Source organism: Castor canadensis, chromosome 11, assembly GCF_047511655.1.
Source record: "Castor canadensis chromosome 11, mCasCan1.hap1v2, whole genome shotgun sequence".
NCBI lineage: Eukaryota > Metazoa > Chordata > Mammalia > Rodentia > Castoridae > Castor > Castor canadensis.
Window position 1 is genome coordinate 88,620,850 of NC_133396.1, and position 540,417 is coordinate 89,161,266.

A 540,417-nucleotide genomic window follows, 5' to 3' on the forward strand; every position below is an offset into this window, starting at 1 on the left:
CCTGAGTACCTAGGATTAGAGGAACACACCACCACCACATCAAGTAGACTTGGTTGTAGAGTAAGTATTCAATTCAGCTAGCCATCAGTTTCAGGAAAACCTAGACAACTTATTCATATTGCCATCTCAAGAAAATACTGTTGACCTGAATTTTAGTCATAGTGCCTATAATAATTAACATTTACTGAGTACTTGTGTATTTATAACACTTCCAAAAACTCTACAAGGTAGCTATTATCTTTATTTTTATAGACATGAAAACAAGAAGAGAATAGTTAAGTCATTTCACCAAGGTCACATGTGAGGCAAGACTCAAAACCAATTAAACAGACTCCAAAGAGCCTACTTTTTCCAACAAGAAATGATGCCTCTCAAAAAGGAAAAAAAAAAAAGTATACAATAATAATATCTAACATTTATTAAGTGTTTATTTTGGTGATACTGGGTTTTGAATTCATGTCCTTGTGTGTGCTAAACAGGTGCTCTACCTCCATGTCTCCATGTTTCCAGTCCTTTTGGGTGTTTATTTTATACTAAGCATTTTATATTCCATTTCATTTAACTCTCCTAATATGACAAAAAGCTAATATGAATACATTTTTTATAAATGATGAAATAACAGAACACTAACTGGCATACTCAAGGTTATGTGGTTCGTAAGACAATCTGACCAGAGAAGCCACACTCTTAATCACTACACACACACACACACACACACACACACACACACACACACACACACACACAAACACAAACTTACCATTTACTTGAGCTCACTGTATGGCAGGGACTGAGCTATCCACTTTTCTTTCCCATGGTTCCCTCAAATAACAATTAAGCCAAATCTAGAATTTTAGAAGTCCTAAAATCTGCTTCAACCTAAAGCAGATTTTTAGTTTGCCATTTCAATTACTTTTTAAGATGGTTAGTTTAAGAAAAAAGTAGCCTATATCTAGAAGACAAACCTAGCCTCTGTAAAAAAAAAAATTTGCTCTGCTATGCTATCACATTTTTAACAATTTTATGATCATCCTTAATCCTCAAGTGCAAATGTAACCTAAATCTGCATGATTAACTCTTGTTTTTCATTAGTAAACATACAGTCAGAGGCTGGTAGTTGGTACTGCTAACAACTACTATTTTACTATTTGTACAACTTCTCTACCAGCAGCTTTGTATCCACTAATTGATTTTAACTATCAATTAAATTAAAGAGAAATTAAGTAACTCACACCCAGAACCACACAGCCAGGAATCAATGGTAATGAGGTGGAAACCCAGATCTACTCCAAAGGGCCATTCTTTGCATTACACTCTACCTTGAAATCTGTGGAATTTATTATAAGAGAAGTTACTAGAGTAAAGAAAGGAGGGAGAAAAAGGGAATATCACAACAAATACCAATGAAATCCAGAGGGTCCTTAGTGAATACTTCGAAAACCTATCTCAAATAAATTAGAAAAATCTAGAATAAATTCTAGATGCATATGACCAATCAAAATTGAACCAAAAGAATATAAACCACCTAAATAGATCTATAGCAAGCAATGAAAACAGGCGCCAGTGGCTCATGCTTGTAATTCTAGCTACTTGGAAAACACAGATCAGAAGGATCAGTTTGAAGCCAGCCAGGGCAAATAATTCATGAGACCCTACCCTGAAAAAGTCCACCACAATACAGGTCTGGCGGAGTGGCTCAAGTGGTAGAGTGCCTGTCTAGCAAGCATGAGGCCCTGAGTTCAAAACCCATACCACAAAAGAAAACAAGCAATGAAACTGAAACAGCAATAAAGAGTCTCCCATAAAAGAAAGGCCCAGGACTTGATGGATTTATAGCTAAATTCTACCAGACCTTTAAAGAAGAACTAATGCAAACACTCCTCAAATTATTCTACAAAATAGGAAGGGAAGGAACACAACCACATTCATTCTATGAAGCCAGTATTACACTCATCCCAAAACCAGACAAGGACACAACCAGAGAAAGAAAGAGAGAGAGAATGTGAGGATGAACAAGTTAGAGATTTACAGAAATCTCTTCAATGAACAGAGATGTAAAATTTCTCAAAAACACTGGCAAATCAAATTCAACAACATATTAAAAAGATCATACACCATGATCAAGACAGTTTCATTCCAGGGATGCATGGATGGTTCAACATATACAAATCAATACATGTAATATAGCATATAAACAGTAGCAAGGACAAAAATTACATGTTCATCTCAATAGCTACAGAAAAGGTCTTTGACAAAAATTCAACATCCTTTCTTAATAAAAGCTCTGATGAAATTAGGAACAGAAGGAAGGTACCTCAACATAATAAACGCTATATATGACAAAATCTATAGCCAACATCATACTAAATAGGGAAAAACTAAAACCATTTTCTTTAAAGTTAGGAACGAGACAGGGGTATTACTCTCTCCACGCTTCAACACAGTCTCAGAATTCCTAGCTAAAACAACAAGACAGGAAGAAGAAATACAAGGAATTCAAATAGGAAAGGAAGAAGTCAAACAAATTGCAGCACTACTCACAATAGCTAAGCTCTGGAAACAACCCAGATGCCCTACAACTGATGAATGGATCATGAAATCATGGGATATATACACAATATTCCCATGCCACAAGGAATAATGACATGGGGTTTGAAGGTAAATGGATGCAATTGGAGGACATCGTGTTAAGTGAAGTTAGCCAGGATCAGAAACACAAAAGACGCATGTTTTCTCTCACACGTGGAAGGATGACCCAAAGATAAGCATATACACAAAAACAAACATGACCATATACAAACTCAGTCGTAGAACATGTGTGTGACAGTGTAACCACTCTATGGAACTCAGGAAAGAGAGAAAGGAAAAGAGAATGATAAAGCAACAGTAATATCGTATACCACAAGATGTGAAGGTAGAGGATATAAGAATGTGTACTGAAAGATGTTGAAAAACGGGATGGGGGGTCTGGAGATAAAGGGGTAAGGGAGAGTATTCTAAGGGATTGAACAGACCAAAGTAAAGCACACCCACAGAGGGCATACATTGAGACACCCTTCTGAACGTCAACTCAAACATTAATAATTACGAAAACCAGGACTGAAAAATAGGCAGTGGGAGGGGTTGTAACAGTGAGAGGGGGGAGGGTAAACTAAGGAGATTAAGGTGACAGTATATGGTAGATGGACTTCATATACCTATATGAAACAGAACTAGAAAACTTCTTGCAATTGCTTTAAGTGGGGTGGGGAGGGGGCTGAGGGGGAGAGCCAATGGGGGCAATGTAATTAATGTACAACATAGTTCTAATTGGAATTGTCACTATGAACCCCCCCCATATCATGGAAGTACCCCAATAAAAATTTATTTTAAAAAAATCAATGTACAAAAATCAGTAGCTTTCCTATACACCAACAATGAATAGACTGAGAAAGAATTTAGGAAAACAATTCCATTTACAATAGCCTCAAAAAATACCTAGGAATAAAGTTAACAAAAGTAAAAGATTTCTATAACCAAAACCATAAACCACTAAAGAAAGAAACTGAAGGTATCAGAAAACGGAAAGATCTTCCATGTTCAGGAAGTGACAAAATTAATATCATGAAAATGGGCATACTACCAAAAGCAATCTATGTGTTCAATGCAAACTCCATCAAAATTCCAACGATATTCTTCACAAGATAAAAAAGTTAATCTTAAAGTTCATTATTAAGTGCAACAAACCATGAAAACACAAAGCAATACTGAGCAAAAAGAGCCACACTAGAGGTATCACAATACCTAACTTCAAACTATACTACAGAATCACAGCAAAAAAAATAGCATGGTACTGGCACAAAAACAGACACAAAGACCAATGAAAAAGAACACAAGACTCAGACATAAATCCACACAGCTACAGCCACCTGATTTTTGGCAAAGGCGCTGAAAACATACAGTGGAGAAAAGACAGCCTCTTCAACAAATGTTGCTGGGAAAACTGGGTATCCACATGTAGAAGACTGAAATTAGATCCCTGTCTTTCATGCTGTACAAATATCAACTCAAAGTAGAATACAGACCTCAATATAAGGCCTGAAACTTAGAAGCTACTGCAAGAAAAAATAGGGAATACACTGGAACATACAGGCATAGGCAATAACTTCCTAAATAGAACCCCAAAGGCTCAGCAAGTAAGAGAAAGAATTGACAAATGGGACTACATGAAGCTAAGAAATTTCTGCACAGCAAAGGAAACAAGTCATCAGACTAAAGAGGCAGCCTATAGAATGGAAGAAAATCATTGCCAGCTATACATCTGATAAGGTATTAACCAGAATCTACAGGAAGCTCAAAAAACTAAACTCAGAAAGAATCAAGGACCCAGTCTAGAAATGGGCAAATAAACTGAACAGAAATTTTTCAGTGGAAGAAGTACAAATGGCCAAAAAGCACATGAAGAAATGCTTAACATTCTTGGCCATAAAGAAAATGGAGCTGGATGCCGGTGGTTCACGCCTGCAATCCTAGCTGCTTGGGAGACAAAGATCAGGAGGATCATGGTTCGAGGCCAGCCAAATAGTTCACCAGGCCTTATCTAGAAAATACCCAACACAAAAATAAGGGCTGGCAGAGTGGCTCAAGTGATAGAGCACCTGCCTAGCAAGCGTGAGGCTCTAAGTTTAAACCCCAGTATCATCAAAAAAAGAAAATACAAATCAAAACCACATTAAGATTCCACCTTATTCCTTTTAAAATGGCTACCATCAAGAACACAAACAACAAATGTTGACAAGGATGCAGGAAAAAAGGAATCCTTAGACACTGTTGGTGGGAATGTAAATTAGTACAACCACTATGGAAAGCAGTATGAAGGTTCCTCAAAAAAACTAAAAATAGAACTTACCATATGATCCATCAATACCACTCCTAAGCATACGTCTGAAGGAATGTAAGTCAAGACACAATAAACATATTTGTACACCCCTGTTTATTGCAGCATTATTCACAACAGCCAAGCTATGGAAACAGGCCAGATGCCCTATGACTGATGAGTGGATTATAAAAAAGAAAATATGATATATATACATACATACACACATACATACATACGTGAATACAATGGAATATTATTCAGCATAAAGAAGAATGAAATTTTGTCATTGGAGGGTAAATGAAAGGAACTGGAGAACATCATATTATGTGAAATAAACTAGGTTCAGAAACACAAAGGTCATGTTTTCTCTCATATGTGGAAAATAAATACAAATGCAAATACAAGCACCATCATATATACATATATGTATATACATATACACATATACACAGAACACACTTCCAACAGTAGGGCTGTTAGAGGTGACTAGGAGAGGAGGGAAAGAAGAAGAGAATGGTAAGAGAATGAATAATATTGAAATACATCACACCTGTATAGGAACAAGACACAAAACACACTGAAAACTGCAGAATAATATGGGGTAGAGAGAAAAGAGTAAGGGTAATATAGGGGGTTAGGATGATTAAAGCACAATATATTTACAGGTAAAATACCAAGGTAAAACCCACTGAACAATGAACAGGCATTTAAACAATGAAGGACAGGAATGTAAAACAGTTCATGTTAAGGAGAGAGTACTAGCAGGAGGAAGAGGGTAAATGAAGTGGGTAAAGAAGGGTGAATAAGATTGATTTATTTCTACACATGTATGAATAGGGGACATAAAATCTGTCAAAGCCATTTTAAGAAGGGAAAAGGGAGAACAATAGAGGGGATGAACCAAACCTAGGTATATTATATACATATATGGAAATGTCACAACAAAACCCCTTATATAAATATTGTAAACTAATAATATTTAAAAAAAAAAAAGAAAGAAGGTAAGAACAGAAGCAGAGAATGACTACACTGAATTTAAAAACAGGAATAACCCTGGAAATGAGAAACTACTAACTCCATCTTTGAATTATTTAAAAAACATTTAAATAATCAATTGCCTAAAAAAAATACAAGAACATGGAACACTGGATAAAAGCTAAAAATTTCTATAAATGACTAGTTGTATCTGTCCAAACTTGAGGAAAAGGAGCAAATATGGCATATCATAATCTCTAAAATAGGAGAAAATAATTAAATACTTATCCAAAAGATACCAAAAAATAGTTTTAAATGTGCATGCTATGGATTAATTCATTCAAAAATTTACTGGAAGACTACTACGTACTTAACACTATGTAAGCTGAGAATTTAGAGATGAATCAAACCTGTATGTTCTTCAGGCCCTAATACTTACAACAAATCATCAAATATACATTGTGGGTCATTTGATCTCTTTAAAAATAAAGAAAAACAGTAATTTCAGCACTTCCAAACCAGACTCCCCAACTCTCCAAAAATGTTGTTTAGCCTTGTAGATCTTAATCTCTTACAATTCAAAATAAAAATGAGAATATCTCCCAAAAATATAAGAATTAAATATAAAAATGTAAGAATTAAAAAATATAAGAATATACACTAGCTGCATGTTAGTACGTCCACAAATAAAAACATCCATGTGGAGGAAGTTCAACAGAACTCCCTAACAATGGGTTCCTTTAATGTACAGCAAGTCACAAAGTATGTAGCTTCTATGTAAACAACATAAATAAACACGACAAAAAAATAAAATGAAGTTAACAAATGAGAACCACTCATAATTTGAATTAAGGTTAATTTTTTATTTACCAATTCAGTCAATAATTACTTTCAAACTCTTAGGAAAGACCCTTTATGGTCTGGTGTTTTTAAGGAGGAATAAAAAGAAAAGATGAATATAATATCTGGTCAAAATAGCTACCACTAAAATTATCTGAGTTCAAATATTCAAGACTTTCTCAACTTCAATCATCAGCCTAACAATTTTCAGCTCTGTATTTTAGTGGTTTTTTACAAACATAAGGTGGAAAATGGCATAAATGAAAGATCTAGCTAGTTATATCAACCTATATTCTCACCTTAAAACCAAATCCCACTATAAGAATTACAAAATATGTCCAGGCACAGTAGCTCATGCCGAATCCCAACTACTAAGGAGTCAGAGATAAGGAGCCTTACAGCTCAAAGCCAACTCAGGCAAAAAGTTATAGAGCCTCAGTCTCAACTAATAAAAATCTGGGCAGGCATCAGTGGCTCATGCCTATAATCCTAGCTACTCAGGAGGTGGAGATTAGGAGGCTCACAGTTCAAAACCAGCCAGGCAAATAGTTTGAAAGACCCTATCTCAAAAACACCCTTCACAAGAAAGGGCTGGTGGAGTGACTCAACATGTAGGCCCTGAGTTCAAGCCCCAGTATCACAAAAAAACAAAAAAATAGTTGGGTATGTGGTGCATGCCTGTCATCCCATCTATGCAGGAGATAGAAATCCAGGTGAAAACACAAGACTCTACTCCAAAAAAATAAAAGCATAAACGGGGGCTTGGCTCAAGTGACAGTGCTTGCCTAGCAAGTGCAAGGTCCTGACTTCAAAACCCCAGTACTGTCAAAAATATTATAAAATACATTTAAAAGGTTAGTAAAGTGATCTAATTGGTTCCCACACCTAGATAATATTACATTTAAAGCCAAAGTCAAAACCTGAAATATTAAAGAGTACCCAAATAGTCTAAATGTTTTAAGCAAGTATAAATTTACAAAGTATTCAGTCTATCAGTTAATAATTTTAAGGTTGGTATACATTCTTTCATATGATAGCTTCATTTTATTTAAGCCGGGAAGATGAATACTAGTTTTTCCAAGCAATGTTCATATTACTATAGTGCTAGAACATTTGAAATTCATTTTAACAAAAGGCATTTTCTTTTAATCTAGTTATATCAACTGAGATAATAGTACAAAAAATAATTAATTATTCCTGCTACCAAAAAAACACAAAATAAGTTATAAATACAAAATAATACAAAGTGATTGTCCCTAATGGGTATGAATAGTAAACATATCGCCATAAACAGTAATACTGCTTCATATAAGTAGTTCTTTTTCTCAAAGTCTACACTTAAGAATTTTATGATGGTAAATCAATTCCTAAGCACAAAGTGAAAATTCATTTTCCCACTAAATTCTCCAGTTGTCGTTGTACCAGGGTTGTTGTTGTTGTTATTACTGCTGTTGGCGCTACTGGGGTTTGAACTTGCAAGGCAGGCACTCTATCTATCACTTGAGTCACACCTCCATCCCTTTTTGCTCTGGTTATTTTGGATATAGGGTCTTCCTATCTCTCAGGCTGGCCTAGACCACAATCCTCCAATTTTAAACTTCCGCCACTGCTGGGAGGACAGGCACATGGCACCATGCCCAGGTTTTTTTCCAATAATATGGGAGTCTTACTAACTTTTTTACCCAGGTTGGCCTGGAACTATGTATGATCTTCCCAATCTAAGCCTCTTGAGTAGCTAGCATTACAGGGATGAATCACCAGAACCTGGCTCTTCCAGTTGTCTTTTAAACACACAGCAAAATGTTATTTGTTGTCTGTTTCTCTAAGGCAAAAAAAAAAAAAAAAAAAAAGGCAGAAATCTTCTCCTCCTGAATCAGCAAGTTTTCCCCCGATGCTGGGGACTGAACCCTGGGCATCACATATGCCACACAAGTACTATTCTCAACCCCCTTTTCGGCTTCTGAGCAAAAGAATGCTGATAAAAATTCATGCATTTTATATCAAAATCACCACCTTTCTAAGGGCTTTTTTATTCAATTTCACTTGACGAAAAAAACTACATATTTATTGGAGGGGGTGCCATGTAATGTTTCAATACATGCATACATTACAAAATTACCACCAGAAGCTAATTTTTATAAATAGGAAATTGTTCCCAAGATAATCAACATAGTAACCAGAGTAGTTAACACTACACTTAAACTTCCCTTTTTTAATATCCACAAATAACTTTCCTCCCACTAGTCAAAACCTCTCTCAGCACCTTAAATTTATTTATTCATTTGTTCACGTGTCATTAAACTAATTTGTCCATAAAATGCTAAATATTATCAACCTTTCATAGGATCATAGCCCTAGTACACAACTGCAATAATACCTGACATTAAAGCAAATCAGTAGTAGAAAAGTGTTTTAAAAGCAAAAGATAAGGCCTTTCAGAACTTCTCATAGCCTTATCAAAACATGTCAAACTTCTGTAAGCCAAGAACATGTTTCAATTTGCTGTATCAAGAAAATGATGGAAATAAACAGAGACTTGATGCAGACAACTTAGGAAAGAGCAAAAATATATTAAATTACTTTCTTCATGTATATTTTTAGAATCAAATCAGTAACTATTAGTAACTGCCCCAAAGAATGATATAATTTAGTACCAGAAATATCAGTCCCTCTTTACAGCTTCTAGCACAAAACTGACTGAATACAACCAAGTGTGGGTTTTTGTTTGTTTTTTAGACGGTTTTTTTTTGGGGGGGGCAGTACTAGGGTTTGAACTCAAGACCTTGAACTTAGTAGGCAGGTGCTCTACCACTTGAGCCATATCCCTAGACTTTTTGCTTTAAGTATTTTTCAAATAGGGTCTCACGTTAATGCCCCAGCAGGCCTGGATCCTCCTATTTATGCTGCCCACCTCGCTGGGATGACAGGCACACACTATCATGCCTACCTAGCTTTTTATTGGGTAGAGATAGGGCTTGTGAACTTTTTGTCTTCCTGGTCTCAAACCACAACCTTCCCCTATGTCTACTGTGAACCTAGGATCACAGGCATGAGCCACTATACCCAGCTGCCAAATCTGTGTTTTAACTATACTTCATTCTAAAGATAAAGGGACTTTCCTGTTATACATATTTAAATCTTAATAAAGCATCTTATAATCTATAATCTATAACATGTCTGAGTAACAAAATGTATGGCAAGAGACCAGTCAACAAATATTTATTAAATAATAATCATGTGCCAGATATCCTATACAAAGTTTAAATCAGGTCAATGCTTTTTGTATGTTTTGCTATAATTTTCACAACATGAACATATTGGCTCAAACAAATTAAATCTCCTATTTCATTGTAGCAATCATTTCAGTACCTATATCAAAACATCGTATTTTGCATACTTTTAATACGTGCAATTTTTAAAAGCTATTTCAAATGCCAAAAGAAACAAATGATCACTATTGCATGGTTGTCTCATTTATTCCTCCAAAAATATGGAGAATTTTTTTGAGATTTCATCCTAACAAGAAAATTAAAACCTACAGCTGGCATTCTGTGTAATGTTCATGTATATGATAAGTCTGTAATGTAGAGACATTATCAGGATAAGGGCAATTAATTATAGCCTTTTGCATTCATGAAATGAGTACTTCAAAGAAGCAAAATACCCCAAAGGCTCACGCCTGTAATCCTAGCTACTCAGGAGGCAAACATCAGGAGGATCACGGTTCAAAGACAGCCTGAGCAAAAGAGGCTGTGAAGTGGCTTAAAGTGTAGGCCTTAAGTTCAAACCCCAGTACCGCAAAAACAAACAAACAAAAAAAGAAGCAAAATTAGTTTTAGGTAATGCATGTTTTCTATTTTTAATAGCAAAATTTAGGAATACAATAACCATCACAACTATGTGTTTACATAGGGCAGCTATAATTTTTAAAGATTTAAATATTCAAGCTCCAATTTGTTGAAAGTCAGCTACTAAAACCCACAAATAACAGCATTTTACTACTATTATATACCAGATGCCTGCTACAAACACTAGTAAATATTTTCACTATCTCTCTACTTATAACAATCACTGAACTAATTGTATTCTGATCTTACAAATGAAAGAATATATTTAAAAGATTAAATAATTTGTTCTAATCAGTAAAGCTAATGAAATATGGAATCCAGATTTGAAGCAACCAAATCAATCTCAGTTTGTAGTAGTCTGCCTCCTAAAATAGCGACTGTCCATTGGTCAAGTGCCAATCTCAAACCCAGTGTTGGCAGGGCAGAAAGATCCAGTCAAATGGTTTAAAACATCCTGTCTAGTCCCCTGCCTAATGTTTCCATCTGAACGGACAGTGGCAATGACAGGTATCATGATTCACTGCATTAAAAAGAAAATTATTCTTCTTTTATCCTATTTCTATCTAGGGGCTCTCAGTTTTTGTTAAAAAAGAATGCAACTGTAAGTAGAATCCTCACATCTTCCCCTCCACCTTTACCAATAATAAAGCTCAATATTTTGTCCCACATTTGGCTTTTGCTATGGTTTCAATGTTCTCTCCAAAACTCACATCAAAATTTAATTGCCAGTGTTATGATATTAAGAAATCAGACCTTTAGGGTTGGGCACAGCAGCTCATGCCTATAAACCCAGCTACTCAGAAGGTGGAGGTAAGGAGGATCTCAGGAGAAGAGTTTGGCAATGTGTTTTCCTTCCCCACCCTCCTGTGCTCTATCACCTTGTGATGCCTTCTGACACACTATGACAGAGTAAGAAGGCTCTCACCAGATGCAGTCACTCCATCTTGGACATCCTAGCTTCCAGAATTGTGAGCCAAATAAATCTCTTTTCTTCGTAGGTTAACCAATCTGTGGTATTCTGTTATAGCAGCAGAAAATGGACTATTATTAACAGCTTCTTTTTTCCGTTCTTAGTTAAGAATCTGGAGAGGTGTAGAAGTTACTAACTAGACTCTTTCAAATCAACTGGTGTGTGCAGTACAGTTAGAGAAATAAATGGAGTCTAAAATCAGGGAGCTGTAGTTAATGAAACACAGTGGCAACATCAAGAGAACCATGGAGATGGGTATTGTCACTTACAAAATAATCCAGTAACATGAATTTCTTATGTTTAAGTATAAGGTTTCAAAGATGATATCCTTGAACATATACTTCAAATCCATAAAATCTTCTGACCATGTGAAAAACCCCAGGCTGGCTCAAACTTGTGCTCTTCCTGCCTCACCCAACCAAGTGCTGGGATAAAAGGCAAGCTCCACCATGCCCCAGCTCTTTCCTTTTATTAATGTAGGAACCTTCCCAGACTTTTGCTGATCATGGCTCTATGTACTGATTACTCCTAACTTGTCTCTGCTATTCTATAAACTTCTTATGAAGATACTTATACCAAAGTATCTTCTAACATGTTCTGCTCACTGGCTAATAAAAGTCAGGGCAAACAAGCTGACCATGGTACAACAGTTATAAGACCAGGGTTAAAGTCAAGGAACAGGAATGTGGAAGAGGAAGGAGAAAGCCATATTAGATGAGCAGCTATTATGTGATCTCCTCCAAACAATATATGGGCACAAATTACCAGTCCAACTTAAAAGGGCAGCAAAGTCAAATTAAGTAATTTTCCCCATGGTTATGTTACAGATAATAAGAAGAAAAAAACGTAATGTTCCATAATCTGAATGACCAGTCTGCTTTTTCTCAAACCAGTTACGTATATTCTCAGGCATAAACTGAAACATACCAAGGATACGCTAAGAAAAAGAAAGTGGATGATAAACCTGATGTGTAGTGCCAGCTGTCTTCATTCAACCTAGTTTTCCAAAATTAATACAGCAGGAGGATATGTTTTTTGTTATTCTTTTTCTGGCAGTAATGAATGTATTTCTAAATTTATTTAAGTAATATGCAATGAAATGTTAAATTCACATTAATTCTTAAGACAAAACAAAGGGTTTTGGGGGGTTTTGTTTTTTGGTTTTGGTTTTTTGAGGCAGGGTCTCACAATACAGCCCAAGCTGGCCTCAAACTCATGCTCTTCCTGTCTCATTCTCCCAAGTGTTGGGCTTACAGGCTTGAGCCACCACTCCCAGCTAAAACAGAGAATTTAAGAAATTTCCTAGCTGTTCTAAAGTACATCCCAAAGGATCCTACTCTCCCTGCCTTAGATTCTTTGCTGGTACTTGAAGAAGCCCTGTTTCACTGAAATTGAGAGGGTAGGGTTAAAAAAAAAAACAAAAAACCTCAGTAACTGGATATGTCTAAATTAACAAATCTAGAAATATCCAACTCCCTCAAAAAGAGCCAATCACTCCCTTTATGGTGCTTACACAACACTTTGCATAATTTATATTTTTATTCCAGCATTTACCGTATCATATAATTACTTATATGTAGCTCATCAATTACAACTACTTCCCTTAGGATACCAATCATACTTTTTATTCATCCTGATACTCTTAGCTCCTTAGAAAACATAAGGAACACAGTACACCACCTTGATAGAACATTTGTTGAATGAATGGGTTAAACTTACACATTTCTAAGACCAAAATAATTTCTCTCTAGTAAGATCATTTGAGTACAAAGAACTGAAACAGATCTTAATTACATTAGACAACTCTTTACAAATACTAAATCCAAATCTACTTTACAGCTAATAGGATCTGAAAGGCTAGTTTCCTCACTCATAGTCAAGAAACCACATTACATAGACTTCAGATAAACAGTAAACTCTTCCTGTATGACATTCTCTATATAAAGTATATCCTGCCAAATCAGAGAATTTTTGGTCATGCAAAAACAATACTATGATTAAGCAGCAAAACCTGTATAAGTGATGTCTTATATTCTCCAGCACACCTCATTAAGCGCACAGACCTTAAGATACGACAAATCAGAACTACATATATTAGTTTAGCTTTAATTATCTATGCTCCAGTTCTAATTCTAAACTTTTAAAAATCTATTTGGTTCTCCAAAGAGCAAGAAAGGAAAACTTCAATTACATTAGGAAATGTATGGCTTGCCTGGCTTTTCAAATCTTTCCACAAGAAGCTCAGAATTCTCAACATAGCATCGATGAAAAATAAATGAACAATTATTTTTTAAAAGATAAACATTTTCCCTGTGTTTTAAAGTGGCTTCCATTTTAGCATAAAATTTGCACACTCTCTCCAATATTAGCATCTGTGCAGAAGAAACATTCTGGACTGTTTAAATTCTAACCACATCATTGTTTTGTAAATCAAAACACTGACTTTAATTATTATATTTCTTACTAGAAAGAAGCTTGCTAAATCTTCCAGAAATGATTTCCATTTTGTTTAATCAAAAATGAATAAGTGAATACTAGCTGTTATTTCATAATTAATGAGATTAATTATCTTTGCATCTTCCCTGTTTACCTAAGTTCAGCTACACAGAGAATTTCCAGGGGAATTTCTGCCTACAAAATTCTATTTAGTAAACATCTTTCATCAATCAGCAGGACGTTTTTCATCTCTACCCACATGAGTTTTGAGTGTTAGTGCCCAAAAAGAACTAGAAATCAACATTTAACTTTATTAGACATAAAAGAAAAACTTAAACCAAATTTTAAGTAAATATATACAATGATCCAATGATCTATCTGTAAAATTCTGTCCCAGGGAAATACTTGACAACTTATGAAAACACAATTACAAGAACACACCACTGTTTTCAATGGGGGGGCAATTTAAATAATAACAATAAAGAAACAGTTCACTAAGTTATTATAATGCCATAAAACTGTCACAAAAAGATAATCAAAATATACTAAGTTCATTCTAAGAAACTCATTTTTCTTTTTAAAACTATGTACATTTATTAATGTAGTGGGAGAAACAGAATTCTATTTCTTAATTATATTCTTCTTCTAAATGTGTTACAATTATCACATACTATCCCAGATTTTAAAATAAAGGCAGAAATTTTCAAGACATAATTATTTGAATGTATAATTTTATGTATTTAAATAAAACAAAAACACCATTTTAATTATTAGTAAAACTTTCACAAAGAAGTAAATTTTAAATTTATCCTTTAATGTTCTATAATTGTCAAAGCAAGCTGCATATAATTTTCTCCACCTCAAATAGTATACATATTTACTTAACAGTCCCTAACAGTAGATCTTGAAGTTAGATCTAAAAGACTATAAGGCATCTATCTCCAAGTCTCCCCATATTTCCCAGCATTAACAGATCCCTGCCAGATCTCTCTCCCTCCATGAAGTCCATGAAGTGAAATCTATGAACCCAAAGACACCAAGAATCATTACCTTATGCAGCAAACAAGAGGCTGAGCAGAATAAGGTTACAACTGACCCCAACTTCACTTAGAGTACTCACTTTTAAAGAACAGAATGTGGAAGGGTTAGGGATGTGGGTTTAGTGGCACAGTGCTTGCCTCACATGTATGAGGTCTAGTACCACAAAAATAAATGAATAAAAATAATAAAGAACAGAATGTGGAGAAAGTGATGCTATTACTTTGGAGAACAGATTTTAAAAGGTATTATTACTGCCTCCTTGCTTTCTTTTTAGAAGCCAGCGGCCATGCCAAAAGCTCATTCAAGCAGCATTAGGGAGAGGCCCTCCTGGTAAGGACCTGAGGACCCCTGCATGATGCTATACATGTTCAGATTTACAACTCTAAAACACACACATGTAAAGAAAATAGTTTGGACTGGAAGTTTGGCTCAAGTGGTAGAGCAAGTAAAAGATCCTGAAACTCAAGTACAGAAAGGGTCACACTTTATGTGGCCAGAGTCAGAAAGGCAAAATGAAAAATAAAAATAGCTGATATATTTTTAAGGGGAACACATGAAAACCTCTAAAGTGTTACCAAAGATTCATTCAAATAAGGACAGAAGGTTAGATGCAGGACTTTCCAGAGGAACTTGACTGTGGGAATATTCAGACCCAGGACTTAATCTCAGCTCTGACTAATCTCATTTCACTATTTAAAAAAAAAAAAGAACAAAGAATTCAATCAGTAAATGGCCAAAAGAATTGAACACTTAGTTCTCAAAGAAGTACAAACGGCCAATAAAGACATGAAGAAATTTTCAACATCCTTAGCCATAAAGGAAATGCAAATCAAAACGACACTGAGATTCCACCCCACCCCAGTCAGAATGGCTAGCATAAAAAAAAATAATAATAAAATAAATGCTGGCAAGCATGAGGAAGGGTGGGTAGTAACCACTGAACACTATTGATGGGAATGTAAATTAGTGCATCCACTATGGGTATCAGTATGGAGATTCTTCAAGAAACTAAAAGAACTGCCATAAGATCCTGCTGTACTACTCCTGGGCATAAATTCAAAGGAATCTAAGTCAGCATGCAATTGAGATACCTGCACATCTATATTTATTAAGGCACTATTCACAACAGCTAAGTTAAGGAATCAGTCTAGATGCCTGCCTATCAGCAAACATTTTTTATTTATTATTTATTTATTCATTTATTTATTTATTTATTTATTCTATGAAATATATATTGCATATGTATATATGCAATGGAGTATTATTCAGCAATAACAATGACTGCTATCTGCAGGAAAATTTACAGAACTGGAGATCATGCTAAGTGAAATACACCAGACTCATAAAGACAAATATTCCATGTGTTCTCTTACATGTGGAATGTAGATTTTAAAAAAAGAAGACATGAAAGAAGGGGGCTATTTGGGAGGCAGTGGGAGGAGGGAGGGGGACAAAACAGGGTGATGAAAGTGGGTGAATATAATCAAAGTACATAGTATGCAACTATGAAAAATGTCATAATGAAACTCATTATTTTATATGATAATTTAAAGAAAAACAGGTCACTTCTGCCAGGTGCTGGTGGCTTATGCCTGTAATCCTAACTACTTGGATCAGGAGGACTGCAGTTCAAGGCCAGCCCAAGAAAATAGTTCACAAGACCCTATCTCCAAAATAACCACAACAAAATGGACTGCAGGTGTGGTTCAAACAGTACAGCACCTGTTTTGCAAATGCAAACCCCAGTCCCACCACAAAAAAAAAAAAAACCACAAAACTGTTTAATGATTATGCTGCAATTTATGATTTATGGGTCTAGCCTTTTCATTTCCTCTTCTGATCAAAACCAATAGCTGGCCCTCTTCCCCTGAGATCAAGTGTTTAATGACCTTTAAAGCCAGGAAGCTCTTCTTTATCTCCAACTAACTGAGATAAAAAATTAATTTATTTGTAATCTGAATTTCCTTTTCTAGGAATCAGGGAAAGGGGTTGAAATCACTTACTCTTATTTTTTTTTTTTACAAGCTGTAGCACTAGTATTAAGATCACTTATTAACTTCCCTTTACCAACATAAAGTAATAGTCTACCAATTCTTTGAACTAACTTATGGAGCCTATGCTCCATCTCCTTAATGCATTCTTTTTCTCTCTGAGTTTTTTCAATTTCCTCCTATGTGCCTGAAGATACACAGCAAAACAAAATTCTTTAATATGGACCTAATTAAGATAAAACAAATGGTTACTTACCAGGCCATGGAATACATAGCTATATTAATCTATCCCAGCATTAATTCCTCCCAAATTTGCTTTGCAGCATTATCCGTATTACTACCTCATCCATCTCATCAATACTTAGGCTACCTGACCATCATTTCTGTCAAATCTCCATAGGTAGAGTATTTGTTCTACCTTGAACTTTAATACAATTTACAGTTCTCCCTCATTTATGATCATCTTTCTATTTAAACCTATTTTCTTATTTAGGTTGTCTCCCTTACTGCCATGTGCTCAGTAATCATGAAGACACACACACACACACACACACACACACACACACTCTTCACAGCCCCAGCAAGCCATGGTTATAACACCCATGCTAGTAATAAGTTTAAGATGGTAAATGATACAATTATGCCCAATACAACCTAAGGAAGTCCACTGTGGGATTTCTAAAAAAGATTTTCCTCACTTAACAAGGAGATACATGGAGAAATAAAGTCCTCTTTTTTGCCTGACGTCATAATGTCAACACATAATACTAGAAGTGCTATGGCCTTCCTGGACAATCAAGTGAGATAGCAACACACTGAAGATGGTAAGTCAAAATGATAGAACTCACCTAAGAACTTGACTGTGTTTCTGAGCAGCTAAATTAACCAACCTAATACTGTTCGCCTACTGTTACTGTGAGATCAAGAGCCCCTATGAGTTAAGCAGCTTTTCTGGTGTTACTTACAGCAGAAAAGAGCCAGGCAGATGGGCCAGATGTAGTGGTGCATGCCTGTAATCCCAGCTACTCAAGAGACTGGGATCGGGAAGATCATGGCTTAAGGTCAGGCTGGGCAAAAGTTAGTAAGACCCCATCTCAATCAACAAGCCAGGTGTGGTGTTACCTCAGCTAAACAGGAGGTGTAATCAGGTAGGTTATAGTCCAGGCCACTCAGGCAAAAAGTGCCAGACCCTATCTGAAAATAACTAGTTAAAAAAGGAGGAGGAGGGCACTGGTTTAAGTGTGGTTTAAGTGGTACAGCACCTGTCTAGCAAGTGTAAGGCCCTCATTTCCAACTCCAGTATCATCCACCAAAAAAAGATAGATAAAGGTTAACATTACTTCTGCCTCATATGAACCATGTCATGTAGGACAAGTTACTTAGTATCTTTTCATCCTCTGTTTTCTCATCTGTAAAGTAGTATAGGAAAAGTACCTACTTCAAGAGATTTACTTTTTCATTTTTATTAACATATATTCATTGTACAAAGAGGGATTTGTTGGGATAATTCTGAACAATATGTTTCATTGTTCTATTTCCTTTATGTATATGAAACCCTCAATCCTACTCCTTCATTTTCATCTCCTCCATTCACTGCCCCCATCACAAGTACTTCCCTACCCCCACACACACACTGTACCTATTTTACAGTCCTACCTTTCATTATTAGTTCCAAAGTCAACATTCAAAGGAGTTTCTCAATGTATCCCAGCTGTGAATATGTGCTTTATTCTGGTCAGTTCAACCCCCTCATGAGGTTTATTCTAAATGAAATAATGCAGCTAAAGCATTTAACAACTATCAGGCATGTGGTGATCTTATTATTATTAAATTCTTAAGACTAACACATAAATACAAATAAGCCAAATTTTAAACCATAACATTATATAGAAGGCTAAGGCACTATTTTCACAAAATAAAAATGTAACTTAAAAATTATCAACTTAGAGTTTTAAATTCTGTTTAAGAGAAGACATTCAGTTTCCAATTGTCATCATTAAAGGCATCACTATTCTGGCACCAAAGAAAGATCTCAAGAGTATATGGGGCAGCAGTAAGTGGCTAAGAAATGACACTGTGGTCACATAATTTGGCCAACTTTACATCAGTGAAGTCAGGGTTGAAACCGGGTCTGTCTGGCTCTAGATCACTATTCTCTAATACCTCCAAATCCTGTGTGTGTGTGTGTGTGTGTGTGTGTGTGTGTGTGTGTGTGTGTGTGTGTGTGTGTGTGTATGTGTGTGTGACAGAAAGAGACAGAGAGACAGAGACAGAGAACTATTATTTACAGAATTGAGTGAGTTGAAAAGTACTCTTACAAAGAATCAGTATCTTGAACTTAGCAAGTGATACAAAAGCATCCCTATGGAAATCTCAAGCTCCACATTGTTTTTAGGAAGAAGAAATTTTAAGAACATGCATTATAAAATGAGTTTTGGTAGTTATACAAAAGTAAAATATTTGGTCCAACATACTCTTAACATCCCCAAAGGATATAATCTGAGACCTTAACAAATATCCAAATTCTTGAGTATCATTAACATATTATTTTCTCCACAAAATGCATACATAAGATTAAAAAGGTATACTGAACAATAATTGCTGGCCTCATAGGCCTTTTAGAGAGTCAACAAGGTCAAAGCTATATTCCTAATAATACTAAAGCATTGTTTGCCTTTTTTCTACCAAGCTGATATGGTACAAAATCAACAGTGGATAAGATTGCTGGGGCCTTAACACAAGTGAATCAGTAGCACTTAAGTATACTGACAGTTACTGTACTTCACCACCACACATGTTCGGTAAGTGTTTCACTTAAAACAGTCTTTAGTGGAGCAGTAAAGATAATTAATTATATTAAGTCTCAATAGTTGAGTGTACATCTTTTTAACATTATATGTGGCAAACTAGGAAGTACACAAAATATTTCAACTGCACACCAAAGTACAGTAGTTTCCCAAAGAAAAAGCATTTCTGAAATTGTTTAAGTTACAAGCTAGCTGACCACTTCCTTCACAGAATATCATTTGTACTTGAAAGAACAACTGCCAATATTTGGAAGGCATTTTTGAAATCAGACACTTCAAAGAAAATAACTGGCAGTATTAATTGCCAATGATAAACTTAGAGCTTTCATGCAAAAATTAACAGCTTCCCACTAAAGACATTTATGATGAGATTGATGGTAATGTTAACAAACATGACTTCCTTGTATTTTACAGTGAAATATGTCAACATTAGGAAGATCCACATAATTCTGTGAACCAGTGTTTTCCAAAGGACAATGATAGATAAGATACATAATGTATAAAATATCCATTCAAAGTACAAGACAAAGCAGTGGCTTTTAACTAAAAGGGTACATAAAGTTCACTAGGATGATGTCAAATTCCACATGGAAAATAACCATTAATAAACTAGCAATTGTAGAATTCTGGCATAGTACCAAGGGAAAATATCAGTATTACCTTAAAAGGCTAACACCATATGTAATGGGATGAATGTAGTAGCAGACATGAACATTTGTCTTCTAGTAAGCTAGACATTAAAGAGTTTAAAAAATAGAAAGTACTGCTGTCTTCCCACTAAATTGTTTTGTTTTAGAAATACTACTTTTAATTTGTAAAAGTTACTCCTGTTAAATGCAGTGGGTTTGCTGTTATTTTAAAATGAATAAATAAGCATTTCTGAGTTACCAGTTTTAACTTCTAACAGGGTAAGAACCCTGTTAGAAATTGCTTTTACCTGTAGCAACCTTCATTCTTTACATCCTGATGCTACCAATCCTCCAAAACTCAGCTCAACAGCTATCTCTTTTATCATCTTCTACCTCTCTCATGGCAAATGATTTCCTCCTATTTGATTTGCCAATGTACTTTACCTGAACTTCTCTCAAAATTAACATCTATATATAATGTATCTTCCTTGAGGGCAGACTATCCATCTTTGTATCTCCCACTCAACAGGCAGTGGGCATAAAATGAATACTTGAGAAATCAACATTTATAAAACTTGAAAATTTGCAGACCATAACTCAAGAGAATAATAAACAAGAATACAAAATGACTTTTTAAAACTAAGAATGAATAAACAAATGTCCACAGATTTAAAGGGGTACTTAACCACTGAGTCTAACTTGTGATCTAAATTATACCTCCAAAGTGTTTTGCTCAGAGTTCTTTTTGGTTAAGAAGAAAAACAAGGAATTCCAAGATGGCGGCTAGAGGGAGGAAGCAGAAAGCGACCCTCCTATAGTGAAATCTTGGAGAGACGCTGGAGACACACTTTGCAGGCATAATCACCGAGAAAAGGCATAACTTTGACTCCTCCACATCTCCAGTCGGCGCAGAGAATCTCCACTTCACGTTAAACGGAGAACTGAGGAGGCCCCCGGGGCGCCAGTGGCCGGCGGTACCGCGGTTCCCCCACAGACAAGCCTGGGCCAGAGCAGCATAACCCCCTGGACAGACTGACCTCCACCCGGGAAAAAAAGAGAAACTGAGTACTAAGCAATAAGAACAGTTAAGACACGCTGGAAAGAGGGTGGGGCGCCCTGAGCGCTGAAGATTGGGGGAAGGGACTCCTTCCCGGGACTGGAAATAAACGAGCCGGGCGGGCCGGAGAGGCTCTGGCGGGAGCGGGGCGCGCCAGCAACCAGGAGCGGGACAGCTTGTGAGAGGAGGGAAGACCCACTTCCCACGCGAACTGTAAACAAACACGCAGGCCTGACAACGCGCGGGGCAGTGTCGCCTTTCCCAGTGCTTGGAAAGGGAAAAGCCTGTAGCAGAGGCCCCCCTCCCCCGCACAGGAGAACTCTGAGCAAACAAAGCCTGTGGGACCAGGTGAGTGCTAAGCTCACCCCAGAGATCTGCATAAATAACGCCGCCAGCTACAGGCGGAGAGCAGCAGGCAGGCAAGCCACAGTTGCAGATACCACTCTCAGAACTGCCTCCAGACGCTTTTTTTTTCTTTTTCTCCCTACCTTTGATGAGAGAACAACCGAATTACACCTGCAAGCCGAAAAACTTACTGAAACTGTATTGCATTTGAACTGGGGACACTTGGTGGGGCTTTTTTTTTTTTCTTCTGTGTGTGTGTGAGTGTAGTTTTGTTCTACTTTATGCATCCCCTTTGATGAGACAACTACAGAACAACATCTGAGGCACCAACTCCAGGACTGGAGAGTGAGACGGACATCCAAATTATTAAGACTGAAATTGCATTGCATATAAACTTGGAAGTTTTTTGGTTTTTTGGTTTTTTTTTGTTTTTTTTAATTTTCTATTTTCCATTTTATTTTAATTCATTTTTATAAATAGATATTACTTTCATATACTTATTTTTTATTTTTTTTATCTTTGATTTTCAATCCTCTCTCTGTCACTCTATTGTCTGTTCAGCTTACTGTCGATTAGTACACTAACACTCCCTGTTTATACCTTTGAAACTCTCTTGTCTGATACCTTGTTCTGCTTTCTCCCTCTTGTCTGTATATTTGTTTTCCCCTTTTCTTTAACTTCTTGCTTTCCATCTCAGCTCACTCTTCCATTCTCAATATTACCATTGTTATTATTACAAGCTAGAAAATACTTAATTACACACAGTACAGGGACAGTAACAACACCAAGGACAATGACAGGAAGACAGAAAAAACAAGGAAACCAGTTTCCCCACAGCAAAAAATTAGTACAGGAACCAGAGGGGAATGAAGAGAACAGAAACTCAGAGCCAGACTCCAACAAAATGAAGATAAACTATGCCAAAGGACCCAATGAAGCCTACAAGAATAATTTAAAAGAAGACATACTACAAGTACTCAATGAGAATTTTATAGAGATGATACTGGATAGGGTCAACCAAAATGTACAGGAGACACTCAAGAAATTCCAAGACAATAAAAATAGAGAATTTGAAAAAGCAAAAGAAGAAATAAAGGAAACCATAGAAGCACTGTATAAACACCAAAGTGAAAGAGAGAACACAATGAATAAATGGATAAATGAACTCAAGACAAAAATAGACAACAATAAAGAAGAAAACAGCCAGGATATGGAAAACCTCAGAAAAAAGAACGAAACAGAACTGCAAAACAAAACGGAAGGCCAATCCAGCAGAATAGAACAAACAGAAGACAGAATCTCAGAACTTGAAGATGAAATGGTAATTAAAGGAAAAACTGAAGAACTACTAATTAAACAACTCAAGACCTGTGAAAAGAAAATGCAAGAACTCACCGACTCCATCAAAAGACCAAACTTGAGAATCATGGGCATCGAAGAAGGAGAAGAGGTGCAAGCGAAGGGAATGCGTAATATATTCAACAAAATAATAATGGAAAATTTCCCAAATCTAGAGAAAGATATTCCCATACAAATGCAAGAGGCCTCCAGGACACCAAACAGACCAGATCAAAATAGAACTACTCCACGACATATCATCATTAAAACAACAAGTTCAGAAACTAAGGAAAGAATATTGAAGGCTGCAAGAGAGAAAAAACAAGTAACATACAAAGGTAAACCCATCAAAATCACAGCAGACTTCTCAACAGAAACATTAAAAGCAAGAAGAGCGTGGGGTGAGATCTTCCGGGCACTGAATGAAAATAACTTCAACCCCAGGATACTCTACCCAGCAAAGCTATCATTCAAAATAGATGGAGCAATAAAAGTCTTCCATGATAAGCAGAAACTAAAACAATATGTGACCACAAAGCCACCATTACAAAAGATTCTGCAAGGGATCCTGCACACAGAAAGTGACACCCAACTTAACCATGAAAAGGCAGGCAGCACCAAACCACAGGATAAGAAAAAGCAAGACAGTAGAGAGTAACATCAAGTTAGGTACACACAATCAAACCTTCAAACAACTAAGATAATTAAATGGCAGGAATCACCACATACCTATCAGTACTAACACTTAATGTTAATGGACTTAATTCACCCATCAAAAGACACCGTTTGACAAAATGGATTAAAAAAGAAGATCCAACAATTTGTTGCTTACAGGAGACTCATCTCACCGACAGAAATAAGCATATGCTTAGGATGAAAGGCTGGAAGAAGATTTACCAAGCCAATGGCCCCCGAAAACAAGCAGGAGTAGCAATACTTATCTCTGACAAAGTAGACTTCAAACCTACATTGATCACACGAGATAAAGAAGGACATTCCATACTAATAAAAGGGGAAATAGACCAAAAGGAAATAATAATCATCAATCTGTACGCACCCAATGTCAACGCACCCAATTTCATCAAACATACCCTGAAAGACCTAAAAGCATATATAAACGCCAACACAGTGGTTGTGGGAGACTTTAACACTCCATTATCATCAATAGATAGGTCATCCAAACAAAAACTCAATAAAGAAATCCAAGATCTAAAATATGCAATAGATCAAGTGGACCTAGTAGATGTCTACAGAACATTTCATCCAACCTCTACACAATATACATTCTTCTCAGCAGCCCATGGAACCTTCTCCAAAATAGATCATATCCTAGGGCACAAAGCAAGCCTCAGCAAATATAAGAAAACAGAAATAATACCATGCATACTATCTGACCACAATGCAGTAAAAGTAGAACTCAACAACAAAAGTAAAGACAAAAAACATGCAAAGAGCTGGAAACTAAATAACTCATTACTTAATGAAGAATGGATCATCGATGCAATAAAACAGGAAATTAAAAAGTTCCTAAAAGTCAATGAAAATGAAAACACAACCTACCAGAACCTATGGGACACAGCTAAGGCAGTCTTGAGAGGAAAGTTTATAGCCATGAGTGCATATATTAAAAAGATTGAAAGATCCCAAATCAATGACCTAATGATACATCTCAAACTCCTAGAAAAACAAGAACAAGCAAATCCCAAAACAAATAGAAGGAGAGAAATAATAAAAATAAGAGCTGAAATCAACGAAATAGAAACCAAAAAAACCATACAAAGAATTAATGAAACAAAAAGTTGGTTCTTTGAAAAAATAAACAAGATCGATAGACCCCTGGCAAACCTGACTAAAATGAGGAGAGAAAAAACCCAAATTAGTAGAATCAGGAATGCAAAAGGGGAGATAACAACAAACACCATGGAAGTCCAGGAAATCATCAGAGACTACTTTGAGAACCTATATTCAAATAAATTTGAAAATCTAAAAGAAATGGACAGATTTCTAGATACATGTGATCATCCAAAACTGAACCAAGAGGAAATTAATCACCTGAATAGACCTATAACACAAAATGAAATTGAAGCAGCAATCAAGAGTCTCCCCAAAAAGAAAAGTCCAGGACCTGATGGATTCTCTGCTGAATTCTATCAGACCTTTAAAGAAGAACTGATACCAACCCTCCTTAAACTGTTCCATGAAATAGAAAGGGAAGGAAAACTGCCAAACACATTTTATGAAGCCAGTATTACACTTATCCCAAAACCAGGCAAAGACACCTCCAAAAAGGAGAACTATAGGCCAATCTCCTTAATGAACATTGATGCAAAAATCCTCAACAAAATAATGGCAAATCGAATTCAGCAACACATCAAAAAGATTATTCACCACGACCAGGTAGGCTTCATCCCAGGGATGCAGGGGTGGTTCAACATACGAAAATCAATAAACGTAATAAACCACATTAACAGAAGCAAAGACAAAAACCACTTGATCATCTCAATAGATGCAGAAAAAGCCTTTGATAAGATCCAACATCATTTCATGATAAAAGCTCTAAGAAAACTAGGAATAGAAGGAAAGTTCCTCGACATTATAAAAGCTATATATGACAAACCTACAGCCAGCATTATACTTAACGGAGAAAAATTAAAACCATTCCCTCTAAAATCAGGAACCAGACAAGGATGCCCACTATCTCCACTCCTATTCAACATAGTACTGGAATTCCTAGCCAGAGCAATTAGGCAAGAAGAAGGAATAAAAGGAATACAAATAGGTAAAGAAACTGTCAAAATATCCCTATTTGCAGACGACATGATCCTATACCTTAAAGACCCAAAAAACTCTACTCAGAAGCTTCTAGACATCATCAATAGCTATAGCAAGGTAGCAGGATATAAAATCAACATAGAAAAATCATTAGCATTTCTATACACTAACAATGAGCAAACGGAAAAAGAATGTATGAAAACAATTCCATTTACAATAGCCTCAAAAAAAATCAAATACCTAGGTGTAAACCTAACAAAAGATGTGAAAGACCTCTACAAGGAAAACTATACACTTCTGAAGAAAGAGATTGAGGAAGACTATAGAAAGTGGAGAGATCTCCCATGCTCATGGATTGGTAGAATCAACATAGTAAAAATGTCTATACTCCCAAAAGTAATCTACATGTTTAATGCAATTCCCATCAAAATTCCAATGACATTCATCAAAGAGATTGAAAAATCTACTGTTAAATTTATATGGAAACACAAGAGGCCACGAATAGCCAAGGCAATACTCAGTCAAAAGAACAATGCTGGAGGTATCACAATACCTGACTTCAAACTATATTACAAAGCAATAACAATAAAAACAGCATGGTACTGGCACAAAAACAGACATGAAGACCAGTGGAACAGAATAGAGGATCCAGATATGAAGCCACACAACTATGAGCAACTTATCTTTGACAAAGGAGCTAAAAATATACGATGGAGAAATAGCAGCCTCTTCAACAAAAACTGCTGGGAAAACTGGTTAGCAGTCTGCAAAAAACTGAAACTAGATCCATGTATATCACCCTATACCAAGATTAACTCAAAATGGATCAAGGATCTTAATATCAGACCCCAAACTCTTAAGTTGATACAAGAAAGAGTAGGAAATACTCTGGAGTTAGTAGGTATAGGTAAGAACTTTCTCAATGAAACCCCAGCAGCACAGCAACTAAGAGATAGCATAGATAAATGGGACCTCATAAAACTAAAAAGCTTCTGTTCATCAAAAGAAATGGTCTCTAAACTGAAGAGAACACCCACAGAGTGGGAGAAAATATTTGCCAACTATACATCAGACAAAGGACTGATAACCAGAATATACAGGGAACTTAAAAAACTAAATTCTCCCAAAACTAATGAACCAATAAAGAAATGGGCAGGTGAACTAAACAGAACTTTCTCAAAACAAGAAATTCAAATGGCCAGAAAACACATGAAAAAATGCTCACCATCTCTAGCAATAAAGGAAATGCAAATTAAAACCACACTAAGATTCCACCTCACCCCTGTTAGAATAGCCATCATCAGCAACACCACCAACAACAGGTGTTGGCGAGGATGTGGGGAAAAAGGAACCCTCTTACACTGTTGGTGGGAATGTAGACTAGTACAACCACTCTGGAAAAAAATTTGGAGGCTACTTAAAAAGCTGGACATCGATCTACCATTTGATCCAGCAATACCACTCTTGGGGATATACCCAAAAGACTGTTACTCCAGAGGCACCTGCACATCCATGTTTATTGCGGCACTATTCACAATAGCCAAGTTATGGAAACAGCCAAGATGCCCCACCACTGACGAATGGATTAAGAAAATGTGGTATCTATACACAATGGAATTTTATGCAGCCATGAAGAAGAACGAAATGTTATCATTCGCTGGTAAATGGATGGAATTGGAGAACATCATTCTGAGTGAGGTTAGCCTGGCTCAAAAGACCAAAAATCGTATGTTCTCCCTCATATGTGGACATTAGATCAAGGGCAAACACAACAAGGGGATTGGACTATGAGCACATGATAAAAGCGAGAGCACACAAGGGAGGGGTGAGGATAGGTAAGACACCTAAAAAACTAGCTAGCATTTGTTGCCCTTAACGCAGAGAAACTAAAGCAGATACCTTAAAGCAACTGAGGCCAATAGGAGAAGGGGAACAGTTACTAGAGAAAAGGTTAGATTAAAAAGAATTAACCTAGAAGGTAACACCCACGCACAGGAAATCAATGTGAGTCAATGCCCTGTATAGCTATCCTTATCTCAACCAGCAAAACCCCTTGTTCCTTCCTATTATTGCTTATACTCTCTCTACAACAAAATTAGAGGTAAGGGCAAAATAGTTTCTGCTGGGTATTGAGGGGGGGAGCGGGAGGGGGTGGAGTGGGTGGTAAGGGATGGGGTGGGGGCAGGGGGGAGAAATAAACCAAGCCTTGTATGCACATATGAATAATAAAAGAAAAATGAAAAAAAAAAATTAAACCAAGACAATGAAAAAAAAAAAAAGAAGAAGAAAAACAAACTACAACTACTTATTTATTTAAAAGGCATCTCCAAAAAACCAAGGAACCAGAATTATAAAGGCTACATAGCCAAAAACATGCCCAAATACATTTCAACCTCCCCAGTGATAGCACCATTGCTTCTCTATTGCTGCTAGGTACAGATGGCACAGCTTACACCATCAACAGTCTACATGCAACACTTAAAACTATCACCTCTGTTGCTTCTGAAATGAAATGAGATAGTGGCTATCATTACCACCCATAACCAGAACTGATTTTGTTGAGTTAATCTTCTTTACCTTACTAACTTCCAGTCCAAACTTGGAGGTATATGTGACTGATAGAACCAAAGTATATACTGGTACTCTAGATGAAAGAGGGCTAGTTTCTCCAGTAAAAAGATGATTCTGTCTCACAATTGATAGAATCTCCCAAATACAGGAAAGGGGTTCAAATGCTGGAAGGCAAAAATCAATGAAAAATGTTCACTTCTCATAACAATTCTTACTGATACCATTCAGGAAACCAAATTACCCCTCTCCCCAAAAAAAACAACTGCTAACACTATATGGCAATTAGATTCAGTTATCATCCCACAAAAATCGTATGTTCTCCCTCATATGTGGACATTAGATCAAGGGCAAACACAACAAGGGGATTGGACTATGAGCACATGATAAAAGCGAGAGCACACAAGGGAGGGGTGAGGATAGGTAAGACACCTAAAAAACTAGCTAGCATTTGTTGCCCTTAATGCAGAGAAACTAAAGCAGATACCTTAAAGCAACTGAGGCCAATAGGAAAAGGGGACCAGGAACTAGAGAAAAGGTTAGATCAAAAAGAATTAACCTAGAAGGTAACACCCACGCACAGGAAATCAATGTGAGTCAATGCCCTGTATAGCTATCCTTATCTCAACCAGCAAAACCCCTTGTTCCTTCCTATTATTGCTTATACTCTCTCTACAACAAAATTAGAGATAAGGGCAAAATAGTTTTTGCTGGGTATTGAGGGGGGGAGCGGGAGGGGGTGGAGTGGGTGGTAAGGGAGGGGGTGGGGGCAGGGGGGAGAAATGAACCAAGCCTTGTATGCACATATGAATAATAAAAGAAAAATGAAAAAAAAAAAAGAAAAAAAAAAAAGTTATCATCCCACACTGCGCTTGTTGATTACAAGGGGGGAAGTAAACTTTATAGTACATGAATCAGCTTTTCTTCACCAAGAATAGAACAATCAGATATCTGCCTCTAAACATGATGCATTATGATATATACAACATCAACTATGATGCATGTTTCACAAATGTTTTGATTTAGACAAACCTTTTGATATAGCTCTCAGCTTATAAGAAATTAACATTGCATGCACATATGAATAAAAGAAAAAAAAAGAAATAGAAGACAAGAAAATAAATCAGATAAATTCAAAATGTAGCGCATCTTACATGACAACTGTCTAGGTATCATGAAAAGAAAACATGGGAGAGGTCCTGAAGATTAAAATGGTCATAAGAAATTTATAACTAAATGGAATTTCATAGTCCCTATTAGATCTCGGTTTGAACAAACCTGCAGAAAAAGGCACTGTGATGGGTTGAACAATATCCTCCAAAATTCATGTGTTAAGGTGTAACCTTGACAATGTCAAAAAAGCTATAAATTTTTGGAGATAAAGCCTTTAGAGACATGATAAAGTTAAAATGAGGCCATTATGGTGGGCCTTAGCCCAATCTGACTGAAATCCTTACAAGAAGAGGAAATTTAGATACACAGAGAGACACCAGGGACATATTCACACAGAAGAAAGACCATGTGAAGACACAGTGAGGTAGCCCGTGCAAGCCAAGAGGAGGAGCCTCAAAAGAAACCAAACTTACCCACACCTTGATCCAACACAAGTGAGCAAGGTCAGAAAGCATCAAGTACAGGAAAATAAAATTTACGATCTTTCTACCTACTTTAAAAAAACATTAACATTACCTTCAAAATACTATCAACTGCCTTGATAAGTACAAGATGACAAGGACTAGAAAACACTTTTCAAGCTGGTAATCTAATTTGGAGACTAAATAATTTGCCATCTAGCTCAAAGACTGTACTACTACATATTTGTTATTACTCATTTTGAGATATTCTTCTAATAGTTAATGATAAATGGATATACTCAATTTAGAATTGAACTATTTAGAACTATGTTAGATTGTAACTTAGCTTATGTATTTGCTTACCAAATGTTATTAAAACCTACTAAGCACCATACACAACAAAAAAAGAAGAGGAAAAAACATTTATGAGAACTTAACTATGTGCCAGGAATTGCACTATGTCTCCTCTATATTCATTAACTATTGAAGATAAATAACCCTATGCAGTTAAGTGTTATTATCCCAATTTTACATAACTTCCCCAACAGCATACACAGCCAAGATTCAAACTCAAGGTGTACCAATTTCAGAACACTAAAATAAAGTTTTTGCTCTCAAAAATTTCAATGCAGAAATGGATATGTTACAATACAATGTCATTAGTATCACCATATGGGAGGAAATAAGATGCTCTAAGAGCACTTATGTGAAACTTCTAACAAAGTCCACAGGATTTTTCTCAGGAAAATCTTTCAAGGCCTTATATACACTGAGACTACAACTACATGCCATCCAGAACAAAAAGATGACCTGGTTCATGCTCTCTGAAAATATTTGGTATCCAAATGGCCAAGAACTCTGACATCTTACATAAGCATATAATGCTTAGCCACAATTATATAACGTACATTGTACTGACAGCCAGGCATAGTGATGCACAACTGCAATCCCAACACCCAGGAGGCTCCGAGAGAAGTTCAAGGACAGCCTTGGCTACATAGTGAGTTCAAGGCATAGTGAAACTCTTCTCAAAAAAAAAATTAACAATAATAATAATAAATATTGTACAAAACTATGTCTAATATTCCTTAAAATCCATAGTTCTGTGTGTGTCATATGTATGAGAAAATTAAGTATAAGGTTATTCAAAGCCTTTGGAAACCAATCATTCTAAGTATACAGTTTAATAACTGAACTAAGTTTAACTTTCCTAGTTGTCATCTCATATAGAAAATCTTTCTAAAATAAATACTTTAACACTTCACAAACATACTGTTATGGTTAATTTTAGGTGTTCACTTGGCCTTAGAATATTCAAATAACTGGTAAAATGTTATTTCTGGGTATATCTCTGAAAGTGTTCCAGAAGATGTTGGCATTTGAATCAGAGGACCTAGTCAGAAAGGTCTGATGAAGGCAGCCACCATGTCATTGGCTGAGGGCCAAGATAAACAGGCAGAGAGGAAAGACAAATTCACTCTCACTCTCTCTTCTGGAGCTGAGACACCTCTCTTCTCCTGTCCTCGGATATCAGAACTCCAGGTCCTCTGACCTCTAGATTCTGAGACTTGTACCAAAGGCTGCCAGGTTATCAGGTTTCAGAATGAAAGTTACACTTTCTCAGGGATTTGGACTAGCTGCCTGCTTCCTGGTTCTTCTCTAATCATGTAAGCCAATTCTCACAATAAATTCATTCATTCATTCATATTCTCTCTCTCTCTCTCTCTCTCTCTCTCTCTCTCTATTTAGCCTTTTCTCTGTAACAGAGAGCATGACAAACTTTCATTATCATTCTATACTATTACAAATATATGTAATGCTCTTAAAGCTAATTAGGTTGCCCAAGATGTTTTCTTTATTCTATCTATGGCTTATTTATTCCTATTGCTATCATGCTGGCAATAATCTCACTGTCCTGTTACTAGTTTGTGGCAACATCTCACTACTTTTAAATTATTCTTCTTTCTAATCTGCTACAGCCTTAGCAACCACAACTATCATATACAAAATTTAAAAAGCAAGCTTTTGAAGAAAGGCTAAAGGGCTTTATTTATAAGGATTCTTTTGGGGGGGAGGCCTTGCACTATATCAGAGAAATGAAGAACTGTCACTGGGTTGAGATAGGTAGATATCCAGTTTCAAATTTTCATACATTTAAGACATCCCTCCTGCCTTCTTTAAACTCAATTCCGGTATCACAGGCAGTCTTACCTGATACACAGGCCAGGAAACAAATCCCTCTGATGCTTTATGTAAGACACATCCTATACTGCACTCTACCTGTATCCCCAATATGGCTGTCAGCTCTTTAACAATCTCTCATCTCTGCTTCTTTAGCACAAAATCCATAGGCTGCATTATTAATAAATGCTTGTGAAATAAAATAATGACAAAGAATGAAATAAACTTCATAAAAGCCATAAAGTTATACCATTCCATAAAATAACAATGACTTTTTATACTCATAATGATAATTAACTTTCTATTGAAAATGCACACTTAGGAAATCCAAATTTAAGGGGAAGTCATAAGAAAGTTATTAAGTACCAATCATGTCACGAGATACTATTAAATTATTTTATCTATCTTTCTAGCTTATGGGGGAGAAAGGTGGGGAGGGACTGCATTTTGCTAAGGCTACTATATACTTTGTTCAGTGCAAGAAGTTGACGTTTAGAGAATGATGACTGCTAAAAATGGACTGAAGAATTAAACATGAGACCTAAAACTATAAAACTCCTGAAAAATACACAAGGGAAAAGCTCCGTGCATTAGCATTGGTGACAATGTCAGTAGACATCACAACAAAAGCACAAGTAACAAAAGCAAAAATAATTAAAGAAGACTACATCAAACTAAAAGACATCTACACAGCAAAGGAAATAATCAAAAAATTAAAAGGCAGCCTACGGATTAGAAGAAAACATTTGCAAAGCAAGTATCTTCTTACAAGGGATTAATATTCAAACTATTTAAGGAACATACACACTTAAAAGCAAAAAAAAAAATTAAAATTAAAAAAAAATAGCTCAACTATAAAATGGAGAAAAAACCTAGACAGGCACTTTTCCAAAGGGAAACAAATGGCCAACAGATATGTGAAAGTGGCTCAATACCACTAATCATCAGGGAAATGCAGATCACAACTTCAAGGATGAACTGGGGGTGTGGCTCAAGCAGTAGAGCGCCTGCTTTGTAAGCATGAAGTCCTGAGTTCAAACACCAGTCTCACCCATCCCCCAAAAAACTACAATAAGATATCATCTCACATCAGTAGGATGGCTATATTATAAAAAATATAAGTGTTGACAAAGGTATGAAGTGAACCTTTGTGCACCATTGTGGTTGAAATGTAAACTGGTATAGACGTTATGGAAAAAAGAAAAGGAGAACCACCATCTGACCCAGGAATCCCACTACTGGGTATATAGCCTAAAGAAATGAAATACCTGCATTCACATGACATTGCAGCATTGTTCACAACAGTCTACAAGAGGAAACAATATAAAAGTGTCCATCAATGGATAAATGGATAAAACTTTTGGTTTTGAGGTGTGTGTGTGTGTACGTGGGAGGGGGGGTTGTGTATCAAAGAATATTAATTAGCCTTTAAAAAGGAGCCCTTTCTACCTGCTACTAGCATCAAACCCCATTCCTCATTCTTAAGTCACACTGTGGCTGTACCAGCTAGTTTTGAGCTCTGGGTTCCTGTCAAGCTAGCACTTGGTGTTACCTCTCTCCAATCACCATCATAATTATCTACCTGGGCTTCATCAGATACAATGAGATGACTTACAACAATTATAAGATCCTGGAGACTACCAATAGGCTGTGCCTGGAGATAGGGGGTAGGGAGAAGATGGTCGAAAGGAAAAGCAAAACACTGATGAACCTCTCGAATTGGTGGAAATGCCTTCACTGAAGGCTCCCATGGCCAAGGTATCTATCAAAAGCATTGATAACTGTCATGAACCACCACTTGCAGAAACCCACTCCATAAAAGAAGCCTATGAGAAGTACATTAAGGCTGAGGGGCATGGCTCAAGTGATAGAGCACCTGCCTAGCAAGCTTAAGGCCCTGAGTTCAAACCCCATACTCCCAAAAAGAAAAAAGTAGTACATCAAAGATTACATGAAAGCAACCAAAGGCAAATTTAAAGAAGAGACCAGAAAAGAGTAAGTCAGGAGCTACTGAACAAATCAAGCACATCCTTGCTAATTTCAAAACACTGCCACTTCCTTATTGATGAAAACATGAACCCAAATGGCATGGCTTCTCTACTAGACTACTAGAGGATGGTATAATCCCATGTATGATTTTCTCTAAGAATGGCTTAGAAATGGGAAAATGTTAACAAACTGAGCAATTAATTTTGAAAACACTACCTGTCATCACAACTAGCTGCTGCTTTTCAATCCAACAACATCAGGACTTAAGACAAATGGGACTGATGTCATCTTGAGCTCTTCATTTATTTCAACTGTGATTTATTTGGAGTGAAAGCACTGCTTTTAAAAAATGCCATAGAGGGCTCTCTAAAAATAAAATGCATTTAAACTCAAAAAGAAAAATGGAAGAGGAAGAATATGGAGATACTACCATTCAAGACAACATAGATGAACTTGGAGGACATTATACTAAATGAAATAAGCCAGAAACAGAAGAAAAATATTGTATGATACCACCTATGTGTGAAATCAAAGAAAAAAAGTGAAATACATAGAAAGGGAGGGAAAGGGAGGAAATGGAAAGAAATAGGTCACAGGCACAAACTTGCAGTTATGGAAGATGAGTAAATCTAGAGATCCATTGTAGAGATCCATGAGGACTGTAATTAATATTATATAGTATACTGAAAATTTGCTGAGAGAGTAACTTTAGATGTTGTTACTATAAAAACAATGATAATAACTATGGAAGGTAATAGGTCAGTTAATTTGCTTGGCTGCAGTAACCATTTCATAAAACATCATGTTGTATACCATACACATAAATGATTTTAAAAAAGCAAAAAAAAAAAGTGGTTGTTGATGATCTAAGCTAAAAGGAAAATATTTTGGATGTTACTAGCTATTTGAGGTCAACCTTTACAAACACTCATAGATTCTTGATATTGGAAGGCTCTTACAGATCACCTAATATTATGTACATATACTTTCCCTCATTGAAGAAAAGAAAGAATTCAGGATGCTAGAGATCATCCAATCCACTGCTTGTTCAATACATCCTTACATTTCTTTCTTTCACTGCCTTTTACTCACTGAACCTCTAGACACACAGAAAACATATGTTCTACTGTGCAGATAATAGATTTGCAAATATTCATTTGTTCAACTTACTTTATGGTATTATTGATTATAAATACAAACTAATATATGCAAAGATTTCTTTGGCTTTCTTAAATTATCCCATAAAATGAATACACAAGTGAATTTTGTTATTTTGTAAATCTTACCTTTTTTGATTCTCATAACTCCTTCATGAAATGTGAAAAGCAGGTATTATCATCCCTAGGGAAAGATAATCAAGACCCAGGAGATGCTGAGAGTCACTGTGAGATAGAGTTCAGAGTATGAGAAATCTCCTATGAGCTACGTGATCTTAGGCAAGTTGCTAATCTTCTCTAACACTGTTTCCTCATCATATGTGAACTAGGAAAGATACAAAAGTGTATGAGTTCCTACTTCATACACTTACTGTGAAGATTCACCAGATAATATACATTATCTTATGTAATAACTAACCTACTAAACTAATGTTAGCTTGTTATTTTTATACAAAGCAGGAAAAAACTTTGACCAAAACACTTATTCTCTTCAAATCTCACAATAGCACTAGGTCAAGAACTAAAGTATAATACCTACACTGTTTCTACCTACATTGTTTTCCATAAAACCAAGTATGTTTTTAGCTATTTGCATCTTAACAACTATTTTTCTTCCCCACCCCACTGGACAACTAATAATTATTTCTAAACACTATTTTCATTTTCTCCAAATGAAATGCTAAAAAGTTGAAAAAATGCTAAGCTTTCTCTTTAGAAAAAAATCTCAGTGGCACATAATAAAGTTAGCACACAAAGGCAATGAGACTTATATTCAAAATGGGAAGCAACAGATTAATTGATAAACTAGTTTCTCTAACCTATTATTAGATTATCTTTAAATTTTTTATCTGATACCTTCAAATAGGAGAGATGGCTAATTTTTTGTTTGTGATACCAACTCCAACAGGAGAAACCTGTTTCATCTATCAAAACTACTGACAATGTTGACAAGAAATATAAAATTTACATCAGAATTTTTAAAAATGGCTGGTGATGTAGCTCAAGTGGTAGAGCACCTACCTAGGAAGCTCAAAGCCCTGAGTTCAATTCCCAGTACTGCCAAAAAACAAAACAAAACAAAAAAAAAAACCTAAGAGGCCTAATGTCAATGAAAAAATTAAACATAACTCATGAAGAAATTAGAAATTGTTGTAGTTTTGGCAAATAGGCAAGCTTAGGATTCAAATAATAATAGTATCTAATTCTATTTTCCCATTAACTTTACCTTGAAGCTTGGGTTAGTATTATAAAGTACATTTGAAAATACTGAGGGGAAAAAAAGAGGGAAGAAGACAGTGAATTACCATTAATTATAACTTGAAATAAAACTTGCTAATAAGATCTTTGTACAGAAAGTCTGGGACAAAAGCAAATCAAAACATTAGTCCAAACCATGACCACTGATAGTAGGGCAAGTTCATGAGAGAAGAGCTCTGGAGAAATACAATGATAAATGAATGAGGTCTGGTGGCAGGCAGATAGCTGCTGAGTAACAAAAGAACAGAAACCATACTGAACACCAACATATATATATATATATATATATATATATATGCTCCCTCCAATAGATGACTTCACGCTAAATTAAAAGTATAATCTAATCACAGTGCTATATCAAGATAATGTACAGAGAAATAAACTATAAACACCTAACCAAACTAATTAAGGAAGGAAGAGGGGAGAAGGAGGAAAGGAGGAAGGATGGAGGGAGGGAAGGATCTTGCAACCATTCTCGTAACTAATTACATTTATATAATGTTCTTAATGCAGGGCCTCAAAATGACAAATACAACATCTTGAAGTACAGAATAAACTCTGCATTGTTTATTAAAAGCTAGTGTTGTAAGTCTCTTAAGCCTTAAAGTGAAAACCACAGGTTTGTACCTTTTCTAAAAATAGTGTTTGTTATTTGCATCCTCTGTGATAAAAGTCTGATTTGAGGGCATAATATGGGTGTATATTTGGGGTAGGGGAGAGACTGAATATAGTATATGGTATATGAATGAATTTTACACTTGCCTTTTAAAATGTACTTATTTCCTGGAAATCTGGCATAAAAAAAACTCCCTTTGGGTTTGCATTACTTTCATATTTGTGAGTATTTCACATGGTAGTCTTCAAAAAGCCAGACCAGTTATTTTCAGTTATTTGTCAGATGAGTTATATTTTCATGACAATTTCCAACAAATTCCACCATTATGTATGCAGATACACACAGTCATACACACACACATAATTGTGTAGCTTTAGAAATAATGACACAGTTTAAATTATGGGCACCAACATCACATTTTTATACCACAAAAATCAGTGGTAGAAAATTTAGAAGGATTCTAAAAACCTGTATTTGTGAAACCTAATACATCTCAAAAAAAAGGAAGAAGAAAAAGCACAGTGACTTGCTAGCTACTTATATCAACTTACGTAAGGTGTTTGGGGCATGCTTCATCTAAACTCTTATCATACTATTTGGGGTGTGCTATCTTGTGAAACAGTCGTATGAGACTGCTGGAAACTTCTAAAATGACATGACAACATATCAGAAGCTTCAATAAATAAGGAAAACAGTATGGTAATGACATAATTTACATTTATTTTAGAACCAAGGCTCATCCCTAAAACTCTACTTTTTACCAACCAAATAGTTTTTACTATAGCAACTTCATTACCAAGATTTTCAAAATTTTCCACACACTTCAGTGATGAGCTATTAAACAGTCTCTGTGTGTGTAACTGTTACCTGGGCAACACTCTAAGAGGGCAGGTCAAATAGAAAAAAGGCTTCTTCAAATCGACAGGACATCATTTTACTTAGAAGCAGTCTAAGGGTGAAATCAGCAAACAGAAAAGCTTGAGAACTGCCACCAGTGCTTTAATATGATTAACAGACACAACTTACTGTCATTTATCTTAATTTCTAGTTACCTAATTCCCCTAAGGAACAAGGTAAACTCCATCCAGGACTTCAAAACATCCTCAGTCATTCAGGTTATCAAATACATAAATGCTGAAATCCAAGGAAGTTCCTGGAGGTAAGAACTGATCAATCCCTCACAACCAGATTTGGTATGAAATTCCCTGCCTCAATACCCTAAATTCGGAAGCTCATCAACTCAGCTGTGAATCTGCATAAACTATCTTTCTGCCTGAACAAGACCTCCTCCAAAAATTAAGATGCAGTCATTAAGAAATCACATTCTAGAAGACCCTTTGAAAAGACTCAAAATACTTCCTGTTCTGGTAATTTGATGTTGTCTACTGAAGGAAGCAAAAAAAACACTGGTATCTCCTTAAAAAGAAAATATTCTCCTTTTCCAATTCTTTTAGAATTGGTAAATTCAAGGTTGTTTCTCTAACACTAATAATTTTTCCCTTCAATTTTTACTCTAAGGATATGTAATTGCTCTCTAGGTCATATTTAAATCAAAAACACAGCATATAAAGCTTGTTTAATGTTAAGAAGTACTAGGTAACTCCAGATACAAAAATGAAAGATAAGCTGAAAAGCAGAAAGGAAAACTGGCATGTTAGGCTATTCTCCATCCGGTGCTGACTTTCTTGCCTACCTCTTTAACTACTCACTTTTTCCTGTCTATGCCTCTAACTCTTTAATCACCTCAGTCCTAGCTCATAAAAGCCTTTCTCTCCATACTTCTTGTCCTATTTCCCTATGTCCAAATCCTACCCATTCTTCAAGGCACAGTTAAAATGTCACCTCTTCCCTTATCCTTAAAACTAAAAGTAATCTCTTCCTTCTCTCTAAACTCTTATAGTACTTTATCTCTATCTCTTTACCGACTACACTTTCTGCCACACATTATCTTTGTTTCCATATTTAATCCGCCACATAAGCATAAGGGTCTCAGGGTCAAGGTCCATGCCTTACTCATCTCAATTCAAACTGCTTAATACAATGTCTTGCACAAAGTACTCCGATTGAATTAAATGAGTGGCTTGGCAAAGGAAAGGACAGAAACAATTCCACAAGTCCAGAGCCCTGGCTTTGCCAATAACTAACTGTATGACTTGAATTTCAGGGTAATATGTTCATCTGCAAAGTTGGGAGAATCGACTCCATCCAGTTTTTGTTTGTTTCTTTCTTTCTTTCTTTTTACCTAGGATGTTACCCATTATTGGGTGTAAAATTAATTTGTGGGTCAAAACCTAGCATTTTTTTTTTGTAAGTGGAATGAAAAGATTATATCAAAGTGTGTTACAGGCGATGATGATGGGCTATAGATGTTTTAACAACTAGCTATAGAGGGGAGTCATTTGCTGACTGCCCTGATACAAACACTCCCACCATGATCAATTTCAAACTACAACATGTTATCACTAAACAAGGAGCTAGGTGGGAAGAGATATGCACAATTGCTGTTGCAAGTTAGTATGAGCCAACTCAGAACAACCCTGAAAAGATGAGGAGTATAGCCCAACTTTTTTTTCAATTTTGTGTGTATATGTGTGTATGTGTACATGCTGAAGCAAGATACAAAATGTAAAAACAGTTTAATAAGGGTTTAGCTAAATAATGTCCTAATACCCTCCCTGTTTTATATATAATCCAATGAATGCTATTTTTGGTCACATATTTAGTCTCTTTACCACAATTCATATTTCTCTTCAAACATGAGAGTAACAGATATTATTGATATCACCAGAAGGTAAGTAAATTACAGGGAGTAGCAATTTAGAAACTATCAACCAAGGTCAAGAATAATGTACTCCTACTAGTAGCAATAGGGAGGGGAGTTGTCTATAGTATAGAAAAAAAATCCAAATGATTCTAGTATTTGTGTCCATGCCCCACCCAATTGTGAAGAACAGTACAAATAAAAAATAGCACAGCAAAAAAAAAGTAAATTTTCAGCCAAGCATGGTGGTACATTCCCATCATCCCAACACTGAGGAGTCTAAGGCAAGAGGATAGCGAGTTCAAGACCAGCCTGGGCTACATAGCAAGACATTGTCTCTCAAAAAAAAAAGTAAAATTTCCATATCCAATGTTTCCCAAATTTCCCAATACTCATTGTATCCCTCAATGTGACTTTTATTACTAAGAATTATTACTAAGAATCCCCTACTAGAATTACATTTTTACCATGGACTAGAGACATGTAGTACTTGTTGAACTTAGAACAGACAAGAGGAAAAATAGCTCAGCAAATAATTGTTAGACTTGATATTCTGGGAAAATCTGACTTTTATTGAAAAAATACTTTATTTTCTTACTTCTTATTTAAGCATACTAAACTGAGTGAGGAGCAAAAAACTTTTGAATATATTTTTGGCTGTACTATTTCTGTCACAACAATACAGCCTATAACCAGGTTTTTCATGAGTATTTATAAAGAAGTATGTTTTCTATTTTTAAAACTATTTAGAAACAAGAAGAGCTCAGAATTTCAAGTGCATTAATAATCTTAGCCCAAATCTAACTCTAAATCAAATGAATATATACCCAAAAGTTTCCCAGGAAAATCCCAAAAAATTACACCAAAAAATAACAAAACAAAACAAAAAGTCAGTATGAGCATAAACTTGCTATACTCAAACAATTTCAGCATCTTGTCTGTTGAAAATGCACAATATGAAAACTAAATGAAGTATAAAAAAGAGAATACTGAGAAACAAGTTCTGCTTAATTCCATTAACTCTTTCCACATACTTATATCCAATTTGAATACTAACTATAGAGTCAAAACTATCCTCCAGAGCTGGCATTGTGGGGGAGGTCAATAATTCCAGGTACCAGGAAAATCATGGTTTGAGGAAAGCTGTGGCAAAGCAAGAGACCCTATATGTAAAACAAATTAAGAACAAAAGAACTGGTGGCATGGCTCAAGTAGTAGAGTGTTTGCCCAGTAAGCATGAGGTTCTGAGTTCAAACCCCAGTACTGCCAAAAAAAAAAAAAAAAAAGAAAGAAATTATTCCCCATTCTAAAAAGCCAAGAGTCAAGTCAAGCAATGACTTTCTCCATAACCTCAATATTAAGATTCCTTAACAGGATTCCTTAATATTCCTTAATAAGGCCCAGATCTGTCCTTTTTCTGTTTCTACTCTCTTTAATGGCAAATGCTCATAAGACGATTTCCGTTAAGAAATCTTGGAGTTGTCTTTCATGTACCAGCAGCTGGAATAGCCTTGAGCTGCCAGTCATCCTCAGATCCCAAGGCTGACTCATTTATATAAGGCAAGAGTTATAAACATGTAGCTGGGTGCCAGTGACCCAAGCCTATAATCCTAGCTACTTGGGAGGCTGCGATCAGGATTGTGGTTCAAGGCCACTCAAGGTAAAAGTTTGGAAGACCCAATCTTAAAGGAAAAAAGGTGGACATGGTAGCAGAACCAGCTATGGTAGGGAAGCATAAAATGGGAAGACTGGAGGCCAGGTGGGCAAAAAGTGAAATCCTATCTCAAAAATAACCAGAGGAAAAAAGGGGTGGAGGTGCGGTTCAAGCAGTAGAGCACCTGTATAGCAAGTGCTAAGCCCTGAATTCAAACCACAGTACCCTTGGGGCAGGGGAGGAGGAGGTGCTTATAAACATATAGCAATTGATTAAAACTCATGAGACACAAGGAAAAAAAAACCTCTATACTGGGAATTCCGTAAGTTACATAATGAACTTCAATCTTCAAACACCCTTTATACAGTCATAGTCATCCACACACCACTTAAAGACAATAGTAAACTGGAATATAGTCCCAGGTTTTCACCGCCAATACAAGAAACTTTGCTACTTAATTACTCCTCTCTTTAAAGTCATTAAACCAGGTCTAGCGGTCTGGTTATCTCTCACTCATATTTTTATTTGGCACAACAAAATTCTTTCTTTAAACAACTCAAAAAGATGGATAAAAGAACTTGAACCTTTTTTGTTTTGTTTTGCAGTGCTAGTGATGGAACCCTGGGTCCTATACATGTCAGGCAATCACTCTACCACTAAACTATTCCCCCTATATGACATTAAGTTTTAATGCAGCAGCATTTAAGAATTCAAGTAAATATACAGGAATTGAGCAATTTCAAGTTTGAGTTAAGGCAAAGGAAAAACAAACTTAAGTTCAAGTTTTTAAAAGTCACAGACTCAGAACTGGTGAGCTGATAAACATAAAAATTCCTCTTCACATGCCTAATAAAAATCCCATCATTCAAAGAAAAAACCACTAGAGTGAAAAAATAATTGTCTGAATCCTGAAACAATTATCAAAATACAATAGTAATAATACAGAAATTCCCATCAATAAGTCTGGCAAAAAAAAAAAAGAAAGAAACTTCATACATTTACAGCTGTACCTTTGTACCTTTTCCAATGGGTTTGTATGTTTACTATTTGCCCCAATCCTACTAGGACCTACTACCTTCGTTTTAGCTCCCTCAAGTTCAATGTAAGCTATGTCTGTGGATAAGCCCTGCACTACTGTTATCTATTTTTTCCCCAAATAACATAATAATACATAATCTTAGAGCACATCTTCAATTGATTTAGTATAGACACCTCAGTCTTAGCTAACTTCCCAAACAAGTGAACGCTTAGTGCAATTTGATAATAATATATACTTTAAATTATATACTTTCTTCTCTTCAATCTCATTGTCAGTTTCATATGGGACCAAGATAATGAATCACAGGTCAGTTTTCGAGGCTAGCTGCTTTCCCCCCCCCCACGGGTAAAATCCAATTTGACCACAAACAAACTTCATGTCCATTATCTTCTGACATCATAATTACTGGATATTCCACAGAAGTACAACGGACACCAAATGTAAACACTACTATGGGAAAAAGTCAGGTTTTCATGAAATTGTGTTTTCTGAATTGTAACAAGCAACTCATACCATGCATAAGAAAGTTTAAATGTATTAAAAATTCCTAAAACTTCAACTGCAAAAACGCAAGCTTTGAAATCGGCTTCCAAATAGCACTGAAATCTGTCAAGCAAGCAAGTTCTTCTTACCATTAATGTGACGAGGTTTGTATTTCAGTTTATTTACGTGAAACCATCAATCTTGCAAAGTGACCATTTAAGTTTTAGTACATGTTCTAAGATAACTGGGAGGTCCAAGGAAAATATACAAATACCTGGACACACTGTCAGTTCAGTCCCCCGTACTCCCAGCCACCTCCCCCCTCCACGCTGGCCAGCGGCCCCTTTCCACATGCTGACGCACTGCTCAGCCCTGCCTGCACCGTTGGCGATCAGTGCAAAGTACTAGCCCAGTCTCACAAACTTTGACTCAGTTATCAGGACAGTGAGCAACCACAAGCTGGGCGGGGGTGTGGAGGGGTTTGTCATAGCCCTGGCGGTCAACTTTGAAGCGGGACATTCCTTGCAGGTAGAGATCTGCCCAAGACGCAGCCCATCCCAGCCTTCAAAAACCACAAGCATCAACAGCAAGAGTGGAGCGAAGTGCGCGGTGGGGGAAGGAAGAGTGAGAGCGAGACTCGGTCACCAACAGAAGACTGCACCCTAACCGCACGCCCCCCGGACGCCGGGCCGCTAGGACTGCGAACCCGGCAGAAGCCAATGCGCGGCAGCCACCGGGAGGCGGCGGCGGTGGCGGCAATGGCAGGGGGCACAGTTGGAGGCGCGGGCCGTCCAAGCCACCACCCAGGTGAGGGGCGCCGACTCCGCCCGCCGCCGGCCCGGGCCGCGGGGAGCCGCCACCCACAGAAAACCGCGGCGTCCGGGAGACAGTGGACAGTCCTCAACCCGCTCCACGCTCTCCTCCCACGGTCCTCCCGCATCCCAGTACCGGGTCGGGCCCCCACCTCGACCCCCTCTAGCATCAGCCGGGACGCCAATACCCGCCCCCACCTCCAGGCCGATCCGGGCCGCCCGGCAGTACTCGGGCCCCCAAGAGGCCGCCCTCGCCTCACCTCGCGTCTCCGCGGAAGCTGCTAGAACAACAACTCTGTCGGGCGCCGGCGTCCCGAACCCGCCGCCCCGCGCTCTGAGGCCGGGCCAGTCCCGTTCACTCCGCCTCCGCCGCCGCCGCCGCCGCCGCCGCCGCCGCCGCCGCCGCCGCCGCCGCCAGAACCCTGGGAGGGCGGAGGGAGCAGGGAGAGGTGGGGCGACGGACCGCACGGCAGGAAGAGGCGAGGAGTGGGGGAGAGGGCGGTACTGAGGAGGAGGAGGAGCCTGTGGCGAGTCGGGAGCGCGCTCGTCCGGGTCCTTCAGCGCGGCGTGCGCGCTCCTGAGGGCAGAGGCATCTACTCTGCCCGCGGCAACGGCGCGCGCGCACGCGCGTTACATGGTCCCGCCTAGCCGCTCTGAGGGGTCGCGGGGACCAGCAGAATGCGAACCCGACAGAACCCGAGTTGAATGAGCAATGAAGAGGAGAGTGATGGAAGTCCTTGAGAACCTCCTGAACTAAAGCCCTGCCGAGCAGTTACCGAGTTCTAAGATAATTCCGTTGGAGGCGATTATTTTCTTGCTCTGAAACTTGGTTTACATATTCCGTTCGTAGAGCCCAGTAGTCTTCAAGGAAGTCATCTCAGAGAACGCTCACTTTTTCATCAGTAACTGTTTTCTGTACTTCTTTCAAGGTGTTCGTGACGCTTACGAAGCGCTTCCTTGTGGATTGGTTTTATGAAATTAGGAAGAGATTGAAGAGGGAAATAACCTGCGAAGCATGAACGGGAAAGCTCTGCCAATACTAGTGTGCATTAATATAAAGACACCGTTTGGACCGTTTTATCCTTTGGCGTAATGGATTTTAGAATACAAACCAGCTCTTTTTCGCTACAAATAAACTGATCCTTGAGCTGTGAATATCCTACTTCCTAAATCCTGCAGCCAGAAATGACTTGTTCACTTTACGTTCTTAGCACTTTGTTTCTGTAGATTTGTGGCACATTACATATTCGACCTAATCTAGGTTATTCTGTGTAATATTTTATCTCCTAGAGAACCAATGAGGACCGCCTTCATTCGTGTTTATATCTTCCACGATGGATTGTACCTGACTCATAGGAAGTACTCAATGAATATGATTGTATGGATAACTGAAAGTAGTGCAGCAAGAATTTAAGTGTGTCCCGTGACTTGAGCTCTACAATGACTTCTTTAGTTTAAAATTCTCTCTTCTATAACACTTCAATTCCCCTGCCCTCATTTCCTCACGTATGTCCAAAAACTACTCTGAGAAATGTGACATTTGTCCAAAAGGCCCTCTAGGCTAAGTTGCTTTTTTCCCTTTTTCCTAATGTTAACGTTAAAAGATGCTGGGATATAGCAAGAGTGTTCCAACTATCTATTTTGTATTTCCCCTACCTGCTGGGCTCCTCCCCAGAAGATTATTTATTAAACTCTATATTCCCAGAGCCTTCTTACCACTGGGCCTGACTGAATGAATGTTAGAAGTTTGATGATATTTAATGAAGTTAGGACTAGAATAACACAAATCATCCGTTGACTCCCTGAGACTTACAGGATCTGTTTATAAATATGCAAAAAGTAGGTATTGAGACTTAGTAAGTAAAGTATTAGTTAAGTTACACCAGGCACCATAAGGAAGTCAACACATAAAAAAGTCACAGTTTCTGCATTCTGACATCTTCTAAATGCAGCAAAGCTTTTTGACAAAAAAGGACAATAATGTGATAATTATTGGCATTCTATATGAAACTTAGCCAACAAAAGGAAGAAAGAAAAAATGATGATAGAGAATCCAAAGAAAGTTTAGTGTTCCCCAAATTCAGTTCCACGTGCCTTTGAAAACAATAATAGTGACCACCATTGGCTGTTGCCATTTAGTTCTATTTAAGTGGAGCATGACATCTAAGTCACTATGGTAGGATCAATTCATGTACCAGCTTGCTAACTAGAAAAGAAAAACACTTGCCATGGCCACATATTGCACCTCTGATCAGCAGGAGTAGTTCTGTAAAGATGAACTGTTTCCTTACAATAGAACCTTGGTAAGAGACTAGTGATGAGAGAACCTAGATAAGAGACAGTGAATGTGATTTGGTGCAAACTCATCCTCACCACAGGGAAAACAATTCTAAGCACATGCCAAAGAATTAATAACAAAGCACTCTTCATATAAGGTGGGCTTCTCACTTCTCTCTCCACGGTGGTTTCCTTTGCCTTAAGCATATTATCCTGGTCCATGAAAGGACTAAAGCTCTCACTTTGGAAGAAAGTGTTATAAATTATTCTAGAATGGTTCATAAAATGACAGAAGCTGGTAGCCCAGGTTCAGGCCTAACACACAAACATGTTTTGTTTGGCATATACTATACCTTTTTTTTTAAGCCAAAGTTAAAAATCAGAAGATTACATGCATTTTGGGCTTTTCTTTAAAAAGTGGAAGATTTGGTAACAGTGGGCTTACATTTTCACATAACAACAATCAGCTATAGCACATGCATTCTGTTTTGTCTCTACATCCCCTATTGTTCCTTATACTGTTTGTTTCTCTTGTTTAGGTCTGCAACTCTTAAGCTATAATATAAAATTTAAAAAACTGTAAAGTTAAACATTGATCAATAATGAAAACTTAAATTGTGAAATTTAATGGTGTCAAATACCATATTGATTTTATAATAGGCATTACTTATTGATTTACCAGCATACATATCCACCCCTCTGCAATTGTAGGCATCCAAGGATTCAAGTAGGACTAGATAAATTTCCAGCTACAAGTGTGGGCCCTATTTATTTATGAGAATCGGCCTAATCTCATCCCCACCTGATTTTGTCAGTGTTTATGGATAGGCACTGACTCAGTTCTAAACTGGTCTAATCATATGGAAAGCTAGATCTTGTGCTTACTGGGAAATGAAAAGTTCTCTTTCTCACTCTTATATTATGGTGGATATGAATACTATAGTTAACTGCAGCCACTTTGCTACCATGAAGGAAGCCAGCCTTCCACATGTTGGAAGAGCTCAAACTCAGCTTGAGCCTTCTTCTGGATTTAGTAACTTCTCTGAACTAATAAATTTTCCTAGTTTAAGAAAGTTTCACTTTAGCTTTTTATCATTTACAGCCAAAGCTCAATTTTTCTATGCATGTAAGAAAGAACTATGGTTATATTATATGATTCTTCTAAAAATATATTTCCAATGAGATGAATAGGTAACAACTTATTTGGTAAGATTTTAGAGTCTTAAAAGATTTTAGAGTGACCACGCCCCAAAAATCCTTCCCTGATTAGATTACATAATGTCTGAGAACCCATCACTACACATTTTTATTAAAGTTTATTTAAATCCTGTGCTCTATTTAAGTCAACTTTCTCTGAGAAAAGTGCTTTATGACTCAGTAATCATGTATAAATGATTTTAGCATATGGTTTGTTTTTGTTGTCGCTATTGTTTTGGTGACACATGGGTTTAAATTTAGGGCTTCACATTTGTTGGGCAGGCACTCTACCACTTGAATCACACCTCCAGCCATCATCCCAAAAGATTCCTTATGCCCCTTTGTCCACTTGGCCTCATGTCCCATATCCTCAGGCAACCACTGATCTGCTATCACTATAGATTAGTTTGCACTTAAAGTTTTCTATAAATGGAATTGTATAATATGTATTTTTCTTGCCTTTTTTCTCAGCATAGTTATTATGCTCATTATTTCAAGATTCTTGTTGTTGTACATATCAATGGTCTACTCCATTCTAGTCTCTTCATCTCACAGCACGTATCCTGTTCCTGGGCCGTGAGCCATTGCCTTCAGCTCTGTCTAATGCTTTGCTTTGCTTTCCTTTCTCTACAGCCTGGGAATTTCCTTTTCCCACTTTCAAGCTTAGCAAAATATATTTTTAAAATTTTTACACTTAATCTTAGCCAAAAGTTTGAAAAGTGATATATTTTTTCAGTTTTTAAAGCTATTATCCAGCATTTTTATATTTTTGGAATCTTCTCCTGTCAGCCTACTTTTCCATATTAATCTGAATTACTTAAATTTTTTTTAACAGTATAAAGGAACTCTGTTGAAAAAGAACTTAAAATTTTTATTGCAGTATTAAGAAACTCTATAGCTGGAGAAGTAGCATGCCTCCATGTAAATGTGGCATCGGCCATTTTAACAGGGTTCTTCCTCCCTGGTGTTTTCCCTACATTAATCTGTCTAAGCATAGCTTTGGCAGTAAACCCCAAAATCCCTTGAAGTACTTGCCACAGGCCTAGTAAATTCTAGGGTTTGGACATCTAAGAAATATTTCTTAAATACATATGTTTTGCAGAAAAGCAACTTCAAAACTTACAAATGCTTTCATGGTAAAGGGAAGAAAATTACCACTTTCCTCTTCTGAGTCAAGGAAAATATACATTTTTCCTCTTACTCCCTGATTCTCTTTCCAAAACATTTTTTTAGGTCCTTTCTCTTTACCACATAAAAACTGCAAATTTGAAAAAAAAATTTTCATCTAAAATTTATGAGAGTCTATCTAATATAAAAGTAAATGGCAGCCTAGGCAGTATATCAAGACTCTGTCTTAAAAAATCCCAAATAAGTAAAAGTAAGAATTAGTAAGTGACAAACAATATTGCTTTAGAATGTGTGAAAAGATTCCTAACACTTTGTCTAACACTTCTTCAATTTCAAGAAGATATTACAACTCTTTAATTCTTTGATTTGTTGATAATAACAGCCTCTTCAGAAAAGTCATTAGTTTACGACATTAGTATTTATTACCACATTGGTAATAATTTCAAACTTCATACTGAAATCTAAGTTTTAGGATTATTTTTAATCAGAATTGTATACTGTAATTATGTTCAAAATATCTTATTTCATAAGGTGAGGAATAAATGTTCATTGGGTTTACCTCTGTACTTTTAGGTATATTTCTAATTATGTAATCATTTTAATTGAATTCCATCATTAATTTATGCTCACTTTAAATACATCTTTAATCTTTCTGTTATATAATTGATACCTCTCTTTACTATGCCCCCACAAGACTTGGTACATACTTTTTATAGAACCTATAACACTTGCATTTCAAATTTTTCATGACTATGTTTCTCCACTAGATCATGAGCTCACTGAAAACAAAAATCATGTCTTTTTTTCCTAGCAATAGGCATTCACAAATGTTTATTCTATGAATGATAGATTGAATGAATGCATTCACAAATTTGTGTTAGAAATTACTGAGATGTTTCTCTTCTCAATGAAGCAGAGCTACTGAGTTACCTTATGCTTGACCAAGAATTAATCTTTCTTTGGTTGCATATGACAGAAACCTTCTCTACTTAAAAAAAGCAAATATTTGAAGAAAATTACCTGAGTTCAAACCCTAACCAACAACAGCAAAAAGAATTAAATTCTGTCACAGGAAAGTGCATGGAACTGGAGATCATATTGAGCAAGATAAGCCAAGCTCAAAAGACAAATACAACATGTTTTTCATTCATATGTGAAATATAGGCCTAAAGTAATAATATATATAATTGTGAAACTTTTGAAAGGGAAGAGGAAAAGGAGGAGATGGGAGTGAATATATAGATAAATAAATATATGAAAATAGCATAATGAAACCCACTAAGAACAGTTAAAAAGGGAAGGGAAGAGGGGGATTTATTTCAAGGGGTAAATTTGTTCGAAGTACATTATATGCATATATATAAATATCACAATGAAACCCTTTTCAGCAATTAATTTATGCTAACCAAAAGTATTTTAAAGCAAGAGGAAAAGGGGGTGAATATGATTAAGGTATATAATATGAATATTAAAATATTACAATAAAAATTTTTTTGGTGGCACTGAGGTTTGAACTCAGGGCCTCATGTTTACTAGGCAAGCACTCTTGCTGCTTGAGTCACTCAATCAGCCCTTATTTTGTGTTGAGTTTTTTTTGAAACAGGGTCTTGAAAACTATTTGCCTGGGGCTGCCTTCAAACTGCAATCCTCCTGATGTCTGTCTCCTGAGTGACTAGAATTATAATCATGAGCCACTAGCACCAGCTTGAAATCCACTATTTTGAACAATTAATGTGTGCTTAAAAAAGGAAAAAATGCAGCAAAAGAAAAAAATTAAATCTACAGTACAATTAAGGATTAAATAATTCTGACAGTAATTTATGTCAAAAGCTAACCATTTATTAAAAGAAATATAGTTAAGTCTCTATGCCAGAGACTCCTAAATATCCATTTTCTTGTTCTATTTTAGTAACAGAAGCCCAGATTTATTCAAGATTAAAAGGTGCACAGATAAAACACTGTAATTCCTGGCTTACCCTTGTAGCCATATATTCTGCCAAATGAGAAGTAACTGGGAATTTTTCTTCAAAGACAGAGATTGGGCTCTTTTCTCTCCCTCCCTTCCCCCCTACTGCCTAGAAGATAGATATGATGATAAAACTAGCAAGCCAATAAAAAGACCACAGTACTGCCACAAAAACAGATATGAAGACCAGTGGAACAGAATAGAGGACCCAGATATGAAGCCACACAGCTATACCCACCTCATTTTTGACAAAGGCGCCAAAAGTATACGATGGAGAAAAGTCAGCCTCTTCAACAAATGTTGCTGGAAAAGTGGTTACCCATCTGCAAGAAACTGAAACTAGATCCATGTCTATCACCCTGTACTAGTATCAACTCAAAATGGATCAAGGACCTTAATATTAGACCTGAAACTCTGAAGTTACTACAGGAAGGAGCAGGAAACACTCTGGAACAAATAGGTATAGGCAAGGACTTCCTCAATAGAGGAGCAATAGCCACAACTCTATTCTTGGTTTTATTCATTGAAACTGAACTTAATTCAGTTTCACTCTCACCCATAAACTTTATCTGAGGAGCATAATCCTTAATTAATTCACATGAATCAAGAATAGAGAGTGAAAATAGTTTCATAATTATATAATTCCTTTAAAATTGAAATTCTTCACTTGATTCCATCATATCAAGAAGTTTGGATGAGAATTTTAGTAGTTATCTTAATAGCCATAACTAAGAGGTTTCTTCTTTAAGTCGATTTTGGTTTGGTAATTGTTTTACTTAAAGTACACTTCATTTTTTCCCTGCTTAGGAAGATTGAACTTTTTTCTTTAAAATTTTATTTATTATAGTTGGAAGCATAGCTTAAGTGGAAGAGCATTTGCCTAGCAAGTGGAAGACCCTGAGTTCAAACTCCAGTACTTCCAAAATTTTTTATTTATTTTTATTAGTATATATTAATTGTATAAAATAATGGATTTCATTATGATATTTTTATACATGTAAAATGTGGTAGGTTTTGTTTTTATTGTTTCGCAGTGCCAGGAACAAATGTTTATTTCTTCCCTAGATTCTGAGCTCTCTTCATTTATTTCATGATTCTACTGTAGTGATTGGTGAATCAAACTAATAAGAATTATAAACTTTTTATTTTATACATTTGGACTTGCACTGCTCTTTTTCCACTTAAAACTTGTACCTGAAAGTTCTGAAATGTCTTTCAGCGGAAAATCTGTGTGTTCATTACATTGAGCCAGTGTGACTTGTGAGATACAGTCAAAACACAACTGTTCTCTTGAAATTAACTCAGCACAGTGAGTTTTTTCCCCCCTACACTAAGGTAAAAATTCCAGCAAGTCTCATGACTTCTCTGCTTAATTGTAGAAAACTGAAAGTCTTACATTTTAAAATCACAAAAATACAGCTTCAATTTGCTATTTAAAAAGAAAAGCTTTAGAGAAAAGGAGTGTGATCAGGTTTTTCTCCCTTTTCTGCTGAAGTGCTCCCCTATTCAGTGGCTGCTACTAGTGACTCTAGGCTGGAGTGCAGGTAAGGAATAGGAAAAAAGGGAGCAGAAAGATCTTAGTTGACTAGAGCTGTAGCAGCCAGGCTTTGTGCTGTCTGGGCTTACAGATGTTTAAAACTGATTCTTTCTCTTGTGGGTGATTGTGAATTCCTCAGAGGCTCACATGCTTGACCACTCAAGCTACACCTCTTCCATCTTCTATGATACAGGCCATATATTTTATTCCTCTTGCTGCCACTTGTCCATACCCTTAAGTTTTTTGGAAATCCATGCCATATTGTTCTTTCTGTTACAGCCCAATTGACATCTCAGGAAATTCTCTTGAGTAGGACTCAAAAAGAGCTCGAGGCTGGCTTTCTCCCCTATGTGGCCCACATCTGGTGCAAGGGAAGCATATGTATCTTTCGTCTTGACAGTCTCTAAAGTTGCTGGCTGACACCACCACCAACAGGTGTTGGCGAGGATGCGGGGGAAAAGGAACCCTCTTACACTGTTGGTGGGAATGTAGACTAGTGCAACCACTCTGGAAAAAAATTTGGAGGCTACTTAAAAAGCTAAACATTGATCTACCATTTGATCCAGCAATACCACTCTTGGGGATATTCCCAAAAGACTGTGACACAGGTTACTCCAGAGGCACCTGCACACCCGTGTTTATTGCGGCACTATTCACAATAGCCAAGTTATGGAAACAGCCAAGATGCCCCACCACTGACGAATGGATTAAGAAAATGTGGTATCTATACACAATGGAATTTTATGCAGCCATGAAGAAGAACGAAATGTTATCATTCGCTGGATGGAATTGGAGAACATCATTCTGAGTGAGGTTAGCCTGGTCCAAAAGACCAAAAATTGTATGTTCTCCCTCATATGTGGACATTAGATCAAGGGCAAACACAACAATTGGATTGGACTTTGAGCACATGATAAAAGCGAGAGCACACAAGGGAGGGGTGAGGATAGATAAGACACCTAAAAAATTAGCTAGCATTTGTTGCCCTTAATGCAGAGAAACTAAAGCAGATACCTTAAAAGCAACTGAGGCCAATAGGAAAAGGGGACCAGGAACTAGAGAAAAGGTGATATCAAAAAGAATTAACCTAGAAGGTAACACACACGCACAGGAAATTAATGTGAGTCAATACCCTGTATAGCTATCCTTATCTCAACCAGCAAAAACCCTTGTTCCTTTCTATTATTGCTTATACTCTCTCTACAACAAAATTGGAGATAAGCGCAAAATAGTTTCTGCTGGGTATTGAGGGGGTAGGGGGGACAGGGAGGGGACAGAGTGGGTGGTAAGGGAGGGGGTGGGGGCAGGGGGGAGAAATGACCCAAGTCTTGTATGCACATATGAATAATAAAGTAAAATAAATTTAAAAAAAAGAAAAATAAATAAAGTTGGTGGCTGTAGCAAGACCTTGTCTCAAATATAAACTATGAATCTCAGGCTAAATAAATAAATAAGGAGCTGGCTGGCCCTAATTCTCTCCAAAAACAAAAAGCATGCCAGGGCCAGGCACTGTGGCTCAAGCCTATAATCTTAGCTACTCATGAAGCACAGACCAGGAGGATCCCAGTTTGAGGCCAACCTAGGAAAAAAATTAGACCCCATCTCAAAAGCCGGGCATAGTGGTGCACTCCACTCATGGTCCACACTCGCCTGAGCATAAAGCAAGACCCTATCTCAAAAATAACTAAAGCAAAAAGGACTGGGGTGGGGCTCAAGTGGTACAGTGCCCACCTAGCCAGCATGAGGCCCTAAATTCAACCCCCCCCAGTATTCTCTTATTCCCCTCAAAAAAGCCTGCCAGGCATATCTTTCTAGCCCTCTAAATTTTCCTGGGGGAAAGCACATCAGTCACTTCCTGTAGCATTCTTTCCACTGTAGTTCTCTGTACAATTGTGTAAGAAGCCCCACTCAGAAGGCTTGAGGTCAAGGAGTAAACACCTGCTCTTCCTGCATTGTAATGACAAGAGCATAATGATGCACAGCAAGGCTTTCTTTAAAGAACATGTTATCACAAACGCACTCTCAATTTCCACTGGCTGACCTTTGTGGTTTTTTAACAACCACCCAACCAGTGGAAATTGTGAAATTTCTGCTCAATGTCCCAGCACTTTGCTCTGAATGTCACACCTGTTACATTAGACCAAAATTTTCTATACACCCTTCTGTTCCATTTCTTATAACTTTAGGATTCAAACAGCCACTCTTCTCAAAGACATGTTTAACCAAGAGAAGATTAGCACACTTTCCTAATAAATTATGTCTTTAAAAATTACAACTCTTTATAAGAATAAGAATACAATCTGATCATAGTAATCATAAAGTAGTTACGAATATACAAAGTAAAATCATGTATTTCTATCTCTGATTTGTAAATTTTATCAGTAGTTTCTTCCCATGCCTACATCCTCTTTCTTACCCCACTATGAATTCCTTCAGACCTAAGAAACACTCCTCTAACAACCTTGAATTCATCTCAGTGTAAAAAAATCAGGGGGGAGAAATGACCTAAACATTGTATGCATATATGAATAAAAGAAAAAAAAGTAAAAACATCTCTTTCAGAATATATATTTCACTGACATTTTAAAAAATCAAATTCTGCTTTAAAAATCAAACGTCTTTCTAGAATTGTATAGCTGCTTCAATTTGTAGAATAATTCCAATGAGTATTTTACAGAGTTTGGAATTAAGTTAAATTTCGGCATACTTTAACTCTCTTCTCCAGACTTTGCTTTTCTTCTAAGTAGATAAGCAAAAAGGAGAAAATAAAAATATATGTCCACTTGTATCCCTGAAATGATTCCATTCCTACTTCCCCTCCCATCAAGATAAAATATACAACCTTAACTTACTTTATTTACCCCTCAAAATTCTGCCTGTTGAGAGATACTATTTCAAAGCCCTCCTCTTCCCTGTTGGTCAAAGCTTACTACTTAATTTTCATCGATCATAGTGGTTTACTCATACTTATTTCCATTCATTCATTGAACAAAAATTTATTGAGCACTTCTTCGTTAAAAGGTACTGTTTTAGGTATTGGAAATGCAACAATAAATTTGACAGAAAAAAATCTAGACCCTCATAGATTCCTATGAAAACACAAATAATAAGCAAATAGAAACAGACATTATAATTTCTGGTAGTGATCAACACAATGAAGAAAAATAGAACAGTGTAAAGGAGTAGAGTGTCATTTTAGATAGGATAGTCAGGGAAACCTCTCTGGGGAAGTTTGTGCAGAAATCTTAATGAAGTGAGGCTCAGGTCATACAAATGGCCTGAGATGACAGAGTCCCTGGTGTGCTCAAAAAACATCAGAGAAGCTAGTATGACTGGAACCAGCAATGAAAAGAAAAATGATGGGAGATAAGTTTGGGAAAATAGCTAAAGGTCAAGATTATAGACCATGAAAAAGAATTTAGATTTCATCTAAGTGACAGAAGCCATTTCGTGCAGAAGAATTATGAAATTCGTTCCATATTTTTAAGAAGACCAATGTATATCCAGTATTGAGAATTAACTGTAGGGAAGCAATAGTAGAAGGATTGAGACAAATTACAAAGTTAATTTAGAGGAACAAATAAAGATGATGGTAGTTTGAAATAAAGCAGTTAATGGGAGAAGGAAAGAAATGACTGGATCCTGGATGTATTTTGAAGACAGAGCCAAGAATTTGTTGATAACATGAAAACTAAAAGGGAGGTCGGGATCTTAAGAGCTTTAGCCTAAGCAACTAGGTAAATGGTGGGGAACATTGGGGAAGGAGAAAACTGAGTTGAGAAACAGATTATCTAAAGTTTAGTTTCACATTTTAAGTTTGGCAATGGTTAAACATCCAAGTGAGTATTTTGACTAGAAAGTTAGATTTATGATCATGGGTTCTGGTCCAAGCTGGAGAGACAAAATTAAGCCTCCTAGCATTTAGATAATTTCTTTTTAAAAAATCTCAACAATTACAGGAAAGTTGCTAGCAGCTGTTTTTCTTAATCATTTGAGGGTAATAACCAAGGTTGACCCAATAATATAGCATAATGAGAATACTGCCCCAATATCCTATCACCCCAATACTTTAGCGTGTTCTTCCTACAAATAAGGACATTTTGCTTGTGAATACACACAAACACTCCAGAAATTAACATTGTTATTTATTACCATCACCTAACCCTTAGTCTTTATTCAAATCAGAATGTCCTTTAAAAACTTAACTGAGCCACTTTTATAAAGTGGTTATAAAGAAGCATGTGCTGCCTTCACCTGTTATGTCTCTTTAGTCTCTGTCTCTCAGGATCAGTTCTAGCCTTTCTTTGATTTTCATGACTTTGCCACTTTGGAAAACTACAAGCCATTTATTTTGACATTCCTCAGTTTCTTTGGTGTTTTATTTTTGGTCGTACTGGGGTTTGAACTCAGGACCTTGCTAGACAAGCACTTTACCACTTGACCCACTCCTCCAGCCCCATGATTAGATTCTGATAAAGCATCACAGTACTTTATCAGAATTCTCATGCAGTATTCTTATTATGTACTATTAGGTGGTGGGTGCACAAGGTCAATTTGTCTCGTTATTGGTAACGTTCATTTGAATCACATAATTAAGGTAATATCTTACAAGCTTCTCCAAAGATATTCTTTCCCCCTTTGTAATTAAAAAGTATTTTGTGAAAATGCACTTTGAAACCATTTTCTTGGCAGTATTGGGGATTGAATCAGGGCCTCACTGCTTGCTAGGCAAGCACTCTACCACTTGAACCATGCCCCCAGCTCTTTTTATTTTAGTTTGTTTTTGACAGGGTCTTGCATTTTTACCCACGCTGCAGTCATGCACCATCACACCTGGTCACCATGTGTTATTTTTAGGATAGAGTCTCACATTTTTGCCCAAAGCTGGCCTCAAAGTACAATCCTCCTACCTATACCTCCCCCAGCTGGGACTACAGGAACATGCCACGATGCCTAACTTGTTGGTTAATATGGTGTCTCACTAACTTATTGTTCAGGTTGGCCTCAGACTTCAATCTTCCCTATCTCTGTCTCCTAAGTAGCTGAGATTATAGATATATCCCACCACTCTTGGCAATTGGTATTGACTTATGGCTGATTATTTCACTTAATGGGCTCTAATCTGTCCTTTGATTTTGTTCTTAAGATAGGATCCTTCTGTGTAGCCCCTGCTGGCCTTGAAATCAAGGTCATCTTGCCTCAATCTCCGAAATGCTAGGATTATAAGCATACACCACCACACCTGGCTCCAATCTGTTTCTATCTTTTTATTATTATTATTTAATGCTCAAATCATCCCAGATTCAGCCAGTGGAAACCCCTCAAGCTGATTTCTGTGTTCTTTTGACATACCTCTGCCATTCTTGAAGCAATTTTCCTTCTGGCTCAGCAAGACATTCCAGCCTAATTTTATACTTTCACTGCCCAGCACGAGAATCAGCTGTTTTTCCAAGGGTTCTGTTTACTACATTTGTGGAAAATGATTTAGAAGCCAAAATTTGAGGACTAGATTTTTTTTTTTTTTTGGCAGTCCTGGGGTTTGAACTCAGGGCCTCATGCTTGCTAGGCTGGCACTCTTAAGGCTTGAGCCACTCAACCAGCAAGGACTAGATATTCTTAGTTACAACTAGGATGTTACTACTCCTGGGCCCTCTCAGTGGGCAGAGCTAAGGAACATAAAGATATAAATATAAACACATACTCACTTTTATGCCCAAATCGATTTCTATCTATTTGATATCTTTATCTATCTACATAGATATATAACCATGAATTCAGACAAATATTTTGATTCTGATTCAATATCAGAGATTATTCTTGTTTTCTTCTTTTTCATCTGACAATAGTGAATCTGGCTCCAACTTTTTACTATATTTGTTTATCTGATCAACTCCTTTGTGAGTAATGAAGCTTTCATTGTCACCACCACTGCTTTCCCTGCACCAATGCCTTCCTCACTCCACTCAGGCTCTGACACCTATTTCTGCCTGTCCCTTGTATGTGAGCACCCTCCTCACTCTGCTTGAGCTTTGATGCTTCATGCATGGCTAGTTTTCCATGTGAATAGCAAATAGTCTATGCTAGGTTGCCCCTCTGCTCAGGTTATCCCTGTGTGCTAGGCAGTATTCTTTTGTAGGAACCCTCCTTTCTCACATTAGGTTCCAAAACCCTACTCTACAGTTCTGTGATTATCCCCAACTTAGGCCTGATACCAATCTGTGGGAGTAAATCCCAAAGGAGGTACTAACAAAGGGAAGGCAAGAGAAATGAAGCAAAGAGAAAGAGAAAATCCATATTTATAGGGTTTTTTAGCCATAAAATAGTTAAGAGCTTGTAGGGAATGAGGAAAGACAAAGAAAAGGGGAACTGAAGCTGGGACACTCCAACTTTGGCATTTATTTGTCAATGTAATGAGGAGGAACCAATAGAGTAGGTTGTGATGGAGCCAAAAAGATAAGGGGAAAACCAAGAGACAGGGTTTTCTTGGAAGGTAAGGTAGAATGTGTTCCAAGAAGATCAATTGTGTTAGAGTGATCAAGCACGATGATAAAGTCTGAGAATTCATCATTGGGTTTGGTGATATAAAGAGAACAATGGTACACTTAATGCAAGTATTACTAGTGGAATGGTAAGTGCCAAAAGTCTTATTGGACAAGATTCAAGATGGAATGAGGGATGATGGTATGGGGACAGCAAATTTAGATAATTCTTGTGACTCTAAGAAATGGGGCAGTAGCTAAAAAGGGATATGAGTTTATGAGAGGATTTCTTTTCTTAAGCAAGAGATATTAAATGTAGGGAAGGGGGGAGTAATGACCCAATCATTGTATGCACATATGAATAAAGGAAATAAAAAAAGAGATATTAAATGTATGTGACTATTGGTGTTAATGATTCTACAGAAAGAAAGAACTGATACAGGAAAGAGATGAGATAATTTTAGGAGCAAAAGCGGATAGGACAAAGAGCACAGGGTTATATGTCTGTTTCTCAGATAGAAATGATTCAACCATCATAGCAAGAGGACAGATAAGTTGCCAGTAGGTAAGTAGAAGATGTGGTGAGATGCTAAGAACAGTCTCTTCCTTTTTCTCAGTGAAATAAAAAGCAATGTCATCAAGTGAGATGGAAAAGGGACGAAGAGGCTTAAGAGGAACAGCATTACGTGAAAGAGCAGAAGAATCAAATGACTAGGAACATGCAAAGAATTACCGGAACAATACTGAGAACCCACTTGAGTCTTGAAGTCATCATTTTAAACCGGGTCCAGTCAGCATGATAATTTGTTTTTTTCCAGCTGTTTATGTTTAGTACACTGAGTAGGGGAGTTGTATTTCACCAGACTTGGGATTTTTGCCAAGCAAGTACCAAAGAGAGAAGGGCAAAAGTGTTTAGGTTATGGGCTATGACTACTCACAGTACAAACCATCTCATGAAATAGTTTATAAATGTCAACCATAAAATGTTTAAAATTCATTTTAATAAATATTTTTAAATTGTGTGTTTGTACATGTATCTAGAAAACAGCAATATAAATAAAGTACTATCTCAATATAATTGCCAATCACATTTTTTGGAGATAATATTATTTATATGTTCAGGAATTACAAATACTAAAGAAACTTAGAATTCAATATTATCATCATCATAATCAACATAACTATATCACTATGTAACAGTGGGTCTGATAATAAATGCTGCTGTTCCTTACTGTGAACTGAATGCTGTTTAGGAATTTCTGGACTAAATTTTTCCCTTTGCATCTAGGGACTACTAACTTAAATGCTTTAACTCACCTCACCCATCTGTTCTGTTCTCAGGCACCAATAGTTTAAACAGCTATTAGTTTGGTAATGTTATTATCTCATTGCAAGATAGTATAACTTAAGCCAATAGGGGAATTCATTAGTACTGACAATATAAGAATAACTGTATATATATATATATATATATATAATATATATATATATATATATATAATATTATAGATATATAATGTCCATACTGTGTGTATATATATATACATATATATATCCATTTTTTATATCCAGATGTTCTTAGGCCTCAATCCTGTTTAGAACTAGCTGAGCCAAGGCTTTGGTCCACTCATCCATTCATTGATAATTATTCAAAAACTGCCATGTGGTATAATTCTCGTCCAAAGCATGCAAGATAGGGAATGTGCTGTTGGGGATACTCAAATTGACAGACTACCAGGAGTTGTGGTCTGTCTATTGTGGGTGAATCAAACAATTTATAGCAGAAAAAATGAAGGTGTCTTCCAGCTAGGCAGAGAATGCCTTCCTGAGCAGCAGAGCATAGATGGGTAATCCCATAACAGAGGTGGCATAACCCCTTTCAATTTCCACTTTTCCCAAATGTATTATGTAAGGCAATCCTAGTGGCTGGGAGCAGCATTTAGGGGAGGAAGGCTGTGAAAGAAGGTTCCCCAGGGGAGAAGACATCTGAGCTGCATTGTAGATTCATAAAAATTTTCATAAAATAACTAGCAAAACCATTAGAAATCTTGATGAGCAGAGCTTAAGGAGCTGAAGCATAGGTAAGTGAATATATTTCCCTCAAAGAAAATATGAAAGCATATGGGTAGGTATCTAACTTGGCAACAGGACAGACTATCTGAAATTGGGACTATCCATAAAAAGAAAGACCATATGGTCACTCAAAGCATAGGAGGGAGCTTGGGAAAAGGTTCTAAGGTATGAGAAGAATGAGCCAAGGGAAGTGGGACTGAGTACACAGAGATTAAGCCAATGTCTCATGGCATCAACACTGATGTCAGAGAGCTAAAAATAGAGCTCAGATATGGACAATGACAACAATCCTAAAGGGTTTCTCCTTCCTTCTGGTGTGACTGATACTAACAACACCAGCAACATCCAGTAAGCATGCTGTGAAAGTGGGTGATGATGGATTTTGAAGAAATATCAGATGTGAGGAAACATAAAAAAAAAATTTCAGCAAAGCAGTTAGATATAGGCAACAAGTACAGCTGCATAAATACTACACTTCCACTAAACTCACACCTGTGACAAATGCCAGTATCATAGTTATTTTATTAAGTTATGATCTAGAAATAGAAGAAAAAGTCAAAAGATTTGTTTTGTTTGTTTGTTGTAAAGATGTAATTTTTAAAAGGAATATAATATCTTTAACATAAAGACAAAACTGACTAGCTAAATTGGATTTTGGTACTGCCTGCTTAATTCTTTTCTATAAAAGGATTTTCTATAGGAAAGTCCTGGGCATCCATATGGAAAATAAATAGTTCAGTTTGAGTATGGAATGTTTGGATGTAAAAGAAAGTAAATTTTGAAATTTTCAGGATTTCTTGGGAAGGAAATAAAAGAATGAATATCAGCTAGAAAGCTATTTCAGAGAAGAAATAATTTATAAAACCCAAATAGCTATGTGATGATGACAAATGAAAGAATTCCTGGGGGAGGAAGGGTGAATGATAATTACTTCCAGAATTTGAATTTACTTTTTTCCGTGTCAACACAGAATTCAGAGATTAATCTTGTATATTCACACTGAAGAAAAATGGGCACTTGATAGAAGATAATTCAGAAAAGAAGAACTATAAAGCCAAAAATGTATTAAAATGTCAACCTCACTAGTAATCAGCAAAACAATGAACTACCTTTTGGCCTATTAGTAAAGACTAAAAAGAGTGATAATACTCAGTGTTGTTGAGTGAAGAAGTAGACAGTCTCCTAGGTGGTTGGTGGAAACATAAAAATGGATAACTTTTCCTGGAAGGCAATTTTGCAAAATATAAGAAAGTCCCCCAACATGAACATACCTGGGACTGGGGATGTAGCTCAAGGGTAGAGTGCTTGTGCCTAGGGCATGCTTGAGCCTTTGGGTTCGATCCCCAGTATTGAAAAAAAAAAAATGAACACAACTTCTGTTGCAGAAATTCCACTTCTAACATTTATTTTTGGAAAGTATTTAGAAAAAATGTTTGATGATAAATATATACTTTTAACAGTATTGTTTATAAAAGTTTAAAATTTCCAATATAATTCATTGCTGACATGTTATGATACTTCTATACATTGTAAAAGTGTGGAATCATTTTAAATTATATGTATCAGGAAAGAAATTCACAATGCTACTAGTAAATCATGATCTGAAATGGTATATACAGTTTGACACCAAATATTAATAAATTCTACAGTGATAGACATGAATGTTTATAAAAAAGAATAGCAAAATGTTTGCAGTGGCATAATTATGGATGCTTATTTATACTATTTGTGTCACTGCATCTTCTATTTTTCTTTAATAAAGATGCATTATTGTGTAACATCTTAATACTATTTTATTTATGAATAAGAATACCTTCATTGAAGGTTTTGTCTCCAAAATACAGAAAATCAAAGTACAAGAAGATGTTATGAAAATGAAGCTGGGCCAGATGTGGTGGTACACACTTGTAATCCTAGCATTCAGGAGCCTGAGGAAAGAGGATTGTGAGCTCAAGGCCAGCCTCCTGAGCTATATAGGAAAAAGGCAGGAAGGAAGGAAGGAAGGAAGGAAGAAAGGAAGAAAGAAAGGAAGGAAGGAAGGAAAGAAGGAAGGAAGGAAAGAGAAAAAGAAAGAAGAAAAGAAAGAGAGAGAGAAAGAAAAGAACAGAAGGAAGGGAAGTGGAGGGGAGGGGAGGGGAGGAAGGAGAGCATGGGAGGAAGGAGGGGAGGAGAGGGGAAGCAGGAGAGGAGAGAGGAAAGGAAGAAGGAAGAGAAATAAAGAAAAGGAAAGAAAAAACTGAATGAAAGGTGGATGTGCTCAGGATGGTTGCTAAATTATCAGGAAAACAAAAGCAAAAAACCTTTTATTTATGCTCTGAAGACCAATCGTTAAGCGGTTTTTGTTTTGTTCTGTCTTTTTGATTGTTGTTTTTGGTTGTTCCTTTTTACAGTGCTGAGATAGAACCCAGGTCCTCACAGAATACTACATAAGCACCTTACCACTGAGCCTGCCAAAGTGGGTTTTTTAGATCACCACTTCCTATTTCCTTGTCTTTAATAATTCTTCATCTTGAGAGTAACAGAATGTTACTGTAATATAATCATTTATTTGGCTTGTACCCATTATATAGTATACCACTGAATGATGGAAATAATCCTATCCTAAGATTTTTAAAAAATGAGTCATTCTGACCTTTTTTCATCATAAAAAGATTGTTCTCTTTTTATTAGTTTCCCAGAGGAAAAAAATTCTCTTATTTGTTTTTAATATTTCTCAAGGCAAAAGTAGTTATACAAAGGCTACAGTGTTTGCCAGGGAGAAATGGATTTTAATGGAAACCTTTTATCTAGGACAAACCTTAAGAAGCACAGTAATGAGTAATGGACAGTGTGTTCCACACAACTCTTTAGCCTTCACTGTCATGTTTATTGTGATCAAGCGAGCTGAGTGAAGGATTTTAAGTCAGAGTTTTGTTTTGTTTTGTTGCTGTTCATTTCATTTCTCTCAACCTTGAACGAACCCATTAAGATATTTTGTTGTGTCTTTATACTCTGAGCTATAAAATGGGAATGCCTATAATTGATCAAAAATACAGTTTTGCTTGTTTGTTTTGGTGGCACTGGAGCTTGAACTCAGGGCCTCATGCTTGCTAGGCTTGCCAGGCAGGTGCTCTACCACTTGAGCCACTCCACCAGCCCTAAAGATATGGTTTTATTGATAGATGGTAAAGAACAAAACACTGAAAGTCAGTGGCTCATGCCTGTGATCCTAGCTAATCAGGAAGCAGAGATCAGGAGGAGTGGTTAAAGTCCAGCCTGGACAAATAGTTCAAAAGACCCTATTTTGAAAATACCCAATATAAAAAAGGACTGGGAGAGTGACTCAAGTGGTAGAGTGCCTGCCTAGCAAGCATGAGGCCCTGAGTTCAAGCCTCAGCCAGGAAAATAAGTATACCAACATTGGAATAAGAATTCTGGATTGCCTTTCAAGGTGTAGTTTGAGGCCTTGGTCTCAAATTCTCTTGGCCTTAAATTCTCTTGTTTGTTTCCTCAATATATAAATGATAATGAAATCTGTACTATGTATCTCAAATTATGTATACAAAAACATTTTTAAAAGAATAAGGTAGTAAATAAAAAGCATTGTAGAATTATGTCTTCCAGCATTTAATGCTAAAAAATTTGATTTTTATCTAGAAAATGTCTCTGAAAATCAATCTAAAATTATAAAAACTAATAGATAAATTCTTTTAAGTTTGTGGTTACCTTCTATATGACAGATTTTTAAATGGTAATTTAATTATTAATGTGGGTTTTTTGCACTTACTGTTTCTAGGACTTCATTCTTTCAAAAGTTTTCTGAATTATTTTTATGGTCCCTTTGAGTCCTGAGAATGGCTCTTGAGTTTTGGGTTTTTTTTTAAATTGAAGATAAGATTCCATATAAGGCATAGCCATTAGTACAGCAAATAGAAGTAGTAAGATTGCTCTATCTAAAATAATTGTCTCCTATTAGAAGCATAGAAAGGAAGAGAACGTGTTGAAAGAGATTTGCTTGACAAATGCACCATCATATCTACTTTGCGAAAGTACCAAGTGCCTAAGGACTAGAAAAGTACTCAAATACCCCCCTATGAGAGGCTCCTTTGTTTTTTTGATTACTGGCTCCTTAAGTGGTGTCTGGATAATCTCATAATAACTCTCTGGAGCTGTGAATTTATAGATAAAGATTGCTGATGCAGGACATCGTGACATTAATTAAGACACCAGAAATGCAAGCAGACAGAATGCTTATTTTGGCATATCCATAATTTGGACTCTTGAGTAGGAAAAAATAGCTCAAGCCTGCTCTGTTACAGAAATTCTATTTCTCAGCTTTCACTGTTTAAACCTAAATGGAATTCCTTTCTATATTTAAACCTCACTAACAAAGTGAAAGCTGAATTAACATACCAGTTTTTGTCTTTTATCCATCAACACTTTAGTTGAAGACAAACAATGCCGCCTGCAAATTTCAAGTGGGATAAACTCATGACTTTTTTCTCACACCTAGTTGGCATGTATTTATCACAAAAGTTTGGATTAGGGCAAGTGATCTGAAGAGGTGGTACTGACTGATTCTTGGGCTGACCTTAGCAATCTCTTGAATTCTTTTCCTAGAGAATGTTATAGCTAATATATTCAATAATGTAATTATTAGAGAACTATATGTGATGTGGTTAATAAAAACTATGTTATCTGTCTTGTCCAAAATAAGTACTCAAAAAATTTTTTTCTTAGTCTGTTTGTGCTGCTATAACAGTATACCACAGACTAGGTAATTTATAAACAATAGCAACTTCTTGGTGGAGGCTAGAAAGTACAAGATCAAGGATCTGGCAGGTTCTTTGTCTGGTGAGGATCTACTTGAACACTGCATCCTCTAAAGAAGAGAACATTGTATCCTCACATGGTAAAGAAGGGCCAAGGGGATGATCTCTCTCTGCCAAGCCCTTTTACAAGGACACCCAATCCTTCTTATGGTGGCAAAAGAACTAATGACCCAACCACTTACAAAGTCTTTTAGAGGTGTTACCAATTCAAATCACGCATAGGTGATTTCTTGATTGAGGGGAGGGGCAGAACATTCTATTAGCTTAAAAAAGAGCAGATCTTATTAGTAAAGTGAAATATTCATTCCATTCAGGATTATACATTAAGACTGAAAAAGAACTTGATTTAATTGTTCTTGAGATGACACATACAAAATCTTACACAATTAAAATAAGTATAATGCAAATTATACCACACCATGTCCTGAAGGAACTACGGAGATGTATAAGGGCTGGACACAGTGGCTCAAGCCTCCGTTCAAGGCCAGCCTGGAGAAAAAAGTTTGTTGAGACACCCCATCTCAACTAATTGTTGGGTGTGGTGAGACATGCCTGTCATCCCAGCTGTGTACAGAAGTACAAATAAGAGGATTGCAGCCCAAACCAACCTAGGCATAAAGTGAGACACTCTCTCAAAAATAACTAATGCAAAAAAGGCTGGCAGAGTGGCTCAAGTGTGTATATATACATGTATATGTAATACATGTAACATATATGTGATGTGTACACATATATACATATATATACATACATATATACGTATATATGTATATATACGTATGTATGTATATATGTAATCCCAGTTACTCGGGAGGTGGAGAAAGAATCATGGTGTGAGACCAGACCTGGCAAAAATTAGAGAGACCATTTCTCAGAAACACCTGGGCATTGTGGCACATGCCTGTTGTCCCAGCTACTGGGGAGGCAGAGATAGGAGGAAGAAGGGTTGCAGTCCAAGGGTGGTAAAAGTGAAATCCTATCTGAAAAATAAACCAAAAACAAAAGATGGGAACATGGCTCAAGTGTTAGAGTGTCAAACCCATTAAAAAAACAAACAAACAAATGAAAAAAAATCTTTGCTCTCAAGGATTTTGCAGACTAGTAATTGCTTATAACTTCTGACACATTTTAAAGGATTCAATTAAAAAAAAAAAAACAGCCTGGTGCGGGTGGCTCACACCTGTAATCCTAGCTACTCAGAAGGCAGAGATCAGGAGAATCACAGTTCAAAACCAGCCCTGGGCAAGTAGTTCATGAGACTCTATCTTGAAAAAACCCATCACAAAAAAGGGCTGGTCAAATACCTCAAGGTATAGGCACTGAGCTCAAGTGCCTGTACTGCAAAAAGCAAACAAAAAACCAATTAAGAGTCCCTATTCTATACACAGTATGGTAAAACAAATAAAAATACCTATTACAGTATCCTAAATAATACCTGTACAATATTGTGATTAGCAATTAACTTTCTGTTCTCATTTTTTAAAGTTGACAACTTTTATGGAATATGTTAAAACAAAGAACAGTCCTCAGCCATTCTACCTTTCATTTCCCTCCCTCCAAAAGCAACTACTTTCTCTTCTAGATGACTGTCTTCATATGTGCCTGCACACTCTAAATGACATGCTTGTATTGCTATTTCATATTCTTTAGGTTGTAGGCCTTGACTCTTATCTTCCCTTACCCCCTTACACAATTAACCAATATACACACAAGCAGCTCTTATTTTTTTTTCTTTTTCTTTTATGATTCATATGTGCATACAAGGCTTGGTTCATTTCTCCCCCCTGCCCCCACCCCCTCCCTTACCACCCACTCCGCCCCCTCCCTCTCCCCCACCTCAATACCCAGCAGAAACTATTTTGCCCTTATTTCTAATTTTGTTGTAGAGAGAGTATAAGCAATAACAGGAAGGGACAAGGGTTTTTGCTGGTTGAGATAAGGATAGCTATACAGGGCATTGACTCACATTGATTTCCTGTGCGTGTGTGTTACCTTCTAGGTTAATTCTTTTTGATCTCACCTTTTCTCTAGTACCTGTTCCCCTTTTCCTATTGGCCTCAGTTGCTTTTAAGGTATCTGCTTTAGTTTCTCTGCGTTAAGGGCAACAAATGCTAGCTAGTTATTTAGGTGTCTTACCAATCCTCACCCCTCCCTTGTGTGCTCTCGCTTTTATCATGTGCTCATAGTCTAATCCCATTGTTGTGTTTGCCCTTGATCTAATATCCACATATGAGGGAGAACATACAATTTTTGGTCTTTTGGGCCAGGCTGACCTCACTCAGAATGATGTTCTCCAATTCCATCCATTTACCAGCAAATGATAACATTTCATTCTTCTTCATGGCTACATAAAATTCCATTGTGTATAGATACCACATTTTCTTAATCCATTCGTCAGTGCTGGGGCATCTTGGCTGTTTCCATAACTTGGCTATTGTGAATAGTGCATTCTTATTATCACAATAAAGTGATATGCTTTTGGTTAGATAAATATATTTTTCCTATAATTATGATTACACAGACTTTCAGGACAAATCAATGTCAACTGTGATCACTTTCCTTTCCTGCAAAATATTTTTGCTTTTCCCTGGAGTTAATAATTTGTATATGTGTGGGCCTAATTTTCTAATTCCTAACTCAATAGAACTCTCTACCAGTTGTTAAAATTCACTTAGTCTATCAATTTCCTCTTCCTAAATATTTCTGTCCCAGGGTCTCTGACTACCCCCAACTTTCACTGTTGCATGGATCATCCTGGGATCTCCCTTAACAAACAGTTTTTGATGGTATGTGAAGTTACCTTCAGTAGCCTCAGAAAGGATACAGGGGAATTTTTTTTTTTTTGAGAATTTGCATGTCTGAAAATGTAGTTGCCCACTGTTATGTCATACATACATACTGGGTATAGGATTTCAGGTTGAAATTGTCCTTCAAAAGTTTTTGGCCATTTCTTCATTGCTTTCTCCTTCTAATATTATTTATTGGGAAGTCCAAAGCCATTCTGATTCTTAACTCTTTGTATGAGACCTCTTTTTTAATTTTTTCTTTTAGGAAGTTTTGGAAGTTTGTGGGATCTTCTCTTTGTCACCAGACTTCTGAAATTCTATGGTAATGTGTGTCAGTGTAAGTTTTTTTTTTTCAATCCCTTATGCTGTATACTCAGTGAGATCTTTCAATCTGAAAGCTTCATGAACTTCAGTTTGGGAAGATTTTTTTAAGCTACAGTCTTAATTCCTTCTCAATAGTTTTCTCATTTCTGTCTGTCTGGATCTCCTATTAATCAAATGTTAGACCTCTTGAACAGGTTTTCTGGATTTTTCTTTCTCCTGTCTTATTTTTATTTCTTGGACTTTTTGCTCTAGTGTCTGTCAGATATCCTCAACCAGACCTTCAAAGTCTTCTATGAGTTTTTCATTCATATACCAAAATTTTGATTCCAAAGAATACTTCTATTATGTGAATATTGTTTTCAAGTTTTTCTTTCTCCTTAACCAAATACTTCCTCAACATTTCTTTCTTGTGTTTATTCATTTTGATTTTTTACCTTTCTATCAATTTTATCTTTCTATCATAGGATTTCTTCAGTTTTCTGGTACTCGCTTGTTTGCTCATATTTAATAGTAGGACACTAAACTAATGAATGGATTTCATTCAAATGTTTTTTGAAGCTCTAGACTCTTTCCAAATGACTCCTTTTAGTCCTATTGGTTTGGAGCTGTGGTCCACAACTTCTGACATTTTATGACAACTTTACCATTAGTGATGATTGAAGAGTAGCTAATGATTGGGCCAAGGATGAATGGGGCTGCCAAGCCAGGCACAGCGAGGCAGATGCTAGAGGCAACCGATGGTTGCTGGTGGCTCTGGTTGGTCTACATTTTGACTGCCCGTGTTCCTAGTTACCTCTTTAGCTGTTCTGGAAAGAAGCAGCCCACTGCTATGGAGTACAAAAATATAAATGTTTCTCAACCTGATGTGAAGGAGGAAGAAGAAGAGAAGGTAGAAGAAAAGGGCAAGGGAGATGATGAGGAAGAAGATGAAGGAAAACTTGAAGAGAAACAAAAAAGTGATGTCAAAGATGGTGGTACTGTCAGTCAAGAAAACCTAAAGCAAAAGAGGATGAAGTTTTGAACAGATCACCAAAAAACAGAAAACCACGAAGAGAATGAAACAATCTTAAGACTCTGATCTATAATTTCCTCTCCTTCCCCTTTCCCTGCAAGTGTGGTCCTAGGAGAGGAGGAGGAGGTTGAAACAGAAACTTCAAGACATCGCCACTAACAGGTTCCATCTGAACACTAGTCTGTATGATTTGAAACATCTAGCAGTAAATAATTGCAGGTGTGACACAAAGGACCCTGTTTCTGTAGAAAAGAAAACATTTAACATAATGGTTGTGAAATGTAATGTGAGGCAACTAATTTGCATTTCAAGTTTGGTATTATAAAACATTCAAGTGTCTCTGTCCCTTAAAATTGATAATCATATTTAAGTGCACTCATTTGTGGTTATAATCTTGTTTGATTGCTTCTATTACTCAATTCCTCCCAAGGAAACTGAGGAAGAAGGGTTGGATGAAAGCCAATTTTATATATAAAAGTTCCATTTAAGTTGTATTAAAAATAGACATACAAAAAAAACCCCAAACAACAATAACAAAAACCTTTTCAACTTGATGTTGGTTAGGCCATAAAGTCTGTGTGTTCTGTTGCCCTTGGAACTGCTCAGTTCCCAGACAACTTTTGCAGTTAGTGGAGGAGGTAGTTTCATGCAGCACTTGGACATCGTACTGCACATACAGGGAGTGTCTGTGTGTGTGGATTTCTAAGGAATGCCGACAGGGCAGGTGGACTCTGGAGTAGATGTTTTCATCACTTGTTCCAGTTTAACACTATTTTCCTCCAATCCCCAGCTTTCTCCTCTGCTATGCATTTTCTGTACAATACAGTTGCAGTCCGTTGGTGAAAATGATGATAAAACTCTGCATAGCATTAAGCTTTATTGTGAGTATATGTATACTTCTTTTTAATTAGACCCACACCTTTTCCCACACCTTTCCAGGGTCAAAGTACGGGATAGTATACAAACTTTCATTTTTATCCATTTCCTTTACACTGTGTAAAGACTTCAGAAGTCTAATCCAGAGGTGGGCCAATTCAGAATTAACTGTAATTGCTAGGTGCTCATGGCTCATGCCTTGTAATCCTAGTTATTCAGGAGGCAGAGATCAGGAGGATCTCGGTTCAAAGCCAGACCAGGCAAGTAGTTCTCAAGACCCTACCTCCAAAACACCATTACAAAAAGAGCAGGTGGAGTGGTTCAAGTGGTAGAGCCCCTGCCTAGCAAGTGGAGTTCAAACCCCAGTGCCACAAAAAAAAAAAAAAAAAACCTCTCACCATAATTGATCACAGACTAAAAGTATTGATGAGAGGAGTGACATATCGTGAACTATCACTTGTGTGATTTTTGTAGAATATTTTAAGACTTCATTTGTAATTCATGTAACAGTTGAGTCAAATACAATAAACACTCTTGTTCAATTTTTTAAAAAGAAAGAGTACTTATGTCTTAGTCCATTCAAGTTGCCATAACAAAATACCATAAACTTGGTAGATTGTAAACACCAAAAAGTTACTTCTCACAACTCTGGAGGCTGAGAAGTCTAAGATCAAGATGCTGGCAGATTTAGTAGCTGTGATTTTTATTTTTATTTTTTATTTTTTTTGCTATACTGGGGTTTGAACTCAGGGCCTCATGCTTGGTAGACAGGTACTCTACCACTTAAGCCACTACCAGCCCTTTTTTATTTTGGGTATTTTAAAAAATTTATTTATTTTATTTTATTTCTCCTTTTGCCATTTTTACATTTACTTACCTGTGTATACATTGTTTGTGCTACCTCCTCCAGACCCCTATTTTGGGTATTTTTGAAGTAGGGTCTTGCTTTTTGCCTGGGCTGGCCTCAAACCTTGATCCTCCTGATCACTGCCACCCCAGTAGCTAAGATTACAGGTGTGAGCCACCAACACCTGGCAATACCTAGTGATACAGTCCCAGATTTACTTTCTGGTTCGTAGATGGTGCTTCCTTCTGCATCCTCACATGATGGAAGGAGCAATGTAGTTCTCTGCACTCTCTTTTTTTGTTCTTGCTGTTGTTTGGGTTTTTTTTTTTTTTTTTTTAGTGGTACTGGGGTTTGAACTCAGGGCCTTATACTTACTAGACAGGCACTCAGCTACTTAAGCCACATCCCCAGGACTTTTTGCTTTACTTATTTTCCTAATAGTCTTGAGTTTATTTCCAGACTACGATCCTCCTATTTGTGCTTCCCATGCAGCTGGGATAACAGGCACACACCTAGCTTTTTATTGGTTGAATGGGGTCTCATGAACTTTTTGCCAGGGCCAGCCTCAAACAGAGATCCTCCCATGAACCACTGTGCCTGGCCTCTCTGGGGCCTCTTTTGTAAGGGAGTAAGCACAATCATGAAAGCTCCACCCTCTTGACCAAATCACCTTCTAAAGGCCCTAACTCTTAGCACTATCATATTAACAAGTAAGTTTCAACATAGAAATTTTGAAGAAGACACAAACATTTAGACCACAGCAAGATACCATCTCTGAGTTTCACTGTATGTCAGTGGCCCGTGCCTGTAATCCTAGCTATTCAGGAGGCAGAGATCAGGAAGATTGTGGTTCAAAGCTAGCCTGGGCAAATAGTCAGCAAGACCCTATCTTGAAAAAACCCATCACACACACACACACACAAAAGAGCTGGTGGAGTGGCTCAAGATATAGGCCCTGAGTTTAAGCCCCAGAACTGACCAAAAAAAAAAAAAAAAAAAAAAAGATTATATGGTAGAGTCATTTTTTGAGGAATCCCTGAATTGATGTCTATAACTTTCCTGTTGGGGCTGGTTTGAACTCCATTGATGGAACCTCCTATTTCTTACCAAAAAAGTCTAGGCCTGGCTACCAGTGTCTTAGAACCAAATGTGGTCAGAAGACTTATGACTCAGCCCTCAAAACACACTCACATTCCCCCATGCCTGGCACAGTACCATGGTCTTCAACTACAACTGATCACCCTCAGCCCAAAGACCAAAGAAGTCTCTAGACTTTTGTGGAGGCATAGAGTGAGTGACAAGATGAAACTTGTTATTCTTTATTCACTTTCAACAAATCCTCCTTTTTAAATGATCCTTCCACTTTCATTTTCATTTCCAGAGGTATCTGATCCTCTTAATTCCTGGCCATTTAAGCATTTTTGCAACACAAATCAGTTTAGTTCTTGTCTTTCCTCCTGGTTAATTTCAGATTCCATTTTCTCTGAACGGCTGTCAGTAAGCACCAATCAACTTCCTTCACGGCTTCCTAAATGTTGATTTTGTTTACTTTCCTTCTTTCTAGTTTGTTGGTAAATAATGTAATTTTTTTTTTTAGCGTGCTCAAGGTCCTGGATACAATCCCCAGCACTGCAAACAAACAAACAAAACACCCTTTTAAAACTGTATTTTAGTTTTTTCCATTAGGAAGGAGAAGAATTAAGTGCACATGCTCTCTTTTATTGGGAACCTCAATTTTCTTAACTTATTTTTATTGGGAGACTAGTCAATCAAAGGGAATTTAATCAAAACCAGAGTTATCAGAAGACATCAAAGGCTAACATAACTCTCCTGTTATTCCAGCAGGTCCTTACTAAGAGCAAAAAATAAAATGCTACTCCACATAAAAATGGGGAACCATTAAAATATAGGTAGAGCAAAGCACATGACAAATCTGTAAAGTATTTCTTTCCACAAAATGGATTTAAGTTATATTATTAGTAAAAAAAAATCCTTTTTTTTACTCACATGGTTTACTTTTACAGCAACTTATGTTTGCAGAAAAATTGTGCAGAATAGTACAGAGTTCCCTCTTCCCTCACAAAGTTTCTCATGCTAACATCTTGCATTAGTATGGTACATTGCTACAACTGATGAACCAATATTCACAGATTGAATCCATAGTATACATTAACATGTACACTCTTCATGTTGGCAAATTCATTGGTCTTTGAAAAATGCACAATTTCATGTATCTGGCATTACACTATCATAAAAATATGGCTACCATCATAAAAAAAAAACCCTTTGCCACATCTGTTTACTCTTTCTGTTTTCCCTACTCCCAAACCAGTGGGAATCACTGATTTTTTTACTGTCTATAGTTTTGCCTTTACCAAAATATCATGTTATTAAAATTATATGTAGCCTTATCAGAATGCGTTCCTTCACTTAGCAATGTGCACTTCAGTTTCCTCCATGTCTTTTCATGGGTTAAGAGCTTATTTCATCACTGCATAATAATCCACTGTATGGATGAACCACTTTGCTTATCCATTCACCTGTTGAAGGATATATTGGTTGCTTCTATTTTTGGGCAGTCATGAACAGTAAAGTTGCTGTTATATATTCATGTACAGCTTTTAGTGTAGACACAAGTTTTCACCTCACCTGAGTAAATACCAAGCTGTATGATTAGGTAGGATCACTTGGTAAGACTGTTTCCCTTTTTTGAATTGCCATACTGTCATCTGTATATATAAACTGTCATCTGTGTATCTTCTTTGGTGTGGAGCTGTTCAAATCTTTTGCCCATTTTAAAATTAGATTGTGTGTGTGTGTGTGTGTGTGTGTGTGTGTGTGTTGAGGTAGGATAATAAGAATATCTTTGAAGTACTCAGAGAAAAGTACTATCTCTCAAGTTAAATTGGAGCTATAATTCTGATATTCTGAGAAAAGGTAACAATGAAAAGTAGCATTACAGTATATCAGAGAAAATTGAAAAACTAACTCTAGCTAGTACAAACCCAGTCTTGCTTAAAGAAATACAAGAAGGAACCAAAGTAGGAGAGGGACTTGAGATACTATTTTTAAGACAGAATAGGTAAGGAGCCAACTAGAGAGCTGGGCACTGATGGCTCAGGCCTATTATCTGGCTATTTGAGAGGCTGAGATTGGGAGGATTGAGGTTTGAGGCCAGCCCAAATGGTCCACAAGACCCCATCTCCAAAATAACTAGAGCAAAATGGATTGGAGGTGTGGCTCAAACAGTAGAGCACTGTTTTGCAAGCAGGAAACCCTGACATCAGACCTCAGTTCCACCAAAACAAAAACAAAAACAAAATAACCAGCCATATCTTCTAGAAACTAAAAATATCACAACTGAAATGAAAGACCCAATGGGCAAATTACTTAATGTTGTCAACACTCATCTATAAAAAGGATTTCATGTCTCTGTCACAGGAATGTTTGGTAAACCTAAAAAGAATGTATTTTAATCTGAGTTTTTAATTGTAGACATTGGAAATCAACTCTGGCTGAGTCAAATAGAAAAGGAATTTATTGAATAGATATCAGGTAACTCACAGAATTGTATGGAGAACTGGAGAATCAGACTTGGACTACATTAGTGATGTTCTTAGTAACACTCAGAACTGGTACAGTGAAAGCACCATTCCTAATGACACAAAGCCCTATTTGTGACAACTTGTCCTGCCAGTACCACTAATGCCAGACACTGGATCATCAACAAATTTGTCACTTACTCTCCAGGGAGTCAGTCTTTCTGCAATTTCTTAGGTCACAGAGAAAGTTACTCTTGGTCCCTTTCCCACTAGCACCTGTTGTGAAGTTTCATATGGGTGCCTGTGTTTGGTGGCATATATTCAAGAAAGAAAACGATTTGGAAAACTATTCAAGGGGAGAAACTATTTGGAATTGTCAGCTTCTTTACTGGGAGGTGGGAGAGCTCTGTATATGTTTTTAAAAAAGAAAGTTCAGCTGGGTGCTGGTGGCACACACCTGTAATCCTAGCTACTCAGAAGGCAGAGATCAGGAGGATCACTGTTCAAAGCCAGCCCAGGCAAACAGTTTGGCGAGACCCTATCTCGAAAAACCCTTCACAAAAAAAAAAAAAAAAATAGGGCTAGTGGAGTGGCTCAAGGTGAAGGCCCTGAGTACTGCAAAAGGCCCAGTACTGAAATAAATAAATAAATAGAAACTTCAAATACTATGAAAGCGAAAAGTAAAAGGCAAATGTTTCTGTGATTCACTCTTGTAACTGTTTCATTAATATGTATTAATTGTACATATTAGTAGGGTTCAGTGTAGTATTTTCATAGATGCATACACCATACACTGGTTAAATCCAATGACCCTTTTCCTACCCTCCCACCCTTCTGAGTCTGTTTTATTTCACTTTACATAATATCCTCCAGTTCCATCCATTTCGCTGCAAATGACAGGATTTTATTCTTCTTCATAACTGAATAACATTCTGTTGTGAATATACACCACATTTTATGTGAGTCCCTCATGTAACTGCCCAAGAGCAAATACACGTCTCTTCCTTCTACCACTAAGTACTTCTGCTCAGTATGTTGCTAAATATTCTACAACAACCACAAACATGTTCAACAGCTCCCCAAAACGGAGACAGCATCATCAATTAATGCAGGGGTTGGGAAATAGTAATAAGTGATTTTCGGTAAGCTATTTTTATAAATAAAGTTATATTAGAACACAACCACATCCATTTGTTTACATTCCGTGTATGGCTGCTTTTGTTCTGCAATTGCAAAGTTGGTTATTTACAACAGAAACTCTATGTCTGATAAAACCTAAAATATTTACTCTCTAGACAGAGTTTATAGAGTTTACTAACAGTGATAGTTTAGATTCGAAGTGTCCCCCAAGGTCCATGTGTTGAAATCTCACTCCTCAAGTTATCAGGGTTGGAAGGTGGTTGAGTCTTGAAGATGTGGGACCTTGTAAGAGGTCCGTAAGTCATTGGAGTGGACCCTTGAGGGGGATTGTGGGACCCTGCTCTCTTCCTTCTTTTTTGTTTTCTTTATGCCCCAAGCATGAGATGAGCAGTTTTGCTCTGCCATGCACTGACCACATTGCGAGCCCCTACTCTCCGAAATCAACAGGCCTAACCAATCATTGCCTGGACCTCTAAAACCATGAGCCCAAATAAACCTTCACTCTTTATAAATTAATTGTCTCAGACATTTGTTGTAATAACAGAACACTGTCTAACACACTAACCACTGAGTTAGTACATTCAGCTCCAAGTCTATGATCTCAGGTGATGTCTATTAATTCTATATTATCACATCACAATACTTTATAACCTATAAATTAAATTATAAAGAAAAACTCCATTATACATCCAATATAAAATAATGGAGAAAATGGAAAAATATTTTTAAGAATATTTTTAAGAGGGATATATACATTTGTTTGTTAATTCACCAATATTGGTTGAGTGCTTACTATGTGTTAGGTACTCTTCTATCTACTTAATGTATAGCTGTGAACAAAAGTTCTATTTGGAGTGACATATAATAAATATCAGTTAGTGATGAGAAGAAAATAAAAATTAGTAAGAGGATGGAAGTGTATAGAACAGGAGAGTTGTAATTTCTGGGGGGATGACTGGGGTTTGAACTCAGATCTTGAGCTTGCTAGGCAGGCATTTTTCTTGAAACATACCCCCAGCCCTGATTTAATTTTGATTAATTAATTAATTATTGTTGGACTGGGATTTGTATTCAAGGCCTTCACTTGCTAGGTGGGTACTCTACTTTAGCCCTTTTATGCTTAAGTTATTTTTTGGATAAGGTATCATTTTGTGTTTTGTTTTATTTTGTTGTTTATTTGTTTATTTTGCCCAAGGCAGCCTACCTATAGCCCCCCCATGTAGCCAGGATTATAGACACATACCACCACCATGCCCAGCTTATTTCTTGAGAAGGGGTCTTACTAACTTTTTGCCAGAGCTGGGCTCCAACTGCAACCCTCCTGATCTCTGCCTCCTGAACAGCTGAGATTACATGCATATGCCACTATGCCTGGTCACAAGAATTGCAGTTTTAGACAGGGTAATCAGAGAAGGCATTCTTGAGAAGTTGACATTTGAGTAAAGCCCTACAAGAGATGGATTGAGATATGCAGATATCAGGAGAAGAACAATTAAGAATGGAGAGCAGCAAGCTTGAGGCCCTCCTCTGAGAAAGAGCAGCAGTGACAGAGAGTGGTTGAACAGTAGGTCAGAAATGTAAGAAGGGAACAGATGCTGTAGAGTCATAAGTTCATTAAAAAAGCCTTGACTTTTACTCTGATGTGGCACAGGAGAGGAGAAAATACAGCACTATGCTACTGAGTAAATCCCTGGATGATGAAGAGAGAGGCTGAGTGAAAGCTATGTTATCTGTCGTTTGTTCACCTGACTCCTGATTATTGAAATCTTCCTCTGAAGTGGGCATCTCTCAGTGAACAGTCTAATAGAACACAAGTATTCTAATATTCTAGACTCATTCTGGTATATCTTGCCTTCCACCACACTTTGAAAACTTCTTCTCAGCCATTTTCAATCCTTTTACTCCTAAGTCCCTGACCATTGGAAAAAACTATTAGTTATTGTCCATGCAACATTGTGGTTATTAATCTTTTTTTTTTTTTTTGACACAGGGTCTTTGTCATCCCCTCTCAATGATGTCCCGTCCTGCAGGACACATCAGCGTGGGTAGCGAACCTAGAAGGGGAAGAATGAAGGGACAAGAGACACGAAGGAGACAGCAAGACAGGAGTTCTGATCAAGCTGCAAAATTTTATTGTTCACATAGGGGTATTTATGTGCTGAGGGAGTGAGGGGTAGGACGAGGTGCAGGCTGGTTGGCTGGTTCTGCTATAGGACTTCTGATAGGGTGCACGTTCGCGCCGGCGGCAAGGTAAACTCCCGGAAGAGAAGCAGGGACAGCGCCATCTTGTGCTGGAGATGGAGAAGTTGGGACAAACAACCGCAAAATGTTCCAGGGCAAGGTCAAGACAGAATGGCTCACAAAGGGAGCCTTGTCTCCGACAGGTCTTGCTATGTAACCCAGGCTGGCATCAAACTGGCCACCTTTCTGTTTTCATATCCCAAGAACTGGGGTTCACACTTGTGCCATCACACCCAGCTTCATATTTATCTTATGTCACCTCTCCTAAGTAAAGTTACCAATGAGAAGTCTTCCTGACAGTTTCATTTATTTGGGTGATTCTGTTTTCCATTGCCTTTCAGGATCACTACTGAATGGAGCCATTGCCAAGTCCTCTTCCCTAAAATTCAGGTCTGAAGACATCTCCACTTGGATTAATAGTAGATGTCTCAGGCTGGGGGTGAAGCTCAGTGGTAGATTGTGTGCTTAACCTGAAGGAAGCCCTGAGTTTAAGCTACAGCACCAAATAACTAATAATAGTAATGATAGCTATCTCAAACTCCATTTGTCCTCTGATCTGCCCTTCTGTCTGAATGGAACTGTGAGCCTTCTGGTTAGTACCACTAAAACAGGAATTTCTAAGTCAAATTGGGATTTTCTTTTCCCTTCTTAGCAAATGTTCATAGAGAAGTCTATGTAAAGCCCTGGGTAGGGGCTAAAGAAGAATCAACAGAAGAGATGATATAAATATGAGTCTCTGCTCATGCCACTTCCTGCTTGGCTGGCCCTGGTGTGCATGGCTTTCAGCTGCTAATGGCAATGCTTTTGGGAACATCAGACTTCATTGCTCAGTAGGTCATGCAATGCTTGGATCATAGAGGGTTCCTCAAAAGTCACGGTCCCTTAGTATCTTGTGGTAAGGCATCAAAACAAGAGTTTCTTATCAAAATTAGAATAGTCACTTGCTGGAAAAGGTGTCATTTTCCTCCCAAACCATAAGGTGTCTCTATTTTTATTCTCCCATTAGAACTTGCCATCATCTTCATATAGCCCCTATATCAGCTAGAGAAACTTCTTTTGCTCTGGGGCATTGCCAAAGCTGAGAACCTTTTGTTTTAACCTGAAATGAATCAGAGCAGCATACCCATATGTGGTATATGTTACCTGCAAGATCCAAGGGAGCTCACATACCTTATGTCTCTTTCTTAATGGCAGAGAGAGTAGCAACATGGTCTTCATTTTAAAGAGAATATCCCAGTGTATCTACACCGAAGTAGTTCTCACAATGATGCTTCCAGAGTTACATATGGTTAAATATGCTATATAGAGAATTTCCAAGCTTTGTTAGAAGAATAACAGCAGTAGCTGAACATGGTGGTGTATGCCTGTAAGCCCAGCCATGTGGGAGATGTAGGTAAAAGGATCACCATCAAGACCCACACTGGCAAAAAGTATGAGAACTTATCTCAAAAATAACTAAAAAGCAAAAAAAGGACTGGGCTGTGACTCAAGTAGTAAGCACCTACCTAGCAAGAGTGAGGCCCTAAGTTCAAAACCCATTACCTGTAGAAGAACAAGAAGCAGAAGAAGGAGGAGGAGGAGGGGAAGAGAAAAATCATAGCAGGGCATGAAATTAAAATAAATCTTTTATAAAAATGATATAGTGCATAACACAACAAAACACAATATGTAAATAATATAAATACAATATATAATAAACAGCTTTTGGCTTACTATTGATCCCTTGTAGATACTGATTGTATGACCATGAGATGAACTTGATATCATCTAACTAGACACAAAGTCAAGCATCAATACCATCATCAACAATGTAAACAGGACTAGATCTAAGCAGGTCAAAAGTGACAAGAAAGTTGTACATGTACTTTCATGTTGAAAGTTGTGCAACTTTCATGTTGTACATGCAGATTGCTCCATACCCAGCATATCTTTTATGACTTTGCTGCCATACTTCCCACATCCCACTGCTGTGGCCTCATGGGAAGTATTTCTTCAAGATCATTTGCTTGGGGAGAAAAAAATCTAGCCAAGTTTTATAAATGCTCTGTACAATATGGTAGCTCTTGTCATTTCTGTGACATTTATCTCCATTTAGGTAAGCACTGAAGGCTAATAGGAGAGAAATATTCTATCTGTGGGAGAAACTTCAAGAACTATAGTTTGGGCTGGCAGAATGGCTCAAGTGGTAAGAGTACCTGCCTACAGGCCATGAGTTCAAATCCCAGTGCTGCCAAAAAGAAAAAACAAAGTTAAAAGAGCTACAGTTTATTGGATTGTCTACTCTTTGCAAATGAAAGCACCCTGTTATGTGAATTTTCCATAACGCGAAACATCCTATGTAATGTGATGTGAATTTTCCATACCACATTGTCTCAAACAAAAGAACTCTGTGAGTCAATAGCCTGACATCCATTGGATTTACAGGTCTTATCTTGTACTTCATCAGCTAAAATCAATTTGTGCTGATCATACAGAAGAGCAGCGTGGCTATTGAAAACTTAGTTACGGGGGCAGGGGGGAGAAATGACCCAAGCCTTGTATGCACATATGAAGAATAAAAGAAAAAGAAAGAAAACTTAGTTACATTGCCTCCTGGGAGACTGTACTATACTGGGACATGAGGCTGAAATGTGGTCCTACAGGATGAGGTAAACGCCCTGAACTTTTACTATATAGTTCACCTTCTCCTCTTCTGAAACCAAAGAAAGGTAAATGGGTGGTACCTCAAAAAGGCTTACTTAATTCCTTTTGCATAGAAAGTTTGCTTTCTGATTTTTGTCTCTGCTAATTTAAAACTAAAGTAGGAATTACACCCACCAAGGATATAAGAATTTTGTGGGATAAGCAAACAGAAATGTAATTTAGTCAGAACATAAAAGATCACAATGTAGAAGGATCTAGAGAGAGCAGTTAAGAGTTACCAGGTGTCAGATGTGAAGGGGTAAGAGTGGGTTACTCCTTTGAAGAAAAGTGCAGACTGAGTGGCTAGCCAAAGTCTGCACCCTGGGAAATCCCAGAGTCAGAGGCTGAAGAAATGAGAACAGGCTGATGCAATCACAATAAAAATCAATGAGGCATTTCTAGTTTTAAATGGTGTTTGGCTAGCAGCCTCTGACTAAGCCTGTCTCAACTGATGCCTAAAACATATTTAAAAATGGAAAAGAGAGAGAGAGAGAGAGAGAGAGAGAGAGAGAGAGAGAGAGAGAGAATGCATTCCAATGCAGAGCACAAAGAGTGACCGAATGACCGGCTGCTCATTGCTAGGAGGAATTACCCTCATTTATGAAGCTAGTGGAGCTGGATTTAGAGAAACCACTCTGTTTCATGATACAGAACAGATGCATCCATCTGAAACGAAGGTAGGAAGTCTGATCATCCCTCCCCCACTGTCTGCTCTCTAAATCAGAGAACCAGTGTCTGTACAGAGCTGTGAACTAAACAGCTGGCCCTCTTTTAAAGCCTCCAAACTATGAAATCCTGCTTTGAGAAGCAGTTGTAGTACGATTTGAGGCTATCGTCTTTCTGTGAGAACTTAGATTGTGCAACGCCCAAAATTCAGTGGAGAAGAACGGAGTGGGTGGAGAGACTGTAGTTGTTCATTTGCGCTAGCAGATTTGTCCCTATGAAAATGACCTAAAGCAGAGTGCTGATCACAGTGTTTTCTGAGATAATAGCAGATCATGGATTCCATTGATTTGGTTATCAGAGAATCAGTCCCCATCCCTTAGGCTGTGACATTACAATGTCTATTATAACTAGAAATGTCACATTATAACTAGAAAAGAGAAGACACTTAACATTGGGCAGATCAATCTGGCCTCTAGTTAGAGATCCAAAAGTGAAGCTAAAGGAAATCCCTATTTCCTGTCTAGATATATGACAGATATACTGGATGTGGATGAGAAGATAAAGAGAGAGAAAAAACTGCGTGATAGTTGTAACAATCCTGAATATATTTAGCACTATGAAAAACTACCACATGCTCGTGTGTTTTATCTCCTCAGGTTAGTATTATTGGCGTTGTTGCCAGAACGTACTGGCTAAGGTCAATCTTGCCTGACAACCTTTGAAAAAGATTCAGTTCAAGTTCATCATACCCCACAGATTTCATGTTTCAGATTCTTGTTTTCTTCTCAAGACTTCTTGGCAAGATGCTTAGAGTTGAACTCCCCTGTGGTTCCTATCGACAGCTGGTGGTCAACCCTGCTTACATGTACATAACCCTGGTACATAACCCAGAAAGAGGTATAAAAATATATAGAAAAGGGGGAAGGAACATAATCTAGAACATCAAAAGAAATAGACTCCTATTTTAGAAAACTGACATCCTAAAGAAAGTGGAGAGATCTCCCATGCTCACGGATTGGTAGAATCAACATAGTAAAAATGTCGATACTCCCAAAAGTAATCTACATGTTTAATGCAATTCCCATCACAATTCCAATGACATTCATTAAAGAGATTGAAAAATCTACTGTTAAATTTATATGGAAACACAAGAGGCCACGAATAGCCAAGGCAATACTCAGTCAAAAGAACAATGCAGGAGGTATCACAATACCTGACTTCAAACTATATTACAAAGCAATAACAATAAAAACAGCATGGTACTGGCACAAAAACAGACATGAAGACCAGTAGAACAGAATAGAGGACCCGGATATGAAGCCACACAACTATAACCAACTTATCTTTGACAAAGGCACTAAAAATATATGATGGAGAAAAGACAGACTCTTCAACAAAAACTGCTGGGAAAACTGGTTAGCAGTCTGCAAAAAACTGAAACTAGATCCATGTTTATCACCCTATACCAATATTAACTCAAAATGGATCAAGGATCTTAATATCAGACCCCAAACTCTAAAGTTGGCACAGGAAAGAGTAGGAAATACTCTGGAATTAATAGGTATGGGCAAGGACTTTCTCAATGGAACCCCGGCAGCTCAGCAACTAAGAGATAGCATAGATAAATGGGACTTCATAAAACTAAAAAGCTTCTGCTCATCAAAAGAAATGGTCTCTAAACTAAAGAGAAAATATTTGCCAGCTACACATCAGACAAAGGACTGATAACCAGAATATATAGGGAACTTAAAAAACTAAATTCTCCCAAAACTAATGAACCAATAAAGAAATGGGCAAGTGAACTAAACAGAACTTTCTCAAAAGAAGAAATTCAAATGGCCAAAAAACACATGAAAAAATGTTCACCATCTCTAGCAAAAAGGAAATGCAAATTAAAACCACACTAAGATTCCACCTCACCCCTGTTAGAATAGCCATCATTAGCAATACCACCAACAACAGGTGTTGGTAAAGATGTGGGGAAAAAGGAACCCTCTTACACTGCTGGTGGAAATGTAAACTAGTACAACCACTCTGGAAAAAAATTTGGAGGCTACTTAAAAAGCTAAACATTGATCTACCTATGATCCAGCAATACCACTCTTGGGGATATTCCCAAAAGACTGTGACACAGGTTACTCCAGAGGCATCTGCACACCCATGTTTATTGCAGCACTATTCACAATAGCCAAGTTATGGAAACAGCCAAGATGCCCCACTACTGACATCCTCAATAAGAAAGCAAGAAGTTATGGCCTATACAAAACAGAAGCAGAACTTTTGAAAAGATACAATAAAACCCTCTGAGAACTATGAGTATGTCAAGAATAACTTAGAATAATTTGGACAGAAGAAATAGTAAATCAGAGACACATTGAATAAAGATGTCTAGGACCTAAAAAATAGGGGAAAATATTGACATGAAATTAATGGAGAAAGATCCACATTTAGGCATTCTGGGGGAGTTGTGGATCAGAAGGATTTCATAAGCATCTGGCAGACTGAAACAGATTCTTTACAAGTAACCAAAAAACCAGGCAGGCCTAGTTTAGAGCTTTCAGTGTAAGAGAGTTTGTAACAAAATTTGGATGGATAAACTTTGAAATTCAAGTTATTGTTTAAGTGTGAACCAATGTGTTTATGTGTGATGGCAAGAGAAAACATGAGAAAAGTCAGCAGAATACTACCCAAGTTCTTTTTTTTGAAAAATCTTGAGTATTTATTCACCTACTAAGAGGAGACCAGAATGAGACTACCAAATGAGGTCGTGTTATAAAGTATGGACTGTGAACATAAAAACCAATTAAACATCATTCATGGGTCAATTGACAGATATTACTAAGTCTTTACTGTGTGTCAAGTATCAGAAATCCAACCACAAAGAAGACTGGCATCTTGCAAATATTGGAAAACAAAATCCAATAAGTAATTATAATCAAATATGTGCTATATAGTATAAAGTAAGAACAACTGGCCTGTTGTAGGGGTCAAAGAGGGCGTCCCAGAAGTAAAATTTTTGGTGAGACCTAAAAGATTGCTAGGAAATAGCCAGGCAAATAAGAGAGGGAAGAGAGTATTCTAGACAAAGTGAACAGCTCTTGTAAGCCTTAGAAGCAAGAGAGAACATTCGAAAAATAGAAACATGTTCATGATGCCTGAAGTTTGAGATCAGACTAATCCAGGTCTGGATCCTGACTGAAAGCCATACTCAGGGGTTTGGTTTTTTATGCTGAAGGTAAAAAGGATATCATAGAAAGGTTGATTAGGAAAGAGATGATCAGATTTGAATTTTAGAAAACACTTTTTTTTCTAGGTCATAAATTGGACTGTTGTCGATAAATGTGTTGACTCAAAAGATATATATAAAATATAGTTAGGAAACAGAATCAGTGGAGTGTGGTGAGTGATTGGATACTGCAGACAAGCGAGGGGTAGTGTTGGGAGCAATTACTAGAACTGAGGGCATAGCTCAAGTGGAGGAGAACCTGCGTAGCAAACATGAGGACCTACGTTCAAACCTTGGACCACCAAAAAAATTAATAATAATTCTAGGGTTGTGAGTTGAACTCAGTGATAGAGTACTTGCCTTTCATGCACAACGTCCAAGATTTCATCCCAGAGCTACAAAGAATAAAAAGAGAGTGATTACTAAGTTTTTGTCAGGGGCTACTAAGTGAATAGTGGTACTATTGGGAGAAGAGTTCAATTTGAGGGAAGAGTTCAATTTTGGGGGAGGAGTTCAATTTGAGACTTTTCAACTTTGAGGAATCAAGAGTCATTCAAGAGATGATTTAAATAGGCCACTATGTATATGAATCTGTAGTTGAAAGAAAATATTGGTCACAATGTACATATTTTAGAGTTAATAACAATTGTTAAAAAGATGAACCCAAGAATGTTCATAGCAGCTTTAGTCATAATAGCCTCAAACTGGAAACAATCCAAATGTTCATCAATAGGAGAATGAATAAGCACACTGTGGTACAGTCCTACAATGAATAGTCCACAACACTACTTCACAATAACAAAGAGTTAATTATTGATGAGCATAAGAAAATGGAAGGTTTCAAAAACATCATATGATAGTTCATCAATCTAATCTCTAAATTTTAGGTCTGACCCTTGCACCTCTTTTCCTTCCTATCTTATGTTCAGTATCTGGGTGGCTACATTCAATTTTATAGCTTAAATGTAACCTATATGCTGACAATATCCAAAGTAAAAAATCTATCTCCTCAAGACCCACATCAAGAATCTCACGAAAATCTAAGTCTATAGTAATAATTAATCCCAATATAACTTGGAGGGAAAACTGCCAGTTCTAGCAAAGGGAAGAAAATAATATATATACAGAAAACAACACTTTCTGACTTGTATCATCATTAGCTTGCAGAGCATAATGACAGCATATTCTAAAGGGGGAAAACGTAAGACTGGATGTGGCTGAATTTATTCATAAAAAATTGGAGATTTGATATGTTTGTTCGAGTTCTCAGGTTTGACTCTAACAATTTGGTTGGTTAGTGAGCCCAGCCACGATGATGGCCTGTAGTGAGTGAAACTGAAATGCCAAAATTTCTTTGGTATAGAATTGAAACCTAAGCTAAGGAAAATGGCTGTTACAGTTGGTCTGCTCAACCATATATCAAGCATACCTTCTTAGGGCCTAGATGCACTCCCATCCTCAAGTCATTACTAAATTAATAAATAGGAAAAAATAATCAGTGAATAAAATTTCTTGGTTAGGGATTTATATCCCTGAAGAGCTCCATGATGGCTATCTTCTGTAGGTCAGCAATGATGGCAGGAAAGGTTGCCATGAAATTGGGAATCACTGATTTCAACAGAATAACAGGATTCACAAGGAGGAGGCCAGGTGGCAGCACTTAATCATCAGAGACAAGATAGATGCAATTACCATATTAAGCTGCATAGAGGAAGTGTTAATCAAGTGCTTTAACACAAGAGATTTGTGGCAGTAATTAACAATTACATGATCCCTGGTAATGAAAGACATGGGTAGTCTATCCAAGTTTTGCTTTAGAGAATGCAATTTATGCTAATCATTAAAAAAATATGCATTTTAAAACATTCTGTTAAACTTGTAAACCAGGTAAATACTAGAAGTTTTAAAGATTAGAAATATTTCAGTTTTAATTTGTACTATAAAGCATTTTATGCTTTGCAAGCACAAAGCACTGAGTTCAAACCCCAGTCCCACCAAAAACTAAATAAGACATTTTAGAATATTTGAAGATAATCAGTATATATGACTATTTTAAAAAGGACACAAACAGCATTAAAATATGATTTGCATCCTTTTAGGTTTATACTTAACATATAATACATTATTATATAGTATATATTAATAGACTAGAAGGAACTTTTGGTTTCAGCAAAGATGGAAAAATAAACTTAATTTACCCTTCTAAAACAACTAAAAACTAAACACATAAACAACTAAAAGATTGACCAAAATTCATGGAGCGACATAAGCTACCTAAGTGCTCTCAAAAGAAGTAGCACTATTTCTATTAAAGAAATTGCACTTGTAGTTCAATTTTCCCATTAAAGCCAGGTGCAGTGGCATATCCCTGTAATCCCAGCTAGAGGCAGGAGGATCTTAAGGTTGAGGCCAGCCCAGGCAAATATAGTAGACAGATCTTCTCTCAAAAGCAAAACAAAAAGGGCTGGGACATAGCTCAAGTAATAGTATAACATGCACAAGATGTTGGGTTCAATTCGAAAAGTTTTCCCATTAAAGTAAAACTACTCCAGAATCTAATGAATTATTTGGTGACTTCTACCATTTAAGAAATAAATAATATCAATGCTATGTAAATTTTTCTAAAAATTTGAAAAATGAAATACTTGCCAACTAACATTACTGACACCAAAACCTCAAAATGACATTACAATACACACATGCCAAAAGATTGAAAGTCCTTATGAACATAAATATAAAATATTATGAACATAAATATAAACTTTTGTTGGTGGTGGTGGTGGAACTATGGTTTGAACTCAGGGCCTTGTGCTATTTAGGAAAGCACTCTACAACCTGAGCCACAACTGTAGCCCGAATGTAAATATTCTTAACAAAACTCTACCAAGCTAAATCCAACAATATACAAAAATGATAATATATCATACCTAAGTGAGATTTTTTCCAGGAATGCAAGGTTGGTTTAACACTTGAAAAATCAATGGAACTCACCATATTAACAGACAAAATAACACAAAAAGCACACCCCAAAACATGCTATATGTTCATCTCAATAGATAGCCACTTATAATTAAAAAAAAAAAACCTCTTAGCTAACTAATAGTAAAAAAAAATGCAACTTACTCAACTTGATAAGAGCTATTCCTCAAAATCTATAGCAAAAGCAAACTTAAGCTGAATGTTTTTCCCAATGGTTAGAAACAAGGCAAGAATGAAAGTTCTATTTCTATTCAATATTGTTCCGAGTTTCAAGCTAATTTATTATGTCAAGAAAAAGAAAAAAAGTATACATATTGAAAAGGGAGAGATTAAACTATCTTTAACTGCAGACAACAGTGTACAAGTGATAAGAGTGCCTACCTAGCAAGCATTTAGCCTTGAGTTTAAACTCCAATACTGCCAAAAACAAAGCAAAACTAAACTAATAAATGACCTCAACGAGGTTGCAAGGTCGAAAATCAATATACAAAAGTCAGTTGTATTTGTATATGCTAGCAACAATCAGAATTAAAATTTTAAGTTTCACATTTACAATAGCATTACATTTACAAAAGAGCTGTAAGACCTCTGCACTGAAAGCTATAAATTACCGCTAAGTGAGTTAGATGTGGAAATATTACGTACTCGTGTATGAAAATGGAAAAATGAGACCTATTGAAACTGTTACAGGAAGTGGGGGAGGAGAGATAAAGAAGAATAATGGAGGGGGTGAATTCAACTATGATACATTATAAGAGCTTTTGTAAATGTTACAATGTACCCCCAATACAACAATAACAAAAAAAAAAAAAAAGGGAAAAGGATAAGGTTCAAGTTACCTACTGGAAACAAATGTAAGTAACATGTTTATCCCCTAAACTCCTAGAATGCTTGCATCCAGGGTTTCATTCCTTAGAGAGACTGAAAGCATTGCTACTCATAGTGTGCTCTACAAACTGGTATTTATCACTGGTTTGCAACAGATAAGGAATTTGTGCAAGGTTATAAATCAACAAGGTTACCAAATGCCCTGTGTAGTTCAGTTTACTTTTTTTTCCATAGCAAGATTTTCTGATTGAAGAAAGCAAGTAGTAAGCTGTTTTACATTCTGGTGTATGCATCGTATTTCATGATGGACAGTTCTTTAGGTATAATTGTATTTGGGAACTTCCCAATGAAGAAATTTGACTGGTAACCTGAATTGTGTCTCATGTCCTCATAGTGAAGCCTCCCAGTTTGATGAGCTTCAAATATGCTATGGTTTGAATGAAAATTAATATCTCCAAGTCTTTTTTTCTTCTTTTTTTGGTAGTTCTGGGACTTGAACTCAGGGCCTCATGCTTACCTAGTGCTCTACCACTTGAGCCATGCCTCCAGCCCTGTTTTTGCATTGGATTTTATTGAGTTAGGGTCTCTCAAAAGTATTTGCCTAGTACTGGCTTCAAACCAAAATCCTCTTGTTCTGTGCCTCCCACATAGCTAGGATTAGAGGTGTGAGCCACCAGTGCCTGCTTCCAACACTTAAATATGATGAATAGCCAAAAATCATCAGACATTTGAGAAAAGTGTTTAACATGGAAGAGACCAAAAGAAATAGTTAAAAAGAATTTGAGGAAAACAGAGGCAAGTAGGTAGCAGGGAAAAACTCTCATCTAAAAAAGTAATTTAATAGCTTCCAAGAGATAACAGAAGAGACAGCATCCATGAAACAAGATGACAAAGCTTTTTTTCTTTCTTTCTTTCTTTCTTTCTTTCTTTCTTTCTTTCTTTCTTTCTTTCTTTCTTTCTTTCTTTCTTGAGTCAGGATCTTGCTATATAGCTCAGGGTAGCCTTGAACTCTTCACTCTCCTATCACAGTCTCTCAAGTGCTGAGATTACAGGCTTGCACAACCTTGACTATGGTTGTAAAAATTGTTTTGTAAAAGAACAATAAATACCTCAGGTATTTTGACATAGCAACAGAAAACTAACATACCCACCAAAAAAATTGCTTGTATGTGAGGGTAGAATTAAGGTATTTTTAGACAAGTAACTTATTTGTTTGTTTTGTTTGTTTGAGGATCTCACTATGTAGTCCAGGCCAGCCTTCAATTCACAACCTTCCTATCTCAGCCTCCTGAGTGCTGGGATTATAGGTGTGTACCAAATATTTAATACTTGCTCTTAAACTCAGGGTCTATGCCTTGAGCCACTCTACCAGTCCTTTCTTGTGAAGGGTTTTTTTGAGATAGGGTCTTGTGAATTCTTTGCCCAGACTGGCTTCAAACCACGATCCTACTGATCTCTGCCTCTTGAGTACCTAGGATTATAGGCATGAGCCACTGGTACCTGGCTACTGGCTACCAAGTATTTTTTAATCTACTCCTGAGAATCAACCAGGTATTTTTAAATAGGCAGCAAACAAATATTTTTAAAAATTACCTCCCATAAGCCAGGTATCAGTGGGTTATGCTTATAATCCTAGCAATTTGGGAGGCTGAGATCAGAAGAATCAAGATTTCAGGCCAACCAGGGCAGGGCAGTTGCAAGACCCCATCTCAAAGGGAAAAGCTGGACATGGTGGCACATGCCTATTATCCCAGAAATAGCAGGAAATTTAAAATAGGAGGATTGTAGTCTAGACCCACCTGGACAAAAAGCGAGATCCCTCTCCAAAATAGCCAGAGAAAAAAGGGCTGGAGACATAGCTCAAGTGGTAGAGCACATGCCTAGCAAATGTGAGGCCCTGAGTTCAAACCCCAGTACCATCAAAAAAAAAAAGTAAATAAAAGAGGAATCAGTAATAATGGTTAATTTTATATGTCAGTTTGACTGGGCTACAGGGTGCCCGGCTATTTGGTAAAATATAATTTCTGAGTATATCTTTGAGGGTTTTTCTTGAAAAATTAGCATTTGCATTGATGAACTTAGTAAAACAGATGGCCCCTCCCAAAGTAGGTGGGCATCATGTGTTCTTTCGAGGGTCTAAATAGAACAAAAGGTGGAGGCAGGTTGAATAAACTCTTCCTGACTCTAAGCTGGAACATAAATCTTTGCCTGCCCTTAGCAATCCTGGGTCTCTGGCCTTCACAGCAGACTAGAATCTACATCACTGACTCTTGAGTCTTCAAAGTACACCAAAGACTCTCCTGGGTCTCCATGTGCATGACTGATGGTGGGACTTTGCCTTCATAGTCACAAGAGCCAATACTTTACAATAAATCTCTGGGACTGTGTGTGTGAAAGACATAAATATAGACAGATGATATACAGAGGTACATATCTCCTATTGGAGATACTTATACCAAAGAACCCTGACTAGTATATCAGCTAGACATGAAATAGTGAGTTCTGGAGAATGGAGTGAGGAGTCAGTTTTGGGGGGAGGAATAAGATCAAGGATGGCATTTTTCATGAAAAATTTTATAATGCTATGTCTTCGAAAACAATATACAGACATTAATGTAATAAAACTTTAATTAAATAAAAAATACAGCAAATTGAAGATTTCTCTTTTGTTAAAAGTAACATTAAATTAAGATATAGACAACTCCTTTATACCAGGATAGTGAAATAAGCAATTAAATCTTGTTTGTTCCTGTCGTGTTCCAGTTCCATGATTTCCAAGTTTGTTCATCTCTGGGCTCCACGTCCCTCATACTTTATTAAATAAAGATTTTTTTTTTCCAACTTCACAAGGAAGGAGGAAGAACTAATAAAAAATGATTGATAAGTATAAAGAGGCCTGAAAAGATGATTCATCTGGGGAAGTCTTTTTGGCTGAAAATTATGAGAATATGAGATATGAAAAAGAATTATAGACTGTAGGAATTTAATTCAGATCATTCCTTCTTGGAGACAGATTTTTATTAAACAAATATGTTCTGCAAATGCTGTCAAGTACAGCAACAACCAGAGTGGTCCTCCAAAGCATTCACTCAGCCAGTAAATATAATACTCAAGACAAAATCTGCCTAAGCTAAGCTATAATAAAAATAGCAACATAGCTAAGAATAATTGAACAATTGCTAAGTGGCAAATATGTGTTTACCCCGTATTTGCATCACAACATTTAAAGCCTCACAGAGATCCTATGAGCTAGCCTAGATGCCTTCCCCATCATACAGATAGAAAACCTTTTCAGGGACAAGTAACTTGCTGAAGAGCCTTGAACTCAGATCTCTCTTACTCACATGTCTAAGCTCTTGTAAACTTCCTGTGTATTTTGAGAAAAACAAAAATAACATACAGGGAGGCTAAAGAAAAGGAATTACTATGGCTACCAAGTCTCAAGACAAAAGGCTATAGGAGAAGAAAACAAAAGAATCTCATAGTAGGTTGTCACATGAGTACTATTAGAATAATCAAAGTATATGTAAATTAATTTACTCAACATTTATTGACTATCCTCTGACTTTGTCACTGAGTTAAGTACTAATAATATAAATTTTTGTTTGCATAGTATACTTAGAAGTAAAGAACTGGTTGAAGAATTACTACAAAATTCGGGTCCTTTGCTATCCTGACACATAATACCAATAATCAATTACTTACAGGAAATTAGTTCCTCAAGTATTAATTTGTTTTTCTATGCTTATTTCAGCAGAGGGTACTAGGTGACCTAGATAGTTTGAACTTCAAGTGGCAACACAGTTAATAGAAGCATCTTTCTGAACTGTGTAGCTATGGATTTATTTGCTTTTTATTTTTGGCATTCCTGAGGTTTGAACTCAGGATCTTGGAATTGCTAGGCAGGTGCTCTACCACTTAAGCCACACCCCAGCCCTTCTTTGCTTTTAATTATCTTTCAGATAGGGTCTTCCATTTTTGTCTGGGTTGGCCTTGGACCATGATACTTCTATTAAGTCTCCCTTGTTGCTGGATAACAGAAATGCCCCACCATGTCCAGGTTTTTTGGTTGAGAAGGGGGTCTTGCTAATTATTTGCATGAACTGTGATCCCAGGATCTTCCATCTCTACCTCCTTAGTAGCTGGGATTACAGATATGAGCAACTTTAAAAAAAAAAAATCAAGTCCAGGCACAAACCTCTATTACAATCAACAGGAAATGTCAAGTTAGCATCTAGCAGTCATGAGAGAGATGGTTCAGGACAGTGAAATAAGCTCTAAACCAGAAGCTCAAAATATGGAGTTAGAGAACACTTTCTCCTTCCCTCCCTACCATTGCTTTTTACTAATTATGTGACCTAGAACAAATTACTTCCTTTTCTATACCTCTAAAATTATGATGATTTCTCCCACACTTATGATTGTGAAAATGTGCTGCCAAGTGTTGTAAATACATTAGATATTGTTAAACTATAAGAAGCCACACTATTGGAAAAAGAAATTTCAGAAACAAAACCCTGGGATGACAGGTATGAACCTCCATGCTCAGCTTCTATTGGTCAAGATGAGGGTCTCACTAATCTCTTGTCCAGGCTGAGCCACCACACCCAGAGACTTCAAAGCTGCTAACAAGCACTTTAATCCATTTTCTGCATATTAATTGAATTTCCTTCTAAGTGTACAGAAATTATATTTAAAGCTGGGCACCGGTGGCTAACGCCTGTAATCCTCCTACTCAGGAGGCAGAGATCATGAAGATCTTGGTTCAAAGCCAGCCTGGGCAAATAGTTTGCAAGATCTTAGCTCAAAAAAAAAAAAAAAAAAACCCTCACAAAAAAAAGTGCTGGTGGAGTGGCCCAAGGTGTAGGCCCTGACTTCAAACCTCGGTACCGCAAAAAAAAAAAAAGATATTTAAGGGATAGTCCTCTTCCTTACAATGCTTACCTGTTTGGAAATCAAAAGCTTCCTGAGTAAAACTATTGCCAGAATTGGTAAGGCTCCAGGGAAGAGGTCTCCAAAAGGGAGGAGGCCTCTACCTGACTAGATTTGTGATGTTGACACAAAAAAAGAATTTTAGGACACATCAGAATAGAGACCAAGAAAGTTTATTAGTAAAGCAAAACAAAGCAAAAGGTAGCACATAACCCACATGTGGGTATGGGAACATCTGATAAGAGGCATACTAAGTGCTCTGACAATAGGGGTATTTATGGTGAAAAAAGTGAGTTGAGGGTTTGGCTTAAATTCTCCTTAGAATGAGTGTTCTGGACACTTTGCTTTTACATTCAATTCTTCTTGCTTTTACATTGTTTTAACATTTTCAATTGGGCCCAAAGATACAATTCTGGTCAGTTTACTAAATTTAGGTCATTGTGACATAGATATCTGTTTTCCTTGAGCATTCTTTTAAACAAAGGATAGGTTTTTCCAGGGGCTCTCTTTAAGACAACCATCCATTCTTTTTTTTTTTTAAGCATCAATTCTCGAGATAAAGATTTTCTTTTTCAAACACTATTATGATCAAAAGAGTCATTTTACAAAAAGTTTTTTTTCCCCCAGTGTATTTTTCTTTCAGATATCCTTGCTCATTTCCCAGAATGATAATAATCCTGCAGGCGGGCAGGCAAGGTCAGAGGGAGAAAGCTATTGATTTTCTTTTTAACTGTACATTACAAATTAGTGAGGGAGTGTGAAGCTTAAAGCAAAGAAAGTAGTATCTGTGTGCTTTTAATCAAGCTATTCATTAATACAATGTTTAATTCTGAATTCTTGGCTGCTGTTTCCCATGCTTCACTTTCCCCAATTTATCCTGCCTCAGAAAATTTTGAAAGTAACCTATTATTTTGGCTGGCAGAGTGGCTCAAGTGGTAAAGTGTCTGTGGGCTCCAAGTTCAAACCCCAGTGCGGCCAAAAAGAAAAAAAGAAAGAAAATAACCTATTACTTAACATAACTAGTGATAGAACAATGTCTTATATCTAAATTGGTGGCCATTTTACCCTCAGACCTCACGTGAGAAACTCCCAAGGACAAATTTCCATGCTCTAAGACAGCCCCACCCCTACCAGAGACTGCTGCACATGCGCTAACTTCCTTACCCTCCCCTTCTATAAAAGCCACACCTGGCCCAGGTTCACTGCTGTGCCATCTTTTCCCTGGCCAGCCTGGCAGTTGGGCCTGCCATTAAACTTTGGTCTATGGACGTGAGACTTTTTTGGAGCCATGGCTCGGATCAGGTGAGCTCCCAGCACTGACCTTGCTCTCCCGGCCCCTACCCCATCCCTCTCTCTCTCTCTCTCTCTCTCTCTCTCAACTTCCATTCCCTTCCTCCGGGATCTGAGTTGCTTTGCCAGGACCCCCGATCCTAGAAAACGCCACTCTCTCACTAGCTCACAGGGAAGCTCCTCCTCCCCAGTGCACCTCCAACTGCCATCCACCACTGGCCAATCTTCCCTTAAGGTCCTTTCTCTCTCTATGAGTCCTCCTTGCACACTGAGCTGTGGTCTCTTGCTCTCATTTCCTCAAAAACCTAGTGCTAGGTCACAGCTTGCTTTTGTCCCTGGGAACTGGGTTCCTCACTAGGGACTGTGGACCACCCCCCATGGTGACGATGTTCCCTCTGGGTGTTCCACATTTCTCTCTCTCTCCTGAGGACCTGATATTTTGGGGACGCCTGCCATATCTCTCCTCAGGTCAGGCCTCACCATGGGAGTTGGACCATCCCAAATTCCTTCAGACTCCCCATTGGGATGTCTCCTGGCCAACCTTGGGCCCCTCCACCTAACGCCTGATCTTAAGCTACAAAAGCTCATTTTTCTCTGTAATCAGGCCTGGCCCTAATACCCATTAGACAATGCCTCCAAATGGCCACTTAATGGCACTTTCAATCCCAATATTTTAAGGGATTTATACAATCTCTGTGAGTGTGCTAGTAAATGGAAGGAACTTTCCTACATCCAATCCTTTCCCTATCTCTGCACCAAATCCTCCCTCTGTACTTTCTGTTCCCTTGTGCAGATTCTATTAGTCTCTAAACCAGTTTCTAAATCAAGCAAATCCTCTCCCGAACCGCCTCCTTCCCCATGTAAGCAGACTTCTTGCGCTGCTCATGCTGCCTGCCTCTTCCTATCTTCCTGAGGAACTTTCCCTTCATGGAGTTAAAGAAGCCACTCCCTGCCAACTCTGGCCTCAAGATGATTCCAGCTCTGGGAGAGCTCATGCTCCCTCCCTGTGGGCTGAGACCAAGCCCAGGGTTTATTCAGGTATACCTCATGCCACATTGTGGGAGTCCTGTTTGATTTTGGCATCTGACAACTGCTTCTGTTTTCCCCCACTGTCTAATGCCCCTTTTCCCTGAGACAACAATTGGAGAGTGGAGGTTTCATGTTGCTGACAGTGTTCCAGTACCAGTCAATGGGAGCGACCTAGAGACACTGGTGATGGCTAATCCCTCAGGCGTGTGTCATGCCTCCAGGCTCTGCCTTACCCTCCCTTACCTAAGATGTCAGGACACCTTTTCTGCTTCCTCCATGGTCTCACCACGTGCCCTTTGTCTCTGTCTGCCTTCCCCTCCTTGGGCTTAATGGGACCCTGCCTCCCATGAAAAACTTGTAACGTGGTATCTTATGACTTAAGTTATTGCAACTAGTTTGCCAGTCCTCTTAGTCTAAAGTAACTTTAAATCAGCTGCTAACACAAAACCACTTACAAAAAACTGCAGCTGCTACACTAACGCCCTAACTCCGCCCCCACAAGGGGAGGAGGGAAAGCAAATAGGCACGCTCCTGCACAGTGGAAATGCCTGCCATAGTTAAGAGAATCCATAGGCCAACCCAACACACATCCTAGGCCGCCAGCCGCACATGGCGGTAGCTGCCACTTCCCCTAGAATAAAACGTGTGCAGAGTACACAGGAAGGGGGGGAGGGGCAATGGGCCACAGGATCAGGCCTAGGCAGACAGGGTCATTTCTCCCAGGTGTGTGTGTGGGGTGGGGAAGGAGTGACGCCTTGTGAAAGCCCTTCTCCTAGCCCCACCTCACACCTGGGGGCACCAGACCCCGCCCTTGTAAGCCAATTGTTAGCTCAAGGTCATAGTCCCAGAAATAGCACATTACTGTAGTCTCTAAACTTCTCATTTAAAACTTTCTACACTTTCAGCCTTGGCATAAATTTTTCCCTTTAAATATTAACACTAGTTGTTCCATATGGTACTGTTATTGGCCAGGATGCCCTCTAAATGCCCTTCTCTAACTTTACAAATGATTTATTTCTTTGTTAAAAACTAGCCTTTATTAAAGAGGCTGCCTGCTGTTAGCTAAAAGACAGGATACTAGCATTTTATTCTTTCTAGATGGATCTTCCCCACTCCAGTCTTCTGGCCTGTCTATTAAAATCTTCAAAAAAATATAAAAGCTTTGTACTGAGGCTTGGCCTCAATATGCCTTGGGTGACCAAGAGAAGTGGCCTTCACAGGGTTCCTTAAATTACAATACTATACTCCAATTAAACCTTTTCTATAAAAATAAAAAAAGTGAACTGAGGTCCCCTATACAAATTTCTACCTTCTAAGCCACCCCAATACTCAGAACCTCCTTATGGGTGCTTCCCCCTTCAACAGGGAATGGCAGGAACAGGGCAAGTCTATGTCCCCTTCCAGTTATCAAATCTAAGGAAAATTTAAAAACAGCTAAACAACTATACTAATGCCCAGACAAATACATCCAAGCCTTTATCTCTGTGATACAAACCTTTCAATTGACATGAAAGGATATTATGCTTCTACTAGATCAGACTCTTGTCTCACTAGAAGAGCAATGGGTTCTGACCCATTTACAATGAGCCCCAATACTAGTGGCACCTGGAAATGAGGGAATAAATGTGCCTACCTACAGAGGCACAGGCAGTCCCTTTGACAGATCCATGCTAAAGGGCTGGTGATATGGCTCAAGCAGTAGAGTGCCACTGTACAGGCATGAAGTCCTGAGTTCAAGCCCAGTACAGCCAAAAAAAAAAAAAAAAAGAAAAAAAATTTGGGGCTGAGAAAGTAGCTAAGTGAAAAAATGTCTGCCCAGCATGCACAAAGCCCTGGGTTCAATTCCCCAACATTGCTAAATAAAAAAAATGGTAAAAAAGATAAGTGACATTAATGTCACTTAATCCATCTCATAGTGGAAGGGCTAAAAAGGACCAAAGTCAAACCTCTAAACTATTCCCAGGTGACTATAGTACAAGGTCCTGAAGAAAACCCCCTTCCCTTTCTGCAACATCTTCCTTAAGAAGATGCTATCAGAAAACATACCACAGGGGACCCAGAGTCACAGGTGGGAGAGGTTCTCCTCAAAGATAAATTTCTAACTCAGTCAGCCCCAGACATTCATAAAAAACTCAAAGACTGTGGCTGAAGGGAAAAAGTCATTGAACCAAGTAATATAGCTAGCCATGTCTGTATTTATAGCTATGTCTGTATGTCTGGGACCTTACTAACAGAGAGAAAGATAAGAGACGTGACTTCATTGCTGCCCCCACCCGACTGGGGCCTGCATCTCGAGTTTGCTACCATGGTGGACAGGAGGGGCACTTCTGCAGAGAATGCTTAAGAGGGACAGCCCATGAGACAGCCCCACCCCCAACCAGGACCCTGCCCTCTCTGCAAGGGTAATCCACTGGAGGTCTAAGTGCCCCTGTCACCAGATGGAAGGCGAGGTGCCACCTCCTATGGATTTATGAGTCCCGGCCTCCTGTCCATGTTCCACTAATTAATATCGATATTGAGGAGCCTCAGGTAGTCATAATGGTAGAGAAGTGAAAGGTCATTTCCTCCTAGGCAGTGGAGCCTGTTTCTCTGTTTTACCTTTTTCTCCCGGTCCCCAGTCCAATGACAAAAGTTATCACTAGGGGAAAATCTGGCAAGCCCCTAGAGCACTAGTTTACCTGGCCTCTGGCCTGCTCTTGGGGAGACCTCCTCTTCTGTCACTCTTTCCTTATAGTACCTAAAACTCCAATGTCCCTGCTGGGACAGGATTTACTATCTCAATTAAAAGCTCAAGTTCTCCTCCTCCCAAGCAGCTATCTCTGCTGCCCCCTCCTTCAGGAACAAAGAGATTCCATAGTGTGGACTGATGAGATGAGTGTAGGGTGAGCCAGGACAGCCCTCTCTATTCAAATAAAACTCAAAAATCCCTCACAGTTTCCACACCCAAAACAATATCCCCTCAAACCTGAGGGACGATGAGGCCTTATGACTGTTATCAATTCCTTAAAACAACAAGGGCTACTAATTAGTTACTCCAGCCCATATAATAAATTTAAAATTCTTATAAAAGCTAATTTTAAAATACAAGCTACAAAGTAAACAACTAAAAAGGATTTAGATAGGTAGTAAATATATTTTTTGAGAAGTTAAAGGAAAAAGAAATGTTTTTAGATGAAAAAGGATTTTCTAAAGAAGGGTTTGTCCTAAAGATTGTTTCAAACAGGAGGGATAAAAACAAGCCATCGAAGGGTTTAATATGTTATATAAAGGTCTGAGTAAGTGTTAAAAGTGTATAATAAAAAGCTTCAATGTGTAATAAAGTTAAAGTTGAGTATAATCTAAGAGTTGCCTAAAAGATTTTTAGGGTCATGTCAAACTAAAGTCAAATTCTCTATGTTTATAAAATAACAAGGTTATCTTAATATTGTTCTGCTCTGAGTAACATCTACAAAAAACCATTATAGAGAAAGATTTTATCAAAAAAATTATTTGTGTTTTCTGCTGATCTTGTCAAGCTTTGAGTACTACTAAATCAGAGTTCATTTACTTATTTGCTTATGTGTCTTAAATGACCACCTTGTAACAGTGTTATATTTTAATCTAAATACAGTACAAACATTTACAAAGTTAAAAGTGTCAATTTATATAAAATAATGAGCTAAAGCTCTCTTTTATCCAAGAGTGTTACATTTAACCTAAATCCTGACAGCCCCTGCCTCCCACAGGTCACCTACCTGGGTGTGGCCTTAAAGGAACAGACTCACTCCCTGAGTCATAGGTGCATCAACACAATCTTCCATTTCCCTCCCCCCGTATACCATAAGCAGCTTACAGCTTTCTTGGGAGTTATAGGATTTTGTAGAATTTACATCCCTAGGTATGTGGTCCCTTAGCAGACACCTTTTTATGCTCCTCCTAATATTCCTATTTGGGTCTTAAATAATGTATGGCCACCCATTTCTTTTAGAAAACTTGCCTCCACAGACTCTGCTCCTCTGGCTGACTACCTGCCTTACCTTAACCTTCTCAGGGAACTTCTCAGAAAGCATGCAGACCAGATCCTGACCCATCCTATAACAATTTCTGTTAAACCAGGGGATCTTGTTCTCCTAAAAGGATCTTCTACCCTCTCCATTGGGACTTCAGTGGATCAGCCCTCATCTGGTCATTCTCACAACACCCACTGCTGTCAAGCTCAATGGGATCTCCCAGTGGTGACACCTCTCAAGGAACAGTTAGAAAAACAGAGAAGGAAATTGGAGGACTCTTGGAATACTCTAGGGAAAAACATTTCACAGTGGTTCTCCTGGCCAATGCCTATGTTTCTTGCTCTCCTGTTCTTCAGCTTCCTCCCTTGTATCATACTACATGTCTGCTACTGCTAATCAAAAATTTAACCAGTTGTACCTCCAGGGACATCAACTTCTCCAAAACTGCCTGAAAAAACTACTGTGAAGACCCCATCCAGGATGCCACAGGAGCCTGAGGATCCTGCCCCATACAACACCCCCTGCCAGCAGGAAGCAGCTAAAGAGACTGATGCTTCACCCCAATTCCTGATCCTCAGCCCCTACCCTCATCATTATTAAAGAAAAAATGGGGCAATGGTAGAACAATAATGTCACCATTTCTAAATCAGTGGCCATTTTATCCTCAGACCTCACTTGAGAAACTCCCAAGGACAAATTTCCATGCTCTAAGACAGCCCCACCCCTACCAGAGACTACCGCACATGCGCTAACTTCCTTAACCTCCCCCTTCTATAAAAGCCACACCTGGCCCAGGTTCACTGCTGCACCATCTTTTCCCCAGCCAGCCTGCCATTAAACTTTGGTCTATGGACGTGAGACTTTTCTTGTGAGCTTTCTTTGTGAGTGGCATTTTTCCTAACAATTAGTACACAGCTGAAAATAAGTTTTCAAGAAAGACAGAGGACTAAACTAAAATATAAGGTTTAGGCAAATGAACAAATTCAGGCAAGAAAGAATATGAGCAAGACAATCACGGCAGATTCTGTTGGAGGTTTCTTTCAGCTCAAAATAATTCTTCCCCACTTTTCTCAGAATTGACTCTCCCGTCACAAGATTAGACACCTGGTAGCCATGTCTCACTACATGGTTCCTTCTCTCATGGCAAGATTGATAAAACTGCTCTAGTCACTTGACCCAAATCAAGTCAGACCAATCACATTTCTATCTCAGGAATTCTGGGTTGGTATTTAAAATATTTGGGTAACTTCCTGAGCATGACAGGAACTGTAGCATGTAAGATCAGGAACCATCAATGAGCCAAGAAAGGGGACACTCGATCTTCAGAGAAAAGATCTAAGAGAAAAATCATGATTTCTTGGTTCTAGTATCTACTAAACCCTCCCAGAGTTTCTCACTATATTCTTGTCTGAATTGGGTGAGAAAATACTGTATTCTTAAAATAATTTCCCTTTTTGCTTAAAGCATCTTGTATTAATTGCTGTTACTTAGAACTAATATCCCTTATCTAAGCCCAGAACAGACATAAAAATAAGAATAAGCACGAGGTAGAGACAGGACTAGCAGATCTTTCTACACATAGAACATTGAGTAGGGAAGAAAAAGTATAAGGTTAGCACCTTCTTTAACAAGTATACATTTAGGGGAGTGTGATAAAAGAGCAAGGACACTTCAAGGATGCTTTCATGTTTCCTTCTCCTCCTCCTGCAGTACTGGAGTTTGAACTCATGGCCTTGAACTTGTTAGGCAAGCACTCCACCATTTGATCCAGGCCCCCAGTCTTTTTTGCTTTAATTTAGTTTTTAGAGAGGGTCTCTCTTATTTTTGCTTTGGGCTTGCCTTGGGTTATGATCCTTCTACCTCCCTTCCCATGGAGCTGGAATTTTAGACAAGTACAACCCTAGGCATCATGAATTCTTGAGACAAAGAATATAAACAACATTGTCAGACAGGAAAGGGAGTCCTCAGTCAGGGACTAATACCCTCAGATGGAAGTGGTCATTTACAAGGATTAACTTGGCAATATCTACCAAGATTTTAAAATGGATATACTGCTTTCAACAAGCAAGGATTTATCAACTCTTTCCTATGTTTTAGGGATTCTTTTAGGTATTAAAAAATAAAGAATTAAAAGATAATGGCAAATTACCTGCCCTATGGAACTTACATCCTAGGGGAGGAGGGAGTAGAGAAAGAAATAATACATTATTACAGCATGGTTTATAATTTCTAAAGTAAATAATCAGACAAATGTACCTTGATGTAGGCACAAGGATGTTGACACATTGCAGTGCTATTTATAACATTAAAGTAGAAACAACCTAATGAACCAATAACAAAGGTGTACATAAATAGTAATAAATCCATGTAATAAATAATGAAGTACAATGTTATAATTTAAAAATACTTTGCCATAGTAATAGCTAATGGTCCTTTAGTATTTGCTTTGTGCAAGGCATTGTTCTAAGTGTTTTATTATATAATAAACACAAATATCGTAAAGCCAGAGATGTAGCTTGGAGACAGAGGGCTTGTCTAACATGTGCAAGGCCTTGGATCCCATCCCCAGCACCACAAAAAACAAAATAAAATGAACACAAATATCCATTATATAGATAAAGAAGATATGACAGAAAGGTTGAATAACTTACCTAAACTAGTACAGCTAGTAAGTAGAAGTAAGATTTAAAGCAAGAGAAGCATTTGACTTTAGAGGCTATGTTCTTTACTGTCTCCTAAAAAACATTCCAGAATAGAAAAATACTCAACATGTGGTTTAAAGTTTAAAAAAAAAGCAAGATACTGATTAACTTCACATATGATATTTTAAAGTTAAATTATGTCTATATTTGTGCCCAGAAAAGGGATGAGGAGATATTTCAAAATATTAAAATTATTTTCTTCAAACACTAGGATTATAAACTTTATTTTCTTTTTCTTCTATTTTATGGTTCCCAAACTGTTACATACTTAACATAGATTACTTACAAAAGAAGGTAAAATTTGTGCTGAGGCTTGCAGAGTTAGAGAAATTAGGCAAGAATTAAAAGAAAAGTAAATGCAAGGTGGTTTCAGGTTTGCTACCTAATCCCTATAGTAAAGCAGAAAGCTTGCTACCTAATCCCTATAGTAAAGCAGAAAGTCTTGCTTCTAGAAGCTGCTTCTTCCAAGAAGCAGAGAAGCAACAGGATGTTTGTACTTTCTTTCTTTCTTTTGTTGGGGGCGAAAGTGAGGTTTGAACTCAGGGCCCTGAGCCACATACCCAGCCCTTTTTACTTTAGTTGTTTTTCAAATAGGATCTCTCCACTTTGCCTGCATTATGCCTCAGACCACAGACCTACTTCCTATGCCTCTTGAGTACCTGGGGTTAAGGCATGCACTAGCTTTATATGTCACTTTGACAAAATGAAACTGAGATCAAGAGAAGGAACATGACATGTCCACAAAAAATTCATATGGAGGATGTGGGATTGTAGTTCAGTGGTAGAATGCTTGCTTAGCATGTGTGAAGCCCTGGGTTGGATTCCCATACTGTAAATACGTTAGTTAATTAATTAATTAAAGAATTTAATAAAAACTGTAAAATATATAGAGTTGGAAGGGTGAGGGGATATGATAATCTAGTCACTTGTCTATATTACTAATACTGAGAAAAGTGTTTTCTAGGATTAAGAATGAATTTTTTGAAGTTTCTTTGTTGAGGAAAAGCATCAGAATGCTGATTGTATTACAGAGAAATACAAAAGATACAGTCTTATTATTTGTAAGACAGCTAATGGTAGTAACTGGCACCAAATTATTTAAGAATTGGTAGTACCAGCCATCCCGAAAGTCTCTGGCAGTAATATGGCAATGGTTCAAAAATGGAAGTGGTAAAAGTATGTCTTAATATCTATATATTTAACACTTTTACTATTCTGTGTGGGAATTTCTTGGCTTGAGAAGATGGTGGGTCACTCCATTTCTCTTTCCCTGTTATATTTCTAATCACATAGTGCAACTTTCTGAATGATGTCTCTAAACTCACAAGAATACGATTGAAAGCATCTCTCAAGAAAGTCCTAAAGAAGAAGCAATCGAGATATATCATAGTGATTATTAATGTAATCCTTGTAACCACTGTCTGGTCTGACAATGGGTTAAAAACCCACAAGGGCAGAACAATATGATGGGAAACTCTAAGGTATAGACATGGTTGCAGCCCTGAAAAAGGTTGTCCTAGGAAGAAGATAAGTAAATAATTGTGTACTATTCAAGACAGGGATGGTTAAAGAGCTATGAGTGCTACGAATCATATTTTAATGTTTATATATTTTAGTCTGATGATTTTTTTTCTGGCACTAGGGTTTGAACTCAGTGTCTGTGCTTGCTAAGTAGGTGCTCAACCCCCTAGCCACATAGCCACGTCCCCCAGACTTGAATCATATTACAAATAATTGCAAAGGTGGGAGGCTTACTTCTAGGCAGGTCAAAATTCAGTAGGCAAAGAAGAGAGGCAAAGAGTATATTCTAAGTACCCTACCAGGTATGGAGGCAGAAAACCACACCATGAATTAATGTTGATACTAAAACAGAAAGGATTTTTAATTTTAGATCTTCCATCAGGAATATTGTACCCTCAGTTCTTATTCCCTATTTTAGCACAAAGAAGCTGAAAACTAGACCAACAAAATCCAGACTGGAGATTTGAATGGTTTTAGGATGCCTTTTCAGGATCATCTGATTGGTTCAAGACAAAAAAAAAAGTCCTAGAGCACTGGGGCTGGGGTTGTGACTTATTGGTACAGCTGACATGCATGAGGCCCTGGATTCAATCCCCAACACTGGAAGAAAAAAAAGATAACTTGGGGAAACAAAGACTACATGGAGATAATCAATCAAACAAACAGTAACATCAGAGAAAGAAGAGGAAACATAATATCCATAAAACCAGAACTTGATGCCATACAAAATTAACATCCATGACAAACAAAACAAAACCAAGAAGGACTGGAGGCATGGCTCAAGCAGCAGAGTACCTGCCTTGCAAGTGCAAAGTCCTGAGTTCAAACCCCAGTACAGTGAAAGCAAACAAATTAACAAACAGAGAGCCCCTTGGTCTTGGACTTTCCAGTGTCCAGAACCATGAACCAAAGAAGATATTGGGGAAAAGTGAGTAGAACAAAAAGCAGAAATGAAAAATATGTGTGGGAAGAGGGGGAAATTAGAGGCCCAATCCAGATAGACCTACGTCCAAACAATTACAGATCAGGAAAGTAACAAAGAAAATGAAAAGAAGGAAATAATCAATGGAAATATTTTAAAAATAAAGAACTATTCAAATTGAGTCATAGGATGTGAGTTTCCATATTTAAATGCATTATATCTTGAAATATTTAGAAGAGAGGATTTTGAATGTATTTACCATAAAAAAGTGATAAAATGCTGTGGGCATGGCTCAAGTGGTAGAGCATCTGTCTAACAACTGTGAGGCTCTGAGTTCAAATCCCAGTACTGACAAGAAAGTGATAAAACTTTAATATCATGGATATGCTAATTATTCCGAGTATCTGAGATACTGATCAGCTATATATCAAGTATATGTATGTATATGTATATATATATACGTATATATATCACTACCCAATATATATGTAAATCAAAACATCACATTGTACTTCATAAATATGTATAAATAAATCAATCAAACATATAAAAGAAGTCCGGAATGTAATTCCTTGGTAGATGCTTGCCTAGCATCATCAAGGCCCTGGGTTTGATCCCCAGCACCACAAAACATAAAAATAAAAATACATAAAACAAAATAAATTTTAATGTTAGGAGATGTGTTACCCAAATTATCAATCAGAACCTCAAACAATTGGTGGAAAGAAGAAAAATGAGTGTCATAATTTAGCATGCTCAGCCATTGGCATAGTTCTTTTTCTATTAGTGAATATTAATTGTACAGAGAGGTCTTGCTGTGGTATTTAATGCATGCATATATTGTACTTCATCAGATTAACCCCCCTCTGTTGCTCTTTTTTCCCCCCTCTCCCTGTTTACTAAAGTTTTTAATAGTGTGTCTCATTATGTCATCTTCATTTTTTTAAGTGGCACTGGAGTTGGAACTCAGGTCCTCACACTTACTAGGTAGGTGCTCTGCCACTTGAGCCACTCCGCCAGTCCTCATTATGTCATCTTCATACATACCTTGATATTACTCACCCCCTGCCATCATTCTCTTTCCTTCCACCCCCTCCCCCTTGTGCCTCCCAAACAGTCCTGCAACTACATTCATTGGATATATATCCCTATATGTATATATGTATTTATGTATATGTATATATATATTTATGGATATATGGATATATATGGTGTAGATTCTTCAGATGAGGAAAGACATGATATTTTTCTTTCTGACCCTAGCTTATTTCAGATAACATGGTCATCTTCAGTTCCATCCATTTTCCTACAAATGACAATTTCATTCATTCTTCTTACTGGTTGAGTAGTACTTCATTGTATATCTATCACACATTTTCTTTATCCATTCATTAGTTGAAGGGTATCCAGACCAATTCAATACTATGGTGAATGGTGATGTAATAAACACGGATGTGAAGGTATCTCTACTGTAAGCTGAGTAGAGACACATTACACTTCTTCAGATATATACCCAAGAGTGGTATTGCTGAATTATATGGCAGCTCTACTTTTAGTGTTTTGAGGAACCTCCATACTGACTTCCATAGTAGCTGCACTAATTTACATTCCTAGCCAACACTGTGTAAGAGTTCCTTTTTCCCACATTCTCACCAGCATTTGTTGTTGTTTGTGTTCTTGATGATAACCATTCTGACTGGGGTGACATGACACTCTGTCATTTTCATTTTCATTTCCTTTATGACCAGGAATGCTGAACATTTCTTCATGTATTTATTAGTTACTTATACATCTTCTTTCAAGAACTGTCTGTTCAGTTTACTTGCCTGTTTAATAATTGGATTGTTGGTTCTTTCTGAGTTTAGTGTTTTTGAGCTCTTTGTATATTCTAGTTATTAATTACTTGTTAGATGAACAGCTGCAAAGATTTTCTCCCATTCTGCAGGCTGAGTGACTGTTTTCCTTTAGTTTGATGCAGTCCAACTTGTCAATCCTTGCTCTTATATCCTAGCTTTAGGAGTCCTATTCAGGAAATTGTTGGCTATATCTATACCTTCCAGTACCTTCCTTATGTTTTCCAATAGAAATTTCAAAGTTTTAGGTCTTACGCTCAGGTCCATTTTGGATTGATTTTAGTACAGGGCTAGAGATAGGGATCTAGTTTCAGTCTTCTACATGTGTATACCTAGTTTTCCCAGCACTAGTTGTTGAAGAGGCTGTCTTTTCGCTAATGAATTTCGGTACCTTTGTTGAAGATCAGCTGACTGTAATTGTGTGGGCATATTTTGGGGTCTTCTATTCCATTGGTCTACACCTCTGTTTTTGTGCCAGTACTATGCAGTTTTTTTACTATGGTTCTGTAGTAGAGTTGGAAGTCAGGTATTGTGATACCTCCAGCATTGCTCTTTTTGTTCAGGACTGCTTTGGCTATTTGGGGTCTTGTACTTCCATATGAATTTTAGGATTGATTTTTCTACTTCTTTAAAGAATCTTATTGGAATTTTGATGGGGATTACATTGAATATATAGTTTGCTTTTGGTCATATAGCCATTTTCACAATACTGATTCTGCTGATCCATGAACATGGGAGGTCTTTCCATCTTTCAGTAACTTCTTTGATTTTTTTCTTCAGTGTTGTATAGTTTTCATTATAGAGGTCTTTCACCTACTTAGTTAAATTTATTCCCAGGTATTTTATTTTTTTTAGGTTACTCTGAATGGGATTATTTTTCTTATTTTCTTCTCAGCCTGTTTGCTGTTGGTGTACAGAAAAGCTACTGGTTATTGTATATGGATTTTGTATTCTGTTACTTTGCTGAAAGTGTTTGTGAGATCTAAATTTTATAAATTTCATCATTAACTAATTAGTTTATTTAAATAAAAAATTTAAAGGATAGCTGGACACAGTGGCTTATCTGTAATCCTAGCATTTAAGAGGCTAAGGCAGGAGCATAGGGAGTTCAAGGCCAGCCAGGGGCTACATAGTGAGACACCATCTAGAAAAAAAAAAAAGGTTAAACTGCATAATAAAGGGCCAAGTATTTAATAACCTTGACATTTGAAGTAACTTTAAACTAGGAATTTCAGTTTTTACTCTACCTCCCACTTCCAGCTGTTTTCTCCCAGTCATTTCACATATTTCATTTCCCTCCTGGCCAACAAATTAAACTGCAATATGTAACTCCTGAGAACCATAAAAATCTGTTCCAGAAGAAACACAAGGACACACACACATACTGTTTAGGGTTACTGTAAAAACAAGTAGTAACTGATCTTTAAGAGCTAGCAGAGGCTTACTGTAGACGTACCATAAGACTAAACTTTTTTTCTAAAATGAAGTTATTATCTTGATTCCAAGTGATAAGGAGGTTGTTGACATAAAAATTAAAAAGTGTCTTTTTCTACTTAAATATTAGAATAACTTTGAGGCAAATATACCAGAAATTGATAACAATGTTTGCCTCTGGGAAGGGAATGAAAAGGATAGAGGATCGAGGAGGGAGGAAGACCTAGTTTTCACAGTCTGTCCTAAAGTATGTTTTGACATTTATAGCTCTAAGGTTTCATAGTTGGTAGAGCCCTTGTTGACAGAAAGATGAGAGCCACTGAGCATGGACAGAGTCCAAACAAATGAGACTGCCCTCTCATTTGGTTCAGAGGAAAAGTTTCCTGAACATTCTCTGAGAAGATGCTGAAACCATCCCCACCCAGCCTTTATTGTGAGAGAAGCCAGCTGCCTTTGTTCTCAATGACCTCGTGATGTTGAACGGAGCAGCCTGTTGGAAATGACACAGTTGCTCCTAACTCATGACTCAGCCACTGCTTGGCTTCACAACGCATCTTGTCAAATTGAGCCCAATTAAAGAACTACCTAACAAAAACTTGCCCCTCCCTCTTTTTGAGGTTTTAAGTTATCTAATCAGTATTCTTCAGTTTTTTTAAATCAACAACAGAAATGGATTTTTAGGCTATGAAATTCCCCTCTCTCCCTTTATCTTCTGTATTCTACAGATGAGAAGTTTGAGAGAAAGGAATTAAAGTTTCAAATCATTATTTCCCTTAGTTATTTGTCTTGAATGATTTTGACATGTCTTTGCCTAGAAAACATTGAATTCCTGACTTTTTCACAACAACCAAAGGCATCAAAAGATGTTACTAAACTTCTCCATCTTTTTAAAGATATATAATGTAATTATAAGAGACAAGCTAACACATATAAACCCTAAGAGAGAGGGGGGGAAATAAGAGAGAGAAGACTGGGATATACTGGAAATTGAAGCCCTTGAGATGACATCATAACTCCCTCATTGTTTTTTTCAAAACATTACAAATACAGCAACAACAAAATAGAATTTTAAAGAATAAAGTATGGATAGCATCATATACTACTGCTGTAAATATTGTCATAATGAATTTTAAAAGGTTTTCCCCTTTATATGCTTAAAGACTTACCTATCTTAGCATAATCCACTATTGACTTCTTCCCTAAATATAGACTGAAAAACTGGTGAGAATCTTTGACTTTTATTTTGTTTTGCTAACCAAAGTAAATACACAAAATAAAAAATAATGTGAAATAAAACTGACCTCTGACCCAATGTATGCACATGTGAATAAATGAACTAAAAAAATAATAAAAATAAAAAGAGTAAAACTGACCTCTGTAAAGTTTATTTCATTCACTCTGTTTATTGGCTCTTTACTCTTCTCACTCTAAATATAATTTCACTTCTGCCATTGAATTGTTTGCTTTCTCCTCCTCATAGAGGAGGTATCTAGAGGAAGTGAAAGAAAGAATCAGTATTTCAGTTCATGAAATTTCAAGAGGACAAGTCCTTTATTTAATGCAGTGGATACTGTGATCTAATACCCCAACTGCCAAGTATTTGATTGCCCACAGTCACAAACTTGTTAAAAATTGTCATCAACTGAAGAGAGGCACTTTACTGAAGTCAGGTCTGCAGAGGGTCAGTTCTAACAACTGGTTGATGTGGGATTATAAAAGTCTGACCTCTTGTGTCCAGGTGGGATAATTCTGAAAGAAATTCTAGAGCCAGAGCTTCTTATGGCATCAGCTGAGACTTCTGGTGTGATTGCATCACTAGTCAACTTCTTCCTTTACCCCTTACTCCCATAAAGATGTTGATTCAAAGCTGGACACTCGTGGTTCGTGCCTAAAATCCTAAATACTCAGGAGGCAGAGATAAGAAGGTTCACAGTTTGAGGCCAGCCAGGACAAAACACGAGACCCTATCTCAAAAATACCCAATACAAAGAAGAGCTGGTAGAGTGGCTCAAGTGGTAGAGCACCTGCCTAGCAAGTATGAAGCCCTGAGTTCAAACTCCAGTATTGAAAAAAAAAATGTTATCCCAGCTGCCCATGGTGGTACATGCCTGTAATCTGAGCAACTCGGGAAGCAGAGATCAGGAAGATCTCATCTAAGCAAAAAGTTAGCAAGATTTCATTTCAACAAATAAGTTGGGCTTCGTGGTACAAATCTATAAACCCAGCTACATGGGAGGCATAGGTAGGAGGATTGCTGTCTGAGGCAGGCCCTGGGCAAAAGTGTATGATCTTATCTGAAAAATAACTATAGCAAAAAAAAAAAAGTGGGGTGCTGTTAGCGGAGTGGCTCAAGTGGTAGAGTAACTACCTAGCAAGTGTAAGACCCTGATTTCAAACTCCAGCACTACAAAATTAATTAATTTCTAAAAATGTTTAAAATGTCTCTGAGAGCACTCCCAATAACCCATTCTGCATCTAAAAGTCTGCTTCTGGGGAAAGGACATAAAGTATACAGGTTTATTTTTCCCTACTAGAAGTGGATTGATAAATAATGATATGTCTGTACTCATTTTTTCCCCCACCATTTTTCTTTAAATGTTCTGTCCCTTTTAAGTTCCTGTAGTGACACATTATAGAACTACCTAAGACACACCTTCCTAACAGTGGCAGTAAAAGGAAAGCTAGATTATTCCTTGCCTATTTTATAGCTACCCCAAATAACATTCATGACCTTCCCTTGTGAGTTATGGGAGAAGATGGAACCTATGAAGTTAAGTAAGAATAATAGAACATCATGGACTTCAAATTCATGACCATGGCATTATTTTCCCATGCTCTGCCCAAATGAGGGAATGGACTCAGACAGAGAGCTTATTATAGAGCAAGATTTAAAAACCGTTTCTATAAATCTTGCAATCTCTGTTAATGACAACCAACAAGTGTAATCTAAAGATTGTACATGCTAGAGGAAATAAGCCCTTTCTACTATGCCAGAGAGTCAATAGGTGCTACCTGAAACCAATGCATCAAGTGGCAGCTTTATAAAGATACCATTTAGGAATATGGTCATAGTGGGGCATCAGCGGCTCATACCTGTAATCCTAGCTACTCAGGAAGTAGAGATCCAGGGAGATCGTGGTTTGAAGCCAGCCTGGGCAAAAAAAAAAAAAAAATAGAGAGAGATTCTATCTCAAAAACACCCAACAAAAAAAGATTGGTAGCATGGCTCAAATGGTAGAGTGACTGCCTAGCAAGTGTGAGGCCCAGTACTGCAGAAAAAAAAGGGGAGGGGGAAAGTGGCCCAAAAAATGTACATACATAGGAGTAAATGTAAAAATGATAAAATAATAATTTTCAAAAACCAGAAAAAAATTTACTAAGCAACAGAAGCAGAACACAAAATGATTGTGGGTCCTTAATTAAGGATTAAGGAAAGTGTGTTAAACAAAATCCTACCGGCACCTTGACAATCTGTTTTTTAAATTTGTTTTTTGTTATTTTTCAGGATCCTGTAGGACTGTAAATTTCATTTAGTAAAGATCCTGTTTTTAAATAATAAATCATTTAATCTGGAACAGTTTCTTCTTTAATTTGGAGTGATTCTTTAATGATCATCTTTCATAATCGTAACTCTTTTTTTTTAAGACAGGACTTCATTAAGTAGCCCAGGCTAACCTTGAATATGCAGTCCTTCTGCTTCCACCTCCTAGAGCTAGGATTACAAGTATATGCCACCACACCCAGCTTAGTTTTGAGAATTTTCTTTAGAAAAGATAAGGAAGTCTAAGCCAATAAAATTCAAGTTCCAAAGCAGTGCACTGGAATGGCATGGGCTTATAATGAATGCATTGGTGGTGACTTATTTTGCAGCACTTCTCATTTAACTTAACTTTGAGAGTTAAATTATGCTTTACCATGCAATTATGACCATTTTAAATTGTACCATTGAGCAATCCACGTATTTCGAGATCATGTTTAGAAATCTAGAGGTTTTTTTTAATGGAGTAAAGTAGACTTAAGTAATTTCTTTGTGCTACATTATAACAATTTTATGAGTTTCTTCTTTCCCTCTAAAATTGAGTGTTTGCCACTTCTCTTTTTCCTTCTCAAGGCTTCTTAATTACTGAGATTACAGGCATGTGCCACCATACCCAGTCACTTTCTTTTCCCTTCTAACATTTGTAACATGCTTATTTTTGGTGGTACTGGAGTTTGAATTTACACCCCCACACTTTTTAGGCAGGTGGTCTACCACTTGAACCACACCACAATCCTAAAATGTCTTTTGAATTGAGTTCTGTTGGATTTTTTTTTTTTTTTGGCAGTACCGGGGTTTGAACTCAGGTCCTCATGCTTGCTAGGCAGGCACTCTACCACTTTAGCCTCTCTGCCAGCCCTGTTTTGTGTTGGGTATTTTCGAGATAGATTCTCACTATTTTGCCCAGTCTGGACTTGAACCATGCTCCTCACAATCTCTGCTTCCTGAGTAGCTAAGATTATAGGCATGAGCCACCCAGTCACCTAATGTATCCTTTGACTCCAGTTTGTAAACAAAGCAAAAACTTTGGAATCAGGTAATGTTAGTTGCAAATTCTGTTGCTCATAAGCTCTATGACTATAAGCCAGTTACTTCCCCATGCCTTAGTTCCCTCACCTTTTAAATAGGGATATTAATAGCTACCATATGGTATTATTTAAAAAGTTGAATAAGAGGTCAGTATATGGAGTAAATGCCTAGCAAAATGTCTGGCATTTAACTTAATTAATAGTAAGTAATATCATTACTTAGGGTTTAGACATTTTGTTTGATTTTGTGACATAATTTTCTCAGCTTCCATAAATTACCTTATGACATGTATATGTATACTTACTTTACAAACTCAATTAAAATTTGGCTTTCAAGATTCCATGAGAGTCTGGACATGGTAGTGCACACCTGTAAATCCCAGCACTCTGGTAACTGACACAGGAGGATCAAGAGTTCCAGGTCAGCCTGGGCCACATAGTGAGACCCTGTCTAAAAAAAAAAAAAAAAAAAAAAAAAAAATTCCTGGAGACAACTGCGCCATTTCTAAAGCATAGACTGGGAATTTCTGCAATGTGTTCACTTCATAGTGATGTTTGGGGGAGCCAAGGAGATCATTGTTAGAGTTAAGTGAGTTTAGCAATGAGTATGCAGGGTGTTTATGTCAGTATTCTATTTATTTTAGAATTTGAAATTTCCGATATTAAAAAGCTGGAGTAAAGATGGGCTCCCAGAAAAGGAAATCATGTTAAGTCAATTTCACTGACCAAAGCATGTGTTGGTATACACCTTTGGTTGTACCGAAAATCACTTAGAAGCCTGTTTCCTTGTAAATATTTTTCTTTGTAAATTCTATTTTTGTTTTTGTTAAAGCAAGCAACCTAAAAAGCAATAATGGAGATTTAATCTCTCTTCAACTAAATAGGCCTTGGCCTGCTACACAGCCAAATGAGAAACACTCCAGGGAAATACATGCAGGAAGCAAGGTGTGATGAGTCAGCCTGTGGCACACTTTCTCTGCATTGATACTTAATCAAAGCTTCAATTAATGACTGCCTGCTCAGAATGACAATAAGATTGAAGGCATAGCTAATAATAGTCTCTCCTCTTATAGTGATATTTGTTGCAAAAAGTTCAAATGTTGCTTGTGGAAACCTAGATAAGTCATTATTTGTGTATTTTCTTATTTAAATGACATTGGGTTCTTTTAGTTAAAAAAAAAAAATAATGCCTCTGGCTGGTCATGGTGGCATATGCCTGTAATCTTAGCACTTGGGAGGCTGAGGCAAGAGGATTGTGAGTTTAAGGCCAGCCAGGGCTACATAGGAAGCTGCTGTCATACACACACACACATACACACACACAAATCAACAAAAACCTCCTTTCCTGTTCTACACTATGTGACCGGGTTGTTTATGTGTTAAGTTGTTATACCAAGCCCAATCTTCCCCACAAAAGCTATGTTCTGCTGGTTTTTTGGGTGATTCATCCACTATATACACATAACAATTATAGTTCACAAGGTTGCTGTAAGAATTAATTAATGTTTGCTGTATGCTTTATGATCCTCAGATGAAAGGCACTAAGATGAAATGTAGCATGTCTATATAAAATAATAATACCAGTGTGCATTATAAAGAACATGTGCAACATCCTGAATGAGAAATAGAGTATTAACATCAAGTTATCTTTATTATCATTTGCAGAAGAATCAAGCAATATCTGGAGAAATATAAAAAGGAAACACAGGTGAACATGCAGTTGCTAAAAGAAGATACTGTGTTCTAGGGAAATACAGCCTTTTTGCTTTTGGATACCTAATATCAAAAAGGAAAAAAAAAAAAAAAGAAACAAAGAACAAAAGAAATGAAAGGGGAAAAAAAAACCAAAAAACATATGAGCAATGATCAAAGCAGGCAGCCTAAAAGCAACCATGAAGATGCTTGATTCTTGAGATTCTTTCCCCATCGAGACAAGCATTTATAAACTGGCCAAGAATAGTTTATTAGAAACATTTGATCTGATGTTACTCTTCATAGTTTTGCATGTGGGTGGGGGAGCATAGTTCAAAGAAACAGAAAGGAGGAAGGAGGAAGATTGCTTAATACAAACCTGAGTAGGCACAAGAGAAACCATAGAGTTATTTTGAATTCATCCTTCTATTTCACTCCCCCTTATCATGAGATCTTTAAAGATTTCCTTCTAAGTCTCAGTTTCTCTTGCCCAGTCCCATCTGCCTCAGTTGGATGCCTCAGCATCTCAGATCGGGATTACCAAAGTAGCCCCCAGGCTGCTCCCTTCCCCCAAACACTCACCCTGCATACCAAACTCATCTTGTCTAAATTCCCCTTCTGCCTTGGAAAGCTTGCTGTTACCAGGCGCACCCCACACATTTCAGTAACTATCTAGTCAGCGGCATTGTTCTTGTAAGTATGCCGTCTGTGCTAATCTTTATATCATGGGATCTCCTATTTTTCCCCCCTGCTAATCTAAATGTAACCCATTCTTAAGGTTTCTAATCAATTTTAAAGCTGTCCCTAACTATTCTAGTTCTCAGTAATCTTCTTCTTTTTCTAACCTATTTGGTTTCTGGTCATCTTGGGTTTGTACCACAGGCTTTTGTGTTTGTTACATTTACCTACATGATGAGGGCTCTAACTTCCCAGAGGCAAGGACTGCTCTTTATACACAGTTGCATCTCCTAGAATTTAGTTACAGAGCAGCATGAATGTAGGTAAGATTTTTATTTTTTTAAAAACTAGCCAGAGATTACTGAGATGAATACTAGACATGTTCACATCAGTCTCTGATCCATGAAGAAAGACATTGAATTTAGGAAGTAGACTATCAGGTTGTGTCCTCTGATACAGGAGAAAGAGTATTTCAGTAGCCATGCCCAAAGCCTAAAGAAAATATTACCTCTGAATTTTCTAAAGGCCTTGCTAGAATTTTTCTCTCACTAATAAACTTCCTAGTTTTCCAGGTTCCCTAATAGCCAGAAGAGTGAATCCCAGACAGAGGGTAATAGTTTTCAGATTGGAAAAATATATGCCTCATGACATAGTGACTGTAACATCAGTGTCCTATGAATTTGGTCAGAGTGAATTATCTTCAAGACATTCATCATCTCTGGGTAATTGAGAAAATCCAGTTTATGATCTCCAAAGCTAAGGAGCAATCACCAGGCATTGATGATCTTGCCAAATATTCTGCCAAACAGAGGTTGCCAGAACAATCAGTCCTTAAGCCATGCTTCCATGAAGCAGCAACCCCCCCTCCCCAATACACAGTTCCACGTGTCAAGCTATCTGTGCTCATTTGGGCTGCACCAGATAAACCATAGGCTTTAGAGCTAAACAGTCCTATGAATCATGAGTCATGAATTGTGATGATTTATTAAATCACTGTGTTAGTCAGCTTTCCGTCACTATAACAAATACCTGAGATAACCAACTAATAAAGAGAAAATATTTATTTTAGAAGTTTCAGTTCATAACTGGTTGGCCCCATTGCTTTTTAGGCCTGTGGCAAGATGATACATTATGGAGGGAGGGCTTGGCAGAAAGGAAGGAAGGAAGGAAGAAAGGAAGAAAGGAAGGAAGGAAGGAAGGAAGGAAGGAAGGAAGGAAAGAAAGAAAGAAAGAAAAGAAAAGGAGAAAGAAAGGAAGAAATGAACTGGGTTCCCACAATCCCCTTTAAGGGCACTCCCTAAGTGCCCTAAAGACCTCCCACCTTCTAAACTTGCTATAGCCTTCCAACAGCACTTTCCTAGGAACTGACCCTCAAAAACATGGGCCTTTGGAGGACATTTAAGATCCCAATTATAGCAGTCACCTAGACCAGTAGCCAATCCTTCTGCGTCTGTTTCCTCATACGAAATAGGATACTAAGGAGTTAATATATATGAAATGTTTCAAACAGTACTAGCATCTAAGTGCTCAATAAATAATAATTATGCAAAATTCAGTTATAGGTAACATTGTGATAAAACCAGATGAGGCCCAGTCTTCTGACTCATTTTGGTAAAATATGAGGAATAACTTGTAGAACTTGTCAATGTTTTGTGAATATTTGGTACTTCCTCATTTTTTGTCCACTTTTTGACTATAAATATGTTTTCCCATGGTAATTAAAAATAATTCCTTATAAAGAAAAGGGCTTCTGAGGCTTTTTCTGAGGACATTAAGGATGTCTAGAGGAGGCTGAACAGATCAGAAAGCATTGGGAAGAGAAACATAGATGGCGTGGGACCAATTGTGAAAAGCAAAGGAATGAAAGACAAATAACATAAACCGGAAGGAAGAAAGAGGTGTTCAGAGATGTCACTGAATTGCAAGAAACACTTCGTAATCTCCTTCTGAAAAAGAACTTCTGATTTAACTAAAGGTAGGCCCAATTCTTGCTCTTAGCTGTACAATGACATTTGTAATCCTTCAGTAAAGTTATTTGTAACACAAGGGAGCTCTTGTTAATGCCCAAGCATGTGTTTTTTGTGAATAGTTTCTCTGTTGGGTATTGAAATACATTGTATCTGATGTATTCTTTGGGAGGTTTGGAACACTGATGGAATTTTTAAAAAAATCACTCTAACCTTCAACAAACATTTCTGAGTCTTCAACAGCTTCTGAACATTGAAAATTAAATTGATATTTTGGTTTGATTCTAAAGTACATTTATGTCTATCTGACAATATTGGGTGGTTTCTTCTCCCACACTTTGGCAGCACAGCCTGAGTCCAGATTTTGGGTCCCATTACCAAGGTTCAATTCCCAGCTCTGCCACTTTTTTGATATGTGACCTCTGGGCAAGTAACTTAACCTTTTTATTTCTTTGTCCATAATATGGTGCTAGGAATAGTAATAACCCAGTTTATAAAGATGGTATAAGAATTTAATCCCAGCTGTTGGAGGCTGAGACAGAAGGATTGAGAGTTCAAGGCCAGACTGAGCTACATGAAGAGATTGTGTCTCAGCCAGGTGGCAGTGGCTCATGTCTACAATCCTATCTACTCAGGAGGCAGAGACCAGGAGGATCATGGTTTAAAGCCACCCTGGGCAAATAGTTTCGAGACCCTATCTCGAAAAACTCTTCACAAAAAGGGCTGGCAGAGTGGCTCAAGGTATAGGCTCTGAGTTCAAGCCCCAGTACCGCAAAAAAAAAAAAAAAAAAGAAAGAAAAAGAAAAAGAAAAAAAAGAAAGGGGTTGCTAGACTCAGCAAATAAAAATACAGGATGCCTAGTTCAACTTGTTCAACTTGAATTTCATATACACAATGGATAATTTTCTAGTATATGTGTGTTCTGTGTAATGTTTGAAAAATGCATATTTGAAATATAAATTAATTTGACATCCTAGACATTCTTTGGAAAATCTATCCTAAAGTAAAGTTCAGAATTCTTACTTTGGCTTCTCGTGTCTACCTGCCTTTCTCAGCAGCATTGTGTTTGCTAGACTCCCCTTAAGTCTTATATTTTTCCCAGCCAAACTGGATTTATGTCAGTTCCTTGAAGACACCACTCATCTCCCTGCCTCAGAGAATTTGCACATACTGTCCTCAGCCTTAAAGATTTTGACCCCTCTCTTTGTCTAGCTAATTCCTGTTAATCTTTTGGCTTCAGTTTAATTGTCACATTCTTGAGGAAATTTCTCTGTTCATCTCATACTAGGTCAATTTTCACCATTAAATATCTCATGGTCTTTGATCTTAAGGGCGCTTAACAAAGTCATGATCATTTAATTATTTATAGTATTTTATCTTTTCTGCTGAACTATAAACCCATGAGTTAGAGATGCTGTCTGTCTTGTTCACCTTTATATCACCACAGCACAGTGTCTATGGTGTTATGTGGCACATAATAGATTATCAAATATTTGCTGTTAATTTTGATAATGCATTTGCAAATTAATTTCATTTTATGACTTTAAAAACTTTTTGTTGTATATTGATAAATTACAGTTGCCTAAGTTCTGTGTTTTTGAGCCAGGTAAGATTGTTCACACCTGTAATTTCAGCACTTGGTAAGTTGAAGCAGGAAGATTTCAAGTTCCAGGTCAGCCTAGACCTTGTATCAAAGTGAGAGAGACAGAGAGGTGCGGGGGTGGGGGTGGAGAGAGCAAGGAGGACAGAGAGAGAGAGAGAGAGAGAGAGAGAGAGAGAGAGAGAGAGAGAGAGAGAGAAAGATCTGGGATTTTTATATCATCACTAGAGAACATCTGTGACTTGATTAGATGTTACAGAAACAAGGTTAAGAATCTTTGCACAAAAGAACTATAAATGAACATTTCAATTGTGGTAGTTTAAATATTTTTGCAAAGATTTAAAAGAAGAATCTTTTTTCCATGTAATTTTAGCAAGTTAGGTTTTGATTGCCCCAGATGAAATGCTTGATTAGGAAATTTCTTGTTGGCAAAAGAGATTCAAGAAAAAAAATAAAAAGCACTTTGCATTTGTAATACTTTTTAGCTGGAAAAGATCTACACAGAGTCTTTATCTTTGAAGCATCTGTGCAATGCTTCTTTTTAAATTAGACACTAAACAGTCTTGGCAGATGAATAAAATGTTCAACTCAGATCTTGAGAGGAGTACTTTTTATTTGGAAATAATTAATGAACCAAGTTAACAGAAGGAAACATGTAATTTAGGCTATCTTCACTTCAGTTTAAGTGAAATAGATGTAAATAAACCCTGAGGTTTTGAGAGTCTGATGACTAAGGTCATAAAAATCAGGGCACAGAGAAAGAGAATGGGGGGCAGGAAGAGGAGAATTCTGTTAAGCTGAGTAAAGGGTGACTATCTGGGAAAAACAAAACATTATTTCTGCAGTTCCTTGTTTTCTGAACTCTTTAAGTTAACCATGTCAGTAGCTAACTTAAGCAGAAATGGAATTTACTGGAAAAAGATTGAGTAGCTCACCATTTTGAAATTGAGGAAATGAGGAAACCTTGCTAGCCTGTACCATAGCTAAAATCAGCCTTGAAATGGTCTGTTAAGGGTACCACTGCCATTGCTAGTAACGCTGGACCCTTCTCCAGGGATTACTGCCATCAGGCTGTGATAGCCTGCTAGTCTCTGGGTACCACAGCTGCTCCCAAGATATGACTTCTGTATAATACAGTCTACATTCAAAGTCCCAAGTAGGGCCCATACTTGGACAACCTTAGCTTACTTTCTGGTACCCTAGTTGAGTATGTATTTATTGGGTGTTAAGTAGGGGAGGGAAGGAGGCTAGGCAAGTAGCTAGACTTTCTGGGCCCTGTAGTAGAAGAAGAGCTCTTACTACTCTCCACAATTCTCAAATGGAGAGTTCTCAGAGGAAGGAGAAAAGGGTCAGAATCTTCGTAAAATTACTATGATCATAACACTTGTCCATCTCTCAGGGATATGTGAAAACCTGCCCTAATAGCCACTACCTCTTCATTTCAATTATTTTAAGTAGTAGGATACTAAATTTCTAACCTTCTGATTTAAACATATCCATATGTACATGCACACAGAGCCACACAAACAGACGTTTCCACTAAATGTGCTATTTCTATTGAGAAAAGCAGATATTTTTCTTTGTTCTGGGTTAAAAGAGGCAGTCTCACTGTTGTCTTTAAAATGCAACCATATAACATGGAACTCAAATTCAGAAGGTAAGGCTATGAAAAATGCATTGTGATGAAAAAATTGAAGTTGAGAGAAGTCAAATTTAGTCTCGTGGAGAGTCATGGACTACTATTTAAAGGACCCTTTTTGAAAAGATTGCTTCCTTATAGCACTTGCTTCAAAAGGGGAGCTTCTCTGGAACTTTATTCTCCTCTTTATAAAGGTTCCTAAATAATCCCATACTCTCCTTTTATTTTACCTGATATTTGTAAACAAGAGTGTTAGGAAAAACTACCCATTCCCATCTCAGTATTTCACCTGTAGTTTTATATAGTCATCTGTTTATCTGACAACTATTCATCCAGAATTACTTATAAATATTATGCCTGGGTTGTTGTTGTTTTAGTTTGGTAATTTCTTGGAAGGCAGGAGCCCTGTGTGTTTACTGTATATAGTACCAAACATTTGTCATTACATGTAAGGCTTTTAATGATATCATTGAAATTTAGCAATAATAGACTTTCTTTAGCTATGGAAAATTAAATCTCTTCATATAAGATAGGATTAGCAAACAACAATCTGAGGCACAAATCTAGGCCATCACTTTTTTTTCTCTTTTTACAAATAAAGTTTTATTGGGACACTATCATTCTCATTTATTTACATATGATCTATCACTACTCTCATGCTACAATGATGGATAGTTGTGACCAAGACTGTATGGTGCACAAAGCCTAAAATATTTACTACCTTGTTATTTACCAAAGAGGTTTGTTGACCATTGACTTATGTTGGCAGCTGTCACCTGAGATGATAGGATGGAATCACTTGAAAAATTTTTTTTAAAAAGTAAAGATATATAATTTTAATAACTCTCACTCATCAAGTGCCTAATAGCTATCAGGCAATATCCTAGATGTTCTATATGTATTTTTTCATTTTAATCTCCCTAAAACACATTTTACAATCCTTACTTTATAATAAAAGAAATAAAGCTTTCTAAGGTTAACTTTTATAAGTTAGTAAGTAGAAGAGTGAGGGTTAGAACTAGATCTGTCTGTCCCACATTGATGACAAGAAAAATGCCAAGGAGAACTCTGACTCTTACCCCTGGGATTTGATTTGCTTTGGGCAGAGCTACAGATATTTCTCATATCACTGACCTGTGTGTGATGACTGGCCTGTCCATGCTTGTGGAACTCTCCTACTAACAGAAAGTAATACAACTGAGAAAAGATGAACATTCAAAGAAGACTTTATTCAAACTTAAAAGATAAGAAAAGGAAAAAACCTCACGGAGTAACATGAAACTGAGTATTTTTCTTCAATAAAAAGTTTACTATAGGAGTGGCTGGCTCATGACCTTCATCCAAGTGACAGATCATTTTAAATCCTTAACCTTTTGAAATATCACAAAGAATTTCAAAGCTCCCTGGAGTCCAGACTGTGGAAATTAAAGTGTTCAGCAAGAGAAAAGTTCCTCTCCTAATTGCTTACAGCACAACTTTTGAATTAGTCCATTTTCCATTGCTCTACAACAAAATACCTGAGGTTAAATAATGCATAAAGAAAAGAGGCTTATTTAGCTCATAGTTTGGGAGGTTTAAGAACATAGCATCTATATCTGCTTAGTTCTGAGTGTTGCATTCACAGCCTCACAACATGGCAGATGGTATTATTGGAAATGCATGCAAGAGGGAGCAAGCACAGGCAAGACAAGAGGCCAGAAGGTTTCAAAGGTGAGGCTCACTGTTATGACAAACCAGTCTCTTGGAACCAACTCAGTATTAATCTTTTTAAGGGACACTACTCCCAGTAACCTAATCACCTTCTACTAGGTCCCACCACCTCTCACATTGCCACACTGGAGACCAAGCTTCCAACATATGAACCTTTTGGGGATACTGTTAACCCATATTTCAATCACAGAATCTTTCAAATTCTGGTTTCCTGAATGGTTCACACTTGAATGTCCACCTTTTTTTAAACTGGCTACCATAACAAGTTAGACCTAACATTGCGAAAGAGATATTGAATGTACCTTAGTGCAAGATGATATCATTTGGTTACAAAATGTATTTGATCCCCCCAAAAGAAATAAAATATATTTGATACATTTTATGTCTATGTATATGTATTGCTTATTTAAACACAGAGCTCCAGATGAGTGAGTTAATGAGGTTCCACTCATTAACTTTATGAAAAAGACTCATCCCTTTACTTTCAGTCTAAGAGCATCTTTTAAGGTAAAGTGAGTCTCTTTTTTTTTGCGGTACTGGGGCTTGAACTCAGGGCCTATAACTTTACCCACTCCATTAGCCCTTTTTTTGGAATCACAAGGGAGTGTACATGCCTAGCAACATATTTATCTTGAGGGCTAAAACAATCAGCTAACCAAAAATTACACATATCATTCTGACCAGTTATAAAAAAGAATATAAAGTCTGCCAAAATATATACACAGGCTCCAGCTCAAACTAGTTGAAGTGACCAAGAATTACCTGTAGGTCATGAACATGTTATTTTAATTGCAGATCCTCCACACACACCACCCTCTCCCATGGGTTTTTCTTAGGTAGTGATGGATAATCTCCAATAGAGGAAATGCCCTACAAGTCAGAGAGGAGGGAAGAGGGAAGGATTTGAATAAATTTCTCCCTATTTACTAATATAAAGCTTGGTGGTCAATCTTCTTTCTGAAACAAACTGCTCCCTTTCTTAATAAACATTCCCATTGCTTCCACTACTTATTGCATCTGACTTGAATTCTTCTTTGTGGGAGAAGCAAGAACCCAGGACTCCAAACAAAATTCTGCAGTACCTGAGTATACCATTTTAAAAATTGTTCTCTAATTAATTGTTTTGTAGATCCATTGTTCCTTTCTTCTCCTCTTGCTTTATTCCTCAGTGATTTGATGGTGTTCTGTAGTGGCATCCTTTGAATCTTTTCTTTTAATCTTTTGTGTGTCTGTCCTAGGCTTTTGTTAGTGATTAACCTGAGGTTTACTTAAAATATCTTATAGTTATCTATTTTAAGCAATACTTATTTTATTAAGCATAATCTATTTTAAGAACAATTTTGTTTTTGTTTTTGTTTTGAGATGGGGGGGTCTATGTTGTCCAGGCTGTTCCCCAACTTCTGAGCTCAAATGATCTTCCTATCTCAGCCTCCCAAGTAGCTGGGACTACAGATACTTGGATTAACAACTTCATTCGGTAAAAACAAAGACTTCGTACTTTTACTCTGTTCCTCTATTTTTATTTTTTTATTTATTTTTCTTTTATTATTCATACGTGCATACAAGGCTTGGTTCATTTCTCCCCCCTGCCCCCACCCCCTCCCTTACCACCCACTCCACCCTCTCCCTCTCCCCCCAACCCCCTCAATACCCAGCAGAAATTATTTTGCCTTTATCTCTAATTTTGTTGTAGAGAGAGTATAAGCAATAATAGGAAGGAACAAGGGTTTTTGCTGGTTGAGATAAGAATAGCTATACAGGGAGTTGACTCACATTGATTTCCTGTGCGTGTGTGTTACCTTCTAGGTTAATTCTTTTTGATCTACCCTTTTCTCTAGTTCCTGGTCCTCTTTTCCTATTGGCCTCAGTTGCTTTTAAGGTATCTGCTTTCGTTTCTCTGCGTTAAGGGCAACAAATGCTAGCTAGTTTTTTAGGTGTCTTACCTATCCTCACCCCTCCCTTGTGTGCTCTTGCTTTTATCATGTGCTCATAATCTAATCCCATTGTTGTGTTTGCCCTTGATCTAATGTCCACATATGAGGGAGAACATACGATTTTTGGTCTTTTGGGCCAGGCTGACCTCACTCAGAATGATGTTCTCCAATTCCATCCATTTACCAGCGAATGATAACATTTCATTCTTCTTCATGGCTGCATAAAATTCCATTGTGTATAGATACCACATTTTCTTAATCCATTCGTCAGTGGTGGGGCATCTTGGCTGTTTCCATAACTTGGCTATTGTGAATAGTGCCGCAATAAACATGGGTGTGCAGGTGCCTCTGGAGTAACCTGTGTCACAGTCTTTTGGGTATATCCCCAAGAGTGGTATTGCTGGATCAAATGGTAGATCAATGTCTAGCTTTTTAAGTAGCCTCCAAATTTTTTTCCAGAGTGGTTGTACTAGTTTACATTCCCACCAACAGTGTAAGAGGGTTCCTTTTTCCCCACATCCTCGCCAACACCTGTTATTGGCGGTGTTGCTGATGATGGCTATTCTAACAGGGATGAGGTGGAATCTTAGCGTGGTTTTAATTTGTATTTCATTTATTGCTAGAGATGGTGAGCATTTTTTCATGTTTTTTTTGGCCATTTGAATTTCTTCTTTTGAGAAAGTTCTGTTTAGTTCACTTGCCCATTTCTTTATTGGTTCATTAGTTCTGGGAGAATTTAGTTTTTTAAGTTCCCTATATATTCTGGTTATCAGTCCTTTGTCTGATGTATATCTGGCAAATATTTTCTCCCAATCTATGGGTGTTCTCTTCAGTTTAGAGACCATTTCTTTTGTTGAACAGAAGCTTTTTAGTTTTATGAGGTCCCATTTATCTATGCTATCTCTTAGTTGCTGTGCTGCTGGGGTTTCGTTGAGAAAGTTCTTACCTATGCCTACTAATTCCAGAGTATTTCCTACTCTTTCCTGTTGTTCCTCTATTTTTAAGATGAAAGATTTATCCTTTCAGATTACTCTTACATATTCAAGTTTTGATATTTGTCTTCTGATAACTCTCATTGTGATGTGAATCAGATAATTTTCATAATTATTTTTTATTCCAGTATTCTAGTTGTTGATAATTTATACCAAATAAAGTATTGATATTTTATGATGCAAGGATTCACTGGAAAAAGAAAAAAATTTAAGGTTTAACTGAGGAGGTTTAAAATGGTACCTGCACAAGGATGCCTTTTGTTCACAAGCATAGCATCCTTAAATTGGACATTTATAATTGCAATGAGTGAATTGTGGGCCCTGCCTCCACAAAGTAATATGTTAAGGTACTAAATCCCATAGCTAAGAAAGTGACTATATTTGAAAACAGACCTTTAAGGAAATAGTTAAGGTAAAATGAGGTCATGTGGGTGGGCCCTAATCCAATCTGACTCTTGCCCTTATAAGAAGATGAGGTGAAGACACTTGTATGGACAGGAATGGCCATGTGACCATCTGCAATCCAAGGAGAAAGGCAAAGAAGTCAAATCTGCCTACACTTAATATTGTATGTCTAGTCGTTACAAGTGTAAGAAAATTACTTTCTGTTACCTAAACTAACTACTCAATCTGTGGTATTTGGTAGGACAGCCTTAACAAATTAGTACAATAATGAAAAACAACAATCTGTTACGTTTTGCCTGGGGAAAATGGAGCTGGTTTTTCTCAGTCCTTAGTGCAGTGCTTAGAATGGGTCTCTTTGCTGAAAGCTGACTGATGTCTCTTTAGTAAAGGTGTTCTGTTTACTAATGCTGGGATGAGTTTTTGGGTCAGTTGAAGTTCACATTGCTCAATGTTGGGCTGAAGGCTTTCCTGGAAGGCAGGCCAGTTTAGAAGTTTTGTGTAGGGCTCAGAAATGTTTTTTTGTTTTTTTTTTTTGTAATCAAGTCTATAACATATATAGCTCTAGAAATCCCTGAACTGATTGGGACAAACCTGCTGTGTAATTTTGACCTTGAATCAAAGGGCACCCCCTTAGGCTTTATTTGCAGATTATGATTTGGACCTGGTTTTGGACTGGACTATAAAGATGAAGGGTACAACAGATATTATTGTTCTCTTCATATTTCCTTAGTGCAATTGCTTGGAATATTTTCTCCTCCCCCTATTCCGCCTTCTCTCTGGTGGTACTGGAGTTTGAACCTCCTTCTCCTCCTCCTTCTTCCTGGAGGTACTGGAGTTTGAACTCAGGGCCTCAGTCTTGTTAGGAAGGTGCTCTACCACTTAAGCCCCTCCACCAGCCCTTCCTCTGCTTCTTATTTATTTTCAAGAGTTTTATTTCAGTGAATGCTGGTAGCAGGAGGATATGATGCTGTCGATTGGGGGAAGGAGGAAGAGGTCATGGAAAAATCTATGAATCCAGATAAGGAGGATAGTGAGAATAGGGAGGACTTAATTTGCTTTCCACCCTGAATTTACCTGAAGCAATTCAGGAAATTCAAGTGACTCAGCTGCAGTGCTCCATATTTTGTGTGTGTATGTGCTTGAGGATGCCATGCCTTCCTCCTACACAAATTGTTTATATTGGAGAGGTCTCATGTTCCAGCTGTGCTTTAACCAGCTTTTAAAAGTTAATCCAAAGTCTATTTTCATAGCCTTCAATTTCTTACCCTTTATCCTCTTTCATTCCCTTGACACCTCAAGTTGAGGGCTCAATTTATGCTTCTTGGGACACATCCAATATAGTGTTGCCACCCATCAGAAGGTGGTCTATGACATTTGAATGAAGATTCTGTCATAAAATTTTATACTTACCATGCACTAAGCACCAAACTACTTTAATACTCTAGTTGTTAATTGCACATTTCATTCGATTTTTCCAACTAGATTATTAAATTTCTTTTAAGCAGAGACATACATGCCTCATTCATTTTACTTTTTCCCAGCCCTCTCCACTCTCTAAACCCTTTCTCAATTACATGGTGTTTATAAAAGAGCTGGGAAGACAGGCTGTCTATACAACTTTTAGTAGTTGAGTTTAAACCATTGAAAGAAAGTATCTTAAGGTTTTTTTTCTAGCCTTAATATTGATAATGTAGCTGGGTGCCAGCAGCTCATGTCTGTAGTCCTAGCTACTTGGGAGGTTGAGATCAGGAGGACTGACTTTGAGGCCAGCCTGGGCAAATGATATAACCAGAGCAAAATGGATGGGAGGGATGACTGAAGTGGTAAAGTGCCTGCTTTGCAAGTTTGAAGCCTTGAGTTCAAAACCCTGGTACTACCAATAAATAGATAGATAGATAATGCTGTAGGTTGACAATTACACATTGTAGAACAATTTCAAAGTATGGAGCATAACCTAAAATATTTGTTTTTTAAATAGTTGTTAATTTGGGAATAAAACTCAGACTATCTTTTTTTCCCCCTTGCTGAATTATCACATAATCATTCTAAATGGCTTCAGATTCCAGAGACAAATTATCCTTTGATCTCATACTTTTAGTCTAACCAGGGAGTTAAACACATAACTTTTTACACATTAGTTTTATGTATTTCTTTAAAGATGCTCTTTTTCTGTTAAATACTTGTGCTTAATTGTATTGTTAAAATGAATTTTGAAAAGCCCCTCTATTTTTAGCTGAAATGTTGATGAAATAAACTTAACTTTAAAAATAATATTTTATGACTTTGAAGGGTCTTTACCAATTGAGGTACAATTATTATTCCAAAGAAATTACATTATCTAGCTTGCTTGTAATGGAAATTGAGTTACTTGCTTCACCTAAACAGACAAGTTGGCACGTTTGCCTAGCAACAGCAGCTAAAACCTTCTGTTGTGGAAGGTTCCCTAGGAGTGAGAAGGGAGGAGGAGGAAAAGCAGGAGGAACAGATTAATCTGTTTTTCCTAGTTGGGGACAGAGGCCTGGTTGAGAAGGAAAAGACTTTCCAAGAGATAGTCTTTAGATTAGCACATGCTATCCTAATCCCTGTGGTAGCTGAAACTAGCCTGTTACTACAGAAGTCAACTCCTTATCTGCAGGCTATGTTCCTAGGGGTGTGTGTGCATGCATATTTTGTTTTTTTCAGAGAGGGTCTTTCTGTATAGCTCAGGCTGGCCTGACACTCAACCCACCTGCCTGTGCCTCTCTAGTACTGAAATTACAGGCACGCCCCACCACACCTGGTTGATTCCATATGTTTGTACATACATATACATGACACTTTAATTTACAAATTAGGCACATTAAGACATTAACAACTAATAATAAATAGAACAATTATAATGATAAAACTCATGAATTGTTCATTTCTGGAATTTTCCATTTAGTATGTTTGGTCTGCAGTTGTCCGCAGGTGACTGAGACCACAGAAACTTCAGATAAGTGGGGATTACTGAATTTAGTAAGTTAAAGAGAGGATTGTAGATTTGGCTCACTTCAAAGGCGGTGAATTCAATCAATAGAAAGACATCAATAGGTCCAAAAAAGAAGCCAAAATCTTAGTAGTGGGAAGATATTATCAACTACCCAGAACCCTTGATAAGTTTAGGAAAGTGTGTGATATATGTTATTTGTTACCGAGTTCAATTTATCAAGTTAGAGCTCTCACTAGAATACTTTCTTTGGCACTGGTGGCGTATACAGTGAAACAAGGAGAGAACAACAATTTCTCTGCTCTCTTGGTCCCGAAGCGCAGAGTGCAGTGTACGGAGCATTAAATGGGTACTTGAGGACTATTTATTTTAGACAATTTATTTTGAAATTAGTACTGCACAGTATTAGAAAAATTCCATTTCTCTCCCTTTTCACAAGCAGGAATTTGACTAAGCTGAACACGTCTTGACGATGGCTCCCATTCCTCCAAACCAAAAGGGCATCTACCATAGGGGGTCAAGATTTCAGAAGAGCCATAAGGAGGTGTTTTTTGGGCCGATCTTTCCCTGTCCTTCCACTATAGCCCTTGTTCACAGAGCTGGAGACCTAAAGGCCTTTGGGGCGGTTCATGCCTGGGGAGGCTGAACTCTTTGGGGACTGTGTGAGAAGATGCACGAAGGCAAAACCGGTGTGACCGAAACCTGGATAAAAGGGAAGACAATGTGGGGCGGGGTGGGAAGTAGGATGTCAAAAAGCATCAAAAGTAGAAAAGGGTCCGGAGCCGAGAAAGCCACAGAGCAACGGCAGTGTGGGATGGAAAGACAGAAACTGCCCGATTCGCTGTCGCCGCCCGAGCCTAAAAGCGCTGCTGCGGACGGACCGAGGACCAGATTCCCCGCCCCGGGCGCGGCGCGGCGCGGCGCGGCGCGACGCCAGCTCCCTCCCGGGCGTTGCGGCGGGTGACTCAGAGCTTTCCGTCCCGCCCCGCCCACCGCTGGCCCCGCCCCTGGAGGAGGAGCCTCACTCTCAGCTCCGCCCCAGTCTTGGGGCGGGCCGGAGTCTGAGGAAGAGGAAGGGGACGAGGACAACGAGCGACAGGGCGGCGGAGGGCGAGGAGGAGGAGGAAGAGGAGGCCGACCAACAAGATGGCCCCTGCTGCAGGAGCAGCCTCGGCAGCAGCAGGTGGGGGGCTGGAGGCGGTGCTGGCGGTGGCGGCCACGGCCGTGGCCCGGCGGCCTGGGACAGAGTCAGAGTCGATGGTGGCAGCGGCGGCGGCGGCGGCTGCCGCGGCGGTGGTGACGGCCGCGGGGACTCGGAGCTGAGAGGAGCTGCTGCTCGGACCAGCGCGGTGAGCGAGCGGCGGGCGGGCGGCGGCATGGGGCGTAGGGAGGAGTGGGACGGCCGCCGTCGGGAACAATAGGCAACTGCGGCGGGGAAGGGGCTGTCTTCGCCCGCCCTCGGCTGCCGGCCGGCCCCGGGGCTTGTCAGTAGCTAGCGTCCCTTAGGCCTCAGGCCTCCGCGTGCCGCCTGCAGGGGGTAGGGAGGCCGAGGGGCGTGCGGACGCCGCCCGGGTCGAGGGGAGGACGAGGGAGGCTGGACCAGGGCGAGGGGAGCTCGGCTGCCGGGTTGGCCCCTCGGTCCCTCGGAGGGCCGCGGGCGGAGAGTGCGCACAGGAAATGCTGTTTGGACCCCCGTCCGTGGGGTGGGGGAGGGGGAGGGCGGCTGCAAGCCGGCGCCGCCTCGGCCTCCCTGCCGGCACCGCACGACTGCTCCCTCCTCCAACCCGGTCCTCCGCCTAGTGGGTTTCGCTGTGTAGGTTTCCCGGGAGCTCCAGCCCATATAGGCTGCTTGATCTCCCTGTCCGCCAAGGGGAAATGGCGTGCCGGTGTCTTTTTTTTTTTTTTTTTAAGACTTAAGTGCCACAACAACAAAAACACACATACTGTGGTCATCGGCAAGGGATGAGCCTCTGCAAACGTGTAAGCATCTTTCTCTGTAAACATCAGTTATTATGCCCACATCCCTCATCCCAGGGTGAGTTGGAACAAGGGCTTTTTTAGAGCAGTAATAATATAACTCGACATCCCAGAACAGTTTCATGAAACTAAGCCACTTACTGGCAACGCGGAAACAAATCGTATGGTTTGAACAGAACTTTTATTCCAACGAGCCGTTTTGAAATTTATTAATGTGCAGCAGAAGAAACAATGTTCACTAGCGTGAATGTGTTTCTGCAGCAAGGAGAGGTGGTTTCATCTCCAGCTCCTGGACTCCTTGTGATCTCTCTCATGTTCTCATTTTGCCTCTCACTGATTTGTTCCACCAACTTTTCCCTCTCAGGTTGAAATTTGATTTCTAAAGCGTATCTTGTAAGATTTCAAGATTTTTGCAAATAACTTTCAAAAATTAGAAACAATTGTAGTTCTGTTTTGAATTTTTAGGCTTGATGGAGAGACAGTCCTTCCATTGTTTTTGATTATACCTGTAGAAATGTTTGAAACGCCAAAGTTGACTACTATTTCTGCTAACCTTAAATTTTCACGGCATTTACTACATTCAGTTCCAAGTGGGGATTAGTTATCTCCATTGTACTTTCTACCTGTATGTAAAGATTTATATTAAAATTGCTTGAGTGCACTCAAGAACGTTGATTTCCACTGTTTAACATCCACTTGCAGGGTCCATCTAAGGGCCTTTAGTTCGCATTCTTTTTTTTTCTTTTTTAAGACAGGGTCTTGCTGTGTAACCTAGGCTGGCCTCGAAATTCCAATCTTCTTGCCCCAGCCTCCAAGACTGCTGGGATTAACAGGTGTGAGCCACTACACCCAATTTAGTTCACATTCTTAAAAGGAAGAGTGACCTGTGCAAAGATACTAGTTGATACCTTTAACCCGTTTTTAGAGTAAAATTCTAATTAGAATTGGTCCCTGTCATTATGAAAAGTATTGTCAGGTTATATGAAGTGTAAAGAGCAACACTAGTTCCTAGTTTTTTACAAGAATTGATGGTGAATAGACTAGCAATTGAATAAACATGGAGGTTGAACTATTTTGCTTAGGAATTGTAGGATGAATATCAGGAAGACTTTTATGCCTAGCATAAATAATGTGGATGTTTTGATGTTTTCAGTGGTGGTAGATCAATAACTTCCATATAGCTCCTACTTAATGTGACTTTTTTGGGCGTAAAAGTATTAAAGAAAGAACACTTTTTAATGTTCCAATTTGTGTGGAGTTTTTTTTCCATGTTGAATTTTGTTAGGTCCATAAAGTCTGTGTTGTAATGATGCTTAAATTTATCTTAAAATATTAGAACAATTGTAGTAATGGATGACTTTGTAAATTTTCAGTGGTTGGTTTGGTTATTAAAAAAAATCTCAAGTGTCAAGGACTGATTTACTTCAGTTGATACAATTTTTCTGAAAATTAAGTGGTAATGTTTTGTATTTGAAATTAGATATTGACCCAACAATTTATGGAGTGAGTTTGGGTCCCAGTTTCTGCTTGACATTGAAAAATTTCTTGGGGAATTGTTTTTATTTTGTGTCAAAACTTTTAACATGTGATTTCTTAATTGTCGTATGTTTCAGTTGAGATTTTTCTCAAGTAATATTTAAACATTTCCTTGTGAACAGTTTTGAGACTATAGTTGAAGAATTACATTTGTGACTGAGGGTGTGGCTCAAGTCGTAGAGTGCTTGCCTAGCAAGCCTAAAGTCCTGGGTTCAATCCACGGGACTGTAAAACATAAAAAGTAAAATTAGATTTACATTTTCTTGGTAATATTAGAGTTAATGTAAGTTTGATTCGTTCGAAGAGATCGAAAGGATTTTGTATGTTACAAAAAATTCCAGGGCTGGAGGTATGGCTTAGTGATAAGCGCACGCCTAGCATTTGTGAGGATCAGAGTTCCATTTCCATTCCTAGCACTGGGGTTGGGGGGGTGGGGAGGGACATACACACAAACAAAAACACCTCTGGTTTTTAAAGCATATACTCAAACCCAGGTCTTGTGACACAAATTAGGTGCGTTACTGTTGCCACTATATGTGTCACCATTAAACTGAGAAGCATTTTCTGTGTTGACAGATTTCCTTTTTCTTTAAATACTGTGAACTGTATTTTGTAATACTATACTTGCCTCAGCCCTAATTTCTTCCCTATTATTGTACCCTACCAAGTATTCATATGTATGACTGAGAAAGTATTCATTTGTAAGTGCTTACAAAAGAAGCACTTATTTTTGTTTTTAGTAGATAATGCTATGAAATACAGAAATTCATACTATTTACATAGGACAGATTTGTGGCATTGCTATAATTGTTTCATGGGTTTAATTGTTATGGAAGCAGTTACTAAACTGTGCCTTTGAAATACTTTATGAAGATTTAAAAATAACTTTAATAGTGTTTAATGATGTTAAAATTGGGTCAACTAATATTTGATATTCTTTTTTTTTTTTTCTTAAGCCATAGATCCTTAAGAATTCTGCAGAATTTTTCATCTCCAGACCTTAGAGGTTGACATGGAGTTTGGTGGGGTCTAATCAGTCTACTCTTACATATCTTGAAAGTGGTCAGGCTCCAATAAAGTGAAGGACAAACTGATAAATGATCCCTGTTTGAACAGCTCAGATCAGGATGTTCCTTAGCAGGGTAATCTGACCTGGTTTAGCTTTGGCTGTGTCTCTGCGCAGGGGTTAGGTATTCTTCAGGATTGGGTTCAGAGGGACTTAACTTCTCAGATTGTCCTCCACCAGAATACTCAGATTTCTAAATCAGCCTGTTCCCTAGGATCCACTTGAAGATCTCCTTTTCCTTTGTTTAATTCTTGAGTCTAGACTGGATTTGGACTAGCCTTGGAGGTTATAATATAATAGTTTTGTTAGGCACTTATGAAAAGGAATTTTCCTTTACTTCACTGTTTCTTAAGATACTCCTTATACTTTCATGTGTGAGCTTCACCAATCTGCAGTAATGTTGCTCTGTAAACCCAAGACAATTAACCTTAGGATTTTTATTTCTATCTGTTATTGTGCACTTGTCTGTCAGACTTGTACATGTTTACTTCTTATAAAATATTCTTGTTTGCTTTTTTTGTTTTCCTCCCTTCTGTTTTTTTGAGAGAGGCTCTGCTATGTAGCCCAGATTGGCCTGGAACTTGATCCTCCTGTCTCAGCCTCGCTAGTTCAAAGATTGTAGGCATGTGCCACCATGTCTGGCTTCTTGCTTGCTTTTTAGGTAACATGAGAGATATTTATCAGTTCATAATGTTTTCCTGGTTGATTGAAGTTTGGAGAATTTTCCCGAAAGTTGAATTCACCTTACATTCACTGTTTTTTTTATTATTTTTCATTTCTAAACATTTATATTTCAAATCTCTTTTCACCCCTCCCCTGAAAGACATGTGTTGGTACAGCAATTATAAAAAGGAGATACAAACACAGGATTCAAATGTCTCCTGCACTGACACTTAAAAAAACTGGGAATTGTACATGGGATTTCCAAACAGGACCTACAGCAGCTACTGATATCCCTTTATGAGAGTCAAACATGCCTGTTAATGCAGTGCATACAGATACCCCGTTCTGGAACTAATCTACAGGGACATCTCAACACCCCAACACTGCATTCACAGTTTTGAACCAACTGATATCACTGTCAGAAATGGGTTTTTTTTTCCATATTTTTATTAGAATACATTAATTATATAATATGGGAGATTTCATTGTGAGAAATAAATGTCTTAAAGCTCATTTCTATTTTTCTTTGAGTTTTTTTAAATGTCAGAAATATTTTAAATTTTAAAAGTTTTTATTATTTTATTAGCATATATTGTGGTATTTCCATACATGCATATAATGTATTTTGATCATGTTTACCACTTCTATTATTCTTTCTTATCTCCTTTCCCCCAGCAATGTTCTTTTGACACTTATTAAGCATTTTAGCAATATCCTCACTGATTATTACATATGGTAATAATTTAACTTATAATGCATTTTATCTAAAAATCTTCAAGAACTAAATAGCATTTGAACATGGTAATGGTGTTTGCCTGTTTGTTTGCTGTTTTTGTTGTTTTTGATACAGGCTCTTGCCATGTAGCCAAGATGGCCTTGAACTTGATCCTCTTATCATTGCTGCTCTTAAGTGCGGTAGGGGCTCTCCGCTCCTCCTGCCTTCTCTTTGTGGTATTGAGGTTTAAACTCAGGCCCTTGAACTTGCTAGGCAGGTATGCTCAAGGTTCTGTGCAAATGTGAGTAATACTTATTTTGTATTCTTACCTTAGAACTGGTTTGCTTTGTAGTTTTTCTTATGTACAGAAGAAACTTGAAATGCGAACAGAGGATTTATTTGAGATTATATTGGGAAATGATTTTTAGGGTTAGATTGGAACTCCGGTATCTGTGATCTCAATTTGATGACTGTTTTATTCAGTTAATCTTCAAGAATGTTTAGAGTTCTGATTTGCCTGATGCAATGTTTTGAATCCCCTTTTGAGTAAATCTTTTGCCCAGGTTGGTCTTGAGCTCATGTTCATATGATCCTCCTGCCTCAGTCTCTTGGGTAGCTGAGATTGCAGGTGTGTACCACCATACTTCACTTTTTGAATAAATCTTAGAGACACTGATTTTGGCTCTATACTTGATCTTCTCCAAAAACACGGAGGCAGGTGGTTTGTAGCTTTTTAAAAATTGTTTTAGGATTGGGGGTGTGGCTCAAGCTGTAGAGTGCCTGCTTTGCATTGAGTCCAAATCCCAGTTCCACACCTCTCAAAAAAAATTGTTTAGTTGGTTGTCTGAGGGAGAAAAAGTTAGTTTTTTAAATAAATAAATAACAAAATTAAAAATCGTGGGGGTAAAATGGTGCTTCTAATTGAGCTGAAATCTTTAAAACTTACGATGAATAGTGAAAAACATTTAACGTTATTAGTAAAGACTTACAGTGGAAGACCTAAGTAGGGAAGAAGAATTTAAATTTTGCATCTAGTTCCTTGTTTTAGGGAAGTGTTTAGAATTCAGTGAAGTAGAATTTATGCTTTTAGTTATGGAGGTATGTCTCAAGTGGTACAGTTCCTACCTTATAAGCACAAAGACCTGAGTTCATACAGGGGCTCAATTTTATGCCCCAGCTGGCCTGGACATCGATCTTCCTATTTATACTACCTGTGTAGCTGGAATGATGGGCACGTGCCACCATGTCCAACTATTATTGGTTGAGTTGAGGATCTCAGAAACTTTTTCTGGGTTGGCCTTGAATCACAATCTTCCGCTAGGATTATAGGTGTGAGCCATCTCATCCAGCTACTTTTAACAGTGGCTTTTTCCAGAAAAAAATCAACTCTATAAATATTTGTATTTCTGTGTTTATATATATGCCTCATCAGTTATGGATTTGTGTGTGTGTGTGTGTGTGTGTGTGTGTGTGTGTGTGTGTGTGCTTTGTTGTTGTTGAACTCCTACCTATGCCTCTCAAGTAGCTGGGGCTACAGGCATGCACTACTGTACCTGGTTTGTAGTAGAAATAGAGTTTTGCTAACTTTTAAACTTTTGTCTGGGCTCCTCAAACATTAGTTCTCCTGTCTCTACCTCCTCATTAGTTTTTTTTCTAATAGTAATATTTAGTGAAAACTAATGTACTGAATTAATAAATTTGTCGTAAAAATATTTAAACAAGTTGATATTTGGAGATACATGCGTGAAAATTTGGGTTGGTGGAAAATTTGTGGATGGAATAGAATCATTAGTTTCTTAGCTTTATTATAGAACAGTCCCTTGTTTATCCAGATTCCAATTTAATTTAAGAAGTAGACATAGAGCTGGGCATGGTGGCAAATGCCTATAATCCCAGTATTTGGGAAGATGAGGCAGGAGGATCTAAGTTCAGGCCACCCTGGGCTGCATAGTGAGACCCTGTTTCAACCTAAAATAAAATAATAATAATAACAGTTAATTTTTAAAAAGCCAAAAAGTCAGTGTCACAAAATTGATGAACTAAATCACCTGCACTAAGGCATTGACTCAGAAGCTGTCTTGCTTTATATATAATGGAAAATTTTGATTGCCTTTTTTCTAGTTCCAAAAAGCAGATTAAAAGGTACAAATTATAGGTACCTGGTACCCGTACCCATTCAGTAAATGTTGTATTCCTCAAATTTTTTTGACAAAATTAATTTTAAAAAAGATACTCATCTAGAATACTTGAAAAAGTTCTGTAAAATGTTAATATTCAAGCTACATTTAAAAAACTTTGTATAAGCTGGGCGACAGTGGCTCTTGCCTGTAATCCAAGCTACTTGGGAGGATGAGATTGGTAGGATTGAGGTTTGAGGCCAGTCCAGGCAAATAGTTAGCAAGACCCCCATCTCCAGGGTAACCAGAACAAAATGGACTGGAGTGGTAGAGCACCTGCTTTGCGAGTGCTGAGTTCAAATCCCAGTTGCACCAAAAAAATTTAAAAGTCTCCCTAGTTTTACCTTTTTCTGAATGTCTAAGGTTACATACAGAATGTAATCTTTTCAGACTGGCTTCTTTCACTTAGCAATATGTGTTTAAGGTTCTTCCATAAGGTTTATGGTTTGATGGCTCATTTCATGTAATGGCTGAATAATACTCTTTGTATGCATAAATCTTAATTATATAAAATTTAAAGTTTACTTCATCAGTCACACCAGGACAAGCCTCACAGTGGCTAGTGGCTACCACTTTAGAAAGCACTGGAATGGTCAAGTGCTCCATTTATATTCAGTCTCACAGAGAACTTACCTATTTACAAGATCTCGATTTTTCCTTTAGCCTGTATTTTTGATGCTTTATCCTGTTGTTTGCTTCTGCTGTCAGCTAACAAACTACATAATTTAAAAGTTATCATTAGAACCTGCCTTTCTTTCTAACCTTAGATATCTTTCTAAAATTTTTTTAACAGAATTTAAGAAGGAATATCATTTTCCTTCATCACGATACCTTACTTTTTTTGTTGAGATGGGCATCTTGTTAATTTTTGGCATGAGTAGCCATGGACCTTGAGTCTCCACCTCCCAGCTAGTTGTGATTATAGGCATGAGCCACTGCACCCAGTCCTAAAACCTGTATTTTTTATGTCAGTTTTTATATTAATTACTCCATTAATAGTTTTCCAGTTGTTCTTTTATAATTGTCACTCTTTGCTTTTTAAATTTATTAATAACTTTTAAAAATAAATGTTCTTCTTTGTTCCTAAAATCTTTTTATTTCTTATTTTTCTCTAACCCTTTTGAATTTTTAGGAAAGATATACAAATCTCAGCTAGTAAATGGCAGAGTTGAGATTGGAATCTAGATCTCCTTATTCGTGTTCTCTAGGAATTGCTACTAGTTGGAGATGCTTTAAGAAGTTACAGTCACTTTTGAAGAGCTTATTGGAGACTGTTGGTTATACATTATGTGATTGAAAATGTCTGCATATTTTATAAGCTGTAGCTACAGATTAAGTGTATTCATTGCTTTTTGTTTTTCAGTACTGGGACTTGAACTCAGTGTCTTCACCTTGAGCCACTCCACTAGCCCTGTTTTTGTGAAGGGTTTTTTTGAGATAGGGTCTCTTGAACTATTTGCCCGGGCTGGCTTCAAACCAAGATCAACCTGATCTCTGCCTGCGGAGTAGTTAGGATTACTGGAGTGAGCCATCAGCACCCAGTATTTTATTTTTTAGACTATTAGCATCTCAAATAAGGAAATTTATCCTACTTAGCTAATTTCTGTATTTTAATCCTGCTATGATGGAAAAATTACTTTTCCCTCCACATGTGACCCATTTTTAGATAACAAAAGTAATTTCCAGTGCTAATATGATTTTTTTGGTAAGGATAAAGTTTACCTGACATTTTGGGCATCTAAAATTCTTTGTTGATATAAATTTGTGCATGAGAGCTGTTCAAACTATACTGTAAAGTCCAAATTGTTCTAAATGATTATGTTAAAGGTTCTACAGCTTGGCAAGTGGAGGGTCATCCTACCTGTCTCTTTTACTTTTCTTTTGATAGAAGCTATATTTTTAAGTTTAGTGTTTTGCTAACTTTTATGGTCTTAATTTGACCTCTGTATACTGGTTATACTTGCCCAAAAGTCCTGTTAAGAGTAGTAACCTTCCATTTTTAAACACTGTACTTTTAAGAACACCTGGATTTTAACCTTCAGTTTGAATTGCTTGCCTTATAAAATTGCCTTGAAAACATATTTATTAGTAGTATTATTGTGTTACTGAACTCAGAGCATCGTGCTTGCTGGGCATGCACGAGCCCTTTTTTGCTTTAGTTTTTTTTTTCAGATAGGGACTTGGACTTTTTGCCCCAGTGGCCTGGACCCCTATCATCCTACCTCTGCCTTCCACATAGCTGGAATTATTAGGTATGCACCACGATACCTTACTTTTTTTGTTGAGATGGGCATCTTGCTAATTTTTGGCATGGGTAGCCATGGACCTTGAGTCTCCACCTCCCAGCTAGTTGTGATTATAGGCATGAGCCACTGCACCCAGTCCTAAAACCTATATTTTTTATGTCAGTTTTTATATTAATTACTCCATTAATAGTTTTCCAGTTGTTCTTTTATAATTGTCACTCTTTGCTTTTTAAATTTGTTAAAAACTTTTAAAAATAAATGTAAGGCTTTATTTTTTAATTTAATTTATTTTATTTATTTTTGCTTTATTTTATTTTGCCTGTTTTTTCTGAACAGGGTCTCACTAATGTATCTCAGGCTGGCTTTGATCTTGAGATCCTCCTGCCTTGATTCCCAAGTGCTCGAATTTCAAGCATGGCACCATACCTAGCCCTCTCTATATTTTTTAAAAATTAAGTTATAGCCTCTTTGGATTGACAAATATCATTTTATTATGTAGGTTTGCTATTAATGAAAACTTGCTTATAAGGGCACAAAAAACTTCCAAGTTATTCTGTCTCTACCACCGTAAAATTAGGTGATTCTTGAAATCTTTAGAATAAAAAATGTAATGTTTAAATTTTTCTAAATATATATAAGAATAACCTAGAAATGCCATGGTGAAACCTCTTTGAATTATCAATATACTGATTAAAAAATGAAGGACAGGAAGGGTGAAACAGGTCCATTCTGGGGGCGTATACCAGTAGGAGAGGAGAGGGCATAAGGAAAGGGTGAAGGAGGATGAATCTCTTGGATGTATTTTTGTATTCGTGTATAAAAATAGAATATTGAGACCTGCTGAAATTGTTCTAAGAAAGGGGAAAGAAGGATGAGGGAGAATGATGGAGGGAGTGAATCTAAGTAAGATATATTTTAAGTATATATGTAAATGTCACAACATATCCCCCCTGTGAAACTGTTCTATGCTAATTAAAAAAAATAATAACCTAGCTGTGCCCTGGTGGCTCATGCCTATAATCCTAGCTACTCAGGAGGTTGAGATCAGAAGGGTCATGGTTCAAAGCCAGCTCTGGGCAAATTGAGAGACCCCATCTTGAAAAATCCTTCCCAAAAAGGGCTGGTGGAGTGGCTCAAGGTGTATGCCCTGAGTCCAAACCCCAGTACTGCATTTGTGCACACACACACACACACACACACACACACACACACACACAAAAGAATAATTTACAATGTCAGTAGAAGAACCTAGTACAGATAATAGTCTTTTTTCTCTCTCTCTTGGTTTTTTTGTTGTTGTTTTTTTTTAGTATTGGGGTTTGAACTCAGGTCCTTGTGCTTGCTAGGCAGGTGCTGTATCTCTTGAGCCACCCTGCCAGCTCTTTTTTTGTGTTGGGTATTTTCTAGATAGGGTCTCTTGAACTTTTTGCCTATGCTGACTTTGAACCGCAATCCTCCTGATCTCTGCCTCTTGAGTAGTTAGATTATGGGTGTGAGCCACTGGCTCTTACTTTGTTGTTGTTTTTTGCTTTTTTGTTATTGTTTCTGGAGATTGAACCCAGACCCTTGTACATGCTAGGCAAGTGCTCTACCACTGAGCTACATCCGGGTCCTAGGGTTGGTTAGTTGGTTTTTTTGAGACAGGGTCTCAAAAGTGTAATAGTAAATTTATCTGTTTATTGTGTGGCAGTTAGACTTAATTCATTCTTTTATTCTCTTTCCCCCATAAGACACATTAAACAACTTGCGTGAACTTAATTCCTAAAAGACCATCATTGCATATTTTAAAGGTAGTGTCTTATATTAATTCTTATATTTAATTCTGATTTACTAGCAATAAATCGTTAAGTTCTCTTAATAATAGCAGCAGCTAGAGAAGCAGCAAAGCATCTTTTACAATTTATATCCCTGTTCCAAGATACAATGTAGCTGTAGGCTTCTGTGTTTGGAATCCATGTAACCATTTGATCATTTTTCCCCCCTCCCAGTACTTGGGGCTGAACTCAGAAGGCCTCCCTTCTGAGTGGTAAGCAGGGCCGGTACCACTTAAGCCACTTATCCAACCCATTCTTTTAAACTATTCCGAATGAAAACATGTCTTAAATCATAGTCTAGAAATAGTTCTAAAGTGAAGAAATTCCCTTCCTTTCTTCCTTCCTTCCATTTGCAAAGTTATTGTCACATTAGTTTCAGGAAATTCTATGAACTATTCTATAGTTCATAACAATTAGCAGAAAGTAATGAAAATGATTTTTAGCCATAGCTATCAGATTATGGAGACTATATTTTATTAGTACAGCTATTACTCTTTCATTGTTAAATATATTAGTTTTGTTGTTGTTGCTTTCTTTTTGAGACAGTGTCTCTCTATATAGCTGAGATGGCCTCAAACTCAAAATCCTCCTGCCTTCGCCAAGTGCTGGGATATGGGCATGTGGCATCACAACCTACTTAATATGTTAGATTTTTATCTTTAATACAAAAATAAATCTATACGTCAGAGTATATACTGAGGTATCCCCCAACCATTGCAAAAGAAGTATTCACCTATTCTGAATCTACATGTTTTATCATTGTTGTTCTATAGTCAGCCAAAGCCCTACAGCAACCACTAAGTACTAAAAGATAAGCTAAAGGTACAAGCCCCCAGAAAAAAAGAAATAGAAGCAAGTCAGGAGATGATTAATGTGATGCATATACTGCTTTGTTTTATTGAGTAAACAGGGTACAGAGTGGGCATGGTGGCACATGATTGTAATACCAATACTCATGTGGCTGAGGTAGGAAGAAGGATGGTAAGTTCAAGGCCAACATGGGCTACATAGTGAATGTTATATTGGAATTTAATGTATTTTGGTAGATTTATGTTAAGCATAAGTGGTACAGATTTTTAAGTCCGAAGGGGTTCATTGTCCATGCTGTGCTTTGAAAATACATAAAAATACATAATTTTGCCTTTCTTTTTAGCTAGTGAAAATTTATGTGGCAGAATTAAGAATCTATTTAGGCATGTTGTTTGTGCAGATGCCTTAATATATTCATAATTTTTAGAACCTCAAAGAGGACAGATTTACTCTATTACAGGTTGTAATTCAATTGAGGGAACCTTTCAAATTCATTTCCAGCGTCAGTATTCAGTATAACTTTTCTCAGAAGTTTATGATGAAATTTATAAATGCCCCATCATGTCTTAATTATGTAAACAACTATCAGATATTTTATTGAGTAACAAAGTTCAGTGGCTTAAACAATCATTTTACTTGCTTCCAGTTCTGTGAGTTAGCAGTTTGGGCAGAGTTTAGCTGAGTGATTCTTCTGTTGGTCTCCCCTAAGACTACTTGTACAAATTTAATCATAGGACTCAGATTGGTTGTTTAAGGTGTCTGAGCTAGGACAGCTTTTCTCTTTCCTGTGTAATCCTCAGGTAGGCTACTTCAAGCTTTCTCACCTTCCAAGAGAGTGAGAGTAGAAACTACAACATCTCTTGAGATGTAGGCTTAAGAACTCTCTTTGCATCGCTTATGGTACCCACTACTGTTCACGGTAAGTCAAGGCCACCCAGATGGATTGGGAAAACAATCCTGTCTCTTGCTGGAAAGAGCAGCAAAGTCAAATTATAACAAGAAGTATCTACAGGGATAGAAGGCATCAGTTTTAAAATACTCAAGTTAGATAGCTGTGTATGAATCTCAGTTGTACTACTCATATATTTTTCTTACTAGTAGACTTTATTATTTTAGAATTGTTTTAGATTTACAGAAAAAATGAGCAGATAAGAGTTCCTTTATCCCTTTTAAGTTTCCCTATTAGTAACATACTAATATGGTGCATATGTTACAGTTAATGAACAAAGATTGATATTATTAACTGAAGTCCATACTTTGTTCACTTTTCCTTGATTTTTTTTTTTTAACCCAATAACCTTCGTCTAGTCCAGACTCTTATCCAGGATACCACGTTACATTTAGTTGTTATATCTCCCTTAGCCGCTTCTTGACTATGATAGTTTCTCATACTTCCCTTGTTTTTGGTGATTTTGAAATTTTTGAGGGACGCTGCTCAGAAATAACGTAAGATGTCCGTGTTGTCTGCACAGTGGAGTTTATGATCAGAAGACTTCCAAATCCTTTGTGTCCCATGGGGGAAGAATCCATTGCAGAGCATGTGGTTGTAAATGGAGTTTCTTTAAAGTTAGGGAAGGGAAATACAAAAGGGGAGCATGGTGGAGCCCAGGTAGAATCTGGAGGCTGAAACATGTTTCTTTTCTCCAGGTGCTTTAAAAACCTACTATGATTCCCAACCAATAATTAATGTGTGGGGAGGGGCATGTGCGATTCCCAGGCCAGATGAGGGTGGTCCCTAAGCCAGAGCATGATCAATCTGAAATGTAGTGTTTCTGAGTCCCAAACTTTCCCTAATTTCAGTCTTCCTCTCCCCTGTAATGGAATTTGTCTGATGTTATGAGTTTAGGGGAGGAAAACCGCAGAGGAAAGAGTTCATTTTCATCACTGTCAATGTGATTTATGACTACTGGTTGATATTGACAATGGTCACCTGACTGAAGTGTTTGTCAGATTTCTCTATTGTATACTTTTTCGTTTCCCTCTTTCCATATTTTGCTTCATGTAAGGAAATTACTCTGCATAACCAACACTGGGAGTTATACTTTCTGTCTCTTAGGGTGGAATATCTACATAATTTATTTGGAATAATTTTCTTTCCTTTTTCAATACTGAGGATGGACCCAGGGCCTGCATGGTAGGGAAGCACTTTACTACTGAACTATGCCCCAGCCCATGGATTACTTGAAATTCTTCCTCATTGTGGAATTTGTCTATTTTTTCCCCCTTTAATTTATTCAGTCACTTATTTATATCAGTGTGAACTCATTGATACATACTTTATACTTTGGATTATAATCTAGTACTGATACTGGAAATTCAGTCCCCTGAATTTGATGCAGATTAACAAATAAGGAGGGTAGGATTCTGAAGAAAAGGAATACAAGATTTATTAATTTTGCCAAATTAATAAATTAATTAAGCAGCAGTGAACTGCTGCTTCAAAAGCTACAGTCTTACCCACAAGTGGGTCTTGTGGGTAAGACAGGTTTTTAAGTGAAAGCACAGGCGCTTGAGCTTCTGGATATATGTGCTGAGGTATGACTTTGGGCCAGATGGTGGCATTAGGTCTGCTTATTTCCCAGTGTACTTGTGTTAGTCTTCAGAGTTGTATCTCTTGCAGTCCTAAGTATTTCTTCATTTTTGTGGTCTGCAAGATAAGATAAGGAGAGGAGAGTGATGACCTTGCCTGGAGCTAAACATTCTTGAGTTCCCTCCAATAGGGGGAAGACAAAGAGAAAGAAAAGAAAACAGAATGCCTGTTTAAAACTTGGTTGAAAAAACTTGCATAAGTGAAAGCAGGCTGACTAGTAAAGTGTGTTACTTATTAGGCTAAAATTTCAGTTTTGAGCATATTTAGGTGTCTGTTCCCATTATTGTACTACTTTATTGCTTAAATTGTTCAAGTTTTCTTAACTTTGAAGTTAAATGTTAGTAAATGCATGCTCCTTTCAAATTTACCCATGTGTTATGTCCTATATTTAGGTCTCTGATCAATGTTGAGCTAATATTTTTTATATGGTATAAACTAGGTTTACAAATTCATTCTTTTACATGTGCCTATACAGTTTTCCCAACACCATTTGTTGAAAAGGCTATTCTTTCTTCATTGAGTGGTTTTGGCACCCCTGTCAAATATCAGTTGAGCATGGACACTTTGTTTTATTTTTGAACTCTCAGTTTTGTTCCATTGATCTTTGACTATTCTTACTCCGGTACCATACTGTCCTGATTACTGTTGCTTTGTAATGAGTTTTGAAATCAAGAAGGTTGGACCTCCCTTTTTCAAGATTGTTTTGGGTATTCTGGTTCCTTTGCAATTTCATATGAATTTTGAATTAGCTCATCAGTTTCTACAAAGAAACTGGCTGGTTTTTTTTTTCTACTTATTTAGGTCTTAATTTCTTTCAAAAATGTTTTTTTCTTATCAGAGTGTAATTTCTTTTTGAAGCTGTCATAAATAGAATGCTTGCTTTGTGTGAGTGTATGTGTGTGTAATGTTGGGGATTGAACTCAAGGCTTTATGCATGCTAGACAAGCAGTCTACTTGTGAGTTACATCCCCAGCCTGGAATGGCTTGCTGAACTTCCTTTTGAGGTTGCACATGCAGATGTACAGAAACAACTTATTTTTGTGTGTGTTGATCTTGTACCCTGGAACTTTGCCAAATTAATTCATTGACACTAGCTTTTATGTGGATTCTTTGGGATTTTCTATAGCTTAGAAGGTCATGTCATCTGTGAGTAGACAGTTTTACTTCTTCCTTTCTAGTTTGGTGCCTTTTTTGTCTTTTTCTCTAATAGCACTGACTAAAAGTTCATTACAATGTTGAATAGCGATGGTGAAAGCAGGCATCCTTATCTGGTTCCTAATCTTAAAGGGAATCTTTAGTCTTTTTCCTGTTTAGTATGATATTAACTGTGAGTTTTTAAAATAAAAGTTGAGAAAGTTCCTTTCTATTCCTAATTTCTTTGGTGTTTTCTTTCTTGCTTTCTTTTCTTTCCTGCTTTCTTTTCTTTCCTTCCTTCCTCCCTCCTTTCTTCTTTCCTTCCTTCCTTCCTTCCACGCATGAAAGGGTTTTGAATTCTGCCAAATACTTAACAATCATGTAATTTGTTTTTTATTCTATTGCTATGATGTGTTACATTCATTGATTTTCATATGTCAAGCCAATCTTGCATCCCTAAGAGAAATCCAACTTGTTCATGGCATATTATGTTTATGAAAATATATTGCAGGAGTCTTTACTTCCATTTCCTGCAAGAAGAGCAGGAAATGTTTTTCTTTTTTTTTCCATTTCTCCCCACTTTTATCTTGTTATGCCAAATTCCTTTCCTAATAAACTATCGTATGGCAAATATATTGCTACATTCTGTTTACAAATGTTTTGTTGAGGACTCTGCATTAATATTCAAAAGAGATATTGATCTGTAGTTTTTTGGTTATTAGAGTAATGCTGTCCCCAGAGAATGAGCTGAGTAGTATGCTTTCCCTTTTTTTGTTTTTGTTTTGTTTCTTTTTTGTGGAGGGAGCAGGATATGAGACAAGGTCTCACTATGCATACTAATTTTCATTCTTAAATTTTCCTTTTTTTTTGTTTGCTTTAGGTATATTTTCCTTTCTTTCCAGTATCTTAAGGGAGAAAGAAAAGTTATTGATATGACAGCTTTCTTCTTTTTAAATATAGTCATTAAAGCTGTAAATTTTCCACTAAAACTTGTTCTTGTATTCCATAGTTTTTGATGTGTTGTGTCCTTTTCATTTGTTTTCTAATTTCTCTTTTAATTTCTTTGACCCATTGGTTATTTATGAGTGTCTTGTTTAATTTCCCTATACTTGTGGGTTTTTTTTTTTTTTTTTTTTGTAGTACTAGTGTTTGAACTTCGGGCCTACCCTTTGAGCCACTCCACCAGCTCTTTTTTGTGATGAGGTTTTTTTCAAGATAGGGTCTCACGAACTGTTTGCGCTGGCTGGCTTCAAACCTCGATCTTCCTGGTCTCTCCCTGAGTAGCTAGGATTACAGGCCATAGTTTATTTTTCTTTTGAACTGGTCTCACTGTATAGCCCAGGCTGATCTTGAAACTCACAGTTATCCTGCCCCTAATTCCCAAGTGCTGGGATTACAGACATATACCATTATGTTCCATTCTATATTTCTTTCATTCCATGTGGTCTCAGAACATCCTTTTTATTATCATAATCTTTGAACTTTACTGAGATTCACTTAATGGTCTACCATATCCTTTCATAGAGAATGTTTCATACGTACTTAAAAAGAATTCTGTTTCTTGGTTAGCATTCTATTGATGTTTTTAGGTTTGGTTGGTATATAGTGTTGAGTCTTCTAGATCATAATTGACCTTTGTATGTACTCTAGATGGTGAGGCCTAGGTTTATTTCCTAGCAGCTTCCCATTAGCCCAATTTGGTTTGCTAACATATGTAGGATAGCTTCCTATGTGTTAAAACCATACAGAAAATAACAGAGGCATAGAGGGGAGACTAGAACATTTTCTGATTTTTAAGAAACCTTGAGTCTATGTGCATACCTTGGAGATAAAGTAAATATTGCAATAAAGTGAGTAACAAATTTTTTTTGTTACCCATTGTATATAAAAGTCATAGGTACACAGTACTGTAGTCCGTTAAGCATGTAATAACATATCTTAAAACCAAAATACGTCCCTTAATTAAAACATACTTTGCTGCTTAAAAAGAGGGAAGGGATAACAATCATCTGGGCTATTGATAAGTGGCACTGATAGACTTGCTCAACAGAGGTTGCCACAAGTCATTAATTTGAAAAAAATGCAGTATCTGCAAAACACACAACAAAGTGAAGTGCTTTAAAGCAGGCTTTGCCTGTAGTTATTATAGCTGACCTTTATAACTGAACTTTGCTCAGTTGGGGATATTAGTTAACAAGGAGTCCAGGTAGGATACATTGGTAGCCTAAACTGAGGTATTGGGAATGGATATGATTTCAAGAAACATTATTAAAGGACATAGTGATTGCTTAGTTGAAAGGAAGTGGTGTGAGGAAAATAGAGTAGTCAGTGATGATTTCCCATGCTTCTGTCACAGGTAATTGGTATGTCACTCTATCATTTACAAAAGAGAATAAGAGGTTTGGTGGTGGAGGAGATGGTTTGGAAGTGTTAAGTTTGAGATTCCAGTTGGACATGGATAACTAGTGGTCAACTGGCTATATTATACATGGTCCTGTGAGAACATGGAAGGGATATCTGAACTTGAGATGCATTTCGATGTCAGTAGGATCTACTTGAAAGTTGAAAGCATAACAATAAATAACAATATGAAATTTTGTAGAGAGCAGTCCTGGAACAAATTCTAAGGAATCATCATTTCAAGGATGGGCAGAGGAGAAGCCCTTATCAAAGGTAGACAAGGAGTGGACTGTTATTTAGTGAATACTTGGACAGTGTGTTGCTGTAGAAGGGAGAAAAGGTCATCATTTGTTTGAGTAACTGTTTGGCATTATTAGACACTCTATAGAAAGAAATAAAATAAAAGTTGAGATGTGACTATTGAATTTCACAAGAAGGTTCTTGATCAGTTGTTTCAAAACAGTGGTTGCAGGAGAATGGAGGCAGTGAATCTAGTTAAGATACATTATAAGCATATATGTAAATGTCATAACAAAAAGCAGTGGTTGGGATATAACAATAGTTTGAACGCTGAAAGGTGGGTAAGGAAGCCAGAGGGTAAAGAGTAGAGTAGAAGACAGGAAGAGATGGAATGACTTTTTCTTTTTTTTTAAGATACACTTTTTTCCCCCCTCTGAGTAAAGATTTACGTATTCCTAGTAAAGAACAACAAGGTGAAACAGTATGGTTGTTCCAATATATCTATTGGGGATTGGTTCAAGATCCTCCCTCCCCAATACCAAAATCTGGGGATGCTCAAGTCCCTTATATAAAATAGCTTAGTATTTGCATATAAACTAGGCACATCTTCCCATATACTTTAAAATATTTTTACATTACCTAGGATACCCAATATAATGTAAATGCTATGTAAAATAAAGTTGTTTATGACTTAACAAGGATGCATTGTAAGAAACCTATTGTTAGGCGATTTTGTCATTGTGCAAATATCATAGTAGACTTACACAAATCTCGGTGGTATTACCTACACCTGAGCTATATGGCATATGTTTATGATATAGCCTATTGGCCCCAGACCATGATGAACAAACAACATGAGATTAAATCAAAGCACAAGAGAAATGATTCAGTCATGAATTACAAGCACAAGATGTATAGGACTATGACCATATAAGTCAGCATACTTTCTGTCTTTTTGTTTATATATGAGTAGAAGGTATATTCTAACAAGAGTATAGTATATATATTGACCAGTAATAAACATTTATTACCACTGTCAAGAATTATGTACTAAACATAATTGTATGTGCTATACTTTTTATTTTATTTTTACCTTTTTTTGGCAGTACTGGGGGATTGAACTCTGGGCCTCGTCATTGCTAAGCAGGCCACAAATCTTGTGCCAGATTTTTAAGGCTGGCATCACAACAGGTTTTTTTTTTCCTTGTTTGTTTTGTGGTACTGGGGGTTGAACCCAATTCATAGGTAAATTACTCAAATTTACTTACAGTGTATACAATAAGTCTGAGCATTCATAAGTTGAAGCTATATGGAGTAGGCTACATATTACTATCATAAAAATTACTGTTGTACATATAATAGTGCTCACCAAAAACTGGATCTTATCTCATACTCTTTATACCGAATACTGTGGATGCTTGATTGTTTTTTTACATAATGCCACCCAACTTCTGCAAAAGCCACAACGCCTTTCAACAAATCTAAAATGTTCACTTTTTCACATAAGCACATTGTAAGTCCTTTTTGGGTTAGAAGGACTAACCATAACTTTTACCTTGCTTTGGAGGGCAACATTTTGCTTTTCGGGAGGCATATTTTCACAAAATTAAGGCTAGGGAAACATTCAGCAGATCACACGATGATTTAAACACAACTGACAGTAACGCAGGACTAACTGACTGCTTCTCTGCACCAGTTGGGCTACATAATACATACACAAGAACTTAAACTTTTGTTTTTGAAATTCCTTTTTTTAAAAAACTTGCTTTCTTTTATTTATTTGACGGTCTTGGTTAAAAACCACGTGTAATAAATCTGAGAGTAAGGTGAACTTTACCAGCATCACCATAAACAATGCGTTGTCCTCCATTATAATCATAGATTCACTACCATATATGTGGTCCATTGTTGAAGAAAATATTCCACAGCACTGTAGTTGCTGTTCTGTATTGTTCAGGGAATAATGGCAAGGAAATAAGTCTACACATGTTCAGTATAAAGCAAACATCATAGATGTAGCTACACTTTTAGTTCTATGTTTTCATTTGCCACTATATTCAAAATTATTGGGTTGGTGAAGTGGCTCAAGTGGTAGAGTGCGTGAGGCTATAAGTTCAAATCCTAGTACTGCCAAAAACCAACCAAACAAACAAAAGCAAAATTATTGATTACTTGCCAATCATTGTGTCTCAAAATGAGTTTTGGAATAGGAAGAGCAAGCTTCCTTTAAAAGTGAATCATTTTGCAGCCACTGTACACTGGAAACTCACCACTCAGGAGGCTGAGGCAAGATTGTGAGTTTGAGGCCAGCCCAGCTTGTTCAATGAAGTGAGATCCTGTCTCCAAAAAAAAGCAATTTTGCAGTAGAAGGACTAATTTCAAAAGGTAACTTGAAGAACCACTTAAAGTCTTGTTAAAATACTTGGTCTAGTCTCTATAAAATTTATTCATGAATCTTTTGTATTGTGACTTACTTGCATTATCTTTATGATTTAGAAAAAAAGCTTAATTAAGGAAACTGACAACTTTCACAGAAAGAAAACATCCACTTTCAGAAATTTGTACTTAATTTAAAAGTAATTAATAATATAATAAACCAAAATGCATAGTGTATTCTAAAATATTCCTGATTTTGGTAATCAGTTCTCATTATGTCCTTGGTTCTTGACACAACACTAAATGGTAATAACATTTATATACTTGAAAGTATAGTATATGTGATATTCAGTAGTGTATTAATGCAAAAAGAATAAGTAAAATAACTTTGTTATACTCCATAAAGTTTTCTTCCCTCCTACCTCAGAGTTCCTTTAAAAAGATGATGCTGTTGAGTCTGGCCATTTCATTGTGCCACCTCTTTAATAACTGCTAATATTCTCTTCAGTGTAGCAAATTTCATACAATACATAACTTGAACCTAGAAGTTCATACTTTGTGCATACAGTTAGAAACTGTCACTTAATACTTAAGTCCTGGCTTCAACCTCAGGTCAGGTAGCTTCCCCTAAATTTGGCATTCGTGGGAGCTGAAAATGTTTCTTTTTGTCTCTGAACACTAAAAAAGTAAGCCACTACAATTAACCCTTTGCAGCTTTCCTTAACTCTTCATCAAATTCCAATTTTCAGGCTTATTACCCTCTAACTCTGTACCTATTTGCTTTATGTGTCTCAGGTACTTGTCCATTTTAATTCTTATTAGAATATTAAATTATACCTAGGGTATATGTATACTATAGAGTTAAAGTTAATCTATGTACTTTGGTGGGGGGTTTTTTTGGGGGCGGGGTGAGGGGTTAGGCAGTACTAGAGTTTAAACTCAGGACTTTGTGTTCACAAGGCAGATGCTGTACCACTTGAGCAATGCCTCAGTCCTTTTTTCTCTGGCTACTTTTGAGATGTGACTTCAGTTTTTGCTCAGGCCGGGGTGGACCACCATCCTTCTGTTTTATGCTTTCCCTCGTAACTGGGATCAGGCACATGCCACCATGCCTAGCTTCCCCCAGATGGGATCTTGCAACCTTTTTGGCTCCATTTGGCCTGGAGCTATCATCCTCCCATCTCAGACTCCTGTGGGTAGGTTTGATTTGTGATCCACTTAAATAAAATCTTTCAAGTAATTTTATTTGGATTTTATAAATCCAAGTAAATTTGTGATCTATTTAAATAAAATCTTCAAAGTAATGTCAGCTATTTTAATAGGGCTATTGCTGTGCTCAGAAAAATCTGAAGTGTATTTTTAATTATATTTAAATTTTAAAATAAGACTTTATTTTAAAAGCCTTTCATGATTATTTTGACAGATTTATTGAACAAAGTTAAATGTACAATTTATTGATTTTTTAATTAGTAAATTTACAAACTTGTGCAAACATCACAGCTATCTAGTTTAGAACATTTCCATCACTTCTAAAAGTTTCTTCATGTTCATGACTATTAACTTTCATCTGTAAAGTGATACAAATTATATGATTTTTAAAATAGCAGCTTAGCAAGTTATGGAAACAGCCAAGATGCCCCAGCACTGACGAATGGATTAAGAAAATGTGGTATCTATACACAATGGAATTTTATGCAGCCATGAAGAAGAACGAAATGTTATCATTCGCTGGTAAATGGATGGAATTGGAGAACATCATTCTGAGTGAGGTTAGCCTGGCCCAAAAGACCAAACATCGTATGTTCTCCCTCATATGTGGACATTAGATCAAGGGCAAACACAACAAGGGGATTGGACTATGAGCACATGATAAAAGCGAGAGCACACAAGGGAGGGGTGAGGATAGGTAAGACACCTAAAAAACTAGCTAGCATTTGTTGCCCTTAATGCAGAGAAACTAAAGCAGCACACAAGGGAGGGGTGAGGATAGGTAAGACACCTAAAAAACTAGCTAGCATTTGTTGCCCTTAATGCAGAGAAACTAAAGCAACTGAGGCCAATAGGAAAAGGGGACCAGGAACTAGAGAAAAGGTTAGATCAAAAAGAATTAACCTAGAAGGTAACACCCATGCACAGGAAATCAATGTGAGTCAATGCCCTGTATAGCTATCCTTATCTCAACCAGCAAAACCCCTTGTTCCTTCCTATTATTGCTTATACTCTCTCTATAACAAAATTAGAGATAAGGGCAAAATAGTTTCTGCTGGGTATTGAGGGGGGGAGTGGGAGGGGGTGGAGTGGGTGGTAAGGGAGGGGGTGGGGGCAGGGGGGAGAAATGAACCAATCCTTGTATGCACATATGAATAATAAAAGAAAAATGAAAAAAAAAAATAAATAAAATAAAAAAATAAAAAAAATAAAATAGCAGCTTAGGAGTTTGGCCTGTCTGAATTTAAATCATAGTTCTGCTATTTAATGACTTTGGGCACTTCTATACTTAGACTTTTTTAATTTTAAAATTGGGATAATAATTTTATTACAACAATGCTGTGAACATTTCATTAAAATCCCCTATCCTCAGGAGATACTTCCCAAGACACCCAGTGAACACCTTGTGAACACTTTGAATGATAGAAAACCCTATATATACTCTGTGTGTGTTTCTATATGCTCAGCAACAACATTGACACATAGTCTGACCTCCATGTTTTATACTGTAGTGCCTCTTTTGCATCACTAATAGAGTTGGGGGCATATTAAGCAAAAGGATTGCTTGAACACAAGCTCTGCAATCCCACAGTAGTTGATCTGATAACCAAGATAGCTATTAAGCAAGTAGCATGTGCATTATTGATATACTCGACAAAGTTATCCCTGGTCAACAATGGCACAAAGTATATTAAATGGAAAATTCCAGAAATAGTAAGTTTTAAATTGTACTTTGTTCAGAGAAATATGAAGAAATCTTGTGCCATCTGGAAGATGAGTCATCGCTTTGTCCAGAGTAGGATGTTGGTATTTTAATAATTTTGTTTTATATGTTTACTGTTGACTAGAAGAATGCTTATTACTTTCCTTAAATCATATATCCTAGCCTGATGTGGTGGCTTATGCCTATAATCCTGGTTACTCAGGAGGTGGAGATTGGAGAATACAATTTGAGGCCAGCCTGGGTAAAAAGTTAGGAAGACCCCATTTCACCCAATGGCTGGGCCTGATGTTGTATACCTGTCATCCCAACTACATAGGAAACATAAATAGGATTGTGGGTCCAGGCCAGCCAAAGCATAAACATGAGATCCTATTCCAAAAATAATGACATCAAAAGGTGCTGGGGAACATGGCTTGAGTAGTTGGTAGGGCCACTGACCAGCAAGCGCAAGGTGTAAGGCCCTGAGATCAAACCCCAGTACTGCAAAAAAAAAAAAAAAGTGTGTATGTGTGTATTAACACACACATACATACATACATATATATATGAGACCAGTGGTGGATATATCTACATAGATACACATATATAGATGTGTATCATCCTTCTCCTCCTATCTATATATAGATATATATGGGTATATCTATGTATGTGTATGTATATAGATGTATGTATCTTTATAAATATCCTTTGTGGTTAGATGTAGTTTGTGGTTAAGGTGATATAAACAACTGTCTTTGAGAAACTTGCAGAACATTTGGAAAAATTAGTGTGGAGAAAGACATTTAAAAAATGAGGAAGTAAAATTCTTAGGTCCCAGTATCTAGTATCTACAATTAAGTGACATTTTTTCTCCAAAAAATTCTTTGCTTCATGATTTTACAATTCCTGCAATAGAATCATCTAAGAGTGATTTAACATTTTATTTATTTGTTTGTTTGTTTATTTTGTGGTACTGGGATTTGAACTCGGGGCCTATACCTTGAGCCACTCCACCAACCCTTTTTAGTGGAAGGTTTTTAAATATATATATATACATGAATATTATTCTTTTTTATTATAAATTTTTTAGAATATATTCATTATATGGGGTGGAGATTCATAGTGATAATTCCAGTGAGGCTTATATTGTACATTGGTTAGGTCATCTCCATAGTCTGTCTCCTTCAACTCCCTCCCTGCCCCACTTAAAGAAATTGCAAGAGGTTTCTTTGTTCTGTTTCATATAAGTATAGGAAGTCCATCAACCATATACCCTCACCTTAATCTCCTTCATTCATCCTCCCCCCCTTCCACTAGTACCTCCCCCTACCTATTTTACATATACACAAAACAAGCATGATCATATACAAACTCCAATGTAGAACATATCTGTAATAGCGGAACTACTCTATGGGACTAAGGGAAAGAAGGAAAGGAAAAGAGAATGATAGAGTATCAGTAATATCATAAAACATAACATCTGTGAAGGTAGAGGATATAAGGATGTGTATTGAAAGCTGTTGAAAAATGGCGGGTGGTTGTGAGTGTTAAAGGGGTAAGGAAGAGTGATGGAAAGGGTTGAATGGACCAAAGTAAAGTATGTCGATAGTGGGGATACATTGAGAAACCCCTCTGAACATCGACTTAAATATTAATAAGGAAAGGACTGTAAAATAGGTACAGTGTGATATGTTTTTTTAAGACACAGTCTTGCAAACTATTTGCCCCAGCTGGCTTGAACCATGATGCTCCTAATCTCTGCCTCCTGAGTAACTAGGATTATTGGTGTGAACCACTGGCACCTGGTTTCACTTATTTTTTTTAATTATCAAGTTTTCCAGGCAAAGTCAATCTTACGGTAGTTTCAACTGGTTTAAAAATTCTATATTCATTCTTGTATAGAGAGTACATCAACCATATTCACCTTCTTAATTTCCTTCTTTTACCCTTCTCTCTCTTGTTTGTGATCTCCCCTTAGCATGACCTGTTACTCATAATATTGCTGAATTTGTGTTAGGTCTTTATTCTACATATGAGAGAAAACATTCCGCTTTTGGCCTTGAACTTGGCTAACTTAAGTTGATGTTCTCCAGTTCTATCCATTTATATGCAAACAACAAATTTCATTCTTCTTTGTGGCTGAATAAAATTCCTTTATGTATAAACACCACATTTTCTTCTTCCATTCATCAGTAGTGGGGCATCTTGAACTGTTTCCATAGCTTAGCTATTGTGAATAATGTTGCAATAAACATGGGCATGCAGGTGCCTTTGTTGTAACCTGACTTACATTCCTTTGGGTATATACCTACGAGTGGAATTGCTGGGTTGTATCAGTTCTACTTTTAGTTTTTTGAGGAGCCTCCCTACTGTTTCCATATGGTTGTACTAATTTACATTCCCACCAGCAGTGTATGAGAGTTCCTTTTTCCACACCCTCGCCAACATTTGTTGTTTGTGTTCTTGATGGTAGGCATTCTAAGGGGAAAGAGGTGGGATCTTAATGTGGTTTTGATTTGCATTTCCTTTATGGCCAGGAATGTTGAGCATTTCTTCTTCCTTTTTTTTTAGCCATTTGGACTTCTTCCTTTGAAAAAGCTTTGTTCAGTTCTTTCGACCATTTCTTCATTAGGTCACTGAATTTTGGGGAGTTTAGTTTTTTTTTTTTTTTTTTTTTGAACTCCCTGTATATTCTGGTTACCAATCCCTTGTCAAAAGTATAGCTGGGAAAGATTTTTTCCATTCTGTGGGCAGCCCCTTCCATTTAGAGAACATTTCTTTTATTGTGCAGAAGCTTTTTATTTATGTAGTCCCATTCGTCAATCCTTTCTCATAGTTGCTGAGCCATTTGAGTTCTATTGAGAAAGTCATTGCCTATGCCTATTAATTCCAATGTATTCCCTGCTCTTTCCTGCACTAGCTTCAAAGTTTCAGATTTATATTAAGATCCTTAATCCACCCTGGGTTGATACTTGTACAGGGTGACACACATGGGTAAAGTTTCAGTTTTCTGCATGCAGGCATCCAGTTTTCCTAGCAACATTTGTTGAACAGGCTGTCTTTTCTCCATCTTATGTGTTTGGCACTTTTGTTGAAAATCAGGTGGGTGTAACTGTGTGAGTTCATATCTTGGTCTTTTATTCTGTTCCAGTGGTCTTCATATCTGTTTTTGTGCCAGTACCATGCTGTTTTTTATTGTTATGGCCCTATAGTATAGTTTGACGTTGGGCATTGCAGTACTTCCAGTGTTGCTTTTTGTTCATTATTGCCTTGGCTGTTCGTGGTCTTTCATGCTTCTAAATGAACTTTAGGGTTCGTTTTTCAATGTCTGTGATAATTGGAATTTTGGTTGCCGTGGTTATTTTGAAGATGGGGTCGCATGGGCTGTTTACCTCCATCTTCTGATCTCAGTCTCCAGAGTAGCTAGGATTACAAGTGTGAGTGACAGGCTCCCAGCTATAACTAATAATTTCTGATGATTTGTCTATCTAATTGTGTAAAAGAAGATTAGTTTAATAAGGAAAAGCATTTTGAGTAGTTTTAGAATATTTTATCTTAGAAATCTTCCTAAATTATATTGTAAATGCCCGCTGACTTCTTTTTCCCTCCCTATCATCCTTACTTCTTTTCTTCCTTTCCTTCCTTTCCTCCCTGTCTCCCTTCTTTCTCTTTTCCTTTTCCCTTCCTCACTGAGGATTGAACCCAGAGGCCTCATACATGTTATGTGGGCACTCTGACACTGATCTGTAGTCCTAGCCCTTAGCTTTTTTTTTTTCTTCTTCTATCTTTCAGTTTATTTGCACTTATCTAGGCAATTCATGGGTATATACATTTTGCAAGGGATCCAACTTTATAACTGCTATTAAGTTTGTTGGGTATCTTTCTAGACATTTTTTTTTCTCTTTGCATACATTAATACTAACACTAACAGGTAGGATTTTTTTTTTCCTGCCCACAAAAAAGATGTTGGATGTATTGGTCTGCAAGTTTTGTTTTTACTTCAGTCTCTTTCTATGTATACTCACATACCTGTTCTATACAGTTCTGTGGTATGGGTGCCCTTCTTTATTAGACACACGTAAATGATGTTTACATTTTATTTCAGTTACAAAGATTTCTAGTATTTTTAAAGAGTTCTGTTGTCAGGATTGGACATGGTGACTCAAAACTGTAATCCTACCTACTCACTCATCCCTGTTACTCTGGAGGCAGAGATTACAGTTTGAAGCTATCCAGGGCAAAAAGTTAGTGACACACTCAAACCCCCCCCCCCCAACAATCTTAACAAACAAGCCAGTCGTGGTGCACATCTGTAATCTTAGCTGCATAGGAGGCATGAGTAGGAGGATTGTAGTCCAAGGCTGGCTGTGGGCAAAAAGCATGAGACCCTCTTTAAAAAATAACTAAAGCAAAAAAGGACTATGAGTGTGGCTCAAGTGTTACAGTGCTGCCTAGCAAGCATGAGGCCCAAAGTTCAAACTCCTGGTCCTGAATTCGAACCCTAGTACTGCCAAATTAAATAAATAAATTATCAATACCTTTGTAGATTGTCTTTCTATAATATGAACAATTGGTCTACTTGAATTTTTACATATCAGATTTTCTTAAAGTAGGTGTGGTGCCGGTGATGCTGGTGTAAGAGTGTGTGGGTGCTAATTTAGAGCCCAAGAATGAAAGAGAAATCACATAGAGTTAGGTCGCTTTTCCTACTTGAGCTTTTAAGATCTTAGTGAACTACAAAGGCTGGTGAGAATGATACCACAGATAGAAAAATATTCAAAACTGAAGTGAATTGCCTCTCTACTCCTTCAGTGGCTTTCTACAATTTTTATTTTTAAAGTTTATTTTTAGCTGATATGCAGAAACATAAAACTTGTACCTATTAAAAGGGTACCCCATAATGTTTTCATATATTTATACATTATGTAATGTATAACCTGTTAAGCACATCTATCTCCTCAAACATATGGTAAGAAAGATTTCAAAATCTTCTAGTTTTTTAAAAAATATATAGCATATTACTGTTATCCATATCCACCCTGCTGTGCAATAGCACACCAGAACTTCTTACTCCTATTTAACTGTAACTTAGTACACATATATCATACCCCCACTACCTCCCCTATCTTCTTCCACCTCATAACCACCATTCTACTTCCAACTTGTATGAACTCAATTTTTTTTTTTAGATTCCACGTATGGGTAAAATCGTGCAGTACTCATCTTTTTATGTCTGGCTTATTTTCACTTACTGTAATGATCTCCAGTTCTGCTTGTGTTTCTGAATGACAGGATTTCATTCTTTTTTTTTTTAATTTTTATTTTTTTATTCTTCAAATGTGCATACAATGCTTGGGTCATTTCTCTCCCCTGCCCCCACTCCCTCTCTTACCACCCACTCCGCCTCCCTCTCACCCCCTCGATTCCCAGCAGAAACTATTTTGCGCTTATCTCTAATTTTGTTGTAGAGAGAGTATAAGCCATAATAGGAAGGAACAAGGGTTTTTGCTAGTTGAGATAAGAATAGCTATACAGGGAGTTGACTCACATTAATTTCCTGTGCATGTGTGTTACCTTCTAGGTTAATTCTGTTTGATCTAACCTTTTTTCTAGTTCCTGCTCCCCTTCTCCTATTGGCCTCAGTTGCTTTTAAGATATCTGCTTTCGTTTCTCTGCGTTGAGGGCAACAAATGCTAGCTAATATTTTAGGTGTCTTACCTATCCTCACATCTCCCTTGTGTGCACTTGCTTTTATCTTGTGATCAAAGTCCAATCCCCTTGTTGTGTTTGCCCTTGATCTAATGTCCGCATATGAGGGAGAACATACGACTTTTGGTCTTTTGGGCCAGGCTAACCTCAGTCAGAATGATGTTCTCCAATTCCATCCATTTACCAGCGAATGATAACGTTCTGTTCTTCTCCATGGCTGCATAAAATTTTTTTCCAGAGTGGTTGTACTAGTTTACATTCCCACCAACAATGTAAGAGGGTTCCTTTTTTCCCGCATCCTCACCAACACCTGTTGGTGGTGGTGTTGCTGATGATGGCTATTCTAACAGGGGTGAAGTGGAATCTTAGCGTTGTTTTAATTAGCATTTCCTTTATTGCTAGAGATGGTGAACATTTTTTCATGTGTTTTTTGGCCATTTGAATTTCTTCTTTTGAGAAAGTTCTGTTTAGTTCACTTGCCCATTTCTTTATTGGTTCATTAGTTTTGGGAGAATTTAGTTTTTTAAGTTCCCTATATATTCTGGTTATCAGTCCTTTGTCTGATGTGTAGCTGGTAAATATTTTCTCCCACTCTGTGGGTGTTCTCTTCAGTTTAGAGACCATTTCTTTTGATGAGCAGAAGCCTTTTAGTTTTATGAAGTCCCATTTATCTATGCTGTCTCTTAGTTGCTGTGCTGCTGGGGTTCCATTGAGAAAGTTCTTACCTATACCTACTAACTCCAGAGTATTTCCTACTCTTTCCTGTATCAACTTTAGAGTTTGTGGTCTGATATTAAGATCCTTGATCCATTTTGAGTTAATCTTGCTATAGGGTGATATACTTGGATCTAGTTTCAGTTTTTTGCAGGCTGTTAACTAACCAGTTTTCCCAGCAGTTTTTGTTGAAGAGGCTGCTATTTCTCCATCGTATATTTTTAGCTCCTTTGTCAAAGACAAGTTGGTTATAGTTGTGTGGCTTCATATCTGGGTCTTCTGTTCTGTTCCACTGGTCTTCATGTCTGTTTTTGTGCCAGTACCATGCTGTTTTTATCATTATTGCTTTGTAATATAGTTCGAAGTCAGGTATTGTGATACCTTCTGCATTGTTCTTTTGAGTATTGCCTTGGCTATTCGTGGCCTCTTGTGTTTCCATATAAATTTAACAGTAGATTTTTCAATCTCTTTAATGAATGTCATTGGGATTTTGATGGGAATTGCATTAAACATGTAGATTACTTTTGCGAGTGTAGACATTTTTACTATGTTGATTCTACCAATCCATGAGCATGGGAGATCTCTCCACTTTCTATAGTCTTCCTCAATCTCTTTCTTCAGAAGTGTATAGTTTTCCTTGTAGAGGTCGTTCACATCTTTTGTTAGGTTTACACCTAGGTATTTGATTTTTTTTGAGGATATTGTAAATGGAATTGTTTTCATACATTCTTTTTCAGTTTGCTCATTGTTAGTGTATAGAAATGCTAATGATTTTTCTATGTTGATTTTATATCCTGCTACCTTGCTATAGCTATTGATGATGTCTAGAAGCTTCTGAGTAGAGTTTTTTGGGTCTTTAAGGTATAGGATCATGTCGTCTGCAAATAGGGATATTTTGAAAGTTTCTTTGCCTATTTATATTCCTTTTATCCTTCTTCTTGCCTAATTGTTCAGGCTAGGAATTCCAGTACTATGTTGAATAGGAGTGGAGATAGTGGGCATCCTTGTCTGGTTCCTGATTTTAGAGGGAATGGTTTCAGTTTTTCTCCATTAAGTATAATGCTGGCTGTAGGTTTGTCATATATAGCTTTTATAATGTTGAGGCACTTTCCTTCTATTCCTAGTTTTCTTAGTGCTTTTTTCATGAAATGGTGTTGGATCTTATCAAAGGCTTTTTCTGCATCTATTGAGATGATCAAGTGGTTTTTGTCTTTGCTTTTGTTAATGTGGTTTATTACGTTTATTGATTTTCATATGTTGAACCACCCCTGCATCCCTGGGATGAAGCCTACTTGGTCGTGGTGAATAATCTTTTTGATGTGTTGCTGAATTCGGTTTGCCATTATTTTGTTGAGGATTTTTGCATCAATGTTCATTAAGGAGATTGGCCTATAGTTCTCCTTTTTGGAGGTGTCTTTGCCTGGTTTTGGGATAAGTGTAATACTGGCTTCATAAAATGTGTTAGGCAGTTTTCCTTCCCTTTCTATTTCGTGTGGAACAGTTTAAGGAGGGTTGGTATCAGTTCTTCTTTAAAGGTCTGATAGAATTCAGGAGAGAATCCATCAGGTCCTGGACTTTTCTTTTTGGGGAGACTCTTGATTGCTGCTTCAATTTCATTTTGTGTTATAAGTCTATTCAGGTGATTAATTTCCACTTGGTTCAATTTTGGATGATCATATGTATCTAGAAATCTGTCCATTTCTTTAAAATTTTCAAATTTATTTGAATATAGGTTCTCAAAGTAGTCTCTGATGATTTCCTGGACTTCCATGGTGTTTATTGTTATCTCCCCTTTTGCATTCCTGATTCTACTAATTTGGGTTTTTTCTCTCCTCATTTTAGTCAGGTTTGCCAGGGGTCTATCAATCTTGTTTATTTTTTCAAAGAACCAACTTTTTGTTTCATTAATTCTTTGTATGGTTTTTTTGGTTTCTATTTCGTTGATTTCAGCTCTTATTTTTATTATTTCTCTCCTTTTATTTGTTTTGGGATTTGCTTGTTCTTGTTTTTCTAGGAGTTTGAGATGTATCATTAGGTCATTGATTTGGGATCTTTCAGTCTTTTTAATATATGCACTCATGGCCATAAACTTTCCTCTCAGGACTGCCTTAGCTGTGTCCCATAGGTTCCGGTAGGTTGTGTTTTCATTTTCATTGACTTCCAGGAACTTTTTAATTTCCTCTTTTATTTCATCGATGATCCATTCTTCATTAAGTAATGAGTTATTTAGTTTCCAGCTGTTTGCATGTTGTCTCTACTTTTGTTGTTGAGTTCTACTTTTACTGCATTGTGATCAGATAGTATGCACGGTATAATTTCTATTTTCTTATATTTGCTGAGACTTGCTTTGTGCCCTAGGATATGATCTATTTTGGAGAAGGTTCCATGGGCTGCTGAGAAGAATGTATATTGTGTAGAGGTTGGATGAAATGTTCTGTAGACATCAACTAGGTCCATTTGATCTATTGCATATTTTAGATCTAGGATTTCTTTGATTTTTTGTTTGGATGACCTATCTATTGATGATAATGGGGTGGTAAAGTCTCCCACACCACTGTGTTGGCATTTATATATGCTTTTAGGTCTTTCAGGGTATGTTTGATGAAATTGGGTGCATTGACATTGGGTGCATACAGATTGACGAGTATTATTTCATTTTGGTCTATTTCCCGTTTTATTAGTATGGAATGTCCTTCTTTATCTCATTTGATCAATGTAGGTTTGAAGTCTACTTTGTCAGAGATAAGTATTGCTACTCCTGCCTGTTTTCCGGGGCCATTGGCTTGGTAAATCTTCTTCTAGCCTTTCATCCTAAGCCTATGCTTATTTCTGTCGGTGAGATGGGTCTTCTGTAAGCAGCAAATTGTTGGATCTTCCTTTTTAATCCATTTTGTCAAGCGGTGCCTTTTGATGGGTGAATTAAGTCCGTTAACATAAAGCGTTAGTACTGATAGGTATGTGGTGATTCCTGTCATTTAGTTGTCTTAGTTGTTTGAAGGTTTGATTGTGTGTACCTAACTTGATGTTACTCTCTACTGTCTTGCTTTTTCTTTTCCTGTGGTTTGGTGCTGCCTCCTTTTTCATGGTTAAGTTGGGTGTCACTTTCTGTGTGCAGAATCCCTTGCAGAATCTTTTGTAGTGGTGGCTTTGTGGTCACATATTGTTTTAGTTTCTGCTTATCATGGAAGACTTTTATTGCTCCATCTATTTTGAATGATAGTTTTGCTGGGTAGAGTATCCTGGGGTTGAAGTTATTTTCATTCAGTGCCCAGAAGATCTCACCCCACGCTCTCTTGCTTTTAATGTTTCTTTTGAGAAGTCTGCTGTGATTTTGATGGGTTTACCTTTGTATGTTACTTGTTTTTTCTCTCTTACAGCCTTCAATATTCTTTCCTTAGTTTCTGAACTTGTTGTTTTAATGATGATGTGTTGTGGAGTAGTTCTATTTTGATCTGGTCTGTTTGGTGTCCTGGACGCCTCTTGCATCTGTATGGGAATATCTTTCTCTAGATTTGGGAAATTTTCTGTTATTATTTTGTTGAATAGATTACGCATTCCCTTCGTTTGCACCTCTTCTCCTTCTCGATGCCCATGATTCTTAAGTTTGGTCTTTTGATGGAGTCGGTGAGTTCTTGCATTTTCTTTTCACAGGTTTGAGTTGATTAATTAATAGTTCTTCATTTTTTCCTTTAATTACCATTTCATCTTCAAGTTCTGAGATTCTGTCTTCTGTTTGTTCTATTCTGCTAGATTGGCCTTCCGTTTTGTTTTGCAGTTCTGTTTCGTTCTTTTTTCTGAGGTTTTCCATATCCTGGCTGTTTTCCTCTTTAATGTTGTCTGTTTTTGTCCTGAGTTCATTTATCCGTTTATTCATCGTGTTCTCTCTTTCACTTTGGTGTTTGTACAGTGCTTCTATGGTTTCCTTTATTTCTTCTTTTGCTTTTTCAAATTCTCTATTTTTGTTGTCTTGGAATTTCTTGAGTGTCTCCTGTACATTTTGGTTGACCCTATCCAGTATCATCTCTGTAAAATTCTCATTTAGTACTTGTAATACGTCTTCTTTTAAATTATTCTTGTGGGCTTCATTAGGTCCTTTGGCATAGTTTATCTTCATTTTGTTGGAGTCTGGAACTGAGTTTCTGTTCTCTTCATTCCCCTCTGGTTCCTGTACTAATTTTTTGCTGTGGGGAAACTGGTTTCCCTGTTTTTTCTGTCTTCCCGTCATTGTCTTTGGTGTTGTTACTGTCCCCGTACTGTGTGCAATTAAGTATTTTCCAGCTTGTAATAATAACAATGGTGATATTTAGAATGGAAGGGTGAGCTGAGATGGAATGCAAGAATTTAAAGAAAAGGGGAAAACAAATAGACAAGAAGGAGAAAGCAGAACAAGGTTTCAGACAAGAAAGTTTCAAAGGTATAAACAGGGAGCGTTAGTGTACTAATTGACAGTAAGGTGAACAGACATTAGAGGGACAGAGATAGGATTGAAAATCAAAAAAAAAATATAGGAATAAAAATAAAAAATAAGTAAATGAAAGAAATATCTATATATTAAAAATGAATTTAAATAAAATGGAAAATAGAAAATGAAAAAAAAAACCCAAAAAACCCTCGAAGTTCAAATGCAGTATAGTTTCCGTCTTAATAATTTGGATATCCATCTCAGTCTCCAGTCCTGGAGATGGTGCCTCAGATGTTCTGTAGTTGTCTCATCAACGGGGACGTATAAAGTAGAAAAACTACACACACACACACACACACAGACAAAAAAAAAGAAAAAGAAAAAAACCCCACCTAGTGTCCCAAGTTCAAATGCAATACAGTTTCAGTAAGTTTTTCTGCTTGCAGGTGTAATTCGGTTGTTCTCTCATCAAAGGTAGGGAGACAAAGAAAAAAAAGAGTCTGGAGACAGTTCTGAGAATGGTATCTGCAGCTGTGGCTTGCCTGCCTGCTGCTGTCAGCCTGCTGTTGCTTGAGGCGTTATTTATGCAGATCTCTGGGGTGAGCTTAGCACTCACTTGGCCCCCCACAGGTTTTGTTTGTTCAGAGTTCTCCTGTGTGGGAGCCTCTGCTGCCGGCTTTCCCCTTTCCAAGCACTGGGAAAGGTGACACTGCACCCGCGTTGTCAGGCCTCCGTGTTTATTTACAGTTCAGTGGGAAGTGGGTCTTCCCTCCTCTCCTGTGGAGTTTTCCTCCCTCCACCACTCTCACAAGCTTCCCCGCTCCTGGTTGCTGGACTTGCGGCCCGCCCCTGCTCCAGCCAGAGGCTCTCCAGCCTGCCGGGCTTGTTTATTTACAGTCCTGGGAAGGGTTCCCTTCCCCCAGTCTTCAGCACTCAGGGCGCCCCACCCTCTTTCCTGCGTGTCTTATTTGTTCTTATTGCTTATTACTCAGTTTCTCTTTTTTCTCCTGGTGGAGGTCAGTCTGTCCAGGGGGCTATGTTGCTCTGGCTCAGGCTTGTCTGTGGGAGTACCACGGTACCGTGAAGCTCACCTGGTCTGTGTCTTCCCAAGCTGTCTGGGCGCCTTTTACTGGAGGCCTGGGGGCCCTCCTTGTTTCTCTGTTTAACGTGAAGTGGAGATTCTCTGCGCTGGCTGGAGGTGTGGAGGGGTCAGAGTTGTGCCTGTTCTCAGTGATTATGCCTGCAAAGTGTGTCTCTGGCGTCTCTCCAAGATTTCACTATAGGAGGCTGGCTTTCTGCTTCCTCCCTCTAGCCGCCATCTTGGAATCCCTATAGTTTCTGACGCATGTGGATATCAATTTCCCCAGCACCATTTATTGAGAAAACTGCCCTGTCTCATTTATGTTAGTACATTTGTCAAAATCAGTTGGATGTCAGGTGTGTTGGCTTACACTTTTAATCCTAGATACTTGGAAGGCAGAGAGCTAGAGGATTGAGATTTGAGGCCAGTCCAGGTAAACAGTTAGGAGACCCTATCTCTCTCACAGTGTAAGCCTGTCATCCTAGCTACACAGGAAGTGTTAATAGGAGAATTTAAGGTCCAGGCCAGCCAGGGCATAAAAGCAAGACTCTATTTGAAGAATGGCTACAGCACAAAAGGGTGGCAACATGGTAGCAGTGATAGAGTGCCTGCCTAGCAACTATAAGACCCTCAGTGCAAACCTCAGTATCCCCCCCCCAAAAAAAAAATCAGTTGGCTATAGATGCCTGAGGTACAGCTCTTCACATAAATGGCCAAATGTGTTAGAAATTCCTGTATTAGTTGCTCCTTGCTTAATTCATTAGTCTTGTTTCTTAACCTTTCTTTCTTACTGTCTATTGGTTTTTGGGTTGATTGGGTTTTGGGTTTACTATTGTTGCTTCTGGCTCCTTAGTTTTATTATATTCTATCTAGTCTTAGAATTTGTAGGTATGCCTTCCTAGAACACACACATACACATTATTGTTATCCTCACTATAACTTATATTCAGTAGCCATCTTTTAATTTGTCCTAAATTATATCACTACTTAAAGGAAGCAATGCTTCACACACCCCTAGCCCAGTGTGATTCATTTCCCTCTGATATATATGCTTATTATAGCTCCCAGTGCCTTACCTTAACATAACATACCCTAACTTGGGGAGTCATGCATTCAGTTGTGTGATTATTGTTTCTCTATGTAGCAAAAGGAAACAGTGTAAGCTCCATGTGGACATGGAATCGCTGAGCTCATTCCTTTTTTATCCTCAGAACTGAACATAGAGTAAAGACCCAGTAAGCCCAAAATAAATCCTTCTTCCCTTAAAAAATTTTTTTTTGTCATGTTAACTGAATGTTTAATTTTTACTGGGAATGGAATAATATTTCTAGCAGTAATTTTTTTTATTATTCATATGTGCATACAAGGCTTGGTTAATTTCTCCCCCCTTCCCCCAACCCCTTCCTTACCTCCCACTCTGCCCCCTCCCTCTCCCCCCCACCCCCTCAATACCCACCAGAAACTATTTTGCCCTTATCTCTAATTTTGTTGAAAAGAGAGTATAAGCAATAATAGAAAGGAACAAGGGTTTTTGCTGGTTGAGATAAGGATAGCTATACAGGGAGTTGACTCACATTGATTTCCTGTGTGTGTGTGTTACCTTCTAGGTTAATTCTTTTTGATCTAACCTTTTCTCTAGTTCCTGGTCCCCTTTTCCTATTGGCCTCAGTTGCTTTTAAGGTATCTGCTTTAGTTTCTCTGCATTAAGGGCAACAAATGCTGGCTAATTTTTTTAGGTGTCTTACCTATCCTCACTCCTCCCTTGCGTGCTCTTGCTTTTATCATGTGCTCAAAGTCCAGTCCCATTGTTGTGTTTGCCCTTGATTTAATGTCCACATATGAGGGAGAAGATACGATTTTTGGTCTTTTGGGCCAGGCTAACCTCACTCAGAATGATGTTCTCCAATTCCATCCATTTACCAGCGAATGATAACATTTCGTTCTTCTTCATGGCTGCATAAAATTCCATTGTGTATAGATACCACATTTTCTTAATCTTTTCGTCAGTAGTGGGGCATCTTGGCTGTTTCCATAACTTGTCTAGCAATAATTTCTAAGAAATTATTTGATTTAATGAAGATACAGAAGAGTCATGAATAACAACATTTGAAGTACTTTCTTTCTAATAATATGCATTATATATTGATGTACATGCATGAAGAAGCTAAAAGGAAAGTAATATAATGATTTATTTTTGGATATGGGGTGATAATGAGAAGTAGAGGGATGGCACATAGGAGCGGGAGAGAAGTCTTTCACTGTAAAAACTTTACAAAACATGAATATTACTTGAAAAATGTTATAAAGGTATGTTGAATATCAGACGTGATACACAACTGTAATCCCAGCATTTAGAGGGTTAAGGCAGGAGAATACAAGTTCGAGGACATCCTGGACTTTATATTGATACCTTGTCTCAAAACAATCTGTTAAAGTTGTGGTGTAAATGCAGAAGAAATATATGTTCATATAAGTTGTTGTTTCTGCTTTTTAATATTTTTATATTTTCAAAATTATTTCAGTATGTCTGGGTCAGTGATTCTTATCCCCTCTTCCCCAACAAAGTCTTTAAGAATCTGACAAAAGAGAATGAGTTTGTATATATAAACTGTTTCACATAGTATTTCAAACAGAGTGGATGCCTTGATCTAGGTCAAATTTTGTTAATTATGTATATTTTTTTTGCCATACTGGGATTTGAACTCATGGTCTACACCTTGAGCCACTCCACCAGCCCCCTTTTTTGTGAGTTTAATGGGTTTTTTCAAGATAGGTTCTCTCGAACTATTTGGCGTGGGCTTCCAATTTGATCCTCTTGCTCTCTGCCTCCTGAGTAGCTAGGATTAACAAGCCTGAGCCACTGGCGCTCAGCTTAATTATAGCTTCTATATGACAAGTATATTTTCAAACTCTTACAGGGCACAATGGTGAGTTTGTATTCAAAATAATCCAGCGGAGGGTACAAGGGACACTACAAAAAGAAGTCAGCAAATTTGGCTTCTAATCCCAGCACTGCCATTAGCAAGCTGTATGAATTTGCATGAAACTTTTATTTCTCTTGTTTTTGGTCTGTTCCATGTTAGACTATTGTAGTGGAATGTGCATAGATTTTAGTGTCAAGTAGGCTTGAAGTGGTTTTGAATTCGGTTTGCTACGTGCTGTCCTTGTAACATTGAACAAGTTCTCTGAATTTTATTTTCTCTGTAAAAGTAAGGGAAATGATACCAGATTCTTTGGGCTTTTAGCATTAAATGAAAAATGGCATTTGAAGAACCTTTTAATAGTTGTAGGGACATAAGCAAATATTAGTCATCTCATGTTGGAAAATTAGTTAAACTAGAATTGGATGCTAAGTTATCTTTTATTGATAAGATTTTGGTTTTTTATGACAGTCTCACTATGTAGTACCAACTGGCCTTGGATTTGGACTCCTGCTTTAACCTCTAACTGATGGGATTATAGGTGTGTGCTGCCACATGCAGCACTACCAATAAGATTTTGTTTTATTTTAAAAAGTTCTTGTTACAACAGAATAATTTGGAAATACTGTCATAGCAGCATTAACCTGAGATCAAGTGGGAGAGCAAGGAAATATTAAACTGATATTAATGATGGTCTTTGCGTGCTTCCCATATTCCAGAGTGCTGAACACATTTGTTCTAAATACTTGCTACAATTTTAAGATTCATAAGTGGATAATACGGGTTAGAACTCCAGGCCTTCTACTTGAGCCACACCCAGAGACCTTTTGCTTTTAGTTTTTCTTTTTTTTTTTAAATAGGGCTTCTCACTTTTAGTGAGATCTTCCTACCTTTGCCTCCTGAGTAGCTGAAATTACAGGTATGCCCCACCATACTAGCAACATGTGAGGGTTTTTTGTTTGTTTGTTTTTGCAGTGCTGTGGATTGAAGTCAGGGCTTTATATAGCTAGAATATCTTTGGACAGGGCAGTACTGGGTTTTGAACTAAGGGTTTCATACTTGCTGGCATGAGCTCTAACACTTAAGCCATACCTCCAACCCGCAGTAGAATTTCTTAATGTGGGGTCCTTACGTACACTACAAATTTATGAATAGGTTTTCACAGGTCTGTGAACTCTGAAATTTTTGCTGTGCCTGAATTGAAGTGAGAATCTATAGCTTTCATTGTGAACAAAATAAATTTGGTTTCTGCTTTTCTGGAGATTATATTCTAATAGGAGGAGGCAGACTTTGAGCAAACAAAATTCGAGAAGTAAATACAACTTAAAGATGACAGAAATGTTTTACAAAATACAAGTACAGAAACATAAATATAAATATGCTAGTGTATTATGTCTTTTAAGCACTCACTCTTTTAGTTTTTTATTTTGGAGCATGCTACAAACCCATGTGCTGCTGTATCATTTGAGTCTATAATTAAATAGTTATGAGATTTTTTTTTAGTGTCCAGATAGCAGTCTCAGTATATTAAGTAGTAATAATTTAACATAAAGCTACTTTTAACTGCACATTATTTGTAAGTGAAACTTATGAGAGCCATTTGAACACACATGCAGATAACTAACTTAAATTTAAGAACTGAATATGAAATTAATTTGGGAACGGTCTTCTAACCCATTAACTTTTTTTGTTATTGTTCATTTTGATGTGCAGGGTTTTTTCCCCCCCTTCAGTGCTGGGGTTTGAACTCAGGGTCTTGAGCTTGCTAGGTATGCACCCTATCACTTGAGCCACTCCTCCAACCCTCATTTTTCAGCTTTATTACATAGTAGCACACTTTATAAAAATCCAAACAGATGCTTTTTTAAGTAGACTGTTGACTATATGAAGGCAGATACTGTGATTATGCTGTTTCACCATTTCCCCCATAATTCAGAATCTGGCGCAGAATAACATTTGAAAATATTTGTTGAATGAATGGATAAAGCTTTTAGCATACCTAATGGAAACTTTTCTCTCATCAGTAATAGGCTTGTGTTCAAGGTTGAGTTATTTCAATACAACATGTGTTAAACGTGAAACTTAAAGATTAAGATGTCAGTCTGGCAGAGTCACTTCAAGAGTAAGAGCATCTGCCTAGCAAGAGTGAGGCCCTGAGTCCAAACCCCAGTGCTGCCAAAAAAAAAAAAAGATTAAGATTTATAGATAATTCCTGTTTAATTACAGCTGAAATGAGATTTGTTTTCTTCTTTGTAAGGATACTAGTGAGTGAGCATAATCAAATCTTTAATAATTTTGTAATAGTATAGTTATGTTGTCATTGTTATGACAAAATAACTTAAGGGAAAAGATTTATTTTAGCTTACAGTTTCAGAGGTTTCAATTCATAGGATGATGGCAGTGAGATCATGTGGCAGAAGCTACTCACCTCATTGTGCACAGGAAGCAGGGAGAGAGGAAGGTACTAGGGACCAGGTGTAACCTTGAAAGGCATGCTCCCAAGACCAATCTCTTAAAGTTTCCACAATCTCCCAAAAGAGTTTACCATCTGGAGACCAATGTCAACATATGAGCCTAGGGGGAGGGGGGGAACACTGCATATTTAAAGGTAACATCATGGTATTTTATTCTGGCATCAGTTTTAAGTACAGTTATTAGTAAATGTAGTAGGTATCATTTAAGATGTTCTAGAGGACTGTTCTATATGGCTCAGAGGTAGAGCATCTATATTCTATATTGTACAAAGTCCTGGTTGTAATTTTCAGCATCATCACCCCCACCCCAGCGTATGTGCTACAGGTTTCAAGTTGGGTTTTCTATTTAAAGAAAACTTGTGATACACATAAGTGCTGAGTTTTATGATTTGGCTTTTATTTCCCACCAAAAATAGAGGACAGATGGTGAAATTTAACAATAGGTTCTGGTTAATAGTAATTTTCTGACTCATAAATTTGGGATTAAGAAAAAAATCTTTTGAAGTAGTTATTTAAACTGTGTTCTAACAAAACACTGTGTACCAAGCAAATAATAGGCTATATGAAGATCTTAAGAAAGATATTTCTGGGCACCAGTGGCTTACACCAGCCCAGGGCAAATAGTTCAAGAGACCCTATCTCCAAAATAACCAGAATAAAATGGATTGTAGGTATGTCTCAAGTGGTAGGGCACCTGCTTTGTAAGTGTGAAACACTGAGTTCAAACTCCAGTCCCACAAAAGAGAGGGAGACTGAGACCAGTATGTAAAACTTTTAGGAATATCTAAAACAAACTTTTTTTTAATCTCATTGCCCCTACTAAATTTGATGATAAAGTATTTTAAGGCAGTTTTTATTTTAGTGTATAGTAAGGTTTTAGTGTATAGTAAGGTAAAAAATACCTGTTTATTGATGGGTAACATACATGAAAGTATACATACATGAAAAACTTTATAAATTCTCATAGCTAGACAAACCCATATAGATCAAGAAACAATATGGAAACACAAGACCCTGAGTTCATCCTTGACCACACACAGAAAAAGAAACATTATTACTGTAAAGGTATATGTGTATGTATGCTTGTGGGGATGTATATATATGTATATGTATATGAATGTTTGTATGTCTCCCCCTCCAGAGACTTAAACTTGAGAAACTTAGGTCCTGGATCTAACTTTATTGTTGACTTTGAGTGTCACCTTAGGCAAGTTATTTCGTCTTTCTGGAGATTACTCCTCATCTCTAAAATAAAGGAATGAGACTAGATGTTTTATTATGACTTTGATTCTGTAAGTTGCAAAAAGATTGATTACTGTGATGTTAAAGTGGTACGAAAAGTTGTAGGGTGGAAATTGGACTTATGATTCCTTTTTAAAAGTTCAATTGAAACAAAAGACAAAACTCTTAATATTTTTTCTTTGTCTTTCAGGTTATATTTCACACTATGTGCTGACTGTATCTACAGAAGATATTTAAAAAAAAGATAAACTTTTTTCAAAGATTTTGATTCCAGTGGAATCTTTGCTTTAGTTTTTTTTCTTTTGTGTGTGTGTGTGTTAGTGAATTGTAACTCCAGTAGCAATGCCTGTACAAGCTCCACAATGGACGGATTTTCTCTCCTGCCCAATTTGCACTCAGACGTTCGACGAAACAATTCGAAAGCCCATCAGTTTGGGCTGTGGCCATACTGTCTGCAAGATGTGTCTGAATAAACTCCACCGCAAGGCTTGCCCATTTGACCAGACCACTATCAATACAGACATTGAGCTCCTCCCTGTAAACTCAGCATTGCTGCAGCTAGTGGGTGCTCAGGTAGGATGGGTGACTTACCATTTGTATATGAGAGAAACCTGTTGAAGGAAGGTGGATTAACATTACCTTAAATAGTTATAATGCTTTTCTGTACTGTTCTAAACATTTATTCAGTATATTCAGTTATTTATTGTGATAGTCCAGTGTTTTTCAGTCACAGTATAAAAATGTCCATTTAGTCTTGTCACATTTTCAACAATGATAACTGTTCAGATTATTAGGGAATTTAAGAAAGCGGTAAGTCATAAGAACTTCTTAACATTGAGGAAAATACTCATAAAACCATGTACATCACTCAATAGGAAGGGTGATGCTCCCTCAGGAAGTTTTACTTATTACACAGTAATTTAAATGAAAGATAAAAATTCTAGAGCATAGGTTTTAGGAACCATTTATTGAGCAAGCTATCCTTAGGTGCCTAAATATGAAAGTAGTCTGATAATTCTGAAGGTAACACTTTGAAAGTTTTATGTAAGTATTCTCAAAATTGATTTGAATGACCTCAGAATATTTAAAACCAAGGGAGACAGTTTTTGAGTATTAAACAATTCCTAGATGATCACTCACTATAAATTTGCATAGGATGAGTCTGCAGTCTCAGATATTTACCATAAACCAAAGGTTAATCTTCCTATAAATTGCTGAGATGTGCTGGGTGGTGGCTCAATGCCTATAATCCTAGCTACTCAGGAGGCAGAGATCAGGAGGATCATGGTTCAAAGCCAGCCCAGGCAAATAGTTCTGTGAGCCCCTGTCTTGAAAAACCCTTTACAAAAATAGGGCTGGTGGAGTGGCTCAAGGTGAAGGCCCTGAGTTCAAGCCCCAGTACCTCAAAAAAAAAAAAAATTGCTAAAATGTAGCAAGTTGATATTATACAGACTGTAGATAAAGAAAAGTGTTTTCTAGAATAGCTTATATAAAAGCAAAACTTACTTTATTTACAAACTTTTTTTTTTTTCCGGCGCCATACTGGAGTTTGAACTCACGGCCTTGTGCTTGTTGCTAGGTAGGTACTCTACCACTTAAGCATGTTCCCAGCCCTTTTTTGCTTTAGTTTTCTGTCTTTTTCTAGGTAGGGTCTCAAATTGTTTCTTAGGGCTGGCCTGTGACCAGGATCTACCTGTGCCCTCCTTTGGAGCTGGGTTCACAGGTGCATGCCAGCATGCCAGACTTATAGATGGAGATAGGGTTTCACTAACTTTTTGCCTATACTGACCTTGAATTGTGATCCTCCTGATCTGTGCTTCCTGAATAGCTGGAATTACAGATGTGGGCCACCACACCCTATTTATAAGCCTCTTTTGATATCACCAACAAAATGCAACCGATTTTTAAAATTTTCTTCCCGTACTTAATTTTTCATTCATAATTATTTTCTCTTTTTATGTTGAAAATTCTAATATGATGTTTTGGAAAGATTTTAAAATAAACTCATTGGGGTTAAAAATGTTAGAAATGCAATGTTTTAATAGCAGGTAGATTCCATTAAGTAGCTGTGAGAGCTAAGGAATGAATTCAGCAAAGTTGCAGGATATCAAAAGTCAACATGCAATAATAACTTGTATTTCTACACACTGGCAGTGAACAACTTAGAAAATTAAAGCAGTTTCATTAAGAGTAAGTTTAAATGAGGAAGGTGAAGAACTTGGACACTGGATACTATATAATGTTGCTGAAAGCAACTAAACATAAATGAAAGGACATTGTGTGTCTATTAATTGGCATACTTAATATTAAAGTCACTCAGTACTACTCAAAGCAGTCTACAGGTTCAGTATAAGCCCTATCAAAAATCATACAGAATCACAGAGATTTCAAATAGCCAAAACAATCATTACAAAAGAACACAAGTTGGGATACCCATACTTCCTGATTTCAGAACTACAAAGCCAGGCTGGGATGTGGCTCAAGCCATAGTGTGCCTTCCTAGCAAGTGCAAACCCTGAGTCCAAGCTCTAGTACCACCAAAGAAACTAAAAACAAAGACAACCAAAACCTACAAAGCTGTTGTTTTCAAAACATTGTGGTGCTGCCATATATCAATTGAGTAAAGTTAGCCCAGAAAATGATCTGCACATATGTGGTCAAAATATTTTTGACAAGATTGCCAGGACCATTTAATGGAGAAAAGTCAACATTTTCAGTAAGTGGGAAAGCTGTATATTCATATGCCAAAAAAAAAAAAAAAAAAAGAAAACAAAGAAATTGGAACTTTACCTTGTACCATATGCAAAACTTAACTCAAAATGGGTCAAAGACTTAAAATATAAGAATTTGTACTCTTAGAACTAAATACTGGGGAAAATCATTATCGCCTTGGATTATCATTGATTTCTTGAGTAAGATACATAGGTAATAACAACAAAAACAAAAATAGATAAACTGGAATTCATTAAAAATAATGTCTTTTGGTGCTAGTGGAGTGGCTCAAATGGTAGAGTGCCTACCTAGCAAGTGGGAGGAAGGCCAGGAACTCAAATCCTAGTACTACCAAAATGATAGTAATAATAACAATAATAATAATAACGTCTTTGGATACACAAAAATTTTTGTCAAGAGATTGCAAAGGCAATCCACATAGAGAAAATAATTGTAAGTCATATTCTGATAAGAAATTAATATTCAGAATTTATAAAGAACTACGACTCCAAAAGCAACTTGATTAAAAATTAGCAGAGGAGAGCTGGGAATAGCTCAGTGGTAGAGCACAAAAAGATGGTTATCATAGCAAGTCAAAACCTCAAAGAAAATACTACCTTGTACCCACTCGGATGGCTACTACCAGAAAATAGAAAATAACAAGTGATGGTGAAAATAAGAAATTAGAACTCTTTTGTATTGTTGGTAGAAATGCAGAATGGTGCAGCCACTATGGAAAATAGTATATAGCAGTTCCTAAAAACATTGAAAGTGGAATTATCATATGACCTGTCAATTCCACTTTGGTGAATGTACCCAAAAGAATTGAAATTAGAGCTTCAGGGAGGCATTTGTACACCCATATTTAATAACAGCATTATTCAGACAAGCCAACAGTAGAAGCAACCCCAGTGTTCATTGCTAGATAACTGGCTAAACAAAATGTAGTATAACATTGGAATATTATTTACCTATAAAGAGAATGGAATTCTGATGCATGCTATAACATGGATGAACCTCAAAAGCATTATACTAAGTGAAGTAAACCAAACCCAAAAGGACAAGTATTACATGTTTCTGCTCATATGAAACATCTAGAGTAGGCAAAGTCATAGAGATAGAAAGTAGAATAGAGGTTAATAGGAGCCAAAGGGAGAGGGAAATGAGGAATTTATTACTTAATGGGTGTAGAATTATGTAGGTTTATGAAGTAGTTTTAGATGTAGGTAGGATGATAGTTGCACAACATCACCCTACCTGTGAACATACTTAGTGTATTACACATCTAAAAATGGTAAATTTTATGTATAAATAAGTACACAATCACCAAGTGAGTTTTGTCTCGGAAAGCTAGGTGGTTTTAACACCTGAGAATTAATGTAATACACCTAACAATAGAATTTTTTAATGTGCACACCTGGTCATTTCAGTAGACAGAGAAATGGCATTTGGCAAAAACTAACACCCTTTCATGATAAAAACAATCACGAAACTAAGATAAGAAGGAAACTTATTAAATTGAATAAAGGTAAAATATGAAAACCCCATAGCTAATATTGCAATTAATGGTGAAAGACTATATGCTTTCCTTGTAAGAACATGAGCAAGACAAGGATCTTTGATCTCACTTTTTTTTTTTTTTTTTTTTGTACTGGGGTTTGAATTGGGCCTGCCATTTAGTAGGAAAGTATTCTACTGCTTGAACCATGTCTCCAGCTCTCACTATTTCTAGTTAGGAGGTTCTAACTGGGGTAGTTAGACTAAGAAAATGAAATAAGAAATATCTAGATAAAAAGGGAAGAAAAATAATCTCTATCCACAGATGGCATGATCTTGGATATAGGAAATCTTAAGGGCTCTACAAAGGAAGAAATAGTTAGAAATAAACTACTTAATGAAAAGTTGCAGAATATAAGATCAATATATAAATTTCATCTGTTTTTCTATACACCAGCAACAAACAATCTGAATGTTATTTGTTCCCTCTACAATAGCATCAGAATGAATAAAATGCTAGAAATACATTTAATGAAAGAAATGTAAAACTATACATTGAAGACTGTAAATTGTCACCGAAAGAAATTTAAGAAGGCATAAATAAATATTTACTTAAAGTAAATAATGGCCCACAGGCTAAATGTAAAAGATAAAACTGTTTAACTCTAAGAAGAAAATACAGGCATGTGTCCTAATGACTTTAAAAACTGTTTCAAAAGATGCCGTCAAGAAGTAAAAAGGAAGCCCACAGAATGGAAGAAAGCTGATAAGGGACTTGTATCTAGACTACATATAACGTGCAACTCAACAATAAAAAGACAGATAATTCAATTAAAAAGATCTGATCAAGTACCTCACCAAAGAAGATACACACATGGCAATGAGCAAATGAAACTGCTCAGCAGTTGTCATTAGGATTTGCAAATTTAAGCAACAGCAAGATACCACTACATACCAGTTAGAACAGCTAAAATCTACAATACTGACAACAAATGCTGAAAAAAGATGTGGAGCTACAAAATCTTTCATTCTTTCCTGGTAGAAATGAAAAACATTGTACAACCTCTTTGGAAAATAGTTCGGCAGGTTTTTTTTTTTTTTTTTAACCATAGATATTTGCTCAACTGACTTGAAACTTATGTCTGCATAAAAGCCCTCATATTATAACATTTTTCAGAATTGTCAAAAACTAGGAGTAATCAAGATGTCTTTCAATAAGTGAATGATGCATACATACAATGGTGTTTATCCGTGTAGTTGGCACTAGCATTTGAACTCAGCTTTTTGCATGCAAAGCAGGGGTTCTGCTGCTTGAGCTACACCTCTTGTCCATTTTGCTCAGGTTATTTTGGAAATGGGTTCTTGCAAACTGTTTGCCCAGATTGGCTTCAAACTGCCATCATTCCGAGTAGATAGGATTACAGAAGTGAGCCACTAGTGCCTGGTTTACAATTAGAATATTGTGTACAATTAAATAATAAAAAGAAATTGCTGGAGTTGTGACTCAAGTGGTATAGTGCCTGCCTAGCAAGTGTAAGTCTCAGTCCCAGGTGGGGAAAAAAAAGAAATAGCTATTAAGCCACAAAAAGACATATATAAATCCCAGATGTGTATTGCTTTGTGAAAGACGCCACTCTGAAAAGGCTGCATATGATTCCAGTTATATGCCGTCTGAAAGGCCAAAACTATAGCAACAGTAAAAATACCAATTGGTTGCCAGAGTGAGAATTGATTTGGTAAAGCACAGTGTATTTCTTAGGGCAATAAAGCTATTCATTCACTTTTTTTTTTTTTTGGTGGTGGTACTAGGGTTTGAACCCAGGGCTTTGTGCTTGCTACACATGTTCCACTCTACCACTTGAGTTTCAGACCTGAAACTATTCTTCATGATTCTGTAATTGTGGATATTTGACCTTCTGCATTTGTCAAACCCACAGAACTTTACAGTGAGTATGGAAAACTATGAAATGTGTGAAACAACTTCACTGTAAAGTGCAGGGAGAAAGGTGCTAGCCTAAGTAACTTTAGATACAAGGTCAAAGTAAATAGATTCTGTAAGATTAAAGAAGATTATATATATTCAGTACACTCTATTTGTTCAAGTGTTTTCACTCAGGAGTATGAGTTAATTCTGATACTACTGTACATATAAACTGAAACTGAACAACTAAATAAATGGATGGCAGATGGTGGGAACCAGTTTTCTCACTGTTAAAATATACAGATAAGCAAAAAGAGATTAGAATGATCTGTGTGGTAATAGAGTAGAGTTGGAGACATCATTGTGAACTTGAGATTATCTTATTATAGACGCAGATGGTTTCGCACAGAAATGTTTAGATCTACATATATGCCTGGATATGTACATACTTGCCTTTCCTGTCAGCCAGGATAATCTAGAAAGCACAACATCCCGATAACAATGTACATACCTAGTGTTCAGGTCTTGATTTCTAATACAAGTTGCCAATAAAAGTAATCAGGGTTTTTGTTGTTTTTTTACTTTTGAGAAGTGGCTGATTCTAGGACTAGGACAGGAAGTATTCAAAATAAGCCTGGAGCAGACTTACTTAACTACTACTTTAGACTTAAATAGTCTTACTACTGGAGTAGACTTAAGTTCAGTAGACTGGAGTAGAATAAGAGGTATATATAAGGAGAATGTATCTGGAATGAAAGGAAGACCTGAGAAGACAGATTTAAAATGTTAGATTACTCAAACTCATACCTAAGAACATAGAGCTAATTCAAACTTCTGGTATTTCATAGGTGTTTAGGCAAGGACAGAGGTTCACAGAATTAGTGTCCCAGCTCTTTGATGACAATAGTAGGCTTTGAACCCAGCTCTCTTTTCAACTTGACTCAGGTGCTTTGCACAGAAGATGCAGGAGGAAAAATAAAGAGCCCTTCCTTTCATCAAAGGCAAATTATCACCTATTGATTTTTTTTTTTTTTTTTTTTTTTTTTTGCCACACTGAGGTTTGAATTCAGGGCTCTACACCTGCTAGGCAGACAATCTTACTGCTTGAGCTAATGGGTTTTTTTTTGTTTTGTTTTTTTTGGAGATAAGATCTCTGAACTATTTGCCCATGCTGGCTTCGAACTGTGATCCTCCTGATCTGTGCCTTCTGAGTAGCTAGGATTACAAGCATGAGTCACTGTTGTCCAGCTTCTTTTATAGCTTTTTTTTTTGAAAAAGTTATTAATATTACTAAAAAAGAGATTGCTCATGATACCACTACTTTGGTATAACTGCAGTTAAGTCTAAAGTAGGAATGGAAAAGTTTATAATCCTTCCTTGCTTGATTATGCAACCATTTATTTTACTTACTCTGTTAAGTAGAATAATGCTTAAGGAGAGGCAGGGGCACAGGAAAGAAAAGGAAGGGGAGACATGGTAAAAGATAAGATTTCTGCCATCAGCAGCTACACAGGACTCAGCCCATGATAAATGGTCAGCAAATAGGTAATATAGGAGCAACCATACCAGCAGGATAAAAAATAGAAAAGAGTGATAGGAGAAAGCTAAACCACAAAAGAAGGAAGAAAAGTGTAGAGAATCTCTGCAACTTGTTTATAAATCTAAAATTATCCAAAAATAACTTTAAAATGTGTAGTGAAACTGGAAGTTATTTTCAACAGATACTCCAGTTGACTAATTATGTTATCAAATTTCTGAAATTGTGATTTTTACCTATATGACACTGTGGTGAAGATCTTATCTGTTTATGCTTATTTTCTTAACTCAAATCCACAGATTAGGCCTGGCGCCAGTTTCTCATGCTACTCAGAAGGCAGAGATTAGGAGGATCTCAGTTCAAAGCCAGTCCTGGGCAAATAGTTTGAGGAACTATATCTTGAAAAAGCCCATCACAAAAAGGGAATGGTGAAGTGGCTTAAGGTGTAGGCCCTGAATTCAAACTCCATCACTGTGGAAAAAAAAAAAATCCTGATTCATCTTTAAATTTTATCACATTTCTGAAAATATGTGGCAACCTCCTAACACGTGAAAATGCCACTTTTTCTCTGTGGTCTTATTTCCAAAAATCTATTACCCCAGTCTCCTATGAGAAAAACATCAGGTGGATTTCATATGCAGGGTATTCTACTATAATACCTGACCAGTACTCCCAGAATAGTCAAAGTCACCAAAAACAAGGCGAATCTAAAAAACTGTTGAAGCTAAGAGAAGCTTCGAGAGACATGAGACAAGATATAATATTGGCTGGTGGAGTGGCTCAAGTGGAAGAGCACCTTCCTAGCAAGCATGAGACCCTAATACCCCCACCAGCCAATAATAATAATAATAATAATATTATTAATAATATGGTAGTTTGGAGCAAAGAAAGGATATTAGGTAAAAACTAAGGATATCTGAATAACATGCATTTCAGCTAATATAATGAATATATTAATTTTGGCTTACCATATACCCCATAAATGCACACAATATTTGTCAATCAAAAATAAAGTTCAGGAGCATATGCCAGGCCCTGGATTCCATTAAAGCACCAAAAAAAAAAATGAATTTATTAAAAATATTTTGAAAAACTTGCAATGAGGGGTGAGGACATGTCTCAAATAGTAGCCTAGCTAATGTGAGGCCCTTAGTTCAATTCCTAGTACTGACTAAAACAAAAACTATTCCAATGAGATATTACTTTCTTCCCACTACCATGAATATAATAAAAATAATAAGTGATATTCCACTTTTGGAAAATAGTCTAGCAGATTTTCAAAAGATTGAACATAAGAGTTACCACTCCTGGGTGTGTATACCCAAGAAAAATAAAAACATGTCTGTGCAAAAATGCTCATAGCAGAATCATTTATAGTAAAAAAATGGAAAGTCTAAATCAATTGATGGCTACATAAATAAAATGTGATGTATTCCTATAATAGAATATTGTTCAACAATAAAAGTAAATGAAGTACTGATACATGCCACAACCTGGATGACCCTTGAAAACACTGCATTTCAGCTAATACAATGAATATATTAATTTTGGCTTATCATATACCCCATCAAAGCACCAAAAAAAATGAATTTATTAAAAATATTTTGAAAAACCTGCAATGAGGGGTGAAAGAATGCAATCATAAAACACCACATGTGTGATTCTGTTGTTTTGTTTATATGAAAAGTCCATGATAGGCAAATCAGTAGAACCGTGGAAAATAGATTCATGTTTCCTAGGGCTAGTGGAGAGTGGGAGGAAATGGTGGTAACTGTTAAAAAAGTATAAGGTTTCTTTTTGGGTAATGAAAATGATCTAAAGTTGATTGTAGTGGTGGTTATTGAACTGTGAATGCACTAAGAACTGTAAACCAGTCAACTATATGGTATGTGAACTCTCTCTCACTAAGACTTATAGAAATAAAACAAAGTAGACTGGGCACAGTGGTTCAGTCTGTAATCCCAGCTACTTTGGAGATGGAGGTCAGAAGGATCGTAGTTTGAAGCCAAATCTAGCAAAAGTGTTAGTGGGATCCCATCTCAACAAATAAGCCAGGCATGATGGTGCATCCAAGCTATATAGGAGGCCTTATAGGTAGGAGGATCTCAGGCAAAAACAGAAGACCCAGGTGGCAGAGTGCCTGCCTAGCAGTGTAAGCCCCTGAGTTCAAACCCTAGTACCACCCAAAAAAAAGGAAAAAAAAGTGAAACCCTAGATCTAAAATAAAAAAGGGCTAGAGGCATAGCTCAAGGGTAGAGCATGCCTGGCAAGCCTGAGACCCTCAGTTCAAACCCCACTACTGCCACAGAAAGAGAAGGGAAGGGAAGAAGGCAATAGATGTATGTATTTAGGAAAGATCTTTTGAAATGGTTCAGTAAATTTAGTAGGAATTTTGATGTGAGCATTAAGAGTTGTCAATGCATAAACTTGACTCAATAAAACATTTGCTTAATTCATTAATGAACATGGAGAACTTTTCTTTTGGCCTCTAGGTTCCTGAGCAGCAGCCCATTACTTTGTGTAGTGGGGTTGAAGATACAAAGCATTATGAGGAGGCCAAGAAATGTGTAGAAGAATTAGCATTGTACCTGAAACCCCTCAGCAGTGCTAGAGGTAAATCTGATTATACTTGTCCATGCCAAACAAACATCTCTTAAAGATACTTCCTCTGGAGAGAGAGGATGGGAAGGGAACATAAAGGAGGGGATGAACTTGTTCCAAGTATACTGTACACATGTATGGAACTATCACAACGCAACCTCCCTATATAAAAAAAGATACTTTTGTTACCATAAAAATTGCAAACTATCAGTGAGTGCTAGAATACTTATTTTATTGGCAGTGCTAGGAACTGAACCCAAGACCTTGTTCATGCTAGACAAGCACTTTATCACTGAGCTATAGCTCCAGCCTTAGTGAATGCTGATGAGATTCATTTATTTATTGTAAACCAAACCTTCATGCTAAGTAATATTACAAACAAGATTAAATAAAGTACTGAATTTAGAGTTTATGTGATGTTGGAAACATGAATGACTGCAGAAGTAAGCATAAGTACACTAGTGATGAAAGGCTTTCCATCAACTTTGAATAATCTAGTTTTAGATGTGTATGGGAGATATAATAAAAATCTAAGTTGTCATCTCACAGACAGGGCTTGCTGTTTAATTATATAAGTAAAAATAACCACTATGAAATAATATACCAGAACTGTTACAACCTCAAGATTTGGATCTTAAAAACTAATTGCTAAAACTTATACCCTTGTTTTCTTTTTCCTCCATGATTAAAATGAATAATGGATCTAGGTGTGGTGGCACATGCCTTGTAATCTTAGCTACTCATGCAGGCAGGAGGACTGAGAGTATGAGGCCACCTGGGCAAGGTTAGCAAGACCTTATATAAAAAGAAAAGAGCCAGCCAGGTGCTGGTGGCTCACACCTATAATCCTAGCTACTCAGGAGGCAGAGATCAGAAGGATTGTGATTCAAAGCCAGCTTGGGAAAATAGTTTGTGAGAATCCTACCTTGAAAAAACCTGACACAAAGAAGGGCTGGTGGAGTGGCTCAATGTGTAGGCCCTGAATTCAAGCCCTAGTACCACAAAAAAAAAAAAAAAAAAAAAAAAAAAAAAAAAAAAAAAAAAAAAAAAGCTGGACACTTGGTGCTCAAGTGGTAGAGCGCTTGCCTCGCATACTTGAGACTATTGGTTTGCTGGACCCCAATGGCTCATTCCTAAAATCCTAGCTACTTGGGAGGTTGAAATCAGTAGGGTAGAAATTTGAGGCCAGCTCAAACAAGTTGTTCTCAAGATCATCTCAAAAATAACCAGAGCAAAATGAACTGGAGGTGTGGCTCAAGTGGTAGAGCACCTGTTTTGCTAGTGGGAAGCATGGGTTTATTCCCCAGTGCAGCAAATAAAGAGGGAAAAAATATTTTGAATGTCATGATGAATGGTAAATTTACATGAGATACATTTATTTGTATACTGTAAAAATGCTAACTAGACTTCACTTTTGTAGTTTTATTGTTTATTTTAAATATTGTAATAGGAACCAGAACTATTCACATATTCAGAAGTCAACCAGCACATCAAAGGAAATACTCCTAGATTGTAAAATTACGCTGTGAATCCAGAAATAACTTCTTTAATTCTCTTCCAAAGGAGTTGGTCTGAATAGCACTACTCAGAGTGTTCTGAGTCGCCCAATGCAGAGGAAGCTTGTGACTCTGGTCCACTGCCAACTAGTGGAAGAAGAAGGCAGGATTCGTGCCATGAGGGCTGCTCGATCTTTAGGGGAACGAACAGTTACAGAACTCATTCTCCAGCACCAGAATCCTCAACAACTTTCTTCTAATCTTTGGGCAGCAGTGAGGGCTAGGGGCTGTCAGTTCCTTGGACCAGGTATATAATTAAGATTTCCTATTTATTCTACTAGTAATTTTTAAAGTCTACTATAAGAAGTCTAAGTGATGTACAAAAGGCTAGATCTTTGTGATACTGTGATATCAAGTACCATTTCACTTGACAGTCTTGGCTTGAGTAATTTTAGATTTGTTAGTTTTTCAGAGATCTTAAAAATTTTTGCTTTATGCCAAAAATGTATCCATTTTGAGAGAAACGTATTTGTCAATTCTACTTTCTTAATAAAATATATAGAATATAAGACAAGATGCCCACATGATTTATAAGTATAGTTGTAAATGTCTTTTATTGTGTTGTCTGTTAATTGAGTGATGTCTGCAGAAATTATTGTATGTTGCTCTTTTAATAAATGGATTTATATCTGCACATAACAAATTTTGTTTTTAATCAACCTTTCCTAGCAATGCAGGAGGAAGCACTAAAACTGGTTCTGCTGGCCTTGGAAGACGGTTCTGCTTTGTCACGAAAAGTGTTGGTTCTCTTTGTGGTGCAAAGATTGGAGCCCCGGTTTCCTCAAGCCTCTAAAACTAGCATTGGGCATGTTGTTCAGCTCCTTTATAGAGCCTCCTGCTTCAAGGTATGAACTTAACCATTCATCTTGAAAGGAAACATCCTTTTCCTAAACATAAAAAAATTCCTTTTCGGAAAGTCTCAGCAATTTTTCTTTTTTGAAGAATGTTGATTGTGGACCAGGTATGATGATTCCTGCCTGTATTCCCAGCTACTTTGAAGGAAGTCAGAAATCAGGAGGATCACTGTTTGAGGCGAGCCTGGGCAAAAAGTTAGTCAGGCCCTTCCTCCCCCCTCCATCTCTATCAATAAGCTGGATGTAGTGGCACTTGCCTGTGATTCCAGTATATGGGAGGCTGTAGGTAGGAGAATCATAATCTGAGGAAAGCTTGGGGCAAAAATGTGGGACCTTACCTGAAAAAATGAAGCCAAAAAGGGCTGGGGTTGTGGCTTAAATGGTAGAGCACTTGCCTAGCAAGCATGGGGTTTAAACCCCAGTACTGGAGAAAAAAAAAAAAGAAAAAAGAAGAAGAAGAATGTAGATTGTATACTTTTCTAAATAAATCCTATATATTGCTGGGTTTGGGGGAGTTGTTTATTTGCAGTGATGAGGATTGAACCCAGGGCCTCACACGTTAGGCAAACACTCTAGCACAGAACTACATCCCTAACCTAAATTTATTTGAAGAAACTAGTAAGCTTTGTGTGTTTCCACTAAGCCTGTAAGCAGAATTGGTCTGAAGAGAGAGTCATTGAAGCAGGAATAAGTTTTATTTGGAGAGTTGTTTTATGTACATAGTACTAGAGCTTCAGTTGCCATTTCAGTTTTAGCATATGTGGTAATACTGAATGTATTCTCTTGTATCCCAGATTGAACAGCTCTGTATCATTTATTGTTTTTCCTGTTTTGTTTTCCTGACTTCTTCAAGTCAGGAGTTCTGACATAACCCATACCAGTACTTCATAGTCTGCTAACTATAAGAAAATGCATTTTTTTTTTTGTTTTTTTGTTTTTTTTATTTTTTTATTATTCATATGTGCATACAATGCTTGGGTCATTTCTCCCCCCTGCCCCCACCCCCTCCCTTACGAACCACTCCACCCCCTCCCTCTCCCCCCCCACCCCCTGGATACCCAGCAGAAACTATTTTGCCCTTATCTCTAATTTTGTTGAAGAGAGAGTATAAGCAGTAATAGGAAGGAACAAGGGTTTTTGCTAGTTGAGATAAGGATAGCTATACAGGGAGTTGACTCGCATTGATTTCCTGTGTATGTGTGTTACCTTCTAGGTTAATTCTTTTTGATCTAACCTTTTCTCTAGTTCCTGGTCCCTTTCTCCTATTGGCCTCAGTTGCTTTTAAGGTATCTGCTTTCGTTTCTCTGCGTTGAGGGCAACAAATGCTAGCTAATTTTTTAGGTGTCTTACCTATCCTCACCCCTCCCTGTGTGCTCTCACTTTTATCATGTGCTCAAAGTCCAATCCCCTTGTTGTGTTTGCCCTTGATCTAATGTCCACATGTGAGGGAGACATACGATTTTTGGTCTTATGGGCCAGGCTAACCTCCCTCAGAATGATGTTCTCCAGTTCCATCCATTTACCAGCAAATGATAACACTTCGTTCTTCTTCATGGCTGCATAGAATTCCATTGTGTATAGATACCACATTTTCTTGATCCATTCATCAGTGGTGGGGCATCTTGGCTGTTTCCATAACTTGGCTATCGTGAATAGTGCCACAATAAACATGGGTGTGCAGGTGCCTCTGGAGTAACCTGTGTCACAGTCTTTTGGGTATATCCTCAAGAGTGGTATTGCTGGATCAAATGGTAGATCAATGTTTAGCTTTTTAAGTAGCCTCCAAATTTTTTTCCAGAGTGGTTGTACTAGCTTACATTACCACCAACAGTGTAAGAGGGTTCCTTGGCTATTCGTGGCCTCTTGTGTTTCCATATAAATTTCACGGTAGATTTTTCAATCTCTTTAATGTATGTCATTGGAATTTTGATGGGAATTGCATTAAACATGTAGATTACTTTTGGGAGTATAGACATTTTTACTATGTTGATTCTACCAATCCATGAGCATGGGAGATCTCTCCACTTTCTATAGTCTTCCGCAATCTCTTTGTTCGGAAGTTTATAGTTTTCCTTGTAGAGGTCATTCACATCTTTTGTTAGGTTTACACCTAGGTAGTTGATTTTTTTTTTTAGGCTATTGTAAATGGAATTGTTTTCATATATTCTTTTTCAGTTTGTTTATTATTAGTGTATAGAAATGCTAATGATTTTTCTATGTTGATTTTATATCCTGCTACCTTGCTGGAGCTCTTCATGCTGTCTAGGAGCTTCTGAGTAGAGTTTTTTGGGCCTTTAAGGTATAGGATCATGTCATTTGCAACTAGGGATATTTTGACAGTTTCTTTACCTATTTGTATTCATTCCTATTATTCCTTCTTCTTGCCTAATTGCTCTGTCTAGGAATTCCAGTACTATGTTGAATAGGAGTAGAGATAGTGGGCATCCTTGTCCGGTTCCTGATTTTAGAGGGAATGGTTTCAGTTTTTCTCCATTAAGTATAATGCTAGCTGTAGGTTTGTCATATACAGCTTTTATAATGTTGAGGTACTTTCTTTCCATTCTTAGTTTTCTTAGAGCTTTTATCATGAAATGGTGTTGGATCTTATCGAAGGCTTTTTCTGCATCTATTGAGATGATCAAGTGGTTTTTGTCTTTGCTTCTGTTAATGTGGTTTATTATGTTTATTGATTTTCATATGTTGAACCACCCCTGCATCCCTGGGATGAAGCCTACCTGGTTGTGGTGAATAATCTTTTTGATGTGTTGTTGAATTCGGTTTGCCATTATTTTGTTGAGGATTTTTGCGTCAATGTTCATTAAGGAGATTGGCCTATAGTTCTCCTTTTTGGAGGTGTCTTTGCCTGGTTTTGGGATCAGTGTAATACTGGCTTCATAAAATGTGTTAGGCAGTTTCCCTTTCCTTTCTATTTTGTGGAACAGTTTAAGGAGGGTTGGTATCAGTTCTTCTTTAAAGGTCTGATAGAATTCAGCAGAGAATTCATCAGGTCCTATACTTTTCTTTTTGGGAAGACTCTTGATTGCTGCTTCAATTTCATTTTGTGTTATAGATCTATTCAAGTGATTAATTTCCTCTTGATTCAGTTTTGGATGATCATATGTATCTAGAAATCTGTCTATTTCTTTAAGATTTTCAAATTTATTTGAATATAGGTTCTCAAAGTAGTCTCTGATGATTTCCTGGACTTCCATGGTGTTTGTTGTTATCTCCCCTTTTGCATTCCTGATTCTACTAATTTGGGTTTTTTCTCTCCTCATTTGAGTCAGGTTTGCCAGGGGTCTGTTGATCTTGTTTATTTTTTCAAAGAACCAACTTTTTGTTTCATTAATTCTTGTATGGTTTTTTTGGTTTCTATTTCATTGATTTCAGCTCTTTTTTTTGTTTCTCTCGTATTTGTTTTGGGATTTGCTTGTTCTTGTTTTTCTAGGAGTTTGAGATGTATCATTAGGTCATTGATTTGGGATCTTTCAGTCTTTTTAATATATGCACTCATGGCTATAAACTTTCCTCTCAGGACTGCGTTTGCCATGTCCCATAGTTTCTGGTAGGTTGTGTTTCATTTTCATTGACTTTCAGGAACTTTTTAATTTCCTCTTTTATTTCATCAATGACCCATTGTTCATTAAGTAATGAGTTATTCAGTTTTCAGCTGTTTGCACATTTTTTGTCTTTGTTTTTGTTGTTGAGTTCTAGTTTTATTGCATTGTGATCAGATAGAATGCATGGTATAATTTCTGTTTTCTTATATTTGCTGAGGCTTGCTTTGTGCCCTAGGATATGATCTATTTTAGAGAAGGTTCCATGGGCTGCTGAGAAGAATGTATATTGTGTGGAAGTTGGATGAAATGTTCTGTAGACATCAAGTAGGTCCATTTAATCTATTGTATATTTTAGATCTTGGATTTATTTATTGATTTTTTTGTTCGGATGACCTATCTATTGATGATAATGGAGTGTTAAAGTCTCCCACAACCACTGTGTTGGAGTTAATATATGCTTTTAGGTCTTTCAGGATATGTTTGATGAAATTGGATGTATATAGGTTGATAATTATTATTTCCTTTCGGTCTATTTCCCCTTTTATTAGTATGGAATGTCCTTCTTTATTTCATTTGATCAATGTAGGTTTGAAGTCTACTTTGTCAGAGGTAAGTATTGCTACTCCTGCCTGTTTTGGTGGGCTATTTGCTTGGTAAATCTTCCAGCCTTTCATCCTAAGCCTATGCTTATTTCTTTTGGTGAGATGGGTCTCCTGTAAGCAACAAATATTTGGATCTTCCTTTTTAATCCATTTCGTCAAATGGTGCCTTTTGATGGGTGAATTAAGCCCGTTAACATTAAGTGTTAGTACTGATAGGTGTATGGTGATTCCTGTCATTTAGTTGTCTTAGTTGTTTGAAGGTTTGATTGTGTGTACCTAAGTTGAAGTTGCTCTCTGCTGTCTTGCTTTTCCTGTGGTTTGGTGCTACCTGTCCTTTCATGGTTATGTTGGGTCTTACTTTCTGTGTGCAGAATCCCTTGAAGAATCTTTTGTAGTGGTGGCTTTGTGGTCACATATTGTTTTAGTTTCTGCTTATCATGGAAGACTTTTATTGCTCCATCTATTTTGAATGATAGTTTTGCTGGGTAGAGTATCCTGGGGTTGAAGTTATTTTCATTCAGTGCCCGGAAGATCTCACCCCACATTCTCTTGCTTTTAATGTTGAGTGCCAAATGTGGGAAACCAATATATATGTAGAAAACATACTCTTTCTTGTATTCTTTGTAATGAGATTTAGCTTATATTGAGAGGATGCTTTCATAGGTATACGCATACATTTAATCTTTACCTGTCTTTGCATAATAGCAAAGTGTAATTTAATTCTTGATTTTTATCTGTTTGGTCTTTCAATGGACTTACCTAACAAAATGTAAGTTGGACCTTCTTTCTTTGTAAAAAGAATGGAATACATTATTAAAAGGTATTATTATCGTTACTTTTCTAGTCCTGTTACCAGTGGGCCAGGGATCATGTCAGGTTCTTGTCTGGGGTCACAATCAAAGAACTGATCCCAGAGATAAGGAATGCATATCAAAGCAGCCAGGTTTATTGAAAATGAAAGTAGTGCCCATAAGGGAGGAACAGCAGCTCAAGTGCCCTGATTGTCTGGGGTCTATCTGCCTTTTATGTGGCTTTGATCAAGCTGGAGGGTAAAACTTGAACATGTCTTTAGGTGAGGCTAGTGTGATTGACAGCCAGATGTTATATAACTTATTCCTGACTGTACATGTTGCTACCCATAATTCACTGTTATAATTGTATGCATGAGATGCAAGTAATATTTGTGAAGTTTTAATTAGGAAAAAAAACACCTAAAAGCTTACTAAAGCTGACAGGTGGGCTACATTGTGCATGCCTTCAGAACTTGTTGGAATGGATTATCTCCTCTTCCCCTCTTTGCAAGATGCATGGAACCAAAAGAGCTGCAGCATTATGTGCAAACAGGTTGTTTTTGGGGGGAGATTCAAATGTTATTTCCCCTGCTAGTCTTAACATTCACCCTTGAATGTCCCACATCTCAAACTTTACACTTTCTGGTAGTGGCCTGTTTTAGAAAACTCCATGGAGAAATTAAATCTGGTACAAATTAGTCATCTTTAGAATCACACCAGCATCTGAAGTTCTTCAGTGATCAATACCAGGTAGCTCAATGCCAGCCAAGCCGTAGAGTCATGATCTACGTTTATGGAGAAGAAACATGCACTGTGTTTTCAAATAATTGTACCCATATAACTATTTACTTCTTTTTAAACATGCATAGCACACATAAACTTTAAACTGTGTACAAGTATTAAGTTCAACTGAGTCTTTGAATTTCATTCCCACACATGTTTATTTTTTTCTATAAGACCTACCAAGGGAGCCAGGTGCCAGTGACTCATACCTATAATCCTAGCTGTTGGAAAACAGAGATCAGGAGGATCACAGTTTGAAACCAGCCCCAGTAAATAGTTCATAAGACCCTATCTTGAAAATGGCAGCACAAAACAGGGCTGGTCGAATGGCCAAGTGGTATAGAGTACCTGCCTAGCAAGCATGAGGACCTGAGTCCTCCAGAGGAGAACCAAGTACCACCAAAAAAAACAAAAAACCAAAAAAAAAAAAACCCTATCCAGAGACTGGAGACTTGGTTCAAGTAGAACACTTGCCTAGAAGAATGCACAAGACCCTGAGTTCAAAAAAAGATCCCATTATCAGATAATGGGAGATATTACACAGACAGAATGGTATAATCCCATTTTTATCTTGCTATTGTTGCTTTAAAAAATGTTGCATTTAAAATTATGTTGTTTATATGTACTTACACAAAGTATAAACTTACTATTTTTTTAAACCTCATTATGAGATTTTTTTTATCTTATTAGGTCACCAAACGTGATGAAGACTCTTCCTTGATGCAGCTGAAAGAGGAATTTAGAACCTATGAAGCTCTGCGACGAGAACATGATTCCCAGATAGTACAGATTGCTATGGAAGCGGGCTTAAGAATTGCACCAGACCAATGGTCCTCTTTGCTTTATGGAGACCAGTCTCACAAATCTCATATGCAGTCCATTATTGACAAGGTAGAGCCTTTTTTGTCCTTTAACTTCTTAGACTAATCTTGGGGTTTTGATAATTTGTGATGTAGTAGTTCTTTTGTTTAACAAGTAATTTTAAAGTGAATTCTGTCAGGCTTTTGAAAGTTGAATTTGCTGTGGCTGAGTGTCACGTCATAGCTAGTAATATCAGAGTGCTAGTTTGTTTATGTATAAATACTTGATTAGAGTTATAATGCTTTATCTAGTGCTCTCCCACATTCTTTTGAGGGTCTCCTGTCTATTTTTATCACTGCCTCTCTCCCTTTCTTGTTCTGTTTGAGTTTTGATGATTCTCTTATTTAAATTGTATTTCTGTATGCCTGTATTGTTTTCCCATAGCAGCCTTTTAATCATCTGTAAGATCCATATGTTGAATTTTGTTTTGTTTTGTTTTGAGTTTGTTTTTTTTTTTCTTGGTGATTCTGGGGATTGAACCTAGAGTGTCACACATGATGAGCAAATGCTCTACCACTGAGCTACATCCCTAGCCACCATTAAACATTTTAGATGTAAGGTGTAACTGTTGAACTAAAATTTTTATTTTATTTAATTAATTTAAATTTAAACAACCATACTTTGCTGAGGCTACCATTGGACAATTCAATTTGAGAATTAATTAGAAGTGACAAGAAAAGCACTAATCCTAATAAATTAAAGTGAAGCCCTGAATTCAAATCCAAGTACCACACACACGCACGCACACACACACACACACACACACACACACACACACAAACACTTAAGGTTTTTATTGTCACAAAATCAGCTTCTTTTCCAGTTAAAGGTGGCATATATGGCCAGCTGAGGAATAAATATGAGTATGTGTCTCATTAAGCCTTGGAGCAATAATACATAACCTGTTCCTTCCAAGAATTCCAAACAAATTTTTTTTTGGTGGTATTTTTTTTTATTATTCATTTATTCATATGTACATATGTGCATACATTGTTTGGGTCATTTCTGCCCCCACCCCCCACCTCCACCCTCTCCCGCTCTCTCCTCGCTTCCAGGCAGAACCTGTTCTGTGCTTTTCTTCAGTTCCGTTGAAGAGTAGAAATAAGCAATAATAGAGAAAGACGTATCATTTTTGTTAGTTGAGATAAGGACAGCTATACAGAGAGATTCCTAGCATTGCTTTCATGTACAAATGTGTTACAACCCAGGTTGATTCATCTCTAACTGATCTTTACACTGGTTCCTGATCCCCTTTTCGTGTTGACCTCTGTCGCTTTAAGGTTTCTGTATTAATTCCTCTGGTGTGGGAACATCAAATGCTTTCATGTTTTGGGTTTTCTATCTAACCGCATACCTCCCGTATGTGTTCTCCCCTTGTCCTGTAACCCAAGTCCTACAACGTTGCTGTATTTCCCCTAGATCTAAAGACTGCATATGAGGGAGAACATACGATTTTTGGTCTTCTGAGTGTGGCTAACCTCGCTCAGAATGATGTTCTCTAGTGGAACAGAATAGAGGACCCGGATATGAATCCACACAACTATACCCACCTTATTTTTGACAAAGGGGTCAAAAATATACGATGGAGAAAAAGACAGCCTCTCCAACAAATGCTGCTGGGAAAAGTGGTTATCCATCTGCAAGAAACTAAAACTAGATCCATGTCTGTCACCCAGTACTAGTATCAACTCAAGAGTTTCAGACCCGAAACTCTGAAGGAAGGAGCAGGAAACACTCTGAAACTAACAGGTATAGGGAAGGACTTCCTCAATAGAGCCCCAGCACCCCAGCAACTAAGAGAAAGGATGGACAAATGGGACTTCATAAAATTAAAAAGCTTCTGCACAACAAAAGAAATGGTCTCTAAACTAAAGAGACCACCCACAGAGTGGGAGAAAATATTTGCTAGCTATACACAGAAATTTTTGAGCTGAAGTAGACTTTCAAAATTATTTAGATCACTTAATGTGAAGATGCACTTCAGATTGAATGTGTGAGGTTTCTATTCATTGTTCTATTCTTTGATCTCTTTTAACTTGACTGAGCTTAGTGCAGTCATTCTTGATGTAGTATAGAAGTATCTCCAGATTGTATTTTCAAAGTTCGGTTATTTGGAAGGTAATTCAGTCTGGACAGAGCATAGGTAGGATGTGTGAGTGGATACAAACTAAATTTAATAAAATTACAGAAATGATCATGAAGTTATTATTTATAACAATTTTTACCTTTTTTTTTTTTTTTTTTAAGTTACAGACCCCAGCTTCTTTTGCACAGAGTGTTCAGGAACTAACAATTGCTCTGCAGCGGACTGGAGATCCAGCAAACTTGAACCGACTAAGACCCCATTTGGAGCTATTAGCAAACATTGACCCTAGTCCAGGTAAACCCAAGGGAAATTAATGGACTGTCTTATGTGTCCCCTAAGTGTTGCTCAGTGATTAATTAGTTTTGCTATATTGCTGTAGAATTTCCCAGAGTAGTTTTTCCAGATCTTTTATATAGTATTTTCCTACAAATCTTATCCCTCTTTAGCTCATTAACATTTATTAATATTTATTTAATACTTTTATATATTTTGCTGTTGACCTCACTAGGAAAATAGATATCTCTGAGCTCCTTTATATTTTCCCTTTCTCCTATCACAAAATTGTGCTTTATTTTACCTTTCTCACCTCTCTGTCAGAACACAAGTTTTTCTCATTTTTTTCTGTATTTCCTTACTTCCATTTCCTTGATTCCATTTTTGCATTCTTCATATCTTATTTCAATAAGTATCCTCTTGCACGTAAGCACTGAGGTACATCCCCAGTTCTAATGACACTGTCTTGAACTCACTCCAGTCAGTCATTTATCCTCTACCAGTCTATCCAGATTTATTTTGTTGAGGTTACAAGTGCCTTCCTTATAGCCAATTCCATAGGTTCTCAGGGCTCCTTGTATTTGACCTGTCAGTAGCATTTGGCAGCATTGCCGTTTTACTCTGTCTTCTTTAAAATGATTTTTCTTTGCTTGCAGCTACCACATTCTCCTAATTCCCTTATTTTATTAGATACCCCTCAGTGCCCTTTTGTTACTTCACATCTCCATAGTCTTTGGAGCATTTCAGACTTTATTCCTTACACTTCTTTTCTTTTATATTGATACCCATTCCCAATATAATCTCATGTGTCCAAAGCCCAGTTCACATGTCGTCATCTAGAAGTCTTTCCTGGTGATTATTTCATATTTAGCATTGTGGTTAATTTTTCCATACTAAAATTACATCACAATGTTGGCAAACACTAAATGAAGTAGATTTACAGCAGAGTGGCTTTATATAGCTACTCTATTAAACTTTATTAAATTTTCTGTTTACTGGTATCTAGTTTATATGAAACATCAAAATAAATGTACAATTTTGCTGACTGTAGATAGGCCACAGTTAAGTTTTGTGTGGTCCACACAGTGTTGGGCTGTGTAACACTGTTTAAATTTGTTAGGTGCCAACACTTGAAAACTTAAATTTTGGTAGGAAGTATAGCTCTTTGGTAAACTTCTTGCTTAGTATGTGCAAATGGGTTTAATCCTGAGCATCATAAAAACAACAACAAATGAAACAAGTGATTAATTTTACTTAAGAATCTCAGATTTCATGTGTCCCCAAGAAACAGTGTTGTATCTAGTGGGCCAGCCTTTCATCTTCACATAATGACATCCAACTAAAGCTGAGTGATAACCACACCCTTTGGTAAGAGAAGCTCTTCAGTTCAACATAGTCCATGTCACTCTGTTCTCTCTTCAGTACTCATGGTCTAATGACAGTTACCATTATTGTCTGACTGACTTAATTACTTTATTACTTTCCTTTTCTCTGTGGTTTAGTTTGCAACCCCAGCTTTTAAAGAATATGTCTGTTCCTTTAAAATGATGGTTAGTTGAATATGTTATTGTTTGAAAAGCAGTATAATACTTAACTTGATTATACTGAAGTGCTGGCACTAAGTCCTTTACTAGTTTAATATTGGGCAAGATAATAACATTAAAATACTTCAAAAAATTATTATACAGATGCTCCTCCTCCTACTTGGGAACAGCTGGAAAATGGACTGGTTGCTGTGCGTACAGTGGTACATGGGCTGGTGGATTATATCCAGAACCACAGCAAAAAAGGAGCAGATCAACAGCAGGTAAGGGGGAACAGTTTGAAATTTATAGGTAAGCCACTATGGGTATACCTACAGGTGAAAAGCCAAAGAAATTGACAAGGTATTTTGAGACTCTGACTATTGAAACTAAATTATCATGGATAGCAGCCAATGTACTGGTTTTGCCTAGTAATTTTCTCTGACATTAAAATAATCATGCTGGGTGCTGGTGGCTCACGGCTGTCATCCTAGTTGCTCAGGAGTAGAGACTAGGAGGATCAAGGTTTGAAGCCAGCCCAGGCAAATAGTTCTCTAGACCCTGTTTTGAAAAAACCTATCACAAAAAAGGGCTGGAGGAGTGACTCAAGGTATAGGTCCTGATTTCAAACCCCAGTACAGCAATAAATAAATAAATAATCATTATTGAGCTTAAGTTGTTGTACTGCAGTCTCTTTCCACACTGGATGTAGCAGCATTTGATGGAGAAATTGGATTCTGTGATAAAGTTTATTCCATTTTTAAAAGATTATTCTCTTACTTTATTATATTTCAATTTGACAATAGATGTTATTTCTTAATACTGAGGCTGTATTTCCAACATTGCTTAAATTTGTATAGATTTTTTTTCTTTTTTGGGTGGGGGGTAACCTAAAGGCCTGAACTTGAGCCATACCCCAGCCCAGTTTTTTTTTCGTGTGTGTGTGTGTGTGTGTATGTGTGACTAAAGATTGAACTCAGAGCCTTATGCTTGCTATGTAAGGACTCTTATCACTTTAGTCATGCTCCCAGTCCTTCTGTATTAGTATTTTAAGGTTTTTCGTTCATAATGTGTATCAAATCTTCTCTTTTTTTGGGGGGCGGGGTGGGGAGGTAAGGGTGTACTAGAGTTAAACTCAGGGCCTCCTGCTTGCTAGGCAGGAGTTCTACAAATTGAGCCATCTCTGCAATCCTTTTACCTTTATTTTTCTGATAGAATCTACCATCTTCTGCCCAAGCTGGCTTTAGACTGAGATCCTTTTACCTACACCTCCCACAAAGCTGGGATTATAGACATGTACCACCACACCTGGCCCTCTTTCTCAGTTTTTAAAAATGAAATATTTGGGGCTGGCAGAGTGGCTCAAGTGATAGAGCCTAGTATGAGGCCCTGAGTTCAAAGCACAGTACTGCACCCTAAAAAATAAGTAAATAAAAAGAAAAATGAAATCTGTGACCGTGGGCTGGAAGCTGGCAGAGTGACTCAAGTGGTAGAATGCCTGCCTAGCAAGGGTGAGGCCCTGAGTTCACAACCCCAGTTAAAAATAAAAATTATATGTTTGGGCTAGAACTTTAAATTTTATCTTCAGGATTTAGATTTTAGATTCATTCGAGCTTTCACTTTGCAGTGTAAGCCTGTGAACTTAGAACTCTGTTACTAATTTACCTAGCTTAGGTAAATATTAATAATCGATCACCTGGTAAGGCAGGAAATATTTTTAAAAATCCTACTAAAAAGTAGATTAATCTGGATATGATTTTTCCTAATTAGTCTAAACATAGAACAGGACTTTATTTTATGATTAAGAAATAAAGGGGAGGACTAGTGGAGAGACTCAAGTGGTAGAGTGCCTGCTTAGCCATCACAAGGCACTCACTGGGTTCAAACCCCCAATAACCGCAAAAATAAAGGAAGGAAAAACCTAAAATTTTTAACTTTGTGTTCTAGTCAACATCGTAAAGAGTATCACAAAAATAATGAGACAAACCTTCAAGGGTTTGCTATAAAGTCATAAAATATACTAAATTTGTTCAGTTTGGTGTTGTGTTTGGCATCTCACTAACTTCCATCTGTCCTCCTACCTTATACTTGAGTTGTGGATAATAAATTTAATTTGTACCTTCACAAATTTTTAGGCCCTTTTCATGTCAAGAATTGATTATAGGGTATTCTTTACTTATAGGACCTTTTGTAGGCTTTTGTAGTGTTTTATAGGAAATAATTATATGTGTAACTAACACTGAACACTGCACAACTCAGATACTAGAAGAGTTTATACATTTGCAAGTCTTAAATTCCAGTGTTTTGTTCTGTTATAAAACTTGTAAAGGAGGTCTAAGAGCCTCCTTGAGATTTACTCAGTAATTTATATGGTTTAAGACATGTTTGAGAATAAATATTAATGTGTCAAAAAATCATAGTGTCTTTTTTCAGGACTACTTTTAAATTTATTTTTGAATTTTCTGAGACATCAAACAGAATGACCTTTCAGAACTTTTGCTCTGGATAGTTTAAATAAACATGGGATTTAGTCTAAGTTCTTTATCTAGATTATCAAGATACTAAACTGGCATAAAATTTGTTTTTTTGTTTAGATGGGTTTTGTTTTATGCCTAATGTTTTGATTTTGGTATTAGCCTCCACAGCATAGCAAATATAAAACATACATGTGTCGAGATATGAAGCAGAGGGGAGGATGCCCTCGTGGGGCCAGCTGTACATTTGCACACTCACAAGAGGAACTGGAAAAGTAAGTATGGAAATCATGAGACTCAACCTTTGAGATAAGCAATAAATAGACTAATTTGTTGACTTTGATAAATGCAAAAAAAGTACTGTATTCTCTTTAATGAATAGGAAATTTTTAGAGTTAATAAAATTTTGAAAATTTTCTTCATTGTTTCATTACATTGTTCCATTGAATAGGAAACTATTGTTAACAAACTCTCAAAATGAGTTATTTTCATTAAAAAAAAAATAGAATTCTAGTAATTTTCACTGATTTTTAGTAATTGCTATATATAAATGCCCTAGTAGTTGTAAATAGGCTTGTTTTCATTGTTGAGTAGCAAGTCCAGTGGCTTAATTTTTCTTCTTTTTTCAGATTTAAAATCTGTGTACGTTCTTTTACCACAGCATTTGTTTAATTTAGGTCATTCTGTATTGTTTCCATTAACTAACTTTTAGAATAATTTCAATTTTATATAGTGACATGCTAGCATCTCTGAAGTAATTCTTTTTTTTTTTTTCATTTTTCTTTTATTATTCATATGTGCATACAAGGCTTGGGTCATTTCTCCCCCCTGCCCCCACCCCCTCCCGAAGTAATTCTTAAGTGGTTTTTTTCCTTTAGTATAGTAAATGGTAAACTTTTCACAATGCACATTGGCTTCATTTTTTTTTTTTTTCCTTTTTGGTGCTGGATATTGAACTTGGTTTATTCTTTTTGATTTTTTGAGATGCTGTGTAGCTGGGACTGGACTTGAACTTGCATTCCTCTTGTACCAGCTGTCTGAGTGCTGGCATACATACCATACCCAGATTATTCTTAATATTTAACATAAGTTCACTGTATCCCAGGAATACATTTGAAGAAAAGTAAAGGTTAAATATTTCAAACTGTCTTTTGACAGTTTTTCTAACCTTCCTTCTAAACCTTTTGACTGTTTTAGAAATAGGAATTTCAGTATATGTTATAGTAAAATATTAATAACATGATTTATAATGTTATAATTTATATATTAGCAAATGCTTATTGCAAGGAATTTTGCACAGAATCATTATTTCCTGCTGCTTGAGAATTTATAGAAAACATACACGTAGTTTGCAAGTTGATAGAGCAGAGAGAATTTCTAGGAAATAATATTTTCTAGTTCATTTTAGTTCTTGGTTTTGCTTTTGTATTTGATTTTTGTTATGTGCTTTTTTGCTTTTTAAATAGATTTCGTAAAATGAACAAACGTTTGCTTCCCAGAAGACCCCTGAGTGCCTCTTTGAATCAACTGAATGAGGTGGGCCTGCCTTCAGCAGCTCTCCTTCCAGATGAAAGTGCGGTTGATCTGCCTAGCAGGAAACCCCCTGCTCTACCAAATGGAATTGTATCAGCAGGGAATACAGTAACACAGCTGATTCCACGTGGGACGGACCCCAGCTATGATTCTAGTCTGAAGCCAGGAAAGATAGATCATCTGAGCAGTAGTGCTCCTGGATCCCCTCCTGACTTGTACGTCATTTTTCCTAAGAATTAGTTTCTTCCTTATAAACATAAAGTAGAAGGGAGAAGAAATAATTAATACTTACTTTTAAGGGAACAAAAGTTGATTTTTTTTTTTTTTTGTTCAAAATAAAGAGGCCTTTATTTTGTTGCTTCTTACTTTTATTCCCTGTACTTGTGTTTTGCATGGGTGAAAAGGTCGAAATTTGCTTTTTTTTTGGTTGTACTGGGGTTTGAAGTCAGGGCCTCATGCTTGCCAGGCAGGTGCTCTAACACTGGAGCCACTCTGGTAGCCCTTTTTTGCATTGGACAGTTTCAAGATAGGGTCTCGAGAATTATTTTCTTGGGATGGCCTCAAACCCCGATCCTTCTGATCTCAGCCTCCCGAGTAGCTAGGATTATAGGTATGAGCCACCAGAGCCCAGCTAAAATTTGAAATTTTGTAGAGAGGATTGGCATTAGAATAAACAGGTTTCCCAAATAGTGCTAATCTTTTATATGAAATAGTTTATGTGCATTAAAAGTATTTTACCTTGCATAATCTTACTTCTTTAGGCTGGAATCTGTCCCTAAGAATATTTCTGCCTTACCTGTGAATCCACATCCTGTACCTCCAAGGGGTCCAGCAGATCTGCCTCCCATGCCTATCACCAAACCTCTTCAGATGGTACCGCGAGGTTCTCAGTTATATCCAGCACAGCAAGCAGATGTTTATTATCAGGATCCTCGTGGAGCTGCCCCACCATTTGAACCAGCACCTTATCAGCAGGGTAATGATCTTTCATTTATGTCACTCACTTTTCTTAGGAAGTATGAGAACTATCCAGGTAAGAGTAATCACTTACATAGTAGCTTCCTTTAAATAAACAATTGAATTTTAAATACTTGGGGAAAAATGAGATTATGGTCAACTAAATAAGCTGTTTTGCCTAGTAAGTACAGTTGTGTAATAAATGTAATCATATATTTACATAAATACAAGTCACCCAGATAGAACATGGAAATTTGCTGAGTATAAAGCAGAATATATTCTGACCAGAATTTTCTTTAAGAATGATTAAAAAAAAAATGCAGTGGATATAAATTAAATGCAGAGTACATTTTTCTTCTTTTTAATTATCAATATTTTTGTGGAGCCTTTAATATATATAAAAAAAGGTATACATGCCTTTAGAGAATTTACAGTAGACAAAGAATACAAAACTGTTAGCAGGGCATGGTTGTAATGCCTGTAATCCTTAGCACTTATGAAACATAGACAGGAGAATTTTGAGTTTGAGGCCAGCCTGGCCTGCATAGCAAAATCCTGTCTAAAGAAAACAATGCACAAAACAAAGAAGAAGAAAACAAACTATATGGGTAGTGTATGCATGTGTATGTTAAAGATTGAGTGGTCAGTTGTGGTGGCTGATATTACCTTAAGAAATTGATAGTAAGACTCAAGACTATTGAGAACTTGAGGCATCAAAAAAGATTTAATGGAGTCAGATGTAGTGGGGCACATCTGTAATCCCAGCACTTGGGAGACCAAGGCAGAAGGATTACAGGTTCAAGGCCAGCCTGGGCTACATCATGAGACCCTGTACCAACAACAAAACAATTTCATAGAAAAAATGTTCCAACTAGAGGAATTGTGAATAGAAAGAAAGATTCATGAATGGATTGGAAAGATAAGAGTCTAGAGTCAAGGAAGAGGTAGAAAAACATTAGCCCAGAGGTCGGTATTTAGGTTTGAATTAATATTGTGGGAAAGGAGAAGGGATTTGGAAAATACACAAATTTGTAAAAATTATCCAGATTTAATTATCAAGGTATGGAGTGAAGAGAGGGGAGATGGTTAAGCTTCCACATGTATGTTTCATTTGTAAAGTAAACACTGATTTTACCTCTGTCAGAGGCAGTATAATGCTATTGTTTTTCATGTGGTAACACATTAAAGGCATCTTCCCTTTCTTTTCTCTGTTAACTTTGAATCAGATATGTCATCTTCTCTACATTTTTACATGGCGTTACTAATGTATATAAAACATAGTAAAACTTGGTTTTTCCCTTTATTTTGACCATCCATTACAGGAAAACTACAGCTATTGTTGAGGTGGCTAACATGTAATACACCATATTAGTAAGGGTTCAATTCCATATAACAGAAATCATTCTAGCTATATTAGGTAAAACAAGGTTTAGTTCAGGAATTGGGTACATACCCAATGTAAGTGGAAGTACTAGAGGCACAGGCTTAAACTAAATTTTCAGGAATGAGTCTAAGAACAATACTGCATAACTAGTTGAGGAAAAGAGCCTGTTAACAGTGAAGAGACAAAAGTAGAAAACTTCTGTCCTAACTACTGCTTCTAGGTAAAAGTCTAGAAATTGAGAAGCCACTATCACAACTCTTGTCTCAAGAACTCTAGAGCCAAATAGTAGCACCAGCAAAAATGGACCTTTTGTTCATCACATCTCTTACCAGTTAATTCTGTTTCACATTCAGGCTGCAGTAGAGCCTGAACTTCAAGGATGTATGTAAAATGTAATTTTTGCTTTTCATTGCATTAAGACACCAGAAACAGGGTCAAATAATGAGAGGCAATCTATTATTGCACACTATAAGTAGATTGGTTTTTCTCAATGATTTGTAAGGTTTTTTGTTTTGTGGGGGTGGGGAGGGACTAGGGATTGAGCCAGGGGCCTTGCCGTGCTAGGCAAGCACTCTACCATTGAGCTACATCCTTGGCCTTAATGATAATTCTTGTATGTTATTTCTCATAAAGCTAACCTAGCTATATATGCAGGGAAATGTTCTAAAGACATATGTAGGTTATTACTACTTCATTGTGTTAATATTTTAAAAGAGAAAAAACCCAAATCTTATATAGAAAAATAGATTGGCTCATTATTGCTTTTGGTTCCTCTTTGTTTATCATATAGGTGTGTACTATACTCCACCACCACAATGTGTGTCCCGTTTTGTCCGACCTCCACCATCTGCTCCTGAACCTGGTCCTCCCTACTTGGATCATTATCCACCCTACCTCCAAGATCGTGTTGTAAACTCCCAGTATGGCACGCAGCCACAACAGTACCCACCTATGTATCCACCTCACTACGATGGCCGTCGAGTATACCCTGCTCAGTCTTACACGAGAGAGGAGATTTTCCGTGAAAGCCCTATACCCATCGACATTCCACCTGCAGCAGTGCCATCCTATGTACCAGATTCCAGAGAAAGATACCAACAGGTGGAGGGTTACTATCCAGTGGCTCCTCATCCAACTCAGATCAGACCTTCATACCCTAGAGTATGCTGCATTTTTTCCCCCTTATTTTATAGACTTAAATACCTACAGTGATTCATTCCTTTTTTTGCAATGGTAATAACTCAATTCCTTTTTAATGAAAGTTTCTTTACTTTTAAAAATCTTTTTCATAATTTGAGTAGGTTACTATTTTATTAATAGTTCTGGCTAAGAAAAAGTAAACCTAAATTTTGCTATTAGGGAGTTCTTGAGACTTCTGATGGGCTTTCTTTGTTTTGTTTTTCTTTATTCTTTTACATCATATTTCCAAATGTTAGGATGAGTGTACAAGCTACCTCTATTCTTTGTCAGTTTTAATTAATTTTTCCATTTTCAGGAGCCTCCTTATAGTCGGCTTCCTCCTCCTTCCCAGCCCCATCCAAGTCTGGATGAACTACATCGCAGACGAAAGGAAATAATGGCCCAATTAGAGGAAAGAAAGGTTATCTCTCCACCTCCTTTTGCACCATCACCAACATTGCCTCCTACATTCCATCAAGAAGAAGTAAGCAGATCATTTTTTACTCCTGTTTTTCTTTTATCAGTTTGTGTCTTGCATAAATAACCTTTACCTGTTCCCAGTATTTAGATATTTTCCTGTTTTCTTCCAAAGGTTTATTACTGTTTTATTTCACATTTAGGTCTAAAGTCCATCTAGAATTGATTTTTATATAGAGTGCATTCAGAGTCAAGATCAGTTTTACATAAGAATATCTCATTGACTGTGCACCATTTAATGATATGAGAATCCTTTCGTCAGTGCCCTGTGGTTACCTTTGTCATAATTATATAACCAGGATGTGTGTAGTAGTACACTGCTATAATTCCAGCACTTGGGAGACTGAGGTAGAAGGATCACAAGTTCAAGGCCAGTCTGAGCTACAAAGACCCTGACTCAAAAAATAATTAGATGACCATGTATATTTCTGAACTCTTCTGTTCCATGGATCTATTTCTGTCCTTGTGCCAATGCCACATTCTCTTAATATAGTTTTATTTTAAGTTTAGATACATGTTGGTGTGTATTTTCCAGTACTCTTCAAGAATCAGCTGTTTGGGGCTGAAGGTATAGCTCATTGTTTGATCTTTTGCCAGGCATGAACAAGGCCCTAGGTTAGATTCCCAAAACTTTAAATAAAGAGAGTCAGGTGCTGGTGGCTTGGGTCCATAATTCTAGCTACTCAGGAGATAGAAATCAGGAGGGTCATGGTTCTAAGCCAGCCCTGGGCAAATTGCAAGACTCTATCTCAAAAAAAAAAAAAAAAAAAAAAAAAAAAAACTATCACAAAAAAGGGTTGGTGGAGTGGCTCAAGATGTATGTCCTAAGTTCAAACCCCAGTATCCACAAAACAAAAAGAAAGAAAAGAAATCAGCATGTTGATTTCCTCTTCAGGTTTGATTTGGATGCATTGAATCTCTGGGTCTGTGTTGGCCAGTATGGTAGCCACTAGCCATGTGTGGCTATTGAGTATATAAAATGTGGCTAATCTAAATTCGTATGTGCCATAAGCACAAAATATACAAAGATCTGAAGATTTAGTACCAAAAAAGTAAAATATTTCATTGAAATTTTTAATATCTTGGATATGTTGGGCTGAATTAAAAATATTTTAAAAATTAGTTTCAACTGATTTTATTTTTTAATGGGTCTGCTAGAGATTTTAAAATTACATATGTGAATCTCATTGTATTTCTGTTGGACAGGGTTACCTTAGATCAATATGCTAAGTCTCCATGAATATGATGTGCCCCTCAATTTGTTTGGATGACTGTTTTGTTGATTGTGCATATTGTCTTAGCTTGGAGTGTGCATGTTTTTTAAAAGTGTCAAATGTTGGGGCAGGATGTGGTAGCTCATGCCTATAATCCCAGCTACCTGTGAGGTGGAGATTGGGAAGATTTTGATTCAAAGTCTTCCTGGACAGAAGGTTAGCAATACCCCATCTCAACATATAAACAGGGCCTGGTGGTTTGTATCTTTAATCCCAGATTCACAGGAGACCGTAGGTAGGAGGATCTTGGTTCAAGACCAGCCTAAGTAAAAATGTGAGACTCTATCAGAAAATAAAGCAAGAAAGGGCTGAGCCACGGATGACTCAAATGATAGGAGCACCTGCCTAGCAAGCACAAGCCTTGTGTTTAAGCCCTATTACTGCCAAAAGAGAGTCAAATACTTCATATTACATAAGGAACATGTTTTACATCCTGTGTGTATAGCAGTCCTCTAAACAAAATTGCCGACAGTAGTGGCACAATAAACAGCTGAAAAGTGAAGTGCATCACAGTGAACAGTAAACTGGTAGATGTATGAAGCTGACCTAGTAAGTTTTTCACATTATTTAGGTTTATCATTTGGATATATTTTCCTCAATAATGTGAATTAATAGTAAAGTCAACATCTTTTATTAGTAGTTTACAATTTGTTTTTGTTTTTATTTTTCAAATCTTGTGTGTTAGAAGCTGGGCACAGTGGCTCACACCTATAAAGCTACTCAGGAGATGGAGATCAGGAGGATCTGAGGTTTGAGGCCTGCCTTGGCAAAAAGTTAGTGAGATCCCATCTCAACAAATAAACCAGGCGTGGTAGTGCATATCTTAATCTCAGTTATGTGGGAAGCATAGGCAGGAGGATTTCTGTCTGAGGCAGTCTGGGGCAAAAACATAAGACCCTGTCTGAAAAATAACCTAAAATGATGAAGTCTGGAAGCATGGCTCAAGTGGCACAGCACTTGCCTAACAAGCACAGTGCTCTAAATTCAAACCCACCCAGTACTGCTTTAAAAAATAAAAAAAAATTGTATCTATTAGAAACATCTTGTAACCTTGTTATGCTATACTGTTTTATAAGAAATATGACATGCTTGTGGAATCAAACATACTTAACTTTAAGGTTCAGCTGTAACATTCATTGAACCCTGAATTTCCAGTTTTCCCATTTAGAAATCAGGTTTAATAAAGCCTACCCCATAGAGGTAAAGATTCAGTGAGACATAAGGCATCTGGCACGTAGCAGCGATCCTGAACTTTATATAGAATCATTTTATTGACATACAAAGCTCTACATATTGTATCTATTTAAACTTCAGTTCTGACTATAAACATACAGTTGTACTAAATTCTTACATTGTAGAAATAATGTAATATAGAAAGAATAATTTCTCCAAAATCCCATTTTCCATAACCATTGTCAGTTTATTTTGTATTTCAACTTTTTTCTGTATGTAAACACATTATTTTCTCTCTCTCTCTCTCTCTTTTTTTTTGGCTGTACTGAGGTTTGAACTAAGGGCCTTATGCTTGCTAGGCAGATGCTATACCACTTGAGTCATTCCACCATCCCTGTTTTGTGTTGGGTATTTTTGAGATAGGGTCTCACAAACAATTTGCCTGGACTGGCTTCAAACCATGATCCTCCTCATCTCTGCCTCCTGAGTAGCTAGGATTACAGGCGTGAGTCACTGGCATCCAGCTTGTCTCATTCCTTTTAATAGCTGCATAATACATTACATTCTGGGAAGTAGCACTCTTATTAGTATTGTGCTGTAAAAGCTAGCTGTTACAGATCACATTTCTAAATTGAGAAATAATGCAGATGAAATTTTTTTTAAAATACCAATAGGACAATAAAGAGGTAATAAGCAATAGGAAATAGAAATTATGGGTGAAAAGAGTGGTACTGATGGCCGCATACCCTCTTTCGGTGCAGAGGGCAATAATGATGAGTCAGAAAAGAGATCTTTATTGTTGCATAAAGTCTATTAAATGTAACAGTAGCCCATGTATATATATATTCACCATATAGAGCATTTTAAATTGTTTTTAATGTTCTTGTTTACCTGGGATGTTACTGAAAGAAACATTGAATGGGTCTAGCAAAACTATGACCTGGTGCGTATTTGCTTAATTGTTTACTTCATCTAATGTAATAAAGAAAAGAATGAACCTGTAGGTTCCTAGCTTGATTCACTGAAGGATATTGAGATACTTCTTTTTTACCTGCCAGTAACCAAGTATGGAGACTAAAAACATCATTCTTCATGTACATCTTTTATAGTCTACAAAAATCTATTATGACACTTAAAAATCAAATATCCATCACTGTGTTGCTTTAGCTTGATGTTCTAAGAAATTCCCTGTCTTCTGTCTTGTTACTTACAGACCCATTTCTTATTTTGTTGTTTTGTTTTTCCTCTATCTGTAGTTTTTGGATGAAGAATTGAAGGTAGCTGGAAAATACAAAGGAAATGATTATAGTCAATACTCCCCTTGGTCATGTGATACCATCGGCTCCTACATTGGAACCAAAGATACAAAACCCAAAGATGTTGTGGCAGCAGGGAGTGTGGAAATGATGGTATGTGTAAAGGCTAAGCCATAGTTAATACAAATCAAGGTGAATAAGTTTCCACCCATTACAGTTTAGGCACAAATAATTGAGCTTTGTTTAAGAGTTTCAGACCACAGTGCGTGCTCTGAATTGAGTTGAAGTTAATATGGTTCTTTTGTTTTGTTCAGGTATAAATAAGTCTTTTCATATTTATCTAGGCAAATGAAAGTATTTACTATGTTTTTGTGTAGATAGAAGTTTCCCAACAGTTGTTTAGAACCCAAGTTAAGTTATTTTAAGTAATTAGTCAAAATCATGGATTTTTTCAGCAAATAAATTAAAACTCTTACAAGTCTGAATTTGAAATAATGAAGTTGAATCTGTTGAAAAGAGTATCAGTTGAGTCACCATTGCAGCTTCTTAGCTTCATGTGAGCTTATGAGATACTGAAATGTATTATACTCAGTTGTTATAATGAAAAATAATATAACACCAATGTATCTAATAAGCCAAGTTTAAAATATATGTTAACTTGCCTTTTTATTTATTTATTTTCTTTTTTGTGGGGAGGGCTCATCCAGGATCCTTTTTATTTTTTAAGGGAATAAAGCATTCCAGAAGTAGTTAAGTGTTCCTGTATGCCCCTTCCAGATCTCATTTTTCTCTCCTTCCCTGTCAGTGACCTCTATCCTAAGTTTAATATTTATCATTTTCTGTTTGTTTGCTTTGCTTTGATTTTTTTGAGACTGAGTTTTGCTGTGTTGCCCAGGTGCCTTGAAGCCTTGAACTCTTTTGCACACATGATCTTCCTCCCTTATACTATGTAGCTGAGGTTGACCTCATGATCTGCCTGCCTCAGTCTTCTCATTGCTGGGATTACAGGCATGAAGCCCCACACCTGGCTTTGTGCTATTCTTAAGCAGTGTTGTGTTGCATGTTTATAGACCTTATATAAATTATACAATTCAACTTGCATTTTTATTCAGCATTGTTTTTGAGTTGTATCCATATTTGTACCTGTAGCTCATCTTCATTAATTTTAGCTGCTTTTATCAAAAGCAGTTATGATAATACAAATTATTATAAAATACATTGTATTTTCATTCAAAAATATTTCTGTAATTATATAACAATCATTTTTGTGTTGATGAACATTTAAGCTATTTTTGATCTTTCACTATTGTGTACAGTGCTATAGTGAACATTCTTCATGTGTGTCTCCTTATGCATATGCATGAAAGTTATGCTTGCTGGCAAAGTGGTATTGCTGGCAGGCATAATGGCACATGCCTGCAGTCCCAGCACTCAGAAAGCAGAAGCAAAAGGGTTGTGAGTTCCAGGCCAGCCTGGGCTTACATAGTGAGACGCTGTCTCATTCAAAGGGGAAAAAAAAAAGAAAGATATGCCTTGATATTATTCTTAACCCACTTGCTCTAAAATGTTCTCTAGGTTATTATATAGATTTTCATAATTACTTAACTAGCTGGTTAAGAGAGGAACAGTCTCTATAGCAGGAAAAACAAAACAAAACAAAAAAAAACACTTGGATGCCGATACTGCTATAAATGGAGTAATAGCTGTACCATAAATCCATATATATGACAGACAAAAAAAAAAAGACAGAGAAAAAGGAATATAGAGGAGAAAAAGCAAAAATAAGCCTTAGTGCTGGGAGTATAGCTCAGTGGTAGAGAACAGTCTGAAACTCTGGGTTCAATCTCTAGCACAAAAAGGAAAGAAAAAAAAGGAGCTAGCTCAAGTGGTTTAGTGCCTGCCTTGCAAGCGCAAGGCCCTGAGTTAAAAAAAACTCAGTACCACCAAAAGGGGGAAAAAACCTTCACTTTTATTTTTTGTGTTTGTTTGGTGGTGTGAGTAGGGAAATAATGCTTTTAGGCCATTGTAAGCCTTTCACTAAATGAAACGAGGTGAGGAGGTAGAATTATGGGAACCCTTACTTTGTACTTCTTTCAGAAAGTGTTATTACATTAAAGTAACATAAGTATTAGCAAAATAAAATCAGTAAAGAATAAAACAATTAACTCAATCTAGATGCAATTAAAAATCTCTAAAATAGGTGAAAGAAGTCTTAACGCAATGTTTCTCAAATGTTAATATGCATACAGTCCTGCCTTTCGGCATCATTTGTTAAACTGAAAAAGGTACAGAATAGATAGGCGGGAAGACAGCTCAATGCCAGCACAGGTTTTATTATTGGGGAAGAAGTCTTGTGGAGGAGGTCCCCAGCAAGAGAGCTGGAGCCCACAGCCGCTTACAGACTGGTGGTAGATATAGGAGGTGGGTGGAGAAGTCCCAGGAAGGTCACTGGGCAGGAAAATCCTGAAAGGCCCTCTGACCCTCCTGAGATAATTAATTTCTTAAGGGTAGGTCATTCCTCCTGTTCCAGTTGGAGAGTTTCCAGTAAGTCATCTTTAAGGGGAAAGAGGTCCAGTTCTAAAATGTCTTCCTTTTGTTCACCCTAACATTTCTGCCTTTTGATATATGTATGCCATCTGTCTGTCTGTCTGTCTATCTGTCTACCTACCTACCTATGAATGATTATATACTCCGATTGTTACGTGCTGGTGTGAAGTGTTGCCAGCCGGTGCCGAGAGTCCTTGCCTTCACAGGTCAGGGAAGTGGCTCATGAGGCAGCTAAATGATGAGCCAAAGCTGGTATATAATGTAGGATTTATTAGAGAGAAAGGAAAGGCTACAGCTAGAGAAGTGCAGCGGAGCCCTGAAACCAGTAACTGGCTGCTCAGGTGAAGGCTGGGGTTTTTATGGATGTTTTAACTCTGGGTTAGGTGGGTTTTTCTCATTGGCCGTGGATTTGCGGCTTTCTCAGGAGAACTGGTTTGGTTTGCACTTTTATTGGGGGAGGGAAAACAATCTTGGGAGCATTTTGCTCATCAGCCTTCTGGCAGATCTATCACACTCTGTATCTTTTCTTTAGGATACAGAAATGCAGGCCTCTAACTCTTCAGGATACAGGAATGATACTGCTCTAGGTTGGGGGCGGGAGGAATGGGCTACTCACTCATCCACCTTAGGTCTCCAGACCCAACACAATCATGGTATAAAATGTATTTCTTAATGTGAAGAGTGAACAGAGGTTTAAAAAATAATGTATTATATGATGCCAAAAGCAACCACTGATTTTAGTCTTACTAGTAAGGGCATTTTTCTCTTAATTAACTATATTAAAGAGCTGGAGGAAATTATGTTAAAGATCTAAGTGTGGGTAGACTTCTCATTTAGCTTTTTTATCAGAATGTGGAGAGTAAAGGAATGAGAGATCAGCGATTGGATTTTCAGAGAAGAGCAGTAGAAACCGGTGATGATGACCTCATTCCATTTGGAGATCGACCAACAGTATCTCGGTTTGGTGCCATCTCTCGAACTTCTAAAACAATATATCAGGGTGCTGGCCCAATACAGGCTATGGCACCTCAGGGAGCTTCCACAAAATCTATTAACATTTCAGGTAAGAATCCCAAAAATTATATTTATGACTCTCAATAAAACCCTTCTTCTTCACTTACTATCAGTGCTTTCATGAATCTTCTAAGGCAGAGCTATGCTTGGTGGTACATACCTATAGTCCCAGCTACTCAGGAGGTGGGAACAGAAGATCACCAGTTTGATGCCATCCTGGGCAAAAGTTAGCTCGATACTCTATCTCAAAATCAAAATACAGCTGGTGGAGTGGTTCAAGTGGGAAAGCATCTGCCTAGCAAGCACCAGTACCTAAGTTCAACCCCGTGTACCTCCAAGTGAATAAATAGCCAAAAAAGGACTGGGGTGTGGCTCAAGTGGTAAAGCACTTGCCTACCATTTGGGAGTACATAGGTTGAAACTCCCTCAAAAACAAAAAAAGTTGCATTAATTTCTAAACTTTTCTCTCTGTAAGAAAAGTAATTAAAACCCAGGGAATTCTAAAATTAAATGTCTATATTAAGATTCCCTATGGTTGTTTTTCTTTAAATGGCATCATTGCTTCATTAAAATAATGCATTCTCAAGATGGAGCATGGCTCAAGTGGCAGAGCACCTGTCTAGCAAATGCAAGACCCTGAGTTCAAATCCCAGTATCACCACCAAAAAAAAAAAAGCGTTCTCATTATAAAATTCAAGCAGAAGAAAAATATCAAAACTTGGGAAGATACCTTCTCTAGGTGGCTATGTACACCACACACCTATGCCTTTTAGATTATGGGTGCCTTGGAAAAAGCATCAAATCTCTGAATTACATCACAGATTGTTCTCTTGTAGATTATAGTCCATATGGAACCCATGGTGGCTGGGGAGGTTCTCCATATTCACCTCATCAAAACATACCTTCTCAAGGACACTTCAGTGAGAGGTACGAGTAATGCTTCTTTTAAATTATTCAACTTTTCATACTTTGTTTTTCTGGTCAGTAGTTTCATAAAATAAATCTTTAAAATTAGGATTGGTGAAGTGGTTCACATGTTAAGAGTGCCTGTCTAGCAAGCATGAAACCCTGAGTTCAAATGCCGGTTTCACCAAAAACAAATGGAAAAAAAAAGATAATCTTAATACTCTCTAAACACAAGTAAATATAGAATTTTAAAACTATTGAAGCCACCTTAAGAAGGGGACTGAGAAAGAAGAAAAATAGAGAAAATGAACCAGTTTGGGTTATAATACATATATACTTGGAATATAATATATATTTGGAAATGTCACCAGGAAACTCCCTATGTAGTTATTTTAAACAAAAATGTCATTTTTTTTCTTCTATGAAATCAAAGAACAGGAGGTGGGGAAAGAGTATGAGAGGGTAAATGTGGTGCAAATACTGTGTACACATGTATGTAAATGGAAAAATGATACCAATTGAAATTACTCCAGGAATGGGGGAAAAGGGGATAAAGAAGAATGATAGAGGGGGGTGAATTCAAGTATGACATAATTGATATATTGTAAGAACTTTTGTAAATGCCACAATGTACCCTCACCCAGCACAACAGTAAATAAATAATTAACTTCATGCTTTTTCTTTCCTACTAAAGGGAGAGGATGTCCATGTCAGAAGTGGCCACTCATGGGAAACCCCTTCCATCTGCTGAGAGAGAACAGCTGAGGCTAGAATTGCAGCAACTGAATCATCAGATTAGCCAGCAGACCCAACTTCGTGGACTAGAGGTATCAACCTACAGATGCTTTTTTCATTCCAAGTTTTGGTGGTTTTTGTTTGTGATTTGGGGTTTTTTTGTTTGTTTGTTTTGGTTTTGTCTCTTGAGAATGGGGTATTGTTAACCTTGTACTCTCAGCCCTCCTGCCTCTGCCTGTCAAGTGCCAGGATTACAGGTGTGAGGACCATTACACCTAGATTTTATTCCATGTTTTGAAGAAGTCTGAGAGATTTTAAATAGAAGAGAACTTTTTAAATTAATTAATTGTTTATCTCGTGGTGCTGGGAATTGAATCCAGGACATTGTACATGCTAGGCAAGTACTCTTACCACTGAACTACATCTCTAGCCCCTTAAACAGAGGAATTTTTGAGGTACTATGAACATAAAACTATAAAGCCAAAGAGTGATATAGTTGTCTGTTCTTCAACAAATTCAGTATTGGGTTCATTTCTGTGATGATAGGTGACAGTAGTAAGTAATACTGTCTGAGAATTGAAAACAGATTATCTAAAATTTCCCAATACATTAAAGTTTAAGGTTAGTAGTTCTTATCAACAAATGATTTTACCTTTAGAAATTTTGGTTTCTTTTATTTCCTGTAATTCTCAGCTTTTATAAGTCTTTGAAAAGTAGAAGCTCAAAACTGTCACACACACACAAAAAATAGCCCAATGTAATAAGAATAACACATTTGGAGTTTCAAATGTAGCTCAATGCCTGATATGTAATAACCTACATTCAATGCCAGCACTGAAGAAAAAAGAACACCTTTCATTTATATAGTTCTTCACAGTTTATAAACTGCTTATTACATTACCTTTCTAGTCCCTTACAATGTCACTAATTGGTATATTAGTCAGGTGGTATTATCCTGTACCCTACCTGCCTTTTGTTTTTTGTTTTGTTTTTTTAATGGTGTTGGAGATCAAACACAGGATACCCTGTGCCTGCTAGGTAAGCTGTTACCTCCAGCCTTGTCCTTTTTTTTGATTGAAAGGTATGAGACAAAATGCTTCTTAATGAGGTGTGGGGAACACCTATAATCCCAGCACCCAGGAGGCTGAGGCAGGGAGATGGTAAGCTCAAGGCCATCCTGGGTTACCTAGTGAGACTCTGTCTCAAAAAATGAGCAAAACTACATTTGCTTATGGTGGTCTTTCTTTAGTACAGTGACATTTTTAATGTTCAGATCTTCACTCCCACAAGGTGCATTACTCAGCTTCAAAGACAGCTTTTTGTCTTAGTTGGAGTTTTTGTTTGTTTGTTGTTTTTCTCCTTTTATGCGGGGGTGCGTGGGGTGGGGAAGAGAAGAGAGCTGTTGAAGCAGGATCTCACTATATAACCCAGGCTGGCCTTGAACTCACAGACCTCCTACCTCAGCCTCCTGAGTGCTTGTATTACAGGCATGCAGCATCCCTGCTGGCTTGAATTACTTGAAGTTTCTAACCCATTTTCTTTCTCAAAAGAATGTAGAGGAGTTGTAACTTAGTTGATCCCCCAGCACCACAAAAAGTGAATAAAATTAGTTATTATTCGAAGGTTGCCACATACTTATTATAGTTAAAAGTCTTTGCCATCATTAAGGTTACTTGAAATTAATTGAAAATGATATATTATTCACCAAAATTAAATTCCCTTTGTTTTTCTTTTTTTAAATTCAAATGGTACTCAAAAAAAGAGAGGGGCAGAGGTGTGGCTCAAGTGGTAGAGCCTCATAAGCATGAAGCCCTGAATTCAAACCCCAGTACCACCAAAAAAAAGTTTACATATTATTTTTATTGGAAATACTTGGATGATAAGCTTAAGTAGCTGTGGTCTAAAATTGGACCTGGTTATTCCTATGTGTGGTGTGAAATGTGTTGAGTTGTGTGTGTGCTTGGCTTTATGCACTAGGCTGTTAGTAACAAGCTGGTGTTACAGAGGGAGGCGAACACCTTGGCAGGCCAGTCACAGCCCCCACTTCCACCTCCAAAATGGCCTGGGATGATCTCAAGTGAACAGTTGAGCTTGGAACTACACCAGGTGGAAAGGGAAATTGGGAAGAGAACCCGGGAACTAAGTATGGTAAGCATTATGTTGGGAAAAGAAAGGGAAGGTGAAATGAAATTTGTGTGGCTCTAGAATTCTAGAATCATCTGGAGCTCATCCAAAACATTATGATGAGTGATTGATATGTAGAATAATTTTCATGAAGATGAGCTGCCTTCCCATTGTATCATTCCTTTTCTCATTTCTATTTGGTTTGGGTATGTTCTTTGTTTTAGGATGCTTTGATGACTCTTAGGGAAAACAACCTAGTTAATTGCAAATTCTTAGATTTTTGTTTAGTCTACTGATTAGGGAAGCAAATAGGATGATAACTCCTTTGAAGTATCATCATGTTATATAAAGATATATTTACCAGACTGGAAATGTGACTCAAGTGGTAGAGCACCAGCTTTGTAAGCTGGAAGCCCTTAGTTAAGCCCCAGTCCCACCAATAAAAAGAAAAAAAAATATATTTACCAGCTAGGCACTGGTTGCTTACTCCTATAATCCTAGCTACTTGGGAGGCAGAGATCAGGAAGATCACTGTTCAAGGCCAGCCTGGGACATAGTTTGGGAGACCTCTGTCTCCAAAATAACTAGAGCAAAATGGACTGGAGGTGTGACTTATGTGGTAGAGCATCTGCTTTGCAAGTATGAAGCACTAAGTTAAGTCCCAGTCCCACCAAAAAAAAAAGAAATGTATTTATCAAATACCATTCTAGTTTTTATACCCTTTAAAGTTATTGGTGACCTGTTTTTATGAGTGAGGTGCAGTTAGCATATTTTTTTCTGTGATTTTTTTTTTGTGTTAGTTTGAGGCATTCTCATTATTGTCCAGCTTATATAGTGAGAAGGTGGGTTATACTCTTATGTTTTTGTGTATGTCTCTCTTTTAGTCTGCTATTTCTTTGGTCTTTTTATAAAATATGATTTCTGAACTATCAGTTTATTTGTGTTATATATATATATTGTCTGTCCCATTAGCATCATTTAATAGAAAGCAACTGACTTTATTTCCTTCTTCTTCAAAGGAGAACCAGTGTTCTCTTGACATGAAAAGCAAGTTGAATACAAATAAGCAAGCAGAAAATGGACAACCAGAATCACAAAACAAGGTTCCAACTGAAGACCTTACATTAACATTCAGGTAAAGAAAGGGACATTTTATAGTGCTATTAAATTGCATATGAAAGAAATGATTATATTATCTGGCCATATCAAAAGTCCCTACATAAATGTTTTGAGTTTTAAAATTTTATTCTGTGTAAAAAGAATATTTCTGCTAAATCTAGAGTTATAAAACTCATCTCAGTAGCCCAGGGATGGGTTGGGTGGTGGGCACCCCTGTAATCGTGGGAAGGCTGAGGCAGGAGGATTCAGAGTTCAAGGCCAGCCTGGACTACATGCCTCAAAAGTACACACACACACACACACACACACACACACACAAGATTGAATTATCTGCTAATTCCTCACAATTTTTTCTTGTTTGTTTTCCTTCTCTTTGTTTTTAAATTTTTGAAATATACTATTATGTTTTTTCAATTATAAAAGTAATATTTTCTCAATATAAAAGAAGCCTTAAAATTAATTTTAAAAAATTACCCCCTCCCATTTTGTTATTGTCATTTGTTTTGATGCTGGGGATTGAATCCAGGGCCTTACACATGGTAAGCACATGCTTTACTACTAAACTATACCTTTATCACCAACCCTCCTATTTCAAATATATAAAAAAACATTGTAAATAATTGAAATTTTTAGAAAAAGACAAATTAAAAAATCACCTGTAATTCCAACACCTGAGATAACCAGTATTAACATCTTTCCTAGACTCTTGCTTATTTTTATAAACCTACACACCTATGCCCCTGCCCCCTGGTTTTTAATTCATTCTATCCCATATCATCCAATACTCCATCGCAGGTCTGAAAAGATACATGTCAACTGTCATGAACAATCGTATAATAAATAGTACTTAATTAATTCTTCATACATCTTAATTATTTTCTTAGGCAATTTTGAGGTTTTTAAATGCATGGTTCTTAGTTGTCCTTCTAGTTTCCTATACTAATAAGCCTGCCAAATCAGGTGTCAAAAGTTTTTGTTAAAGGCCAGGTAATAAATATTTTAAGGAATGGGCCTTACTGACTTTGTTGCAAGTCTTAATTAACTCTGCCTTGTAGTATGAAAGCATACATACATAAAAGGGCAGGCTGTGTTCCAATAAAATTTTATTTATAAGAACAGGCAGTTGGCTAGTTTTAGTTTGCCAACCATGTAATAATATATGGATGAGGAGCTATAAGTTAAAATTTGGAAGCTATTAATGTATAGCAATATATATTAATATATATTGTTAAATGATAGGCCCTATTGATTTTATTTTATGAAATGTTTTCTTTTGTAAAAAATTCCAACTGCATTTTTTTTTTTTTAACAGTGATGTACCAAATGGATCAGCTTTGACACAAGAGAATATCAGCCTCTTATCAAACAAGACCAACTCTTTGAATCTGTCAGAAGACCCTGAGGGAGGAGGGGATAACAATGACTCTCAGAGATCAGGAGTTACTCCCAGTTCTGCTCCCTAAAATGTTCGGAGTACTGCTTCTATCTTCTGCTCCTAATCAATTTGTGGGGGATAGGAGTAGAAGAATGGATAACTTCTAAACATTTTTGCTAAGAGTGGTCAAAGAAATGCAGAAAAAGCACCAGAGGCAATGTGCACAAATACCACTACTAAACAAACCCTGCACATAGTTCACATTAATGCATTTTTTAATTTAAAGAAAAAGAAATTAGCAGTATCTGCAAGCAATTCAGATTAAATTTGTTTTTGTTCTGTGAATGAACTTTATTTTAATAACTTTGGACGCCTTGGATGCAGGGCTTTAAAAAAAGAAGATATTATATATACACTCTGTTTGATTAATTGTATGATCTTAATGAAATAGGTTTTTCTTGTATTTTGGTATTATTACATACCCAGTGTATAATTCCTTACCCCTAGTCCTTTCCAACTCTCACAACCCCATAAACTACAACAGACAAAAAGCACTGGCATTTCTAAGAATTCTGTGGTGCTTGAGAAACAGAGACAGTAATAGATTGAGTTATTAGAAAATGTGCAGCAGACTAAATTTTATTGGAGCTGTTACTTGTAATATTTTTTCTTTCTGGGTTACTAGCTTTATGAATAGCTATGTTTTCTTAGGACATTGAAACTTTGAAGGGGAATGCTTAGTTTCAATTTTTCAGAGAAAGATAACAGACAATTAAGTTTTAGTTCCCCAATTTCTATGTTATTAAGGATCCCTTGTGTTCTCTTAATGTAATCAGAAAGCCTGTTCAGTGTTTACATTATTTGATTAGATTTACCTAAAGATTACTTTAAGAATGAACTGTAACTTAGTAGCACTGAAAATACACAGTATTTGATGTATTCTCCATTGTTGGAAATTTGGAACTGTACTTTCCAAATGAAACTTTTGCTGAAATCCTGGAATGCCCCCAGGCCAGGACAGTCAACCATGTTTTAAAACTAAAATACAAACTACCTGAGTCTTAAGGATAGTTTATGAATTGATCACTTGTTGCTTCTCAAAATTACTGACTATGAATACCCTGAAGTCAGTTTTCATAGACTTGGCTTTCCAGCATTAAAACATTCTTCCTGAAAGTATTGAAGAGTAAGGAGGAATTTTTGTTGTTATTTAGTTCTGCTGCACATATTCTGATGCAACAACTCTATACTTAACTAAGCCCCTATAAAACATGTTTAGTTGGGATTGTTTCATATAATCATTCTCTCCTTCCCTCGTTTGACTGATTTTCAGTTTCCCTTTCTGGATTATACTACTAAATCAGAAAGCACTGGTTATGTAATAAGTTACTGCATTGCTTTGGTTGGGTAAAAGCAAAAGTTTATATTTTTCTTGTTTCTTATATTCTTAACCCTTAACTCTTGTTGAGGTTAGAACAACCTCAGTCTAAGCTCTGTGTCCATCATATTGTTAACTGAAACAAGTGGGGGCGGGGGGTGGGAGGGGTAATACAGTCCTGCCATTGCCTACCAGTAGGAGAGTCCAAACAGAACACTCATTTGAGTAGCGATTATTTAATTTGCCCAGTCAAGGCACCGTGTTTATATACTATTTCACATTGAATTTGATTATGCCCTACAGACCTGGCTGGTCAAGGATTTGATATACACATATTGGCTTGGGATTCGAGCTTTCTTTTTTATTTAAATAAAAATTTATATATATATTATATATATACATATATACATAGCTATATCTGTATATATATTGGGTATGTTTTAAGGATTTCTTCGCATGAGCGCAGCTGTTGCGATAAAATGACTGATTGGGAGGTAGAAGCACTGAATGAAGGTGAGGCATTTTTTCAGTTAATGCATACATTTTCCTTTTTTTTTAAGTATACATTCATACAATTGCTTTTTTAAAAACCCTCTAACATTTACACTTTAACTACTCATTGTTTATTGGGAGAAGAAAGAAACTTATGTCTGACAGTCATAAAGAGTTTTCATTTCTCTGCATATAGTTATAAAAGGCAATAATATTGGCCGCTAGCCTTCTGTAGGCAGATTTGGAGAGATTTTATTTCTCCTTTAGACATGTCAGCTAATTCTTAAGTTTTAGATGCAGTTGTTTATTTTGAAAGTTGGAACCATTCTGGTATTAGAAAAGAATAAGGTTTTGGTTTTGTTGAAGTTCAGAATAAAAGTAAAATTCTATTTGGGGTATGTATTAAAACCCCTAATAACTCAAAATCCATTCTCCAAATGCACTAGTGTCTTTATTGATATATTTTCATTTTTGGGCAAAAAAAGAAAAAATCTTTAAATTGTAGCCTGATTTCTAGTTGTATCCCTTGAAGACCTTGTACTCTAGAGGCAATCTGGTTGGGCAGAAAGGCAGAAGAATAGTGTACTAGCCCATTGTGCCTGTAATTTAGCTATTTTACATTGGCCATTCTGCCTTACCTAAGGGAAATTTTTACGGCTTTCCTAGTGTCCACCAGCAGGTTTAGGAATTCAGTAAAACCTTCAGAGTTTGGGCCTCCCCCTGCCACACACCCGTTTCCTTTTCTCTGTGACATATTTTGTGTTATAAGGAGCCAATAAAGGTAAATGGCCTATTGGGACATAACGACTTGACTCTGTAACTCCTTTTTCTTTTTTTTTTTAATCAAAATCTGAAAAGCATTGATTTCCCCACACACATACTTTTAAATTTTATTTGTGCATCTGCATATGTTAAGAAATGAAACCAATCAGATAAAAATACAATTTTTGTGCTTTTTTGAGTCAGGATCTCACTGTATTACCCAAGCTGGCCTCGAACTCACACTCCTGCCTCAGCTTCCTGAGTGCTGGGATTATAGAAGTGCACCACTATACCCAACAACTTTTGTGCTTTCTTATTTAAATATTAATTTCTTCTGAAGACAACTTTATTTGCTTTTCACTGAATTCAAAAGTAAGACTTGTTGGGCTAGGAATGTAGATTAGTGGTAGAGTGCTTGCCTAGCATGAAGAGGCCCTGAGTTCAGTCCCTAATGTGCGCCCACACCCCCCCCCAAAAAAAAAAAGGTGAAATGGAGATTTGCTAGATACGCAAAAGTAAGACTTCTACATATCAGATGAACATGAATAGTTCTGAAATGGTTAAGATCAGAATAACGAGCAATGTGTTCATGCTTATTTAAGTAACAAAGCCAGGATTTTATTATAGTGATGAATATAAAAGTATTTTGCTTTCTTTTTTCAAGGGGTCTCTGGAAAAAGGTTGAACAACTGAGAATAAGACATCTAGACTCAGTTTCTTGTCTTACAGGTAGTTCTTTTGCCTAATTTATAGATATTGTCCCAAGATAAGTATAATAGCCACCCTGGTCTTGGATAGTTTATAGAACCTGAAGTGACCAAAGAGCTAGTTCTTACAACTTTCCTAACTAAAAGGAAGTTATAGCATAGGTTTCTAGTAATAACATTCAAATGATATGACACTATTCTTAATTTCAATTACAAATATCCAACTACTTGGAATGTATAAAATTTTGTTTTGCATAGCACTAATGTGGTTGATTCTCTTCTCTCATCTTACTTCCTATCCTTCTATTCTTTCCCATGTATTTATTCTTTTGCCTAAAAGACAAAATTGGTCTGACTCTCATTTGCTATGTTGAGTGTATAATTCCATCAAACTTTCCATTGGTCTTTAGTGTTAGAGCTTAAAATTTTAATCCCTAAGTTTTCCCATGATTGTCTTTTTTTTTTCTTAATCTCCTGACCCTTTTCCATTCTGCAATTTCCCCGTGACTTAACCCAATCTGTAACAGTGACAGTTTGCTGCCTCAAAACAGAGCATTCAAATGAATTTGCTTCGCCAATAACTTCTGTGAAGTTGCCTTTTCTAATGGTGTCATTACTCAGTGATGCACAAATGTGGTATTTGCCCTACTGGTAGGCAAACAAAGGTCTGGTAAAGAACGGTAACCTGCTGTTTTCTTTAAAGGAGAGCCAAAGACTTGTGCTTTTCTCTGCTTTGGTTTTGGGGGGAAGTAGTAGCCATTTTGATTATGAAACTTTGTATTTGTGAGGTGATTGTACTGTGTAGATTTGTCTAAAGTTAACTGTTAAAGTTAGCTGGCCTTATAAAATGTAAAAGTAATGAAAATTCATCAGTTTCTCTAAACTAGTGAATATCATCTTTTACAGTGCTGTGTGTAAGCACCGTCCCTCCCCCGCCCCCTGCACATACACACAATATTTTGAGATTATCTTGTTAAAAGAGCATTTTCTGTCTTTTTCACTTGTGCCTAAAGGACAGTATATTCTCACTATGGCTAAGTCATGGGACTGGGTTCTCTTCTTGAGCATGTGAGCGGTGAGAAATAATTAACTATAGTTAGTACAAGTTCAGATTATGTTCAGATTTAGAGAAAAACAAGATTGTTTTCACTAAAAGTTGCTGTTACGATGGTTGGAAGTCTCACCATTTTTTTCTACTTTTTGTTGTAAAGAATTGAGTAAAGGTTTCATATATAAAATCTATCTGCAAAAACCACCTATAATGATAAATTAAAATAAAATTTTCAGTTCCTTTTTAGGAGAAATTAATAACCTGTCTGGAAATTAACTGTAGTGTTTACTAATATTTTTATCCTAAAAAGAGTTCACATATATTGAAATTTTAATTGGTGATATGTGGTTACAGAGTTGAAAGGTAATCTTTTCCCTGGACAATTAACAAATTTTACTATCAGCCTTAGGCAGTCAACAAACCAGCAAGCATTCTACTACTGTCATTTTACCTGCATGTCCATTTTGCTGATCCACATCTATATCTTTCTACCTTGGACAGCTATTATTTTTATATTTATTTGTTGCTTCAACTCTCACCTTTATGAAATTTTAAAGTTCTCAATTCAGCTTCTCTGAGCCAGTTCAAAAAAAAAAAAAAAACAACAACTCCTGTTTTTTGTCAAAAGGTACTATTATAGTAAATAATTTAATATTTGGAATTTTAAGATTTTATTTCCATGATTGTGAAAGGTGTTTTCATAAATAATTCTAATTGATGAGTGATACTAGCTATAATGTTAACAAAGAATTTAAAAACTGTCAACATCAGGAACAGATAACACCTTTTAATAATACATATGTTCCTGATAGGTGGGTTTTCCATGCTGCACTGAACAAAATAGGTAAAGAGCCCCTTGAAATCTTGTGATGAAGGGACTTTTCTCACCACTGGAATCCTTGTTTTCAGAGCCTCTGGATTTTCAGCCAAACACTGAATTCCCCTAATCTTGCCCCTGAGCAAAACATCCCTAAAGTAACCATTATTTACACAAGAAAATAAGGCACAATAACCCACGGTGGAGAGCTCAAACCTCGAGACAATATTGTGTCCAAAAATGTGTATTTAGAAAAATAAAATCCTGTGGACTTTGTTATTCTAATATATATTATATACTAAATAAGGTGATTTATTTCCTTTTTTTGAGGTCTCACTGTTTCTATTTGGTTTTGTGTTGTTTTTTGTTTTGTTTTTTAACTCTTAAGCAGACAGATCTCACAAGTCTTTGGCATCCATGTTAGGTTGTACACTCAGTCATCTTATAACTGGAAACTGTCAGGTGGTCCCTTACCCCATGAGTGTATGAAAGGGTCAAGAAAAGGATGGAAACAAATATTGGGTTGATAATTGGTTTTTTTGTTTTATTTTGGGTTTTTTTTCCTGATTTTTTTAAAATCACCATTTATTTATGTAACTCTCTCCACTGATTGGCTAACATTCTCACAATAATATGTGAACCTCATAAAAAATTCCTGTGACTTAAAAGGCCTTTGAAGCATTTGCTTTTAATCACTGTCCTGAGAGGTATTTTTGCATAAAATCTCATATATATCCCCATTTTCATCCATTCTTCGCACCTTCTAGGAATGAAAGGAACTTGAAGAATAAAATTGTTATCATTTTATTCATTGCTCATGGCTTTCATCTTACTTTATGATGAATCTGTGATGTTTTGAGCTTTATGATGAGTCTGACTTTCCATGAACAATGGAAACAGTGAATTAAGGTAATAAACAAAACCTTTCACTCACTTAAACATTTTCCAGTTGTGAGATTCCTCTTCGTGTGCGTACTTTCTTCCTCTTGTTAGCCCCTGTTACCATTTTTCCCTGACTATGGTTAATTGGTCTTTAGGCTCATATCAGTCTCCCCGAGACATTCTGTAGTCATCACCTATTTGGGTGGATTTTATTTTGTTTTTTTAAAATAACTTTTTTTTTTAACATTAATGCATATTTGCTTAGGATAGAGCTTGAGTAATTTGCCAATCTTATTGATTGTATGTGATTGTGCCCTACAGAGGTATACTTAACAAGACAAAAGTAATCTAGGTTAATAAAAGAAGCCCATGAGATTTGAGTCAGATTATAAGTGGCTATGAAATCACTTATAGTTTTGGATTGTCAGAATTCTGTCTCTTGTTCTTATAAATCAGTGTCAGGCAAAATATATTTTTTAAAGGTTTTCTTGCACGCCTGTTTTTGTTTTGTTTTGTTTCCATTGCCTCAACTCCCTGTTCTTTTCTTGCCTGTTTCTACCCACCTGTTGAGAAATTTAAAAATATTGAACCTTAAAATGACATTTTTGCAAATGTTTCCAATTTAAAAAAGAAAATGAAGACAGATAATACATTGGAATTTCACAAGCTGTGACTAGTTCCTTACCATCTGGTAAACTGTGAAATCTTATTTGAAGACTCTTCTGAAAGTTCTTTTGGAGTAAGAAAAATAACCCTGTTTGAAATAGACCATTTTCTCTCTTTTTAAATGTTTAATATTTCCAGTTTTTAAGCAGTCTTTGAAACAAATGAGATGGAAAAAAATAGTAGTTAGGAATGTGTTTAGGGCAGGAGAACTTTGAATTTGAATAAGTACATGTTTAGCTTACTGCAGATTTTTTAGAAGATTAGGCCATCTTTTTCAATTTTGTATTATTTGTGTGCATGTTGTTTATATCAAAGATGCCACATTTTGTTAAAATGCTATATCCTTTATTACCTTGGAAACTAGCTCAGACTCTTATTGCTCCTTATTAGGGTTTATGGCTCCTGTAAGTTGCACATAAAAGGATTTATTTTAACAAGTAGGAGGAGGTGGTTCACCTTATGGATTGTAAATATATGAAAGTGTCTACAAGGTCTTAATCTGCTTTTTGTCAGCATTTATATTAAATGATAATGAGCAACAGTGTGTAGTCTTTTTTTGTAAATAAGTCTGTGCCATCTTATTCTTATGTTGGAGTTACTGGTGAAAAATGAAGAAGTAGCTAATTTGTACAAGCAAACACATACTTGAAGTGGCCACTTTGTGTAGACATCCAGAGAATTAGTGAACCTTTAAGTACATACTACAGTCCAAATTCTTTCATTTGTTATATAGTGATTGTAATGATTTTGAGATACTAGGGCCAGTATCCAGTGAGATGCCATGTCTGACATCCATCTTCTTCATTTTCATGGCTTCTCTTAAAATCAGGATCATCTTCATGCTTAAGCAAAATGGTCTTATTCTGGGTACCTTCCTGAGGTAATTAAAGTATTCGTCTTTCTATTGTTACTGACTTCTAATTATTCTGAATTGTCTTCCCCCCCCCCCCCAATTAGTCATTCCTGAAGTTAGAGAATAAATGTAATGATCTTATTATCTCTTAGAGACCATACATTAGTCAACAACTCAGGAATTTAAAAAAAAAGGTGAGAGAATTAGAGATTTAAGGAAATTTAAGAAATATAAATAGCAAATGTAACTTATGGACTTTGGATCCTGATTCTTGCAAATACACAGACTTTTTTATAAATTAGGGAAATTTGATTAAGTGTTGGGTATTAGATGATAATAGCAACATGGTTACATAAATCCATATTTTTAAAAGAAAAATACATCATCAGTGAGGATTATAAACCCATCCTTACAGACCAGTAGCAGTTAGTTGTCCTTTAGTACTGAATCTGCCCTCAAGAGAAGGGGACATACATAGAAAAGGAAGTTCAGCTGGGCACCCGTGGTTTATGCCTGTAACCTTAGCCACCCAGGAGGCAGAGATCAGGAGGATCTGTGTTCAAAGCCAGCCTGGACAAACGGTTTGCAAGACCCTATCTCGAAAAAACCCATCACAAAAAAGGGCCAGCGGAGTGATGCAAGGAATAGGCCCTGAGTTCAAGCCCCAGTACCACAAAAAAAAAAAAAAAGTTCAAAACAAAAGTTTAGAGAGCTATAGCCATCCCTGAATGATTATAAAATCTATCGTGGAAATTCTAAAACCTGACCTGTCTTTACCACTTACCTAAGCTTGCCCTGCTCACACTCAAGGGTATTGTCTGACTGCCTAGGTTGCCACTCCACCAGCACTTTGTGTTGGGTATGTTGGGGGAGGGGGGAGACCTGGAGTTTGAACTCAGGGCTTTGTACTTGCAAAGCAGGTGCTCTAGTTGAGCCACACCTTCAGTCCATTTTGCTCTGATTATTTTGGAGATGGAGCCACTGGCACCCAACTTGTGTTGGCTGTTTTTAAGATAGCATCTCACTTTTTTTTTTTGCCTGAGATGGCCGTAAACCACCATCCTCCTGATCTCTGCTTCTCAAGTAGCTAGGATTACAGGCGTGAGCCACTGGTGCCAGCTTGGTTTTTGTGTATATTAATTCCAGTAAACAGCTAATCTGCAATGATCAGTTAGTAAATATTTTTACCACATGGTGGCTCACGCAGTAAATGGCTACTACCCCTTCTTTTTCAACACCATGAATTTAGGCTAGGTATGATGGTGAAGACCTGTAGAATCCCAGCACTCAGAAGGCTAAGACAAGACTGCAAATTTGAGGCCAGCCTGCACTACAAAGACCTTGTCTCCAAAAAAAAAAATACTATTATTAACTAAATACCCACTACAATACTCTCCATATGCATAGCAATATGTAGGATAAAGAGAACTTGACAGTAGCAGACATTTTTAAAATCGTTAATGATAGCCAAGCACTGGTGTCTCATGTCTGTAATCCTAACTACTTGGGAGACTGAAATCAGTAGCATTGCAACTCGAAACCAGCCAGGGCAAGGTGTTTGTGAGACCCCATCTCCAGAAAATTACCAGAGCAAAATGGTCTGGATGTATGGCTCAAGTAGTATAGTACCTGCTTTGGAAGCCCTGAGTTCAAACTCCAGTCCCACCAAAACAAAAAATAGTTAATGACAAAACACTGAAGAAAATTACCAAAGAATTATTCAACCACAATGATCCTGAGAAAAACAAGCAGTCAAGAAACTCTTGCCTCCTGGTCAGCATTTCCTACAGAAGTTTCATTGAAGGTAAGACTTGAAGAACAGACATAAGGAGAGAGGGAAATAAGGGGATGTTAAAGATGAAAGATTCCTAGAGTCTCGCTAACTGTTTGCCTGGGCTGACCTTAAACCTCTGTCTTCCCAGTCTCAACCTCCCAAGCAGCTAGGATCACAGACGTGAGCCATTGGTGCCCTGCATAAACCAGTAAAGATCTTAACACCAGGGGGTGATGTGATTACTATGGTTCGAAATAGAAGACTGGTTAAAGAGTTAAGAGTTTATTGCACTATTTTTAGAAGAAAATTAGGCCCTGAGCCTGGACAATGGGATGAAGTGGAGAGGAGGGATTTCTGAGACTGTTTAATTGTGTGGTAATGAGAGCAGATGTCATTGCTTCTTGCTTTCCTTGACCAAGCACCAAATCTATTCTTACATTATCAGTTTAAAGGGAAAATTTACTTTTGCAGTGTCAGTATACTTGAAAATACTCAGTTGCAAGGAAATCCTATACTTACCTCTGCTTATCGTGGTCCTTTTATCCTCCCAAGTCCAGATATGTTCAAGTTTTTATGATCTAAAATGTAGGTGCCCTTTAATTTTTCTTAGTCTCTATGCTTGACCCTGTCATATAACTTGATAGATTCCTCCCACAAATTAGGGAACCTAATAGACATCTAGACCTAGGGCATGACATTGCCTGCTTCCTCAGAGTGGGCTGGCCTGTTTCTCCCTCTATCTGTGGGCAGCTCAAGGTTTTTGCCTCCAGCACCCTTCCCTCAGCTGAACTACTGTAGCCACCCAAGAGATCCCTGAAACATTGTTTGGAGTTAAAACAACTTGTCCCCAAGCAGCATCTTGGTTTTCAGCACTGGCTATTTGCGAGTGGACTCAAAGCAACTGTATGTTCCACTGGGATCAAAGCTGCCATGCTACATTCATTTCCAGACTCTCATGTCCTCACCACTCCAATGGACTTGGTCACATTTTTTATCGTAGGTTTTAGATGTGGGTCCAGAGGCACCAATCACATGACTGGTTTTCACTTGTCAAAATACATACTCTTGGCCCTAGCTTTTACCATGAGTTACTTCCTGTTGTTTCTAGGTCTATTGGAATCATCTTGTTTCTCCAGGGAACTTTCTCCCACTACCTATCTCGTGTTTTGCCTTTCCCATTTGCCACCTACAAAACAAAAATGAGCTTTGACCCCAGACAACTCTCTCTTGTTCAACCTCCCAAGCATACTCTTGCACAGTATTTCTGTTCATACAAGCCTCCTCTGGATGAGTTTTTTTTTTTTTTTAATACCTTACTCGACAATTATAACTTTCCATTAAGGAGGAATTTTAAAAGTTTCTTGCTAACTGGTTAGCAATACTACTCTAGGTCTGAATTTCTTCAAACACGAATGTTTATTGAGTACTTGGTACATTCAAGACCACGCACTGTGTGCACTGGACCTGTTCAGTAAATATTTGCTGTTTTGATTTGGTTTCCCTGAAACCAAAACTGAACTTTCTCACTGCTGTGAGGATTGGGACACATTCCAGTGAGATGCTTTGTGTTTCAGCTCAAAGCTGCCAGATGATAATGCAGGATTTATTTTGATAAACTTTGTCTCACCTTCATTAAAATGTCATCATCACCTAATAAATTCTTGGAAACCAATGAGAGTTGGAGACTCTTCCTTGTTTTTTTTTGTGCTAGATGTTTTGCCAAATTTCCATGGAAGGGTTAAGCTCTGAGTTACTGAGTAACCACAAGAGGAGCTGGGCCCAACTGTCTCTTGCCAAGGTATTACGCTGGGGTCCAAAAAAAAGAATAGAACAACCCAGCATATGCGGCAGTGTACAAAAGGACCAGCTAAATTACCTGCTTTTGAGAGTTACTGCTGAGATCAGAGGCAGGCTAGGAAAGGGGGAATTACTGACCTTGAAGGAAACCCTGAAGAGATGCTGCATTCTTTCCTCTCCATGGTTCCTCAAACCAACTCTGAGCAGCAAAGCTCAGGGAGATCCTATGTGCTGCTTCCAATCTTGTTTCCACTCATAATGGAGAAAAACTGCCACACAGAAGTAGGGAATCCTCCAAAAACAAGTGTTTATCTGATGAAAGCTCTTTTCCTATGCAGCTCTGGGAATCAAACTCGGGGTTTCACTCTACCAATGAGCTTTACTCCCCTAACCCCTTCACAAAAGTTCTTAGTCTGCTTCTAGTTTCAGAAATGATTAGACATTTCAATAAGGAGCTTAATTTAGAATGCTTTTGTTATATTTAAATATACAGAATTATTAAAACACTATAGAATCTGTGTGTGTGTGTGTGTGTAGTCACAAATTAGTTTACCCATCATACAAGCTCTTTTTTTTTCCTTTTTTGATCAAGCCAGTCTAAGATGAGCCAAAAGGAAAGTGATTTGGGGTCACCCAAATCTAAACAATGAAAGCCAAGGGGAGCTATGTGCAAGTAAGTACAAAGTCTAGGGTCATGGTAAAATAAAAGACTCCCAAAGACCAACTGAAACTCAGGAGAGCTTCTGGAGCAGGGCGGGGATGAGAAGCGAAGCAGCCAGGGGGTGATGCAGGATAGCGCAGCTGTGACTCTGTTCCCACACTCCTGAGACTGTCTCTTAATGGCAGTGTTGGATAGGACAGAGTAAGGCAACTAATAGATCCTTAGGAAACACGGTTAACTTCTTTTCTTCCTTTCAGGTGATGGAAAGTGTCCCAAAATTGTTGGTCCAAGAGGTGAGAGTCAGGAAATACCTGGGCAGATAACTTCCAGGCCTTTGGATCAGCCTGATTTTGTGACTTGTAGACTGAGCTACCAAAAAAGAAAGAGCTGGTATGTGGAATGCCTAGGTTGTGCTGTGGCTGTGCTCATCTGGAATGTGTGTCAGAGACAAGTATGTTCTTAAAAAATGTGAATAGCCAAATTTTAAGTATGAGCAAAGCAAAAATAAACAGGAGTGGTAGAGCAGCTCAAGTGGTACAGTGCCTGCCTAGCAAGCGTGAGGCCCTGAGTTCAAATCCTAGTACTGCCAAACAAAACAAATAAATAATATGGATAGCCAAAGAAACAGGATACTACCAGGGTTCACTTCTGGGCCCTGAAATTTGAGGAGATTATGAATGAATTTGATAAAGACTGTCCAAGGGAGAAGAACCACGTGGTGGCAATGTCATAAACCTTGCCTCAAGAAAAGCAATTGGAGTTAGCTTTTTTGGTGGCACTGGGGTTTGAACTTAGTCTCATGCTTGCTAGGCAGGTGCTCTACCACTTGAGCCACTCTGCCAGCCCTTTGTATGTGTGTTTCAAGATAGTGTCTCTTGAAAACTATTTGCCGGGATGGCTTCAAACCATGATCTTCCTGAGTAGCTAGGATTACAGGCATGAGCCACCAGTGCCTGTCCTGAACACTGAGTTTTAACCTGGGAAGACAAGGACATTTCTTTCATAGCTATCATGTGGGGCATAAGACCTGTGAGATAGGCAGACAAAGATTTGAATCTTAGCTCTGCTAACTTTGAGATTTGGAGCAAGTACTTACACCTAATAAATGGTAGTTCTCTCATCTGTACACTGGACGTAGTGATATGGTAAACACTCTCTGCAACTTGTCTTTTTCCCACTCATATTCTAGAGATCCTTCCATATCAGTGCAGAGGAAGCCCCTCACTCTTTTTAACAGTGATGTCGTTTTTTCACTGTGAAGATGCAGCTTTGGATTATTTAACTAGTTCCATTACAAATAGAAGTTGTTTCTAACCTTTTGCTGTGGTGAACCATGTTACAATTGGTGGCCTCATTTATACCCGTACATGTATATGTGTAGGATAAATTTCCTGAAGTGGAATTTCAGCTGAAAGGGCAAATGCATGTGTAATTCTGGCATTGCTACATTTCTCTTCAAAGAGTTATAGCAATTTGCACTCCCAACAGCAGTGGGTGAAAGGGCTTATTTCATCATGGCCTAGCAACAGTGTGCTGTCTAGCTTAGTTAATCTCTTTTAATTTTTTTTAAGACAGGGTCTCACTATGTTGCCCAGGCTGGATTCAAACTCACTATGTAGTTCAGACTGGCCTTGAACTCTCGATCATCCTGTGTCAGTCTCTCAAGTGCTAGAATTACAGGCGTGTACCACCATGCCCAGAAATCTCTTTTAATTCTATGTGTGTATGTGTGTGTGCACATACCTGTGTGTGTTGGACAACCCTTTTCAAGGAGATAGAATTAACAAGGAAGGAACAGAGTTTAAATCATCTTGCAAAATATTATTCAACGTTGCTTAAATTAACAAGTGAAAATCTGATGAAAAACAGCATATACTCTCAAGGTATGTTGTTTAATAAAAAGGGGAAAACTCATTTATAGTAGAGAAACTTGGCAGGCACGATCTTAACCAAGTGATCAAAGTTAGCATCAGTAATGGAACAAGTTGACATTGCACACCTCCTGATGTGACACAGTAGGACACAGTATTACCTCTGTAGTATTACTGCCAAAAAATAGGATCATTTTAATTGTGAGGAAACCTAAGACACACAAATTGAGAGACTTTCTTAAAAATTAACTGGCCTACATTCTTCAAAAATGTCAATCATTAAAGACAAAGAAAGGCGGTGGAGACTGGGGTGTACCTCAGTGGTAAAGCACATGCTTAGCGTTCATGCAGTCCTGGGTTCAATCCCCAGCACCAAGGAGAGACAGAGAACTGTACCCAATGGGAGGAAACTAAAGGAACCCAATGCAATGTGTGATCCCTGACCAGGAAAAGAGGGATTTTTTTTTTTCCACTATAAATTAGTGGTTTTCAGAATGTGGTCTAGGGGAGATCTTAACCTTTCAGTAGATGCATGAAGCCAAAACTATTTTAGCACATAACCATTTTTAATAATCCCTATATGTTACTGACAAGACTGTAAAGAAGTTCTAAGACCAAGAAGTTTTGAAAACCCCTGCTATAAAGTATATTAGTGGGATGATTGGCAAAATTAGAATAAGGTTTATAAATTTGAAATTAGTACTATATTTCAAATAATACTGTGTCCGTGTTAACTCCATCTTTTATCATTATACTGTGAGGACTCAAGGAATGTTCTTTTAGGAATTGCACATCTGACATGGATAAAGGGACATTATGAGGGTGGCTTACTGGGAGGTAGTACAGAGAAATAATTCAGTATCTTTGTATATGTGGAAGGGTGAGAGAATGAAAAGCAAACAGTAAAATTCTAGCTTTTGGGAAACTGAGCAAAGGGTATATAAGAATATTTTGTACTATTTTTGCAAGTAAGTTTGAAATTATTTCAATAATAAAAAAATTATTTTACTTTTGCAAATTTCTGATGACATTGTCATCTCCTGTAGTGTTTCCCTTCACTCTGGCTGTGTTGACCAGGGCCTCCTGCATGCCCTGTCTCTTCCTCCAAGCACACATCAGTCAGAGAGCAGTATCATTGACTGGGATGTTTGTCTTCATGTCTTGGTTCTCCCAGGAAGCACTGAACTCCTCAAGGGTAGGTCATCATTATGTCTCCAGGCCCAGCACCATATATTAGATTTTTTGTTTGCTTGCAGTGCTGGGGATTGAATCCAGGCCCACACATGCTAGGCAAGTACTCTACCATTGAGCTGCATCCCTAACCCTCAGTTTTTGCTAAATAAGTGCTCAGTGAATGTGTGAACAAATCACAAATCCAACCCAACCCCTGAGTCATAGTCTTAACTTCCTGGCCAGGTGGTCTCTGTGCCATCATCTCTTCTCTGCAGGAGTGTGCCAGGTCCCCTCCACCTGTCCTGCAGGGCCCCTTGTCTGCTCTCCTCCAGGGATCCTATTTGCTAAGCACAGGCCTCACAGCTCCTACAAGCTGGAGCACCAGATCTCAACAGATCTCTGTGTGTTGAGAAGAGCTGTATCGACAGCTCTTCCTGAAGTTACTGATACGGCTCGCATCCTCATTTCATGCTGGGCTCTCTTAATGTCAAGTCATTAGGGAGGTCTTTCCAACCACTCCTCAGTGGTGCTGGTACCTTTACCTCCTCTATTGCCCTGCTGTCATTTTCCCATGACTTGTTGACAACTGAATGACACAGCATATACTCTATTTTTTTTTCTTTCTGAGACAGTGTCTCCCTATGTAGTCTAGGCTGGCTTAGAAGTTCTGATCCACCTGTCTTAGCTTCCCGAGTGCCAGGGCACTAGCATGTACCACCACGCCCGGCTTCACTTTTTATAGATTGGTTCTTCACAGGACTGTTTCTTCAGTTGTCTTTAATTGGCAGTGACAATGGGCCTCTGAACATTCTGGGGTCCTTTGGGACCCCAGAAATTGGTCACACCGCACATGGTTGCAGGGGAAATCTCCTCAAAGTCCTGCTGCTGATCAGCTAAGAACTTAGACACAGCCTCGATCCAGATGATTTCCTTTCTAAAATCTCCATGATTGCAGCGACAACTTCAAGGAACCCTCAATCATCTGCCGTATGTGTCCTGTGAACACTGTAGCAGCAATCCTTGTGATACTGCTTTTGGCTCTTTATCAGAAGGAAATAGAAATAAGTCTGCCCTTTATCTCCATTAATGTTTTCTTTCTTTTTTTATGTACTGGTGTTTGATCTCAGGGCCTTGTCTTGCCAGGCTGGCATTCACTGTACCACCTGAACTATGCCCACACCCCTTTTGCTTTTGTTATTTTTTTGAATAGGGTCTCCCATTTTTCTCCAGGCTGGCCTGGATCATGATTCTCCTATTTATACCTATCACGTAGCTTGGATCACAAGTGTGCATCACCATACCCAGCCATTGGGTGAGATGGGGTCTCCCTGACTTTGTCTTGGCTGGCCTCGAGCCATGATCTTCCTGATCTCTGCCTACTGAGTAGCTAGGATTACAGGTGTGAGCCAGTACACCAGGCAATTCTATTAGTTTGAATTTACTTAATCTCCTCCAATAACTAGTAAAAATAACAATATACACAAACATATTTGGCTTATTTGCTTTTTCTTTTTTGGTGTGGCCCTGGGGTTTGAACTTGGGGCCTCATGCCTGCTGGATAAGCACTCTACCACTTAAGCTATGCCTCTAGCCCCCCTTTTTTTGAGACAGGGTCTTGCTTTGTAGCCCAGACTAGCCTTGAACTTGAGACCCTCCTGCCTCATCTTCTGACTACTGGCATGTGCCACCATGGTCAGCATTTATTTACTTGTTTGTTTATTTATTTACAGGGCTGGGAATTGAATCCAGGACCTCAGGTCAGGACTGCTATACAAGCACTCTCCCTCTGAGCCACACCCCAGCCTTATTTGCTCTTTAAGAAGTATTTCAGCAGTTGCATATGTTTTCTCTCTCTTCATACTTAAAACTGTGAGAGAGTATTGGACTGTATTCAGCACAATAAAGCTAGAACTTTCTGGACACTCAACTTGGCTAGTTATAGTCACCTATTTCTACTTCCCGATTTATTAACGAGAAAAAACATTCTCTTGAGTCATGTATTTCTGAAGCAAGTGTGAATTCTTGAACATGTTCTCCTCCTTTTCTATAAAGGTGAAAAGGAGAATGAGGGACTATGTGCAAGAAGGCTGGGCCACACTTTCCCTAGGGCTGACTGAACCTTAACTCCTGTACTAATTAAATAATGCCTGGTTCCATACTTTGCTTAACCCTAAGAACTGTTCATCAGCCTTTGACCTCAGCCCTCCCCTCCCGACCAGCTCCCTCCCCCACCCTGGCCTCTGGACCTCAATCAGATTTAGAGGAAGGAACCAGTTTTCAGAGAGATTGCCTCTGACCACACTATCTCCACTTGTCCTGTGAAAGCTTAGCGGCCATGTTTTCTCATGGGGTAGGAACTGTGGCTGCAGGAGGAAGGTAAGGGGGTAGATGTCCCCTTTGCATGCTTTCGCTGGGTTTTCTGACCTCTAAAGGACTCATGGGGATGACTTTCAACACCTTTGAGAAGACCAGGCCCTCTCCCTAGGGAGGAGGAAAACGTCATTTCAAGTGCCCTCCCACCCACACCCCTCTTGGGATAAGGTCTTGCACTAAGCCACACCTCAGGTTCTTAGCCCAAGAAGCAAGGGAGATGTCTTCCTTTGCGTAAAAATGGACAACCCAGAGGATGCCCTGAGGAAGATTCCTAGGGCCTGCCATATATCTGAAAAGAGGGCACATTTAATCCATGAGGACCTCCTAACTCACTTTTTGCTTCTCACATATCAGTTGTCCCCCTGCCCAAGATCTTGGTGACCTTTGACTAACTGGCCAAAACCCTGTTCACTTTTCCCAGCAAGACCCCTCCTCCCAAACACCACACACATTCTCTTCTTGATCTGGGTTGTCACAAGAGGCTAGAAGTGAAGCGGTGGCTCGGCTATCATGGTTTTTGTTTGTCTTTAACTGAGCACCAAGGGTCCTTCTCCAGTTACCATTTATATTTCCAAATGGGCCTGAAGGACAAAATGGGAAACAGAAGGCAATTGAAGTGAGGAGGTAGATGGCAGGGTTCTCTCAATCTCTTTCTCTCTCCCTTCCTCCTCCCGCCTCCCTTCCATCTCTCCCAAGTTTACTTGCTTCTCTTCCACTCTGTGCCTCTGTTCTTGAGCTGCATAGCTGGCCTCAGACCACAATACAAAACACCCCTTGGCTGCCTTCAGTTTGCAGCTAGTCCCTTGAATGTCTGGCAGATCACCTCACTGAGACTTTTCTGCACTGTGTGCCTGTTGTCTTCATCCAGGTAGAGACTGAGAAGACCCAGAACCCCTATGGAGACTCCCTTCTGTAGACCTAGGGACCCCAAGCCACCTGGAGGAAGCTTAGCCACCCTGTCCTAGCTACAAAAATATTATGGAGACTTTAATCTCTTGGTTTGCTCTATTGGGTGTCCAAATTCTCTTAATTTGTCAATCTCGCTATTGCATTTTGTTTGTTTTTGTTTTGTGACAAAGGGTTCCCTTTGCTATGTAGCACAGGCAGGCCTTGCACTTGTGATTCTCCTTCCTCAGCTCCCCACATGCTAGGATTACAGGCATGCACACTATACCTGGCTACTATAAGTTAGCTTAGTTTATTTTACATTTAATGACCCCTTGTTGGAAGCTCTTAAAAATTTCAAGCAGCAAAACACAATGAGCGCCTGAACTAAGGCAATGGCAATAACAGGTGAAAGGATAAGAAAGCCAAATTAATGGGTCTGGGATCTGACTAAATTATGGGGGTGAGAGGAGGAATCCAGGGTGACTCCCAGGTTTCTGGACTGGATGCCAGGAGACAAGCAGGTCCCCTTTGCTGAATTGGAGGACTCAGAAGGAAAAAAAGATGTGTGGGTGAGAATGATGAGTTCAGTTGGGTCGTTTCACTGCTTGGACCTCCAGGTGGAATTGCAGACAGTCGGTCTGGAACTCTGAGGAAGGGTTAGGCTGGAGCTATAGAGAGATTTGGGAGTCTTCGACACATAGATGTTGCCTTTCCTCCACTTGTTCTTTCAAAATCTGCCGTTCAAAACCCTTCCCCTCCTTTAAGATACACGTAAGTTCTACTTACTTACAAGGGCTTCCCTGAACAGCTTCTATAAGTGGCTCCCCTTACCATCCTAACTCTTCATTGGGCATTAAATTTCCTGCCTATTTTCCATGTGTGCATGTTTGCTTGTCAATAGGAATCTTTGTGTTCCTTATTTCTCATTGAGCACCAACACTCCTTATACATGACTGTGACCAGGGAAGGGAACTATCCAGTTGCAAGGAGTCCAGGACTAGACCTGTCCTGGGTCCTTGTGCTTGTCTTAAAGGCTTTGGCCCTCCTCCTGGCTACCACAGGTGGGATGGAATCCTGTGCTTTCCTGAGGGCAAATATGGGGGTGACTGGTGGGGATTGGGGGATTCCAGTCTAGCTTAAGCTTAACTCAGTGTTCTGTCCTCTTGTAGGAAGCTATGTCTCCTCTCCTTGCTGCTTATTGGCCTCTGGGGCTGTGTGGCCTGTCAGGGGAACCCTATAGAGGACATCTGTACCGCCAAGCCCCGGGATTTTCCTGTGAATCCCATATGCATTTACCGTTCCCCAGAGAAGAAAGGAACTGAGGAGGAGGGCTTGGAGAAGAAGATCCCTGAGGCCACCAACCGTCGGGTCTGGGAACTGTCCAAGGCCAATTCTCGCTTTGCCACCACCTTCTATCAGCACCTGGCAGATTCCAAGAATGACAAAGACAACATTTTCCTGTCACCCCTGAGCATCTCTACAGCTTTTGCTATGACCAAGCTGGGTGCCTGTAACAACACCCTCAAGCAGCTAATGGAGGTACAATCAAAAGCCCCCTGCCAAGCTTCTTGTTAGGGAGCATCTTGATGGGTTTCCACAGGCCCAATGACTCCTAAACCAAAACTACAGGTCGCTTAGGGGAGCTCACTGTGGATGTTAGATTCTCTTTGTATCATCACTTCATGTGTCATGGTTCCTTTTGAAAATCTTTTTTAAATTTTTTGGTGGTACTAGCGTTTGAACTCTGAGTCTTGCGCTTGCTAGGCAGGTGACAACTGCTTAAGCCACACACCAGCTCCCATTTTTTAAAAATTAAGCAAAGAATTACTGACCTGGATGTCTGTTTTTAAATCTGAGTTTCCTCTGCTAGAATGCCTGTGTCTCTTGCAACTTCTTTTTTTAATCATTCTTTTCATTATGTATTTGTTCATTCATTAGATCATTTATATGTTTATTCTGTACTACCTCTGTGCCAGGCAATGTACTTGAAGGTGGAGATTCCCAGTTCCTGCCCTGGTAAAGGAAGGGCACTTACCTTGGTGAGCTGGGGCATATGGACTCTTGTGGATGAAGATTCTAGGACTCTATATTGAGACCTGGAGTCCTAAGTAGATAAGAGAGGCCTCAGGATATGACAACATTTTTTGGCTGTGGTCAGTATTTATCACTTTAGATCAGTGACTTAATTAAGTAGTCACTGATATTACTATAATAAAGTCACAGATGGATCAGGTACTGGTGGCTCACCCTTATAATCCTGGCTACTCAGGAGGCAGAGATCAGGAGGATCATGATTCAAAGCCGGCCTGGGCCAGTAGTTTTTTAAGACCCTATGTCAAAATACCCAACTCAAAAAAGGGCTAGTGGAGTGGCTCAAGTGATAGAACTCCAACCTAGCAAATGTGAGGCCCTGAGTTCAAGCCCCAGTACCACTAACAAAAAAAAAGTCACAGATGGAAACACTAGATCCTTAATCTGCCATTGGCTTGCGTTCTTCAAATTGGATCTCACTTTTGGAAGCAAAAGTAAACCCTTCAGCGTGGTACACAGTGTTTTGTGGAATCCCAGACACTAAAGTCTGTGGATCTTAGGAGGACTTACTTCTACTCTAGTGGCCAATTTCCACTAAACTTCATTAATTTGTTCAGACTCTGGGATGAGAACTCAAACTTTCACTACCTGATAGAAACTAGCTGTAGAAATTCTTGCCGGGCGCTGGTGGTTCATGCCTGTAATCCTAGCTACTTGAGAGTCAGAGAACAGGAAGATTGCAGTTCCAAGCTGGTCCTGGGCAATTAGCTCATGAGACCCTATCACAAATAAACTCAACACAGAAGAGGCCTGGAGGAGTGGCTCAAGTGGTAGAGTGCCTGACTAGCCAGCATGAGGCTCTGCATTCAAACCCCAGTGCTACCAAAAAAAAATTTTTTTTTCTGGGCTCTCTTTTCTACTAATTTAGTTCTGTGTGTTTTCCCAATACCATGTGTTGAAGAGACTCTCCTTTCCCTGTAATGTATTCCTCATGTGACTGGTTGATTATATACTAGAAACTCTTAAGACACCAAATACTGCCTCCTGTTGGCCTTCAGTAATCTATATACACTGATATTGGCCTCACAACAATTCCATATAGCCTATGTGTCTGTCACCAAGTGAGATGGTGACTCAAAAGAAGAACAGAAACCAGGGCTGGGAGTATGGCTCAGTGGTAGAGTGAAGTCTGACTAGCATGTGCAATGCCCTGAGTTCAGTCCCCAGCACCACAAACAAAAGAAAACAAACCCCACCAGAAACAACATAATTTCCAAACTAAGCATGTCTCTAAAGTCCTCCTTTCTACAAGATCTTCCAGCACAAGATCTTGCTGTATATTAGACACATGGATTGGAACTCTTATCTCTACAGAGAAAAGAGAAACTTAGCACCATGCTTTTAGTCAAAAGCATGAGCACCCCTCAAAAAAGATGCATACTAGAACAAAACCATAAAAGCCAAAGTGAGATAACAAATAAGACCAAAAGGCCTCTGTCACCAAGGACAGAGCATAGGAGAGAGGGAAGAGCAGCCTCCCTATTTTGCTTTGGTGAGGGTTGTTGGGGGACATTGCAGCTTCTAGGCTCTGGTTGGCAGAGATGACTTTTAAGTCCTTTCCAGCTCCGAGACCATTTGATTCTGAGTCTTTTATCCCTTGCTGATGGATTTGCTCTTTTCCTTTCTCAACCTAACCACTGCCAATATCCCAGAACTCCCAAGAGCTGCTGACCCAGTATATGCCATAAAAGCGTTTGTTACAAGAGTCACTATCTTGATTCCTTTCTGTCCAAAATTGCCAAGTGGGCTTTTCCCATTCTAGTATGAGAGCATTTGTGTGTTGTTCTAGAGTCCTTTAGAGATTGTACGTGGCATTCCAGGCTCTCTGGTCTTTCCTTTTTCTCTTTATGCTTCCTGACCTTTATTCTTCTTCTATCCATTTATTTACTTAAAAACATGAGCTGAGCATTTATGCTGTGCCAGGCACTGTGTTTGAAGGAGCTGACAGTTGAGGTGGCTGGTGGACAGGGGCAGACCAGCACTGTGCTCAACATGATGTTAATCAGGCTGCCCTGACAAACACACTACCATTTTCCTTCGGCTTCCATAGGTTTTTAAGTTTGATACCATCTCTGAGAAAACATCTGATCAAATCCACTTCTTCTTTGCCAAACTGAACTGCCGACTCTATCGAAAAGTCAACAAATCCTCTACCTTGGTATCAGCCAACCGCCTTTTTGGAGACAAATCCCTTACCTTCAATGAGACCTATCAGGAAATCAGTGAGATGGTCTACGGAGCGAAGCTCCAGCCCCTGGACTTCAAGGTGAGTTTTCCCCAGACTATTTTTTCCTTTCTTCTTTTTTGTTCCTTTATTTCTTCCTATAATATGTATTAACTATATGAAAATTTAATGACACTATATTAGGTATGTGAGATCTCCATAGTTTGGTTAACATGATGGCTTCTAAACCAAATGTTGGGAAAAACAGAGTGGTGATGAACAAAATAAAATTCTGCAGGGGGAAGTGGAGAAGCCAGTTGAGTAGCACAGGTGGGTAAGTTTGTTTCCTGTTCTCCTTAGGAAAATGCAGAGCAGTCCAGAGTGACCATCAACAATTGGGTAGCCAATAAGACTGAAGGTCGCATCACTGACGTCATTCCCTCGGATGCCATCAATGAGCTCACTGTCCTGGTGCTGGTTAACACCATTTACTTTAAGGTACTCCAAATGGTCCTGAAGAGACCACAGTGACTTCCTCTTGCTCTTCAGCTCATCTTCTTTCATGTCACTGGGCACGTGTAGGTAGATTCCTTCTGAGAAATGGTCTGGGCACACATATAAATTGGTTGAGGACCCAGAATCTTTATGGCCATGACTGCTAGGCTGAGGTCCAGGGGTCTTGGTAGTATTCCCAGGCTGGGGAAGAGTATGCCCCCTCACAAACCCAGTATCCCCAGCTTCCAGGTGTGTATGGTGATAAAGTCTCATAGACATATGACAATGTCGGCCATTCAGTTAACTCACTCAGTTAATTCATTTGAGACCTGGAGCAAAGTGAGAGTCTGGTGACAATTTTCAGGGATGACATTTGTCCCCATTGTCTGCAGCAGCTTCCACAGTAGCTCATAGTTCCCCTTGCCCTTGCCTGGAGCTTCTGAGACTCCAGATGCCACCTCACCTCAGACCAAGCAGGGGCCCTGTTATTTGACCATGTGAGCGGCCTGCCTTCTTCAAAGTGTCAGGAGTTCCAAGGACTGTTCCAATTTCAGTACATTTGGGAAGGAAAAGGGAGAGGAATAGCAGACCATTGACACTCATAAGGGACACCAGTGTAAGGCAGGTGGAATCCTGGCATGTTTTGCCCATCCTGGGACATGATCTGTGTACGTTCTTCTTTCCTTCTTCCATGTTGCATAGGGCTTTAGCCCATCACTGTCTCTTGGAGATTTCTCTCTCACTAAAGATAGAGCAGACTGACTGCATCTTCATAATGTGTTATCCTTTACGGTTTACAGAACAATTTGCTATTTATTAGCCCTCTCGATCTTCACATCACAAATGAGAACTTGGGCTGCTTATATGGATTACTTAGCTTGAAATCTTGACTCATCTGTTTCTGAGTGCGTGAATTCTTAATTCTTGTGAGTTATCTGGGCCTTCTCTTCTGCCCCATATTCTGCATCTATAAGATGGTAATAATGACTCCTACTTCATAGGATTACTAAGAGGACTGAACAAGTGAGTGCATGTAAATAAAATGCTTAGAGTCATGCCTGTACACCCTTCGTGTATACAGTAAGCATTCTGAAATTATAGCTCTTCCCAGTCTATAATTTTCCTAGTCTGAGAAACCCACCACACAAAAGAGTTAAGTCCCAAGAGCAAAGAGCCAGGAAGTGATAAGCAGTGGTGCAGTAAGTTGGCCAGGAATAACCTTCTGCTTGACAGGGCTTCCAGACGAATCCCTGAGGTTATTATCTGTGCCTGGCCTCCATTCATCAGGGCAGAGCCTAGAACTTTGGAAGTTAGTTGCTGGAAAAAAGGCTGGGGATGACAGACAGCAAAACACAACTAGAGACAAACTTGCAAAGAAGCTGGTAGGTTATTATTGGGTTTGGATTTTTTTCTGATTATAAAAATAAAAATGCAGAAAATCTGAGAAATGCAGAAAACATAGAACTCCTAATTCTTCACTCTGACATAGTTATTAATCTTTTCCTACATATACTGTCAGGTTTTTTGTCCTATTTATACTAATCTATATTAATGAAATAATAACGTGAACATGTCCCACATCAATAAATAATTCTCCTCTGGGTGTTTTTGTTCTTGCTTTGTGATTCTCCCACCTGGAATCTGCTTCTAGGGCCTGTGGAAGTCAAAGTTCAGCCCTGAGAACACCAGGAAGGAACTATTCTATAAGGCTGATGGAGAGTCATGTTCAGCGTCTATGATGTACCAGGAAGGCAAGTTCCACTACCGGCGCGTTGCTGAAGGCACCCAGGTGCTTGAGCTGCCCTTCAAGGGTGATGACATCACCTTGGTGCTCATCCTGCCCAAGCCTGAGAAGAGCCTGGCCAAGGTGGAGCAGGAACTCAGCTCAGAGTTGCTGCAGGAGTGGCTGGATGAGTTGGAGGAGATGATGCTCGTGGTCCACATGCCGCGCTTCCGCATAGAGGATGGCTTCAGTCTGAAGGAGAAGCTGCAGGACATGGGTCTTATTGATCTCTTTGACCCCAAGAAGTCCAAACTCCCAGGTTGGTGTAGGAAGGAATCACTTCGTCCCTCTGCCCCCAGCATGTTTTGACCAAAAGAGAAGAGTTGAAAAAAGAATAGAAAAGAGCAAAACAAGTCAATGTACCTGGGTTCTGATTCCAGCAATACTCCTAACTTAGGAAATCCTTGCCCTTTTGAGAACTTTCTTCCCTCTTCTGTAAAAGGGAGAATTTGCTCTTGTATTTCCAAGGGTCCAACGAGCACTGGCACCCTAAGAGTTTATATCTGATAGAGGAGATGACAAGGTGAAGAACTAAAAAGGCATTGGAATTCAAAGCAGACACATGTGGTGGTACATGTCTGTAATCCAGTGCTCAGAAGGCTGAAGCAGGAGGATTGTGAGTTTGAGGTCATTGGGGTTACATAGTAAGACCCTATCTAAAAAATAAAGACAAAATAGCTGGCATGGTTGTTCACAGCTATAATTCCAGCTACTCAGAAGGCCAAGGCAGGAAGATAGTTTTAGAATAGCCCATGCAAAATTGAGACCTTATCTCAAAAAAGGCCTGGAGGCATGGCTCAAGTGGTAGAGCATTTGCCTCACATTTGTGATCACCTGGGTTTCAACTCCAGTAAAATAAAAATAAATGAAAATAGGCATTAAAGTATCTTTTTTAAAAAGAAGTTTACAACATTGGATAATTGGATTTAATCTTTACTAGGCTGTCTTTAAACCAGTCCTGAAGTCAATACTTGTCTTAAAAAGATATTCCTACTAGGTAGGTAGTGGTTTTTTTCCTTTAAGAACAGAGGGCCACCCGTCCCCTGCCTTAAAAGAGCTGAAGCATGAGATTAAATTCACATGAACCAGGCTGAACAAGCCTAAAGTACTTTATTATTTTAAACATGTATTCATTATGGGTGTTTCATTAGGTGATGGTTCAGGATTTCTATTTTTTAAGAAAAGCCTCAAAGGACCTCTTAATTAAAACCGATTTCCTGTCTGTGGGTTGAAGCCAATTTACCGCCTTTTCAGAGCATTCTCTGGTCCTCCTTCCAGGTATTGTTGCAGAAGGCCGGCAAGACCTCTACGTCTCAGATGCATTCCACAAGGCATTTCTTGAGGTGAGTCACCTACTTAGCTCGCTCCTCCTATGATGCTTTTCTGCCACTTTAATATTTACTGCATCACTATCGCATGCAATTTGTGCCCCTGGCATTCTTCCTGCAGTGGTTCTTAGGATATAGATAAACAGATTTATGAGCAGCAGGATACAACGGTGGAACAGGCATGTTTCCAGTGCACCTTAAATCCCAAATCTGTAGCCCTCTCCTCCGTGAGACCTGCTACCATATGGCCCTCCACTGAAATCCTCGCAGTCTGGCTCTTTTGTCCTCCCTCCCAATACCTCTCCTTAGCAGGTCAAGCAGGGACACAAACATTTAGAGGAAGGTGACAGAGGAAAAAGAGTCAGCCAAGGCCATTAAGACAGAATTCAGAGAGGAGGAGGAGAACCAAGAGTTTTAAGAAAATGGAAAGCATCTAGTTAGAAGATTGAAAGTGAACACAGCTTACTTCTTCTGAGGAATCTGGACAGAACGGGCTGAAGAGCTAATGGAAGCTAAGAAAGGGAACCAGAACATGACACTGGGTCACGTTCTGGAGAACAGAGCACTAGATTACCTTGTAGGCAACAGAAGTTAGGTGGGCACAGGGACATACGTCCTCTTCCTAAGAGGACGCACTGGGGTGCTGAGGTTGGAGAAGTTCCACAGTGAACAAAATGCATAGGACCTTTTATAAGTAATGTGCAGCTTCTGGTTCTCAAATACTAAACTATGAACCAATGGCATTAGTCATCTGGAGATCTTTCCCCTTGGAAGATTCTGGAATGGGGGCTCAGAATCTGTTTATTTACAGAGCTCTTCAGGGGATGTTCATGTACAATTGAATTTCAAAGACACTGGTGTAGACTGCTCTTTGTGGAAGCCAGGCTGTGAGGAAAAGGAAGATGGGTCAATGTTAAGGAAGTTTACAGGATGAGATGGCAAAGAAAGAATGTTGTGCTCAAAGAGAAAGGTTTCAGAGCACAGTGCCAGTAAACACAATTCTGGTGTCCAAGTTCAGCGGGAAGTGTTTTGGTTCCAAGGCAAGTGGAAGGATCAAGGGAAAGGAGGAAGTCAGAAAACATAAGGATCCTCATCTTTTTTTTTTTTTTTCAGTATTGGGGTTTGAACTCAGAGCCTATACCTGGAGCCACTCCACCAGCTCTTTTTTTGTGATGGATTCTTTTGAGATAGGGTCCTGGGGACTATTTACCTGGGCTGGCTTTGAACCATGATCCTTCTGATCTCTGCCTCCTGAGTAGCTAGGATTACAGGTGTGAATCACCGGCACTCGGCTGATCCTCATCTTCTAATAGCACTAGTCTGTTCATAAATTTAGTCCTAGAGTCAGTATGAAACAGATAATATGAGCAGAGAGAAGGTAAGTACGGGAGAAAAAGAATGAGGGGGACAACAAAGCCATCATTAACCAGCTCCACAAAGCTCACAGATCTAAGAGCTTCAAGAGTCAGGAACAGAGCTGGGTGTTTGTGACTCATGCCTGTAATCCCAGCTACTTGGGAGGATGAGATCAGAGGATTGCACTTCAATGCCAGGCAAAAACGTTCCCAAGACCCCTTCTCAATTGATAGCTGAGTACAGTGGTGAGTGCCTGTCATCCTAAGCTATGTGGAAAGCTGAGATCAGGAGATTTGCTGTTCCAAGGCTAGCCATCTCAATGGTGGCATATGCCTATCATCCTAGCTACTCTGTGGGAAGTTTAAAATAGGATTGTGGTCCAGGCTGGCCTGGGCAAAAAGACCCTATCTTCAAAGTAACCAGGGCAAAAAAAGGGCTGGTGGTGTGGCTCAAGTGGTACAGCACCTTCCTAGCAAATGCAAAGCCCTGAGTCAAATCCCAGTACCACCAGAAAAAAAGTCAGGGATAGGCCCAGTATGGTGGCACATAGCTATAATCCCAGCACTCAGAAGGCCAAGGATCATGAGTTCTAGGCCAGCTTGGGCTGCATAGTGAAACTCCTTCTCAAAACAACCAATCAAACACAAAAGTTAGTGATCTTCTGGGTTGTCAGGCAACATTTTTTTCTTTTTTGATCGTACTGGGGCTTGAACTCAGGGCCTCACACTTCTAGGCAAGGGCTCCACCACTTGAGGAGGCAACAGTTTCTGAAGGTTTTAGATATGTGGCAATTCCACTTACCAGCCAAGTTCAAATACCACTGTCTCAGTCTATTACTCCAAGAAAAACTCACCTCATCCATATGGAAGACTGTCCTCTTTTCGTAAGCCGTAGGCCCTGAGTAGCTGCTTGGGTTAGTCAAATCTATGATTTTAATAGTCCAAGACCGAAACTATTTCAACTATAGACCTCTGATCTTGAATCAGAACCTCTTAGCAGCTGGTACAAAATAATCTTAGGTGACACCATGTTTAATGATGCCAACTGGAAATGTGACAACTTGTAAACATTCACATTTCTGGTTCAGGGGTTAAATGAATGGAACTCTTGGAAGGCTTTGGTGAACACAAGTACATTTCATTCACTGGATGAAAGAATGAATAGAAATAGGGTTCTGGAGGGAACCCAGTCTTACCCAAGTATATTTATTACTGGAAACAAATAGCATTTTGAGAAAATCCTAGGTGTGTGGATGATTTATTTACCTGCCTATGATGAACTGCAGAGCGGCTAATGTGGCGGCTTGTTTCCTTTGTGACCTGCAGGTCAACGAGGAGGGAAGTGAAGCAGCAGCGAGTACTGCCGTTGTGATTGCCGGCCGTTCACTGAACCCCAACAGGGTGACCTTCAAGGCCAACAGGCCCTTCCTGGTTCTTATCAGGGAAGTTGCTCTGAACACTATTATCTTCATGGGAAGAGTCGCCAACCCTTGTGTTAGCTAAAGTATTCTTATTCTTTGCACCTTTTCCTATTTTGGTGTTTGTAATAGAAGTAAAAAATAAATACTATTTCCATCTCACAATTATGAATGGACTTTACCACTTGAAGACAAGGGAAGGAAAAACAGAGATGCTGTGAGGGCATTTAGGAAAATGATCCTTTTGATTGTTCTCTAAGGAGTGATCACATCTGGGTCAAGAAAACCAGACTCCAAGAGGGAGTCTCCCATTTCCTGTGTGGGGAACAAGAAATGTTCTCCCTTCCCTCCCCCCATTAGTCTTCTGTACTAAGATAAATCCTTCTAAAACTTCCAAAAAAGAAAAGAAAGAAATGAAAGATGAAAGTATATCTCTATTTCATCTTGAAGGAGGTAGGCATCCTGAAAGGCTAGGGGAAGCTTGAATTCTTAAGTATTCCCATCACACTAAAAAAAAATCCAAAATACATAAACAAATCAATTTCTATAAAGAGATCAAAATCAGAGTTAATCATTAAACCATTTATTTCTCAAACCACTCACATGCATAATGTTGTTTTACACAGTGTTAAAATAAAGAGGAAAATGCATTTTATACAAACAGAATTTCAAGTATACATTAATAGACTTTTCAGATTACTATCCAAGTTGCTAAGGTTTCATTCACATTGTTTTTAAAGCTGTTCAACGAGAAAGCTTTTGCTAAACTGCTTTAAATATGTTTATATAAACCTATATATCTTAACTCTTTCTTGACTCTCCCTCTGCCAACTGAGTCTTGGCCCACCCGCCTGCCCTCCCCCTCCCCAACTCGACAGAGCTCCTGGGGCTTCAGGAGACATACCACCCTCCAAGGACTATTGGCTTGTCTTCAGGGGAAGGACAGAACCTACAGAAGGAGAGTCTGAGAACACCTGTCAAATTAAGGTAGAACAAATCTGAAGCTTAGAGACAGTGCCATTCTGGATCGTATTGTAGAGCTTTGGTGTTTTCACTTGACTTTTAATCAAAAAAGTCTCAGCCTCCCACAAAACAACACAGAAGTTTCTGACAATTTGATGGCTGAGGAAATAACTTAGTAGTAGGGTTTTTTCCCCCCAGTAAAACTTCCAAAATCATGTTAGGCATTTCAATTTAATGGTTGTTTCTTCTTCCCTTTGGCAGGGAGTGGGTGAGGACAGCTTAAAATTTTTGTGTTTACATTTTAAAAATTGGTTAATTTCACAGGTCTGACAAGAGTTCTCTCTCAACCCTCCTCCTGCAGTAATCTGGCTTTAGGGTCAGGAACAGCCACTCTCCTTAGGAATTAAAGTGCATTTTTTTTCAGTAAGGGGGAGGGGGAAAAAGTGGTGGTTTACACATAAGTGATAATGATTAAAGGAGGGTGGTGGGGTGAGAGAAAATCCTATTCCTATATATAGGTATTTATAATTAAGGTCATAATAAAAATGGATAGTCTTAGGAAATAAAGATGAACAAAGTCAGTCTAGCATTCTCGGTGGTGCCAAAAGCACTACACTGGCTCACTGACTTTTCTGAGGCATCTTTACAATTAATGCACTAATTGCTGCAGATGAAAGACACAAATCTCAAACGTTAGACTTTTTTTCAAAGGGAAAAAACAGACTGGTAGGTTCTTATAAAATACTCTATCCCATTTCCTTTCAGGGGTAACATTTTATAAACTGATTGTCTGTTTCAATATGAATTCTCCTTGATTACTAATTGTGAAAACTGTTGTTAGGTACGTTTGCTTACAACTACTACTGTAGCCTTTGGAAACCCAGGAAGAGGCAGGCACAGTTGATTCTTGCTGTCAATCACTATTAATGCAGAGGGAGTGAAATCTTATGATTTTATTTGATAGCTACCACCAGAGACCTATTTTATGTTTTATTTTAAAATCCTTTACTATTTCTTGGGGAGAAATCTCCCAAGTTTCACAAAGAGAAGTAAATGCTACATTATCAGCTGTACAAAGAAGTGATGGGCTCAAGTTGAGAAAGGGGACTTGTCCTGGATTCTGGCCTCTGAGTCCAGTGTGATCTGCTTCACAGTGACCAGTGGGAAGGCACAGTGCCAGGGACAGGTAGATGGGAGACAGCTGTCACCCATCATATAAGCACCATAGAGAACAGTTGGATAGATTTCCTTCAGACTAGGTCCATCTGAAGGAAATAAAATTTCTGCTATATTGACTTTTCCTTCTTTGAACCCTCAGCTGTCTCTTTGCCTCTTGGAGGCAGATCATGAATGGGCACCATCCTGAAATTATGAGGAATCAGGAAATCTGCATGCTCTTCCAATGTGCTCTCCCTTGACTTAGGCAGGCTGATATGTGAAAAATCCAGAGTTCTGATTTTAAGATTTCTTAAAGGGGAAGGAAGCCATTGGTTCCTGACAGAACTGGCAAATCCATGTAAATTCTGCCATCAGATCACAAAATACTGTAACAGGTTAAAACTGTGAATATAGTTCACAGCAAATGACAAGTTAGTAGACTGAGATAGAATACATTTCTACTGTCTATAGCTTGGAAACACTGCTTTTCTTTTATTGAGGGTAGGGAGATGGGACTGTAGTCAGACTAGCATCTATTTAGCTGTTTCAGAAAGGATTTCCTAGCAAGATAAAAAGAATCAGCAAGCCAGCCCATTAGGGCAGAAGTCGACCTAACTTCACAGTCCTGGTAGAGAATTCCTTTTAGGGAATTTGTTTTATTCCTTGCTTAAAATATAGTACATGTTTATATATTTATCTTTTACTACTATTTCTTAACCTCTTCTTCTCTCTCCTCCAAAATCTTAAAATCCAGTGTGGTATAATTTGCATAAAGTTCAACAATTTTTCACAGTACTCTGCAATGTTCTTGGCATGAAAACCCTAAGGGGCTACTTTCTTTGGGCGGCCCAAAGACTACTGCTTTTCTATTCCACCCACTAACAGGAAGTCTTCAGCAAATTTTCTAAGGCCTGAACAAATTTTCCCTTGACAATGCAGCATTTACAAGCTAAGCAACAGAAAGGCCTTAATGCCACTTTAAAATTTTTTCATAGTTTGAGGCTACTTCAGTTCTCTGCACTAACCAATTTTTTTCCTCAACCTGCTTTCTTCTTGTACACATCATGTATTTGATGTTCAAATTATCAGTTACTTATAGGCAGTATATGAATGAAATTTTCTGTGGTATTCAGAATACTCTCAGAAAAGAGACTGCTACTTTGAACTTGCTATTTAAACAAACATTTCTTTCATGAATTAGAAATCACTTGGTAGCTAGTTTGAACAGTGGCTCTCACTTTTTGTGGTAAATGAAACAATTTTTTCCTCCCTAATACTTTGTGTGAGGTTGCCATAAGCAGGTAACAAGTTGTGATAGCCATTAAACTACCTGGGATGAGAAGAGTGGAAGATGTGGAACCGCATTTGGGAATTGCTGGGTTAGGTATTTTGACATCCTGGAACAAAGGTGCTAAAATGACACATTTCATATAATATTCAAAAAGATTTAAGCCATAGCTAGTTCATTCAGAAAGAAACAGACAAGGAAAAGAAAGAGTCACTTGACAAGAAATCCCTCTTAAAAGAAGGGCTAAGAGACAATCAAATGTATCACGATCATCCATCCTATGAAGCATCCTTCTTCTTCTCCAGTAATTTTAAAAATGCTGTTTCACAAATAGTACTCACCAGGCAGATTGGGCTGGCTCTTTTAATACATTCAAGGGATTGATTTCAGCTAGCAGAGTTGAGAAATCTCCTTTCCAATCACATATGCAAAGGAAAAAGGATTCTAGAGATCAGACCTTGAAAATTTGTTTTGTTTTCTTATGTACACTTTGTACTTGGTATAGAGAGGAAACTAGACAGATTGCAACATCTTCCTCTAGAATTACTCTGAGGAGGAATGGATGATTCTTTTTACCACTTGTGCCCTGTTCCACTATAAACTTTAAATTGAGAGCCATTCCTAGGATATATCTTATATTAAGAGAACTAGCTTGAGGTTATTTTGCCAAAGACCACAAAGGATTAACAAGGCTGTGACTCCCAAACCTGGCTGCCTGACTGCACATTAGAATCATCTAAGCACTTTTTTCTTTTATGTTGGGATTGAACCCAGGGCCTGGGCATACTAAACATATGTTCTACCACTGGCTCCCACCCCACCCCCCAACTCCCACTCTAACAGCCCCTAAGGAGCTCTCCCCTTCAGATCCCATGGTGCACAACAGACCAATTAAATGTGAATGTCTGGAGGGGTCACAGGCAATTCTAATATGCAGCCAAGATGGAGAACTATTGCTGTAGGTCAACTGGTTCTGTAATGGAAAAGCATAAAGTCAGTGTTCAACCAGACAGAAGAAAGTAAGAAATCTATGGCTTCCTTCTAGGCTCATAAATTTAACATGCCTCAAAGAAGTTAACTAGGCATTTCTCACTTTTTTGTTAGTCTTTAAGGAAGCCAAATAAATCAGTTTGACCAAACTAGGCACCAACACCTACAGTAAAGTACTGACTTAGATAAGACTGCACCTTAAGTATGTATATAGCAAGACATCAGGGGGCCAGCCCTAAGAGAAAACTCTGCATACAAACAATAAGTCAGAGGGAAATTTCTTCCTAAGCAGGAATGAATTCCTGAGTCTAGAATATTAGCATGGCTTATAGACTGAGAACTACTGTATGATTTTTTTAAAAAAGTTGTGAATAGGTTCATATGGTTTGCCACCTAATCGCCTTATAGTACTGTATTTGGCAGAAATACTCTTATCAGTTGTCACTTATTTGGAAATTCATGTTGCCTGTATTCTCCACTTGCCCTACCCAGAGTCACAAGGAAAGTAAATACTTACCAGTTAGTACCTAAAACACAGGGGACAACCTCTAAAAGTCTGAAAATGGCTCTCTAATTTGCACTCCTAACTAGAGAATCCCTATTTAGACACTGCAACCAGTCAAAGCATTAGAATGAAAAGGTGGAAAGCATTCTAGAATAACTGTTAAAGGGCCAACAGCCCCTCTTCAGCTGTAACCAATGTTCAAAAGGTAGGTAAGCTGACTTGGGTCAGTGTATTAGTGCCCCAAATAGGAAGTCAGGTGAGTGCTATGCTGGAGTTCAAGACTGGGTGGTCAACCTAGTGCATTTTACTACTAAAACTTACTGACATGTACAGTATTCAAAATCTTGACTATTACAATAGTACCAACAATAAAAGACTATCTCTCCTTGGAGCTGGGAAGCATAGATCAAGTGGTAGAGTACTTGCCTAGCAAGAGCAAGGCCCTGGGTTCAATTCCCAGAAACGCCCCTCCCCCTCCAAATCTTTCTTTAGAGTGACTAAAAGCAAACCAGCTCATCAGAAAATCCATGTTATATACACTCATGGTAAGATACTGGCCAAAGGCTCACTGTCAGGGGACACGATTAACATCCCAGTCCTCCCAAAGCAGACTACAAATAGCAATCAGAAAAGGAAAGTGGACAAGAGGGTGGAACAGGTTCTGCCCTTAAGTTGTCGGGGGAAGGTGGCACAAACAACATATACATTTGTAAGGGAATGTAAAAACGATGAGAAAAAAAAAAACTGTGACACAAACCGATGCTTCACATCATTCAAAGGAGTTGGGTGCATCTATAAAAACAGGAAAAGCTGGGTATGGTGGTGCACACTTGTAATCCTTGCACTTGGGAGGTTGAGGGTGGAGGATCAAAAGTTTGATGGCCAGTGTGGCCTACACAGTGAAACCCTGCCACACACATACAAAAACAACACAACAAAAACAACTCCCCCCTGCCCCCAACAACCCCAAACAAACAACAATTGAAAAAAAAAAAAAGCCAAAAGGACTACTTCTATCAGCTACTATTGCCAAATGGAAGCCTGTGGATAAAATCACTAAGCCCAAGTGTTCTGATACTGATTTGGGAAACAAAAATCAGATAGGAACATTTGCACATAAGAATTTCAAATACTGTAGCCTATTTTGGATCTGGTTTTCCTCTGCTTGCTACTCAAAGCTACATACACTCTTTCTTCAGCTGGGTGCTCTGAGGTAGAGGAGCTGAAGTGAGTATAAAGAATGTGTGCAGACAATGGCTGAGGAATCAGTCTCACATCCAAGGGCTACAGGGCAATCGTGAGTATGCTGTCTTCAGAGGGAGGTAGAATATTCCACACTTATTTACCTACCTTCATTAAACTCCTTTTTCACACACACACACACACACACACACACACACACACACACACACACACACACAGCTAGCAACTCACATTAATGTTACAATTCACAGCAATAGTGTACGCCTATCCCAGCAGCTTTCAGCCTAAATTTTGTATGAATCCCCAGGCCTTCTCAGGTAGACGCAAGCCTAGCTTCCTTTTCTGAGGTCCTTCCTTTTGCCAGGGTTTTAAACAAAACATATATTTCACCTTAACACCTACATCTGTTGTTTCTAAAAAACAGCTGCACTAGGTGGGTATATTGTGTTAGAACATCTTTCTAAATAGAAAGTGCAAGAAGTAATTTTTGTAGCCAAAAGACAAAGTTAACAAAAAGCTTTCATAACATACTATGCCAAGAATTTGATTTTTAGAATAATACAGCTAACAAAATGTTTCTATGCTACCAAGATCACGATGAGTAAATATATTTATAAACATACATTTATGAAAAAAGATATTAGGAAAATAGCTAAACTTCCCATAAAAGTTATTTGCATGAACTATCTTTAGTATACCATTCTGTGTTTAATGCACATGCATATACAACTGAATTATATTAGTGTTATTTTCACTGGGCTAGTTTTCCAAAAAGAAAACAGGCTCATTTTTAAAAAATTCAAGTTACATGATTTAAAGGTTTTTTTTTGTAAAAATATTAGAAATCCCATATAAATTCTAAATATTTCTGCTATCTTATAGCTATTCCAGAGGTGGATTTCAGCCATACCTTTACTGGCCTGTTTTGGCATCTTGGCCTCCAGAGAGGAAACACACTGCAAGCTTTGTTCCCTGCATAGCATTTGTTTTTGAGTAGCTCTTAACCACTCTAGTTGTGATTCTGTTACTTTATAAAGAATCTCTGCAGATCATCTTTAAATATGTCACCAACATCTGCTTCAAGATGTGGCTGGAAGCAGAAATCTAAACCTTAAGTTTTCTACTTACTTGGCAATGTTGTCATTGGCTTGAAATGGTTTAGACTTATGATGCTGAAAAGAAAATTATTTTGTCAATCCACAAGATTCCCTTTCTTCTGATCTTGTTCTCTTTTGGAACTCAAGACCAGAGTCCTTATTTTCCGTGCAACCACCAAATGAGTCTTCAAACTTAAGACTCATAGAAAATCTAAAAAGGACTTGAAGAACTGTAATACAGAAATATGAGGCATTTCTGCAGATTATCACAATAAGATTTTCATTCCCTGGGATTATATTTCAAAGGCTTTCTCTGTAACAGAGGGCAAACTTTGAGGTAAGTGGATTATTGTATCACCAGAGTGGAAATGAGGATCCAAAAGGAAGTTTTAAGGCTCCACTACTTTTTACTCATTAAAAATGCCCCAGTCTTTACATGATAAAAATCTAATAGTCTTCATGCATTAAAAACCTCAAATAGTCCATCTCTGGTTATCTGACAACAAATGCCAAAGGTGTCTTCTTCCCTTTCCAGCATTTTGTAGTGCCCTAAATTTACATCCTTGGCCCTGAGTACCCTTTTATTTCCTGTACTTACAATTCCTGAAGCCTGACTTAGGAACAGAGCTCTCTTTACTACATGAGAAGTTGGGGAAGACTAACAAGAAGCCTTCACAACTAATTTTCCAGGAATCCACTACACAGGGAATGGATAATCTCAGACCTTTCTTCTCTTACCAAGTGTATTGGTTTAGGAATGATTGTTCATAGAGTAGGATTCATTCTCTGCTGTATTTCTTCTCAAGGCAGGAATAGTCTTATTTTTTTTTCAGTCTAATTATTCTAAATTAGTAGCCATTAAATAAAGCATCCTAAATCTGTCAAATATAGCCCAAAATAAAAAAGCTTCAATGACCTGTTGTTTTGAGAGAGGCTGGTAGCAACTGCTAAAAGATTAATGACATATAAAATTGGGCAATAGATATTCCCATATGAAAGATAAGAAGGGGATGAACCAATTTATCGTCAAGCATAATCTTATGCCAAAGGAGGTGTGCGGTGCAGATAGAGAGGGAATAAGATAAATAGGTAAAATTTTTACCTTTTCAACAGTATGATCCATTTAGCCATACAACAGAAACTCCTACTGAAAGTGATTTAGTAGCCATATTTTTTCCATACCATAGGAGTTTTTCACCTCTTTGTAAACTTAAAATACGCTGACATCTCCAATAAATCAAATTCTCTAACAGTAAGCCTTTTATTGCATATGGAGTGTTTTTGGCTCAGCATGTATACTTATTGTGGCTTCACAGCAAATATAGGCAAACACTCACAACTTGGAGCACAGTACAAAGTGAAAAAAAATTTTGCTATGTGACATACATGAAACTTGAAGGGTTAGGGAAAGCTAATGAAATGTGCTCCAGGTATTTGTCTCATTCTCCTTCTAGATCTTTTACTGACCCACAGTAGATACAATAAATGGTTTTAATAGCACTAACAGATGAGTTAAGAAAAACCTAAAAACCTACTGCTATCTGTAAGAAGTTAAAGCTGGCCCCAAATCCCTAACATGTCTTTCATAAAGTATTAGGGTATTTCTCTCCCCTCAGATGTGGGCTGACCACTGACTTTTTTGCTCAAGAGTATGGCAGTGAGTTTATGAAAGTTCTGGGCCTGACCTTAAAGAGGACTAGCACCTTCTCAGAGACCTGAGCTACCATGTAGTAAGTTTTACTACCTCATGGAAAGAATGCATGGAGAGTCCCTGAGACTCAATGCAAAAGAAGAGAAGCCCTGCTGAGCCTAGTCTTTAGCTTTTCCTACCAACACATAAACGATGAGTGAGGTCATGCTGGACCCTCCAGATGAATCCAACCACCTGCCCCCTTCCTTAACTTCTGATTCACAAGGCATGATAGATAAAATCATGGTTAACTCATTAAGCTTTAGAGTAGTTCATTACATAGAAACAGTTAACTGGGAAACCGTCTTTCAATTTTTGCTTTAGTAGGCCCAGTAAATGGGCAATTCCTTTGAATCAGTGGAAAATATCTTCAGCAATTATTCACCGGTCAAGTCTGCTCAGAGATCAATTACATCATATTTGAAGAAATATTCTAATCACTTATTCTTGGATTACAAATTCACTAAAAACAGTAGCATTACTGGCTATTATGTAATCCATTTTCCAGCAACTTTTTTTTTTCTTTCTTTTTTGGTGGTATTGTGGTTTGAACTTAGAGCCTCAAACTTTTAGGCAGGTACTTTAACCTCTCCTCCAGCTCTCATAGCAACTCTTTTTAAGAATAGGAAGTGAGTATGCTATAGTGGAGATAGTTTAAGCTTTGGAATCAGATTGGTAAATACTGGCTGTGCAATTTACCAGTTGTGTAACCTTGGGCTCATTAGTTTCCTCATCTGTAAAATATGGTATAATTAACCTACGAGAGGCAACAAAGCTTTTGAGAGTGTCAGGTGTTAGAATGTCTAGCAAGCTGTGTCTGTTTCTTCCTCTCTAAATGAGGATAACAATATCCTCATGGGCTTGACATAAGGATTAGATGAGTCAAGTTGGCTATTTTTAGTACTACTATTATTACTTCACAGGATTATTCTGAAGATTAACTGCAGTTATGCTGGTAAAGTACTTATTATAGTTAAGTGCTTCTTTCTGAACTTCTCTGTAGTGAAAAGTGCAGACTTTCTAAAATCATACATCCAAAACTCCAACCAAATATAGGTTTAGGAGTCTCAAGTGTGGGAAGCCATATCTAACTATGTCTAAAGCCAATTTTGTTATACAAATTCCAAGCATGTCCTCTGGTACAAAGTACTTACCATTTACTTAATGGAACAGATACTCTCTATATATTACCTTTTAGTAAAGACAGTGATTTCACAGAGTAGGAAATATGTTCCCATGGATACTTTAACTTCTGGCATTATGGATTCATTCAGATTTAAGATTAATAGTGTACTAAATTATGCTGTAGGCCACGAGATGCTGAACATAAAACTATCTTAAGTGGATTATGCTTTCTAGCCTCCTCCACAGGACCTACTGAGTAGACATAAAAGTAGCAAGCTTTAGAAAAGTACTTTTCTCATTAAATGCTCTGCCTTTATAACTTAGCTTTGTTATTTAAAGCTTCCTCTATTTGAGCTAGTGGACTTAACTGTGTTAAGATGGGAGGTATTTCTATTATATAGATAATGGGAAAGATGTGAGATAAGAAATTTATTGATATACATATAAAGATAATGTGAATTTCAAGTAACAACTGCCTTCTCAAGCATTGCTCTGTGTTACAAGTTGAGAAAAGACAGTCTGCCTATACAACAAAACTGGATAATCTGTATAGACATCTTTCAGGTTCTGATATCATTGTTCCTACCAATAATTTCTTTGGAATGTAACAAATCCAGATGTTTCAAAGTAGTCATAATATCCAACTCTGCTTGTCCTGAGCAAGAAAGCCTACTTACTCTATAGGTAAAAAGACTGGCCCTGGGAAAAGCACCTTTAAAAATTCTGGTCTGAAGACCAGGAAAAAGACTGAGAATTATCAAAGAAGTAATCATGCTTGGCAAACTCCAATGCTTTCAATGGATTCGTATTAAATAGCATGTATTACAAGATCTTGAACAGAATGTAATATGGATAATTCATTGGGCTAAGTCCAATTTCTCTCACAAGTCCTATATCCTAGATCAATCAGAATCCCAGGTTAATCATTAAAGTAATACTCTAAAATCCCAAGAACCCATTATTACTGTGGGCATAAGTGTTCTAAGACAAGGAAGATCTAACCCAGGCAAGCAAACATTCTAAAACTTTAAGATGAGGATTATCTATTACTCAGAGTATATAATATATAAAACTTACTAACATCCAGTTAGAAGGCGGCAACATTAAGAATGAAGAGATTCTCTGTAAGAAACCCATCACTCCTCTAAACATTGTCTATGTTGGTACAAAAAAGACCAAACTCACTATACTACATTAACATGACCTAGAAAACTTTTCCCAGATAAGTAACTTTAACTCAGAAGCCCACATATTATTTCCAAAGGTGGAGAAATTATATTCTCCTTTTGCAAGGATTTCTATTAAGTACCCTAACATTTTCCATTTTCTCCACATCTGATAAAAGCTACTGGAATACTGAGAATGAACATTCACAAAGCAAATAGGTAAGGGTTCAATATACATTTAGAAGAATTAAGACAATAACAGGAGAGGAAGCTAGGTCTAAGAAGAATGTGAAATTCTCAGATGCTTCACTATGTTTTAAAACATCCACAAGAAAAACAGGAAGATTGTTTTTTTCTACTCCACACAGGAACAGAGTGAATTTCCTTGAGGAAATTAAAATGAAGATTTGTATTACAGGGAAAAGGTACAGGTCTCTAATCTAGAAAAACAGTACTTTGGGTAAGAATCAAAACACCTATTCATAACAGAAATTATTTTTAATCCTAGTGCAAACCAGTTCAAGTTAGCTCAGAGAAAAGGTGAAATTTAAAACATGAATTTTGGGCAAGGGACAACAGCTCAAGTGATAGAGCACTCACACTCACCTGGCAAGCATGAGACCCTGAGTTCAAATTTAATTTTTTTAAATGGCATTTTAAGTAAACATGTTACCCATTTAACCCCATATTGTTATGCATGGGAATTATTTGTAAGAATTATCTTATTATAAAGATAATTCTTTATAAACTTTAATCTATCTGCGTCTTTAAGGCAAGGAAAACTCATAAAGCCATTCTAAATGCCCTTTAAGCAATGGGAATTAAAAAAAAAAAGAGCAAAGAGGGTTTATGAAGATCTAGAAAAAGATGGCACGTGCCTTCAAGAAACTGATACATATGAAAATGTGGACTTAAAACTCAATCAAACTATTATAAAATAGTTTGCTCGTGGCAAAAGGCCACGAATAACAAGTTTGGACAGTTAATCTTCTAAATGTAATTTAGGAGATGGTAAATTTTTTCTGTCAAGTTCCAGACAGTAAATATTTTCAAGCTTTGCAGAGTATGTACTCAACTTTATTACTGTAGTAGAAAGAAACCATAAACAATAATAAATGAAGCTGGCGATGTGGCTCAGGGGTAGAGTGCTCGCCTAGTGTTTAAGGCCCTCAATTCAATCCCCAGCACCAAGAAAAAAGAAAAGAAAAAAACAGAACAAAAATGCCTAAACAAATAGGTGTTCCAATATAAGCAGGGAGCTGTAGGGACTGCGGTTTGCCAACCCCCGATCTAACTGATAAGTTTAGGAATATACTGTGACAAGGGATTATCTTTTTGAATTTTGAAACTTACCTGACAATTGCTTTTTATCCCTTTTCCAAATCTCACATGCCAAAATATTTTATTTTGATGGTACTGGGGTCTGAACTCAGGGCTTTGTGCTTGCTAGGCAGGCGCTCTATCACTTGAGTCACACCTCCAGCTGAAATATTTTAAACTCTTTCCCATATGGCATATGTGAAGAACACCATTTTCAAATGTTGAGTTTAGTAAAGACTCATCTGTTGTTCCTTGAACAAATAGATACACAGATAAGGCAAAGGACATGTGAGGAAAAGAAAAATCATGCATGTTGTATCTGGAAAAACGAACAAAAACTTCCAGGACTTCAACTCCTTTCTGATTAAATGCCTTGCCATTATGATTAAGAAGACTTCTGAGTTGGGCACCAGTAGCTCACACCTATAAACTTAACTACTTTTGGGAGGCTGGGATGACTATAGTTCAAGCCAGCCTGGGCAAGTAGTTCCAGAGACCTCATCTCCAAAATAACCAGAGCAAAATGGGCTGGAGGTGCAGTGGAGCACCTACTTGACAAGTGTGAAGTCTTTAGTTCAAACCCCAGTCTCAACAAAAACAAAATAAAACAAAACAAAAACAAAAAACTTCTGTCTTTGCTCAATTCAATTTCCTTTCCATTATCTGTTGCTTTTATTTCTTTAAACTAGATCTTTTAGTCAAACAAAATATAGTTTTCACCAGGTAAAAGAAACACAACTAGTAAGTAACAACTACTACTTTGTTATTTCTTGGCCAAAGATTACTCAGCTATAACAAATGAAGTTTCCTATTTCATTCTTTCATCAGGCAACTTCCAACCAAAACCAGACTTCAATTTTGAAGTTGGGAGAAAACAGTCTATGTCTACTCTCATACCATCTTTGGAAAGCCCTGTTTCACTGATGAAGAAGAAACTGGAAACATGAAAAAAAATACCAAAACAAGAAAAATTTCCTTAGCTTCTATCTCTCCTCTTTTATAAACTTTATCCTTTATAAATGAAGTCATTCTGAAGTAGTCAAAATTAAACTCTTCAGTACAATAAAATGGTATAGGGGTAGTTTGTAACTTACATAAAGAAAATTCAACTCAATTCAGAGGTAAATATGGTTCTGAGCAGGAAAGAACAAATCATTAGAATGAGCCTTTCTGCCAAAGTACAGTGTTACTGTCATGCCAATGCTATATTTTATACTGGTATCAGAATTCTGAGGGAATAAGGTATATTTAGAATAAAATTAGATTAGCAAGTTGTCATCTCTCCTTTTGTTGAGAATACTGGATAGCTCCTCTGCTACTGAGTGCCATTCAGTAAATGAAAACAGTCCCACTGTTTGCAATTTTCATGGTATTAAGGTACTTAACAATGACTTAGCTCTCATTGCTAATACAGTTCCCCTCACAAGGTGACATGTGCAAGTTAAGGTTTGGTAATGATTTTCAGCACCAGCTGAAGTCCATTAAGTACATCCTTAAGTGGCATCCTCCATGCGCACACCAATATAGGTATTTGTTAATGTAGATAGAACGTAGTACTAACTCCTATGACCCTACAGTGATGTTAGCTAAGAACTAGGACAATGTCACAGTGAACTTGGATAAAAATCCTTGATGGATATTTAGAATAATATCTCTGGTAACTAAAATAGGGAAATTGCTTTCAGAGGCTTTGCTTTGTTTAAAAGCTAGCCTGGCTTGGACTTTCATGAATTTCGTGACTTGGCTAGGCCAATTAAGAAGAGAGAACCAGCAAACATGATTGTGCTGATGTGGTCCTAGATGACTGAAAGCATTCTATTCACAGTATCAATACAGCAAAAACCTATCAGAAGTGAATGAAAAAGGAAGGGGAACCCACCAAACACGCATAGCATTTCCACATGTATTCTAAAGTCCCTACTTCATTTAAGATGTTTGTTGCTAATGTTGGATGGAGGGTTGACAAATGCTGCAAAGTTTCTCTTTACAGAAAATACTGCACTTCACCATTACAATTTGGTAATACTTCAAAAGGCTCTATTTTGTCAAATATAATCTAAGAAACTAACAAAGCAATAAAGAATTTTTCAGCATACTACTTCTTAAAGTACGGTAACTTTTTTTTGGTAGGTTTAAAAGCTCCATCTAAAGCAGCATCTTCTGTACTTTCTAGCTTCCTGCCTATTTAGTAATGGCAAAATGTGTCCACTGAAAGCCTTGATTACCAGCTGAGAAGCTCCCTTAAGGATTTCAGCCAAATCTCAACTCTACTTTTTCTATACTACAGAGCACAGCCAATCCCTAAAATGGCTCTAGGAGACAGTTTTCACCCTACCATGCTGTGGCCCAAGTAAACAGCAGGAAGTCCCAATCTGTGTCTCCTAATGACAAAATAGAGTGCTGATAAGGGTTGGCTCATATCAATTGATAGACTGCATTCCTCTAAAACATGAATTTCTATGCTTTTCCAGAAGAGAAAATCTTTCTTTAGTGATAAGATTGCAGCTATAAATAGATGTACAATTCTCAGATTGATTAAAGCTACCCTTTGGATTCTCATTTCTTATCATTAAAAAATGCCATTCTTTTCTACCCACCTTTCCACATACCACAAAGCATTCTCAAGAAAGGAGCACACAAGCTAACATTCTCACAAATGGCTCACCAATGCAGGTATGACCAGCCCCTCTTCCAAATTTCCTTTATAATCATCTATGCCTCTGTACCAAAACCATTATGTATTTAAATATTACAAAAAAAGCAATCAAAAGAAACTGTAGTTTTTTTCTCTTTTCTATGTGCACACTAGGTTGTAGGCATCTATTTGCCTGCATCCCTTAATATTCTTCCTCCTTTCTCTGCATGCAAACCAGGGCATCTAAAGCTGTACATGTTTGGTAAATTCTCTCAGTGCTGGATTAAGAATCTCAGAGAAACCCAGAATTATGAAAAAGGTCCCATGAAGTTTTAAAAATCTTAGGAATGATTAAGTAACCAAACCTGATAAAAATTGATCCCTTGATCATTTATTGCAACATGATTGTGCATGATGTTTCTTGTAAGTGCCCTGTAGTATATTATTAAAAATCAAAGCTCTTTGAGGCACCATCAATTTGCTGATGGCTGGTTTATGAATTACTATGTTTGCAGACCCGAGACATAGATTTAAGTGAGGTTCTTCATTGGACTGAAAATATAAGCTATGACATATATAGAAGGAAATGAAACTGTGGTTGCAGTAAGAACAACAGTGTTGAATTTCTTCAACTACAATATTGCAGAAAAAAATGTTTAAAATGTCATATAAAAGTTATCAAATATGGAGACCTGTGTATTTAAAAATACAACCCAGGATTATTTCACTGGAAAGTGACATTTCTGATGCATAATATTGCTGTTTTGTGAAAGTAGGAGCCAAAGAGACTAGATGAAACTTTGGTAGTCAGCCTAATAGGTTAATTCATCTGCACTAGAGCCATTCTCTAACACCCAAGGATGTATGTAAGTACTACTGTTTACAAATACCAGTTTTGAAGTTGTACTACGGCTCTATGCGATTCATTATTTTCAATACATAAAACACTTCCTTCCCTGCTCCTCTCTTCCTTACTTAGTACAACACTCAAGCCCCCAAATGTAGCAGTTCCTACTGCAAACACTTTGCTGCTCATTTCACTTCTACTTGCCTAAAGTGCTTCAGGTGATGCTGCCCACTAGAAAAGATAGCTGATGACATGAAACAATCAGGCAAAGTATTAGATGCCTAGTCAGGGCAAAGATAAAGTCTAACCTTTCAGAATAACAAGAACCACCAGTATTCATTCGGTTTTTTTCTTCTTGAAATGTGAAAGTGCATGTCTGGCAGGGAAGGACAAGGAGTGATTCCTCCTCCTCCTCATCATGACTACCTCCTCTCTTGTGGTTGGCTGCTTAGATGGTCAAGGCTCCTGTTGCACTTTTTAGATCTGGGCAATAACAGCCAAGATGATATGGACCAAAGTACACTGTTCAAACATGACTGGTAGATAAATGACGATTTATCAGTTTTGTTAAAAAAAGGTTTTTTTCCTTATAAAGTTAACAAACCAAGGCTGTTGATCCCTGAATTAGAAAGTTGATTTGCTTGATAATTTTTCAAAGTGTGAGGTGGGAAGGAGGAGGGAAGATCCTTTAGTGCATTTATGTATGTTGTTGATCCTCTAGTTTGGCAACATCTTGGGAGTATCTTCAGGTTTAGTGATGTGGTATTTTATGAATCTAAGTACCAGCCCATGGCCCCAATGTGGGCTGCTTACTGCCCAAAGGGGAAGAGGGTTTGCCCCCTCCCCCTCAATGTTTCAATCTGGCCCAGTGGTGGACACAGAGCCCTGGGTGGTTTCTCCAGGAGCAACCGTCTCTTCCTGTGAAGGTGACCCTTCTTCAGCTTGTCCTCGAGATGTAACAGTTGTTTCAGGAGAGATGCTGTGTGGCCCCTCCAGAGGTATACAGCCAGGGTGGTTTTTGCGAAAGTGCTGATTCAAGATGGCCTGGAAGGGGAAACTTTTGCCACAAACATGACAGTGAAAGGGCTTATTGCCTGTGTGCTTGCGGATATGATACTCTAGCTGATCTTTACGAGTATACTTCTTGCCACACATGCGGCAGACAAATGGTGTGATCCCCATATGCAAGCGCATGTGGCGGTCCAGACTCCCCTTTTGATTGAAAGATTTGGCACAATAGATACAAGTGAGACGGGGGTTGTACCGGAACCACCGCTCAGATACTTCCTGTTCTCGGAGATACTCCACATAACCACTTACTCCCATCATTGCTGACTCTTCTACCTGTGTCAGGAGAGGAAAATAAGAAAGGATAAACATGTACTATTAACTATACATGTTAAAAGCAATCAAATCTATTTTTACCTATTAATAAGATATATATACTTGTGTGTGTGTGTGTGTGTGGGGGGGGGGGGGCTGGGGACTGAATCTAGAGCCTCTCACCTGCTAGGCAAGTGTTCTATCACTGAGCTATATTGCCAGCCTTTATATTCTTACTTTTAATGGAGAACCAAGCAGGAAATTGTTACCAAAAAGTTAAAGATATTAGGATAATTTAAGAAAAACCTAAGGACACTATTCCATTACCATAGAAGAGCAACACAATAAAGTTACTTTTTGGCTAACAAACTGGATGCTCATTAAACCTCTACTGCATGTACTATTTTTACAGCAACTGAAGAATGTCAGCCCACATATACCACACCCTGGATCCTAGTTTTGCAACTATATTCTAGATGATCAAGAACTTAGGTGGTACTGGGTCAAGAGAACTTTTTGTGATGACTACAGTATTACAGTACAACTGAGGAAGTGAATTTTTTATTTTGATTGCTTTCAATTAATTAAAAAATAAACTGCCATATCAGATGGTACAGAATGTGTAATAGCAAACACATGTAAATTACATTTATGACACTATCAGTATTACCATATTTTAACCAGCAGTAGCTAGCTTTATAAAAATATATACAATTTGGTTGGGTGCCGATGCCTCACACCCGTAATCATAGGTACTTGAGAGGCTGAGATCAGGAGGACTGCAGTTTGAAGCCAGCCCAACAAATAGTTTGTGAGCTCCCCATCTCCAAAAACAACCAGAGCAAAATGGACTCGAGGTGTGGCTCAAGTGGTAGAGCACCTGCTTTGCAAGCTCAAAGCTCTGAGTTCAAACCAGTCCCACCAAAAGACAAAAGAAAAAACAAAAACCACAAAAAATAAAATGTATACAATTTGTAGGTGGTAATATGCCTTTTGTATCTGCAAATACTGTGGCACCATATCAAGATACTATTTTTTCTTCTAAAGACTACTCAATGTTTTAACTGACTTTACAGTAAATTGGCTGAAGACATGGGTTTCTCCTATCTGAAAACTGAGAGGGAGTAGAAATACACAACTTTCAATGAATAATTTAAATGTTTTGGGTTGTGCTCAATTCGGTGGCAATTGAGCACAACCCAATTCATTCCCAATCATTGGAATGATACATAGAAGATTAGCATGGCGCCTGCACAAGGATGACAAATTTATGAAGCGCTCCATATTTTTATCTCTTATGTTTTCTCTTCAACAAAATCAGAGAACAAGAGGGTGGAACATGTTCTGCTGGGAAGTGAGGGGGTGGAGGGAGTGGCCCAAACAATGTATATAAATGTGAGTAAATGTAAAAACAATAAAATAAAATAAAAGTTTTGTGTTTACAAATGCTTTTGGTTCAAAATTCTCTATTAAAATATCTACTTCCATTAAGAAATTGCTTATATTTTTTAGCCTGCTGGTTACTAAAATCTTTACAACTGATGGGCAAAGCTTTTTAAATATGTAGGAAGGAATTAACGTATTTTTAGCAGAAGCTAAAGTACCAATCCAGTAAGGATAAAATGTCACAGTTGACTCTCAATTAACTCGAGAAAGATTCATGTAACTAGTAATTTATTTTGTGCTTTTTAATTTCCAATAATGTGTTGTCTCCTCTTTCATGCAGTAGCTGACCATGCTCTTCAGCATCTCCAACAGAGGCAGTTCTCAACAAGTGGAAGCAGTATGTGAAGTCAAGGGTTGAGGTTTGAGATTATCTTTTACTTGTTTTATGTAACATTTTTTGCTTAATTTCCGTGGATTATCAAAAGAGAACTCACAAAAAGAATGAGAAATTATTCTACTAAATGACCACTTAGGTGACCAAAGATAAGGCACAGAATAACTTCTCTAAGGTTCAGTTTTCCCATCCATAAAATGAAAAGCTATCATACGTTTTGCCAGCTTTGTAGGATTTTCATGAGAATCAAACAAGGTAACAGTACCTTGAAATGTATTTTAAAAATTTTTATTTTTTTTTTAGTGGCAGAGTCTATGTTGCCCATGCTGGTCTTAAACCCCCAAACTCAATCCACCCTTCTGCCTTAGCCTTCCATGTATCTGCATGCATCAACCATAGCCACTGCCTTGAAATACTTTGAATGTATCATGTCATTTAATAATTAATGGTGGTGGAACCTGGGTTCAAAAATTTTTTAAATTTCTTTTATTCATATGTGCATACAATGTCTGGGTCATTCCCCACCCCCCCGCCCCCTCCCTCTCCCTCCCTACTCCCTCGCTACCAGGCAGAAACTATTTTGCCCTTATCTCTAATTTTGTTGAAGAGAGAGTATAAGCAATAATAGGAAGGCCCAAGGGTTTCTGCTAGTTGAGATACGGATAGTTATACAGGGAGTTTACTTGCATTGCTTTCCTGTACATATGTGTTACATTCTAAATTAATTCTTCTCGAACTAACCTTTTCTCTAGTTCCTGGTCCCCTTCTCCTATTGGCCTCTGTCGCTTTAAAGCTTCTGCATTAGTTCCTTTGCATTGAGGACATCAAATGCTATCTTGGTTTTTTTTTGGGGTTTCTTGCCTATCCTCATACCTCCCTTCTATGCTCTCACCTCATCATGTGATCAAAGTCCAATCTCCTTGTTGTATTTGCCCTTGATCTAATGTCCGCATATGAGGGAGAACATACGATTTTTGGTCTTCTGTGCCTGGCTAACCTTGCTCAGGATGATGTTCTCCAGTTCCATCCATTTACTGGGTTCAAATTTGAGTTCCATTTATTATGTGGTCTGAACCAATTTATTTACTCTATTCTTTAGTTTTCTCTAACATCTCCCTCACAGGTTGCTTTGAGCACTCAGTGAGTTAATACACTAACATATTTCATTAACTGTTAGCTATTATTAAACTCACATATATTATGTATATAAAACATACACATACATACTAATACCTACATACATACATTTTGCATCCTGTTTCCTCCTTGTCCAGTGGCACCTGGACAACTTCAAATTCATTTTATTTATGATCTTGAGGGCACAGTTTCCTAAAAAAAGTCCCAACTTTAAGGAAAGTAATGTCACACCAATATTGTCCACATGTAGAAAGTAATGCGTTTTAATAATTGGTGCTGAATTATGATCACAAATTTATGCTTTATAATCAATCTCACTAAAAAAATTACTGCACTAAAGTTGCAATAGAAGGGGAAATCAATGAACAGAAGATGTAGATTAGGTCCTTGTCAAAGGCAGCATGTGTCTCTGGTAGTTTTATTGCTTTGAATTTTAAAAGGAGGCAAGGGCAAAAATGGCTGCCTCCTGGTTCTCACTGTCCCTCAAAGGTGGATCAATTCACTTCTCCCACATGGTAGTTTCCTATTACATTGTAGACACAGGGACATTTTGCAACACCAAATAGCCAAGAATTCAGTCAGTGCCTGGTTCAATAAGTAATTTTCAATGAATTATTCCAAATAATGAATTAATTCCATGTAAGTCACTGGTTTCCATATTTTCTAAGCTATACTTGGCATGAACTTCAAAGCCTCCCATCATTCTTAGTTTTGATTACTGACAGACACTCAAAGAATTAAAGGGGCTTCAGAAATTATCCTCTTTGGTGTATTACTATTATTTAAAGATCTCCAAAACTGGAGATTTCAGTTTTTACCTCCAAATTGAGGATTTCACAAGCAACTAAGTAAGCTCCTATTTAGTAGTTGTATTCATCTTACATTTACTTATATCAATCATTACTGTACTTGGAGGTAAAACCTGACAAGACAATGTCATAGATACAAATACGATTAGAAAACATGGTTTCTGCTCTCAAATAGGCGACACAAAATGAATGCAAAGCTGGGTGCCAGGGGCTCACACCTGTAATCCCAGCTACTTAGGAGGCAGAGATCAGGGGGATCAAGGTTCAAAGCTGGCAGAAGCAAAAACAGTTCATGAGACCCCCCCTCCCCATCTCAAAAATATCTAACACAATAAAGGGCTGGTGGAGTGGCTCAAGTGGTAGAGTACCTGCTTGGTAAGCATGAGGTCTTTAGTTCAAACCCCAGTACCGCCAAAAAAAAAAAAAAATGCAAATAAGAAAGGAGTAAGTCAGTAGAAAATTAGGAAAAATTAGGGGGTTGAGGATTTACTCAGTGGTAGAGTGCTTGCCTGGCAAGCAGCAAGACCCCAGGTTCAATCCCTAGTACCTGAGGTGGGAGGGGAGAAACAATGGCCAAAAAAAAAAAAAAAAAAAAGGAAAAACTATGTTTCACCTTGTGTAAATGCTATAATAGTGGTTACAGAAGAAAAGATTAAAGAATAGTGGACTAGCCAGGCACCAGTGGCTCACACCTGTAATCCTACCGACTGAGGAAGCAGAGATCAGAAGGATTAAGGTTTAAAGCCAGCCCAAGGGAAAGAGTTCTTGAGACTCTGTCTCGAAAAAACCCTTCACAAAAAATACTGGTGGAGTGGTTCAAGTTCTAGGCCCTGAGTTCAAACCCCCTTCCAAAAAAAAAAAAAAAAAGCCAGTGGACCAGTTGGGGAAGATAAAAACAGGAATTGAGACTTTGGTGGACCAGGAGGAATGAGGCATCTCAGATTCTAAGCACAGAGACAGAATTTGATGGGGTTTTGAAACATACAAAGTCTACCTGCTTGACACAGACAGCAAATGCTGATGAGTGTTAGGAAAAGAGGAAGAGTTCAGTTAAAAAGACCGGAAGTTACATGGAAAATTAAGCCAATTATTTTTAAACTTTATGTGATAGGAAAAAAGACAAAGCTGTGGAATGTTTTGAGGAAAGGAGTGACTTTAGTAGTCTGTTCCAGTTTAATAATCCCCTACAGTCAGGAATCCTTCAAGTCTATCAAAATTTCTTTTTTTTTTCCTCTAAGCTGGGGATTGGGCTGGAAATAACTCAAGTGGTAGAGTGCCTGCCTAGCAAGCATGAAGCCCTGAGCTCAAGGTCTCTGGTACTGCCAAAACAACAAATAAATAAAAGCACTGGGTTTCAAACCCAGGATCCCACATATGCTAGGCAAAAAATCTGTTCTTGTTATAGTGTAAGTTTTTGCCCTGTTTTGGTCCTCTGTGGCAGGGGACAATAACTGGCGAGCAAACTCACCATAATAAACGTTCACGCATGCTAAGGCATATTTATGACCCTTAATATCATCTCTAGACAATAATGTTTAGCTCCTACTTTTTTTTAGCCTAAATCTTTTGCTTCAGTCAGGTAAACACTCATGCAGAATTCCAATTTTATCTCTATCTCATTTCTAAACACAGTTAAGTTATCTTTTCCTAACTTCTTTAAAAACTGTATTTAAAGCCCAGCAGGGAGGTGTGTGTCAGTAGTCCCAACTACTTGGGAGGCTGAGGCAGACTCACTGAACCCAAGGAATTCAAGATCAGCCTGACAGTGAGACCCCCCCATCTCAAAAAAAAAAAAAAAGAATAAAATGCATTGAAAATACCCTTAGTAACACTTTCCTTATGTGGATATTGATTCTAGTAAATGCCTTTTAAGTTTTCCTATTCCCATAAAATTGTTACTTAATCCTATGTTTTTTGTCTGTCTTATCTCCGCATTAGGTTGTTAAGACCTGGCTCTTTACTGTATTTATTTGCATAAGTAGAGTTACTTTCGTAACTAGTTAGTTACCTTTGTAACTAATCATTATACCCCAAATCAGAGATGAGGAGAAAGGAGGCCCTAATTATACAAGCCAACTTTCTTTTTCTCTAAGCTCCTGACATTTTCACTAACACTTTATTAAAACTAAAAAATGTACTTTGCAACAATGTCTTACTGCTTTTACTATACCATGAACACAATAAATTTCCAGTGGTTTAGATAACAAAGGTTAAAAAACTAGGTATGCCTGAGTTCAAATCCCAGTCCCACCTAAATAAATAAGTAAAAATCAGCTATGCAATTGTGTGTGTGTGTGTGTGTGTGTGCGCGCGCGCGCGCGCGCATGTGCACGTGTGTTCTGAGATACGGTTTTGCTTTGTATCCCAGGCTGGTCTAGAACTCACTGTTAGCCCAAGCTGGCCTCAAACTCCTGATGACGGGATTATAGACATGTATCACCATACTGGCTTGGCTTAACTATGCAATCTTAAATGCACCAGTGTTTCTTTTTTAAAGCCTAAAGTGTCCAGTTGATTGTGTTCTACTTGGTGCATTTACCACCTTTTAAAAAATCAATCTTCAATCATATAGATCTATGAGAAAAAAACAAACAAAAATAGCAATCAACTACTTACACTAGTTAAGGAGAGTTGCAAAGAATATGGAAGACATCATTCCTAGAATATTCTACAACACTGTAGTCTTAACAAAAGATTCAGAAATAAATGAAAAAATACATGCACACAAAATAACATATACATAAGATGCATAACCAATTTGTTTACAAATATACAATACTGTAAAATTTGTAACTCTGTGTACATATATACCCACACATACAAAATCAGACTCTTAACATCTCCTCAGTTGTAAATTGCTTTTCAGTTGTGAATCTCTTTGCAGATGAAAGTTTCCTGAAAGACAAGGGAATGCCTTGGCCCATGAAAATTGTACATGCTGGTAAAGGGAACTCTGTCCTCAATGTGACCTCTCAGGTAAAGCCCTCTACTTAAGATATTTGAATACTGGTTGCATCTCATACATGTAATTAGTCTTGGGAATCAGCATAAGCCCATTCGCAGAATAATCACAAGACCTTGTTAATCAAACCTGTTTATCACCCTAGCCCCTTCGTGCAAAGACTGTTCAGATTTTTCCCACTGTTTGCCCTTAAAATTTATAAGCTGCCCTTTTAACAAGGATTGGTGCTTCTGTGTCACCTGGCCAGGGCCCACCACTTTTTCTTTCACTGTGCCTATTCTTTCCTTTTCTTTCAATAAAGCTTTGCAAAATCAGACTTCATTCCAGGTTCTAAACTACCTGCAGGTAGTTTCCAGAGGTTAATTTTACTCTCAGGTCTATAGACTAGACTCTATAATCAGGAAACAGTTTCACAATGTTGGTTTTTTTTGTACTTCCTAAACTCTACTGACACCAAAAGTCTATTTCCAGAATGCTCACAAACAAGAGAAAAGAAAAAAAGAAACCATGCTGGGTACTGGTGGCTCATGCCTATAATCCTAGCTACTTGTGAGGCAGACATAAGGAGGAGCTCGGTTCAAAGACAGCCTCTGGCAAATATTCAAGACCCTATTTTGAAAATACCCAACACAAAACAGGGCTGGGAGAGTGGCTCAAATGGTAAAGTGCCTGCTTAGCAAGTGTGAGGCCCTGAGTTCAAACCCCAGTACTGCCAAAAAAAAAAAAAAAAAAAAAAAAAAACCAACAAAAGTAATCAATATATCTGAAGTCACCATATAATAAAGATACTTATACATACAGGCCTGTGTATAGCAGCACTATTCACAATAGTTAAGCTATGGAATCAGTCTATGTGCCCAAAACTAATGAATGGATAAAGAAAATGTACATATACAAAATGAAGTATTACTCAGCAATAAAGAAGATGAAATTAAATCATTTGCAGGAAAATGGATGGAACTGGTTATCATCATGTTGATCTAGATAAGCCAAGCTCAGAAAGACAAACATTGCATGTTTTTGCCCATATGCTGAATCTAGACCAGTAATAATTATGATGATGATGGTGGTGGTAATGAAAACACGATTGTAAAAGAGGGACTGTTTGGGGGAATCCAACGGGAGGGTAAAGGGGGAAAGGAAAGGGTGATAGAGGGTGAATATGATTTAAGTACATTACATATATGCAGGAAAACAGCATAATGAAACCCACTAAACACTGTTAAAGAGAGGGAGGGAGAAGGGTAAAGAGAGTATTATAGATGAGTTAAAGGTGATCCAAGTACATTATATCATATGTCTGTATGCAAGTCTCACAATGAAAGTCTTTTTACAATTAATGCATGATAATAAAATTTTTATTAAAAAAAGAAAAAAGTAATCAAATACTATATTTCTTCAACAGGGCACTGCTATTTCTCTTACATCTTTCCTTTCTTATTCATTATATTCTGTTCATACACTGTGGCAATTCCTTCAACCAATACAGCAAATCTAAATCTACAACTACATACCTGGGAACTGGGTTGTTTAGGCTCATCCATTCTCCCAGGAGACTCACTTCTGGCTCTGTGTCTTTCGGTCATGGGAACAACACTGCCAGATGGGCTAAATCTGTTGGAAGAGGAGCATAGAGGGAACTAACAGAAAAGTAGTGTCAAAGAACTTAAAAAATGGTGATGTTCCCTCTCTTTCTCTTGTAACTGAGGAAGGAGGAACAAACCAAGCAACAGATAACAGAAGTACTTTCACAGTCAATATAGGAGCTATTGTGAAGTAAGGTAAAGAAAGGTTTGTCTTAGTAAATTTAAAAAATACAAAGTGACATAGCAATAGACCTTATGAAAAGGTGAAGCTAAGGCTAAATATGTTTTCCATCCTAACAAAAATACTGTGAGAGGGGTGAAGCAATAAATAAAAACTGGGGTTTGTAATTTTTTTCTATATAACTATTGGGTTTTTGATTGTTCCTTTCCTTAGACCCCATAACTAACCTGTTAAATTATGTCAGATGGTTGATACCGATCATGGAGATTAAACATTTGCATTTAAGCTGGTCCTACTTCTAATACAGTTCTAACACAGGAGGACAACAGTGTTAATATTGGGGATCAAAAAATTCTGTGCTCAAGAATATTTTAACTATTAAGGGCCCATAATGGAAAATACTCAAATGAAGACCATCTGAAGTAGCTACAGTATACTATTAGCGTCTGCAATACAATGTCTCTCAAGATCAACTATAAACCAAAGAAACAGCTTCTTTAGCTTTCATTGCTCATAAGGTCAATCTGCCTTTAAGGGAAAAGAACAAATATTATCAATCTCAATCAACTGATGTATATTAAAACTAATTTTATTTCCACCAAAAAAGAGATATTCTAACAAATTCAATGTGTTAGAAAGAAGTGAGGTATATTGGGCATAGTAGCATTGGTGAAAAAAAGAGGTGACCCTCAGGCTTGTGGTAGCAGCAGTTATCTATTAAATGACACTTGGAAAAGAAAAAAAATCCAAAAAACTTTTCCCGGAATTAATGAACTGTGTTCCTACTAATTTGAAAAGAACAGTCACTGATAGTACCACACTTCCTCTAATTTGGCAGGTGGGGGCAAAGAAAAGTCAACAGTGAAACTCCCCAAGGCTGTATGAAAGCATACTAAGGAAGGGCAATGCTGTCAGGTTCTCAGCTGATCAGTTCCCTGCTTGGAATCCTGAGAAAGTCTTGGCAATAACTGAGCCTCATGTGGTTACAGAGGCTGCTCTGATTCATGGACGTGTCTAATGTTACCATAGTTCTCACAACACTGAACACTTCAGGACTAGGACCTTTGTGCTTTAAAAAAATAACAATGCATACTTCCACATTCCCCAACATCAATTTATTTTGGCTAAGATGATCAGGTAAGAAAGATTATCACTAAGATATAAAAGGCCCACTTAGTGATGTCTGCACAACAGCCACTAGATGAGAAAACATAACTTACCTGTCAACTTCGCTGCTTGTTGGCCGAGCCACCTTGGCTCCTGAAGACCCTAATGTGTAACTTTCCTGTCCTACAGAACCATGGCCTGTGGTGTCAATTACCATGGCTGTGACTTCTTCTGCACTACTCCCATCTTCTCCAGAAGGCTGATTCTCAGGCCCAAGCCACTCCTCCAAATTTTCAGTTTTGATATGCACTGCTCCAAGAACCCTAACTTCATCATCACTCCGGCCCCCCCGATCCGCTACTCCTGTCTCCACATACCACTGTCCTGCTCGGTTGATCCGAAGAATGGGTTCCCGGCTTTCTACATCAGAACTCTGTTCAATTATCTGAGGGCTGGTGGATTCCTCCAGGGGACTTAACTCTCTGATATCCAGCACAGCACTAACCTGTCCTCTCCGGTTTCCCTTTGGAGTATTATGTCGTGGGCTAAGTGAGCGGCTTAGATTTGGGGTAAGTCTGTGGGACTCTGGAGGTCTCTCTTGATGCTTTGTCCTCGTTTGACTTAATTCTGCTTCAACCTCAGCCACGTTAATTTTGAAATGAATGCCCTCCAGGATCTGTGTACATTTGTCTATAATATGCTGCATCTGCAGAAAACTAGCAGCTGTTAGGTAGCTGATGATATCTGCCAGTTGCAGGCATATCCGCCCCGTGTAACAGAAAGAAAGGAGCTGTTCAAAAACAGTAGGGTTCTTGATGACTGAAATGGAGACAGTACTCATTTCATTCAAGGACATGTGATCCCGGAAATAGGGAGAGCTAGCAGCCAGTACTACTTTGTGAGCTCGAAAAGCTTGTCCTTGCACATTGACCACAATATCACAGAGACGGCCCTGCATGCGCAGCTGATTTAAATGGCTCAGGACAGAGTTGCTGAAGTCAGGGATCTCCAATTGTATGTTCCCACCTTTCTCCATGGTCATGCCTCAAGGGGCAGGCAAGCATTCAACCCTGCTAAAAGAAAAAAACATATTCTCAATAATTTTACTCCCCCAATGCTCTCTAGTTCAAACACACTTAGAAATATTATTTGCAGGGCTGGGAGAATGGTACAAGTGGTAAAGCACCTACCTATGAGACGCCTTGAGTTAAAAAAAAAAATGGTAAAAATTTACAATCTCTGAGCTGGGAACAATGGTCCACACCTGTAATACCAGCACTTGGGTGTTTGAGGCTGGAGGATCGTGAGTTCGAGGCCAGCCTGGGCTACATAGCAATACCCTGTTACAAAAAACAGAAACAAAATAATTAAAATCTCCAAGTTCAGAGAGATACCTTATTTATGTTTAGTTATGAAAATAAAATTACCAAGAGGTTTTTTTAGTCTAGATTTCACAGCCAAATACAGTTAAAATTTAAAAAGTGGCCAGGTGTTGGTGGCTCACGCCTGTAATTCCAGCTAGTTGGGAGGCTGAGACCGGGAGGATGTTGGTTCAAGGCTAGCCTGGGCAAATAGTTCTTGAGACCCCCCCTCCCCCAATCTCCAAAAGAATCAGTGCAAAATGGACTGGTGGTGTGGCTTATGGGTAGAGCACTTGTTTTACAAGTGTGAATTCAACCCCCCCCAAATTAAAAAAAGTGATCACCAGCGTGCTAAAAATCAAGCTATGCACATATTTTCTTTATTAATAAGTTACACATCAAAATAGAAGTTCAACAAAAGGGGCATTAATCTAAGGTGTTTGCAGACTGCACATAAAATCCCACAACTATTTTCTGGAGGAAAAAAGTAAGTTTTTTGAATAAATGCAAGTATACGCAGTATAAGAGGGATATTGGATATCCCTCTTAATATTTTACTACATGCAGCATGCATTGTATTTATTACTTTATAAAGTGACTAATATTCCACATGAATGAAAGCCAATATTTTAAAGCTTACTAGAGCTCCCACAAAAAGCTTTTAGATATGGGACTCTAAGGTAAACTCTAGGTTAGGAAAAATTGCAGTTGTGTCAGGAGTCAATCAAGATGCAGAGAACATAAAGCCCAGTTCTCAGAGTTAGAAAAGGCTAAGTAAATTGGACTGTATCCAAATTTGAATTTGAGAATTTCAGGGTGGTGATGATACAATGACTTTGAAAGTTCCCTAAAGCTAGTAAAATACACCTTAACCAAGTATGGTCCCAGTTTTTACATTAAAAGATTGCAACTGCATCCGAGTTTTTGACAGTTGAGAGTATGGTGTGACTAAATCCCAACAGAAAGACAATGACTTAAACGTCACGTGTATCCACTTATCTATAAATTCATAAGACGTTACACAGTGGCCTAAGACCTGAAACTTCAGGAATGCGTCCCGAGAAGCACAGTGTTGCCCCCGCATTTACAACACACTTTATCAGTCAACAGGGAAGTGCATACACTCCTTTCAAGAACCTACTTTAGCCATCTGACCTTTTTCCAAAGCGTTATTGTTTGTTTTGAAACTTTTAATCCAATAAGAGCCTCTGTCGACGCCATCATGAATTCAGATGTGTTTATTTTGGAGCCTACACCAGCATCTTTTTTTGTTTGCTCTTTCCGGCAATTCCCCAGTGAGGAGGAAGCCCCTGGAGTAAAGTCTTTCTCTACCGTCGGCACTGGAAGGGTGAGAGCTGAAAGAGGGAGAATCGGGAACGGCATGGGGTTGGCTACTCATGCCGGTGCTTGAGCAGCTTTCATCTGTTAGAACCGGCTAAGGGGCGACATGCCACCGAGGAACTCGGGAGAAGAGGGGAGCGAGGAGTCGGGCCGTGGAGCGAGCACACAGGTGAGGGCAAAGGACTAGGAAGGGGGCGGCGCCCCGGGACCGCGTCCAGGCGGGAGGCGTCCGCGGGCGGGGAACTGCCCGGAGGTGGGTGTGTGCATCTGGGTGTGTCCCGGCGGAGGCGGTGTGGGGTGGGGGAGGGGGCCGCCCATCCCGGGGTCTTGAGGGAGGGGCCCGCGAGGGGGCGGGGTCCGGCTTCTCAGCCCGGCTCGGGGCCAAAGAGGTGGAAGGTCGCCGGTGCCTGAGGGGAGGCGGAGGGAAGTGGCTGAGCACCCTAGGAGCCGGTTGCAGCGGAGACGGGACGAGGTGGCCCGGGTACATGGTAGCGGGACCGGGGTGCGGGGCCCGAGCCCAGTCAAGGAGCAGCACCTACCTCCGGGGGTGGAAATGGGCCGGAATGGGCCGGAACACCGTCCCGGAAGTGAAACCCCCCGCCCCCTCCCCCGGAGCGGGCGGCGTGCCGGAAGGAAATCACTCACCCTACACTGCCACCCCTCCCCCTCCCCCTCCCCCAGTGCTTTCCGTTCTCGCGCCCCCTCCCCTCTCTGCTCTCCCTCCCAGGTCCGGAGGAGGGCGGGAGTCCATTGAGAGGCGGGCGGTCGTGGCCCCGCCCACAATGGCGAGGTTGGGCGGGACCGAGAAGGCGGGCTTAGAGGGCGGGAAGAAGGTGGGGTTGGAGGAGGAGGAGTTGGAGAAGGGGAGGGGCCGGGGTGTACGCAGGCGAGGAGCGTGCGTCATGATGTCACGAGAGGAACTCTTATATACAGGACCCCGGGCGCCATCTCGGTCTTTCGGGGTTTGGAGCTTCATTGTGTTAGGTGGGTCTTAACTTTGCGGATGTTAAACGTTCTAGTTTCTGGCCTTCCAGTCTTTGGCAGTTCAGGTCACCCCGAACTGGTTGGGATGTCTAGGCTAGTCGCGTGCCTTAGCAGGGCCAACCAGATGAGGATGGTGGGATATTGCACATTCGGTGCAGGCGTGACCTAAGCTGCTGTTGGAGCTGTTAGGAAAACCTTGGGAGGATCCTTGGCTCGCATGCCCTACCTGTGATGAAGCCCGTGTTGGTAGGGACATCTGAGAGTGCTGATGAATGCCAACGCCTCTGATGGCAGAGCATGCAGAGTCACTTACATAGGCCTTTATTAGTGACTGCGGCCTCAGCCGGTAGTTGGAAACCACGTTTTTTTTTAATAACGTCTGCCGTTCTGTGGGGCACAATTGTTTGCATGGGTGGGAGATAACTGGGTGCAATGCTCTTTTAGACTAGGTGCATCCTACACCTAGTGGTATGAATTATTTGCGTAGTTGGAGCAAGTGCATTGAAAGTTTACCCGAATTTTTCCATCAGGATTGGTGCTGAGGAATGGATGCAATGTGGATTTTGATGATGGCATTTATGGACAGGTACGATTAAGGAAAATGGGAGGGAAAAGTACATAGAAACCTATTTTGATATTAAGCCTGTGATGGAATAAGAGTAGTGGACAGAACGGATTTCTGAAAGATAATTCTGAGGCTTTATATATTTTATTGGTAATATGTGTACTTTGAAATAGTTACAGGCAGTCTTTTCAGTTAATTTTTTTTGGTTCTTTCCTAGCTAAGTGCCAAAGGGAGGTGAGAACTGACTGAGGTAAGTTAATGAAATTTACTTGTGGGAAGTTATGTAAAGGTAACTGTGCCACAATGATGACATTTTATTTGCTACTCTTGACTGCAAGAATGACGATAAATGTAACCACCATTATACTTACTGAGGCACATAAAACAGTGATTTGGGGAGCATAGATATTGCGCCTGAGTTAACAGGAAGTTTTCTTCCCAGGTACTAAAGAGCAAGCCAGTCTCATGGGCACACAGGTGAGAAGCTTCAGTTTTAGTTTGTATTCATAGTAGTACTTTTAAAAACTGTCTTTAAGGGATTAGAAAGTAGCCAAAACAGTGGGTTCTTTTACAGATATTTTCCTGTTTTAAGTGTGAATTTGTTTTAACTTTGATAGTAGGAGAAAAACAGATACTATGATGGTTGCATAGTTCAGCAGATTAAATCATGAAGAAATACTCAATTTGTCTGATGTATCTGGGATTTGCTGTTGGCACAAGAAGTATCCCACTAGCCTAAATTTAAATTGTAATTATGTTTAAAATCTATTGTAGGTACTGCATAACAAGATGATGAAAGGGTGAGTAAAATTACCCAACCAAACAGGTAACTGGGCAAATTGAAAGCAAATAGTTTTTGAATTGTATTCTTTTACACAGTATGCTACCATCAATTAAATTAATGCTAGGTCTTTGTTCTGTGAATATTTGTAAGTGCAGCCTGCATGATGATAAGCAAATAACTGACTTGATGTGAAGGTCTGAATTAGCTCTAACTGATAGCAGGCTTTGTTAGTTTCCAGGGCAGAAAGTTCATCTTTTGCTATTCTGAAAACCCCTCTTTCTTTTAAAGGAGAAAACAGATGAATTGCATCAGGACCTGTTATATTTTTCAAGTAAGTATTAGTAAATGGAGACTGGAGCCTGCAAATGTCATTTTTTTTGTCATTGAAGTGGCATGCGTATTAAGATTTAATAGCTTAACATTTGTTTGGCTAATGAGTGCAAACTTAAGCCATTTTGAGCATGCTCTGGACGGGGTTTTTGTAATGATGTTGGTCAAATGTCTGACCTGAAATGAGCATGTGGACACATTTAGCGCTGAATAACCCTGTGACAAACAACTCTGAGGGGAATTTAATGGCATTTTATGTTCTAATAAGAGTGGTTTTTTTGTTCCAGCTACCGGGTGCATATTTTAGTCTGGACAGCTGTTTGGGTAAGTATAGGAAGACAGGAGTTTGTCTTCTGACATTATACCTTTTGTATTTCTGAAGTGGGACCTGTTAGTAGGAATTAAGAATTGTTAAGTGAATAATTGTTAGAGAATAATTAATAATTTTTTTGTTGAGTCTTATTTCTGTACTCAGTAAAGGCAGTTGCATTAAACATTTTATAGGTGAATGCTATGTTCAATCTTACATTGCTCAAACTAGAAAACTGTCTAAAGATTCAATAACTTTTTCAGGTCCAGATTGAGGATACCTTTTTAAAAAAGGTAATTTGATTTACTCATTTTGATGTGTTGACAAGCAAGATGCTGTTGGTGATGACTTTTAAAATAAAACAGATGGGAATCTCTCTGAAAAAATGTGAAGATTAATTTTGAACTGAAACAGTAATCTGAGTCTTTTTGGATTCTGACTATTAAATAGCCATTGCTAAACCAAACTAAATTACTGCAGGTATGAAGAGGCAGCTTGACGGGGCACAGTACAAGATTTAAAGCAAAGGTACAACAGTTGTGTCTTTTGTGTTGGATCAAGCCTTTGCTTGCTTGCAGACACTTCTCACTTTTACTAAGTTGTCTGAAAACACATAAAAGCCGATACAATGATGATAACATAGTTCAGCAGACTAGCACTGATGAGCACAATTATGTCTTTCGCTCCTATCTGATGTATCTGGCTGTAACAAAACCATGTTACTTTAGCCTTTTACCCTCGCATAAAATTTGGATTAGTATAGTAACTTAAAATGTATTCTATTTTCAGAGTTACGGATTCAAGATGGAACTTGCTGTGGTAGAAATCACCTGTAGTTAGTCCCTATCTATTTGAGATGTAGAGACAGGGCAAGAGTCCTGCTTAGACACCAAAGATTGTTGGAGAAATGCAGGTTAGTACATATTTTTCTTTTGGTGAAATTTTTGCAAATTAGTATATTGTGTAAATGATTAGTTAAGTGGTTTTTTTTTAAATCTTCAAACAGGTAGACAGCACTGCTACACTGGTAAATGCAAGGTAAGTCATATTTTTGTATATGTAATAACTTGGAATGTAACCAGTGATGTAATGATTCTGCCAAATGAGATAAAATGATATCACCTATAAAACCGTTCCACTTTGTTTCTGAGGTTACTTGTATACAAATAAGCATCACACAGGCTTTTTTTTTTTTTTTTTAACTTTGATTAATGTGTTGTAATTTTGGCTTTTAGGGTTTCTATGGCAGCAGCAAACTTGGCAGCTTAACCTTTGAAAGGTGAGGATGGGAAATAATTCAGCACTGTTATATACCAGAATACATGATGATCTCACCCCAACTTGAACTCTCTCACTGACTACTTGATGACAATAAAAGATCTGATATTCTTTGTTTCCCAAGTACCATTTTAAATTGAAATGTGCAAATGTAGCTTAAAGTGATATTTTTGTTGCAGGCAACTAGATGGATGCTCTGGGACAGAAGACTAAACCAACAGTTTTAAATAAATTTTGATAAACAGTTTGTTGGTGTGTGCTCATTTTTTTGGTGATGGGATGAATCCAGGGAGCATAGAGCATAAAGAGTCAAGGGAAGAAACCTAATTCATGATTCAGGAAAATTTTGGTATATTGTCCATCGCTTATGGTGTGTTAGCTCACATCTGTAATCACTGATATTCCTGTTAGGCATGTGCCATCATAACCTGCCTTCCTGTTTAGTTTCTTGGCAGTACTGGATTTTTTGAGTGCTATTGCTCGAGAAGTTGAAGTAACTGCACTTTAGGTACATAGAATAGTAAAGCCAGGTCATCTGACATTTAAATTCTTTGTAACTCAAATGAGTGTAAATATAGAAGTCTGATTTAGATGTACACTTGTGTACAACTTTATTATACCCTGTTTTAACATTTTTTTTGTACACTTGGCTAACTCAAGAGAAATGTCCTTAAGGTTGCTTTTTTAGGATACAGTATGCTTAACAGAAAGCAAGGAATTAGCAGTGTTAGAGCTCTATTTCCTTTGAATTCTGGCAAAAGAGTAGCTGTGTAGATACACCAATAGACTAATCTTACACATCTTTTCCCAACAAGTCAAAAGCTCTCTTGAAGCTATTAACTTGTGGTAGTTACTGCTTGTGTTATTGGTGTTCAGGATTAAACACAGTAGGTAATTCCTCTTTACTGCTAAATTGTATTTCTAGCTATGAGATACATAGTGCCCCCCACAATGAGTAAAGACCTTTCCTTGGATTTTAAAGATGAGTATTTTTACTTACTGATACCCCTGGAGAAAAGCTGAGTAATGGTGAAGTCCTTGATAGGTTTAAGCCATGAGTCCTGTCATGTCTAGGGCCTGTAGTATTTGTGGCAGTAGGATTCAGAGTTTGAGGACAAAACTGGGTGCAGGCGGCTCACATCAAATCCTAGCTACTCAAGAGGATCCACACCAGCCTGGGCAAATAATTTGATAATATATCTTGAAAAAATCCATCAGAGAAAAGGGATGGTGGCGTGGCTCAAGGTGTAGGCCATGTTCAAACCCCAGTAACCTGCCCTGCTCCCCCAAAGGCCAAGGCCAGGTGTTGGTTTACACTTGTAATCCTGTCTACTCAGGAGGCAGAGGTCTGGAGGTTCATGGTTTGAGACCCTGTTTTGAAAATACCAACACAAAAAATAGCTGGCAGAGTGGCTCAAGCCTGTCTAGGAAACATGAAGTTGAGTTCAAAAACCAAATGTGTTCTCTGAAATGTCTTCAGTATCTCATTTACCTTCAGACAGACATTTTGGTCAGAGTTAGATTAGCAAATAGTGAACTTACATAGAAGTTGTAGGTGTATTTCCGTAAATAAGAGGCGACTCAAATTTCCACTGAAAAAGGGCAGAGTTGGCCACTTTCTAGTAAAGTGATCCCTGCCAGCAAGGCTCTGTAGCTCTAAAGTACTCAAAAATGGTTACTAGGTAATGGGTCAAATTTAGTTCACATTGGTGTACCAGCGTTCAGCAGAGAAAGACACATACTTTATATAGCCTTTTTTTTCCCCCCTTGGTGGTACTGGGGTTTGAGCTCAGCCTTGAGTTTCCTAGGGAGGTGCTCTACCACTTGAGCCACTCTGCTAGTCCTATAATAGCCTATTTTTAAGTGTCACATATTAGGTAGACTTGGAGATGGGGCAAATTTTATTTTTATATGGAAAAGAACCATGGTATCACATGGCTTAAGACAATTCATAATGTTTATAAATCAAAGACATCTCAAACCAAAAATAAGTAAAGAAAAATCCAAAGTCATTAATCAAGACCTTATTTCCATTCTGTAATTACTAATTTATTATAGTTTTTAGTGTATCATCAGAACTTTTAAAAGCTTCAGAGTTCACTTTCTTATACAGTTAAGGTTAGTCTAAGGTCTAATTAGTATTTTCAGTTTCTTATAATACTATTCAAGGGTTAATGATTGTCTTTAGAATACTGATTCATAGAACTTTTTTTTTCTGTGGTTCTGGGGTGTGAACTAAGAGCCTTATGCTGGTACCAGCCCTAGTTTTTCTTTTATTACAAATGTTTTGTTTCATTTTAAACTACAAAAACTATTAAAATACATGGATATTCATTTATCTGTTTATGGCTGGATAACTATCACTTTTTTTTTTTTTTTGAGACATCCTTGCTATATAGGCTAAGCTGGCCTTTAATTCATGATCTTGCTTGCCTCACTTTCCTGAGTGCTGGGATTACAGACATGACTACCATGCCTGGCTTGTGTGTGTGTGTGAGATGCTGGAGATTAGAGTGCAGGCCCTTGCCCACACTAGGCAAGCACTACTACTTGGCTTCCTCCCCAGCCCTGCTTCAGTTTTTCAAAGCATTTCACTCACGTTATCTTCTATAAATATAAACTCTGATTCTGGCAAGGGTCCCGTTGCATTGTTTGCATTTTACATAAGCAGGAAAGGAGGCTAAGAGTGATTTATGTAATTTGTTCAAAGTAAAACACTCAATTCAGTGATATTTTTTGCATTATGCTACTTCTTACTATGTCGATAGTTGAAATGTCACCATAAAGCTTAATTGATACGGTTCTCTTGAGGCTATGAACTAAAACTCTCCCTTCACCATCTGGCCAGTCTACAGAGGCAAACACTTTCCTATATGACTTGATTTCTTTTTGTCCTAAGTGAATAATCTATCTGGGTATTGAAAACATGATTAGAAAATATTAAGCCACATTACTCCAATAAAGAACCATGTTTTACCACTCCAAGTAAAAGAGATCTCCAAAAATATCTCAACCTAAAAGTGCATGTTACCAAATCAAAATTGGATGTCTTCTTTTTCCTGTTTTCTTTTTGAGACAGGGTCTTACTATGTATTCCAAGGTGGTCTTGAACTCATGATCCTCCTAACTCAGCCTCCTGAGGGATAGGATTACAGATGTGTACCACCATGCCTGGTTCTTTCATTTCTTATGGCAAAAAATGTTGCCTTGATTACTTCCACCTAAGCAATTGTTGTATCTGTGGCAAATCTGGATCTGATTTTAGCCTTAGCAAAGCAATGAAGACAAAATCAAAATCTTAATTTTCCAAGTGGTGTGACTGATTCAATGAGCTCTTTTCTGCTTCTGAGTCTGTTGGCCAGGAGACCTGGATATGATAGGGCTTCAGTTCCTCCGGAGGGACAGAATCTGGGGCATTGCTCATGAGGTCATGTCCCCGAAATGATTTTGGGAAGGCTATGACATCTCTGATGCTTGGAGCTCCAGCGACAAGGCACATCAGCCTGTCTAACCCTGTGAGTAAAATATAAAGTTAATAGATGAGAAATGTATAGTAATCTAACTTAATAGATGAGAAATGTATAGTAATCTAACTTTGGGAATGACTTAGTTTCTCTATAAAAGTTGTAGAGAGGGTTGGGATGTGGCTCAAGTAGTTGAAAGTTCAAATTATGTCACACACACACACACACATCTTTCACAAGTTACAGTCAAATCTTTTTAGAGAACTTGTTTTTTGAATGTTTTTTTTCTACCTCATTCTGGAAAAGTGCTCGAGTAATGTTCACATGCTACTAACATTGTTACAATAATTAGCAAATTCCTATTAATGGCTTACTAAGGGCCCTAATACAGGCTGAACAATGTATTAGGTTATTAGGTGCTCTGCAGGGAACTCCAAAAACACAAAAGGACATTCCCTAGCACGTAGGAGGCTATCGGTTTAACACTAAAAAAAACCCCTTTCCCAACCAACACACACACACAAAAGTTCCTGAAGTCTGGTTGAGCTTCTTAGAACTTTTCATACTTCTTTGCTTAATAAAATAAGCAGAGTAATCATGATAATGAGAAGGACACTGGCATATTCTATTTGCACAAAAGCTGAACACTCTGGAGCAGTGCTTTTCACACAGCATTGAATGTGTCTGTGAGGCCTCAAAGATTTGAGAAATATTTTTTTCTTTATCCTTGTGTTTGCAACCAGTGCTAGAGATTGAATCCAAGATCTGGGCAATTTTAACTTAATCACCTGCAATTTCAAATGGGTGTGGTGGTACACTTGGAAGCACTCGGAAGGCAGAGAAAAGAGTATCAAAAGTTTGAGGCCAACCTAGTCTATATACCATGAGACCCTGTCTCAAAAGCAAACAATAAACAAAAACCCCCAAAACACTTTCAAATGCAAATTATCAGTTAAGTTTTATCTTAATAATTGGTAAAATACATTTTGAAAATGTACTAGAGTGCATGCTTATCATGAGTTCAATCCCCAGCATTAAATAAATAGGAACTTATATTAAAACAGAAAGTTAGATTTCTCATAGAACTCTTACACTCAATCCCTCCCACCACCATAAGCTGAGAGTCCAAATTTGCAACACAGATGCTATGGAATGAAATTTAGTTTATGAAAGGATAAACTGCTTACCTAAGGCAATTCCTCCATGAGGGGGTGCCCCATAATCTAGAGCCTGAAGCAGATGGGAGAGCAATTTTACATCTTCCTAAAATTCAAAAAATACTCTATTTAAATATGTACTTAAGGCCCACTAATGCCACACATTTATCTTAGGTACTAAAGGGAAAATAAAGTTGAGCTAAAAAAACCAAACAAAAAACTCTAACATTACTTTAATATTAAATCTCATTGGGAAATGTAAAAACAAAAAACCTTAAGAAAGCTTACAGTTTAGCAAGGGCATAAGACAAATCACTCAGGTCTGTATTGTCAGTCCTCAGAAGGAAGAGGCAGGAAGACTGAGAATCAGAGGCCAGCCTCTGGGCTACATAGTGAGACCTTGTGTCAAAAAAGTTTCACACACACAGACGATCATAACATGTAGAAAAGTGCCTGGTGCTCAGCAAATGCAGCTGTTACTGTGTAGATAATGTGAGCAGAATAAGACCAATCAAGGAGGAAGAGGTGTGTGCTCACAAAGGTAGGATGAGAAGCAGGGACTGTCCTGTCATACAAGGACCAAAGGAAAGAGAAGGACTGTTTAAAAAGGCAACAATGTCACATGCTGCTGGGAGGTAGAACTTGAGGGCAAGAACGATGAACTTCAAATTCTTAGGTTGGCATCTGTATAGACTTTCCTTTTTAAAATTCTGAATATCCCACTTTCTACTCCTGAAATATACCACTACCTTAAGTGCAGTTAAAGTATATCTATTAAGTGAGATGAAATCCTTTTAAACCTCTCTTTTAGCTAGGTGTAGTGGTTCATGCCTATAATCCCTACACTCAGGAGGCTATAGCAGGAGGATTCCAGATTCACCACCAGCCTTGAGACAAGGAAGACCTTGTCTCAAAAACACAAACCAAACATACAAAAACAAAAAACTAAGCCTAACATTACTAGTCACTGAAAATGACTTTTTAAAAGTTTATTTTTTTTTTTTGCAGTGCTGGGGATTGAACACAACTTTACACATGCTAGGCAAATGCTCTACCACTGAGCTACATCCCCACCCTGGAAATGACTTTTTGTTGAGCAATGCAGTGGTCAGTTACTGGCTCTATTTACTGCTGTGCTGTGTGACTTTGGGCAAGCTAAATTACCTGTCTCATGTTTAAAATGAGAAGAATAAGGAGTAGGGACCTGGTTCAAGTGATAGAGTGCTTACCTAGCAAGTGCAAGGCCTTGAGTTCAAATCCCAGGTAATTGTGAGGGGTAAATACATCAAAGCATATACAGTACTCAAGCAGTCCCTGGAACATAGTAAGCACTAATAAGAGCTGTTACTGTCATTTACTTCTCTAAGTCCTATGACTAGAGGTGGAGAGATAAAGGGACATTATTTCGTATTTAACAAAAACAAATCCTCCATTCATAACAAATGTTTAATAAAACTGACAAATACTTGAGTAAAACAGTAAGGTCACATCAGAAGATACTTGTTACCTTTAATAATGTTGCCAGGATGTAACGCTGTAGCTCTGCATCATGAATTCGGATAGAACCACCTCCTATCTCACTGCCATTTAAAACCAAGTCATAATGTTGGCTACGAACCTAGAAGATTTACAGAACCTTTATATTAGAGAAAATTTCAGGTTTTCTGTCCTGTCAGGTTGAAAACATTATAGCTATTTAGAGAATATACTAACTACTGGCCCAGTTTTTCTGAGGTTTCCAGATTCTTATAGGTTCTATCTGTCTTTGGGAACTTTGAAGTTCTTTGTCTTTATATGTTTCCTTTTTATTTGGAAGTATAGATATGGTACCTTTTTAGGCTCAGTGTATAGGAGATGAATGTCACTGGGATGAGGAGCTGTAAATGGGTGGTGGGCTGACTCCAGCTCTGTGGGATTTTCCTCCTTGGGAAGGAAGAGTGGGAAGTTTACCACCCAAAGGAAAGAGAATAGCTTTGGATCACGGAGCACCACTCCTCTCATTTCCAAAAGATTGGCACATTCCAGTCGTAATTTCCCCAACAAAGAGCACTGCAAACAGAAGACACAAACATTGAGTTAGTTTCTTGACAGAGTAGGCATTAGATGACACAAACTAGATTCTGAAGCAGACCATTCTCTGGTCAAGAATTAGCCATTAATAGATGAGACACTTTATCTCTCAGGAGAGAGATCTAAGGATGATCTGACTACAACATGAATGAGAAGGACTGTCAGACTATGCTGATGGGGTAAGCACTTGATGTCAAGTGATTAGGAACACAGGTATCAGAGTTTCACAGACCTAGGTATTAATCTGTTTGACTACTTACTAACTTCTCTATACCCTTTTCCATAGTAAAATCGTGATAAAAATGTCTATTCCAAAAAAGACTGAATATGTGTGTGTCTTACATATTTTGAGATGGGGTCTTGGTATGTTGCCTAGGCTGGTTTCAAACTTCCAGGCTCAAGAGATCATCCTGCCTGAGCCTCCTGAGTAGCTGGAATTACAGCTGTGCATCACCATGTGTAGTATAAAAGTATTATAAAGCTGTTTGGGGTGGGGGCTAAGGGGGAACCTAAAAAAAAGACAAAAATGACATTAATGTAAGACTATTGTGAAGAGGAAGTAAGAAAAGGTACTAAGGTACAGAACCTGACAAAGTTCTTTACTCTGATTATTTTCAGGCTTACAGTGAGGAGTTTGTCAATGTCTGATACATAGTTAATGTTCAGTAAACACTGACCATTATTAGAAGTAATATGGATTAGATGCAAATTTAAGAGTGGATTTTGGAACTAGAATTTGGGGTTAGAAATCTGACTCCTCCATGTACTAACTGTATTACTGTGAGAAAATTTTAAGCTCCATGCCTCAGTTTTCCACTGCAGCTGCTGCTGTTGGGAAAAAAAAGGGTCTTGCTTCATCACATTGGTCTGGGGTTATCTGTGTCCAGCAGTCCTCTAGGGTCTGAACTATCCCTCCAGTTTTAGGAATGCATTATACGCAAAAGTCTGCAACCACCAAATTTCCTTCATCTGTAAAACCTTGAAAATGTAAACAGTTTTTCATAGTTGTATAACTAAATACCATGAACCCTCTACTCAAACGGATTTCCTAATCAGAATCAGATTTAATCTGTATGAGTAATGCCAATGGAAGTGGGTAGCTAATGAAAAAGATTCCTGTTTTTTTTCATAGTGCTGAGAGATATCTATGAAGCAACTTATACAGAGCAGCTCCATTTTATGAACCCAACAGTCCACTTTAAATATGGACACAGACATATGAGAAGAGAGGCAGTATTCAGCATGCACAGCATGGGTGCTTGGAGATAATTTTTCTTACTGCTTTCTTGTGCTCTCCAGCAGTTAGCAGGACCACATCTTCCTCTTGGGTCTCCATCAGTCTGGCTAATTCCAATCTTTGCTCCTCCATTATGAATTTGGCAACTGTTGAATTCCAGTTTCTGTTGGCTTTCAGGAATATAGGCAAAACTTCCTGTGATAAAGAAAAAGGCTTATTTATACTTTTTTAAAAAGTGAGACTGATTTATTTTCTTATAGTGCAAAGATTTCTGGTTCCCAGTAGAAGAGATTATCTCTATTCCTTCCCCAAGCCCCTTAATATGATATGAAGGAATTTTTTTTGATAGGATTAGGGTCTGAACTGGAGGTATGACTCAAGTAGTAGAGTTGGCTTTGTACTTGCAAAATGCAGAGTTCAACCCCTAGTCCCACCAGAGAAACCAAAAAAAAAAAAAACCTCCTAAAACAAACAAACAAAAAAAAGTTTAACGGAAGAGTTGAAGAAAACTCCCAGAAAATAGAATTTAAAGGACAGAGAAAATGATAGGGAATTGACTTGGTGTATGTGGGATTTGACATGCAATTAACAGAAATTCTAAGAGACTAGAGAAAATGGTAAAGTGGAATTTCAGAACTGGGACTAATTAGCTCAGTAGTAGAGTGGTGCTTAGCATGCAATAGGACCTGGGTCAAATTCCCAGAACCAAAAAAAAAAACAAAAAACAAAAAACCAAAAACCACAACAGAACTCCAACAAAATAATTAGGCAATAAAGGAACATCTACAGATGAAACAAATGAGCCTTCCTATTAAAGGGCCCTTCAAAGTGTGTAACACACTGGATTAGGAAAAGAGCCAAAGCTCCACAAACTATGAAATATCAGAATATCAAGAAACCAGGAGGAGCCTAGAGGCAAGGATCAAGTAGCAGAGTGCTTGCCTAACAAGCAAGAAGACTAAATAATCAGGACAGGCTGGGGATGTAGTTCAGTGGTACAGCATTTCCCTAGCATGTGCAAAGCCCTTGGTTTGATCTCTAGCACTGTAAAAAAAAAATTAAATTAAAAAAACAGCATTGGTGTGATTGTCAATTCAGAATTTTATTCTGAGCCAAATCATTATTAATCAAGGGTGAGGTTTTGATGCTTTCTTAGAAAGTTACTTGAATATATATTTCAGCACAAATAAGAAAGAGGAAGATTTGGAGTTCAGAAAAGAGTGGCTTTAACTCAGAAGAGGAACGAAGAAAAGGTACCGAAAGACAGCACTGCAGAAGATACCCCGTAACTAGGTGAGGTCTGTGTATGCGAGCCTCATCTCACTGTAGCAAGCTGACAGATAGTTTAAAATTAATTAAGTTAAAAAAAAAATGGTAGATGTATTTCTTCTTTGAGCAAACTCAAGGCCCTGGACTCAATTCCCCACACTGGTAAAAAAGAATGACAAAAGCAAAGTATGATCTGAAATAAGACTTTGCAACTAAGAGTTCAAGCAATTATTAAAAATATAGAATTCCCAAAAGGAAAAAGGACTTGCTTTAATTCCTTACCTGATTAAAATGATCAGTTGCAAATTGTCTAATGGATTCAATATCTTTCCTTTTTAAGTACTTCTGATGAAAGAAAATCAAACAAACCCATTAATTCAACACTCAGCTTCATAAACATGTAAAATGTATCAAATATATTTTGTGTTCCTAGCATAATAGTGGGATTTAACAAAAAATTAGTTTCTACTGCCAAATGACAAATTTTTAAAGCTTATTATAGGACTTATTTTTTTGCCCAGTTATGCAACTATAATTGGAAATAGTTGTGACTGTATTCCACAGAAGATTTTGTACATGTAATATACAGGATCTATTCAAAATAAATCTCTACAACTGAATTATGAAAGAAAAAAAAACATTTTAGGATCAAGAGGATTCAGAATTTGTTATTTCAGGTTTCTTAAAAGTCTTTATAAATCTTATGTTTTCTAATTTACCTCATTGTCTTTCTAAGTGAGACACTAGGGTTATTATCAACTATACTTCTGGGGGCAATTAACTAGGTGTGCAAAGTACAAAAAAGTGAGAGCACAATGTGTATCCCTGTAGTTTTTATGTCTATTCAGGGAAGAACAGGCATACTTGAAATGAGGTAAACAGTAAGAGGCAATGTGTTATCCTCAGCCTACCTGAACATACTTTTTATGTCTGCACTAGAGTATGTATACCAAATTACTTTGTGATGAACTTTGGAGGTGAATAATAATAATAATAATAATAATAATAAAATCAGACAGTTCTTACCCCCAGTAGTCTTAGGATGGGGTGTGGTGGGACATACTTGTAATCTCAGAACTTGGGAGACTGAGGCAAGAGGACTGTAAATTCTAGGCCAGCCATAGCTATGTAGAGACACCTGTCTCAAAACACCAAAAAAAAAGTAATCTTGCTCAAGAAACTTCTGGCATGACTACTATTAAATTATTTTCAAAGCAAGTGTACTAATTTTAGAAAACAGATGTATCCCACTACTTCAGAGTGAGTGCTTGTTCAGCACAATCATTCTCTCTCTTCTAGTTCTACTTCCCTTTCTTTTTGCTTTTTGGTGCCACCTCCTATTCTTTTCAGTGTTGGGGACTGAACCTCACAAATGCTAGGCAAGTACTCTATCAATAAGCCACCTCCACCCCCAGCTCTGCCTCCTTTTCATCTCCTGTTATTTCTGCAATTGAGGCCAGACCAAAAGTCAACAGGCAAGGATTGAGCAGAAGCTGATGTAGGGCTGAGAAACTTTTCACAAACAGAAAATACTGAACACTATTTTATGCTCATAAAATCTCTCCTGCAAAATTATCCTAAATGAAGTACAGGAGTACTGTATAGCACTGTTTAAAAGAAAAAAAAAAAAAGCCCTAGATCTAGAAAGTAAACCTCATCTTTATATATATATATATATATATATATATATATATATATATGTATATACACACTTTTTTTTTTTTTTTTTTAATGGTACTGGGATTTGAGCTCAGGGACTCATGATTGCTAGGCAGGCACATTACCACTTGAGCCACACTGCCAGCCTGGACCACAATGCTCCTATTTACACTTTCTGCCTCATTGGGATGACAGGTGTGTGCCACTGCACCCAACTTTCTATTGGTTGAGATGGGGTCCCATGGACTTTTTTGCCCAGGTTGGTTTTAGACCTCAATCCTCCTGATCTCCATTTCCTGAACAGGTAGGATTACATGTGTGAGCCACTGTGGCCCAGCCAAAAGCACCTTTCTATATACTTCTTTCTCCAGAAGAAATGTGCTAGGGTTGAACATATTTGCTTTCAAAACATACATTCTGGAGAAAACAGAATTATGCTTCACTTACTGCTCCTTCATGGACACATATGGCTTTGACAGTTCCTTGTGGTTTGCTAAGTGCATCTTGAAGAAATCTGATTTCTGTCTTTCTGAACACATCACTGATATCTACAATCTAAAAAATGGTGAAAAGGGGTGACTAAACATTAAGTCATTTTCATCTCAAAATATTTTACAAATAAGATTGTAAAGAACAGAATAGATCTTGACAAGTTAACATTTACAGAGAGCCTTCATAGAGGGTTTACCATAGGTTAAGCACTATGACAAGTGTTCTACATACATTCGCTTCATCCTCACAACAAGAGTATATGAGTAGGACTATGTTTTTCCTTTGTTTGTTTGTTTGTTTTGTGGTACTGGGGTTTGAACTCAGGGCCTTATGCTTGGCTAGCAGTTGCTCTACCACTTCAGCCACTCTGCCAGCCCAACAAGAGTATATGAGGTTAGCACTCTTATCATCCCCATTTCATAAAGAAATAGAGGTACAGAGAAGGAATTAACTTGTCCAAGATGATAGAGCTAGAAAGTGGCAGAGCCAGGACTGAACCCAATTAGTCTGACTTCAGAACTACTATTCCATATTACAAATAAATCTTGTTCTTGGAAATGGGTCTTGGAACTCAACAGAGGAAAAAGCATTGTAATGTTAATATGCTGTTATTCTGTCTTGCTGGAGTGGGGCAACAACAAAGTAACAAGCCAAAGTGACAACAACTGTGATCCAACAGTATGGACACTTAAAAATTTCATCAAAATGGTTTAAAAAACTGTGGAGCTATTTAAGAGCAGGATCCTGCAAAAGTGAAGAGAATACCTTCATCCCAAAGCGAGTGTCTGGTTTATCAGTTCCATAGGTGGTCAATGCCTCAGCAAAAGTCATGGAAGGAAAAGGAATCATGATAGGTTCTTTATCTTTGGGCCAGGAATACTGGAGCAAACCCTCAATTAAACTCTGGATGCCAGTCTGGTCTACAAAAGACATCTCTATGTCAATCTGAAACCAAAATAACATGGAAACTAATTTGAATAGTCACAATATATGTATTTTTCTGCTTTCAAGTTACTATAGCACTCTGCTCATAAATACTTAATACATGGGAAGGGTATAAATACTCCTATATATCTGTTTTATGTCAGGCACTGTAAATAATGCCTACCGTGCATCAACTTGTTTAGTTCTACAACTACCTCATGGTTTAAGGCTCAAAGAGGCTAAGTAATTTGCTTGCATATCTGCAATCAGTAGTGGTAACGCTACATTTGATGCTTGGTCTGTTCAATTCCAAACCTCCTGATTTTTATACTTCATCACACTGATTCACACTATCATACAGAAACCAAATCATAATGGCTTTGATAAGTCCACAGATTAGATAAATAGTTTAAATATCAATATACAAAATTATTAATCTTTTTTCTTTTTATTTGGCAGTACTGGTGTTTGAACTCAGTGCTTCATGCTTGCTAGGCAGGCGCTCTACCACCTGAGTCACTCCACCAGTCCAAATTATTATTTTTGTACAGTATTGAGGTATTGATTCCTTTTTTTTTTTTTGCCCCAGGTACTGGGGCTTGAATTCAGGGCCTTCACCATGAGCCACTCCACCAGTCTTATTTTTGTGAAGGGTTTTTCGAGATAGGATCTCATGAACTATTTGCCCAGGCTGGCTTTGAACTGCGATCCTCCTGATCTTTGCCTCCTGAGTAGTTAGGATTACAGGAGTTAGCCACAAGTGCTTGGCTTGGGGTACTTATTCTTAATGTACAAGAGATTTATAGTTTTATCATATTATGAACATCAAAATACTACAGGAATCTCTGGCATTCATCAGTTAATGACCACATTCCCTATGAAAAGGACCCAGGAAATGGATTAAAAATTGAAGGGTTGGGCTGAGTGTGGCCCAAGTGGTAGAGGGTCTGCTTAGCAATTGCAAGGTCTTGAGTCCTGGTAACACACACACACACACACACACACACACGCACACATACACAAAATTGAATGAGTTACTCAACTGTAGGTTACTTTATTGCCCTGGTCTTGAAAATACTTGGTAGTACACTTTAATTTGTAAGGAACAGTAAATATAACTTAGTACCTGAGTAAACTCGGGCTGTCTATCTGGTCTTGAACCTTCATCTCGGTAACATCGGGCAACTTGAAAATATCTAAAATTGAAAAATAGCATTAACTGAGTCACGAGACTAAGAGAACACATGCGCTTTCCTCCAAAAGTTAACGGCAATGCAGGCTAGCAAATAAATTAATTATGATACCTAAAAGACATAAGAAACTCTGATGCTTTAATCTAACCAGACACGCAGCTAACCCATGAGAATTTACTATTCTATATATTGTTTTCAAAACATACTCTGGCACTTTTGTATATTCATACATTAGACTGGTTGAAACCAGCCCATCCTTCCTTACATACACTCTCTTGCACTGGCCAACCAAATACTATTTTATGAATACACTTGAGCCTTCCTGTGCTATGCCATTCCAACTCTGATCTTCACCTGCTGAAATGCAGCTTTGTCTCAAAAATACTATTTTATGAATACACTTGAGCCTTCCTGTGCTATGCCATTCCAACTCTGATCTTCACCTGCTGAAATGCAGCTTTGTCTCAAAGGTCGAGTTCACAATTCTTTCTATATTTTCCCAAAAAATGTAATTTCAAACAATACCTAGTTTGTAAAGTTCAACACACTTATATTTTGAGTTATTTCACAGTCAGTTTAATTCACTATGGTATTTTTAAAAATTCCTTGCCATATCTACTAGCAAAGAGCTTTGTACATGGTGGGCACATGGTAAATCTTAACTAAATGATAACTGCTACAAATTTTAAGGGTCTAAGTATTCTATGAACTCACATAAATTTTCTAGACTTCTCTGCAGATCAGACAATGTTGTGGTTCTTATCTCTTTTCTTTCTTTTTCCCTTTTCCTTTTCTGGTAACTAATAGCATTAAAAAGCAAAAAACACCTCACCTGGGGGGTGGGTATTTGTTGGAGGGAGGAGGATGAATGGAAGGGATGAAGGAAGGTGAATATGGTAGATACGCTTTGCATATTATAGGAAATAGAACAATGAAACCTATTGCAATTGTTTTTGATGGGGGAGGAAGGAGGATGAAGGGAAGAGATACTGGGGGTGATCTAACCAATGTACAATGTAAACATATTTAGAAATGTCACAAAGAATAACCCACCCCCTCTCATCCCATACAACTAATGTATGTTAATAAAAATGCTTTGGGAAAAAAAAACAAAAAATAAGCACCTCACCTGTCTAAACCACCAACCATCAGAAGCTGCTTAAACTGTTGAGGACTCTGAGGGAGAGAATAGAACTTTCCAGGTTCCCGGGATGGTACTAAAAACTCTTTGGCACCCTTTCAAAAAAGAGAGGGAGAGATTATTATTATTACTATTATTATCATTTTAAAAATTTTGTTGGCAGTACTGGATCTGGTTTGAACTCAGGTCTTCACACTTGCTAGGCAATGCTCTATCACTTGAGTCACACTTTATTAAAAAAAAAACAAAAACAAAAAACCCCAACATATACTCCACAGGTGGAAGTAGATACTTCAGCCCATCAATGAAATTAACCAAAGACGAAAGTTCTCACAATGACAGAGATAATTTCTTGCTGATTTTTTAGTTCCTAAAAAGGCTTGCACATAAGATTTTTAAAAACTGTGCACGGTACTGCTTGAGCCATGCCTCCAGTCCATTTTGCTCTGGTTATTTAGGAGATGGGGGGTCTCTCAAACTATTTGCCCTGGATGGCCTCAAACTACAATCCTCCTGATCTCAGCCTCCCAAGTAGCTAGGATTATAGGCATGAGCCTCCAGTCCCAGCTTCTTTTATTTCTTATTAATACAGTATTTGTTTGTCTCCCCTCTGTCAAACCCTGAGCCAATCACTTTCTGCAGGCTTACTGGGGAAGTTTAGGAAAAAGAACACACAGGGCAAACAAGACATAGGAGAAAGACCTATGGGAAGCAGAGACAACTTCTTGATATGATAAAGAAGAGACAGATCACCATTAGGCCTCCATGAGACAAAGTGCAGAATGGCACAGAAGAGCTGTTGCTTCAGAGAAGGGTTCCTGCCATAAGCAATGATGAGTCTCCCAAACAGTCCCAATCCCAAGCTAGTCACACCAAACTATGGCAACCTCAGCCTCAATGGACTTGGCTGCTGTGGCAATGTTCCTTGAAATGGTGCTAGTTTGAAAGTTGTATTTAAGGACAAGTAAGGTCAGGGGACGTGGGACTACCAAGCTTCTGAGGCCTCATCTGTCAGTTTCTGGTCATGTCAGCACCACTGCAGATAGTGTTGGCTGAGCAGCTAAGAGGTACTCCTGACCAAGGTGGGGGTGGGGACAATTTGGAGCTGGTGTACATTTTCAGTAGGAAGTGATTATGGAAGGAGATTGTTCCCAGCACAGAGAAGACAGAGAGGGCCTTTTAATTTTTATTTTACTTTTTTTTTGTGGTGGGGCTTAAAATTAGGACCTACACCTTGAGCTACTCCACCAGCCCTTTTTTGTGAAGGGTTTTTTCAAGATAGAGTCTTGCAAACTATTTGCCTGGGCTGGCTTCGAACTGTGATCTTCCTGATTTCTGCCTCCTGAGTAGCTAGGATTATAGGCGTGAGCCACTGGCACCCAGCAATTTTTCAATTCTTAATAAAATCTAGTTAATGTGACAATCCTGAGGAAGTAAATAAACGTGAATAAAAACAGGCAAAGCAAATACAAAAACAAAGTGGTCAGTTTTGAAACTGAGAGAACATTATTAGCAGAATGAGTAATGAATATACATACCCCTGGAGTTCTCTTAAACAATGTTGGGGTTTCTACATCTACAAACCCTAAAAAGAGAGAAGTATTAGAATTTAATGCATAGAAATTTGTCAATTATGATGTTTTCAGTATAGTACAACAAATCAAAGGCTCTCCTTTGATTAGTAATTTGGGCTGAAATAATCTACTAAGCTTACTGATGGTTTCTACAAATCTAAGAAGAAAGCTAAAACTTGTCATAAAATCCAATATGTTTATAAAGCTGATATTTCTGAGATGAAATAATCCTATTATTTCATGGTTTCTAGTCTACTGAACTGTCCTGGTATTCCAAATGTTTTATTACTAATAAACATTACTATTATTAGCAATAGTAATACAAAGAGAGAAGGAAAAAACCCAGGACAATTCAAGGTGTCATTTAATTCATAGGAAATTCCAGATTTCCCAACAAACAATGTATATGCATGATAAAGAATTAAGAATATTTGTTTGGGGATGGTGGTGCATAACTGTAATTCCAGCAATTGAGAGGCTGAGGCAGGAGTATCTAGAATTTGAGGCCAGCCTAGGCAACACATCAGGACCCTCTCATTAAATAAATAAATAAAGGCTTGCAAAGTGGCTCAAGTGACAGAGAGCCTGCCTAGCAAGTGTGAGGTCCCACATACTGCCAAAAAAAAAAAAAAAAAAAAAAACTGAAAGAATTAAGAAAATTTACACTGTAAAAACAACCAAAGGGCTGTCCCATCTTCAGCAGTGATGGGAAAGACTACATTATACACTATAACAGGCATTATGAACTTTAAAAGGATTATTTGTGACCCAATAAGGAACTAGTTCCTAAATTATGCTCTAGGATAAAACTTGGTTATCAACCTTTCTTCAAAAGTTGATTTACACACTGTGTGAACTCTGGACTTCTGGCAACATCTGACACAATGATGCTAAGGACTAGTAAATAAAACAGAAGTGAAGAATATTCCAAGGAATATTCATGCTTTTCCTTACCATGCAGATTACAAAGATATTCCCGAATTTTCATGACCATCTCAGACCTCAGTCGCAGGTTGTACTGCATTTGGAAACTGCGCAAATCTAAGTAGCGATACTGCAAACGAAGAGCCTCTGTTTTCTAAACAAATTGAAAGATTGTTATGTTTATATCTTGAATATTAAGGTGTTGTCTTTAAATAGTATGAACTTTAAAAAACTTTAGCTGTCTTTAGTTTCCACCAAGTAGCCTTCCAGTATGCTAGTTCCCATTTGTGTATATACTATTATATTCTTAATTCCTATAAGGTGTTGTTTTTTTTTAAATTTTTTCTTGGGGGGGAGGGGGAGCGGAGTGATGCTGTCATCAAACCCAGGGTCTTGGTAGGCAAGTTTTCTACCACTGAGGTATAGCCTAAGCCCTTAATTCCTCAAACTTCAAAGTTTTGTCACTAGCACAAATTTCACATTTTTTACTATTCATCTATTCATTATTAACATAACCCCTTACTGATTTTAATTTGCCTACTTTATTAAACAATTATCCATTCATTTAAGCCCATAGCTGAATCTTCAAAAAACAAAAACAGATTTCAAAGGTCTTTTAAAAAGATATACCAAAGTAAAAAAAACCAAAAAAAATCTACAGTTTCATTACCTGAGTGGGGCACTAACTGTAAGTACAAAGATGCAAGGAGATGGTAGATGGAATCTTCACTACTATATTAGCTGTAATACAGTATGCTTTATTAATTTTCAAAGCTATAAATCACTGCCTTCCTCTTTGTGCTGAGAACTGAAGCAAGAAGTACCTGTAATTTCTTTGAATGTTTATCTTGGCAAAGCTATATATTTTCTTTTCCATAATAAGGTCAACTCTATAATCATAATGCTTTTTGTCAGTACTGGGAACTTAAATACAAGACTAAGAAGTTAATTTAAAAATCCCTTAATAGATGAGGTTAAAAATTAGGGACATATAATTCTTTCAGTGACAAAGCTGAAAATCATCAAGATACGTTTACTCAGTGATTTCTAGCTCCACCAACCACTCAAACTTTTGGCAAAGCACACCCTAAATTATAATTCTATTTATATTTTATATGGAAAGTCAAGAGCTGCTATAAGCACACATGTTATCACTGATAGAAGCTTAATAGGTACAGGATCCCTCTGCCACTTAGCCATTTCCAAGATAGATGTAAATTTCCTTTCAAAATGTTAAATAATAACAAAAAAACCTTGAATAATATTACCCCTAAGTTTTAAAGACAGAATCATATTTCAATCTGTCTGAAAAAAAAGTATGAATGTTTATGAACTGACAGTTTAGTGAACTGTCACTATTTTAGAATTCATCAAGAAATTATAGAATAGGGCTGGCAGAGTGGCTCAAGTGGTAGGGTGCCTGCTTAACAAGCATGAGGCCCTGAGTTCAAGCCCCAGGACTGCAAAAAAATAAATAAATAAAATAAAAATCACCAAAAAATTGTAGAATATAACAATTTATGATACATCTGTAGTAAAATGTTTAATTTTGTGGAAGGTAAACTTTTCTTTAAAAAAATTCTGAAAATATTCTGCTGGTTGTTATTATTTATTTTGTTAATAAGAGAGGCTAGCACCTTCACAAAGTCTTTAATTTCAAAGGGCAGCTTCTTGCAGGCATTCAGAAGTTCAGCTGTTTTAACTTTGATCTCAATCTCACCTGTTGGCATTTTCTTAAAAAGAAAAAGAAAAGACCTATTTTAGAAATTACTCATCATGACATGTATGTAATGCACATATTATAAAACATGCATTTATTTATATATGTAAAAAGTGTAGATGCTATAGTGTACAGAATAAAAAATAAATGTCTGTGCATGACTTTGGCATTCCTATGCATATTGGTGACTGATAAGCTCAGAAATCAGCAAGTATTACCATGCAACTTTCAATATCAATAAATATCTTAGATGCATATTTACATAGGTGTGTCTATAATAAAGATTTTGAAGTCTGTAGAAAGTACTCAGTTTTAGTGTTCAGTGCCTACTAGGTGTTCAATGTATGTTGCCTGCATGAGTACACAGATATTTGAAATGCATATAGGTCAAATTTATATAGTTTCTAACTACTAACTGGATTCTCTTGTCCTGGAGGTCGGGAAATGACTATTCCAGACACTTTCACCACGGATTCCAAAGGGGCTTCACATAAAATCTTCTTCACAGAAGCAGATGACTACAGAATAAGACGGGGAAAACAGTTTCAAGAAACAAATGAACTTACAGGTATCTTCAGTAATTCTAGGTCTACAGTTTAGAAAAACATTAATATTCACAGCTTACTTGACATAGTATTAGAGAAGTCCTCAATTATTTTATTACAAAATTTGGTAAATTCCATCTCCATTTTGACTTTGTATAACATAGCAAGTAAAACTATCAGTTAAAAGAGTTTTTCTTCCTTTTTGTATTCTCTTTCACTATCTCTCTTCCCCCCATCCCACCCCCTCTCCTCCCTCTTTCTTTCATTTTGAAACAAGGTCTTGTTATGTAGTTCAGGATGACCTGGATCTTACAATGAAATCCAGGTTGGCACTGAACTGACAATCCACCTGCCTCTGCCTCCTGAGTGCTGGGATTATATCCATGATATACTACCCGGTCCTCTTTTCTGTAAATTTTATGTTAATATTTTGGGTTCATAATTCTACTGGTTCACCATATTTTTTTTTATCATTTGTAGTAGCCTTTTAGATATTGGAACAATTAGTCTTTTTCTATTATGAGTTGTAATTTTTTTTTCAGTTTTTCATGTCTTAATGTTGTTTATAGTAGTTTTCAGTTTGTATTAACAATGATCTTCTGAATTTAAAACTTCAAGCTGGGCATGGTGGTGCATACCTATAATCCCAGCACTTGGGAGGCTGAAGTAGAATCATGAGTTAGAGGCCAGCCTGGGCTCCACAGTGTGTTCCAAACCAGTTTAGGCTACATAAAGAAACCCTGCACCAAAAAACAAAAAATAAATAAAGCCTCAAACATACTTATGAAATCACTTAGCTTACCCTAGTTATAACATGAAAGCAGATTTTAGACAATAGAAGGAAATTTTTGATTACCTCATCCTGGGGAATGACAACTTGAACAAGACCATGGAAATCTCTTAGGACTAGGAAGATGTTTTGCCTGATTAATGAAGAAAGAATGAACATCTTAGGATAGTCTCTGAGTCCCAAATTTAAACAGACAAAACCAATAGGTAACAAACAAAAACTTCAATTTCTCATGTAATTATGTACTTTTGTTAACTACATTCTTACAATTTTTATGTTGCTTATTAGTGGAAAAACTTGCTTTTTAAAGTTGTTTATTTATTTTGAGACAGAGTCTAGCTACATTGCCCAGGGTCGTCTTGAACTTGCCATCTTCCTGCTTTATCCTCCCAAATATCAGGGACTACAGCTGTGCCCCACTATGCCTGGCCAAACTGCTTTTCCAATTTTTTTATTGGCTATTTATAGTTTAACAATCTTGTACAGATGTCTTATTAATAAAGAAGTAGATTTAAAATTAAAAATTGTTCATTGGCATATGTCCTCATAAGAAAATATTAAATTTGAAAACTTTTCATATAGCAAAATCCAAAATGATAACCTATCAAAAACATCTGACTGGTCATTTTTGAAATACAGCAATATAAAGTCTTTTTTCTTCCTAAAAAAAAAAAGAAGATTTAATTGAATATTTCCTGAAAAGTACAACTACTAATTTAACAACTCTATATACTGTCAAAAGGTCCTGGAAATTACATTTTAACATTCAACCCATAATTCTCAAACTGCCTTTAGTACTAGAAAGAGATACAAAAAGCTGGAGACAAAGTCACCTATATATGGGGCAAGTACCAACCCACAGGGATATATGTTTTAGGAAGGTCACATAACCCATGTACTTTGGATCTCTTCAGTATGAATTAATGTACTATTCAGATATGATCTGGAATATGGAGATGTACAACAATAACAACAAAAAACAAGGCTGTGACCTTGAGGACTTACTGTTCATATTTTTAGGTTTTTTCTTTACTTAAATTTAGAAAAAAATAAAAACAATCACCATGCATTCTTAAGTTGTGTGCCTCAATTTACCTTCGGTACTGAATCCATCCACACAAGGTGACTTCTTGGCCTAAGTGAGAAGAACACAGCTCTCCACATGTGTTGGTCCTGACGACAAAGCTACTGAGTTCTTATAAAAGGAAAAGAAGGCAAGATTAAAAATATATTATTTGTAGATTGCTTATAGATTCTCAAGTCACAGTATCTTAGGTATTTCGGGTCAATGGATGAAATTCATAAAATAAGCCAGAGCAATTCATCCACTATTAAATTTACCTGCAAATGTGTCACAGGTCAAACGAATAACTGTCTTAATGTGTTGCCCTGGGTTAGGAAATAAATGTTTTTCATCAGCTAGTACTTATGTTGACCTAAAACACTAATTGCCCAATTCTAAATATTACACAGTTCTTTGCCAAATAAAATATGATATTAGGAATTATAAAAGTTTTATGGTGCAGTAACTATTTAACTGTAGTACAAATCTAGTGCTTAACTGTCACTTGCACACCGGGAAACTATTAAGTGTGAATGGATTTTTTTTTTTTAGGTTTCTATTAGTAGTATCAACTAAACGAAGAATACCCTATCTTTGTGGTTACCTTTTCGTGGTCTTTTTTAAAAATCAAGAGAAAAACCCTCTGCATGGTAAGCAGTGAAGAGTAAATGATTTACTATAGATAGGGCTATCCAGTTAAGACTGGGAGAAAACTGTAGAGAATAGGCGAAGTCCCTCGCTGTTTTCACCTGGAATTCTTCTGTGTGAACTCAGCACCACATTTCTGGAGAGAGAACCCCAGCCTGGCGGTGTGGTCCTTCCGACGGGGCTGGATAACCCCCTGCACAGTCGACTTAACCAAGAACGCAAATACATGACGATGCCCCAGGGTGGCGAGAGACAATCACGGATCCCACGCTGCTGGTGTCGGTCAATGGCCAAAAGACACGAAGTCCCTTAATATTTCTAGTTCCCAAGCTTCAATAATTAAGCCCTCCTCTGCAGAACATTCAAGTGTTTAAATACTTCTAAAAGGTCTTTAGGCTCCTGCGTGTGTGCATAGGGGAAAGGCCTTTCTCCCTTTAATCGCATCGGTTCGCACTTGTATTAAACAAGACTGTGGCCCCCATGTGACGAAAGGATTCCAGGCGCGACCCAAAGACAGTCCAGACGCACGCCCTTCCCTTCAATCCACGCTTTCTCCAAAGTTCCTACAGGCAGAGCCCGAAAACAAGGAGGAACAGTCTCCTTCAAGTCTCCCAGACCTGGCGGCCGACCTCGGGTTTTCAGAAAGACAAAGGCAAGCAAATTCAAAAACACCCCTAGGCCCGAATTCACAAGCACAGAACACGGATGTAATCCAATCGTCCCTCTTACAGCCCCGCGAGCGCCCACGGTAAAAGCATTCAGCCAATCAGAGGGAGGGCGTTGCCGCCATGCTTACTTCGGGCGGAACTATGAGCGAAAGCTTCACACTTTGAAAAACTAAAGAGCAACACTGCGCAATTCGGAACGTTGACGAGAACGATGGTTACTTGGCCTTGCCCTCAGTTAAAATGGCAACTTAAATTGCTTCACTGACATTCAATAGGCGGGGCGTCATGGAGGCTGGCTTCCTGGGTCGGGCCGCAGAGCGAGTCGGGAAACGATTTTAAACTGTGAAGGGCGTTGAATGCCGAGTTGCCGCCTTATCTCAGCCGAGGTATTTCAGATCTGGCCTTGATGACAGAAGAGCTGTAGTGGAGGGGGCGTTTGGGACGCTTTGTCTTTGCCTTAATCCCAAGCGGGCAAAAGCCTCGTCCTCAGAAGTGAGGATCGCAGAGCCGTTAGGTAAGCGGAAATGTCCTTCCCACCACGGAGTCGCGGGCCTCGCCCGTTCTGAGGGAACAGGGTCTCCTAGCCGGTGTAATTGTGTCCCTAGTACACTCACTTGTGGGGCGAGAGGGAATTCGGGAGGGCCCGGGTTTACTCCAGCTTTTCTTATAGCTGTCATTTTGGCGGTTTTTTTTTTTTTTTTTAAATCCACTTAGGGAATTTCAGTCTCGACAGTTTTGGAGCCGGGTTTGAAGAATGATTGGCAAATCCGGAACGGGCGACAGTGTCATAACGGCATTTTATTGGTGAGATGCTTTGCACTGGGTCCAGGTCTTGTTATGAACTTTGTGCTTCGCCTCGTTGTGTCACCATTATCTTTGCAATACTTGGGTTTAGCACGCAGCTAAGCATTGGCGTTGGGGCCGTTGGGTTTAGGGACTGGTGGTAATAAAATGACTGTCACGATCCCGGACTTCACGGACTAACCACAAGAGGAGCGACTAGTTTTCATTGTGTGTTATGAACTATAAGGGAAAGAGGAGTTGGTGAGAGAGGTAGTTCTGTAACTACTGGTAAGCTGTGGAGGAGGGGAAACCTGCAAAATGGGTAAGAATTAGGGTTTTGGTCTAACTACCTGTCAACTGGATGCACAGTAACCAAACTAATGGGGTTGCTTGAAGATTAAAGGCGACAATATTTGTTAAGGGCTTAGAAGAGGGTCTGGGACATTATGGTTGCTTAGCAATATTGTCTTAAATAGCTGGAAAGAAACATTCTGTGTAAATGGAAGTGATTAAGATTACTTTTTAAATTAGATAGCTCAACGTGTATTTCAAGCGATAATGCTTTAGAGTAGCTGCTGTATTTACTTATGAGACAAGGTTTTACCATGTAGTCCAGGCCAGCCTTGAATTTATGATCCTAGCCTCCAGAGGGCTGGGATTATAGGCTTGAACCACTCTGCCCAGCCAAGTAGCTGCTATTTAAATTGTGTAGTAATTCAGTAGCTGAGGAAAGTGGGAGGAGGTGATGGCATCAGGAAGATGCTGCTCTTTGGTGTAAATTGCAGTTGATTAGGGATTTTTTTCCCTTGGAATGGAATTAGAAGTGAGGGTTTTGATAAATGAGGACTGTCATTGCTGCTTTGAACAAAAACATTAGCTTTCTAGGAGTCAAAAATCATAAAAAGGCTAGCAAAATTTTCTACCAAATACAAGGACTGAAAAGATGTTGCTAAAGATAAAGGGGCCACCAACGAATGGACTGAGGATTGCCACAAGGGTAAAACTCACAAGAGGTGCAGCTCTTCCAGTGGTAGCAGCAGCACCAGGCCTTGGTCCTGCTTGACTTTCGGCTCAGACTCCAGCCCCAGGATGAACTTGAGTAGCACCTTCAACTTATCCCTAGCATCCAGGCATTCAGAAGTTCTAGCACATCCCACTTTAGTTCTAGCAATTCCTCCCTCTGGCTCTCTGTATCATTCTGAGGTAGTGCTCCTTTTCTTAATCCAAACCACCTAAAAATGATGAAAAGGAGAGAAAAAGACACAGCCATTACCCTAAACCCATTTAAATGTACATTGGGAGACTTACCAAGAACATGACCAACGATCACAACATAGAAAAATTTTATATCTGTGTGTCTATTAAAAGGATACATTCTTAGTCTCCGCAAAGGCTAGATATGTGAGATGTATTGGAGAATCCAGATGAAACTGGGAGACTGCTGAAGCCTATGGAGGGGAAATTGATAATGGGAGGTCATGGCTACACTGTGCTGGTCCCTGGCCTAGGCAACACTTCCCCATCCAGGAGATTCAGCCCTCCCAGGAGGGTGTGCGTGCCACTCTGTGGGATGAGGAAGAGGTCATGTTTCCTGAAGTGCAAGTCCCCCATGTGCCTGCTGATTTGTTCTTTTTTTTTTTTTCTCTTTTTTTCTTGATCATATTCTTTAATCCATTGTTACCACAGGAGCCACTCCAGCTCCTCTTGATAAGCACATCCACTAAAGATTAGCCCACCCTACTGTAAATTATATCCCATTCAGCTCAGTTTCTAGCTGAATGAAGATTGGTGGAAAAGAAAATCCCTTTTTCAGCCAAGCTTGGAAGGCAGCAACTGAGAAATTTCCTCTGCAGGCCAAGTTCTGGGTACCAGAAGTGTTGCTAGCACAACAACAACAAGATGTCCTTCAGTTTTTTTGGCTCACCTTTTCTGGTTTTTGATAGAGTCAGTTGAGTGGCAAAACTAGCAAGGACGAATAGTGCTCTAGCAGGCAGTGCAGCCACATTTGGGAGCCTGCTTTTTCCTTTCCACAGATGACCCTGGACCAGTCTAGTGGCCCAACATCCCAGAAGAGAGCCATGCTCCCACCATGTTGGTTGCTGTAAATGGTTCTGAATTTCAAGGTATTCACCACCCCCTCCCCCCATCTCCCTCACTGTCTGAAGTGGTGAGCTAGATGAGAGCCAGCTCTGCAGAGTCATCATGAATCCCTGTTGTGTCTGCCACTCATGGTGGTCTTGCAGGTTATCTTGACAAAATGTATGTTGCTTTTTTTTTTTTTTTTTTGGTTTTTATTGTATAGTTAGAACTATAAAGTTTCTGATTTTTTTTTTGTTTGTTTGTTGCCTTGTAGCCCATGCTGGCATCAAATTCAGTCTTCCTGCCTCAGCCTCCTGTGTGCTGGGATTATAGGTATGCACCACCATGCCTGGCTTTAAAGTTTCTGTTGAATTTTATAACTGGCACATTTTAAGTAATGTGTTTATACTTTGTTGTATAGAGTGAAAGAATTGTGTTGAGTAAACCTAGGATTAGAATGCAAAAGAAGAATAAAAATAGTATGGTACATGATCTTGATTTAGACATTGGCTGAGCTTTGAGGACTGTATATTGAATTTGTGCAAGATATAAAGGGTGTCCTAGTTCACCATATTGAAATTTAAAATAATACTTAAACATTACTAAGGAAGTAACTTTGGGAATGGATAATAAAAGCTGTTGAATGAAGAACTCAATAGAATGCACTTAATCTATGTTAAAAAATGAAGGTAGAAGGCTACATAAATGCATTTAATTAACTTAGAAAATTGACAGGAATTTAAAAATGGAGTAGCTAGCTTTAGAATGGAAGAGGGAAGGAAGGAATTGAATTTGATTTTGAAAATACTATGCTTGAGATACTTGTAAGGGCTTTGTAAAAGTGAGCTGTGGCTGTTGAGAAATAAAGGACTTTGTAGAAAAGGTGAGGGGCTGGGGAAAGAAAGAAAGAATTCCTCTTTTGTCAGGAGAATAATCTAGGACTGTGACCATGACTTAACTTTTAGATGTTTAGAATTCTGTTTTTGTTTTTGGCAGTACTGGGCTTTGAATTCAGGGCCTTGTACGTGGGTGCTCTACTACTTGAAATGTGCCTCCAGCCCAGGTGTTTAGAATTCTGTTTTTTTTTGTTTGCTTGTTTGTTTTTTAATGTAGACCATGGATTCTTATGAGTCACCAGAATCAACTCCTAGACACAGGTTCTCCTCAAGTCTTAAAGATTACTTTATAGGTACCACCCCTCGGCAGAAGCGACTGGAATCGGTCAGGAAGCAAACTTCATTTGCCCCAACCCCATCTCGAAGGAAAATTCTCCAGTGTTCACAATTGCAGGTATTCTTCTTGCCCCTTTTAGTTAGTCAACAAGACTATCTGAACAGAATACTTCAATTTTTGTTACTATTTGTAGTATTTTTGGTGCCTTCTCTGCCCTTCAGCTAATAAGATAAACGAGAAATAGTTAAACAATTTCATACTATCAGCACCATAGGTTTTTTTGGCAACCCTGGAGTTTGAACTCAGGGCCTCATGCTTATAGGCAGGCGCTCTTACTGCTTGAGCCACTTCACCAGCCAGCCCTTTTTTTTGTAATGGGTTTTTTGAGATAGGGTCTCACAAACTATTTTCCAGGGGCTGGCTTTGAACTAGGATCCTCTTGATTTTTGCCTCCTGAATAGCTACGATTACAGGCGTGAGCCATGGTGCCTGGCCAAATAAAGTCTTTCTGATACAGTATGATACTCCAGTCCCTTTTCTTAAAAAATTTTTTACTGGAGTTTGAACTCAGGGTCTCACACTTGCTAGGCAGGTGCTCTACCACTTGAGCCATTCTGCCAGCCCCTCTTTTATACCTTTTAATCTCCTTTAATTTGGACAATTTCCATAGTATTTCCTGGTCTTTTATGACACTGACATTTTTTAAGAATACAGTCTCCTACTCTCCTCTTTTTAAATAGAATAGTCCTCATTTTGGATTTATCTGATGTTTCCCAATGATTAAAGTTACGTCTTCTTGACTAGAAGACTGCACAGTGCTTCTGTGTCCTTGGGTACGTCAGGGTAACTTTTTTCTCTTGTCAATGTTGTATACCTCATACCTATTGGAATAGGAGACAATTTTTGTTTCACCTTGATAACCTTCTTAAAGAAAAATTACCAGTGCTGGTAATGAAAATTATAGTTTTAAATCAGAAAACAGATTTTATATATATTAAAGGTTGAAATGTCCAAATTCACTGCTTCCTTATCTTTATAATAGTTTGCCATATATTTTGATAGTAATAAAGAAAAAGTATGTAACTGTTTCAGTGAGTACTCTAGCCAGAATTAACATCTTTCACAAGTAGACAACTGTAGAGAAAGTTCCAAAAGTTTTTGGAACTGTGAGGCTATATCAGAAAACATGGACTCTTTAGGAAACTTCAGTTTAGGAGGAAACTATTAGCCAATTGAGAACATTTGTGAAGACTTTCAATAACGCCATGGGCCTATATCAATACTGTTTTTGTTTGCATTGCTACTTATGGTTGTAATATAGCATAATTAAAAAAAGATACTTCCAAGAATTTTTATTTGTTTATCTATGTATTTATTTATTTGTTTTTGGCAGTGCTGGGGTTTGGTAGTGCTAGGTGTACTACCATTTGAGCCCTCAAGTGTCTTTTTGTTTAATGTACTAAATTAGGCCCTGTGTCAGAGTTGATTTGCTGCGAAGCAGTTTTTTTTAATTACTTAAAACAAATCAAATTTGATCCTCAGAAATAGTTGCTATTTTCAAAATCTGTAATTTGAAGTTTCCAAAGGTAGAATGTTCATCCACTAAATATTTATTGAAATGCTGTTATAAATCATATTATTCCAGGTTTTATAGTGAATAAAATATAAAAATATCTCTGCCCTCATCAAGCTCATACTTTAGTAGGAGAGACAGACAATAAAAATCAGATGAATATATAATGTCAGGGAGTAGTAAGTACTATGAGCAGGGTGAAGCAATACAGAATGATCAAGTTGGAATGGGTACAGGTTCTACTTTATATGGGGTGGCCTCTTGGCCACATTTGAATATAACCCTGAATGAAGTGAAGGAGCATGTTATGTGAGCTCCCAGGGTAAGAGCATTCCAAAAGCAAAGGCAGAGTAAGTGCAAAGGCCTGTTCAAGGCTCTGCAAAAAGCCCTGCAGACTCCATTTGAATTTGACTTTGAGTGCAAGATCGAGTACCCAGTAATAGATATATAGTAATGTATAGATGCTTTAAATGCTATTCTTACTGTTATTTTTAGTTCTTAAAACTTCTTTTGTTTTTGTTTTTTTAGGAAGATGTCGATCCTCATAAAGTTGCATTCCTTCTGCATAAACAATGGACTTTATATAGTTTAACTCCCTTGTATAAATTCTCATATGCTAATCTCAGAGAGTATTCTAGACTTCTGAGTGCATTTATTGCTGCTGAAAAGCACAAAGGACTTGCTGTGGAAGTGGGAGAAGATCTCAACATCAAAGTTGTTTTTTCTACTCTCCTAGGACTGAAAGGGACACAGAGGGACTCTGAAGCAGTTCTTGTGCAGGTATAGTATGTGAGCAATACTTGCTTCCTAGAGTAAAAGAATCCGTATTTCCTTAGTTTGGAATGAAAATTATGCTATTATCTTACTGCCTTTTAAAATTCCTAAGTTTGTGACTTTTGACCAATTTATGTCTTATTTAACCAAATTATAATAAACAAATATGGCCAATTTGAAAAAAAAATTTTTCTACATATGTAGTAAATGTGTGTGTATAAAATTATTTTGATTTTAGAAAATATGTAAAAATATGAAGAAAGTTAAAAAATTATTTTGGTAAGCATCCATTTTGTTATCTGAATCCATATAGTCTTAAAATTGGGATCATATTGCCCATACTTTTGCATTTTGGCATTTTTGGTAGTCAGTATTGTAAATAATTACTCATGTGATTAGGAATTCTACATTTTTGTCTTTTATTTGGAATTCTACATTTTTGTAGGTATAGCTGTATAATTCTATGGTTTTTACTAGGATTTAATTTCTAGAAGTACAATTTAAGTAAAAATATATGAAACTTATCATTGATACATATCTGTGATACATCATGCCATGATACTCTTATGCTTTCCTAAAAGTAATATATAAAATTAATAAGACCATAGTTTGATCAATTAAGAAGCCAGACTTATTTTAGTATTTATAATAACAAAATTGTTTCTTCTGAGTTAAAGAAATTAAATTCTCAAGGAGTTGAGAAGACCAGATTTGTTTGTTTGTATAAATTAGAGGTCAGAAAAGTACGGTCTGTAGGCTAAATCTCACCTGTTCTTTGTTTTTGTAAATAAAATTTTATTTGGACATAACCTCTTTTATTTGCTTATGTATTGTCTTTGGCTAATTCTGGGCCACAACAGGAGAGTTAAATACTTGTGACAGAGATCATGTGGCCTGCAAAGCTTAAAATATTTACTATGTGGCTCTTTACAGAAAAACGTTTGCTGACCCATGGTATTGATTGTGGTATTGGCAAAGATCTCAAGATGTTCTAGTATTATGTTCATCTGTACCTAGCAGAAGGCCTAAATAACAGTATACCAACAGAAGTTTATTTGTCTTACAGAAAAAAAAAAAAAGTTTATGGGGATAGATTGTCTAAGGCTAGTATGAGGCATGGTGAACACATTAGCAATCTAGGTTCCTTTGTCTTTCTTGTCTGTCATCTCTGTTGTTTTCCATTCTAAAGTCACCTTATAGTCTAAGATGACTCCTGGGGCTGTAAACATTCTGTTAAAGTTTCAGGCAAGGAGTAAGAAAATAGGAAGGACAAATAGGGTACCTGAGAACAGAGAAAATCTTGCTGAGATCCAGCAACTTCTGTTTACATACTAGATGGAAAGGACACTGGGAAAATTTTCTTTTTGAGTGGGTACTTTGCCACTCCAAGTAAAGGAATTGTTTTATTGCAGAAAGGAAAATAGATACTGGCTAGATAACAGTCTTTGTCAGGTAAAGAGCCGATGTCAGAGAAGTTTTGTGACTTCGTGTCATCAGTCAAGCAAATGTTCTTGTGAGGATTAGAAATGATCTCTTGAATTCCTGGTATAATGTACTAATAGTTTTCAAGTTAAATCTCATTTCTTGATAGGCTTATGGGGCTGTTAGGCCATAAACATGTGATAAACCATGGTGTATGTGGTATATGAGACTCTTTCATAATCTCTTGAATAAAAAGGAGAAATGGTAAAAGAAACTTTAAATAAACATCTCTAAAGGGATATAATGAGACTGTAATTTTAATCTGCTTTGCAATACTTTAACAAAAATTCTGACTAACTTGAAGTTATGTTTATCATGTAATTTACAATGTAGTTTGAAGGGTTAGTCAGTCAGCCAGAATATAATGAAGATTGGTACAGTGGGACAAAATTTTAGTAGAGGTAAGTTTACTGCCTCAGTGTAAGTTGAGGGAGATTTACCTGTAACAGCAAAAATGAGTATGTAGGGCTAATTTTTATAAAGCTGACAGATAATACCAGAAAACTGCAATCTGAGATTACATTAGCAGGAGTATAATGGAGATTGAAGTGTGATGGTAGTTTAATAGACCGTGTGTGTGTGTGTGTGTGTGTGTGTGTGTGTGTGTGTGTGTGTTGCTGGGGATCCAGCCCATGTGTGTGTGTGTGTGTGTGTGTGTGTGTGTGTGTGTGTTGCTGGGGATCCAGCCCAGAGCCTTGTGCATGCTAGGCATGGTTTTCCTATGAACTAGGTCCCCAGTCTCCTATAATCAGACCTTTTTGAAGTAATCATATGTACTTACAGATAACTCCCATACATAAGAACTTCAGAGAAGAGTGACCAGGATACAGAGATTGTGAATGCCATAAGAGGAATGATTGAAGAAATGGCAGATGTTGAACACACTGATAGGGACCATCAAATATTTGAAGGGCTTTTTCTGTAGAAGAGGAATTAGATTTGATTTACTTTACATGCCTATAAGGGAGAAAGAGATCATTGGGTGGGCACTATAGGTCCTAACATGAAAGAACATAGAAAGAGTTGCCCTAGGAAATTTTGAAATCTTCCTCAATGGGATAATTTAAGCATGTTGGATTTGGGGACCTTTTATAGTCCCTTCTAAAGTTGAGATTTTTTTTAGAATACTATGCCTGATTATGCCAAATAGACACCTCACATTTTGTATTTTGGTTGCTCTGAGATCTTGCCATATGCCATGACTCTCCCATATAAAACCATTGGGCTAAAAGACAATTGTTTAATTATTTAAAAACCCTAATAACAATTAAGAAAACTATTCCCTTCGTGTTTTTTTTTTTTTTTTTTGGTGGGGGGGCAAGTAATAAGTCAGATCTTATTTTTAATATGCTAATTATTTTTGAGAATACATAATTTAAGAGTGGACGTTCTTGTGAACTTAATGAGCCTGTTTTACTTTCCTTTGTAGATTCTGTCAAAGTCTCAGATGCCACCTGAGAACAGAGAAGATAAAGTGTTGTGGACTGGTTGGTTCTGCTGTGCATTTGGAGATAGTCTTCTGGAGACTACCACAGAAGACTTCACCTGCCTACCATTATTCCTTGCAAATGGAGCAGAATCTAATACTGCCATAATTGGAACTTGGTTTCAGAAAACCTTTGACTGTTATTTCAGTCCTTTAGCAATCAACGCATTTAATCTTTCCTGGATGGCTGCCATGTGGACTGCATGCAAAATGGACCATTATATGGCTACTGAATTTCTTTGGTCTGTACCATGTAGTCCTCAAAGTCTGGACATTTCTTATGCAATACATCCAGAGGATGCAAAAGCTTTGTGGGACAGCGTCCACAAAACACCTGGGGAGGTTACCCAGGAGGAAGTTGACTTATTTATGGACTGCCTTTATTCACATTTCCATAGGCATTTCAAAATTCATTTATCAGCTACAAGATTAGTTCGTGTTTCAACATCTGTAGCTTCAGCACATACTGATGGAAAAGTAAAGGTTAGTTTGAACAAATCTAATTAGTTATTGCCAGGTTTTTAAGATGTATGATGATTATAGTTATATTCTTCACATTGAAGAAACACATTCAAATGTATGCAATTCATGACCGTAGAGAGACTTTTATTGTTTTTTTAAAAAATTAATTAATTTATGGCAGCACTGGGGTTTGAACTCAGGGCCTTATGCTTGCTAGGCACATACTCTTACTGCTTGAGTTACTCTGCCAGCCTTTTTTTTGTGATAGGTTTTTTTGAGATAGGGTCTCATAAGCTATTTGCCCAGGGCTAGCTTTGAACTTCAGTCCTCCTGATCTCTGCTTTGAGAGTAGCTAGGATTACCAGTGTGAGCCACCAGGACCCAGCAAGAGACTTTATTCTATACTTTATAAATGACTTGTAAAATCTTTAGCTATCTAGATGCACCTTTATAATGGGAGGATATTTCCATATGTTTTATGCTATAGACTTGGGTAATAATATGAATTATTATCCTATAGTAACTATGAAACTTTTGGAATTGTTTCTTGTCAAATTTTGAAATAATTATGGAAGTAACAGAGGATTTTATGTGTGAGATAAGCAAATAATAGCCAGAGACACAGAATAAGTTGTCATCTTTGTATTCTAGGTTTTTGGGTCCCCATTGGGGAAGAAATAGACATTATTTTATTCTATAAAGTACTTAGCAAAGAAGTATTAGAAATAAACAGAGTTGGCTCCTAGAATAAATACGTAGCCACAATATACAGCAGTGAATATTTCCTGTGGTTTCATCACTGACCTTAATTCTTTTCTTCTTTTTATTTTTTTTTAAATTGACACATAATATATATACTTTATTTTTGCAGTGCCAGGGATCAAACCCAGGGCCTTATTCATGCTAGGCCAACACTGTACCACTGAGCTATACTACCAGCCCTACTGGTATATATTTGTTTGGCCCTGTATGATAATTTGATACATCTGTACAGTATATAATAATTGAATCACAGTAATAGCATTTCTATCTCATCAAACATTTATCCTTTCTATGTTTTGGAATCTACAAACTCTTCTAGTAATTTTGAAATACATAGTAAATTGTTGCAGACCATAGTCACCCTACTGTGTTATAGAACATTAAAACTAATTCCTCCTATCTGACTGTGTTTTGGTGTCCGTTAGCTAACCTCTCTCTATCCCCTTTTCTTCCTAGCTGCTGGTTACCACTATTCTTTTCTGTAAGATCAGCTCTTTTAGCTTCCAAAAATGAGTGGGAACATGCAGCATTTATGCCTAGCAGACCTTAATTCTAGTCTTTAGAACAACCCTGTAGTTAGGTATTTTTTTAATCCACATTGTATTTTAAAACAATGAAACTGAGGCCAAGATAGGTTTGTGACATAGGCAAGATAGCGTAGTAAGAAGAGTCAAGATCTGAACTTTTGTGTTTTAGGTTCCAAGAGTACTCTCATACTTTCAAACTGGAGGTCATAATGCAATAGTAGGCTGGAATATAATTTTGATGAGAAGAGATTAGCACTAAAAAAGCAAAAAAAAGGGGGTCTTTGCTCCCATTTCCTTCATGAATGTTTCTCTTTTTTTCCACCCTCCCTCCTTGTCTTTACTTTATCCTGTTACACTAAAATAAATCCTTACTAAAACTTAAAAAAAAAAAAAAGGGTGTGTGTGTGGGGGGCAGGGTTTACTGGTGATGTAGCTCAATGGTAGAGTCTAGCATGCAGGAGGCCCTGGTTCCATCCCCAGCACCTGGGGTTGGGGGGTAGAGAAAAACAGTAGGAAATATAGAGTAAATGAATGTGGGAAACCTAATGAGCTAAATCCAGAAATTAGACCAATGTAACATTGTTCATTCAAAGATCAAACTGCTTTCTTACTGTAATACTACTCTAGTTTTAAATTTCTTATCTTTTTTTTTCTTTTTTGTTTTTACAGATTCTGTGTCATAAATACCTTATTGGTGTGTTGGCATATTTGACAGAACTGGCAATTTTTCAAATTGAGTGAGGCTTTGTGTAAAACTATGGATTATATGCCCTTTCCTCATTGATTATTTGCTTAGTTGTCGTGCTGAGAGGGACTGCAAAAAAAAATGGGTATCTATCTCTTTGCATCTGTTTTCCTCACAGTGCCTTTGGAGTTGTCCAGATGGAAGCCAAGAAGGATTTGGAAGAACAAGGGATGTGGTAGTGGGCGAGCCACAGCCATGTGCTTATGCAGTAGTCATGGTGCTGTAAGATGCTAATCCCTAGAAAATGCTGAGTTGCTAATTTGTTGGTTATCTTTTTAAAAAGTATATAATGTTCAGTATCAAACTTTTAGAATTCAAATAAATGTATCTAATATTTTGTATTTCAGGTGTAGGCTTTTAAAACTGCTAATCCTTTTTAAGCAATTTTGAACTTGGGCTCAGGAATTTTTGTCTTTGTGAGATATTTTCCTAGCATTGTTTTGCTGTAGAGAATTGGCCATTAAAATCCCCTCAAAGGGAAAATAAAGATTAATACACATTTTTTTTAGCCACTGATAATGTTTGTTTTTAATACTGTTCAATTTTTATTGCAATGTTGAATTAAATATTCAGTTTTAAAATGAAGCAGTATATTCCTCAGTGTCTTAATGACATCTTTTTTGGGAAGAGTGGTACTGGGGTTAAACTCAAGACCTTGTTCTTGTTAGGCAAGTGCTTGACCACTTCATCCACAACCCCCAGCCCTTAATTGCCTTAGTTATTTTTCAGGTAGGGTTTCACATTTTTGCCTGGGGCTGGCCTTGTCTGTAATTCTTCAACCTGTGGCGTCCTGCATATGGCCCTGGCATCACAGTTGAATGTACCACGTCCACCTTATTGAACCACTAACTTTTTTTTTTAAAATGTATCATAAACTAAAATTTTATATTTTATTTTTTTTCTCTTATTCATATGTGCATACAATGTTTGGGTCATTTCTCCCCCCTTCCCCCCATCCTCCCCCTTACCCCCCACCCCCTCAATGGAGTGGAAATTAAGGCTTGCCTGAATATTCATTGTAGTTTGGAGCTATGTGAATGTTTTATGTAACTAAAAACAATGTTAGGTCAAAAAGAAACAAAGCAATACTTAAAAATTGAAAACAAACAAGTAACTATGTTAAGTTCATGGCACAATCACACAGAGAATTGTTTTTAGTATTTTTATTAATATATATATATATTTTTGGCAGTACTGGGGTTTGATCTGGCATTTGCTAGGCAAGCACTCTACCACTTGAGCCAGTCCCCAGTCTTTTTTGCTTAAGTTTGTTTTTCAGAAAGAGTCCTGTGCTTTATCCTGGGCTGGCCTAAGACTGCAATCCTTCTTACCTGCTTTTCCTGAGTAGCTGGCATTACAAGTGTGAGCCACCTCTCCCGGCTTGTTTTTTTAAAATGGGCCTTGCTAACTTTTTTCCTGGACTGGCCTTGAACCACGATTCTTCTATCTCTGCTTCCCAAGTAGTTGGAATTACAGGGATATGCCACCATGTCTGGCTCTAAATACTGGTAGTTTGATTGTACATCTTAGTGGGCTCTTTCCTAGGACAGAAAGAGCAGCAAAGAAGTCTTAAATCACATTCAGTTATCTTGTATTAATAATATTGGTATTGTTATTTTGCTACCTTATTTAAAAAAAAATTTATTTATTTATTTTGGTGCTGGGGTTTGAACTCAAGGCCTCATGCTTGCCAGGCAGGCACTCTACTACTTGAGCCACTCTCCCAGTCATTTTTTGCGTTTGGTCTTTTTGAGACAGGGTTTTAAGAACTATTTGCCTGGGCTGGCTTTGAACCTCAGTCTTCCTGATCTCTGCCTCCTGAGTAGGTAGGATTACAAGCATAAGCCACTGGTGCCCAGCATGACAGAAATCTTGTATCTAGAAAATCCTAAGGAATTTAGTGAAAAACTACTATAAAATTAAGAAAATTCCATTCTCAATATCATTAAAACAAATAAAATAGGAATAAATTTAACCAAAAAATGCAGTACTTGTATATGAAACACCATGAAACCTTGTTAAAAAACTTAAAGATTTAAATAAATTTAAATAAAAGATTTAAAACTTAAAGACCACTCATATTCATAGATTGGAAGGCAATATCATAATGACAGTACTCTCCAGATTGATCTATAGATTTAATACAACGTTAACAAAATTCCAGCTAGCTCTTTTGCAGAGATTGACAAACTGATCCTAAAATTCCTGTGGAAATGTAAAAGACCCAGAGGGCCAAAATATTGTTGAAAAAAAGATGAAGTTGAAAGACTTCCTGATTTCAAAATTCACTATAGGCTGAGCATGATAAATCATGTCTATAATCCCAGCTACTCAGAAGGAGAATCACAGTTTGAGGCCAGCCTGGACAAAAGTTAGTGAGACCCCATCTCAACCAATAAGCAAGATGTGGTGTCATGGGCCTGTAATCCCAGTTATGCAGGATGTCAGACCAGTCCATGCATAAATGCAAGGCCCTATCTGAAAAATAACTAAAGCAAAAAGGGATGGAGTGTGACTCCAGTGGCAGTGTCTGCCTACTAAGCACAAGGCCCTGAGTTCAAGTCCAGTGCCAGACACACATACTACAATGCTTCGGTTATCAAGACAGTGTGGCTCTGGCACAGCAACTGACACGGACTACTGCAACAGATCTACACAGGTTCATGCTGTACTCCCAGCTGCTCAGCAGGCAGAGATCAGGAGGATCGAGGTACGAAGCCAGCCCAGGCGAATAGTTTGTAAGATCCCGTCTCCAAAATAATGGAGGAGAATGAACTGGAGGTGTGGCTAAAGAGGTACAGTGCCTGCTTTGCAAGCAAAAAGCTCTGAGTTCAAACCCTACTTCCACCAAAAAAAAAAAAAGATTCCTGCCAAACAGGTGGGTTGGTATATACTCCCAGTACTCAGATGGTTGAGGTGTGAGGATTATTTGAGTTCCTGAGTTGGAGACTAGCTGGAGAATGCAGTGGGACTCCATCTCAAAAACAAGATTCACATCATCTGTAAATAAAGATAGTTTTACTTCTCAGTTTTCAGTCTTTTCTTTGTCTTGCCAGATTGCCTTGGTTAGAATGTTAGAATGTCAGTGCCAGTTGAAGTGCTGAGAATGTACATTTTTATCTTGTTCCTAATCTTAGTGGGACTGTATTGAGTCTTTTTTTCACCAGATGCAAATAGAATAAAGACTAAACTATGACTAAACTGAAATAAGCCAGTCCCACAAAGGTAAGTATCACACATTTTTTCTCATGAAAACAAAATGAAAGTAAAATGGGGACTGCTGGGTAGTTGGATGGGAATGGGAAAAGGGAGAAATAAGGGAAGACTAGAAAGAACAATACAGGAGCTGAACATGATTAGAGTGTGTTATATACATGCATGGAAATACCACAATGAAATCCCTTACTTTGTTCAATTGTAATGTATGCTAATAAAAAAGATAAGAATTTCCAACTGAAAAAAATGTCTCCCATTTTTTTCAAAAATGGACACTGATCTACCATATGATCCAGCAATAGACTGTGACACAAGTTACTCCAGAGGCACCTGCACACCCATGTTTATTGCAGCACTATTCACAATAGCCAAGTATGGAAACAGCCAAGATGCCCCACTACTGACGAATGGATCAAGAAAATGTGGTATTTATACACAATGGAATTTTATGCAGCCATGAAGAAGAATGAAATGTTATCATTCACTGGTAAATGGATAGAATTGGAGAACATCATTCTGAGTGAGGTTAGCCTGGCCCAAAAGACCAAAAATCATATGTTCTCCCTCATAAGTGTCCACACACAACAATGGGATTGGACTTTGAGCACATGATAAAAGCGAGAGCACACAAGGGAGGGGTAAGGATAGGTAAGACACCTAAAAAATTAGCTAGCATTTGTTGCCCTTAACGCAGAGAAACTAAAGCAGATACCTTAAAAGCAACTGAGGCCAATAGGAAAAGGGGACCAGGAACTAGAGAAAAGGTTAGATCAAAAAGAATTAACCTAGAAGGTAACACACACGCACAGGAAATTAATGTGAGTCAACTCCCTGTATAGCTATCCTTATCTCAACCAGCAAAACCCCTTGTTCCTTCCTATTATTGCTTATACTCTCTCTACAACAAAATTAGAAATAAGGACAAAATAGTTTCTGCTGGGTATTGAGGGGTAAGGGGGGTAAGGGAGAGAGCGGGGGGGAAGGGGGGGAGAAATGACCCAGACATTGTATGTACATATGAATAAAATAAAAATTAAAACAAAAACAAAAACCCCAAAAATGGAGAAGAGGAAGGCAAAACACGTCCTGTCTGGGGATTGGTACCGGGGCGGGGGCGCGGTATAGGGGAGGGTGTAGGAGGGTGAATATGGTAGTTGGTAGGAAGTATTATGTACTTGCACATGTAAATGGAAAAATGAGACCTGTTGAAACTATTCCAGGAATTGGGGGGGGGGGTGGGCGAATAAAGAATAGTGGATGGGGTGAATTCAACTGTGATATATTCTAAGAACTTTTGTAAATGTCACAATGTACCCCCAGTACAACAATAATATAATTTAAAAAACTTTAAAAAACAAAAATTCCCTAACAAAAATGAAGTTAGACTAAATGAGCAAAAAGAAATGAAGTACAATAGTGAACATCAAATAAAATGGAAATCAGGGAAATTTTAATATTGGCTGGGTGTTAGATGATATAAAGGAATTGTTAATTATATCAGCTTGATGTTATTGTAGATAGACCTTCTCTGATAAATATTTAAGTGCAGGTGAAACATGATGACTGGGATTTGCTTTAAAATCCTGCAGTGGTGATTGGGAGAACAGTAAGAGGAAATAGATGATAAAATGTTGGCAGTTTTTGAAGCTGGATGGTAAGTACATGAAGGTTCATGGATTTGTTATTTTCTACTTTCATGTATTTGCTTCTCTCAGAGTGTGAAAGTGTTAGCACAGGCAGCTAGGTAGACATGAGCAGGAATGAGGAAACACCCTAGATGGCCCACACTCTGGACCAGTGATTAAGATAATGGCATTTATCTCACCATGTCAAGGTTGAAAGGCAAAGAGAATCAAATGTACAGCCTTTCAAAAGTGCAGGTTTATGCCTTTCCACATTTGGGTAGCCACTATGCAGTCATCAAACCATTTAGGGAAAGCCACAGAGGAGGGCCTGTTTCACAGCACCTGGTTAATCCACCCTATTGAATAAAACCCTAAGCCCTGACAGTTTCCAAGCAGTAGGTCCTTACCTATCTGCCTCACCCTTCCATGTGTACTATCCCTGATTAGCTTTCCTAATAAATCACTCTACTATCTTCTTACTTTTCATGTTTTTTTTTTTTTTCCACACCTGGGCAGCATCCTAACCTTAAGCATTGTACCCAAGAACCAAGGAACACATGGAACATCCCAAATACTGGTAGCAAAAGGAAGAGAGACAAGCATCCAAGATTAAAGCAAGGGTCTTTTATACAAAACCTAATTTTGGAAATGACATACTATCCTTCCCTCTTTATAAAAGTTGTTTTTAAGAGAAATTTTGGGTTTTCAGCAAACTTTAGTGATAGAAGGTATAGACATTTTCTATATTCCCTTTCCCCCTTTTATTTTGGCAGTACTGGTTGAATTTGGCTTCTTGCTAGGCAGGCACTCTCACTTGAGCCAGTTGGCCACCCCTTTTTGCATTAGGCTTCTTTTCACCATATCTCCCAACAGAGTGCAAGCCATCACTTTTGCAGCATCTTAAGTACACAGTCCAGACCAATACTGGTGCAGTGTGGGAAGACAGGAAATTACAGAAGCATGTGAATAGCAGAAGGCAGGGAGGGAACACTGAGGGCCACCTTAGAGCCTGGCCACCATGCCCTTACAGAGCAAGAGACTTACTGAAATAAAACACCAGAAAAGAAACCCATGAGAAAGGACTGTTGGGTTGCAAGACATTTTCTGATGATATTTGCCCTCTTCCCCTGTCTTATTTCTGGGCCCTGGCTTTTTTGTACTTTTCTGAAAGTGGACTGCTTTGATTTCCTTTAATGTCACATCCTTTCCCAACTGCCTTTATTCTGTTTATCTGGCACAAGCTGGTCTCTTTGCCTGGAATGCCCATGCTGTTTTGTCTACTTCCCAAACTCCCATGTCTTGTACACCTTTCTCGCCTTTTAAAAAAATTTTCAGCAGTACTGGGATTTGAACTCAGGGCTTCATGCTCTACTGCTTGAGCCATGCCTCCCACCCTTTTTGCTCTTATTTTGGAGATAGGGTCTTGCTTTTTGCCCAAGTCAGCCTACTTTAAGCTTCCTATCACTGGATGATCGGTGCATGACACCACGCCCAACTTTCTCCATTGAGATGGAGTCTTGCAAATTTCTTTGCCCCAGCTGGCCTGGAACCACGATTCTCCTGATCTCAATCTCCTCCATAGCTTGGGATGACAGGTACGCACCATTGCACCCAGCTACTGGTTGAGATAGGGTCTTAGGAACTTTTTGCTTGGGCTGGCCTCGACTGCAATACTCCTGATCTGTCTCCCAAGTAGCTAGGATTACAGGTGTGAGCCACCTGTGTCGAGTTTTCTGGCATAGCTTCTTTTCTGACTATTCTTTGAATCCACACTAGTCACTCTTGCTGAGTTATGTCAATAATTACATCATTGCATGTTTTATACTACAGTGCATTATTTCTGACTCTTACTACCTAAAGATTTTTTTTCTTTTTAAATGGTAACACTATTTTTTTGCAATAATAGGGATTGAACCCAGGGGTTTCTGCATGATAGTCAAGCACTCTACCCCTGGGCTACACCCCAGCCCAAGCTTTCCTTATTAAAAGTATTTTTTAGGCTGGGTGTGGTGGTCCCTGTGCTGACCTCAATCTGTGATCCTCCTGATCTTAAGCCTCCCAAGTAGCTAGGATTACAGGTGTGAGCCACCAGTGCCGCCTTAAATGTTCCATCATCTCCTAATAGAGTGATGGGCTGGGGACTTCACCTTTTAACACATGGACCTTTGAGGGGCATTTTAGATGCAAACTATAGCAGTTACTAATTTTGTTCCAGGCCATGTTTCAGGTAAGCATGCAGTGACATTGGGGCCTAGAAAGAGAAATGTGGGGGGAGTTTGGGAAACTGGTATCTATCAGTCTCATAATTAACTGATTTTAGGCAGACCTCTCTGCTTTTCAGACTTAGATCAATGTAATAAGTGGGTCTGGATTAGATGACTAGTCCTTTCAGCTCAAAATGATATGATTCTAAATCCTACACCAGAAAATATGTTTATAGGTTAAATAATATAAAATATATATTCTAATTCTAATAATTCTTTTAGGATGAAAGCCCTTACAGCTTTACATAAAATATAAATGATATAGAAACAGAAAATCCAAATTAAATAACAAAGGTAAAACATTAAAAAGCAGTGACCAAAAATTTTTTATGGTAAATACTACCTTTATTTTAAAAAAGTTATACATGCTAGAAAAAAGCATAAATGATACATGTAAACAACTGTTTACCAAATACTTATTTTTTCCTTGAAAAAGGTGCAAATGATCTTTAAATGTAAACACAAAAGTTGCCAAACGTTGTAGGGGAGGGGGAGAAAGTGGAGGCTATTCCTTTTGGTTGCAGTTAAAGTCCCAAAATACATTGAAAAAAAAATCGGCCTATGACTATAATGAGGAAAAACTTTAACCACTAAAATTGTTATCATTTGTTTCCTTAAAAATTTTAACTTTTCATCAGAAAGTGCAGTTTGAGAGAAATAACAGTGGCCTTATTAGAATGAAGACAATTACATACAGTTCATATGAAAGAATCCAAATATTGTTGACATGCCTCAATTGGTTTTACACTCATTAATATGTACTATTACCCGGATTGAAGACTTCATTCCTTCGGAGGCAGTAACTGAAGGTAGCCTCTGCTTCATCAGGCCTGAGCATTGAGTATGAACTACAGAACAGAATTTGCTCTTGGGGAGAGGACATTTCTCCCTGCTGGTCCTTGGTAGCAATAAGGAAACAGGAAGGAAAGTTGCTGCAGGTAATAACATCTGTGAGCAAAAACTCTTGCGGAGTTGCATAAAATTCTACCGGGGGATTCTCACGACAGTGAGTGGGACTCATATATTATTTTTATAAGAGGCACTGAGTAGAGGTCAAAATAGATCTAGCAGAAACTCCGTGAGAATATTATGGAAAAAAAAAAAAAAGACTTTAAACAGACTGGAAAACAAATTCATTTAGGAGACGAGCCTGAACTACCACTGATGAAAACTGTAGTGTTGGAGTTCTGCTTTTGTTGTTTTAATATTCCTTCTGAATTGTACTATTTAATGTTTTCTTTTGTTTTTATTTCTTTCAGATTTTCAAGTCTTCTGGTGCTTAGTGCAAGAATAATGCCTAGCTAATATGTTTTGCATACCTGTATTTATTACTGGCAATCCTTGTAAATAGTAGAGTCATATGGAGTGTTTAGCAGAAACAAACAAGATCATACATAGTATGCCCTTATTAGTATTTTTCAAAATTAAATTAATACCTTAAAAACACAGTAAGTTTTGCTGCTTGGATTTGTCATTTTTTTTTCTTTTTTCATGGGAGGAAGGATAAGTAAAATAAAGCAAAAACCCCCAAAGGACCCAAGCCAAAAAAAACCCAAAAACAACCCAAAACAAACACCATGATAAATTAAACCCAAAATAAATATTCTTCTGCAGAGTTGAAAGTTACTGTGCAAAGGTGGCATCTTGCGGGTGAAGTATTATTACATTTGTAGTTCCGTATGTTGAGGCACCGGCAAAGAATAAAATTTGTTCTAATGTTTTTTCAAGCTGTACAAAGCTTCAAAGTCAAGATTCTCCTAAATATAGAGGAGTATATACAATGCTTTCTTCTACATGGTCACCATATATGGGATTCACAATGTGTCATTTTAATAACTCCTACACCACCTCCTAGCCGACGGTAATTCATCCCACCATATAACCTGCAAAGAAAAAACAAAATCAGATTTTCTAATGGAAAACAAAGCACATTGTTTCTTCTGTAACTAAGCTATTTGTCAAACATACATTTCTGTTTTACAGCACAACTAATATTTTAAGCTTCATATAACTCTTCTAAAGACTAGAAGCAAGTTGAGCACAGATAAGCAGAATTATTTCAGACACTGAAAAGTTGTCACTGCAGGAGAAGTCTGTTTAAAGAACAAAGAATATCATGTTCATCCCTCCCCCCTTTTTTTTCTTGGCAGTACCAGAGTTTGAACTCAGGGCCTTGGGCTCATTAGGCAGGAGATCTGCCACTTGAACCACTCCACTAGCCCCCCATTTTTTGCATCACAACTTTATACCAAAATGGCCTCTAACAATCATATATTCTCCTTTTTTGTGTCTTATTTTTCCCTATCCACATTTTCCCTTTGTCTAATTTCCCCAATTATTTATTTATTTTTTGGAGACAAAGTCTTGCTACGTAGCTGAGGCTGGCCTTGAACTCATGATCCTCCTGCCTCTGAACTGCTGGAATTACAAGTGTGTACCACTGTATCTGGCTCAATTATTTATTTTTATCCCTTTGCCTTTATGTACTCTTATAAGCCTCCTCAAATTCTGTATGCAACAAAAACATAGTAAATAGTGTCAGCATCTAGTTTGTGACATATGAGCAAGATCACCTTCAAAACTGAAGACTTCCATGGAAAAGAATACTATATTCTCATCAACAGGAAGGTAAAACTGATTTTAAGTTTAGGATATGCAACAGCAAAAACTTAGATATTAATCTCTGTAGTTGAATCCTCAAGAATTTTATGAATATGACTTCATCATACATTACTGTTTGGTGAGAGTAACTGAGAAACAAGTCTTTGCATGAATTAATCCATTATGGTGATTATGTTGAAATAAATTTGGCTGTCTTTTCAAATTATGCTTACCCCAAATTCCTACTAAAAATTGTATATGGAAGAAAATATCCCACAAGTGGGAGGCTCCTATGCATGACAATCTGCCATTATCTATCCTTTATCTGTGTTAGGTTTTGCTAAAATGTGACCTTTTCTGTGCCCCTTTACAACAGACTCTCCTGGTCCTCCCTAGTTTACCTCCCCCCCCTTTGCCCCCCGCCACTTTGGTATTCACATAGCACCTCCACCCATGATATGGCACTGTTTGTCTGCCTCACTATGATACCATCCCCAGGAGGACAGGGAACTTTGTTTTGCTCACTTCTGTAGCCCCATGGTCTAGAATACTCAGTAAATCTTTAATGAGCAGTGTCATAAAAATGCAATGTTTGAGCAAAAAGTACTACTCTGTCATTAACTTGACTTTAATATTGTGACTACTGAGTTATACAGAATGGCCCTGAGAGGTACACAGATAGAAAAGTCATTTACATATCTATAAGAGGAGCTGGGGGTATACTCAATAGTAGAGAGCTTGCCTAGCATGCCTGAAGCCCTGGGATGACCCCCAGCAGGGAGTAGGGGGAGAGGAATCTGCAAGAACTGTGGAGTTTTCCAGAGATAAGACTATAAAAGATATTCAATAAATTATAAATTGAATGTAATAGGGTAATGAGAAAACTTGGGTGGGGAGTTGTAGCTCAAAGTTAGAAAGTGTTTCACTGGAATACAGTGGGAACGGACTCTGAGACTGGCTGTCTTAGAATGGTAAGTAACTGTAAGGCAGAGCTCAGCTTGTCCTTCATGGTTGTGAGAAAAACATCTCAGAATGTCTGCTGCCTGAGATCTCATGTTCTGACTGAAATCTCCAGTTGCTGTGCAACCTCAGCTATGGAGGAGATAGCAACTTTCAATTTGCTGAGGCAAGTAATAGGCCAATTTAATGAAAAGGTAAACTCCAAACTGCTTAGAAGGCAAACTGTTTTCTTAGAAGACTAATTTAGAATTAAGTATAGCTAGGAAGTACATCAACCTGATAGCATTAATTTTTTTTAAAGTTAATTTTGAGAATTAACTTTATATTTGACACTTTAAGTTATTGTAATATTTAAGGGAATTCAGCATTTTAGAATATCTATTAGATTACTCCAATGAGTCTCACATAAAATGTGTGATTGAGTAAAGATTTAGATTTTGCTGGGTGCCAGTGGCTCACACCTGCAATCTTCAGCTGCTTGAGAGGCTGAGATTGGCAGGATTGCAGTTTGAGGCCAGCCCAAACAAATGGTTTGTGGGACCCCATCTCCAAAATAACCAAAGCAAAATGGACTAGAGGTATGGCTCAAACGGTAGAGCACCTGCTTTGTAACCACAAAACAGAGAGTTCAAATCTTAGTCCCACCAAAAACCAACCCCCCCCCAAAAAAAAACCCCTAACTTAATAATTAAGTTTAAAAGTTTAATAGAATTTTACTAAGTTTATAAATGTTTTGAATATTTAAATAAATGGAAGACTCACCTGCTTTATAATCTAAGGACTTTATAAATACTTAGGAAGGATTAATTAGACAAGATTTTTTTTGGGCAGGGAGGGGGACTGAACCCAGGACCTCATGCATGCTAGGCATACACCATACCACTGAGCTACAACTCCAGCCCTGGCAATTACAGATTTAGAAACAATGTAAAATTAAACCTGTTAATGAAGCTTAGTAAAATGTAGTTTCCTCCCTTATGGTGACTATTAAAATGTACTAGAATTCAAAATAGAAGAATCTATTTAAGTAGATCTACAAAAGCTAAAGGAAAAATAGATTTTAAAATAAAACGTATTTAAAAAAAATTAACTGTACACACATTCTTCCCCACATGAGGCTTACCACCAAAACAACAAAACCTGCATGGACAGGTTGGGGCCAAAGAACTAGATTCTAATTCTAAGTCTGTTGCTAACTTGCTTAGGCAAATCATTTTTTTCTCAGTGCCTTAGTTTCCTCAGTTCAACATGATGGGGATAGAAGGGATATTTTCCCTCTGTTTTTCTCATTTCTAATTATAAAACTAGTTACCAAAGAGAAGAGTTTGATAACAGTCACTTTAGAGCAATCAAGTCAAGATAAATCATCAAATCTGTTACTTCAGAACACCTTAAAGTACTACAAGAGGGATCTCACTTTACTGACTATCCTAATCTTGATGGTCGTGAGCTATCTCTAGCCTATGATTTCAAGTCAGTAATGAGGAGATTTGCAACACAGCCTAAAGTTACCTCCATGTATTGGCATCAGGATCAAAAACTTCAATGGTCTTCAAGTATGTTGTGCCATCAAAACCTCCTACTGCCATGAGCTGTCCATTGACCACTGCCAGGCCAACCTGTAATACCAAAGCACAGTGGCTGTTGAAGAATAGAGAAAAGTACCAGGAAATTTTAGACTGTTTCTAGATAAATTTATTTAATTCTGTATAGTTTAACATTCTAGTGTACTTGAGCACAGAGGATCAACTTATGGGTATCAACTTATGGGTATTATTAAATTATGTATTCAATTACAATATGTACACAAAAGCTCAAAACATATTTTTGAATTTTAGGAGAAAGCTCACTAGGTGTGAGTGAGAATCTCCAAACTGCTCTCACTTTCTCTAGTGTTTGTTCACTCTTATCTACTTTCTAAATTGCTACTAAAATTCTAATTTAAAAATACAAATCTAACCATGTTGTCACTCCTCTTTAAAAACTCTCTAAGCCTCCCCCCGCCTAAAGATAAGTTTAAAGTTCTAAATGTTAGCAAAGCTTTTCAGAAAACTGTCACAGGCCCCTGTTTGAGTCTCACATTTCCCCCTTCCTCTTCCTAAAGCACCCCATGTTGCAGTAATATTGCATTAACTGTAGTTTCTAAAATACCACACATTTTTTACACCTCATGGTTTTGCACATGTTGTTCCCTGGTAGGTGTTTTCTGTACTAATGCTGGAAAACCTTATTTTTCCTTTATAACCTAGCTTACATGTGACCGTCTCTGCAGGTTCTTCACTGCCTGCATCCATGCTTACTTCTCCAAAGTATTAAGCACATTCATTTGTGTTCTTCTATGACACACAGTATTTATTTATTATAATTAGCTATAAGCATTTCAATTTCCTTCACTAAATGTGGAACTCCTTGAGGAAAGGAACCATGTCAATACTCATTTTTCCTGTCTGTTCAGTAAGCACTTAAATACTTGCTTATTGAGTGAAAATATAATCAATAGGATGTCAAGTAAAAATAACAGGAATGTGACTAAAAAACTATATATATGAATTCTTTAACTTGATGCCTTCCAGTGGTGTTCTAAGACTTATGCAAACCAGAATTCACTCCTTATCCTCAGATAATGAGATTTTTAGATACTGTTTGTTCCTCCTTCCTTTTTTTGGATGTGTCCTACATTGATGGACTCTTGACATGATCTATGGTTAATAGGTCACACTTCACTGAGCCAAACATTCCAGGAGGAATGAATTCTATACTATACAATGGAAGTCTTCTGTAGCCACAGATTATTCATGGTCTAGAACATGACCTAGGTCAACCAGATCTGTCCTGTACTATAAATGAGATAGACTGAAATCAGCTTGTGAAGACTGATGGAGGGGCCAGATATGTTTTTGCCTAAACACTATATTAGTATGCAAACTACCCGGAATGTTAGCTGGAAATGTTTCATAGGAATGTTTTGCTCTAGATATGAAGTTAGATAAAGTAGTAGGTAATATAAGGAGATGCCTTCCAGAGAAGCAACTGGTATAAGATGAATCATAAAAAATTAACTAATTAAAGATATGAATATATGATATGTAACTATTAAGAGTTAAAAGCAATGAAAGGAAATCCATTTTTTTCTAGTATAAAATTAGCAAGGATTGTTTTGCCTAAAAGCATCCCAATAGCATCAGATGACACGGTTGGAAAATAAAATACATAGGAACAGTAGTTTAACTCCTTACTGTCCCAGTGTATTATACTTTATAGATCAGAGCATCCCTTCTCCACAGCCCTCTCTTGGTGAGTGTTTGCCAAACTCAAAGCTCTTGGTAGCCAGGCACTTACTCCACTACGGCGGGATGTCATGGCCACCACAGGAGACCACTGGTTAGTTCTGGGGTTGTATCTCTCAGCACTGCTAAGCTCTGTAGTATCATCTCTCCCTCCTACGGCATAGATCATGTCCTGATACACTGCACAGCCTAGGTGTTTCCTCCGGGTCCCCATAGGGGCTATGGTGTGCCATCTGTTTTCCTGAGGATTGTAGCGCTCCACTGCAGTGAAAAGAAATATCAGGAAGTGACTATTCAATCAACTCAGTATGACCTGCAGCCTCACTCTACATATTATCAAATGGAAGGATTGGATTATGATTTATAAGCACATTCAGTACTAATAATTTATTATTATAGTCAGATAACTTGTGTACTTTTGTACTCTCTTGCCTATAGCCTATAGCAGCTTAAGCCATTGAAGAGAAGACAAGATATATGGCAATGAATCTGATGGAAGTGCCACACTGACAATATCTTTAAGGCAAAAATATCCATTATCTCTAAATAGAAAGGAATAACGAATAAACCAGTTCTTACTTCTGAGTTTTATTAATTATAAAATACTCTCTTATTTATTTACTTGTTTCTTTAGTGAGAAGAGGTTGTGATTGTGGGGGGAAGGGAAATAATTACATCCAGAAAGTAGGTCTTTTATTTGTTATACATTTCTAGCAGCTTATAAAGCTGAGGGAAAAAGAAATATTTTGGGAATATATTAGAAGAGCATGACTACAGAAACTACTGAGAGTTCTCTCTCCTACAGAGAAAAGAAAACATTTTCCTAGTAACAAATTACAAGATAATTTGGACTTCTTATGTGTTTTATAGGGGGAGTCTCCACAGGAAAATGTGCTGCTTTGGGGAACCAGATTGACTTTGGGAGGGACTAACCTGTGTTGAGTGGAGATGTCCCATCAGAGCCACCTACAGCATATAAGAACCCTCCCAACACAGCCACAGCCACACCTAGTCTTCTAGTACTCATTGAAGCCACCCTAGTCCACTTGTTCTCCTTTGGATCATACCTGCAGTGAGAAGAAACCATGTTCTTATTAACTGAAGTTGTTCCCAGTCTGAAATCACACTAGAGATATATTAGACACAGAGGAAAAAAAGTATGGTATACACATGCACAGAATGACTACTATTTAGACTTAAGAAAATAAAAAAAGACAGAAATCCTGTCATTTGTGACACTACAGATGGATCTAGAGGACATTATGTTAAGTAAGTTAGGAACAAAGAAAAATGTTGTATAATCTTACTTGTATGTGGAATCTAAAGAGCTCTAACTCATAGAAAGCAGAGTGTAAAATGGGCTCAGTTCTCTACTGTGCTGGGTGAGAGCTGGGCAGGATTAGGGGGATGCTGGTCAAAGCATACAAAATTTCAGGAGTAAGTTCAAGAAAATCTAATGTATCATATGGTGATTATAGTTAATAACAAATGTATTATATACTTGAAAACTACTCTGAGAGGTAAGACAATTAGCTTGATTTGGCCATTCTACAAGGCACACATTTTTCAAAACATGTTCACCATAAATACATACAATTTTTATTTGTCAATTAAAATAATTTTTTATATCCTTCAATCTTTCTAGATTTTAAGACAACTAAAAATGCCTTCCTGAAAGCCTATGGGAAGTCCACTGAACAGTGGATCTCCCAGTATCTAAATTCAGTAGTAACTGTCACTTTTAAAGAACCCTTAGCAAGGTATGGCAGCATGCCTATAATCCCAGCACTTGGGAGGCTGAGACAGGAGGATTGACAGCTCCAGGCTAGCATGGACTACACAGTGGAACGCTGTCTCAGAATAAAAACAAAAAAAAGAACCCTGTATGTCCTTTTAAGAGAAATTAAAAATGACTTAAAAAAAAATCACCTCTCAACAATGTTGAGGCAAGACACACCATCCTGGCCACCTACAGCATAGAGGAAGCCTCCAAGTACTGCCACACCAACACTTGTCCTGCAGGTGCTTGTAGGAGCCACATCACTGCTCCATTGGTTTGTTTTGGGGTCGTATCTGCAAAGAACACATTAAGAGCAGAGTTTTTAAATTATATAATAGAAGCTTGGCTATTGTTTACATATTTCAAACCAAAGGATTGATAAGATATATATTCGTTCTTCAAAGTATAATGAAAGCATGTGAAATCTAATGTGTGTGTTTGTGAATATTCTCTTTGTGGTGCTGGGGATTGAACCTGGGGCCTTGTACATGTTAGGCAATCATTCTACCCAGCCACATTTCCAGCCCATATTCCTCTATTTTTTATTTCTTGAAACTCTTTTTTTTTTTTTTTTAGGTACTGGGGCTTGAACTCAGGGCCTGCACCTTGAGCCACTCTACCAGCCTCCCCCTCCCCCCCCGCCCACACTTATTTTGTGAAGGGGTTTTCAAGATAGGGTCTTGTGGACTATTTGCCTGGGCTGGCTTTGAACCATGATCTTCCTGATCTCTGTCTCCTGAGTAGCTAGGATTACAGGACTGAGCCACTGCCACTGGCTTGAAATTCATTTCTACTTAAGTTATATATGAATATTTACTTATCAGTAAAACAGTTTTAAATATGTGTGTGTATATACATATGTATATATGTATATATCTCCACATATATATTTCTTTATATGCAAGCATGTTTTCTTTACATAAATAATGCCACACAGTCGGCACTATTTTCTCAATATATTTTTAGATCTACTTATGCTAATATAGCTCTAGATTTTCCCTTTGAACCACCATTTTATTACATTGTATGTGCCATCCATTATTTAGTCATATTCTTACTGATGTATCTTAGGCCATTTCTGATATTTTGCAATTAAAAACAGTGATTATCAGGCTGGGGGGTAGAGCTCAGTGATAAGAGTGTTTGCTTAGCATGCATAAGGCCCTCGGTTTGATTCCAAGCATCACAAAAACAAAAATAAAACAAAAAACAACAAAATACTATCAAATTGCTTTTCATTGTTATATCAATTTTTCTTTTTAAAAATATCATTAACTTTTTTCTCCTCATTGCTTATTTTTCTGTTTTGCTGGGTTTTCTTGCTGTGTTTATAACTTGATTTAAAAGCATGATTTACTTTTCTTTTTTAAAAGATAGGTCCTTCCTATGTAGCCCAGGCTGGCCGTAAACTCCAGATAAGAGCCTCCTGTTTCAGCCTCCCAAAGTGCTGGGATTATAGACATGCACTACCACATTTGGCTATCACTTTCATTCTTATTTTCAAATGCATATAAATTACAAAAACCCATGTAAGTTAGCATGCATATAAATTTGCCTGAATACAATCTTATTTTGCATTTTATACATTTTGATATATATGCTTAATTTAAAGTTACAAATATTTAGTTATTTCTACTCTGATTTCCTTAACCCATCTGTTTATTTTTAAGTGTCCTTCTCCCTATGCCCCCAACACACTTCTGTTTTTGTTGTTATTGTTGTTTTTTTGCTACACCATCTATACATCTAGAATTTAATATGCTACGAGTTTCATAGATGTGTTACAGAAATATCAAGAACTACTGTAAACCAACAGTTTATTGAAAAAGGTGAGAACAAGAAACTATTAAAGTATCAGTCACTATAGATTTCCAATATGCCGAATACTATGATAGATACTATACCTATCATAACAGCATTTCAACAATTATAGCACAATGTGACATGTACAGGCATGTTCAAAATACTTATGAAAGAGCAGAGGAATGAGTAACTCATCTGTATAGCCAGACAAGGTTTTATGTAGAAAGTATGAATTTTAAAGGATTTGTCAGTCTTAAAGGGGCAGAGATATTCCAGGGAAGAAAGAACAGCACGCATATAGGTAGGGAAAGAGGTATGAAAGAAGATAGTGTGTCCAAAGAACTGAAAGCAATTTGTTGTGTCTGCAGGAGCATGTTTAGCGAATGGTTGTGTCCAATGGGAAAAAGATTAGAAAAGTAAGTGGAGATCATGTCATAAAGGACCTGTATGTCAGGCTAAGTGGTTTAGGCTACCAACTGGTGTAACAGCTGTAATACTAAAGCAGTAAGTCACATTTGTTTCCTAAGTAACATCTTAAATAAAGCTATAGGAATAATAGAAAAAACATTTCAAATTAACCTTGCTCACCTTTCAACACTGTTCAGATAAGAGGATCCATCATGGCCTCCTACTGCATATAAAAGGTCATCAAGAACACTGACCCCGACTCCACATCGTCTTTTGCTCATTGAAGCTACCATTCTCCATTCATTGGTCTGTGGATCATATCGTTCAACACTGGAAATGGCATCTCCACTACACCAACCACCAACTAGGAAGTAACAGAAATGGTTAAGAGAAATGGTCCTAAAGCATAGAATGTATCAATCACTGCTAACCTCCCTGTGACCTAATAAATGGACTAACCAAATGTCTCTAGAACAAGTCAAAGTACAAGGTCAGTCGCTAGGAACTGAATTGGCTAGAGCGTTGATTTTGAACTTCTAGTCTCCAGAACTGTGGGAAAACACATTTCTTTTGTTTAAACCACCCAGTCTATGGTATTTTATTATGGCAGTCTGAGTACACTAATTTGGGTACGTAACATTCAGAATAACAGTTTCAAACTGAGTTCCATTAAGCGTCTCTGAAAAACACTGGTAATGGCAGATATGCTAAATTTATTTTTCTTTCAATCCATCTCTATTTCAATCCAAAATACGAGCTAGATTCTGGAGCTTAAAAAATGAAGAAAAAGGGTATCATAACCTCAAAACATTTGAAAACTTTAGTTTCCAGAGGATCTCAAGTAAATTTCTGAGCCAGACTAAAAGGGAAATAATGCTCTTAACCATCCTCTAGATGGATCTAAAAGTTCACTTTCTTTATTTTAAATCTCAATGTAATAAAAATTTTTATTTTATTGTGGCTTCATTTAAATCAGAATATTCAACTGATACTAAATGACAGCAAGTTTTGTATACAGTAATTTGCTTAAATTTGAATTCTGTAACTGGATAGATATAAGGAATTTTAGTATCAGGGAAAGTACCCTAAATTCTAAAATAAAACTAGCCTGGAAATGTGAGGGTTTATAGCCCTTAAAACCAATGAGATAAGGTTAATCATTAAATCTCAGGCACAATTTTAAAATAGAGGCCATTAAACAAACTTTTTATTCGATTATATGGCTCCAAATCAAATAAAATATTACTTTATAAGTGATGTTCTTCAATACCAAAGGAAAAAACTGATCTTTAGAGACTGAAATTTAAATCTTTTCTGTGATGTAGGGAAGCAAGAAGAGAAAAGGCAGAACTGGCACAAGTGGCAGAGCACCTACTTAGCAAGCATGAGGCTCTGAGTTCAAACCTAAGTACTGCTAAAACAGAACAAAACAAAATAAAAAAAAACCAAAGAAGAGGAAAAGAGCAAAGGTTTGTTCATTTTCACTGCCTAATGGTAGTTTTTTGTGCATTAAGATTTCCAAGGCAGCAATAGATAACATAAGTGAATGTTAAGGACTGCATTGTGTCTCCCCAAAACCCATGTATTAAAACCAAAGCCCCATTGTGACTGTTTTTGGAGACAGGGCCTTTAAGGAGATAATTAGGTTAAATGATGTCATAAGGATGGGGTCCTTATCTGATAGGACTGGTGTTCTTGCAAGAGGAAGAGACACCAGAGAGCTCCTTCTTTCTACCTTTGCACATAGACAAAGGCCATGTGAGGATACAGGTGAAGGTACCCACTGTAATCCTGCTGGCACCTTGATTTTTAGACTTCTAACCTCCAGAACTGTGCAAAAATAAATTTTGATTACTTAAGTCACACAGGCTATGGCATTTTGTTATTATAGATCAAGATGACTTACATACTGTACTTAGCAAAATGAAAGTTCCTTCACTGGGAACTCTCAATTTGTTTTAAGTAATACACCTAAGGAAAAATATTGCAGAAAAGGGGACATACAGTTTTATTTGTAGAAAATGAAATACTTCAGTTCAGATTTGCCCAAAAAGTATTATCTTAAAGAAGGCAACTCAAAATTGACAGGCATGGAAACACCTACTGGAAAAAAGGAGGAAAATCCAGAAATGAAGACAGGAGTAGGAGTAAGATGCTCCTGGGTCAAAACTTTTGAGATAATAGTTTTGAGTTTAGACTTTCAGTGTTTACTTTATTTCCATAGAATGATGAAGGCAAGATTCAATTTTCCAAGGTAAAGTGAGAATCGGTGACTTGACATTCCAAAGATAATCCAGAGAATCATTAGAAAGTACTTTGAAAACTTATATTCAAGTAAACTGGAAAATCTAAATGAAATAGATAAATTCCTAGATGTATATAGCCAACCAAAATTGAACCAGTAAGATATTAATCACCTAAATAGCCCTATTACATGCAATGAAATTGAAACAGTAATAAAGAGTCTCCCTACAAAGAAGAGCCCAGGACCTAATGGATTCATGGCCAAATTTTACCTTCTTTAACTTTAAAGAAGAACTAATGCCAATACTCCTCAAACTTTTTCAAGAAATAGAAAGGGAAGGAACACTACCAAACTCATTGTTAGAAGCCAGCATTATACTCATTCTGAAACGCAATAAAAACATAACCAGAAAAAGAGAATTATAGACCAGTATCTTTAATGAATATAGATGCAAAGATTCTCAACAAAATACTGGCAAACAGAATTCAACAACACATCAAAAAGATCACATACCATGACTAAGTTGGTTTCATTCCAGGGATGCAAGGATGGTTCAACATATGTAAATCCATAAATGTAATACAGTACATAAACAGATGTAAGGACAAAAACCACATGATCCTCTCAACAGCTGCGGAAAAACCCTTTGACAAAATCCAACACCCTTTCAAGATAAAAGCTCTGAAGAAACAAGGAATAGAAGGAACGTTCCTCAACATAATAAAGGTTATATATGACAAACCTAGAGCCAACATCATACTAAATGGAGAACAACTGAAGCTGTTCCCCTTAAAGTCAGGAATGAGACAGAGTTGTCCACTTTTCCACTCCTATTCAATATAGTTTTGGAATTCCTAGCCAGAGCAATAAAACAAGAGCAAGGAATAAGAGGGATTCAAACAGGGAAGGGAGAAGTCAAACTATCTCTATTTGTAGATGACATCTTATACCTAAGAGACCGCAAAAACTCTACCAAAAAACTACTAGAAATCATAAACTCTTTTGGCAAAGTAGCAGTATACAAAATTAACATACAGAAATCAGTAGCTTTTCTATATACCAACAACGCACAGACTGAGAAAGAAATCAGGGAAACAATCCCATTTACAATAGCCTCAAAAACAATAAAGTACCTCGGAATAAATCTAACAAAAAAAAAACCAAAGGCCTTTTCAATGGAAACTATAAACCACTGAAGAAAGAAATTGGAGAAGACATCAGAAGACAGAAAGACCTTCCATGCTTCAGGAGAATCAACACTGTAAAAATGGTGATACTACCAAAAGCAATCTACGTGTTCAATGCAATCCCTATCAAAATTCCAATGACATTCTGCACAGAAACAGAAAAACAATAGTGAAATATATATGGAAACACAAAAGACCTCAAATAGTCAAAGCAATTCTGATGCTGGAGGCATCACAATACCCGACTTCAAACTATACTTATAGAGCCGTAATAATAAAAACAGCATGGTATTGGCACGAAAACAGAAAGGAAGACCAGTGGATCAGAATAGAAGATCCAGACATAAACCCAAACATCGACAGCCAACTGATCTTCAACAAAGGTGCCCAAAACACACAATGGAAAAAAGACAGCCTCTTCAACAAATGCTGCTGGGAAAACTGGATATCCACATGCAGAAGACTGAAACTAGATCCCTGTCTTTCACCCTGTACCAAAATCAACTCAAAGTGGATCAAAGACCTTAATATAAGGCCTGAAACTTTGAAACAACTTCACAAAGCAGTAGGAAATACACTGGAACAGATAGGTATAGGGACTGACTTCCTAAACAGAACCCAAAAGGCTCAGCATCTAAGAGGAACAACGAACAAATGGGACTGCAGCAAACTAAAGAGCTGCACAGCAAAGGAAACAGTCACCAGACTCAAGAGACAGCCAACAAAATGGCAGAAAAATCTTTGCCAGCTATTTATCTGACAAGGGACTGATATCCAGAATCTACAGGGAACTCAAAAACTCAGCTGCCAAAGATTCAGTACCCCAATGAAGAAATGGACACATGAATTAAACAGGGAATTCTCAAAGGAAGAGGTACAAATGGTCAGTAAATACATGAAGAAGTGTTCAACTTCCCTGGTTATAGAAAAAGTGCAAATCAAAACAACACTTAGATTTCATCTCACCCTACTTAGAATTGCCATAATCAAGGGTAATAACAACAACAAATGCTGGCAAGGATGTGGTGAAACAGGAACCTTTATACATTGATGGTGGGAATGCAAATTAGTACAACCACTATAGAAAGCAGTATGGAGAGTCCTCAAAAAACTAGAAATAGAACTGCCATATGATCCAGAGATACCACTCCTGGGCATCTACTCAAAAGAACATAAGATAGGCTACAGTAGAGACACCTGTACACCAATGTTCACTGCAGCACTATTCACAACAGCCAAGCTCTGGAAACAACCCAAATGCCCTGCAACTGATGAATGGATCATGAAATTGTGGTATATATACACAATGAAGTATTAGTCACAATGAATAATGACATGGGGTTTGTAGGTAATGGATGCAGTTGGAGGACACCATGCTAAGTGAAGTCAGTCAGGATCAGAAACACAAAAGATGCATGTTTTCTCTCATACATGGAAGATAGCTTGAAAGATAAACATATACACAAAAATAAACATGATCATATACAAATTCAATTGTACAACACATTTGTAACAGTGGAACTACTCTATGGAACTCGGGGAAAGAGAGAAAGGAAAAGAGAATGATCGAGCATCAGTAATATTGCATACCAAGGTAGAGGATATGAGGATGTGTATTGAAAACTGTTGAAAAATGGGAGATGGGAGGTAAAGGGGTAAGGGAGAGTAATCAAAGGGATTGAACAGATCAAAATAAAGCACACCCACAGTGGGCATACATTGAGACACCCCATTGAATGTCAACTCAAACATTAATAATGATAACCAGGACTGTAAAATAGGCACAGTGTGTGCAGGGGTAGGGGAGATACTAGTGGGAGGAGAGAGGGGAGGGTGAAGGAAGAAGATTAAGGTGATGGTATATGGTTGATGGACTTCATATACCTATATGAAACAGAACTTAAAAAACCTCTTGCAATTGCTTTAAGTGGGATGGGGAGGGGGCTGATGGGGAGAGGTGATGGGGGCAATGTAAATAATGCATAACATAAGACTAATCGGAATTGTTACTATGAATCCCTCTCCCTATAAAATGAATACATCCTAATAAATATTTATTTAAAAAAGCAATAAAAACCAAAGCAAACTAAAGATTAAGTAGAGACAAACGAGTCCAGATGGTAAAGGTGTATTCACTTCCACAGTCAGAAAAACAAAGTGGTTTTTTTTTTTTTTTGTACTGGGGTTTGAACTCAGGACCTCATTCTGCCTACGAAGGCAATCTATTACAGTTATTTTTTATATAGAAGGTGACATTTGTAATCACTATTGCTTTTTTTTTTCATTAATCATGATGGGTCAATGCTAATCTCTTACAGTGTTCCTCAGGATCAACAGCATTCAACTATTCTTCATTGAGTGCCTACTCTGACAAGAATGCTATACAATCTGAAAACTACAAAGATAAATTAGAAATGGTCTTTTGACCTCAAGTAGTTAACATTATAGTGGAGGAATTATATACCAAATTACAAGATCAATAGTAAGAGTCTGAGATTGCAAAACAGATCCTTTTTTTTCGCTTGCAGTGTTGGGGATCAAACCCAGGGCCTTGCACATGGTTGGCAAGGGCTCTAGCTCCACCACTGAGTTACATGCTCACCCAGGAAGCAGATACAATTTAGTGGCTTCTAAATAAGGCAGTGCATGGCCTCATTAGTATAATCATCTAATCCAAAGAGACAAATGTAATTTTAATGAAGAAGGTCACACACTGAAAATATGTCACTTAACAATTTATAATAATGTCAAATTGGAAGAGTATGAATGGAATCAGCAGCATGAAGATGGTGACTGTTGAGTAATTCAAGTGAAGTCAAGTTTAAATTCCTATTTAAAGGAAGCTACATTGTCTTCAGCATTCAAAAAGGTATATCTTGCATGCTTCCCTGGACTGGTAACCCCACTGAAGCCAAAGCCAGAAAGGACCCTGGAACTGACATTCACTTTCATACATCTATTTAGCTTAGTCTCTAGCCTTTAATCAGATGGAAGCTTTTGTGTCCATTTTCCCAAATTTCATTACCCTCTCTTCCTCCTTAATGCAGTTTTTAATAATGGCCAGAATATTATGAGGCTGATAAAGCAGTAGTGTATAGTCATCTCTATTCTAGATACTAAAATTGACAGCCAAATGAAACTTTTAATAGATCTTCATAATAATGGACATAGCTCTAAAGATGGCCTTACTACTATAATTCTTGAAACCAATGTAAAATTATGAAGCCACAAGTACCAAATAATTAAAGCTTGTAGCCTTCCCATCTTAAAATAATATTCAACAGACTTTCACATATAGGGAGTAGGCACAACAAACTACTTTCATGTTTAAAAGAATTTTAAAATATAACTTATCTAGTTTAACCATAAAAGCTAAAGAGGTATCATATAGGCTTCCTTGAACTAGATCTGAAAATGAATTTAGTCACCAACCCTTGGTAACTGGTATGTAGGAGCAAGGATGCAGATGTGTGCAGATAGGACATGCAAATGTCTGTGCACCTGCCTAGCATATGCAAGGCCCTGGAATTGATCCCTAGAGTGGGGAAAGTAATAACAGGAAGAAAAAAGAATGATAACAGAAATAATAACTGATAAATCAATATTAAAGAGGGTTTTAGGACACTGGAAGTATGGGGGAATTCAGTGCATGGTGAGTAATTAAGTTTGAAATCTCAAAATGTAAGAATGCTCCAAAAAGAGAAGGGAAAAAGCACGATGATAATAAGAAAAAGAAATTTTAGTGTAATTTTTCTTTTTGAAGAAATGGTACAACTTACCAAAATCTTAATGAAAAAAATTAAGAGGGAAGTAAAAACAGAAAGGATCAAATTTTCCTTCTAATAATTTAGGGAAATCCAAGTGTGGTAGTACATACCTATAATCCCAGCATTTAGGAGACTGAGGAGGCTGAGCCAGGTGGATAGCAAGTTTGAGGCCAGTGGGGGCTACATAGTGAAAATCTATCTAAAAAAAATACATAAAAATCAAAAAAATATTTAGGGAAAGGTATATTCCCACATACTGAGAGAAAAAAATAAGCAACTGGTTAAGTTGATGGAAAAGAGCATGTCTCAAATGGTAAAGTGCCTAATTTCCAAGTGCAAGGCTCTGAGTTCAAACCCCAGTACTGGGGGTAAAAAACAAAAGAAAAAAAATTCTCTAGGTACAACCAAAAAAAAAAAAAAGAAAAAAGAAAAAAAAGGAGGGACAGTAGAGTTGAAGGTGCCCATATCTAAGGAATATGGAATTACTGAAACTTAGAGAAGTTTAAGACCGTTAGCTCCATGAATCAGTGTTTTTTAAAAAAGCTGGAAAATGAACTACTATAGGTAGAGTATCCCTTACATGAAATGTTAGGAGTAGAATGCTTCAGATTTTAGAGTTTTTCAGATTGTGCAATATTTGCATAGGTTTTATCAGCTAACATCCTTAATCTGAAATGCTCTAAAATCTAATGTGATTTTGGAGCATTTTTTACTTTAGATTTTTGGATTAGGAATTTTGGAGCATTTTTTACTTTAGATTTTTGGATTAGGGATATTCAATTTGTAAGAGCTAACTTTACATGTGTAGAACTGAAGCAACTAAAACTGAAAGATCTCAAAGATTTAGGGACAAATAGTAGGAATAACATAATATAGCAGGTTGTCCTTAGGCTCAACTATGGTTAATAAGAGCTAGTAAAGAGTGTAACTGTTTAATGTAAGATAAATTTTTTTTGGCAATTCCATGTAATTATGAAGTGACTTGCACTTTGGTATATAAATGAGCATTTGACTCATTTCAACAAAACATCCACTGCATGGTATTTCTGGGTGTATATAAAAATAGAGCACTCTTATGGAGAATACCATGGTTAGATCATGGGTTAAGAGTCAATCTATAGGGTTGAGAGATAGAGTGCCTGCCTAGCAAGTAGGAGGCCCTGAGTTGAGTTCAACTCCAGTTCCACCAAAAAACAAAAAGGAAAAATAAATAAAGAGTTAAGCTACATGTTGACTTAGTATGATGACAGATCATAATTGTCCAAATGATTATTCAAATCATGTGGGAAAATATTTGGCTTAATTATAGAACATTGAGATCCAAACCTGCAAAGAGTACTTCTCCACATCGGATAGGTTTCCGTGGTCTTGTCCTTGGTCCTTGCATTAGTGGTCGTTCTTGAGGCAACAGGAGGTAGTTTTTAGCCTCATCTACCAAGTCTCTGTAGAAAGGAAATTCTGCATTTGTTCTAATTGTCTAAAAAACATTGTTAGTCAAGTCCCAATATGGTTTAGGAGAATACAGGTTGGTAAAGGAGAGAAAGCATAAATCAAAACAAATCATGAATGCCAGTCGGTATTAAAATTGACACAGTCATGAAAGCAATGATGCAAGCCATACTATGAATTGTGAATTGATTGGAATTTCCATTGTGACCTCATACCTCAGTGCAAATTCTAAAGCCCAACATGCTTAGAGTCAACAATAACATGAAAAACTAAAAATTACAACTCGATTACCAGCCTGCACAGTCACTACATTTTAATGAATTTTATAAGGTTCTTCAGGACAATGGAAAAGTAGCACACTGGCCAGGGCACTAAATATTTGCTAAATCAATTATAGTAATAAAACTGGATCAAATAGCAGATTTCAAGAAGAAATAATGTAAATCACTTAATACTACTTTACTACGTGGTACCCTAAGAATAGTTTAATCTCAACAAGTTCACTGAGATGAACAGAAGTTTCTTCTGATTAAGGTACTTTAAGAAAAGAACCAGGTAGTCACACTTGAAATACAATATCCTAAATACTATTTGTTTATGTACTTATTTCACTTGAGTCCTTTAAGAGATTCATTCAGTGCCTAGCTAGTGCAAATTCTGTTACTCTGTTCTTCAACTCAAATTGTTTGCTAAACTACCTCATATTTTCATTTCTCTTAGTTACTCACACTATATAAAGAATAATTTATTCCTGATGACCAGTCTCAGGCATGACATAAATGCACTTTCCATTATATAAGGCTTTGCTAAAATCTTTTCTATCTATCCTAATCATAAAAATGAACAACTCTCCTCTCCCCAAATCAAGCCAATGATCAAGAATTTTCTTCTCTAAGAATTTTCTTTGATTTCCTAACAGCCAGTTTTTAAGTCAGTTAAAGGTTCCTAAAAGAGTATGATAGAGCTAATACTTAGCAAACCAACAACAACAACAACAAAATGATAGTAAAAACACACATGCTAGTCCCTGTTTTAGATGCTTAATGTATATAACTCACTTAATCTTTACAACATCACTATGGAATAGGAACTATTATTATCTCCACTTTATAGATGAAGAAACTAGCACAAAGAGGTTAAAGTAACATGTCTAGGCCACACACCTAGTAAATGGTAAGGTACCTGTGACTTTACAAGTACCTTAATTTAACTTTCTGCATCAAAATCACATCAATCTGATTTTCACTTAATAGAGGAGGTCAACTATGGACTGTTTCTTTATATCCAGCCCATATGAATTACCATTTTTTTCATTTAAAAGACAAACACCTAATCCCTTCACTCTATCTCCTGTAAAAGGAACAGGGTTCAGATTATAGAAGAAATGCAGTGAATATTTCAGTGAATATTTCCTAACTCTGTTCTAGAATCGGGAATAATTCCAAATTTCTTTAATCACCAAGGGAGGTACAAAAGTCAGTGTAGTTTAAGGAGTTCTGAGGACTGACTTGTTCTTTCATTTTTATATTTGGAATATACCAGATAGTTTCAGATTTGAACGGAAATCTTAAAATCTGTCAAACTAGGAAATTAATTCATTAAATTTTATTTTTGCATGTATTACAGCAGTATTACAGAGACCAGTCCAGTAAAATGAGTATTTTTTTTCCAAAAAACATTATTTGTATTCTACTTTACCTAATTCTAGTAGAAATTTTTTCAATGCTATTTAGGAAGTGGCAGATATTTAACTCTGTCCATTATCTTAGAAGCAAAGCTGGTTCTATTTCCCATATGTGATGAAATGAAAAAATGCTGACACAGAGCCAAAAGCATTATTCAATTTATCTCAAGAAAAAGATAGCAGAGAATTGCCTCTTCAAATTCAAACTTGCATTAAAATCTTAGAAATCTACCTCTTTATTGCCACTTCCACACCAATAAGCAACACCCCCCCCCAAAAAAAAAACTAATGGAATGGAATACTGGAAGTTCAGTCCTCTCTTCTTCCTTCTCCTCCTCTTGACCCTAGCCCAGAAGAAAAACCTGCAAAATACTGCCCTTGCTTTAGCATTAAGAAATACAGTATTTTGGAAGCAATATCAATAAGGAGATTAAAAGAAAACAGGAATGCTTATTTGATTTTTCTCATCCAGTGCCACTCTTACCTGCATTCTTCATCACTTTTAATGAGGGGATCAGAGCCTACTGTGCCTACCAGGAACTTGGGACTAAGCAAAGGCAAACGTACATGCTGCAGCACCTATGAGATAAACATTAAAGGCATGAGCTCTCATCTACAAGATAGTTAAAAGAATACACGACCCATACCTTACCCCCCTACTGTACTTTCAAGTATTTTGGGGGTCTAATTGAGCATGATAAATAAATAAGGAAGAAGGATGAAAGGCATAAATACTAAAACTAAACTAAAAGTATTCTGAATTAATTCAGTAATGTAGAATAATTAGAAAGGATGGTAGTATCACTTTAGACTGCTACTTTAAGTTTTCAGCAATATGTTTCAGATCTTCTATAATTGGATTAAAATTAACAATCTGGAAGAATATCTTGTTAAACTACTCAAGTATACAGTACTCGCCACTTAGCTGCAATTTTGCTTTCTGTGGTTTCAGTTACTGGTGGGTAACCTTGGTCAGAAAATATATGGAAAATTCTAGAAATAAATAGTTCATAAATTTCAAATAATCTTCATTATAATCCATTGCTATAATCATTGTGCTTTATCATTAGTTACTGTTGTTAATCTCTTACTGTACCTAACTTACACATTAAACTTTACCACAGGTATGTATGCATATGAAAAAACAGAATATCTAAGATCTGGAGGTTCTTCAGGCATCTGCTAAATATCTTGGAACGTATCCCCTGTGGACAAGGAGACTATTGCATAGTCATAAGGCCCATGCCTGCTGTATTAAAGAGGCAGATATTGGAAGGATCACAGTTCAAGGCCAGCTTGAGTAACATACAGACCCCACCTCAAAAAACCAAAAAAAGGAGTCTTAAACATTTCTCTCAGTGATCACTCATGCTCCAGTTCATCACTTTATTGTTCAAAGTGTGGTAGGATATCTAAGTTATACAGAAAGCAGAATCCTTGCATTCTTTTGTTCATTTTATATAATTTAGGATTTTGAATTGTGCTACAGCTCAAATGTAGAATGAATCCAAATCAGGGGAGGCAAAGGAACAAAAAATCACAATAAAGAGCTGGGCATGGTGCTTCATGTCTGTAATCTCAGCACCTGGGAGGCTGAGGCAGAAGAACTGTGAGTTCTAGGCCAGTCTGGGCTATGGAGATAAGCTGTCTCAACAGAACAGAACAGTAACAATGAAAAACAGTTCACAATGACAAGCAGTCAAAGTGCTTCTGTAAATGCTTACTTCTTTATTTGGAAACAAGTAGACTTCCTTTCAGTCTAACATAAGGGAGAATGATGACTATTTCATTTCTACAAGACAAGTGCACTTAGTTTCTTCTAGTACAAAGCATTTCTGTTATTACCTGGGGTAACTGAGGACGTCTTTCTTGAATACTATATTTGACCCATGCCATCACTGCATTGAATACTTGTTCTTCACTGCGAACATTTAGCTCATCACTAGATATTATATCAATGAGTTGGTTGGCTGGAAGTAACATGAACTCTTCACTCTCCATTACCTATTCGAAGTTAGGTAAGAATAAAAGAAATAAAAGCCTATGAGCACATTTAATTTGTTTGTCTTTTTCTTCAAGGAAATAGGGAAAAACTTTATTCCACAATGGAGCCGAAGTTTAAAAAGATTCCAAAGGAAAGTATAGAAGACAGAATTAAAATTTAGCAAAAATAATCATTTGTGATTTAGGCAGTTTGAAAAATGACACTTTTTCCTTAAAAATTAAAGATCAAAATAAAAACTCATATTCTAAATGAACCATATAACTATACCAAATTAAAACTCCAGAAATATAAGAAGCGTATAATGTCACAGAAAGCTTTCCATAGGAAGATTAGTGGCTAAAAGGGTAGTGTTTAGGGCAGAAACACCAAGGGGCCAGGTTACAAAAAAGAATTAAGATGTCTGCAATTTTGTAAGCATTAATATTAGCCTGGTGTGGTAGCTCATGTCTGTAATCCCATATACTTGAGATAGAGGTTTTAGTCCAGCCTGGACAAAAGTTCAAGAGATTCCATCTCAATCAATAAGGTAGGCATGATGATGCATTGCAATACCAGCTATACAGGAGACATAGATATGAAGATCATAGTCCGAGGCCGACCCAGACAAAAGCGTGAGACTCTATCTGAAAAATAAAATAAATAAAAATTTAAAAATGAATTGAATGAGGAGAGAGTAAGACTAATGACAACCTCTAAGGGCTAAACCACTCGGATAGATATTCTAGTGAGAAACTACAAAAAATTCCATAATTTATCTTTATTCAAGTCTAGAGAACTGTTAGAATGGAGATGAAATGGCAATAAGGATAATATCTTGTTGTACAGGCCAGCCATGAATTCCAAGGTCGTGTAAGGTTTTTCAAGAGGATGTGGAGTAACAGGGGCAGAGTGCAATGGCGAGGAGGGAAACAGTCACGTTATCACTGTGTGGTTTCTTCTCTCAGGAGGCTGTGCTGCATGTGATACCTACTGTGCTACCTCTAATATAGTTGATGATTTCTTTTGGAGACAGGGTTGTCTTTATGCTCATCAAAAAGGCAGAATATTTAGCAGGGCATGAGATAGGCCAAAATGATAATTTGATTATTTGATTGAGAATGTTTTCTTCAAATACAGTAGGAAAAAAGAAAAATCTCAAACTTAAACAGTTAAGGGCCATAAGTAAAGTCAGTTAATACTTTTTTAGGGTAGAAGTATTCAAATTATTTGAGTGAGAGATTTTCTAGGGTTCATGAAATTAAATAGGTAACCTTTAAATTTTAGCTGAGGTTGCCTGAGTAATTTAGTAATTAGAATTGTTGAATTTTACTCTCTGTGGTAGGGTTGCCAGTTTTAGCAAATAAAAAACCCAGACATGTCTATACCTAAAATTATTTGCTGTTCATCTGGAATTTAAATTTAACTGGGAGCACTGTATTTTATCTGGCAACCATATGTTGGGGATTTGAGGGAGTATAATGTCCAAAGTCTAATTTGAGGCCAAGGTCTATTACGTGTGCTGGCCCACACAGCATGTAAAACTTTACCCATGGCTGCACCTTATTGTCCCCTTTCTTATTTTCCAATTTCTTTACTAAAGCACAAACATGGTATTACAGATCTCTGTGAAGTACTCTAATGATCTTTTTAGATTTCATCAGAGTATAAATTTTTCCAATATCTGGATTAAAAACAAATGTTGTATAGATACCAATGATCACCATTAACAATGACAACAGCTTATTTAATGGAAACACATGATAACAGGAAAACATGAAAATTTGTGTGAGAATGTTATTTGTTTGGTATTAAATTAAGACCACGAAGTAAAAATAACACTCTTGGCAGTTAAAGTCCAATTAAAATGCCAAGCTTCCTTTTCCAGCAACAAGAAAAAGATAGTGATATACCATGAAGGCAAATCTAGCACTGAAGTCTATCCTTGGACCAAATGACCAGATGCAGAAAACAATGCTTTGAAATATCTGCTCTTAAGTAAGAGTTCAGAGGAGAGCTGAACTTTAAGCCCTAGCATACTATTATGGTAAACAGCTTCCTTTTAGTTTCTGCAGATAAATGCAGAATTTGAAGAATGAGTAAAGCTAAAAACGACCCAGAATGAATAAACAAAGTCATCTATAGTTATTCCCACAAACTGAAGTACATAGTAAGCTTAATACTACTGAGTTTAAAGACAATTTTAAAGTTTGTTTGGATAAGAGCAATACCATATGAATTAAGTTATCAATGAAATAGAAAGAGATTAAATGTAATTTTGATCAGGTTCAAAAGTAATTTAAATGAGTTACAAGTGTTAAGCCCTAAATGGTGATCTATTTCTGCCTACAAGGAGTCTTTCTAGTACATTAACAAAGGTAAGATTTCCACTCTGAAATTTCAGAACTTCCCCTCCTGTTAAGAATGCTCTTCATATATTTCTGAATACCTTAGATCTATGACAATGTTCTGGTTGAAGCAGGGCATTTTAGCTGGCTGAGTGGCTCAAGTGACAGGGCACCTCCTCACACATGCAAAGCCTTGAGTTCAAACTCCAGTACTGTCAAAAAAAACTCCCCCCAAACAAAAACCAAACCACACCAAAACCAACAAACAAAAAAGCAGGAATTTTAAAAAAATCAACTTTATTTAAATGTACAGTTCAATGAGTTTTGATAAATTATATACTCATGCAAGATCTAGAACACTTGCCATCATCCCAAAAGGTTGTAAGGCACAGAATTCTTTTTTATTTTTGGAAGTACTGGAGTTTGAACTCAGGGCTTAATACTTGCTAGGCAGGCACTCTTACCACTTGACCCACTCCTCCAGCCCTTTTAGTTCTGTTTATTTTGGAGATAGAATCTTGCCTTTTTCCCAGGCTGGTCTGGACCACAAACTATTTTAAACTTCTCAGTCACTGGGATGTCAGGCGTGCACCACCATGCCCAGCTTTTCTCCATTGAGATGGGGTCTCCTTAACTTCTTTTCACCTAGGCTGGCCTTGAATCGTGACCCTCCTGATCTCAGCTTCCCAAATAGCTAGAATTATGGGCATGAGCCACTGGCACCAGCTTACAGCCCAGAATTCTTAATGTTGGGTCCAATGCATTGGACATATTATTTGGAGCTCTTCATTGATGCAAATATTTACTTTTGGAGGTGGACTTAATATTTGAAAATAGTGCAAAGAAGGAATGGAGGTGTGGCTCAAGCAGTAGAGTACCTGATTATAAAACAATGATTTTTATCAACTTAGCGACGTATATTTTATAAGATCTATAATTTGCTTTCAGGGTTTGTGGTTTCAATAACAGGATGATTTTGGCCTTATAAAATGAACTGGCAACTTCCTTTTCCTTTTTCTGAAAGATTTTGTGTAGAATTAGTATTATTCCTTCCTTAAACGTTTGATACATTTCACCATCTGGGACTAGTAGCGTTTTTTATGGGAAGGTTTTTAAATTATAAATGAAATTTCTTTCATAGACATATGGTTATTCTGGCTTTTTTGAGTCCGTTTTTGTAATCTGTGGTTTTCAAAGAATTGTACAGGTGGGTGCACCAGTGGCTCACGCCTGTAATTCCAGCTACTTGGGAGCATGAGATCAGGAGGATCACCGTTCGAAGTCAGCCTGGGCAAATAGTTTGTGAGACCCTGAAATAAGCAGAGTAAAATGGACTGGAGGTGTGGCTTAAGAGGTAGAGTGTCTGCTTTGTAAGAGCCTGTTTTGCAAGTACAAAGCCCTGAGTTCAAATACTGGCTCCTCCCAACCAAAAGAATTTGTCCAATTCATTTTAAGTTGTTTTCTTCTTTTGCAGTACTGGGGACTGAATCCAGGGCCCTGCGCATGCTAAGCAAGTGCTTTATCAATGAGCTATATTACCAGTCCTTGAGTTTTTTAAGCAGGGTCTTGAACTTGTGATCTTCCTGCCTCCACTTCCTAACTGTGAGGATTATAGGCATGTATCACCATGCCAGACTTCACTTCAGGTGTTGAATTTATTGGCAAAATGTTGCCTATAATATTCCTTTAAAATCCTTTTAACATGGGGATTTGTAGTGACATCCTTTCCTTGATTCATGATACCGAGAATTTTTATCTTCTCTCCATTTTTTTCTTGATCAGTATAGATGTAAATTCATTAATTTTTTTTGAAAGAGCCACTGATTTTGCTTTAACATTTATTCTTTTTTTAATTGTTTTATTATTCATATGTGCATACAACACTTGGGTCATTTCTCCCCTCTGCCTCTACCCCCTCCCTTACCACCCACCCCACCCCCTCTCTCTCCCCCCCACCCCCTCAATGCCCGGCAGAAACTATTTTGCCCTTATCTCTAATTTTGTTGAAGAGAGAGTATAAGCAATAATAGGAAGGAAAAAGGGTTTTTGCTAGTTGAGGTAAGGATAGCTATACAGGGAGTTGACTCACATTAATTCTTTTCTTGCTTCTACTTACTTTGGTTTAATATGACCTTCTTTTTCTAGCTTACAAAAGTAAACACTGGAACAAAATACAAATGTTTCTATATACCAAAAGAAATTAAATAAAAAGCAAACAGAGTACCACATAAAGAAAAACAGTAAATATAACTAAATCAGATAATCAGATACTATTTGGAAAATATAATAAGACATGGTCAGGTGTGATGGTGCACATCTATAATCTCTGCACTATGAGGGAAGCTGAGGGAGTAGGATCGCCAGTTCCACACCAGCCTCTGAGCTACATAGTAAGACCCTGTGTCAAAAAAAAAAAAAAAAAAGTAGTATGACAGAGTTGAGACCAAACATGTCAGTCACAGCAATAAATGCAAATTGATTTCAATTTCCTATTTAAAGAAAATGATCTTCAAGTTGGCTTATAAAACAAAACTCAATTTTATGCTAATTCAAGAAAAATATTTAAAACCTTCTGAGTTCACCCCCCAGTCCCAAGAAAAAAAAAACTCATAAAAAACAAAGCATTATAACCCAAAAAAGGATCAATGTAAAGAGATGGACAAAGATATACTAGGCAAATGGAAACAATAAGAAAGCAGGGGTTGAAATTCAGCTATCAGGCAAAGTAAAACTTAAGCAATAAAAGAATGAAATCTGAACAAAGATTTATGAGCTCAGTAATAATTAAGACATAAAGTTAAGAATATACATCAGGCAATACAGTAACCACATATAGATGATGTAAGGAGAAACAGAAACACTAATAATAGAGACATACAGGTTCATGGACAAACAACAGGAATATAAAAGAGACAAGCAATACAATCGATAAGAGATTTTTCTGGATATATATCAAACACTACATTATGAGAATAAAGGCTAGAAATATACCTGCTGAAGCACATTGTAATCATAGATTACTAAGAAAATAAATTTCACAAAGTAGAAATATTATAAACTACACTGATCAAAATGCACTAAAATTAGCAATTAAAAATGAAATTTAAAAACCTCCCATTTGGAAATTTAAAAATTCATTAATAGTTTTTGAGTGAAAGGGAAATACAAATGGAATTTCTATATAACATTAATAATGAGGAATAATCCAGAATCTATTAAGTATATTTAAAGCAGTGAGCAGAGGAAAATGGTAGCTTTAACCACTTATAATAGTTAATATGAAAGAAAAATATTTACCCTCAACTTGTCTTTGACTTTCATCTCACCATGGAGAAAATTGATTTTTATGTAGTCAAATCTATCACCTTTATCTTCTAGCCTTTCTGGATTGGCCAATTAGAAAAGTTTTCTTCTATTACAGATTATAAAGAAACTGCTCCATGTTATTGTCTAAAATTTTCATTTTATATGCTTAATCCTTGAGCCACTGGAGGTTAAACTCGTGATATTAAAGCATAAAATCGAAGTCTGTTCTTTCTTTAAAACCTTTTTATGGTGTTCCATTGCACTTAAGATTAAATCTCAAATTCCTAACATGGTTTATCAACTCCAGTATGACCTGGCTCTCTTCCTTCTGTGAAATTATAATGTAATATCCTTCCCCTAGTTCTCTGGGTCTCATTCAGGTTTTTTCAGATCTCCAAACCAGTTATGTTTGCTAATGTTTTAGGATTATGCAGGAGCTATTCCAGTGCCAAAGTTAAAACTTTCTGTACTCAGGGCTGTTTCTCTATAGCATCCATTAATTATAATTATTTGTGTAATTATACACCCCAAAGTTATATAGTTTAGCTAGATTATGAGTAGAAACTTTCAGTTTCCTGTTCACTACTGTAGCCTATGTTCCTAAGCACAGTGGATGAAACATAGTAGCTTTACAAATGTTTAAATGAAATGAGTAAGCGAAAAATAGTTTAATGAAAATTCTTTTGATCCCATCTAAATTTATTTTTTCTGATTATTAGTTTATTGAAAAGCTTCTATACTATAATTTATTCTACTGGATAATCCATATAATCAGGAAGGAAAACCTTATGCAAATTACTTCTTATCAGTTAACCTGTAAGGCCTACATTCTCTTAGGAATTAATAAACTGTGTTTTGGCTTATAAATTAGCCTTTTAGGAATATGTCTAGAAAAACAACTTTTGCTAGTAGAATACAAAATTGGCCTTTAAAAAAAAAACTGGGCTTAGAATTTATAGCAACTTATTTCTTTTATAATATGAATTAAAACCATCATTAAATAACCAGGCAAGTGTTAACAAATGTGAACCCATATTGCTCTTCTGATGAATAGGTCATGAATACATTCAAACCACAAAGTAAACTCACCTCTTGAAAGTTATGCTGAGTGAACTTGTCTGCTATCCTTAGCAACTCACGGCAAGAATGTGTGTCAGCAAAAGCCCGAATGCCCAGGCAGTTAGAAGGATCTAATTGTCTCTTTAGGAATTCACAGCAGGCTTCCTGTATTTCTGCCAGCTGGAGAAGGCAAGCAGCTGGCAAAAGGGTCTGAACATTGCCTTCTTCTACAGTTATCTGGGAGGTATATGCAAAGTCAATCAGTAGTTCCATAGCCCTCTCATCTATGTCTCGGATCACTACTTCTGTCTGACGGCTTTCTGCCAATTCCCCTGTAAACATAGCTCGGAAATAGGGACTACAGGCCGACAAAATGACTCGATGGGCGTATATCTTCTTAGCGCCCACAACTAGCACCACATCACATAGCTCTCGGTGCTTTCTCAGAAGGTTAATCACTTCCAAGGTTTGCCGAGGGTGCTTGTCTGAGATATAGGGCATGCGTGCAGGTTGGGGAACCCCTTCTGGCAGTTTGTTGGGGTCTCCAAGGGTGCAGCGGCTTGTTACATCCATTCCAGTCTCTCCTGGTCGAATGTTGGTACACCTACAGTAATGAGAGGGAGGGAGAGAAGATGATGTTGTTAGAAGTTCTTTTCTGCCCTAAAGTGCCTGTAAATCAAGTGCCTGTAAACCAATTACAAAAGAATTCTTTTTCTTAAGAACTCTAGAACTCAAACTTCCTCAATAAAGGATGAATGTTATTAATTCTATGTCAGAATACTTTCTTTACATAATTCCATAAAAAAAAGCATAATGCTTTCTCCAGAAGTATCAGACTGTCTTGGGCCACATCTCTTAAAACATTAATACAAAATTATGAAAAACATTTGTAAATGATTCTTTCCACAAAAATAAACCTATGAATTTTAATTCCAAGATCTGGTTTAACTCAAATCTTAATATTTACTATTTTCCTAAAGCATCTGATGTTCATTTCTCATTTTCATTGGATTACCAATATAATTTTTGTAAAAAGTTTAAGAGTTACTATGTGCAGTCCAGCACAAAATCTGTAACATTTAGCCCATACTGCATATTTTCTTCCAGAAGAAAAATAAGTCAGGCTTCAAAAATTGTATTTGTATTTAATACTGTATTTCCTTGATTCTATGATGCATACTTTTTTTTTTTTTTAACAATTTAGCTCACTTTAAATGTTTTTCAAGCATTTTGACCAGGTACCCAAGTTTAAGTTATGAACATTGACAGTGCCCAATTATATAACCACACTTGAAGCTATTAGGGACTCAAACCATTTTCTAACATAAACCATTTTCTACACATATGCCTATTAACAAATGGAATGTATTCTGTTACATTTATTGGTTTATGAGTGTTTCTGGAAAACTGCAGGATCTGTGAAGACCAATTTCCATGCTGACATTGCATGCATCCAAATATTAGTCATGCACAGAGGCACAGAATTAGAGCAACAAGAGAGCATATTCAAACACTAGCATGCCCCATTCCCACTTTTTTATTGCTTGTTTTGCTTACTACTTCAAAAACCAAGTAAAAACCTTGAATTCAGTATTCAACTGCATACAAGGATCTATTGCCTCCATATGTCAGAGTCCATTCATATCACACTACGGAAATGGGGAGAACAGATTTTTTTTTTCATTTTTCTTTTATTATTCATATGTGCATACAAGGCTTGGTTCATTTCTCCCCCCTGCCCCCACCCCCTCCCTTACCACCCACTCCACCCCCTCCCGCTCCCCCCCCCCAATACCCAGCAGAAACTATTTTGTCCTTATCTCTAATTTTGTTGTAGAGAGAGTATAAGCAATAATAGGAAGGAACAAGGGGTTTTGCTGGTTGAGATAAGGATAGCTATACAGGGCATTGACTCACATTGATTTCCTGTGCGTGGGTGTTGCCTTCTAGGTTAATTCTTCTTGATCTAACCTTTTCTCTAGTACCTGTTCCCCTTTTCCTATTGGCCTCAGTTGCTTTAAGGTATCTGCTTTAGTTTCTCTGCGTTAAGGGCAACAAATGCCAGCTAGTTTTTTAGGTGTCTTACCTATCCTCACCCCTTCCTTGTGTGCTCTCGCTTTTATCATGTGCTCATAGTCCAATCCCCTTGTTGTGTTTGCCCTTGATCTCATGTCCACATATGAGGGAGAACATACGATTTTTGGCTTTTTGAGCCAGGCTAACCTCACTGAGAATGATGTTCTCCAATTCCATCCATTTACCAGCGAATGATAACATTTCATTCTTCTTCATGGCTGCATAAAATTCCATTGTGTATAGATACCACATTTTCTTAATCCATTCGTCAGTGCTGGGGCATCTTGGCTGTTTCCATAACTTGGCTATTGTGAATAGTGCCGCAATAAACATGGATGTGCAGGTGCCTCTGGAGTAACAGTCTTTTGGGTATATCCCCAAGAGTGGTATTGCTGGATCAAATGGTAGATCGATAGAACAGATTCTTTTAAAACTGCACATCAGTAGGTATTTCTTTACAGTTAACTTTAGCAAAATTCATACAAAATAGTAATTAATAATGATCTTGTTAACCTACAAAGAAATATCTTCAAACTTCATTTTGTTAAAGTTTCTGAACTAAAATGTAGAAAAACTGAACTAAATATTGAAAAGTTGAAAATTCCTTATTGTTTTATTCCTGGTGCTACTACAATTTATAGGGCAATATAACAGATGTGATAAGAAAAAGGCAAAGCTATAGCACATAAAAGACCTCAGGAAAGCACATCTAATTGACACTACATTGCATTAGTCAATAGCCACACTTTTTGCAAGCTGTGACTATGCCAGTCCTGAACAAGAAGGGTTTCCTTTGTAAGGGGCAGTAACTTTTCTGACTATGGATCATCATTCTTTGTGAGGCAGATTTTTACAGTTCCTCTACTGCATTTGGGACAGCTGTCTCAAAGCTGCAGCTTTCCTAACAACTCCTTGCTCTTTCTCCTGCTAAAGAACTATAGCACTTTTTCTGCTCTTTGTAAAACCTTCTGCTACCATATGTACCACTTCTACCACCAGGTCCTTAATCACCACCATAAGGATTGTTTCTTCCATCAAAAATGGCCTACTTCATGGATCCATAATTTTATTACTGTTGTCCACTATAATTTTCAAAATCATTATAGATGCCACCTTACATAGTTACTGCAACCAAGATTCCTTCCATCATTGGAACCACCATCTCCTCTTCCACCACTACCATATCCACCACCTGTTCCCATATCCTGGTCTACCACTATCATAGCTTCCTCCACTATTATAAGAAGGACCACTGCTATAGTTGCCACCACTACCTCCAAATTCATTATATCCACCATCACCTTCTCCATAACCACCTCTGCTGCTACCATCTCTACCATGACAACCTCCTCTTCCACTTTCTACTATAACCAAAATTATTTCCACCACTTCCAGTTTCCTTCATGAACTGTAAGGTTATCAGATTTACCTCTACAATCTCTTTGCAATCCAGCAGGCTGCATATCTTATTTAGAAAGGGCCCTTTCCACCTCACAATTATGCCCATATTGTGTGATATTTTTGAACAACAATTTTATAAACTGTATCATGATCATTAAAAGTTACAAAAGCAAAATCACAGTAAGGTTTCACTTTACTCCTGTTAGAATGGCTATATCAAGAATACAAACAACAAATGTTGGTAAGAATGTGGGGAAAGAGGAACCCTCATACACTGTTGGTGGGACTGTAAATTACTACAACCACTATGGAAAATAGTATGGAGGCTCCTCAAAAACTAAAAGTAGAACTGCCATCTGATCCAGCAATACCACTCCTAGACATATCCCTGAAGGAATGTAAGCCAGGTTACAATAAAAGAACCTTTACACCTATGCTTATTGCAGCATTGTTCACAATCGACAAACTGTGGAAACAGACAAGATACCCCACAATTGATGAATGGATTAAGAAAATCCACTTGTTGTATTTATATACAATGGAATTTTATTCAGCCATAAATAAGAATGAAATTTTGTTGTTTGCAGGTTAAATGTATGGAATTGGAAACATCATCTTAAGTGAAGTTAGCCAGGTTCAGAAAGCCAAAGGCTACATGTTCTCTATCATATGTGGAATATAGGCCCAAACAAATATAAACAATATTACATGTACATATACAAACATGTACCTAAAGTGAGCCTGGAAGGGGAGACTAGGAGAGTAGGAAAAAAAGAAAAGAAAATTAGTGAATAATAATAAAATACATCACATCTGTGTAGGAACAAGACACAACAAAACACGCTGAAAACTCTTTAGCAACAGAGAATGGGGGAAAAAAGTGTACAGTGGTGAGGGTTAGATTGACTTAAGCACAAAACATTTACAGGTAAAAATTCCAGTGACCAACAAATAGGCACCTAAACAATGAAGGTCAAAATATAAAACAGGTTTTGCTAAGGGGTAGGGCACTAATGGGAGGGGAAGGGTAAATTAAGAAAGTAAAGAAGATGAATATGGTTGATGTACTACTTTCTAGACAAGTATGAATATGGAACATTTAAACCTGCTGAAATCACCATAAGAAGGAGACTAAGATAGAAATGAAAATAATGGAGGAGATGAACCACTTTGGGGTATAATACATACATACATACACACACACAAACATACATATGTATGTACCCACACATGAAAATGTCACAATGAAGCAAGCTTCCTGTATAACCATCATAACACAAAAGTGTCTTTTTTAAACATGAAGGATAAGAAGGTAAAACACTGGTACCAACTCCTTGGTACCAGTAGTGTGGGGAGGGCATAAGCAAAAGGTGCAAGAGGGCAAATATGGTGGAAGTACTATGTATTCATGTATGAAAATGGAATAATGAAACCTGTTGAAACTGTTCTAAGGAGGGGGAGAAGGGAGATAAAGGAGAAAGATGGAGGGGGTGAATCTTACTAAGATATATTCTAAGCACTTTTATAAAAGTCACAATATACCCCTGGTAAAACTATAATGTACTAATGAATGGAAAAAAAAAAACCCCAGGAAAACAAATCCTCTTTTTTCCCACTCCACCTGTTTTCAATAACTTCTATGGTTTCAATTTTGCCATGCTTTTCAAAGTTGTCTCTCAAATTATATTCTTCTGTATCTTCTTTAAGCCTACCAACTTTTTTTTTCCCACCATTACCTGGGCACCCCCCTTTACAAAATCCCCTCTAAAAACAGATCTCTTTGATTCCACTGCATGCCCATGTGGTCAAACACATATTGCCACATCCACCTCTTCAGTTTACAAGAGTCAGTTAAAAAACCAAAGCTCCCAGAAAGGAGGCTCTCATTACACACAATCTGTGAGGATGCCCATTTCTCAAAATGTTCTCTTAAGCTATCATCTGTAGTTTCAAAGCTCAGACCATGAATCGACAGTTTTCTCAGCTGCTCTGGCTCCTTTGGATCATGGCTCTCCTTCCCACCTATGGTAGCCAGAGTTGGGCTGGGGGCCCTCGGGTAGAGGTTTTATCTCCATTTTGAGACCAAACTTGCCTCTTCCAACCTGCCTACTTTTTTTTTTATTCATATGTGCATACAATGTTTGGGTCATTTCTCCCCCCTGCCCCCAATCCCTCCCTTACCCCCTGCCCCCTCCCTCTCCCCCCCACTTTGATTCCCGGCAGAAACTATTTTGCCCTTATCTCTAATTTTGTTGAAGAGAGAGTGTAAGCAATAATAGGAAGGAACAAGGGTTTTTGCTAGCTGAGATAAGGATAGCTGTACAGGGAGTTGACTCTCATTGATTTCCTGTGCATGTGTGTTACCTTCTAAGTTAATTCTTCTTGATCTAACCTTTTCTCTAGTTCCTGGTCTCCTTCTCCTATTGGCCTCAGTTGCTTTAAAGTATCTGCTTTAGTTTCTCTGCATTGAGGGCAACAACTGCTATCTAGTTTTTGAGGTGTCTTACCTATCCTCATACCTCCCTTGTGTGCTCTCGCTTTATCATGTGATCAAAGTCCAATCCCCTTGATGTGTTTGTCCTTGATCTAATGTCCGCATATGAGGGAGAACATACGATTTTTGGCCTTTTGGGCCAGGCTAACCTCACTGAGAATGATGTTCTCCAATTCCATCCATTTACCAGCGAATGATAACATTTCATTCTTCTTCATGGCTGCATAAAATTCCATTGTGTATAGATACCACATTTTCTTAATCCATTCGTCAGTGCTGGGGCATCTTGGCTGTTTCCATAACTTGGCTATTGTGAATAGTGCCGCAATAAACATGGATGTGCAGGTGCCTCTGGAGTAACAGTCTTTTGGGTATATCCCCAAGAGTGGTATTGCTGGATCAAATGGTAGATCGATAGAACAGATTCTTTTAAAACTGCACATCAGTAGGTATTTCTTTACAGTTAACTTTAGCAAAATTCATACAAAATAGTAATTAATAATGATCTTGTTAACCTACAAAGAAATATCTTCAAACTTCATTTTGTTAAAGTTTCTGAACTAAAATGTAGAAAAACTGAACTAAATATTGAAAAGTTGAAAATTCCTTATTGTTTTATTCCTGGTGCTACTACAATTTATAGGGCAATATAACAGATGTGATAAGAAAAAGGCAAAGCTATAGCACATAAAAGACCTCAGGAAAGCACATCTAATTGACACTACATTGCATTAGTCAATAGCCACACTTTTTGCAAGCTGTGACTATGCCAGTCCTGAACAAGAAGGGTTTCCTTTGTAAGGGGCAGTAACTTTTCTGACTATGGATCATCATTCTTTGTGAGGCAGATTTTTACAGTTCCTCTACTGCATTTGGGACAGCTGTCTCAAAGCTGCAGCTTTCCTAACAACTCCTTGCTCTTTCTCCTGCTAAAGAACTATAGCACTTTTTCTGCTCTTTGTAAAACCTTCTGCTACCATATGTACCACTTCTACCACCAGGTCCTTAATCACCACCATAAGGATTGTTTCTTCCATCAAAAATGGCCTACTTCATGGATCCATAATTTTATTACTGTTGTCCACTATAATTTTCAAAATCATTATAGATGCCACCTTACATAGTTACTGCAACCAAGATTCCTTCCATCATTGGAACCACCATCTCCTCTTCCACCACTACCATATCCACCACCTGTTCCCATATCCTGGTCTACCACTATCATAGCTTCCTCCACTATTATAAGAAGGACCACTGCTATAGTTGCCACCACTACCTCCAAATTCATTATATCCACCATCACCTTCTCCATAACCACCTCTGCTGCTACCATCTCTACCATGACAACCTCCTCTTCCACTTTCTACTATAACCAAAATTATTTCCACCACTTCCAGTTTCCTTCATGAACTGTAAGGTTATCAGATTTACCTCTACAATCTCTTTGCAATCCAGCAGGCTGCATATCTTATTTAGAAAGGGCCCTTTCCACCTCACAATTATGCCCATATTGTGTGATATTTTTGAACAACAATTTTATAAACTGTATCATGATCATTAAAAGTTACAAAAGCAAAATCACAGTAAGGTTTCACTTTACTCCTGTTAGAATGGCTATATCAAGAATACAAACAACAAATGTTGGTAAGAATGTGGGGAAAGAGGAACCCTCATACACTGTTGGTGGGACTGTAAATTACTACAACCACTATGGAAAATAGTATGGAGGCTCCTCAAAAACTAAAAGTAGAACTGCCATCTGATCCAGCAATACCACTCCTAGACATATCCCTGAAGGAATGTAAGCCAGGTTACAATAAAAGAACCTTTACACCTATGCTTATTGCAGCATTGTTCACAATCGACAAACTGTGGAAACAGACAAGATACCCCACAATTGATGAATGGATTAAGAAAATCCACTTGTTGTATTTATATACAATGGAATTTTATTCAGCCATAAATAAGAATGAAATTTTGTTGTTTGCAGGTTAAATGTATGGAATTGGAAACATCATCTTAAGTGAAGTTAGCCAGGTTCAGAAAGCCAAAGGCTACATGTTCTCTATCATATGTGGAATATAGGCCCAAACAAATATAAACAATATTACATGTACATATACAAACATGTACCTAAAGTGAGCCTGGAAGGGGAGACTAGGAGAGTAGGAAAAAAAGAAAAGAAAATTAGTGAATAATAATAAAATACATCACATCTGTGTAGGAACAAGACACAACAAAACACGCTGAAAACTCTTTAGCAACAGAGAATGGGGGAAAAAAGTGTACAGTGGTGAGGGTTAGATTGACTTAAGCACAAAACATTTACAGGTAAAAATTCCAGTGACCAACAAATAGGCACCTAAACAATGAAGGTCAAAATATAAAACAGGTTTTGCTAAGGGGTAGGGCACTAATGGGAGGGGAAGGGTAAATTAAGAAAGTAAAGAAGATGAATATGGTTGATGTACTACTTTCTAGACAAGTATGAATATGGAACATTTAAACCTGCTGAAATCACCATAAGAAGGAGACTAAGATAGAAATGAAAATAATGGAGGAGATGAACCACTTTGGGGTATAATACATACATACATACACACACACAAACATACATATGTATGTACCCACACATGAAAATGTCACAATGAAGCAAGCTTCCTGTATAACCATCATAACACAAAAGTGTCTTTTTTAAACATGAAGGATAAGAAGGTAAAACACTGGTACCAACTCCTTGGTACCAGTAGTGTGGGGAGGGCATAAGCAAAAGGTGCAAGAGGGCAAATATGGTGGAAGTACTATGTATTCATGTATGAAAATGGAATAATGAAACCTGTTGAAACTGTTCTAAGGAGGGGGAGAAGGGAGATAAAGGAGAAAGATGGAGGGGGTGAATCTTACTAAGATATATTCTAAGCACTTTTATAAAAGTCACAATATACCCCTGGTAAAACTATAATGTACTAATGAATGGAAAAAAAAAAACCCCAGGAAAACAAATCCTCTTTTTTCCCACTCCACCTGTTTTCAATAACTTCTATGGTTTCAATTTTGCCATGCTTTTCAAAGTTGTCTCTCAAATTATATTCTTCTGTATCTTCTTTAAGCCTACCAACTTTTTTTTTCCCACCATTACCTGGGCACCCCCCTTTACAAAATCCCCTCTAAAAACAGATCTCTTTGATTCCACTGCATGCCCATGTGGTCAAACACATATTGCCACATCCACCTCTTCAGTTTACAAGAGTCAGTTAAAAAACCAAAGCTCCCAGAAAGGAGGCTCTCATTACACACAATCTGTGAGGATGCCCATTTCTCAAAATGTTCTCTTAAGCTATCATCTGTAGTTTCAAAGCTCAGACCATGAATCGACAGTTTTCTCAGCTGCTCTGGCTCCTTTGGATCATGGCTCTCCTTCCCACCTATGGTAGCCAGAGTTGGGCTGGGGGCCCTCCGGTAGAGGTTTTATCTCCATTTTGAGACCAAACTTGCCTCTTCCAACCTGCCTACTTTTTTTTTTATTCATATGTGCATACAATGTTTGGGTCATTTCTCCCCCCTGCCCCCAATCCCTCCCTTACCCCCTGCCCCCTCCCTCTCCCCCCCACTTTGATTCCCGGCAGAAACTATTTTGCCCTTATCTCTAATTTTGTTGAAGAGAGAGTGTAAGCAATAATAGGAAGGAACAAGGGTTTTTGCTAGCTGAGATAAGGATAGCTGTACAGGGAGTTGACTCTCATTGATTTCCTGTGCATGTGTGTTACCTTCTAAGTTAATTCTTCTTGATCTAACCTTTTCTCTAGTTCCTGGTCTCCTTCTCCTATTGGCCTCAGTTGCTTTAAAGTATCTGCTTTAGTTTCTCTGCATTGAGGGCAACAACTGCTATCTAGTTTTTGAGGTGTCTTACCTATCCTCATACCTCCCTTGTGTGCTCTCGCTTTATCATGTGATCAAAGTCCAATCCCCTTGATGTGTTTGTCCTTGATCTAATGTCCGCATATGAGGGAGAACATACGATTTTTGGCCTTTTGGGCCAGGCTAACCTCACTCAGAATGATGTTCTCCAATTCCATCCATTTACCAGCGAATGATAACATTTCATTCTTCTTCATGGCTGCATAAAATTCCATTGTGTATAAGTACCACATCCATTCGTCAGTGCTGGGGCATCTTGGCTGTTTCCATAACTTGGCTATTGTGAATAGTGCTGCAATAAACATGGGTGTGCAGGTGCCTCTGGAATAACCTGTGTCACATTCTTTTGGGTATATCCCCAAGAGTGCCAACCTGCCTACTTTTAATAGTTTGATAAAAATTAGAAATCATCTAAAGCTGATATCAAAGAAACTTGCCAGCTACTAGGCAAAGAAGTGATCAGTCATCATTGCTCAACACGGAAATTTTAGCCACACTTCGGGAAACAGATGCCAGAATCTGCAATGCCAAGAGAGACCAACGTGACAGATTCTTATATAAGAAATTAACAGTTGAGCTTGGGATGTAACACAGATGTAGTGCTTGCCTAGCATGCACAGGCCCTGGGTTGAATATACAGCACAGACAAAACAAAACAAAAAAGATAATTGCTCAGGATTTGAGACCTTTTGGTTAACTCTCAGAGAAGAGAGTTTACTACAAATACTATATAATTCATTTTAAAAAGTCTTTTTAACCAAGTAAGAGACATGCTTGTTATATCTCAAAAATATACAATAACTGTAAGAACTTTTGTAAATGCCACAATGTTCCCCACCTAGCACAATAATGAAAAAAGATACAATTACAATGTCAACACACACACACATACACCCAAAATCATAAGCACAGGTTCTATGAGGAATAGTGTATCACCCTGATGCTAATGGCTAATTGCTGACGGTCAAACATAATCCAGAGGATTCTTTAATCTTTGAATGAGGAAAAAGCTTAAAATCAAATTTTGATTATGATACTAAAGAAAACTGAGAATTATATGGTTCGATATGTGCTGTTTTCAGCTAGTACAAAAAGATTTGAGCAACTTTAATGTAGTATTTACATATCTAAAAGTTTACTAAATCAATTATGAGTCTTATGAATGAGGAAATATGGTAGTAACTATGAAATTAACTATTATAGTTTGTTCTTAAGAAGGGAAAGAAACAAATAAAATATATTAGAAGCTATTCTAAATGAATAGTATGAAGTATTAAAATTCTTTCCCCTACACAAATCTGGACTGAGTCCAACCACAGGTGTCTTAAATTGTTTTACTGTATCTTAAGGTTTCTTTCCTTATCCTCACATAAGTCTAATAGCTATGACACTTGGGTACTATGGCTATTCTGTCATAATTTTAATATTTATTTAGAATATTTCTAGCTGTAGCTAATCAAAGCAGTCTCTGGAATCAGAGGGATCTGGGTTAAAATTCTATTACTGCTGACAATTACCAGACAACTACTTAATTCCTAGTTTCTTTAGCCCTAAAATGGGTATCTTTTTTATAAAGATTAAATTATATAATGTACATAAAAGCTTTCTGTTCAGTGCTTGCTATATATTAGCCATTTTAAATTGTAGACACTGTTGTAATTAAACTATCTGTATAGCTTTTAAATAAGGTGGTTATACTTATCCATATTAAAAATTGAATTTAAGCTTATATGAATTTTGATTTAATGATAATTATGCAAACCTGGGTTGAAGTTTATCTTCACTTAGAAATTCTTTTTTCAAGGCCTGGGGATGTTGCTCAGTCAGTGGTAGAATGTTTGCTTAGTATGTGTGAGGTCCTGGGTTTGATCCACAGAACCACACACACACACACACAAAAAACCCAAATGAAAGAAAATAATTTCTTCAAATTTTATGAAAATTAAAATAGTAAAGAAGATGGCTAGCAAAATGTTTATTTCTTTAGCAGGACTCTTAAGAGCTTCTAGACCAAAATTTTGTTAGATTAGTTTAGGTCTAGAAATACTAAGCAGGACGATATAGGCCTCATTTAAAAGTACTACATGTATCAAATTACTCCTGCAAAATCAGTCTGAATCATCTAGGCTTTACTCTGACTGTAGAAAAAATTAGTAAATCCATAAACATTTAGAGTTTATAAATAAGTAGCTGGATTTTTCTATAAGACTGTTACAAATACGGACTAGACGGAGTTGTAAAATTCAGTGCTTCATAGAAGCATTAAAACACAAAACAGGATAAGAAAATAAGAGCATACATTCTATTTGGTTAAGAATGTTTCAACTGACTGGTTAGCAGTCTGCAAAAAACTGAACCTAGATCCATGTTTATCACCCTATACCAAGATTAACTCAAAATGGATCAAGGATCTTAATATCAGACCCCAAACTCTGAAGCTGGTATAGGAAAGAGTAGGAAATACTTTGGAACTAATAGGTATAAGCAAGGACTTTCTCAATGGAACCCCAGCAGCTCAGCAACTAAGAGACAGCATAGATAAATGGGACTTCATAAAACTAAAAAGCTTCTGCTCAACAAAAGAAATGGTCTCTAAACTGAAGAGAACATCCACAGAGTGGGAGAAAATATTTGCCAGCTACACATCAGACAAAGGACTGATAACCAGAATACATAGGGAACTCAAAAAACTAAATTCTCCCAAAATTAATGAACCAATAAAGAAATGGGCAAATGAACTAAACAGAACTTTCTCAAAAGAAGAAATTCAAATGGCCAAAAAACACATGAAAAAATGCTCACCATCTCTAGCAATAAAGGAAATGCAAATTAAAACCACACTAAAATTCCACCTCACCCCTGTTAGAATAGCCATCATTAGCAACACCACTAACAACAGGTGTTGGAGAGGATGCAGGGAAAAAGGAACCCTCTTACACTGTTGGTGGGAATGTAAACTAGTACAACCACTCTGGAAAAAAATCTTGAGGCTTCTTAAAAATCTAAACATTGATCTACCATTTGATCCAGCAATACCACTCTTGGGGATATACCCAAAAGACTGTGACACAGGTTACTCCAGAGGCACCTGCACACCCATGTTTATTGCAGCACTATTCATGATAGCCAAGTTATGGAAACAGCCAAGATGCCCCACTACTGACAAATGGATTAAGAAAATGTGGTATTTATACACAATGGAATTTTATGCAGCTATGAAGAAGAATGAAATCTTATCATTCGCAAGTAAATGGATGGAACTGGAGAACATCATTTTGAGTGAGGTTAGCCTGGCCCAAAAGGCCAAAAATCGTATGTTCTCCCTCATATGCGGACTTTAGATCAAGGGCAAACACAACAAGGGGATTGTACTTTGATCACATGATAAAGCGAGAGCACACAAAGGAGGTATGAGGATAGGTAAGACACCCAAAAAACTAGATAACATTTGTTGCTCTCAATGCAGAGAAACTAATGCAGATACTTTAAAGAGACAGAGGCCAATAGCAGAAGGGGACCAGGAACTAGACAAAAGGTTAGTTCCAGAAGAATTAATTTAGAAGGTAACACACATGCACAGGAAAGCAATGAGAGTCAACTCCCTGTATAGCTATGCTTATCTCAACTAGCAAAAACCCTTGGTCCTTCCTATTATTGCTTATACTCTCTCTTCAACAAAATTAGAGATAAGGGCAAAATAGTTTCTGCCTGGTAGCGAGAGGGTAGGGGGGGAGAGGGAAGAGGCTGGGGGGAAGGGGGGAGAAATGACCCAAACATTGTATGCACATATGAATAAAAGAAAAAAATAACAAAAAAAGAATGTTTCAATTGTGTGTGTATATATACACAAATTTATGTGTGTGTGCATATATATCAATATTATATATATTTGACTCCCTTAGTAAATTACATATTATATTTTTAAAAAGTTTAAAGGGTAATATGTAGAGTTCTGGCTGAAGTTTTAAAGTTCCAAGCCACAAAGGCCAAGAGGTACAAGAAGGGAGAAAGAAAAGAACATCTCTGCTTTTCTTGGATTATTCTAAGATTTGTTGTTGCTGTTGTTTTTGGTTTTTAAATAAGCATTTTAGGTTGGAGTGATGGCTGGAGCTTGGGGATGTAATTTTATACATCACTGGTGAAGTTGAAGTTGGGTATTTCCTGTAGAAGTGTGTGTGTGGCCCAAACTGTATTAAAGAACACTCTAGAGGCTGCAATAATTCTTTTTCCTTTAAAAAGAGATCTGAAAACAATAACAACAACAACAAAAAGGGGGAATCTATACATTACTCAAATTTGTTCAGACTGAAATATAGGATCTGGATTGTATGTATGTATATATTATATCTGCATATATGTCTACAAAGTTTTATAAGATGATATTCTCCAGAAGTCTTTGAATATGAAAACTGCCCTTCCTTGCCTAGTGTAATCTTTTACTCAGCATGAGTGGACAGCCACATTTGGAATGGACTGGATCACTGGATCTGCTAGCATAATGTTTTCCTTCAACAGATGAAGGAAATTTCTCAATTTCTCAAAACCACGAGGCTTTCAGTAGCAGAGAAAGTCTCCTGATGCTATAGATACCTACTGAGGTAGGTGAATATTTAGCAACTGATTCATGTGAGTTCTGGGGCAAGGAGGGAAGAGTTTGTAGGATGATTTACCAATAAAAAAATAAGTTTTTTTTCTTACTGAGTATCCAAATTTCCATAGAATTCTTTAAAAGCCCAGGAAACTGCACCAAATACAGACTGTCATCATGAAGAACTTTACCAGTGAAATACCAAAAGAGACATATAATATGGAAAAAGAGGCCTACAAATGAATTTCAGATTTAGAAATAAGCATAACAACATTGAACTTAAGGCCAGGCACTGGTGGTTCACACCTATAATCCTAGGTACTTGGGAGGTTGAGATGGGGAGCATCAAGGTTCGAGGCCAGCCCAGGCAAATAGTTCATGAGACCCCCATCTCCAAAATAACCTGAGAAAAATAGACTGGGGGTATGATTTAAGTGGTAGAGTGCCTGCTTTGCAAGCATGAAGCCCTGAGTTCAAACTCCAGTCCCACAAACACAAAAAGAGATTAAATTTAAGTCCTCCCTCTTCTAGCAAAAAATACTTGACATGGTCTAAAAAATTTCAATGTTACCTTTAAGTATTTCTAAAATATAGTGAAGGGTGAAGGGTTTATTACCTTTAAAGAAGGCATTCCAGTTAACATAGGAGAAGCAAATTTATCTTATATTGTTACTTCCAATGGGAAATTCAGGTGCTAACTTACTAGAGAAAAATCACAAAAACTTAAATTATTGACAAATAATTAGAACTAAGATATCTGACTTTTCACAATTATAATATTATAAAAATACACAGAGAAAAGAGAATCTACGCCTTTCAGTTAAAATGGTAATTATGCTTTTGATGAGTATTTACTAATTGCTTATAATGTACAAAGCATTTCACTATGGATGGTGTAAAATCCAAAGGTGAATAAAGAGGCAACCAGAAAAGTTATCTAGACATGGAAATACATGAATAACCAGAAAAACGTTAGCCAAGCTGGACATGGAGGAGGACTGTGAGTTTGAGATCAACCGGGGTGACATGCAAGACCCACAGGGTGTCAAAAAAGAGAAGAAAAGAACAGAAGAGGGTAACCAGAATAAAAAATGGGCTCAAACACGGGAAGTTTTGCTTAATAGACTTTTTTTTTTTTCTGTCGATGCTAGAAAAAAAGATCAAACCCAAGATCTTTTGCATGAGAAGCAAATGTTCTACCATGGAGCTATATCCACTGTAGACAATGAGGGAAGTTTTGGAGGTGATGTATATGTTTATATCTTGAGTTTGGTGATGATAACATGGGTATATGTCCAAACTCATCAAAATGTATACATTAGATATATATAATTTTTATATATCAATTATATCTAAATAAATCATTAAAATGTGTTTTAGAAAGGCAAGATCTATGTTAACATCACTCAGAGAGATCTTGGATCTGACAAATATAAGCTATTAGACTATTAGAAGGGTTTGTATTTTGTTGTGCAACAGGAACATCACACTAAGCCTTCCCAAAGCTTAAGTAAAATATTTAAGGAATAATACTCCTATCAGCTTGCTACCCTCACAGCTGTAGCACTATAGCCTTTTTACACCAGGGTGTTGAAGAGTTCTCTGGGAAGGAGAGGAGAATCAAAAGGGATGTTCTAGGAAGAAGAAATTACACGTACATCAAAACGCAGGATGTGAAAACAAAGAACATGGTTCTTCCTTTCTCCAAAAGCAGCTCATTTTTCCCAAGTGTATCCTTATAAATTCACTCTTACTGTGCTTGGCCTCAGTCCACAGGTGACTCTATATTTTAGAGTACACTGTTTATAGTTCCTAATATCTCACAGAAACAGCATTGTTTATGCTTGACAATTTAAAGAATGAAACTTAAAGCTGAGCAGTTAAAGGACAATTTTACCACCATATAAACAATCAAGAAAGTTTTAATGGTGCCTTATATGTAGTAGATGCTAAAAGAATGAATCACATGGGTAGCAGTGGTATAATCAAACATCTTAAAAAATTACCTTTAACGATTAAAGAGCAATTAAAAAATTTCCTAAATTAAGATTAAAATAGCTAATCTAAGATAGTATTGTTGGGCTGGCAAGTGGCTCAAGTGGCAGAGTGCCTGCCTAGCAAACATGAAGTCCTGAGTTTAAACCCCAGTGCCATACACACACACACACAAAGATAGTATTGTTGAACTCATATATACATAGTTTTTTAACCTCATTTAGGTACAATGCAGGTAAGCTAATTTTCATATATCTACTCTTTAAAAAAAATAATAAAGCAGGTGTGGTGGTACATGCCTGCAATCCTAGCACTTGGGAGGCTGAGGCAGGAGGATTGTTGAGTTCCAGGTAGCTTGGGCTACATAACAAGAATTGTCTCAAAAATTAAAAGCATATCATAGAAACACACCCTGTATACCTATTATTGCATTAATATATTCTTTTTTTTCCCTAGTGGTACTGGGGTTTGAACTCAGGGCCTCCCAACTGCTAGGCAGGCACTCTACCACTTGAGCCACTCCACCAGCCCCCTATTCTGACTTAATAGTAGATAATTTCTATTATCTATTATCATTCTTAAAATAATAAGAATCTTATCAACTGTCTGGTTTGCAAACTTACAATGTAATTCTTTTAGTTTTTGTGTTTTCCCCAGGTTGGTCTTGAACTCGTGATCTCCCTGCCTCAGTCTCCTAAGTACTGGAATTACAGGCATGTACCACTATGCCTGGCTGAAAGTAACTTATTCTGGCAGAACTGGGATTTGAACTCAGGACCTCTCATTTGTTAGGCAAGCACTCTACCATTTGAGCCACACCCCCAGTCCTTTTTGTCTTAGTTATTTTTCTGGATAGGGTATTGTGTTTTTGCCCAGGGCCAGCCTCAGACTGATCATCCTAACTGTGCCTCCCACATAGCTGAGATCACAGGTATGCCACCACACCCAACTTACTGGCTAAGATAGGCTCTTGCTAACTTTTGTTTGGGCTGGTCTTGAACCATGATCTTCCCATCTCCACTTCCCGAGTAGCTGGGATTACAGGTGGATACCACATCTAGCCCTGAAAGTAACTCTTTTAAGTATGGTCATTCTCCAAAGTGCTGTCTTCAGATTGCTGCCCTCCATAAACATTCTTAGGGGGATTTATCTAATCTCATGGTTCCCATTACCAGTATGTGAACTACTAAAGAATCCCTATCTCCTACCTGGGTAACACTGAATTCAGATCTGTATTAATGCCTTACCATCACTCAAACTCAGTATATCTCAGTGATATATCTAAAACTGATTCCTTGCTTCTCTATCTTCTACCTGTCTTTCCCCTGAACTTCGGCAGATCAATGGAGAAAATTTCATTCTTCCAGTTGCTTGGTCCAAAATCTTGGGATTTCACCTACCTTCAAATCTGTTCTATCAGCAAATCCTGCCATTCTACCTCCAAATAGCATCCAATTATTTCTCTACATCCCCCAACCGGTTCTGCCCTAATTTAAGCAATCCTCATCTTTTTCTCAGTTTGGAAAAATAACCTATAACAACTTTCTAAATGGTATTCTTGCTTCTACTTTTACCAATTAATATTCTCTCCACTAAACAACAACGAAACATCCTTTAGGAATCAGGTTTTCAGAGCCACGCCTGTATCCCAACCCCTTTTAAACATGTGCACAGTGAAAAATAAAACTAAACTAAGGTTTAAAAGTTCTACATAACTCTCATTTTTGCTAAATCTTTGAATTCACCATCTACTAATTTTCCTTGCTCACTATTCTTCAGTCACACAGACTTCTTTGCTGTTTTAGGGACAGGTCAAAGCTCTTTTGCTTCAGAGTTTTAGCATTTTTTTCCTGAAAGGTTCTCCCAGCAAATATCTATAGAGCTCACTTTCTCATTTCTTTTGGATCTTTTTGGAATGTAACTTTATTAGACCACCCTATATAAAACAACTCTTACTCCTATCATTTGATATCCTTTACCCTATTTTTTCTTAAATTTATTATCTCTTGATATAATATATTGGCTATTTCCTCCAATTAGAATATAAACTCTGTGAGAACAAATGGTCTTTCTTCTCTCTTTCTCTCTTTCTTTCTTTCTCACTGCTATACCCCAATACATGTCCATTAAACAGTTGTTAATGAATTAAACTTTTCTTCTTGTCAAAATAAACTATGTCCTCCAAATTGTCTTGTTTGTCTAATTCTCATACAAGAATATCAGGTTTGTAGCAGCACCAACATCAGTCAAACCTTGGCTCCATCATTTATGAGGTATAATATTAAAGAGGGCTACCTAATCTTTCTGATCCTTAAATTCATCATGTGTATGTGGGGATAATTGCACCTACCTCACAAGAAATGATAACGTTGGAATTTTTCTGAATTAGGTCCTTTGACTCCGAATGCTGTACTTTATTATCACAAGTTGTCTTGGGCCACTAGACTGAGTGTTTGGAATGAAAATGACCTTGGCAATCTGGTTTATGGGGCTATTATTCTTAGATGGGAGAAAAAGCAAGCACACAGCCACATGACTGGACTATGCTGCTCTTTTAGGACAATAAGAGGACACAAGAACATCACCAACCAACAGGCTAAAATTTTACAGGGTACCTCATTTTAAATATTCTGAGAAATTATATAATTCTAGAAGTTTATTTAATTCTATAGTTATTTTTCTGTGTTTCTGCTATTTATCTTTGTAAACATATGCTATAAAAAAATCTAACATTCTCCTCCCTCATTCTTATAATGTCCAAAGGATTTTTACTGGCAGGAAGCAATTATTCTCCTGTATGTTTTTCTAGATGCCTTTGAAGGGAAATTACAATAAGGAGTCTAGATATAGATTGTGTTCACACTTTGCTGCACCTATATCTACACTTGTTTGAGGTGAAAAGGAATAAATGCCTTAAAGATCTGAGGGGTGAAGTAGTGAATTGAAATGTGAACTGCTCCCATGGACAGAGCAGAATCCTTGAAGAGGTATTAATTAATTTATTTACGGGGGTACATTGTGACATTTACAAAAGTTCTTACAATATATCATAGATGAATTCAATCCCTCAATCATTCTCCTGAAAGGTTTTAATTGAAGGCTTGGAGGAAAAAGCTCTGTTGTCCAAGAAAAAATTCAACTAGAAAAAATAGGGATCTAATTTATTTGCTTTTTCAATCTATAGATATCTATCCCAATTCTGAACCAATGATATTACAAATATAAAAGAAAAGAAGATAAATTTAAATAACATTTTTATTAACTTGCTAGGTTAAGATTGAAGAGGCAAGTAAAAAGATTATTCTGAACCCTATCTACAGTTGATAAGCTAGAGAGACCAAATAGAGTTTTTCCTTTCTTATAAAACAACTCAGTCAATTTTGGAAAAGAATCAGTATTTTTAAAATCAGAGATGATAAAATCTGCTCCTGATATCTTTAGCAAATTTCATACTCTTAGGACTTATGAAAAGCAAAGAATCTCAGGATAAGTTCTAGTAACAGCATATTTTCCTAACAAGTATTTCAAGCTTTAAAAGAATTTTGATTTTGTTCTTCAACTCTACCATAGATTTCAGGGAAAACTGGCCATATATCTAGCTTTAAGGATGAAGATGAATTGTGTGTGGGTGTGTGTTTAATAATGAAATCATAGAAAAGACCAGCATTTTGGTATTTAAACATATCATGGTGCACTCAAAATGAGCATAATAAAGTTGATACTGTGGTTATTTAAAAAAGGATGAATTCTCAACTCTATGAGACCAATTAGCTGATGGCATTCCTTATCCAAGATGGCCATAAAACTGTAAAACTGAAGAAACACACTTTTATTCCATGATTCAGGGGAAATTCTTTTGCTGGGCACTAATAAGGAAATGCTACCTTGGAAGTAGCATTGATAGTAGTGGTAGAGAAGAGGAGATCCATTTTAGGTTGGGAAGAAGCTGATATTGTAGAAGCTACAGAAAGACAGAATTTGTGTCTAAGATGATGTTATCAAGTTACTGCACCATCAACCAACTCTGAAGCCTCCACCATATCCTTGGCCTTGCAGCCACGTAAATAAAAGATTTCCATATTGATTAGGCCGGTTTGCATCAAGACTCATGTGTTAACATTTCAGCCCCAAACATTCTAACACTAAAAATAGAGCAGTTAAAATGTGAAATAATAAAATTAGCAACTCATTCTAAATTTACTAATCAACCTGAATATAGAAACTGACCCTTGCTTTGACTAGATTATAGCCACTTCTGTATATAAAGGCTCTCCCTTCATTATTACTGGATTTTTAAAAGATACTACTGAGAGATTAGAAGTATAGTTTGAACTTGTATTTCCCCACCACCTCCACCCTGAACTGATGTTTGAACTCAGGAATTTGTGCTTGCAAAGCAGGTGGTCTATCACTGGAGCCACACCTCCAGTCTATTTTGCTCTGGTTACTGTAGAGGTGGGGGCCTCAAAAACTATTTGCTCAGGTTGGCCTGGAACTGCAGTCCTCCCAATCTCAGTCTCCCAAGTTTCTAGAACTATAGGCACGAGTCACTGGCACCTGGCTGAACATGCATCTTTTCTTGCAAATTAAATGAAAATGTGAGAAGAGCAGATATTGTTTCCTTACTGCTAATCACCAACTATTACAAGGTGGGTAATTATTTTTTTGTTTTCTTTTGAAATTGAATTTGAATATGTTTAGGAGGGCATGTACTCTTAGTTCATATAGTCTCCACCACTCTGTCTATGAAGTTGTGCCATACACAGCTTAAACTACCTAAAAATACATGAGAAGTTTTTTAAAAACCTCTATTGTAGAGGTATCAGGATTGTAACAGAGAACTAAACTGCTCATTATAAGAAAATAATAGAAATTTGGAAGGAAGAAAGGGACAATTATAAGAGAAGAGAAAGACTGATTAAAAATGGTGACAGGTTGTGATCTGAGGAGAAAGACTGCTAGTAAATGGCTAAAGAACTCAATGATCTCTGTGAGGTGTTCAATAGTTTTGAGGATGTGGTAGTTGGGGTAACAGAAGTTTTAAATGGCAGTGAACAATGAAGGCAAAGAGAGTGAGTATGGAGTATTTCTGGAAAGAAGATTGGCATGAAAATATGAGATATATAGCATTATGTCTGTTTAAGAAAGGGAAAGACTAGAAAATAAATACTGATACAAACAGCCAAAAGAAGTTTAAGAATATAAGTAAAGGAGGAGAGGATAAATGACACAGCAAGATCCCTGAAGAGTGAGAATGTGCAGAACCAAAATACAGAAGAAATGGATCTTAGATGAAAGGAAGAGGAGCTTACCTTAGATCTGAGGAAGGCAATGGAAAGGAAATAGAAATAAATGTATCTGTTTTGGGGAAGGAAAGTGTCAGAAAGTTGGAGAAATTCATACCTGATTGCCTCTATTTTTTTCTTTCCTTTCTGTGAAGTCAAAAAGTAGGGAAGCAGGTCATTTGCTGCCAGTGAGAAGAGTGATAATGGAATCATGAGAAGAATGAAAAAGAAGTAAAACAGTTGCTGTGGGGAATGACTAAGCAATGACTAGGGATTCATAGAACTATGTTAGGTAACACTATTGACTGAATGATTAAAGACCTTAATTGTAGTAGCACGAATTCCCTGTGGCAGGTTTTATTCAGAAATACTCAAGATCAGATTGGAGACTACAAATTCCTGGATTAATTTAGAGTTTAGAAATACTACAAATAAAGAGTTGAGTAATGAATAGAATATGATTGCAGTCCTAAGGGTGTGGCTCAGTGGTAGAATATGTGCTTAACATGCACAAGCCCTGGGTTCAATCCCTGGCACCAAAACAACAACAACAAAGTGAAGGCATATTGATTTTGACTAGGTCAAAAAAAAGAGATGTAGTAGGCATTCAGGAGGTGATGGTCAAAACAAGTTATTAGGACTTAATATTTCAGAGTTTTTCTTTGTGATAGCAATAGCGAACTGCTGAAATGAGTGAAAGTCTAAGTCATAGGCGTTTAGGAAGACAAGAAATTGTAGGTGAGGTAAATGAATAGGCCATTCCATGAATACTGACACCTACTAAAGTGACAGTGAGAAGATTAATCAAATCATGTGTATCTCTATCTATGAAGCACAAATCAAAGAATGAATCGAATATCTTAAATAATACTTTGTTTACCAAAAGAATACTGTAATTTTTTATACATCTTGCTAAGTAAACATTTTTACCCATCCAAAATGAGTGAGTCAACTTCAAATTTCAGAGTTATTAAGTCATACATTCCCAAGACCCATTACTTCAATAATAATGGCCTTAAGGAATCATTTTCTGCAAGTGGCTAAGATAATTTTAAAATCAAGCACAATGAAAAGTTTATAAAACATACTCTTTGATTTAAAGCATTTATAATCAAGTTTCACTTCTTACATCAAAGATTTACAGAATATTTTCTTATACTTGCAGAAACTTTCCCGATCTAAATGAATACCTTTCCTTTTAAACTTCAAAATTTGTGTTTAGGTTGGAGATATGGCTCAATGGTAGAGTGCTTCTCTAGCATGTGCAAGACCTGGATTCAATCTCCAATACTACAAGAAAATGTTTTAATTTTGACATTGATAATACTTAAAGTTTTAGTTGAGCTGACCCTTAGAGTCCTAAGTATACCTGAAAACATACTTGAATACAGAGCGATTTGAGCATACAAATCCTCAAGATGAAAATAATATCTCAAAGTGCAAATTCTGCACTCCACAAGGGAGCCCACTAGGCTCTTTCTTCTTTTTTCTCTTCTGTTCTCTTTTCTCTTCCCTCTCTCCCTTCCTTTCACAGTATTGGGCTTTGAACTCAGGGTTTCATGTTTGCTAGGTAGGCACTCTACTGCTTGAGCCTCGCCGCCCACCTGGTGCTATACTTCATAGCTGACTACATGCCAGAAAGCCAGGCTGCCTATTTTTTATTGGAAAATAGGTTGTGAATGTTTTAGCCCCCCCCCAAGACATTTCATCATTGCTTATTGGATAAAGTGAATATAAGCTTCTGTCCAGTGATGAAGGTAAGATGAAAGAGAAAGGGCAAATAGCCATACAAGCCAGCTGGTCTACTTATATGTCAGGAAAGCAAAATCCTTCTGAGAATTCATCTCAAGCACAGTTTTTTCTTGTGTCCTAGTAAAGGGAGAAGGAAAAGGTACTGATCAAGACAATCTATAGTGCATGACACACTAGGGAACAGTCAAACTAAGCAGATGTCTCTTCCACTATTTTAAAGTATATATTTTAAACTGGCTAGAATAAATAGGAAATTGCACCTCAGCTTCTTACTCATTTTAGAATGTGTACTGGATATTCTTCTTAGAGCTTACTTTAAATACCCCTAGTACTCCCTAGAATTCTGACATTGGCATTCTTCTTTTTTGTTTTACACTCATTCATGCCTATAGCTTGAAGAATCTTTTGCATATTGGTTGACACACAAATTAATAAATACCAGCACAAGTATCTCTTCTGAACCAGATGCATAATCCAGTTATAGTCTAGGTATTTCTACTTAGCTATTTCCTAGACAGCATCTTAATATACATATGAAACAGAATTTCTTGGCTTACTGAAACCTGTTCATCTTCCATGTGTCCTACCACATCATAGCAGCACTCAATTTTCTAAGCTGAAATCTTTGGAGTCATGTTATATTTTCCTCTACATTTACCAAATCCTTTTGATTTTACTATTAAACAAACTCCCAATTTTATCTTTTTCTGTATTTCTCATTGCCATAGATTGACCTTAGGTGCTCATCATCTTTCATCTAATTACCACAACTCCTTTAAATTAATTTCTTTGCCATCATTGCCCCCTTCACTATGTGCCTAAAAACCAGTCCAAAGAACAAATCTGATTTGTATAATAATGTCCATTGGCTCTGAAAGGATAAAGGTCAAGCTCTTTCCCATGGTTACAGTCTTATTTTCCATGATGTTGGTTTCTACTTCTTCCCTCATATACCTCATACTCTAGATATATTATACTTGTCAGACACTCCTGGGTCTTAGTCTCTTTTTTGGTTTTTGTTTTTGCATAAGCTCATCATTCTGTTTTCTTAATTACCCCTTCCTTTTTCCTTCCTTTCTTTCCTTTCTTGTCTTAATTAACACTTCCTTTCCCTTCCTCTTCTCCCCTCCCACTTTTGGGGATCCAGCCAAGATGTTACTTATGCTAGGCAAGTTCTCTACCACTGAGCTTCATCCTGAATTCTGCCTCAACCTCCCAAGTGCTGGAATTGCAGGCATGTGCCACCATGCCCAGCTCTTAATTTCCTTCTTTAGAATTCTTATTTTTTCTAGAAGATTCAGCTGAAATATCATTATCTCTTCATCACCGCAGAGCACAAGTTCCCTCCTCTGGGTTTCTCTCTTTATTACAATACTGTTTATGTTGTATTATGATGTCTGTTTCTATCACTTCTCTGTATACAAGTAGTATACAGGCAAAAGAAGTACTCTCTAAATGCTTTGTGAGTGAATAAGCCAATTTCTAATAAATTCAGGCTCAATTCTCAATTTATCTATTTAAGGAAAGATGGACTGTGGTTTGAGGCCAGCCCCCATCTCCAGAATAACCAGAGCAAAATGGATTACAGGTGTGGCACAAATGGCAGAGCACCTGCTTTGCAAGTTTGAAGTCCCAGTCCCACAAAAAAAAAAAAAAATCAGAGAGCAATGGGTAGACTAGCCTCTGGTCAAGTGATAGTGAATAAAAAAAAGCTGTAACTTAACAATTAGTGGCAATTATCTACCATGACTTTGAATAACTGACAGCATTATGTAATAAAGTAAGAGGGGGAAGCTCTGAATGATTAAGTGAACATTTTATATCGCAACTACTACCAAAAACATTCCCAGATTCTGCCTTTGCTTTAAGAAATAACAAGCTCTTATTTTAGCAACTACATAATATATGACATTACAGTTGCTGAGGATGAGAAACAATCAGTGGCTTTTGCAATCATGTTAGAAATTGAAGTAATGAAGGTTTTTTTTTTCTTTTTTTTTGATGGCACTGGGGGGTGAAACTCATGGTTTTGCACTTGCTAGGCAGGTGCTCTACCACTTGAACCATTCTACCAGACTAAATTAAGCGCTTACTGTATGGGTTGTTAATTTCTTCAATACAGTCCACTATTATTCCTACTACAGAGTAAGATATTAGGAAGAGAATAGAATTTGTCACCTCCATAATGTCTTTTCACTTGGACATCTCAAAGCATTTGCAATCATTCATTAATTCTCAATATCCTAGTTAAATACACTAGAGATGTAAACTGAGGCACAGAGAAGGTAAGCATCTCAAGGTCAACTGATAACTCAGTAACAGATCTGGAAAAGGGTATACATTTTCTGGTTCTTGCTCCTAGTTTTTTGTTTGTTTGTTTTTGGCTTTTAAACAGGATCTTACTATGTATCTCAGGCTGGCTTACATCACCCACCATGCTGGGTCCTTGCTTCTAATTCAAAAGATTCCCTTATCCTGAAATGTTTCTTCTCTTAGAGGGTTTCTAAGAGTTGTTTAACTTTAATGTTAAATAACAAATGATTAAATAGAGTTCAATAACTATGAGTTTAAACAATGAAGAAATAGAACTGGACTGATTTGTTTAAATAAAGATACTAGTCTCATTGTTAGAAAGGATTGAGAAAAGGCACCACTGAATTCTAAAGTTTGAGGGCCTATAATTCTGTATATATTCCCATACACTTCTAGTTTTCTATGCTTTTTTAGTCCTTAATGTTTCCTACAATGGTGCTATTTCTTTCCTTTTTTTTTTTTTTTTCCAGTACTGGGGCTTGAACTTAGGGCCTACACCTTGAGCTACTCCACAAAAAGCCTTTTTTTTGTGTTCGTTTTTTGAGATAGGATCTCTCAAACTATTTGCCCAGGGCTGGCTTAGAACTGCAATCCTCCTTATCTCTGCCTCCTGAGTAGCTAGGATTACAGGCATGAGCCACTGGCACCAGGCTCAATGGTGCTATTTTCTATTTTAATGAACAGAATAAATGTAGTACTGAGCTTCAGTGAAGTAACTAAAACCATAATTGGTTGTGCTGTACAGTGTGTTATAAATGAGTATCATTCTTATCTGGCAACAGAATCCTCTACATTCTATAGGGAATTTAGGTTATAATAAACCTACATAGTATCATAGTACTTATAAACATTTACATTACCAAACAGAATGTTGAAGTGTTAAGAACTACTCAAATAACATAGCACTCTTTAGAAATCTAATTTTCTAAATGTACTCTTAAAAAGCTACCAAAATCTGATATTACTTTTGATTTGTTTTAGAGTAAGCATCCTTAGGTCCAAGCAGAATTTAGTAAGATTTGAGAATCTTTTAAAAAATTTACATGAAGGACTGAATTATTATGTACTAAATTTCAACTTGTGAAACCAATGGTTTCTTCCTAAATGCCTACCTGCGCATTGGCTTTCCTTCCATGCACCATGAAAAGTACCCTTCGCCACACTTTTAAAGCCAAACCTAAAACAACAGAGAAGCGGTAACTTAAAAGCGATTTCTGATTTTTCCATCAACAACTTTTATAATCATTTCACTCACTTCGTCAATAATCAAAAATTTTATATCCTAATATACCACATGCCTTTTGCTGATGCACAACCATAACGGAATCTAGTGCCTGTAAGGTGACCATACTTGGATAAGGATGCTAAGACGATTGTATGGGAAAGTGATGCAAAGTGCCCCCTATCCCCTCCCAACGCTAGGTCGGTTTTGTCCCGCTTCAAAAAAGTACACGGAGACATTTAACTTTTACCTCGCCACCAAGACTGTTTATTTACAGAGCAATCACTTGGTACCCACGGCAGGACTAATCTGATGGGTGGGGTAGGGAACACGCTGGTTTGACAACGGATCTGAAGGTTGTTAATCTGTTCCTAGTGACAGAAGGAGGCATTTGCCTGGAAAAACAAACAACCTCGCTTCCGACAGAAGGAAAGCATGGAGAGAGCAGCGAAAGCATGGCTCCAGACAAACACTCTACAAACCCTTCCCGTAGTCCCCGAAATTGCTCACCACCCAGGATCTCGCCAGGTTCCCAGGGTTAAATGGGACGCACAGAATTCACTTTCTTCCCCTCATTCCAAATACTGTCTGGAGCAGCTGTCCAGGGTGCGGAACCACAGCGTCCCCAGGCAGAGCAGCCCAGCGCTCCTCTTCCTTTCAGGACAGGGCTGTCAGCCAACAACAGAACAGCCTGGCGTCCCGCGAGGCCTGGCCCCGGCGCCCCAACAGTCTCTTTTCTGCACCGACTGACAGGCGACCGACAAAGCACTTCCCTGATCCCACCGGACAGCTCGGCAACTTGGGACCCCGGATTTGCAAAGCGAGACCCGGGATGCTGTCTTCTGTCCCTTACTCTAAGGCAGCTCACTTACCGGCTTTGACACTTTCTTCTCAGCCGCAGTCTCCTTCTTTTGCCACCTCCACCCGCCTCTCCTCTCAGCCGCCACCCCTGCCGCCGCTAGCGCACGCAGGATACCGCTCCTTGAGCTATTTCCTTTCCCCTCACCCGCCCCTATCCAGGAGTAGGAAGTGGTCCTATGCCGAAAGCCTTCCCGCGGAACTTCACACGTTCTGTTAACAGGTTCCGGCGCGGTTCCGGAAGTAGCCGCGCCTTTTTGCAGGTGTTTCCGGTAGCCTAGGACTTGCCTTTCGTTCGTTGTACCTTATACCGCGAGAGTGGTCACTTAGCTTACTGCTGTACTGGCAGTGTTTAAATACTGAAGCTTCCTTCTTCTTCTTCTTTTTTTAATCAAACAAAGGTGGGAGAGCTAGGAATTTTGATTTGTTTGTAGCTGGTGGGTCTCCTTTTTGGCACAATGTTGTCCCTAATTGTTGATTGAATTATGACACAAACCTAAAAGGGATCTACATATCTCTTGCAGGCCCCTGCTATGTGCACGGTACTGAGGATACACAGACAAAACAGAAGTAGATCTGACCTTCCAGAGTTCCCACAATGCAGCTTTCAGGTCACCAGGGTTTTATTCAGGACTCTAATGGGAGCTCACACTTCCTGCTTAGTTTTCATCACTATAGACATCACTTCTTCTGTGGATTTGCTTTAGTATCAGGGGGAAAAACCTTTTCTGATGTGTCTTTTGCTTTGGATTTTTCCATAGCATGTTAGTCACCTGATTTTTACTATATATTTAGAAAACAAACACGTGAAACAAAGTGTAAGGTGGGGGTAGAGTTTCAGCTGTAAAAGGCTGTTGCTGATTTCATGATAACTATCCCAGACGAAGCATTAATCTAACAAGATTTTCTTTAGCTATTCTTTATGGAAGGTTATAAAAGACTTGAACAAATAATCCTTCCTTGAGGTTATCTCAAAATTCCTGTCCTCCCCGGAACCATTGCACGACTTGCAACACGACATATTTCACCCATCCAGACACCTGTTCTCTCTTCCTGGAACCACCTACCCAGTGACATTTTTTTCCCTCCTTCCTCCCTACTTAAGGAGTGCACTTTACCACAACCATGTGCTACTTACTTTCGGATTCGTCTGGGCATATTTGGTGCCCTCTCTGGCTTTTAATAAAGGCCCATCTAGTCTGTTGAGGTCAGTTTGTTTTCTTTCTCATCTATCCTTGCTTCATCAAATAGTTTGACCCTAACACTTTACTCGGGTTTGTGCAGTTGTTTCTGAAAGGGAAAGGCTACCTCTTGTTAATAAGCTTGTGATCTAAAGGAAATTGTCTTAAGATCTACATCACCAAAGTTTCTTATCCTAGCTGTGTGCTGACTACCTTTGCGATCTTGGCCAACTATTTGCTATATATGTGATATGTAGTAAATAATATAGGTAGTAAAATCATTTCTTTTTAATGTTTTAAAACTACAGAAATGATATCAAAGTGTTTTCACTCTCCTGCCACTTGCCTTTCCCACTCAACATTCTGTTTGTAAGATTTGTCCATGTTGATAAATGAAGGTTCAGTTCAGTGATTATTAAAGTGTGCTCTTGGACCAGCAGTGTCAGCATCACCTGGGAAATGTAAATCCTTGGACCCAACCGCAGACCTACTGAATCAGAAACTGGAGGTGCGGTGCAGTAATCTGTGTTATAACAAGTACTTCAGGTGAACATAATGCATGTAAAGTTTGAGAACTATGGCACTGATTTATTTTCTCAGTTATATAGCATTCTGTTATATGTATATACCACAGATTTAAAAATCCATTATCCTACTGTAAGGATCCAGCTTGATGATACAGCTTCAGTCATCTAGACTGTGACAGCCATTTTACCCACTAGTTGACCTTATCAGGCATCCCAAATCCTATAAGACAAAGTTGCTAGGATAGTCAGGTGAGTGTGTTGTACATGCCACTGATGGCAAGACTGTTTTTTAACTGATATTTAACACATTAATAGTTTTTGAGAAAGCCCAGGTATTATCTGGTTGTCCACGACTCACCTTTGTCTAGCTCAGCATATAAACCCCTTCCTCCTAACTTGAGGTGCAGAGATCTTCCTGTCTTGCTGACAATCAAGACATGTTTCTGTCTATAGTCCCCAATAAATTGCACTCCATGCAATCCTGGATTTGTCTGCCCTGTTTCTTTGGTCTTAGAGCATCTTCTGCTTTTGGTGGCCAGTTTTCATACACCAGCATCTGTTTTTTTCTAAAACACCTGCAGATGGATATTTTAACTGTTTCCAGTTTTCTCCATTACAAATAATGCTACAATGTAAATTCTTGCACATGCCTCCCTGTGTACACCTACCTATAAGAGTTTCTGTAGGGTATGCACATAGGAGTAAAATTGCTGAGTATGCTATGTACAGCTTCAACTTTACTAGCAATAGTCAAATTGTTCTCTAAAGTGGTTGTTCTGTTCAAATGAAAACATTAGAAAATACTTAATAGAGCATATTAACTTATCAATACTAATACCAGTCCTCTTGAGGAAGGATCTATTATCATTCATATTTTATTTTATTTTTAATTAGCATATATTAATTGGACAGAGTGATGGGTTTCATTGTGATATTTCTGTACATGCATATAATATACTTTGATCATATTCACCCTCTCTATTAATCCTCTTGTCCCAAGAAGGGCTCTTGTTGATCTGTATTATCATTGCATTTGACACTTCCAACTTTAAGTTTGTGTTTGCTAATCTGATGCATATAAAATGGTTTAGATGTGTATTTCTCTCATTATTAGTGAAATGTCTTTTTGTATGTGAAGCTGGCATGAAGACTACTCTTATGTGAATTGCCTATAGTAAAAGTTATCTTCAAAGTGACCCCTTAGCTTCTTCCAAATTATTAAGAATAATTTTAATTATTTATAGTTATAAATTACAATAATGAGGAAGGCATAAAAACATTAACGAATGTTGGTAACAAAAGGGTGATTTTTAAACTCCTGACCAGGATAAGAGCAATGCTTCCTATTTTTGAAAATCTATGATTCACTCTCCAACCCACTGCAATCTGGCTTGTGCTTCTGCTGCTCTATTTCCTTTTAAAGAGGAACAGTTCAATTTGAATCAACTCTTTCAATTTCCAGGTCTAGAGAACTCCATTTAGCAATATGCATATGCTAAACCTGACATTTACATTAGTTAAAGGACTGCTGCCATCCCAGTAAGACTATGCCCTTGGGGAGACTGGATTTCATTTCTAGTTGAAAATATACCTAAAATAGATTTTACCTAGATTCATTGTGAGGCAGTGGCAACAGAGATTGCTGAGCTAACTGGTAGTCTTTCAATCAGAAATTACATCTTCTTAGCCATATAGAAAATATTGTGTTTAGACCTAAAGTTCAGTAGTAAACAAGACCCACTTGTTTTGTGACATCCTCATTCTTGAGGAGACATGAATCACACAGTTAACTGTTCAATCATGATTGAGATATAATTGAAAGTCATCTACAAGGTGCTAAGAAAACATCTAGTAGGGCACCCACATCTGGTCTTAAGAGCAAAGAAAAGCATGGTAGGCAGCCTGTAAGATATCCTTTGGTGCTCTTTTGTGCATTTGGTTCCTTCTACACATGGCCATTTTCCTTTTTGTTTCTTTGCCATGTTGGAACATGGCAAACTATGGGAGGTATGGGAGTTAACCAAACATCAGATGTCATGCTGTTTGGACCTTTCAGTCACCAGAATCATAAACCAAACAAACATCTTTTCATTATAAAGTTCCCAATCTCAGGAATTTTGTTATAATGACACAAAATGGACAAAGACAAGTGGTGTAGGGAGAGTACTGTGATGGGAGCCAGAAGAACCTGGCTCCCATCTATAAGATGCAATTTGAATCTTTATAACCTCTGAGTCAAGAGTTATTAGTTATATGAAACATATATGAGAGAAACATAAAAACACTCCTGAAAGAAACAAAAGTAGGCTTTCAAAAATTTATGAAAGACATATCATGTTATTGGATACGATGACTTAATTTCATGAAGATAATGGTGCCACTGTACTAGCTACCACAATAGCCATGACTGGGAATGTATAAAGAAAAGAGGCTTATTTTGCTCATAGTTTTGAAAGTTGAAAGTCCAACATTGGGTAGTCCCACCTGTTCAGCCTTTGGTGAGGACATTATGGCGTATGTATCACAACATGTGGAAAAACTCACATGGTAAGACAGAAGTCAGAGAAATTCAGGGGCCCAACTTGGTCTTTTTATAACAACTCACTTTTAAGAGAATAACTCACTCTATAAGATCAGCATCAGTCTCTTCTAAGGGTAATGTCCCCATGAGCTAATTATCTTTCACTAGGCCTCACCAATAAAAGGTCCTACCATTTCTCAACATCAGCACACTGAGGAACAAGTTTTTAGCACATGAACTTCTGGTGGACACATTAACACCAAACCTAAACCATAGCAGCCCCAAAGTTACTTTATAAATTTAGTGTTGCTATAACACAGTTGTTGACTAATTTATGAAATGTATAATTTATAAAAAAACAAAAATCTATTTTCTTACAGTTCTGGACACTGGATAGTCCAATATCAAGGCACCAGCATTTGGTATCTGATGAGGGCTGTTCTCTGCTTCCAAGATGCTGCCCAGTTGCTATGTCTCTGAAGAGGATGAATGCCATGTCCTCACATGCTGTAAGGGCAAGAGAGTGCTCCCTTCATCCTCAATCCCTTTTATAAGGGAGGTAATCCTATTCACGAGGGCAGACTCCTCATGACTTAAAGAAGGGCTGCCTAGCAAGCACTAGGCCCTAAGGTCAAACCCTAATACTTCCAAAAAATATATATAAACCTCTATATTTACAACTGTGGTTTTGGACTAAGAATGTAGCTCAGTGGTAGAAGCCCTGGGTCTCATCCCCAGCACTGCAAATAAAAACAGTTGCATTCAGTGGCTCAAGCCTGTAATCCTAGCTGCTCAGGAGGCAGAGATCAGGAAGATCTCAGTTTGGCAAAAAGTTTTCAAGATAGGAAGAAAGACAGTTTATAAGATCCCATCTCACCCAATGGGAGCACTGTGGTCCATGCCTTTCATCCCATCTACATGGGGGAATCACAAATAAAAGGATCAAGGTCCAAGCTGGCCTGGGCATAAAGAGAGACCCTATCTCAAAAATAACAGAAAAAGGACTGGCAATGTGGCTCAAGCAGTAGCAAGCATGAGGCCCCGAGCTCAACCTCTAGTACTACCAAAAACTAACCCCCGCAAAGAACTCTGTAGTTTTAGCATATGAATAGACAAATAGAACATGGTAGGAAATCCAGAAATAGGTTTAAGAATATATGAAAATTTAGTATGTGATAAAGGTGATATCTAAAATCAGTGGGGAAAAACAGGGACTGTTTCTTAAGTCATGCCAATATAACTATGGAAAAAGATAAAATTAAGTTCATTTCTTACTCCATATTAGGAGTTGGACTCCATTGCAGTCTCAACAAAGGCTCTGAAGACCCTATGGCAAACCCTGAGACTGGGATGAAGGTTTGAGTGGCCAGAAGTTGGGGGTAAGAAGGATGAAGTATAATGCCCCACAATGACGAAACATATCTGGAATCTAACTATAGATAATAGAAGGATTTTTATGAATAGTATAAAAACATGGATGGAGTTCTTAAGTGTGGAAAAACATTTTCTTGACCATGACTCAATTTAAAAGAAAAGATTGATAAATTTGATTGCATAAAATTTTTTTCATGAGAAAAAGATAAGTGAAGTAAAAAACAACTGGAAATTAGGAAAAATGCTTGCAATATCTATTATAAAAATTTATAACCTATAAGTGGTACCCAAAAATGGAGGAAAAACAAATAATATAGATATGTGGGCAAAATATATGAGCAGCCCATTCACAGAAAAATAAAATTCTCCTTAGCCAGGTATGGTGGTAGATACCTGTAATCCCAGCACTCAAAAGGCTGAGGCAGGAGAATCACAAGTTCAAGGCCAGCTTGAGCTACACAGTGAATTCGAGGCCAGACTGGGCTATATAGCAACATCCTGTCTCAAAACAAACAAATGAATGAAAACAGACAGACAGATAGAAATGTACTTAATCATTTGAAAATATGTTTAATCTTGCTCAGAGTAAGATAAATGCAAATTATAGCTGTATTGGAACAATTTACTTACTACTTATGAATTAGGAAAATGTCCAGAATTGGACAGCCTGATATGTTGACATGGCTGTGGGGAAGGAGATACTCTCAACTGTGGCTGATGTATGTGCAAAAATTGTAAAAATTTATACAGTGGGATTTGGCAGATCTAGCAAAATTACATTTGCATTTACTCTTTGACCTAGCAATTTTTTTGTTTGATCTAGAATTCTGTTATCCCAAAGAAATACTTACAAAATGAACAAAAAGGTAAATATGAACAGAAAATTTAAAACTTAAATATGAACAGAAAACTATGTAATGAGAAATATACATCTATAAGAAATGGGAAAGATTTTTTTCTTGTGGGACTGGGGTTTGAACTCATGGTTTCATGATTGCAAAGCAGATACTCTACTGCCAGAGCCACCTCCAATCCAGGAAAGAGCTTTTAGTACTTACATGGCATATTCTCAGGTATATTGCCAAGTGATTAAAACTAAGTATCTTAGCTTTTCATCAATATAATGAAATATTTTAGACAATTAACTAATAAAGAGAAAATTTTTATTTTAGTTCACAGTTTTGGAGGTTCTAATCCATTGTCAATTGGCATCATTGTTTTTGGGCCTGTGGTGAGCACATCATGGTGGGAGCATGTGGTGAAACAAAACATCTCACCTCATGGCCTGGAAACAATGAGAAAATTTGGACAGGCAGGGGACCCCAAAATTCCCTTCAGGGGTATGATCCCAATGATCTAAGGACTCGCAAAAGGCCCCACTTTCCAAGAGCACTACCCTGGGGACCAAGCCTTTAACACATGAACCTTTGAGGGTACATTTAACATCCAAACTGTAGCACCAAGTAAAGTGTTTATAGCATGCTATCTTTGAATGGGGTAGGGGAGGGCTGATGGAATGGAACAGGTAGTAAGAGTGCCTGCCTAGCAAGCGTGAGGTCCTGAGTTCAAACCCCAGTGCCACCAAAAGAAAAATTATAAGAAAGGGGACTGGAGCTGTCACGCATTGGTCAAAGTGAGGCCCTAGGTTCCATACCCAGCATTGCAAAACAAAAAGGGAGGTGGTGGCGTAGAAATATTATGTGTGCGTGTATATATGTGTATATGTATTTACTTATGTTTAAATTTTTATTTACATATTTAAACCTGGAAAGATAAAGGAGAATTAATAAATATAGCTATCTAAAGTGGGAAAGAAGAATTAGGGTAGAAAGGTTAAGGAAACCATATTTCTTGGAAAGCATTGGGTTTTATATATTTATTAAATGTTTTCAATAATTGAATAATCATTTAAGCAAAATCCATTTTCAGTTCAGTTTTACTACTTAGCATAATTTTATTTTAATAAAATTAAAGGCATTGTATTTAAATGTCTTTAACAATTTTTTGGCAGTACTGGGATTTGAACTCAGGATCTCATCTAGGCAGGTACTCTACCACTTGAGTCACTCCACCAGCCCTGTTTTTGCATTGGGTGTTTCAAAATAGAGTCTCACAAACTATTTGCCTGGTCTGGCTTTGAACTGCAATCCTGCTGATCTATCTCTGCTTCCCAAGTAGCTAGGATTACAGATCTGAGGCACAGGCACCCAACTAACAATTTTAAAACAAAATTTAGTCAAAAGAGAGAAAAAAAATTCCTGAATACTGAAAAACAAGTGAACCTAACTGCATCAAGTTAATGCTGCAGTGTGCCCCTCAGACATCCTCCAGAAATGAGGGACGCAATCCACTAGCTGCTAGAAGAATTAACAATGGAGAAATCTCAGTTGTCTGCCCTTTCTGGGGAACACTTTTACTGTAAAGGATCAAGGGCTCACTCCCATTCTGGGGTGGCCTGCCTGCATCCAATCACTGATTGATGAGGGATAAAAAGGCACAGTTGTCTTGCCCCAAATTGAGAAACTCTGCAGGGCCATGCATGCCAGCTTCAAAGCTTCTCAGAAGGGCTGCTAGGCCTTTGTTACAACTCTCCTGAAACCCCACTTTTCCCTCTGCCCTGTTTCCATCTCTTTCTTTCCACAGATATTGATTCCAAGAGCATACTCTAACAAATTTACTGCATACAAAACTCCATCTCAGGATATGCTTCCTGGGGAGCCTATGTGTGACAGTTGGTGTCAGGAGTGGCTGATAAAAGTAGTCACGATGATGGGAGTTTTGTGTTGGATTATCTGCTTCCAACCTAAGCAATGAGAATATTATTACCGATGAAGAAAGCAACACAGATAATCGCTGGCACAATTGCAATGCAGTTGTTAAAACTTTCACTATATGTTAACTACATATTCTGATGGCAGGAAACACTGTAGTGGGTGTAATGTATCAGGTATTCGAGATGTACAGAGGAAATGTGGGTGGGCTAATATGTGTTAAGATCATTTCCTACTTTAAAGAATTCTAATGAAATAGTGAGCGTGATTAATTAGACAATTAAAAACTAAGCATGAAAGACAAGAAACTTCCTTAGGAAGAATTTCAGAAGTTCCTTCTGCAACTGGAGTGTGGAAAAAAGCTGAGGACCAGGTCCAGCACTGAAGCATAAGTGCAGCAGAACAAGTCTGCTGTGCTAAGAATGTGGTTCTGGCTGGGAAGGAGTAGGACCTTACCACATGGGGTGCAGGTATCAGGTTCATGCACTCCCAAATCTTTAATTTCCAAAATTCTCTGAAGCTTTGAGTTTAAAAAAGTGTCCCCTTTCTCCCCAGGGGTAGTGCTCCTTCCTTGCTTAAAGATAATATGGATAGTTTCTGCCTGATAGTGAGGGAGTAGGGGAAGGGGGGAAGGGAGGGAGCAGGGGGAGGGGGGAAGGGGGGAGAAATGACCCAAACATTGTATGCATAAATGAATAAAAGAAAAAAAAAGATAATACGGAGGCCCCCCCGATGGACACAAAGCCCTTCCAAGGTCAGCCCTACATTCTCTCCTTGCCACCAAGCCAAAAAATTGGAATTAAGTCACAACATAATCTGGGACTAATAATGGAGGAAAGAGACCAATATCAGTTTTCAAGATTTCTTGGTACTTTTGCATCACTGTGACAAAACACCTCACATAAATGATTTAAGGAGGGAAAGATTTATGAGAGATTGAGGGTGTCTGTGTTTTAGCAGGCTTAGAGAGAAATCCAACCACTGTGCCCAAGGTGTAGAGAACAATGCTTGGCTAAGACTTGACCCAAAGTAGGATGAGCTGCACCTGGTACAGTGGTCTGAGAGTATCCTAAAGGATTCCCTCATAGAAAACTGGAGCACTGAAACCATAAGAGGAAGGATGGGCAGGTGAAAACAATCAATGTTCACTTCTTCCTATTCACTGTAGAGATTAGCAATATGCAAAAAACAGTTCTCTAGACATGCACCAGGGGAGTGGCTTTAATATTATCTAATCACTACTAGAGAAAAACTTGCTTAAGAAAAATTATTTTGAAATAAAATTACTATTTTGGGAAATCATCTTCTAATATTTAATGAACGTAACTAACCATGGGCAATCCTGCGGTGTTTCAAACCAAGCTAAACTGGATTCAAATTTTGGTTAAGTTCTTTACTAGCTGTGTGGTATTAGGTGGGTAACTCAACCTTTCTAAGTGTCAGTTTCAAGAATAATATCACTTTTCCAGAGTTGCTAGAAACTTTACAGGATTCACTTAGCAAAGTAGTCAGCATATAATAGACCTTCATAAGAGATCTACTTATTAACATATTATAGCACATTAAGTTACCTTGGAGTAACTTTCTCAACTAGTTTACCCTGATAGTTCATCAAGAATTAACATTGATTGTAGCCAGGTGTGGGTGGTTTATGCCTGTAATACTAGCTCTCAGAAGGTGGAGATCAGGAGAATTGCATTTCTAAACCAGCCTGGGCAAATAGTTCCCAAGATCCTATCTTGAAAAACCCTGTGTGGAAAACAAACAAAAAAAGGTGGTGAAGTGGTTCAAGTGGTAGCAGGTAGCATACTTGCCTAGCAAGCTAGCAAGTGTAAGGCCCTGAGTTCAAACGCCAGTACACCAAAACAAAACAAAACAAAACAAAAAAGTTGACAAAGGACATGTCACACATCTTGTAGTCTGTAAGCTATGGAAGTGTAACTTTTTCTACAATAATTTAATTTCTATTTGGAGGGCTTATTCTCTTAAGGTGGAAAAAAATTAATTTCAATTTGAAAATCTCTACCCTATCATAATTTTCTAATTTCTGTAGGTTTGAACAGTGCTTATATTATCTGCTTCTCTGGACCTCTATCATTAGTATCAAAAAGTTGTTGAGATGTTTTGTCTCTTATACATATACACATGCACTTGGTACCTTCAGATCCCCCCCCCTTTTTTTTTTTTGGCAGTACTAGGTTGAACTCCTAGTGCCTTGTTGCAATATAGTACTCTCATGTCAAGCTTGGAGGGGGCATGGTTAGGGGCTGGCTAGAGGATTTAATGGGTATATCAGACTTTTCATTGGTGTGATAAAATACCTAAGAAAAGCAACTTAAGGGAGGAAAGGTTTATTTTGGCTCATGGTTTCAGAAGTTTCAGTCTGTGGTCAGCTGGCTCCATTGCTTTGTGCCTGTGATGAGGCAGATTACCATGGTGGTAGGAAAATGCCGAAGAAGAAGCTGTCCATCACATGGTAGCCAGGAAGCAGAGAGTCAGACAGGAAGGGGCCAGGGACATGGAAGTAGTGACCTACTTCCTTCAGCAAGGCTCCACTTCCTAATTTCCATCACCTCCCAATAATGCCACGAATCCCTCAAGGGATTAATTCATTGGTTAGGTCAGAGCTCTCACGGCCTACTAACCACTCAATGATTGGATTCCCTAGCTGGGGACCAAACCTTCAGCACATGACCCTTTTGGGAGAAGAAAACCACAACATGGTAGCCTTTCTGCTACATCTGGGTCACACTTAGTCCGTGAATCTCCTGCATAAATCCATGTCTAATATGGTCTGTCTAAATGCATTCCACAGTTGTTTCAAACACAGAGGTCAAGCAAAGAACAGGTCCCTTTGCTTTTAGGGTGCTCAAAACTTTATAGTGTTTTGTCACCTTTCTAGCACTTGCATTCAGAACTCCATTTAATTTTTAGTTATTTAATTTCATTTAAGGATTTAAGGAAATATTTATATTTGGGTATTCTTCACACCTGTGAAGTCTAACTAAAAAACAATTATGTACAATTATACATCATATGCCATCTTTCATCCAGTCATTAAAAACAAACCCAAAGCAAAGACTACGAAAGAGGACATATTGAAAGTAAAATACCTAAGATATGTTTTGCTCCCTACCAACTTGAGTAGAATACGAGGAAATTTAAAAAATAATTTTATTAGTAAAACTATAATGAATGAATTCCTCTTCGCTTGCCTCCCCCCTCCCCACCTTCGTGCCCCACACCTTTGCAATCTTGACCCTCTCGCGCGCAGCCGGGACTGCGGTGTTGGGGGAAGCGCTGCGCCGTCGCCATGGTAACTGCGGCAGCCCAGGCCCAGCTCTCGGTGAGTGCGGGTCCTGGCGCCCAGGGCCGGGGTGGGCGCTCCGGGTGCGTGGGGATCGGATTGAGGGCATCTTCTCCCCGGGCTGCTCGGGCAGGGGCTGGGGGAGGGAGGGAGTGGGCTTCGACTGCGGCGTCCCCAGCCTCTGCGGGTGACGCCAGCTTTGCGTCCTTGGGCAGCCGAGGTGGTCCCCCCGGATTCAGGCAAAGGGGAGCTCATGTGCCAAGGGGGCACCCGTGCCCTTTCCGTGGTTATTCCTGCGTCCCGCAGCCAGGCTGTCACTCTGTGTCCTAGGAGCTCCCCAGGCCTTCCCTTTGTTGAAGCCTGGATGCCCAGAGCTGTCTTGGGCGGGAGGGGAAGGGGGTTTTCCTTGAACTGGCACTTAACTCAAAAAAAAAAAAAAATTAATTGGCTTAAAAGATTCCTTGGGATCTACTGTCTATCAGCTTTAGGCTCCTCGTCTGCCTCTTTGCCCTTTGTTGTATTCCCATTTTCTGTATTTTTCCTTCAAGACTCCTTTCACTCTTACTGAAGTGTCACCTCTCCTGGGAGGCCCTTCTGGGACTTTCCACCCCGAGGCTGATGTAGATGTCCACCCTCTTTACCCTCAAAACACCCTTTACTTACCACCATTACATCTGTTATCTCACCCTGTCATTGCTGATTTACACTGTGAAGGCCTAATGGGTTAAGGACCATGGCCTACAAGATTTTCTATTATTGGTGCCTTTACAATCCCCAAAGTGTTCACACTGTGTAGTTAAAAAAGAAGTTTCTGAATTTCCCACACTACATTTAGTAAGGCAGAGCAAGTTGTATTCTTATTTCAGAAAAGTCACATAATACATAGTCAGGGTTAAAACCACACTATTCTGCCTTCATACTTCTAGTCTTCCCTCTCTCTCCCCATGCTCATATTCTCTGTGAAACCTTTGTTATATGTAGCAGGGTTTCAATTTTGCATGGGCATAAAATACATAGTTTATTTTTGTCTATAACTTATCTAGTTTCTTTTCATGAGCACTCATTGACTGTTAGGACAGAAAAAAACGCTGCGTCTCATTGGTTTTAAAGTTAATTTTCAATCTGGAATTATTTTTTCAGCTAGTGTTTAATTTCTCTTTTATAGAAAGGCTTAGATTATTAGACAACTTCTGTGATTCTCTCCTTGAGATGGTACCCTGGGAATATGGGTACATGTGGATGGCTCATGAAATCAATTATGAGGATATGTGTGTGTCCCTTGCCCCTTGTGCTCTGAGGCATGGTTCCTGGTACAATGAATGCTTCTTGCCTTTATAGCATTCTTGGTTATAACCTGTGGTTTATATGCCTTGTGAACAAGTCTCTTCTGGTTTGGTCATGACTCAAAACTTTCCATGGCACATGGCTCATGGCTCACTGGATTGCACTGAGCTTCTGCTGTGACTTCAGCCCTGGCTGAAGTGTTTTCCTACATAGCCTTTCCTATCCACACAACCCCTTTACCTGCTAAGCATCCAGATGGGGCAAGATACTTCTGGGTCTCATACATGTCCTAAAGTAGTGACCCTCAACCTTTTTGGTCTCAGGGCTCTATTATTCTCTTAAATATTAGTGATCTTGAAGAGCTTTCATTCTTGGGGGGGTATATCTATCAGCATAAGTCTTAGAATATAGTAAAGATTACAAATTCAACTGAAAATCTAAAAATGTTTATTAATTCCTCAAAAAATAACAAAAATCTAGGTGCCTGTAGCTCATGCTGCTAATCCCAACTACTTGGGAGGGGGAGATCGGGAGGATTATGGTGTAAGGCCAATGAGGCAAAAAGTTTTTGAGATCCCATTTCAACTAATAGCTGGGCATGGAGGTGCTCGTCTGTCATCCCAGTTATGTGGGAAGCATGAATAAGAGTATAGAAGTCCAGGCCGGCCCAGCATAAATGTGCGACCCCATCACAAAAATAAGTAAAGCAAAAAAGGACTGGGTGGCTCAAGAGGTAGAGTGCCTTCCTAGCAAGTGCAAGGCCCTGAGTTCAATCCCCAGTACCACCAAAAAACAACAAAACCAAAAATAATATATACTCATCTGTTAACATAGATTCCGTATTTTTCATGAAGAATAACTTTTCTAAAAAAAATTTGTGAGAAAATGGCATTTTTGCAAGTATCTTTAATTTCTGGCCTAATAAAAGAAAGATTTTCATGTTTCTGTCTGTAGTCAGTTTGTTGCAATATGTTGTTTTAGTTGAAATATATAGAGAAAATTCTTCTTTAGTTAGAAAAGGGAGAAGTATTTTCACTGCGTTTTCTGACAATTTCCTCTATATTTTTGTGACTGCACCAAAACTTGAAAAGAGATAATTTATTAAAAGTAGTTGTAGGACTGAGAATGTAGCTCAGTGTATCTAGTGTGCCTGGTGGGCAGAACGCCCTGGTTCAATCCCCAGCACCACAAAAAGAAAACAAAAAAGTAGTTGCATTGTGGAATCTGAAGCCATATGAGTGAATTTTTAATACTGTGTTTCATTAAAACCTACCAGTCTGCCTTATGCTTTGTTTGACTGGGGTTTGGACTCAGTTTGTACTCGCAAAGCAGGTAATCATAAAGCAGGTGCTGTACCACTTGAGCCATACCTCTAGTCCTGTTTATTTGTTTTTGAGAGATTGGCTTTTTGAGAGGAATCTTGCTATGTTGCTCAGGCTAACCTGAAACTCCTGGATTCAAGTGATCCTGTGTGAGCCTTCCTGATTGCTGGGACTGTAGGTGTGAACCACTGAACCCTACTTGTCATATATCTTTTACCTGTGCCTGATTTTGTAGCATCATGGAAAAAGGTGGAGAGTGAAGCAGATTTTATAAAGCAGTTCATTTAATTATGCCAACGTTCAAATGTTAGTATGTTTCATGCTTTAGTATTAGGAAAAAAAAAACCATTTTCATTAATATCACCACTGATCTCACGAGAAAGGAATTGGGAAACTATTATGCTCACAATGGCCAACACATGACCAATACATCATTTCTTTTGTATTAGTTGGGGTTTTCAGGAGAAGCATTACCAGTATTGTATGTGATTGTGTGTGTGTGTGTGTGTGTGTGTGTGTGTGTGTGTGTAATAAAGGATTTATTTCAGGTTGGAGCTGGGCACTGTGGCTCTTGTCTGTAATCCTAGCTACTCAGGAGGCAGAGATCAGGAGGATCACAATTCAAAGCCTGTCTGGGCAAATAAAAACCCTTCACAAAAACAGGGCTGGTGGAGTGGCTCAAGGTGAAGGCCCTGAGTTCAAGCCCCAGTACCGCAAACAAAACAAAAAACCAGGAAGATTTATTACAGGTTGGGCAACCCTAATCTGAAAATCAGAAATTTGAAATGCTCCAAAGTTTGTTGAGATCTGTGCAAATATTCCAAAATTAAAAAAAAAACCTGTGAAATCTGAAACACTTCTAGTTTTGAGGGTTTGATTATAGACCAGAGAGGGTTGAGGGTTATTGCTAATCTAGTAGTTCTCAAAGTAGGGTCTGAGGAATTCCTGGGGGATCCCCAAGACATTTTTATGGAGTCCACCAAACCATTTTCATATTAATAGTTTGTTATCAAGAAATTATTTGCCTTTGTGCTCCTACATATGTACAATGTTTTTCCAGAGGCTACTAGATGATGTCACAGACCATTACAGATTGAATGCAGAAGCAGATAAGAGAATCTGGCTGTCTTCCATTAAGCCAGACCTTAAGGAGATTTGCAAATATACAACATTCTCACCATTTTTTTTGTTTTGGAAAATATAGATTTTCATAAAGTTTGTTTTTTATGTTAACATATAATTGTTTTAAGAGTAATTAACAATGACTGGTCAAGTGGTAAGAGCACCTGCCTACTAAGCATGAGGCCTTGAGTTCAAACCCCAGTGCTGCCAAAAGAAAAAAAGAAAAAGAGAGAGACAGAGAGAGAGAGAGAGAAATTAATAAATACATAAAGGGCTTTTAAGTTTTATTTTCTAATATGATAAATATTGATAAATAGAACCCACATAAACAAAAACTCTTTGGGGTTCTCAATTTTTAGGACTGTAAAGAACCCTGAGATCAAAGAATTTGAGAACCTATGCCCTGATCATGTTAATTCTCAGCTGATGTGGAAATTAAACTGTATTCACATATGTACCAAGAGTAGCTTTGAATGTTTTGTCCTGAGTCACATTTCCTGATTTCATCTAGTTTGTTTCCAAATCTTTGAATTAAACTATAATCAGATTGATCTCTAGATGTGGATTGATAAATATGTAATCAAGGTCTGGTGTCTGTAGAGTAGGAAATAATTTTCTCATGCTATAATATGTATATTCTATATTAAAAGAAGAAGAAAGTAAATAGTAGCATTAGCATCTTTTCTTTTGCTTTATGGATAATTTTGCTACAGGACTGATGATGATCCAATGTTGATGATGGCAAGTTCCACTTGCTGAGTACTCATTATGTACCTGACACATGGGTCATCTAATTTATTGTAATTCTCAGCAAAATCATATAAACTAGGTTGTGCTATTCCTACAAGAGAGTAGGCAAATTGCCCAGTATTATGTCACTAATAAGTTACAGAGGTGCATCATGAGCCCAAGTCTTTTTGACTTAGAAACTCATTGCTCTTGGCTGTGAAGAAAAGCATTAGGAATTAAAAATCCAACATTAGGAGTTATTAAACATGCATGACTTGTCAAGAATTGTGGTAGGTGATACAAAAGCCTAATCCCTGTCCCCAGAAATCTAATCAGTAGATGTCTTGCATACTTGATGCAATTGGAAAATAACACAATTCCGTATTTGATAAGTCATATGGTATAGACTATACATAATGACCTTTTGAGTTGAAAGGAGAGAAAGGCCAGCATGCTTTCAGGAGAGGAGTCAAGGAATATTGTAGGGAAGAGGTGGTTCCATAGCTTGGCCTAAATAGATTTTGGGTAGTTGGAATGGATTTGATGAAAAGGTATTCTGGAACCACTAGCAGGAATACCTTTGAAACACAAATGAGAATCTCTGTCTGGGCCCCTGCTGGCCCAATGATGAAAGATCATACCTCTATTCTCAAAGATTTGAATGTGAACATCTTTAGCAGAAATGTTCTGGAACGTCATAGTGTTATTAATAGTGTGACTGCTGTTAATAGTGTGATTTAATGTCTAGTAGTAATGCATACTTTTGGAAGTGAAGGTGGACGCTGTTAAAAATTATACCAGAGGGCCAGATAAAAATAGCATTTTGTTTAAATATATAGATACATTTGTGTGTATATATTTCTGTATACATAGTAGACAAAATTTTGTATTACTTCAGGCCTGTGGGCCACTACTCATTTTGTAAGTAATGTTTTCTTTAAACACAGTCTCACACCCATTCATTTGTGTGATGTGTATGATCTCTACCTCCCAAGTAATTAGGAGTCACCACACCAGGCTTCTTTTTCTTCAATAATTAAAAAAATGCTGAAGAAAAAAACCCTAAGATGGTTACCTGAAAGACTGTGTATTCCAGATTTAAATGTTTCCAGGAATATTTTATGTGTATGAGTTCTTCCATGTTCCAAGTGCAGGATTGAGTAGTTGTGATAGATACCGTGGAGCTCACAAGCCTAAAATGTTTGCTATCTGCACTCTACACTGCTTGAGAATGTTCTGTTTTCCTGCATTGTCTTTGTCATGCTCTGCAGTCTTATTCCATATCATTTTCTTGCCCTTCCTGTTTTAAGTTCTCTTCATTTTCCTGTTACTTCCTAAGATTTCACTGTGTTTATTTCCTCGGAAACACTTGCCGCTTTTATCTCATTTGTTTGTTTCTTGCCTGTGTCCAATCACTAGACTATAAGTTCCATGATTGGAGAGATCTCTTCTTATATAGGAAGGATTACAGTGAATAATTAGAGCCCTTGCTCTCACTAATTCTGACTTTGCAGTAACTGTCTTGCTTTTTTGCCTTTTGTCTCCTATTGGTCTAATATGAATACCTAGACTTGTCAGATCAATCTTATTGAAATATATTTAGCTCCCAGTGAAATTGGAGATTTGGACCCAAGGTCCAAATTCCTGAGATTCCACATGCCAGACCTGGCCACCTGCCCCTAAATGCCAAATAAAGAGACATGGTGAATGCAGAGAAAGGAGATTTATTATATGGCTCAGGACATGCTGTGGGAAGAGCCAGAGTAAGCACTCTGCTCATCTTCAGCTATCTTCGGGGTACAGACATGAGCTATAGGTTTAAACAGACAAAAAAACTGGGGGCAGGGAACCAAGGTATGCATAAACAGTTCAGTCACAGGTATAGTCTGGTTGGTCTTATGACTGGTGGGACTGGCAGTCTTAATCAGGCAGGTGGTCTGGTCCAGTTTTGGGGGGTTATCACCTGGAGGGAGTAATCTGGTTCCTGTTTGAGAGGATTCTTGGGATAAATGTCCTCACTGGGAGTGTGGCAGCTCCAGATGGCTCTAGTTCATTGTCATAAAAATATTACCAGTTTTGTTCTTCTTGAAATCCAAGGTGATTGTAAAGTGACTGTAAAGAGAATGGCTTAGAGCAAAGACAGATAAAAAGTAGAGACAGAGATGCCAAACTTTTCCTGTTTTTAGTTAATTTAGGGCGGAAGTTAAGGATTTAGTGTTTTTCAACAAAAGCAACTTGAGTGCCTCTTACACCAGTACTAGAACTTTTGATAACCCACTGTCAGTTGCTTACAGAATCAAGTTCAGACTTACTGATGTAATCTTAGCCTTTCTTTACAAGTATACTTCAGGTTTTCTAAAATTTTATGTTTTGGTGGTACTGGGGCTTGAACTCAGGGCCTTGTGCTTGCTAGGCAAGTGCTCTACCACTCATGCTTATTTTGAATCAGCAAACTGGCCAACTTGCTCATTCCCCAAAATACCTTGTGACTATTCCTTTGGTGCTTTTAGGTTCTTCAACCTAGAATTCCCTTCCTTCTGAATCCTCAGTGACACAGTCTTGCCTATTCTTCATGGACCAGCTTAAATTTCATATTCTTTACTATGTGTATGACTTACCTTAACTGGTAATCTTTCCTTCTATTCTCTACACTCTGTAGACATCCTGAATGGAGCTTTTCTTTTCCTCCTTCCTCCACCTTCTCCTCTTTTCTCTTCCCTCTGATATTCCTCCCTTTTCCTCTGCCATTTTCCATCTTTTTTTCCTTCTCTACCTTCCCCCTTCCCTCTTTTCCTTCTTTCCTTTCTTTCTTTCTTTCTTTTTTTTTTGACAGAGTCTTTCCATGCAGCTGAGGGCGAACTTGAACTTGCAGTCCTCTTACCTTACTCTCCTGGGTGCTGGGATTATAGGCTTATATCACCCTGCCTGCCTCCTCTTATTTTTTAAAGATAGTCTTACTGCATTGACTTGTATTCCTAAAAAGCCTATTGAACTTTAGTTACTTTTAACTTGACAAAAGTATTTCTTGGCATATGTAATCTTTTGTATTTATTTTTTCACATGATATTGCTGAGAATCTTTCACGCTGTTGTTTGTCTTAATTATTTATTGCTGTGTAATTCAAAAACTCGTTAGGTTAAAAACAGCATACATTGACTATCTCACAGTGTCAATGGGTCAGCTTATCTAGATTCTCTATTTTAGGGTCTCTTATGAGCCTACAATCAAAATCTTGCTTGAAGCTGGAGTCATTGCAGGGTCCAAATGAGACAGATCTACTGCCAAGCTCACTCAGGGGTGGTTGGCAGAATTAAAGTCTTCATAGGCTATTAGACCAAGGGCCTCAGTTCTTACTGGCTGTGTCAGAGGTTGTCCTCAATTTCTTGAAAGGTAGCCCTCTCCATCATGTGAAAATAGTCAGGGAGAATATGAGCAAGATAAAAGTCATAATCTATTGGAAGCAGCATATCATTCTGTTGCTATATTCTCTTCATTAGAAGCAAGTTGCTACATGTAGCCTTCACTCAAAATGAGGGAATTACAAAGGTAGGAAAACCACAGGGCATGGGCGGGCACTGGAGCCATGGCAGAAACTGCCCGCCACACTGCAATTTAGTCCACTCAACTTCTATCTCCTGTTTATTGTGAATACACCCCACCCAGTTTGTGCTTCTGTTCCTGGGCATTGATTTTCCCCTCAAAGTATTGTGAGTGAACATTGATGCCACCACATTCTTGTTTTATTTATTTTTATTTTATTCATATGTGCATACAATGTTTGGGTCATTTCTCCCCCTTCCCCCACCCCCTCCCTAACACCCCGCCCCTCCCTCTACCCCCTGCCCCTTCTCTGTCCCCCCACCCCCTCCTTCTCCCCCCCATCCCCTCGCTAGAAGGCAGAAACTATTTTGCCATTATCACTAATTTTGTTGAAGAGAGAGCATAAGCAATAATAGGAAGGAGCAAGTGTTTTTGTTAGTTGAGATAAGGATAGCTGTACAGGGAGTTGACTCGCATTGATTTCCTGTGCCTGTGTGTTACCTTCTAGGTTAATTCTTTTTATCTAACCTTTTCTCTAGTTCCTGGTCCCCCTCTCCTATTGGCCTCAGTTGCTTTTAAGGTATCTGCTTTATAGTTTCTCTGTGTTGAGGACAACAAATGCCATCTAGTTTTTTAGGTGTCTTACCTATCCTCATACCTCCCTTGTGTGCTCTGCCTTTATGATGTGATCAAAGTCCAATCCCCTTGATGTGTTTGCCCTTGATCTAATGTCCGAAAATGAGGGAGAACATACGATATTTGGTCTTTTGGGCCAGGCTAACCTCACTCAGAATGATGTCCTCCAGTTCCATCCATTTACCAGCGAATGATAACATTTCGTTCTTCTTCATGGCTGCATAAAATGATACCACATTTTCTTGATCCATTCGTCAGTAGTGGGGCATCTTGGCTGTTTCCATAACTTGGCTATTGTGAATAGTGCTGCAATAAAATTGGGTGTGCAGGTGCCTCTGGAGTAAACTGTGTCACAGTCTTTTGGGTATATCTCCAAGAGTGGTATTGCTGGATCAAATGGTAGATCAATGTTTAGCTTTTTAAGTAGCCTCCAAATTTTTTTCCAGTGTCGTTGTACTAGTTTACATTCCCACCAGCAGTGTAAGAGGGTTCCTTTTTCCCCGCATCCTTGCCAACCACCTGTTGTTGTTGGTGTTGCTAATGATGGCTATTCTAACAGGGGTGAGGTGGAATCTTAGTGTGGTTTTCAATTTGCATTTCTTTTATTGTTAGAGATGGTGAGCATTTTTTCATGTGTTTTTGGCCATTTGAATTTCTTCTTTTGAGAAAGTTCTGTTTAGTTCACTTGCCCATTTCTTTATTGGTTCATTAATTTTGGGAGAATTTAGTTTATTGAGTTCCCTATATATTCTGGTTATCAGTCCTTTGTTTGATGTGTAGCTGGCAAGTATTTTCTCCCACACTGTGGGTGTTCTCTTAAGTTTAGAGACCATTTCTTTTGTTGAGCAGAAGCTTTTTAGTTTTATGAAGTCCCATTTATCTATGCTATCTCTTAGTTGCTGAGCTGCTGGGGTTCCACTGAGAAAGTTCTTGCCTATACCTATTAATTCCAAAGTGTTTCCTATTCTTTCCTGTACCAACTTTAGAGTTTGGGGTCTGATATTAAGGTCCTTGATTCATTTTGAGTTGATACTAGTACAGGGTGATAAACATGGTTCTAGTTTCAGTTTTTTGCAGACTGCTAACCAGTTTTCTCAGCAGTTTTTCTTGAAGAGGCTGTCTTTTCTCCATTGTATATTTTTAGCACCTTGGTCAAAGACAAGTTGGTTATAGTTGTGTAGCTTCATGTCCGGGTCCTCTATTCTGTTCCACTGGTCTTCATGTCTGTTTTTGTGCCAGTACCATGCTGTTTTTATTCTTATTGCTTTGTAATATAGTTTGAAGTCAGGTATCGTGATACCTCCTGCATTGTTCTTTTGACTGAGTATTTCCTTGGCTATTTGTGGCCTCTTGTGTTTCCATATAAATTTAACGGTAGATTTTTCAATCTCTTTAATGAATGTCATTGGGATTTTGATGGGAATTGCATTAAACATATAGATTACTTTTGGGAGTATAGACATTTTTACTATGTTGATTCTACCAATCCATGAGCATGGGAGATTTCTCCTCTTTCTATAGTCTTCCTCAATCTCTTTCTTCAGAAGTTTATAGTTTTCCTTGTAGAGGTCGTTCACATCCTTTGTTAGGTTTACACCTAGGTATTTGATTTTTTTTTGAGGCTATTGTAAATGGAATTGTTTTCATATATTCTTTCTCAGTTTGTTCTTTATTAGTGTATAGAAATGCTAATGATTTTTCTATGTTGATTTTATATTCTGCTACCTTGCTATAGCTATTGATGGTGTCAAGGAGCTTTTGAGTAGAGTTTTTTGGGTTTTTAATGTATAGGATCATATAGTCTGCAAATAGGGATATTTTGACAGTTTCTTTACCTATTTGTATTCCTTTTATTCCTTCTTCTTGCCTAATTGCTCTGGCTAGGAATTCCAGTACTATGTTGAATAGGAGTGGAGATAGTGGGCATCCTTGTCTAGTTCCTGATTTTAGAGGGAATGGTTTCAGTTTTTCTCCATTAAGTATAATGCTGGCTGTAGGTTTGTCATATATAGCTTTTATGATGTTGAGGTACTTTCTTTCTATTCCTAGTTTTCTTAGAGCTTTTATCATGAAATGATGTTGGATCTTATCAAAGGCTTTTTCTGCCTCTATTGAGATGATCAAGTGTTTTTTGTCTTTGCTTCTGTTAATGTGGTTTATTACATTTATTGATTTTCATATGTTGAACCAACCCCTGCATTCCTGGGATGAAGCCTACTTGGTCGTGGTGAATGATCTTTTTGATGTGTTATTGCATTCAGTTTGCCATTATTTTATTGAGAATTTTTGCATCAATGTTCATTAAGGAGATTGGCCTATAGTTTTCCTTTTTGGAGGTGTCTTTGCCTGGTTTTGGCATAAGTGTAATACTGGTTTCATAAAATGTGTTTGGCAGTTTTCCTTCCCTTTCTATTTCATGGAATAGTTTAAGGAGGGTTGGTATCAGTTCTTCTTTTAAGGTCTGATAGAATTCAGCAGAGCATCCATCAGGTCCTGTACTTTTCTTTTTGGGGAGACTCTTGATTGCTGCTTCAATTTCATTTTGTGTTATAGATCTATTCAGGTGATTAATATCCTCTTGGTTCAGTTTTGGATGATCATATGTATCTAGAAATCTGTACATTTCTTTAAGATTTTTGAATTTATTTGAATATAGGTTCTCCAAGTAGTCTCTGATGAGTTCCTGGACTTTGATGGTGTTTGTTGTTATCTCCCTTTTGCATTCCTGATTCTACTAATTTGGGTTTTTTCTCTCCTCATTGTAGTCAGGGTCTGTCGATCTTGTTTATTTTTTCAAAGAACCAACTTTTTGTTTCATTAATTCTTTGTATGGTTCTTTTGGTTTCTATTTCATTGATTTCAGCTCTTATTTTTATTATTTCTCTCCTATTTGTTTTGGGATTTGCTTGTTCTTGTTTATTTAGGAGTTTGAGATGCATCATTAGGTCATTGATTTGGGATCTTTCAGTCTTTTTAATATATGCACTCATGGCTTTCCTCTCAGGACTGTCTTTGCTGTGTCCTGTAGGTTCCGGTAGGTTATGTTTTCATTTTCATTGCCTTCCAGGAACTTTTTAATTTCCTCTTTTATTTCATCAATGACCCATTGTTCATTAAGCAATGAGTTATTCAGTTTCCATCTGTTTGCATGTTTTTTGTCTTTACTTTTGTTGTTGAATTCTAGTTTCATTGCATTGTGATCAGAAAGAATACATGGTATAATTTCTATTTTCTTATATTTGCTGAGGCAAATAACATTAAGTGTTAGTACTAATTGGTATGTGGTGATTCCTGACATTTAGTTGTGCCCTAGGATATGATCTATTTTGGAGAAGGTTCCGTGGGCTGCTGAGAAGAATGTATATTGTGTAGAAGTTGGATGAAATGTTCTGTAGACATCAACTAGGTTCATTTGATCTATGATATATTTTAGATATAGGATTTCTTTATTGATTTTTGTTTGGATGACCTATCTATTGATGATAATGGGGTGTTAAAAGTCCCCCACGACCACTGTGTTGGAGTTACCATATGCTTTTAGGTCCTTCAGGGTATGTTTGATTAAATTGGGTGCATTGACATTGGGTGCATATAGGTTGATAATTGTTATTTCCTTTTGGTCTATTTCCCCTTTTATTAGTATGGAATGTCCTTCTTACTCTCGTTTGATCAATGCAGGTTTGAAGTCTACTTTGTTAAAGATAAGTATTGCTACTCCTGCCTGTTTTCAGGTGCCATTGGCATGGTAAATCTTCTTCCAGCCTTTCATTTTAAGCCTATGCTTATTTCTGTTGGTGAGATGGTTCTTCTGTAAGCAACAAATTGTTGGATCTTCCTTTTTAATCCAGTTTGTCAAATGGTGCCTTTTGATGGGGGAATTAAGTCCATTAACATTAAGTGTTAGTACTGATAGGTATGTGGTGATTCCCGTCATTTAGTTGTCTTAGTTGTTTGAAGGTTTGATTGTGTGTACCTAAATCGAAGTTACTCTGTACTTTCTTGCTTTTCTTTTCCTGTAGTTTTGTGCTCTCTGCCCTTTCATGGTTATGTTGGGTTTCACTTTCTGTGTGCAGAATCCCTTGAAGAATCTTTTGTAATGGTAGCTTTGTGGTCACATATTGTTTTAGTTTCTGCTTATCATGGAAGACTTTTATTGCTTCATCTATTTTGAATGATAGTTTTGTTGGGTAGAGTAGCCTAAGGTTGAAGTTATTTTCATTCAGTGCCTGGAAGATCTCATCCCAAGCTGTTCTTGCTTTTAATATTTCTGTTGAGAAGTCTGCTGTGATTTTGATGGGTTTACCTTTGTATATTATTTGTTTTTTCTTTCTTACAGCTTCAGTATTCTTTTTCGGGTCTCTGTATTTGTTGTTTTAATGATAATATGCTGTGGGGTAGATCTTTTTTGGTCTGGTCTGTTTGGTGTTTTGGAAGCCTCTTGCTTCTGTATGGGAATAGATTTCTCTAGATTTGGGAAATTTTATGTTATTATTTTGTTGAATATATTATGCATTCCCTTTGCTTGCACCTCTTCTCCTTCTTCAATGCCCACGATTCTCAGGTTTGGTCTTTTAATGGAGTCAGTGAGTTCTTGCATTTTCTTTTCACAGGTCTTGAGTTGTTTAACTAATAGTTCTTTGTGTTTTCCTTTAATCACCATTTCATATTCGAGTTCTGAGATTCTATCTACTGCTTGTTCTATTCTGCTGGATTGGTCTTCTATTTTGTTTTGCATTTCTGTTTCATTCTTTTTTCTGAGGTTTTCCATGTCTGAGTTGTTTCCTCTTTAATGTTGTCTATATTTGTCCTGAGTTCATTTATCTCTTTATGAATCATGTTCTTTGTTTCACTTTGGTGTTTATACAGTGCTTCTATGGTTTCTTTTATTTCTTCTTGTGCTTTTTCCAATTCTCTATTTTTGTTATTTTGGAATTTCTTGAGTGTCTCCTGTACATTTTGGTTGACCATATCCAGTATCATCTCTATAAAATTCTCATTGATTACCTGTAGTATTTCTTCTTTTAGATTATTCTTGTGGGCTTCATTGGGTTCTTTGGCATAGTTTGTCTTCATTTTATTGGAGTCTGGATCTGTGTTTCTGTTTTCTTCCTTTCCCTCTGGTTCCTGTCATAATTTTTTGCTGTTGGGAAACTGGTTTCTCTGTTTTATCTGTCTTCCTGTCATTGCCCTTGGTGTTGTTATTGTCTCTGTACTGTGTGCAGTTAAGTATTTTCTAGCTTGTAATAGTAATAATGGTGATATTTAGAATGGAAGGGTGAGAGGAGAGGGAAAACAAAGAAGTTAGAGAAAGAGGGAGAAACAAACAAACAAAAATAACCAAAACAAACAAACAAAAAATGTTTCAAAGATATAAACAGGGAGAGATAGTGTACTAATCAACAGTAAGCTGAACAGGCATTACAGAGACAGAGAGATGGTTGAGAAAAAAATAAAATAAGAAAATAAAATAAAAAAAAAATATCTCCAAGTTCAAATGCAATAAATTTTCAGTCTTAATAATTTTGGTGTTAGTCCCTCAGCCTCCAATCCTGGAGATGGTGTCTCAGAAGTAGTTCTGTCATTGTCTCATCAAAGGGGAAAAAAAACCAAACAAAACCAAACAAAAAGAAAAACCACCACAAAGTGTCCCAAGTTCAAATGCAATACAATTTCAGTAAGTTTTTCAGCATGCAGGTGTAGTTTGGTTGTTGTCTCATGAAAGGTAGGAAGAAAAAAAAAAAGAGTCTGGAGACAGTTCTGTGAATGGCTACCTGTGGTATGGCTTGCCTGCCAGCTGCTGTCAGCCTGCTGTTGCTGGCAGCATTATTTATGCAGATCTCTGGGTTGAGCTTAGCACTCACCTAGCCCTGCAGGCTTTGTTTACTCAGAGTTCTCCTGTGTGCAATTGCCACTGCTACAAGCTTTCCCCTTTCCAAGCACACTGAGGGAGGTGACACTGCATCCACTTTCTCAGGACAGCGTGTTTATTTACAGTTCACATGGGAAGTGGGCCTTCCCCCTTCTCCTGTGGAGTTTTCCTCCCACCTCCAATTTTACAAGCTTTTCCACTCCTGTTTGCTGGGTGGGTGCCGCTGCACTCCTGCCTTCTCCAGCAGGCTTGTTTATTTACAATTCCATGAGGGATTTCCCCTCCCTCTTCTTTGGTGCTCAGGGCACCCCACCCTCTTTGCTAGTGTCTTTTTTGTTGTTATTGCTTATTATTCAGTTTTTTTTCCCGGGGTGGGTGTCGGTTTGTCCAAGGGGCTATGCTGATCTGGCCCAGGGTTGTCTGTGGGAGTACTGCGTACCGCTTAGCTCACCTTGTGGTCTGCTTCTTCCCAAGCAGTCTGGGAGCTGGCGTCTGGCAGTGCAGGAGCCCTCCTGGTTTCTCCATTTAACGTGGAGTAGGAATGTTACGCGTGAGCTGGGGGTGTGGAGGAGTCAAAGTTTTGCCTCTTCTCGGTGGTTTTTCCTGTAAGGTGTATCTCCCTCTCCAAGATTTTACTTTAGGAGGCACGCTTTCTGCTTCCTCCCTCTAGCCGCTATCTTGGAATCTCCCACCACATTCTTGAATGTATGAGTGGACAATGGGTACTTTCCCCTGAACCATTCCCAATCTGATATGTGTTCTGCAATTAATTCTACTAGAATTAATTTTGTCCCTTCTAAACTCCCACAGCATTTCATTTGTTATGGTACTTACTACTTATCACCTTTTATTATATATATTGTGAGCATGTCACCTTTTCTCTCTTGAAATAGTAAGTTATTTAGGGCAGGAGATCAAGTTGATTGTTATTTTTATAATTTATATAAATATCTACATAGTACTTAGTATGTTAGCTTCCAATAAATATTACTGTGTGAAAGGATTCAGTCTAAGTGTTGGTGCCTAACCTTTAAAGTCTTCTTAGTTTGGTTTCAACGATTCAATTATATTTCTTACTTCTCCCCAGGAAGGATCATTTCTAAGCAGATAGGTCTCTTTAACATTTTCTTTCAATCTTCTAATGAACTTGGCTCACTCTGATCTCTTTCTTCTGTTCCTATTGAATTTGCTGTTTATATCACACATTTAGCATTTTAGTGTATACTTAGGCAGTGTGTTTTTACTCATAGTAAATGAACAATAACCTTTATTGAGTAAACGGCCAAAGTATCTTATTTTATAATTATTTTCAAGCAGTGTTTTCATCACATCTACTGTCAGTTGAATGAGTAAATAAATAAACAAGTACTGATGTGTTTGGGTAGATTTCTATTACTTTTTTTTTTTTTTTGATTTTAGGTTTTTTTGTTAATGGAGCCAGAAGGAAGTGTAGAGTCAGAGGGTACAGAAAAATCACTGCTTTTCTCACAGAAAGAAGAAGAATCCCCAGAACTGGAGGAAGTAAGCATTGAGAACCCTCTCTTAGAACCTGCTCTCACAGGGGACATAGAGAGTTTGCAGAAGATTTTTGAGGATCCTGAAAATCCTCATCATGAACATGCCATGCAGCTACTCTTGGAAGAAGATATTGTTGGAAGAAATTTGTTGTATGCAGCTTGCATGGCTGGACAAAGTGATGTAATTAGAGCTTTGGCAAAATATGGTGTGAATCTGAATGAAAAAACTACCAGAGGTATTTCATCTTCTATCTCTCATCAGTATTTTTTATGACTACCTAAATATACTATGTAATGTCTTTAAAGTTGGATCAATTTGATGTGCCTGCTTTCTACTTTACATATATTATATACGTATGAACACATGTATGGTGTATATATTCAAATATATCAGTGTTGATATTATATAGCATAGAGCACAAGACTATTATTAACTGTGTAACTTGGAAAGCTACCTAATCTTTTCTTAAATCTCTATTTCTTCATCTGCAAAATGAGGGTAATAATTATAGTTTCTTATAGAGTGTTATGAGGACTAAATAAGATAAATAAGTACCACAGTACTTAGCATATAGTAAATCCGACTGGAACTTCCTTTGAAGATCTGTTACTTTTTAACAATCATTATGTAATTAGCTCTTTTAATTTGGTAATTTGTTTTTTTTTTCAGAGAGCAAATATAATACATGGTTATGGTAGAAAATAAAAGAGAACAATCATCCCCAGCAAATAAGAAATACACATTCTTTTCACTCACATGGAACTTTTAAAAATTGATCATATGCTGAACCATAAAGGAAGTCTCAACAAATATAAAATAATCTGTAGCAGTCTTCATTTTCTGACCACAATAAAATAAAATTGGAGAATAGTAACAAAAAGATAATTGAAAATTATCTGTAATTTTGGAAACAAAAACTCTTTAAATTATTGGTTATAGAAGGTATAATAGAAATTAAAAATTGTTTAAGTGGCACCAGGATCATTATTTGTCAAAACCTGTGAAATACAACTAAAATTACAATTTTAGTTAAGGCATGTATAAGAATATAAGAAGCATTTAAAATTAGTAAGCTGTTCATTTAACCCAACAAATGAGGGAAAGAACAATTGAGTAGTCAAAGAAAATAGGTGAAAGAAACAACAGTAAATAATGGCGTTGAAAATAAAGCAGCGTCAGAGAGGTTCGACAAACCCAAAATCTGGTGAAAATGACAGAGCTGAAAAACCTTTGATAATATTGACCAGGCAAGACAGAGAACACAAGTCATATTTGGAATAGAAAAAAATTGAACATTAACACAGAAAAACTCCCAAGATTAAAAAAAAATCAGAAAATATAAATAACTTTGTGATAATACATTTGAAAATTGGATGAGTGGGCAATTTCCAGATAATTCATTATTGGCATGCAGCAACTCTGTTGACTTTTTTGTATGTAGACTTTGTATCTTGCAATTTTGTTAAATTTACTAATGGTTTTTTGTGGGAGTCTGGGGTTTTGTATTTATGTAAGATCATGTTGCCGGGTGCTGGTGATTCACACCTACAATCCTAGCTACTCAGGAGGCAGAGATTAGGAGGATAGTGGTACAAAGCCAGCCCAGGCAAATAGTTCATGAGACCCTACCTCAAAAAACCCATCACAAAAAAGAGCTGATGGAGTGACTCAAGGTGTAGGTCCTCAGTTCAAACCCCAGCACCACACACACACAAAAAGATCATGTTATCTGCAAACAATGACAATTTGACTTCTTCCAATTTAGATACCCTTTATTTCTTTGTCTTGTTTGGTTATTCTAGCTAGGACTTCTCACACTATGTTGCATAAAAGTGGTAAAAGTGGGCACCCTTGTCTTTTTATCCAGATCTTAGAAGAAATGCTGAAAGTTCTGGGTCTGTCATGAGTAGCCTTCATTGTGTTGAAGTATCTTCCGCCTATTCTTAATTTGTTGAGCGTTTTCATGAAGAAATGTTGAATTGATGCTTTTTCTGCATGTATGGAGATGATCATATGAGCTTTGTCCTTCATTTTGTTTGTGTGATATATACCACTTATTGATTTGCATATATTGAACCTCCTTGCAACTTTGGAATAAATCCAATTTGATCATGACATCTAATCTTTTTGGTGTACTATTGGGTTTGACTTGATAGTATTTTATTGGGAACTTTTGCATCTGTGTTCATTAGAGATATTAGTTTATAATTTTCTTTTACTGTGTCCTTTTCTGGTTTTGGTATCAGAACAATGCTTGCCTCGGAAAAAGTTATGAAGAATTAACCTCTTTTTCAATTTTTTGCCGTATGTTGAGAAGAATTGGTAGAATTTGTCTAGGGGCATGGCTCAAGTGGTAGAACACTTCCCTTGCAAGTATGAGGCCCTGAATTCAAACCCCACCACTGCCAAAAAAAAAGATATTTATGAATTGGGAGAGTTTACCAGTAAAATCATCTAGTCCTGTACCTTTCTTGACTCAGAGAGTTTTTATTGCTGATTCAGTTTCATTGCTTGTTGATAGTCTGTTTGTGTTCTCTATTTCTTTATGGTAGTTTATATGTGCACAGGAATTTTTCCATTTCTTCTAGGTTTTCCAATTTGTTAGTAGCTCATTATAATCCCTGATGATCCTTTGTCCTCTTTTTTAGTAACAATGTTTCCTTTTTCATCTTTTTTTGATCCTTTCTCTTTTTTTCTTAGCTTAGCTAAAAGTTTGCGAATCTTTTTATGTTTGCAAAAAAACCCCCAACTTTTTGTTTTGTTGATCTATTATATTTTTGTCTCAGTTTCATTTATTTCTCCTCTGATCTTTATTATTTCTTGATTCTTTGGTTGAAATAGAATTAATGGTACTAGAATTATAATAAATCATGTTGCCTTCTACTAATTTGGAGTTTGGTTTGTTCTTGCTTTTTAGCTCAGTGTTCAGTTGTTTATTTGAATATTTTCTGCTTTTTCCAATATAAACATTTGTTGCTATAAACTTTTGTCTTAGAATTGCTTTTGCTTATTCCATTGGTTTTGGTGACATGGCTTTTCTTTTTTTTGGCCACACTGGAATTTGAACTCAGGGTCTCATGCTTCTTAGGCAGGTGCTCTTACTGCTTGAGCAACTTCGCCAGCTCATTCCATTGATTTTGGTATCTGTGTCAGTCAGCTTTCTGGCTCTGTGACAAAATACCAGAGATAAACAATTTAAAGGATAAAAGGCTTATTTTGGCTTACAGTTTCACTTGGCCCTGTGGCTTTGGGTCTGTTGCAAGGCAGTATGTCATGGCAGGGAAGGTATAATGCTGCAGAACTGTTCACCTCATGACTGAGAAGCAAAGAGAGTGATGGTGGAGGAGCTGAGGTCCCAAAAACTCTTTCAAGGGTATGCCTCTTACCCCTTACTTAACTTCCTTCCACTATTCCCCACCTCCTAAAGTTTCTACCATCTCCCAGCAGCACCATCATCTGGGACCAAGGCTTTAATACTTGAGCCATTGGGAGACATTTAAGATAATGTTGTGTTTTCATTTTCATTTATTTTAAGAAACGTTTAGTTATCCCTTTTATTTTTTTCTACTGACTTTCTGGTCATTCAGGAGCATGTTGTTTACATTCCATGCATTTTTACAATTTTCATACATCCTGATTAAACTTGATTTCTAAGTTTATTAAGATACATGATACGATTTTGATTTTTTCAAATTTATTGAGAGTTGTCTTATCACCCAATATGTTCTATCTTGGAGAATGTTCCATGTGCTGATGTGAATAATGTATATTCTATGACAGTTGGATGAAATGTTCTGTAAATGTCTGTTAGATTTGTTGATTTTTGTCTGGAGGAACTGTCCATTGATGAAAGTAGAGTGTGAGAGCCCTCAGTATTATTGTGTTGCTAAGTGTGGGGTCCAGTGGCTCCACATCAAGTGCACCTTCAAATCCCACTGTCTCTCCCTCTAGATCTAATAGTGTTTGCTTTATATATTTAGATGGTTCAGTGTTGGCTGCAGGTATATTTACAATCTTTGTATCTTCTTGCTGAATTGATTCTTTTATCATTATATAATGACCTTCTTTGTCTCTTTTTACAGTTTTTGGCTTAAAATCTTGCTATAATTTGGAGGTTGAATGTCCCCATGTATTGAAGTTTTGATCCCTATGGTGGCACTATTGGGAAAGGGTGGACCCTTTAGGAGGTGGGGCCCAGTTGAAGGTCCTCAGATCATTGGGATATGCCCTTGAAGGGGGTTGTATGACCCTAGTCCTTGGCTTGTGGTGTGAGTGGTTTTGATCTGCTATATGCTGCCTCACCCTTGACCCAAAGCAATGGAGTCAATTATGGACTAGAACTTCGAAGACTCTGAGCCACAACAAAGCTTTTTTTGATTATAAGTTGATTATTTCAGGTATTTTGTTATAATGATGGAAAGTTGACTACCATGAGTCTGTTTTTGTCTGATATAAGTATTGCTACTCCTTCTCACTTTTGATTTCCATTTTTATGGAATATCTCTTTTCTGTCTTTTAACTTTCAGTCTATGTGTGCCTTTACGGGTGAGTTTTTTGTGGACAGAATACAGGTTGATCTTTTTAAAAAAAATCAATTTCAGCCAGTCTGTATCTTTTAATTGGGGACTATAAGTCATTTACATATTATGGTTTTGTGTAGTGATAAGGTTTGCTTCCTTTCTGTTCTCATTTGTGGGTCTGCCCTATCAGTGAATTTTATGCTGTCATAGTGGTAATTACTTTTTATTTCTAGAAAAGTCTTTTGCTTCCATGGCCTATTACTTGTTCCTGACTCATCTCAATTTTTGGATTTGAACTTCTCATTGACATGCTTATTAATTAACATCAACCTTGAGAAAACTACTTATCCATTCTGTGCTTCAGTTTCCTTGTACAAAATTGGCAACAATACAAACACCTAGAACCTATGTCATAGGACCAGCATGATGTTTAACTGAATTGATACTTGTGAAGCACACAGAACGATGCCTAAGGAAAAGATTCATTCTGCATCACCCTCCTGGAACCCAGTTGTCATTGCCAATGTAACGAGAGAACTTTAGGAAGATCCTCTTATCTGGATATTTTCTGAAATAATCTTCAGATGTTTTCCTCCTCTTGGAATGGCAATGAGGTTAATGTGCTACAAGGATCTATGTTTCTTTAGTAAGTGGACCATCTCTGGCAAGGGATAAAAATATGGAAAAGTTGTAAATTCCTTGGTAAAAGCCTGTCTTGTTTAGAAATATATATATTTATTTATTTCTTTAATTCATATTTACATACGTTTGGATCATTTCTCCCCCCTTCCCCCAACCCTTCCCTTACCCCCCAACCCCCTCACCTGGCAGAAACTATTTTGCCCTTATCTCTAATTTTGTTGAAGAGAGAGTATAAGCAATAATAGGAAGGACCAAGGGTTCTTGCTAGTTGACATAAGGATAGCTATACAGGGAATTAACTTGCATTGATTTCCTGTGCATGTGTTACCTTCTAGGTTAATTCATTTGATCTAACATTTTCTCTAGTTCCTGGTCCCCTTCTCCTATTGGCCTCAGTTGCTTTAAAGTACCTGCTTTAGTTTCTCTGCGTTGAGGGCAACAAATGCTATCTAGTTTTTTAGGTGTCTTACCTATCCTCATACCTCCCTTGTGTGCTCTCGCTTTATCATGTGATCAAAGTACAATCCCCGTGTTGTGTTTGCCCTTGATCTGATGTCCACATATGAGGGAGAACATACGATTTTTGGTCTTTTGGGCCAGGCTAACCTCACTCAGAATGATGTTCTCCAGTTCCATCCATTTACCAGCGAATGATAACATTTCATTCTTCTTCATGGCTGCATAAAATTCCATTGTGTGTAAATACCACATTTTCTTAATCCACTTGTCAATAGTGGGGCATCTTGGCTGTTTCCATAACTTCACTATTGTGAATATGCTGCAATAAACACAGGTGTGCAGGTGCCTCTGGAGTAACCTCTGTTGCATTCCTTTGGGTATATCCCCAGGAGTGGGATTGCTGGATCATATGACAGATTTATGTTTAGATTTTTAAGAAGCCTCTATATTTTTTCCAGAGTGGTTGCACCAGCTTGCATTCCCACGAGCAGTGTATGAGGGTTCCTTTTTCCCCACATCCTCGCCAACACCTGTTGTTAGTGGTGTTGCTAATGATGGCTATTTTAACAGGGGTGAGGTGGAATCTTAGTGTGGTTTTAATTTGCATTTCCTTTATTGCTAGGGATGGTGAGCATCTTTTCATGTGTTTTTTGCCATTTGAATTTCTTCTTTTGAGAAAGTTCTGTTTAGTTCACTTGCCCATTTCTTTATTGGTTCATTAATTTTGGGAGAATTTATTTTTTTTAAGTTCCCTATATATTCTGGTTATAAGTCTTTTGTCTGATGTGTAGCTGTAAATATTTTCTCCCACACTGTGGGTGTTCTCTTAAGTTTAGAGACCATTTCTTTTGTTGAGCAGAAGCTTTTTAGTTTTATGAAGTCCTTTTTATCTATGCTGTCTCTTAGTTGCTGTGCTGCTGGGGTTCCATTGAGAAAGTTCTTCCCTATACCAATTAATTCCAGAGTATTTCCTACTCTTTCCTGTACCAACTTTAGAGTTTGGGGTCTGATATTAAGATCCTTGATCCATTTTGAGTTAATATTGGTATAGGGTGATATATATGGATCTAGTTTCAGTTTTTTGCAGACTGCTAACCAGTTTTCCCAGCAGTTTTTGTTGAAGAGGCTGCTATTTCTCCATCGTATATTTTTAGCTCCTTTGTCAAAGACAAGTTGGTTGTAGTTGTGTGGCTTCATATCTGGGTCCTCTATTCTGTTCCACTGGTTTTCATGTCTGTTTTTGTGCCAGTATCATGCTGTTTTTATTGTTATTGCTTTGTAATATAGTTTGAAGTCAGGTATTGTGATACCTCCTCTATTGTTCTTTTGACTGAGTATTGCCTTGGCTATTCGTGGCCTCTTGTGTTTCCATATAAATTTAACAGTAGATTTTTCAGTCTCTTTAATGAATGTCATTGGGATTTTGATGGGAATTGCATTAAACATGTAGATTACTTTTGGGAGTATAGACATTTTTACTATGTTTTACCAATCCATGAGCATGGGAGATCTCTCCACTTTCTGTAGTCTTCCTCAATCTCTTTCTTCAGAAGTTTATAGTTTTCCTTGTAGAGGTCGTTCACATCCTTTGTTAGGTTAACACTAGGTATTTGATTTTTTTTGAGGCTATTGTAAATGGAATTGTTTTCATATATTCTTTCTCAGTTTGTTCATTATTAGTGTATAGAAATGCTAATGATTTTTCTATGTTGATTTTATATCCTGCTACCTTGCTATAGCTATTGATGGTGTCTAGGAGCTTTTGAGTAGAGTTTTTTAGGTCTTTAAGGTATAGGATCATATCATCTGCAAATAGGGATATTTTGACAGTTTCTTTACTTATTTGTATTCCTTTTATCCTTCTTCTTGCCTGATTGCTCTGGCTAGGAATTCCAGTACTATGTTGAATAGGAGTGGAGATAGTGGGAATCCTTGTCTAGTTCCTGATTTTAGAGGGAATCGTTTTAGCTTTTCTCCCTTAAGAATAATGCTGGCTGTAGGTTTGTCATATGTAGCTTTTATGATGTTGAGGTACTTTCTTTCTATTCCCAGTTTTCTTAGAGCCTTTATCATGAATTGGTTTTGGATCTTATCAAAGGCTTTTTCTGCATCTATTGAGATGATCTAGTAGTTTTTGTCTTTGCTTCTGTTAATGTGGTTTGTAATGTTTTTTGATTTCCTTATGTTGAACCAACCCCTGCATTCCTGGGATGAAGCCTACTTGGTTGTGGTGAATGATCTTTTTGATGTGTTGTTGAATTTGGTTTGCCATTATTTTATTGAGGATTTTTGCATCAGTGTTCATTAAGGAGATTAGCCTATAGTTCTCCTTTTGGAGGTGTCCTTGCCTGGTTTTAGGATAAGTGTAATACTGATTTAATAAAATGTGTTAGGCAGTTTTCCTTCCCTTTCTATTTCATGGAACAGGTTAAGGAGGGTTGGTATCAGTTCTTCTTTAAAGGTATGATGGAATTCAGCAGAGAATCCATCAGGTCCTGGACTTTTCTTTTTGGGAGACTCTTGATTGCTGCTTCAATTTCATTTTGTGTTATAGATCTATTCAGGTGATTAATTTCCTCTTGATTCAGTTTTGGATGATCATATGTATCTAGAATCTGTCCATTTCTTTAAGATTTTCGAGTTTATTTGAATATAGGTTCTTGAAGTAGTCTCTGATGATTTCCTGGACTTCCATGGTGTTTGTTGTTATCTCCCCTTTTGCATTCCTGATTTTACTAATTTGGGTTTTTCTCTCCTTATTTTAGTCAGGTTTGCCAGGGGTCTGTCGATCTTGTTTATTTTTTCAAAGAACCAACTTTTTGTTTCATTAATTCTTTGTATGGTTTTTTTGGTTTCTATTTCATTGATTTCAGCTCTTATTTTTATTATTTCTCTCCTTCTATTTGTTTTAGGATTTGCTTGTTCTTGTTTTTCTAAGAGTTTGAGATGCTTCATTAGGTCATTGATTTGGGATCTTTCAGTCTTTTTAATATATGCACTCATGGCTATAAACTTTCTTCTCAGGACTCTTTTGCTGTGTCCCATAGGTTCTGGTAGGTTGTGTTTCATTTTCATTTACTTCCAGGAACTTTTTAATTTCCTCTTTTATTTCATCAATGACTCATTGTTCATTAAGTAATGAGTTATTCAGTTTCCAGCTGTTGGCATGTATTTTGTCTTTACTTTTGTTGTTGAGTTCTAGTTTTATTGCATTGTGATCAGGTAGAGTGCATGGTATAATTTCTGTTTTCTTATATTTGCTGAGGCTCGCTTTGTGCCCTAGGATATGATCTATTTTGGAGAAGGTTCCATGGGCTGCTGAGAAGAATGTATATTGTGTAGAAGTTGGATGAAATGATCTGTAGACATCAATTAGGTCCATTTGATCTATTGTATATTTTAGATCTAGGATTTCTTTATTGATTTTTTGTTTGGATGACCTATCTATTGATGGTAATAGGGTGTTAACGTCTCCCACAACCACTATGTTGGAGTTACTATATGCTTTTAGGTCCTTCAGGGTATGTTTTTGAAATTGGGTGCATTGACATTGGGTGCATATAGTTTGATAATTATTATTTCCTTTTGGTCTATTTCCCCTTTTATTAGTATGGAATGTCCCTCTTTATCTCATTTGATTAATGTAGGTTTGAAGTCTACTTTGTCAGAGATAAATATTGCTACTCCTGACTGTTTTGGGGACATTGGCTTGGTAAATCTTCCAGCCTTTCATCCTGAGCCTATGCTTATTTCTGTTGGTGAGATGGGTCTCCTGTAAGCAACAAATTGTTGGATCTTCCTTTTTAATCCAGTTCATCAAACGGTGCCTTTTGATGGGGGAATTAACTCCATTAACATTAAGTGTTAGTACTGATAAGTATGTGGTGATTCCTGTCATTTAGTTGTCTTAGTTGTTTGAAGGTTTGATTGTGTGTACCTAAGTTGAGGTTACTCTCTACTTTCTTGCTTTTTCTTTTCCTGTAGTTTGGTACTGCCTGCCCTTTCATGATTTGTTGGGTTTCACTTTCTGTGTGCAGAATCCCTTGTAGAATCTTTTGTATTGGTGGCTTTGTGGTCAAATATTGTTTTAGTTTCTGCTTATCATGGGGGACTTTTATTGCTCCATCTATTTTGAATGATAGTTTTGCTGGGTAGAGTAGCCTAGGGTTGGAGTTATATCATTCAGTGCCTGGAAGATGTCATCCCAAGCTCTTCTTGCTTTTAATGTTTCTGTTGAGAAGTCTGCTGTGATTTTGATGGGTTTACCTTTGTATGTTACTTGTTTTTTCTCTCTTACAGCCTTCAATATTCTTTCGCTAGTTTCTGTACTTGTTTTAATGATAATATGCCGTGGGGTAGATCTATTTTGGTCTGGTGTGTTTGTTGTTCTCAAGGCCTCTTGCATTAGTATGGACATAGATTTTTCTAGATTTGGGAATTTTTCTGTAATTATTTCATTGAATATGTTATGCATTCCCTTTGCTTGCACTTCTTCTCCTTCTTCAATGCCCATGATTCTCAGGTTTGGTCTTTTGATGGAGTCAGTGAGTTCTTGCATTTTCTTTTCACAGGTCTTGAGTTGTTTAACTAATAGTTCTTCGGTTTTTCCTTTAATTACTATTTCATGTTCGAGTTCTGAGATTCTGTCTTCTGTTTGTTCCATTCTGCTGGATTGGTCTTCCATTTTGTTTTGCAATTTTGTTTCATTCTTTTTTCTGAGGTTTTCCATATCCTGAGTAGTTTCCTCTTTAATGTTGTCTATTTTTGTCCTGAGTGTATTTATCTCTTTATTAATTGTGTTCTTTGTTTCACTTTGGTGTTTATACAGTGCTTCTATGGTTTCTTTTATTTCTTCTTGTGCTTTTTCCAATTCTCTATTTTTGTTGTCTTGGAATTTCTTGAGTGTCTCCTGTACATTTTGTTGACCATATCCAGTATCATTGATTACTTGTGGTATTTCTTCTTTTAGATTATTCTTGTGGGCTTCATTGGGTTCTTTGGCATTGTTTATCTTCATTTTTTTGGAGTCTGGATCTGAGTATCTGTTTTCTTCATCCCTCTGGTTCCTGTCATAATGTTTTGCTGTGGGGAAACTGGTTTCCCTGTTTTTTCTGTCTTCCCGTCATTGCCCTTGGTGTTGTTATTGTCTCTGTACTGTGTGCAGTTAAGTATTTTCTAGCTTGTAATAATAATAATGGTGATATTTAGAATGGAAGGGTGAGAGGAGATGGAAAAACAAAGAAGTAAAGAAAAAGGGAGAAGTCGGTGCATGCTCGCCTGAGGGGAGAGGGGAGGCGAATTGGGGAGGGGGAACCAAGGTGGACGGACTGGAGTGCACGAGGAGCAGGGGGCCCTCCCGGCCTGGCCCGGCCCCACCCCGCCTCACCCCGCCCGCGTGGGCATTCATCCTTGAGCCGCGGGCGCCCAGCCCTGAGCTGCGGGCTTGCGCGTCCGCGCGCTGACCCCTCCCTCAGGCGTTTCGCTCTCCCGGCGCACGTGCAGGGCGGGGAGACGCGGCAGCCATGGTGCCAGCCCCGATCCTGTCAGAGCCGGGGAGCTGGCCCTGAGCCGCAGGCGTGAGCAGGGCCTCCCGCCCACCCCTTGCCATCCCTGGGCTGAGTAGCGCGAGCAGGCCCCCGCCAAGCCCGCCGCGGTGCAGGGAGATGTGCGGCGGCCCCGTGGCAGCACCCCAGGTAAGCGCTTTGCCCCCTAGTGGAGCCCAGGGCACCTCGGGCTGGCCCTGCTGCCCTGCCGCCCTCAGCTTCCGAACTTGGGGGCACTGTGGGGGTGCCTCTCGTGGGTAACGCGTTTCGTTTTCTATAGGATGGGGAGGGACGTGCAGCTCTGCGGTCGCGAACACGCACGGCTGTGAAGTAGGAGCTGCCGGCCGGCTGTCCATCCCTGAGCCATTTGGCCACGACCCCCGGCGTCTGCTGTGGCCGGCTCCGGCGTGTGGAAATGCCTTAAATCTCTGCTAAGGAAGGACGATGCGCCGCTGTTTCTAAATGACACCAGCACCTTTGACTTCTCCGATGAGCTGGGGTACAAGGTACTTTCTCGGTTTAATAAACTTCGAGTCGTGGTGGCCGATGATGACTCGGAAACCCCAGAACGGCCTATTAACGGGCCGCTCCAGGCCAATGATGACTCCTTACTGGACCAGGACTTACCTTTGACCAACAGTCAGCTGAGTTTGAAGATGGACCCCTGTGACAACTGCAGCAAACGGAGAGAGCTGCTGAAGCAGAGAAAGGTGAAAACCAGGTTGACCATTGCTGCCGTTCTTTACTTGCTTTTCATGATTGGAGAACTTGTAGGTGGCTACATTGCAAATAGTCTAGCAATTATGACAGATGCGCTTCATATGTTAACTGACCTAAGTGCTATCATACTCACCCTGCTTGCTTTATGGCTATCTTCAAAGTCACCAACCAGAAGATTCACCTTTGGATTTCATCGCTTAGAGGTTTTGTCAGCTATGATTAGTGTGCTGTTGGTATATGTACTTATGGGATTCCTCTTATATGAAGCTGTGCAAAGAACCATCCACATGAATTATGAAATAAACGGCAATATCATGCTCATCACTGCAGCTGTTGGAGTTGCAGTTAATATAATAATGGGGTTTCTTTTGAACCAGTCTGGTCACCATCACTCCCATTCCCATTCCCTGCCTTCAAATTCTCCTACCACAGGTTCTGGTGGACACAGCCATGGACAGGATAGTTTGGCAGTGAGAGCTGCATTTGTACATGCCTTAGGGGATTTGGTACAGAGTATTGGTGTACTAATATCTGCATACATCATACGATTCAAGCCAGAATACAAGATCGCTGATCCCATCTGTACATACATATTTTCATTACTCGTGGCTTTCACAACATTTCACATCATCTGGGACACAGTAGTTATAATATTGGAAGGTGTACCAAGCCACTTAAATGTAGATTATATCAAAGAAGCCTTGATGAAAATAGAAGATGTATATTCCGTGGAAGATTTGAATATCTGGTCTCTCACTTCAGGAAAATCCACTGCCATTGTTCACATGCAGCTAATTCCTGGAAGTTCATCTAAGTGGGAGGAAGTCCAGTCCAAAGCAAAGAGTTTATTATTGAACACATTTGGCATGTATAAATGTACTATTCAGCTTCAGAGTTACAGGCAAGAAGTGAACAGAACTTGTGCAAACTGTCAGAATTCCAGTCCCTGATTTTATGTGTCTTGGGGTCTACTGCCTTATTTATATGCAGTTGCAGACTCGAGAGCAATAAATGCAAACTTAAGTGAGAAAATGGAACCCTGACAGCTGTGTCCCTATCAATCACCAGTATCTCAAAACAATCACTCCAGCCTGATGATGCGTGTGTCTGTTAATGGTAAAATGAGACTTCATGATTTCCAGATGAAGATGTTTCTAAAGAACTGTTTACAGAATGAGATGTAACTCTACAGATACCTCATAGAAGACAATCCAAGACCATACTTCATTGATTTGTACATGTCATAAAGGAAGCATCAAAATTCAGTATTTGCATTTAAAAATACTTTTTAAAGGCCATTTTATATCAAGCCAGTGCTAGCAAACTGAGTTGCATTTTTTTTTAAATTATGTGATCTTGACATCCAGCTTCTGGAATTGCTGCTTTCTTTTTACTGAAATTATTCTCAACAGATTTCAGAAAGTTCTAATAATTATCCAGAGAATGGAATAAGCATGTATTCCTAAAGTGTTTCAGAACTGTTTCATTCACAAATAAGTTTTAATGTTATAGTTATGCTTGATAAACAAGTTTTTCCAGATATTACTGGGTTTCGAATCTCAAAGTTAATGTTTTTGATTATCTATAATCTTGTCAGAACAAAATCTTCACATTATGGTCATTGTCATTAAATTATTTAGGAAGTAATTTAATACAATTCTGAATGGCAAAAAAAAAAAAAAAGAAAAAGGGAAAACCAAATAAACAAACAAGTAGAAACAAACAAACAAAAGTTTCAAAGATATAAACAGGGAGAGATAGTGTACTAGTCAACAGTAAGCTGAACAGGCATTTGAGAGACAGAGAGAGGATTGAAAAAATAAATAAATAAAAAATAAATAAATGAAAAAAAAATCTCCAAGTTCAAATGCAATAAATTTTCAGTCTTAGTAATTTTGGTGTTAGTTCCTCTGCCTCCAATCCTGGAGATGGCGTCTCAGATGTAGTTCTCTTGTGTCATCAAAGGGGAAAAAAAACCAAACCAAACCAAACCAAACAAAACAACACAAAACAAAAAAAAAAAAACACCATAAATTGTCCCAAGTTCAAATGCAATACGGTTTCAGCAAATTTTTCAGCATGCAGGTGTAGTTCGGTTGTTGTCTCATCAAAGGAAGAGAGAGAAAACAAGAGTCTGGAGAAAGTTCTATGAATGGCTATCTGAGGCTGTGGATTGCCTGCCCGCTGCTGTCAGCTTGCTGTTGCTGGAGGCTTTATTTATGCAGATCTCAGGAGTGATCTTAACACTCACCTAGCCCTGCAGGCTTTGTTTACTTGGAGTTCTCCTGGGTGCAATCACCACTGCTACAATCTTTCCTCTTTCCAATCACACTGGGGGAGGTGACACTGCACCAGCTTTCTCAGGCCTGAGTGTTCATTTACAGTTCACATGGGAAGTGGGTCTTCCCCACTCTCCTGTGGAGTTTTCCTTCCACTGCCACTTTTACAAGCTTTCCCGCTCCTGATTGTTGGCGTGTGCTGCTGCTCCTGCCTTCTCCGGCTGGCTTGTTTATTTACAGTTCATGTGGAAAGTGGGTCTTCCCCTCTCTCCTGTGGAGTTTTCTTTCCACTGCCACTTTTACAAGCTTTCCCGCTCCTGGTTGCTGGGCGTGTGCCGCTGCTCCTGCCTTCTCCAGGTGGCTTGTTGTGAGGGGTTTCCCCTCCCCACCTCTTTGGTGCTCAGGGTGCCCCGCCCTCTTTGCTATATGTCTTTTTTGTTGTTATTGCTTATTTTTCAGTTTTTTTTCTTTTTTTCCCTGGGTGGTGGTCAGTCTGTCCAGGGCGCTATGCTGATCTGGCCCAGGCTTGTCTGTGGGAGTACCACATACCGCTTAGCTCACCTTATGGTTTGCATCTTCCCAAGCCATCTGAGCACTGCCATCTGGCAGTGGCACGGGAGTAGAAATATATTTATTCATTTATTTGCTGGTACTGGGGTTTGAATTCAGTGCTAGGTAAGTGCTCTACCACTTGAGCTTTATCCCCAATACTTTTTGCTCTAGTTATTTTTCAGATAGGGTCTTGGGCTTTTTCCCCTGGGCTGGCTTCTGACTACAATCCTCTATCTATGCCTTCTGTGTAGCTGGGGTTATAGGTATGAGCCACTGTGTCCAGCTCCTAGATATTAAAAAAATCCCACCCCTCCCTTTCAATGTCTCAAATGAATTTAAGAGCATTGTGATTAGATGTTGCCACTGGCTTATTACTTCAACCCAGAGCAAAGCAATACAGGAATCCAGAACATTTCTGCATTTGGAATGGCTTCCTACTCATGCCTGCAGTGTCTAGCTGTAGATAGTGTCTTTCTCCCCTGGCAGACCAGTGGCCCTAGGCCATTCAGATGATTGAAGACTTCCGTCTTCATGCAGAGGCAGGAATAAAAAGGGTGTTGTCTGGGTATTTATTGGCTCCTCATTTTATAGGTACTATGGTTTGAATGTGTCCCTTAAAATTCATGTGTTAGAAACTTAATGCACAAATCTAAGTGTTGAGAAGTGGTCCCTTCTGGGAGGTTTTTAGCTCATCAGGAGCCCTTCTGAATGGATTGATGCCACTATAAAAAGGGGCTATGGGAGTATCACTCCTTCTCTTTCTTCTTCCTCCCACCATGTGAGGCCACAGCAAGAAGGCACACATCAGAATACCTTGATCTTGAACTTCTCAGACCTCAAAACTGTGAGAAATAAATTTCTATGCTTTATAAATTACCCAGTCTGTGGTATTTTGTAATAGAGTAAGACAATAGGGAATAAAGGCCTAATAAATTCTTGGGTCTGTCTCTTAGTGTTTTAAGGTATCTCACTTGTGACGCTAAAAAAGGAAAAGTTGGTCCGAAGTGGGGAAGCAATTCCTATTTTATCTGATCCTAAAGTAGTGTACTTCATGCTCCTTTGGGTTCCTTATTAACTCTTTATTGTTCTTCTGGTTATGATAGTTCACTGCTTGGTCCAAGATAGGCCAGGATTGTAGGAATGTGGCAATTAGGAATCCCTCCACTTTGGAAAGGAAGTAGAATCATTGTTCTCTCTTCTCTTTCCCTACCTTAGCCAGAGGCAAACGTTTGGGTGCTGTTTCCTGCTCTTCATAATCTCTGTACCTGACAACAGACTTGGATTTTAATCTTATTTTGGCTACTTACTATCAGTGTGGTCAGGTACAGACTGACCTTCACTTTCCATTGTATATATGAATAGTGGAATAGTACCTTCCTCATAGGATTATTGGAAGGATTAAATGAAGTGTACATAAAGTGCTTAGTACAATAGATCACATGTTAGTTCGTTTTCTTGTTCATCTCTTCTTGTGGTAGTATAGCACATGCTTCTTTGGCCAGTTAAGAAAGTCTTAAGTATATCCTTACGGGTAAGTATAGTAAATTGTTATAATTTTACATTGACTTAGCATTCATTTTGAATATGTTTTACCTTCTTATACCAGAAGCAGGGTTATGTCACCCTTGTCACCAGGTCTGTACACATTCAAATGGCTCAGGCTGGTAGCCAGAGGTAAGAACTTAGAGGCATCTATCCTGCATAGCAAACTGCACCCTCCACTTTCCCACTGCTCTCTTTAAATGGGCCTGTCATTTTTTTGTCCACATATTTATTTATTCACACCCTATTCCCTTATATATGCTGTTAGTTGCCATATTTTCTACCTGCCTACCTCTTTATTCCTTCCTTTTATGACTTGGGAACATAGGACTTATTACACCTCTGTGCCAAGATATCTTAGTAAAAATCTTTGAACTTTCCTACTGTGTATTGAATTTGCACTTTCCATTTGAAGAACCAAGGGCTGCTCAAGGTCAAGTTCTCCTTAAGATGCTGGAAAAACACAAGATCAGGCTCCTGGTACAACTGTTGGTCAGGAAGGCATAAACTGGATATGTGTCAGATAAGAGCCATCTCTCAGTATAAACAAGTTTCCCCCATGAGGGACCTTCTGGTTGTGCATCAGACAACAAAGCATGAGGTCATCTGCCAGGTAAAAGAAGTGTCATATGAAAGGCACAACTGTAAACACCTATATCTAGCTTCCCTAGCTAGGGCTGCTAGCTGCCCTATTTAATTTGGGACTCATAAAACTAAGTTAAAATAATAACCTTTAATTTGGGACTCATAAAACTAAGTTAAAATAATAACCTTAATTATATAATATAATAATAATAATAACTGATTTAAAAAAAATCAGTCTGAAAAAAATGTGAAAGATGCATCCTTTATTTTTCACCTTTAAAATTATACCTCATGGCATTCACTTCAGTAAGTCTAAGAAATTACTTTCTGATTTGGTAGTTCATAATTTTAGTTTTAATGTAAAAGATTAACTTCCAAACCAAAGCATACACAGTTCTATTAATTAGTATGATTGTGGCAATAGTAAAGCTAGAATAATTAGAGTTCCATGGGAATTCCTTAAAATCATAGGTTCAGTTGTTCCAAAGTAGATGACTGCTAGGGAGGTTGCCATCTTCCTTAGCTGATGTTGAAGAGCTCAGGCTTCAGATGCCTATGTTGGTATCTTATGTTCATTAATTATTGGCTGTGTTTCTTGGGCAAGTTTCTTAACATCTCTGGACTTTAGTTTCCTTATCTGTAAGATGAGAATTATAATCATTCTGACACCATAGAGTTTATAAAATTAAGTGAGATTACTATATGTAAAACACTTAGTGCTTGGCCCAGACTAGTTGTTCAATACTTGACTGTGATTATGATCGCCTAAAACAATGTGCAATGCACCTGAGTTCTGATGGGTCATTGTAAAATACCATAAGTAGAAAATGCATTTAATATATCCAACCTAGTCATAGCTTAGCAACACGGTACACTGGAGAGTATCCATTGTTTATGGATACATAAACATGCTGGTGTGGCTGACTGGGAGCTGTGACTCATTGTTGCTGCCCAGAATAGTAAGAAAGTACTGGACCACATATCACTAGTCTTGGAAAAGACTGAACATCAAAATTCCAAGCACAGTTTCCACTGAATACATATGGCTTTCATACCAGTGTAAAACCCCCAAATCATGTCAAATCCTTCTAAGTAGGGGACAGTCCATAACTTATTTGACCTGGGCATCTTCATTCTATTTGTTAGGGTACACACTCTTACACTGCGCTGCAGCCTGGGGTCGTTTGGAAACTTTAAAAGCACTAGTGGAACTGGATGTTGATATAGAAGCTTTAAACTTCCGGGAAGAAAAAGCTCGAGATGTTGCTGCTCGTTATTCCCAGGCTAAGTGTGTTGAATTTCTGGACTGGGCAGGTAAGAAAGCTGACATGGTATTCACAAACTGATTGATGTGATGGAAAGAGATGACTAATACTTTCGCCTTCCAGCTAGATATTTTATTTGCTATTGCAGTAATATATGAAATCTTTTTTCCCCCCTCCATTTTGCTATTGGCTTAAAACATTGTACCTAATAGGAACTGTATATATTGGAAGCTTATTGATTTACCAACTTCTAACAATTTAACCAATAATTTTCTGTATGACTATACTTATATTTTCAAGGCTATTTTCTGAGAGACCCAGGTAAAGTAGACTACTCTTTAAATGTTTAACAAAAAATTAAAATTAGCAAATTTCAGTAATATATTTGATTCACAAGATGAAAAAAATGTTAGTAGCAATTACATATATTTGTTTAGACAAAGTTAATATGGTATTAGTAGCACAATAGTAATTACCCTTATGACATGGGAGATCTTCTGGGATGTTTATCTTTTTCTTAATTTGGTTACTGGTTACATGAGGACATTCATTTATGAAAATTCATTGAGCTGCACACATAATTTTTCAACTTTCTGTATGCATATTCTACTTTAATATAAAATTCAAAAACATGTTGACTTTTGCTAATATTTGTTTACATAATTCCCATAGCCCCATAGAATATAGCTTAGAGAGATTCCAGGAAGACAGACCTATGTAACTTTGTATGTGTGCAAAGATGTTATAAAAATAGTGATTATAAGCATTACAGCATTCATTTTGCATGGTTATCTGCATTTGTGTTTTCAACTAAGTATTTATTTAATACATACTATTGAATATGACAGTATGCTTGTAGGTACAATGGATTGTTCCTGCCTTGTGGACATTGTTATGGGAATGATAGTCTATATACATATTCAACAGTTATGTAACAATATCGGAAAGACTATGATTAAGGGTAAAAGTTGGCCGAGCAGACAGTCCATGCTATCCATGCTATGGGGCAGTCAGAGAACATGCAGTCAGCATTTTGGGGTTGAGCTGGGCCTTGCAGAATGGATGAGATTTGAATATGTAATAGAAGGAGAAAGGGCATGAGCAAAATTTAGAACTGGGGATGAAAGTGGCATGTTGGAGGACAGTGAAAAGATTGCCTTACTGTAGCAGTGAGTCAGAGTTTTCACAGGTAGGCTATGATATAGGTGGAATAGGAGGGCTAGGTACATGGCCTTTGAGACTGCTTGAGTTTCAATGCTGGTGTCTCTACTGGAAACCTCTAAAACCTTGGATAAGGCACTTACATTCTCTATACCTGAGTTTCCTTTTCTGAAAAAGGGGACCAATAATAGTTCCTTCCTCTTGAGAGTTGTGAGAATTAAATGAGATGATGTAAAGCACTTAGCACAATACCTGTCATGTGGTCAGTACTTGAAAAATGCTGCTGCTGTAAGTACAGCCAGATTATACCCTTAAATGCCAGGCTAAGGTGTTTTCATTTTATTCTGGGAGCCACCTTAGTAAGTATGGATTCTTTTATAGTTGAATGGAAATCCAGACTTCTTTGAAAAATTTCAGTAAATATTGTGGCAAAAAAATTACAAAGCCTCCTAATAAACCATTTTTATCCTTAGAGAAGTTCTCTCAATAGATTTCTTTTGTAATCTCCATATTTGATTGAGCTATATTTGCATATGCTTATTTTTAATGTCCTCTGGCTCCTCCTCCACTCTTCTTCCTCTTTAATTTTCGGTGCTTAACTTTCTTAGAGGAAGAATGTTGGGACACCTGCTTCAGGTACTTGGTCATCAATGATGTTGTGGCCAGCAGTCTGCAGAGTATTTGGTCAATGTCATAGATGGATGGACTTTTTAGATCATTACCAAACTTATCTAAGGAGGCTTGTTTTTTCAGCTGAAAGGAGAAAAAACAAATGATAGAAATTTTTATCTTAGTTCAAATTAAATTTATATTCTGAATATATAAACAAATTTAAATTCTTTTTTTTTTTTTTGCAGTAGTGGAGTTTGAACTCAGGATCTTGCAGTTGGTAGGCAAATGCTCTATCACTTGAGCCATGCCCCCAGACCTTTTTAACTTTAGTTATTTTTAGGTAGAGTCTCCTGCTTTTCCCTGGGGGTGGCCTCAGACTGCAGTTCTCCTACCTATGGTCTCCTAGGTAGCTGGAACCACAGGTGCACACCATCGCACCTGACTTATTGACATGGGATCTTGCTAACTTTTTGCCTGGACTGGATTCAAAATGTAATCTTCTCTATCTTTACCTTCTGAATAGCTGGGATTACAGATGTGAGCCACCATGCCTAGCTTATAAACTTAAGTTCTATTAAAATGAATTTACCAGTTATATATACAAAAGAGAAGTTACTATAGAAGAAACATATAAGTGTAGAAGAAATGCTCTTCTGTAATATGCAACAAAAGATTTGATTGATCATTATTGCCACCAACAAATATTTAATGAGTGCTTTCTATGGTTCGAGCACTCTGCTTAGAGAGGTTATTTGAATGTTAGCAATTTTTCCTTTATTAAACAATCTCAATGTGTAATACCATAAAATATTAGTCAAGCCACTTTAAAAATAAGATAATATTGATAAATACCTAAATTGTTCTGAAGGTCAAGGAAATTTTTGTTTTTGGCCAATGAGTTTTTAAGATTGTCTCAAACAATGGTGCCATCTATTGGTAAGGTGGGAAATTAGTTTAAAAGCTCTGTTTCTCAGAAAGTTATCCTAACATTAGAAATTAATTTATAGTCCATTAAAAAAAGTTCATGCCAACTTTTGTATTTCATGTTTTTAGATCCAGATGTTTTTAAGAGATCTCTTGTTCCAGATTTAAGAGATCTCTTGTTCCAGATCTTGTCTCATTTTATGAAACAACTGAGAAAGAGCAAATGACTTCCCTTCATTTCCTATACATTCTACACAGTGTAGGTCACTACTTTTATGTTGTGTTTTGTAACTTGAAGTAGAAGGGTTGGACTAGATGATTTTAAGGACCTTCGGATTTTTTACACATTTGTCAAGTACCTTGTATGTGGAAGACACTTGCTAGATACTGGGGATGAGTGGGAAGAGGGAAGATTGAGAAGAAGAGAGGCCTGTCTTCAAAGAAGCTATAATCTTATTTTCTAAACTCTGAGATTCTATAATTATTCGCATCACAAATTCACCTTTTTTTGATGTTTCTTCCATTTCATCCACAGGTAATGTGCAGATAAAACAGACAGGATTAAAAAGAGAGCTTGTATTAAAATATAAGAGAGGTGTAAACAACTCTGAAATATATCCATGTTAGCAAAGTTGCAGCATAGTCTGTCCAGAGGGTAAGGTAGACAGTGAGTTGGAGAATCCTTAACTTTCAGATAATGCACTTCTTCTGGAAAAATATCCCATCCAACTTTTGTCCAGATTGTTCCATCACAAATGCAGAAGCTCTCCCCGAAGAAGCAGATAAACAACAGAGGAAAAATCAGGGCTGGTCCTTGATTAGACATCTTTCTTTCTCAATTGGGAAGAAAATCTGAAGTTAAAAAATTAGTCAGACAGAATGGAAAATGCCCTATTAGTTAATATGGTGCTTCCATCAAGGAGTTTTACTTAGTCTTGTCAGTCAGCCAAATATACCTAGGAAAATACAGTACTGATCCTCATAACATCATCGGTCGCAGTAACTGATGATGAAAAATTCAGTGACATCACAAAGAACTACACTGGAATTAAAAGGTGTCACCCAACCAATCACCTTAGGTTTCTTAAGGATACTTTTTGTTGCTTTTTACTAGAATGCTTTGAGCTTCTTCAATATTCTTAAAAATGAAAGACTTACTAATAAATTAATGATAAATATGTAATAGTATTAATAAAATCTCACAGAAACAATTTATTTATATCCACCTTGGAGACCATGTGGTGCAGTCAGGTGGTGGATGAGCGGAGAGGAAGGTGGTGTGGTATATGGATAAAAGATAAGATGATGAAGTGACTTGATATATGACAAAAAAGGGATATAGACCTGTATTTTAAGGGGCTACAATCTACAGATAAAAAGCAAAAGTCAAGATAATAATAAAAATTATAAGATGACATAAAATGACAGCTAAATAAAATTATTAACATGTAACAGTTGATAGGGCATAGTTTAACCAGGAGGAATTAGCAGGTTTCCAAAATTGTTCTTGAATGGTCCTTGAATTAGGAGTAGAATTTTAGTGGTGGCCACATGAAGAGGGTATCTCAGAATTTCCAAGATTCTGTGTAATCATTTGTACAACTGACACTTATTAAGTGCCTATTGTGTGTTGAATACTGCTCTGAGTTGAAAATACCGATAGAAAATAGAATTCTTACCTTTATGGAGCTTGCTATTTGGCATGGGAACACAGACAATAATTCTATCTAAATCTATGTGTCTGTGGAGTGCTCTGGAGAAAAGCATAGCAGTAAGGGAGGTGGGAAATTGCCAGCCAGTGAATGAGTGACTGTGTGTATTATGAGAGAAATTAAGGTACACATCTGGGGTTTGAATTCAAAGTCTCACACTTGCTAGGCAGGCACTCTACCAATTGAGCCACACCCTCAGCCCCTTTACTTTAGTTATTTTTTGAATAGGGTCTCATGTTTTTGCCTTGGCCTACCTGGACCATGATTCTCCTGTTTATGCCTTCTATGTAGCTGGGATTACAGGCGCCCAGCACCACCCCTGACTTTTTGATTGGGATGGGGGTCTCACTAACTTTTTGCCTAGGCTGGCCTTGAACTGTGATTCTCCCAATCTCTGCCTCCTGAGTAGTTGGAATTACAGGTATGAGCCACTGTACCTGGCTAAGAGAGATATCTTTTCTAAAAGGTGATGCTTGCACAGAAACCTGAAGGAGCAGAAGGAGGGAACCATGTTGATATGCGGGTAGAGGAAGAAGAAAATGAATAGTAGATAGACTCTCTGAATGAATGTTGAAGGGAATTGAAGCTAGAAAGATAATTTGAGGGCTCTGTTTTTATTCAGTAGGGAGTAGGGAGTGATTTATAGGGTTTTAAAAAGAGGAGTGACCAAAATAATAAACTTACTGAATGCTTTGCTGTGTACAGGCACTGTACAGGCACTTCATTATTCATTATACTGTGTACTGCAATCTTGGGTATATACTATGTACTATAATGTTCATAGTTACAATTCAAGTAGAGGCTAGGAGATGGATCCTCCCAGATATCTCTGCAGATGTCAGGAAGCAAAGATTAGGATGATGTATTTGAAGATGGAAGAAGGGGCCAGCAGCCAAGGAGTTCAGGAGCCACTAGAAATTTAGTAAGGCAAAGGCCAGATTCTCAGTTAGAAGCCTGCAGAAGGAATCAGTCCTGCCAACACATCGACTTTAGCGCAGTAGAGTCAATTTCAGACACCTAGCCTCTAGAACCTCAGTTCTAGAGGATAAATTCAAGTTGTTGTTAAGCCACCAAATTTATGGTGCTTGATATAGCATCCACAGAAAACTAAAACATCAGTGTCTAAATTTATTTGAGACTAATCTATAATTTACAAAGTTCAGTTATTCCATCTTGAAGTATGATAAGCACTTCAGTTTATTTGAGTTTTAAAAATTTTTTCTCAGCAAAGTATTATAATTTTAGGTATTTTATTTATTTACTTTTTTTCCTTGCAGTACTGGGGTTTGAACTCAGGGCCTCATGCTTGCTAGGCAGGCACTCTACCACTTGAGCCACTATGCCAGCAGTATTATAATTTTATTTAAGAAGGTCTTCCAAATTTTGTGATAGCATTATTATGGGTACTACAGGGAATGGAATTATTTTAAGCATTTTTAAAGAGGAAGCTATTTTTGAATTTTTTACCACTTGAGCCACTCTACCAGCACTTTTTTTTTTTATTTTTGAATTTTTTTATGCAGGATCAAGAACAGTAAAACAAATGATGGTTTGTGTATTGGAAGTATCTATGTTGTTCTTTTCTCCAGAGTAGACATTTTAATAGATGCAGTGTCTTTGGGATCAAGTGCAAAGTTTGATATTTCCTTTGTTCTTCAAAAATTCTGACACAATTTTAAGAATTGAGTTCTCCAAAGTGATGGACTCATTGAATGCTATCTTCCTGAAAAACTTTTAAGCATTTTTCTTAGTTATGATAGTTATATAGAAGGTTTTGCTGTTTTATCCCAGTTTGGTTCATCCACTCCATTATTCTCCTTCTTTCCCCACTCGCCTTTTAAAAATGACTCTAACACATTTCAATGTTCCATACTCATACATGTACAGAAAGTTCATCAACTATATTTACCCCTCTTTACTCTTTTCATTTACCCTCCCCCTCCTGCTAGTGCCCTCCCCTTAACATGACCTATTTTACATTCTTGTCCTTCATTGTGTAAGTGTCTGTTCATTGTTCAGTGGGATTTTGCCTTGGTATTTTACCTACAAATACGTTGTACTTTAATCAGTCTAACCTCTTTTTCTGAAATTCAATGAAAACAATGACAGCAAATATCCTACATAATCTTTTTTTTTAATTGTTGTACTAGGGATACATTGTGGCATTTACAAAAGTTCTTACAATATATCAAATATATCGTACTTGAATTCACCCCCTCCATCATTCTTCTTTATCCCCCCCTCCCCCATCCCTGGAATAGTTTCAACAGGTCTCACTTTTCCATTTACAAACACATGTACACAGTATTTGTATCCTACACAATCTTTATAAAAATTCTGGATATGTGATAGACTTTACAAACAGCTGAGCATATTTTTTGTTCTTATTGTGTGTTTTTATTGTCCTCTTCTTTCAGATGCAAGGCTGGCTCTGAAAAGATATATTACAAAGGCCTCTCTAATCCTTACTGACTCAGAAAAGGGACCAGGAAAGCTCCTGAAGGAAGACAAGGTGCCACATTGTGATTACTACTTGTTCTGAAGTCTTTTGAGAATTTTGTTTTATGTCTTAATTTCCACACTAATGCTCTTCTTCCCTTCCTCTTCCCCTTTTCTCCTATTCTCTCCCTTCCTTTCTTTATAAACTATTGACAAGGGAAAGACTGAGCAAATTTACATGAAATAGTATTAAAACAATGACATAGAGATGCACCAAATATCACACACAACAACATGGATGAATGTTAGAAATATATATATATATATATTGGTGGGACTGGGGTTTGAACTCAGGGCTTTGCTCAGGTGCTCTACTGTTTGAGCCATACTTCCTACATAGATTTTTTATAAAACTCAGAAGTAAACAAAAACTATATTATTTTAAACTATGGTGTGAAACTATTAAAAAAGCAAAGAAAGCAAAGGAATAAGCCCAGATCGTGGTTATCTCTTGGAGGCAGGTATTGGGTGAGAGAGAGGGCACACAGGAATGTGTTAATAGGACTGGTAGTATCCTGGTCCTTATATTGGAGTAGTCAGATGCACTGATACTCATTTTATTATTTTACTTACAAACTTAAGATTTTTTTAATATATACATTTTAGTATGTGTGTACATATACAAATACATTTTTAATGTATCAAATTTTCTGTATTGGGGATAAAGATAAACAGATGTAAAGATAACTATTATAAGGCCAGCTTGCCACATTACTATGTCTGAGTACTACCTGCCTAATTATTGATTTAGTTGTGCATATGTTCAAGGTGTCAGAAATTTGTTTTGGTTTTAAATTACTTCATTCATTTCTGTGCAGGATGATCTGTGAATTTGCTCTGGCATAATTTATGTGAAAAAGAATTCACTATTGCTAAAATGACATCAGCAAGTCTGAGAACTTGATAAGTTGCACACTGAACTTGTTTCTTATATGAAGTACTCTACGAAATCCTGTGAAACATAATACAGGAAAAATTCTATTAGAATACCTGGTGGAACTGTTAAATCTGCAAAAGCAAATATTTTTTGCATTAAAGGAATAGTGCCTTCTTAAATTAGCTACTAGAAAAGCCTTTTAATTTCAATTAAAAATAAGGTTATCTGAACTAGAAAATGTGTGTACACACAGTAATAATCAGACAAAATGGAGACATCTAAAACCAACATAATGGTTTTCACTTTCCCTTTCCATCTTATTATCCTGTGGTTCTGATAGTAGTTTTGTGTTAATTTCACCATACTTTCCCTTCCCTTATATAAGCGTATGGATGCACATATATAATACAGGTTTATAAGGGAGATTTTTTAAAAATAAAAGTGGGATTGGGCTGGGGGAGTGGCTCAAGTGGTAGAGTGCCAGCCTGGAAAGTGGGAGGCAGTACTGAGTTCAAACCCTAGTACTGCCAATAAAAATTAAATGTGGGATCATACTATGTATACTATTTAATTTGCTTTTCCCTTCTTAATAGCTGATGGACACCTTTCCATCTCCATTTCCTTCTGCATCTATCATTGCTTATTATTATTTAATATTGTGGATGGTATATAACATGAATTTGTTACTTTCTATGTAGTATTACAAACCTTAATGCAGTAGACATGTTTTTTCCGCTTTTCTACTTTTTAATTTACTGTTTTGATGGACATATTTGTACATTCTTTGAGGCACGGTGTGATAAATATCCCAAATCAGACATCAGAAGTTTGCTGCATATGTGTAGTGAGATGAGTTTTGCTTGGATTTCACGGACTTCTTCCTTCAGTGAACCATTCAAGAGGGAATAAAGTATCATCATTGTCTGTTGAGTTGCTTGTAGCTCATACCATCCACCCATTCTTTTCCGACCTTTTGCAAGCACTTCGCTTTGTCACAGGGCTCAATGAAAATGAAGAATTAGAGAGAAGTGGAGAAGTGTAAAGTAGCCCAAACTTCTTGACTCATTTCTTTTTTCTTTTTTTTTCTTTGATACAGGGTTGCACCATGTAACCTAGGCTGGATTTGAACTTAAAAACCTCCTTCCATAGCCTCCCAAAGCTTCTTGATTCTTTTATTTATTTATTTATTTTATTTATTTTTCCTTCCTTCTTTGTTTTTTTTTTAAATTTTTATTGTTTTATTATTCATATGTGCATGCAATGCTTGGGTCATTTCTCCCCCCTGCCCCCACCCCCTCCCGTACCACCCACTCCACCTCCTCCCCCTCCCCTCAACCTCTTCCATACCTGGCAGAAACTATTTTGCCCTTATCTCTAATTTTGTTGAAGAGAGAGTGTAAGCAATAATAGGAAGGAACAAGGGTTTTTGCTAGTTGAGATAAGGATAGCTATACAGGGAGTTGACTCACATTAATTTCCTGTGCATGTGTGTTACCTTCTAGGTTAATTCTTTTTATCTAACCTTTTCTCTAGTTCCTGGTCCCCCTCTCCTATTTGCCTCAGTTGCTTTTAAGGTATCTACTTTAGTTTCTCTGCATTGAGGGCAACAAATGCTAGCTAATTTTTTAGGTGTCTTACCTATCCTCACTCCTCCCTTGTGTGCTCTCGCTTTATCATGTGATCAAAGTCCAATCCCCTTGTTGTGTTTGTCCTTGATCTAATGTCCGCATATGAGGGAGAACATACGATTTTTGGCCTTTTGGGCCAGGCTAACCTCACTCAGAATGATGTTCTCCAATTCCATCCATTTACCAGACAATGATAACATTTCGTTCTTCTTCATGGCTGCATAAAATTCCATTGTGTATAAATACCACATTTTCTTGATCCATTCGTCAGTAGTGTAGCATCTTGACTGATTCCATAAGGTGGCTATTGTGAATAGTGCTGCAATAAACATGGGTATGCAGGTGCCTCTGGAGTAACCTGTGTCAGTCTTTTGGTATATCCCCAAGAGTGGTATTGCTGGATCAAATGGTAGATCAATGTTTAGCTTTTTAAGTAGCCTCCAAATTTTTTTCCAGAGTGGTTGTACTAGTTTACATTCCCACCAACAGTGTAAGAGGGTTCCTTTTCCCCCCACATCCTCGCCAGCACCTGTTGGTGGTGTTGCTAATAATGGCTATTCTAACCGGGGTGAGGTGGAATCTTAGTGTGGTTTTAATTTGCATTTCCTTTATTGCTAGAGATGGTGAGCATTTTTTCATGTGTTTTTTGGCCATTTGAATTTCTTCTTTTGAGAAAGTTCTGTTTAGTTCACTTGCCCATTTCTTTATTGGTTCATTAGTTTTGGGAGAATTTAGTTTTTTAAATTCCCTGTATATTCTGGTTATCATTCCTTTGTCTGAATTGTAGCTGGCAAATATTTTCTCCCACTCTGTGGGTGTTCTCTTCAGTTTAGAGACCATTTCTTTTGTTGAGCAGAAGCTTTTTAGTTTTATGAAGTCCTGTTTATCTATGCTATCTCTTAGTTGCTGTGCTGCTGGGGTTTCACTGAGAAAGTTCTTACCTATACCTGCTAACTCCAGAGTATTTCCTACTCTTTCCTGTACCAACTTTAGAGTTTGGGGTCTGATATTAAGATCCTTGATCCATTTTGACTTAATATTGGTATAGGGTGATATACATGGCTCTAGTTTCAGTTTCTTGCAGACTGCTAACCAGTTTTCCCAGCAGTTTTTGTTGAAGAGGCTGCTTTTTCCCCATTGTATATTTTTAGCACCTTTGTCAAAGACAAGTTGGTTATAGTTGTATGGCTTCATATCCAGGTCCTCTATTCTGTTCCACTGGTCTTCATGTCTGTTTTTGTGCCAGTATCATGCTGTTTTTATTGTTATTACTTTGTAATATAGTTTGAAGTCAGGTATTGTGGTACCCCCAGCATTGTTCTTTTGACTGAGTATTGCCTTGGCTATTCGTGGCCTCTTGTGTTTCCATATAAATTTAACGGTAGATTTTTCAATCTCTTTAATGAATGTCATTGGAATTTTGATGGGAATTGCATTAAACATGTAGATTACTTTTGGGAGTATAGACATTTTTACTATGTTTTACCAATCCATGAGCATGGGAGATCTCTCCACTTTCTATAGTCTTCCTCAATCTCTTTCCTCAGAAGTTTATAGTTTTCCTTGTAGAGGTCGTTCACATCCTTTGTTAGGTTTACACCTAGGTATTTGATTTTTTTTGAGGCTATTGTAAATGGAATTGTTTTCATATATTCTTTCTCAGTTTGTTCATTATTAATGTATAGAAATGCTAATGATTTTTCTATGTTGATTTTATATCCTGCTACCTTGCTGTAAGCTTCTTGATTCTTGATGGTGAATTTTACTAACTCATATTCTGCTGATGTTAGAGCTGTTACTGCTCAATTCAGTAGCCGCAACCCACATGTGCCTATTTAAATTAGAATTATTAAAAATTAAATGTCATTTAAAATTCATTTCCTCAGTCAAAATAGTCACATTTCTAGTACTCAACAGCTAAATATACCTAGGGCCACTGTACTGGACAGTGCAGATGTAGGACATTCCCAGCATCACAGAAGGATCAGTTGGACAGTGCCGGTTTAGAGACATGATAGAGTTTTATTTTTCAATAAATAAGTGGAAAATAAATTCACTGTTTTTGTCCCTAGAATGCCATCCTTAATGCAAGCCGTGCAAAAAATGAGTGGCTGGAAACCCATCCAGAAGCTTCCATTGATGAACTCTATGAGCAGAGACAGCAACTGGAAGATATTGTGGCTCCCATCCTCATAAAAATGACCACACCACGTAAGTTGTGAACAGAAGGTGGTTCAAATGTCAGAAGAGATGAGAATTAAGTCCAATGCTGTTATTTCTGAGATCGTGTTTTTTAACAATCTTCCTTAAGTAATAATTAACTTTGCTATAAGTACTAATCCATGGGAGATTGGGTCCAATTTCCCTAGCTTCATTATTAGTTATAACTAATAGTAATAGCTAAATTCCTTCCATAACAAATGCCTAATACTAATTTTGATATTATGATCATTAGTCATTAAATGTTATATGTTTTTTTGGAAGACAGGGTCTTGCCTCAAACTCTCCATCCTCTTGCTTCAGCCTTCCAAGTGCTAGGATTACAAATGTGCACCCAATACCCAATTTATGCCTTTGATTTTGATCAGTGATGCTCAAACAGGAAAGCATGTCCTCCCGGGAGGCAGAGTGGCAGAATTTGAAAAAGAATTTTCAGTATTATCATTCTATATTTGGGGAGAAGCCTATTGTGGGAGTACCATCCTGAGAATGGAAAAGGTGCATGTATCAGACTTTTGGTGGCGGATATATCTAAGATTTGTAAAAATAGCAGATTTGCTGGGTGCAGTGGCTCATGCCTGTAATTCCAACTACTTGGGAGATGGAAATAGGAGGATTGCAGTTTGAGGCCAGCCTGGAAAACAGTCAGTAAGACCCTATCTCAATAGCAAAGCTGAGTGGTTGGTACCCGTGGGAGTAGGGGAGGATGTGAGGAAGGGGTGTAGGAGGGTGAGTATGGTGCAAATACTGTGTACACATGTATGTTCATTGAAAATTGAGACCTGTTGAAACTATTCCAGGAATGAGAAGGAGAGAGGATAAAGGAGAATGATGGAGGAGGTGAATTCAACTATGATATATTTGATATATCATAAGAACTTTTGTAAATGTCACAATGTACCCCCAACACAACATTAAAAAAAAAAAGGAAAAAAAAAAAAGCCGAGTGAGGTGGTTCACATTTGTAAGTACATGGGAGGCATAGGTAGGAGGGTCATGGTCTGAGGTTGGCCCATGCTAGCACACATGATCCTGCCTGGAAAATAACCAAAGCTATAAGTGCTAGGAGCATGACTGAAGTGATGAAGTACTTGTCTAGCAAGCTTAAGGCCCTAAGTTCAAACCCTAGTGCCACACACACACGCAAATAATAGCTTTATTGAGATATAATTCTCATAAAATTCACCTTTTTAAAGGGTCCAATTGAGTGGTTTTCAGTATATATACAAAGTTGTGTAATTATTCCATTATTTAATTTTAGTATACCCCAAGGAAGAAATCCTACACTTACTAGCAGACACTTCCATTCCTCCCTTACCAATGCCCTGCCAACCATTATGGTTCCTGTTCTTCCTTCCTCCTTCCCTCCCTCCCTCTTCCCTTCCTCTCTCTCTCCTTGCTCTCTCTCTCCTCCCTCTCTCTCTCTCTCCATTCCTTCCTTCCTGTGGTACTGGAGGTTGAACTGAGGGTCTTGCACTTGGTAGGGAAGCACTCTACCACTTGAGCCACTCCACCAGCCCCATTAATTTACTTTCTAGCTCTCTGGATTAATTGTTTTGAGCTTTTCATGAATAGAGTCATGAAGTAATATGTTGGCTTTTGTGGTTGGCTTCTGTCACTTAGCATAATGTTTCAAGGGTATAATATCCATGGTGTATCAGTACTTTATCCCTTTTTATAGCTGAACATTCCATTATATGGATATGAATTTAATCCATTTATCAGTCAATGTACATTGGCTTGCCACTCTTTTAGCTATTATAAATGATGATGCCAATGAGATTTTATGTCAAAATTTTTGTATGTCAAAATTTTGTATGTTTCCACTTTCCTTTGGTATATAAATAGAAGTGTGATTTCTGGGTCACATGGTAACTCTACAGGTAACCTTTTGAGAAACTGCCTGTTTTCCACTTTCAACAGCAGTACATGAAAATTCCAATGTCTCCACATATTTGTTAACATTTGTTATTTTCTTTTAAAATTTTTTAGTCATTCTAGTGGATGTGAAGTTGTATCTTCATAATGTAGTTCTGACTTTTGTTTCCCTAATTATAATGCTTTTAGTCCCTTCATATGTTCATTTGTATATTTTCTCTGGAGAAACATCTGTTTTTAATTCATTGTAATTTTTTTGTATGTATGTGTGTGTGTGTGTGGTGCTGGAGATTGACCCCAGAGCCTTCTGCATGTTAGGCAAGTGCTCTACTATTGAACTATATTCCCAGCCCTAATTCTTTTTAATTTTTAAGTTGAGTTGTCTTGGGTAGGGGGTGTAGCTCAGTGATAGCTCACTTGCCTAGCATGTATGAGGCACTGAGTTCAATCTCTAGCATGGAAAATGATCTTTTTATTTAGATGCAGGAGTTATTTATTTATTATTATAGTATATTATATAGTGATATAGTATATAATAATATAGTATATAAATATATACATTATATAAAATTGCTCTTTGATGAATGTCATTGGGATTTTGATGGGAATTGCATTAAACATGTAGATTACTTTTGGGAGTATAGACATTTTTACTATGTTGATTCTACCAATCCATGATCATGGGAGATCGCTCCACTTTCTATAGTCTTCCTCAATCTCTTTCTTCAGAAGTTTATAGTTTTCCTTGTAGAGGTCGTTCACATCCTTTGTTAGGTTTACACCTAGGTATTTGATTTTTTTGAGGCTATTGTAAATGGAATTGTTTTCATATATTCTTTCTCAGTTTGTTCATTATTAGTGTATAGAAATGCTAATGATTTTTCTATGTTGATTTTATATCCTGCTACCTTGCTATAGCTATTGATGGTATCTAGGAGCTTTTGAGTAGAGATTTTTGGGTCTTTAAGATATAGGATCATATCATCTGCAAATAGGAATATTTTGACAGTTTCTTTACCTATTTGTATTCCTTTTATTCCTTCTTCTTGCCTAATTGCTCTGGCTAGGAATTCCAGTACTAGCTCCTGATTTTAGAGGGAATGGTTTCAGTTTTTCTCCATTAAGTATAATGCTGGCTGTAGGTTTGTCATATATAGCTTTTATGATGTTGAGGTACATTCCTTTTATTCCTAGTTTTCTTAGAGCTTTTATCATGAAATGGTGTTGGATTTTATTGAAGGCTTTTTCTGCATCTATTGAGATGATCAAGTGGTTTTTGTCTTTGCTCTGTTAATATGGTTTCTTACGTTTATTGATTTTTGTATGTTGAACCACCCCTGCCTTCCTGGGATGAAGCCTACTTGGTCATGCTGAATGATCTTTTTGATGTGTTGTTGAATTCGGATTGCCATTATTTTATTGAGGATTTTTGCATCAATGTTCATTAAGGAGTTTGGCCTATACTTCTCCTTTTTGGAGGTGTCTTTGCCTGGTTTTGGGATAAGTATAATACTGGCTTCATAAAATGTGTTAGGCAGTTTTCCTTCCCTTTCTATTTTGTAGAACAGTTTAAGGAAGGTTGGTATCAGTTCTTCTTTAAAGGTCTGATAGAATTCAGCAGAGAATCCATCAGGTCTTGGACCTGATGAAACTCTTGATTGCTGCTTCAATTTCATTTTGTGTTCTAGATCTATTCAGGTGATTAATATCCTCTTGGTTCAGTTTTTGATGATCATATGTATCTAGAAATCTGTTCATTTCTTTAGGATTTTCGAATTTATTTGAATATAGGTTCTCAAAATAGTCTCTGATGATTTCCTGGACTTCCGTGGTGTTTGTTGTTATCTCCCCTTTTGCATTCCTGATTCTACTAATTTGGGTTTTTTCTCTTCTCATTTGAGTCAGGTTTGCTAGGGGTCTGTCGATCTTGTTTATTTTTTCAAAGAACCAACTTTTTGTTTCATTAATTCTTTGTATGGTTTTTTGGTTTCTATTTCATTGATTTCAGCTCTTATTTTTATTATTTCTCTCCTTCTATTTGTTTTGGGATTTGCTTGTTCTTGTTTTTCTAGGAGTTTGAGATGTATCATTAGGTCATTGATTTGGGATCTTTCAGTCTTTAATATATGCACTCATGGCTATAAACTTTCCTCTCAGGACTGCCTTTGCTGTGTCCCATAGGTTCCGGTAGGTTGTGTTTCATTTTCATTGACTTCCAGGAACTTTTTAATTTCCTCTTTTATTTCATCAGTGACATGTTGTTCATTAAGCAATGAGTTATTAAGTTTCCAGCTGTTTGCATGTTTTTTGTCTTTACTTTTGTTGTTGAGTTCTAGTTTTATTGCATTGTGATCAGATAGAATGCATGGTATAATTTCTATTTTCTTATATTTGCTGAGGCTTGCTTTGTGCCCTAGGTAGTTTTGTGCTGCCTGTCCTTTCATGGTTTGTTGTGTTTCTCTTTTTGTGTGCAGAATCCCTTGAAGAATCTTTTGTAGTGGTGGCTTTGTGGTCACATATTGTTTTAGTTTCTGCTTATCATGGGAGACTTTTATTGCTCCATCTATTTTGATGATAGTTTTGCTGGGTAGAGTATCCTGGGGTTGAAGTTATTTTCATTCATTGCCCGGAAGATCTCACCCCAAGCTCTTCTTACTTTTAATGTTTCTGTTGAGAAGTCTGCTGTGATTTTGATGGGTTTACCTTTGTATGTTATTTGTTTTTTCTCTCTTACAGCCTTCAATATTCTTTTGCTCGTTCCTGTACTTGTTGTTTTAATGATAATATGCCGTGGGGTAGATCTATTTTTGTCTGGTGTGTTTGTTGTTCTTGAGGCTGCTTGCATCTGTATGGGCATAGATTTTTCTAGATTTGGGAAATTTTCTGTAATTATTTCATTGAATATGTTATGCATTCCCTTTGCTTGCACTTCTTCTCCTTCTTCAATGCCCATGATTCTCAGGTTTGGTCTTTTGATGGAGTCAGTGAGTTCTTGCATTTTCTTTTAGCATGTCTTGAGTTGTTTAACTAATAGTTCTTTGGTTTTTACTTTAATTACCATTTCATCTTCGAGTTCTGAGATTCTGTCTTCTGCTTGTTCTGTTCTGCTGGATTGGCCTTCCATTTTGTTTTGCATTTCTGTTTCATTCTTTTTTCTGAGGTTTTCCATATCCTGAGTAGTTTCCTCTTTAATATTATCTTTTTGTCCTGAGTTCATTTATCTCGTTATTAATTGTGTTCTTTGTTTCACTTTAGTGTTTATACAGTGCTTCTGTGGTTTCTTGTATTTCTTCTTGTGCTTTCTCAAATTCTCTATTTTTGTTGTCTTGGAATTTCTTGAGTGTCTCCTGTACATTTTGGTTGACCATATCCAGTATCATCTCTATAAAATTCTCATTGATTACTCAGAGGATTTGTTCTTTCAGATTGTTCTTTGGTTCTTTGGTTCTTTGTCATAGTTTATCTTCAATTTGTTGGAGTCTGGATCTGAGTTTCTGTTTTCTTCATTTCCCTCTTGTTCCTGTACTAATTTTTTGCTATGGGGAAACCTGTTTCCCTGTTTTTTCTGTCTTCCCATCATTGCCCTTGGTATTGTTACTGTCCCTGTACTGTGTACAATTAAGTATTTTCTACCTTGCAATAATAATAATGGTGATATTTAGAATGGAAGGGTGAGAGGAGAGGGAAAGCAAAGAAGGTAAAGAAAAAGGGAAAAACAAATAAACAAACAAGTATAAAACAAAACAAACAACAAAAAATACTGTGTCAAAGATATAAACAGGGAGAGATAGTGTACTAATCAACAGTAAGCTAAGCAGGTATTAGTGAGACAGAGAGAGGATTGAAAACTAAAATTAAATAAAAAAAATCTTCAAGTTCAAATGCAATAAAGTTTCAGTCTTAATAATTTTGTTGTTAGTCCCTCAGCCTCCAATCCTGGAGATGGTGTCTCAGATGTAGTTCTGTTGTTGTCTCATCAATGGGGAAAACAAACAAACAAACAAAAAACCCAAAAAACAAAACAAAAAAGCATACCACAAAGTGTCCCAATTTCAAATGCAATACAGTTTCAGTAAGTTTTTCAGCATGCAGGTGTAGTTTGGTTGTTATCTCATCAAAGGAAGAGAGAAACAAACAAAAAAGAGTCTGGAGACAGCTTTGTGAATGACTATCTTAGGCTGCAGCTCACCTGCCCGCTGCTGTCAGCCTGCTGTTGCTGGAAGCTTTATTTATGCAGATCTCAGGAGTGAGCTTAACACTCACCTAGCCTCTCAGGCTTTGTTTACTTAGAGTTCTCCTGGGCGTGACCACCACTGCTACAAGATTTCCCCTTTCCAAGCACACTGGGGGAGGTGACACTACTCCTGGTTTCTCAGGCTGCCATGTTTATTTACAGTTCACATGGGAAGTGGGCCTTCCCTCTCTCCTGTGGAGTTTTCCTCCCATCGCCACTTTTACAAGCTTTCCCGCTCCTGGTTGCTGGGCAGGTGCCGCTGTTCCTGCCTTCTCTGGCCAGCTTGTTTATTTGCAGTTCCATGAGGGATTGCCCCTCCCCCCTCCTTCGGTGCTCAGGGCGCCCCTCCCTCTTGGCTACGTGTCTTTTTTTTTTTTTTGCCAGCTGCTTGTTTATTATTCAGTTTGTTTTTTTTCCCTGGGTGGGGGGTCAGTCTGTCCAGGGGGCTATGCTGATTTGGCCCATGTTTGTCTGTGGGAGTACTGCGTGCCACTTAGCTCACCTGGTGGTCTGCTTCTCCCAAGCAGGTTAGGCACTGGCATCTGGTGGTGCAGAAGCCCTCCTGGTTTCTCTGTTTACCGTGGAGTGGGGATGCTATGTGCAGGCTGGGGTTGTGGTGATGTTGGAGTTTTACCTCTTCTTGGAGGTTTTTCCTGCAAGGTGTTCTCCAGCATCTCTCCAAGATTTTACTTTAGGAAGCACGCTTTCTGCTTCCTCCATCTAGTTGCCATCTTCATGTAGCCAATTTTTAAAACAATGGGCATGCAGTAAGTCATTATGTCCCAGCCTAAACCAGCTATTATTCAAATGTACTCTCCTCCTTTTTATTTATTATTATTATTTGGAGAGGTGTAACTGGGGTTGAACTCAGGGTATCATGCTTGCAAAGCAGGCACTCTACCGCTTGAGCCCCACAACTTTGTTGTGGTTATTTTTTAGAAATGGGTCTCTTAAAAAACTTGCCTGGGCTGGCCTTGAACTGTGATCCTCCCAATCTCAGCCACCAATGAATTAAATGCATTGGTGGCATAGTGGTGAGCATAGCTGCCTTCTAAGTAGCTAGAATTACATGTGTGAACTCACTGGTTCCCAGCTATCACCTCCTTTTTTTAACATGTAAAGCTGTGAATCACATTTCCCATATAATCAGTATTATTACTAGTTCAGCCATTGACTAGAGTAACTTTGAATCATTTACTGAACTTCTCATCTTTGCTTCTTCAACATAAAATGAAGGATCATTTCTGCATCAAGACCTAGCATAACATCCAGTGATAAGAAGGTGCCTGCAGGGGATATAACACTGTGGACCTGGGGGAAGAGGTGATTCTTCTTCAGAGCTGTAATCTCAGCACTTGGGAAGCTGAGGCAGGAGGATCATGAATTTGAGACCAGCCTGGACAAAGTTAGTGAGAACTATCTCAAACACAAAATTAGTACAAAAGGGCCAGAGCAATGGCTTAAATGGTAGAGCACTTACCTAGCATGTGTGAGGCCCTAGATTCAATCTCCTTTACCACAAAAAAAGGGGGGAGGAATTTATGGTAGGAGTGACTAATATGGCTTTTGTAAAAATGGATTGGAGGAAGAAGAGACTAAAGAAAGCAAGCCTAGTGTAGTTCAGGAGTAAGATGATTAAGATCTAAATTATTAGTTAAGTATTTCACTTCCTACCTGCTCCACCACTACCAATGGGCTAGTCCAACAATCCTCTTTCCCTCCCTTGTTTACCTTTTTCAAAATTTTATTAGCATAAATTAATTATACCAAGGGATTTCACTGTGATATTTGCTTATATACATATATGCACATAAATTACTTTGATCAACTGATTTCAAGATGGCCACTAGAGGGAGGAAGCAGAAAGTGTGTTTCCTAAAACAAAATCTTGGAGAGACACTGGAGATACACCTTACAGGAAAAACCACCGAGAAGAGGCAAAACTTTGATTCCTCTACACCCCCAGCCCTTGCGTAGCATCCCCACTCCACGCTAAATGGAGAAACCAGCAGGGCTCCTGCACCACCAGACGCCTGTTCCCAGACTTCTTGGGAGAAGGAGAACACAAAGTGAGCTAAGTGGCACATGGTACTTCCACAGACAAACCTGGACCAGATCAGCATAGCCCCCTGGACAGACTGACCCCCCACACAGGGAAAAAAGAGAAAAAAAAATGAATAATAAACAAAAACAACAAAAAAGACAGGTAGTAAAGAGGTGCTCCTTCATAGCACCGAAGGAGGGGAGGGGAAATCCCTCACGGAACTGTAAATAAACAAGCCAGCCAGAGAAGGCAGGAGCGGCAGCACCTGCCCAGCAACCAGGAGCAGGAAAGCTTGTAAAAGTGGCAATGGGAGGAAAACTCCACAGGAGAGGGGGGAAGGCCCACTTCCCATGTGAACTGTAAATAAACATGGCAGCCTGAGAAAGCAGGAGTAGTGTCACCTCCCCCAGTGTGCTTGGAAAGGGGAAATCTTGTAGCAGTGGTGGTTGCACCTAGGAGAACTCTAAGTAAACAAAGCCTGAGAGGCTAGGTGAGTGTTAAGCTCACTCCTGAGATCTGCATAAATAAAGCCTCCAGCAACAGCAGGCTGACAGCAGCGGGCAGGTGAGCCACAGCCAAGATAGCCATTCACAGAACTGTCTCCAGACTTTATTTTTTTCTCTCTCCCTACCTTTGATGAGACAACAACCAAACTACATCTGCATGCTGAAAAACTTCCTGAAACTGTATTGCACTTGAACTTGGGACACTTTGTGGTGTTTTGGTGTTTTTTTTTGTTTTTTTGTTTGTTTGTTTTTTTCCCCTTTGATGAGACAACAACAGAACTGATAACCAGATAACCAGAAAATATAGGGAACTTAAAAAACTAAATTCTCCCTTAATTAATGAACCAATAAAGAAATGGGCAAGTAAACTAAACAGAACTTTCTCAAAAGAAGAGATTCAAATGGCCACAAAACACATGAAAAAATGTTCACCATCCCTAGCAATAAAGGAAATGCAAATTAAAACCACACTAAGATTCCACCTCACCCCTGTTAGAATATCCATCATTAGCAACACCACTAACAACAGGTGTTTAAGAGGATGTGGGGAAAAAGGAACCCTCTTACACTGCTGGTGGGAATGCAAACTAGTACAACCACTCTGGAAAAAACTTTGGAGGCTACTTAAAAAAGCTAAACATTGATCTACCATATAATCCAGCAATAGCACTCTTGGGGATATACCCAAAAGAATGTGACACAGGTTACTCCAGAGGCACCTGCACATCCATGTTTATTGCAGCACTGTTCACAATAGTCAAGTTATGGAAACAGCCAAGATGCCCCACTTCTGACAAACGGATTAAGAAAATGTGGTATTTGTACACAATGGAATTTTATGCAGCCATGAAGAAGAATGAAATGTTATCATTAGCAGGTAAATGGATGGAATTGGAGAACATCATTCTGAGTGAGGTTCGCCTGGCCCAAAAGACCAAAAATCATATGTTCTCCCTCATATGCGGACATTAGATCAAGGGCAAACACAACAAGGGGATTGGACTTTGATCACATGATAAAGCGAGAACACACAAGGAAGATATGAGGATAGGTAAAACACCCAAAAAACTAGATAGCATTTGTTGCCCTCAATGCAGAGAAACTAAAGCAGATACTTTAAGCCAACAGAGGCCAATAGGAGAAGGGGACCAGGAACTAGAGAAATGGTTAGTTCGAGAAGAATTAACTTAGAAGGTAATACACATGTACAGGAAATCAATGCATGTCAACTCCCTGGATAGCTATTCTTATCTCAACTAGCAAAAACTCTTGGTCCTTCCTATTATTGCTTATACTCTATCTTCAACAAAATTAGAGATAAGGGCAGAATAGTTTCTGCCTGGTAGTGAGGGTAAGGGGGGTTAAGGGAGGGAATGGGGGATGGGTAAGGGAGGTGGTGGAGGAAGGGGGAGAAATGACCCAAACAATGTATGCACATATGAATAAAATAAAAATTAAAAAAAATTAGCTTCATTGTCTTTCATATCACAAATTGATAAAGTGTAATTTTAAAATCTGTTTCCTTTCAGGTCAAGTGAAAAGTGCCAAGTCTGTAGTCTAAGCTGTGGTCAGAAGAGAAGTCCTGATTATTCTTTCTACTGAACATACATTTTATAAAAGTCCACATTTTCTTCTGGTATCAGTAAAGACAAACCTACTCATGCCAATTGAAGTAAAAAAATAGATAAAAGATTTTATAAAAATGTACAACATTCAGTCACTTTTGCTTGTTTGACCCTGCTCAGCAGGTATAGGTCCAGACCCTCTCGTCTTGCCTTTGCTGTACCATATGCAGCCCCATGTGAGTTTCATACTCCTTCAGAAATCCTACGGAAGCTGTAAAACCATTTAGAGAATCCAATGATTTTCTGGGTAACTGAGACAAGGAATTTCTATTCAACTTGGGAATTCCATTAAAAAGATATGTTTGGCTATTTTCGGAGGGGGAAAATTGCTCTCTCTCTCTCTCAAAGAAATCTTATGGATTGGCAATCTGGAACAAGGAAATATTAAGACTTGTTCATACCAGGGTCTTCTGGTTATAACTATCATTTCTATGTCCAAATTAAAATTCACCTGTAAGGTGGAATATAATGTCTGAGTAAAACTCCTATTTAATCTTTAACCTCTTTCTATCTTTAAATCAATAAACAGAAATCCGCATGGCTTTATATTCAGAAGGTTTCCCCTATCCCATGTATTTGGCAATGCAGATGCTATAAGTGGGCTCCAGCCCACTTTTCCTCCTGTTCCTGTTCCTATGACATTCCTAGGTTTTAAATGTCATAGTTGATTACATATTGGTGATTTGGAAAGTACTTTTATTCTAGTCTGTTTAATCAAGTCCCTGAATCTTCTATTACTTTGTGACTTTCTGGGAAAGTTTTATAGAAAAGAAAAAAATTTAAAAGAGCATTTATTTCTTGTTACAATTTTCTCCTCCATGTCTTGCTCTGCAAACTTATTTTTTGACTTAAGGGAGAAGGAAAATAACTGAATAATTCAGAAATACTTTGTTACTTGACATTTTCTCAACCACAGTTTTGAGATAATGTTGTTTTAATGTCTCCTCAATTTATAAGTGTTGAGATCTTTTTACTGTGAGAACAATTCAATTTCAGTTTCTTTAAGCAGAAGGAGAAAGCAATACCTCTTACCTCTATCTCTGGTAGGCCAGGTGGGCATTTATGGGTTATACAAAGAAGGAGATCTGTGTTTGCTTTGTTCTCTTAATAGAGTGTATTTCAAGAAGTCCAGTGTCCTTATGCACTGAAATAATTTAGGAAGAGGCCAAATGTCATTTTTGTTGTTTCTAGTCTCACTCTGCATCTTCTGAGCCTTTATCATGAATGCAACATTACTCTCCAGGTGTGTGCTCCTGGTGAGTGGGAGGGATTCCTGGATCTCACTGTGAGATTCCTAAGTAAGACTGAGGCTTTTCTGGAAAATTCCTGGAATAAAATAAAAATCTCTCTATCTCTCTCTCCTTTATCTCTCAATCTTTAGCTTCAAACTTTTTTGTAGTGTTTGATACATTTGCTAATATTGTATTTGTAAAACTCCTTGTATTGGCACCTTAATGCCTCTACTTTCTTACAGTCTGCTTTTCTAGCTTCTTTACCAGCTCCTCTTCATCTTGCCCCAGCTGGGGAACCTCTTAGAATTCAATTCTGACCCTTAGTGAAGCAATTTGTAGTTTTCCACCCCATGACCTTTCCTATTCCCAATATTACAAAGAGCAAATCCTTCCTTTGTTGGGGCACCAGTAGTGCCAGTAACTTCATTCTGTACCATTTAATTGTTCACATGTTTGTCTCTCCATGTGATGAAGAGCTTTTTGAGGAAGGGACTTTGTCTTGCTCTTCCTCACATGTAAAAAGTCTATAGGATAGTAAGTTAGTAAATAATAGTAGAATGAAATCACTTAGTACTACCTATTTATAGTACTTAGTACTACCTTATTCATAGAACTTATTACCTCTTCATTCATTTATAGAGCTTGTTTACCTTTATAAAAATGACTCCACAGCTTGCTTATGCCTGCGCCCCATTTCAATTCCTATTGCTCCAACAGACAAGTCACAAACACATTCAACATTTTGACTTTATGTCTGTTTTCTCCTCTGACCTCTTATTTCTTAAGCCTTCATTTGAATGTCATATTATTTTTTCAGGCATGTAACCCTAGTGATTATCAAGAGATTCCTGGATGTGATTTCAAAGGTTCTTTTGATATGGGGATTTGAACATTTATCTATGGACCTATAACTTTTGCCTGTTTTGAGAAATGCAGTAACTCTTGTTACCTGTTGCATTACTGAATTATAGACAGATTCATAGGAGAGTTAAAATGCCATTATGTTTTGAGTTCAGTTGTTTCTCGGGTAGTTTATGGCTTTTTCTGAATTTCCATAGAGTAGTTACTTTTTCAAAGTACATATTAGTAATTCAAGAAAACCCCTCCATAGTATTTGAGAGGTAGTTAATCAAAGGATAAATTCAATGTTAGGACAACTTCTAGACAGTGGTTCTTTAGATTTTTATGTCTTATTAATCAGAAAAATGTAAAAAATATAAAGGGATGGTATTGATATAACATCATTAAGAAAACAACTACTACCTACGATCACTATTATTGAATAAAAGACATTTTAACATCAGAAAAATAGGAAAGATATTTCAGCAAAGGGCCTTAACCTTTAAAATGAATAAATTAAGCTTCATTATAGAACTTTGTTAGATTTGTTTTTCTCATTTTGCTGTGTATGGTGGAACTTTTGTCATGATTCAGAACTGACCTGACCTATGGTCTACCCTTTGAGAACTACTGCTCTAGACTAAGCAAAGCAGGCAGACTGCTGTTTAGGTTAACATTGTGCCCCACATTGTAAAGAGCTGGCAGTTACTCCAGTGTTCAATTTAATATGTAGTAAATTGTATTTCCTAAGACAATCTCATCTCCCACCTCACATGCTCTTCTTATAATGTGGTCATGGCATTTCTCACATGGAGAGATGGGTCTCTTTTCCCTCCTCTGGAGTCTGTGCAGGCCTGTGACTACAGTGAAAATGATTCTATGTAAGTTTCAAGGCTAGATCATAAAAGATGGTGTAGCTTCTGCCTAGTTGTCTTGAGTCACTTCCTTTTAGAAACCAGCTTATGGAGAGACCTGCAGCCCTGGCTGAACTCCAGTCGGCCATCACCCTCAACCTGCCAGACACATGTGTGAATCACCTTGGACGTGAACTCTGCAGTCAAGCCACCTAGATGATGCTGTATGGAGCAGAGATAAATTTTCTCTGCTGAGCCTTGCCAAAATCATAGATTTATGAGCTAAATAAATGATAGTTATTGTTTTAATCTACTCAGTTTTGTGTTTGTTTCACTGAAATACATAGTATATACATTTTGGAACCTGAAGTGAGAAATTGACATAACAAACCCTAAAATATGTGGCCTTAGCTTTGGGACTGGATGGTTGTAGAAGCTAGAAAAAACTAAGCGGGGAGTGTTGAGTTTTTGAAAGGCTACAGTTCTCAAATACAGTATTAGAAGCCTTCAGGTTCTCTAGGAGGTTACTGGTGGGGATTTATAGTAAAGAAAGAAAAATGTTACTGGAAGCTGGAGAAGAAAGGCCCTTGTTGAGAGATCATAGTGTTTGGAAACTTTGTTATTTAGGTAATGAACTCAATGAATGATCTTGTTAAGCATATTTGCAGTCTGCATTCCAGTGCCACCTGACTTTCTAACATGTGAGAGGAGAGAGATGAGCTGAAAAAGGAAAATACCAGCTTTCAAATAAAATTTGGAAGAAATCTAAAGGATTTGAAAATGAAATTGCTCTTCATTCTTACCCTTTATAGATGGCAATAAGTTTTCAAACTAAGCAATGAGTTCTGGGAAAAAATAAAATCCAGAGTAGGATTATAAAGTTATTTGTTAAGACTTCAGAAACATCTTAGATAGTGCCTCATAGCTATTATCTAATATCTACTTTTGGGTGTTAAGTAGGCTTTCTCCATGTAGCTAGGAAGGTGATCTCTAGGTGCTCTAGGTAGTCATCACCACAGCTAAACCCAAATGGAAACAGAACAGTTCTCACTCTGGGTAATGATGTAAGGAACCATCTGATTGGTCCTGCCTGAGTCCCATGCCTATCTTTGAGCCAATATTAGTGTTAGGCAGATAGGATACTATGATTAACCTGCCTATGTTACATGCCTATCTCAGTTATATAGTCTGGTCTACTGTCAGAAGACAGGGTTGGGGAAACACACTGGGTAGTTGCCAAAGTTTACTTTTGCTGAATTAGCCCAAAATGGTGAAATAATGAGTTTATTATGGTCTTTTAAGAAAGGTTGTAATGAAGAGAAATTTGATCATCTCTGTATTTTAGTTATGTGTTATCAGTGACTTTCACAACTATATACGTCAGCCAGAACTGACTCTTAAATTTTATCCAAGTTTCCTAATGTATAAGGCTTTGGAGAAACTGAATTTTGAAACTGAAAACCACAGGAGTCTTACCTATAAGGTTCAGGTGAACCAAGTGAGCCTGAAAGGCAACAGTAGGGCAGGAGCTACATAGCATCTGGAAGGCACTAGTCAAACGATCTGAGGCAGTGCAGCTAAGGAGAGAGTCAAACAATGCTGAGCAATCAGTATAGGTAAGGTGAAGAGGAAAATGAGAAAAAACAGTTAACTTGGCAAATGGGTGAGTTACATAAAGGCAGGATAGGAGCCGAGTGTGGTGGGGCACACCAGTAATTTCAGCTACACAGGAGAGGGAAAAAAGGAGGATTGCGGTCCAAGGCCAAACCTGGCAGAAGTGAAAACACTATCTGAAAAACAAACAGAGCAAAAGAACTGTGGGCATGGCCCTATGGTAGCATGCTTACCCAGCAAGAATGATGCCCTGAGTTCATTCCTCAGTACTTCTCCTCCCCCACCAAAGAAAGGGCAGAAAGGGTAAGGAATGGGTCTCTCAGGAGAGAGCCTGTGAATAAGAATGAACACTTCTAAAAAATCAGTCTGTGGCAATTACGGTAGGGATGGGTTCAGGGCTTAAAAGAATCATACAAGTCTTTACAAAAAAATGTCATAGAGAATATTTTTGGAGGTGGTGTGTGGATATCAATAGTGGTTGTTATAATTCAGGGGCTGATCTAGAGCTGTTGACCTGAAATTCAATTTAGTCTCTAGAAAATGGGACTTTTTCTCAACTAACGTTTCCTTAATACATAAGTGATACAGAAGATTGATAACATAGTTAGTCATCTTCCTGCTTTGATGTCCTCCTTAGTGCCCTGGCAAGAGGATATGCAGCAACCTTGATTAATGAGGCACAAAAATGAGAATAGTAAAAAATAATCCTTCCTTGAAAGTCACCTGTAAATGGACACTTAATATCCATTAAAAAAGATTTACACTGGTTTCTAGTAATTAGATTTGAGGCAAAAAATTTATTAAGTATCACAGAATTTGTGCATGCATTTTTTTCCTCTTGCAGAGAATGGGTGATGCTGTTTTTTTAAGCCAGTGACGGAATAGGAGGGGAGGGAAGTAGGAATGAAAAACATTGAGAGGGAAACAATGAAAAAAAGAAGAAATGAGTCAGAGAGGAGGAAGGGTAGTGTTGAAGGTTAGGGCTGAGCTGGATAGAGTTGGCGTAAGAAAAACATACATAGAAAGATTCTGGCTAAATGGCTGATATCTTTGACCATTTAACCTATTACGCCAGGAAAGAAAATCAGTTAAAACAGTTGTGGATGTAGACAACAGCTTGAGCATTAAGAGAGGCAAACTTCCCTGGAACTAGATAACTCAGCCTCTTCAGGATTGGGGGTAGGGGATAAGGGATGCAGCCAATCAGAACAAAGCAGGTTGGTAAGAAACCAATAGGAAGAAGGTATGGAAATAGCTTTTGCCAAGTGATACCAGTTGGCATTACTGTCCCTGGCAAATAGATGCAGAGCTGAGCATGTTCCTTGGGATTTTGAGAGCCCTCATCTTGATTTCAACTCTGAGCCAGTTTAGGTTTGGAAGAACATATCTCTGGTTTTGGTAATTTGGGGAAGAACTTGATTTAAAGGTCATTAATGTGGGGACATAAAGGTTTGAAGCTACAAAGGGCCTAAAGGGCTACTTGAGAGACAGGCAAGGTAACTTGAAGATGTATTTTGAATTGATTTCTGGCCCATTACCTGCTTTATATCAGAATCATTTTGACCTGTAGCAAACAGGGGACCAGAGATAAATTTTAAATATTACTGGGACTACTTTAGGAACTTCTAGGAGTTTTTAGGTTAATAGTAGCTGCAAGGAAAAATAAAACTGCATAAGTCCTTTCTAGGACCTCCACATAAATCTGTGCAGGCTATGTCCTATACAAGGGTGCCAACTGAGGTGGGGCATCAGGGCTGAAATCCAGCTCATGATTAACATACCAGGCCATGTGCCTGTTATTAGGCTTCATTACTCTGAGGAAGAGGGACTTTTTGTAATTCAATTAAAGACATCACTTGACCAAACCTCAACCTCACTCTTTTCCTTTGTTTTTAGATTATTTCACCCCCATCTTCACTCCCACCCTCAACTGGGGTGAATCAACTTTGACCTTGTTTTTTATTTTCTATTTTGGATTTGGAGGAGGCTGAGAGAGGAAAAAGGAGGATTTGGGATGGCAGTAGTAAAATAGAATTCTAGAATGATTTGTACCTATAGAGAATAAGGAACATAATGTTTATCCTTTCTCTTTCCCCTCCAAGAATTTAGCTCAATTATTTGTGGATAGTGTATCTTGTGCCATGTAACTGTGTGCACAGCCTTGGTTGCAAGCCAGTATTCAGCCTTGGTCTTTGAGAAATCCATTGGTCAGTGGGGAAAAGCTAACACCTTACCATGTCATTGTAATAGTAAGTGCAATAATCAGTATGTCTCTTTCTCATATGTATGTAGCAGTATCAGGAAGAAACACTAACACAGCTCTTATTGTTCCTATAAAATATTCTTGGCGTATGGGTAGAACGGGTGGTATTAGTGTGTGCTCTTTGACAAGAAGAGAAGTGCTCAGTTTTGAGTATGATACCATCTTAGGTAGGAATGTGGATAGACAGGGTCCTGGCAGGCCTCACAATCCTCTGTTTGCATATTATAACAGGTTAGTGTGCAGTTGTGAAAGTGTCAACAATACTACCTGTGAATCCATCAAGTTAGGCCTGGAAAAGCAATGGCAAAAGTCAATTCTTCCTTCTGGGTAACAAAAAATAACACACCTGATTTACTCTGTGGAAGACCAGCTGACTACTTTGTGATAAAGGAACATTTTGCCATGCTTGTATGTGGCACTATTGTTTTGGGAGGTAGGTGGTTGTTTTTAAAATCTCATCTCTCCTCTGCCCTTAGAGACTTCTCTCAGTGTAGAAAAGTGTTTACAACTATATCAAAAGAAGAAACTAATGGAACTTGTGAGTAAATGCTGTTAGTTTTTTTTTCATTCAATTTTTTTTGACAGTACTAGGTTTTGAACTCAGGGCTTCAAACTTGCACTCTACCACTTGAGCCATGAGCACAGCTCTCTTCATTCAATTGTAAGTAGCATCTATTTATGTTCCTTCATTTAGTAACGTTTGCTGAGCACAACAGTATGGTAGGCACACAAGAAGGGGGTGGACAGTGCTTGTCATCATGGAGCCCTCTCATGGGGGAGACAGGCAAACAAATAATTATGATGCAGTGTGCTAAGTATAAACACAAAGATATTGGTAACAAGAAAGTAACATGTCAGAGAATTTCTGACATGAAGGGAGATGATTGGGGCAAATAAAGAGAGCCCAGATGTATAATTCATAACTTACATAGTCAGTGTCATTAATTTTGTCTGTATTATTACGGCTTTTGATATGACTTCTTCAGAGAAGATGAACAGCCCATCACAATCTCCAGAAGTAAATTAGGAAAGGCTTCACAAAGAAGGGCTTCTTAAACAATGATTAAGAATTCAGGGGCTGGTGGAGTGGCTCAAGTAGTAGAGTGCCTGAGTAGCAAGCATGAGGCAATGAGTTCAACCCTGTCCAACCCTCAGTACTTCCAAAAAAAGAATCCTAGTTGGGCATGGTGGTGCGTGCCTCTAATTTTACTACTCAGGAGGTGGAGATCAGGAAGATCAGAGTTTGAGGTCAGCCCAGGCAAAAGCTAGCAAGATCCCATCTCAACAAATAAGTCTGGCATGGTATTTCAAATCTGAAATCTCAGATACATGGAAAGTATGGGTAGGAGAATTGTGATCTGAGGCTGGCCCTGGGAAAAAATCATGAGACTATCCAAAAAACAACTAAAGCAGAAAAGGACTGGGGGTGTGGCTCAAGTGGGAGAGTGTCTGCTTAGCAAATGCAAGGTCCTGAGTTGAAACTGTAGTTACCACCCTCCCACCACAAAATAAGAATTCAACAAGTCTAGTGAATGGTATTCATGCAGATGAAGTAATATATTGCACAATTCAACTCTAGTGATTAAAGTTTCTAGACCTCTGTAAAAGAAAATTTAGGAAAAATGTTAATTGCTCAAAAATCTTTTCTGGAATTAGAAGATGATCTGGGCACACACAATGCAGCAAATATGCACTTCTTCAGTTTTACCATCGTATCAGAGAGAGAAATTGCTTTCTCTGCAGGTCTTCAAAATACTCATGAAAGACTTTGGTCCCTTTTGGTAGAGACAAGTGGTCCAGCAGTAAAGGGCATTGTAGAAATAGTGTACAAAGTATTTCTTTATCTGGCATTATAATAAGACATATTCAAGAAATATTTACTGAGTTGGCTTGACCTGTAGCTGGGAGACAGGATATGCAGAATCTGGGATGGCAATGAATCTTTCCTTATGCATAAATTAATTAGATTATATCCTAGATATTGCCTCTGGAGGGGATGAAGTGAATAATCTTGGGCAGAGTAGGGTTTCAATGCAAAACAATGCAGATAGGGAATAACAAATGCCTTTTGTTATTTGCAGTTTTCCTTCTTGTTAGACTCAAAAGTATTTTTGGCTGGTCATAGTAGTGCACAACTGTAATTCCAGCACTTGGGAGGCTGAGGCAGGAGGATTGTAAGTTTTTTTCGGCAGTACTGGGGTTTGAACTACGGGCCTCTCGCTTGCTAGGCAGGCACTCTACTACTTGAGTCACTCCACCAGCCCTTTTTAGTTTTGAGTATTTTCAAGAGGTCTCTTGAACTACTTGCCTGACTGGCTTCAAACTGTGACCTTCCTGATCTCTGTCTCCTGAATAGCTATGATTACTGGCATGAACCACTGGTGCCCAGCTGGATTTTGAATTTGAGATCAGCCTGAGCTATGTAATGAGATCCTGTGTCGAAACAAAGGGAGGGGATTCCTGGCATTTAGGATATTTAAAGAACATTATGTTGTTTTAGCTTAGAATGAAGAGCTACTAATATGAGATGAACTATGTCTGGATTTTCATTATTTCTCACCTGTGGGTGATGCCTCTTTATGTATGTCTTGGCAGACTGGATTTGTAATGACTGCTAGTTATTCACCCATAATAATATAACTCTGAAGTTTAAAATTAAACAACTACAGAGTGAGTATTAATGAAATTGTTTTGAAACTATAAATTACCATTTTTCTTCACACATAACATTTATACATTTTTATGGGGGTACAGTACAATATACGTACACAATGCATACTGATCAGATCAGGGTTACTAGCATTTTAAAACTAGGTTATGTTTAAATAATATACTTTTTTTTAAAGGATTTTCGAAGATGTTTTTAAAGAATTCTGAAGTCATGGTCTTGACAATTCTTTCTGTGTCAGGATTTGTGATAGGACAACTGGCCTACCATTTTGTTGAGGTATTGTATGTACAATAAATTAGAGAATAAATCAGAGGACAAATACCAAAAACAAGGTCCACACCCATGTCATCCTCAAATGCATGGATTATTTAGTGGTCCTAGGATTGAACCCAGGGCACCATGAATGTGAGGCAAGCCCTCTACTGCTAAGCCATATCCCTAGTCCTGTTGGAATGTTTCTTTTTCTTCATGTGAATTGGGTATTCAAAAAAATTTCATCTTGTATATGAAAATCTATAATAAAGGAGACACAATTTAGGAAAGCTGAAGATAAAGCAGTAATTTTGAAGTGAAGAAAATTCATTTGCATTCTTGGGTTGTCGTCTTCCTTTGAGCCTTGCTCCTGTTTCTTTCCCTTGTGGGTAACTGGCTTCTTCCTTGCTGTTGTCTTTAGCATTGTAGAGAGCCATCATAAAAGGCAGCCATTACTTTCATAATGAGGCAAGTTAGCTTTTTCTGTCAGTTAAGTGTAAAACATGCATCATATAATACAATATAGACATAAGAAAAAACTCATTAACTTACCAACTTACTAATTTCCAATTTCAACTGCATAGCAATGAGATCATTAACAAATTGTCTCTACTCATTGTTTTATTATTTTTTTTAATGGAGCTAATGCTTGTGCTTATCTAGAGTTGCATAAGTCTCTTAGTCTTCTGAAACAACGCTGCTCCTACTAGCTAACACATTTTGAGTGTTTATAATGTGCCAGACTCTCGTTAAGTGCTGTGAATTTATTAATTTATTAACTCATGAACTCTTGGATTAACTCATTCATTCTCTCAGCAAGTAAGTGGAAGTAGTACTCTATTCCCATTTTACTATAAGGAAACCAAAGCACAGAGAGGTTAAATTATGAAGATTAATTTTTTTTTTTTGGTGATGCTGGTATTGAACTCAGGGCTTTCCTGCATGTGAGTCATGCCCCCCAGTCCTTTTTTACTGTCTTTTTTTTTCAGTTTGTTTTTTAGATAGGGTCTCTCACTAGCTTTGTTCAAGCTGGCCTCAAACTGCGATTCTCCTATCCCCACCTCCCAAGTAGATGGGCCCACAGACAACATTATGCTCAGCTTGTTTTTGAGCTAGGATCGTGACAATTTTTTCCTGGGCTGACTTCATACTGTGATTCTTTTGTCTTTGCCTCCCAAGTCCTGAGCTTACAGATGTACACCACTATGCCTGGTAAGGTTAAACTATTGACTGGGCCTAAGTAAACATTGAGGATGGAATATTTATAGCACTTTAGTCTATTTGTGTTTTCTTTTGACCTTTTTTTTTTTGTTGGTACTGGGGCTTGAACACAGAACTTCACGCTTGGTAGTCAGGTAGTCTACCACCTGAGTCACTCCACCCTATTGTTGTGTTTTCCATTAATCTGTGTACAGCCTTCATGATTCAAATCTTATATAATCAACTATACTGTTATCTAATTATTATTTTTGTCTACTGACTGAAGTATTTTTCAGTCCTAAGCAAATTTCTGTGAAATCACAAGTACATGTGCAAGATTATTTTCCTTGTCTAAACCAAATTAAACTAAATATCTAACAGTGAAATAAAAATACTTATCTGTGAGTCACCTAACATTATCTCAAGTACCACTAATGGTAGGGATACCATTTTTGAAAATATTAATTAACATGTGCTATAAGCAATGTTCATGCAACTAAATAACTCACATAATTCCCTGATGAATAGAGGGTTATGTACGTATCTCATTTAGACACACCAGAAATATTCTATATTACTACAGAGAATGATTTTGTAGACAATCTTTCACTAATTGCAAATTGGAATCTTCTGAAATTTATAGATTGATATGACATTAACCTACTTTCTAATATTTGAACATGGCAGCTGTGTTAAGTTAGCTTTTCACTGCTATGATAAATACCTGAGAGAAACAATTTAAAAGAAGGTTTCAATCCATGGTTGCTTGATCTCATCCCTGTGGGCCTCTGGTAAGGTAGAGCATCATGGTAGAGAGGGAGTAATGGATCAGAGCTGCCCACCTCATGGCAGCCAGGAAGCCAAGACAGCCAGACAGGAAGGAGTAAGGGTAAAGATATACCCTTCAAAGGCAGACCCCCATGACCTGCTTTTCTAAACAGCCCCCACTTTCTAACAGCTCATTGGTAAAGTTAGCAAGCTCATAATCCAATCACCTCCTAATAGTGACACTAGCTGGGGACCAAGCCTTCAACACATGAGCCTTTTGGGGTGATATTTCTTATCTAAACCATAACAACAGCAAACTAACTTGTTGTTTACTTTTGATATTTTAGGTTCACCAAATTATCTACCCTCTTCTAAGAACACCAAGTTTTTCACTTTATTCTTATTTTTTACCTTTGATTATATTTATGGCTGCTGTGGATGTGGACTTTTATATACTTAAGAATGTGTTTTGGCAGGTAAGAACACGCTTTAAAACAAATTATGGGCAATTCTTGCTTATTCATCTTGATAGAGAACATGACTATGTATAAGATGAATAATTCATAAGTTTCACATATTTAATTGTTTTACCCTCTTCATTCTGCAGAACCACAATTAAAAAGAGTTGAGGGGAGGGGGAAGGAATTAATATTTTCTGAGTGACCCCTGTGACTAGCCACTATGTGAATATCACCTCCATTTTGCACATGAGCAAACTGTCCTAAACAGATTGAGATATATCACAACCCGGATCTTGTTCCCACCCAGCTTTCTCTCCACTGTGCCTGTAGGTTTGCTTCTGTTTTCATTTCTAAGGTTGCTTTTATTTATGCCTTCTCTTTTTTTCTTAATTCTTATTGCACTGTTTTATTTGTGTTTCCAGAGAACATTTGACTTGTTTTGGTTTCATTCTGTTCTTTCTAACATCTGAGTTAATATTGATTTTTTATTTCGTGTATTTAAAGTTTAAAAATTTTCTTTTTTGTTGCATCTCATGTTTTGACTTCTAGTATTTTTATTATCATTCAATTCTGTTTTATTATATTTTTTTCTTTGACCCATTAAGTATTTTATATTATTTAAAAATTTTAAGACATGGCTTATTATTGTTTCTTGATCAGATTGTGATCAGACAATGTGGTTTGTATAGTATGTCTTGTGATTTGTAGAGATTTGCTTTGTAGCCATGCACATGGTTAGTTTTCCCTGAAATTCTATGTTTGTCTCAAAGTTTTGAGGCCTGGGGTTTAAGTTTGTTCAGTAGATTGTTTTGTTAATAATGAAGTCCAGCATTCTAAATTTTTACCAATATGTTTTTTCGCTCAACTCTAAAAAGCTTCTTCAACTGTGAACTCACCAATTTCTTTTATAGTCAGTTTTTACTTTATGTAAATAGGGGTTGTCACTAAGTACCTACATGTTATTTTCCCAGTTACCTTTTCTCATTATTTACTTACCATTTTGTCACAAATAATGTTTTTAAGTCAATTTCACCGGTATTGATATAGTTAAAACCAGCTTTATTTTAGTTAGCATTTGCCTGCTATAATTTTTCTATCCTTTTATTTTCAAGATTTTGGTGTCCTTATGCTTATGTATCTTTTTGATAGTATATAGCCGATTATATTTTATCCAGGTTAAAAATCTGTGCTGTTTTTAAAAAATTAATTTTAGTTCATATTCATTGTGATTGAAAGTAGATTTAGAAGGGCAAAAGCTCTGAAAAGAGTTGAGATGCTAGGAAGATATACAGATAGAATACAAGCATTTGGAATGATGCTCAATATCATAAATCATTAAGAAAATACACTTGAAACCACAATGAGATAGCACTATTTCTTATTAGAATGGCAACATTAACAACAAACCTGATAAAACCTACTGCTGGTGAGGATGTAGAAAAAAATGGAACTCTTGTACATTGGTGGTGAAAAATGCAAAATGGTACAATCACTTTGGACAATGGTTTGGGAATTTTTTATGATGTTAAATATATACTTGCCATACGACTCAGCAATCCACTCCTGTGGATTTACCCAAGAGAAATGAAACTTATATTCACACAAAACCCCCAAATGAATCTTTATAGAAGTTCTATACATTATTTCAAAAGTCTGAAAACCACATGTTCTTCAAGCAGTGAATGAATAAACAAACTGGAACATGTCGCAATGGGATAATTAGTCAATGATAAAAAAAAGGAATGGAATATTGATAATCATCTGAAAGAATTTTAAATGCATTCTTATGAAAGAACGAAGCCAGGCACTCAGGGTATATGTTATACAATTCCATTCACAGACCTTCTAGAAATGGCAAAACTATAGGTCTCGAAAGCAGGGACTGGTTGGTGGCTAGAGACTTGGGGTGAGGAAGACTTGACTACAAAAGTGCAGCACGAGGAAACCTTTTGGAGTAATGGATCAATTTTGTAATGGTTGTGTTACATGACTATATGTATTAGTACAACATATAACTGTACATCAAAATAGTGAATTTTATTGCATGTAAATTAAATTCTTAAAAAGATAGATTTGGATTTTTCTCAGGTATTACTTATTTGTGTTTTGGCCATACTGGGGCTTGAACTCAGGGCCTCACACTTGCTTCTCAGATATTATTTTATACTTTGTGTTTATCATGCTTTCCTATTGCTTTTTCCTCACTCTTCTTTTTTCCTCAACCAATTGAATTCATTCAGTTTTCTGTATCACTTTTATTTCTTCTATTGGTTTAAAAGTTGTACATTCTAGTTCTATTTTTTGTGGCAAATACTGCTGATTGCTTATCCAATATGCATTTTCCCTCTCTCACTACCAGCATAGTATGGCAGTAGGGCCAGTGTAAAATACAATATTTCCCAGCATCTTTGACAGCTAGGTAGCCTAAGGAGACAGTTTGACCAATGAAACATTACAAAATCTTGTTGAATAAAGCTTCTAGAAAGCCCTTAATGAGGGGACCAAATCAATTTGCATGTTTGCCTTTTGTCCTTTGCTTTATGTGTCTTTATGTCTGGAGGCTTCCAGCTGTGTTACAAAGGAATTATCCTTCACAAGATTGTGAAGTGGTTAACATGTCCTAGGATGGTTGAGCAAAAAGGAAATAAAGAATAAACACCAGTGCTCTTCAAGCTATTTCATAAAATAGAAGTGGAATGAACACCACTAAAATGAGGGGACTTTCAACGTTGCTTTTTATTTGATTTTTTGAGGTTTTCATTTCTAGAATTTCAGTCTGAGTTTTTTTTTAGAATTTCTATGTCTTTACTGACTTCCTCCTTCATGTCATGCATTGTCTTCTTTATTTCATTCAGCTATTTGAGCTGTTTTAGAATTCATTAAGGCATTTATTAGAATCCTCTTTAAGTTTGTTGATCGTTATAATAATTTTTTTTGAATTCTTTGAGATTTTATTTGCTTCATTGTCATTAGTATTTGTTACTATGGAGTTGTTGGGTTTTGGAGGAAACATTGCCTCGCTTTCCCTTTTTCTTTTGTGTGTGTTTCTGCATTGGTGTTTGTGTATTTAAGGCTAAGTTGTTGGTTAGAAGTTTTAATCACCTGTTGTCTTTCAGTTGAAATATTCTCCATGTTCTAGCACGATAGTGGCACAGCTGAGGTGCTACTTCTCACCACAGGACTGGGGGTATGGCTCAGTAGCCAAGCATTTGCTCTTGTGTTCAGGGCCCTGGGCCTGATCTGCAGTACTGCTCAGTTTCAGGTTAACTAGCTGAAGTTTCTTGTAGAAGGGCTGGTTGTTCTCTTCTGGGTTGCTTTCATTATAAAAGCTTCCCTTCTTTGTTTATTGGAAGCTGTTCCTAGTTGCAGGGAACTTTACAGCCTATGGGTGGTTTCCAGTTGCTTCACAATCCTCCCAGTTTGTTTCCCCAGGGATAGCAAGTGTCTACACCTTGTGATGACCCCTGAATGTATCAGAGAGCACTGAGTTCTGCACTGGCTGGGAAAGAACTGAAGGGCCTAGTTGCCCTGCTTACTGTTCTCAATCACTGCAGATCCCATCCAGGGTTCACTTCCCTGTGGGGAGGAGGAAACTATGAAGTATTGTGATTCAGAGGATCTGGATTTGGGGCCCTCAGTCTTACCTGGCAGTTAACACATGCTGGGATGCAGTTCCTGGTGGCATGCCTCATTGCTTTCAGACCCCACCCTGCAGTTTACCTCCCTGTGGAGGGGAGGAGGCTGTGGAAAGTCACATGATTCAGAGGGTCCAGTCTCAGTGTCCTCAGAATGGCCTGGTGGCTAACCCACTTTGGGATGCATTTCCTGGTGGTTCACCTTCCTGGTGGGAGGAGGTTGATGAAATCATGTGATTCAGCAAGCCTGGGCTGGGTGCCCTTAGACTTTCATGACAGCAGTGCTGCTGGGATGCATTGCTCAGGATCTGACAGTTCACTTTCCTGTGTATGTAGGGAAGGAGCCTGTGGGTATCACATGATTTGGAGGGTCTAGGCTCAAGGCTCTGACCCACCTAACAACCAGACATACAACCAGGAGGCAGGCTGTGAAGACTGAATATTATGCTAGCCACAGGCTTGATGCTTTGTTTCTGTGGCAACCCTCAGGTAATGGGACTTGCTCCTTGTTGGGGGGATGGGCAGGGAGAAGCACAGCCTCTGACCACTGTGCCCTTTGCTGTCAGAGATTCCTACTGCTTGACTTCACTGTGAGACCACATTAGACCCTCTCCCTCTCCACAATCTCCTCTCATGGCCATCTCCCACCTAAACATTGTACAGGGTTCCAAGATTCCCTGAAGCTATGATTGTTCCTTGTTTTCAAGTCTACAGAGTGTTTTAATCTGAAATAATATGCCCTCTTTCAAGATAGTATCTTGCTATAGCCCTGTGAGATAAGGGGAGTGGTAGAAAGTCTTCCTTTTTTCTTTTTTTGGTGGGACTGGGGTTTGAACTCAGGGAGTCACACTTGCAAAGCAGGTGCTCTACCACTGAGCCATACCTCCAGTCCATTTTTGTGTGGTTATTTAGAAATGGAGTCTCTCAAACTAGTTGCCTGGGCTGGCCTTGAACTGTGATCCTCCCTACCTCAGCATCCCAGGTAGTTAGGATCATAGGTGTGAGCCACTGGCACCCAGAATTCCTTTTTTTTTTTTTTTTTTTGGCAATACTGGGGTTTGAACACAGGGCCTCACACTTGCTAGGCAGAGTGTACTTCTTGACCTGAGCTAGCTTTCTACACTAGAGCAATCACTGTCTCACAAATCCCCTCACTTGGATTTGAGGTTTGTAGTATGTGTGGACTTATCTTGCAGCTAGAATTGCCAATCTGTCACCAGGGCCATCTGGTTTACTTTATGATTCGTCTTCTACTTCTCCTCTCCCTCCTGGGGAGTTGGGGACAGATTTGGATCTATTTGCCTGTTTTCTTTGTTGCCTTTGTTTCTCCATGTTTTTCTACTGTCTGGCTACTTCTTTTATGGTTTCCCAGCTCTTTTCCTCTCTTTCTTTGTTCATAATATAGCCTCTCCTTTGTTACCTGACTCTTCTCCCTCATGGAGTTGAAATGGTAGACACTTTTAATCTGCCATCTTTCCTATATATTTGTATTTATGTGTTTTTCTATATTTTGTAATTATATACAATCACCTGATTTTTTTTTTTTTTTGTACTGTGGTTTGAACTCAAGGCTCATGCTTTCTAGGCAGGCACTCTACCACTCAAGCCACTCCACCAACCATATTTTGTAATTGTGTATTTTTATCTTTTGCTCCTTTCCTTCTTCCTCACATTCTTTTTGCCTTCCTTTTATTTAACCTGCTTTTCTTTTTTTCTCTTTCCCTGCCCTATCCTTCTTTTATTCTTTTATTATTACTCTCACCTTTATTAATTTTCAACATCATAGTTTGTTCTACATTATTTTTGTCATTTTCTTTTTATGGTTACTGGTGCTGTAGTAATTGTCTGTAACTGATTTTTATTGTATGTCTATATCTAGTTTAGTTTGGTGTTGTTTCTGTTATGGCAGTTTGTTTTCTCCTTTCTGTTACTGAGGATTGAGTCCCAAGAAAAGACTGACCACTGAGGAGACCCTTTATAAAACTGGAAGATGTCCATCACAACAGATGTGCAAATCTCAATACAAGAAACATGACTCCTCCAAAAATTCAACTCTTTAATATCTGAATTCACAGATAATGAAGTGGTTGAAATGCCAATGAGTTAAAAAATCTAGCTTTAAAAACAATCAATGATCTAAAAAAATTCAAACAGATGAATGAAGAAGTCAATTCATGGCTTAGATAAGAAATTTAGAAACTTAGATAAGAAATTCAAAGAGACAGGCATTCTGAAAAATAAAACAAATGGAAATCTTGAAATAAGAAGCTCAAAACATCAAATAAAAACTCTATGTAGCCAGGTATGGTGGCACATTCTGTAATCCCAGAACTTGGGAGCCTGTAAAAGAAGATCATAAATTTGAGACCAGCCTGGGCTATATATTAAGATCTTAAGATTAAGATCTTGTCACAAACTAACATCTTCAGTAGAAAGCATTACTAATAGATTAGATCAAATAGAAGAAAGAATATAAGGGATTGGCTATACCTGTGAATCTGTGAAGTAGAAGAGGGAAATGAGATACAAACTAAAGACATAGAAAACCTACTCAATGAAATTATAGCAGAAAAATTCTCAAATCTAAGGAAAGAAATGGATATCCAAGTACATGAGGCATTCAGAACCCCAAAGAGACACAACCAGAAAAGAATCTCTTCATGTCACACTTCAAGTTTCAAGTGCACAAAACAAAGAAAAAATACTGAAAGCTGCAAACAGAAGTACCAAGTTATCTACAAAAGCAAACCTACCAGAATAACAGTAGACCTCTCAGCAGAAATCCTAAAGGCCAGGAGAATATGAACTTATGTATTTCAAGCCCTGAAACAAAATAGTGTCAACCAAGATTACTATAACCAGCAAAGTTATCCTTTAAAATCAGAGAAGAAATAAAGATCTTCCATAATCAGCACTAACTAAAGCAATCTGTGATCACCAAGACAACATTGCAAAAGATACTTATAGGGATATTACACACAGAAGAGGAATATATAAATATTCCTCATATATATATGGGTGTGTGTGTGTGTGTGTGTGTGTGTGTGTATATGCATGAGAGCTTAGCAAGACTAAATCTCACTGAAGAACTGATAAACAAATGAGAAGAAGGAAAGAATCAAACATTACTAACTCAGTAAATCAGCAAACTTCTAAGATGAAGGGAGAAATTACTATATATGTTTCAGTAGTCACCCTAAATGGAAAGTCTTAACCTTCTAATTAAAAGATGGAAACCAGGTGCTAATGATTCACACTTGTATTCCTACCTACTCAGGAGGCAGAGATTAGAGGATTACAGTTTGAAGCCAAACCCAGACAAATAGCTCGTTACACCCTATATTGAAAAAAACCCATTACAAAAAAAAATATTGGTGGAATAGCTCAAGTAGTAGAGCACCTGTGTAGCAAGTGTGAGGCTCTGAGTTCAAACCCAAGCATAGCAAAAAAAAAAAAAATGCAGACTGGATAAATGGATTTAAAAAACAAGTGCAACAGCAGTTGAATCTGAAAGTTTCTTGCTATCTGCAAGAATCTCACCTCACTGACGTAGACAAATAAAAGTGAAAGGATGGAAAATGATATTCCAAGAAAATGGAGCAGTTATACACATATCTGACAAAGCAAGTTTTAAGTCAAAATCAGTCAGAAGGGACAAAAAGGTACAGATAGGTCCAAATACAATAATAGCAGGTGATTTCAGTTACCCCACTATCAGCAATAGATAAATCATCCAGACAAAAGCACAACAAAGAAACTTCAGAGGTATCAAATGGGCTTAGCAGACATCTGCTGAATAGTCTAGCCAACAGAAGTAGGATACACATTCTTCCCAGTAACCTGTGGAATTTTCTCTAAAGTAAATCACATTTTAGGCCAGAGGGGAATTGTTAAAAAATGAAAATTGAAATAATTTCTTATATCTTATCAGATCATAATGGAATGAAGCTAGAAATCAGGAGCAAAAGAAAGTACAGAGGCTACCCAAACATGTGGAGATTGAACAATACACTCTAGAAAGATCAGTTGGCCAGTGAGAAAATTTGGGCAGTGAGTAAAAATTCCTAGAATCAAATGAAAATTAAAACACAATTTGTCAGAATCTTTGGCATACATCAAAGGCAGCTTTTAGAGGTGGGTTCATGGCTATGAGGACCTGCAATAAAAAAATTTATTTCAAATATATAAACATATGATGTACTTCAAGGTCTTAGAAAAATAAGAACAAGCCAGATCCCAAATTAGTAGACAGAAATAATAAAAAAGCAGGTGAAAATGAATCAACTGGAGACTAAAATAACAGTACAAAGAATCACTGAAACAAAGACTTGATTCTTTTGAAAAGATAAACAAGATTAACAAACTCTTATCTAAACTAACCAAAAGGGAGAGAAGACCCAAATTAATAAAATTATAGACAAAAGAGAGATATTACAACAGATACCAATGAAATCCAGAGGATCATTAGGGAATGTTTTGAAAAATTATACTACAACAAATTGGAAAAACTAGAAAACTCCCCCCCCCCCACATTTCTAGACAGGTATGACCTACCAAAATTAAACCAAGAGTATATAGACAACCTAACAGAGCTATAATGAGTAACGAGATTGAAGTATTAATAGTCTCCCAACAAAGAAAAGCACAGGATCAGAGAGACTCTTTTAATGATTGTTTTTGGCAGTACTGGAGTTTGAATTAGAGATTCATTTCAAAGAAGAACTAACACTGATGCTCCTCACACTATTCCATAAAATAGTAGGGGAAGGATACATGGAAATTCATTTTATGAAGCCAGACATTTTACCCTGATATCAAAACCAGGTAAGGAAATAGTAACATGACAACAACAAAACTATGGACCAATTTCCTTGATGAACATAGATGTAAAAATTCTCAAGAAAATACTTGTAAACCAAACATAACAACACATTAAAATATTATACACCATGATAAACTTGGTTTCAATCCAGGGATGAATGGATGGTTCAGCATATGTAACACAAGCACATAAGTAGGCTTAAGGACAAAAATCACATGATCATCTCAATAGATGCAGAAAAAGCCTTTGACAAAATCCAGCATCCCTTCATGAGAAAAGAAACTAGGAATAGAGGATCATACATCAGCATAACAAAGGTCATATGTAACAAACCTAGAACCAAACTTGTACTGAATGGGTAAAAGCTGAAAGCATTTCTTCTAAAAATAAGAATGAGAAAAGGTATCCACTCTTTTTCAATATAGTGCTTGACTTCTTAGCCAGAGTAATAAGGAATAATTTGATTTTTTTTCTTTTGGTGGTACTAGGATGTGAACTCAAGAGTCTCACATTTGCTGGGCAGGTGCTCTGCCACTTGAGCCACACCCCCAGCTAGCCAGAGCAATAAGGCAAGAGAAAGAAATAAAAAGGATGCAAACAGGAAAGGAAGAAGTTAAATAATCCCTATTTGCTGATGATACCTGACATTTAAGACCCTACAGTCTCTACCAGAAAATTCGTAGATCTAACAAACACAGAAACAAAGCGAAAAATCAGCATACAAAAATTGATAGCTTTTCTACATTTCAATAGTGAATGCTGAGAAAGAAATCAGGAAAATATAGGCACAGGCAACAAATTTCTGAACAGAACTCCAATAACTCAGGAAATAAAATAAAAAATTGACACATGGGATCGCATCAGACTAAAAACCTCACATCAAAGAAAACATTTATTAAAGATACAGCCTACAGAAAGGGAGAATATATATGTGATGTGATTAATATCCAAAATATATAAAAAACAAAAAATTAAACACTAAAAAATAATACAATCAATCAATCAACAAACAGATGAACTGAACAGATACTTCTCAAATGCAGTACAAGTGGTCAAGAAACACATGAAAAAATTTTCAACATCCTTAGCTATCAGGGAAATGCAAATCAAAACAACATTGAGATTCCACCTCACCCCAGTGAGAATGGCAGTCATCAAACAAATGACAGAAAATGCTGATGAGGAATGTAGCAGTGGTGTTTGAGGGGAGTTGAGGGGAGGAAAGGAACTCTTATTCACTGCTGGTGGGGATCTAAATTAGTCCAACCATTATGGAAATCAGTGTGGAGTTTTCTCAACAAATTAAAAATAGAACTCCCATATGATCCATCCATACCACTTCTGACTTTATACCCCAAATAGTCAAAATTAGCTTACTATAGAGATACCAGTAGGCCCATGTTTATAGTGGCATTATTCACAGTAACCAAATTATGAAACTAGCCTAGGTTCTCATCAGTGGATGGATGGATAAAGAAAATGTGGTATATATACATAATGGAGTTTTACTCAGCCATTAAGAAGAATGAAATTATGTTATTTGCTGGAAAATGGATGGAACTGGAGATCGTCATGTAAAGTGAAATAATCCAGTCCCACAAGATAAATATCTCATATTTTCTCTTATTTGTGGAAGCTTGGGGGAAAACAAAAACAAAAACAAGTTCACAAAAATAGGGTGGAGACTTCTACAGAGGTGGAAGGGAAATGGAAAAAGGGGAGTGTGGAGGTGGATAAAAGAAATCAAAGTCGGGGTAAACATGATCAAAGTACATTGTACACATGTATAAATATCACAACTAAACCCCTTCCTGTGTACAACTGATACACACCAATAAAACAATTAAAAACCTAAAAATAGAGCTACCATATGATCCAACTATTTCACTGTTGGATATATATCTGAGGGAATCAAACTTAGCAGATAATGGAGACACCTGCTCATGCATGTTTATTGTGGCACTATTCACAATAGCCAAGTCATGGATTGGTTCAGCCTAATTGTCCATTGGTGGATGAATTGATAAAGAAAAGGTGGAATATGTACACAATGGCATTTTACTCAGCTACAAAGAGTAACAGATCATGTTGTTTTCAAGAAAAAGGATGGCACTGGAGATGCTCATGATAACCAAAATAAGCCAGCCTTACAAAGACAAACACCATGTTTTCTCTCATTTGTGAAATGTAGATTTAAAAAATATGAAAGCAGGAGGTGGGCTATTTGGAGTAGTGGGTGAACCAGCAGAAGGGAGGGGGACAAGAATGGGTAAGATTGAAGTAAATAGTATGCAATTATGAAAATGTCATGATGAAACCCATTATTTTGTACAGTTAAGAAGAAATAAGGGACAGAAAACCTTCAAATACATTTAATAGCCCTACAAAATCAATAAGGAATGGAATCATGATACCATACAAACAAAAAAGAACCAGAAAGAAATCTTGGAAGTTGAAAATATGATAGCTGAACTCAGCTAATTCAATAAAAGAATTTAAAGGGAAAGCTGTGAAAATCTCACAGAAAATAGAAAACTGTATAAATAGACCATTTAGTCTCAAACATATCATGGTTTCCTTCCTTCCTATTACAGAGCATCTCTGAATATTTTAAAGTCTTGGTATTTAACTTTGTATCATGTACTGGACACAGTATATCAGTGATTTACTTTCAAAACTGAAGAAACCAAGATATGTTTTACATGAAACAGGAGAAAATTGCATTCAGTATGAGGAATGATTCAATATTGATAATTATTAAATTGGAATAGCAACAAGAAAGATAGTTGAATTGGTCTTTTAACAATAAGGTGTAAGCTTGTTTGCTTGAAGAGGTGGTTTCTTTGAGACAAGTAGTTAAACTAATATACGTTATTTAAATTTTTCATTTTTAATTTTTTGGTGGTACTGGGGTTGAACTCAGAACTTCATGCTTTCAAAGGAAGGTGCTCTACCAATTAAACCACTCCATCAGCCCTAGACTAGAATACTTTAAAAGTTATTTTCCAGAGTAATTGCATAAAATATATAACCAAGAAAGTCCTAGCCAGAGCAATTAGGCAGGAGGAAGAAAAAAAGAGCATCCAAGTAAAAAAGGAAGAAGTCAAATTGTCTCTGTAGATAAAATGATTTTCCATATCTAAGACTCCACCAAAAAACTGTCAGAACTGATAAATTCAGTAAAGTTGGTCAATACAAAATCAACATACAAAAACCAGTCGCAAGCACTCTGGAAGCTGATGCAGGAGGATTGCACATTTGAGGCCAGCATGGACTATAAATTGAGACCCTGTCTCAAAAAACCAAAATCAAACCAAACCAACCCAACCGCTCAAATCAATTGTATTTCTTTTTTTCTTTCTTCTCCTTTATCATTTTTACATTTACTTACATGTGTATACATTGTTTGGGCCACCTCCCTCCCCTTCCCTTCCCGCACCACCCTTCCCTTCCCGCACCACCCTTCCCTTCCCGCACCACCCTTCCCTTCCCGCTTCCGGGCAGAACCTGTTCCTATCTCTTGCTCTCTGGTTTTGTTGAAGAGAAAACGTAGGCGATAATAAGAAAGACATAGCATTTTTGCTAGTTTGAGATAAAGATAGCTATACAGAGAGATTCTGGCATTTCTTTCATGCACTTGTGAATTGCAACCCACATTGGTTCATCTCTGCCAGACTTCTTTGCTACTTCCTGGTCTCCTTTCTCATAGTGGCCTCTGCCAGTTTAAGATTACCATATTTGCTCCTTTATAGTGAGCACATCAACCACATTCAAGTTGTAGGTTTCCTTCCCTTTATCTATTCCTCCTGTGTGTGTTCTCCCTTTCGTGTGTGACCCATGTCCAATAATATTACTGCATTTGTTTTAGGTCTATAATCCGCATATGAGGGAGAACATGCGATTTTTGGCCTTCTGAGCCTGGCTAAATTCGCTTAAGATGATGTTCTCCAGTTCCATCCATTCACCTGCAAATGATACAATTTCATTCTTCTTTGTGGCTGAGTAAAATTCCATTGTGTATAAATAATCCATTTGTTGGTAGTGGGGGATCTTGGCTGTTTCCATAGCTTGGATATTGTGAATAGTTCTGCAATAAACATGGGAGTACAGGTGCCTTTGTAATAACCTGAGTCACATTCCTTTGGGTATATCCTTAGGAATAGGATTGCTGGACCATATGGCAGATTTGTGTTTTTGCATAGTGGTTGTACTAGTTTATATTCCTACCAGCAGTGTATGAGGGTTCCTTTTTTCTGCATCCTCACCAACATTTGTTGTTTTTGGTGTTCTTGATGATAGTTATTCTGACAGGAGTGAGGTGGAATCTTAGTGTGGTTTTGATTTCCATTCCTTTACTGTCAGGGGTGATGAGCAACTTTTCAAATGTTTTTTGGCCATTTGAACTTCTTCCATTGAAAAAGTTCTGTTTAGTTCAGTTGCCCACTTCTTTATTGGTTCACTAATTTTTGGGGTGTTAAGGTTTTTGAGCTTCTTGTATATTTTGGTTATCGGTCCTTTGTCTGATGTACAGCTGGCAAAAATATTTTCTCCCACTCTGTGAGTGGTCTCTTCAGTTTAGAAACCATTTCTTTTGTGTGCAGAAGATTTTTAATTTTATGAAATCCCATTTGTCCATTCTTTCTCTTAGTTGCTGGGCTGCTGGAGTTCCACCGAGGAAGTTCTTGCCTTTACATATTGTTTCCAGAGTATTCTCTGCTCTTTCATGTACTAACTGCAAGGTTTCAGGTCTGATATTATGGTTTGTAATCCACTTTGACTTGATACTAGTACAAGGTGACAGGCATGGATGTAGTTTCAGTTTCCTGCAGGTAGATAACCACTTTTCCCAGCCACATGTGTTAAAGAGGCTGTCTTTTCTCCATCCTATGTTTTTGGCACCTTTGTCAAAAAAAAGGTGGGGAAAGCTGTGTGGATTCATATCCAGGTCCTCTATTCTGTTCCACTGGTCTTCATTTCTGTTTTTGTGCCAATACCATGCTGTTTTTATTGCTATGGTTCTGTAGTATAGTTTGAAGTCAGATATTGTGATACCTCCAGTATTGCTCTTTTTGCTGAGTATTGCTTTGGCTTTTCATGGTCTTTTGTGTTTCCAAATGAACTTTAGGGTAGATTTTTCAATCTCTGTGATGAATGTCATTGAGATTTTGATGGGAATTGCATTGAACATGTAGATTGCTTTTAGTAGCATAGTCATTTATACTATGTTTATTCTGCCAATCTGTGAGCATGGGAGATCTTTCCACCTTCTGTAGTCTTCCTCAATCTCTTTCTTCAGTGGTGTGTAGTTCTCCTTCTAGAGCTCATTTACATCCTTTGTTAAGTTTATTCCTTAGTATTTGATTTTTTTGAGGCTACTGTAAATGGAATTGTTTTCCTATATTCTTTCTCAATTTGTTCATTGTTGGTGTATAGAAAGGCTACTGATTTTTGTAAGTTGGTTTTGTATCCTGCTACATTGCTGAAGCTGTTTATGGGGTCTAGGAGTTTATGGGTGGATTTTTTTGGGTCTTTGAGGTATAAGACCATGTTATCTCCAAATAGGAATAGTTTGACTGTATCTTTACCTGTTTATATTCCTTTTATTTCTTTTTCTTGCCTTATGGCTCTGGCTAGGAATTCCAGGACTGTGCTGAATAAGAGTGGGGAGAGTGGGCATCCTTGTCTTGTTCCTGACTTTAGGGAAATTGTCTCAGTTTTTCCCTAGTAAGTGTGATGTTGGTTATAGGTTTGTCATATATAGCCTTTATAATGTTGAGGTACATTCCTTCTATTCCTACTTTTTTAGAGCTTTTATCATGAAATGGTGTTCAGTATTATCAAAGGCTTTTTCTGCCTCAATTGAGATGATCCAAGTGTTTTTTGTCTTTGCTTCTATTAATGTGCTGTGTTACATTTATTGATTTGCATATGTTGAACCATCCCTGCATCCCTGGGATGAAGCCAACTTGGTCATGGTGAATAATCTTTCTGACACATTGTTGGATTCAGTTTGCCATTATTTTATTGAGGATTTTTGCATAGATGTTCATTAAGGAGATTAGTCAAGATGTATCCTTGTCCCGTTTTGCAATGAGTGTTATGCTGGCTTCATTGATTGAGTTAGGCAGTGTTCCTTCCCTTTCTATTTTGTGGAAAGGTTTAAGAGTGTTGCTATTAGTTCTTTTTTGAAGGTCTGGTAGAATTCAGCTAAGAATCTGTCAGGTCTTGGACTTTTCTTTTTTCAGTGACTCTTTATTGCTGCTTCAATTTCATTACATTTTATAGATCTGTTTGGGTGGTTAATATCCTCTTGGTTCAGTTTTGAACAGTCATAGGTATCTAGAAATTTGTCCATTTCTTCTAGATTTTCCAATTTACTGGAATATGGGTTCTCAAGGTAGTCTCTGATGATTCCCTGGATTTCCTTAGAGTTTGTTGTTATCTCTCCTTTTCATTTCTGATTTTACTAATTTGGGTCTTTCCCCTCCTCATTTTAGTCAGATTTGCCAGTGGCTTGTCAATCTTGCTTATTTTTTCAAAGAACCAGCTCTTTGTTTTGTTGATTCTTTGTATGGTTTTTTTGGTCTCTATTTCATTAATTTTGGCCCTTACTTATTTATTTAATTTTTTGTTATTTCTCTTTGTTTTGTTGATTCTTTGTATGGTTTTTTTGGTCTCTATTTCATTAATTTTGGCCCTTACTTATTTATTTAATTTTTTTGTTATTTCTCTCCTGCTTGTTTTGGGTTTTGCTTGTTCTTGATTTTCTAGGAGTTTGAGATATAGCATTAGGTCATTTATTTGAGATCTTTCTGTCCTTTTAATATATGCACTCTTGGCTATAAACTTTCCTCTTAGGACTGCCTTTGCTGTGTCCCATAGTTTCTGGTAGGAGGTGCTTTCATTTTCATTAGCTTCCAAGAAACTTTTGATTTTCTTGCTTATTTCTTCTATGACCCACTGATGGTTGAGCAATGTGTTATTCAGCCTCAATTATATGCATATTTTATGTTGTTGTTTTTGTTGTTGATTTCTAGTTTTAATGCATTGTGATCAGATAGAATGCAGAGGGTTATTTCTGTTTTCTTATATTTGCTAAGGCTTTCTTTATGCTCTAAGATATGATCTATTTGGAGAAAGTTCCATGGGCTGATGAGAAGATTGTATATTGTGCTGTTGTTGGATGAAATATTCTGTAGGTCCATTTGATTTATGGTGTCATTTAGTTCTAGGATTTCTTTGTTGCTTTTTTGTTTGGATGACCTATCTATTGGTGATAGAGAGGTATTAAAGTCTCCCACTACTACTGTATTGGAGTCTATATGTGCTTTTAAGTTCTTTAAAGTATGTTTGATGAAATTGGGTGCACTGACATTGGTTGCATATAGGTTGATAATTATTTCCTTTTGATGTATTGCTCTTTTTATGAGTATGAAGTATCCTTCTTTATCTCATTTGAAATCTGCTGTTATTTTGGTGGATTTACTTTTATATATATATATATATATATATATATTTTATCTCTTACAGTCTTCAATATTCTTTCTCTGTTCTCTGTGCTTGTTGTTTTAATGATAATATGTGTAGGGAGGTTCTATTTTGGTCAAGTCTGTTTGGTGTCCTGGAGGCATCCTGTACCTGAATGGGCAAAATTTTCTCAAGATTTGGGAAATTTTCTGTTGTTATTTTATTGAATATATTATGTATCCCCTTAGCTTGTACCTGTTCTCCTTCTTCATTGTCCATGATTCTCAAGTTTAGTATTTTGATGGGGTTGCTGAGTTCTTGCATATTCCTTTCACAGCTCTTGAGTTGTTTAAGGTTTCTTCTGTTTTTTTTTTTCCTTTAATTTCTATTTTATCTTCAAGCTCTGACATTCTGTCTTCCACTTGTTCTAGCCAGCTGGAATGGCCTTATCCTGTGTTTTTCATTTGACTAAAGGAACTTTCTATTTCCAGGAATTCTCTTTGATTCTTTTTTATGAGATTTTCCATATTTTTGATCAACTCCTCTTTTATATTTTGTGTTGCCATCTTTAATTTATATATCTCCCTTTTTGTAGTGTCCTTTGTTTCACTTTGGTGTTTGTTGAAGTCCTCTGTGAGTTCCTTTATTTGTTTCTGTGTCTTCTCATGTTCTTTATTTTTGGTGTCTTGAAATTTCTTGAGTGTATCTTGTACATTCTGGTTAACTATGTCTTGTATCTTCTCCATGAATTTCTCAGCGCTATCTTCTAAGATTTCTTCTTTGAAGGTTTTTATGTGGGTGTCACTGGGGTTCTTAGTGACAATTATCATTGTTTTGTTGAAGCCAGGAATTGGGTATCCATTTTCTTCATTTCCCACTGAATCCTGTATTGAATTATTTTTTTGAGGAGAGTGGTTTTCATCCCTTCTTCTTCCCATAGCTCCACTTGGTGCTGTGCACCTGTATTTTTGATAGATAGTTGGTGGTTTTGATTGCATAATTTCTTTCCCTGATTTAATTTTTGTGTTGTGACTGACTTGGTTGTTAGCTAGGTTGATGTACTCTTTCTGTTCCTGGCCTGAAGGTGTAATTTAGCAATACAAATTCACAGGTTCAATGCCAGACATATATATATGTTGATATATTATATAGGAAACCCCTTGATGATAATATCTATAAATAGTGGGTTTTGGGAGGGGTAATGGTTATTAATCTAGTTATAGATTTTGGGGAATTGGCAAATATGGCACTTAAAAGGGGGACAGAAAAAGTTGTGGATGGGTGGGGAGAAGTGGCATGGGTCTGCTGGGTTTTGTGGCCCTTGTGTGTGTGTCTGTTGTTATAGTGAAATGTGCTGTGTCAGGGATTGCAGGGGACTGGGGTTGTGTACACTTGGTATAGTAGGCTAGTCAGTGGGTGGTGAGTGTATAGGAAGGAGGAGTAGTGTGGTGACAGGTTGAGTTAGGATAGGAGGGGGAAGTGAAGATGGGAAATAGTGGATGTGAAGAGGCAGAAAAAGTAGTTGGGAGGGAGAACAATAGACTGTAGTACAGGAGAAGGAGGGAAAGTGAAGAGGGTAAGAATAGAGATAAGAGAATAGTGATGTGAAGTTAGTAATTACAGGAATAAAAAAAAAAAAAGAAAGAAACACGATAAAGAGCACCAGGTTCAGGAACCCCAGAAAGTTGGGTCTTTTGGTAAGAGTTCTGGAGTTATTTCTTAGGTGTCCAATCCTGGTATTGACATACAAGTAAAAGCTCTGATGTGGTTTCACCAGGTGACTGGCTTCTGAGTAATATTTGGTTCCTTCTGTCTACAAGATTAGTTGGAATTGTGAGGTGAGGTAAGACTGCCAACTTGTGCAGGGTGGTCAGAGCTGTTGTTTTTACCAGGCAGCAGCTGTGTTGCCTTTCAGTTACAGCTCTGTTTGGTCAGCTCCTCTCCAGCAGGGTGGGGTAATTCAGTTTTGAATGCTGTCCTCTGTTCCAGAGATCAGCTCCAGGATCCACCACCTGCCCTGTTTTGGGAGGCTAGCCTGTTGTCTCACCCATGCTCCCAGCCATTGTTCTTTTCCCAATCTCTGCTGGGTGCTGGTAGCTCCTTTCAGAGGTTGGCTTGTTGTCCTGCTCCCACTCTCAGCCTTTGCTGCTTTACCCATATTAGTTCACTGAGAGTTTGGTGCTGAGAGTTTGGCTCCTTGCCCCACCCCTATTCTCTGGAGTAGGTTCAGTCAGTGTTCCACTTCGACCTCCATTGTTGGTGTTAGATTACAGCTCACTGTTTAAGCTTTTCAGTTTTGCTGGAGTGGGGTTCAGTCTGCCCAGGGCTGTGATGGATTATTTTCTTGGGGAATGGGTAGGGGAGTTGAGTGTGGTGTGTGATGATCACTTGTTCATTCTGCAGCTTCACAAGGCAGCTTTGGGGCCGGCTGTGGGGAAAAATGACACCACTTTTTTCAGTGTGGCATGGCATAGGGAGGCGTCCATGAGCTACAGGCCAGGATGTTGCAGAGTTTGATTCTGATTGATGCTCTGTCTTCTGCTTGTTGGGAGAAAGAAAAAAAAAAAAAGAGAAATGGCTGCGGGGCTTTTTCCCCAGGGCTGGAAATGCCTTGCTGGCTGTGCTGCATGGGATTTTTGTGGCTGTTGGATGCAATTAAAAGGTGATTTAAGGGTCAGTCTTTGAATTCTATCTGTACCTAATGTGATGGTGGTTATTATTTTGGCTAGGAGCAATCAGAATTATCAAAGTGTATCTTCAATATATAAAGAAAGTATCTGTGGTCATGGAGCTTAGGATTTCTGATTCCCTAACCTAGCTGCCATTTTGGATCTCAGTTACATTTCTGTACATCAATAATGAACTAGCTAAAAAGGCAGCCAAGAAAGCAATATCATTCAAAATAGCTTCAAAACAAAACAACCCCCCTCCCAAAATTATAAATAAATTTAATCAAGGATGTGAAAGAGCTCTGTGATGAAAACTGTAAAACACTGCTAAAAGAAATTGAACACACACACACAAACAGGTAAGAAGTCCCATGTTCATGGATTGGAAGAATTAATATTGTTAATAAAGACCCTGATAAACAAAATAATCTTGAAAAAAACTGGAGGCAAGTAACTTCAAAACATACTACAAAACGCACTACAAAACCAACCAAAATAGCATAGTACCAGAATAAAAACCCATAAACTAATGCAAAATGAACCCAGAAACAAACCCACATGTTTGTTACCACTGGTTTTCAGCAACAGTGCTTCTCAAAATATTCAGACTGAATGTTCATTTGCTGAAGAATGAAACTAGACCCCAGATAAAAAGAATTAAAAAGTGAAAATGGATGTAAGACTTAAGCATAAGACTTGGAACTATGAAACTACTAGATGAAAACACAGGGAGAATGCTTCAAGACATTAATGTGGGCAAAGATTGTATTGTATAAGAGCTCAAAAGCACAAGTAATAAAAGCAAAAATAGACAAATGGGACTATAGTAGATGAAAGCTCTGTACAACAAAGGAAACAATTAAAGTGAAGAGGCAATTTGAAGAATGGGAAAACACTTGCAAACTATTCAACAGGGATTAATATTCAGAATATATGTAAGGAATTCAAACAAGCAACCCAAAACAAAACAATTCAATTAAAGCAAGCAAATGATCTGAATAGACATTTCTCAAAAGAAGGTAAGCAAATGGCTAACAAGTATATTAAAATGTTCAGCAACACTAATTATCAAGGAAATGCATATCAAAACCACAGTGAGGCTTGTCATGGTGGCACATGCCTATAATCCCAGCTACTTGGGAGGCAGGACCTCATGTCAACCCATAAGCCAGGTGTGGTGGTCTGAGCCTGTAATACAAGCTACATGGGAAAAGTAAAGACAAAAAACATGCAAACAGCTGGAAACAGAATAACTCATTGCTTAATGAACAATGGGTCACTGATGAAATAAAAGAAGAAATTAAAAAGTTCCTGGAAGTCAATGAAAATGAAAACACAACCTACCAGAATGTATGGGACACAGCACAGGCAGTCCTGAGAGGAAAGTTTATAGCCATGAGTGCATACATTAAAAAGACTGAAAGATCCCAAATCAATGACCTAATGATACATCTCAAACTCCTAGAAAAACAAGAACAAGCAAATTCCAAAACAAATAGAAGGAGAGAAATAATAAAAATAAGAGCTGAAATCAATGAAATAGAAACCAAAAAACCATACAGAGAATTAATGAAACAAAAAGTTGGTTCTTTGAAAAAATAAACAAGATCGACAGACCCCTGGCAAACCTGACTCAAATGAGAAGAGAAAAAAACCCAAATTAGTAGAATCAGGAATGCAAAAGGGGAGATAACAACAAACACCATGGATGTCCAGGAAATCATCAGAGACTACATTGAGAACCTATATTCAAATAAATTAGAAAATCTTAAAGAAATGGACAGATTTCTAGATACATATGATCATACAAAACTGTATGAAGAGGACATTAATCACCTGAATAGATCTATAACACAAAATGAAATTGAAGCAGCAATTAAGAGTCTCCCCAAAAAGAAAAGTCCAGGACCTGATGGATTCTCTGCTGAATTCTATCAGACCTTTAAAGAAGAACTGATGCCAACCCTCCTTAAACTGTTACACAAAATAGAAAGGGAAGGAAAACTGCCTAACACATTTTATGAAGCCAGTATTACACTAATCCCCAAACCAGGCAAAGACACCTCCAAAAAGGAGAACTATAGGCCAATCTCCTTAATGAACATTGATGCAAAAATCCTCAACAAAATAATGGCAAACCAAATTCAACAACACATGAAAAAGATCATTCACCACGACCAAGTAGGCTTCATCCCAGGAATGCAGGGGTGGTTCAACATACAAAAATCAATAAACATAATAAACCACATTAACAGAAGCAAAGACAAAAACCACTTGATCATCTCAATAGATGCAGAAAAAGCCTTTGATAAGATCCAACACCATTTCATGATAAAGGCTCTAAGAAAACTAGGAATAGGAGGAATGTACCTCAACATCATAAAAGCTATATATGACAAACCTACAGCCAGCATTATACTTAATGGAGAAAAACTGAAACCATTCCCTCTAAAATCAGGAACTAGACAAGGATGCCCACTATCTCCACTCCTATTCAACATAGTACTGGAATTCCTAGCCTGAACAATTAGGCAAGAAGAAGGAATAAAAGGAATACAAATAGGTAAAGAAACTATCAAAATATCCCTATTTGCAGATGATATGATCCTATACCTTAAAGACCCAAAAAACTCTACTCAATAGCTCCTTGACACCAGCAATAGCTATAGCTAGGTAGCAGGATATAAAATCAACATAGAAAAATCATTACCATTTCTATACACTAATAATGAACAAACTGAGAAAGAATATATGAAAACAATTCCATTTATAATAGACTCAAAAAAATCAAATACCTAGGTGTAAACCTAACAAAGGATGTGAAAGACCTCTACAAGGAAAACTATAAACTTCTGAAGAAAGAGATTGAGGAAGACTGTAGAAAGTGGAGAGATCTCCCATGCTCATGGATTGGTAGAATCAACATAGTAAAAATGTCTATACTCCCAAAAGTAATCTACATGTTTAATGCAATTCCCATAAAAATTCCAATGACATTCATTAAAGAGATTGAAAAATCTACTGTTAAATTTATATGGAAACACAAGAGGCCACGAATAGCCAAGGCAATAATCAGTCAAAAGAACAATGCTGGAGGTATCACGATACCCGACTTCAAACTATATTACAAAGCAATAAGAATAGAAACAGCATGATACTGGCACAAAAACAGACATGAAGACCAGTGGAACAGAATAGAGGATCCGGATATGAAGCCACACAACTATAACCAACTTGTCTTTGACCAAGGTGCTAAAAATATATGATGGAGAAAAGACAGCCTCTTCAACAAAAACTGCTGGGAAAACTGGTTAGCAGTCTGCAAAAAACTGAACCTAGATCTATGTTTATCACCCTATACCAATATTAACTCAAAATGGATCAAGGATCTTAATATCAGACCCCAAACTCTAAAATTGGTACAGGAAAGAGTAGGAAATACTCTGGAATTAATAGGTATAAGGAAGAACTTTCTCAATGGAACCCCAGCAGCACAGCAACTAAGAGATAGCATAGATAAGTGGGACTTCATAAAACTAAAAAGCTTCTGCTCAACAAAAGAAATGATTTCTAAACTGAAGAGAACACCCACAGAGTGGGAGAAAATATTTGCCAGCTACACATCAAACAAAGGACTGATAACCAGAATATATAGGGAATTTAAAAAACTAAATTCTCCCAAAACTAATGAACCAATAAAGAAATGGGCAAGAGAACTAAACAGAACTTTCTCAAAAGAAGAAATTCAAATGGCCAGAAAACACTTGAAAAAATGCTCACCATCTCTAGCAATAAAGGAAATGCAAATTAAAACCACACTAAGATTCCACCTCACCCCTATTAGAATAGCCATCCTTAGCAACACCACCAACAATAGGTGTTGGCAAGGATGCGGGGGAAAAAGGAACCCTCTTACACTGTTGGTGGGAATGTAAACTAGTACAACCACACTGGAAAAAAATTTGGAGGCTACTTAAAAAGCTAAACATTGATCTACCATTTGATCCAGCAATAGCACTCTTGGGGATATACCCAAAAGACTGTGACACAGGTTACTCCAGAGGCACCTGCACACCCATGTTTATTGCAGCACTATTCACAATAGCCAAGTTATGGAAACAGCCAAGATGCCCCACCACTGATGAATGGATTAAGAAAATGTGGTATTTATACACAATGGAATTTTATGCAGCCACGAAGAAGAATGAAATGTTATCATTCGCTGGTAAATGGATGGAATTGGAGAACATCATTCTGAGAGAGGTTAGCCTGGCCCAAAAGACCAAAAATCTTATGTTCTCCCTCATATGTGGACATTAGATCAAGGAAAAACACAACAAGGGGGTTGGACTTTGATCACATCTTAAAGCGAGAGCCCACAAGGGAGGTATGAGGATAGGTAAGACACCTAAAAAACTAGATAGCATTTGTTGCCCTCAACGCAGAGAAACTAAAGCAGATACCTTAAAAGCAACTAGGCCAATAGGAGAAGGGGACCAGGAACTAGAGAAAAGGTTAGATCAAAAAGAATTAACCTAGAAAGTAACACACATGCACAGGAAATTAATGCAAGTCAACTCCCTGTATAGCTATCCTTATCTCAACTAGCAAAAACCCTTGTTCCTTCCTATTATTGCTTATACTCTCTCTTCAACAAAATTAGAGATAAGGGGAAAATAGTTTCTGCCTGGTAGCGAGGGGTAGGTGGGGAGAGGGAGGGGGCAGGGGGGTTAGAGAGGGGGTTGGGGAAGGGGGAGAAATGACCCAAACATTGTATGCACATATGAATAAAATAAAAAATTAAAAAAAAAAGCTACATGGGAGGCATAGGTAGGAGATTGCAGTCCGAAGTTCTCCCTGAACAAAAATTCAAGACCTCATCTGAAAACTATATGAAAATGGGTCAAATGATTCAGTGCCTGGCTAGGAAATGTGAGACCCAAGTTAAACCCCGGTACCACAAAAAAAAAAAGGAAATGCCACAATAAGATAGCACTGTATCCACATTAGAATGCTATCACCAAATAGATAAAAAAAAAAAACAAAAACAAAAAACAAACACTGGTGTGGATGTGGGAAAAGGGGAAATTTTATACACTGTTGGTGGGAATGTAAATTAATATAGCCATTATGGAAAATAATATGGAGGTTCCTGAAAAACTATAAATAGGACTAGTAATAGGTTCTAGTAATAGCCGCAGGTAATGAATATGCTACATATTCATTAAATTTAAAGCTACTTGTGCACTCCCATGTTTATTGCACACTATTCACAATAGCCAAGATATGGAATGTGGTACATGTACAAAATAGAATATTATTTTAGCCATAAAAATAAAATCCTGAGGGTGAATATGGTGAAAATTTTATGTACTCATGTATGAAAATGGAAAAATGAGACCTGTTGAAACTATTCCAGGAATGGCGGGGGGGAGACAAAGGAGAATGATGGAGGGGGTGAATTCAACTATAAAATATTGTAAGAATTTTTGTTAATGTCATAATGTACTACCAGTACAACAATAATATGATAATAAAAAAAATGAAATCCCATCTCTGGTGGCAATATGGATAGACCTAGAAAACATTTTGTTAAGTGAAATAAGCCAGGATAGAAAGACAACTATCCCATGTTCTTACTCATATATGAGATCAAAAATATAAAAAACAGAACAGTGGTTACCAGAGGCTGATGAGGAAAATGGGGAGAGGAGGATAGAGATGGGTTGGTTAATGGGCACAAAAATATAGTTAAGTAGGATTAAGTTCTAGCACAGTAGGATGACTATAATTAACAATAATTGATTATAATTTCAGAATAACTAGAAGAGACAATTTTTTATGTTCTCCACGTAAAGAAATGATAAGTGTTTGAGGTGATGGATATGCCAGTTACCTGATTGCATCATTATACACTGGACACTTTGTTCTCCACAGATATGTGCTATTATTGTGTATGAATTAAAAATAATAAAATAAAAATAGATATAACCAAGATATGATTCTCAGGATATAAGTAAATGCAGTCATGCTATCTTTGGATGGGAAATCTAACTCTGTGTTATGTGTTCGTTTGCAGGTCTTGTTAACTGGATTGATTAGCTTCTCTGTAGCATTTGTCCTGATTGGATATGTGGTTCTGAAATTTAATGCAGCCCAGTGGGATGTGCAATCTTGCTTGCTCTTTAGCATCACCCTTGGCATTATAGATCCAGTTCACTCAGTGAAGTCACTGAAGACCATTGGTATGTCAGAGTTGTTTGTCTTACCTTGAAGGTATGGGGATGGGTTGTTCTCTTTTGATGATATTTTTCTTACAGGAATTGTAAATCCAGCAGAGTGGGATTTGTGCTTTTTTTCCCCTTGAGAATAGAGCACTGATTAACTTGAAGGAGGTAGTGCAGATAAGACAATCACTGAGGATCTGGGATAAATTGCATCGATTATAATCATAAAGAATGTTTTCAAGAGGAAAATGTTACCTTTCTTGAGGGTGACAAAAATTGGCATTTGTATTCTATATCACTCAATGTGAAGCTACAGGGTAGAGATTCTAAGTTTTGGTGACTTTGTTTACCAATACAGAGAGAAAGCAAAGATCCCAAATGAAATTTTTCCAAAGCCTTGCAAACTTTCCTTAGAACTGCCTGCATTTTGAAAGATCTAAGGCTGGGCAAGTGGTGGAGGGGTAGTAGTTTATTTCCAAGAAAAGGGGTAAGGAGATAGTCTGGTACTCTATCTATATTCGATAAATGCTAATTCCCAAGAGGATTTGAGGTCTTGTACCATTTCCCTTCTTATTTGGTAGGGTAAAAAGTGATTTTGCCCTGAAATATCCCCCTATTGTCATGTTTTATTAACACAGCAGTGAAAACATGAAGTAGCTGGGTGCTATGGTATCTGTTTTTGACTCAGAAATACCTTCCTAACCAACTTTAAAGTATAGGTTGTATTTAGAGGAAATATATTGCCTTATGATTGGAGTGAGAAATGTGCACTCTTTCTAGGAAACAACACTGCTGTTTTTACATTTTACCTACCATTGGAAAAACATAGGAGAACTTTAGACGCTTTGGTAGTGATGTTCTTTGCTACCCACATTTTTTTATTAGTGTGTATTAATTGTACAGTGTGAGGGGGTTTCCCGGTTATATTTCTATACATGCATATAATGTACTTTGATAATATTCACCTCCTCTATTATTCTTTCTTATTCCATATTCCCCAACTGTCCCCCCCTTTTTATCTCTCTTGCAATTTTTAAAATGATTTCATAATGACCTTTTCATACATGCATACAATACAATATACTTCAGTCATAATCTCCACCCCCTTGTACTCTATTTTCCCCTGACTCCTCCTCCAACAGTCTCTCATTTATATTCATGTCTATTTTTTCCTTTAGATCTAGCTTTGCATATGAGACAAAACATGTGGTATTTGTCTTTCTGAGTCTTGCTTATTTTGCTTAACATGATGTTCTCCAGTTCCATCCACTTTTTCCTGCAAATGATATAATTTCATTTCTCTTTTTGGCCACATTTTCTTTATTCATTCATCTGCTGATGGGGATCTAGGCAGATTCCATAAATTGGCTGTTGTGAACGTGCTGTGATAAACATGCATGTGCAGATCTCTACTGTGTACTGGCCTGCATTGCTTTGGGTTTCTGCCCACGAGTAGTACAGCAGGATCATCTGGAAGTTCTGCTTTTAGTTTTTTGGTGGTACTGGAGTTTGAACTCAGGGTCTCATGCTTGCTAGGCAGGCTTTCTATCACTTGAGCCACTCCTCCAGCTATTTTTTTTTTGAGGGACCTCCATACTGATTTCAATAGTAGTTACAATAATTTACATTCCCATCAACAGTGTGTAGGGTTCCTGTTTCTCTGCATCCTCACAAGAATTTTTTTGTTTGTTTTCTTGATTACAGCCATGATTATCACCCACTGACAGGGGTGAGATGGAATCTCAGTGTCATTTTGATTTGCATTTGCATTTTAGCTAAGGAAGTTGAAAATTTCTTCATGTATTTGTACTTCTTCTTTTGAGAATTGTGTTAATTTATTAATTGGGTTATTTGTTCATTTGTTTATTTTTTAAACTATATATTCTGAATATTAATTCATTGTAAGGTGAATAGTTGGCAAGGATTTTATCCCATTCTCTAGGCTCTCTCTTCAATCTGATAATTGTTTCCTTGGCTGTGCAGAACCTTTTTTAACTTGATGCAATCCCATTTGTCAATTCTTGCTTTTATTTACTGAGCAATTGGAGTCCTATTCAGAATGTTGTTGCCTGTGCCTCTATCTTCAAGTATTTTTCCAATATTTTTTTCTAGTAGTTTCACAGTTTTAGCTCTTACATTAAGGTCTTTGATACATTTTGAATTGATTTTTGTACAGGGAGAGAAGTATGAATCTAGTTTCAATCTTCTACATGTGGATATCCAGTTTTCCCAATGCCATTTATTGAAGGGGCTGTCTTTTCTACAACATATGTTTTTGGCACCTTTGTCAAGAATCAGATGGCTGTGGGTGTGTAGGCTTATTTCTGGCTCTTATATTATATTCCATTGGTCTACATGTCTGTTTTTGTACCAAACCCCTGATGTCTTTGTTGCTATGGCTTTATATTATAATTTGAAGTCAGGAATTATGATATCCCCATCATTGCTCTTTTTCTCAGGATTGTTTTGGCTATTCAGGGTCTTTTGTACTTTCATATGAATTTTAGGATTCTTTTCCTAGTTCTTAAAGAATGGCACTGGAACTTTGATGGGGAATACAATCTGTAGATTGCTTTTGCCAGTATAGCCATTTTCAAAACATTAATTTTGCTGATCCATGAATATGAGGGATCTTTCCATCTTCTAGTGTTGTCTTCAATTTCTTTCTTTAAGGTTTTATAGTTTTCATTATAGAGGTCTTTCACATACATTCCTAGGTATTTATTTTTTTGATGCTCTGTGAATGGGGATGTTTTCCTGAATTGTTTCTTTTGCCTTATTGTTCTAAGAATTCAAGCACTATATTGACTAAGAGTGGAGAGAGTGGACACCTTTGTCTTGCTCCTGACTATAGAAGGAAGGATTTCATGTTTTCCTCAGTTAGTACAATTTTGGGTGTAGGTTTGTCATATATAGCCTTTCTTATGTTGAACTATGTTCATTCTAGTCCTACTTTCTTCGGAGCTTTGGTCATGAAGGGATGTTTGATTTTGTCGTAGCCTTTTTCTGCATCTGTTGAGATAATGTATTTTTTTTTCCTTGAGCCTATTCATATTCTCTACTATGTCTATTGATTGTATGTGTTGAATCATCTTTGCATTCCTGAAATGAAATCAACTTGATCATGGCATATAATATTTTATTGTGTTGTTAAATTTGGTTTGCAAGCATTTTCTTGAGAATTTTTACATCTGTGTTCAACAAGGAGATTTTCACAGTTTTTTTTTGTTGTTATATCCTTATCAGTTATTGCATTAGAGTAATATCAGCCTCATAGAATTAATTTGGTAGTATTCCTTCCCTTTCTATATTACATGATAATTTGAGTAACATTGGTGTTAGTTCTTTAAAGGTCAGGTAGAATTCATCCAGTACTGGGCTTTTATTTTATCTGGGAAACTCTATTACTGTTTCACTCTTATTGTTCATGATAGATCTATTTAAGTAGTTTATACGCTCTTGGTTCAATTTTTGTACATCAAGTATAGCTAAATATTTATGCATTTACTTAAGATTTTATAGTTAATTAGAATATAAAAATTTAAAACATTCCCTAATGATCCGTTGAATTTCATTGGTGTTTGTGATGATAGCCCCCTTTTCAACTTCAATTTTATTAATTTAGCAAGGAGCTTTACAGCCTGAGGATTTGGCTGAGTCCTACTTGCTTTACAGGCCCCCAGGGGAGCAAGCATCAGAACCTAGGTGTGTACTGTTGAATAATGTGTGTGTGTGTGTGTGTGTGTGTGTGTGTGAGAGAGAGAGAGAGAGAGAAAGAGAGAGAGAGAGAGAGAGAGAGAGAGAGTGAGAGAGAGAGAGAGAGAAGACAGAGCAGATCCCAAAGGTTGGTCTTGATACCAGATTTCACCCAGCAGTTCCTCAACCTGTAGGAGGGAGCAGTCTAGGGATAGCACATTGTTCTCAGGACTTGAGCTTTGAGCTCTCAGTCCTGCCTAGAAGCAAACATTCAGAGCACACAGATCCCTCCCAGAGGCTTGTCTTAGTATGTTCAGGCCCTGCCCAACAGTTCCCCACCCTGGGGGAAGGAGCACATGGTTCTTAGAACCTGTGCTCAGGGCTCTCAGTCCCACCTGACATCAAATATATGAGGCCAGCAGGCAGCTCCTAAAGGTCTAGCACTCTTGCCAGCCACAGGCTTGAAGCTCTATTTTCACAGTGATCCTTAAGCAGCAGGACATTCTCCTCACAGGGGAGGATGGGACCACTGGCCACCATACCCTTCACTATTTACGTTTCCTGCTTCTTGAACCTCTCAGAGGGCCCACATCAGACCTTCTCCTTCTCTATGACCACCTTGTATGGCCATCTCCCACCCAGACACCATGGCATGGTGTCTCAATAGTCCCTGAGCCTTGATTGTTACTTGTTTTTGAATCCCTAGAGTAGCTCAGTCTCAAACAATAACCCCTTCTCAATATGGCACCTCATTATAGTTTTCTATATGGGGAGCGAAAAAGCTGTTCTTATTCTCATATTCTAGCCTGTTACACAGGTGAAGTCACTGTCACACCAAATCCTCACACTGGGTTGAAGGCTTGGGGAAGTATGGGCTTGTCCTACTGCTAGGTCTGCCTGTCTGTCAACAAGGCCACCCAGCTTGCTTTGCGTTGGAGGTTTCAGCCTCCCCTCTTCCCTGGATGCTGGGGCTGGAGATGCAGACTGTCTCCTAATTTATTCTTTCATCTTTCTGTTTCTCCCTGTTCTGTTTTCTTATGTGGTTCCTGTGTTCTTTCTCTCTTTTTTTCTTCAAAATATAATCTTTCCTTTGTTACCCTGAGTGTTCTCATTCATGAAGTCAAATGGAGAAAGTTTTTACTCCACCATCTTGCCCTGCTGTTTGTATTTACCACTTATTTTATTTCCTCACTCATCTATAGCTCATTACTTCTTTTTCCGTAATTTCTTGACTGTAAATGATTATAATAAACTATGAATATTATTTAACGCGGTTTCCATATTAACTTTTTTTTCCAAAAAAGGATTATAATAGAACATCTCTTCTTTTTTTAAAGACAAAATTAGTGAAGTTGTCTGGCTAGCCCTTAATTACTATTTTTTCTTAGTAAGATAAATTTGACTTGTTTTTGTGGGGAAAATCATTCTTGCTTATTTTCAGTGTTGCAGGGCTACCATAAGTACTTTTCTTGAAAGCACTTACTTTGATTTGTCATAACACATTAATTTTTGAGGAAAAATTATGCTTTGCTATATGCCTAAAATGATCATAATATATATTTCACTATAATTTCTACACTGTGAATGATGCTTTTTCAGGTGAAATGCCCTTCTGCAATATAAAACCTTCCTCCTCTGATATGGACTGACTCACTAGAAAAAGAGTGGATGTTTAGATGGAAGTTGAAAGAAACTTGCCTATTCATCACCTGTTTTAAAAGAGTGCATAAGGCTCAAGTATTTTTATTTTAAAGAAGATCTAGTAGAGGATCTTGTAAGGGAATAACGTACAAAGATTAGGATGATCGTAATTGAATAAAAAGAATTATATGCATAGAAAAGAACTTCACTGTTAAACTAGTCATATTTGGGTTGTAGACTTATGGGTGATTTTTGTTTTATTCTTTCCCTTTAAAAAATTTTTATAGCAAAGCAATATGTTAGTTCCACATTAAGCTGATAAAGAAGGTGAAGAGTAACTACTGTGGTTCTTTATTATTAAAATAACTGTGAAGCAGATTCAAGACTTCATGCACCAAACATTTACTGGCCCTGGTTGATTTGCTGAATTTGAGATGAAGTAAAGGACTTCTTCACCAGATAAATCAAATGTGTTAATAATCTCCAGATTGTTTAGCCAGTAATTTTGTGCCTTTTTTGTTTTGGGGTCTTTAAGACAGGGTCTTGCTATGTAGCCCACCCTGGCCTCAAATGCATGATTCTCCTGTTTTAGCCATCTGGGTGCTGGGATTATAGATGTGTGCTATCATGCCTGGCTTTACTTTGTGTCTTCTGTCCCAGCCAAAATTGGTAATGTAATAAAATGAGAAGATTGTGAGCTATTGTTGTCTGGGCTGCCTATAGTAATGAAGCAGGAAGGAAAAAACTAACCAGTCTAAATATCAGTCCACAATCAGACCCTGAGCCATCCTGGAGTTTACCCTTTCACTTGGGAGATGTTAGCAAGATAAGCATTTAAATATTCTGGTGTTTCATTCACATGCAGTTCAATCACTGGGAGGCAGATATTTCTTTTCTCTTAAACTACATCTGTTATCCTTTGAAAAAATAATAACCATAACCCCTTAAACTATATTTACTCAATTATTATGTTTCATGATACAAGGCAAAAAATGAAGTATTAACCATGTCCAATTTTGTTTGGGTTAAAAAATGTCACTGAATATGATCAGTTTTGGTTTTGATACAATGGATTATATCAAATGGCTGCTTTTAGCAAATACATAGCTGTGTAATTCTTTCTGCATGGAATTGTAATTGCATTGGGCCGCATAGTATACCACCACAGGTCATATGTTCTTTTTCTGTTATGGTACTGGAGATTGAATCTAGGACTTGTGTTTGCTAAGCAAGCACTCTGCCCCTTGAGTCATGCCCCCATACTCATTGTTCTTAAATACGGGGTTTTTGTCCTAAATAAAAGGAGTCCAGGTTGACAGGAAGTTCTGCAAACTCATCAGTGGTCCCTTTGTTTATACACTGGGGCTAACATGGAAACAGGAAATGGATTTATCTTCCTGCTTGAAACAACGAAAAAAACGGGACAAAATGTATGAAAAAGACAGTTTGCAGACAATCACAGGCCAGTGATTTCTGAGAGAGGGAAAAAAAGAGATGCGCCCTTGATGACTCTTGCTGCAGCTGGAGAGTTTCTAGGTCTCCGTGTGGGGAAGGGTAGGTTAGGCAGAGTCTGGTGGTTTCCTTGAGTTGAGATGATCCAGGACTGGGAGTTCAGGAGGGCCAAGGTGGCTAGAGTTCACAGAGAAAATTACTGCACAGATGAAGGCTGCCTCAAGGGAGGTGGGCCAGAGGCCTGTAGAAGCTCCTTTTTGAATCTTTGGATGGGTACTCTTTAGTGCATGCTCGTGAGGTAAGTGCCTAAGGCTGGAGAAAGAAAACACTTGAAGGAGCAGAGGGAATAATTCCCTTCAGGTTTCTTATACTCTGAGAAGAAACCAACTTCATAATTCATCAGACAGAAGAATCAGAGGTTATTGCCTCAACAGTGGGGAGAATGAGCCTTAGAGAAGGCTGCTTTGGTGTTACCTAATAAAGTTTAAAGCAAGACTCAAAGAATTCAAATCACTTCCTAGGAATTTAATTGCATTCCAGAACAAAGCTCTAGGATATTTATAGGAAAATAAAAATATAAAGCACCTGATATGATAAAATTTACAATTCTGTCATCTAATAAAAATTATTAGACATGCCAAGAAGCAGGAAATTATGACTGATATAAAATGCACAATAATAAGAAGAAGACCAGCAATGATGCAGAGCATAGAAACATGAAACATGAAACATGAAACATGAAAGCAGTTAACATGAGGCTGGATGTGCTGCCACGGACCTGGAGTCTCAGCTACTAGGGAGGCTGGGGCAGGAAGATCACTTGAATCTGGGGGTTTGAGACCAGCCTTGTAAACAGCAAGAAACTGTTAAAAAAAAAAGTTTCTATTGCCGTATTCTGTACGCTCAACAAGTTAAAGGAAAGATTGAGCATGGTGTAGAACCTACTCATACCAGTTTGTAAGAGCCCATAGTTAAATAATCAGGAAAGCAGGGCATGGTGGTGCTCATCTGTGATCCCAGCACTCAGGAGGCTGAGACAGGAGGATTGCAAGTTTGAGTCTAGCGTGGGCTACATAGTAAGACCCTGCCTCAAAAAAATATATCAGGAAAATTTTCAAGCTCATTATTAAACCATTGGCTATGGTGGGAATGTTTACACATGGAATTGGCAAAAACTGCAAATAAGGCTTTTTTTTTAAGTTTTGGAGAGTTGGTTTATTAGCATACCAGTGGACATGATAGATATGTGAGCCCTAAATCAAACTTCCAGGGATGTAGATCACAGAGTTCTACATGGATTAATGAATAGCTGATCAGAAACTGTAGAAAAGATTAGTGGACGTGAAGACTTAGCATTGAAAATTATCCAAAATGAAGCTCAGAGAGAAAAGACTAGGAAAAATTACTGAGCATCAGTGAACTGTGGAACAACTACAGGGCAGAGAAAGAAAGAAGAACAAAAAACATCTGAATAAATAACAGATAAAAATTTTCTAAATTTGCTAAAAACTAAAAAGCAAATATTCAAGAATCTCAACAAACATCAAGTCCAAGAAACAAAAGAAAACTATGCTAAGAAAATAGAAAAAATACGTCCCTTAAAACCAGTGATCAAGAGAAAAATTTAAACTCAGCCAGGGGACGGGGAGCAAATATTCTGAGGGACAATTACAATAATGACAAGAGAAATCTCTTCACAAACAACACAGCCCAAAAGACAGTGCCGGCAACAGTTTTAGAGCACTAGAAGAAAACACTTTCCAGCTTCACAATTTCGTACTCAGAGAAAACATCTTAAGGTGGAGGTGAAATTAGCAAAAGCTGAAAGTATTTTTCACCAGCAGACTTGCACTACAAAAAATGTTAAAGGAAGTCCTTAAGGCAGACAGGAAATTGTATCAGATGGAAATCTGAATATGGAATTTGATCTACTCAGGCACCTGGCAACCATTAATCTATTTTTGGTCTCTATGTATTTGTCTGTCCCCATAAGATAGAGTCATACAATACAGCAGCCCTCCTTTGTCTATGGGAGATCCAAGATCCTCAGAGGATGCTTGAAACCACGGACAGTACTGAATCTTATATGTACTATGTTTTACCCTATACATACACACCTATCATAAGTTTAATTTATAAATTAGGCATGGTTAGAGATTAATAACAATAATTTCAAAGTTATTGAGCTATAAAAATTATAACAAGATATTGTAATAAGTTATTGAAAAGTTATGAGTTGTTTATTTCTGGAACTTTCCATTTCCTATTTTGATACCATAGTTGACCTCAGGTGGCTGAAACTATGGAAAGCAAAACCACAGATAAGGGGATATTGTATGTGGCTTTTGTGTCTGGTGGCTTTCACTCAGTATAATGTTTTCATGTTGTAACATGTATCAGTATTTTATTCCTTTCTCTTATCTTTCTCCCCTTTTCTCTCCTCTCCTTTCCCCTCCCCTCCCCTCTGTTCTCTCTCTTTTTCTTTTTTTTTTCTTGATTCAGGGTCTCATTACATTACTTGCTATATAGCCTAGGCTGGCTTTGAAGTCATGATTCTCCTGCCTCAGCCTCCTGAGTGCAAGGATTACAGGCATGTGCCACCATGCCCAGCTGCTATTCCTTTCTGTGGAGGAATAATGTCCCATGGTAGGAATGTACCATCTGTGTTTATTCATTCATCAGTGGATGGACATTGAATTGTTTCCACTTTTTGTCTATTATGAATGCTATGAATGTTGATGTAAAAATCTTTGTGTGGACACACATTTTTAATTCTCTTGGACAAATACCTAGAATTGCTGGGTCATATTTTATACTTTTAAAATGAAGTTCTTTTGGGCTCTGATTCATTCTTATTTAAGGTAAGTGTGTTGTCCTAAGACATGTCTCATACTGAGGCTCAGGCATGCTTGAGGCAATGGGCAATACAAGGAGAACTATTGTTATGTTCCTTTGCCACTGAAAATTCAGAAGGTGAAATGGAGCAATTTAAAAAAATTGCGATTGTAGCCAGGTGCTGGTGGTTCATGACTAATACTACTATTATCTGAGGAGGCAGAGATCAGGAGGATCATAGTTTGAAACCAGCCTTGGCAAATAGTTCACAAGACCCTACATCAAAAAAGCCCAACAGAAAACAGGGCTGGTGGAGTGACTCAAGTGGTAGAGCGCCTGCCTAGCAAGTGTGAGGCCCAGAGTTCAAACCCCAGTACAGGAAAAAAAAAAAAAGTGATTGTGATTGTCTTATAGAACCATCAGAATTATGCTGTCTTCTTTCTGTTCTTTTTTTCCCTTATCCTGTTTCTTCTCTTCTTTTTCTGCTTCCTGTGCGAGAGTATCATTTGTATATTAAATTATATTTACATATAAATATGCTTAATTATATACAAATTATGTATTTATATTAATAATATATTTATTTTACATTAAATCATATTTTATATTTCCTTTTGCAGGCATTTCTAAAATGTATATTGATATAATTAGAGGCGAATCATTGATCATTTGTAGTGTCACATCCATTTTTTTTGGAATTTTTCGGAGCAACTCAATCCACATTTCCATGTTTAGGGGTAAGAGCATTTTTTTGTTTATTTTCTAAAATTGTTCATATTGAAATTGAAATACATTTAAGATGTCTTTGGAAACAAGAACACAATCACTATCTATATGTTTTCTTGGACACTAAAAGGCAAAGAATGTTGAAAATTATTTCATGTCTTTCATATATGCATGCCTGCATACTCAATTCAAATCATCTAGCTCAGGTTCACCTGTTTCTGGATCAGTCTGAATTTCGGTGAGTGGCTATTAAGAACTGACTTGGTCCTGAAGTTGAGCTGGAGGATGAAAGCAGAATAGTTCATGCAAAAGTGGGAGCCAGATCCTAAAAGTGACAATAGCCAGATGTCTGTGGCTAATGATCATGGAGATGTAGAATATGTTGCCTTGTTAGGTTTCCAGATGTAGTACTAATAATTAAAGAAGAAAGGGAAAAAAGAAATCATAGCATGAAGTAGGAAAACGTGTCCTCTTGATATATTTATATTTGTGATAGTTTTGGAAGAAGGAGGGAGGCACTAAAAGGAGAAGGAAATACTGGTTAATAAGGGGATGTTTGCAATGCTTCTCAATGAAGAAGCTATGGGGTTTGGAGTAAGACATTTCTTTTGTTATTTAGGACTTTGTTATTTAGGACTACCCTTACCCTTTGCTTGGTCACTGCCACTGGTGACTCCAGTTATTGTGGCTAATGAAAATTTTGTCTTTCCATTACTCAAAGGTCCTCTGGGCTGGGTGCAGAGGTCATAAACTGATTGCAGTTTGGCAGGGACCCTGGGTATGATTTGTTTGGCCCTGACATTTAAAGAAATTTTTTTGAATTAGGTTTTTTTTTTTTTCTAGTACTGGGGATCGAACCCATGGCCTCAGCCAGGCTAGGCAAGTTATTAGGCAAGTTCTCTGCCACTGAGCTACACCCCCAGCCCTGGCTGTCTTTTGTTAGGATATTCCATCTCTAATTTGTCATAAGTTTTTCACATTTATGTTCCTTGCCTGCCCTCTGAAGACATTTAAATCTTCTGTCCTTGGATAGGTAAACCTCAAGTTGCAGACTGAACTGGAAGGATAGCCTAAGACAGCCTCTTTGTCTGGCTTTCTTGGTTCACTTTTATCTGCTGAAGAACAAAATCTCAAGAGCAAACCAGGGAGGGGAGAATAAAGAAGAAGGATGGAGGGGGTGAATTCGATTATGATATATTGTAAGAACTTTTGTAAATCTTACAATATACCCCCCCAGTACAATAATAATATGATAGTGAAAAATAAATAAAAATAAAGGAAAAAAAAAAAAGCAAACCAAAGTGACATCAGTGAAAGAAACTGACGTGACAGCTCAACTTTTTGCTCCTTACTTACTCACTTTCTTTCTTTTTTTCAGAATTACATGTAGTCCTGGGACTCCTCTTGGACATTTTTGGAAGCATAATATGTGGATATTGCTGTGCAAGAGTCATTCAGTTTATATTGACCAACCTTTTTAGCAATACACTAACGAATGTTGTTCTCTGTTTTTCAATGGTGTACATGACTTTCTACTTTGGTAAGGCAGAAACAAAGCCCCCCCCCCACCAAATGCTATCTTCAAAGTTACTCTATAAATCTTGATTTTTGCCCTTCTCTTAACTCCAGTTATTTTTTCCCAACAGCTCCCTTCTTTTTGTGGTCCCTCCATGTGTCTTGTCAGATTATTTTACTGTCACCTCTAGCTCTTTCCTGTTCTCTCTTAATAACCTCCTTGTTGCTATTTCTCTTCCTCTTCAGGTTCATCTCTATGGTTACTTTCTTTTGCTTGAGGGGTGGATTTGAATTCAGTGCTTCTCACATGGTGGCAGGCACTCTACCACTTGAGCCACTTTGTCAGTCCTTTTCTTGTGTTGGGTATTTTTGAGATGATAGAGTCTCATGAACTATTTGCCCCTGCTGGCTTCAAACCTTTGTCTTCCTGATCACTGCCTCCCGAATAGCTAGGATTACAGGTGTGAACCACTGATGCTCGGCTCTCTTTTTCTTTTGGAGCTCTATTCTTTGACCTTACCAGTAGTCAATGGCAGTCCCCTGGAAGAAGAACCAACACTGAGCTCATTCTTACTCTGACCCTGAGAAACCCATCTGCAAAATGAGAGATGCTCCTGAGGTCTTTTCCAGCTCAACAACCTTGAGTTCAATGGGTGATAAACTGAGGAGGCTGCTGCAATGGTGGCCCTTTTCTGAGTTTAGGAAGTAGGAAAGGAGAGGGAGAAATTAGGCACATTTATGTCTGGAAGAGAAGCAGGAGAGTAAGAGGAGTAAGAGCCCAACAGTGGTGGAACATCAGTTAGTTCAGTCCTGTAAAATTGGGAATTAAATTGTTTACTGGCCAGAATGATGTAACCAGGTCCCAAGAGGCACAGTAATGGTGTCTAAACTGTCAATTTCTGCTTTTGATCTCATCTCACAGTGAAGCAGTTTCCATTCATGAAAGACCTCAGGTATCAACAGATACCTCTTGTCTTCACCTCCAGTTACAGAAAAGCATTGCTTCCTCTACAGACAAGTTACCACCTAGGGGTTGTGCACTGCCCTGAATCAATAAAGTTATAGACATTCACCAAAGGTTCATTTCCTTCACCTTTCCACATTTATTTTCTCCTCTGTGAGGCTTTTGTGGATTCATTAACTCCTTGAAGAAAAGCTAATTTGGCCTTTTTTTTCCCCCTTTTTTGGCATGGCTAGGGTTTGAAGTCAGGGCTTCATGCTTGAGAGGCAGGTACTCTACCACTTGAGCCATACCTCCAGTCCATCAATTTGGTCTCTCTGTCTCCCTATCAAACTGTGAGTTCCTTGGGGAGAAGGCTGTCTCTTGGTTGTCTTTTTACTTATTCTCTGTTCTGTCTCCCCTCAGCCACACTCAACAGTTTGCAATATGCCTGATAGTAATTTAACCACATGTTGGTTGAATAAACTGATATTATCACTTGAAGGGGTTTTGGGCTAATCAGACTTGTGTTCAAATCCTAGCTCTACAATTTATCAGTTTGATCACCTTGGAAAATAACTTAACCTCTCTAAGCTTCAGTTTCTTCAGTGATAGAATATTATATATGAAGAGGGCACTGCAGGCACTGATGAAGTAGTGTGTGTGATGAGACTTACGCTGGTGAGCTAGAGGTAGTTCTCAGGGGCTCGCAAGTGCTGATTGGGCACATCTCCTCCCACCTCTATTCAAGTGACTTCATTGGGTAGCCAGCAATTGGCCATGGTGGGAGTCTTTGCCCCATGGCTATTGGAAGACATGACAAATAAGGATATAGAAAATTTGCCCCCCAAAGAGTTGGTTTTAAATGTTTACCCATATACTACTGGGCTCAAAGTAGGGCAGTTAGTAAATGTTGGTTCCTTTCCTCTTCCCTTCTAGAAATGGTGATGTTTCCAGTCAGTGGTTGGCCTCTTCTTAAACAGATGCAAATGGGTGTGGATTGAAGATAAAGGGGCAGGATGGGGTTCCTTACAGTCTTTTAGAATCATTTCCATATTAGATGATTCCTGGTCCTGACATACAATTTTTCACATTGAGATGGAGTTATCATCTAATTAAGCAGTATGGATTCCATTTGCTCATTTAGGTATGCATCCAAAAATCTTGATCAATTTAGCTTAATTCAGTTCTAATCAAATATTTACCAAAGGACTGGGGAGTGGCTTGAAGGGTAGAATACTTGTCTGGTAAATGTTAAGCCCTGAGTTCACTCTCCAGTACTACCGAAAAAGTGCACTTAAAATCCAGTATGTACTAATTATTAAAGAATTGAAAATAAGATTTTGAGACAGTTTCCCTATCATCACAGCCTTAGAACACTACTGGTTTTACTGTCAGTAAATAAATTTAATTTATTTAAATTAAATTCAGTCAATAAAAAAGAAGATAAGAAGAAGTCTGAAGTGAACTTCAGTGAGTAGATAAGTGAAAGGAATAATAAAATCCCCTTTAATAAACAATATTAATAAGTACTAAGTATTAATAAGTATTACTAAGCAATAGAGTGAATAGGTAAAAACAATGGATAGCATAATAACAGTGAGGATCATTTATTCCTTGCTATACAGTGTGCCAAATTCTAGTTTAATTTTCACAACAGCTATATGAGGAGTTATTATTCTATACCTATTTTATAGATGCAGTGACAGTAAGGGAGAAATTGTAGGTCACATCCCAAGAGCAACTAGCTTTGCTCTGTTCCAAAACTCTTCTACTTCACCCTTTCACATTCTTTGTCTTTCTCTCTGCCTGCTGTTTATAATGTGCTATTTGAAGGCCTTGCATCTAAGACTTGATATTTGTTGTATTCAAACATTCTTCATGGTGGCCTTTCCTGCCTCAGACTATTAACATGTTTTTGTAGAGCCTAGTGATCTACCATTTCATTTAGGGAGGTGAAAGTGAAGCAGGCTTCAGGAGCTGTAATTAGAGGAAGCACTGAGGTTGGCCCACAACTCTCAGCACATGCAGCACAAGTCCCTGAGGTGCCGAGCAGAGATTACTAAACTTATTCTTTTAGTGGCTCTACCTTCAATGATGATGTGGGGTTGGTAAACTGGGTCAAATCTGCTTATTTTTAGACATACTGTTGGCCTTGAAAATGGTTTTTAAAAAGAACAAAACAAAAGAAAAATATTTTGTGAGGTGAAATTCAAATTTCAGTGCCTATAAATAAAGTTTTATTGGTCATATTATCTGTGACTACTTTTGCAACACAACAACTGAATCAAGTAGTCATGACAGGTGCCATTTGGCCCACAAAGACTAGATATTTACCATTCATCCCTTTACAGAGAGTTTGCTGGCCCCTGGTCTGTAGCATTAAGCCAATCCTCTGAAGCAACTTTCTGAGTAAGAAATACTACTGTCAAGTTTTTTACCAATTCTTCACTCAAAAAACCCAGTGTGCAGAGTTAAATGTATTTAATTTTATTCATTTTTTCCCTCTCCAGTGGAATTTTTTGGAATGTCAGGCACTGTTGCTCTGGTTACGGTAGGACTGAATTTAGATTCCTTAAGCTTTAAACCAAAGATGGAGTTCATAATTACCAAGTAAGTCTTTTATTGTGTTTGGTATAGATTTCATGTTTAGTGCTTAAGGGGTCTTTTAGTGGATGTTAATAAAACTCCTTTTATGTAACTTTTTTCTACCTTTAAATTTAAATTTTTCTATCAGTTATATTTGGAAGGAACTTACAATACCAATAATTATTGACATTAATTGATATTCCTATTATGAATGAAGTTTCAGTGTCTCAGAGACCATAGTGGTTTTTGTACATAACTCTTTGCTAGAATTTAACTTTGAATTGTGGATTTAAAAAAAAATGCCATTTCCCTTTATTTCCTTCATAATACACCTAAATGATGGTATCCTAATATAGAAAAAAAAGAAAAGAAGTGTCAGAAAGATGCAACACCAGCAAAATGCTTACCCAGCCATTTCTACCTGGTACTGCAAAATGTCATGTGAACAACTGTGGATGGGGAAAACCATTGCTTGTCTTCTCAGATAAATATCTTAGACCTTCTCTAAGAGACTGTGCTAAGTTACAGAATTGTTGCAGAATTAGCGGACATCAAGTAACACCAAATAAAAAGCAAATGTTGAAATGAAAAAAATTATCCTTATTTCTCACTTTTCCCAGGAAAATTTATTTAGTATAAAAGACTATTAATCCATTGCTCTAAAATAAAGTCCTTCTTACTTTTTGATGTTAAAATGTCCTTTCTTTTATGACATTCCAGTGATAGAGGGTGGTAATTCTTTTCTATGTGGTACCTATAACTATTGTAGTTTTATGCATATATGAATGGCGTTTCATTGGTTTTTGAATTTAGAAGCTTGGGACTATTTCATGAAGCATATGCTTGGTGTTGCATTCTGGACTTGGACAGTTTCCTGAGATGTCTGTCAGCATCATTCTAAATTACTCATTCTGCCCACTCAATCCTTTATTCTTTCACCCATCCAACCAATCCTTTTTTAAAGTGTGCTATGGCCTAGATTTTGCATTTTAGGTTTAGATATATGGAAATAAGCTACTTTTCAGAAGGTGCTCATTGTAAAATGGCATACATGTTTATATAATAAACTTAATAAGTATGAAAAGTATGTATTTATTGGAATCTTACTATATGCAAGGCATTTTTAAGGTCCTGTGGAGAAATTTTTAGACGTTTACAGTTCCTCAGTCATTCCCTGACATCTGAAAGTTAAGCACCGGCTTGAAACAAGAGATAGGAATCCCCAGCAGAATCACACTGTGCTTGGCCGGGATAAGGTGTATAACAGAGTATTGTTTATCTGCAGCTAAACAATCTGCTTCTTTCTGAGTGTAGATCTTGAGATCTTCCTGTAGGAGATTGACTTGTGGGGCAGACAGCTGAAAGGAAAGGTCTCAAAAGAGGGAATCAAGAGGAGGCAAGACTTGAGATCTCCTTGTTGAAGTCACATGTAGTCCTGATTCATGCATGCTAGCACAGGAACCTGGCAGAAAAGAACATGTACCTTGCTGAGACCTCAGCCCCATATCCTAACCACTGTGTTCAGCCCTACTGGGTGTGGAGCTGAGTTTGCAGAGTTTTAGGAACTGATCTGAGATAGCTTCTGTTTAACCATGGTGCTGTAGACAATTGGCACTGCAGGGATACAAGAGGCTCACTTCCTGCTACAGTACTTAGGACGGTTTCATGGAGAAAATGGGTTTAGAGTTAGGTTTACAAGACTTTTATGAATTCAGTAGATGGTAAAGCCTACAGGAGAGACATCAAGTAAGAGAAGCACATGCAGTTCACAGTGGGAAAAGTTCTGTAGAGGCACTGGGTGATCATACAAAGTTAATCAGGTACCTTCTTGCAACCACCTCTGGGCTTAGCTGGGCAGTTCTTACTATTGATAAGGTGCAAGCTAATCCTGGAGAAACTGATAAATCACCAACTTGGAGAGGCTCTCATTTTTCTGCTTTGCTCTTGCTATTCTGTTGTGAGAGGCAGCCCATGAATTCAGATATGATGAAGATGACGCGGATTATGAACCAGGTGCCTTTAGATCCAACAAAAGTACTTTTCGTTGTTGACTGTAATAGTGCTGAAGGCAAGGGCCTCCACTGAGACTATATGATAGATATAACATAGATGCTTTTATGTGAAAAAGAAAATCGCTTTAAAATGTACTGTTTAAAATGTCATTTTCTTTTTATTCATCCAGATTCTTAATAATGTTTTCATCTGTATATGAACATTTAATATACACCTTCTTTGGCATTGTGATTGGTTGTGGAGAAATCAAGTATTTTAGATTTCACACTGCAGTTTTCATTTTCATCTTATTTGCAACAGTGAATTTTGTAAGGTAATTACATTTAAAAGTTTGTCTTACTGAGTTTAGATGTTTTTAAGCCTGGAATTAGAATTGGGAAGCAATGGACTATGGAAAAAGAAAAAGAAAAAAACCCATTGTGGACATGGACTCAGAAAGCCTGCATTGTTGCCCAGGCCTTGACAGTGACCAGCTAGGCAACCTGGGAAAAAAGTTTGTTTTTCAAAGTTTCCTCTGTAAAATGAGAGAGGGTAGACATGTAGCATCAGCATAGATGTTGCCCTTGAGTTTGATAGAAATACAAATTCATGGGCCTATCTCCACTGATTCTACTGAGTTGAGTCTCTGGAGGTGAGATCAAGGAAACAGTTTTAATGTGTTCTCTAGCTATCTCTGATTCAAGGTTAATCTTTGAGCACCACTCAACTATATTAATGACTCTTAACACTTGTTTACTTTCATCATCATTTATTATAATCGATATCTATGGTAAAGTCATTTATTAAACACTTACCATGTACAAAATGTCATTAATATGAATATAATTGATGAGATAGGTATTATTGCATCATTTCACAGGTGAATCCCAGAGAGCTTGAAAGTTTGCTTAGGGGCACCCTACTTCTAAAGACAGAATTGGGATTTCATGCTTTTAAAATGCTGTTGCCTGCTCCTGATAGTTGTGTCTTCCATAAGAATTCATGACAGCATCATCTCCATACAAGATGGTGGCCAAGGGAGCTTATTTTATAAGATATTCTCATGGAATTTTGCCTCTACTGACTCCAAAGTCACTGTCTACAGCTCTGTCAACATGCCACTTCCATCCCCTGTCCCATCTGTGCTGGTGCACACCTGCTGTACCTATGTTCCTGTCAAATCAGTAGCCATTTGATCATCTCTCTTTCTGTCTCTATGCCTGGACTTCTTTAAAAATAATTTTTTAAATTAGTTTTTCCTTCCTAGCATGATTTATGTATTTATGCTTATTGCTTATTTCTAGGTCCAAATTCCATCACCCATGCTTGTTAACTTTGGTCAGAATATGAAGGAAGATACATGCCTTCTTGTATATTGTTTGACTCAGTCATACATCTCATTATCTCATTTTTACCTTCATAACACCACTAGGAGATAAGAATTTATTATCATTTTATAGATGAAGAAATAAGCCAAGAAAAGTTAAGTATATTGCTCAAAGTGAAATTGCTAGCAAGTGCCAGAGACCTTGCTGAAGTAATGGTTCCACCTCACAAGAAAGGGTTTGCCAGACAGAATCATCTTTTGTGGGCCCTCAAAATATGGATGGGCTTTCTATAAGAGAATTGTTGAAGTTTGTTGAGAAGAGTCACTTCAGACAAAGAACATGGGAAGGTGTGGGTATAGTAATCATGACAAAGAACTGGGAAGGTGTGGGTATAGTAATCATTACTAATTTCTGAATTCAGTTATTTTTTAACCTGTCCAGGAACAGATGATCTTGTCAATGTTCTTTGAAGAAGTTTCTAGGCAGGCATTTATTATCTAAATGCAAACAGTTTACAATAGTGTATTATATTTGTATAGAACTTCTAGCATTATTTTCAAGGATTGAACGTCATGTACAAAATTTAGATAGTAGACTTGATTGGCCCCAGAAAATTTGAATGACTACAATGTCTAAATTGTAACATTGAATTTGAAAATTTGAATGACTAAATTTGAATGACTACAAACTACAATGTCTTCTCCTTCTTGAAAAATTTTATATGTAATTTAGTATTGAGTACATGGTTTCAGCAATGAATAAGATTAATATATAAGCTGTGATTTATTTTTAATATTTTTCTTTCCACAGGTGGCTTACTATTTTTTTAGTGAGCCCTATTTTGACCCATGCAAGTTATGATTATAATTGGCGATGGGGAATTGTTATTACGTGGTCTGGAATTAGAGGTGTTTTTAACTTACTCTTGGCTCCTAATATTTACAATCTGGCTGAACACAAAGATGAGGCACCACATATGGTAGGAAAAAATCATGTCTCATGATTGTTTACATGTATTCATTTTTACTTATTTTGTAACACTTGTTACCACACCTGATAAAAAAGTTAACCTGTTTTGAATTAGGTTTTAGAATGCATTCTTTCAAGTAGAAAGGATCTCAGGAGAAAAGTTTATTTACAGTGAGAGTGTGGAAGGGACCAGCATTCATGTAGTGTTTATGGTCAGGAGTATTAGACTAGGCTTCCAATCTTGCCATTCACAGGCTGGGTGACCTTGGGGGAAGTTCTCCAGCTTTGCTGAGCCTCAATTTCCAGTTGAAATGATGCTTAGTAAAATTCCTGACAGTTAATAAATACTCAATAAATATTATTGAGCACACAAATACACGTTTTCAATAGCTGTCAGAAAGCATGAAAAAAAAAAAAACAACCCAATACCCTTAAGGGGAACATCACAATCCCTATAGCTGTTAGAACAGAAACTGAAATGCTAGTTAAGTATACCAAGGGAAGAAAAATTTTTATAAATGGTTGCATTAAGGATCTTGTTATATTTATGTCTTCAGGGTTCACTGAAAAAATTTCTGGTCAAAGACTCCATTATCTGTAGTGAAAAATAAGACTTTGTTTCCTTTCCACTCTTTCTCAAAGCCTCCTCTCCATCCCGGGGCTAGCTGATAGATTGATGGGTAGTCTGGTGGTATAGCGTCTGTGGTGCTGACACTCTAGGTCAGGTCCAAAGAGCCCAGTTCCCTTGCTGGCAGTGTCAGGGCACCTCATTGTCTATTTTTACAGTGCTGGGGATTGAACTCAGGAATTTGAGCATGCAAAGCAACCACTTGGGCCCTCGAACTACTACCACAGCCCCTGCATCTCATCATTTGTGACAGTAGTGTGTGAGTTAGTAGAGAAGTTGCTTGGTAACTCCTGATCCATTCCTCTCAGCTTCCCAGTCAGATAAACCTCAAACCTGCCCTTGGGAGGGAGGAAAAGGCTTGCATAAGATGACCTTAGACTACCTTCTTACTTACTGAGAATCCCAAAGCTGATGTCCAGCCCAGAATATTCTCTTCTTTGCTATTTTGCTCCTGTCCTGAAGGCCCAAAGAGTACAGCGTTTGTTGAATACCTTCTTTTTGGAAGAAACTATCAACCTCTCCATCTTGCATGTGGAGAAATGAAAGCAAAGATAGATGATAGGGAAAAAACTCAAGTACCCTAACTCTCCAAAGAGGAAGTTCTTTTCTTGATGGAATATCATATTTCTCACTACATCTTTCCTGAACACTTATTATCTGTGGGCCTGGTCTGGGAATTAATTTGGACATCAAGTAAGCCTGTAGTTTTGTAAAGACTTTGGGTCCTTCCTTGCTCCAAAGGAAAAGTACTGCATCCAACTGTTGAATTTTTTCAGTTCTTTTTTTTTTATCCAATGAATTGGTGTTCAACCAAGTCAATGAGACTTTAACTAACATTTTGGGTATGACTTTATAGTGTTTCTTAATTCCATCTGATGTTAAGAATGCCTTTTGCTCTATCCCTCACAATCTCTAGGAAAGGACCTGGGAGTCAGATGTTTAACAAATACTTCAGGTGGCTGTCGTCAGTCAATTTGGAGAAACATTCTGAAGGAGATGTTACTATTAACTCTGTTTTCTAGTGAGGGGCACTGAGGCTCAAAGGGGTTTAGTTAACTAGCTCTAAACCACATGGGTAATAAATGGCAAAGTCAAGGCTTACAAATGTGGTTGTCTTTTTGTCTCTCATGGTGCCTCCCCAGACTCCTGTACAGTTCCTGCCTGCTCCTTTGGGGCCTCTTGTATAGCTGCGGTAATCATTGGTGGCAGGTGCACATCCTATCTAGACTGTAGTCACCACTGCCTGCTGTTGCTAGGGTTTTTCCTACCCTGTGGATTCTATAGCCCTGTCTGTGATGGCTACCACCTTGTTTGACTGTTGTCTGAGGTAGCAACTCTGGAGAGCTCATCTCTCAGTGTCCTTATTGCAGAATAACACAGTCATTTTTTCCTCATTCAGAATGAAAATTAATTTCTGCTCCAGTATGTTACATTCAAGCGGTGTTCACAAAATAAGCCCTTTTTGCCTCAGTTTTATCAGAGACAGGATTAAAAAATCTGGATTAAAATAGAATTTTGTTGGCAATTAAATGTACAATGATTATCTTTGAAAAGCTTATTTAATATTTTGGTTCTAACCATTCGTATGCTTTGTTTTTAGTTTTTATTCTATGTACAAGTAATATCATTGTTGACTCTGGGAATAAATTCATACATGATGACTGAGTCAGCTAGGACATTAGGTAAAGTATATGTATTATTTAGTAATTAACTAGGGAAAAATACAAATAGGTTATTTATTTATTTTTTTGGTGGGACTGGGGTTTGAACTCAGGGCTGTCGGTCCATCTTGACCTGGTTATTTTGAAGATGAGGTTTGCTGACCGCAAACCACAATTCTCCCATTTTCAGTCTCCCAAGCAGCTAGGATTACAGACATGAGTTACCAATGCCTAGCCATGCAGACATTCCTCATGGAGCTCAAGGAAGTTATTTTCATCCATTTATTATATATAAATCCTGTATTAATTGGGATATTGGTTCAATAGATTTAACATGACCAAGTGAACAGAAGCTTATACAAGACAGAGAAACTACATTCCTCCTCCACTGAAAAGTCCTGAAGAGTGGGATGGTTAGGCTACAATAAGCTTTCCAGGGGTCCCGGTTCCTTTTCTTTTGTTGCCCCTCCATTCCATAGGCTGTTTCTCTTGTCTGCAGACAAATCCGTGCTCATTATCACCGTGTCTACAATACAATGAAGTAGAAAGGAGAAACTGGGGTGGGGTGTGGAAGGTAAACATCTTCCTTTTTAAGTGATGGCACTGACCATAACTTAATTACGTGAGCACACATGGGTGAAGGAACCTAGGACCTCTTATCATTTCCTGGCTGGTCATGTGCTTGACTAAGAGATTCTATTGGTGAAAGTAAGAAGGAAAGAATGGATAATGGGAGACAATCCCCAGGCTCTGCCACCATTGCCTAGTCCTAAAAGGAATCTGAGCCTGGTAATAAAAATATGCATAGATACAATAAAATCACAAATGGGAACACTTTATTAAATATGAAAGGAATTTGAAATCATTTATACTAAAACAGACAAATATAATAAAATCACAAATAGACACATTAAATAGACAAATCTGGAATGAGATCATTGGTGACAGGGAGAGGGAGAAGCTGTGGTGGATACTCTGTTAAGGCCCTCGCCTTTTTTTATTGCAGGTTTGTGTGCTATTTCCCTCCCAAGACAAATGGCCATGCAAAATATCATTCAGCATATACAGGAGATAATCCAGAACACAATAACATTATTTAAAACAGAAAAAATTTTGACAAATGTTAATTGGACTATAGTAGAAGAAAAATCAAAGATTCAATACATTCCTGTGAGTTGATCCCTGGCGGAAAAAACAGTCTTCATTCCCCCTCTCTAGGTCTGCCTGACTTGCCTGAATTGATGTTTTAAAAAACCTGATTCTGCTAAATAAACATCATAAAACCGAAGGGGTGGGGAATATCTATTAGATTTGTTATCTTGGTGAAATGATTTCTTTGAGCACTTTCTCTAAAGAGAAGGTCTTGGTGATCAGCCTGATTTGCTGGTTAAGTAGCAATCATTGACCTGTGCCAAGATGATGTTTCTGGTGGGTTGAGATACTGAAGGATCTCTTCCTGTATAATAAGTATTATGGAAAGCTGAAAACACAGGCTGAACCAGAGAGCAGTTAGGCATAGAAAGGTTTGGCAAAGAGTTTGCCCTCTCACTCTCCCTACAGAAATAAATTTCACCTCAATTGAGAACAACAATCTTACACAGAAAGAAATTTCCCAAGTTTAACATAGTCTCAGAAATTCTGATGTGAATTACTGAAATCCTCGTTGAGCATAGCATTTGCTACCTTCTCATCATTTTTACTTATTTTAACTTTATCTCTTTATGTTTTAAAACTTAGTCTGAAGGTGCTCTGCTTTCCTATGTCTCACATGATGAGAAAGAGTCGTCTCCAACTGATGAAGTTTTAATAGAAGAGGCCAGATTACATGTAGCTATAATACAAATGGTTGGTATTGTTCAAGTAATTTGCTTTAAATTTTTTTCTTGTAATGCCCTTAAACCTTAATTATGATTTTCAGGTTATAGAAAATGTTTTCTTGCCTTCTGATAGCCTATGGGTTATTAAAATTAATGTATGACTTATTAAAGTTTAAACAAAACAAAATAAAACCCTTCTTCCATATGCTTTAAATTTAAGTCACAAACCTTATTAATCTGTTTCTAAGACTAACAAATTTTAGCCATCACTTTAAGGGTCCTTAGAATAATGATTGGTACCATTTTCACACTTAGATAATTAAGCAGCAACATTAAATATCTGACACTGTTTTTTTTTATTTGTTTGTTTGTTTGCTTGTTTTGCAACAAGGGCTCACTGTGTAGCTTAGGCTGGCCTCAAGCTTGTTATCTTCCTGCTTCAAACTCCCAAGTGCTGGGATTACAAGCATGTACTACCACACTTGGCTGAAATTACTTTTTATAAATTTAACATATTTGAGTTCCTTTTATACAAAATTCTCTTAAATGCTTATAGTTAAAATAAATGTGGTGAACTAAAAATTCTCTCAACTATTTTAATGCTGATATTTTACATGTTCTAATATAAACATAAGAAAATTACTTGGTAAAATCAAATTTAAATTAACTTATCAAATTACATATTTTAAATTAGGGTTATATTAATAGGACAAATTTTACTCAATATAATAAGCATATAGTATATTTATTATGACCAGAGTTCCTTTTTTTCTCATTCTTTAAAAAGAATTCCTAACATACACAGAACAGTGTAATAAATTCCCATGTACCCATCACTCAGCCTTAAAAACTGTACACACCCCCAGTCCTGTCTGACCTGCATCCTCAGTCACTCCCCACCTTCTTTGATACTTTGAAACAAATCCTAGGTGTCATGTCACTTCATCTGTAACGATATACACAGTATGCATCTCTAAATTTCAGAGTGTCTTAAAAATACTAATACTGTACCTAAAATTAATAATTGCCCAATAATATCAAATATTGAGTCAATAAAAACTTCAGTTATCCTATAAGTATGATAAATGCTTATTTTTGCAATTTATATTTTCAAATTGGATTCCAGTAAAGTCCACACATGGTAATTCACTGTTCCTCTTTTAAGTCTCTTTTAATCTATAAATTCCTTCTTCCTTTCTTTTGTGAATTGTTCAGTGGCTTTAAAAAGTATCTTTAGACACATCTTTGAACTGATCTCGAAGCAGAAGCCATATTTTATTGGCAGCACTCGGATTTGATCTTTATACCTACATCTTTTGCCAACTGGAGAAATTACAGATAAGAAACAGGTTTAGTTCTCAAGCTAAAAAATCATGGCCTCTATATTTTCTATAAATTTTGCCTGCAGACTGAACTTCTCTTTGCTTTATCTCTCATATAAGGAACTAAAACAATTAACAGTTTTAATATACCTAGAATATCATAAAGCTAGAAATCTCCTTAGCAGATCCATTAGGAACAGTTTCTACCTTCTAAGTTGCTTCAGGTGACAGTCATGTTGACCGTGCTGCTTTTTCATGGCACAGCTGCTTCCCTCCAGCCTCCCACAGAACATTTTTCCCTGTTCTTCAGCTTCCACTCACTGTCTTCTTACTGCTCTTCTGGCCTCTGCCAACCACTCAGTCCCCAAACTAATGTCACACAATTCTACTTTTTGCTGTGGATGTTACCCATACTTGGTGCTGATTTTCTGTTCCAGTTAGCTTTTGCTGAGTAACAAGCCATCCTAAAATTTAGTGGCTTGAAACAACAATGGTTTCTTATTCTCCATGGCTCTGTGGGGGATAAATAATCTAGATGATTTTATTTTTGATCTTCCCTGGGATCCCTCATGTGTTTGCAGTCATCTCACAGCTCACTGGGGGTTGGAGGGTCCAGGATGTCTCTACTCACAGATTTGGCAGCTAGTGCTAGTTATTTTTCAGGGCACTTTGTTTCTCCTCCATATGGCCTATTCTCTTCTAGTAGGCTGTATTGGGCTGCTTTACAGCAGGGTAGTCTCTCAGTTCTAAGTGTGGGGGGGAAGCTGAGGAGCTTTTTAAGTTCTAGACTCTAGAACCTGAACAATTTCACTTTTACTTCTAGATTCAATGAGTGGAGAAGTAGATTCCACATCTTGATTGGAGTAGCAGCAATTCCAGTTGCAAAGTATTATGAACAACAGGAAGCATGGTACACTGGAGCATTGTTATAACAACTTTCCACATTTGCTTTTTTTTGGCAGTACTTGGGGGTTGAACTCAAGGCCTTGCACTTGCCAGGCAGATGCTTTACCATGTAAGCCTCCAGCTATTTTTGAGTTAGTTATTTTTGAGATAGGGTCTTCCTTGATGCCTGGGCTGGCCTGGACTATGATCCTCCTATCTGTGCTTCCTAATTGGAATATGTCACAGTGGGATGACATATGTGCTCCATCATGCTCAGATGTTGATTGAAATGGGGTCTCATGAACTTTGTGCCTGGACTGACCTTGCACTGTGATACTCCTGATCTCTGCCTTCCATGTAGCTAGGATTACAAGTTGAGCTACCACACCTGGGTACATTTACTTTTCTAAACCAACAATTCCATAGGGTGACTTACTTCATGTTGTCTTTGAATGGCTTTTCTATGAGTATCTTTGATTCTGGCATTCTTCCTGCTTTTGTGAGTCTTTTTTGTTCAGACTTCTCCGTGCGCTCCTCTTTTTTCCTCTTTATCCTGCAACGTTGGGATTCCTCAGGATAGTTAATTCTGTCCACTGTTCTTACTTTATAGTCTCTTCTTGCTGCCCTACTGACACAAACTGGGGGGCTTATGGAGAAAGTAGGAACCTGCCAGGCCCGTAGGCTACAAAGATCCCTGCAGCCAGGAGTGGCTACCAGTACACAAAAAGGGGAAACTTCTTTAATGAAGGCATTCCAGAAGTAGACAACTGACCCTCTTACTAGAGATCCCAGCTAGTTTACCTCAGTCTGAGCTGTGCTGGGGACTAGGCCCAGTGTCCTGAGAATGTGGGTGAATGCTTGCCTACTGAGTCATACTGCCAGTCTAATGGTGAGGAATGGAACCTCAGCTTGCCCACTACATTTTCCTGCTTGAACATTGAAAATATTGCAACTGAAAGGCTACAGGAAGCTTTCAACAAACAACTTGACCTCGGATGTGCAAGTTCCAATGCAGAAACATAAGAAATATGAAAAAAATGAGGCAACATGACTCCTTCAAAACTCAACTCCACAGTAAAAGACACTGACAGTGAAGTGGATGAAATCTCAAAGAATTTTTAAAAATTACAAGACTAATCAGTAAAATTAAAGGGGACAAATTAATTCCTGAATGAAATTCAAGAAAACTCAAAACAGTTGACTGATATAAGGAAGACAATGCAAGACATGAAAGAGAAATTCAATAAAGATATAGATATTCTGAGAAAAATTAAATTGAAATTCTGGAAATGAGAATCTTAGCAAGTCAAATATAAAACACAATTGAAAGTATCTTCATTAGACTGGATCAAATTGAAGAGAATATCAGGGCTTGAGGACAAGGTAGATATATTAGAACAGGCTGATGAAGATTAAGTAAAAAACTAAAGAAGTATGAATAAGACATGCAAGACCTCTGTACGTACCATCAATAAAAATACCAAAATGCCAAAGCTGTGATACATAAGCATAGAAGAAGGGGAAGAGGTGCATGCTATAGGCATCAAAAACATATTCAATAAAATAATAGCAGAAACTTCCTAAATCTCGAGAAAGAGATGGTTATCCAGGTATCCTCAAGGGGCTTTTATGACTCCTAACAGACAAGATCAGAAAAGAACCTCTCCATATCATATTGTAGTTAAAACAGACAGAACAAACAAAGAATATTGAAAGCTGCAAGATTAAAGCATCAAATCACCTATAAAGGCAAATCCATCAGAATAAGAGCAGATTTCTCAAAGTAAACTTTAAAAGCAAGGTAGGCAGGGAACAATGTATTTCAAGCTCTGAAAGAAAATGACTACCAACTTGATTATTTTACCCAGAAAAGCTCCCTTTCATGGTTGAAACAGAAATAAAAATCTTCCATGATAAACAAAGATTAGAGCAATTTATGATCACTAAACTACCACTGTAGAAACTACTTAAAGGAATCCTACACACAGATGAGAAAGATAAATACAACCACAGAAATTCAGGAAAGAAAAAAAATCTCACTAGATGAGTAGATAAGTAAATGAGGAGCTAGGAAGAATCAAGCACTATGAAACCACGAAAATGGCAGGAATAGCTATACTTTTCATTAATAACTCTCAATGTTAATGGTCTCAATTCTCCAAAAGACACAGACTGGTTTAGAAAGCAAGACCAAACCATTTGTAGCCTACACAAAATGCATCTTACTGGCAATTACAAAAAGGTTAGAAGAAAAAGGATGGAAAAAAAGGGTATTCCAAGCATAGGGGCCCAGAAGGAACCAGAGTAGCTATTGACAAAACACGTCAAACCAAAATTAATCAAAAGAGACAAAGTCACTTCATATTGATAAAGGGAACAATACATGAAAAGTATATAGCAATGGTAAGTATATACACACAGTACATTGGTGTTCAAAAAGCAAACACTACTGAACATAAAACATGTATAGAATAAACAGATAAATTCCTAGATACATGTCAGCTACCAAAATTGAACTAAGAAGATATATACCACCTAAAGAGAATTATACAAATAATGAAAAAGAAGCAGTAATAGACTCTCCCAATAAAGAAAAGTATGCAACCAGATGAATTCACTGCTGAATTCTACCAGACTTTAAAAGAATAACTAACACCAATGCTAAGATTATACACCACGATCAAGTTGGTTTCATTCCATGGACCATACGCAAATCAATAAATGTAATATAGCCCATTAACAAAATAAAGTAGAAAAATCACATGATCATGGAACAAAATTCAATGTCCCTTCATGACCAAAATCCCTGAATAAATTAGGAGTAGAAGGAATGTGCCTCCACATAATAAAGGTTATATATGATAAACCTATAGCCAACATTGTACTAAATGGAGAAAACTGAAACTATTCCCTCTAAAGTCAGGAACAAGACAAGGGTGTCCACTCTCTCCGCTCTTAGTAATATATTGCTTGAATTCTTAAGAGTAATATGGCAAGAGAAAGAAAAGGGATACAAATAGGAAAGGAAGAAGCCAAATTATCCCAATTTACAGATGATATCCTATATTTAGAAATCCCCTCCAAATCCCTAAAGACTCCACCAAAAACTCATAGATCTGATGAACACTTTCACAAAGTAGTCAACTACAAAATCAACATAAAAAAATCAGTAGCCTTTCTGTGTATCAATAATGAACAAAGAAAGCCAGAAAATAATTCCATTCACAATAGCCTCAAAAAATTAAATATTTAAGAACAAACCTCACAAAGGAGGTAAAAGACTTCTACAATGAAAAGCATAAAATACCAAAAAAAAAATTGAAGAAGATACTAGAAGGTGAAAAGATCTTCCAGGTTCATGGATCAGCAGAATTAATATTGTTAAAATGGACACACTACTAAAAGAATTCTACAGATCCAATGCAATACCCATCAAAATTCCAATATAATTTTCCACAGAAACAGGAAAATCAATCCTAAGATTCATATGAAGCCCAAAAGACTTCAAATAGTCAAAGCAATCTTAAACAAAAAGAGCAATGCTAGAGGTATCACAATAGCTGTATTCAAATTTTACTACAGAGCTATAGTAACAAAGATAGCATATTATATACAAAAGCAGATATATAGACCAATGGAATAGACAGGAACTTCAGAAAATCAGCTACAGTCATCTGATTTTCAATAAAGGTGCCAAAAAACATATTTTGGAAAAAAGACAACCTCTTCAACAAAAGGTTGTTGGGAAAACTGGATATGGACATGTAGAAGACTGAAACTAGTTCCCTATCTCTCACCTATACAAAAATCAATTCAAAATGGATCAAAGACCTAAGTGTAAGGCACAAAACTTTGAAACTAATAGAGGAAAACACAGGGGAAGCTACTAGAGGAAATGTAGGTGGAACCTTTCTGAATAGGACTCTAATTGCTCAGAAAATAAGAGCAAGAGTTGACAAATGGGATTGTATCAAAATAAAAAGGTTTTGCACAGCAAAGGAAACAATTATCAGAATGAAGAGACAGTCTACAGAATGGGATAAAATCTTTTCTAGCTATTTGTCAGATAAACGATTAATATCTAGAATATATAGTGGCCCAAAATTAAACACAAAAAGAACACAATCCAATGGGTGATGTGCGATGGCCCACACCTGCAATCCCAGGTACTTGGTAGGTAGAGTCTGGAGGACTGTGGTTCAAGGGTATCCCTGCAAAAAGTTAGTGACATTCCATTTTAATAAACTAGGCATGGTGGCATATGCCTGTGAACCCAAGTATGGGAGAGACTATATGTAGGAAAATTGTGGCCTGAGGCCAGCCTAGACAAAAAAATTCGAGACCCTATCAGAAAAATAACTCAAGCAAAAAAGGGCTGGGGTGTGCTTCAAGTGGTAAACCACCTGCCTAGCAAGCATGAGGCCTTGAGTTCAAACCCCATTATTGACCCACCCCCCAAAAAAAGCAAAAAAGAAAAAGCAAATGTTAGCAAGGAGTGAGGGCAAAAAGAACCCTTTAATACTGTTGATGGTAATGTAAACTAGTGCAGCTGCTGTGGAAGTCAGCATGGAGGTTCCTCAAAACACTAAAAATAGAGCTAGCAAAAGACCCTGCTGTACCACTCCTGGGCATATATCCCAAGGAACGTAACTCTTCATATAATGTAGGTACCTGCACACCCATGGTTTTAGCAGCAATAGCCAAACTGTGGAATCAACATAGGTGTCCATCAGCTGATGAGTGGATAAAGAAAATGTGGTATATATACACAATGGAGTGTTATTCTCCATAAAGAAGAATGAAATTGTGCTGTTTGCAGGAAAATGGGTAGAACTGGAGATCATCATGTTAAGTGACATAACTAAGACTCAGAAAGACAAACATCACATGTTCTCATTAGCAGAATACAAAAGAGAATGACAAAGGTGTAAAATGGGGATATTAATTGGGGTTAGGAACCATCAGGAGGGGGTGAGTGAAAGGAGAGAATGAAGGGGAGGGTGGAGATAACCAAAGTACTTTATAGTCATGCATGAAAATATAATAGTGAAACCTGTTAAAATTGTTTTATAAAGGGGGGAGATGTAATAAGAAAAGAAATAGAAAATAAAAACTAATAAAGAGTAATGGAGATGGTGAATTTGATCAAAGTACATTACATACACGTATGCAAATAGCATAATGAAACCACTTTGTACAATTAATGCACACTAATTAAAAAAACTCTAACACAGGCTGAGTGTGATCTTAGCACTTGGGTGCCTGAGATAAGAAGTTGGTGAGTTTGAGGCCAGCCTGGGTTATATAGTGAGACCCTATGGCAGAAACAAAACAAATATAAACAACAAGAACAACAAAAACAGGGCTAGGGATGTAACTGAGTAAATCAAGTTCAAACCCCAGCACTGGAGAAAGAGAGAGAGAGAGAGAGAGAGAGAGAGAGAGAGAGAGAGAGAGAGAGAGAGAGAGAGAGAGAGAAACTCTGCATGACTCCTCACTGCCTGTGTTTTCCAAAGTGAGTTCCAAAGGATACTTGTTCTATGGGATGTTAATAGGTTCTGCATGCAAAAAAAAGTTTCCATGCTGAAATTAGTTTGGAAATTATGAGATTTGTTATGAAAGTTCTTATAGAACTAAGATGCTGATATGCACAGGAATTCTCCAAGAGGGAATAGTGAACATAACATTTCCTTCTCTTCTTTTCTCTGCCTTGCATAGATTTTCTTTTTTGAAAAAAAAATTACTTATTTAATTGACATATATTAGGGATCAGTTCTAGGACCCTCCTATGAATACCAAAATATGCAAATGCTCTCACTCATGTAAAATGGCATAGTATTTTCATATAACCTACTTATGCATATTTTCCTGTATACTTTAATCATCTCTAGATTACTCATTATGCCCAATACAATGCAAATGCTATGTAAGTGCTGTATTATTTGGGGAAAATGATAAGAAAAATTCTGTACATGTTCCTGAATATTTTCTGTTTGTGGTTGATTGGACTCATATATGCAGAGCCCATGGATACAGAGGGCCAATCGTGTTAACTGACAATAATGTGCTCTATGTTAGAATGAAGAAGAGTGCATTGTATTTATGCTTGATCCTTTGTAATTTTTATTTAAAATTGTATGTTTAGAGTAGCTTTGAAAAACAGTGCAACAATGGAATCCTTGGAGTAGAGGCAGCCCGGATATTGATTGGTGCAACCAAAAGCTATTGCCCCATCAAAGGAAAGTAAGTATGATATTTCTAAAATTGAATTGGTATGTGATTAAACAATGCACAAAGAAGTGTCCATATTGACCAATTTGTTATCTTAGCTGTCTATATCCATCTATCGGTCTATTTATCCACATATCCATCTGTCCATCTATTTTGTATTTTTCTTGTTTGCATAGCTCTTGCCCCACCACAGTTTTATAACCTTGGTGACATTAGGAGATTCTGGAGGAAGGTATGATTGCAAAGTAGCTAGTTAAGAGACTAGGGGGTCCATGAGTTAAAGCTTACATAGCTTCAATTACCATTATAATTATTTTGCTTTTCTATCATATTTACTAAATTACCAGAAGTACAGAGGCCTGGATCCTGTTATGGTTCTGCTTCTTGGAGTGGGCGCTGGAGGAATTGGTCCAAGTGCTGGTGTTGAGAGATGCAATGAAATCTGGTGGGAAAAGCTCAATGTCTTGAAGTCATATCAATATTTGGTCACAGTCCTGGCAAGCATTAGTTAGTGGATGATCTGAGACAAAGCTGTGGGGCAAAGGTTGGAAACACCAGGTGGGTGATAGTTAACATCTCAGCAGCCTGTAATCTCGGGAGATCTATCATCAATCTCTGCGATTACACTGGGAAAGCTAAAGCCTTCAGTTGCCTTCAGGGCTAGGCAATACAGGACTAAAGGAAGCTGGATTCCAGAACCCCAAAGGACCCTCCTAGAGAAGCTTTAATTATGTTCTATCTCAGATCAGGAATGGTTCTAGGAACAGAGGCACAGAGTCTCATGCCAGGAATGTTCTTGTATTATGACCGTGGGTAGGTAAGAGGATGGATGCAGAGGCTTAGGACTGGGTGCATATATAGTAGGTCCGTATTAAATTTTTATTTAGTTTAACTTTCCATTTTACATTGCCCCGAGTAAGACACTTGTTTTTATTATACCACATATGTATATTTTCTTAGATTCATGAGTATTTACGATGTTTCAACTTATGCAAGAGCTAGAAGTTGGCTTATGAAGTTTAAAAACATATTAGTTAACTTGGAATATCATAAAGAAAAAGTACCTTTTATTCTAACTGGGTAAGTATTGTCACATTTAATAGCATTATACTTGAAAACATTACCATTTCTGTATTTTCAAAAAGATTACCTTGATTTTCCTTACTAAAATTAAAACAAATATATGCTTGACTCTGATTAGGTAGTGAATGAGCAGAGTGCTTGCTTCTTTCATTTTGTTTTAGCAACTTCATTGATACCTCTAATAAAGTATGGGCAGGAAGAAGAAAAAATGGTATTTTAGGGTATTATTATGTACTATCTGCCTGCATATTCATCTAGGGTAAGACGTATATCAAGTGAGAAATATCTAACTGGTGGACTAAATCGGACTCAGTTTAATCTTATCTGTGTCATGGGATACTTGTGTTGATTGCCTTAATAAGACTTAGCTCCAGTTTCCCAAAATATCATCCAATGCCAATTTTATTTGATTTCTGCTCAAATTCATATAACTCCTTTGTATAAGTTGAGAACTTACATAATTTTAGAGCAGGAAGACAAAGTTTTTCTATCAAGAGAAGATATTAAAATAATAATATACCAGGAACACCAATGCCGCTTAATTTTAAGTGGGTGTTTATCTTTTATAACAAAATCTGTTGTTTTGGCTTTCTTCCACTTAAAAAATTGAAAGAGAAATATAAAAAAACCCTTGTTTCTTGACATATATTCAGGCAATCTTTTTTTGTTAGACTCTATTTTAGATGGCTTGGAAATAAATGTCAATTATTTATTTTCTTTATTCATTTATTCATATGTGCATACATTGTTTGGGTCATTTCTCATCCCAGCCCCCCACATCCTCCCTCTTCCCCCAACCCCCTTGCTTCCAAGAAGAACCTGTTTTGCCCTTTTCTCTAATTTCATTGAAGAGAAGACATAAGCAGTAATAAGAAAGACAAAGCATTTTTGCTAGCTGAGATAAGGATAGCTATACAGAGAGATTCCTAGCATTGCTTCCATGCACAAGTGTATTACAACTTGAATTGATTCATCTCTACCAGACCTCTTCACTACTTCGTGGCCACCTTCCCATATTGATCTCTGTCATTTTAAGATTACTGTATTGGCTCTTCTGCAGTAGGGACATCAAACCTTTCAAATTTTGGGTTTCCTACTTATCTCCATTCCTCCTGTATGTGCTCTCCCCTTATCATGTGATGCAGTCCAACAACATTGCTGTATTTGCCCTAGATCGAAAGACTACCTATGAAGGAGAACATACAGTTTTTGGTCTTCTGAGCCTGGCTAACCTTGCTCAGGATGATATTCTCCAGTTCCATCCATTTACTTGCGAATAATAAGATTTCATTCTTCTTCATGACTGAGTAAAACTCCATTGTGTATAAATACCACATTTTCTTAATCTGTTTGTCAGTAGTGGGGCATCTTGGTTGTTTCCATAACTTGGCTATTGTGAATAGTGCCGCAATAAACATGGGTGTGCAGGTGCCTTTGGAGTAACCTGTGTTGCATTCCTTTGGGTATATCCCCAGGAGTGGGATTACTGGATCATACGGCAGGTCTATGTTTAGTTTTTAAAGAAGCCTCCATATTTTTTTTCAGAGTGGTTGCACTAGCTTGCATTCCCACCAGCACTGTATGAGGTTTCCTTTTTCCCCACACCCTTGCCAACACCTGTTGTTGGAGGTGTTTTTGATGATAGCTATTCTAACAGGAGTGAGATGGAATCTTAATGTGGTTTTGATTTGCATTTCCTTTATGGCTAGAGATGGTGAGCATTTTTTCATGTGTTTTTGGCCATTTGAATTTCTTTTTTTGAAAAAGTTCTGTTTAGTTCAGTTGCCCATGCCTTTATTGGTTCATTGATTTTGGGGGAGTTTAGTTTTTTGATCTCCCTATATATTCTGGTTATTAGTCCTTTGTCTGATGTATCACTGGCAAATATTTTCTCCCACTCTGTGGGTGGTCTCTTCAGTTTAGAGACCATTTCTTTTGTTGTGCAGAAGCTTTTTAATTTTATGAAGTCCCATTTGTCTATTCTTTCTCTTAGTTGCTGGGCTGCAGGGGTTCTATTGAGGAAGTCCTTGCCTATACTTATGCTTCCAGAGCATTACCTGCTCTTTCCTATACTAACTTCAGAGTTTTGGGTCTGATATTAAGGTCCTTGATCCATTTTGAGTTGATACTAACAGGGTGATAAACATGGATCTAATTTCAGTTTTTTGCAGATGGATAACCACTTTTCCCAGCAACATTTGTTGAAGAGGCTGTCTTTTCTCCATCGTATGTTTTTGGCGCCTTTGTCAAAAATGAGGTGGGCATAGCTGTGTGAATTCACATCCTGGTCTGCTATTCTGTTTCACTGGTCTTCATGTCCATTTTTTTGCCAGTGCCATGCTGTTTTTATTGCTATTGCTTTGTAATATAGTTTGAATTTGGGTATTGTGATACCTCCAGCATTGCTCTTTTTGCTGAGTACTGCCTTGGCTATTCACAGTCTCTTGTGTTTCTAAATAGGGTAGATTTTTCAATTTCTGTGATGAATGTCATTGGGATTTTGATGGGAATTGCATTAAACATGTAGATTGCTTTTGGGAGTATAGCCAGTTTTGCTATGTTGACTCTACCAATCCATGAGCACAGGAGTTCTCTCAACCTTCTGTAGTCTTCATCAATATCTTTCTTCAGGGGTTTGTACTTCTTCTTGTAGAGGTCATTCACATCCTTTGTTAAGTTTACTCCTAGGTATTTGATTTTTTTTGAGGCTATTGTAAATGGAATTGTTTTCATATAGTCTGTCTCAATTTGATCATTGTTGGTGTATAGAAAAACTAATAAATTTTGTAAGTTGATTGGTTTTTTATTTTTTTTTCTTTTATTATTCATATGTGCATACAAGGCTTGGGTCATTTCTCCCCCCTGCCCCCACCCCCTCCCTTACCACCCACTCTGCCCCCCTCCCTCTCCCCCACACTCCCTCAATACCCAGCAGAAACTATTTTGCCCTTATTTCTAATTTTGTTGTAGAGAGAGTATAAGCAATAATAGAAAGGAACAAGGGTTTTTGCTGATTGAAATAAGGATAGCTATACAGGGCATTGACTCACATTGATTTCTTGTGCGTGGGTGTTACCTTCTAGGTTAATTCTTTTTGATCTAACCTTTTCTCTAGTTCCTGGTCCCCTTTTCCTGTTGGCCTCAGTTGCTTTTAAGGTATCTGCTTTCGTTTCTCTGCGTTAAGGGCAACAAATGCTAGCTAACTTTTTAGGTGTCTTACCTATCCTCACCCCTTGCTTGTGTGCTCTCGCTTTTATCATGTGCTCAAAGTCCAACCCCATTGTTGTGTTTGCCCTTGATCTAATGTCCACATATGAGGGAGAACATACGATTTTTGGTCTTTTGGGCCAGGCTAACCTCACTCAGAATGATGTTCTCCAATTCCATCCATTTACCAGCGAATGATAACATTTGTTCTTCTTCATGGCTGCATAAAATTCCATTGTGTATAAATACCACATTTTCTTAATCCATTCGTCAGTGGTGGGGCATCTTGGCTGTTTCCATAACTTGGCTATTGTGAATAGTGCTGCAATAAACATGGGTGTGCAGGTGCCTCTGGAATAACCTGTGTCACAGTCTTTTGGGACTATCCCCAAGAGTGGTATTGCTGGATCAAATGGTAAATCAATGTCTAGCTTTTTAAGTAGCCTCCAAATTTTTTTCCAGAGTGGTTGTACTAGTTTACATTCCCACCGGCAGTGTATGAGGGTTCCTTTTTCCCCGCATCCTTGCCAACACCTGTTGTTGTTGGTGTTGCTGATGATGGCTATTTTAACAGGGGTGAGGTGGAATCTAAGCGTGGTTTTAATTTGCATTTCCTTTATTGCTAGGGATGGTGAGCATTTTTTCATGTGTTTTTGTGGCCATTTGAATCTCTTCTTTTGAGAAAGTATTGCTACTCCTGCCTGTTTTTGGGGGCCAATGGCTTGGTAAATCTTCTTCCAGCCTTTCATCCTAAGCCTATGCTTATTTCTGTCAGTGAGATGGGTCTCCTGTAGGCAACAAATTGTTGGATATTCCTTTTTAATCCATTTCATTAAGCAGTGCCTTTTGATGGGTGAATTAAGTCCGTTAACATTAAGTGTTAGTACTGATAGGTATGTGGTGATTCCTGTCATTTAGTTGTCTTAGTTGTTTGAAGGTTTGATTGTGTGTACCTAACTTGATGTTACTCTCTACTGTCTTGCTTTTTCTTTTCCTGTGGTTTGGTGCTGCCTGTCTTTTCATGGTTAAGTTGGGTTTCACTTTCTGTGTGCAGAATCCCTTGCAGAATCTTTTGTAGTGGTGGCTTTGTGGTCACATATTGTTTTAGTTTCTGCTTATCATGGAAGACTTTTATTGCTCCATCTATTTTGAATGATAGTTTTGCTGGGTAGAGTATCCTGTGGTTGAAGTTATTTTCATTCAGTGCCCGGAAGAGCTCATCCCACGCTCTTGCTTTTAATGTTTCTGTTGAGAAGTCTGCTGTGATTTTGATGGGTTTACCTTTGTATGTTACTTGTTATTTCTGTCTTTCAGCCTTCAAGATTCTTTCCTTAGTTTCTGAACTTGTTGTTTTAATGATGATACGTCGTGGGGTAGTTCTATTTTGATCTGGTCTGTTTGGTGTCCTGGAGGCCTCTTGCATCTGTATGGGAGTATCTTTCTCTAGATTTGGGAAATTTTCCGTTATTATTTTGTTGAATATATTAGCATTCCCTTTGCTTGCACCTCTTCTCCTTCTTCGATGCCCATGATTCTCAAGTTTGGTCTTTTGATGGAGTCAGTGAGTTCTTGCATTTTCTTTTCACAGGTCTTGAGTTGTTTAATTAATAGTTCTTCAGTTTTTCCTTTAATTACCATTTCATCTTCAATTTCTGAGATTCTGTCTTCTGTTTGTTCTATTATGCTGGATTGGCCTTCCGTTTTGTTTTGCAGTTCTGTTTCGTTCTTTTTTCTGAGGTTTTCCATTTCCTGGCTGTTTTCTTCTTTATTGTTGTCTATTTTTGTCCTGAGTTCATTTATCCATTTATTCATTGTGTTCTCTCTTTCACTTTGGTGTTTATACAGTGCTTCTATGGTTTCCTTTATTTCTTCTTTTGCTTGTTCAAATTCTCTATTTTTGTTGTCTTGGAATTTCTTGAGTGTCTCCTGTACATTTTGGTTGACCCTATCCAGTATCATCTCCATAAAATTCCCATTGAGTACTTGTAGTATGTCTTCTTTTAAATTATTCTTGTGGGCTTCATTGGGTCCTTTGATATAGTTTATCTTCATTTTGTTGGAGTCTGGATCTAAGTTTCTATTTTCTTCATTCCCCTCTGGTTCCTGTACTAATTTTTTGCTGTGGGGAAACTGGTTTCCCTGTTTTTTCTGTCTTCCCGTCATTGTCCTTGGTGTTGTTACTGTCCCTGTACTGTGTGCAATTAAGTATTTTCTAGCTTGTAATAATAACAATGGTAATATTTAGAATGGAAGGGTGAGCTGAGATGGAAAGCAAGAAGTTAAAGAAAAGGGGAAAACAAATACACAGACAAGAGGGAGAAAGCAGAACAAGGTTTCAGACAAGAAAGTTTCAAAGGTATAAACAGGGAACGTTAGTGTACTAATTGACAGTAAGCTGAACAGACATTAGAGGGACAGAGATAGGATTGGAAATCAAAAATAAAAAAAATTAAGATAGGAATAAAAATAAAAAATAAGTAAATGAAAGAAATATCTGTATATTAAAAATGAATTAAAATAAAATGGAAAATAGAAAATTAAAAAAAAAAATAAAAAAACCCTCCAAGTTCAAATGCAATGAAGTTTCCGTCTTAATAATTTGGGTGTCTGTCTCAGTCTCCAATCCTGGAGATGGTGCCTCAGATGTTTTTCTGTAGTTGTCTCATCAAAGGGGATGCATAAAGTAGAACAAAACTACACACACACACACACACACACACACACACACACAAAACCCACCTAGTGTCCCAAGTTCAAATGCAATACAATTTCAGTAAGTTTTTCTGCTTGCAGGTGTAATTCGGTTGTTCTCTCATCAAAGGTAGGGAGAAAAAGAAAAAAAGATTCTGGAGACACTTCTGAGAATGGTATCTGCAGCTGTGGCTTGCCTGCCTGCTGCTGTCAGCCTGCTGTTGCTGGAGGCGTTATTTATGCAGATCTCTGGGGTGACCTTAGCACTCACCTGGCCCCACAGGCTTTGTTTGTTCAGAGTTCTCCTGTGCAGGAGCCCCTGCTACAGGCTTTCCCTTTTCCAAGCACTGGGAAAAGTGACACTGCACCCGCGTTGTCAGGCCTGCATGTTTATTTACAGTTCATGTGGGAGGTGGGTCTTCCCCCCTCTCCTGTGAAGTTTTCCTCCCACTGCCACTTTCACAAGCTTCCCCGCTCCTGGTTGCTGGGCACGCACCCCGCCCCTGCTCCTGCCAGAGCCTCTCCGGCCCGCCCGGCTTGTTTATTTACAGTTTATTTACAGTCCCGGGAAGGGTTCCCTTCCCCTAATCTTCAGCACTCAGGGCGCCCCACTCTCTTTCCAGCATGTCTTTATTACTCTTATTGCTTATTACTCAGTTTCTCTTTTTTCCCTGGGTGGAGGTCAGTCTGTCCAGGGGGCTATACTGCCCTGGCTTAGGCTTGTCTGTGGGAGTACCACGGTACGGCAAAGCTCACCCGTTCTGTGTCTTCCCAAGCCATCTGGGCACTGGCGACTGGCGGCCTGGGGGCCCTCCTTGTTTCTCCATTTAACATGAAGTGGAGATTCTCTGCGCCGGCTGGAGGTGTGGAGGGGTCAAAGGTATGTGGAGGGGTCAAAGGTATGCCTTTTCTCAGTGATTATGCCTGCAAAGTGTGTCTCCGGTGTCTGTCCAAGATTTCACTATAAGAGGCTCGCTTTCCACTTCCTCCCTCTAGCTGCCATCTTGGAATCTCTCTTAGCTATAAGTTGATTTCGTATCCTCCCTCCTTGCTGTAGCTGTTTATGATGTCTAGGAGTTTTGGGGTAGAGTTTTTTGGGTCTTTAAGATATAGGGTTATGTCATCTGCAAATAGGGATATTTTGACAGTTTTATTACCTATTTGTATTCCTTTTATTTCTTCTTCTTGCCTAATTGCTCTGGATAGGAATACCAGGACTATGTTGAATAGGAGTGGAGAGATAGTGGGCACCCTTGTCTTGTTCCTGATTTTAGGGGAAATGGTTTCAATTTTTCTCCATTAAGTATAATGCTGGGTGTAGGTTTGTCATATATAGCCTTTACAATGTTGAGGTACATTCCTTCTATTCCTAGTTTTCTTAGAGCTTTTATCATGAAGTGGTGTTGGATCTTGTCAAAGGCTTTTTCTGCTTCAATTGAGATGATCAAGTGGTTTTGTTTTTACTTCTATTAATGTTCTGTATTACATTTATAGATTTGCATGTATTGAACCACCCCTGCATCCCTGGGATGAAGCTGACTTGGTCGTGGTGAATTGTCTTTCTGATAAGTTGTTGGATTTGGTTTGCCATTATTTTATTGAGGATTTTTGCATTGATGTTCATTAAAGAGATTGGCTTATTGTTCTCCTTTTTGGAGGTATCTTTGTCTGGTTTTGGGATGAGTGTAATACTGGCTTCATAAAATGAGTTAGGCAGTGTTCCTTCCCTTTCTATTTCATGGAACAGTTTAAGGAGAGTTGGTATTAGTTCTTCTTTAAAGGTTTGATAGAATTCAGCTGAGAATCCATCAGGTCCTGAACTTTTCTTTTTTGGGAGACTCTTTATTGCTGCTTCAATTTCATTTTGTGTTATAGATCTATTCAGGTGACTAACATCCTTTTGGTTCAATTTTGAATGGTCATAAGTATCTAGAAATTTGTCTATTTCTTCAAGATTTTCAAATTTATTGGAATATAGGTTCTCAAATTGGTCTATGATGATTCCCTGGGTTTCCATGGTGTTTGTTTTTATCTCCCCTTTTACATTTCTGATTTTACTGATTTTTGTTTTTTCTCTCATCATTTTAGCCAGATTTGCCAGGGGTCTGTCAATCTTGTTTATTTTTTCAAAGAACCAGCTTTTTGTTTCGTTAATTCTTTGTATGGTTTTTGTTTGTTTCTATTTCATTAATTTCAGCCCTTATTTTTATTATTTCTCTCTTTCTGTTTATTTTGGGTTTTGTTTGTTCTTGTTTTTCTAGGAGTTTGAGATGTAGCATTAGGTCATTGATTTGAGATTTTTCTGTCCTTTTAATATATGCACTCATGGCTATAAACTTTCCTCTTAGGACTGCTTTTGCTGTCTCCCATATGTTCTGGTAGGTCATATTTTCATTTTCATTAACATCCAGGAACCTTTTAATTTCCTCTTTTATTTCATCAATGACCCATTGATGAAATGATCAATGATCATTGAGCAATGTGTTGTTCAGCTTCCAATTGTTGGCATGTTTTCTGCTGTTGTTTTTGTTGTTGAGGTCTAGTTTTAATGCATTGTGATCAGATAGAATGGATGGGATTATTTATATTTTCTTATATTTGCTGAGGCTTGCTTTGTGCCCTAAGATATCAATTTTGGAGAAAGTTCCATGGGCTTCTGAGAAGAATGTATATGGTGCAGAAGTTGGATGAAATATTCTGTAGACATCAGCTAGGTCTATTTGATCTATGGTATAATTTAGTTCTAGAATTTCTTTATTGATTTTTTGTTTGGATGACCTATCTATTGGTGACAGGGGATTATAAAAGTCTCCCACTACCACTGTGTTGGAGTCTGTATGTGCTTTTAGTTCCTTCAGAGTATGTTTGATGAAATTGGGTGCATTGACATTGGGTGCATATAGGTTGATAATTGTTATTTCCTTTTGGTGTATTTCTCCTCTTATTAGTATGGGGTGTGCTTTATCTCATTTGATCGATTTAAGTTTGAAGTCTACTTTGTCTGAGATAAGTATTGGTACTCCTGCCTGTTTTGGGGGGCCATTGGCTTAGTAAATCTTCTTCTAACCTTTCACCCTAAGCCAGTGCTTGGTTCTGTCAATGAGATGGGTCTCCTGTAAGCAACAGATTGTTGGATCTTCCTTTTTGATCCAGTTTGCCAAATGGTATCTTCTGATGGGGGAGTTAAGTCTGTTAACATTCTGGGTTAGTATTAATAGGTATGTGGTGATTCCTGTCATTTAGTTGTTTTTTTGTTGTTTAAAGGTTTGATTGTATGCAGCTGAATCAATGTTATTCTTCGATTCCTTGTCTTCTCTTCTCCTGTGGTTTGGTACTGCCTGTCTTATGATTTTGTTTGCTTTCATTTTCTATGTACAGAATTCCTTGAAGAATCTTTTGTAGTGGTGGCTTGATGGTCATATATTGTTTTAGTTTCTGCTTATTGTGGAAGACTTTTATTGCTCCATCTATTTTGAATGATAACTTTGCTGGGTAGAATATCCTAGGGTTGAAGTCATTGTTACTCAGTGCCCAGAACACCTCACTCCATGCCCTTCTTGCTTTTAAGGTTTCTGATGACAAATCTGCTGTGATTTTAATGGGTTTACTTTTGTGTGTTATTTGTTTTTTCCTCTCTTACAGTCTTCAGTAGTCTTTCTCTATTCTCTGTGCTTATTGTTTTAATGATAATATGTTGTGGGGTAGTTCTATTTTGGTCAAGTCTATTTGGTGTCTTGGAGGCTTCTTGTACCTGAATGGGCATAGCTCTCTCTAGTTTTGGGAAATTTTCTGTTATTATTTTGTTGAATATATTACAAGTCAGTTTTGCTTGCACCTCTTCTCTTTCTTCAATTCCCATGATTCTCAGGTTTGTCTTTTGATGGAGTCGGTGAGTTGTTGCATATTCCTTTCGCAGGTCTTGAGTTGTTTGACTAATAGCTCTCTTCAGTTTTTCTTTGAATTTCCATTTTATCTTCAAGTTCTGAGATTTTTGTCTTCTGCTTGTTCTAGTCTGCTGGAGTGGTCTTTCATTGTGTTTTGTGATTCTGTTTCATTCTTTTTTCTGAGGTTTTCCATATCATGGGTCACTTCCTCTTTAATAGTGTCTATTTTTGTCTTTAATTTATCTTTTATTTATCTCTCTATTTAAAGTGTTCTCTGTTTCACTTCGGTGTTTATTTAGAGCTCCTATGAGTTCATTTATTTGTTTCTGCATCTTCTTGTGTTCTTTATTTTTAGTGTCTTGAAATTTCTTGAGTGTCTCTTGTGCATTTTGGTTAACCATGTCTAGTAACATCTCCATGAAATTCTCAGTGATTAGTTACAGGATTTGTTCTTTGAGGTTGTTCTTGTGGGCATCATTGGGTTCCTTGGCGTTGTTTGTCTTTGTTTTGTTTAGTCCTGAACTGGGTATCTGTTTTCTTCATTTCCCTCTGAATCCTGTATTAAATTATTTTTTGGGGAGGGTGGTTTCCATCCCTTTTTCTTCTTCCCATTGCTCCACTTGGTACTGTAGAACTATGTTCTTGATAGGCTAGTTGGTGGTTTCAGTCACCTGTTTTATTTCCCTTGGCTTAATTTTGTTTTGTGGCTGTTTTGGGTTTTTAGCTAAGTGTGTGTGTGGTATTTCTGTCCCAGGTCTGGGTGTAATTTAGTGTTAACTAATTCACAATAATAAAACTAACAAAACAACAATAAAAATACCCAAAGAAATCTACAGGGCGTGATGAACAAATAAACAAAAGCAAGAAACAAAACAAACAAACAAATAAATAAAAAAGAAACTCCAGGTTCAGGAACAATAAAATTTCAGTCTTAGTTTAAGTTCTGGTGTTACTCCTCCAGTCCTGGTGTTGGTAATTTTGCTGAAGCTCTGTCATAGTCTCATCAGGTGGTTGGGTAGTGTTTTTTTGTTTTTGTTTTTTTTTTTACTTCTGTCTTTCAGAGGCAGCTGCTTGGTCAGCTTCTCTCTCAGTGGGGTGTGGCAGTTTAGTTTGTATGTTGACCTCAGGTTCTGGAGATCAGCTGTGTAGCCCACCAGCTGTCCTGCTTTGGAGTTGAGTTTTCACTGTGCTTGTTTACTGGGGACTTGTTTCTCTGCCTCACCCCTTTTCTCTGGGGCAAGGTCAGTGAGCTATCAGCTGGCCCCCTGCTGTCAGTGTGTTGTGATAGTTTGCTGTTTGTTTTCAATTTTGCAGGGCCGTTTGACTTTGGGTGTTGCTCACTGGCTCAGGAGATGAGCTTTGTGGGCCAATACCTGCTCTATTTCAGGCAGTGCCTTATCACCCATCTGCTGCTGGCCCTCCTGCCTTTCCAGCGTTTGTTTACTGAAGTTTGTGTGGAGGTCAGCTCTTTGCCCCTCCCCACTTCTCTGGTGTGCTTTCAGAGTTCCCTCCCCCTCTGCTGCATGTTAGTTTTTAGTTCCTTGTATATTGTTCAGTCTTTTTGTTTGTTTGGTTTTTTTGAGGGTTTGGTCAGTCTGCCCAGAGGGCTATGCTGGTTTATACCAGGGGTGGCTGGGGGAATACCATGTGATGCTTGGTGCTTACCTGTTTGGTCATTCGAATGTTTCCCAAGCAGGTTTGGAGCTGGCGTTTGGCAGCAGCAGCAGCCCACCTGTTTTCTCAGTGTAACATGGCATGGAGAAGCTTTCTATGGGCTAGGAGTTCAGGGTGTCAAAGTTTTGATTCTGCTTGGTGTTTTATTTTTGCCAAGTGTGGCTCCAGTGTCTCAGCAAGGTTTTTGACTCATGGAGTTCACACTGTCTACTTTACCCTCATCACCATCTTGGATCCAATACATGTCAATTATTGAATGGAGTATTTTTCTATTTTTTTTTTTAGCAGTTTAAAGCAAGATGCATTTCTTAATGTTTTGTGGGCTAGGAAGTTCAAGCATGGCTTATCTGAGTCCTGTGTGCAGGTTCCTCAAAGATGCAAGCTAGGTCATGTGTTGAGCTAGGCTCTGACTTGAGGTTCAGAACCTTCTTTCAGGGTCACATGGTTGATAGTAAAATCCATTTCATTGCTGTGGTAGAATGCATAATTATTCAAGGCAGGAGGTGAGTCTCTGATTTTCATCCTTTTTAAAAACAAAACAAAACATTTTTATTAGAATATGATAGCTATATCATATTTTCTCTGAAGGAGAGCCATGTCTCTCCTGTCAAAGAGCTGGAACCCCAGCTCCTCCACTGAGCAGCAGTCTGCTACTCTGCTTGTGCTAGGAGGCCTGCCCCACAGTGCACAGAGACCCAGAGCTCCCCACTGCCACTGCAGGAGAGCCCCTGTGCCCTCATCAAAGAGTGGGAACTCCAGCCCCCCTGCTGAGGGGAGAAAAGAGGTAATTGACATCACAGCAAGAATCCTATAAGGGGTAACATATCCAACATACTTCTCACTGAGGAACATTGCTGGAGATTCAGGAGGAAAAAAACTCAAAACATCAACTACAGGGGCAGAAAGGATTAAAACCATAACCAAAAACAACTCCAGATGTGTAAATCTCAACTCAGAATGAAACAGCAAGACAACCACTCTCCATCAAAAGCCAATTCCACCACTAAGGATCCAAACACCTATGTAGAGGAGGAGCTATCAAATAACGAATTCCAAAAAACAATAATAAAAATGACTAATGATTTCAAAGAAGAAACACAAAAGTTAGTACTTTACCTCAAAGAGGATGCAATAAAAAATTAAATGAGCTCAAAAAGAATACAAACAAACAGATGAATGAAGTTAAGATCACTACCCAGAATATGAAAGAGGAAATAAAAAAGATAGGGAACCTCTGAAAAATAACCAATCAGAAATAAACAACTCAATATACCAAATAAATATTGCAAAGGAAAGCTTGACAAACAGAGTGGAGCAAGTTGAAAACAGAGTATCATGAACAGAAGACAAAGTAGAAGAATTATATTAAACAGTAAGAGACCACAGAAGAATGCTAAGAAAATATGAATGGAATATGCAAGATATCTGGAACACCATGAAAAGACCAAACTTATGAATCATGGGTGTAGAACAAGAAGAGATACAAACTAAAGGCACTGACAACCTTGTCAATAGAATAATACCACAGAACTTCCCTAACCTTGAGAGAGAGAGCCACCCAGGTTCAGGAAACTTACAGAACACCAAACTGTCAGGACCAAAAAAGAAAACCCCCCATACACATCATAATAACAATACTCAGCACACAGAACAAAGAAAGAATTCTGAAAGCTTCAAAAGAGAAAAAACAAGTCATGTATAAAGGTAAACCTTGTAGAATAACAGCAGGTTTTTCAACTCAAACTCTAAATGCAGGGTGGTCATGGAAAGACAGAATTCAGGCTCTGAAAGAAAACAACTGTCAACCTAGACTAATCTACCCAGCAAAACTACCCTTCCTAATTGAAGGAGAAATTAAAACCTTCCACAACAAGGAAAACCTAAAGGAATTTGAGACCACCAAGCCAGCACTACAGAAGATACTTAAAAGACTTTCACATATAGAAGAAGAAAGTAGAGTGAGACTCAAAAAAGAATAAACCCCTTTGAGCAAGCAGACCAGTAAACAAAGAATAAGCAAAACTAAACAACAGGGGAACAAAAATGACTGGAAACAACAGGCATCTCTCAATATTAACAATGAATGTAAATGATCTCAATGCCCCAATCAAAACATAGAATAGCATATTGGATTAAAAAACAGGACCCAACCATATGTTCCTTACAAGAGAGTCATCTCACTGAAAAAAATAAACACTGGCTTAGAGTCAAAGGGTGGAAAAAAGTTTTCCAAGCAAATGGATCCCATAAACAGCAAGAGTAACTATACTCATATCTGACAAAGTAGTCTTCAGACTAAAATCAACCAGAAGAGACAATGAAGGCCACTTCATATTAATGAAAGGAACAATTCATCAAGAGGAACTATCAATTCCTTAACATATACCATCAAACACAGTGGCATCCATACACATCAAAAAAACTTAAATGGCCCTAAGCACAGATAGACACTAACACAGTGATAGTAGGAGACCTGAATACTCCTCTGTCACCAGTAGATAGGTCATCCAGACAAAAGATCAATGAAGAAACTTCAGATCTACTCCACATATTAGACCAAATAGACATGGTTGATATCTACAGAGTATTTCACCCAACTAAGCAATACACATTCTTTTCTGCAGCTCATTTAACTTTCTCCAAAATAGATCATATTTTAGGACACAAAGCAAGTCTGAACAAATTCAAGAAAATCAAAATGGCCCCCTGTATCATATCAAATCACAACAGAATAAAACTAGACCTCAATGACAAAGGAAACCCTAGAAAACATTCAAACACGTGGAGACTGAACAACACACTGCTGAAAAACCAATGGTTGATCAAAGTAGTAAGGGAAGACATAAAAAAGTTCCTGAGTCCAATAAAAATGAAATACAACCTACCAGAATCTGTGGGAGACAGCAAAGGGCATGCTAAGAGGAAAGTTTATAGCTATAAGTGCCTACCTTAAAAAAATGAGATAACTTAAGCTCCTAGAAAAACAAGAACAACCCAAACCCCAAACCAGCAGATGGAGAGAAATAATAAAGATCAGGGCTGAGATTAGTGAAATCAAAACCAAACAAACCATATAAAGAATCAATGAAACAAAAGGCAGGTTCTTCAAAAAGATTAATAAGATCAACAAACCCTTAGCCAACATGACAAAACAGAGGATTGAGAAGACTCAAATTAATAAAATCAGAAATGAAAAGGGGACATAACCACAAATACCAATGAAATCAAGAGACTCATTAGAGAGTACTTGTATTCAAGTAAACTGGAAAATCTAAATAAAATGGATAAATTCCTAGGCACATATATCCATCCAAAATTGAACCAAGAAGATATTAATCACCTAAATAGCCCTGGTATATACAGTGAAATTGAAGCAGTAGTAAAGAGTCTCCCTACAAAGAAGAACCTAGGACCTGATGGATTCATGGCTGAATTTTACCAAAACTTTAGAGAAGAACTAACACCAATACTCCTCAAACTTTTCCAGGAAATAGAAAGGGAAGGAACACTACTGAACTCATTCTATGAAGCCAGCATTACACTCATTCCAAAACCTAATAAAGAAGTAACCAGAAAAGAGACTTACAGACCAATATCTTCAATGAATACAGATGCAAAGATTCTAAATAAAATACTGGCAAATAGAATCCAACAGCACATCAAAAAGATTATACACCAAGACCAAGTCGGTTTCATTCCAGGGATGCAAGGATGGTTCAACATATGTAAATCCATAAACATAATATAGCATATAAACAGAAGCAAGGACAAAAACCACATGATCCTTTCAATAGATGCAGAAAAAAACCTTTGATAAAATCAAATACTCCTTCATGATAAAAACTCTGAGGAAACTAGGAATAAAAGGGATGTTCCTCAACATAGTAAAGACAATATATGCAAACCTATAGCCAAATCATACTAAATGGAGAACACTGAAATAGTTCATCTTAAAGTCAGGAACAAAACAGGGCTGTCCACTTTCTCCACTCCTATTCAATATAGTTTTGGAATTCTTAGCCAGAGCAATAAGACAAGAGCAAGAAATAAAAGGGATTGAAACAGGAAAGGAAGAAGTCAAAATATCCCTATTTGTAGATGACATGATCCTATACCTAAGAGACTGCAAAAATTCTACCAAAAAACTAATAGAAATCATAAACTCTTTTGGCAAAGTAGCAGTATACAAAATTAACATACAGAAAAATCAGTAGCTTTTCTATATACCAACAATGCGCAAACTGAGAAAGAAATCAGGGAAACAATCCCATTTACAATAGCCTCAAAATCAATAAAGAACCTCGGAACAAATCTAACAAAAGAAACCAAAGACCTTTTCAAAGAAAACTATATTCTACTGAAGAGAGAAATCAAAGAAGACATCAGCAGTTGGAAAGACCTTCCATGCTTGTAGATAGGTAGAACCAACATTGTAAAAATGGCCATCCTACCAAAACCAATCTATGTGTTCAACACAATCCCTCAAAATTCCCATGTTATTCTTCACAGAAATAGAAAAAACAATAATGAAATACATATGGAAACACAAATGACCTTGGATAGCCAAAGCAATTCTGAGCAAAAAGTCCAATGCTGGTGGTATCAGAATACCCAACTTCCAACTACACTACAGAGACATAACAATAAAATAGCATTGTATTGGCACAAAAACAGACAGGAAGACCAATGGATCAGAATAGAAGATCCAGATATAAACCCACACATCTATAGCCAACTGGTGTTTGACAAAGGAGCCCAAAAAACACAATGGAGAAAAGACATCCTCTTCAACAAATGTTGCTGGGAAAACTGGATATCTGCATGTAGAAGACTGAAACAAGATCCCTGTCTATCACCCTGTACCAAAATCAACTCAAAGTGGATCAAAGACCTTAAAACAAGACTTGAATCTTTGAAAAAACTCCATGAAGCAGTAGGAAATACACTGCAACTGATAGGTATAGAGAATGACTTCCTAAACAGAACTCAAAAGGCACAACATTTAAGAGAAACAATGAACAAATGGGACTGAAACCAATTAAAGAGCTTCTGTATAGCAAAGGAAACAGTCACCAGACTCAATAGACAGCCCACAGAATGGGGCTGTGTTTGCCAGCTATTCATCTAATAAGGGAATGATATTCAGAATCTACAGGGAGCTCAAAAAATTCAGCCCTCAAAAAATCAACACCCCAATGAAGAAATGGGCACATGAATTAAACAGGGAATTCTCAAAGGAAGAGGTACAAATAGCCAGTAAATAAATGAAGACGTGTTCAGCTTCCCTGGTTACAAAAGAGATGCAAATCAAAACAACACTTAGATTTCATCTCACCCGTTAGAATGGTTATAATCAAGGGTAATAACAACAACAAATGCTGGCAAGGATGTGGTGAAACAGGAACCTTTATACATTGATGGTGGAAATGCAAATTAGTACAACCACTACAGAAAGCAATATGGAGATTCCTCAAAAAAACTAGAGCTAGAACTGCCATATGATCCAGCGATATTGCTTCTGTGCATCTACCGAAAAGAATGTTAAGACAGAATACAGTAGAGACCCCTGTACTCTGATGTTCATTGCAGCACTGTTCACAATAGCCAAGTTCTGCAAACAACCCGATACCCTACAACTGATGAATGGATCATGAAATTGTGGTATATATACACGATGAAATATTACTCAGCCACAAGGAATAATGACATGGGGTTTGAAGGTAAATGGATGAATTTAGAGAACATTATGCTAAGTGAAGTTAGTCAGGATCACAAACACAAAAGATGCATGTTTTCTCTCATACATGGAAGATAGATCCAAAGATAAACATATACACAAAAACCAAGCTGATCATATACAAACTCAGATGTAGAACACATTTGTAACAGTGGAACTACTCTATGGAACTCGGGGAAAGAGGGAAAGGAAAAGAGAATGATAGAGCATAAATAACATCACATACCACAGGATGTGAAGGTAAAGGATATGAGGATGTGTATTGAAAACTGTTGAAAAACAGAGGGTGGGAGGTAAAGGGGTAAGGGAGAATATTTGAAGGGATTGAACAGACCAAAGTAAAGCACTCCCACAGAGGGCACACATTGAGACACCCCATTGAATGTCAACTCAAACATTAATAATGACAGCCAGGACTGTAAAATAGGCATTTTGTGTGCAGTGGGAGGGGAGGTATGAATGAAAGGGGAGGGCAGAGGGTGAAGGAATAAGATTAAGGTGATGGTATATGGTTGATGGACTTCATACCCCTATGCAAAACAGAACTAAAAAGCCTCCTGCAATTTCTTTAAGTGGGGTAGTTAGAGGGCTGATGGGGAGAGTTATGGGGGCAATGTAATGAATGTACAATATAAGACTAATTGAAATTGCTGCTATGAATCCCACCTGTGTAATGAATATATCCTAATAAAAATTTATTAAAAACACCCCCAAAACATTTTTATTAGAATATGATAGTTATATAGGGGGTTTTATTGTAGCATTTCCATGTATTATATATATAATCATTATATATATTACATATAGTATATATATTATATATCCATATAATATCCCAGTTTGGTTCATCCCTGTCATTATTTTCCCCCCTACTCCATTCCCCTGTTTAAGATAACTTTAACAGGTTTCAGTGTTCTGGGTTCATACTTGTATAGGAAGTACCTCAGCCTCCTTTACTCTCTTCATTTACCTTCCCCTCTCACTGGTGCCTTCCCTTAACATGACCTGTTTTACATTTTTATCCTTCATGATTTAAGTGTTTGTTGTTCAGTGGGAATTTTGCCTTGAAATGTATTGTGCTTAAATCAGTTGAACCCCATATCCACTATTCTTTCTCATACTTTCCCCCTACCCTCTGTTCAACAGTTTTCAGTGTGTTTCATTGTGCCTTGTTCTTACACAGATCTGATGTATTTATTATTATTCACTCTTTGTTATTCTTTTCTTCTTTCCCTCTTCATTTAGTCTCCTCTTCCAGAGCCACTTTTGGAAACATGTTTTGTATATGTTTATATGTATATATGATAATGCTTGTATTTATATTAGGTCTATCTTCCACATATAAGAGAAAACATGGAATCTTTGTCTTTCTGAACCTGGCTAACTTCACTTAAGATGATGTAATCCTATTCCATCCATTTAACTGTGAAAACAAAATTTCATTCTTCTTTACAGATGAATAAAATTCTGTTGTATATAAATACAACATTTTTGTAATCCATTCTTCATTTGTGGGGCATCAGGGCTGCTTCCATAGCTTGACTATTTCTTTTTTTGTCAGCACTCAGGGCCTCATGCTTGCTAGGCAGGCACTTTGACCGCTTGAGCCCCTCTGTCAACCCTTTTTATTTGTGATGGGTTTTTTCAAGATAGGGTCTCAAGAACTATTTGTCTGGGGTAGCTTTGAACTGTGATCCTTCTGATTTCCACCTCCTGAGTAGCTATAATTACAGGCACAAGCCATTGGCACCTGGTAATAGCTTGGCTGTTGTGAATAATGCTGCAATAAACATGGGTGGGCAGGTGTCTTATTTTAACCTGATTTATATTCCTTTTGGTATATATCTTGGAGTGGTATTGCCAGATCATATGGCAGTTCTATTTTTAGTTTTTGTAGAGCCTCCATAGTGGTTGTACAAATTTACATTCCCACCATCTGTGTATGAGGGTTCCTTCCTCTCCCCCCACCCCTGAATCCTTGCTAACATTTGTTGTTGTTTGTGTTCTTGATGCTAGCCATTTTAACAGGAATGAGGTAGACTCTTAGTATGGTTTTTATTTGCATTTCCTTTATGGCCAGGGATGTTGAGCATTTCTTCACGAGCTTTTTGTCCATTTGTACTTCCTCCTTTGAAAAAGTTCTGCTCAAAGGATCTTAATATCAGACCCCAAACTCTAAAGTTGGTACAGGAAAGAGTTGGAAATACTTTGGAACTAATAGGTATAGGCAAAGACTTTCTCAATGGAACCCCAGCAGCTCAGCAACTAAGAGCATAGACAAATGGGACTTCATAAAACTAAAAAGCTTCTGCTCAACAAAAGAAATGGTCTCTAAACTGAAGAGAACATCCACAGAGTGGGAGAAAATATTTGCCAGCTACACATCAGACAAAGGACTGATAACCAGAATATATAGGGAACTCAAAAAACTAAACTCGCCCCAAATTAATGAACCAATAAAGAAATGGGCAAATGAACTAAACAGAACTTTCTCAAAAGAAGAAATTCCAATGGCCAAAAAACACATGAAAAAATGCTTACCATCTCTAGCAATAAAGGAAATGCAAATTAAAACCACACTAAGATTCCACCTCACCCCGGTTAGAATAGCCATCATCAGCAACACCACTAACAACAGGTGTTGGTGAGGATGAGGGGAAAAAGCAACCCTTTTACACTGCTGGTGGGAATGCAAACTAGTACAACCACTCTGGAAAAAAATTTGGAGGCTTCTTAAAAATCTAAACAGAGATCTGATATGATGCAGCAATACCACTCTTGGGGATATACCCAAAAGACTGTGACACAGGTTACTCCAGAGGCACCTGCACACCCATGTTTATTGCAGCACTAGTCACAATAGCCAAGTTATGGAAACAGCCCCACTACTGACGAATGGATCAAGAAAATGTGGTACTTATACACAATGGAATTTTATGCAGCCATGAAGAAGATGAAATGTTATCATTTGCTGGTAAATGGATGGAATTGAAGAACATCATTCTGAGTGAGATTAGCCTGGCCCAAAAGACCAAAAATCGTATATTCTCCCTCATATGCGGACATTAGATCAAGGGCAAACACAACAAGGGGATTGGACTTTGACCACAAGATAAAAGCGAGAACACACAAGGGAGATATGAGGATAGGTAAGACACCTAAAAACCTAGGTAACATTTGTTGCCCTCAACACAGAGAAACTAAAGCAGATACCTTAAAAGCAACTGAGGCCAATAGGAGAGGGGGACCAGGAACTAGAGAAAAGTTTAGTTCGAGAAGAATTAATTTAGAAGGTAACACACATGCACAGGAAATCAATGCAAGTCAACTCCCTGTATAGCTATCCTTATCTCAACTAGCAAAAATGCTTGGTCCTTCCTATTATTGCTTATATGCTCTCTTCAACAAAATTAGAGATAAGGGCAAAATAGTTTCTGCCTGGTAGCAAGGGGGTAGGGGGGGAGAGGGAGGGGGCAGGGGGAGGGGTGGAGAAATGACCCAAACATTGTATGCACATATGAATAAAAGAAAAAAAATTAAAAAAAAAAGAAAAAGCTCTGCTCAGTTGCCCATTTCTTCATTGGGTCATTGAATTTTTGCAAGTTTAGTTTTTTGAGTTCCCTATATATTCTGGTTATTAATCCCTTGTCAGATGTATAGCTGGCAAAGATTTCTCCCATTCTGTGGGTGGTCTCTTCAGTCTGATGACCATTTCCTTTGCTGTGCAGAAGCTTTTTAGTTTCATGTATCCCTATTTGTCCATCCTTTCTCTTAGCTGCTGAGCCATTGGAATCCTGTTTGGGAAATCATTGGCTATGCTGTGTCTCCAGTGTGTTACCTGTTCTTTCCTGCAGAAGTTTCAAACTTTTAGGCCTTATATTAAGGTCCTTGATCTATTTTGAATTGATATTTGTTTTTATCCTGCTTTTAATTTTAAACAATGCTGATGTGGAACGCATTTTCCTCTAAATTTATTTTTCTTATTTTTTTACTTTGTAAAAGACAGCTGGCCTCAAACTTGAGATCCTCTTGCCTCAGCCTCTGAGTGCTGGAATTACGGAGGTGTGCCATCATGTTTGGCTATTTTTTTGCATTTGATTTATGAATCGTTGTGCTGTTTCCTATGTTCTATAGCTTTGATTTAAAAAAGTCCTCTCTAGGTCAGACATGGTGGCACATGCCTGTTTTCCCAGCTATGGGGGAATCATAGGTAGGAGGATCATAGTCTGAGGCTGGTCTGGGCAAAAGTATGAGATTTTATCTGAAAAATAACTAAAGCAAAAAGGGCTGGGGTGTGACTCAAGTAGTCAAGGACTTGCCTAGCAAGTGCAAGGCCCTAAGTTCAAAACCTCAGTACCACCAAAAAGAAAAAATGTTGTCTATCCCTGATATAGATTAAAAAGTCTTCAAATTAATTTTAATGGTTTGTTTAAACAAATATTGAACTTCAGCTCTTAATTGTTATACTTTAATTGATCTGACATTTTACTTGATTTTTTTTCAGGACTAATAAATTTCTTATTTGGGTATATCGCATTATATTTTCAGAAGAATATGAATATACAAGACATATTATCACCATAATATATATTTATCCTATGATCATACATGTATGGCCAATGGCAAGAGAGTTAAATGTGTCAGCACTGATACATATAAACTACTATTTTGTAAGTTTATATGTATTAGAAGCAGCATTGAAGGTACTGTTTAAGTCCTGCCAGGGGTGTGTGTGGGGGGTGATAACAGTGTGGGAGGAGGTGGTGGGAAAAGGGTGTAAGAGGGTGAATATGGTACAGCAAATACTGTGCACACATGTATGTAAATGCAAAAATGATACCTGTTGAAATTATTCCAGGACTGGGGGGAGGGAGGATAAAGGAGAATGGTGGAGGGGGTGAATTTAAGTATGATACATTATAAGAACTTTTGTAAATGCCCAGTGTAACCCTACCAGCACAATGATAAAAATAAATTAAAAAAATAGAAATGTGTTCTATCGGAAGAACAATTCAGATATTTTAAATCTATTTTTATCAGATTATGAAAATAACTTGATAACAGAAGCCATTTATTATTATAGTTGATGGGGTCTTGGAATATTAGTGGCCCTTTTGAATTTTCTGAGTTTAACAATGAAATCAGATGCTGTGCACAATGAGTCAAGTCTGTAATCCTAGCTGCTCAGGAAGCGAAGAACAGGAGGATCCTGGTTCAAGGCCAGCCTTGGAGTGGGGGAGGGTGGGTAGAGGGAGTGAATAAAAAGTTCACAAGACCTCATCTTGACCAATGTCTGAGTGTGGTGGCACATACCCATAATCCCAGCCATAGGGGGGAAGAATAAACAGGAGGATCATGGTCCAGGCTGGTAGAGTGGCTGAAGTGTTAGGGCGCCTGCCCAGCAAGCAGAAGGCCCTAAGTTCAACTCACACTACTGAAAAAGAAACCAGTGTAATAGACATCAGATAAGTACCATAAAGTAAACAGAATCTCAAGGATTAGGCAAATAAAATTAAAAATCCAGATATAGATGTTTCCCTCAAGTGCTTTCTGTAATGATACAAGAAATAAATAAGCAACTAAAACCAAAGTGGTTGTCATGCTGTGAGATCTACTTGTTAGGATAAATGCCTCAAGGAGAGTTACCTGCTTTATTGTTTTCATACTTCATTTTAATGGTGTTGTGATGAACCTGTTAATTATTTTATCAAATTCTTGGTTTTGGCATTTCAGCTTCATTACAGATTACTTACTTTGAATGACATTTTGTTGTTGGAGATTAAAAAGAATTTGGAGGGAATTTTAAATGAATAACTTTTGGAATATAACTTATTTGTAATTGAAGACTTAACTGTCAATTTTAAAGATTCCCACCCACCTCCTTGTCAAACGTGAAATTCCATGGTGAAAACCCTTTGAGTAATGAATATACACTTGGAAAATGAAGGACAGGAATGTAAAACAAGTCCTATAAGTGGATGTAATGGGAGGCGAGGGTAAAGGAGGATTAAAATGGTTGATGTACTTTATACACTTGTATGAAAACAGAAAAATGAAAAAAAGATTTCCATCTTGTATAGAATTACCACAATGAATTTCCCTTGTATTATTAATGTATGAAAATTCAAAACTAAAATTAAAAAATTAAAAATTAAGTCAGACTGTTCAACTTGACCATGAGCCTGGCTCACTACCAAACCCCTCTTATCAGTTTCCTGACCTGCAAAATGGGTCCTGGAATAGTTCCTACTTCACAGAGTATTTGTGAGGGTTGAATGAGTTAGCACAGAAAAAAACACTTAGTTCCTACCCCATACAAAGTACTCAATCACTTGTAATTGTGCTGCTGCTGATGACATTTTATGGCAATTTTCAGGTATGCACAAAATCAGTCAATAATATAATGAAAGCCCATGCAATGAACATCCAGTTTTTACACTTACCAAAATTGTGTCATTATTGTCTCACTTGTCTATCCCTCTTTTCTCTATTTGTTGTTATTAGAGTATTTAAAGAAAAGATCCCTCTACATCAATATATCTTTGTTATGAAATGATATATATTCTATTTGTTTTTAAACAGTTACTAATTTTGAAAAGGAAATATTTTCATCAACATTGGAATACTTTGGAATTTTTAATTGTGATTGTTGGACTCATTGATATCTTTTGCATATACTTTGTCAAATTGAGACCAGACAACTTGTTTCTTATCCAGTTTACAGTGGTGATAGGATATTTAAGAATAATTAGATTTCTTCCTGTCTTCAAGGTAAGACTTTGTATTTTAAAATATTGGGTTTTTTTTTTAACATTGTATATTAAATGATTTAAGAAACCTCACTGTTTTGAGAGCCATTAGGCTGTCTCCTTTTCTGAAATGTTCTTCCAATACTTATTTGCTTGATCATCTCCTTCAGGTCACTGTTCAAATCTTACCTTGACAGAACCCTTCTTCAACTACCTGATGTAAAATAGAAACCCACCCTCCATGTCTCCAGCTTTGCATTCCACCCTTGGCTCCTCCTCCCC

At 37.6% G+C, this 540,417-nt stretch overlaps 10 protein-coding genes, 10 non-coding genes and 4 pseudogenes across 52 annotated transcripts in view; 16 read left to right on the forward strand and 8 right to left on the reverse strand.

Annotated features, from left to right (window-relative positions):
- Rabgap1l (RAB GTPase activating protein 1 like) overlaps window positions 1-44,394 on the reverse strand; it is a 750,530-nt gene extending 706,136 nt beyond the window's left edge. For all 6 annotated transcript variants that reach the window (XM_074047408.1, XM_074047407.1, XM_074047406.1 and 3 more), the window contains exon 1: window positions 44,259-44,394. The gene's annotated coding sequence lies outside the window, so the exon portion shown is untranslated. The remainder of the gene's footprint in view (window positions 1-44,258) is intronic.
- Window positions 44,395-116,967: 72,573 nt separating this feature from the next.
- Window positions 116,968-223,616, forward strand: Rc3h1 (ring finger and CCCH-type domains 1). Of its 4 annotated transcripts, none has more exons than XM_074047425.1 (20): window positions 116,968-117,198; window positions 171,827-172,209; window positions 181,796-181,916; window positions 183,468-183,707; window positions 184,130-184,305; window positions 190,741-190,941; window positions 193,159-193,291; window positions 194,959-195,077; window positions 197,430-197,542; window positions 198,734-199,015; window positions 199,562-199,776; window positions 201,932-202,302; window positions 202,637-202,804; window positions 206,501-206,653; window positions 209,897-210,110; window positions 210,898-210,988; window positions 211,662-211,794; window positions 213,680-213,850; window positions 214,846-214,961; window positions 216,258-223,616. In XM_074047425.1, the coding sequence occupies exons 2-20, from the start codon at window positions 171,979-171,981 to the stop codon at window positions 216,406-216,408; spliced, it is 3,399 nt and encodes a 1,132-aa protein (XP_073903526.1). In that variant the 5' UTR covers window positions 116,968-117,198; window positions 171,827-171,978; the 3' UTR covers window positions 216,409-223,616. The 4 variants fall into 4 exon arrangements, with proteins under 4 accessions (XP_073903526.1, XP_073903529.1, XP_073903528.1 ...); XM_074047426.1 differs by having other exon boundaries at window positions 116,969-117,198; window positions 213,707-213,850; XM_074047428.1 differs by lacking the exon at window positions 213,680-213,850.
- A 9,808-nt stretch (window positions 223,617-233,424) lies between these two features.
- On the forward strand, window positions 233,425-245,264 carry Serpinc1 (serpin family C member 1). Its single transcript, XM_020159177.2, has 7 exons — window positions 233,425-233,580; window positions 235,635-236,004; window positions 238,607-238,822; window positions 239,081-239,218; window positions 240,867-241,257; window positions 242,277-242,341; window positions 245,008-245,264. Exons 1-7 carry the CDS (start codon window positions 233,540-233,542, stop codon window positions 245,182-245,184), a joined length of 1,398 nt encoding a protein of 465 aa, XP_020014766.1. The 5' UTR covers window positions 233,425-233,539; the 3' UTR covers window positions 245,185-245,264.
- A 402-nt stretch (window positions 245,265-245,666) lies between these two features.
- Window positions 245,667-275,328, reverse strand: Zbtb37 (zinc finger and BTB domain containing 37). Of its 10 annotated transcripts, none has more exons than XM_074047437.1 (6): window positions 275,213-275,328; window positions 274,488-274,687; window positions 273,162-273,311; window positions 272,085-273,041; window positions 270,612-270,711; window positions 245,667-262,430 (listed from the first exon to the last, which is right to left on the reverse strand). In XM_074047437.1, exons 4-6 carry the CDS (start codon window positions 273,011-273,013, stop codon window positions 261,942-261,944), a joined length of 1,518 nt encoding a protein of 505 aa, XP_073903538.1. In that variant the 5' UTR covers window positions 273,014-273,041; window positions 273,162-273,311; window positions 274,488-274,687; window positions 275,213-275,328; the 3' UTR covers window positions 245,667-261,941. The 10 variants fall into 10 exon arrangements, with proteins under 10 accessions (XP_073903538.1, XP_073903536.1, XP_073903537.1 ...); XM_074047435.1 differs by having other exon boundaries at window positions 272,085-273,044; XM_074047436.1 differs by having other exon boundaries at window positions 272,085-273,044; window positions 274,474-274,687.
- LOC141414331 (U6 spliceosomal RNA) lies at window positions 263,600-263,699 on the forward strand (annotated as a pseudogene).
- Window positions 275,329-275,874: 546 nt separating the features above from the next.
- On the forward strand, window positions 275,875-275,954 carry LOC141414426 (small nucleolar RNA SNORD74). The gene has a single exon (XR_012439456.1). It is a non-coding gene; the product is annotated as a small nucleolar RNA SNORD74 (small nucleolar RNA).
- Window positions 275,955-276,297: 343 nt separating this feature from the next.
- Window positions 276,298-276,357, forward strand: LOC141414542 (small nucleolar RNA SNORD75). The gene has a single exon (XR_012439558.1). It is a non-coding gene; the product is annotated as a small nucleolar RNA SNORD75 (small nucleolar RNA).
- A 161-nt stretch (window positions 276,358-276,518) lies between these two features.
- LOC141414392 (small nucleolar RNA SNORD24) lies at window positions 276,519-276,600 on the forward strand. Its single transcript, XR_012439431.1, has one exon. It is a non-coding gene; the product is annotated as a small nucleolar RNA SNORD24 (small nucleolar RNA).
- A 253-nt stretch (window positions 276,601-276,853) lies between these two features.
- Window positions 276,854-276,921, forward strand: LOC141414536 (small nucleolar RNA SNORD77). Its single transcript, XR_012439551.1, has one exon. It is a non-coding gene; the product is annotated as a small nucleolar RNA SNORD77 (small nucleolar RNA).
- A 240-nt stretch (window positions 276,922-277,161) lies between these two features.
- On the forward strand, window positions 277,162-277,225 carry LOC141414427 (small nucleolar RNA SNORD44). The gene has a single exon (XR_012439457.1). It is a non-coding gene; the product is annotated as a small nucleolar RNA SNORD44 (small nucleolar RNA).
- Window positions 277,226-277,485: 260 nt separating this feature from the next.
- Window positions 277,486-277,550, forward strand: LOC141414537 (small nucleolar RNA SNORD78). The gene has a single exon (XR_012439553.1). It is a non-coding gene; the product is annotated as a small nucleolar RNA SNORD78 (small nucleolar RNA).
- A 429-nt stretch (window positions 277,551-277,979) lies between these two features.
- LOC141414402 (small nucleolar RNA SNORD79) lies at window positions 277,980-278,062 on the forward strand. The gene has a single exon (XR_012439439.1). It is a non-coding gene; the product is annotated as a small nucleolar RNA SNORD79 (small nucleolar RNA).
- A 204-nt stretch (window positions 278,063-278,266) lies between these two features.
- On the forward strand, window positions 278,267-278,348 carry LOC141414430 (small nucleolar RNA snR60/Z15/Z230/Z193/J17). Its single transcript, XR_012439460.1, has one exon. It is a non-coding gene; the product is annotated as a small nucleolar RNA snR60/Z15/Z230/Z193/J17 (small nucleolar RNA).
- A 374-nt stretch (window positions 278,349-278,722) lies between these two features.
- Window positions 278,723-278,800, forward strand: LOC141414424 (small nucleolar RNA SNORD47). Its single transcript, XR_012439454.1, has one exon. It is a non-coding gene; the product is annotated as a small nucleolar RNA SNORD47 (small nucleolar RNA).
- A 160-nt stretch (window positions 278,801-278,960) lies between these two features.
- Window positions 278,961-279,037, forward strand: LOC141414398 (small nucleolar RNA SNORD81). The gene has a single exon (XR_012439435.1). It is a non-coding gene; the product is annotated as a small nucleolar RNA SNORD81 (small nucleolar RNA).
- Window positions 279,038-280,948: 1,911 nt separating this feature from the next.
- Window positions 280,949-301,532, reverse strand: Dars2 (aspartyl-tRNA synthetase 2, mitochondrial). Of its 5 annotated transcripts, XM_074047430.1 has the most exons (18): window positions 300,896-301,531; window positions 300,179-300,278; window positions 299,150-299,216; window positions 298,165-298,266; window positions 297,666-297,761; window positions 296,059-296,182; window positions 295,069-295,115; window positions 293,519-293,625; window positions 292,323-292,392; window positions 291,038-291,217; window positions 290,228-290,335; window positions 288,404-288,466; window positions 286,895-287,047; window positions 285,376-285,594; window positions 285,053-285,163; window positions 284,775-284,859; window positions 283,576-283,651; window positions 280,949-282,437 (listed from the first exon to the last, which is right to left on the reverse strand). In XM_074047430.1, exons 1-18 carry the CDS (start codon window positions 301,020-301,022, stop codon window positions 282,353-282,355), a joined length of 1,920 nt encoding a protein of 639 aa, XP_073903531.1. In that variant the 5' UTR covers window positions 301,023-301,531; the 3' UTR covers window positions 280,949-282,352. The 5 variants fall into 5 exon arrangements, with proteins under 5 accessions (XP_073903531.1, XP_073903530.1, XP_073903534.1 ...); XM_074047429.1 differs by lacking the exon at window positions 284,775-284,859 and having other exon boundaries at window positions 300,896-301,530; XM_074047433.1 differs by lacking the exons at window positions 284,775-284,859; window positions 291,038-291,217 and having other exon boundaries at window positions 300,896-301,532.
- Window positions 301,533-301,537: 5 nt separating this feature from the next.
- On the forward strand, window positions 301,538-316,214 carry Cenpl (centromere protein L). Of its 8 annotated transcripts, XM_074047449.1 has the most exons (8): window positions 301,538-301,976; window positions 302,177-302,266; window positions 304,279-304,368; window positions 304,599-304,657; window positions 305,438-305,614; window positions 307,599-307,850; window positions 310,756-311,295; window positions 313,233-316,214. In XM_074047449.1, the coding sequence occupies exons 5-8, from the start codon at window positions 305,441-305,443 to the stop codon at window positions 313,302-313,304; spliced, it is 1,038 nt and encodes a 345-aa protein (XP_073903550.1). In that variant the 5' UTR covers window positions 301,538-301,976; window positions 302,177-302,266; window positions 304,279-304,368; window positions 304,599-304,657; window positions 305,438-305,440; the 3' UTR covers window positions 313,305-316,214. The 8 variants fall into 8 exon arrangements, with proteins under 8 accessions (XP_073903550.1, XP_073903547.1, XP_073903552.1 ...); XM_074047446.1 differs by lacking the exon at window positions 304,599-304,657; XM_074047451.1 differs by lacking the exon at window positions 304,599-304,657 and having other exon boundaries at window positions 305,514-305,614.
- A 5,852-nt stretch (window positions 316,215-322,066) lies between these two features.
- Window positions 322,067-378,330, reverse strand: Klhl20 (kelch like family member 20). Of its 3 annotated transcripts, XM_074047456.1 has the most exons (12): window positions 378,195-378,322; window positions 377,213-377,277; window positions 350,309-350,882; window positions 343,430-343,588; window positions 342,069-342,163; window positions 339,778-339,893; window positions 331,433-331,616; window positions 329,191-329,334; window positions 328,195-328,328; window positions 327,314-327,522; window positions 325,487-325,593; window positions 322,067-322,296 (listed from the first exon to the last, which is right to left on the reverse strand). In XM_074047456.1, exons 2-12 carry the CDS (start codon window positions 377,233-377,235, stop codon window positions 322,212-322,214), a joined length of 1,830 nt encoding a protein of 609 aa, XP_073903557.1. In that variant the 5' UTR covers window positions 377,236-377,277; window positions 378,195-378,322; the 3' UTR covers window positions 322,067-322,211. The 3 variants fall into 3 exon arrangements, with proteins under 3 accessions (XP_073903557.1, XP_073903558.1, XP_073903556.1); XM_074047457.1 differs by lacking the exon at window positions 377,213-377,277 and having other exon boundaries at window positions 378,195-378,330; XM_074047455.1 differs by lacking the exons at window positions 377,213-377,277; window positions 378,195-378,322 and adding an exon at window positions 352,502-352,791.
- Window positions 352,981-355,901, reverse strand: LOC141413864 (heterogeneous nuclear ribonucleoprotein A3-like; annotated as a pseudogene).
- On the reverse strand, window positions 357,255-359,013 carry LOC141414016 (heterogeneous nuclear ribonucleoproteins A2/B1-like; annotated as a pseudogene).
- Window positions 357,606-359,727, reverse strand: LOC141413863 (heterogeneous nuclear ribonucleoprotein A3 pseudogene; annotated as a pseudogene).
- Window positions 378,331-389,746: 11,416 nt separating the features above from the next.
- Ankrd45 (ankyrin repeat domain 45) lies at window positions 389,747-506,700 on the forward strand. 3 transcript variants are annotated; one of them, XR_012438825.1, is made up of 10 exons: window positions 453,010-453,144; window positions 457,950-458,078; window positions 482,736-482,901; window positions 493,128-493,244; window positions 494,612-494,773; window positions 498,202-498,301; window positions 500,460-500,603; window positions 502,408-502,576; window positions 505,862-506,025; window positions 506,593-506,700. XR_012438825.1 is itself a non-coding variant. In XM_074047458.1 (7 exons), exons 1-6 carry the CDS (start codon window positions 389,868-389,870, stop codon window positions 458,060-458,062), a joined length of 882 nt encoding a protein of 293 aa, XP_073903559.1. In that variant the 5' UTR covers window positions 389,747-389,867; the 3' UTR covers window positions 458,063-458,078; window positions 482,736-482,857. The 3 variants fall into 3 exon arrangements, 2 of the variants coding, with proteins under 2 accessions (XP_073903559.1, XP_073903560.1); XM_074047458.1 differs by lacking the exons at window positions 453,010-453,144; window positions 493,128-493,244; window positions 494,612-494,773; ... (3 more) ...; window positions 505,862-506,025; window positions 506,593-506,700 and adding exons at window positions 389,747-389,900; window positions 405,783-406,116; window positions 423,870-424,037; window positions 430,815-430,909; window positions 435,474-435,612 and having other exon boundaries at window positions 482,736-482,857; XM_074047459.1 differs by lacking the exons at window positions 453,010-453,144; window positions 457,950-458,078; window positions 482,736-482,901; ... (5 more) ...; window positions 505,862-506,025; window positions 506,593-506,700 and adding exons at window positions 389,747-389,900; window positions 405,783-406,116; window positions 423,870-424,037; ... (1 more) ...; window positions 435,474-435,612; window positions 445,813-449,345.
- On the forward strand, window positions 417,414-418,802 carry LOC109698822 (probable proton-coupled zinc antiporter SLC30A4; the record flags this gene model as incomplete). Its single annotated transcript, XM_020183244.2, has 1 exon — window positions 417,414-418,802. A coding segment is annotated over one exon (1,302 nt), but the record flags the coding sequence as incomplete, so codon positions are not given.
- Tex50 (testis expressed 50) lies at window positions 425,693-427,511 on the reverse strand. The gene is made up of 2 exons (XM_074048895.1): window positions 427,188-427,511; window positions 425,693-425,902 (listed from the first exon to the last, which is right to left on the reverse strand). The coding sequence occupies exons 1-2, from the start codon at window positions 427,509-427,511 to the stop codon at window positions 425,693-425,695; spliced, it is 534 nt and encodes a 177-aa protein (XP_073904996.1).
- Window positions 506,701-540,417: the final 33,717 nt, after the last annotated feature.

Bases quoted from the DNA above. Each gene is read 5' to 3' on its own strand.
- Rc3h1 (XM_074047425.1), top strand. From the start codon at position 171,979: ATGCCTGTACAAGCTCCACAATGGACGGATTTTCTCTCCTGCCCAATT. The intron at 184,306-190,740 runs GTATGAACTTAA...TTATCTTATTAG, and splicing joins ATAGAGCCTCCTGCTTCAAG to GTCACCAAACGTGATGAAGA. The intron at 199,777-201,931 runs GTAATGATCTTT...TTTATCATATAG, and splicing joins ACCAGCACCTTATCAGCAGG to GTGTGTACTATACTCCACCA.
- Serpinc1 (XM_020159177.2), top strand. From the start codon at position 233,540: ATGTTTTCTCATGGGGTAGGAACTGTGGCTGCAGGAGGAAG. The intron at 239,219-240,866 runs GTACTCCAAATG...ATCTGCTTCTAG, and splicing joins TTAACACCATTTACTTTAAG to GGCCTGTGGAAGTCAAAGTT. The intron at 241,258-242,276 runs GTTGGTGTAGGA...TCCTCCTTCCAG, and splicing joins CAAGAAGTCCAAACTCCCAG to GTATTGTTGCAGAAGGCCGG.
- Zbtb37 (XM_074047439.1), bottom strand. From the start codon at position 273,013: ATGACCATGGAGAAAGGTGGGAACATACAATTGGAGATCCCTGACTTC. The intron at 270,712-272,084 runs GTAAGTTATGTT...CTCTTCCAACAG, and splicing joins ACAAGCAGCGAAGTTGACAG to ATTTAGCCCATCTGGCAGTG. The intron at 262,431-270,611 runs GTATGTAGTTGT...CTCCTGACACAG, and splicing joins CTAAACAACCCAGTTCCCAG to GTAGAAGAGTCAGCAATGAT.
- Dars2 (XM_074047429.1), bottom strand. From the start codon at position 301,022: ATGTATTTGCGTTCTTGGTTAAGTCGACTGTGCAGGGGGTTATCCAGC. The intron at 300,279-300,895 runs GTGAAAACAGCG...TCCTTTTATAAG, and splicing joins TTCACACAGAAGAATTCCAG to AACTCAGTAGCTTTGTCGTC. The intron at 287,048-288,403 runs GTAAGGAATTAA...TCTTTATCACAG, and splicing joins CAACTGATCATTTTAATCAG to GAAGTTTTGCCTATATTCCT.
- Cenpl (XM_074047446.1), top strand. The intron at 307,851-310,755 runs GTATAGTATGTG...TTTCCTTTGTAG, and splicing joins CTGAAGCAGTTCTTGTGCAG to ATTCTGTCAAAGTCTCAGAT. The intron at 311,296-313,232 runs GTTAGTTTGAAC...TTGTTTTTACAG, and splicing joins ATACTGATGGAAAAGTAAAG to ATTCTGTGTCATAAATACCT.
- Klhl20 (XM_074047455.1), bottom strand. From the start codon at position 352,560: ATGAAATGTTATCATTCGCTGGTAAATGGATGGAATTGGAGAACATCA. The intron at 350,883-352,501 runs GTTAGCCTGGCT...TCATTACTGTAG, and splicing joins AGAACATCATTCTCAGTGAG to GTGTACCAACATTCGACCAG. The intron at 342,164-343,429 runs GTAATAACAGAA...TTTATCTCATAG, and splicing joins GACGTCCTCAGTTACCCCAG to GTGCTGCAGCATGTACGTTT.
- Ankrd45 (XM_074047458.1), top strand. From the start codon at position 389,868: ATGGTAACTGCGGCAGCCCAGGCCCAGCTCTCG. The intron at 389,901-405,782 runs GTGAGTGCGGGT...TTTTGATTTTAG, and splicing joins CAGCCCAGGCCCAGCTCTCG to GTTTTTTTGTTAATGGAGCC. The intron at 430,910-435,473 runs GTGCCACATTGT...TTTTGTCCCTAG, and splicing joins AGCTCCTGAAGGAAGACAAG to AATGCCATCCTTAATGCAAG.
- Tex50 (XM_074048895.1), bottom strand. From the start codon at position 427,511: ATGTCTAATCAAGGACCAGCCCTGATTTTTCCTCTGTTGTTTATCTGC. The intron at 425,903-427,187 runs GTGAATTTGTGA...TTCTCCTTTCAG, and splicing joins GGAAGAAACATCAAAAAAAG to CTGAAAAAACAAGCCTCCTT.